Genomic DNA, 576,716 nt, shown 5'->3' with positions numbered 1-576,716 from the left:
TCAGAATGGCAGATCCCCAGTGGCTGTTTCACTGAAATAGTGCAGCTTTACTACCGACCGTAAGACGGGAAGGGTGTCATTGTCTGTGGCTCTGCTATCACTTCAGCTTAGGTCAAGAGGGTAGTTCTGAAGCACGTCTTTCAGTTGTTTCCATTTACACTGTTGACGTCCACACCGTGGAGCCCCTTTGCAGCACCCACACTGGCCTCCCTTTGGATTACCCTGGCCTGAGAGACGCGCTCCAGAAGCGCACCGAACACCCGTCCGCTGCCGTGGGGCCAGGCTAGTGCTAGCACAAAGTAGAGCCCCAGAAATTTGTACAGGGCCAACACCGGGTGCTTGGCGTCAACTGTTGCGCACTATCACTCAGCTGCCAGCGGGCTGCGTCACTCGCTGATGCCCGGGAGCCCAGCCTTTGCATCACAGCCTGTATGTCATAGGCTGCCCTCTATAAACCTAGCAAGTTCCATCCTGAAGGGTAAGAGGGGTTTTTTTTTAGCCCAATTCCTCCTGACTGCAAGCCTCTTCCAGACTCTCACTGCTCTACTGATTAGGAACACTCCACCACCATTTCAGGAGCCTGCTTCCTCAGGGACAGATCTTGAAACTTAGTGCAAAGCGCGTATAAAATTAAGTCCATACCTCTGTTTCTTCCCATTTTTAAGTGAGTGAAAATAGAAGTCTGGAATGACTCTAAAGAAAACCACTAGTAACAGCCATGAGTCTGTGACCACCCAGTAGTGGAAAGGGCGGGGGGTGTGAGTGTGGGAAGGCTGTTTTCAATCTGGAATTGCTTGCATTCACTTTAGCACTTCCCTGCATGCTTGTTTCTAATTGCAATTTTTAATTACAATATTTATTTTTAGCTGGGTGTATTTTAATGGTTTAAATGAACAAATTGATTTATTTTCTAATTGCGAGCAATACTGAACGTTAAAACTGTATCTATCAGGAGCATGGCAATTTTAAATAAAATCAGTACATATCGAATACACAAAAATACACAACCATGTAAACACTGATGAGAGCTTGGGGTTTGGATATAGGTGTGAATTGCTTTTATTAGAGGATTAGGGTCCTGAACATTCGGGGAGAATTTCAGGTTTCTGGGTGGGCTATAGCAGATTGATGGCTTTTTATCTGCAGACTGCTGCATTTAGCCAATATGTTCTGCGTACTCACTCAGTTTTGTCCTTTTATAGAGGTTCCCCAACTTTATGCCCTGTTTCTCACTTTTTATTTCTCTCCAGGATTGTTTCCCCACCCATCCCTGGCACTACTGCAGTCTTTCTTAGCAAACAGAAATACCAACTGAAGCACAAACAAAAGCTGAAAAAACAGAGGCCCCAAATGGATAAACTCATAGATTATTCCATGATTAATTATCCCAGATTTATCAAATGCCACATCCAAATAAGGTCAAACATGTAATTGTAATCTTCCCCAAGACACGCAGCCACCCCTTTGCGCAAGCCTTGGTTTCTATCACAGAAAGTTTAACTTGATTTGATTTAAACTTAAGAAAGTTTAACTTAATTGACTTCCATTAATAACAATAGAAAAAAGAAGTAATGTTGATACACCAATGATGTGCCACAGACAACAAGATGTCTCTTTTGTGCCTGTCCTTTACCGACATTCCTGTCACATCCTATTCACCAACCTTGTGCAATGATTCTCTCGTGATTTGGATCAAAAAATTTCCATGTTATTATTAGCGGCTTACGCATATCGTATTTTGTTCTATTTTTCACAGTTAGTTTTGTTCGTCTTTTAATGACTTGAATGAAAAAGGTTATTCACAGCAGAATAATCAGCATTGCACTATATATATCTGTACCTATCTCTACATCTGTATCTCTGTACCTGGATGAATATCATCTTTTTAATAGATTATAAGCCCTAAAGTCCTGGAGGGAGACCCACAAATTCACTTCATTTCCCTGGTTTCACGTTTAGGTCTCCGCATTAGCTATAAATGTGTAAAACCACATGGAGGTAGTTCCTATTTACTACATAGCTGAGGAGGCACACGGATCTTTTTTCTTTCACCATATGGCTGAAGTAACTTGCACACAAGCAATTTGTTCTGATTCAGCTGTTTCAGCAGGAAGGATTTGCAGAAGCAGGATTGGGAAATACACAGGATTCTCTTTCACTTCTGTGACAAGAGTTATATTTTTAATTAGCCCCTGTTTGTCTTCTGAGGGCAGCTTGTAAAAGCTTAGTTCTGTATCTCAAGTTTGAGTCCCACTTGATAAGGCCACTTTCTATGTGCATTTAGGGACTAGTTCTGAAAGCGTTTTCAGCTTTTTAGAAAAATCAGTTCCTTGGAAAATTCTGTTGAAGAAAAGGAAGAGTTTGGGATTTTCTTTTTTCCCAGTAGACTTGACTTATTGAAGCTTATTGAAGATACAGAGAGCAGGGGGTGTTGGTGAATATGCTATTTCACTGAGCTCTTAAGAGAACCAGCTGTTGGGAAGATCTTACACAATGAGTGTATATTTTTTTAAACACCTGAAGGCCCAAAGTTTGTACATTGGGCAGGAATAAAAAACTAGGTCAACTAATAATGGACAGGAAAAACCTGTAGATTAACGTATTCCCTATTGCTTGGTTACACAATAGTATCATTAAAATCAAAGGAACTGGATTTAATAAAAACTGACAAGCAAAAAGAAAAAGCTGAAAAGGTCCATTCGAAAAAAAAATTAGTTGATTTAAAAATAGCGTTTAAGTATATGCATTGACTAAAAATCATAACCAACATAAGAAACAGAGAAAAAGCATAGAACATAAGCCAGCCATATTAATTTGCAGCGATGATCTGAGATTTTAAAATAACGTCAGCTGAATGAACGTGGTGTTGCACATGTTTAGGAAGGCGGAACACAGCATTCAAAGTAGTTGTAAAACATTTTGAGTTTGTAATTTCACATAATATGTGGGATATATTTGGTGATGCCTTAAAAATTCAGCTCTAACACAACATCCTGTCAGTGGTGCTGCAGTTAAGCGCCTGCGAGAGAGCGTCCCTTTAATGTCATTGGCCCTTCAGCTTTCAGTTTAATCTTTAAGCTGTTTCTAATTGTGTTCAGCTAAAACTTGGCATCCAGTTTATGGGCTTGGATGTCATTTTAATTTCAGTAAAAAAGAAAAGGGGAGAAAAGAGGCAAAATTTTAATCTGTTCTTTTCCTGGAGTTATTAAGTTGATAAATGAGGTAAAAGTTTCGATGTTTTAGTCACTTTTCACAAATTTGCCCAAGTGTGATTTCTGACCCTAAACACAATGTAATATAACGCGGCGTAATATAGCACACACATGGATACATAGCCAAGAACTAATCAAAACACACAACTTTGAACCTTCTGCAACAGACTTTAAGAAAAACAAATTAGGATCTTGTTCATGGGGGGAGGTGTGTGTGTTAGTGACTAGAAAAGGAGCTCGGCACACGTTTCAGGAAATTGCATTAGCCTTCATCAACACCAGAAAACTAAAGTGAAAAGTCAATCTTGGAACCAAACCCTAATGTGGGTTTTAGGAGAGCTCCTGAACTGTTGTCAGTGGATATGCCCTGTCCTGCGTTTCACACATCACTGACTCCCCAGGGCACCGCCACCAGAGCCAGCTGGCTTCCCTCACCCTTTCCTCAGCAAAAGCAGCAAGATACATGCTCCAGCCTTGCAGAGCTTTGGGGGAATAAAATGCCTCTGCCTAGCCCCAAAGAAACAATGGGATTACAGTGAAAAAATTGGGAGAAATGGTCAGTTTGTGATTGTTACTGCTGTAGCTGGCCGCACAAGAGTCCGTGGTCGGGGAAAAGAAGTGCTCCCTTCTGCCCTCTCCCCTCTCATGGCTCTAATGGTTGGTGGAAACGCATCTTCTGCCATCTACAGACCATCTTTTGCTTTGGAAGAAGCTGCTGCTTGAAAGACCCCTGTTGTAGGAACAGCCATCCAGCTTATCTTGAAGCCAGAAAGTGAGGTCATGGAGAGTAGCTCAGCAGAAAAAGAGACTTCGTTAGCATGGCCAAGACAGCACTAGTCATCCAGCAAATCCTTTAAGGCAACTGGCATCCTTGGCTTCCTGGAGTTTGCCTAGACTTTATTCTTCTTCCTGTTCTATCAGGGGTCCCAGAATTAGTAAATAAAACAGATATTCTTGAATATCAAGTGTATGGGACTGTGGAGGCAGAGCCTGTAGCTGAGGAGCGTGGTCGGTTGGTTCTAAGGGGGAGGAGGAAGGCGCAGGCTTCTCCCCACTAGACGTCTGCACTGATTTTGCTGATTGCAGTAACACTGGCCTTTGGGGCATTTAATAAAAAATGATTAAGGAAGAGACAGGACTGGGGCTATATTACTCGTCCATTAACTGGCTACTCATGAGAACAGACATTTCTCTGCCTGCAGCAATACAGCAATGGACATGCAGTCTTTGCACGGGTGCTCTACTCTTCCTGTTGTCTGAGATAATCGCACCTTAAAGATACAGCACAGCTTTTACCATTTTTATGGCTTTATTACAGTTTGTTTGGGTTTTGGTGCAAAACGCTGTCTTATAACAGAATTCTGTATGATGTCCACTTCAATGCTGATGTAATTTAGCATGAGTACACTTACTTCAGGGAATACCGACTTGGTATATACTTGCTTCCTTACTTGACAGTTGCTAGATTTCAGGCTAAGACCTTCTGAGTACTTTGTAGTGAAGTTATAATGTGTCTTACTGAAATGCAGAGTCTACGGTAGCATCTGCGAGAGCCAATTCAGTTCTGGCCTGAGCCAGTACGGCACGTCCTCTGAGATGAGCGGAAGCTGATCTGTCCTAGGCCAAGGGTAATGCGATATAATATAAAAACTTTCATTAATTGATTGGCAAGTTGATTTACAGCAATTTCTGATGGAGATGCTATAGCTTTAGGTATCATTTAAGTAGGTAGACACACGGTGAAGTTTTTCAAGAGCATGCCTGATGTTCCCCAAGGGATCTTTCAAAGTCCCAGGTGGTGGTGAGGCACTTGACTCCTGTTGACTCTGAGCTTTAATCAGTTCCCGTATTTGCCAGCTGTAACTTTAAAGCTCTCCCCTCGGGTTTCTCAGAGGCATGAGCAACCAAATACTCCCAGTGAATTTAGTTGGGAGCTAGACAGCCGTGCAAATCAGTCTAGGTAGTTAGGTGCCTCGATGGGAACTCAGAGACGCGCTTTCACCAATCAGGACTCGCCTTTCGGGGGTGTTCACCTGATTACTTTCTCTTTCCTGGAGCAAGTCCATAGCCATGGGGAGAGAGGGAGGGAGCTAACCAAAAACCACCAGGTTTTCTTGTAGAAATGTGGTTTACAACCAACAGTTTTAAAATCATTTACCTAAACACTGTCATTAATGGTAACTGTTGTCATCAGCTGTACCTGATCATATTGACTATTTCGTGATAGAAGGAAAACTGCTCAATAAATGACAAGTTCTGTTTCGTAAAGAAGAAGGAAAGGAGGAAGGGAAAAGAGAGTGTTAAAGACTTGCACGTCCCGACGATAATGCTATACATCACCCCAAAATCACTTGCAGGTGTACACGAGTCCCACTGCTCTTTCTAGCCCAATTTTTGTATGCAAGGTCATCCTCCTGGTGCTACCTTAGAAACTGGCCTTATTCTATAGAGGACATTGAATGATAACACTGCGAGTCAGCTGACTGCTGTGTCACAGAGCTGCTGCTTTCTACATTATCGCAACTGCCAGAGCTCTTACTGCTGCAGTTTTCTAGTCGCAGTGCGGCAAAGCAGACGCATAGAACCAGGCACAAAGCAGCATAGATTTTTTTTTATTCTTGTCTTTTTCATACGAGGGAAATTTTCCTGGTGTTAGCGTAGGAACAGACATGCAGCCTGGATACGTTGGCTTCAGCCTGGCAGCGTTTTCAGCTGAGCAGGGACTGCTCGGAGCTCTGTACCCAAACTGCCTCTGAGGAAGAACGCCTGGTTTCCCACTTTGTGTTCTAAGAGCGGGTTTTTTTATGCCACGGCGACATACCTGCAGCAATAGGACAAAGGAGATGGTACTTGTCACTGTTTGTCTGACTGGGGCCTTCGCAGGCACTCCACTGCCGAAGCTGTGCCAGCATCCCAGGGTCATATAGATCGGTAATACAGATTGCCGCAATTTCTTACATCAGTTAGAGCAAAGCTCAAACAAGAAACCAGACTCTCTGACCTAAATCAATCCCAGTCCTTCTGGATGCAGGGCAGCAGTCGACTAGCAATGACACAACCAGCCATCAAGTGGAGAGTCTCTGGGATTGCAATCTGTATTGGAGTCCGAGAACAGGAAACCCTTTCGGTCATCCAGTTGCTTCTCCTTCTAATACTACAATTACTACAGCTACAACAACTACTACTTCTGTTTTTCTTGCCTGTAAGAAGCTATTAATTGTGCTTGGTCTCTGAGCGTATATTTGCGTGGATTAGTCTGTCTATAATGTAGTCCTCCTGGAATGCTCTATATGCTCTATAATGCTCTCCTGGAAATCAGGGCACGAAGTCAGCCTGCTTTAACAGTTGTTTCTTTCGGCGTGATGCTATGCAACTAGAATGGGTTACACTGACAACAAAGGAACAAGCACAGAGCACCACTTTCTTTGCTGGACTGTTACAGGAACATAACTCTTCTTCGATATGATGCCCTGGTTTCTTCTTTTTGCTGGTGGTTTTATTTTATCTTTTTTTTTTTTTTTTAATTCATCTAATCGAAGAGCCTAACAGACACCATCGTGGATGTGGTTTTTAATGATTTGGAAAAGACAGCCTGCGGAGACTGCGATTTGAGACGGCAACACATTTAGGTTATTGCCAATTTGAAATACTTGGTTTGTGAAGCACAGCCCTAAGGGACGAGCTCAGTAACTGAGAAAGAGATTGTAGATAAAGAAATAAAAATGACAAGCGTAATGGAGGCTCTGCAAAAGAGACTGTCAGAGAATCAGTTCATGGATGGCAATTTCACCAGTCTGAATCTGAATAATTCATAGATTGAAATTACCCTGCTTTCACCTTTCCATTTAAACCGGCATGATCTGAATCTCTAATAAATTTTCAAGATAAAGTAAAATGCCAATTTGAATCTGAAGAGCTTTTAAAACCAGATGCTACACCCTGAATCTTTCGATACCTTTCACAATTATCCTGTGAGAACCGCACTTCATCACGAAGCACCATTACCAGTGAAAATTACTGTGATTACAATAGCAACAATAGAATACCATCAAATGATCCCTAATTTACCTAATTTACCAAGGCTGACTGTGTGCCCATTGTGTTTCACTACGTCTGGCATTGGATCAATATCACAGTGGAACAAAAATGCCTCAGTGTGTGCTTCCTTTTGGTACCTTTGACTTTGACAGCACAGGAAAAATCTATCTACTGCTAAATGTTTTTGCAGCCAACCTACATGCCTGCTGTAGGATCTGACTGATTCTGCACGATTTTCTTTAGTTCCTGGGTATCGGATGTCACTGTGTTACTAATTTGTTTATAACGTACACTCATGCACAAAGACTGCAGCAAGCGAGCGCCAGCAGAGAGACCCTGCACTGCTGCTGCAGCGGCAGCGCTCTCGCAGGGGAAGCCAAAACGGGTTCGGTGCCTTATGTGAATAATTACTCGTGTCTGAGTTACAAATGCTTTCTAGCATCACCGGTCTCGGTTGTACTACATGAAAAATGTATGCAAAAGCCGCGGTCAAGAAAAACGATCGCGTGTAATGCTAACAAGATCTTTCCCCCGTTCAGCAATTAGCGGGCGGTTGCGAGAGCCAGGCTGCGACTCCTTCGGTAGACGCGTGTATGTAGGTACGCGTGCACATACATAAATGTAAAGGTCCTGCGCTTTGCGAATATCCGTGAATACCACTGAAAGTAACAACTTTTTCTGACGAGCCAGGTGCAGTGTTTTGCCAGGATCTGCTGGGTTGTAACAAACCCCCGTTCTGGAGGTGAAAGTTTCCTATGGGATGATGCATGACTTCTGGAGCAGTAAGTACCATTTATGCGGTATGTTGGTGCCTATAGCTACGCTGCGGAATGGTATTTTAAGCATAGTTTGAGTCCTTGTAGCATAACTACAGTGTGGAGAAGGGAGAAACATGTACAGAAGGCTAGAAACAGGCATTCTTCATGGAGACGGCTGTATCTGCTGTCTGTATGTGTGTGTGAGTTGTACACTTTGGTCTTGTTTTTCATTTTATAACCAGATTTACACTGCCTCCAGGGAATATTTTCTAAGGAAGGAAGGTAAGCAGTATTTCTTTGTATTTATATGACTGTTTTGTATTTCTTTTGGGGAAAATGCATGTTTATAGCACATAGTTACATAATACAGCATGATCTCATGACATCAGATTAAGTGCTTCAGTATTTGTTCATGCTAAAACTGGACAAGAAAGCATATTTAAAATATGGCTTTTTATTCAAAATACGCTTGTAGAAGTGCTACGCAGAAAGAATTTAAAGATTGGGTTTGTTTTCGGGTTTGGCTCTTTAACATTATTGAATAAGAGTCTATCATACCTAAATAATAATGTTCTTGAAATCTTTGGATTTTAGATATTTTGTCTTCTTAAAACACCATTTACTGTACTTCTAAATTTCCTGTATATGAGTGGACACTGTTCTCTAGAGGTAGAAGAGGCAGAAGCTTTTACAGCTTGAGCTGTGATAACAAAGGAATTTGAAAGGGCACAAAATATGATTACACAAAAATCTTGAACTTTAAATTATTCAGTAATGTGATTTAGCAAGCTGTTTGTCTTAGACATCATACTCTCAAGTTACTGCACTATCTGGAATTAATTAGTCCATTCAGTGCTATATTTATATTCTTCATTTTCACATGGTATTCAAAACTTAACAAAGAAAAATCCTTGCGCAGAGCAAAGACTGAAACTCCGGTGAAAGTGCAAAACCTACATGCTGTTATCGTGCTAATAAAATCAAGAGATTCAGATCAAACTTTTCTGAAGAGTATTAGGTGTTTTGGCTTAACTGTTTTATGATGAGCATTTTATGGTTTTGTGTACACAAATATAATATACACTGATATAACTACCATACTGCAAGGATCATGCAAACAGGAATGTGAATGTTTTGCGAAATGCCGTATAAATACCCGTGAGCATTTACATTCTAATTATTACTGCCATAATCTTCTAGTATCATATACTGTTTGGAAATCCTGGTCTGTTAACCATTTTGATTCTGTAGAGTATTTGCATTCAGATTTTTTTTACCAGTGTTATCTGCCACAACAGTCTGCAGAGAATGGCTGGTCACGGGGTGCTAGATGTTCTCATTAGCAACTGCAGAGCAGATCTAATATGGAGTTTAAATGCTCCTGACGGCTTCATTTAAGGGCCCGATGCGAATCGTACTGCAGATCCACTCTGGAGGCCTCTAACTTACTTTCTGTTTGTATTACTGAATTTTTAATGTGCCACTGGCTTTCTCCCACTGCTCCATACTGGCCTCACGTTTCAAAACACGCAATGCTAGTCAGGCCTAATACTGTTTCTCAATGTAAGTCACTGCAGGAGTTGCCAGAGGATGCTATGACAGTGTCCTCAGGAGGTGAGGTTATCTGTGGGACTCTGCAAAAGTTTGAAAACCTCAGGAAGTAAACTCTGCCTTTTGGGCTGATGTGTGTTTCAAAGAAGGCAGGATTGTAGTCTTGACAGCAGGCTATATTGCTCATGCAAATGGGGAAAAAAGCATTAAAACTTTTTCAACCACAGAATCATGAAGTAATATTAGCAATATTACCTCATAAAAAGCACTAAAATATAATCTATGGTATCATCCATGTATTTTCTGATATGGCTATAGCTAATCAGGTGCAGCTACAGCTGAAGTGTTTAAGATGCATAATTGTACGTGCCGAAAGGAATGGCAGATCATGCAATATTAAACTCTAACATAAAGCCACTAATTTTAGCAATAGCGATTCAACAGTTAATCTACACTGTATCACTAGATGTATTAGTCTGGTTTTGTGCTTATGTTTTTCACTGTGTTTCAATTGTCTATAAATGAATCTGCAATGGCCAAGTAAGGGCCAAAACACTTCTTTACATGAGTTCCCAATTAAACTGAATTACTCACTTGAATAATATTGCCTCTACGTGTCTGGTGGACCCATGCCCTCATCTGCATCTAGACAGTGATCATGATGCCATTGCACATGTGAAAAACATACTGGAGCTCATTCTACTACCACTGAGGTTAACAGCAAGACTCTCTGTGCTATCAAGATAAAAGATGGATTCATTAATTTTCTTCCATTACAGCCTTCCTGTGAAAGGTGTTGCTGTGTTTTGGTTTTTGTCTTGATTATGAGAGTCCAGTATAGTTAGCACGATGTTGAACAGAAGATCACCAGGGCACATGACCTGAGCTAAACATACACTGAAACCAGCAACTCAGGATGGGTCTATTTGTAAACTGAAGGGACCTTCTTGCCTGTAGTTTTGTTGATAATATCTGTGCTTGTCAATTCTGCATTCTTATCAGCTGTTATAAAACACACAAGTTCTGATCTGTAATGGTTGTATCTATTTGGACAAGACCCCTGAGGATAGGCGGGTCTGTTGTGGGTCTGGGGTTTTTTTCACCTTAGAATTGCTTTGAATTAATTGCAACTGCCTATGGAAGTATGATCCCCTAAGAATGTGGGGAAATGCATTATTGATAAGTACATATAAATTATCTCTAGATTCATCTGCACTCTGGGTGCTGTGAATTTCAGACCATTATTCCCAGACAAAAATGTTAGGAGGAAAGTAAGGCTGAAGTAACTTGAAAGAATAACAGCAGCATCTCCAAACCAACCACTTCAATGCAGGAAATTCAGAGTTAAACAGAAGAAAATCCAAATGAGTTCATAGATACAATTAAAATAACTAAGCAGCTTACTCCCTTTTTGATGCCCTGTGATAACCACAGGATGTGATAGAGGTAAAAAATTTTGCCATTTCAGTTTATATTACATAGATACCATCAAAAAACACCTTTGGCTTTAAAACTATTTACATTGCATTTCACAGTATCAGTTCAGTTTCTTTATGGACTGTAAATGTCCACCTGCTCTGTGCTTTTAGGTGCACAACTGTAACGTAACCGAAAGTTCTGAAAAAGGAATGATTTCTGACCGACCGACAGGGGAAATGAAATCTGAAATGGGAATTACAGTGGAGGCAATGGGTCTCCCAGGTCTCATGCCAACAGAGCTTCCTGTGGGTTTTCCAGATCAGGTTAAACTCCTCATTGTGTTAGAATTCGTCTTAATGAACACGAAGTTAAAAATGAGGGGGAGTTCTAAATACGGCCCCATTTGTGCCTGAAAACTTGCCCCTTTTTTTTAACTACATTTGACACTGTTTCTGCCACAGGCCCTCTCTCAAAGATTACCAGGTAATTGTATCCAAAAGCGTATTTGCAACAACATACCTCATTTGTAGCTAGGCATGCCTATCCAAGCACACACAATGAATTAGCGCCTGTGGAAAATGCTAAATTGGGAAATGCTGTTAAAATGAAAAAAAAAAAAATTTTTTTAAGACTGTAGGATTGCCATTGTACTGTTCACTTGTACCCAGCGCCTCACGGAGATTGTGCAGAAGGCAATGTACAGTTAAATTACACGCAGTTTTGCTCAGCAAGACGTTCAGTAGAAAAGCCTTTTCTCATACTCACCTGTTTCTGTTTCTTCTGCCTCCTATGTTCATTCAAAAATCGTCTCCAGCATCACAACAGCCACAGCAACTGCCCACTCCTCCGACCTGCAGCTAGCAAGCGATGGTAAGAAGCTTCACTGAGAATGGAAGCGTGATGAGGTCCCACGTCCTCTGCTCCTAATGGCAATGCCCTGGCTGGCGGGGCTAGGGGAGGGGAAGGTATGCAGAGGGGCCTTGAGGATGGGAGACTATATGCTACATACCTCTGACTCCTACACTAAAACAATACCAGAAAAATGTCATTACCAAGTAATTAAAGGGGAGTAGGAACATCTTTAGTTTCTATGTTTTCACAGGCAGCTCTTCTATAAACTTGTCATACTTATACCTAGCATGAGTGCCATGTATTGAAACTCCAAGTCACCCAGAAAATGTTGGGCTTGCTCTGGTTATGAATTGCTTACAGTTTCAGCTTTTTTGGTATTCTGTGTTTGTTTTATTATCTTTAGGAGTTGGAGTGCATCCTTCCCTCTGCCACAGAACTTGATGCTAGGCAGTTACTTGAAACAAACTTTTTAATGATACATGCTTCATCTTCCCAAAGCCTGACAGTTGTGTGTGGCTTGCTGAAGTGCTGAGCCCTCGCAACAGTATCTGGAGTCCACGGGAGTATGCGTAGGATGGATTTCTCTGCAAAGGAATAAAAAATATAGCTTTCTGGTACTTCAGATTGTTTGCCCCAATTTAGACAACACTTGTGACATTAATCTCTGGCTCTTTATTTTATTTTTGTAAAGAAGACTCCCTAAACATAATTCTTTCACCTTATAGGGCACTTTATGAAAATAATTGCATTAACAAACGCGGATTACATAATGAATAGATAAGTGTTAGGGGAAAGTCCTGCAGGAAATCAGCACTCCCATCATCAGTGCTGTGTGTGGTAAATTAGGAACAGGCTCTTCAGGAAATGAGGACAAAACTACTGAATTGCTGCTCATTGAGAGTTTGTCTTGAGCACAGAGTAAGTTTTGTGCCCCATGCTGTCGGTTCTTCTGTCCATCTCAGCATTTTCCCATTTTGGAAAGTAACCTTCTTGTCACTATCTCTCTGCCCACTCAAGTCACCTTTCCCTGGGCTTCCCACTCCTGTCCTAACAGCTTTGCATCCCTACCATTTCCCACCCTGGGTCCCAGTCTTTGGCTAGTCAATCCTAATCCTCTCCAAATAGACTTTTTGTTGCTCTCCCACTTTATACTCCCCTTCCTGCCCTCCAGTTGAGCTTTTGTTTCCAGTTGCTTGGCATCAGGCTGGTTTTTATTGTTCCAGCTTGGCCTTCGAAGTATGGGCAGCTCCAAGCACCCAAATGTGGGTGGATTTTCACAGAGAGAGCAATAGGCACATCTCCCAGGGAGAATGCCTCCTTCGTCATTCTCCATCTCCACTGAGTTCTCCAAGGCACACAGGCACAAGAATATTTCCTGTATATTTAAACAGGAGTAAGGCTTGCAAACAATGGAATAATAACAATAATTAATAACAACAACAATAGAAACAAGGAGGGAAAAAATGTCCTGAGGCAAATGTCCTGTGTGGAAAATACTAGCTGAGTGGTTAAATCTGGCAGGACTGTAAGCATCAGAGAACATGGTCATGTAAATGAAAAGTGCTGAGAAGCTCTGACATAGTCAGAGCTGCCTGCATATACTACATACGCCTATGTCACATACAGATTTGTATGTGTATACCTTTATATAAATTGGGAAAAGTATGACTTTATTATCCATATCTTTTCTTTAAGAGCAATAAAAACATCCTAATTCTGTGTTTGGGAAATATATATACATAAACTGAGGGAATTTTCACCACTAGCTAATGCACAAAGGTTATAAAATTGACTACTCTAAAGAATTTTAAGTTTCAGCTGTACTTTGGGGATGCCCGGGGGGAAAATAAAATATATAGCTGTCAAGGGGTATCATAAATGTGTGAAAAAGAAAGGATACCTAATCATAATAATTTTTTTATTATTATTTACAAAGCATTAAAATGCTGTCTTAATTTGGTACTGAAAAATTCCCAACCTTCCTGCTGTCTTAGATTTGGAGAGATCCTTTCATCTTCCGCTACAGCAGTGGCCCAGCAACTCCTGGCCGGTACATACTTCTCAACAGATAGTGTATCTTATTTGTAGATGAGTAGTCTACTTGCTCCCACAATTTCTATGCATTCATAACAATAGGCTGGAAAATATTTGTCTTACTATATATTTAGTCACAATACCTATGAAGAAAAAACAATGTCATTGTGCAAAGCACCGTATGAAGGGAAAACAAAAGATCTACACTTTGGAGTTGATTTTTATCTGACTGAAGAACAGACACTCTATCTATTCTCTTATCTATTTTTATCAAACACGCAAATGTACTTGTAGTGATGAATAGATGATTGCATTTAAAAGAAAGTGTGGCTCCCCCTCCCCCCAGAAAAATAACTGTGGTTTCAGGGCCTGATCGGGTGTTAGAAAAATTAACGATTCAAATAATAACAATAAAAAAACTAACCAATAACTCTTGGAGCATTCATAAATTTACATGTAGCAGAATGTAATTTAAATTGCATGTAACTCATGCAGACTTCCGTCTGCCAGCACCAGTTTTTAAAGCTCCTTGTGTCTTCTACAAAGATTTAAGAACTGACCAGGCTCAGGTTGGAGTGACTTCTAGAAACAAGGTAGCCAACGTTCTGTATATTTATCAGCGGTCACTTAAGTGTAATGCAAACAGAACTTTCATGCTCATTTAACAACCTACCATGTAGACAGAGAAGTTTCTGGATTTTCTTTTAAAGAACTCACAGTAAGTTGCTCATTTTCATTACCCACAGACAGAATACTGCATTTTTAAGAGACAGGTTTGAAAGAAGAATATCTAGAAAATAAACTAATGTATCCTGGAATATCAGAAGTAGAGCAACTTGTTGGTTTAGACAGATACACAATTTGCAACATAAGAATTTGTGGATATTCCTATTATGTGTGTTTGTTTTTTTAAATTATTGTAACTGTAATCATAAAGGTTGGGCTGTTTTTTTGTTTTGTTTTGTTTTAAAAGAGATGATTATGAACTGCATCAGGATTGTGAGCTCATTTAAATTCCTTCACAATCCAGGTTTAGTCAATGTTGAGATGCAATGTTCTCTGCATGACAAAACAATTTAAACGAATGATTTGAAACTGAAGTTAGATGAAGGAACATGGTGGGTTTTGCACAATTAGGAATACAATTTTCACTGATGATGGACAAATATCTAGTTATTTTAGAAGTGCCTGTTATAAAATTTCTAAATAGTATCATACATTTACTCTCTTCCCCACCTTTAAATATGTGTTGCCATTTGCAAAGTACTTTCATTCAATAATCTTCCCTACTCCCAAATAGGCTTATTCAGTTTTCTGGCAATTAACCTAAATAGAAACTACAGAGGCTATTGAAACTGTATTTAAAAGCTTCCAAAATATTAAAATTTCCTGTTGGATTAAAATGTAGTCCATTGGGAAAACTTACCTCAAAAATCAGCATATCCAAATGGCAGAGACAGATGAAGCACCTGCCAGAAATTCAAACTAGTCTGACACAAAGATAAATCAGAAATCATGGATCTATTGCCACTTTTTCACGATATTTTCAATGTTGATGACCTCTACAGCCTTGTTACTGACTAATTTAATTCTTTGAAGCTCGGTTTGCTATCATGAATCCTGTCAGGGGTTGGAAAACTACTTGAAGCATAACTTTGGATCTTGTCTGTCCCTTTGCATCACAGCAGAGACATGAAAAGGCCTTAAGTAAAACCTGGAGACTATAAATTATAGATAAAATCTAACCATAGTAAAGAGAACACTAGGAGTGGAGCATGGGGTGCAGGATTGCAACATGAGGCAGAAGTTAGAAGGGATGGGACTAAAATCTGATCTTCTTCACTGCTTCTTAAGAATAACCCTTGGCAGGCTCCTCTAGCCAAATAATTTCTTTGAATCCCTGTTGATCTTCTAGTTTCTGCTCATGACCTCTTTGCCATCAGCAAAAGTATAAAACAACTGAGAGACACCTTTGTTTTCATCTACCTGAGCTCTACTGAGCACTGACATTAAATTTCTTCCCATATTGTAGCTGCATTTTCGTTGTGCACAACATTCAGAAAGACACAATAACCTGGCACTTAGAGTAGCTTTTCTTTGTTTCTCCTCCCTGGAAATTGCACTTTCACTTTCAAAAGCTAAATCAAGAGCTATTCATTTACAAGCGATAGTAAAACTTTACGAAGTCCCACCTGCTGACTGGGTGCTATTAGGATGGGCAGACCGGACTTCACAGAGGGAAAACACATTCCTCAGCAGTCCCTTGTCACTTGTTGAACAGGCAGGTCATGGCGTCCTCCTGAGAGCTACGTACGAGCAGAAATAACCATTCCCATCAGAGATGTGTCCTTCTAAACCAGACCATAACACTGTTAAAAAACTCATTTACACTCCCCGAGCAGAAGTAAAAAAGTAAAGAAAAAAAAAGTGAAAACTGGCAGCTGTATCATAAGTGTCATGGCTAGTACCTGCGTGGCAACTGCAGATATAAAGAACTTGAAATTGCATTATTAATGACGTGAGGTCCTTTTATTCTTAAAAACTTACTGAGGCCTTCAGGCTTGTAGTTTCAGTTAGTTGAAAAAGCTACTGAATACAGTAGCTAGTAACTACAAGTAAGAAGGTGTTAAAAAGGAAGAAGTGAAAAATCAGTTTCATACAAAGGTGACGTGAACCAAAATTTGAGTTTCATACTTTTAACTATTTGGCATTATTTTTACTACATCTTTGCATAACTTGATTTTGGTCAGCAACAAAAATGGAAGAATATAGTAATGGCTATGTTTGCTTGTTTATATAAATTTCTTTAATTTCCTTCGGTGGGCATTAGGACTATTATATTTTTTTCAGCAAATGGAGTGAGGTCTATTACAGCCAGCCCACATAATGCTGCTTATCCCCTTTCCTCTATACGGTACAGGCAGATTTCTCCAGTATCTGGTCACGTACACTTACCTATGTGATTTCTCATATATTATTTTGTTTTGATATATTTTCATAATGTTTGATGAGCAAGTACCAACTATAAGCTAATAGCTATGCATACTGCAGCTGATAATGCAGTTTCTTCCATAATAAATCTTTTGCAAGTGGGCTTACAGAGAATATAAATGATAAATAATTTATTATAAAAATGCATTTATGATTATATACATATGTGTACAAATAAACTTGCAAAATAACAATTTTTAACATGACTTTAAACTACGCATATGCAATCATTTCTCTTTGTTTTCAAGAGGGTTCTGTCACTTTTTTATATTTTGATACTGATAGGGGAATACCTCTATTTTGCCTTTGCAAGGTTTTGTTTTTCTTTCTGCTGCTTGGTTTTGCTGATGAGAGAATGTATTTAGTTTTTAAATAACTGTAATTCTTCAGATGGCATAGTGGTATAGAACAGATATGAATTTCAAGAGCCACTACAGTGTTGGGTGAACCATATTTATTAGCTATTAACTGTGAGACTATTACAGGCATCAGAGGCTGCACAAGAAAACCTTAAGAAGTGCTTTAATGTTGGGTCTCTAGGCTAAACTCCTGACTGCAATCTCAGCAAATTCTTTCTATGTTTGTGGAAATCAGTTTCATAACATTTTTGTTATTTTCTTTGGACATCCTTCCTAAATTTTAAGTTATTCTTCTAACTCAAATATTGTTTTATGTTTGCTTCTTTCTTTCTGATACTTATATTCCATCTTTCCATGAGGGACCGTCAGTTTTTTTCTTTTTCCTAATGCTGTTTTAGACTAACAGCAAATGTTCACCTGAGGAACTCAGCAGCCAAATTTGGCCAGATTGGTACAAATCAATAGTTAGACACAATTTTCCAGCTGCCTCCCATTGCTGTCCACACACGTTGATAAAACTGTTGTCTAGAACTTTAAAGACTGAAAGAAGACAACAAGGCAAAATAAAAGTAGGAGAAAGACACACTATAAACCCCAAGAAAATTAGCATGTGACAAATTGCATTTTTCCACTAAAAAGAATTAGCTTCCAACCACTGAAGTACAATGTGATACCTATTTATCAAGTTAATTGTTTTCTTGTTGCAAACCAGAAACTTAATTACAGAGATAATTTACATATGGATGGCATTTGCTTAAGCAAGATTTCTAACGCGGTATGCATAAATATGATTTCATTTTTTTTTTTTTCCCCATGCCTTCAGAAAATAGGCAAACATAATGCTGGAAACTATCTCCTGGATGACCAAAATGCAGTCCTTTACTTACACAGGGAACTATGCCTGTAGTATTTTCCATGAACTTACCAATCCTCATCATTAAATAGCTTGAGTTGTTATTTTTTTGTCCCTGCTATTTGTATTAAAAAACTACTCTAGAACCTCACAAATTTTATGGTCAGAAACCTTTTAATTTCCAGCCTAAATTTATTCATGGCCAAATTACACCCATTTGTTCTTGTGCCAACATTGTCTGCTAGAGTAAATAGTTCTTTTCCTTGCCTACTGTTTACCACCCTATTGTGTTTTTAGAGAATAATTATTTCCTGTATCAGCTTTTGTTTCTGTTAGACTAAACAAGTAAAAATTTTGCAGCCTTGCTCTTGAAATGACTTTTCTCTGGTAACCTCTGCAGCTCTTTTCTTTACCTGTTTCATCTTCCAGGAACACGATGAAAAAAATCTGCGTGAGCGCTCTCAGGTGCTTTAAGCAATGGCATATATATTTTCCGTTTCTTTGCTAAGAAATAGTTTAACTGGTTCATCCTCGGACGGCATTTGCTTTTTCATGGTTGTGTCCCGCTAGCAACTTAATAACACTGCAGTCATCTAATATGCATACCTAGATCCATCTCCTATGTTGTTTACAACTGATATGCTCCTAGTTTATAGCAGATTTTTTAAATTAACCCTTGAGTGCATGTCTCCACTGCCAACACTACAGGTTTAAGAGCGAGTTTAGCAGTGTGTATTTTTAATGTGCTTTTTCCAAGTGTAACACATGTTTTGGATAACTTGATGCCAAAGATAACAGAATAAAAAAAAGGAATAATGTTCAGAGACAAAGGGAGGTACTGAGCACACTGACAGCACTGGGTGCAATGTATTAAGGAATAAGAAATTCTCACAAGCGCTTCAGTGTATTATGATAGAACGTAATGGTTTGAGTGTGGTACGGTGTGCGCAGTACCTTAGGAAATTCTTTTTTGGTCTGGATACTCATAGCTGCTTGAATATTGCATTTTAGTTGGGGAAAAAGTTTTTTGGATGCACTGGAGCAGAGGTCACAAAGGCACACACAGAATCTTTCAAGGTGGCATCAAAGGAGCTCGGGGAACATGCCACTCACCACCTCCTCCCAGAGAAGCTGGGGAAAAGGCTTCTGGATCGCAAGTGCTGCCCAAGCAGCCAAATGTCTTTTCTGGCATGTGTCTGAAGCTCAGCATGCAGCTGGCAGCTACTGCTTCTACCACAGTGACAGAAAAGAAAATGATGGTGGCATCTAAAGCAGATTAATTTGGAGCATCTCTGTATTGGAGTGGTCTGTAGTGTTAGTATCATTCACAAGCCATTTCCTAGAAATCATACCATTGTAGATCAGTCTTTTTACTTGATTTTGCTTGTTTTTTAAAGTCGGTGTAACAATTAAAGACTTGAGACTTTACAGAGTCTGTATCTTTGAAGTAGCAGTGTGATATTTTCTTTACATGAGTGTTTCAAAATAATTAGGAATATTACATCAATACTTCTAGAGCTGTTCACAGTAAAAAAGCTTTGATACTATCTGGTTGTAAAGGTTCTATCTTATGGGCCATATCCTTTGGAATGAAGAATACATATGCACCTATTAGGTTTCAAAAGACATTGAGATTTTCAGAAGAATCTTAATGATTTTGGACTGCAAGTTCCAGCAGCTAGTAACTTGGAATTTTTGAATCCTTTAAGAAAAGATTTAAATTTCCTTATTTTGCCATGGAAGCCAGCAATTTATAGAACACCTTTAGTTGTATAATTATAGAGAGCAGAAAGACTAGTGTATTCCCACACTTACTAGCAAAAGATTCACCATTTATTAGAAAGATGAATTACGTTTTTGAAGGATGTTTTTAGTGGGAGAAAGATTAATCTTTTAAAAATCATGTGAAAGATTTTTTTTTTTTTTTTTGCATAAGAGTGCTGTAATGAGAAAATATGTTCAAGAGATTTATCTGCTAGGGCATGCAGCTTTATAGAAGTCTTGAAAAATCTTTTTGTCAGTTTTAAATGTGATGGAAATCTGCTTATTGGGAGGGGAATCTGTATCTATTCAGGATTATTTTATTAAGTTATTAAAAGGTAGTTTTATTTAATGTGCCCTCTTCGACTGTTGCTGTATAATACCTTCTTTGATGTTGAAGTGGTTAAGCGAACATATTAACTTCTTGCTGCATTATTAGTAATGTTTAATATGCTGTATTCTGTTTAGGGCATCCCTGTGGAACTGATAGCTGTGGACAACTGACTGGTATACTAAGTAGGTAAGCTCTGAACGTCTTTCAGTTGTAACATAATGACTTTCATCAAAGGAGGAAGAAGTCTTGATATTTATTAGTTTGTTAAGCTGAGTTTGGAAGGCTTTGGTTTTATAAATCCCAAGATCGGTGACTTAAGTAAACCTAGCACATGCTAATAGTGGATTAAAAAAGTAAATGAATTGATATTCCTGTCAGAAGAATGTATTTCTCTTGACCCATAATTTACTATCTTTTTATAGGTATTTGAGACAAGTTCAGACATCAGAAACTTGCAGGCCTCCACTGCAGCAGGGTGCAACCAAGTGATCATTCTGACTTGACAAGATTAATTTCAAAGCCATTCTTTCCCCTAACTTGCCTCTTTCTGTTTTGCTTGTTGCAGTTAGTGAAAGTATTTGTCAAACTGGGACGAAGCTTAGTCATTAGTCTTTTCTCTTTAGACAATGACAGACTTCTTGGGTTGCTAAAGCAAAGGGATTTGCAAAATGCCTTACAAAAAGAAACACGTCACTGAAAGTAAAGCATGTAGTGGATGGTAATACTATCCTACTGATTTTAATCTGGTAGAGGTGTTAGGCTAATTAAGAAAGAATTAAACTACACATGACAGATACCAGTCACATTGCTTAATATAATGCTGGAAGATACATAGAACCATAGGGGTGATGAAAGCATTGCAAGAACACATATAGAAGAGAAATAAAATACAAATGCTGTCTGCAAGTATAGTGGGTTTTGCAGGTAAAGATAGTATACTTGTTTGACAAGATGTTCTTTTACACGGTATAATTTTGCCATTAATACAGATTCTATACAGAAAATATTTGTTAAGTTATTTAAAATAGCTTGGGGGGTCAGTAAGGAGCAGGAATCACCCTTCAGTTATTTATATGGGAAATGTTTGCATTATTCTCTTAATATAAAATAATTATTTTTCCTTTTGTGCAGTACTTTCTGGTGCCATTCTAAAATGAAAATCAATACATTCTTCCAAGCTAAGAAAATTTATGTTTCTAGGAGAAGCTGGCCCCATCAATATGTTAGTACAAAATACTGTTTCGCATCTACATGAAGAAGCATTCAGAAAATATTTTCTGTGTAAAATGGAGAGAACTTTTTTCCTCTCAGTTATTTTCTCTCCATTTCTTGTGTTGGGTTCCTTTCCATTAGATTTCTTGGTGCTTTGATATAGATCTGTTGTTTCCTAAAAGCAGATTTATTAGTATGGAGACATAGAGAAAAAGTTGTGTTTAGGCATACAAATTTTTGGTCATCTTCTCCATATTTGTATACTATTTCCATTTCTTTATACACTCAAGTAACATAAATCCATTAGAACACCTATTTAGACACCTCAGTACCGTAACATCGGTGAGATTAATCTGTTTTAAGAGACAAGGGTTAAGGTGTATGTACAGCAGAAGGATATGATAAGTTTCAATTTCACCTTGTAAGGAGCACTGCGTTAATTCAAGAGCAGAAGTGGAAAAAATCCACTCTGGGAATTAGGGGCTGTGCCACGCAGGCTAACATGGGCATGTGGCAGCTGATGGGACAGCCCCTCTACGCTCTGCTCCAGCATTGGCTTCTGCTTCCCCTTCAGCAGTCTGAGCCTACAATATAAGGCTTTTGGCAATTTGTTTCCACTTCAAAGTAGTTTAATACTTAGTGCAGCTCTATAGATGGTGAGGATTTTCCTGTCTTTCAAGTCACTCCTTAAAATCAGGTGTCCTAGGGCATATCTTAACTTGTGGAGATGACTGGAGTGTTGGATGTGATTAGTTGTTGCCTTGTGGATTAACTGAAGAGAAGGCTGTGTGTATGGTACATGGTACATCTACGTTACTCTTGAAATGATACAGCAGATCACAAATCCACTCCCACATGCACTACCCACACATTTCCTTCTTCTTCACACACATAACTACAATATGCAGGGCTGGTCTAGGATCTTACCAGACCAAGTAGTCCCAGGTGGAGCTGGGAAGTGAAGGAGACTGTAACAACTGTGAGCCAAACAGCGGTAATGCAGGAGCTATCAGGAGATGCTGCGACCCATGACAGCTTATAATATCATAGGTTACTATACTTAGTAAAGAAACAGGAAATAAATATGCAATTCCTCCCTTACAAACACTTTATATAAGTATATAAGACATCTGTAAAATGGTGGAGTTGAAAGGGAGATAAGGCTGCTCATACTCTGCGCTTGAGCAGGATGTGGGTTACTCCCTTTCAGGTGTGTGGTCTAAGCTTCAGGTGATGGGAGTGGTTCCATGTTTTTTGAAGTTTTACTTTTTCTTCTTTTTTCATCTTCCTCCTGGCATATCCCTCTGCTTTCTCATGAACGCTGTCACTAGTAGAGCAACAGCCCGATGTCTCAGCAGGGCCGTTTTAATTTTGCTACCATAGTATACATTTACCCTGGGTGACCATGCTTTCTTTTGCATTACATGTTTTCCCCTACATCTGAGCTTCAGCTGAAAAATCTGTTCATCTTAAAAACACTATCAAAAACAAGAGACAAGAAAAAACTTACCCTTACAAATCACTTGCAAGTTCACCTCCAAACTGGAAGTTGCTGGGTTTTTTCCAGTCCTGTGACTTTATTTTCAGCTTTGTTGAGTCTTTGCAGGTTTTGTGTCACTTCCAGAGTCCAGGAAAGTGGATTACTATAAATAAGAATAGAGTCTTAGAGGCTTTCAGTGTGAGTTATCCAGGTTGAAAGTCCTTTTAACAAATTTCATCAGTTTAACTGATGAAAAAGAAAAAAGAAAAAAAGAATCTTCCAAACCATTATGCCTTTAGGAGCAGCGCAAAAAAACCCAGGCACTCAAACAATAGGAAAATAGCAAAACCACTTATTACTTAAAGTGTAAAATGTTAACAGAAAGAATACATTTTAAGTAGTGTGTGTGTGCAGCACACACACACTTAAAATCCCTTAAAATCATCTAGTCCTTTAAAATCATCTAGTAAGGAAATAAAATATCCATTTGCATTTTACTTTTGCACATAGGTTTATTAAGATAATATATGTATCTTTTTGTATGCTGAGCCATTGCTTTGCCTTTGCCTCAGCCTGTCCAAGGTGTATGAATATTGACTCTTTAATGTACACCCCACGGTGTATTATTGCTTACTTAAAGCATAATACTGCATGACCTTGTTTTTTCTGTTAATTATATTTTTCCCTTGTAGGAAAGTAAGTTTACTCATTCTGAATCGTGCCAAACCACATAATCTGGAAAGGAATATTGTGGCTCTGCTTGGAAAGTACTAATTGGGCTTCAGCCATCACTGGGAAAGCTGTATAGTCTTTTATTATTTTAACTGGCCAAATGCCCTTTGTTACCACATTAACAGTCTCCCTATGGTGCCTGTAACTTTGATATTATTTTCACTTTTACACTAAATTTGACCAGATGAAAGACACAAACCCTCCAATTTTGAAATAAAAAACCAGCATGTTTTCTTAATCTTGTATTTCAGAGGGAAAGCCTGCGAAAATGATAACCTATGTCTGCTGGCCAAAGTTTTTGTTCAGTAAACCCATCCTGCCAGCTGTTCCCATTGGCAAGAGGAAAGATAATATTTTGGTATCTTTAATTTCTCCATTTCAGAGCAGAAGTTTTGCTTGTGTCATCATTTAAATCATGCATGTTAACACCAGTCTGGCAAACAAAATGGCACTTTATAAAGACCTCAGTTTGGATGGTATCACTGCAATGTTGCAATAAAGCTGTTTTAGGTTATTAAATACAACTCAAGTCGGTTACTGACGACGAACTATTGCAGGTGCTCTGGACTGTGCTGCTGAGGAAGTGCTTTGAAAGTCCTGAAGAACACATTAAAGCAGATATGTAGGTGCATTTTAGTCTGATGTCCCTGGGAGCTAAGGATGCAAAAGACTGGGCTCTCACTCAGGTGCCTTTGGTCCTCACCTCACGAGGCAGGCTGGACAAGGATCAGCAAATGGCCACTCAGGTCCAGTCCTTAGCAAATGAGGAGGGGTAGCCTCCAGCAGGAGACAGGGACACTGGCATTTCTAAGACAAAAAGCAGTCACCTAAAGCTCTAAGCTTAGCCAGATAAACCTCCTGCACTGAGAATATCCGATTCAAAATGTGGACAGGGAATGTTCTCTCTCCAGCTTGATCTCTGACTGCAAGCTTTAATTTCAGCTGAAACAGAAAGGGTGTTCTCATCACATTTAAGAACGTTTAAGAATGTCTTTCTCAATTTCCAGGTAACCTGAAGCCTGAGTGGTTACAGGCATATTGGATCCCACACCTTGGCAGAGGATTATTTCTGCATATGTTCCGGGACAGCTCAGCACTACAGACAAGGGAAAAAAAAAAAATCTTGATTCTGCAACAATTTGTTTGGATCCCTTGAAGATTTCAAGTATTTCTTAAAGTCCTCCAGGGCAGGACAAGCAAATTGATCAGGACAAAGCTAGGTTTCAAGTCTTTGCTTGTCTAGCCGTAAAGCCTCTTTCACTAAAAGGGAACATGGGGGAAGACAAGGAATTCTTTTAAAACAAGAATTTAATTAATTTGTACATTACTGTAATTACACTACCATGTTAAATGCTCTGAGGTTGATGGTGCTTGTGACCTTCCCAATACGTTTCATAAGGAGGACAGTATAACCTTGCACTGCCCCAAAACAGAGCTGAGCCCTTCCATCTATTAAAGCTGTCTTGGGCAATTCAGTGAACACCGTAATGGCTCCTTTATAGCCCTCTACTTGAACTTGATAGAGCAGGGCACATTCCAAGGAAAATGGGAGTAGTTCCTGCGTTTTGCCTGCTTACTGCTGTTGGAACAGCTTAATGTAAAAGCTGATAACAGAATAGATGGTGCATTTTTTTAACAGGGCCCAGCCCAACAACCACACTAATGATAGCATAATTTTTACCTGGGATGCAAGTTTGCTTTTAAATCCATTTCCCCTGGTACCTCCAACGTGTGAATTTAGAAAAAAAGTATTTTTTCAAGTTTTAATTTCCTCCAGAAGCATATAATAATTCACTGCTTTTTCCTCTCCTTCAGGTTAGCTCTCATCACCACAGATACAGCTACAAGTACATATCTTTTGGTGGGTTTTTTTTTTTTTGGCTGAAGTTTTCTTGCCTGCTGAACTGCCAGAGCCTTTCAGCTTACATTTCAGGTAAGGTAAATCCCTTAATCAACTGCAAAAGCACTTGGGAAATATATTTTAAAATTACAAATACATTTTGGTAGCACTCTCACAAGTTACTTCCCTGAATTTGGCTTTTTGCACTTATCATGCCTCATGCAACAGCCTGTCCAGTCATTGTATGTCTCTAGGTCATCATTAATGTGTACTGCAGTTTCACAAAGGAGTTCTGGATGGTACCTGGCCCAGAGAGTTTGGTCAGAGGGAAACTGTAAACCCCGGCCTCTCTGGAAGGCCAGTGTTCCTATGCTCCTGCTCCAAAATACTGCAGCGGGTGGCGGAGCACCCCATGCAATGTTGTACCACACAGCACGCAACGTGGCAGCTGCCGGGGCATCGCCAGCTGGTGCACTAGTCTCTGCCCTGTGGGTTAAGTTACTGACACTTGCCAGCTGCTAGTGGTGTGCAAGAACTTGAACACCTTCCTCTCATCTTAGCAAAGAAAAATATTATAAATCGTAACAATTATACCAATAAACAAAAGTAATGCATTAAGAGAAAAAGTAACATCTTCCATTTTCAAACTGTTCAGAACAACTTGAAAAACATAGGCAATCACATCATCTCAAATGAAAGGAAAAATAAATGGGAAAAAAGCCATCTATGGCCATAGTATTTGAAGCAGGCCAGGAAAGATATCTGACCTGTTATTTGAGTCCTTCTCTATGAAACAGCTACGTTAACAGTAACTGTAATGAAACTAGACTTATTATGCATACATGAGCAGTAAATAAAAAAAAAAAAAAAAAGAAATCCACTACAGTAGTGATCAAGTTTAAGAAAAAGCAAGTGGAAGTTTGTAAAAGACGTATCAAAAGTGACAGCTGCAAGAGGAAGATACTTCCCAGCAGCTTGAAGTCTCAGAGTAAATACTTTAGAAAAACTGCCATGGTTAAACAGAGGAATTTATTAAAAGAAGATTAAATGCCTCAAGAACTTGAAGGTGAAAGTAGGACATAAAACATAAAGACACCATATTCCCAAAAATACATTGACAGCCATCAAAAACTTGCAGTTAATCCTGTTCTGTAGCAAGCAGGACACCTATCAAAGAGTTAGCAGGAGCAGTAGATGGCTAAGATATAAAAGGCGCACACAGGAGAGATAAGGCCATGGCAGCAAACTGCATGAATTCTTTGCACCCATGCGTGCTATAAACTCAAGGAGGTTCCCTTGTTGGAAGCCTTTTTTATATAGCATAAATTGGAGAGATCACTGAAAATTATGTATCAGTAGGTTTCTAAGAGAAAGATAAACTAAGCAGTAACAATTTTGAAGGACAACCAAAACTAGGATTAGTGTGCATGGAAAAGGGAAGACAAAGAAGAGAGCTCTCTAAAATAATGAGTAGCAAAGACAGGTCAAATAGGGAACAGAAGCTTTTATATCATGAAAAGCAGTGAACAAGGATGCATCAAATCATTTGTTGATTTGTTGAATAAAGCCAGACATATAGAATGTTGGTAACTTTGAATTTCCTTGCCACAAAATGTTGTGGTTTACAGAATTTGTCATGAGTTCAAGATCTCTTGGACAAACTCATCCCTCAGGACCTATTAAATAGAAAGACAAACTCTGATTATGGAAGTTGTATCACTACAAGCTGGGAATATAAGGCAGGTAGGTATCACTACATGCTTGTCATTTTATAGTCATCTTTAGTAATCATTTTCCACTTTTCACCAATTTCCATCACTTTTGGAGCTGGGTGCTGGGCTAGATGGATCTGTTTTAGCCTGAGCTGGGACAGCCCTTCTTATGTCCTGCTTTTAAGTAGCTCCTGCAGTTTGTGGAGAGCCTTCTGTGGATTCAGCTGAATCAATCTGAACAAGAGTCAGATAAAGGACTCTGAACACATGACTGAAAATACTAGGAAGAGGTAACTAAGAGAGCAGGATCAGCAAGTAATGTAAAGAAAAGATAAAGCAGAATTAAACTTGCATATAGTCTTTAACTCTTAAAGTAAAAAGTGGCATCACACATGAGGTGACAGAAAATAGTTCTTCATCCCTGTTAAAGAAAAACATACTCTCTTCCTCCCAGCAGATGAAATGACAAGAAAATTGTGACATGTGCTTAAACTGAAAGGACCTTAATTCTCAGATCAAATCTAGATCAACACAATTAAAAAAAAAGAGATCTGCAAGTGGATGAATAAGTATGCATAGAAAATGAAGAATATATAAATATACAGAAGTACAAAAATCATAGAAACTTACCACTAATTATCTTTTTTTTTTTAAATTAATGAAAGTAATCCCACAGCTACATAACCCATATAAAAACGGTCTCAGTCATGTCAGTCCTCTGTCATGAAAAATGACTGAATATAAAATGTTCTTTCATATTCATTCTATAAGTGAAATCCTCACACAGTATGAATTGCTCAGGGTTCACCAGTTTCCACAGAACTATGACAAGTCACAGCAGCTGAGGATCTGCCCAGCGTGTACCATGTTGGCTGACACAGCAAAGCTGTAAATCCAGTCTTGACAAAATCACAGTTTTCTGCAAGCTCATTGCACATGAGACTGTTAGCTGACCATTTACTGAGCTTCTCGTACACCAACCTCTACCAGCAGAAGGGAAGGAGAAGACAGAAGCAATGGTACAAAACCTGCAGTTCCCCTTTCCTCCAGCCCTTTGCTCAAAGGGGGCCTCCCAAGACCTACACAATAAGCCAAAAAAGTAAGCCAATGCAGCTGCGAGATCTGTGGATTTTGTCTTCATGGATAGCAGTACACTATTCATGAGGTTCCCCCACCTTCTTGGCGCTCAAGTAACCCAAAGCCTCTCTGAACCTAAGCTAAGAAGGGAGGAGTTTCTCCCACTACCAGCACCTATGAGTGAACATTGTAAAGCCCAGTTGCCAACTCGCTCCTTAGTGAAATGCTGGAAGATTTATTCACAGTTCAACCCAGATGTTTTCTAAATTGACTGTCATCAAAAAATTATCTCAGCCAACAGCAAAGACAGGACTGAGCGGCTCTCCAGCGACTTTTTTCCTCTCAAGTCCTTCAGAGGTTCTTCCATCTGACGAACTGCTCCAGTGACAGGATGCTCTCATGAGAGTCATCATTTGCTTTGAAGTAAACAGACCTCAGGCTCGTTGTAATTTGAGAGACCCCTAAGAAACTCATCCTCTAATTGTCGTTCTTGGTTTATCCAAGGATTTGCAATGTCTGTATGAATTCCTTGGCCAAATTCAGCAATCTTGTTAATCTCAACCCCCATATATCTGTTTCTTTCAATTTCCACTACCAAGTTCTCACAGTGCTTTCCCAAGGAGTACAAAAACCTTCTGTTCCCTTTTTCCCATACACTCGAGAAAATATCCCTGTCCATGCATGCTGCTTCTACATTTCTTACCAGCAAAACCCCTGAGACTTAAATAATTCACTTCCAGTTCTCCACCTAAATTTTCCTTCACTCTAATTTCTAGGTCAAATAACTGCATAAAATAATTTAAACTTTATAATTTATAGGAAAAGCTTTGCTTTAAAATAAAATGCAAATACTTTTTGCATTCTCAACCACTGAAGCAGAACTGTAGTCATTTTGCAGACATTATAATTTGAAGTTAACCAGTATTCTTCTCCCAGGACACATAACTAGAGAGAATTTTTCCATTGTAATGCAATTCCCTAATAGTTAACATACTAGGCTTCTTTCTGTGTAACCTTGAAAAAAATACAATAGGTATTTCATTATTGTATGAAAGAGATATATAAACATGCAAATGTTTCCTGTTGTTATAAATTTTAAGGAATGACTGCTGTAAGCATTTATCTATAGTATATCTAAATTAAATAGCCCTACTAGAAAGAAGAGAAAACGTTTTGTATTCATTTAGTCATTAAACAGAATCAGGAACAGTTGCTAAAATAATGGATCCTGATTGTTCATTGCCATTATGCTTTACTTGTTGGAATAGATACCTGATAAGAATCGTACCAGAACTATAGCTGCTAATGAATGATTAAAGGCTAGGGAGCAGATGTGAAGGGAAACTAGAACAACAATACCTCATTTGTTTTTTTCTGGGGACACTTATGTGGTTCTCCTTCATTTTCTTCCACTGAGTTTTGCTTTCAGATCTCTACAATATAATGGACTGAACTAGGACTGGATTTGGACTCTTTCCCATCTTGTAGAAAGCTCTCTTTCTTGAACTGTGACAAAAAAAAAGTCAAAACCTTGACAAAGTTTATGAACTAAAAATAATAATAGTAATGTAAAAAATGTCAATGGAAATATTCTATTTAGGTTATCTTAAAACATTTGGATTATACTAGAATTAGTTTATGTTTTGTAACTAAAAGTCATTTTACAGAAAACCAAAATCTTTAATTCAAAGCGTCAAAACCATGTTTTATCAAATTTAATTTCTCAGGGCCTTGAAATCTGATTTGATCTATTTCCTACAAAGTTTTGGATTAGACAAATAGAGGTATTTTTGGATGAAACTCATTTTGTCAAAAAGCTCCAAGCTGGTTTTGCTGTCCATGGTAGTCCATACAAATATCACAGGAAACTTCTGGTATATGCAATGACTTAATCAGCTGGAACTTGAATAACATGCAGACACGTATCTAACTGATCCCCAGATGACTAGGAAATCTGTGTCCCATATGCTGTTTAAAAAAGGAGGTCTTAAAATTTAATTAGACAGGAGAAAGAAACAGAGCTTGCTCTTTTTTTTAATCATCATCAAATGTTTTTCACTTTATATATCTATTTAATACTCATCTGTTCACCTAATCCACAGATTGCTCCACAACTGCTTACACGCTTTGTCATGTACTACCTAAATTCACCTAGAATTTTGTTTTATTGACATCCCAAGAATTCAGGTCACAGAGAAACCAACTTAAGAACCCAGGAGACGAGTAAAACCATCATGGACAAACACACATGCTTGCTTGCATGGGAAATTAGCATGTAGTCATCTACAACACAGACGCATACTTCATCAAATCAGTGTCTTTCAGTCTATGCCAGTCTGCAGGCTCCCGGTTTTCTTTTTCTTCCCATTGGAAGTGCAGAGCTTTATGTAGCAAATCAAAGCTCCCTGACTCTTCATAGGTAAATTTTCAAAGACCTCTTATAAAAAGCTCACAGACCTCCAGGATCTACTTTCCACTACATGTGGAAAGCAACACCAGCACCAGCACCGCCGCTCCAAACTTATGCCCTGTATAGAAACTCTTTATAGTGCACAAAGACTGTGCACTACCTTTACACCTCTTTCAGAAAACCTATCTTTCTCCAGGACAACTAACTTCTGATTACAAACACAGACATGTGTTTGTAAGTGACTTGTCCAGGTGACAATGGGAGATCTATGGACTATCATTAGAAAGCTAATTGATTATATATTCCCATAGTCATATTTTTTTCTGGTTCTAATTCAGGGGATTTTACCCAACCAGTATGAGAAAATTTCCCTCCTGCTCAGTAAAGAATTGTGCCTGTGGTACGAAATAAAAACATTACTACATTTCTTGGGCGTAATGAAGTACTCATGGCGCCAGCAGAGACTTTGACTTATATATAAGCCTTATTAAGACTTAGTTACCTTTTAAGGTGGTAGGAAAGCAAGCATAGAGCCAGAGCAGCCTCATCAAACCCTACCAGTGCCAGTTCAGGGGATTACCAACCACAGCTGTCTGCCTTCTGCATGGGGGGGGGAGGATGCCAGCCCTCAGCTGCTCCCCTTGCTCTCCTGACTGCAGAGCGTGTAGAAACACAGTTGGGTCTCCTTATAACACCCACACATAAAAAACAAGAGGAAAATTCAGTGCCTGGAAAAGACTATCTCCCTGATGAGCACAGACAGTCAGTTGTCCTCTAGCAAATCTAGCTGCGGCCATCCCTGCATTGAACTGGTTGTGAGAGTCAGTTCAAGTTAAAAATAATCAGAGCTTTTCTGGGGCTGTGGAAGGGCAGGGTTTGGATCCAAGTTGTTGCAAGGCCCCATAAACAATTTTACAAGAACAACTGCAGGAGGGCGTGGGCTGGGAATGAGCAGCTGGGGGCTGTTAAGATGGCATTGTCAGCGAATGGCACCGCTTCCCTGAATTTTCACTGAAACAGAAGTTGAGCGTTCAGATAATCAGCCATGACATCTGAGATACGGGAGCAGTACCAAGCAGATGGGCCAATACCTGCTTAAATTGCTCTAGCTCTAGTCACTGAAAAGGACATCTGTCTCTGCTCTCAGACTGGGTGCCTCAGTGACCCCGCTGCAGCTGGGCAGCAAGAACTCTTCTGTTTATGAACGGGTATTTTTCAGAAGCTTGTACTCTGAGTAGTATTCTGAATGAATTTTCACAAAAAAACTCCTGCCGTCAGATGTGCCGAATATCAAGTCCTTGTTGCAACACTCAGATGTACTACAACTCCTCAGCAAACCAGTTGCAAAAATATTTTTAAGATGCCAAAACCAGCAACCTTTTCCCTTAGCCTTGTTCAACAAAATAATTTTATCTGAAACTTTTCACTCTGAGGCATACAACAGTTTTGGAGATTTCAACTCCCAGAATCAAAGTTTAGCACAGTTAATGGCATCTGAAAGTTGAATTCCTGAAGGCAAATGCTGGACACCTGTGGCTACATTATCCTTTAGACTAAAAAGTTGCCACGTCTCTCCTTTCCTCTTTTCTTCTATTAAACCCCAAACCATCATATTTTTCGCAGTAACACTTGGGCAAGCATCCAACGCTAAAAGCATATAGAAATGACTAATATGAAAGGGCTGAATAAAAGGCATTTAAAAAATAAAACAGAAATAAATCATTAGTTAAGAATAATTGTTTTGTTTGCTTGTCATTAGACATCTGCTCACAGACACTGCAAACGTTCCACTTTGTGTCTGGGTTTAATAGTAACAACTTTGCAGGGATGCCTTCTTCTTCCTCATTGTTTTCGCTTGGTTTCTAGGGCAAACAAAACCATTTTTTGAGCCCTTTAATAACTTAAAGCTGTTGTAGAGTTAGAAGTAAATAACTGCATAGGATGGAAACTTAAATCCAGCAAGCCTCAGAACATATCAAAGGTCACTATATGCACAGTATCAAGCTCTTCCTCCCTCCCCCTCAGTAATCCCTAGGACCTCTCTGCAATGACTGAATAGAATTCAGAGCAAAATTTGACCTGAAAAATGTAGAGCTATCCCTCCTCTTCCTCCCCTCTCCCTGTCCCCTGCTAACATTTCCAGACAACAAATAGTGTAGTGAATACGAACTGTTTGTTTTGCTGGGAATGCCATTGGCGTGGCGGCAGCTGGGGTGGGAGAGAAGGCACATAGACGAATGAACAGCAGTAAATATAGACAGTAGACAAAATTAGGAGACGTTCGGCTGCTTTCCAGTGTTCTGGATCTTTGGATGCTTCCATTAAGTGGATACAGCTCTTCTTAAACTGGTATTTGAACATCTGGATTATTTAGCAATAATAAAACATCAAATTCAGAACATTTGAACAGAGATGTCAAACAAGCTGGTTTGGGCAAAATGCTAAGACTACCGAAAATGCTGAAGTCATTTATGGTTATGTTCCTTTTTTAGCATATTACAGTACCCTGGAACTAGCAAGGGGGAAAAAAGAATATGAGAGTAAGTATTGTCAAAAGGAATATGTCATAAATCATCCAAAATGAAAAATCAGTGAAGATTTTCTCTGGAGAGAATGTTTCTTGCAGACCAAAGATAAAATCAATGTCCAGATCATTGGCAACTGAACCTGAATTCTACAAAGGAATTGTTGGCATAACATCTTAATTTCCCATTGATATTCAAAAGGACCACTTACATTTGAATCATCCCTTTTCACTGTATTACAGAAAGGATAATTCAATAATTAAAACCCCATCTTAATGTATTCAGTTCTGTAAATAAGATGATTTTAGAGATTGAAATTTTGCTCATCTCTTCACTAGCAGGTTGCTAACAACATCTTGTCTACACAGAATCACAGAAGGGCTGAAGTGGAAAGGTACCTCTGGAGATCATTAGGTCCAACTCTGCTCAAAGCAGGGTTCTCAAGGCAGCAGGTTGCTCACGGCCATGTCCAGTTGCGTTTTGAATTATCTCCAAAGACATAGATTCCACAACCTGGGCAACCTGTTCCAGTGTTTGACCAACCTCATAGGAAAAAAATTTCTTCTTCTGTTGAAATGGAATGTCCTTTGTTTCAGTTTGTGCCCATTGCCTCTTATCCCCTCCCTGGATACCGATGAGAAGAGCCTGGCTCCATCTTCTTTGCTCCCTCCTATCAGGTATTTTTATACATGGATACAATCCCCCCCAAGCCCTCTCTTCTCAAGGAGAATATATTAATAAATATTAGTCAAACATTAATAAAATATTTTTTAAATTATGTTTACTTACTTTGGAAGCACATCACAGGTATCTTTCCTGATTTGTCCATGATTTCCACATTGAATACAGCTCCCAAGACACTTTTTAGGTAAGTGCTGCTGCTGTTAGGAGCTTCACCAACTGCAGCAGGAGACTTTACTTCAGCAATGTTGTTATACTTTCAAACCATACCTAGGTAAGTCCCTTAAGTGTTTAATTAGAATAGACACACATTTCAACCTTTTTTATCTCACTCTTGGGGTTTCTCTAAAGTTCATGAAATTTCAGAGCAATCAATAACAAAAAGAGATCTCAGTCCTTGAGCAAGTCTACAGCTGCACTACACCTGAAGGAACTAAACCACACAGAAGCCTTTTAATGCACTTTAATTTATGGAAGTTGGATTCACATCTGTAACTTGATTTGCCTTAACTTTCTTGGCTGTCCTTATTTAGAAGTGCCTGGAAATAAAGGTTTCATGTTCAGTGATGCAAGACTTAAAGAGAAGGAAAGGACATGTCATACTGGTAAACAAACTTAGCTGATATTGGTCCACTTTAACAAAATCTATGTAATCAAAAGTGTAAAAACTACATACACGTGTCAGTTATAATAAGTTTGTCACTCTATCTTCTCTTCAGATTTCTTAAATTGTAGTTTTGTGTTGCAGTAATATTCACCTGTAGCACAAGATAAGACGTTCTCTGTCATGATAATGCACAGACATCTTAAATTTTCATTTAAGCATTAAATCTTTCAAAGCTGATACCCCATGCTGATAAATGGGTTTCTCAACAGGGAGCATGAAGTTCATATTACCAGCAGTACATAGCTAAGCTGGGTGTGGAAAACCATGCAGTAGCTACCCCTACGAGGTTACAGTTCCATGTCCCCCTTCAGGTGACTTACTTAACTGCTGGGTGACAAGCCAGCTCCCTCCTCCCTGCTGGTAGAGTTGTCCCACCTTCATCTTTGCACCACCTATGACACTTGCCCTTGAGACGTCTCTGCATGGTCACTCACCAGAAAAGCACCAGGTCTCTCTCTGCTGAGTCAGATTCCTGCTTGCTTAGCACATGGAAACAGTTCAGTGACCAGGGCCAGCCAGCGCTGAGCCAAGCCGCACAGTCAAGACCTGACCGTCTTTGCACTCTGGATGACACCCCTGGAATATTCCAGGGTTATTGGGAAAGTGAGGAGGAAGTGCCCCAGTTCAAAAATGGGTCCCAAATGCCCGAAAAGCCAGCTGAAACAAAAGGATGGCATGCTAACAAATGAGTTAATTGTAAACATCAGTCAGTTTATAAACACTCTGCAGTGTTAAGAGTCCTTTCAAAGGATCTGTTTGTTTGAAATACAAGCCACAGATAGATTTTTATATAAGTTTTGGAGGCTAATTTCTGAAAGCAAATCATGCTTCCAGAATATCCTGAATATATACTATTATGCATAATTCTCCTCTACAGTGTTCATGATGGATGAGTTAAACAAAGGTGACCTAACATACATCATGTAAAAATGAAGAATAACCAATACTGCCAGTCTTCTACGGGAGATATATTGCAGCCATTCAGCTAATTCCCGTGGGCTCAATTTCTAGCCTTAGTGGAGCAATTCTCTTTGTCCTTTGCAGTTTACCTTAAAATCTTCCAATGTTATTAATAACGTCTCAGAATTTTTCTTGAGGAAGAACCTGGAACCACAGGTCATCTGCCATAAAAAGGAAAAAGGTTTTCCACCAGCCACCGTGAGTGGTTCATAGAACAGCAAATAATGCACCTGCAGACTATTATGATACCTTAAAAATATTGAATCACATTTTGCATATTTTTTTTCTGAAATTCTTGTCTAAAGTAAGCATATGAATTCCATTGAAATAAAATCAGCCTTAAAAAAACCACCTGTGTTCTTAGTCTAATAATTTCTCAGATATCTTGAGATTTAAGACCCCTCCCCACTGAAAAGTTCAAATACATTCATAAAAATTTAAAATCTATTGTCCCATTTAAGGTTATATAAGAAAATGGAGAAGTTACATGACTCTTGATGTGTAACTAAGGGAGAACCATTTGTGTGAACTGGTTATCATAGAATTATAGAATCGTTTGGGTTGGAAGGGATCTTTAAAGGTCATCTAGTCCAACCTCCCTGCAATAAGCAGGGACATATTCAATTAGATCAGGCTGCTCAGAGCCCTGCCCAGCTTGACCTTGAATGTTTCCAGGGATGGGGCATCTACCACCTCTGTGGGCAACCTGTGCCAGGGTTTCACCACCCTCATTGAGAAAAACTTCTTCCTTCTATCTAGTCTAAATCTACCCTCTTTTAGTTTAAAACCATTACATCTCGTCCTATTGCTACAGGTCCTGCTAAAAATCTGTCCCCATCTTTCCTAGAAGCCCCCTTCTATTACTGGAATGCTGCAAGAAGGTCTCCCCAGAGCCTTCTCTTCTCCAGGCTGAACAACCCCAACTCTCTCAGCCTGTCCTCACAGATGTGTTCCATCCCTCTGATCATTTCTGTGGCCCTCCTCTGGACCCACTCCAACAGGTCCATGTCTTTCCTGTGCTGAGGGATCCAGAGCTGGACGCAGGACGCCAGGTGGGGTCTCACCAGAGTGGAGCAGAGGGGCAGAATCACCTCCCTTGACCTGCTGGCCACGATTCTTTGGATGGAGCCCAGGATACACTTGGCCTTCTGGGCAGCGAGCGCACCTTGCCAGTTCATGTCCAGCATTTCATCCACCAGTACTCCCAAGTCCTTCTCGGCAGGGCTGCTCTTGATCCCTTCATCCCCCAGCCTGTACTGATATGGGAGGTTGCCCCGACCCAGGTGCAGGATCCTGCACTTGGCCTCGTGTGACCTCATGAGGTTGACATGGGCCCATTCCTTGAGCTTGTCCAGGTCCCTCTGGATGGCATCCCATCCCTTGGTGTTGTCTGCAAACTTGCTGAGGGTGCACTCCATCCCACTGTCTATGTCACTGATAAAGATATTAAAGAGTACTGGTCCCAGTACGGACCCCTGAGGGACACCGCTCATCTCCAGTCTCCATTTGAACATTGATCCGTTGACCACTACTGTTTGGATGCAACCATCCAACCAATTCCTCGTCCAGCCATCAAATCCATGTCTCCAATTTATAGAGAAGGATGTTGTGGGGACCGTGGTTCTTTTTCTTCAACAGTGCATACATTTCACATATTCTCAGTAATGAAAATGGGGTCAACGCAATGCATGAGGATCAGAATTTTATAATCCAAGGCCATTTACATCACATCAGAGATCTTCAGCAGGCTCTTATACAAACTCCACAATCACCTTTAATACTGTAATTTCAAATCTGCCACAGAGGACCTATGACAAACGAAGAGTTCTATGTGTATCCTAGTTTTCTTGAGCTCTTTTCTGACACAAAAGCTTTGCTACTCAGCAGTCAAACACTTTCACACATCTTGTTGTTTGTAGATTTATTATTTTAAAGCCACAGGTACTATACATCTGTTTTGTTCTTAAAGAAATATTTGCCAATTTGGAAATGGAGCAATGGAGGTGGGTAGCTAGTTTTTTAAATGAGCAGCTTTGGTAACAAAGCAAGTTACTGAAATGGCCACAGAGATTTGCAAGGAGGTCCCAAGGGACTTTGGAATTGGCTCCTCTTCTGGAATAACCTGTGGTGGATGGTCCTGTTTCCATCTTAACCATGTAAAGTTACTTACTTCTAACTAAAATGTTGTATGTGGTGGTTAACCAGGAGAATAATAATCTCAAAAAGAGGCAAATTGCAATTTTTGTTCTGAAGAAAGAGCCTACTTCTGAACATCTTAGGGGAGCAGTACAGCATTGCTTCTTATATAGTGTTCCCTTCTCACCAGAATTTTCTGTGCTGAAGAAAATAAAGCAGCATTCATTTTGTGTTGCAGACAGAGACCTTTAAAGAAAAAACAACCCCCCCCCCCCCAAATCAGCAGCCATTCTTGCCATCAGACACATCTTGTTGACAATATCATTTTCCTGGAAGAAAATCTGCAACAGCTTAGGATTTCCATAAGTATTTTGGATTCCTGGGAAAGAAGGAGGAAAGTTGTTGGATTTATTATGGTTATAAGTACCCCAGAGAAGGAATGCTGATTTCCTAGCACTCTTCCCCAAATGCTGGAGAATACTCCCTTTCAACCACTTGCAGGCAAGACAGAGAGTAAGGAGCGGGATGACAGCCCGTCCCCCTTCTGCTAGTGGTGCCTGAGAAGCAGCCATGGAGGACGGGCATGTTTCCTGAGATGGGTTAGAGGTACATGGTAGCACAGCAGCCACTGCAGAGATGCAGGAAGAAAACTAAGTGCATTACATTACAACTGAATGCCTCAGCCAGGCTCTTCCCGGCCTTCCTGGCTCTGAACTGTGTGTGTAAGTGCAGCCCTATACACCGTTTCATGTAAACCAGTGTTTTTGTATTAAGGGAATCCGTTAGAGATGGATTTGGACTTCTGTTCATCCTCCTGACACTGATGTGCACTGTAATTGCCAGGCACAGCCAACACAGTCCACTTGTCTCCATTTTCTTCCTTCATGAGTCGGAAAGTGCATATAATATGCTAGTAGTAGTTTAGAATTGGTCGGATTAGCGAATGAATAAGCTTTTAATGTAATGAATAAGCCATCATTCAAAGACTGATTTTTTAAATATCTTTTTCCACTCCTCAGTGAGCCTTGATAAACAGGTATACCAGAAACTAGTTTATACTAGAAATTACTTCCAAGATGAATTTATCACTTCATCAGTGGGTCACAGTTTACGGAGAAAGCAGATACACAGGTTGAAATAGAAAAGATGGCAGCATGAACAACGACAGTGAAAGAAAACAACAGTGAAACATAAATTCATTGGTTTAAATCAGTTTCTCTGTTGTTCTCTTGGGAGCACATTCATTGAACCTGGGCAGAGATGCCTTCGTTTTGCCGACTAAATGTCTTCTGAGGTTTCCCCTCTAGCACATGGGGAGGAACGGAGCCCTCTGAGAGGCAGTAAGAGCAGAAACCTGGGGTAGGTGCGCCAAACACTGCCTGAAGGAACCTTCCTCTTCACACACTGCTGAAAATCAGGACGCTGCCTGGCTAAGTGAAGTACTTCATGTTGGGTGTTCCACATTAAAAAGATTCGTTAGCATTTTAAAAGGGAAGATATCAGTGTTACCTGAGAAGAATTATTACAGGATCCTGGAAATTCAAATTCTTGTTTTTACACATATTCATTCATGCAAATGTGGAACCTGACCCAGAAATTCTATTCAGGTGAGTTATCTGCCTCTGACTTCAACAGGATTCTACTATATATGAACAAAGCAATGAAGTTAGGTTTTGCATTTGCATAGTAGCCTCCGATTGACTTCAAGTGGGACTGTTATGTTGTAAAAACTCCTAAATCATGCCAATTTGCCTAGACAAGATTTCAAATCTCCTTTTTAATATTCAGCTTCAGCAATATGGAAAGCAACACTGCCAAATATTCCATAACCATTCTACTGCAATTACTCACATTTTGATTAGAAAATTCTCATAAATACCATTTCACATGGGTGTTGCCACCTGCCCTGTGCTAGATACATCATCTCCTCTGTGCAATTAGTTACACAAACATTGAAAAATGAGTTTATGATCTGGAATGGAGTTGTGATAAACCATTCTAAGACATACCTGAAACACAGCCCAGGAGAATCCTCAACAGATACAAATGATTTATACATATACAACAGCAACGCACAACCTCCAAACAAGCTAAAGGCCTGCCAGGAGCAGCAGTAATTCAATATCTCCTTAAAAGGAAGAACGTAAAAGAGACCATAACTGAGGAATGAGGCACTGAATCCTCCAGCTGAGGAAAGGTAAGGAGAACACTAATAATTCGGGGGATTTACAATATCCCTGTACTTCCTGATGTGCAAAAAGGCAAGGAAGGAGCACGTAACGAGAATGGTTTGGACAACAGATGGGGAAAGGTGCACATCAACAGTGCTCTGCTGTTTCCTTATTTAGGTAATTAATACTTGGTCTTCTGAGCCAAATGTCCAACTCACCCACCACATGAGCTTCAACACTATAACAAGAGTGACCATAATGCGTTCCTTTTTTTCCTCTGCTTCTGCACAGGCTGTTGAGTGTCCTGCTACCTTGGTTGCCCTTGGGTGACCACTACCACTGTGCTCGGGTCAACACTGGCTCTCCAGTGGCTGAGGCTGTGGCTTCAAATTGCAGCAAAACTGACACAGCAACCACCTGCTATGAAAAGGGGTGTCCCCACACATGCCCTCTTGCATGTCGTCATCACTTCCCTAGAGCCAGCGGTGGTCCCAGGGTGAACTGCTTCAGGGAGATGGACAGCAACAAGGCAGCCCTCCCCAAAGAGGCAGTTCTCAGGGTGGTGGTGTCTCAGCCAAGCCAGTCATTAAACAGCAGCAGCACAAGCAATTGCTAAAAGCTATCTGAATGTTTTTTCACAGAAAGAGGCTGTGGTATTGTTGTAGGAACCAAGAGACCCAAAATACCCAATATGGTGAGCACCATTCTGAAAACATTATATTCTCTTATTCCTTGGGGCAAATCATTGGGTGCCTCATATTGAAAAAGAAATATACTAAACAAACCAAAACAGTAGGTTAGGAGCTGGAAAACAAAACCAGCTAAACATAAATAAATCATGGACATCTCATAACATAGTAAAATTCTTGGGCATTGTCATCTGTTGCTTATTACAGTTTCATTTACATTGGAATTTTCTTTGTTTCCCTGCAACTTTTGTATATCCAAATAATTACAGTTGTATTACTGTATTATTTTAAATCTAGTCAGTAAAGTGAATAGAAGAGCCTATCTCTGCATTATTCTGGCCAATATTACATTCTATTGCATAAGAAATGGGAATTAAATCAATTTGAATGCACCACTTTAATAAGACGACAACCACAGTTCTAGACTGCAATTATGGAGATAATTCCAATATCATTGGTACTGCTTAAGATTAAGAATACAAAATTTACCTTGGATGAACAGTTCATTATCTAAGATGAACCCAAGCTATTTTTCTTCTAAATCACATCTTGGCTTGTTTTATTTCTTAACTTCAACTGTTTAATAAAGGCATAAAAAATTTTACAGCTAGAGTATATCAAAACAGGCTAGCTGGTCCAATGTCAAATTCCTGCACAGTGATTTGAGAAAAAGCATTAATTTTGAAACAGCTCTGGAGGCTGAGCATGAAGATTATTAAGAATAAGTTTTATATATGCAGAAAAATTGCTTTTGCATGAATTCACTTTAAAAATGTTAATATATGCATAAGAAAATTGTGTTTCTTAATCTCTGAAGAAACACTTATCACTAGGAACCGCTTAATTCTTTTCCTGTGCTTGATTTATTGGCTTAGGAAATTATGCTAATAGTTTGCATGTTAATGGTTTTGGGGCTCAAATGACCTGATTTTAATAATGAAGTAATTTATGCAGTAAATGTAATCAGCTTCTATGAATCTCACTTAAAAGAACGTATCAGTGATTACCTATGCTAAAAACAAATGACTGTCAGCATGGTATACACTGTATGTTATGACAGAGAACTGGGATGTGTTCGGCTCAGCACACCCTTTAGGCTGGCTGAGTGCCGCTGCGACGAAGCACACACTAAAGCCTGCAACTGCCGCTCTAACAGCTGTTTACAGACCTCCAGCTGCAGACTGACTTCCTCACACCGTCGTCTTCTAAGGAAAAAGACAAGGGTAGGAGACGGACAGCACCAGAACAGAAGTCTAACCTGGAGTAGGACTTGCTCCGTGAGTAGAAGACCTCTGCGGCACTGGAGACCTCGCACACCTGGATGAGGTGGGTTGCAGGGAGAAGGGAAAGCATGTGTGCGGGGAAGCAGCTCTAAGTTTTACAATGACAAGAAAAACAGCACTTTTGTGAAAGATGTGACCTGCATGGCGTATAAAAGATGCAACCCCCTGCAACATTTGGGAAGCCTATGTACAACAGATCCTTCACAAAGATTCCTACAACATCTGTATTTACAGACCTGCTCACTGTTAGGACGTATTTGAAACCTGCCTCTGTTCCCCTGCGTCGTTTACTGTGCTGTTCCCCAAGATGAGAAGAAATTCAAGCCTGGGCTTTGAAAAGCAAACAGCAATGCTTTCTTCGCAGCAATGTAAGCTCGTGTTTTGATAACCTGCTGAACATCGATACTCACTTTGGTATAAAAAATTAAAAAATATATTACTAGCTGCCAAAGATGATCTAACTGTTCAAACACCCAGACAGAAGCTGAGGGAGGTCAGATTGGACATTAGCCAAAACATATAAAGTCAATGGAAGAAAAGCCATTGATTCCGCAGGACTGGATCATTCCCCAAAAAAATGCCTAAAGGCCATAAGTTCTCTCCCCTTCCAAAGATCAAAACTGAATGACTATATTTTGTAATAAATAAATACCTCGCTTGCAGCATCTCAAGCACATGATAGAAAACTGGCTTCAAACGTCATTTCCAGAGTTGTTCATTTCACAAAGCAAAAAGGTGATATGTTCTGGAGTCTGGCTAATGCTCTTTTTTCCGGAATTCAGACTATTAACTTTACGCAATTTATTTCACATCTTAAAGAGGCAAACAAGCAGATGTACCAGATACTTCAGCACTTTCAATGTTTTATCCTAGTCACAAGCAGACTCTGTGTAAGCCCAAGGCACGTTTGGACCACGCAAAAATGACTCAACAGAAGCTGTTGAAACCCTGCTCCTGCCATAGCCCACGGAGGCCTCGCTGCGCATTCGGGCGCACGCGGCCTTACAGCAGGACCTCCGAGAACCTCGTTAAGGGAGCTGTGGTGGAGAAGGTGACCTAAAGCCCGGGCTGCTGCCTGCACAGAGCTGCCGAGGGCGGCAAGGCTGACCCTCCGCGTTAGCCCTGGGGAGGGGCTGGGCACAGCACCAAGAAACCTGAGGAAAGTGTTGCTGGAGAGGCAGAGACGGGGCTCATTCTGCAAGCTGTGAAGTCCCCAGCTCCCGGGGAGCCCCGGCTGGGCAGAACGCCACTCGTATATTAAGAGCAAACTTGATCAAAGCCCGTGTGTTTGCTTTAGACGTGGATGCCGGGCAGGCTGTTACCACAGGGCTGTGACAGCTTGGTGAGCCATCACCCGGCCCGGCCACCGACTTGCTGCTACTACATGCACGCTCCTACCCTGCCCCCTCTCTCCAGAGAAGCCATCTTCTTGTCTTGGGGAGAGTCTCTTGGGCGAGCCCTCGCCGCACAGGGCTGCCTGCTGCACTCCTTCTCACAGACCCAGACGTCCTTGTCTTGCCAAACGGGATCTCGGGGGGTGAAAATTCCCCTCCTCCATTTCCCCGTGTTGCGCTGGGAAGACACTCCCCTGACAAGAGGGACCTGCTGTCGGCGGAGGCAGGGTCAGGAAGGCAAAAAATAAAAGGAGAAATTTCAACATTCAGACAGTTTTCTTGGCAAACTCTAACAGCTCGAAGGGGTAAGGATCTGTCTGCTGTTTACTTGGAAATCTGACAAGAATAACTTGCCGCTGACAAACTGGGCTCACAAACGCCATAAGCCCAAGCCACAGAGCCCCGAGCGCTGCTGCACGCTCCCCATCAGACACACACTGAAAGACCCAGACAGCCGGCAGCCGCGTCTCAAAAGCAAACAGGAAAATCCCAGCATGCTCTTTCTTCCCCACTTGTGGGAATCTCGGCCCCCCCGGCTGGGTCAGGACCTGGGGCCCTGCGGTTTCCCCAGCCGTGAGAGGAAAGGGAGCACTGCCATAGCTGCCCTCTGCTCCCAGGCGAGGGCTGGGCGCTGGAGAGATGGCGGCCGGGGCTGCCCAGGTGCGGTGGGGCTGCCCGCCCGCCGCCTCGCCACCCCAGCTTCGTCTCTCTGGCAGCACACGGGTGCCGTCCCGGCCCCTGCTGCGAAGCGCCGAGGTGGTCGCTGGCGTTAGGAGAGGCGTGTTTGTCTCGCTGTGCTGCATTCATTCCGGCCGAGAGCTCTCTGCCAGGCAGGGGGGAAATGGAGGCTCATGCTTGGCGGGGGAAGAGTGTGAAATCTGAAGGGCCGGGAGACCCGTGGTGCTTCCTCGCCTGCTGTGGCTCAGGAAGGGAGGCACAAGGAGGAGGCGTGTAACCGTGGCTTCATACTGACATTTGAGGTCCAAAAAAGTCATCGACACCCTGAAACACAGCATTTACAAATGGACTAATCGGGCCTGGATATTACTCAAACACTGCAATTCCAGAGATTAGCTTGCTAGAAACCATTCTTGTATTTACTTATCTGCATAACAGAAACATATTCACAAGACACGCAAAACGTTAGATGATTTGAAGCTATCAAATTGTTCATTAGCTGGCTTAAATAACAGCAGACTGTTAGCACAGCCATCTTCATTTCATGCTACTCTTGTTTCTTACATTGTGTCTTGATTTAATATTAGGCTTTACATACTTCTGGGCAAGGATTTGTTTCCCTATATACTCGTTCTACCCCTAGTAAATAGGCTGATGTTCCAACTAGTGCCTGCAGTTTCTAAAACGCAATCAGCAATAATATTTATTGCGTTTTTGTGTGCCCATCCAGAAAAAGAAAATTGTTACCAGAATAACACTCAGAACAATAACAGGATGCAAATGCGCACCCTATTCTTCCAGCTTGCATGCTTTACTCCAGAATCATGCCAGTTTCTGTGGAAGTCAGCGGGAAACCTGACCAAATGAAGACTTCTGATTTGTGTCCCAGGCATCTTTTTGCTGGATTTATCACAATTAATGCCCTTTTGTTTGTCTCTCTTTACATGCTGGGAATGTAAGTAGGCCACAATGGCAAATCTGCACATTTGGTCAAAAAAGTTGCTGTGATTTCAAAAATAGGTGTGAAAAACACCATGTTGCAAGCTAGGAGGAGAATAAAAATATGGGATTCAATGTATGCATGATTTTTAGAAACAAAAAGGAGAATAAAAAAAAAAAGCCCAACTTCCAGTAACACAGAGCCTTTCCTGAGTCTCATCACTCTTTATTTTAATTTTAATTCCTGGAATCTCAACAGCCCAATACTGCTGGATCAGCTTGTGCTGCCGCAGGACACCCTGATCCCGCCTAGGAATGGTTAACCACAAGGATAGGGGGTTTTGCACATCTCTCTCTCTTTCTCTCCCCGCTCCTGAATCAAATGTCTCCTGCCTCCTTCAGTGTTGCTTCACGGCTCTTCGACTCCTCTCCTCCGCCTGTGGGCTGCCTCTTGGAGCGTCTTTTGCGCTCCCCCCTCCCCAGCTAAGCACCCCCAGGCCAGGGTGACCTCTCCCTTGGGATCTTTTGTCTGTCGCCGCTGACAGTGTGGAGTGACAGCGAGCAGCATCCCCACCCCAGCGCTTCCCTAATCAAGCAGTGCTTGCACAGCTCACATGCCCGCCTGCAGGCTTCTCTCTTTAATGTGACATTGATTGTCATGACACAAAATGGTCACAGATATCACTTCCTAAAATTCAGGAATGTGACAGCTAGAGACAGAATCGTTAGTCTATGGCCTGAAGACTATATGGATTATTCAGGTCAGGATAAATCAGGATGGATATTTGCCCTACTTCCATATTGTAGCTATTAATAACCAAAAGCAAGCCAGATTGTGGCTTGTTCTGTGCGACTGCACAAGGGAGCAATGCTCCCTCCCCCATACCTCCACATACACATGCACAGACTAATATTTTTGGCTAATGTGCGAAAGCCATTCGCGACCGCAGCCTCTGAGCTCTGAGTCAAGCCCCAAGCATGTGGAGGCCCTCCTTCACCAGGCAAGGAAGGGAAACCAGGGCAGGCTGTAAAAAGGTATGGCAGACCTCTCCTGCTCTACTGGCCCAGAAACTCTTTAGAATACAAGCTGTTGCTCTCCCCTATTTTCTTCAAGCCCCGGCACAGCTCAGTCAGTCAGGCTCACCCCCTTTGCCAAGCACGCTGCCACAAAATGAACGTCCTCTGGGAAGACCTGGTAGAGAAGCTGCGGAACACCTACCCAGAGAAGCCCAGCCACACTGCTCCTGGAAAGCTTCCTGTCCTTCGCACCAGTACAGGATTTCAGCATGAAGATGCAGCACTTTGTACCCAGTACTGAAACAAAAAGATGATACAGTTACAGAATTAAATGAAACTGCACCATCCCCAGCTTTAAAATAGTGAGTGAATTATCCTCCATATCGAGTCAGCACTCACCTTTTAGAAGGATGCAAGACAGAAATTGTACAGTGTTTCTTTGCCGAATACTAGCTTTTGTGAGCCATCATTAAAATTTTGGAAGATTAAGCCATCAAAAGCCTGAACCTCTTCTACTTTTAAAATAGTCTTTTGAAAGCCAGCTTTTGCTTTCAGTTGCAAAGGGAAAAATACAGATATTTTTCAGTCCACTGATATGGAAGAAGAATTGCCCTGACAGCTGGGACAGCTTCCCTGAATAGGATCCCTCTGCTCTTGGGAGTTGGAAAGCTATTCTCTGCCATTCCTTTTGGGTCACTTATGCAATCTGCTCTAGCAACTGGTGCCAGTTCAGTTCAGCTACAGACCAGACTCTAAATGCCATTCCCTGGATTTGCCTAGGAATAAAGCCTTTAAACTTCCCTCAACCACCAAATTGTCGGCTTATTACTGTAAAGCATTACTGCTAGTCCCAGTCCATAAAATGCCACCGGTTCCCATTTTAATTCCAAAAAGATAGCTCTTATGCGGCAACTGCACCACACAGCAGTTAGGCAGTAGTTGAGCTCTCTTCTGTCTGTGTTTCTAGATATGACCCTGTATTTTATTTATCAGCTAGAAGCCAAGCAAAGCAGCAACAACAAGAGCAGGTCGAGTGCCAAGAGCAGCACATGAGCCTCAAAAACACTCGTCTCCCTTCCACTGCTCCTCCCGCACTGCTCTATCCACTGTTGATTCTGATCTTACTTAGTTGACGTGAGGCCTCAGTGACTACAGTTCATAATCTCTGTGTCTTTTGTCCTCTGCTGAGCATAGTGCTAGTATTTCTAAGCAGTCTCAAACAGGCTCTTCCTGCTCAGCTCATTTAATAACTAGATTTGCTAGATCTCTAGCCATTATTTGGCAGAGGGCATAATAAGTACTTGCCAAGTACTATCTTGGGTTACTATTCCCGAGATTCTTTAGGCTGGGGAAATAAAAAGCGTCCTTCACTTTGTTTCAGTAAGAAAACCTATTTTTTTTCTGCTTCCTCTGATTCTAATCTTAATATTATCCCAGACAGAGACATCTTCAAATAAATACTGGTCTGAGGTTTTCTGAGGACCTAAACTGAGAGCATGTTAATAAAATAACAGAAAGCTTACTCTCATCTCCCCCCTGCATTGGATTGCCCAGCTAAAGTATCTGTACTTTTGCTTACAAAGGCACAAGTTGGACCAAATCCTCCACAGCAGTCCAGGAATCTGGATGTGCTGACAATTGTTAGAGTCACATTCTGATTAACATGGTTACCTCCACTTCCAGGAGTACTGGAGCCTCCCCACTGAAAACAAGAAGAAGAAAAATCCTCAGGCTTGCTACATTAAAAGGTTAGCGAGGAAATGATGGGCAACTTGGGGAAAGAAGGAAAAAAGTATAGCACTCCCACATTACAAATGTCATTTTAAATGGACTTGCAGGGAGGTAAGAGAATGAAAAAACGAGTGTTTCCTTCTCTTTGCATCCCTGCTAACATGATAAACAACAGTCTGGGTTGCTGACCTTTCTAAATTCAGGGACTGAAATACATTGTTAAGGATGGCAGAGGGAACAGTGCCTCAGAGGAACTACAGAGGAAAGGCACAGACAGCCCAAGGAAGCAGATGGAGTCCAAAGGTTTTGACTGGAGCTAACCTACCAGCAGAGACAGAAGCTGAGAGGGAGATTTCTCTCCTTATTGCCTGTCTCCATCAGTCAAAATCTGAAGCAGATCTGATGTACCCTTCCAACATTGACCCTCAACATCTCACCAAAATAGACTGTGGCTTCACAGCTATGATAGAGCCTGACGCTCCTAATGGGGTAAGTTTCAAACCTAACCTACGTAAGTGAAGAATGACTGCTGGGCCAATAGCTGGAACTGTAACAGGGAGTCAAAAATTTTGGAGAGAGAATAAAGAAAAATGGGATCATGTCCACCCAGAAATGAGATTCAAACATGGAAAAAGCTTGCTCTTGAGCTACAGTCAGCCTCTATTCACTGTAGATGCTTACTGCTGTATTGGTTCCCACATTGTAATTAGCAAATGAAGCATCGAATGATGAACATCTGATTTCGTTTGCAAACATATATATACAGAAGATGATGTCTCGTCAATGCAAAATACAAAGGCTTAACAAATTGTGTAATTATACATTTCCTGCAGATTTTCTGCTACTTTTCATATAGTATTTGAACATTTGTTGCCATGTTATCAACAGCATTTCATTATTTAAATATTTAAGCAGCTGATTACCATATTTCCACATTACACAGCTATGAAATTTGGTGCTTTCATATAAAAGGTACAAATATAAAATTGACATTGTATGCAAGGGCCTTTTGTTCAAATATAATACTGGCTTTGTGGATAAAAAAGACATATATAAAATGTGTTTCTCTATAATCGCTACTTATTTTTATTATTCCCTGTATCATACAACATGTGATAATATTTAGGGAGGCTTGCTGGAGCTCTTAAGAAGCTATTTTTTCCTGCCTGACGTTACCAGTGTTATTTTCCTCTCTACATACTTCAGAGAAGCACTAGTCCAATAAAATCCTCACTTCCTAAGGGAAATTCCCTTGCAGAACACTGTCAGCAAGAACTGCTACCAGAAAAACAGAAGGAAGACACATCGGAGTCAGCTTCCCAAACAAATCTAAACTCACCCTTATGTTCCTCTACTTAATAAGGCAACAGCTCTAAGCTTGAGCTATGTGCACAAGAGATGCAAATGTACTAACACATTTCCTGGAAGGCTACTGGGAGACAAACAACAATTTTTCAGCAGCATATTATGGACTTACCAAATATATACACATATTTATTACAGTAATATTAAAAGAACAGACTGCTTCTTTCACATGTCTGTGCAGCTTGTGCACAATGGCAGCCTCTTTCTGCTCAGTGTCTCTGGCCATACTCCTTGATCCAAAAAAAAGAAGCAACAGCCTCTCCCTCTTTCTCTCCTCCCTTGGGTATTTGAGATTCACGTGGTTTTGTTTGCTTTACTGAGAAATGGAAAAAAGACTAAAAGGAGGGTCAGACACTCACAACAGTCTGCTTTTTTTTTTTGTTCTTATGAAAGGGTGGTATTTACCTATCTAAAATCATTTTATTTACTCATATAGCAGATGGTAGGAAGGGCTTTGGAGGCAGAACATGAAGTTAAATCTGGTTTTGCAGAGGTAATCAAGAAGGGCTCTCAGAAGAGAATTCTGAGAGATCAAAAGTCAGTTTAGCTCTTGGACACAACTTGGGTGTTCTTACTGACAAACACTGTCACCTAATTCCTGGGAGGATTTCATCAGTGTTACAAAGGACAGCAATAATCCCACTTCAAATGCCTTCTACAAAAAGACTTCTTTCACCAAGGAATTGATTCCCTAGGGAAGTCTAATTTCTTTAACCAGCACCAAAATCCAAACTCATGCTTGTCTCCGATATATGTCTATAAAAGATATCAATCTGACACATGCATACATGTACTTACTAGCTGTAGCCATCCATATATGCTAATCCAGGAATAATTTATGTTTCTATTGGACCAAACAGGACATTAAGGACTCTAAGAGAAACGCAGATTGCACAACCACTATTTGGCAGCCTTTGGACGCTGCCTAGGACATTATGTATACTTCAACACTTAAACATGAGCATGTTCAGTGAACAAATTTCTTATAAGAGCAAAAAATTGAGAAGATCTTTTATTAAACAGCCATGTCTTGAGAGTTCCTCACACACTTTGACAGTAAGTCACCAGGCCCAAGTAAAATATTGTATTTAACTACCTCTGCTTTGAAGAGGTACACAGTAAAAATATTTTTCTTAAATGACTGATGAAGAACCTGTTTTGGTCACAGCATGATGCCAAGCCAGCATGGCAAAATAGCAAGAGCATCAGCTACAACTGTGTACTGGGGTGCCCAAGAAGTTACAATTGGATTTACAACGTGAGTTAAAAGCCTGTGATGTGTTCCATAGAGAAATGAAACACAGTATCTCCAGGGAGGTAGTAGGATTTTGTTGAGGGCTTTGTTTTTTTTGACCACATCAATCACTAGGGATTCAATCATCAATTACTAGACAATATGAAGAAGAAGTAGTAATATATTTTTGGACACTAGAGGAATGCATAGATGAATCTTGAACTTCAGAGATGGACTGGGTACAGCAGAGAAGTTTATTAAACTACTTCTCTACAGTTATTTTCCACCCCTTCATCAACCCTAAGATGGATGCAGGAGGTTAGAATAACCAAACTAACTACATCAAACATTAGAAATGAAGACTCACTTGAATCTTTTCCTCCTCCTTTGCCCTACATGACGTGCAGCAGGCTAGAAAAAAAGGTAAATAATAACCAAACCACAAGGCAACAACCTCAGCCTTCAAGACTGCTGTGGGCTAGAAAAATAATCTTACATGAAGTATGCAGACAGACCTTCTTGCGGAGACATCCTGCATTGGGAAAGAGACCATACCTTGTACCATGAAGCCATCTTAAGAGATGGCTGATAAAACAACCGTCTGTGTATCAGCTGGCCTATCATCCTGGGAGGCAAACTGGGCAATATGAATGGGAAGTCAGAAAAAAAGAAACTGTTCTTGGACCATCATTGCCTTCCAAGTAAGCACACTTGGCCTTTGAACCGGTTAAGATTTTTAGCCCAGCTACACTCCAATTCAAGGGTTTAATAGTGCTTTGGAGATGCAGTTATGGGCCATCCACCTTACAAACTGTACTGACGCTGTAATGAGCACAGTTCACACTTAGCTCCAGAGCAGAAAGAGATAGATGGGGACAACATCCCATATATTGATGAGAGAACTAGGGGACAGTAACAATAGCATCTTTCCTTAAAAGTTGCTTTGTCTCTACTTTTTCTAGTGGACTAAGATTCAGAGACACAGAACTCACCAAGTTGAAAAACCATTAGGACTCCCATGTTAACCCTGGTATATGGACACTTATGTGGTATGCCATGTGCTAAGGGTGAAAAGCCTCCTTTTGAGCAAAATGAGCTTCATTTTCAAAACAGTGGTTTGGAGGTTTACCCATGCGGGAGTGAAATCATCAAACCAAAGTCAATGATGTCATTTGGGACAGCCTCAGACCACAAAATACAGGCATGACTGGCTTCTCCCAAAGTTTAGGAGTGCCTGGAAGCGCTTGGTGCCCAAGTTGGTTCTTGGACTTTCTTCTAAAGGTAGATTTCAACCACATAGGTGAAAATGATTGAGAGTCAAATATACAGTGAAACGGATATTCTGGAAAGGGAAGGGAAGAGGGAGGAAAAGACAAAAATATGACTAGTGTACTGGAGAGCAGGGAGAGAGGACACCAAAGAAAGCACACAAGGCAGGGCAGAGAGTCTGCATGACTTTAAGCTTTGAAGTTGGGCATCCCAGGAAGGTCTGGATCTCTTGCTTGTGTCTGGTACTCTGAGCTAAAATCTTTATCGGCAGAAATAAAATGGAAACCCAAATTCTTACTCCTGAGCTGCACTTCCCTGAAGTTTGGCTCAGGATATTCAAAGGGGCAGAAGCCAAACTTTTATGGTTTTAGGCTTTTTTAACCTGGGGCATGAAAGCTGGGCAATGCTCTTGGTGGTTGTACAACAGATTGCACCACCCCATGTGCCACAAAATCATCTGGTGAACTGAAGTGCAGTTTGTAGCATCTATCCTGAAGACATCCAAGATAATAACTGCAAAGGCTGCTAAACAATGGCAATAGTTATCTTAGGCATAGCAAAGGAGGTGTAGGTACCATCTGCCTCTTCTTGTTTTAAGTTCAACCCAGTTACTGTCAGTTCATCAGAATTATAAAACTTTATTACAGCCACCCACAAAACCAAGGAATAAAAAAAAAAAAAGGAAGCGAAAAATTCTCTCTTGCTCAAACACCAAAGAGGGAACAAGAACAAGCCTGGTACAAACATTTCAGTCAAATAAACAGCAGAACTCAGTAGGTGCCGAGAAATTTGTATTAAAGAGTCTCACTTAGGAGATTGTTACAGCCTGCATAGTAGGCTTCAGCATAGTATTTTCATATGACAACAAAAACTGATGAAATCTCACATTGTTCACAGTGAAAAGAAAATATTTTTTCTTTTTACACTGTCTTTGCTTTGGTTTAATCTTGCCCTAGTGTATTTTAACTTAAGCCAATTTAGGATGTTAACAGCATACAAATACGCTTTTCCTGTGAGCTGCCAGGGAAGGGTTTTTTGAGCTGGAATTGTGTTAAGCTGATTACTTCATTTAATTTCTTCTTAATAATAGAGCATTTTTAATTGTCTGAATCCTAACAGCTGATATAGCTGTTTAGAGAGTCAGGGAATGCAAATGAAGACTGAAATTCTTTCAATATAAAATCAGAACTCTCCCATGCCATGGCAACAGCAATTTTTCATTAAATTATAAATTCCACAGGGTTGCTTTCTCCATATTGACAAGATCATTTCATAGGGAGAGGAGGTAAGGGAAAAGAGAGATCTGACTGAAGAAACAGAATTGTTATGACGAGCAATTAACAACATATATCCCAGCATGTCACAGTGGGCCGTCTCCTTTCATTTCATGAAATAGACTGATCATAAAAATGCTTCCCATTTGAGTGCCTCAACCCTAATGTAGTTTTCATCGGGCTGCATTTTCCCTCAGGCTGAAAAATACTGACATCGACTGGAACACTGGATGTGTTGAACCTGCCATCACCAGCCTGAAAAACCTCTGTCCTCACTATTGCTCACACCTTCTAGTGAACTGCCTGCTTGCACAGATGGGGCTAACTCAGTTCCACTAAGGAGTCTGCTGTCACACAAATTCACACTTCGCCACACCTCCCTCAAATATTTGCATTTTTCATATGCTGTTTTTTTTACTGTCATCTCTTCCCTTTAGGATCCATGCAAAGCAGTTACACCAAAGCCAGCCCAGAAGCCTGCAGAACCTCACTCCACAGGCACTTTAGGTAAATGATCCACAACGAGTGGTAATAATGTAAAGGCACATTTACGTGACTACATTATCTGCATTTTCAGATCACAACAAAGGTGGTATTGACAGAGCGGTGACAAAACGTGTCACAGCACATATATGACACTAAGTTTTTGCTGCTGTTTTTTCATATTTTCATTGCTTATAGAAACTGTTGTGTCTTCCCCTCTGAATATCACTACAGGGTTTCTTAATGGAAAACTAAATGGGTCCTTGTTTTTCCCCTCCTCTTTTCCAAAATTCCACTCCTGGCTATAAAGGGTTATCCTTTATACCAAGTAGTTAGAGAGTGAAGGTGTTCCTCTTTTAATCACATATCCCAGAGTAATAAACAATACTGAGCACTAAATCACAGCTCAGTAATAGGCCTTCTAAAGGAGTTGTGTCTACACTGAATGCCAGGCAGTGTAACCCTGGAGTGCTAACGGTGGCCCACGATCTGGATTTGAGCGACGAATTTGGGTACAGCTACAACTTGTACTACTGGGAGGTTTTAACTGGAGCAAAAAGTTTACACAGACTCTACTGTATTACTGCCTAAGCTTCTGTCTGCACCGAACTCCTCTGTCTAGACCTCAGTTCCAGAAGGCTTTCCTGTGAGGAAACGGAAAAAAATAGCTCGCATAGTTTTCTCTACGTCCAAACTCCTAGGGCATCTTCCACCTTTGAAATCATGGCTTCTTCATGGCAGTTTAAACAGCTGCACAATGTTTGTTTTTTCACAAAAACCAAAGTGCTGAAAGAAAATGTTAACTCAGAATTTTTCTCATTCTGATTTCTCTTCAAATTTTAAAAATATTTAAATGGCACAAACCTGGAGGTGCTACAGAAAGCAGTCATGGAAAGGAGAGCATAACCACTTATTTTTTGGTCTAGAAAATCAACTCCATTTCCAAAATCAAAACTTAACAAGACTTCATATTTTATTGATCTGAACACACTGGAAGAAAACTCCTGATACTGTTGAGAACACGGTAAAAGGAAATCCCATACATGACAACAATCAACGATGAATTATACTTTGCATATCAGGATTCCAAAAAGATAAAGGTGCTTAAGAGAAAGCAGAAAAATAGGATGGAAGGTACAATTTGATTTTCTGTTTGCAGCGTTCAGATTCTAGTAATGAGCCTCAGTGATGGGGTGGTACTAAAGGCCTTAAACACCCAATGTAGCAACAGTATTTTTGAAGTTCAAAACTGACAGCTAAACTAAGTCTTCCTTCTCTGTTTTTCTGAAGATTATCATAGAAAAAAAGGCCCCACCTTCAAAAGATGTTTATCAAAGATTTGCCTATAAAAGATGTATCTTCAAAAGTCACATTTGCACATACTGAAGCGCTACCTCATCGTGCACAGAAAGACACCTGTGAGCAATGGGCTCTCTAGTATAAGCAAGTGCTGGCCTGAGATTACAACAAATGCACACACACAGAGCCAGCAAGAGATATTAAATCTGATGTTTCCAAATATTTAGTCAGGATTAAATTTAGTTTTAACATTAGGGCCTCCTTTTTGGTACTACCCTACCCTGGTCTCCTCCACCTTTGAAGCCCCTGCTTACAAAATCTGATCAGGGATTTCCCTGTCACTGTATCTTAATTTTAGCCCTCATCACAGCACATAAGACTCCTTCCTCTGATAATACTTGTGTGGGGTTTGTTTGGGGTTCTGGTTGTTGTTTGTTTTTTTTGGGTGGGGCTTTAAGACTCCCATCAGTCTGACTTATTCAGAAACCTGGAAAAATACCAGAAAATGCTAGCAGAATGATCTTGCTCTCATGTTCGCTAGCTTCATGATACACCTACTTCTCTCCTGGGAGTACCTGGGAGATGAGTGCCTCCTGCTGCTAGCCAGTCCTGCATGGGCCAGGGCAGAGCGTCTGAGGAAAGTGCAGAATCACAGCTGGTTAGTGGTTAGCAAAACCCAATCTTCTGCTCTAATTTTGGGGAGAAGGGAGGAAGGACAATATGCTGCTATAATATTCCTACAAAATGCTACAAATTATGCATAGCAAGGAAAATAACATAAACAAACACTTGCAATGTGTTTCTCTCTTCCTTGTGCTTTCCAAATGCAATTCTTCCTCATTTTCTAACCAAGCGTTCAACTAAAACCAATTTACTATGGAGGATTTCCTGACCGGTTTGGAAAGTATACATTTGTCACAGAATGAATTCCCCTCTGTGTTTTTTGCATCCAGTGGGTCTATTATTTTATTTGAAGGCTTGAATTGACTTCAGGCAGAAGTGCGCAAGGGCACAACTTCAGATGAGTAGTGGCTTTGCCTCATTTTATAGGTCAATCATCCAGTACTTCAGCCTAACACCTACTCAGAATGATGCATCTCATTTCTGCTTCAGATTATATTTGCTCTGTTATTTCTACAGAGACACCTACAAAGTTTCTGCAAGCACCCAGTTTGGTGGCTGTCTACTCTAACAGTATGTATATATGTAAATGAGCTGTTTAGCCCATAAACTGTTCTCAGGAAGATTCACTGACTGGAGATGTAAGAAAAGAGCAATAAAAAATAGCTGGTTTTTAGACAACAAAAATGGCAGGAGATTTTTGCTAAAAGGTCACTTCTAAAAACTGTTTTCTAAACGTCCCACTTACCCAGATACAGGGGTTCAGCTGCCTGTTGACACTGAAAGTTGTATTTAATGCTTCAGAAAAGTAAGGAAGGGAAAAGCACAAGCCTGTTCCCCTCTATGGATTTATTCATCATGGAGAAAAGCCACTGAAAACGGGGTGTGTTTTTCCCAGACTATTTTGCATTCAAAACAACAGCTCTGTCTGCACTGGAAAATTCCACACTATGTGGAGACCTACAGAGTAACTGAACGAAGGGACTTGGAGAAAAAGGTACATGTTTTAATTAGACTGTATAAGGGTAACTATGCTCCCAATAAATCTCACTCAGACCTTCTGAAGTTCCTCCAGAAAAGTTAGAAAAGCCAGATTCTAATTTGTCTGATATTTCTAAAATTAATAATATTGCCAACAAGCAAAAAAAAATGCCACATGCTTCTCCACCTGTCATTTACCTCTTTTCAGACATTGTCATGTAAGAAAAACAAGTTTTAGAATGGAGAAGTTGCACAGTTTTAAATAATTTTTCGTGGTGGTCAGTGATTTCAGTGCACGTTGATTGTGCCCAGCTCCCTACAAAAATCAATGCCTGTGCTGAACAACATGCATACATGCATACATACACTCACATACTTTAACAAAGGTATAGATTTATCATTGCCCTGTTCATCAGGTATTTATAAACTCTTCAGTGCTAGTTCAGGCTGTATTGCTGTGAAATCATAAGCAACCTGAGAAAGGGTTTTATATGAAGTATATGGGCATTCAGTATCTAAGGCTTTCCATAAAACACATTTAGCATAACACACGCACGTAAACACAAACTGTCCATGCGGGAAACGTATTCACTATGGTTATTCAGAAAACTCATTAAAAATTAAAAGGCATATACAACTGTATCTAAATCTTTGGTTTGGTCTTAAAATTCAGATGCTAGCAGAGCTGGGAAAAAGCCCTGAGAGCTGTTAAGAGCATTCTGGGAACTAGACTGAAAGCTAACCAGAGCTTCCACTTTGCTTCTAGAACAGCCATGTTATAAAAATTTTACTCTGACTAAAAGAGCCTTTCCAGATGTAGCTAGATAATACTGAACTCTGTTTCCATTAAGAGCTTTAGGAATAGTATTAGCTCACATGGAAATAATTTTTTAACTAGCTGGGAGTGGTTCCCTAACAGTTCCTGAAGCTGTTCCCCCATGCTCATATCCCCTCCACTCTGGCTCATTTTAGGAGCTACACCCAGTGTGCAAAATGACCTCTGCACCTAAAGAGGCACAAACTATTTTATGCATGGAAAGAAAGGAATATCGTGACTGACTGGCTAAAAACACCATAAGAGCCAAAGCAGAGCTTTGTACAGTTTTTGCCTGGCAAAAGCCAACAAGATTAATGTCTTAATGATGCTGTGATGAAATACGACGACTTCAGCTTACAGGGTCCTGCAACATTATGAAAAATGTAGCTTCCCATATGATGATGAAAGAAGCTGAGATGCTTGGTAAAACTGGACTTGTATTCTCTTGAAGTCTGTAAACTTGAAGGGTCCTCTTCATATAGTCTTAGGTCAGAAAAATAGAGGATCATATAAAATCAGTGATGGTGGAAAAAGAGTCAATTGCATTTAGTCATGACAGCAAAGATTCAGTGCTTTAGCCCATGCATACTGAACCACCAGGATCACTTTTCAACTGGTCTTTCTCTCACCTTGTCTCTTAGCTGATTCTTTGGCCTGTTCAGTTAATTTTTTTCTAACATCCATCTGGGTATATTTCTGAGCTATTAGACTGTAAAATATCACAGCAGTCAGTTTATTCTGGGAATATATTATAAAGAATGAAATACATACATGCAAGATGGGGAAAGGAGAAATCGAAACCTTCAAAGTCAAGTGGAGGACAGCAGGTGGATGATAATCCTAACACTGCAAAAAAAAGGAGAAGCAAGTAAGGGCATCAACCAGAAAGAATAATTTTCTGCAGAATAGCACATACACAGAATTATTTGCCAAATAAAAGATTACTCAGGTAGGTAGTACTGATTGGTCAGAAGAACGGAATGAAGAAAAAATACAATAAAGAAAGAAAATAGGACCACATTCTCTCTTCAGTTTAGGAATTTCTTAACCACTGTAAGACATGGATCCTCAGCTGGCCAGTCACACACCAACCCATTTCACTCATCTGTGAACTCCAGGTTTTATTGCTGCAATGCAGTGGACAAAGCTCTTTCACCATACTTTGCCATGAAGCCCAGAAGGTATAAGAGGCTTAGTAACTGCTCCTGACTCCTGTGTTGGTGTAAGAAAAATACTTTAATAATTCTGGCAAACTTGTGCTACCAAAATGTTTTATAGACTTCTGTGGATGCTCTGGTGAGCTGAGAGAGCTAAGCCTACCCTAGTCACAAGCAGGAATGGGCATGCCAAAAGTGGTAGGAAGGCAGTTTTATCCACGCTCTTCTCTATTTAGGATCTGGCTCATTATATGAAGCCATATACCTCAAGGAACCACATCCACTTACCTTGTGAGGTCCCTTCCCTCCGTTCTCCACGACTATAACGGAATTGGGGTTTCTACACTAGTATTTTGTGCCAGTTCTATATGAAGGACCATCACTGTGTGGCCATGGTCTCCCACAACATCTGTGTTTCACTATAAAAACAAACCCATCCCAAACGTAGGACATGCAGCAGACAGAGCCTACACAGACTCTGGGCTTGCCTTGTACTAGCTATTAGTACTGTGACCAACACCAAGCTGCAGCCACAGCACTGCTTGACATGTATTTTCCAGCTTAGACTCCCTTGAACACGTTTCTATATGCAAATAAAACTGACATGAATGAAGTTATTCCTCCTACAGGCTGGGAAGGAAGAAAATAAGCCAGTTATTATAACTATTGTTAAATATTTAGGAGTAAGACCCCCACTTCCAGGATGAATGAATGGCTAGATATATTCAGCCCAGTTACATTGTTAATAATTTACACTATCTTTCAAACTGCATTAAATCTGTCCAATGCATAGTCTCTACTCAGAATTTAAAATATCAAATTAGTTTATTGATTAACTTAATTTTCTGCTGAATACAGCACCTACTTTGCATTTCAGAATGAGGCTTCATTACATTTGTATCTTTGTTGTTTTCTTCCACCGGGAAACTGACCCCAGAAATTTCATTATTCTGTAATAATATATAGCATTAACACCTATTTTAGACACAATACTCAGAATGCAAATACAGGAGCTGACACGATGATTTAATTGAATTTTACATGCCAGTTTGGAGTCACTTTCATTTAAATCCAACTTAGATGTGGCTGACAGTTTGAATATCACTATGCTGTAAGCCAAGAAGACAAACCAGACAACCACAGCTTTGCTAACTCTATGGATTTCTCATTTCACTAATGTAATTCCCTCCAGTTTACATTTCTTGTAGGTAGTATCTTTGGAAGTAAACAACTGCAGGAAGAAAACACCAGGTTCAAAGATGGCTTGACTCACTCCATTGTAGGTGGCCACGTGAGGTCTGGGGCCATGCGCTGGGGACAGCAGAGCTGGCAGGCACAAGACCTTTATGTTCAAAAACTTAATTTTTACTATTTATTTTAGTGTATGAAACAGCTGCTTCATAGTAAGACAAACTTGGCAAGTCTGAGGCATCAAAGCTTGACCAAGTTTTGCAAGGTATGATTTATAGTTCCCTTTTTCTTGTACAGTATGTGGGGAAGCCAAGAGTGAATAATCCTTTTGGGTATCAGGAATCCAAAAGCCTCGTATCCTAGCAATAGCCAGCAGGAGGCAACTGCTCTAAACATATTTTTGTTAGATTTTGGCAATACGGCTTCTTACCAGGGTTCATCTAAACCTGGAGAGATTATATGATATTCCTACTTCATATAAGTGGCCTATACCATACGGTAGAATAGGTAGTTCACAAAATGACACCAATGCAACAAGTGCAAAACATTTTTTTAAGAGAAACTTATTTATTTTAAAAATTAAACCTAAAAATAGAACTCCCATACACACGTGATTTTAGAAGCAGGGGGAAACATACTCATTTGGAGTAGTTTTGCATAGCCACACAGCTTAGATTTTATTAGCTGGTTAGATTTTATTAAAAAAAAAAGGTTGGATTTTATAAAAAATATATAAAAATTTATATAATTTTAATAAAAAAATTATAATACCTTTACAGGTGTTCATTCATGTCGACACCTAGGTCCCAACCCCGCTGCTAAACCTTTTGCTTTTTTTTTTTTACAACTATGTCCTTGTTTAGCTCTGTTTTTTTGTGCTGGTCAGAAGCAACGGAAAGCAATTCCAGACGATTTAGGCCAAAGAGATCGAATACACATTGTATTGTATTTCCACATAACAGAAAATGGTTTATTTTAAAACCATACTAATCAAAACAAATCAGCAACTCCAGTGCAAAAATACATATCAAAGAACCAGAATATGAAGTTTGAAGTAGTCCCAGTGACTGGTTTTGGCATCTGGTGACAAATTTATTCCAAAAAGGGCTGTAATTGCAGGAGTCAGTCACAGACCCCACCAGTGCCAAACTCGGCACTCGTGTCAATGGCTCACCACTGCTAGTCTCGTTGCTGAAACATGGCACACCTTGCAGAAAATATAGCAAAAGCACATTTCACAGTGAAAATAAATACATGAGAAGATTTACTGAGCTGAACGCCATTCTGCAAATACCTGAGCAGGTACAGCACAGTGAATTCTCCTGTGGCTGCGGTGTCAGGGGTGTCCGCCACGCTGCTGAACTCACTGAGAAGTGTGGCACATTGCTCAAAGGACTCTTCCTTAGTCTGTCTACAAATCTGGCTGGGACACATGAGCAAAGTTACACCCTGAAGATACCCAATCAGTTCAGTAGGAAATAATTTCTTAAAACTCAGGGTGTTGGGATTGATTTTAATGCCCTGTTTTGCTGAATTTTGAAAGGTACATCTTATATGCAGTCCCCACCCTTTTGCTTGGATCCATGTGGAGCTCTTGAAAAAGCAACATTATTTTCAGTGTGGATGGAAGGAAGTTTTGTGCCACTGGAGCAAAACCCTTCATGTTGATCCTTTGTAAGTAGCAATGCCAAAAGTAAGACTGTATTGCCAACAACAAGGACAGGGATGACACCTGGAAGTCAGACGTTCGGATGCAAATTAAGAGTAAGGAAAAGAGCAGCAAAGAGCTTTCACAGTTGCCAGAGAGAGTGAGCAGAGATTCATGGGATGAAAAATGTAAATCTGGTGTGTCTGTGTGGGTGTCTCTAAACACTCTGTCATCTCATTGGAAAAAAAAAACCAAAACCAAAACCACCAGCTTTTGGAGGATAGGGCTCTTGCTCTGTCTCTACAGCAATGAAATGAAGACCTGGATGGACAGAGCTGCACCAGTCAGGGCAGATATATAAACCTGAGGTGGCTGTGTGGAGACTAAAGCCTGACTTTTGTTCTGATTTCCAAGTTACCCACTCTGCGCTTGACAATGTCAAATGAGAACAAACATTCTTATAAACCAAGCCCCTTAAAAGGTAGGAAAACTTTAAGAAATACTATTTTCTCTACAGTAAAGCTCTACTTCTTTAGTAAAATGAATTTTGCTTAGGAACTTAGACTTCATGATGAGATAAAAGCAGCGGGATGGGAAGGAAATGTAGAATCTGGTCACTAGGGGAATTTGCTTTTAGGTCTTGATTTTCACTGCTCATGAATAGGGTTTTACACCTCTCTCTGCCAAACATTTAGTAGGGAAGCTGGCACAACTGCAATAGACACAGTCTCTCCATCTGAACCTGCAATAAGCACCTGATGATAAAGTATTTGAAAAAAACTGTGTGCAAGTCCACAAATAAGATACAAGGCACCTGGTAGGAAATAAAAGACTCCCACTCCCCCCTCCACACACACACTGGTTAGTAATTTTGAATATGATCAATCTTTATATCACAAAATTAAGACAATTTCTTGATCAAAAGAATGATAATTTCTATGGGAAAGACAGGTAGCTTATGACAAAATAAATAAATGAGAAAAAAAAGAAAAAATTTAGTTAATGAAGAAAGAAAACTAGTAAAGAACGGGATCAGGAAATAGCAGTTTGTATCAATCTGTTTAACTGATGGATAACAAGCTCCAGAGGGAGGAATTAAACTAGTTGTATGAGCCTTCAAGTCTCAGAAGAGAATTAAAAAGCTCATGTTGGGAAGATTGAACTTTTCATTTGGTTTAGACAAAATAAAATTTATAGCTTTGTTTGGCAGCAATAAGTATTTTTTTTTTAAAAAGACTAAAATACACATTAAGATTTCACATTTGCAGTTTTCTTAAAAGCAAACTTTGTGTTTCAGCTGATGGGAATACTTCAAGAAATAATATTGCCCTTCATCCTACAGGTAAATAGACAAACATACAACTGCAAGATCAGCAGCTGCCCATTTTTCTCAGACTTCTGAGACCACAGCCATTTTGAAGCTGCTCCACAAAACCACGTAACTGAGAAACTTTAAAAAAAAAATGAAACCCAGACAACTAAGAAAAACAAAACTGTCCCAGAGAAAGATACATAGACTATAACTTTTCCCCCTTTATATGGTGGCTTAAGTGTATAAAACAGCACAAATCCACCCTGTCTCAACACAATCAACAAATATATCAATGCTAGATCTCCTTAGGCCATGACAGGAGGCAGTAGTGGCAGTAAAACAAATTTTGCTCTTAATTTACGTTCCCTTTTAGCAGAACAGTGTGAAGCAGACTTGGTGCAAATGAGGAGGACAGTGAAATCAGACACACTTTACTCCTCCTGACCCAAATCACTGCTGAGAATTTATCGACAATTCATAATAAGTGAAGAATGATGGAAGTGCTTCTATACCATCTATGATGTACAGGTGTCTTTAATTATATTTTCCAAGCATGAGAAACAGCGGTCACTGGTGAGATACCATTAAAAATAAGTAACTAAAAAAAAAGGTTAGAACAGAAGAACAACCAATGTTTGGCAACAAAGAACTCCTGTGTTCCCAAAGAAAGAGCCACATTTCTTCTTAATGCTGCCTGGAGAAGTATGTCCTCCTCCATTTAGGGTAGGGTGGGACGGAGAGTGAATGCACTGCTCTTTTGCACAAGCGTTTCCAGATGCCCCTGATTATTGCCCCAGATGTGAGGAATGCATCTATCTGATGTGGAGAAGGATGAAAATCAGGAGGTTCTGTAAAACCTCACTGACATCTGTCTCCGGATGAACAGATTTGTGCCTATGTTTATCATCTGTAAAAAAAAGTTCTTGATAATTTTTATTAAGTATCTGGGTAGCAAATAATGCAAAAGATGCTATTAATAAACAAACAATGTTTACCAACATTTTCCTGCAGTAAACCCGAAAACTAAAAATGCATCTTACAGAAGTACCAAACAGTTTTTTGCTGATAGGGGAAAGCAGATTTTTCCTTCAGTGCCTTGAATGTATTCTGTCTACAGAAATCAATAGCTTCAGAGGTCAGCAATGCAGAGGTGCTGAGGCTGAATCCTGAAGTGAACACGCAGCTAATACTGGAAAAATGCCAAAGCTACATTGAAATTACTGGTGGCACCCTGACCTGACACAGCAAACAGAGGAGGAGATGTTGGTTCAGCTTTCAGAAAAAATGCCTGCAGTACTGGAAAAAAGCAGAGCAGTAGCAGGATAAGCAAGATATTATTAGCACTTTCAGTCAAAATGAGTTCTGTTAGGGCAACAAAACTGCTGCAGTTAGAAAGAGCAAGCATTGCTTTTCCTGGCTGATACAATCTGTGAAGAGGAGAACCAAAAAGTACCAGGTAGTGGTTAAGAATTTTTAGCTACAGAACTTACTAAAAACCAGCTGGGTCAACGAGCAGACAAGCAAACCCCACTTGAAAGGGGATTTTTATTGAGGGAAATGAAAAACTGGGGACCATGACAAGATGGGCAGGTGAAAACGGGGAATGGAAGCAATAGAAATTAACAGAATTAGAGGGGGGAAAAGTCCTTCCTTTGTTGTGGGACTCCTTGACTAAGTAGACAGCAAGGTGTGTCAGAGCATGGCTATGTGCCACTCTTTTTATGTGCCACTATGTGCCACTGTTTTTACAGTGCTCTGCAGAAGGGACACTGCTATCCTACTCTTTTGGGACCAACTCTCCTGCTAGAAGATTCTCTCAGCAACCTAATTCCTGAGGCCAATTATCATGCCAAAAAAACTATCCCTGTAGGATGGTAGAACCAAGCTGTTTAATTCTAGTCAGGTCCCTTACTTCCACTGAGAACACGGAGAAGAACAGTGCCACAGCCCTTTTCCCATGCCATGATAAAACCCTTGCACCTGCATGCGGTGGCTTTTCTGAACATCCACCAGGTCACCAGCCTCAGCTGGAAAACCCAAAGAAGCACATGCATGTGGAAACTGTGGGGCAGCCAACCCCTTACCCAGAAGTTGCCCAAGAACAAGGGGAAGGACTCAGCTGCTGTAAGCAACAGAGCAATTCATGCTCTTTCTTTTAGCCACCACCTTTGCAGTTGCTCCTGAGACCTATGTGGGGAACATGAATTGCCTCCCTTCAGCTGGGACCTTTCCCAAGCTCACTTCACCCCAGCATGACTGGCTGAATGTCCTTCAAACAGTGAAGGAAAGAGTCCCCAGGAGAAGGATGGTGGTCAGCGAGAGGTGCTCACTTTCACTGAAACAATCCATTTAATCAGACTGTGGAAAAAAGGGGAGGAATAAATTACCCCAGCAGGCCAGAGAGATCGCATAGGACATAAACCGGGCACTCCTGCTGTAGAAGATGCCTTCAATTAAGAATGAAATTTAGGAAAAGATGCTTTTGGCATCTTAGATAAATTGAGCAATACTGTTGTAGATCCATTGATTTCACCAGGATTTCTCCAGAGGACAGATAAGACATCAGGAAGACAGAAAGAGTGGACTAGGACACCACAGCCATGTGGGTTGCAGCAATATTTATCGATGCCTCATAGATCAAAGCCACATTATACTAGGCATTGAGCAAACAAACCACAAAGCTCACCCAATGAGCTGCTACTTACGTATTCGCAGAAACACTGGTAAATAGAGATGCCTGGGTAGAGCATTGGTGGCAATAAATCTGCAGGATAAGCAGCAGCCACAACAAGCAATTGTTAGATCATGATCAAATATTTTTGCATGTATCTTAATAGAGAAAAATTTAATCATGCCTAATTTCCTTTAGACACATACTGATACAACTCTTTTTGTTGCCTTCAGCTTTCCATTTTCAGACAGTGTTTAATGCATTCCTCTCCCCAACACAGCCTTCCTACCCTGAACTCTCTCTTTTCCCACTCTTCCTCACCTCCCCCCTGACAAAAAGGTAACTTTTTTTTGAAAATATTGTGCTAATGTTGTGCAAATTTTCTTTGTGGTTCCCCCCACTAATGTGCACGAGGACCTTCTCAGAGTGCGGCTCCATTTTAGAATCTGACATTATCCCCTAGCAAATCACAGTCACAATAACTTGGTATTTATTTCATTGCTAAAAATACAAAATTTGTCCTATATAACATGACAAAAGATTTGCTCTGTTAATAAAAGAGACACTGTTGCTACTGAATAAGCAAAGGCTTATTTTCTGACTTAAAAACTCAATATAAACAGAGAAGTTAATATTGGATTCCTAACTAACATAGGTCTGCTAATGTCAATTATTCTTTGCAAACATAGTATGAGTTTTGATTAATGAAACAAATCAGTTCAACCTGCACCAGTGCGTAAGCCCATTTTACTTTATATGACCCTGAGGTGACTGACTGCATGTTCCTTTCCCCAAAGGGTATTTTCGGTTTTTTACTTTCTTGTTCAGCCTTTTCATAACTGTGGACTGCAGAGAGTCAGTTGGAACAGTAACACCCAAAAAGAAAAAAAAAAAAAAAAAAAAGCAGCACACAGATGGCTTTTAGCTCATGCACCAGGACTCAGACTTCACTAAAAAAAATAACCTTCCTGAAGCAAAAGTCCTGAACGTCAAAGAAGAAAATAATGTATCCTCCAGACTAAGATGAGAAGTGGGAGACAACACGGCACAGACAACACCTGTTTGTCCTCCTGAAGCCTTCAGACTTGCTGGTTACCTTCTCTGATCCTGTTTCTGCTTTCCCTAGGGAAGTCAGTGCTTCATGTGTATTAAATTCATCACAGAGCTTTTACTGCACAAATGGGCCTTGCTGCTGAAGAGCCTCCAGCAAGAGGTGGAGGTAAGCGGCTGCATCCTGGCAACATTTTCAGCATTACCCTACCGGGTAGGAAAGGGCAACATCCATTCTTTTTTCAGAGGCTGTCAGGAGACTATAGGACTATGCTACAGATATTATATGTATCTTACACATATGGTGCATCAGATATAAAAGAGATGCTTTTACTGGGGACAGTAGCATTTTCTATACTGAGCTCCCATCAAAGCAATGTCACAAAGAGGTAGAAGCGGTGCTTAATTTAATTTCTTCAACAAAGACCAAGAAAAGCCTAAAAGCCTTAAAAAACAGGTTATTTTTTTCCCACCAAATAATTATATTTAACTTGGAGAAAAGAAGCACACTTGTATGACAGAGTTTAGTTGGCACGAAGTTTTAAAATAAGCCAAGTGCCATACCACCCATCTGTGCTAATCACGGCTACCCGAAGAGCAATATATATTCTGGGACTAACTTGTTATATAGGACACAGGGCTGATAGGATTACTTGGCACTTTTCAAACGCATGTAAACTTACTGAACTTTTCCATGTTTCATAAAACTGAATTTATGAGAGTGGTCCAGCCAAAACAGTTCAGCAATCTTTGGAAAAGTGCTAAGGAAAACCACTCCAGCCTTGCTGCTTTCCCATTTCTCTGGGAGAAGGGAGGGGAACACTCACACTGGTACTGCACAGCCAGTGCACTGCCTGACAAATTTAATTCAACAATACAAACTTAACTAAGTTCAGGAACAGGCCCAAGATCATATTTCCGTGTGATTAGCCAAAGCACATGGAGTTTATGCTTGCTGCAGGATGACAGACAAGGACTTGATCTGATAGTAAGGCAAGAAGTCGAAATACTAACCCCTCCACATTTTGGAAGAGATTTGAAGCGCTAGTGTGAGTTCGTACCGTGCCAGCACTCTGCATTACGTGTCTGAGGCATTTTTGATCTAGAGACCGTGAAATCAGACTTACTGCCAAAACACAGACCCATACCGCACCCCTACTGCTATTGCTCTTAACCATCTCTTATCAATTTCTGGCTTGGAAAGCTGAGAAAGGAAGGCTTAGAGAGCCTTTGTTCAGACTTGGTTGGCCATCAGCATGTTCTCGTTCTTGGTGCTCATACGTCCTAGCAACTGAGCCAGAGCACCGAGCTGTGCAGTTCCTCTCAACCTCAAGAGCTCCTTGCTCAACTGAAACTATGTTTGATAGTGTCCTAAAGACTTCATTCAGAGGGAAAAATGAATGTGCACATTCACAATGCAAGTTTTGCACAAGAACCGCCTCCGTTTCCTTCCACAAAATCCCAGACTAAAACATTTTCTAGAGCACAAGGATTGGCACTCCAATACAGTGCCAGCTGGGCTCAAAATGCTACAGTGATATTTTCTTGGCAAGGCTCTTTATAACATGTTTAAGAAAACTAATTATTAGAAACACAGCCCACCTGCTGCATATGCTCTTCCTCACACCAAAATTAGTTGGGCTATCAGACAGAAGGGAAGTAACAGTAGGATCAATTTTGACTTGCAGGTAATAACAGCCTCATCAAAACCAAGGCAAATAACAGTACCATGGATAATCATATGAACCTAGCATAGCCCGGTAATAATCACAAGAAAACATGAGCTGTAATCTTCCTAAAAATTTATTTCCCATTGAAATAAAAGCATTAGACTTCTAAATGGTAGTTTAAAATAACGGCAATAATTTGTTTCCAGCTGGTACAATCATTTAATAAAAAGCCTGCTGTGTCTCCAGGAGTAATATTCTTCTTTCCTTGGCAACAAACATAATTACCCTGGTTTTGGACCACCGGTTAAGTCCATCCCCAAAGTGTTCTCACTCTAAGTACAAGACATTCAAAAAGAATAATTTGCCATATGGAAGATAAGGAATTAGAAAAAGCATCCCAAAATATGCAAATTATTTGCGGGAAAATATCTAGCAGAAGGTTGAAGTCACTTCACTATTATAATTATTCATCTAATGTTTTAATAATAAGTAAAAACAGCAGTCTCACTCTCCTCTTAACCAAATCCAAACTCCATACGTTGTAGGCGTTAATATTAGCACCTTCAAGCTGCAAGGAGTTAAGGAGAAGAGACAGCTTCCAAACAGCAATAGACTGGATGCAAATACTACCTGGAGCTGTAGTTAATTATCTTGCTGATGTTAATTGGCCTTGTTTGTCAACATCCAAAGAAGAATGAGGTGCTAGATGTTGCTGAAGGGTTAATGTAGTGCTGTTTGTAAGGCTGTGTTCTTTAAAGATATAATTTACAAAATGTATAATAACTATTTCTCTTCTCCAGGCTCGAGAGCAAATATTTGAGTAATAAAAATAAAAGTGATTATATTGTTGCTTTTTTTTCCCCCCTAAAGCACAAATAAGAGAAGAGAGAGGAATAAAACTGTCTATGGCAGAACTGTCCCAGTGTACAGTACATTCTTCAACATTTCGATGAAACAGTTTGTTTGGACAAAATAGCTGTGTGTTTAGGAAACAACGTTATTTAGCACTTTAAGCCTGGAGCTGACATGCATTGTTTCCAAGCAGTGTGATCAAATTTGAATAGTAAAAAGAACACACTTTGTTTTCCTTTTCTCTTGTACTTTTAAAAATAAAACATAAGGAGAGATCCATCTGATGGCATTTCCTGGAGAAATTAGTTCACAGCAGCTTCATAATAGCCAGCGTGCAGCAAGGTGATCATAACTCAAGTACACATGCCCAACAGAGGGAACGTGCAAGTACAAGGAGGATGGGAATAGCTGTAGGTACTGCAATGCAATGAGACAAGAACCTCATGAGGTTCAACAAGGCCAAGTGCAGGGTCCTGCACCTGGGTCAGGGCAACCCCTGGTATCATTACAGGCTGGGGGACGAAGGGATTGAGAACAGCCCTGCTGAGAAGGACTTGGGGGTACCGGTGGATGAAAAGCTGGACATGAGCCGGCAAAGGTGCGCTTGCAGCCCAGAAGGCCAACTGCATCCTTGGCTGCATCCAAAGCTGCGTGGCCAGCAGGTCAAGGGAGGTGAGACAATGAGACAAGAACCTCATGAGGTTCAACATGGCCAAGTGCAGGGTCCTGCACCTGGGTCAGGGCAACCCCCGGTATCATTACAGGCTGGGGGACAAAGGGATTGAGAGCAGCCCTGCTGAGAAGGACTTGGGGGTACTGGTGGATGAAAAGCTGGACATGAGCCGGCAAAGGTGCGCTTGCAGCCCAGAAGGCCAACTGCATCCTTGGCTGCATCCAAAGCTGCGTGGCCAGCAGGTCAAGGGAGGTGATTCTGCCCCTGTGCTCTGCTTTGGTGAGACCCCACCTGGAGTCCTGTGTCCAGCTCTGGAGCCCTCAGCACAGGAAAGACAGGGACCTGTTGGAGAGGGTCCAGGGGAGGGCCACCAAAATGATCAGAGGGATGGAACTCCTCTTCTGTGAAAAAAGGCTGAGAGAGTTGGGGTTGTTCCACCCGGAGAAGAGAAGGCACTGGGGAGACCTTACTGCAGCCTTCCAGTACTTCAGATGGGGACAGACTTTTTAGCAATGCCTGTTGCGATAGGACAAGGGGTAATGGTTTTAAACTGAAAGAGGGCAAATTTTGCCTAGATAGAAGGAAGAAATTTTTCCCAATGAGGGTGGTAAAACCCTGGCACAGGTTGCCCAGAGAGGTGGTAGATGCCCCATCCCTGGAAACATTCAAAGTCAGGTTGGACGAGGCTCTGAGCAACCTGATCTAGTTGAAGATGTCCCTGCTCATTGCAGGGTGGTTGGACTAGATGACCTTGAAAGGTCCCTTCCAACCCACATGATTCTACGACTGTATGAAGAAATTCATAGTCCTCAGCAAATACATTCATCACTCCTCTAGAAAGAATGTAGCAGTAATTTAAAAGTGGCAGTAAATAAATACTTCAGGAAATTTTGTTGAACAACAAAGAACTGTACTGTAAAGTGGCATGTATATAACAATACAAAAATATATTAAAACCCCAGCTATTCATTAATGATTGCAGCTTTACCGGAAAATAAAAGAGAATGTTGTCCTGCTGACGGTCAACCGTAAAGCTTTTGATTAAATAACTGGTCTGACTTTTTATACTCGTAGCAGTCTGAGAACAGTGACAATTTAAAAATTTGCATACATTTCCCAAAATGAGTAACACCTAGGTTGTCTCACTAGCCCCACTAGAGACATACGCCTTTGCCAAAGCAGTGCTTATTCTCACAGCGTGTTGTTGCTGCAGAAAGCAAAGGTCCCCAGGTTGTTCCAAGTCAAGACTCGCTGGAGAAAGCTAACGGTGCTCCACCCCTTGCAGTGCTCAACCCCTTGTGTGGTTGCACTGGGGCTGCCCTTGCCACCTTCTTAAAGGCTAATTACAGAAACACAGAAGGGACCTGCCTGAGGTGGCCTGCGCTTCCTCTAGCTGGTCCACATCAGCGCTTGCAAGCCGTGGCTTAGAACAGAGGTACCCAAGGCAGCTGGGGGCTGTGGCACCTTGGAGCTCCAGATACATCTGTCCAGCCAAGACACTCACGGGAAGCTACTCCCATTACGTGAGCTTCAGCACTGAAAGGAATTTGGAGTATAGAAATTCCCTCGAAACCCTGGGCAAGCTGAGAGCGATCTCAGGTGGAGAGATGTTTTTCATAGCATAATCTTTCCCCCACAAACGCTCCCACTCCTTTTCAAAATGAACTTGTCACAGGCCTATGCCACTTACTTTCTTCCCTTTTAACAAGGATCCACACACATGCCACATTTTCCTGCATTATTCAAATTCACTCCTCCTTAAAGTGACTAGCATGTAGAAACCCCAAGAGATATAACATGTCTTTAATTTAAGATAGAAAGGTAAGTAAGAAACATCAGACCCACAGTTCCGCTTATTTCCAGTGACTTTTTGTTCACCGTCTCTTTAGAGTAGAGCTGGCCAAATGGGAAATACTAATTTAGGCATAATTAAGACAGTTCGTGGGAATGTATCCATTTTGTCTAAATTCAGAGGAAATTATATAAAAATGAATATTCTTATACAGGTCAAAATGTTTCCTTTTGACATTTAAGCTCTTTAGTGTAAGTGGCATATGACTGTGGGGAAATCACAACCAATTGTACTTTGTACATATGAAGAGGTTGTTCTTTTCCAAGGAGCACCAAGTCTAAATGGACAAGAAAAATAAATGGGCATATAACATCCAAGCATAGGACTAGACTGTAATACTTTCACTCGCATTAAAGAATAATTTTTTATATAAACAATCACACTGATGTCAGGACTACTGATGAAATAAAGGACCTTATTTGCCCAAAAAAATTGATCGTCTGGCTTAACCCAATCAAGTTTAGGAAAAGCAAATCCCATGCAACCTGTGATTTGAATATATTTGATGGCTTTACTTGTTTGCTACTCTTAGTTTCTTCATAACCCCTAAAGATTCCACTTTGTATTTACTTTGGCCAACTTTAGCCAAAAGCCTGAGGTTTCATCCCTTCTTAATCTTTCACAAAGTGATGAGGTACAGCTGTTCAGATTTGTTTTCCAGAGTTTTGCTAGTCCTCCCTCTATAAAGTCTCTTCTGAATGTGATTGAGGAGAACTAATTGGAATTAAATAACTTCAGGGAAACAAACTATTCTGGATAGCTACAGCTCACGATCATCTTACAGAAGGCACAATAAAAAAATCAATCACTCAGTGAGAGAGAGATAGTGAAATTTAGCATTTGCAAGTAACCTTTCAGAGACACTGGCATCCACCAAGTCTCTAATTCATCATAGGTTTAGAGCTGTTCCATAGTTTTTCGCATCTACAGATTTATATGTTCTGCCTTTGATAGGGTTTTCCAGTCCAAGCCAGTGGCCCTTCTGGAGAACGACTGATATCCTCCAGCAGTCTTTTTCTCTCACACTTGTATGGATTGGATGCTCGTGACAGCAGCAGACTTACAGTTCTTGAAACCATGGCTCCCTCTTTACACGCTAAGCAGACATAGCTAGCTCCAGCCTGCTCGTGCGCCTGGCCTGGAGGCGCGTGAAATCCGCAACCGCAATAACCTAGCTCTTTAAAGCCTTTGTTACACTTGCAGGTAGTAGGAAGAAATACGAGCAAGTGGTGAGGCCACCATGTCACTATGGCAACTCAAATCCTTGGCTCTGCTGGCGAGTTATCAACCAATTTCTAAATGAGTGCTGTTCGGTAAGGACTTCTGTTCAGTGGGCAGCAGGTATATACATCATCCATCTATTCCACAGGGGCCAAAGGCTCTAACATGGCAAACAAGCTACTGTAGCTGACATCATCAAATTCAAACCTCGAACACATAGACCCTTTCACAACCGAATTGCTTTTCCTCTGTTGACCATGACTTACTACAGACAGCACTCTTTCAGGGTGAGATTCCAGCTTCACTGACATCAGAGGTGAATGGAGCAGAGATTTCACCTTCAATGCTCAAAATCACATAATAACACAACACTCAGGTTTGGGGGGACCTCCCAAGCCCAGGCCCCTGCTCAGAGAAGGGCCAGCTTCGAAGTCAGAGCTTGGTCAGCATAAAATCTTAGCTGTACTAGAAGAAGAAAAATGGATTGCTTTGTCTTCCTGGAAGAGGCTTCCAAAATAAGGCAATCTTTTATTTATTTATTCGTTTATTTATTCACTGTTACCTACTCTTTGGTATGAAGAACCTTTCACTCCAAAATCACTCATCCTCTCACTGCCACCTCCTGAAACAAAAGTTCCACAGCCTGTTTTTTGCACACCCTCCTGCCCCCAGCACTCCTTTCAGAAGCTGCTTTTTGCCTCCAGCCCTCAGCAACCCAGGTCCTGCCTCTCCGCCTGCCCACAGCTGATTTCCTTTTCTGTCCCTCAGGCCCAACGCCCAGCTTCTGCCCTTCCTCCTCCCGGGTGCAGCAACACCACCACAGAGCCTGAACTAACAGCAGATTTGTCAGGCTGGCCTCTGCTCCGTTCCAAATTCTACTTCTAATATTAGTGTGTCTCATTCGTGTGCACACGTGGCCAGCTGAAAACCAAAGGAAACACAGAAATCACTCAGCATTCCCATTAACAGACATTTCAAAATTTTGCTTTAAGTATAGACACGAAGGGGAGACTAAGGCATTTTATCTGTATCTAAAGAAACCAGTGGCAAAATTTGCCAGCTCTAATCTATGCAGCATACAGGTCTGTTATCTACTGCAAAATGCAAGATAAAACAAACAGCCCCCAGCAGAAATGCTGTGAAGAAACCCTCCAGTCAATGTGTCATGAGAAATACAGCAAGAAAAGGTTTTCCCCAGATGAGGGGAAGGACAGAAGTATAGAAAACAGAGGTTACGCTTCCTTTTTTGGGAATGGTTCACTGTGGTTTTAAAGAGCAAAAAATGTGGTGTGTCAGCCACTGGCAGGGGAAAACGGTAAGTTATACTATTTTCAGCTATAGATCTAAACTTTTGTTTAGTTTGGCTTCTTCCCCAATCAGGTTACTCCTTAACCTCCTGTCCTCAGCAACGCTACTCCCTCCTCCTTTACTGCTAGACAGCAAGGCACTTAAAAGCAGAAGACATCCTTGGGGGGGTCAGGCATTATGGCTCAGAATCAGCAGTTCATTTAAAAGATACCCGAAGCCCAGGTTGAGTCCTCCCTACTGCGTGCGCTTGAGGAATCTCTTCTGATAGCGTTAGGCTGCCTGTACGTCTAACATGAAATACTGAGGGAAAGGGCCGAAGGGTGATGCTGTATTTACTCTAACTGAATTTTGAATACTGATTCCACTTAACACTATCACTACACGTCCCAGAAATTAGCACCTCTGAATTCTTGTATTCACAAGCCCAGCAAGCATATTTTTGGGAAAATATTACTGCTCATACCACATATGCAGAATTTGCTGTCCGCGGAAATTACAGCCAATTTCAGCCTCAATTTAAACAAACCGACCTCTTTGTAGGAAAATAAAAGGGAAAAACTCAACACAGGAAATATTACAGAAAATCACCATTCTCTTGTTCAAGGTCAGGTTGGACGGGGCTCTGAGCAGCCTGATCTAGTCGAAGATGTCCCTGCTCACGGCAGGGGGGTTGGACTAGATGGCCTTTAAATGTCCCTTCCAACCCAAACTATTCTATGAGTCTGTGATTCTTGTGCTCTTCCCTGTCACACACACTCTCCTCTGGCTTTAACCATGTGCTTAGATTTTGATGACACAGAAGGGAAGAATTCCTGCCACTGCTTCTTGCATGTCAGTAGCATTAGTAACATCACTGTCTCATCACTGTCTGTAATCTCGTCTCACTGATGACACCAGATGACAGTTTTATACAAGCATTCAGTTAACATTTTATATACCACAAGGCCCTTAGGCTATTTTTTAATGTAATATACATATGCATTCTCTAGAAATTATTTTATCTGCTTTTATGTCTGTTTTGGAGCTATCTGTATCTCACAAGCAAAAAAACAGTGCTATAAATTAGCCAAGTGTAAACACAGTGAAACCCACAAAAAGACTTTAACATTAAAAATGCTTCTATTACCACATTTCACTCCTGGTGTTCAGCTTTCCTATGGAGCCCTTCTCCTCTCCAAGTTACATGACCTGCTTCAGGCTTTGGCTTTGAAGACAAGCCTCCAACCCTCTAGGAGTAAACCTAAAACTCTCAGTGTGATGGGTACCTGGGGATGACTACACCTCCACTGTTCCTACAGGAACCTGCTTGGAGAGTTTCAGTGATATCAGAGAGACAGTTCAGTTCTGCACAGCAGGTTTAGCTCTTCCAGTAACAGACCACCACCTAAAGCAGGGGTCCCACTTCCCCCGCCTAATACTCCAAGCTCCTGCTCCTGGGGCTAAGCAAACTTCTGAAGAGACATAGACCTTCAAACGTTGAGTTCTTTCCTGCTAGTGTAACTCCCTGCACTGGCTCACTGTGGAAGCAAAGGAATGTAGCAAGGTTATAGCCTCTTTGAAGGCACTAAGCCTTTAGACTGGTTTAATGTTATCCATTAAGTGCACCCTTGACCCTTTGAGGACTTACTCCTTTTCCCCCAGTCAAGGTCTCTGGCCCAGGAGCTTTCTACCCAGCCCAGCCCTGCACTGCAAAGTTATCTCATTGGAGGTGGGCAGTGCTAGCACAGGAGGGGTTTTATGCCTGCTTTTCCCTGCAGTGTAATTCTACGTTTTAAAACGGAGAATACATTTATTCTTCATATTGAGGCAGAAGTAAAGACAATAAAAGGAAGGGTAGACCTTTTTTCCTTTTTTTTGTTATTTTTTTTTTAATAACCAATGGACAACAGACCAATTTAGACAGACGCTTGCCACTTTCAGTACCTGTGACCCTGCCCTCTTTGCTTATTTACTTCATCGGCTCAGTTCAGTATCTAGATCTCAATTTGGAGGCTTTGCACATTGACCATTTGCTCCAATCTCTTTTTAATCTGTTGCTTGCTCCTTTTCTTTAACCTAAACTTCTCCTGTGTCAATCTTCTTGCTAGGACTGGTTTCCTCAGCTGCTTGTGCAGAGTGCTCTAGTGGCATCCAGGAGACACAATGCCATCCACCCACAGTGACAAAGACATGAAGGGGCCTCCACTGCTCCATCAACAGATTAAACCTCAGGAGCATCCTGTCCCCCGTGGGACCTCCACAAAGGCTCCACATAACTGGCATTCCAGACAACTCGCATTTGAGACTGCCTCCCACAGAGCCTGCTGTGAGTCAGCTTTGTGTGGTGAATGCTGGAAACGGGGCAAGGCCTGCATTAACACAGCCAGGCAGTGAGCACAGGACTACAGCCTCAGATAGGCAACTTACAATGGCCACATCTATGTATCTGTCTGAAAAATTCCCAACTGGTTCTAGTTTTGTGGTATTCTTCAGGCAGAAACAGGATCTCTTTGGGAGGGAAAAGCTGTCAAAAGAATACATACAGGCTGGATTCCAACGATGGGCAAAAAAAGATAGCTTTCACAAGACCAGGAATGGTAATTCTCCAAGCTGGAGGTGATCCTGCCTTCAGAACAAGATGTCTTATGTTGTCTTTGGGAAGAAAGCCGTGATGCTGATGGACGTGCATCAAGCTATCATTGAAAAGCAGAGGGGGCCCTCATCACCAGATGGAGGAGGAGGAGGATGTCTTGAACATCAGAAAGGATGGGGTGAAAAACACCATTAATACCACTACCACCACCATGGGCAACAACCTTGAGCCACCAAAGTTGAGCCTGGCACATTCTTTACCTTCTTTACCTGTCCTTTACCACAAACACATCTTGAATAAACTAAGGACATAGTTGAACTTTCTGAAGTCACTAGACTATGGCTGCGTCCACAGTGGGGGGAACAGGGGATACACCTGTTGATCGGACAGATCGCTGCACCTGTGATGTAGCAGGGGGAAAAGGATGCCAGCCAGAAAGGTAGACACAGGAAGGCTGATGACACAGAGCTGTTGCGATCAGCACTAGGGTGTATAAATAATCCATGATGATCGGAGACACTTCAGAGTCTGACAGAAAAAAAAATCCTAATAGTTATTAATAATTGAGGCCATTCTCAAAGTGCCCTGGAGCACTACGTGTGTTCCCTCAAGGACCGTGACAAAGTGTGGCAGTGATCCTGTCCTGCACATCTAAGGCAGTGACTACCCGATAATCTGCAAGAGACTGGCGCTGGCGCCGGGGTTATCAAGTCAAGTCCCACAGATAAGGCGGCCAACTGGCCCTGCGGCAACCACTGAGAGGCCGCTGCTCGCTGGGCTGTGTTTGCCTTTCTGCCCGTCTCCTGCCTCTCCCCTTCGCCTGGAGCCGGCTCAGCCGGCTGGCAGGGCAGAAGGGTGGCCGGCGGGATGTGGGGGCTGCAGCGTGCACGTGGCGCGGGCGAGGTACCAGGCGGCACCAGCCCCGCTGCTTAGTGGCCGGGGCACCCCACGCAGCGGGCAGTGTGGGCGGCCCCGGCTGCTGCCGGGGGACGGTAGCAGCTCCTCAAATGGACATATGTGGGGCAGCAAGCAGGGGGGAAGCGGCCCTGTGCGACCTAAAGGGTCAGCGTGGCCACGTAGGCACTCTTCCCGTAGCCGCGTGTCTTGGCTTGGCTCAGTTCAGGAAGACACCCGGGTCCCGTCACTCGCTCAGCCGGGCTCCCCGCTCAGCCCGGCTCCCTACACACGCTTGCTCATATGCGCGCCCCGGCGCGCTGCAGCGGGAAGGGCACAGCCCAGCCTGTCACAGCTAACGGGCAGCACACTACACGAAATAAGGTCTGAAGTCCAGGCTCAGTTGAAATCTGCAGGGCAACTCACATCTTCATATTACACCCAAACTAAGTTCTCCTCTTTTCTGCCACTCTTTATTCATTTTTCTCTGTTTTTGCTGCTTTATGTTGTATTTTAAGGTACGCTTTTTCAGGAGAGAGACAGTGTTTTTTCACCAGAAAGGGACATTGTTATGTCAACAATCAGTTTTCCCCATGTGTCCTAACAGCACTGTCATTATCACAACTGCAACAGCATCTCAGGACCCATGTACAGACAATGTATACTAACAGATTTAATGGTCTTAACCACCAAAAAGACAAAGATTTCTCCACCTACCCGCCTTTTTTTACTGTTTGTTCCATTTGCTATCTAAATGTCGGTGTTCATTGTCTGCAAAATGACTGTTGAACCAACGATTATGGTGTGTCGTATTTCCTTTGAGTGACAGTGCCTGCACAATGACTTTTCTCCAACACGCTCGGCAGTCAGCATTAAATATTCTTGGCATGTAGCCTGAATAGCAACACACATACTGAGACCTGCCAGCATTGGAAAGTCCCTAAGTCCCAGGAGCTAAGATTAATTGCCAGCTATTCTTAAAATTTTCTCACCACTCCACCCAGTTTCTTGGGTCTTCCCACCCACTACAATCTTACAACTGCCTTTGTGGAGTTTCATAAAACTTCCCGAGACAGTTTCGGATGAGTGGAGAGCACTTAAACTCCCCCATGAATTGACTGACTTCACCTGCCAACAGTGATTTCCTTGACTTTACAGAGAGAGGCTCGACCAGGTACAGATTTGCCTCTATTACCACTCAGGACTCTCCCCAAATTAGTTTGTCTCTGAGGCAGGAGGATGGAAAACATGATGTTTAAGAAAAAGACAGCAGGAAGGACTGCTGTAACCTTCTTAACTCCTCTTTTAAACCAGGGTAGGAAGGCAAGTCCTGTGAGATGCTGAGCATCATTAACTTCCATTAAGCATAGATGAGATGAGGGCGCTTGCACTAAAGGCTACACTGCTAAGCCCAAGTTTATGCCAGTGGTGGAAAAACACAGAAGGAATATTAACATTAACATTAATATGAATATTAACAACAACCACCACTACCACCACCTATTTCTTAGCACAGATCACCCTTTTGCTCATGTAACATTGCTCTCTGAACAACAAAGAGGTTTCACAATCAGGAACCACAATCCCCGTTTCACCAAGGACTCTAAGTACAGTGAGAAACAGGGGAAGCAACCACACGGGAAATGAGAAAGCCCCTCTTCTGGCATTTCCAACTAAAAGGAAAGCAGGAGGTATGAAAAACCTGCACATACTTTTTACTTTGGCTTTCCACCCACAGTGGTTAGGATCAGCTTTGAAGAACCACCAAAGTTTTTGATCAAAGTTTTCTGGATAAAACAACTTGGCCCATTAATGTAGAATGGCTTTTTTTTTTTTAATGAAAGGTGTGGGTTTTCCTTAAACAGATGCCTGTAAAGGCATCTAACTCCTGAAGGCCTGAGCATCCTGGTTTAACCAGTTTTAGTCAGTGAGTCGGTTCTCTGATAGCACTTACTAAGAAAAATGCAGCTCATGTGCTGTTTCTCTCACAAGTTTCTCTCCACTGTTTCCTAGCTCACCCGCTATTATATTTAGGACTGATCTGAGTTAGGAACTCTAACAGAGGCTTTATATTAATCACCAAAAAAGACCGTTAATGTTGCCCATTTCTATTTTAGACCTTTGGCTCCAACCCCAGGCTTTCAGCTCCTACAGTGAGCAATGCCAGACTTTTGTTTTTCTGTTAGCTTTTTTTTCCATAGGTGCCTAAGAAGCACTTGCAAAACATTTCAAGTAGCTGCCCATGCAAAACATATTCCCTAGCTACTCTGAGCGTATAATTTCATCTGCCAGACTACAATGCTTGTAATTGCATTTGTATCTGTACGTAACTTGAGAATTTGCACCTGAAAAAAACCTGTATCAAAATCAAACAAGCAACCAGACATCACCAGGCTAACCTCCAAGCAACTTTCCAGCACAGTTTCCATAATGGCCTACGTACGCAAGCAGATGTAGATCTTTATTGTTTTACTATCTGATTGAAATACAATGCTTTTTAAAAATGACTGCTCACAGGTAAAGAGACACAGTCCCCTAAACTCTCCTTCACTCTTGGTTTATACTAGGTGGTGTTCTGAGTACACTGTCAAAAGTACCAGATCTACTTTCATCCTCCAACACTTTAAGTTAATGAGTTATTAATCACACTTATCTAAAAGGAGTTTCAGTCACAAGATATTATTTCAGCATAAATATTGAAGCACCTGGGTGTTGATTAACATATTTCTTTTAAGGTTCAGTCATTAAGGTTAAGTTAAGGAAACAGATTTTTTGCGATCTTCGTGAATGTGATGGAAAACTACTTACGGAGATTCTCTGTAAAGTAGTAGTAAAAATCATTGACAAAACACTCAGGGATTGGAAGGGAACCAGCAGTTAAAAAAATATTGCCAAAAGCCAACAATGTAAATTTTAGAAACGAAACACCTCAAATATTAGTGAACTGATGAAGAAGTCATGGTACCATACTGATTCAAACTACTGGGCACATTTTGGAAGTGGAACACATTTTTGTAGCAAACTGATCAAACTGATGTTGTATTACCAGGACTAAAAACTAGCATTTTGTGGAGAGCAATCCCATTTGCTACATGCTGGCTGGCATGAGGTGTGTTTCAACAGCTTCTGATATTTTGGAAGTGCCTCCATTTCTCACTGCAGCGATTTTAGTCGTAAGAGGCCTATTCCCTCTTCTCTCCTACCCATTTCAAGATTTCAAGGAAGCAGCAGCACCTCTTTCCATTGCAGGCACCCACTGGCAGGGGTTAAAAAGTGGGACATGGGAAGCTTCCAGTACACCCCTTCCCCCTTTCCCCATACAGCCCCCCCCAACAGCCAGTAACAGCCCCACAGATTTAAAGTTGCACTTTGCACTTCCCAGAGGTAGAAATTCCCTCGTTGCTGCCTCGCTCTTCCTCAGCTGGTGGCGAGAACAGCCGAGCCCAGCGGCTCGCCTGGGAGGGCAGTGGCTGCGGGCGCTGACTTGCGGGCCGCTGGCAAGCAGTGGTCCAAGGGGCAGTGGGCATCTCGGCTTCTGCTCCAAAGCACCTGCCCGTCGCTTACGTTGCAGCACTGCGCTTGCAGCATCTCCACAGCTCTCTGACATCTTGCCAACTGAGGCAAGGTTGTCCACAGCTATTAACCCCACCCCTCCCAAAACCACACCTAAAAGCTCTCACAAATAGATTTCCATATTAGTACGAGCAATCGATTTTTAAATGTAGTATTTTTAAATTAAGCCAATTAACATATCACTTATTCTACAGTGGCATTTTCCTGGGAGAGGCCTCTCTCTGGGGAAAACCTGAGCAGGTTTGATCGAGCAGACTTGCTTTCGAGGAAGGACTCTTCCCAATGTCTGGCCCTGCAAAAGCAGGGAAGGCTTGCTCGGAGCCAGGGCATTATAGACTCGTATACCACTGACATGAGAAAAGGGACCTCATGGCAGTTCAATGCTAGAGAAATGGCTCTTCTATGCATTGATGCATTTCAATTTAGTCTTTGAAAAATAAAAGGGCAAAAATGTTCTTTTTTGCTGTTTTCGATTTAGTGGCCATTACTGTCGTTAATACTCACACCACGGATGTTTTCAGACCCACAGAGTACATAAACAGTGGCGGGAAGCGCGCACCACTAACTTCTCTTGAAATAGTGCTATTGCTGTAATGAGACATGAGTTCAGGAAACTTGATGACCATTTCTGCAATGGAAGATGGACACAGTCTAAAGCCACTGACTACTCAGAACTCCAAGAGTATGTGAATGTAAAAGACAAAAGATATTTTCTCATATTAAATAAAAAATAAGGAATGTTACAATTACGAGCAAGGTCACCAGCTCCCTGCTCAAGTCCTGTGTAAGTAATACAATGAGACCTTAGAGTCACCTATCCTCTGGCTCTGTTTTTCACTAATTAGTTAAATGGCGGAAAAGCAGGAGCTCAGGGCCCGTAGATCAGCGTCAGCGCAATGCATTTCATAACTGCTCTGTGAGGACAACTCCAAAAGCCAATCACAGGATAGTTATTAAAGAGCCTTTCCGATGTAGCCCCTTATAGCAAAAACCTTCTGGATGCCCCAAATTACTCAGTTACACCTCATTAAATTATATCAGTTGTTTGTTGCCTGCATATTCTCCATGCAGCCCAATAGCTTTATAACCAAAGCTGCTGGAAACCTGTTTAATTGCTCAACTGTGGTTTTTTTTTAACTTCTTAGGCAATGGGTGGAATATTGTAATTTGTTAGTAAAGGCACAGAGGATACATTAGAACAGAAGAAGAGGGAAAAAAACAACAGAAAAACACAAATCAGAAAATCAATGCTGTTACATTAAGGTTTTTACTAGGTTTCTTTCAGCTAAGTTTGCTTTCATGTTCTTGACCAAAGAGGTCTCGGGTAAGGAAACGTTCAGAAGTTGCTTCCTGAACAAGTCTCCTGAATTACTTTGCTGCCTCTGCAATTCAAACACTTACAGAATTCTTTCTAAGGGCAGCAGCAGCAGCATTAGGAGAGCAACTGGGGTGGTCTTGTTACTTTAAACCTCTTTGAAAATTCACAGCCTGCAATCATCTCACATGCCAGTGTCCACTCTGGCTTGGAGGCAGAGGAAGAAAAAACTTTGGAGAGGCCTATTAAATAATCCCTGTTTTCACAACAGTAAAATCCCTAATAGTTTTGATTCACTGAAGCAGTGCTCCCAAACAACCCCCTTTGTTTTCAATCACTTTTATAACAGTCTCAAACTAAAAAGCCAGAGCAGAATACCTGTCTGCGTGTGTACACACATATAAATTACCTCAACAGACTGATTTTTTAAGACTTCATGTCAGTATGGAGTAATTTTTTATTTTTTATGAAGAAAATTTATTTGACTCCAAAAATAGATTTGAATCTACTTGCTCCTCCACACTTAACAGCACTCCTTTGTTAGCATTTCTGTATTACTGTGAAGACATACATCACTTAATGAAAAACACAGACAATAAGGGCCTTGGAGTTGTGTTACTGCAGATCCATTATCAGCCAGACACTCCTTCTGTATTTATTCCAGTTGACAGGGGGAAAAATAAGCCCTAGTTCCTCTTCACTGGAAACTCCAAAGGTATTTTTTATATTAAAAAAAGGAAGTTTAGGGCCAAAAGGAAAATTATTTAAAATAGATGGGCACTGAACACAATGCATTCCATTCAGCTTCTGTTCTCATGCTTACCAATCTCCAGCTGAAACATTAAACACTTAACCCACAAGATGCAAAGGGATTTTGAAAGACCCCTCTTCAGGGATGGAAATAATTATCTCCCAGGCTTTAGGTTCCAAGGGCTTAGAATTGGGACTGTACAAAGAGCTAATTAAATTAGAAATGGCACCAGAGCATGGTCTCCTGAAAAGGTGAATTTGTGGGCTATAGCGCATTGCTAGGAAAGAACATGCACTGCTTGTGCAAAAATAAAAAAGCGTGCAGGGAAGTGATAGATTTGTGTTCTCAAAACCACCAGTCTCGGAAACATGCTTGCTGGAGACATGGAAGAAAAATGCTAGTATGAGAAAGTCTAATTTTATGGGGTCAGGTATTCCTGAAGGGATACAGAGGAAACCCCAGCAGACAGCCGTCCTCAAAAGGTTACACAAAGCAGCTGGACGGCAGGGGATCCAGAAAACCTTGCTTTGCTGGGTTACAGCTAGCTCTTCTGAATCTCTCCCACTCTCCAGGGTCCCATCTGGTAGATTAGCACTAATGAGACATTCAGATAGCTGGGAAAACATTGTTACAAAATTAAAAAGTACATTTTAAACATAGGGAAAGGAAAAAAAAAAAGGAAAAATACAGATGTTCAAGGGAATGCTTTTTACTCTTTCTTTCAACACCAGATAGCACTCAGTAAAAATTACCACGTAAAAGATCAGTAACAGCTTCCTTTATATCCTTACACGTATGTATGCATGCAGTGTATGTGCTTTACTGCGGCACCTATGTAATGAAATAATAAGTGCATAAATTTAATTCTATTTCACAAAATGGGACAGATCCTTAGTTGAGACAGCACAGGATCATTTCCACAGGGTTCAATCTCAGTTCTCTCTCTCTGCCATGTTCCTCAGATTCACTACTCTTGTTAAACTTGACAGGCAGGAGGAAAGAAGCTTCCACTTCTCTTATCAGCACAATTAATCACTGTGATGCTTAAGTCAATGAAAGCTAACTCAGGAACTGTTGGCCATAAACTCACTAAAGATCAGCCAGCTATCCTTAGTAAATATCTAGTAGGAGGAAGCAGGGAAGGAAACGGAAATTGGAAAGGGACTTGAGACTCCTGTTGACTTCTGTGATAAATTACAGAGGTTCATTGCTTAACCAATTTTTCATAGAAAGTGTTCTGACATTTGTATAAAATTAGACTTTTAACTATAAGCCAGGTCAATATTTACAGCATATAAGTAGGAAGCAATATCGAATTTGTTTGAAAATTGTGGGGGCGAACACATTGCAGATTGTTACACATCTATGCAGTGAATTAACATGTTCATGAGACGTTTATGCAAGATTTCTAGTTAAAAATAAAGAAAGAAAAATAGAAGGATCATGTTTGTGCTGGAGACCAAACCGTTTCAAGTGTGAATCTGCATGGAGCTAGAGGTTAGAAGAAAAGGAGTGTCAGCATTAATCAATTTACTTGCCAGTTAGATGAAGTCTCAAAGTCAAATTTAACTAGAAGTCAATAAATTTCACTTCCATCGAAACAGTATGGGCCACAGCAGTTGTGTAAAATCACACACTGGGCACACAACCATAACAGATGCAAATAGCAATTTGCTGTCAGCTGGAGGGTAGCCATGACTTACAGCCCAAGACATGCAAAACAATTTTATCTTCAAGGTTTCACAGAAAGGCATAGTGCAGCAGGAAAAGCAACTAATAAGAACAGGGAGCTAAAGTTATGCAGTGTTTTATATCCTTCTGCAGTGTGGCTCCATTTTTTTTCTCTACAGCAAAGCTTTGTCATGGATCAAATGGGAACAACACTATTGAAATAAATGGTGCTCATCACAGGAACTCAGTTTATTCTCCATACTGTACCAAAAAAGACCACAGTCTGAAGACTAACTGGTGTCTGTCTGTATGCACCTGCTTTCTGACGAATTTACAGTAAATGACGTTTATACAGTTATTTACCTTATTATCAAACAGACTTCCAGAATCTCGAAGGTCATCAAAAGTTTGCAGGAAGTGACTAAGTAAAATTGTTTGACTGAACCAGACTGCCAGTTCTCCACCCAGTCAAGGTCAAACAGCTGGGGAGGTGTGTGTGGCGCGGTGGTTGTGTCTTCTTTTTCTCCATGCTTTGGTGAAAACGCTTTTTCTTTGCTGGGAAGAAGTCCACAAACAATGTATCCTGTCCCTATTACCTGACCTGACGTTAAAAATTTAAGTAAATACAGGTATGTACAAAGGATCGGCACAAGATCCTGGACATGGAACAAGGTTTTGACAAGGTATCACTACTAGTTCATGACGAGACAAAATTATAACTCTGACCTTTTAGCTGAAACAAAAGGCGAAGGAATCTTTAGGGCAGCGCGACCACTGACTCCTTTGAAAATGAGAAGCACTGATTATTATCCTAGCCTAGGGGGAAAACTGCAATTCAAAAATTGCTTTTTCTTGTCACAGTAAATCTTGAATGTGTTTAATGAAAGTTTCTCTCCTTCATGAAGTATTTCTTGCTAAAAAACAGGGCAGCACGTTAATACAGGGCTTTAGCTATCCTTAAAGTCAGGTTTAATTGGGGCAATTCCCTCCAGTGAATTGAAAGATGACATTCATCTTCACTGCCTGGTTGGAATGCTAAACTGAAAGCAGGGCTGAAATGTCAAGGTAAAATAATGCTAATAATTATTCTGAATGTTACATTCCTCTTGACCTCGGAATTTAAGAAGCTGAGATGAAGGCCTTTTGTCGAAAGTCAGGAAGTCATCTGGAGACTTCATTGACATTTATGATTAACACAATCTGACAACATTAGGGGAGGAGACACAAAATATGCTATTAGTTTCCAGCACAAGGGTAATTTCATCTTGTGTTGTTGCGGGATCTACAGATAAAGAGTACAAAACAACACATCACCTGTAATATTACTGCTAATGTTTTTTAGGTAAGAACATGAACAAGCTTAATGCAATAACCATAATCTCTATAAAATAAAATTCATACCACCGCCACGAAAGAGAAGAAAATGTTCTCCATTTCATACAAGTAATGATTTCTCGCAAGAGACAAAAAATAGGGCACGCAGCCCCCAATCCCAATTGCTTCACGATTATGTCTTGTTATCACAGAAGATTTTCCACTTCATTTGCAACTTAACACTAGAACGATAACTCTGTGGGGTGAAGTTTTTATATATTAGTGTCCTGAAGCGACTCTTACAGCCTTTATTTGCACCTCACAAGTGACAGAAAATGCTCCCCCACTGATGGCAAACGCAAGGCAGGGAAAGCGTTAAATCTTTTACGGTCAGTGTCAGAGGAGACTCGGTACACTCAGCTTCCCCAAAAACAGTGGAAGGGCACAGCGCTTTTTTGCACTCCTCTTTTGATCAGATCATACTCCAGGCAAATGAAATGCTGCAGTTGTGGGCAAAAGGACGAATGAAGGCAACCATTTGTTAACATCTGGCATTTGCAGAGTTAACCCTTGCACAAGCCCAGTTCCCTAAGGATTCAAGAAGGAGATAATTTAGTGACACCCCAGGCTTGACAAGTTACTCCTTTAAAAATCTCTCATGAAATTTGGCCACACGGGTACATTTGAAGATGTAGCCCTATTGAAGATGCTGGCAAAAAAAGGCCTCAGAACATGCCCTAGCAATGACAAGCAATAGCGAGTGCACGTCTCATCCTCTGTCCTGACTCAAAGGTAGACCTTAACTGTTAGGCTTGGAAATAATATAAAAAAGGAAATTAGGGCAACACAGGTATGCATAGTGAAAATGTAACTTTCTTGAGTTAGTTTGGTACTAAAACAATTTGAAGCAGTGGAGATACTTTACTTTGGAACCTGCCTACTGGGCATGTAAAAACCATCACATTTTCTCCAGCTATGTTTTTAATTGTGGTCCATACAAATCTTGAATAGGTATTTGCCTAATGACCTCCTGCAGCTCATATAGCCCATATAGGCAAAACTTTTAAAGATGGTCTAGATAATGATTCCAGTCCCTAGGTGGAGCTTTTATAGACTTTAGCTTATTAAATGCCCCATGTGAGCATCCTAAGCCACATCTGAAAAATCCCATTAATAAATTTTATTAAAAGGAGTTTTTAATTATTCCATCATATTGAGGACTTTCCCATCTCATGTATCCTCTCTGTGTTAGAGATCTTTATGAACTTCTTTTGCAAAATGTTTTTCTCTTTCAAAATTTATTATTCAAGTCGTGAATTTTCTATTAAATACAAACAAGATGAGACCACAGAAATGGTAAGTGTGCTTCAATTTGTGAAAACTGAATTCATATTTTGACTTACGAATTCAGTAAATATTGTACAGACGTTCCAAAAATAATAGGAATACATTGCCTAAATAAAGCAGGCCTGATTTTTTAAAGTTAGGGAAAACATAGAGAATACATGACTGTTCAATTTTGATATTCAGTTACTGTTACACGTACGTACATGAAACAGCTATCTGCGTATGCCAATACAGCAGCAGACACTAAACCAGCCATCTGTATATTTTATATCCTATTTACATAAGAAATATAGCAATTGCCCATTTATTTTCTAGGAATAGCTGCACGGTTTTCCACATCCTTTTCTTAAAAAAATCCTGCATAAATTCAGCATGTAACTGGGTGAGCATTTATAGTATATACAGGCCATGGTTTACTTTTAAAATTTGCATTGAAGTATCAGTGCTATCAGGATTTCTCCAATGGAGAACCGATCTCTCTGAGGACAGGTACTTCTCCACTCAAGAATTGGGCATAAGCCGTAGCGCTACCATGTGCTCTCCTTCCCAGCACTGGCAGCCTGAGGGTTTGGAGTACTGAAGAGGCCAACTGCACCTTCACACTTCATTTTCCAGGAAACTCAGCGAGATCACAGGAGGATGAAAGGATGAGATTAACTGCAGCTGCCCAGAATGTGCTGCAAAAGTCATTAAGCATAGAAGAGAAGTTGGCTGGCAAAACACGTGAACCCCCGAGTGAAACGGTCCACCTGGCCCAGTCTGTCGGACATGAAAGACTCGTGCAAGCTGCTGCCAGACTGTTTTCTAACCTCTCCCCCTTGGACAATGGCCAAAGCAAGGCTTTACAAGAGGTGATTCTGCCCAGAAGAGACTAAAAGCCACAGACCCATGCATTTTTTCCGTATGACAGTTCCTGCAGCAGCAGGGACCACCACTGGGAAGGGACCATCGATCTCTTCTCCAGCCAGGTAGCATTTTGAACACTCTTGTGTACCATCAGCAGCCAGCGTACCACAGCTTGGAAACACTTGGAGATTCAACCAAGAGTAAAAGGCAGACATTTGAGTCAATAACTGGTGCACTAACTCAATCGTTGCCCAGGTCAGAACCGCTCTCAGGAGCTGAGCAGGCAGCCAGGTGAGGAAAGAAGTGCAGGTTTAGTGACAAGTGCTCAGCCAAGGCTCCCGAGCCTTGAGCCTTCCTCAATTTCTGCCAGACGCAGTGTCTAACAATCCCCATCATCTCTAGTTCAAACGTTTTGCAATACTCACACACGGGCATCTTACATGTAAATAGTGGCAGTACAGAGAGAACAGTATCACAGCTACAGCCTTTTATTGAGCATCTGCAAGTATATTTTGACACAAAATGAACATAGGCTTAATCTGTGTTTTTGTACAAAAAACGTTAGCGAAAGGATGTGACTGTGACGGTTTACAGGGATGGGAGAGGTAGATGGGAGTATGAGGTTAAGGTCCCCTTATTCGTGTGGGGCAAATACATGGGCTGGCATCCAATTTTGAGGGGGTGAGGCTATGGAACCGAGGAGGGTGAGGGACACCTCTTCATGAACATGCAATAAAGGCAGAAGTCCCTGGACCAGTCACCCCATGTGGTATCTGTGGCTGCTGCCATCTATGGATGCTATGAGTATATTTGGCCACTGTTGATTGCAGTAATTGAAGAAATTAAGATTGAGGACTCCAGGCTTGAATTTCCAAAGGCAGATGTTTCAACAAATCCCTAAGTAATTTCTTCACAGGGCTTAAAGCAAAGGCAGGGGGAAGAGGAACAAAAAGCACTGGTACTTCAGAGAAGAGCAAAAGCTAGGCATCACCTCCTCCACAGATGGTGATGACTACTCCCCAGCAGTAATATTTTGCTGCATGTGGAGAAATAGTTCATGGATTTAGCTGAGCTCCTTTGGTTGAGGGACAATCTAGATAAAATGAGAACCATAACAACATTCGGTATAGTCACTATTGAGAAATTTTTAAGCACCAACTTTACAACTGAAGGTGTAATTCAGAAATTTATTTCACTGATGAATCTTACTGAGTTTCAAAATAGCACACTGGGCCGCACTTTGTAAGGAACTAATGTACTTGTTTCGTGGAGGCTAAAAATAACTCATATCCTCAGCAAAAGGGCACTAAGCAAGTCAGTGAGACACTCTGGAAGTGGAAGTTGAATTTTCTGCTCACAATCCTGTGGTTTAGTAGGTACAGGACATATCTACAGCCAGGAACACAACCTTTGGGACCCATGGTTAAACATCTGCAAATTCGATGCTGAGACCAGTCTGAAGATTAGTTAGGAGACACTAGTGTTGAAAAGTACCTGCAGCTAGCCAGCCACATCTTGCTTAACACCTCTGATTAAATAAGAAAAGAGCATTTATAGACAAAAAGTCAGGAATACAGAAAAGAAAGTTTCTTCACCACAATCAGTGCCAGAACATGCAGACAAGTAAAAACCCCAAAATATAATTTAATAAAATATCAATGCCAGCAAAGGTATGAAACTCTAAAGAAATGTAGGCTGGGGTTTCTGAAAGATGCTGCATGCTTCTACGAGTTCCCTAAACCATATCTATCCTGGAGGCAAAAACCTGAAACCATTAAAAATATATGAAAACAAAAACAATGCCTGGAGGGCTTCCCAAACACCCGTGCCCTGCACAGTGTCCTCATTGCATCTCCTCAACTGACTAAACCTGAATCTCCACCAGTTGTCCTGGGAACTTCCATGTTCCTCTCTGCTTAGGCTTTGGCATGGGTTACAATGCCCTGGATGTCAACAGGGCTTACCCATGGGGGTCTGACAGGGTTCAGCACTTCTGTTTCTTCCCTCTGTTCTTCTAACAAAGAGCAAGTACCACAGTATTGTCTGTCTGAATTGTAAGAACAGGACAAAACTTCAAAGAAAAAGAGTTTTAGAGCTATAAATAGTCTCTCTACACAGCTCTCCTACATATTCCCTATGAAAAGAGCTCGGGAGGTTCAGGCTCCTCAGACCTATCAGTAAGGTTTTTACATGAGGAAATAGCTTCTTAGCAACTCCTTTGCCCTGATCTAAAAGACATTTTGAATTTTTTATAGTCCTTCTGCTTTCCAGTAAAAACAAAACAAGCTGTTTAACTTCATTGCAGCCTGACAGTTAATAGCTCCTGTATTGTCTCTTAATCACACTGAAATGTCTGTTGAAGGATGTATCATTGTTTTAACTTCCTGCAAGTTTTTTCTTACGCAGCCTGCCATTAAACTGAATTAACTCTATTCATATTGTAACCATAATTTACAACTTTTTAAAGAGACATGACACAGTTCTTTAAAATCATAAGTGTCCCACAAAGAAAGTGAATGAAAGAAGGGTTATTCTATGTCTTTAAAAAAAAAAACTAACTAGGGGAGCATCAATGGAAAAGGGAGACCAGAGTTTCAAAGCCAAGAGAACGGGATGCTTTTTCACACAGTGTGTCAAGATGGATGCTGCACCCTCCTTGCTGCAGAATGTTAACATTTACCTGGCTCAGAAAAATAAGGAAAAAATTAACAGAAAAGAATTTACACAAAGTCCTTCTTTGGCTCAGAAAGTCCTTGAACCACAAGTCACTGTAGGCTGGGAAAATATTGTTATGAAATATTGCCGCATACGCGCCTCACTAATACACTTTTCTCTCAGCACTCACTAGAGCCCACCCCTCCCACCACCCAGTCCTGTTCCCTGGAGCACTGCACTGGTGGGTCAAGGCGCAGAGCAAGCTCCGGGTCCACCCCCCACTTCCCACACCCATTTAACCTCATGTCTTCATACTGAAGATATGCGTGGCATAAAATTGACAAGAATGGATGCTACACTTGATTTTAGCTAGAAGGCCGAGAAGGGATGCGGAGACAAGACAGCAAGTTAGTGTAAGCCAGCATGGCAGTTCCTACGGCTTATTGTGGTGCTATTCCACGCCCTGTTTGTGTCTCCGTGGAGAAAAGTAAGGACTTCACAACACAAACAAGCCGCCATTCTACACTAACATCATTACCGGTGTTACATATGGATGAGTGGAAGAAATACGTGCCTTCATTTTTCCCCCACATTTAAAAGTGTGTAAGATTGTATTTTATCTTTTGATAATTGCTCTCTTGATTTGCTAAATTTTGTTTCCGTCCTAACTACTAATCTATTTTCTTCTTTTCCTTATTCTTTCTTCATTCTGCAACATCGCAACACACCCTCCTGGTCCCTCAATGAATCTCTTCTGTTTGTTATATAAACACAGCTCTTCCAGAGCTCTTTCAATCTTAGACTATCCTCAGATCACAATATTAATATACTGGGCCTTTTGACATCTGCATGAGATTTGTATTGTAGCAATCTGATTTTATAACTAAGAATTTTTAACCAGAGAAAAACAAGTGCCTCCTCCAAAGTCTGTGATATTTGTGGAGGAAAAGCAAGCCTTAAACTGCTTGTCCTACGGTCTATATATAACATATTGCTGCATACTTCAAACTGCAACCCACAGAAAAATCCTTCTGTTATTTTTAGTTTCAAGGCAGTTTCCTTCATCCCCTTTCCTTACTGAGTGATGGGAAATCCAGTCATTCTAGGTTTCTGAACAAAATGATGAGGCTCAACCAACACATCAAGTCCTTCTTGGAAAAACGATTTAAAAAAAACCCTATAATTTTGAGTAACTGCTTGGTGAAATATTATACATGCCCTAACACCATGGGTCAAAGCAATAAAATGCAGGAAGCCTTTCATTCATATACTCAAAACTGCTCCTATATTCTAGGCTGAAACAAATGGTCAGCAAACATGGGATGCAGGAGAGATCTGAGGTGTCTTTACTATACACCAGTGATGTTGTGAGCCACAGTTGGCTGAACCTGCAACCTCCATACACTGTAATCCATCTTTTGGAAATGATATCATTCAGCTCCATGCCCTGTGAAAGCTGTGATGCAAAAAAGTGCAAATAATATTAATTCACTTAATCTTTTTTGTATCAGACAGTACACATGGCACCAACTTTGTACCAGATTTGCCAGTAAATAAGTATCCCCTTGACATTCCTTTTTTGTGATTCTTCTCTACCAGACTGTGTAGGAACCATCTGTAGGTGGTGGTTACCTTTAGATAAATCCTGATAGGTACCAGGTATCTCCAGTCACTGTGCCATTTTCATTAAATGAGAAAAGACAAACATCCCATTTAAAAGAAAACTAATAACTTTTGAGAAAAAGGGAAGGGCTTGATGAGATGATACCATACTATAAGCTTTTGTTGTGGGCAAACAGAATCCTATAGTTCAAAGTAACTATCTCATCAAGTTCCACCCCATTAGGATTGAAACTAGACATCATAATGAACAGTGGACTAATAATTCACCAATGAGAACTTGGTTTCAGTCCAGCTTGCTATCTTTTTTGTAATATATTTATTGGTTTCAACTCATCACCCCCAACTTCACCGGACAAGATGACACACCTCTTCATTTTCTATTCATCATAAGCCTATGGGTGAATTAGTAAATTAGATTAAATTTCCTTTCCCAGTGCCAGAGGGGCACTGGGAAATTTGCATGAACTCCCTTCCCAGGACATGGCGTGTGGAGAAAAGGGAGAAGCAGGAATTGTCAGAGCAAGTTCAGTTTTGCCCCCTGGACCTTCTGCATTTTTGTGGAGGAGGGCAGAATGTATCAACACACCCTCTCTTCCACTCCAAAAAGATAGCGCTATGATGATAAGTGGGAGATCACTTCATAAACTAAAGGTGGCTACGAAATATTTGGGGGACAGTAAGTACTACTCGCAGCAGAACAACTCTGTCGTAGATGGGAAATAGCAGAGTACAGATTATGAAGTCATTAGTCATGCTACCACTCAGAGGATTAAATTTTAATACTTTCTTTTCCTTATTATCCTTCTCCCCACTGTGATTTTTTTTTTTTACCCCTGCACCTGCCCTTTAGATATTAGATAACCTGAACATGAAAGAGTAGAACCTTTTTGACAATAAAGATGAAATCCTCCTGTTTTGTCATGCATTCAAATGGGAATCAGACCAACTGAATCCTGACCTACTTATCAGACTGAAACTCCTGCTGGGAAGTATCAATAAAAAGGCCCACTGAGAGGTCATTCAGACTGGTCATGGTTATTATGGGAATGGTGAAAGAGAGGGCAGCTGTTCTAACAAAAATTCATTTTCATATAGTCTTACTTCTGAAGTATTTACCTCTCCAAAGTGTGATAACTTTTCATTGCAGTTTTCCTTTAAAATAAGTTTCCAGGTCAACTTCCAGTGACAATAAATAGGTCTGCTTCATTAATCAGACTTGAGCACTTAATGGACCACTTAACAGAACTTGTTTCTCTGAGGGTGGCCACGGGTCTTCGCCGGCAGTAAACACAAAATGGTTGAAGGTCTGCAAGGTATCCTAGCATGTTTACTCCTTAGAGTGAGTCAAGCGATTACAGGATTTCTTAAAAATTATTTTTAGCCCACGTAAAGCAAAAAAATCTCAATGGAGCTTTCACTTGCTCCTCAGCAGGCACGTTTCTACCCAGCCTTTTCCCACAGTAGGCACAGGGAAGGAGTTTTCAACTTCCCTGCAAAGGGCTGGGCGCCTGGCCTCTTTCTGCCTTTTTCGAATGAGCCCCAACTGAGAAGTCTCTGTTCTACATTACATTTTTGGCAATTTCTTCAGGGTGAGGCAAGTTGTTTCTCTCTGCAGGCCTCTAATCCCTCCCTGTGCTGACTTAATGTGAAGTATAAACACTTCACCAGAGGCCCATGATGAGTTGCACGTGAAGGTCATGCTACCTTCTGCCATCCTTTCCCTCTCCCAATTTTCCTATGAGTCTATGTATCTTTTAAATCTGAGGTCATATCTGCGGTGGTGCCAACGATTATTACAAATGCAAACCATTTAAAATGTGTGTCTGCACACACACCTATGTGTGTGTGTGTGTGTGTGTATGTATACATATTCTGAAAATAAAACATAAATTAAAATTACAGTCTCTTCATTTTAACGAAGAGCCAGATTTCAGGCAGTTGAACACACTGAGGGATCAAAAGAAAAAAAGAAAGGAATAAATCTCTCTCCACTTTTGAAATCTAGCCCAAGGGCAGCAATCACTGAGTTTAATTCTCTGGTCTGTCTTATGTAGAAGGTCGAACTACATGGTTGTAATGGTCCCTCTTGGCCTTAAATACCTATGAAAAAATATGGCACAGCTTTGCCGTTGCAGCGGATAGTATGACATTGCTTTACCCCTCGTGTTGGGAACCTGTGCCTGAAATCTGCCAGAGCAAGAGATACTTTTGTTAGTAATTTCAGATTAAAAATATTAAGCACAGCAGGCAAGAAATTCACAGAACCATTCAGTGTTGTTTTTAAAGCCCTCTCCTATGATCTCACTGCTGCTACTAAAGCTGATGTTGTTTCCATGGCATTTTTGATTAATCAGTGACCCAGCTTCTAAACCGTTTAATTTTTTATTAATATAAATTGAAATATATATGTGATTTACACCCTTTTCACCCATTTGCGCTAACCAGAGGCTATTTAGAAGCAGCATCCTTCAGTTTATCAGCTGAGGGCACTGCACATGCCTCTAAGGCACAATACAGCTAGGACAGCAGGAAGCCCGTTCCTCGTACAACACAGGTAATGTCCTACGAATCCCAGTTTCTCTGTGTCTCATGATACACGGCTCGTGCCAGCCAAAAAGGCTTAGTTGAAAATGGCCCAGTAGCATCTAATTATATTTATTTTACCTTATAGTTAAAATGGTTATTTTATGTTCCTTTCACAGGGCTGTGGGATCTAGAAAGAAGGAAGGTTTTGATAGAAAACCCAAATCCAGTGTCTTTTCTTCCAACAGGGTTCTGGTGGCCTGCAACAGCACTGCTGGCTTGTGATTTGACAACACGATTTCTTGATTTTGACTGATTTTAAATACACGTTACATAATGATTTATCATCATTTTATCAAAGATTTATAATTTTGCACCTAATTTTAAACATCCTCCTCCACTGTGCTCTGCGCCAGAGGCATAACACATTAAGATAGAAGTAGTCAAATAGCAAGAGAAAATACCACAAGACCATACATAAACCACAAATATAAAAGAAGTGGAAGAGATAAGACCTGCACAGGGGCCAATATTTAGTCTAAAACATTTCTGCCTTTCCTTTGGACTTTTAGAAGTGGGGAACAATATCCAAAGCAGGTGGGCATGGGCCATGTTATTTGAGCAACGCTATTGAAACGCTATCACTCTTTCAAGTAATATGTTGCAGCATAAGGTAATGGAAGACATTCCAGTAGTATAGTATCATCTTGAAAGAGATGCTCGAGCATATTTTTTGCCTGTATCTTGGAAGGTAACATATGAGTGGCTATTAACATACTCACTCTCGGGTCAAAATTCTTTCGGGGAGAGGATACACCACTTTGAGCATCTAATAATGACAGCTTTGCATGAGCTTTATTTTTTGGTTATATGTATATTGCCTCTTCACTGTTCTTTGTGAAATAAAGCTGATGATCAGCGCAGATCTTCAAGTGATTTAACACTTCATCTAGCAGTATTGCCAACTCCTGGCATTCAAATATCATGAGTCAGTCTCTCTAAAATATTAAGATTTTATTAAATGTAAAAGGTAATTACCTTGTGGTTTCGTATTTTTTTTGTTAATTCACTTTAAAAGAAAGGAAAGAACTCTTATGTAGACACTTCAGCAGCGTTTCCAACTATTTCTTGGCAACCATACAGCAAAGAAATGTGCTTCAAGAAAATGCAAGCTAAGATCCTCATACATTTAGGTGATAGGTACTGGGACTTTGTGAAAAAGATTCTGAAGTCATCCAAGCTTGCAAGGAAATATGATGCAGTTACGGAAGGGAATAACTATAAAACTCGGCTCCTCTAACAGCCCTCATCTAGTAAAGAATCCAATTTCTTCTGCTCTTATCCTGGCTAAGCAAACCCCCAAGCTCATCCCACCGCTTATGGCACTTCTGTCCCCATACAAACACCCACAGTACTGAGATTCAAGTAAATAGAGATGTTCCTGATTTGCTGTTCAGAAAGTTCAGTCACCTTGTTAAAACAAATTCTGTAAAATTTTCTGGGAATTAGGGATAAAATCACAAGTGCCCAAAACCTAAACCCAACAGAGCTGCAGTGGCAATGCCAGCCTGACCACCACGAAGTAAAGCCTCAGCTGGCACCGACAAGAAAAGAAACATACATCAAATCTAGTGCCAGAAATGAGGAGAAAGAAATTTGAAGCACAAATCTTAAATACTACAAACCCTAATGACGACAAATCAAAAGGAAAACTGTTTACTTTTAATGCTATTTTCTTGTGATTATATTAAGAAAGATACCATTGTATCCAAGCAAGTTATTTTTGAACATAGAGCGTTGGCCACAACGTTGATTTAAAAAATAAAGAGAAAGGAACAAAGGTAAGTTTTTCAAAAGATGGTGCGTTGTGTTTCTCCTATATTCAAGACTGCATCTGTTTCCCAGATCAAAATGGGCATTTGGTCGCCCCACCAGCTGAATCCCTGATTCGTAAAGTGTGAAAGAAACCTTGGTGAGGGCCAAGCGGATTCCTGCTGGCATCTACCCGAACGCCGCCCCGAAGCCTCCGCTGCTGAATCCTCGTGTCCCCGTCTGAGCACGGCCGGTACGCACCGCTTGCCAGGGACGGGCTCTACAGTCACTTTAACGTGGTGGGCCATCAAGTGTTCCTCTTAGACATCAGTACTTAATGTCCTTCTATTTGTTAATTTGATTTCGCCTTGCTTTCTGAGGGCAAACGAAGGGCTTTGGCTGCTTAAGGCCAGCTTTTGTGCCAGGCCTGCTCCTGTTCCCCACGGCCCCTTCCCCCCTGTTTTTTGGTATTTATAACTGCAACACTCATTCGCAGTTGCACAAGCGTAAAGCAGGGTGTCTTTCTGGGTCTTCACGCATCTGCCCACGTGAAATTACCACATTAGCAATTACCTCACTGTTTAAGTCAAAATGCAGCGAACAGAGATTGCTTTTGCAACCTTGTTGCTTCAGAATGCCTTAAGACGGTATAAAAGGATGCGTACCAGTAAAACGTGTTTTCCCAAAAAGGAAACTCTTTTCCTTGCGTATTCCTTGCAAGAGCTTTATCTCCTCCCCCATTTAGCAAAACTTAATATAGGATAAGCATTTTGTCACTTACTGTTTTAACTTACCTTGATATATCGCATGGCTCTCACCTTGAGAATAAAAAAACATGATTTTTGTCAGATAAAAAAAAAGTTTATCTGTTTTATTTCTCAGAGGCTTTTTAAGATACTAAGAAACCTAACCTCTTGCTATCACATTTCTGCCCAGTATGGCTGCAAAGACCATACAGGCTCTGATTCCTAACTTGTTTATACATATTTAAGAGAGAAGAAAACGGAGGGTGCAGAAGTAAAAAAATGATTTTCCATGGTCACAAAAGCTGGTCATAGAAGCACAGCTGGGTGTCGGATCAGGATCTCTCGGCAGCCAGCCACAAAAGATGCACAACAGAGAAAAAACATTTCCTGTAAGGAAGCATTCGATTTTCAAAGCTGCATAAAATGTTCACAAGAAAACCATGTAAATGCCCACTGGAGTGTGTGGGGGGGTGGATTTCATTAGAAACTGAAAGCCCTCTCTTGTTTCACCAAAAGATTTGCTCGTCACAAGCACTGCCAGCTAGCCTGAGGCGATTTTCATGTTTTGTATCAAAACCAAGCAAAAATTAAGTCTCTAGCAGTTTCGACGTGAATTTGCTTTGAAGTTCATTTCAGTGCGACACAAGTCGAACTCCACGGATAACGAAGGGGCTTAGTTCACACAGAAAGAAGGCAATATTTCCCCGAGCCTCTGCAAAAGGAAACGACCGCTTTTTCCGAAGCGCGAGCGAGTACGGGGGTGCTGTGGATACACGCGCTTACGCTGCAGACAGCTGCGAGGTCTGAAGACATTGCAGCCGCTCCTCCCCTCCCGCCCCACGGCTGTTTGCCACCACCCCATTGCCAGGATTCACGGCCCCAACGGCACCCCAGCGGGTCTGCATGTGCCCCCCAGTCTGCAACAGTGCACGCCCAGCCCAGCCAGTTTAAGCCACCAGTAAAGGTGTTTGAGATAACCTGATGAATCTGCGCCGGAAGAGATGAAGGAGTGCTCACACCATCCTTTCCACCAGCACAGTGGTGGGGCCAGCTGCCGAGCCCTTAACGGCGCTGCCTGTCTTTGGAAGCGCAGTGTGGTCACAGGTATCTCTCCCACCACACAGCCTAGCCGGAGGTGTCCTTCAGGTGATGCTACTCAAACGCGCATCCTCAGGTTTCAGCATCAGCTGCGTCAGGCCAGAGCAGAGCAGGAGGTGAAGATACCAGCCACTCGGCTTTTCTTCTGGATTGCTTATTTCACCAGGAGGAGGGTGACAATTTTACTGTGTTATTACCATGTAACTTTACTTTTACAGGTGCACTCCTGCTCCTATTTATTACTGAAGTGTGTAGGAGCCCTTTTCACAGACCGCATTCCCCTTATGCCATGTGCTGTACCTGGGCAGAACAACGAGACAATCGCAGTCCCAAAGCATTCATGACCTGAGCGTAAAACATTGGGGCAGTATGGCCAGGGAAGGGAGTAAAATAAGACAACGTCAGCCAGCACGTTAGCCATACACAAAGTCTTTTAAGAGGCAATGTGGAAAGGAAGAGTCTTATGAGTGGATGCTAAGGGCCAAAAGAAGCTGCTTTGCAGAGCTTCACAGGACGCTCCTTCCAAGTATGAAAAATGTTTAAAAATGGAATGATTGCTCAGAGGAGGCCATGACTGTGTGTTATTAGAGGTGGAAGATAACTCTTCAGTACTGAGGAGGTGATGATAGGTAGGGAGAAGACAGGCCATGATAAGCCTTGAAGTAAAAACAAGTAGCTTAAGTTTCTAGAGCAAGGCAATGGGAAAGCACAGAGAACAGACAACATGGTCAAACCTAGGCTTTGGGAAAGTTATCTTTGCAGGAGCACTGGGAATGGGCAGGGTACATCTGTCAGATTTATGACAGGATGAGTACAGTGATTGATCCATAACATAACAAGAGCTGAAGTTATGACAGCAAAGTTGTAGTTGTCTGGGTAGAGAGAAAAGGATGTATTACATAGATGGCGTGCAGAATGAACTTACGAGACAGGGTTATAAATGGAAGGGGATGTCAAAAAGAGTGAGGCTAGAAGAGGAGGAGGTAATTCAGACTCACATCTTTCCTAATGAGGAAGGTGCATGGTAGTCTTCGTGTAAAAATGATAACGTCCCTTGGTCGTGCAGGAGTTGGTGTGGCTGGCCACTGGAACACAAAAAAGCCAGTGCCAAAGGAGCTCTGTGGCTCTTGGGCTGAACAGCATCATCTGGCTTCAGTGCCAACAGGGATGAAAGAAGGATAAAGGCAGGGGAATATCATGAAATACAAGAGCAGGGACAGTGGCCACGGAGGGGCCATGAAGGAAAGAAGGTGAACAACCCTGTTATGGACAACAACCCTGATGTGAGCACAGAGTTGCAGAGGAGAGGTGCTGAGGATAAGCAAAGGACAGGAGGAAGATGGCACATCTGCTCACTTGCCCCTATGAGAAATTTGCAGAATCACATGTAAACAAAGGACCTGGTCAAAGGGGCCAGGGTCTAAAAGACTGTCAATAGCAATAAAAATGCCTTGCCTGTATAATGTGGTTGTAGTCCTACACCTGTAAAATGTTGATAATGTAAAGCTTACCTTAACCTCTCTCTTTACATCCATCCCAGCACATCTTTCCTGATACAGAAAGAGCAACACACAGCACAGTGTACTGTAGGATGAATGCTGCAATAAAGGCAAATCTCCATCTCTTACCAACCCAGGACTGCCCCTTCCCACGCCAGTCCTCCTGACACACAGCCAACACACAGACTGGCAAAAGGCTCTGCAAAGTTAATTCCACGGGTATTAGTGATTCATCAGCATCAGCCAGAAGTGGTACCGTCACAGCCCTGTTCACATCGGACTTCTAACATCGCTCTCACAGGTTTCGCCCCGGCTTACCTCAGTTGCGCTTGATGCCTTTGCCTTCCCACACCTCCTCTCCCACAGCGGCGTGGCCAGGCTATGCACTGAGAGGGAAATCGCAGGCCCTGCCACGTCTCGGTGCCTTCACAGACATCCCTGGTTCTGGATGTGTTTATCGCCAGCTCCATCATACATGTTCGAGCCAAGTGGCTCTATGCCTGGAGACCTGGCTTCTAGGCCCCTGCGGGCACTATATACCTCGGGAGTTCATTAGTGCCGTGATTAATGGGGATGCTATGCACACGGTAGTCAGTCACATCAATATTAAGCTGAATTCCAGGGACTTGGTTCGCTGCTTTAAGAAACAGGGCTTCCAGCAATTTCTCCTCCTCTGCTCCACTGCTGTTCCTGTTTTCCAAAGCTCCCCGCCCCATGCTTACTTCAGCATGATCCCAGCTAGAGAAAACAGAAAAGGGAAAACAACAACTTCAATGACTAAATAGTTTGGATGCAAAATAAAGAGGTCGTACAAGATTTTCTTTACCTCTTGGTTAAAAAAAAAAAAAAGGACCGGGGGGAAAAAAAGTCTGAAAATGGAAAGTTTTCACCTCTTCGAAGAGTTACCTCAATAAACCTGAATCCTCACCACTCTGGGATAGAGCACAGGCATACCCGAGTTATCTGCACCTTGGCTCATGTTTCCCCAGCAGCCAGAACCCCGTTGCCCCAAGTTCTCCCGCTACCTCCTGCAGCAAAATGGCACCAGATGACACCTGGTTATGCCCAAACTCCAACTTCTGCCGTGAGGATGAGGAACCCAGTACAGTGCCAGAGGCATTGTGCTTATGTAGGACAAGAGATCTTTCTTTTGATTGCCTTGTCTTTTTGCTGGGGTGTGAAACAGAAATCTGCTCATGCCTGTTCTGCTTCCTGCTGTTAGGAGGCTGCTCAATAATTCAGTTATCCCTCCCTGAAGGAAGCTCCGCTGGCCTGCTGCTTGCTCAAGCCAGCTACTGCTGCTCAGCAATGAAGTCAGCAATGAAGCAATGAAGTGCCACCGACTTCCAGGGGCCCCTTTGGCACCAGCCCTTTTGTATTCCAGTGGCCAGCAGCAGCTCCTTAACTCTTCGGCAGCCAAAGCTCATTATCATTTTTATATAATTAAACAGTGCTGCTCGTTCTCCTCATTAGATTATCACAGCAAATTGATGGTTATTTGAAGGAACTGCCACAATAGGAGACAAAACACTGGCAACAGATAAAACAAAAGGATGCACACAAAGCTCTTTAATTAAACTCAGTGAAGGGATATGAATTCTAGCAGAGATTTTAGCTACCCTGCTGGGCCTCTTTCTGATTAGCTACAATGCATCTGCTGGCTTTCCTAGTATCCATCTGTACTGCTAAAGAGAAATTTATTCTGGCTACAGAAGATGACCTCAAAGACATCAGTTGTGGATAGTCTAATAGTTTATGTATGTTGACAAAGTAGTTCTGAGTTCTTCTTGATGTGTTGACACAAAGAATCATCCTCTTTACGTATAAAAATGTGCTTAATATGCACACACACATATATGCATGTATGCACACACAAATAACAATAAGGGGCTAACATGAAAGCCAGAAGAGGCTGGAAAATTGTGAGGGGAAGAATTCTTTCTCCAAGTTGCTAGAACTCCTTATCACCACAAGTACTTTTTCTTTTGGCATGCACCATCTGTTCCCCACATCCCTCTCCATCCCTTCAGCATCCAGCGAAGGATAATGGATGGGACAAGAAAAAAAAGCCATAGGATGTATACTGTAAGGTATATTAATCAGAAGTCAGGCTCTTATTTGGAAGCTTGATTTTCATATTAAAAAAAAAAGAAAAAAGAAAAAAGAGAGAAAGAATAAGAATTGAAAACAGCTCTGTCATGGAGCGTTGGTAAGAGGCAGTGCCACAAAACCCTCTGGGGCTTTCCATTCAGGTCATAAGGGAGCTGGTGAAAACTGCACTGGTCCTTAATCCGCAGGTAACTGACAGCACAGCTCTCAGTGACTCACTGTGGTATACTGCCGCAGCACTCATTACTACTGCAGAACTTCGATCAGTATATTTTTAGTCACGTGCACCCTGTTGGCTCTACGCAGCCTATTGAGGCAATATACAATTTGCACGTTTATCATAATTAATTACCTGCTGACATACTAAAAGCCGTTACCATCTAGCATCCAATTCAGAGGAATGTATTTGATGGAACGAGGCCAGGCTATAGGATGCACACATACAGCCTCAAAACACTCATGAGAAACAGTTGTTCCCTGTGCGAAATGCTGCGTGGTGCAGCTTTTTTTCCTCAGAGCCTCAGGAACTTGGGTGGATGAAAGACCTCTTCCTCATCCCTTACGGAGCTCTGAAAATATCCCAAGTTCTGCCTAATTTATACAACCCAGTCCTCAGGGTCCTCCTCAGCTGCCAATGTCCTACTGTGAAGGCTCCATTAAATCTTTTATTTATTTGTCCATAGAGGCTGCTGAAGAATGTCACAAGGTATTTCCTTTTCCAAAGTAGATTAAGCTAAACATGAATGAGGCCCTAACATTACTTGGGATAAGCGTGTGCACTCATATTTTGCCAGACTACTGACAGTCTGCGGGGACCAAGGCCTGATTTTCGACCACTTTATGTGCAAGTAGGTGCAGATTTGTTACATTCATGACTTGGCAGTGTTTTACATTCATGCTTTGTAATGAGAAGATGCAAACGAACACAAAGTTCAAAACACTGGGGGAAAATGTATCATACGGATTGTCCCTGCATATACCTCACCCTCTGCTGTAAACTGAAGTCTAAAGCCAGATTTTTTTTTTTTAAATTGTAATTGAATAGTAGTTAAAAATTGAGAGTTCCAGCACAGTGCTGGCAGTGTGATTTCATTTTAGCATTAAGCAGTAGGTTTGCTGGTAACTCAGACAATTGTCCACCTACAGAAACTCTCTTTAGCTCAATCATCCCCAAGGATGTCTGTCCTGAACAATGCCCCAAAACAGCTGAACAAGAGATTCTGTCCAGTAACAAGTACCACCAGAAAGGACTGAAATTTTCCCATTATGAAAATACGAGTCAAGAGGATCTCTATTTTTAACAATCACATGCAATTCTTATTACAAAACTAATGCATTTGACTCAGTCTGGGTAGAAAACGGAGTCCTCAGCTGTAAAGCTGGTAACACTCTGCTGACTCAAAAACTAGCAATTCAGTTCAGGTATTCTGCACAGCCAACAACTCCACCTCACCCCCAATGCCCTAAGAGCATTCAGGGTATGTTTTTAAAGCCTGTCTCCCTTGCAGTTTCTGTCTCCAACTTCTTATCCTTTAAGTTACTTAATTCTTGGCACCTCCTGCCTCGTTGGGTACAAAAGTCTAACGTCTGAAGGAGGGATCTAGGCACTATTCCTGTAAATACCTTCAAGCCAGTATATGATGACCGGTTACTGGTATCTACTTAAGAGAGTTACTGTGTAGCATCCAAAGTCTGTTGACATGGATCAGCATTGCATTTGGCAAAATGCTGTAAAAGCAAGCAGAAAGTAAGTTTCTGTTACTGACAGCTAATTCTTTTAAACTTGGAAAGCGATAAGCTAAGTGGTACATCTCCAGGTCACAGCAACCTTCTATAACAGCACGAACTATAAGGATAATTTTCTCACACCAAGCAGTTTGAGGAAAATGAATCTGCTTCTTATCTGTTTTCAGCATTATGAAACCATCGTATAGAAATAAGCCAATAAATGTACGTAGCCCACAAGCATGCTTGTAATCTGGAACAGCTGAAGTACTTGATAAAAGCATCTGAGGACTTATGCATAATGTAAGTAATACACTTTCCAGTATAAGCTTTAAAAATCAAGCCACACTGCTGAAACAGATAGTGGTGTAGGTGACGTACACGACTCGTGGCCAGGGCCTTCCTCTCAGACAAATCTCTTACTGCTGTTGAGTATTACAAAACCCCATGAGCTGTGAGGGACATGAATTGTCCCTGGGACCTGAGATTCTGTGGGATGCTGTGAACAAGCTAAATACATTAGGTTTTGCAAACTCTGAAAAGTGGGATTGCAATGTATTAGCCCGAGAGGATTTTCCAGAAAGAGGTTTGGGTGTTGCACTGCAACAGAGTCTGAAGAAAGGGTCAACCCTGCTGTCCTGTTAGGTTACGTATCTCTCCAAGAGTGAAAGGAAGGGAAAAATGAGTTCAGAAATTACATTATATGGTTAGTTTCTTCCACCTATAGCACTTCAGGTCTGAGTACTTTAGCTAGGTGAAAGACTGTCTGAAAAAGCACTTCTGGGAGGCTTGTTGAGTAAATTGTTTTTCCGTGTCTTTCTGAAGAAGAGTTCCTAGTACTTCTTAGAAGTTGGCATGAAGTCCCCAGGTACACTGATACATTCAGCATGTACAGCTACAAGAGCTATGGAAAGTTTTTTTCTGTAGAAATTTTGAGTACCTGAGGCAACAACCGCTCTCTTAGTTTGGAAACTAAGCAGACACTTTTGTCTGTGTTTACTCCTAAGGGAAAGTAATGTGACCATCATAAGGCTGTGAGTTACATCAATTCTAAAAGATATTGCTTTGAATTAACAGAAAAGTGAGTAGGAAAATTCTTCCTTCTGGAAATCTAGTTCTCAGCTGATTATTTATGTGTTGATATTCATTCTTTCCAAGTAAACAAAGCAATAAACTCTTCTTATGAGCCAAGTGAATCAACGTTAGTGGAATGAAAACCATTCTCTTACATAATTGTTTTTCCCCTACCTCCAAGCCCTGAAAAAAAGGCCAGAAAGCCCACCTTAGAAAAAAATCTGGCTGCAGATTTAAAAAGTAAAGCAAAAGGAGTGATAAAATAATAGGGAGAGAAGAACTTAATCTTTCATTTTAAAAAAGTATGTACAAGGTTTTGAACATGCCTGAGAAAGACTCCTATACTCCAATGGATATTTGCAAAGAAAAATTATGAAAACATGCCCTGTCTGGTGGGCAAAAGAAATATGAAGTCAGCAGATGTATCAAAAAATATGGATAAATTAATATTTAAAAAAAATTAACTTTGCATGTTGTTCTGGTGCTGTCTCTTGTTGTGGTTTAATCCCAGCCAGCAACTGAGCCCCACACAGCTGCTTGCTTATTCCGCCACGGTGGGACAGGGGAGAGAATCAGAAGGGTAAAAGTGAGAAAACTTGTGGGTTGACATAAAGACAGTTTAATAGGCAAAGCAAAAGCCGCGCACGCAAGCAGAGCAAAACAAGGAATTAATCTGCTACTTCCCATGGGCAGGCAGGTGTTCAGCCATCTCCAGGAAGGTAGGGCTCCATCACACATAATAGTTACTGGGGAAGACAGATGCCATCACTCCGAATGTCCCTCCTTCCTCCTTCTCCCCCCAGCTTTACATGCTGAGTGTGACGCCATATGGTATGGGATATCCCTTTGGTCAGTTGGGGTCACCTGTCCCAGCTGTGCCCCCTCCCAACTTCTTGTGCACCCCCAGCCTGCTCGCTGGTGGGTGGTGTGAGAAGCAGAAAAGGCTGTGACTGTGTGTAAGCACTGCTCAGCAGTAACGAAAACATCCCTGTGTTATCAACACTGTTTTCAGCACAAATCCAAAACACAGCCCCATACTAGCTGCTATGAAGAAAACTAACTCTATCCCAGCCAAAACCAGCACACCTCTGTAGTCCAGGAATGTAGTCAATGTAGGAATCCTTGAGTCAGATAAATCCAACTTCAAAATAAGAGGGAAGCAGGCTCTTAAAATCACTTTGCTACATTGGAATTAAATGAGCCCACTCAGTTCTGCCTTCAAGATTGTCTCATTCTAACAAAGATCTCCAGCACCAACTACTGTCTACAGAGCCTCACACCAAGTGTAGACAGCGACAAGTCACTAAAACTCCTCCAACTGTATTTTAAGTAGACGCCAAACAACCACCACCACAACAAAGTCTGTTTGTGAGTGATTTTTCACTGTTTGTAACATAAAAGTCAATAATGGCCCCAGATATTGGTAAAGTGCCATTTATAGTAGACACTGCCCAAGATGCAGGACAACAGAGAGTAGTGTTCATCCTAAGACTAAGGGGGGAGTATTGTCCTTCCAAAACTTTATGAGAGTAGATGGCATCTTAAGATGCCAAACTTTTTAGCATGGTTCTGCTCCACTTCTATGACAGCTAATGATGAAGGACACCACACAGCGGAAGCCATCTGTGTAATTCAAGAACAGCACAAGGCTTTTTATTTCCTGTACGTGGTTGGAGCAATAGGCAGTGGTATAATATACATCAGGAAGAATTTTTCTGTTTCTTTTTTATTAGGAACATGAGTAACTTAGGAGTTTGCCAAAACTCCATGATCACTGATCTTCTGTGAAGAACTGTTTCAGCCTAATGCATTAACCACGCCAACGGCAGCCAATGTGAAGATCACCAGCTCACCAGCACTGCTGTACTCTTCTGTAATATCTGATAAGCCTTCTGGCTACTATATTAGTCCTTATGTCTATGGCAACTCCTGTTTTTAAAATGGAAATAAAAATCATCACCTTTCTAGCATTAAAAATTAAAAATCTATGTACCACTCTACAGCTTATCTTCAGCCCCACCCTAGGCCCAGACTCCTGAAGAGTTGTGAAGTCCCCTGGAAAGCCTTCACAGCCCAGCTTCACCCAGTCCCACCCCAGCCTCAGCCGTCTGCAGTCCCCCAGCTCACTATTTCCACACCCACGCGATACCAGGTCACCTACAACACTCATGCATTGTGTCAGGCATACGCACATGACTGCATTTCTGAAAAATTTGCTCAAGTAAACAACAGAAAGCTTATGGCAGCATAAGGTTTTTAGGCTGGCTGTGGAGGAAGAAGTGATACCTTGCCTGGCATAAAGCCTACTGGTAGGAAGTTAACTCCTCGACATATTTCGAACTAGCAGAGTGAGTAAGTTTACACAAGCTCAGTGCTTTGTGTTTTTACTGTACCACCAAAACATGGTCAGAGAGCACACAGCTCTTATCATCGCTGACTCCTTATCTTCAAAATCTTCTGCATGTATTTGATCCAAGCTCTGTAAGTAGCCACTCAGTGTGTGCAATCCTGACCTCCCAGGACCGGTGATATTTACACACCACAGAAACAATGGAGCCATTTGTCTTGCAAGCAGGCCTGGGCGCGGGGGAGACAGCTCTCTCCCTCGCCAGCCCCAGCTGGGGCATTTGTTTCCAGAAATTAAAACGACTGAATTTCAGAGCCTTAGAACGACGACACAGTATCACTTCTTTAACCTTATTTTCCTCTCCCTAAACTCACGCAAGCCTTGTCGAGCCACTGACTACAGAATAAACAGGAGAAAGACATAAATATACCAGAATACATGTACAAACAGTGTATATACTCTTAAATGACTGCAAGCTAACCCATGGGAAAGACTTACAGAAACTGTAGTGTTAGAAGGAGCAGGGTGCCCATAATAGTCCATTAAGGATACTGATGATAAACTGCTTCTTTTCCTGGTGTTTCACAATTTCAATGTCTAGTCACTTGCTTTCTACACACTTTGCATGCAGTGGACAGAAGGCCAAGCAAAGACTATTTCTATTCTCACACATTTCCATTAAGCTCTCACTAAAAGTCACTGTTTCCTAAACTGCTCCCAGAAATCAAATTCACATTTGATATCAATCTGGTGCAAGTATAGTGTTTCCTCCTTTACACTAATTGTGTTTTTAAAGATGTTTTCATCAAATGCATGATAGAAACTTTTGGAATGTACCCCTTGAAATGTCCTGCTGAGTTTTTGCTAACATTTGGTAACAAATCTCATGAGAGCCTTTAATGGAAGTTAACATTTTTTGCATGTGTCATACTGCAAGTCTTCAAAGCAGAAGTTTATAACAAAGTCTTAATGTGACTTTAAAGCTCCAAGTTCTTTTCTAGATATCTGCTTTATGTTTGCTGACATTGCTGACTGCCCAGAATTTGGCCGGCTCTGACCAGATCTAAGCACAAAGGCAAACTGAAATGACGCAGAACTTACTTGTTCCTCCTTTGTACTTCCTTAACAAATAGAAATTTAGCAGCATGTGCATAAGGAAAGTAATGCAACAAAAGAAAAGAATCCCCCAAACCACAACCAACCAAAACCACCCACTCACATGCCAGTTGGTTTTTAAAGTGATTTCTACAGCTAACAAAAGGGACATATTGGGAGTCCTGAAACATGAAGTCTGTTCTACCCACATTAAAAAAAAAAGGAAAGGAAAAAAAAGTCATGTTATGTACATGCCTCTAGAGATCAAAAGGAAAGTTACTAGCCTAAGGGAAAGGACAGGTTGACAGTAACTTTGTATGTCCTTTATGATCCACTAAACCTGAGCTGATCAGAACAGATGATCACTCAAGTGCTGTGAAACCGTGTAGTTCAGCAGCATCCTGCCTGCCCTGTGGGCCATGACCTTAGCTCTGCAGTTCCTGAGCATACCTGACCTCTGAAGCTGTGTCGAGGTCTTCAAACAACAACTTTTATGGCTCTGCTCAACAGAGCTTGCACAACAGTACTCTGTTTTCAGTCACATATTTGTGACTGAACAGATTGGCCACTGGCCACAACATGCTACTGCAACTCTGTGATTGAAACGAAGTGCCATAGTAAGGACCTTTCCAAAGCTGTACCAGCAAGAAGCAGCTCACACAATCCTTGTCTTTGGCCCAAAGTGTGGCTCTCTGGCAGCTCAAATCAACATAAATCAGCCCTTCCCTTGCAACGATGCTCATGCAACAGCACAGGGAGTCAGTTCAGCAACGTGAGCCAGCTCCAAATGAACCCTGTCAAAAAACTGTTTCAGTTAGATGAGCTACCTGCACTTCTCCTCAGGCAGTCTCACAGCACTACTGATGGTGCAAGCAAGAGCTGTCGATAGAAGGAGGTAGGACAGAAAGGCAGCAGCCTCAGTTTAAATTCATTTGGGCCACTGTAGCAACTCCCTAAGGCTGCCACATTGATTCTAATTTCTGGGGAATTAGCTTCAGCCTATAGAAACTACTATAGGAGGGCCATATGAGCTGCAGCTATTGTATTTTGAAATGAAAATGTTTAATTTGCCAAGAATTCCTCCAAGAGAGGAAACATAAGACTGTAAAAAGAAAAAAAAATACTATAACTGGCCTTTTCATGAATATAACTCTTAGAATGTAGCTTACTTTAAAATCATAGTACACAACAGAATATGGTTCTTTATTTAAAATTTTTCCTCTGCTTAGGTCCTTGTATTATTTAAAGCTTGTCCCATATTGACAATTACAAGGTATGGAAAGAACCATCTATAGCATTCCTTCTCCATAAGTCCAAAACTTTTGCTTTCCAACTACCTCTGAAGTGCCTAAGAAAAGAGAAGAAAAGTTTTATGCTTGTCTTTGGCCATCACACCAGCTTGCTTGTGCTACCTGAAACATGAATAGCATGTCTAGATAACTGAACTCTGACAACTGGAAAATCAGACTAGTTAGTACACTGTCATTTTTTTTAAGCAGGGAGACCTTATCATTTCTACCTGACAAGTGAGTTTGGGCCAGATTGTTAAACATTTCAGGAAAACAGAATAAAACATGTTCCCTCCATGGAGCAGACTTTCATTTACTTTCCTTGCTCACAGGCATACCATTAGAGACCACAGCACAAGACTATCCACACGACTAGACTTCATTACTGAAAACATTCCAGGTCTTTTGCTCAAGCTGCTGCTGTGAATGGGAATCACTAGAATTTCAGTGTCATGGATTTCCTGGCAGACAAGATAGTACTCATGAGTTGCTTCTGCTTTCCTACATTTGCACCAATATGAAGTATGACTGGCAGCAACCCAATTTCATTATTCTTAGTTAGATGAGTCAATAAGTGTGGAAAGAGAAATGAAATGGGCAGCTAATCAACACAAAAAATCAGTTATTCTGAGGCCAAGGAAGTATTTATATGCTGATGACTCAACTTTTGCTGCAGTGTATGCAGCAAGAACAGGAAATATACTATTGAACCCTCTTACGACAACTTTGATGTGAAAGGCCAAAACAGTTTATTCTCCCCGTTCCGATTCAGAAAGCTGGAACTGTAATCCTGGATTTCTGCAGAATACACTCACAAGAGCTTCTGAGCTTACTAAAGGACATTGGAGAACACAAGGCTTCTGCAGGATACACGGCAAGTAAACACCTTTCAAAGATGATGGAGAGAAACTCAGGTTTCCCAAAGGCTGGCCTTGGGAGCTCTGCTGCTGTTTGACACACAACGCAGCTACAGCTCATCCACCTCAAGAGTGGTGGACTGCTGCTGCTACGAGGCAGGGAAAGAGAAGAGTTCCTCCACCCTTCTATAACGGCATAAAAACTTGTTATGTTTGATAGTGATTCTACTCCGTTTTAAACCTGTTAACCCAAATGCAGAGTTTATGTTGGAATACGGCTGATAGCTATTCTAGAACAAACTTTCTGAACTCAGAAACTATGATTTACTACATCTTTTCATGAATATTTGTATAGAGGTATGAGACAGCCACTTCTGTACAAAGTTCAGGAACTTCCTATTGTCTGCTGCTTATTGTTTTTCTTGCACAGCAGACATTCCATGGAGGAGGTGGTGAGAGCAATGTATAATACCACTGTCCTGCAGCAGATATATGTGGGGGCAAGGCTACCAAATTATCTGTGTGTCTGATTTTAATGACACTATAAATTGATAGAAACTGAAAATTTATCAGTGGATTTAGACTAGTTAGCTTCAACAATTTTTAGTACGCACTCCTGGTAAATGTGTAGATAGAGACAGTAAATAGAGCAAACTGACTGCCAGCTAGGCTTGATTTTCCTGATCCCCCTGGTAGTGCTCCACAGGCCAACTGAAAACTTCCAGTTTGGGTTCAAATCAATATAAAAATTAATTCCATCCCCCCTAAGTAAGGTGCTGGTTGATTCAGACTCACAAAGCATGCAACAAAACACAAACAAGCTTGACCTTAAAAACAAAAGTGTAAAAGTGAATGATTTTGTTCAGTACTATTGCAGAGTCAGATAAAATAAAAAGGGTACGGGAACATGAATAAGTGTTTGCAGAAAAAAATGCCACAGAAAACCTAATCAAAACAAGGAGGTGTCCCTTTTTAGAGCTGCATGGGAAGGAGATACGGAGTGCAGGAGGTTCAAATTTGTACCAAGTAATTTATTTCTCGCAGAGCCAAAGCTGTTAACTGCAGTTAGGCTCTGTTTTATCCTTCTGCTGGAGACTGTCATTCAGATTGCCCTTTCTGCTTACTAAACAATCCAAGCAAATTAAAGCTGCTGCAGCATACCCAAGCTTCTATCTGCCTTCTTTTATTTCCTTAATATTACCATAATACTTGGAGATTAAGCTGTCCCTTGAGTGGGAACACCCTTCTCTCTGTTATTGGTTGTCTGTGTGGTTGACTCTGTAACTTGCTCACTTGTTTCCTTCTGCTGTCTCATACTAACACTCTGCAGACCATGTCACACGTGGCCCTTTATAATCTCTCGTATAGAGATCTTGTAGTTAATAATTGCTAGGTGTTGACTTTTACGGCTCATAAAGCCACTAGTGGATATCAAATTTAATACGTTCAACTGACACCAATGATGTATTTTATCTCCTGCTTCGAATTACTACATTTCTGGGGTTTGCAGGATTAATAATAATATAGCACAACAGAAGAGGCCTTTTAATACTGCTAACTAGCGAATGGGAGTTTCTGATACAACCCAAAGGCTACGGCAACCAGACACTACACAGTTGAAGGAGAGACAGTGCAATACAATAGCTTCCAAGCACTGATACCTCTGGCAAATCGGGTCCACAGGAGAAGCAGTGTTCTTGTTTTCAGCGAAGCAGCCACTGTGCTCAGACTAATACTTATCCTTCTGAAGACACATCATCTTCCATAAAACAAAATGAGGTGCTGATAGCTTGGGCGAAGCAGCTGGAAGAAAGGATATGAGAGAATGTAGGCTCACAGGGAAGGAATGGAATGGAGGCAATTAAAAAACAAATAGTTGAAGCTTGCAATCATTAAAGAGCACGCATTATTTACTGAATGCCATCGGACTGAGCAAGTTTCTCTGCTGGTCACAGTCTACCCACTTCCCCTACCCTGCAATAAGAAATGTAATGCTTTGACAAAACAGGGCGATACGTGACAACTAGTTGGAGTGCCCTCCTCCACAAAACTGTATGTGCCCAGCTCGCAATCGGAGGCCAGGTGAGCCGGACTGCTTTTCTCCGACTGTGATACGAGTATGCTGTAGCCAGCATGGTGAAACAGGCTGCTCTAACACACCACAGAAACCCCAGGAGTTACCAGCAGTTGGGAAGGGTGTCTGTGCAGCAAAGCCTTCCAAACGCCATAAAAGTTTTACTCTTCAAATTATACTGCAATAAGATCCTACCTATGCAAAGTCAAATCTCCCATGATGTCATGACTTCATCATAGTAATTTCTCTCAGACCCCCAACTCACACCATGTGCCAAACAATCACGGCCCTGTTTTTGGTGTGTTTCACCATCTCCAAGCTTCTCCTGTAATCTGTAACCCATTGCCAACTAACCATTTGTACACCAGTCCCTGCAAACACCACCCAGGAAGGGAGTAGACACAGTATTTTGTGCTCAACTGAGCACAACTGGCCTGTTCTCACACTCAATGACAGACGGGACATTTAAAGCATGCAAGTTGTAGGCACAAATCTGTACCACACTCTGGTCATCAGCATGGAATTTCACTCCATTACCTACAACAAGCATTCAGCAAACCATCCAAGGCAGATTGTGCTTTATAAAACATCAACACCACTTTTCAAGAACAGCTATCATTGCTAAATAGTTTCCAATAACATAAAGACCACCATAATCAAAAAGGAGACTTTCCCTCTCTTGATCTGATTAGGTTTTGCCAGGGGAATCTCCATCCCTCCAGAATGTCGATTAAGTATTTAGGAAAAAGAAGCAAAAGGTACAAAGGAGAGATCTGGGGCATGTCACTGTGTGGTATTTAGCTTCCTTCTGAACTGCTAGTGCATTTCTCTGGTGATGCAGCTACTAAATAACCCTCTCTTTGTACTTAAACATAACTAGTCAAGGTTAAAAAAACTAGTGGGTTTTTTCCCTTTCCCTTTCCCCTCCTCTCCTCTTCAATGGTAGCTCTCTACACCAGATCATAAGAACATTTATGTCCCATTTCATTTTAAATGGGGGGATTCCGATACCTGGAATTTGCATGTTAATAACTAGCATGCCACAAAAAAATTCAGCTGTGAATACCAGAGGTGTACGATGTTGCACTGGCTGCCGGGTCTCTTAGGACTGCATATACCTGCACATCTCAGTCTATACATTACTGCTGTACTTCAATCTGCCCAGTACATGTAATTTAGTCATTCTGGATTTTTCCAGCAGTACATATGACATGCAGTTTACTCTGAGTGCTTAATATAAGAGGGAGCCACTGATGATTACAGGTAGAGAAAGACAAGGATGCACAAGACATCTTATGATCTATTTTAGGTGATGATGTATCTCTCATATTGTTGCACGAGAGTTTCTTATGCTCTTTGATCATCACACCACCTTCATCAATAGACCACATATACTTATCTTCCTTATTCTTACTGTCCTTTCCTAAGAGGATCACATAGAAACTTAAACACGTTATCTAACTCTTCTTTATACTCCTGACTGATAAAGGAGATTTGCATGAGAATACAGAATGGAGAGAAGTCTCTGCACAGACAGTGAAAAGGCGTGAGAGAGAGGTGTGGAACAGGGAAACAAAGAGATCTGAAGATCTTTTCTGCCATCAGCTTGACTAGCTTTTTGACTGGAATGCTGGCACTTCCATGACTTTTCACACACCCAACTTGTCACAACATAGCACAAGGAGATCTGCAGCATAAATGATCCAAATCCATAACCACAGATTCCCAAGTGGGAGTTAAAGACCTTGGGGTACTAGCAGGTGCAGGGACATGGCTATTTGTTAATTTTTTTTTAATATTGGGCCTCTTTAAAATTAAAATATGATTATTCATAATTATTCTCCCCTCCACCAGCTACTGAAGCATCTTTATTTAAAAAAAAAAAAAGCATTCACTTCAATGTTAAGTGCATGCATGAATGAAATATGCAAATAAAAGACATTTAATGATATTTGCACAAATACTTTCCAGCAATCATTCTAATTATCTACTGGATGAACCTTGCCTCTGATCAAGTCAAACGGTGTTCTGCAGCCAGTCCCTAACTCTGTGGGCTATGTCTCCTAGTCCAAACCTGCTTTGCAGCTTTCACACTAGCATTTTTCATTTTGCACCCTAGCTTTACAGCCTCTCAGTTTTTTCCTGTTTTTAGTTTCTAAATGTTCTTTGTCTCTATACAATCAAACATAGTGCACTCAAAATACAATGTGGGATATAAATATGTAAAAATCAAATTCGTGAAAGTTGCAAGCAATTTTTCCAGAAAAAAAATGCTACATGTTCAAAAATAAAGATATTAATAAGCTTCACACAAACAGGCACAAACTCACTCCTCCAAATCCTCAGAGCTCTTGCACAAGGCTTCTTCTATATTTGTCTTAGGCCCTGAAGTTACACACAACTTAAAGTTAAAAAAGATAGACTTGTTAATAACACACAAATGTTCATAGACATAACATCTTTACAGATATCCTCTGTGAGCAGATCAAGCCGCTCTCCATGTGTATTTAAACGTAGTGGAAGGCTGGAGTCTTAAGTTGTCAGATCTGTGCCTGGGTAAGAGGGGCTCTATTTTCACTCTTCGAGCAGCGCGAGACTAGCAGCTTGAAATCACTTTGACAGTTTCAGTTACTCTATTGCATACCGCAGGGAATTTTAATTCCAACCTGTGAAATTGTAATTGCCTCTCAAGAAGAGCGGAAGGATTCTGGGTAATGGCCACAGCCAAGCTCAATGTCAGAGTTGCCAGTTGCTGCCACTTCAGATATTACTTGCTGTTATTCAAAAATCACTCCAGCTTTCCATATGGGAAGTTGAACTGGGGAGTGAAACTAAATTAACAGAAGCTGTCAGATGTTCAGAGAGGTGCAGGCAATGATGTGACAGAGGTGGATGAACTCTCCTCAAGAGATATCTGCTCCTTCTTTCTCTCTCTTGCTTTATAGAACAAGATTTACATAAACCACTTTTTTATTTTGTATTATTTTTCTAAACAAGTACACCATTAATAGAAATCTACAATGAAAAGATTAAATGACAAAGTCCTCCAGCATCCAAAACCATGCACAAGTGGGACATAAAAAGCGTGTACTTACAAGTTGTTCAGAAGAGATTTAATAAGTCTTTGCTATTCAAGTCTTGCGGTTTGCAAGGTTCCTCACTGAAAACAGCCAAAGAGAGCTCAGAACAACCACAGATGTTTAAGAAAAATAGTTGAAGCTTCTTGGTACCAAAAGGAAATCAGATTTTTTGTTTGTTTGTTTGTTTGTTTTAAATGGCATTGCATGTAGATTGCTTATTAGCAGACACGGTAAGTGTGTTCACGCATGTGTGACAGCGAGATCAACTGACTGTGGGTAAACTTCTCCTGCAATGACCTCATTAACTTCAAGTCCAGTAGATTTCTCACCCATCCTGATGCCTTGAACTGAGAGAATACTTGGTGGAAGTAGACCCCAAACATAATGCCAATGCAAAAATTAAAAATGCCACTGGGCATGGCAGTTAGAAGTATTCAGGGAGCCAAATGGAAGCAAAAATCACAGATCAAATGTGTTCAGGTCAACCCGTTCCATGAAGTAGATACACTTCTACAGTTCACTTTACGCTCACTGAGGTTTCCCAGCAGCCTTCAACAGCAGCCTCAAGCAGCACGCAGTTTGGGATTTGGCTGAAGGTCCAGGTGAGCTATTTGACCAGAACCGACTTGTTCAGCTCAGTTGTAAAGAAACAGAAGCCAATGACAAATCTAAAGGAATATAATAAAATACTTGATAAACAACACTTCCTACTTAAGAGTTTAAAGCTCAGTTTAAACATTACTGCATTTGTGGGCAGTGTCATTTACAAAGTCTTCTTTGGCCTCTTTTTGTATATTGCATTATTTCTAAGAAAATAAGCTGGTCCCATCAAAGCCAACAATGCACAGAATCTAAATCACAAGCTTCATAAATCTCTGTAACAGCTGATGCAATGAGTCTGTAATTGCTATGATTAGATAAGCTAGAGTGGCTGACAGAGAGAGTGCTAGAGGCATAGAACATATCTGCATAGTTTATTCTCATCAAATTCAAAAATTTGGCTCAGATATAATGATTTTGCCAACTCACAGTTTTCCTGAGAATTTTGTGACATGTGGTGTTTTCTTTAAAAATTCAGCTCCCAGACTCAAGTAGGCTTTTTTTGAGAATTTCAGATTTCTTAAAAATGTAAATTACTGATTGTTACATATTTCTGGCTGTAAAGAAAAGCCTGAAAAAAACCCAAACAGAAGCAAATCAAGAGCACAGTTGGTTGTTTTTTTTTAAATCTCATGAATTTTAAGTCTTGGCTCATGACCTTCAGTGGCCGTATAAGAAATATACTATTCAAGTCATTACACACCTAATTTCCTGACAACAGTTACATTTGTTGTTATAATTTACAGGCTGTACTGAAAGCATCATGGTGGAACTTCCTGATTAATTGTCTGTAACTATCATGAATCCTCAGTTTATAAAGTACAAAGCGTTCTTCCTAGGGGATTATTTGTCTGCACTGCAGAGCCACTGTACTGGTTTTGGCTGGGATAGAGATAATTTTCTTCATTGTAGCTGGTACAGGGCTGTGTTTTGGATTTGTGTTGAATACACAGGGATGTTTTTGTTACTGCTGAGCAGTGCTTACACGCAGTCAAGGCCTTTTCTGCTCCTCCCACCGCTCCACCAGCGAGCAGGCTGGGGGTGCACATGAAGTTGGGAGGGGGCACAGCTGGGACAGGTGACCCCAACTGACCAAAGGGATATCCCATACCATATGGTGTCATGCTCAGCATATAAAGCTGGGGGGAGAAGGAGGAAGGGGGGACATTCGGAGTGATGGCACATCTGTCTTCCCAAGTCACCATTATGCGTGATGGAGCCCTATCTTCCTGGAGATGGCTGAACACCTGCCTGCCCATGGGAAGTAGCAAATGAATTCCTTGTTTTGCTTTGCCTGTGTGCACGGCTTTTTTCCCTATTAAACTGTCTTTATCTCAACCCATGAGTTTTCTCACTTTTACCTTGCTGATTCTTGCCCCCACCCCACCAGGGTGTAGTGAGCAAGTGGCTCTGTGTTAGCTGCCCACTGAGGTTAAGCCACAACAGCCACGTAGGCAGCTCCATCTGTGCTGGGTATGACACAAACACACTAAAAAAAAAAAAAATACAGTTCCCGCTCTTAAGATTTTAAACAGACTTTGCAAATGGGAGTTTGGATGAAGATGCAGAAAGGTGACAAGGCATGAACAAATGAAGAATATCATACAGCCAGCTGCTGGCAGAACTGGGGACAGAGTCCAGCGCCTGACTGACCAGCACAATCTCAAGATGTGTGGAGATCCTGTCACGACAAAAATGGCTTGAAGAAAGTAATTAGAAATTTGCAGTGTGCAAAATGTAACCTCCCCAATAACAGAGCAATATTGTCTTATACACAGAGTGATCCAATGCACAGCTAATACATTTAGTTCTCTGAGCATTATACTAAATCTGTAGAGACTGTATTAAATCCATTTTTAACAGAACTATACCACCAGAACTCCATCTTCCCATTTAATCATAAAAAAACAATACCTTTAGAACTACCTCTATATACAAAATAATTCTAATAATTGCGTTAACAAAGCCTAGTAACTCATTGTGAAGTTGAGAGAGGCAAGATGGCAGGCCAAAAATTCTTTCAGACATGACAGCAAAATCAATAGCAACAAAGGACAAACTTTAATGGCCCAGCAGTGTTTGATTCTAATGTAAAAAGATAGATATCAAACCATCACACTGGATTAAGCAAAATCTTCAAGAAAGCTTTAAATGTTCTGCCCATGAAAGATTACCAGCATCACTCAATGGAAAGACTTCTTATAAACTTCATGAGTTTCCTGCATGCAATTTTACCTGCTACAGCAGTTATGAAAGAGTAAGCAATGCAAACATTGCATCATTTTAGAAAAAGAGAAGAGGAAAGATGCAACAAACTGTTCTGCTGACCAAGGATCTCAAATTTTGGCAAGACTGGTCTCCCTAAGAGCTTATTAACATTCTCTCCTATGAATGACAGGAAAGGCATAGGGTGAGTACAAATTATTGCCCAATTTATAATAGCTTTTTTTTTTAAAAAAGAATTTTTGGTAAAAGTGTTTCCTTTGAAGATTTTAAACAGCAGTTTTATTGTTTTCATAAAAGCCTCATTCAGTTCACAGTTCTGTTTTCATTCCTCCGTAGTAAAGCATAACAAGAACTGCCAGTAGAGCCAGGCTGACAGACAGTATCTTCAGTCCACCTCCTTGTTGCCATGGGAGCTGCAAAGCCATCCACGAGCTGAGTGGTGTTTTCACTGGGATCTCAGCAGAAGGGTGTGCTTTCCAGTTTGTGCCATTCTGTGGTGCATGTCTGAACTCCTGTGAAGAAATTGAAGACTGAAATGGTGTTATGTGTTTCTGATTGTACATACCAAATACAAATAAAATCTCCTCTTTATATTGAGGTTCAAATTAATATCTCTTTTCAAGGCAAACAAGAATTCAACCTGCACTGCATCACCACCAGGTTGTTTTTCATACAGAAATCTTACCAATGCCATACAAACTCAATCCTCCTAATGAAATTAACTGCCAAATCAATGAAGCTGTCAGCAACAGAAACAAATCTCCAGACCTCAATGTCATGAAAGAGAGTTGTTTGATGATTTTTTTTTGTTTGTTTTGCTGCTATCTCACTGCTCTCCCATTTTTGGCTTCTTCAAAAGAAATGTCTAACCAGTGATAAAGGGGACCCCAACACAACAATCCTTTGCACAGCAGGTCTCTTCTAAAGTCAATCATTGTCTCCTGGTGTGCCAGCTCAGTGGTGCTTGAAAATCCTCCCACAGGGCTTTTCCTTTCCCCTGACCCTCAGGAGGAAGCTATGCTAAAACACTCACCTCGTTCAGCATATTGAATCCCAGTTCCCTGCTGTGCTTGCCATTACCATTCTCAATGCGACTGCAAGCACCAAGATCCCCCAGAATATGAGGACTTTTAACTGCAGCATAAGTTACTGATGTTGAGTCACTACGTCAGCTGAAAATCCATGTGGAAAGAATAAGAAACTCTTCTCTCTTGCAACTTTGTTTAGTTCAGTACGCTAGCAGTGTAGATACTTAGAAGTAACAACATCTATTAAAACTGTAACCTGATGACAATTGCAAGAGGCGTAAGCGGTAAAGGTGTGATTAAACAAAGGTGTGATGATATTGCATCATAAGATTCAATATTTCTATTCATCATTTCTTTTTCCTCCCTCTATTTCAATAATCTCTTAGGAACTCAACTGAGCTCAGCTGGATTTTTAATTGATTTGAAATTTTCCAGTTAAAAAAGGTTTCCGATTAATCCATTTAATTTTTTTTCCCTTCACATTTCGTATAAAACAAGTCAGGGACCCAGAAAGTACCTATCTGGATAATCTTGTATTTCCAAGCAGCTGAAGCAGGGTCACATGAAAATACAGACCAGATGCCTGACTCCCTCTTTTACCAAATGTATTTCTGGGCAAAGGCAAAGAAATATCAAAGCTCCAAGAAAGGTGCCTGCCCATGAAAGTGTGACAGCACAATTCAAACTGTCTGTAACTGCCTCCTGTTTTCCATTTCAGGAATCAGCTCCATTATAGTAATTGTAGAAGGAAAATAATGATTACTACTGGTTAGGTAAGTAAGCACCAAAGGGGCGAATGACAGCCTGGCGTAAGTGCTATTCTAACACCTGAGGTGTGATTCAGATCACAGTTCACACAGGCATAGGGTTACTGAACAAGTGACCTATGAAATGAGGATGACTTCTTACACATACTGCACCCAGAAGACCATCAAGCAGGTAAACAAAGCAAAAGGAAACAGGGAAGCAGGTAGGGCTGTAGTTCTCCGCAGTGTAAGGCACAATGACAACACTTCTACAGGACTTCAGTTTACATTGTGCAGAATTTGTTAGCTTCATCAAAAACCATGAAACTGCTTCATATTGTTAATTTATTAATTACAATCAGTTCGTAAGACACCTGAAATTTTAGTAACTGGCCACAGCTATTTTATCCCCCAAAATCAAAGCTATTAACCTCTGTCTGCAGAATAAACTGGAAACCATGCAGTATTAAGGGTTTTTTATACAAGAATGAAAACTCATTTGCAATTTATTTATTCTAGACATTCATAAAACCTTTCTTTTCTTTGCAGGTCTCATAAATCTCTAGTCTAAGGTGCATAATTTATGGTCATGACCCATTTTACATGTATCATTGGTACATTAACACTAAGGCTAAGGTGATTTAAAAGAATGGATAAGGCTGTAAAAATATCAATACAACTGAAGACTGATTTCTTCTGATGTTTAATTTTCACCAATGCATGACTTAAAATTTGGCTTGACGACAGTCAGACTCTCAACTCCTTATTAAATTTTTCTACACAGCTTGATAATCAGTGAAGTCCTGAATATTTCATTGTACAAAACCAGATGCTATCCCTTAGAAAACAGATAAAAAGAGACAGTACCTTATAAATGACTTTGCAACTTTCTCCTCAATGCTCCTTCTTCACGCTCAGCCTCAGCTACTATCTACCTGTCTCTGCGACACTGGGCTAGCCAGCAAAACACCCCAAACACAAGTTACAACTTCTAAAAAGCTGTGAGAGACTTCCCCCTCCCCCTTTACTAACAGGTAAACACAGTAGTGTTTCATGCGTTCATTCATGTTCCTGTGCAGTAGTTTTCAATAGTGCCTTCACTGGCACTTCGTTTGTTTGACAGTTTTTGTGTTTTCCAACATAAAAGCAGATAGTCTCATCTTGTTGGTATAATTTTGACCATGAATAGCCTAGACTGTTTTTTTTTGTTACCATATTGTTTTCTTAAACCTCTACTGCAACATGCAATGCATATGCATTAGGTAGTGCTACATACTGCTAGTAGGACAGAACGGCAAGAGATTTTAGCAAGGTTTACAAAGTTCTGGTGGTGGGGAATGCCACTGGCCCCACGGCCAGCTGTCCCAGTGGTACTTCAACTGAGTCAGTCAGCCTGTAAAGTTGTGAACACCATTTTTTTTCCTTACTTCATCATATTTCCCTTAATTTACATGATCATACTGATACACTAAACCGATTTTTAGTTTTATTTCTGTAGATGAGATTTTCTCTTTACAGTATTCTACTAATATTGAAACTTAACCGGGTTGGAGGTACAATTCTTACAATTTTGCTATGCTTTTGTTTTCCTTCTGTATTATATTTTGAACTCTGATGCATTTGTTTCTACTGGTAGTCACATTTTCTAAACTGCTCAAAACTTTCAGATTTTTGCAGTATCTCAGATTGTAGAAAAGACTGTCAAAAAATTTAATCAGAAGTTTTCCTTTCAACAGATGCATACATGAAATACTACTCCTATTACCCTGCTAAATTGAATTCTTTACAAATTTTCTCAGGTATTAAACTGTTCTTATATGGACAAAAAGATCACAATTTGCAAACTAAAGTGATCCTTTTCTTTAAGATGTGCTTCACAGCCTATCACTTAAAACACTACTGCATTTCTGTTTGATAATGTGTGTACCTTCAGATGATCCTGCTGAGTATTTTCTTTCCAAAAAAGTACTGAGTATGTTCATCTGATCCATGTTTTCTAAGAACTATTCTCTAGTTTGCCTCAAAATTCTGCCTTGCAACACTGACACATGGGTAATACCACTGGCTTCCTTGAAAATTTCCATCATTATTGTCACAGAAGATGCCTTTGTAAAAAAGGGTACATCTGGCTCCCTGCAACTGAAAGGCTCCTTTAGAAAATGGCAGATTTTTCTCCCCCCTGCAATTCGTACAACAGTTTTTAAAACCAGGATAATCTCTCAGAGACACCTGCAGGTAGATGCCTCTTCCTAAGAGTCTGTCGTGCAGCTCTGCAAGACGGCACAAAACTCTCAGTGGGAAGAAGAAGAGCTCTGCTGAGCTGACCACGTTCTTGTGCTCTTTTAAGCCTGAGCTAAGGGATGAGTCAGTCTGGACAAGAGTGAAGCGCCTGTCTAGAATATAATCAGTTCTTACTAACATGAAAGTATCATAGTACCAGCTCTGCTCGTGAAAAACACTATACATATATTTTTGGGCAAAAAGTCCTTTTGTAGGTTCTGTTTGAGCAACTAGTTTTCAGGTAAAGTATACAGTATATATTGTAGTGTATATTGCACGCACCGAGAAGGAGGGGAGAGGATGAAGTTACGGAAACTAAAACTAAAATTAAGCCTTCTAGCGTAGATGAGGCAAATTACAAGAGCTTCTTGGGCTGTCGTATGAGCTTCAGAGTTTGCAATACTGTAGTACTATATTCTGAGATCCTCTCATATATGTTCTTTTCCCTAAAGCTTTCCATATACTGTGCCTTGAAGGGCTATCCAAGACACCTGCCGAAAAGATCTTTCATGTTTCATGGGGAGGGGAGTTCTCCACAAGAAAACTAAGTTTTTTAGAGCTCTTTCATGCACCTTTGGGGTAAAAAACCTGGGTGGAGGCAAAGATCTCATTTGCTGAGCTAGCAGTTACACTGGTCCTCTCCCTGTGTTCTCACATTATAGAAGTATTAATTCAGAAAGGCCCTTGTTTGCAACTCTAGATAAAATATTTGCAGTGCATTAGCTTTTCAAGGAAATATTCAAGGCATTTCCGTAATATTCTGAACTGATATAACTGGTGATATTGACTATACACAGTTTCTTAAGCTGAGCTCATAAATAACACTTTGGTAGCCTCAAGACTCAGGAAGATTGGCATAATGATTCAGTTCAGCGGAATTTAGAACTGAATCCAAGGCTGCTTCTATGCAAAAAATACTTGGACGAAGTCCTAAGGTAAAGAAGTTTCCAGAAATAGGTGTTTATACCAATTTAAGTCTTGATAGGCCATTAACTCTTTGGTAGACTTGTTAATAAGGAGCATTGCTCTCACTAAAAAGGACTGCAATGCAGGTAAAGGTCCTCTAAGATTTAAACCTATATACTATTAATTAAAATGAGAGGAGGAAGGGAAATTATCAAACTGAAATGCAAACACAGACACTTTTGAACTAAGCATCTTGTATTTCCATGGAGGCAGCCTTTCATCTTGTTTTGGCAGCCACAAAGTAAACACAAGACGTTGCTAATAAGGTATAATATAAATTATTAAATAATCTAGTGTATGATCAAATGCATTTCAGATTATTTTTTGAATAATTCTGCCTTGACGACTGCCAGGAGAAATATATTTTGTGTACTTTTGCACAGACGCATTGATCACTGTCTTTCTAAAGCTCCAGCCCCAGACTTAAACTGTCGTGCATGAAAGAAATATATAATCACATCAAAACCTAAGCTTTGGCATCTGTCGATCACAGCCTAGCTTTTTGTAAGATCTCACTTCATGTTAGTCAACAAAGACATGAGAGCAACTCTTTAGCTCTGAGCTGAGGTTTTAATAGATTCAAAACATTTCTTACATGCAAATTTCTTTTATGGCTCAGGGGCACTGTTAGAGCTTGAAGTGTTAGCTAACTGCTGTGAAAAACTACTTGACTGAGCATATCTCAGGATAAATTAGGCTTCTGAATTTTTTAGCCCAACCAAGTACATCTTACACATTTATACTAAGGGTTTATGGACTTTCATATAATCATGCACAACAAGTCTGTGTGACAAATTAAAAGAAAACATGTTAAAATATGCATTACATATCCTACTGCGCCATTTCAAACTCTGGGCTATTACACTTTGGAGGCATTTTTCAGATTTAAAAAACAAACAGTTACTGAAGGTCACATAGATTACACATCCAAAAATATGTAAATTAAATTTTATTGAATAGTTCCAGAAGACACATTTAGTTCTGTAGGTATTAAAAGAGCTCCTTTGATTTATTAGTTACAAAATTCTACTAGCCTTCTGCAAATGTGGAATGCTGATCTTAAAGTAGAAAATAAATGGCATACAAAATATTTTTTTCTAATAGAATTAACACAGTAATTCCCATAAGAAGCATCCCTGCCACCATGTGTTCCAATGAATGCACAGTGCTACGTTGTTAAGAGAAAGTATTGTCTAAAAGCATGCTTGTGTCAGATGTTATCAGCTGTACACCATTCAGAGGAATTCACTGATTCCAAATACACATAGAGTTTACTTACCCATTTTAAGAAATGGGAGACCTTGAAAACACAAATAAAGCAGCCAGGCACTTTTTAAAAGGAATTTCATATTGTTTGTTCTTTTTGTGTACATATATACATATGCGTTTGTGTAGAGGTGTGATGTATGACTGTGTAATTTAATATATAAGTGAGGGGACAGAACTGAGCTGAAGGGTAAATATAGATTGATTCTTAATTTCTCTGTAAATGGTCAGAGTCTTAGCAATAATTAGGATTCTTAATCTGTTAATTCCCAATCATTATCACTGAAGTTATAGCAAGAAAATAAATTAATCCAAGCTTCTTGCAAATAGCTGCAGTCACTAAAACTGTCTTACTGTCTGTCACAGGAACCTAGCTGCCTGCATCTGGTCCACCCTCCTGCTCAAAGAAGGGCCAGCTATATCCTAGTTTGCTCAGGGACGTAATTAGTTGGGCTTTGAAAACCTCCTGCACAGCCTCTCTGTGCCTTTGTTCCACTGCTTGACCATCTTCATGGAGAAAACGTTTCTCTTCAGATCCAGTCTGATCCTCTTGTTTCAATTTATGCTTACCGATTCACGTCCTCCCGCATGTAGCCCCGTGAAGCACTTGGCTCTGTCTTCTCAATAACCTTTCCATAGACACTGGGGGGCTTCTGTTAGGGTCTGCTGAAGCCACTCCTTCTCCAGGCTTGAACAAGCCTGGTCCCTCAGCCTCTCCTCACAGGACAAGTGCTCCAGCCCCTGACCATCTCTGTGATCCTACACTGAGCTCATACCAGTTACCAGCTCCTAATTTACATCAAGATCACTACACATGACCCAGCCAAGTCAGGTCAGCAATACTCCTAGCAGCGGGACCATGGTCAAATACAAACGTAAAATACATTTAATGGTGGGAGGATATAGAGATTATTTGACCTTAAGCTCAGATGCATCAAATCTGACAGTTTCTTCCAGGTTTGTCATCCCTTATGGAGACCATCTTTAACGAGGGCCTACCCCTGACCTGCATAGCAAGTCAGCAAAATCTTTTTACTTTCCCAGTAACACTTGCATGATCTGTCTGATTCCTTTGGTCAGCGTAGAAAAAACACCCTTCCCCTTACTCAGCAACCTCTCACCTTGATTACTACCACAATCTCCTTCTGTCTGTCCCGTTTTCCTCCTATTCTCCCTATTTCTCTCCTGCATCATCTGACCATATGGACTCTCCTAGTAAACAAAAGCAGAGATGCCAATAGGAACATGAATTTGGAATGACATGCCATATCGTGACTTTCTGTCCATGTCACACAGACCCACCTCTGGAACTTCCTCCTCCTACATTAACATTAAATCCAAACTTTAAAATTGCCATGTAAGAGTATAAAAGAAATCAATTCTCTCTCTGTAAGTTAGTGTACCTGAACTTCCCACCATTACTGTAAGGCTCCAGTGGTATTTTTCTTGGCAGACATCTCTCTGCTCTCTTCCATGTTCTTACCTAAGGCTAGGCCCTTGCCCACCTACTTGTTTTGCCTCCCCCAAATACTCTTTAAGGATTATTCCCTCAATGAGCTATCAAAATTCATAATCAGTTAAAAGCTAGACAGAAGGCTGAGTAACGGGGACTTATTAAATGACTTCCTTTTTGATGTACACTTTGGGGTGGAGCAAAACAACCACAAAGATCAACTAATAAAAGAAACAAAAAGAAGAGAAACAACCAACCAAGACGACACAAGCCAAAAACACCTCCAAAATGTTTAAAACACAGTGTTGTACTGCTTTCCATTGTACTCACTTGTTTTAGCTAGTTTCTTTATATTCACCTAGAAATGCTCCCAGCCAGGATTTGACTCTTTTTGTACATATTTGTATTTTGCGTTGCTATTAAACTTAGTAACTCAGTGTCCTCCCACTATACAAATAACGCATTGTCAAAATAACCTGTCATTCAAGGTCAGAAGCAACATTTTGAAGAATAGTCAGTGTGATGTCTGGATTCTGAACTTTTTTTTTAATAAGGAGTGGGGGGTGTCAATCACTATGCCGGAAACAACTGACATGCATGCCGGTACTCCAGTTAAGCACTTGCAACCACAAGAGAAATGAGAAATCTTTTAAGCAGAAAAAGTTGTGATTCAAAAACCACAGTCGTCTAAGTAATGAATTGAAATGAAGAATGAACCTAACAGCACAATGTGGACAAATTCAAGATGGGGATCTGTCACTATTTATTTCCCTGTGCATAGCACAGTTTTATGAAGGAGATGGCAGGTGCTTGCTCTGGGCACTTATCTGGTAATTAGTTGGCTAACAGACAAATCTGTTTCCTAGAGATCACCAGCACAGGCTTCATGACTTTGAAAATACATTACAGTGAATTACAGGATGCACACTTTCTTGTAATAACACTAGATACCATTTTTCAGTGTGCATACCATGGCCTTCCACAGGATTCCTTGCTTGCTCCTTCTTTAAAGGGTCATGGAGATTTTTTGTTGGTTTTTGTTTGTGTTTTTTTTTTTTAAATAAGTATTTTAAGATTGTGTTTACAATACAACAATGTTCCCAGTTTATTTTGTTGGATGATGAAAGAATGACAAAGAGCTAGCACTATGTGAATGTTCAAAGACTGTTCTACAAATGAGATTATTAAATGAAATATGATACACTTTTTTATAGCACAAGCCTTCAGAGACCATCACCTTTTTGCTTTCCTTTTAAATCTTGAAATAACAATGACAATTATATGGAGGTCAACGGTAGCTACAGGCAAAGACACAAAAGGTTTCCATCAGAAAGAGTACCCCTGTAAAATGAATACCTAGATCTGAAAATATACATTCATGCTGCAAGAACCAGCAATGTAACTGAATGATACTCACCTATCAACAGTGAAATGAGTAATACTGCTTTTACTTGGAAGTGAACTCTCTGAGTATAAATTAAAACACTATCTTTTAGTGGAATTTTATACTCCCAAATGGTAGAAAGCATAAAATACCAAAAGCCTTTCTAAACATTGCTATTTGCAAAAAAACAGTGATAAATATCCAAGAAATATCTCAAAGGACATTCTCTCTCAAAATCAGGAAAAGCTTTTAAAGATCTTTCACATGGAGCAAAGTAGAATAAACTGATATATGTACATATTCTTGGCTAAAGCCTTCCCCTTAATCCTAGAATATGTCATAATCGTGGATTTATGGTGTTTTCATTTATTCCTACAAAACTGACCATTACAAATGGAATGTTCCAGGGAGACTTCACTGTATTATAAGACAATCACAGAGACAAAGGATACGGCCCTTATTACACTCCAACCTCATGGATAATAAACACGGTATAAAATGAGCATTATTAATATTTAAGAATGATACTAGTTTTCAGAGTTTCAAACCAGTAGGTAGCTGTGGGATTTATATGCCTCCCTCATCTTACAAGTAGAGAAACAGAGAAAGAAGATAAAAATGTCTCCAGTGCCATAATGCAAACCAGCAATCAGGTCTCTACAATTCCTGTCTTAGATTCCAGCTGTCACCAGAAGCCAACATAGCCTCTAAAACCTTTTATCTCTGTCAAATTTAAGTTTTACATAAATTTTTTTAAAGCTAGGGAATGCCCTAATAGGTAGTGTCCTGACAGTTTCTCTTACTCTTTTCAGAGTTTTCTGCTGGGTATTAAACACTTCCAGTTCCTGGGACTGTAGGTGCTCAGCAAGCACAGCTGGAACCAGACGTTGGCAAAAAGGAGCATTTCATGCAAGCCTGACATTTAACAGTTAATAAAGTGTGACTGATCTTGACCAACTTCATGGGTTCACTGATAATACAAAGGTTTTCTTTTCATATTGTCATGGCCTCTTTCTTTTAAGTACGCTTAGCTGTTTTAGGAGGTCTCCCACAGTGCCAGTTAGCATACTTCTGAGCACCTGAGGGAGTGTCTTGAAATCTGAGTCTCCTTTTTAATTTCACACTCAGTCAAGTTCAACTGCAGTTAATGGAGGACTCTCTCATGGAGACATCAAACAATGGTTACTTTCTGTGATTAGCAAGCCTAACTGCTCTAACACAATCTCTGTATTCCCAGTCTCTACAAATGATTTGTCAGCCCTTCTCCACAATAAAGATTACATGAGAAAACCCTTTCTTGGCTTAGTGTGTATTTTATGCTAGATAATCATGATAGCACCTTGGCGCTCTAAGACATCAAAGAACAGTAAATATCCAATCTACAGGCTGTAACTAATATCTACCCTCAGGAGAGCATTTGTATCATTCAGAGGGTGGTCTGACCAGACAACCAACTTCTGTATCTGTAAACACTGAAGTGCATAAGCACGAACTTGTGCACTATCATGCTCGAATACTGGCAACTGGTACCTCAGCTGAGAGCCTCCAGTGAATCCACTGGACCTCAGTCTTCTCCTACACAGGTTTTACATGGTGTGCTCCATCAGGTTATATCTGATAATTCCTAGGATTAGCTCATGAGGAGAAAATCAGTTCCTCTGGAATTAACCATGAAGTAACAAGTACTAATTTCCTCTTTTCTTTGAGCCTTCATACCCTGGAGTTAGTTTCTCTCAAATGCTGAACAGTCACTGCTGCAATTCACTTGAGCACATGCTACAAAATTTTAGTACTTTGTAAACATCTAGTTCCAAGCATTTTAAACTGACCATCATCAAATTTGTTCACTACACTAACCTTCTAGCAGACGCTTTGAACACCTGCCTCATCTTCATCTGTGAAATAGGAAGAGGAAAGATGCAATTCAGGAGGATAATGTAAAAACAAACTTATTACAGTTTCTGAAGCACTCAGAAGTGTAGTTATGGAGGTCATAGGAAAGGTTAGAAAGAAATTAATAACTCCCTTAATACTGAGGTTTTAACAGCATGTAGCAAATAACACTGGTTAACACTGCTATTACACAACGAACAATGGAGAGAAAAAATATCTAACAATAGCTTATTAAATTAATAGTCTCAGCTCTCTGTGCACAGAAGGAAACAAATTTCTGTGTGCGTGTGTGTGTGACAATAGTGCATAAGCACATAATTAAAGGCTGAAACATAATATGGTTGGCATTTACATGGAAAAGAGGAACTGAAACTCTAGATTTTCCTTAGTTCAAAGTACTTGACTACACTCCAAATAATTTGTGAACATATGTACGTGAGAAATATTATTCTTAGTTTCTTCTTGTTATCTCATATTATAGGTCTTCAGTGTCATTGTAGTGTTACACTTTATTTAGAAAAGGACACTGGTCTGTGAAACACAACCCATAGTATTTTAATACCGCTTTCTTTGGTGTTTTGTTGTTGCTTTTGTCTCTAGATGAATACAAGTATTAACTGGAATTGACTCCTGAGCAAGCAGTGCCCTTGATTCCATTTCGTCATCTTTGCCCATCCTAGTAGCCTTTGAGCCTACTCACTCACTTCAACAAAGGAACAGCAATCCCATAAGTTTCATAAATGTCAAAGGCTGGTAGAAACAAAAAAAAGAGATCTAAATCAGTGCTCCCACTGAAGGGAAGGCCAAAGCCCAGACTCAACAGTCCATTTTTTGCCATCACCCTGCTGACCAATCCATACTCCTAAAACACCAAATCACATGCAATAGTTACACAAACCACCTATAACACATTTTTGTCCACAGGACAGTCAGAAAAGATAGGGAAGATTTGGAGAGGAAGCTGTGGTTTTTGCTGTACAAACATGGAAGGAACCAGAGGACCAAAAGCATGGGAAACTAGGCTTTGTTCAACTACGCACTTGCTCAGTCTCTAACTCTGTGAATGCAGCTTTCTTGTACAAAGACTGTCTCTGCCTCATAGTGCTTCAAAACTAAATGCAAGACCAGATAAAAATTGGATAAAAAATAAATATGAAAGGGAGGGAGGTGGTACTGCTTAGCCTGGGGAATGGTGTTTCAACAAACTAGCTTGCTCGTAAGTACGAAGAGTCTAGAGTTCCCACTTCTTCCCACATTTTCATAGACAAGGGACCCATGTAATTGGATGCTACCATTGTATAGTAATGGAGGGTATGAGAATGATCATACACAGTAAACTACTGCAAAGGTATTTCTTCTACTTTTCAGATTTGCCATGTTAGGCCTAAATTAAAATGGTAATGAGTTTCTATCAAACACAATATAAGCAGTTGTAGGCCGTTTCCTTGTAAGTGAGGAAAAAGTGAGGTTCTTACGACAGATTCATGATCTTTGAAAGGAATTTCACTCACCTCTACTTCTCTGAAACCCATAAAATCTTTCCTAAAATTAGGTAATACTAGAATACAATGCTTTCAGGAGAAGAATTTAAGATAATCTGAGACACAAATAAAACAGAAGACAACCTGAAAATGGCAAACATATACAAGTTGCTTACAGGGGTGAGATATGCAGGCCCCCAGGATGATAACTGCGGGACTTAACCTAGTCTTTAACAAATTGATGGGTTTGGATTTTAAAATGCTTTATATCTTCATACTAAAGCTTAACAGCACTACAACGATACTCTCCCAAGCATAACTCTAATTCATTCCTTTCCAGCTATTAAGAGCTACGCATCTGGCTTTCCCCTGTGGTTCTGTGACAAAATCTGACTATGCTACAGAACCTTAAGCACTCCTCACTGAAAAAATAATGAACCAATGTTTCTTTAGACAGATACATGTTGAATAGCTGAAAGAGAAAAAGAATTCCTGTCATTCTAAGCACTATTTCCATTACTTTACATAATTAAAGTTCTTGTATTTAGAAAAAACTATCTGTGTCAGAAATGGATATTCAGAGCCATCCTTTTTGTATGATAATTATGTTATCTGCACTTATCAGAGATTTTGTATGTGAGAATTGCAAAATAGTTTCCATATGGATAAGATAAAGCACAGTCAGACTGACTGAAATGACTTACAATCACATATGAAGTCATGTCAAAACAAGGACAAGATTTAAAAAAACTCCCTCTAATCCTGATAACAAGACCCTTTCTTGAGGACCAGAAATCCATCTGGTCGATATTATGCATAGGTAGTTTTTGTAGCTATGTGATGTTTTGACAAAAAGAGCTCAAACGTACTGCCTACAAATCTTTGTTCCATCAAAAGTATTTTCACAAAAATTTCCAAGCTACCTCAATCCAAAATGGAGAATTTGTTCAAGTTCTGCCTCAGTGTGTACATATATATATATGTGAAGAAGAATCAATCAATTTGAAAGCTAAGACATTTAGTGAATAATTTTCTCATATAATATTGTTTCAAGGTCCCCATGGTTTTACCAAGAATAAATAGAGAATATTAACTTCCATGGGCCTTTTGCTTTTTATTGTCCATTTGACATGTGGCTCTCCAGTCAGTCACATTTCATCCCTTTCACTATTTATCAATCACACATCCATCTCGTGCTGTAGTACATGGGTGGTCAATCCTTTTGGATAGGCCACATGAGTCTACCATAAGCCTTACACTACTATGCCTTGCCAATCACACAACCAGACATAAATTCATCCACGTGACTAATAGCCACTAGCTCTCCTTCTCTGGACATTACCTATGCTCCAACATCACAGAATCACAGAATCACTAAGGTTGGAAAGGATCTTCAAGATCATCAAGTCCAAACACTAATCCAGCACCACCGTGTCCCCTAAACCATGTCCTGAAGCACCACACCCACACATTTTTTGAACACTTCCAGGGATGGTGACTCCACCACCTCCCTGGGCAGCCTGTTCCAATGCTTGACCACCCTCTTGGTGAAGAAATTTTTCCTAATATCCAATCTAAACCTCCCCTGGAGCAACTTGAGGCCATTTCCTCTCATCCTATCACTAGTTAGTTGGGAGAAGAGACCAACACCCTCATCGCCACAACCCCCCTTCAGGTAGTTGTAGAGAGCGATAAGGTCTCCCCTCAGCCCCCTCTTCTCCAGGCTGAACAACCCCAGTTCCCCCAGCCGCTCCTCATAAGACTTGTGCTCCAGACCCCTCACTAGCTTTATTGCCCTTCTTTGGACATGCTCCAGCACCTCAGCATCCTTCTTGTAGTGAGGGGCCCAAAACTGAACACAGGATTCAAGCTGCGGCCTCACAGTGCCAAGTACAGGGGCATCATCACTTCCCTACTCCTGCTGGCCACACTGTTGCTGATACAGGCAAGGACGCTGTTGGTCGCCTTGACCACCTGGGCACACTGCCGGCTCATATTCAGCCGGCTGTCAACCAGCACCCCCAGGTCCCTTTCTGCCAGGCAGCTCTCCAGCCACTCCTCCCCAAGCCTGTAGCATTGCATGGGGTTGTTGTGGCAAAAGTGCAGGACCTGGCACTTGGCCATATTAAACCTCATACAGTTGACCTCAGCCCATCGATCCAGCTTGTCCAGATCCCTCTGCAGAGCCCTCCTACACTCCAGCAGATCAACACTCCCATCCAGCTTGGTGTCATCTGCAACTTACTGAGGGAGCACTCGATCCCCTCATCCAGATCATCAATAAAGACATTGAACAAGACCGGCCCCAGAACCGAGCCCTGAGGAACGTCACTTGTGACCGGCCGCCAGCCGGATTTAACGCCATTCAGCACAACTCTCTGGGCTTGGCCATCCAGCCAGTTCTTTACCCAGCGAAGAGTGCACCTGTCTAAGCCACGAGCTGCCAGTTTCTCCAGGAGAATGCTGTGGGAAATGGTGTCAAAGGCTTTACTAAAGTCCAGGAAGACAACATCCACAGCCCTTCCCTCACCCACCAGGCAGGTCACCTGGTCATAGAAGGAAATCAGGTTGGTCAAGCAGGACCTGCCTTTCATGAACCCATGCTGGCTGGGCCTGATCCCTTGGTTGTCCTGCACATGCCCTGTGAGCACTCTCAAGACCAACCACTCTATGATCTTCCCCTGTATGGAGGTCAGGCTGACAGGCCTGTAGTTCCCAGGATCCTCCTTCCGGACTTTCTTGTAGGTGGGTGTCACACTGGCAAGCCTCCAGTCTTCTGGGACCTCCCCTGTTAACCAGGACTGCTGATAAATGATGGAGAGTGGCTTGGCAAGCTCCTCCGCTAGCTCTCAGTACTCTCGGGTGGATCCCATCAGCTCCCATAGACTTGTGGGTGTCCAGGTGGCTTAACAGGTCCTTAACTGCTTCCTCCTGGATTATGGGCGGGTTATTGTGCTCTCCATCCCCATCTTCCAGCTCAGGGGGCTGAATACCCTGCGGATACCTGGACTGGCTATTAAAGACTGAGGCAAAGAAGGTATTAAGTACCTCAACCTTGTCCTCGTCCTTGGAGACAATGTTCCCCGCCACATCCAGTAAGGGATGGAGATTCTCCTTGCCTCTTTTTGTTGTTAATATACTTGTAGAAGCATTTTTTATTATCCTTTACACCTGTGGCCAGACTGAGCTCTAGCTGGGCTTTTGCCTTTCTAATTTTGTCCTTGCTTGACCTAACACGATCCTTGTACTTTTCATGAGCTGCCTGCCCCTTCTTCCAGAGGTGATAAACTCTCCTCTTTTCCCTGAGTCCCAGCAAAATCTCCCTGTTCAGCCAGGCCGGTCGCCTTCCCCGCCAGCTCTTCTTATGGCACATGGGGACCGTCTGCTCCTGCGCCTTTAAGATTTCCTTCTAGAAGCCTGTCCAGCCTTCCTGGACCCCTTTGTCCTTCAGGACTGTCTCCCAAGGAACTCTCTCAACCAGTGACCTGAACAGGCCAAAGTCTGCCCTCCGGAAGTCCATGATAGCAGTTTTGCTGACCCCTCTCCTTACTTCGCTCACAACTGAGAATTCTATCATGTCATGGTCGCTAAACCCAAGACGGCCTCCAACCACCACATCTCTCACCAGTCCTTCTCTGTATGACCCTGAACTGGTAACCACTGGAAAATAGGGTCTTGGATAGTACCTAGTGAGGCAGGTGAATTCTTCTGGTGGCTGCAGGTTGTCCCACACCAGAGGCTGGCCATTTCTGTACTAGTATGACAACATGCTCATGCATCTGTGGAGAGGACTTCTTTATAGGCCAAGTCCCACAAAACATTGTTTCTACGGCTAAGGTCAGGTAAAATGGTAAACTGAAAAGTGTCATAAAGACAACGTTGATAGCACAGCAACATCAACATTCATTATAGCATTTGTTGATTTACATTGAAGCAGAAGCTGGGAAATACTATATTCTTACAGAATGATTAACTATGTCGGTCAAACATGGTCTGCCTTCAGACCCTTAATTATTCTGTGTGATTGTCATCACCAAGAACAACTAAAAATGCACATTTCTTTTTAAGAAATGTTTATAACAGAGAAGTTTTTCAATTCATATTTTTATTTTACAAATGATTTGTCAGCACTTTTCTACAAAAAAGATTACATGAGAAAAATCCGTATTATTTCTTGCATAACTTAATGGCTTAGATAGCCAGGCAGTTCAACTTCGGTTTCAACTTTACACCAGCGTATCCTAACTAAAAATAACTTCATGCCAGCGCTTGTGACCACAAAAATTAAAAGCTGAAGGACCACTGAAGTACATATATCTTCCTCACCATAATTCCAAAGTCTCAGGTTTTTATAGTATCTAGGGTGGAAGGAGTGTGTCCTAGATTTCACAAGATCATAATTTTATTATTATGCTAAACCTGGCTTGTGGTCCTCGCTCCAGTAAAAGAAATGGAAGTAAATACACCGAAATTTTAACATCTGTGGGCTTGAGTTTCAAACACAGGAGAACTGTGCTTGAAGCCCTCTGACTCTTTTGGAACCTTGAAACATGAACTGTTTCTGATGCACACCTGTGAATCTGCTTAGAGCAAACTCCCAGTGAAAACGATGAACAAGCTTTGGAATCTGTTCTGATGAAACAGAAAGGCATAATACTGAAAGAACCATGCAAACAGATGGAGTGCTATTTTTACTTTAGTGGGAATGTATATGAGATTTGGGCTATCTACACTAACAATATCAATACCACCACCACAACCTCTCATGCTATACTGACTAGATCATTCAGTGCAATATGAATATTCTCAATGCTGGATCAGACAGTTACATCAAATCCAGTCAGAGTTTCTGGATTTTAGCTAGTATGAGTGATTTCACCTGGCACTTGAATAAGTCAGTAGAAAATCTTTCTTCGTCTTTAAGCAGCATCTAACATCTGAAATAATACATTAGAGGTGGGGGAATACTTCAAGTCATTTAAATACACAATGGGAAGTAGTCAGAGGGAGGTTATCAAGGTTGGCGTACTGTACACCAACCACAGGTAAAGCTGTCTTTGAACATCTTTAATGAAGTGCTTAAATAACTATTTACCTTTTCTAAATGTTTCTTTTACTTAAAGGTCTTTGATAAAGCCCACAGGAACAGCTTACTTTAGATCTTGCTACAAATAAGAAATGAACCTAAAGTTAAATAAATTTAAGAGTCAGGTCTCATGAAAACCTTCAGTGTAATAGGCAATAAGCCAAATTTCTTAGAGGTAGAAGGCCAACTTTTAAAGCAAATTATCCCCCTTTGAGTTTGAGAAGACTCCTTTAAAAAAGAATTGTAGATTGGGGAGAGGGTGTAGTAGGAGGGCAAGGGTTTATTTCTCTTGTAGCTTGGTCCAGTAAATCTGCAACAACATGCTTTAGCAGCTAATGGCATGATCAAGAGATACCCAATTACATGACAAAGGATGTAGAGTGAATGTTAAACTTGATATGGAATACAGCCTGTAGAACCACAAAGTTACTGTATGCAGCCTTTGAAGCTGGTTTACTAAGCACTAGTTTACTAAGCTTGCTTAAATACTATGACTTTCTGTTGACTGTCTTTAGGGCTACAGTCATTGTAATATATTCAACAGGGTCACAGTAAGTTCTTTGGATATTCTAGTGTAGTTAGGAGTATGACCTTGTTGGACTAAATGTAAGGCTCTGAATTTCACATCCACTTCACTGAAGTTTGGCGTTTTGATATTTTAAGACATGTTTTCTCCAACGTAGCCACCAAATAGAACCTCATCCTTATGACTCAACTGTAATTTAATTTCAGTTAAAGATATACACACTGTAAATTTGCCTTTGAATTTTTATATGCAGACATCCCCTACACAAAATATAATTTAATCTAATACTGATAAAAGCTTAAAAATTCAGTCCTTTCTACTGAAAAGCCTTTTCCCCTTTATCTTATTATCCTTAACACCACAAAAAATCTCTAATCTAATGTTACTAACAACTACATTAAAAACTCAAACATAGATCACTATATACAAATATTATCAAAGTCTGAGTGGGAAACTATGATTATGAATGGATCTCAGTATTCTACTACAACTCACAATTAATACTAATATTGCTGGATCAGTTCAACACTATTTTAACACATTTGTAGAATAAAAAAAATTACTTACAAAGTTTATATAGAATCATAGACTAGTTTGGGTTGGAAGGGACCTTTAAAGGTCATCTAGTCCAACCTCCCTGCAAGGAGCAGGGACACCTTCAACTAGATCAGGTTGCTCAGAGCCTCATCCAACCTGACCTTGAATGTTTCCAGGGATGGGAAACACCACCTTTCTGGGCAACCTGTGCCTGTGTTTCACCACCCTCATTGTGAAAAATTTCGTCCTTCTATCTAGTCGAAATCTGCTCTCTTTTGCTTTAAAATCATTAAGCCCTTGTCCTAGAGCTATAGGCCCTGCCAAAACGTCTGTCCCCATCTTTCTTATAAGCCCCCTCTAAGTACTTGACAGGCTGCAATGAGGTCTCCCCAGAGCCTTCACTTCTCCAGGCTGAACAACTCCAACTCTCCCAGCCTGTCCTCATAGGAGAGGTGTTCCATCCCTCTGATCATTTCTGTGGCCCTCCTCTGGACCACCTCCAACAGGTCCCTGTCTTTCCTGTGCTGAGGGCTCTGGAGCTAGACACAGTACTCCAAGTGGGGTCTCACCGGAGTGAGGTAGAGGGGCAGAATCACCTCCCTCGACCTGCTGGCCATGCTGCTTTGGATGCAGCCCAGGATGTGGGCTTCTGGTTGGCCCACGGTTGGCCTTCTGGGCTGCGAGTGCACCTTGCTGGCTCACGTCCAGCTTTTCATCCACCAGTACTCCCAAGTCCTTCTTGGCAGGGCTGCTCTCAATCCCTTCACCCTCCAGCCTGTATTGATACCAGGGGTTGCCCTGACCGAGGTGCAGGACCCTGCACTTGGCCTCATGTGACCTCATGAGGTTCACACAAGCCATTCCTTGAGCTTGTCTAGGTCCCTCTGGATGGTGTCCTGTCCCTCAGGTGTGTCAACTGCACCACACAACTTGGCGTCATCTGCAAACTTGCTGAGGGTGCACTCATCCCAGTGTCTATGTCACTGATGAAGATATTAAAGAGTACTGGTCCCAGTATGGACCCCTGAGGGACAACACTCATCACCAATCTCCATCTGGACATTGATCTGTTGACCACTACTGTCTAGATGTGACCGTCCAACCAATTCCTCATCCACCCAACAGTCCACCCATCAAATCCATGTCTCTCCAATTTATAGAGATGGATGTTGTGGAGGACTCTGTCAAAGGCCTTACAGAAGTCCAGACAGATGACATCCGTAGCATCACCCTTGTCCACTGATGTAGTCACTCCATCATAGAAGGCTACTAGGTTGGTCAGGCAGGACTTGCCCTTGGTGAAGCCATGCTGGCTGTCTCAAATCACCTCCCTGTCCTCCATGTGCCTTAGCATAGCTTCTAGGAGGATCTGTTCCATGATCTTCCCAGGCACAGAGGTGAGGCTGATGGGTCGGTAGTTCCCAGGCTCCTCCTTGCTACCTTTTTCAAAAATGGGTGCAATGTTTCCCTTTTTCCAGCCTCCAGGGACTTCACCTGAGTGCCAGGACTTTTCAGGTATCATGGAGAGTGGCTTGGTAACTACATCAACCAATTCCCTCAGGACTCCAGGATGCAACCTGCCAGGTCCCATAGACTCATGTACGTTCAGGTTCCTCAAGTGATCTCAAACCTGATCTTCTCTTACAGTGGGAGGCACTTTGCTCCTCCAGTCCCTATCTTGCAGTCCATCCACTCCAGAGGTGTGGGGAGACTGCCAGTGAAGACTGAGGCAAAGAAGCTGTTAAGTACCCCAGCCTTCTCCTCATCTGTTGTTACCAGTCTGCCAGTCTTGCTCATCAAGGGGGGTATGCTTCCTTTGACCTTCCTTTTCTGGCTGACACACCTGTAGAAGCCCTTCTTATTATTCTTTGCATCCTTTGTCAAGTTCAGCTCCAGCTGTGCCTTGGTGTTCCTGACCCCATTGCTACACAACCAGGCAGTGCCCCTATACTCTTCCCAGGATACCTGTCCCTGCTTCCACTGCCTGGGCATTTCCTTCTTGCCCTTTAGTTTGCCCATCATGTCTCCACACAGCCATGCTGGTCTCTTGCCTTCCTTTCCTGATTTCTGGCACCTGGGGAGGTGAGCTCTTGTACTCTGTGGGAAGTGTTCTTAAAGATCTGCCAGCTCTGTTCTGCTCCCTTGTCCCTGAGGGCAGTTTCCCAGAGGGTCCTATTAACTCCTTGAAGAGCTGGAAGTTTGCTTTCCTAAAATTCAGGGTCCTGACTTCACTCTTTGCCTGCCCCATATCCCTCAGGACTATGAACTCCACCAGGGCATGATCACTGCAGCCCAGGCTGTCTCCAGTCTTGACGTCACCAGTGTTGGTGACCAACAGGTCCAGTATGGCATCTCCTCTGGTAGGGCTGTCTATTACCTGGCACAGGAAGTTATCTTCCATGCACTCCAGGAGTCTCCTGGATTGCCTACAGCTCACCATGCTGCTTTTCCAGACGATGTCAAGGTGGTTGAAGTTCCCCAGCAGGACGAGAGCCTGCAAGCACGATGCCTCCTGTAGCTGGACTGAGAAGGCTTCATCAATAGACTTCCCTTGATCGGACGGCCTGTAGCAGACACCAACCACAATGTTCCCTTTGTTGCCTTGATCTCTGACTCCTACCCATAAGCTTTCGACCAGCTCGTGGCTATTCTTCAGAGGCAGCTTTTTGCACTCTGTCCATTTCTTGATGCAGAGGGCAACGCCACCGCCCTTCCTTCCTCACTTGTCCCTTCTGAACAGCCTGTAGTGATTGATAGCTGCACTCCAGTTGTGGCATTCGTCCCACCAAGTTTCAGTCACGGCAACTAGGTTGTAGCTTTCTAGCAGCACAGTGGCTTCCAACTCCTCATGTTTGTTGCCCATGCTGACTGTATTAGTGTAGAGGCACTTCAGCTGGGCTGTTGGCTGTGTCACTTTCTTAGAGGAACACCTCTTAATTCCTTTGAGGTATTTTACTGGTGTTTCACTGTTGGTTCCTATTACCTCAGGAGCCCTGGCTCATCTCTGTAAGACTTCAAGTGTGCTGCAGTGTAGCCAGCATGTCTCAAAGCAACAGGCTGAGGGGCCTCGCTAGCACCCCATCCCTCTAACCTTAGTGTGTCATCCCACAGCTTGTCATGGGCAAGCCTGGTATTATCCCCCTCCCGCTTCGGGTCTAGTTTAAAGCCCGGTCAATAAGCCCTGCTAGCTTGTGAGCAAAGACCCTGTTCCCGCTTTGAGAAAGGTGAATCTCATCTGACACCAGCAAGCCTCGTGCTGTGTAGACCATCCCATCATCAAAAAACCCAAAACTGTAGCAGCGACTCCAGCCACAGAGCCATGTGTTAATAGACAGGACCCATCTGGTTTTTTTCCAGAGTCACTGCCCGTAACTGGAAGGAAAGAGGAAAAAAGTAACCTGTGCTCCTGATTCCCTTACAAACCGTCCCAAGGCCCTGAAGTCTCTTTTGATCACCCTTGGACTATACATCGTGGCTTCATTGCCACCCACATGGAAAAGCAGTAATGGGTAATAGTCCGAGGGCTGTACCAGGCTAGGAAGTTTCCTAGTGATGTCCTTAACTTGGGCCCCAGGGAGGCAGCAGAATTCCCAAAGAGGAGGGTCTGTCCAGCACATTGGACCCTCTGTTCAGAATCAGAAGGGAGTTGCCTACAACTATAACCCTTCTTGTCTTCCCTGTGGAGGTGGTCGTGATACAGGGAGTAGGCCTTTCTGACCTTGGCAGCACCTCTGGTGTAGATGGACTGTCATCCATATCATCCAGGGACTGGCCTTCCACATCCAGAGGCTCATACCTGCTGTACAGAGGCACCTGGGAAGGCGAGGTGGGCAAGGAGGGGGTTCGCCTGCCACCCTGAGCGTGGATTTGCCTCCATTCACTCTTTTCCTTTAAGCTACTGCCTTCAGCCTGGTGGGGGGAGGACATAGGCTCTCCTTGATGATGTTTTTTTTCTAGTGGCTGTTCATGTTTCTGTCTCAGAGAGGGCAGAGCATGATTCCACCGGTATATATCTTAGTAAATGCTCACGATCACAAAAACAATCAACAAGAACTCAAAGCATGATTTTTAGACTATTACAAAACGACTAATCTACTGATAATCTAATAAAAAATTTTGAACATGTAATAATATTAATGGATAGAGAACACCCTAATTTGCCTTTAACGTGTTTTGCCAATTTCTTTGAAATGAGATACACTTTTAAAACAGTTTTAAGTTAAAAAATAGCTTAATATTATGCCTGTAATCTTTATTTGCCTTCAAAACAATCTCAAAGCTAATAAACTTACTTCAATGGTTTTGGCAGCAAATATATTTCTAAGAAGTTCATCATTCCAGTACTTTTTATGCGTAAAATCAAATCTCCTACTGACCTTTCATTTGGTCAAGGGGAAAGCTGCATCACCTTTCTAAATGTCTACTTCCTCTCATGAGCTCCATGTGCCTTTTTCATGCCATCCCATTTAAGTATTCATGTAGAAAGACTACTACAATTACAGCTTTGATACATGAAGAACGGGTAGAAAAATCTTCCATATCATAGTTCCCATTCTTAAGGCAATGAAGACATACAAGTATCTCATGCCTCTGACTGTGTATTTGCTTGCCAGAAAAGGAGAGAGAGGGAAGGAATGGAAAGAGCTATACTGTCTATGTGATCTTTCTGGTGTTCTAAAAGAGAGTAGTAATAAAAAGAAAAGGGATGACTAAATACTACAAGCAAAGATACAACATATACATGGGCTGAATATCCTTCACCTACCTTTGTATTAACTCTACTGGAAAGGTATAAAAGTCAAAACTATATGGACTTTTGCTGGCACAATTAGTTGGAAATAGATGACCTCCAAAACAACAGAAAAAATTAGAAAAGTTGTGTCTGCTGCATCTTTTTTTCCTGAAAGCCAATAAAATTTAGTGAATTTATAACCTGGTACATTAAATAATAAAGCATTACTAAAAACAAATGCTTTTTGATTCTTTCCAAAAGGTCTGTTTGTTGAAGCTCTGATTGAAAAGAAAAAATATTTTAAAAAGAACTCCTAAATATTACAGGGAGTAGTTAAAATTACCATAGCTACATACTTCCAATTTGTCCCTATTTGCCCTAAAGGAGGGCAGAACCCACCCACTTGTCCTGCAGTACAGCATGAGCAGGTCAAGTACTAGAAATAATACACAAAAATGGCAGAACTATTTTAGCACTTTGAGTTTGACTTCTGGAAGCAGGAGGGGTAGAACATTTCTGTTTAACCTTCTCTCATTCTCCAGAAAATGACTTAGAGTGGAATCATCCCAGTCATTACTATTTCCATTTATTGCATGCACTGCACAGGATTAACATAATTATGTAATTTAAAGTGATTAGACAGTGACATTCAGCCAAATAACACTGTCTGTTGAGGAAATGAAAAGTAAATATACTAAAGTTCAGATCTTTTCACCTGAAATCGACTTAAGTGAGCATTTGTTTGAAAAGGGGCTCTGTAATATGTGTTGTTTCAGCTGAGCTTTGATCACTGTAGTTGAAGTTCAGCCCTGCCGATGGATGGGCAGAAAGACAACATGCCCATTAAGTTAAAGACCTCAGGATAAAACTACTTGGTGAAGGTCTTACGCTGGCTCTTGGGTTTGCCACTTTAAATCATCTCTATGTATTTTAACCCTCTATGTAGTGCACAGAAATGTTTTGAATCAATGCATTACCGTCCATTTCAGCTTTCTAGTCACCAAATAACTGTTGGCTAAATTAAAATGTTCTTAAAATTACAGAAGATAAGGCTGGAAACACACTTACGAGGTCACCTACCCCATACCCATGACCCAAGGCAGCTGACCTCCATCTCAAGCATTTGTCACAGATATTTGCTAAGCATGTTCCTAAAGACCAGCATTGATTAAAATTTCCCAACCACTGCAAGTGATCCAATCCAGTGCTTATCTAAACCCAGCAAGAAAAATCTGTTCTGCCTGTAAGAAAGAATCCATCCCAAATTTCAGATTCTTAGCTGAGAAACATTGGGCTTTCAAGTAGAAGAAAAATTCAAATCAACTCAAATCCCCAAATAAACAAAGCCAAGATGGTGCACAGATAATGTGTAGATGATGAAAATCAGCATCTAAAGAACAGCACATCAGAATTTTTTGCCATTTTTTCAGGGAAAAATTAGACTTTTGAAGGTCGTCTGTAACAACATCCATAGATGGCACTGAGCTCCACTCTTAGAAAGGAAATTTGTCTTTTCTTACGTTAACTTTATAGTGGCCTTAGTAAAATAACTGAAGAAAACATAAGAAAAAAAGATAAATTAAGGATTTAACACCATCTTTTATGACCTCTATTTACAACCAGCAGGGAACACGATTAACACCTTAAATAAAACAGATTAATACATGCAGAAGCACTAACTATTTGTATGCCTCACACTACAGTCAGTTGTTTCAGAGAAAGAGGGAGAGCAACTGAGCCAACAAAAGGTATGTTCCTAAGAATGCAAGAGCACAGAATGTGAGAAATTTTAAGAAAGATTCCTTTCCTCACACCTTTATGCCATTTTTTGATACAAAATTTACTTCCTCATTCTCTTTTTTCCCCTCAATCTCTAATCTCTAGTTCTTGTTTGGGAACTAAGTTCTCCACCACTTTGAAACTCTGGTGTATGTAAAAACTGAGCTTAATAATTACTTCAGTAAAATATACTACTTGCACGTCTTCCATATTTCCTTACAAGTCCTTGAAGGAAGTTTCCAATACAGAGATCCCAATTCTGCCCTGATTTCTTTAATTTCTGTTCCAGCAGAAGATACTTTCTTCCCCCTTCTCCATTCTATTTTGCCGGCAAGTGAAGTACCCTTTCTACTTGAGATCAGAGAGTTCCCTTTAAGCTATGCTTTGTTGATTCTTCTTTCTGGCAGGCTATAAGAGGTGTTTGATATATGCATCTTTCCTGTTTCCTAACATCAGAAAAAAGGCTGGGTAATGTTCAGAGGTCATCTTTTGCTAATGTAATTAGAAAATACTTGTGGCTAACTGGGAGACCAGGAACATAAATCTGCTTCAGTAGTATCCAGAAGTACAATGCTAGAATAACCTGCTGCAAAAAATGAAGGCAGGATGGAGAGAAAAAGGAACACGCAGACTGACCAAGCTTGCTAACTGAAAATCAGTGGCTCAATCCTCATTTCATCTGAAGATCCCAATGACTTGAATAACTATTAGCTTAACGGGCCAACTGTGGGTATTACCATGACCTGGGAGCCACAGAGACGTGCACCAAGATCCGGGATTCACAAAAGGAGATACTGCAAATGGGCACTCCTAGCTGGAGTCATTGGCAGGGGAAGTGTTAGTCGTGGAGAAAGTTATCACATAAAACAAGGGAAACCAGAAAGCTGAGAGAAACATGTGCCTGTATTTCTTTGAAAAGAAAGTCAGTCATAGATGCATTACAGAAACAGGAATTACCATGACTATATAATTAAATAGCTCGTTAAAATTATTTTTTTTTTTGCCGTAATTCTCCGTCTGATTAAAATTTCCCACTAAAGGCCCTCAGACTTAGGGCTTTGATTTTGGCAATGCATTACAATTCTGGCAGGTAGCCAGCCTTTTATTTTTACCCTCGGTCCTTTGGTCTCTTCTTCATATATCCTGCAATTTTTTTTTTTCCTCTAGTCACAGAACATATGTAAACAACTAGAATTATTTTTGGAGTACAGAAGCATTACATAGTTTATTTCCATTTCTAACAAGAGATCACATTCTTGCAGATTTTTTTTTTTCAATGATTAGGTTTGGGCAAACATTTGTCTGTAAACAGAATATATTTATTAGGTATTTTACTTTATGATGCTGAGAAACTGTCAAGATCCCCAGGCATGGCCAAATTAAATTAATAAAAATACACACATTAAAATATTATTTTAAAATTAAATGACATTCAGACCATTAACACACACTGCTGACTTTTCAAAAACATTTATTACTCAGTCACAAGGTACTCAGTAGTATGTGCATTGCAAATTCACCTCCAAAATCTCAGAGTAGTTTACCAGAGTGCTTAAGAACATAGCAGACATGCTAAATTGCTTTACTGAGTCTCAAAATGTTGAAGTACACCCTTAATGCTTTGTCAACTCCAAGCCTACCTCAGTGAAAGGACATCACATCTGCAGCACTTACATTTTGTTTTTTTCCTGTGAAACTTAGCAGAACTAATCCTTGATCAAAGGTTTGAAATATTTATTCACTGTTATTTGTAATTGCAGTTAGTAACTCACGATATGCTTGTTTTGTCTGAATGATAATTTTTTTATGTTATTGTCAGTAGTTTTGAATGCCCAGTCCACATATATCTTATGTTAGATTCACTAGAACCAAATCCCCAAATGCCTTTATGCATGTGTTCATGCTTTATTGATTTCAGCTTTCACCTATATATCCTCTGCTATATATCTTCTAAACATTTTCTATTACTGGATCAGCAGCTGTGCATTTTAAACCCAAATAAATGTATAGTAGATTTAAATTTCTGAGTTAATTGAAATTTCCAAATATATTTGCCCCCAAAAATAGACCTCCTGTAAAATTGTTCAACTTGGAGACATCATTCACTTTTGAGTGGCTTTTTAAAAAATACATGCTGAAGTAAAAAAAAAAAAACCCTGGCAAACACCTGTGCATTTTAATACTTAATATGTCCACTACAATCAGTAAATCTGATCGCTTTGACAGCTTTTTAACCTGAGCTGATGACTCCAACGCTCCTATGTCCTTCCTGTCCCAACTTCTGTCACAGATCCTAATGTTATTGAATGTCAAGACCTTATTCTAGAGTTAGTCACAGTTTTTTCCTTAGAGAATATAATAACTGCTAGGAAATTCTACATCATTAATACAATAATGGATAGACATATTAGGTGTGTTTTTCATATATTGAAGAAGTATGAGAAAAAGATATGCTAGAAATATCCAGAACTAATTATATCAATATCTGTCTGCTGCTTATTTGGCACAGATATACAATGCATGAATATTTTATGGAGTCTGTAAAATAGTCCTTTGTGTGACATTTTGCATTTCCTCTTTCCCAGTCAAATCTGTTGATTCCAGTTGATGACCTAATTCATGCATTTCTTTGGACCAATGTGTCACCCCAGTCATGTGGTCAAAAGGCTTAAAAAAAAAAGCCTACCACTGTTCCTTCAGACACACCACGTTGCTTGTGGTGTTCCCTCTGAACTCATCAGAAAAAATTATCGAGGGATGCGTAGTAGATGACAGAGAGCACACAATTGCAGATAAGCTCTGATCTTTTGGAGATACTCCTCATCACAGCATTTACAGAAGTTTCTTCTTGCTTAGGATGGCTTTGTGGCTTGCTTTGACATCCCCACATTATGGTGCTCTCGTTTTTTACAACTTTAGTTTTTTTAGACATATGATTAATTCCCTTAAAAACTGTACAGTTTTGAAAGCTTTCACTCTTTCTGTGAACATTCCTCATTAGAGAGAAGTACAGCTGTGATGTTATTTTGAAACATCATTTATTGTGTCCTATGCAAGCTAACGAAAATTCTGTTAATAATAGCAAGCGATGCCTAGGATCTGCTACAGAAATAACATCTTTTTAACAACCACGTTACAGCCCTGACTCAGTACTCTATCCCTCTTCATCATAGTACTTGCGCAATGTGCTGAACTGTAAGGTGTGCACTGCAGCCCCAGTAATTTACATGGTCATTAGGAAAGAGCCAAGTGCTTTGTTGAATGGGAATGGACTGAAGCATATAAATATTTTACTGCAGTACAGCCCATTATCACATTCTTTTGATGTAGATTACCTTGATCTACATTTAAATTCACATGCTGCTCTGAACTAACTCTCATAGTGGACCAGCAAACATAAAGGAGTCAAGAGGAAGTCATACCCCTGACAGGGTGACACAGAGGTCCACTAGAAACTTCCTGGGCACTACAGATAGCAGCCAGCTACAGGATGCTGGTGGGTGCCTAAAAGAGCTTCTGCCCCGAGGACAGCTGTGCTGAGCAACAGAAAGGTGCCTGGTCTTAACCAAACTGGCTGCCAGCCGGCTATCCAACCTTTCAGGCCAGGGAATGTAAAGCAGGCCCTAATTCTTGCTCATTTGTCTGCAAAGTGGGAAGGAGCAAGTTAGAGGGCCACGTGTGTTTTCGTTTTTTGCTTTTATAACCTATTTTAGGTAACTCTTCCTTCTCTCCAGTATATAGTTCGATATTTGATAGCTTGACTTAACATAAAAGTTATCCAAGGTTTTAGTTCTGCATGCTACCCTTTTGAAAATCTGGTGGAGACCCTTGGGATCTTGTGGAAGATCCAAGATCTTTGGTTACTTTTGAGGGAGTATCTGAATACATACGTTCTGAGTTGTCTCCTTTCCTCAACCTGCCATCTGTACACATAAGAAGCTATACAAAGGGTCATATGACATATGTTGCCCCTTTTGCTCATAAGCATATTAGGTCAGAATTACATGTCTCGAGCACATCTAGCAGGAAACGCTTCTCAGCAGTCCAACCACACAAAACAAAGTAAAGAGCATCTTTCACCCAGCCAAAAACCAATGGTGACTTTTGTGACAAACTGATTTTTTTCTTGGGAACCTAAAGTTCCTGATTTGCCACTTACATATGATTTGTCAGGAGGAACTTCCCACTAACAGTTTCAGTTCACATTCTATATATTATACATTGGCCAAGCGTTATTAAAAGCTTTCAGCTGTAGCTTCCCTGTACAAAAGATGTCCCATTTACTGAAATACTGAGATTCTAGTTTTTTCCAGAAAGTGTAAGTTCCTAACATGTCCAGTGGATCAAACATAAATAAGATACACCCTTGAAGTAGCACTGGCAGCCAGAAAAGTCATGAAAAGCAATTTGCCTTATCATTTGCTTGCTGCAGCCTTGGGCATTCCAGGTATTTGTTCTTATCTACTCAAAGGGCAGGAGCAGAGCTATACATCTCAATGAGTTCTCATGGAAATTACCAGTATCCTCAATTCTAATAATTTTATCTCTCAGTTTTAACATTCAAAATTTCAGTCAACAGTCTGCTTGCTTGTTTCCATGCTACAAGCTTCTGGCAGCACGTACTCAGTTTAATGACAGGCTTGGTTCTGTTCCAGCAAATTATTAAAAAAAATGTTCTGATGAAAAAATCAGATGTGCTTAAATAGCTACATAGTCCAGTCAGACAATTTGAGGGTTTGGGCTGTTTTTTCCTCTCACAAACCCTTATCAGGCCAATACACACACACACACAGACAGTATTCAAAGAACAGTTTAGCAACGTGTTTGTGCTTAAGTTTCATGATCTGCCAATCACACTACAGTAGGTGCATTATTGTTGCTCTGTGTTTCCATAGCCAGGTTTATTCAAGAGACCAAGTAGCTTAGCCTAACGCTGGTCACATAAGGTATGCATTTATTATTACTTTTAAATATGAGTACTTAGAACTTTAACGAGGATGCATATATACTTTAATACTTGTCAACAATTTACCGTAAAAGCATCAAGGTGGCTGATAAACTGCCAATTATCCTTCTTCCATGTGCTAAGTTATTGCTACATATTTTTTGAGATCCTAACAACAGTGCTGGAGAAAGGACATCAAATGATGCTTAGAAATGTGATACACATTTTCATTTCACACTCCATCAGTTTTTACAACCAGAGCTGCATGAAATGTATGAGAATACTTGGCTAACAGCCATATCTACTGAGGTGTAAAATAAGAATCAGATCTCTTTTAAAATTTTTCATTTTCTTTACATGACTAAATCAGATGTTGACCTTTTTCCAAAACATATTGTAAATACTCCATACCTCTACCCATCAATTAATTTTGAATCTCTGAACCCAACTTTGACCTGTTTTAACAGACATGTAATCAATACACATTTTTTTAAAACAGCTTTATAAAGCAAAATAAACAGATTCATCCTTCCACTAAACTAGAACTAAAATACATTGAATTATATAATCACAGGTGTTAAATTTTTTTAATTCTCATAAGGTCTTTCCTCATCTTGTACCCTGGAACAAGAAACAAGTGTATTATTGCCTTTAACAGTCAGCAAAGTAAAGCTATGGGCATCAGCAAAAATATCTTTGAAATTCCGATTTCAATCTGTCAGGAAAGATTAAAGCTTCATGCATACATAAAAGGGGAACTATAAAATGATAACAGATACATAGCAGGGAATCATTATGCTTGAACAGCTGCTGTTTCACCAGTGTAGTAAAGCAGAAAACGTCTTTTACTCACCTCTGTTAAACCAGAAACTTCTCCTTTTGCTAACGGTCTGGTGATGGATGCAGTATAAACTCTGGCATCTGACACTGGTTGCCCCTTCATAAAATGTTTCCCAGCTTCATAAATGTTCACTTCGACCATCTTCCCCATTAACAGAGGATCCTTTGGCACAAGAACCTTTCAAATAAAGATAAAGACATGGTTGCTAAATACCAGAAAGGACATTCAGTGTCTCCAGCTTTCACTCAGAAAACAGATTTTTTATAAACATCAGGGCAAATCCTAAAACTTTAAAATTTTAGTCACCAGCATATGCTATAGCCCCTGACACACTTGACCAGTAGTATCTCCATCTTGCATTCTTCAAGAGCTTTGCAGTGTTAGCTCAACTGAATAGGTTCAACTCCAACAGATTCCGTGACTCGTGTTTTGATTGATAAGAAAGTTGTGCCTGAGTTGCAACATTTGAATCCAGACCCAAACAGTTCCCAAGGGCACTTGTACTACATAATTCTAACAGACAGCTGTAAAGCTTCCTATTTTCATATCTATCCCATGATAATTTTTTTTTTAATGTTTTTGAGTCTGTAAATGCTTCAGGACAGAAATCATGCCCTTGTTGCTGTTTGCACAAGTCCTTATTATGATTGTGCAGGTCCTTGGCAGCTGAGAGAGGTTGTCTCATTGTCATGACTGACAATGAATGACTGTAAAAATGGGTGAGTGTGTTTCTTGGGTCAGTAGCTAATGCCACCCTTTCCTGAATTTGCACAACCATGGTATCACAGTCCCATAAAAACTTCACAAAAAAGACACCACATAACAGATGTTCCTAGGTCATGCGTGTTACAGAAGAAAGAGCCCAACATACAGAAGCAACATTTTTGCTGAAAGAACAAATGGCATAAAAAGGCTCTAAAAATAGATAAGCAGTTAAAGAAAAGCGGAGTCATTTTTCTGATTAAACAATGAAAAACTGAATCACAGGGACTTATTTAATCACATTTACTTGAAGCTCATCCCCACACAAACGCAAGCTTTTCAAAGGAGATGAGCACATATGTATATCTTGATTTTTGGATGCTGACATTGAAACACCTTGAAATGGCTTGGTATTTAGACAACATGTGCAGAGGATTTTCAGGGGAAAACTCTTGTGCCAACTGCATTTGGAGAGTATTTTGCTGCCAAATAGTGCTTCTGCAGTTTCACCTATCACAAGTGTTGGTTGTCCCACTTGGAGGAAATCATCACCAGTAGTTTCCCTTTTTCCCTGAAGGCTCAAGGTGTTCATGACCATAGCAGTTTCCAGATCCTAGGATTCTGCTGAGATTCCTGAACACCTTCCAAGAAAAGCAGACACCTTTGCTTTTGAGAGAAAGGCAAGCTGAGACTAATTGGAACTAAGTGGCAAACACAAAGCCAGAATCCTAACGCTAAGACAGTATTACAATGCGGCTAGATTGCAGTTCTTCCCATATAAATGATCTCAAGAAAATTTAAATCAAAGAAAAATTAGGTAATGAAGTATCAATGGGCCTGAGACCTCTGTAAATCTTGGTATCCCCATATGTGAAATGGCAGTAACTGAAAATAGATCCTCAGGGATGGACATGGGTAAGTGACTACTACTTCAGAAAAAGAAAGAGGTTAAATGAAAAATGTAAACAACCGAGCAGCCAGGCTCGGCGTACGCTCATACATTTTTCTGATATAAGTATTTGTTAGGAAAAAAATCTCCAACCATACTTCTAAGAAACGAAGTTATACCAACAGAAACCCTCATCTTGACTGTTGTTCTGGCAAAGTACCCTTTGGTCAGTTTAGACTGCTCAATGACCTACCTTAAACTACATCATCAAAGCCTCCATAAATGTAAGCTGCAGTTCAGCCAGGAAGTCTGTCAGTGTGGCTCTATCAACATGGCTTTAACAGCAAACTCTTTTAATATAGACAAGCTTAGTGAAGAGAAAATAGGTTTGATAACTATTTGAGTTAACAGAACATTACACCAGGACTCTGAGCTTCAGCTTCCAAAGTAGAATACAATATTTAGTGACTCAAGAGTGGTTTTCAATTTACTATCATTAAATTTACTGCTATTAAAGATAGTCATTAGCACCAGGCCTTGTGCTTACCTGGGTGAACAGTAGGATACTACCCTTGTGAAACATGCCTCATGTAAGATTTTAGGGAGAGTATTTCTTCCATAATAAAATTTAAAATTATTCCCTATGTTATTATTTGTATTTCAAGTATTCTTACCAGTCCCAGTCAGGAGTTGTATTAGGTTCTGTACAAACACCCCATAAAACATCAATGCCTTTTTTTTTTCACATGCTGCTTTTCCCTTAATTAATGAAAGTTTCATAAAACAAGCATTGAACACTAAAAAGCCCCAAGCCATTTCTTCATAATCCCTGTATGGAAAACCACATTCCTCAAATCTGACTGATAAGCTACAAAATCAAGGAACGGTGATATACAAGAGGTTAGAGATGTAAGAAGAAATTTATTAAAAAACCCCCAAACAACAAAAAACCTGAGGAAAAAATAATTAGTGAACCAAATATGTAGTAGAAATAGATATTTCAAGAGGAGTAATGTCATTTAATATTAAGCAAAAATAAATAAATGCTGTAACATAACCCAGAATTAGAAGAAAGCACTATTGGTGACTATATAAGCACAGCCATCATCAATAGCCTCTCCAGGTTCAGTCAACTGAATAACTAAAGGTAGCAAAAGCAAACTGTAGACAGTTCATTGCAAGAAAATGGAGAACAAGCCAAAGGCAAAACCAGAAGGAAATAATGATGATACAGAAAAGCCAACTTTATTGGTTTTCAGCAAGTCATCTGCTTTTGAGCAGAAATTTTGTGAAACATATGCTGTACTTCCTTCCTAGCTCAAAGATAATGTTTCTGTATGGAAAGAATTCATTTATAGAAGGTACATAGAAGGAAATACAAAGTATCAGGCTGAAATGTTAATCTAAAGAAGTTTCTGACCCTTCATATTGTTTGATTTTTTTTTTTTTTTAACAAATTGTACTGCCCGAAAGGATTTTCTGAAAGATATATGGAAACTATCAAGATTCAATTGTTCAGAAAACAACGCTTCAGAGACAAGGAAATGAAAATTACTGCAACAATTAACAGCTTCTTAAACCATTCATATAATGTTATTTGGATATATAGCATGTATCCTCCTCGTGCTGCATACTCAAAGAGCTACTGTGTATTTCTTAACATAATTTCAGGTAAATAGTACTTACAATACAGAAACAAAATATCTCATAAACAAGTTTTGACAGTCACACCTTTCCTGAAAAATGTTTCTTATTTCTTTACTTGAGTTTTGCACTGAGGCACACTGTGTTGCTGAGATTATCAGGAAGCAAAGATAAAACAAAAAGATGTAATTTTGTTTATGAACTGTACCTGCTCATAGAAAGGATTGTGAGCAACATAGTAATTGGAATCAAAGGATTCTTCTGTTACCAGAACTCTCTGCCTCTCACCAACCTGGAAAATAAAAGACAAGAGAGATGATTCTGAAAACAAAAATAACGAATTACACTCAGAAGAAAGCTGCAACTACAAATAAACACTCAGCAGAAATAATAAAATTCTCTGACAAAACTCTGTGTTAACAAGAAAGCAGGGCAGAGAAACCCCTAGTTCAAACTGTCTAAAATTGACTGGATTAGAAGTCAGAACTGAGGGCTAGAACTGTGGTACTGTAACGGCTTAACATGAAAATCCAGTTCAGAAATATAAACTTATTTTTACTTATTAACACAAAACCAAATAATTATGTCAGATGTGCACAGAGTCTGTTACGGCTTCATCCAACTGATGAAAAATCTCCCCTGCAGCATAAAATTCTGCAATCACTCACAAAGAGGGTAACACCTTTCCCCCAGCCCCACAGAGCCCTATGGCAAATAAAACAATCAGCAGCATCTGAGAGAAGCAGGGAACTGTAGCACACTGCGCAACTTCTAGATGCCATCAGGCATTTTTTTTTAAGCCACACTTGTTATTTACAATGATAGGGCATCCCTTTATCCCTTCTTGGTGATTTCATTAAGCTGTACTCATGAGATCTCATTGATTTCCATGACAGTGGAGTCGATACTGCATATTACAAAGACTCAATGAAGAATAGTTTTTAACAACTCACAGACACAGCGATACTAAACGCCAAATAAACACCAGGCTAAAAAGCCCACTGTTTCATTTATACCTCCCAACTTCAATGCACTAACAGAGTTTAAAGGAAGCACCAGTTTTACAACTAGTAAAATGGAAGACCCCAAGACAAATCAGTTGCGTTTAGTTGCCGAGTAGATGTGAATCAAAATCTGACTTTCCCCAAAGCTCAAAACCTCCCACACAACACGTTTTGATTTTGTCCGTTACTGAGTTGAATAATGAAGTTTATAGGCTAATTTCTGCAAACCTTGGAGGACATTTAGCTCACATTTTTAGTCTCAGCCCATCTCTATTTTTTTCATCTAAATGTGCCCTGGATTCTTTCCAAACTATTTGACAAATGCATTCTGCAAACTACAACTATCTAGCAAGTTAAATTTACTCACTGCTTTTATTGCTGTCACTATTTTGAGAATAAAAAATGGTTTCACATTTTACTCCAAACTTTTAATATCTGTGAGCAAAGCTGCATTCAAGACCCTCCCCCCTCCTTGAAAGACTTCCACCATGTCCTAGTGGCAACTGTTACGTAGAGGTTTTAAGGCCTCCATCATAAGGTCCATTTGAATTAGTAAGAAGATACAGAACAGATAATAAAGTTTTGATTCTATAAGGTACAAGCAGTAAAAGGTAGATTAGGATTTTTTCTAACAGTCAATGGCAGAAAAAAAGAACATGAAGAAATAAGAAAAGCAATACCACATCTACATTACAGCATATATACTGTATATAGGCACATATATATACACACACAATATACATATAAAATTCTTCACACTCACCAAACAGAAACATGGAACAACTGTTGCCTCCCCTGCCCTGTGCACATGCCTGGAATATTCCCACAGTAAACCCTGGAGAGCAGGGTTGAGAGCGAGCACCCAGCTCATCTCCCCAAAGGCAGTTAAATTCCCCAGGACCACAAGTGTGGGGTACACAGCAGAAAGGGCACAAGCCCTGGGTTATAGACCCAGTAACAGAATCCTAGTAGTAGAAAAGATGTGTATTTTTGCACACTTTTAAGAGTTTATAGCGCATTTAACATTTCCATCCATGTTTCTCTGGGAAGTCTGCAATTACAAATAACAACAGATAGAATATACTCAAATTTTAGTAACCTAAGCCCAGTGTAACCGTTTACCATTCCCCTAAACAGTAAGAGAAAACAGTTATTCAACTGAAATCCTCAGAGGAGTTTTGCAAATACAGGTCAAGGCGGCACTGGAGATAACTATGCCAGTAGTAAGATTACAGGGAACACTTCCCCTGAACAGAAAGGTTTGGTTGTTTCTATAACATTTCAGACCATTGCTTTTAAAATCACAACCCAGTATGGTACTGTAGTGCTACAGCAGAGAGTCAGAGATGTCATGCAGTATTATAAAAAAGAGGACAAAATATTAGGTAAGCAACACTCACCCTTGGGGAACCATGGTACCACTGAAAAGCAGCAAGGCCAATCAGCAAGTCATGTCTTCACATTGTATTCATTATTTACCGATACCATAACTTAAGCAAAACCAGCTCAAAGCAATACGGGGTCTGTAACTCATTTCACAATTGTCTTATGGTTCCCTGGCTCTCTTTGGTCATAACATTCTGCCTTCGTCACCTCTGTGAATCCTGCCTGTGAGGTAGGCTACGCTACATGTGTTATCTTCGTACTCTCAGATGACAGAATGGCAAGCGTGATATGCAAAAAATAATAATAATTAAAAAAAATCAGAGGGAAGAAGAAAAGAACACCTGTGTTTGATCATTTGATATAAGCAGCGATTTCTTCAGAGACACATTGCCAGTTTTTCTTATCTTTGCTTCCATGAGCAAAAAGAGCTCAGGTCTCCATGTCTCAGTGGGCCAGACAGAGCTTCTGGGCTCAGAATTTCTCGGGAATGAGAGGAGAACAGGAAGACTAAATTCATCACATAGCATCAAAATGGTGGCATTAAAATTGAGCACCAGAAGTGCAGAGGAGCCGAACAGCCTATACGAATTTGCAATACATACGTGCATACACACTCTCACAAGACCAAGATGGCATACTGTAAGGAGTAAGGTAAACGCAGTAATTGTTCACTTGCTCAAGTTACTGGATTTGTAGCCTTGGCCAAGGCTGAGCTCAGAGAGAAAGATGATATTCAGCTATTTGCAGACTCTTTTGCCATAACAACAGAAAAGGAAAATTCCATTTAATGAGTTAGGCCATTGGGTATTCACAATCTACAAGACTACTTGGCTACCCGCATTTGTAAGACAGAAAATGACTGTCTATCCTGCATCCAAGTATAATTAAGAAGAAATATAAGTATGCAGAATGCAGCTTTGGTATTGAAATTTGTTCAAGATGTGGAATCTGTCATCATTTCTGCAATTATTCCCCTGGGATATCTAAGTGCCTAAGTTTCACCTCTCTCAGAAGGAATTTAAATATGCAGAAACCAGACATGATATCTAATAACAGCCATAATTATAATAACCTTTGATGATTTTTTCTAGGCATGTACCAGCAGAAGTAATTCAGTATCTTATTTTTATTCTTATTCTTTCATCTGCTTCCACAGGTATGCATGAGTTCCAGCTCTCAGGGAACTACAATTCCGACAAAGCATCTGGGACTGAGGAAACTCAGCCCTGGCATCTTAGTTTGGAAAGATTCCTACAGAACCACGATTTTTTTTCTTTACAGAGGATAGCAAGAAAATAATAATGAATGATAACGAAAAACTAGCTTGGCAACCTCCCCCACCCCAAGACAGACTGGTCACATCATTTACACAAGGAGAATTTGTTTTCACTGAAAATAATGCCACAAGCGCAGCTGGTCCTACCACTTCCTATACTACAACAGTTGCCAGGTAGTTTGTAAATCTCGGAATTAGTAATCAAATCACTTATGAACTTTTATTTAATTTTCATTTATCCTACAGGAAATTCTGACATGATAATTCTATAACTCAGTTTTTCCTTTACTGAATACCATAAAAAGCACTTTTTCCAGCTGGCTGACTTTCTAAAATGAATGAACAGTAAGAAATGTCAAACATTCTTCTTGGCTGCAGTCAAATTAGGGTTTTTTTTAAAGCCAAAATTGACTGAATCACATAACACACAAGACTGATTTTTAAATTCTACAGTAGTAGAGGTGTAAAAGATGGGCCCTGTTTACATGCTTTGATAGAAAATTGCTACGTAATGTCAACAATGGCCTGCTGTAATTATACTCAGATAAAGTATGCTCCTAATCTTTTTTTTTAGTTAATGAAAATTATAATTGTTCCAGTTTCGTTCATACTTATTACAGCCAGAGAATGCGGTACATGACCTTTCTCACTGTTTCCTTATTGTTCTTTTGTCTGAATTTTGCTGGTTTTGTTTTTAAGAGTCTCTGGTTAAAAAAAATAATTAATAATCACTGTATTTCTATACTTCTCCCATAGAAGGCGGCACACTGTACACACAGCCATCCGCCCTGGTTGACAGACAGCTGCCAAAGTCTCCTTTCAGGCTGAGTTCAATTCATAGTGGAACTGATGAGCGTCTCTTCCCATTCTAGTTGAAGGAGGCTGGCTTGAATTCTGACCCCAAACATTGTGGAGCATACTTAGTACAAGGCTTGGAAGCCACACAAAATGCTATTTTCCTTTGTTATTTAAAGACATCATAAAGGAGGCAATAAAAAATACACACTGTCACAACTTATGTGTTTATGTTTTAGCAGATTATTCTGATGTACAGAATATTACTGGTACACATGCATATTTTGACCTTTACTAAGTATAACAAAGTTTAAGCAAAAGTAATTTAGAAAGTGCTCATTCTACATCAATTTTGGTATGCTTCTCTCCCAATTTTTCAGTTGTGGTCTAATTATTTAAAATAAATTTTAATAATTATGCAGATGATGTGTCCTTCCCTGTAAGAGAGAGAACAACTGCTGGACCTACTTTTTATGAATCACATTAATCCTTCTGTAATTACAAGCCAAATTTCTCAAAAATTATAATTAAGCATTCTCTAAGCCTTCTATTTATACATTGTAGGCATTTCCTCCTCCTGACTGACAAGTCTAGGTGTGCCACAATCTCCCTGTAAAAAAGACAAGGTTTGTAGAAACTTATGACATGATCCCATTTTGATGATATAAGAACACACCTTTTTCCAAACTCTCCTTTGTACTGCTTTTTTCTGCTATTCAGCACTGCTCCTCCAACATTTAGGTCGTACACATATCTCCCTTCCTGAAGGTAGTACTGGAGACAAAGACTGGACTTAGAGTTTTTCTAGTTGTTAGGGGCTTAATGCGGAGACTGGAAAGCAGCAACAGTAAAACAGTTCAGGTCCTGAGCATGGCAATTTTTATGCCAGGATAAAAACACTTTTCTAGCATATAGCATAGACAGCTGCCACTTTACTAGAGCTTATGCTACACTGCTGTCCAATTCCAGATGGATAGGTGCCTCCTTTTTATTATGTTTAGTGCACAAACCTGTACAGAAATGCAACAACAGAATGACATTAATATTTAGAGTCCTGCATCTTTTACATTATACAACCATCAGTCAGATTAATCTTTACAACATGTGCCTGGCCCATTTTACACCTGAGGAAAGAAACAGAGAACCTAACCACTCCAGTGATGCAGAGTAAGCGGCAGAATTCACCGCATGGAGTTCATGTATTCCTACTTCCTCCTCCCAAACCTAGACGATGCTGCCTCAGTCCTACAGTGCCGCTAATTAGCAAGGAAAACACAATTCTCAATCTCTTGCATAGATAACAGAGCTATGGATGAACTACAAATAAACCTGTTGTAACACACGGGATATTAGCAGTCTCACTATCTGTATTAGACTGTTTTGTACTTAGGTCCAGTGTGGCTAAATGTTACCATTTCTCACTTGCTATGAGTCAGTGTTTTTCCCTTACTTATATTGCTCAGTGTTTTTTGTAGCCTTGGAAACAGCACTGGGTGGTCGTCTTCGCACATAGGAAAGTACTTAGCTCTTAACTAGAGAACTCCAGAATCCCAAGTGAAAAGCAGCCAATGTTCATCAAGGTGTCTCATTTCATTGTCAACCAATACAGCTGACATTGTCAAACCACCATTATTACACCGCCCATCTTTAAACAAAGCTGCAGGAATTTTATTTTAACAGGATTATGTAGAATGTATGATTTATAAAAGAATATCTAAGCAAACTGCCTTTTTTATGTTTTAAACATACATGCTTCAGACAGACTGCTCTTTCCACAGTATCATTCAGGAATTCAGAATGGATACAGGCAACAGATGCCCACAGGAGAAACTCTTTCAACCATTTTCCAGGCTGGCTTGAGGCTGTGCAAGCAGGAAGGAAGGGTTAGGTATAAATTAAAGACAACCAGCTCTAAGAGTACACAACGAGCATAACAAAAAACTGCCTCATACCTTCAGCAGCAAGCAATGCAGCTCATTAAAAGCAAGTGAACACCTTCTCTTTGGTCCCCTTATGAATTTGTTGGCACAGCTATTGTGAGGGAAAAGGTAGGGAGAGGAGGCAAGAGATGGACGTAGACTGCTTCTGCTTTCTTGGCCCACTGCTCACGCTTCAGGGTAAATAGATCCCTTCTATTACTGTGCACCTGCATCTGACTGCTTCATTTTGATTTGGTCTCATGCTGTGAAAATGTAGCTTCTTCCAGCACATACAAACCCTGCCATGCAGCTCAGATGAAAATTATATTCAGAGATGTGAGCAGTGACCTAAAAATGACAACTGGTCCTCAAAATATCTGATTCCTTTTAAATTCTGTAAATTTGTTTTTTGCTTGTCTCTCCTTTTCATTGCCTAGAAAAGGGGTAATAAAAGTGGCATGTTGAAAACTCAGTCGTATTACCTTTCTGAATGTTATGAACTGTGTACATTATTATAAAAGGAAAATAAGTTTTCTGAAATGGGAGATACATATTGCCTTTTAAAGCAGTCTCCCTCATTTGGATCTTTCTGTTGTAAACCTGGGTTTAAGCATTAAAAGGCCACGATGAGGTGGCAGAATTGGGTTTTATTCCAGATCCAGCACAATGTTGCTAAAGGACTCTGTTTCCTTGTGCTCTCTGAAACTCTGTTTCCACATGTGCAAAAACCAATTCTGATTGTTAGACAGCTCAGACAGTAGTGACCACAAAGCTGGGGAAGTTGCTATAGCAATATAAAATACTCTATGCAACTATACACAAGCAACTGCCTTAATGTAATACTGGCAAAAGCTTCTCCCTTCTTTTTTCAGATGATCTAACAAACCCCATAAAACTGTGGCAAATATCTACAGAAAAAGTCTAAATGAAAACATCAGTTCAAAATAGGACCAAGAAACATCTGAGCGGGTAAAGTATGTTTAAGGTCTTCCTTTCATACCCGTAACAGTTCACAAACAAAACAGAAAACTAGACAAACAGTCTGCCTTTAAGGAAGCATGACATTTAAAATATAAGTATAGGAAACTATACTGTTAATGCTGATCTTCTAGAATGGAAGATGGGTTTTACAGGTGTCTTTTAAAAATATTTGCGATTTCCAGCCAATTTGGCAATCACATGGGTTCTGGTGGCATGAGTAAACAAACATTTGGGTTTAAATTTTAGTTTAATTTTAGTTTGCCTTTTTTTAACAAGCGAAGCCTGTGGTGACGTGAGGCTACCAAGCTTGAAAATATGATGGTCTTTGTTAGGAAAGGCTTTCAGCTTCTCCAGTGAAATTATTTGAAATTATTTAAGATTGACTGTTTTTGTTGGAAGCAATGCCTTAAGATACACTGCATATTTCCGAGTGATTTAAGCACAATATGAAGTGGCAGTTGCTAAGGCAACAATATGCAATTCCTGTTTCAGTGATCTCTTAACAGCTGCATAAGCCCAGACAAGTATCAGTTATATGAGAATTTATAAATCATCTTGGTAAATACCCTATCAAATAACTTCTCCAGAAATTACTTTAGGAACTTGCAATACCAATCTGCTTCCTCAGACTAATGTCTTGTCTACGCTACGGAAAAAAACCGCTCACCAGTGGCTCCGTCTGAAGGGTGCTGATGTAGCACAGACTGATGTAATATTGTGTGCAGCACAGATTCAGCATCACCAGCCTTTGGAGAGAATTGCCAGTAATAATAAAAAACCCTAACATAAGCGTAACTTCAGTAAATTGCACGCAAAACTGCACATTGCTTCCTCATAGACAGGAGAAAGCAGGAAAAAGTTGGGAGTAGGTGAAGAGATGCAAGAATACAGGTGACAAAGTGAAGATAGCATCAACACAAATCAACGTTCAATACCGTCTTCCCTGACGTGATACTGGAATCCCTACAGTAAGACTGGATGCTCTTAGAATACATCTATAGCCTGAGATTTTTTTCACTAAATACACCAAAAAGACTGCTCCAAAAAGTTGGGCTTCTCTCCAAAATACCAATATAATTTTTCTGCTTGTCCTACAACTGAAGCCAATGTTCTCTGTTCATCTCATCTGACAACAAAGGAAGAGCAGATGGGGTGAAACAGAAAAAACAAAGGTCCAAAGTGACCCCGTACACAAACTCAAACCTAACTCTTCCCCAAAATACACTAAAAGCTGTATTAATACATTTAACAACACACAAAATACGTAACATAACATTGTTGCAAGTTAATTAACTTAGAATACAAAATAGTGGCACTGAGTTAAAAAAAGGGTATAAATATGTATCAGCTTTCTTTTCAAAAGAATAATAAAACTCCTTTTGCATACATGAATCACCGGCTACTAACAAAAGCATCTGAACATTGGCAGAAGCTGATAATGTTAATGAGGACAGGATAATGATATTATTTTCTTTTATTTTGAAGGTAGCCAATATATGATCAAAAATTACACACTTCAGGGGTTTTCTTCAATCTAAGGCAAAGTAAGAGCCTAGAACTGCTGACACTTCTAGAGGCATAGTACTGAATGACAAGTAACATCAAGGGCTTAAAGAGCAACCAAAGTGAATGATTCATTAAAGAGTGATAAATGTAGTGTGACTTCATGTTGTTTAGAATTTAATAGTCACTACTGTCAAACTAGTTGCGATGCATTTTATTATTTTTTAACAGTATGCCAACTATTTACATATGAAAAAGGTGACCAAAAGAAGCACCTCTTCATTAGCATACTAGAATAATAATTCTGAGCAATTCTTTATTATCCATTAAAGGAAGTTAACAGAGATCAGTTCAAGAAAAACGTAAGATAAACCACTTCTGTTGTAGAAGAAAAAAATGACTATGGACTACATTTTTCTTTCTAATGTCTTCTTTATAACCTACGCAAGGCTATGCATAAAGTTACCACAGAAGTCTCAGTTGTGCGCTGTTGTATATACCTCAGCACACTACCTTTTGCATGACATCAGAAACAAATATGGCAAATTACTTACTTTGTAAGTTCTCTTCCACACCTATACCACTGTGTGCAACCTTCTCCTCTTTAAAAAAGCCCTTACTTAGCCAAGACAATAAATACTTAAAAACTGGAAGACACTAGGCCTTTCTACAATCTTTCAAACCAAGCAGCAACATCCTATGCTTGAATTTGTTGAACTTCAACAAGATAAAAAGTGAAACAAGCTGTAAAATTTAATTGCAATTGGAATTAATTACTGAGATGGATCAACAAGAAACACGCAATAATCTCTAATGCAAGTGTTAAGACGATATTATAAACCTTTCTAAAAACCTAGTTTTTAATTAGAAACTACAGCTGATGCCAGTATTTTTGCTGCAGTTATGTGCATATCTCATCACTAATCAGGCTATTACGTTCTCACCTAGCAGGTTTCAAATTCCAAAACAAGTATATTGGTTATATGATCAATAAAACCAATACAATGGTTTGGAGATGTACACTAAACAATAGAGTAGCTAAACAGGCCTGAACCTTCTTACGGAACAAAGCCTTTGCTAATAGAAGAGTAACAGAAAAAAAAGATTCTTCAGCAATTGTGTGACAGCTCTTTTTAACCTTCTGTGTGGGTATGACAAGAGAAATGATTAGACATTAGACTTAAGTGTCTTCAGTGTACCTGAAAATGGGGATTCAGAGGCAGTTTACACATTGCTCAACAGTCTTGAATAGTAAAGAAAGAGGTGGCTCTGTCTATCTTTACAGTCTTTGCTGACCATCGTAAAGGAAGTTGATAGCTGTGAAACAGGGCCTCAAGAATAAAGCATCTTATGCCCCTGTGACAAAAGCCTGCACGTACAAACAGAATGTGCCATGTAGATACAAAAATCCTCCAAAGAAAAAATATTATTTCATATTTCTTTTTATGGTCATTCCCTTTTGTAAGTAATTGCAATTAATCACAGTCAAAATGCAACATAAAATCAGAGGCATAGGAAACACATCACCATTCGTTAAAACAAATGTATAAATGAATGGGGCATACTAGGCAGAAATCACTGCTGTACTGTATTACCATAACCACCGTCAATCATCTATTCTAATGTTCTCAAAGCCAGACATACGAATGTACCAAAATTATGTGGAAATACTTGTGACAAAAGTCCATACATTTGTTTTTGCCATTGCCTTCATTCAGTCTTGGATCATATCAGAAGGTCAGTAGTATGTAGCATTTTATTCTCCTACCCTGCTTTTTCTCCTCTTCTGCGTTTCCTCCTTTCAGAAGGCTATTTTCCCCATACCTGACTGGAATGAAAAAGCTGTGTAAGACTAAACAATAGTCCCACACTCCCGAGAAAAACTCTTCAGCAAGTTTAGACTAAAACCTTAAGAACAGCAAGATTTCTCCTAGCACCTCCCACAGCATTCTCCTGGAGAAACTGGCAGCTCGTGGCTTGGACGGGTTTACTCTTCACTGGGTGAGGAACTGGCTGGATGGCCGAACTCAGAGAGTCGTGGTGAATGGCGTTAAATCTGGCTGGTGGCCAGTCACAAGTGGTGTTCCCCAGGGCTCAGTTCTGGGGCTGGTCTTGTTCAATACCTTTATTGATGATCTGGATGAGGGTATCAAGTGCTCCCTCAGTAAGTTGCAGATGACACCAAGTTGGGTGGGAGTGTTGATCTGCTGGAGGGTAGGAGGGCTCTGCAGAGGGATCTGGACAGGCTAGACTGATGGGCTGAGGTCAACTGTATGAGGCTTAGTAAGGCCAAGTGCCAGGTCCTGCACTTGGGTCACAACAACCCCATGCAACACTACAGGCTTCGGGAGGAGTGGCTGGAGAGCAGCCTGGCAGAAAGGGACCTGGTTGACAGCCGGCTGAATATGAGCCGGCAGTGTGCCCAGGTGGCCAAGAAGGCCAACAGCGTCCTGGCCTGTATCAGGAATAGTGTGGCCAGCAGGAGTAGGGAAGTGATCGTGCCCCTGTACTCGGCACTGGTGAGGCTGCACCTTGAATCCTGTGTTCAGTTTTGGGCCCCTCACTACAAGAAGGATGTTGAGGTGCTGGAGCGTGTCCAGAGAAGGGCAACGAAGCTGGTGAGGGGTCTGGAGCACAAGTCTTATGGGGAGCAGCTGAGGGAACTGGGGTTGTTTAGTCTGGAGAAGAGGAGGCTGAGGGGAGACCTTATTGCTCTCTACAACTACCTGAAAGGGGGTTGTGGCGACGAGGGTGTTGGTCTCTTCTCCCAGCAATAGGATGAGAGGAAATGGCCTCAAGTTGCTCCAGGGGAGGTTTAGATGGGATATTAGGAAACATTTCTTCACCGAGAGGGTGGTCAAACATTGGAACAGGCTGCCCAGGGAGGTGGTGGAGTTGCCATCTCTGGAAGTGTTCAAAAAACGTGTGGTGTGGCGCTTCAGGACATGGTTTAGGGGACATGGTGGTGCTGGATTAATGGTTGGACTTGATGATCTTGAAGGTCCTTTCCAACCTTAGTGATTCTGTGATTCTTTCTTTCTTCTGCCTACATCTTACTGAACTGCCCAACATATAATTTTATCTTATTTTTCTACCACACCCGGCTTGAGACAGCTATTCTTTCTATTTTCCCTGAAAATTGCTCTGCTGCTGAACATGCCTCACACGTGCAAGAGGAAGCACAAACCATACCTTTAGCTTCATCCACACTGAGATGCTCCAAGCATGGAGGAAAAGTGACGTCCCCATGACAAAAATGAAGCTTACTGTTTTCCACTTTCAGAATCTATGCCCCTTTCCCCTTTTTACACCTCTTTACTTTATACCTTATTGGTATACAGTATACTGCCTTTATTAGGCAACAACACAATAAGCAGCTGGTTTTCAAAGGCAAAATGCTAGTAACTAACCCTAAATTGCCTTCTGAACAATTGAGATAGGGCACAAAATGAGCCAGGCCTAGGTCTCCTTACTCACTCTTTAACAGCTGTGAACTGTCCAAAGAGAATTCTGGATCAGAATCAGTCTCTCATCATTTGTGTGTTATCTCTTTATGTCAGAAGCAGCAAGAAGAATATGAACCAGTTTCTATGAGGTGATCACACAAAACAGATATGTAAGACAGCAGAAAAGAATGTTATTTAGATTTTATACTCTTTCATGCAATTATGAAGACAAAGTTGCTTGGCATAACAGCTATAGCTGGGTTCATCAGCTATACTCGTGAATAGGTCTGCGTTGACACATGTTTCATATTGCATAAGCAAAAAGGATTGCCAAGAAAGCCAGCATGGGGTCTAGAGTTTCATTATAGTATACTAAAGAAATGGGAATTAAGCTACTGTTTGAAAACAAGAAGGTTCCTGGTTAAACAATTTTAGGATTGTTTCTTTCTCCTAAAGGATGTGGTAAAAACTTACCACAATTTACCATGTTAAAAACATCATATCTTCACCTAAACTAATTATTTTGAGCAGTTCTAGCTAACATAAAGTTTTAGCCAGTACCTCCTGCATGCAACTGACTCTCCGTGTATTTGTACTGTAGTAGTCCTGTCTTTCCTAGCTATTATGGTAAAAATTACACAAACACCTCAGGGTCATTCAGGTTTCTCAAGCTCTACAAACTTGACAGGGATTACAGTAAAGACAGGGATCAGCAATGGAAAACTGTGCACAATTTTAACTGAGAATTACTGGAAACTTTGTTTAAATAGTCATAATTGCAGAACTTTGAAACAAAAGGAACTGGCCAATGTAATTGCTTCTTACTACTTTTTTTTTAAGATTCTCTAGTCTTTATTAAAGATTACAAAAAAATGAAAGACATAATTTCTTCTTATTTATGCTTGGACAGAGTTGATATTGTCAGAGCTGAATGTCAGGGTTTTAGGACATCGCTCAGTTGTAAACATCATACGCTAGTGACTTGACTATGGTTGGAACCAGAAAATGGCGATAACAGAACTCAGCAACACAAAGGCTTCACACCAGTTTTGTGGAATTGAAGGGCAAACCTCACCACCCTCATCCCCACCATCAATTAGTTCAGCAAATCACGTAACAGTGCCAGCTTCCCATGCAACAGCAACACGTTTCCATGTCGTTAGGGATATGGTCAATCTACTGCTTTGGATACCAAAGAACAGATCTTAAATTTCAATACCGTCAGAAGCAATGGGATTGACCGTGAGCATTTTCACACCGTTTCTACCACCCAGGGGCATGCTCAGGGATGTTCCCCATCGCTGTTTTCAGTGATCTAGGCTGGGAGCCAACAGTGAGAGGCTGTCATAGCAGGAGACAGGATTTCTGTGACGACGTGGTGAGAAGAAACCATGCCATGCTTTAGAAGCCATTGCAACAATACCTTGAAGTCAGTAGAGGTTTCCTACTGCCACACGCTACAGGATAACTTTTTATAACTTTGATCCATTTTATGCAATTAGGGCAGGGTCTTATTTTTCCTGAGCTCTCCTGCTTGTTGCATAATTCTTTAAACTACACAGGCATAGTACATGAATATTTACTACTTCTGTATTTTATCATTAATAAGCATGCCTATCACAAGTGCTAGAAAAGACAGTATCAATATGAAAATAGATTATGGCTTGGAAAGCCTACATTTATAGCACAGTCTTAGAATTCTAGATGACTACAAATAATACAAGATACCTTCCAACTCTTAATATACTTGGTTAAAAACCTATTATTATATGAAAAGAGTCTCCTTGCCTAAAGAAGTAATGGAATAACAATTTTTGTCCAAACAAACAGAAACTCCACCCAACCTTCAACCCAAAACTTCAGCTGTCATTATCAGCAGGTTCATCATTAAGTCAACATGAAGTTGGGCATATCCTTATACTGCTTCTTTTTTTTCTTTTTCAAGACGATAGATTAAAACAGCTTACAAACATGTTTGCCAAAAAACCCCTGTCATTTTATATAGTGGATTTTGCTATATTCCATTATGCATGAATGCCAGTGGAGAGAGTAGAGCTTTTGCCATATTTTCAGAGGAGTATTTTTAAAGTTAATCTCTGAAGAATGCTTCTGATAAAGGAAATATCTGCCCTTTCATTTGTTATATATAATCAAGGACAGAATTTCTTCAGGTAGTATGAGATAACTGGTCACATTTATATTAGAAGCAGTTTCAAAATACATTTTTTAACTTTTTTCATAAAAATTCTGACCATTTAATAAATTTGTCAAACATTTTTCCAAATTCCTTTAAGCTACAATGTAGTGAGATAAGCCAGAGTATGGGTCACAAGTGACCTGAAGGTCCTTCTAAAGGCAGAGAAAATGCTCCCAAACCAAGAACTTAGTCTAGTCACAGGTCTCTTTCCTTTATTGAGGCCAGATGGCAAGACAAGAGATACAAAGGCCCATTACTGCTTGTACCTAGCAACCCTCACACAACAGCAGCCTGACACTGACTGCTGAAGTCCAGTATTTACAAATGGCACTAACAAATGGGACTGATTAAAAGAAAACAAGGACTTAATATAGAAGCAAGGAAGGTGAGGGCGTCTGGTAAGTCATGTAGTAATTTCTGTCATATACAGAGTCCATTGCTAAGAAGGGGCCTTTAGCATTCCCAGTTTTGCCTTTTTAGATGGTTGGTACTGGTAATAATTGCTCACAGTTTATATTCCCTCTGCTCCAGGGTTGAAGGAGAGGTAATGCCTCACTTTCTAGGAAATTATTCATGACCCAGCTTCAGTGAAGAAGAGGTTAGCCTCTCAGAGAGGTTGAGATGAGTTATGTGATCCAAACTCAAGAGAGCATGAAATAAATGCAGAACGTGGGAGAGAGGATATGCCATTTCATTTACACAAAGAGAAAGGAGATTGAACAAGGAAAGAAGGCGGTAACACAAAATCTGTTCATGAAAGAACAGATAAAGTAGAACAGAGTATCTGGAAGGGCTTTTTGCAAAATACAGATCAAATAGCATTATCTGCTCATACTTCAGGCTTCTCATGCATCACGTATAAATTATTGCATGGAAGAGAACATGCTTTCAGAATCTGTTTATTGAAGAGAGTCAGGCAAAGAGCTGCACAGCTCTCAGAGAGAATCAGCTTTAGGCCTTGTCACATCAATGATTTATAGGGTGTCACTAGGGAAATCAATTAAGTTCTCTACGCGCCCCAGTTTTTCCATCTGTAAAATAGGGGCAATCTGTTATTCAAGCAGAGTGCTCTTCCATTTTATAGCCTTTCTTCTTGTATTTGGTGTTCATTATTTTCCTAGCTTCTACACTAGCAAAAATACTAGTCAGTCTTATGTGGATATATTTTTCATTTTAGCATTAGAATATACCTGTTCTTGATTAATTTTAATTGTTTTGTTCTTACATAACTTTGTAAGTACTACTATATTTTTAGCAGCAATATCAAAAACATGGCATACAATGTGAAGGGAACATATATTTTTCCTAAAACAAAGATCCTTGAAAAAGAAAAGAAAGAAATCTCGTGGTAGACATAGATAGAAAATCCAAAGATAATGAAATCAGGGAACTGTGGAAAACTGCTATTTATTTTCACTTTAGATTGTTTAACAGTTTTGTTGCATTTTAGCACTTCAACATATAATGATTCTTTGACAAAACTACATAGAAAAAAAAAGCTAGCCTACAGTCTAATAAGGCACCATGGAAAAAAACACATTAACTGTCCTTGGGCTACTTGTTTAATAGATTTTCTTTCTTTGTTCTCTGGTGTCCACAGAGTAAGAAATTTACAAGTCAGCAGGAACATCTGAATAAATACCTTGTTGAGGTTTTAGCATGGAAAAGGAAAAATCAATCTGGGGCAGCGGTACTCTTCCTATGCCTACAGATAGACTTAAAATAAACAGGCCATTTGGATATATGCAGACCACAGCTGCCTTCATTGTCATACTATAATACACTGCTTAAAAAAATGGGGTAAAAGATGAAAAAAAGCAAAGTAGCTCATAAGCACAAAGATTTAATTATTCATGAACGTCTGTCAGGAGGTCTTATATTTAAACAATGCTTTTGCCTCTACTAGGAAGTTTACCATTTTGCCTATAGACGTAATAATACATTCAACTTGTAGAGTGGAAAGAAAACAGCTAAGGAAATGTTTTAAAATACAGTTTCTGTTTCAGTATCAAATATCGCAATGTCTTCTTAGGAGGAGGCCAGGGTGAATGAGATTGGCAGATACAGTAATAAGGATTTTTTCTGTCCCTGCCACCTGAGCCCTCTCTTACACTGTGACTTGCATGAAGGATAATGATATAAATATGAGGCCATCAGAATCTGACTCCAGCCCTTCCATCGTTTTGAAATTCTCCAGCAGGCAGCAAAATTTCAACAACCAGGTTCTTCAATTATGGGACGACTGGCAGATTAATTTAATGTGTTTAGATACTTGTCTTGCCATTGCAACTGTAATCTTACCCAGGACACACCAGCTGCCTTGGGCATGAGAAAGAAAATTATTATTCTGCTATGCATGGAGTGGTGCACAGGACATTGGCTGAAAATAAAGAGAAATGATGGTAAAGCAAACATCAGTTTGTGGTTATGTGAATCCTTGGCAAATGGTAAATCCTTTTATCGTTGCAGTTTTTACAGTAATCTCAAATCTCTCCTTTATCTGGTTGTTTTTTTGGCTTGTTTAACACAAAGACTGATGATCAGTGAAGCAAAAGATTTAGTTTGAAGGTGTCAGCTAATATCTACAACAGAGGTGCCACTGCTCTTCAAACTGGCTTTACAGATAAGAGCTGGCTGCTCACCGGGTGGCCACAACAATATTATTCAAGAAAATATCTTTAAGTGTTCATATTGGCAACTGGGCTACAATATACCATGCATGTGTCCCAAAGTGTTATCTAAAGTCAGTGAGAGGTTAGCAGTAAATATGTACGCTTCGTATACAAGATACCATTGCAGGAGAACACTGTGGTTGGGTGGTCTGATTTAAGCAAACCAAATCCAGTCATGTATCACTGAGATACCTTTTTTTTCTTCCTTAACACAGATAATCCTTTCAGCTTTGTTGAATATAAGGTACTTTCTGTTTTTAATCCCATGGCATTATATTTTAAAAGAGAAACATCAGGTCTCTAATCTTTGTAGACTTCCACTTAGTTGATTTAGTCCCCTTGACTCTAGCCCTTCTTCCACAGGTTACTCTTTTCACAAACTGCCATGTCTCCTCCTTAGGCAAAGCATTCTGAAATGTTGATGCAGCTCGTGCATCCAGTGTAGTTTTATATATGAGCAGCATTGTAAATTATAGACAAAGCCAGTCTTGAGTGTAATCTGGAGACCATAAGTATGTAGTTGACTGGGTGACACTACATGGCCATCAACAGTTCCTAGTTACGGTGACACCATATTGCACTTCTGCCTGCTCCAGCTGAGTGCTTTCTGCTCAAAGATCCATGATAAAAGTCCCTGCTAAATGAAATTCTTAAAGTACTGTATTATTGTTCTTGTGTGTATTACTGAAATAACAGACCACACAGTAAAACTGAGTTCACATTAGCTGTTTAAGAAGTTTCAATAACATTTTTGTCATTTAGGATAAGATGGGATATGATATCTCAAGTAACAACAGCCAATGCTTTCACAAAACCAGTCTGAATCAAGATCAAACAGCACCTACTTGTTTTCACTCCTCTCAACGTTTGAAACTGATTTCTATTTCTCGGGCATTTGCTTGAGGCAGTTAAAAATAAATTATCAGTTTAAACAAACAATTCAAAAAGAAGAATAGATGGAAAGATGGACTCAATATTCAGAACTTCAATACACTCTGAAGAGAATTGCAATAAATACATAGTAAAAAAAGTCCACAATTTAAATTCATTTTAATTTTATGAGACTGATGAGAAAAATCAGCAACCTTCCTGAGAATTACTTTCTTTAAGGATAATATTTGTTGTAAAGAAGGCATATGATACCCATGGGAAAATGGATAGTGCATACAAAATTCTCACCAGGAAATAATAAGGTATGGAGTAAGACAACTATTGTGTCTTTCAATATTTTACATTGCATACACCTGACATTCAGATTACATAACAAATATTCATTATCATGAGCTTACTCAAAAAGAATCTATTTAAAAACAGAAAGACCTTCTATACAATTATTTTATTTGAAGATTGTTGGATTTCTCCATGTTAAGTGTCCCAGAGCTGCACATAAGCTGTACATATGGATGCAATGGCAATAAATCAGACACAGAAATGTGACACTCAAAAGTAGACAGATTGCTTCTTTACAAAATGTAATACCACATATTTCCCTGCTTTCCTAGAATTCCACTGACAACTTAAAGCTTTTAGAATAATGGGTTTCACACCTTGAACACATGCCACAGAAGGCTGAGGGAGGCACTGCACACAATTTATTATATAGGCTGGAAACCTAAACATTTGGTTGCATCATATGAAAGAAACACATGTTCAGCAGATCCATCTGACATTTTCACACATATTTCAGAAGATCTCATCAACTTCCTCATGATTTCAGTCTACATTTAGTTCATTACTAAGTCCTGCAACTGCAGAACTGAAATTAATCAGAATCCCATTTACTTTCTGAAGAGCACTCAAAAGTCTATGATTTTAAATTAATTTATGCAAAGAGAAAAGCTCTTGTCTTTGTAAGTATAATTCCAAGCCATAGAAATTGAAAGTAAAGCTTTAAACCTGTAATGACCCCTTTTCCACACAGTCTTAAATGGAATAATTAAGAGTAACATCCATTCCATCTAAGTACATGCAGCACTGATGGGTGTCTGCTTGCTGACTAAACCCTGAAGCATTTAATTGACCTCTGGGAGCTGATTATTGCAAGTACAGTCATACGGCATAGAAGCTATCTACTTTTTGCTACAATAAATCTTTCAAAGTAATTAATAATTTTGGTAATTTAAAAAGATAATGCGTTACTATTCACTATGAAGAGACTTAAGCTGTAGTCAGCAAGCCTGCTACAGATTTCTAAAGATAATAAAATCTGTAGGTGTACTCATTTGGAATGTAAATTTGACTCTTCAGAGTAATAGAACAAAAATGAGTCATTGGCCAAGGGCTCAGTTCAGAACTCATGAATTATCCCTGGATTTTCCTGGGGAGACCACTGATAAGGCATCCCTCACTGACTCTGCTACAATCTGGTATTTTCTATTTATATCCTAGTAGCAGTGTTAATAAACTTGCTAGGCAAATTGGGTACATAAATGAAATTCATACAATTGCAAACAGAATACATGCTGTTTCAGATACCCTTCATAGTTGCATAAAAGAATGGACCAGTATTAGAAAAGGCAGTCTTCTTGAAGCACCAGGGGAAGTTTAGATTGGATATTAGGAAAAATTTCTTTACTGAAAGAGTGGTCAAGCATTGGAACAGGCTGCCCAGGGAAGTGGTGGAGTCACTGTCACTGGAGGTGTTAAAAAATATGTAGATGTGGCACTTTGGGACATGGTTTAGGGGGCATGGTGGTGTTGGGTTGACGGTTGGTCTTGATGACCTTAGAGGTTTTTTCAAACCTTAATGATTCTATGTGTTCAAAACTAATGAGACTACTGAGCATACAGAGAGATTATGCACTCTATAGATAATGTAATATAAATGTACTTGCCTTGGCCAACCTCCACCGCAGACTCAAACTGGATATATAATCGCTGGGAAAAAAATTTTGAAAAAAACCCTTTTCTACTAAAAGGTCACGATGTATGACAAGAATGAATTTAGGAGACATTTGTTTGGAAATTCTCTTCTGTTTAAGAGACAGGAAAATAAATTCATTTTAAGTATTGTGTCCATCATTTCTTATTCATAAACACTGCCTCCGGAGTACAGGGATCAAAAGCAGTCAAATGTTTTGTGAGCATCTCAATGCTCGGATGATACTGAAATTCTCCTCAGGTAGATACTTAAAAACAGCTAAGAAAAATTAAAAAAAGACTCCACTGCTAGGAATAACACAGACTTTATATAGATGACTGTCCTGCAAGAAGTACTTGAAAAATTACAACACATTAAAAATTCACCATTAAATATCCAGTCACAATCATGGAGTGCTTAGCATGTTATGGTTCTCTACCTAATAATCCACCTTAATAAATTATCAGATCCTAAAACATCTTGGAAGAGAGGAGAAAACTTGGTAGTAATTTTCAAAACAGCAAGCTGCTCCTACCTAGCAGCTTCGTCTAAACCAAACTTTCCTCTTAAAATAGCTGAAAAAAGATGCAAAGGTCACTGAAAACCCAATTCAACAGTCCTCAAGTGACTGTCTATACGTTATAACTAATACAGACATGCAGATGGAAGCCATCACAAGTGGCTTCTTAACAGATAACACCAACCACACAGACTTGGTGTAATTCCCATTATCAGAACTCATGCCTTACAAAAATGAGCATGCTCAATTGGAAAAAGACAGCTCAACAGCCAATTGTTTTCTTTTGACTGAGGCATGGGATGTGGGAGGGAGGGGTATGGTGGGTTGGTTTGTTTGTTGTTTTGTTGGTCGTTTTTTTAACAGCTATCAAAAATTAGGGGGTTAAAAGTCCTAAGTACAATAAATACTGGTTGGTAAAGCACTTCATACAATATTGCATAAATTATCCCTGCATAAGATTTTGTATATATCATTTTGGGGCAAGAATATTGGCATGTCCTGGTAATGGAAGGAGAATTGTTATAAGAGACAAGCTGCAATATCTCAGGTTTGTTGAAAGCATCAGATGGAAAACTTCAGCTATCAGTTAACCATCCATCTTTATTAAATATATTCATACATGACCTGGAAAAGGGAGTAAGTAATATAGTATTGAAATTCACAGAGGAAATTAAAATGGAGGGGATATGCAAACACTAGTAAGAGAAAACAAATTGAACTACGTACAGAAAAACAAGATTTCCATTCTGAATATGTCACCTAATCTATTTGGAAAAATGTAATCTGAAACACAGATGCTCTCTGGGAAACTTGGAAAGCAACAATGCTGAAAAAGATTGTTGAGAGAACAGAATACTGGACATGAATTTGTAACATGATACAGTAGTGGAAAATAACACAGGCCTACATTATTTCAGAATAAATATGGATAACATTTATATCATGAGCATGGCACTGAGCCGTTGAGCCTAAACATTCCTTCAGGGTCCTGGAAAAAAGAGTTGTATTTTCTTACTCTCAAATCCAAAATTACTAACACTATCTCACCCCCCGTCTCCCTTGCAGAAAGTTTTATTAAATTAAGCCTACCCTAAACTAGAAATGTCTGCAAGGCATTTTCTAAGCCTTATTTTGCCTGTACTGAAAAGATTATAATGCACACAGAAAAACAGACAATCAAATGTGAGCGATGTTCTGTTTGGGCTAATGCTTTCCCTTCTAGATGTAAAATTAAAGAAAGATTTTGGAATTCTGAGAACAATTAACACTGGAAATCCAGAGATGACAAGTAAAGAGAGATCACAAGACTGACAAAGACAAGTAGAAAAGAATACAAGAGGTAATGAGGCTGCACAGCACCTTTGGAAGAGGTAAAGGCAAAGCCACCTGGCAAGGAACCTCAGTGTATGGGTCAGGTAAAACCAGACCAATCAAAATACTAGAAAAGAAATTCTGTGCTACGCAAGCTTTCATTAATGGATGATACACCATATAGAACTAATTCTTTTCCACCTGCAGCTTCATTTTAGGTTTGTTTAGTTTGAATAGGAACAACATTTTGAAAATAAAAGCCCTTCTCAGCATGCACTTAAAAATTTTCTTAAAATTACTACTACTTTGTTTACCCCCTAATGTGGGTTTCTGCTGCAGCACAACATGCCTTTGAATGGTGGTGGTAATGCCAGGTGGTAATGATGCCCCCGAGAGAGAAGGTCCAATTTCATCTTGAAAGACACAGAATTGGATTGTCCTATTTTAAAGTAAAACCTGTTTTTCTTTCTCTCTTCAGTGCCATCAACTTCCACCATGTTGCTGAGTACCTGATGCCTGTCTACCATTCTTTCTGCTTCTAGCAGTCTGCTTGTCTTGTTTTCATTTTGTTTTTAAGAAAACACAGTAACTTTTCTTAATCACACTCAAGGAACACTAAGATGCAGCTGCTTTCATCTCCATTTGAGTCTGTGTAATAGTGAAGTGAATTTTGCAAAAAAATTAATCTGCATGGCGTCAGGCACCACTTAAGTACAAGTGATCAGAAAAAGGCCTTTCTTTTTCTGTCCAAAAGAAAACTGCCCAAGTCTATTTTATATAGCACTAATTTTTATCACCCTTAACTTGACTTCAAGAGTTTATGTTAAAAATAATCAAATACACTTAGCACATTTCTCAGAAGTTAATTTAGGTGAGAAATGGATGCTTATTCACAACACATTTTGACCTCTCTTGCTTAGCTTCACAATTTATGTGGAGAATGTCAAAAAACCTACGCTATTTTGTAAAAAATAAGCAATATCTTTTTCAGCTTAAATACAGGAGGAAGTTTGACAAGTATAAAGCAGTGATGAGATGGAAAGTCAGTGGCATGTGCTCATCTTTAATGACCAATACATTAATATCAATGCTTCTCTTTTAACCATATCTCTCAAAGAAATAATCATACATGAGGCTTGTTCTGACTTTGCATTACACATGCAGTTTTTCAGGCAGTACTGGTTCACATGCTCTGATGTGCTATGAATATACTGTTGGATGACAGGAGCTTTGTAAGATGTCAATCAACCGAACTGTTCCAACATTTAGATCATATATTCATTCAGCTGCTTAGATTATAATAAGAGAAGTAGAGGAAAAAAATATATATTCTGGCATTTTTAATGCTAATTTGCTCCTCTGCAGCTGCAAAAGTCAACTTTTTTGATTCTGGGGGGTAAAGGGAAGATCCAGTCTAGTACTATTTTCCTCTCTGACATTAGCCAGCACTCAGACAATGAAAAGTTCAAGTTCTCTAGCAGCTAGAATTGTACTTCAGATTCACTGAAACGATATTAGAAAAATTTGCAAGAGTCACCTTCAACACAAAGCATTCTGTCCCCACTGACAACATAACTGTGTCCCCAAGATACGTATTTGTATACTTTAGGGAGTAGCTAGCAGTAATCTTTAGTTGGCAAAAGACTGCAGCCACTCTCGGAAAGTTATTTAAGCCACAACTGGCTGTGTTTGCTCTTGCCAACCGTGCGTTCACAAACTGTCCTCTAGCCCGGATTATAAATAAACAAAGGAGTATTGTGGAACTTCTGCCTGCTTACAATTAAAATATCTAAAAAGGCCTTAGCACTGGCAAATATCAATACTATGTTGACATTTTTCTCATTTTACAGATGGAAAAGCTGAGACAGGCTGAGAACAAATATCTAAGATTTAAGAAAGCAAGCACAGAGAGAGCCTCCCATGCTTTTGACTCCATAGGTATGTTAATAGGCAATCTGTGCATCCACGGACATTTGCTCCGTGGTAAATGTACCTAAAAGAATCATACAGCAGTTTGCCATCCTGAAATACTGAACTGAGTCTCACTATCCAAAACCTTTGTCCCAACAAGCCTTTTGAAGGTAAACAAAGTTATTTCCTACCTTTTAATATCAGTCCTTTTAGTCTATTTAATTTCAAACTACAATGACCAAAACCATTTTTAGAATACCTGATATGCAGCTGAAATTGTACTAGAAAATCTACTTACTTTGAAGGCACTGGAAAAAAACCCCAACTTTGGAGTAGATAAAGGGGCACGGCAACAAAACAAAAAAAATTACTTAGAAGTAATTTGATTTCTCTCTTAATTATGTTTCTTAATGATCAAGCCTACATATAACTTCAAGGAGACTATCTGAATGCAAAGATCATTTAGCTGTAACAACAAGCCCAACATAAGTCTTCCTATATTTCTTGAACCATACCTACACATTTCAATTCAGTTTGTGTCTAACAAGACATGTCCCTGTCAGTTTATGCTCGCAGCTCACCCTCATCTTTAACCTTAAAAATCTAAGCAGAGCTGCTAACCTCTCTTCCAAGACAACACGTATTTTGCTGGGTTGATCTGACCCCTCTGCCTCTTAATAGAACCCAGCAGCAGCTGGTTTCAAACTGCTTGAAACCTTGGAGATCAAAGTTTGATGAACCCCTGTCATTGTCCCAAAGAATTAAGGTCTGTGAGGAACGTACCTCCTCAAGCTCAGATTTCAGAAATATAGCAACTGAAATGAACAGAATTTGTTTATTAGAAAACCATGCTGAGCATGTTCAGAATGCTGGAGTAGGTATTTTCAATTAAAACAAATAGATACTTTCAATGAAGACATACAGTCATCCTCACAACAATTTAATTTGCTAGAGTCTGCAAGGCAACTGGATTCTTCATAGATAATGTTGATGGAAATTACTTACTACCAGAAGTTTGCATACATAGGATGTGGATGTGCTATTCTGGATTAGATTCAGATTTTATGTGTATATGTGAATTGCTCTTTTCCCTTTCTAAATTATCACTCAGTATGTGGAAAACTGACATACTGGCATAAACCACATACAATAATTTGAGGTTTCTCTTGTCAGCCAGATGCTATTTATCATGCTACCTTTCAGCAGTGCTCAATATACCACAGAGTTTTCTTAATAATCACTAGGTTGCCCTTCATCATTCAACAGAAAACACCTACTACCTGTTTTGATTGTAACCTAACCAACCAAAAAGCATGACTGCCAGGACCTGAAACAGTTTGATAAAATAAAGAGTGAAGCAACCCCCCATCAAGAGTACTTCAAGAAAAAAAAATCATAAATTAATCTGTGAAAACAATTCCTGCCTCTCTCACTGGAAGCTTTGTAGGCAGGGTAGACAACTAGTGAAAAAGGTGTTTCACATCTGCTTTTGCTTTCACAGGAAAAGATTCTTGCCTTTAACCCTACAGTTAAGACTTTTTCTCCCTCTAAATGTACATTCACTATATGACAACAACAAATGCAATGTTAGAGATTTACTGAACTCCAAAAAAACTCTTCTAGGTCATATGTCACATTATCTAATTTAGGTACATAGAAGGTATGTCAGATTTGCATTTTTTAAATGCCAGATTTATACATAACCATTTTCAAAAATGTAAAATCTTTTTGTTTTCAGCTACCTTCTTCTCCGAGTTAAGACGTGTATGGATGTGTATAAATGATCAGCCACAATTTGAATTTGTTCTGCCTTATATATATGTACAAACATGCACACAGAGACATGCACTCTAAATCCCACCCCGAATGTGTAATTCTTCATCATCTCCATTTATTTATGATATGGTCCTGGAAGACCAATCTCCCTTCAAGGTAATTCACATAACATATGCAACCTCCAGTGAGGAAAAAAAAAAAATCCCTAAGAAAACAAACAAAAAAGCCACAAAAAGCACATTATCTGTTAATGATCACCTTGTAGGAGAAAGCCGCAAAGAAAAAACAGGTGCATCAGGTTTTTGTGTGCTGAACGTTACCCAGGGCCCTACTCTCCCCGCTGCACGCTATGCAGATTCAGTCACCTTAACACAAGAACAGAGTTGATTCATTAGACTGAACAGCACATGTGAAATACCAGTTCCCTCTTCCACCACAGTGGATTTTTACAGAAAACCTGCACACGCGTTAGTGGACTTCACTCGAATATTTCTTCATGCAACAATTTAAACACAACTACTGAGGTAGATGTAGCAAACTGAACATCTGCAAGAACACACGTTGTTCATAAACACAGCGCCTGATGCATTGGCTGCTCCATTCACACATCAGGCAATGATCAGTGACACCGTGGACTTTAGGGGGAATTTTTACTCCTTATATGAGTTCCTTCAGTTAAAGGAGAACAGCATATGCTATAGGAGACCCAAGCTCCTGGTGTTCTGTACATCATACGTGAGGAATTAAATTTTTTATTTTTGCTTGGTTTCTATGCTGGAAAGTATTTTTTGTGTTGCTAGTGTGCTATGTTTTGACTCAATTTTGGAATTAAGATGGATAAAATAGATAAAAAGCAGCAAGAGCAAATCTTGCCATATAAACCTTGGCAGGAAACAATTTCTAGCTCAACATTCTCTACTCAGAGAGATGCAAACAATGAAATCCTTATGTAGAATATCAAATATTTCTGAATATCAACAAGTTAACATGCTAATCACTTACATTTTTTTGTCTTGTGTTATTTGATACCCTTGTCACACTATAGGAAGGGAAAGTTTAATTTTAATGAACGTAGGAAAAAAAAAGAATTATTAGTATATGCCAAATTTACTTGGCTACTTTTTAAGAGTACTAAATCACATCTAACTATGAAATGTAATCTTCCTCTGTGTTCTCACACCCAACTATTTAATTTTATGGAGTCCTAGAATTAATAAATAAAATATTACATTTGTTGAATTATTTTCTATAATGCATTTCCCATGCTGGTGATGTCTAAAAAGTCGTACAAATGGCAATCACAGAAAGAAATGTATCTTTGCAATCTCTTAAACTGCTGTACTAGTGGAACCACTTCTCAGAATTTTGTAAGAGAACCTCTAATGTTAAACTCTGAGTTCAGATCTCCAACTTGAAGTTGTGCAGCAAATCAAGATACATAACGAAACAGAAACTTTTTTTTTGTATGCTGAGCACATAAGCTCAATACCTTAGCAAATCAGGCTCTACAGTCATACTGTATACTGTCAGAGAAATTTTGACACAATTCTTTAGATTCTAGTTTCCAAATTCCAACATAATTTTATGTTACTGTTCTAAGTAGATAACTACAGTACAGTAGGGTGTGTTACAGATATCACACTCATAAAGAGTCCCTCTAACAACCTTAGTAAGAACTACATGACATATTTCTAAATCAATCTACACTGAAAAATAAATTCATTATTATCAGTTCTTAGTTCTTTTTATGCAAAGGAATTGTCTGAAACGTGCTAACAAGCACAAGCTTCCATTCAAATTCTGTTTATACTTATCCACATACAACGTGGTCATATTAGTCTGAGTAGTATACGGAAACTCCAAATTCAGCCATGCTGTCCTGATTTGCATAGCCAAGAACAAACTTGGCAAATCCCTCAAGCCACAGATTACTGAAGTCTAGAGAAGATAAAGAAGTCACCCGTCAAGTACCTTTCTGAGACTCAACATATTACAGTGTTCCAAAAAACACAGGCAAGTTGCTGGGCGGGGATGCGGAGCAGTTTAACACTTACTGAAGGCACAGTGCTTAGAAGTGCCAGCATTCGGGATGTAAGCTCCCTGCATGGCTAGCAGAGGGAGGCTGACTCAGAGTCTCAATGAGTCAGAAGGTCTGAAGAAGATGATTCAGTGACAAATCTATGATCTTAGAAGATGCTTGGAGGCATTTGCGTCTTTGTATTTCAGGAATTTTTTATAGCAGAAGACCTATACACAGAGCGTGCTATACTGCTAAAACTGGACATGGGCATATAGATAAATTCTGTACCAATGTAAATTAAATTACTTTTTAAAATGCATACACCCATAGTATTTTTCATTAGGTTAAAGCTACAACAGAGAAACTGCAACACTGTGGATTCGCACCGGTGGGTCTCAGCTTGAAGTAGAAGACTGGATAACTGAACAGACATTCCAATTAATATCACCGGAAAAAATGAAAATGTTAGGAATAGGGCAATGCAATAAAACTGAACACTTCAGAACAGAGAATCCTGTGACAGGATCTTCCCCCCCCAAAGGTTCTCTATAGCTTTGTTAACACATGCAAAAAAATTTGTCATCTAGGGGAAACCACGATGTAAACCTGTAAGTGGCGAGAGAGGAAGTAATACTGGTACATGCCTAGCAAAGCCATGAAGTTTCATGCCTCCACACTTCGGAAGATTTTAGTACAAGAGAAAAGATGGGCAAGAACAGCCTATCACATGGGCAGTCAGAAGGTTTAGGAAACCCACCAAAACGGCTGAGTGACTGAGAAGGGTGAAATCGGATCTCTGGCAGAAGGCACCACTGCAGTGCAGCACCAGAAGTTACCAACGCCCGCAGTTGGCTGGCTTGCTGCCTTAATCACGACTGTTTGACGGTTTCCCCCTGTGTAATGCAGAGGGAGCATATCAGATCCCTGCAGATGCTGGAAGCTGAAGGCAACAGAAAGAAAAGCTTTGACATTCTGTCATGGAGATGACAGGACAAAATGGCTTGCAATAAACAACAGTTTGAGCAGGATAATTTGATGCATTGAGTTCTGAAGCTTTTCCAGATGCTGAACTCAGCTTGGGATGCGAGATAAGGGGACAGCAATTACTTCATTGAATAGAGTGTGGTTGTGTGAAACCAAGAAAAAGGAATCTCTCTGCGAATGCAGAAGAAATAATCCACCTGCTCTTTTTCCCTTGTTTGTTTAAAGAAACAACCTTTTCCCAGTCATCTGCTTTTAAGAGGATTCATGTGCAGGTCATATGCTCTGCAGACTGAAACAATCGATGTTTCTAATCAATTTTTAAACATTTTATGTTACATTGTTGAACTGCCACTGCAAAACAAAACAAAAACTTCCAATCATATATAAACTAGCAAACCTACATGAAACACCTCCTTCGTCTGTCTTCCAGTAATCAGACTTACAAAAGTAGCTTTTTAACTTCTGAATATGTTTTTAAATCTGCATAAAGCTCCATCTGCATACATCGTTGTGGCAGTTTAGCATCTCTACACTCACGAATACATGAGCGGAGGTTTCTCTGGAAATTGGCCCCTTTTATTGGCACGCAGGCAGATTCACAAGACAACTGCGCTGCTGGATTACTTTCCATAAATAACAACTTGTTAACCCCTGACTGTTGGGTCCAGTCCATCCTTTCTTAGTAGTTATTTAACGATATTCCACACGCAGGGAAGCTGTGGGTAAACATGCAGGGAAGATGTCCCTCTGTGATCCCAATTTATGAGACCTTGATTTACAGCACACTTAAAAACATAACGAGCATCATGGGTAACTTTAGATTTCTGTAAGTCTGACAGGATTGTCTATGCTCCTGCAAATAAATACCCAAGGGGCAAGGATCATCTTATTGAATACCTGGACTGGCCTTTGTATACAGCACTGGGTAACTAAAATGTTTACTGATGTTTGAATTTTCTGTTGTGATACAGGATTTAAAGACAGTTTACTTCTGGTTTAATAGGCTAATTTTAATAATACTACTTATTTCATATTGTGAGTTTAATCTTAAGGGCTCTTCACATATTTTAAGAGAAAATGAAAAACATGCAGTGCAAACCGATGCTATCACTCTCTAAAAATACAGTTATCCTCTAAAGAAGCATATCAACCATTTAACCCTATACTGTCATACTGCACTAGAATTTCAGGACAAGAAATGAGACAGACCATATTCACTTTAATGAATTCAAGGAAATTCAAACAGTCTGACATTAGTTGTTGCCTAAATGTTGAAACTTGGAACACATCAGATCCTTGTAGGAAGTTTCATGGGTCCAGGTGAATATGACGATTTAAAATTTCTCTTCCACATTACAACTGCTCAGCAGTACAGTCACACAAAACAGCTCTATCTGCAGAACATCATCATTAATATGTTGGCTTTCATTAGAGGTTATGCCAGCTAAATACTTGCCTACACCTAGAAAACTGGAAATTGGTAAAATCAAAATACGCAAGAATTCTACCTTGAATAGTGTCAGAATGGACAGGCTCCTAGCTTTCCGACTGCTAAATATGTTGGCAATAAACATTAAAACTACTTGACGGCACAAACACAATATCATAAATTCACTGGCAATGTTTTCCAAAATGTATTAATAATGATTGATGCCCCACAACTACTAGTCACAGTTCTCCCCTAAAAAACTTGTTGCTGAAGAAGTTCACCAAAATTTTAAAATTTAAGCACTCAATTTAAGGTCAAAACCAAAATAAAATCTTTCAGAGCACTCTGAGCAGAATAGTATTTGTAAATAAAATTTGCACTTCATTTGTCAGGAACATCTTGAGGTGTTGTTAACACAAGAATAATTTTCTAGAGATGTTTCTTTCAGTACTTCAGTTCGAAATTTCCAGGGATGGAGAAATCGTAAGATGAATATTCTAGCTAAGGCTATGTCCTTGCATAGAAATTATTGGAGGAGAAGAACAGGGCCTCCTTTCTATATGAAGCATACACATTCCCATATCTCCCTCTCAGTAACTGCTCGCAAATAAAAAGTTTTAGTGTCGTTTTGCAAAATGGTCAACCATTTTTCATGTCTCTCCTGTACTTTTTTAAATAGTTGAAAATAAACAAAGTTTAACCTTCACATATACTTCAGGCAGTATATATAATAGATGAGATAAACAACATGGCTACATTACCCCCTCAGAGATCTAATATTGTATTTCAACGGTCCAATGCCAATTTGCAAGATTTATGTAGTCATTCAAACTTAAGATTTGAGAAACATTAAGAGCTTTCTTAAGTGGCAAATATTCTTAAAAAAAATACAAAAAGCTTCTTTAATGATTGTTTTAGACAAAGAGTAGCTGGACATAAAGGAAATGTCACTTTTATCACCTCACTTTTTAAAACACACAGCACTCACCTCACACAACTTCCCCTGGATATGTAACATTGATAGAGATTGCTCGGCTACCTAACATTGCTTAATTATACTAGGGAGACAAAAATCAAATATTTAAAAGTTACTTAGTCCACAGCATGAACAATACTTCAGGACTGAATCCAAATGACAGTGTGATTTAGGAATTTCTGCTGAATTTTCTCTTCCCCAAGTAAAGACAGCAGCAGAGGAAAATGGTGCTGAGTATCATTAAGATTTTTACTTAGTAAGTATTAAAGACCTTATTTAGATATCACTGAGGTTTAACAGATGACTAACAACCATCTCATTTTCTGCCCACTCAGCAGACAAAAGCTGTCTCTATTATGAATGACTGATTCCCTGCCAAATGTCATTGTGACTCACTTTTATTTCTGTAAGGAAATAACACCATTTATGCACTTACTTTGTTCGAACTCATTCAGGACTAAAGTTCTTTACATAGTCTTTCAATTTATAAAATGCTACTCCATATACATATGCAAATAAATCTGAAAAAGCAGGCTTTGGACCTATAAGAGAGTATTCCTCCTCTGAGGCAATGAGTTAAGGCATTTCTGTAAGGTTTGGTCATTAGTTCCCCGTACCTCAGACCCCTGGTTTTACAGTAGTGCTTTTCCACTACTTCACAAGTAGTTGTGAAAAACTTGTGAATGCAGATTTGGCTGATGTTCATTAGAGATGAAGAGGAGACCACATGCTGAACAAGGGTGATAAAGAACTAATGAACCAATTCCTTGTCCAATGAGTACTGTGCCTCCTATGCAGTACATATGATAGCACGTGATCATGTAATCAAAAGACAGCATCATAACTGAAATGTACAAAGAAGTAGTATTAAAAGTTGTCAGGCAACCATGAACTTGGTCTTGCTGATTCGGGGAGTAAGATTCTGTACAACGTACAGAACCCAGCAGAGGAGATGAACCTGCCGCAGCAGTGAACACCCGAGTCAGGCGTGTGATCTCAGGGCTCTTTTTACAGATCTTCCATAAAATGGAGACTCATTAAACCCTGAAGGCTACCTGTTCAAGTGTAAGCTTGGTGAAACAGTGGGAAATTGGAAAAGCTGGCCAGCCGCGCTAGCCTGAAGAGGAGGAAGTCTTGGGTATTGGACTACACTTAAAAGCAGAAGAAAGCCTATGTGCTACAGCTGGATCCTATACCTCAAGGGGCCCAAGGGACTTAGGAAGAATGCATGAGAACTGAAAGAAAGAAATGAAGCTTAGGCAAGGGAGAGGAAGAGTGGGTCATAATTTCTTGGCAAAGGTGTCTAATCCAATTGCAGGATCAAATAAAGAGAAAGCAACTGGTTAAAGTCAGATAAGATAAGGACATAACTCATGAGAGGAAGAACAATGAATATGCAGGAGAAGAAACTCTGAGTTCAATAATGTGATTCTTCACTCAAGTGTGGTAAAGAAAATGAAGCTGTGAAATGCAGGCAGCCATTTATTACTTTGTCTAGGCTTGTACACTACTTACATAAAAGTATTTGGAACCTTTACAATGTCCATATGCTTGTTAGATTAAAATATTGTCCAGCCCTGAAGAAACAAACTTTAATAAGAAGTGGCCACAAAGTTGTGCAACCTGAGTATTTCTGAGCAATTAATTTAAGACATGACAAAGGATTGGTGACACAGTTTTAGTAAGAAATATATGTTTGTGTTTATAGATGATGTTTATATAGATGTACTGGGAAAGAGAAAGAGACAAGGCATGTTTATCTTGGCCAAATTCATTGTACATATGAGAAGTTCTTTGTATTTGGTACTTTTTCCTATAAGTTCTCTTGGTATCATTCCCAGGCCTCCATTGTAGGATATTATTTCTGTTACTCCTTCTTACCAGAGATCACATGTAATCTGCTTTTACCTTCACATGCTGAAATCTTTTCATCCATTCTCTGCCAAAAGCTCTGCCACTCCAGGAGCTTTTTGTACACCCCTATCCATATAATTTTGTTTTCCTCTTTCTCCTAAAGTCATTCTTCTGTTTATTCTCTTCCAGGGAACCACAATTATAAAAATACTGAAATAATGAACAGAACTGAGCTGTGGGAGTTACTCTACTGGAAGATTTAAACAAGGCATAATCTGTGTGAAAGTGGACCAAATGACACATAGGGGAAAAAACCAAGCTTTCCAAGCACTCATCTTCAAATCATGAAGCCGTTAATAGCCGCTATCAATCATGTCTTTCCTCTATAGACAACTACGGAGGTGAGATGTTTATCTGCTAATTAGGTATTAGTACTTCAATATATTTTACCTTCTCCCTTCCAATTTTGACTGAAATAATAGGGTTCTGTCCTCCAAAGCCTAAGAAAACCCTTGACATGATCAGATAGCATATTCAAAATTCGTTTGTGATATACAAGGGCCCAACAGAGAAATGTCATCACATCACACATACAGGATACAAATGCTTGGCCAGTTATGACCCCTATCAATATTACACACATGCTGGCATGACCCTTTAACAATTTCTCTTTCACTTGATTTGTAACTACTGTTGTTGTAATTACTTGTTGCTCTGTTTTGATTAACCTGCCAGCTTTACATAAATCATTTTTCCTAGGATCATGATGTGTTTTTTCACATCCAGTGAGAAATTAGCTATGTTGGTATCTGAAGTGTCCCACAACAGACTGTAGATGAGAATGGGAGACACGTCTTGGTAAGAGGTTTACACTTCTCTTTGATCTCTCTGAATAAATCTGGAATGGCTGTAACTCTATGATAAAACCAGCTTGTGAGTAATTAAAATTTCAGTTTAATTAATTTCATTTTCACTCAGAGGGAATATTCACCCAATTTTGTACTACAAGCACTTGGTACAGCTGTATGATAAGATGTGAGAGTTAACCATAGCAAAGTAAACACAAATATCCTCCCACAGTTGCCTGCTAGATCTAGATCTACTGTCAGCCACCATAACACAAACAATTTTTGTCTGCTTATCCTGCTTGCTGCATCTAGTATTTTTTGCCAGAATATTGTATTCAACAGTGCTGTAGAGGAGAGGACCAATCTGCTAGGGAGTAAAGCTCTGAGAAAACTGGGTGATAGATTAGCTGGTGAATGGGTGGAAGTGAGTATAACATGAACTATCTAATTACAAATTGAGACTGATTTATCACGCACTTTTCACCTTTGTCATTCTCCTTGCTGCTAGCAAACTTCTGCACTACTGCAACTGCCAAGGGAACCTTTAGTAGACATTGTGCCACCAACATATACTTTTTGGAAAGGAAAAAGGTTTCATATGAGCCTGGCCACAACAGTTTCTGGGGCCTCCTTACTACTGCTGTAAATTTTGGAGGAAGAGAGCACCACCCAATTGCTTCGATGCTTGTCTTGATGGACAAGGTAGATGGAAAAAACTTTCTTCACAAGTTGACTATCTCTGTAAGTTACAAACAAATAAGGTTCACTTCCACCATGGAATACCGTATTTCTAGTTGTTTTTTTTTGTTAATAGATTTCTGACTTTTTGTGGGTTTAGTTTTTTTTTTTAAATTAAAAGTACAGAAAAGATTACTTTTTATTAAGTACAAGGCTGTGCTTTTTATTTTTAAGTATAATCCATTGTTTTCTGCTAAAATGTCTGCTTGTGCATACTTTCACCAAAAATGTCATCACAGTTTTAAAAGCACTGGAAGAGATTTGTATACTATCTGTGTTAGTAAGGACATTGCACTTACCCTATGAACAGGTTAATAGTCACTGATCAGTCTTGCTGCAATTGAAATGATAACATTTATGTTAAATTTAGTTCTTACTAGTCAGAAGATGTTTGCTGCTGATAAAGCACTGCAATTTGTACCAATGTTAAAGTAATTTCTATTAAAAAAAAAGAAAAAAGCACTTTCAAACACTCTATCTTCTACAAGCTATTCTTGCCCAAACTCCTTAACGCTATGTCAACGCAGTTGTGCATTTCTCCCCATTCACAGTGAGATAAAGCACCATGAACTGCTTAGTAAGATTTAATTGCTTATGTATGTGTTAAATTTATATCACCATTTACCCCCTTGGTGAAATCACAGAAGTCTCTGAAAGGTGTAGCCACTTAATAACAATCTAATTCTCCCCTAGCTGTCAGAAAACCACGCTGAAATCTGCACTGAGTGCTTCAGAGGTACAGTTATTGATCATCTGTAATAAAACACTGGGATGTGTCTTTGAACTGAGGCCTTTGGGATGTCCAAAGATGCCAAAGGCTGCTCCTATCTGCTTTCACTCAACAGAACCAATGGAGTTTTACCAACTGCAGCCAAGCAAAGCCTTCACAGACAACTTTAGACATGGGGGTGGGGGGGAATTTCCTTACCAGATCATAGTGCATTTATAGTGAGAAATCGTGTATTTTATGATCATTGCTAGTTTCACTTGACAAATGATGAAAACTGATCAATGAGTGAATGGCGCCCAACTACCAAGCTGTCAAGGTTCCTAGAAGAACCAAGACTGCTAACCTCTGGCACCTGAGCCTTTGAAATTTGCACACAGAAGAGTCCCTTACAGGACTAGGGAGAAGAATCACAGCCAGGAATGACTGAAAGGCACGTGAGTGCTTCAATTCTTAGGCATACAAGAGTGAGAACTACTGTGCTGCCATGACAAATGAAGCTTGTAAGAGTGAAGCAAAACTAACAGAGTATTTAAGCCTGCAAGTGAAAAAGAACCTGGTTCATAATTAGAAGTGCAATGACTGCCTCAAAAAAGCTGAGAGAGTTGGGGTTGTTCAACCTGGAGAAGAGAAGGCTCCAGGGAGACCTTATCACAGTCTTCCAGTACTAAAAGGAGGCTTATAAGAAAAAATAGGGGCAGAGTTTTTAGCAGGGCCTGTACTGATAGCACAAGGGGTAATGGTTTTAAACTAAAAGAGGGCAGATTTAGACTACATAGAAGGAAGAAATTTTTCACAGTGAGGGTGCTAGAACACTGGCACAGGTTGCCCAGAGGCAGTAGATGCCCCATCCCTGGAAACATCCAAGGTCAGGTTGGATGGGGCTCTGAGCAACCTGATCTAGTTGAAGGTGTCCTTGCTCATTGCAGGGGGAGTGGACTGGATGGCCTTTGAGGTCCCTTCCAATCAAAACCAGTCTATTATTCTATGAAAATGTTTACATTAAAACCTTGATCTTCCATTAAATTGTTGCTGAGGTTAAAAAACAGGCAAAAAAACCTTAGAAGTCCCATCTCCCACTGTTGCTAGCAATAAAATAACTCTAGTAACAAAATAGCCAGAATGGGCAATTTAGTAGCAAGATTCTTAAAATTTTGTTTCAAGTTTTCCTGAATCTCTCCTATGAAACTATTACAAATCCCACCAAATCACTTAGCTTGAAACAATGATCGAAGCTGCTCCACCAGATTTTTGTATTTAAAGGGTTTAAAGATAACAGCCATAATGTCTTATTAGACACAATGGCATAATTTCAAGGCTGTCCTATCAACTTCATCCTGACAGCTTTTCGATTTCCCACAGCTGCCTTGCTCACTTATTCCTCAGCACACAGAAATAAAAGTGTAAATCCAAGTAATGAAAACAGTCAAGCTGCTCATAAAATGTCATATTACTCTGAGACTGCACATCACTTCCCAAATAGTATCCTGTCAGTCACATGCTCATTCTTTAAGCAACAGAAGCACCGGCCTGAAACATGCTTGGAAAAAAAAATCCACTCCAAAACAAACAACCAAAAAGCCATAAGCAGTAAAATTTACAAATTATCTCCTTAATCCTATACTGTACAAGGCATTCTATGCTACTTAAAAATAATGTTTAAAACAGCCATATACACAATGGAGGTGAGAAAAGGTGACAAGACATCACTGTGCTTATTGTGTCACTGACAAATCAATAACTGAGATGTGAGGATATGGAGATACAGCTTTTTTTTTTTAGGACTATGAGCGATGGAGAATGTGACACTTCTAACAAATGTCACTGCATTCCTTCAACAGAAATTTATGCTGCTAACTGCAGAGTTTTAAAGGTGGGGTTTTTTTGGTTGGGTGTATTTTTTTTTTTTAATCTTCAGGAAAGTGGAGTTAACAAGTATGTAACTGCTATGACTGATCTGTAAGCTTGTGATTAACATCCCAATTTAATATCTCTGGTATTCCTAACAAGATTTAACTTCATTGTACTTACTCAAAATTTGCAGCTTTATGGCTAAATACAGTCTTTAAAAGATTAACTTGTATCTCTCAAAATGACATAAATCTGATGGCACAGAAAGGCACTCTGAAAACTTGCAAGATTTATGAACCACCCTGAAAGCACTAACTGGCCAGTATAATCCACTTCATTTTTTTTTTTTTTAATTAAAGAAACATACTGACTTTTAAGTAGGTTTGGGGAACGGTGCACAATTGGCATTGTACAGACTTTGCCTTTCTGGCTTATTTTACAAATTTAACATGTTAATGAATGTTAAAATCACATGTTAAAAGCACCTCAAAGTGAGGGCCAGTTTTCAATCCAACCTCATACAACTGAAATTCACTTTTGCAACTTACACAACAAGTGAAGGAAAAATGGAAAGACTAAAGAGAATCCAAATCATCATTTGAGAACACTGAGAAGCTTCAGAGATGTAACGGGAATGATGGTCCCTTGTTTTGTCCAGCCTGTAAATCTGCAAGTCACTGTTCTCTATGAAGTTCTGATGTTCACAGGGTACGTACACAGATCTGTTACAGGAAAAATTACGATTGCTGATCTTAACATAAAATCTTTCAAAATTGTTGCATATGTGATTTATATCGTGTATATTAGCAGATACATAATATAGTCTCCTTAATGTGGCAACAAAATCTATATTTCTGGAATGTCTTCTTTTGCAGACTTGGTTTCTCACCATTATCACTGCATTAATTAACATCTCTCACATTTATGCAATTAAAATGAATGCTGTTAAGTCAGCTGACTCTTTTGCAGCACAGTAGCCACACTGGCCATTCTGGAAATTCATCGGCAAATACTCTAGATTCCACCTCAGTGCTCTGACGTAATGCTATTTCCCTACCGAACGACAGAAAGCAGTCCATAAAAGCATGCTTATAGCAGAGGATACTAAATATGCCATTGCTATTAAAGCAAAACAACTTTAATGGCTTAAATCAGTATATGCAAACTTGATAATTGTGATTTTAGTAGCAACAAGAAAATTGAGGCTGTAGATGTAGCTATAGCAGATGCTGCATTCCTGGAAACAACTGCTTTTTCAGACAGAAGAATCAAGAAGCAGTCTTAAAAATGAAGAGCCATTATAGAAAATGGACATAAGTATGTGCTGTATTTTATTTATTTATCTTTTATTCATCAAATCCCAACATCGGCATCAAATAAAGGTTCAGCAACACCAAGACATGGACTCAGGAATATTTTCCCAAGGATATTTACATGCTTAACTACTACTTAAATGCATCGTTTTCACTAGAGTTCAGAAAAGATGAAGGAAAACAAGTATTTTTTAGGGCCTTAAAATTCACATTACAGATGCTACAACTCTTCTACTTTCTTTTGAGCTTAATCTAGCATTTCCAAGCAGTGCCTATGGACTACCAATGACCTGCAAGGCATCTTTTAGTAGTCATATAAATAGGATTATTTAAGAGTTAAGACTGCATGCATGTGGTACAGAGGAGATGCAGATATGAAAAAATACTTTTCCCTAAAGGTCTGACTGTTATCAAGCATCCTTACAGTGAGCTTCATAAACTAATTTGCAAAGGTTTAAGATGATGCCTAAATGTTCTGCAGGATTAAAAAAAAAAAGAAAACAGAAATATTGTTTCGAGCAACACATATGACTAAAATTATCATCGTGAAATATAATTGAATGGTTTCACAGTAGCTGAGTAACCTAATGGCCACCAAATTCTTTTATTTATGAAGATGAAAAATAGGCTTTGGCATATGACCTTGGGCTGTTTTCCTTCATTAATGAAACCTTATCACTTCTGCTCCAAAGACTAGTTTGTCATTCAAGCAAGAATAAAGTATATATAAATATACATCAAGAATGGAATAGGTCTCTCTGATAATTTTCAAAATTATCTGTATTTTAAGGTAATTACTGTTACATGAAAGAGTCCTTTGACCAGCAATGTAAAAAAACCTCAGAGTTAAAAATCTACCATCACAAACAACTTCTCAAGATGTTTCTTTTCTCTCTTCTCCCTTTTTTCTACAAATCTTACCATCTACTATAAAATCCACTGGCAGATGCTGGCAAATTGTTTATAGTTTTGTTTCAAACTCATCTTCTATTTTAACATCACTACACTCACTGCTTTATTCCACGCCAGTTAAGGTCTGGCAAGGTATCAGGGTAACTGCCAATATTCCCTAGCTAAACTGATTGTAAACCGTGAACACGTTAGTAACTTGGACAAAGCAAAAAAAACCTAAAAAAACCCCCAAAAACCCCAGCCTCGTGGAAGTGTGAACCTCTTACTAGACAAAGAAACTTCACTGTCTCCACTGCAAGATATTTCAGATATCACAGGAAAAAACTCAGTTCTTTAGAGTACTGAGAAAATAGAAGAATGTGCAGAAAATAGAAATATTAACTACATGTAAGCAAATAAAATGAGAAGATGCCAAAGCATAAAGCGGTATCTATACAATGAAAACTGAAGTTTGCTAACAACATTCGATGAATTAATAAATTAGGATAGCAAAATATTAATACACTTAAGTGATTTTAATACTACCTGCCTGTTGGGAATCCATATTCCCTATGTCTGTTACAGAAATTAAATTAAATTCATAGAGCACCTGGAGGAATGCTTAGCTAGTTATTGTTATTAGTGTATGATATCTATAATACTGACTACAATACACATGTAAAACTCTCTATACATTGTACATGCTTTGCACATAGACTGCATTGTTTTTATTCTAGTCCGTATATTTGCACAGTAGAAGGCTTTCCCACCAAAAGCAATCTTTGAACAGTGAGTTTCGCAGGCTATCAGTTAGCCATAATACAACTTACTATACTATTTTCATTCCCTACCCAAATAAGTTATTAATCTAGACTATAAGGCAGTAGTTAACACATCAGTGCCTAATGCTACTGCATTAGTGGCTCTGACCCTGCTTGATCCTAAGCTCTAGTAGATGGTTCGAACTGCTAAATAACTTGTAAATAGAGTGACAGAGCATGGATGCACTGCCAGTGGCTTCCCAATACATGCAGCAATTTACAGAAGATCAGAGGGCTGGGGCAAAGGCTTCATTTGGGACAGTATTTAAATAGAAAAGGGTAAGGTGATAGTTGGAAGAAAACCAAGTAGGAATATGAGTAAACCATTCCCACTGCACTCTCCCTCAATCTACTGTAAATTAACCCAGTTTAAGAAAATTCCCCCTTCCTCTCCCAATTCAAACATCTCCCTAGATCAAAATAGAAAACATTTATTAACTGATGCTTCCAACTGTGACAGAAATTACAGTCATTTTTGTAGTACAGATGGTGTAAACGTGCAATCTAAAACTATGATTAAAAGCTCAAACGATGAGTAACACAAGTTCATCTTAGAAATGGCTGTTTGGATGCTGCTAAAGAAATGTATTTGGAGTTAATTAGCTTGCTTTTTATCTGTTCCTCAATTAAGAACTTTTTGCTCTCCCTTAATCATGAAACAGCCATTAAATTTAGCAGACCTGTCTAGATGACCTTATATAAGAATAATAAATTAGTTGAACATTTTTCTTAAAAATATGAGGATGATTTTATGAAAATAATGGTACTAGAAATGTCCTGGTCCTTGTAGAGTTTGGATCATAGCAAACCAATTCCACATATGACCTTTTAAATGCTTCCTGTGACTCTTGGAACGCTGTTTATTCACATACTTCATGAGAGTACATGAATTCTTTTCACCCTTTATAAAAAATATGAAGACAGGTGCCAGTTCCTAAGAAGTGAGAGAGCACATGGGTAAAAAAATGTAGTATTTCAGTCATTAACACTACATTGCAAAGGATTAGAATAATAGGAAAAAACACCTGGAAGATGTGATTGGAACATATTCCTATATACAAAACAAGGACTCATCCTCTCAGTGTAGTTCCTTTAAATCCCACTGTGTTGGAATGTTTTGGGTGTTGGTTTTTTTCCCCCCACAAAAGTCTTCATGTGTCAGAGCAATCCCTTCAGGACTGTCCCCTTCAGGAAGTCATTTCAAATTCCTGTGCTGCACTATCTCCACGTGTGAATATGGAAATAATGAACTACAGGGATATACAAAGCTGTACAGTGATGTTCACTGATACATGCTGCTTTCCGGTGTATTTTAGAAATATTTCTTCTTTCGAAGGATAGACAAACCATGACAGTAGATCTGCTGTGCCATCTTCATTCACTCCAGAATTAATTCACTTGATTAGCAGTTGAAATACTCTGCTTAAACTTTAGTACTAAATTGCAAAAATAGCAACCGTTTTTAAATTTAAAAAAAGAGATCATATTTTCTCAGATCTCAGACCTTTTTAAAAAACACACCACTGTTGCCACATTCTAGATTTGCCAAAAATCATGAAAATACATTGTTATAAGCATAGAATCATATGCCCACTTATGCTATGAGGATGGTGGTAATGGGGAAAAAAAAAAAGTCCGAAGCTAAGCAGAAGCTTAGATGCAGAAGCTCACCTAGGGGGACTTAAACAGCTTGAGACATACCAGACCAGGGAGATCTGACAAAAACCATTTTGCACCTATTTTGTAAACAAAACACAGGCCTTCAGCTGTCCATTAGTCACATCTATTGTTTTAAGTTTTGCTCAGAATGAAGCTTTGTCTGTCACATAGCAGTGGAAAGGCTAGTTAACACTGGTTTAATATAGCAACAAAATTAGCTTTCATGCACACAGCTTAATAAAATGATACTTTGCAACCCGAAGGTCTTTTAAGGAGCATTGGCACCAATCCTGATCATAAACCCAATTTGATAGTGTTGTAAAATAAGATTATCTTTACGTGTCCCCTAGAAGAAATAAGGTATTAAATACAGATGAGAAATGAACTGCCCTTTTAAGATTGGGGTGAAACGATAAAGGAATGTGTCAAGATTTTTAATCTAGATGCCTGACTTCAAGGCTAATTGAGAGTTCCTGCCATCTGTACTGTCAGCCCCATATTATACAGACAACAAAAAAACAATGAAAAGACAATAGTAAAAAGGCATGTTGTACAGACTTACAAATTCCCCATATTAAACAAGTGTCCCTGTTGATGTTGCAAATAAAAAACCAATAGCATTCTTCACCTCAGAAAAAAATCATGGTATCATGCAGCTGCAAATGCAACTGTGCTAGGCATTAGAGTTATTCTGCATTCGCCCGAAGGGTAAGAAAGAACTGCTTCAAAATTTCCTTGACTTGTTTTACAGCAGTCCAGCACTGCTGACTATCAAAATAATTCCTGAAAGTATACAATAAAAATGAGGTGAGATTTGACTGTCTTATTAAAATCACTTTCTTTTTCTGAACCTAACTGGAGTATTGGAACCCTGACTTTGACTGCTCCAGTACCACCTCTCTTACCAATTCAATCAACCGTTTTTATTTAGAAAAATTATGATATGATTGTTCCAGTCCCTTGCGTTTGGTATCTCTAACTGCTACAGAGTTCTGCATCTCGACATTTATTCACAAAGAACAAGGCTGAACTGAGCTAAGACATTAGGACAATAACTTTTTGTAGTCAGGGCAAGACCTTAAGATATAACACGTGTAAATCCAACTCAGCTCCGATGGTTCATGTCATCTTGGGCAGCAGAATAGCACTGGGTAACCAACGGTAGTCTGGGCTCTAAGCCAATATAGCTAACTTTGAGGAGATATGATTTGAAGGAGATTAATACCATCGTACCACCACACCATTAATAACCATTTTCATTCAAAATCCCACTATGGAGGGTGTTACTGCTATTATTTTAAACAAATGCACAATGCCCTGGAAACACCTGGATCCAAAGGTACTTGCAAATCCCCCAAATTCAATGCAATTTACCTCATTTTTTTATTGTTAGTAGACATAACTGACCAAGCTAACAGGGGTGAGCAGCTGCGGTGACATTTGCTTCCTTCTTGTGCCTTGCAAGAACTGGGTGGATACAAAGTAAGGCCTCCTTTCCTTTTTAGATGGGTACGGACAGCAACAAATACAGACTGTTAATACGGGAAGCAAAGGTGCAAGAATGGCAAGAAATTCACTCAAGTCTCTGAACGGACCAGTGCTGGGGACACAAGTAAGGTTGCAGACTCCTGAGTTTCTGTCCAGAGAGGATTTGCTAACTTGAAGCCCAGCAGTACTTTTTTGAAAGCCATCTTCTGTTGTAGAATTTTGCTTAGTATTCTGGCTCTTTCTTTCCAATTCCCCAATGTATCCATCCCACTTCTTTCTTCCTCCTCTTCTCTCTCATCCTCAATTCTAAGAAAGTAAGAGGAAGTTTTTGAGGAGAGGTAGATGAAAGTGATGAGAATCTTAAGGGAAGACTCTCAGCCTCCAACAGACAGAATCGTGGGACTCTTACTCTCATTGCTGTCCTGCCAGGAGCGGAGGACACGAAAAATTGAGCTATCTTAGCAGTATCACATTTCTCCTGTTTATTATTTGTGGAAACAAAGGGGAAAGGAGTATATATCTATTACACATATTCAAGGACAATTCCCTCCTCCAACCCTTTTTTAACATTTCTCACGTGATCTGCTTAAAAGTATCTTTTGAAATCAAACTAAAGCACAGAATGTCCTAAGTAATCGCCCTAAACATTCACCTTTACAGCTTCAGAAGTTGGCAAGTATGAGAGAACACACCGAAGACAAAACATATGGTTTCTACTCCAAGAAAAATAAAAGGCAAATCAAGCCAAGTTGTTTCCATATTTTTCAATATGATTTAAATAACAGACCTGTTGTCTAGCCCTGGACATATCCTCCAATGCACATACCACTATCATTTCCAAAGTGGGTGGGGGGGAAAACTACTTAGAAACTGCATTCCCTACCACCTACCCCCATTTTGAGAGTTGCTATCTTCTTTGACCCAATGCCAACATGATAATTTCACATAAAACAGGAGTGTAGGAGGGTATTATTGGCACTAAAGCATGGGAATAACCTGCGGGAGGAAAAGCATTTTTCTTATTCCTTCCTTAAGCATAACTTCTGAAAATAAAATAGGGAAGGTTGGACAGAAAAAATGTCTTTTTTAGCACAAAAGGCAGAAGATAAAGAGGTCAGATGAGAAATAATAAAGCATGTGAGGAGTAAAAAGTTTACAAGAGAATACTTGGAAAATTAATTCAAAGAGAAAATTTATCCTAAATTTAAATAAAGGAGAGTTTAATTTTTTTCCTTCCTTACCTGTAACATAGGAATTAGATGGCCCACAAGGATTTACAAAAGATGTGCTTTATGTGCATGGTAAAGGAGAGAGAGATGGCTGGCTGCAGTAGGCGTATGGGAATGACAATTATGGAGCATAACCAGAAGCGGCTGGAGCAAAGAGCAGCCCTGCAGGGTGCTGACTCTGCATGGAAAACACACGTCTTTCCAGACCCTCCAGTCACAAATGCGTGAACAGTCCCACGAGCTCGATAGCAAGAGCTCAGTCCTCCAGCTTCCATCGGCTGATAAAAGACAAGTTGAGCTACAGGGAAAAGTTCTTAATTTTGCTCCCTTATTCATACTTCCTTCTACTAATGCCCAAGAATGAAACTAGCAAGGGCAGGACACAGTGATAAAAAAGAACAAGGAAATATGGAAGGCAATTGCTGACTTTGTTCCCATGTAACACCGACTCCTGTGCTTCACGACCTGCTTGTCTCTCCCATCGTGTTATATTCTAACTACCTGCACCTATTTCTTCATCAGACACCAAGACGAGGCTGCAGCCAGCACAATAGTCGAGATTTTCCCTTGGCACAGTAAAACCCCACTCCATGGGGGAAGCAGACATTTTTACAGAAGTCTGGAAGGAGACTGCTAAAACCAAAACAAACATTTTAGGTATCTCTTAGCTTTCAGAATACCACCTGCCTATTTATGCCATCCCTTCTCATTCCAAGTATTTTCCTGGGAGGAAAATTCCCTGCACAGAAACATGGGGAGGCTTGCTTGCCCATATTATGAGTTTTTTCCATTTAAAGGAGTGTCTGGTCTAACGTGTGGGTTTTAATTAAATGCAATCATTTGTAGTTCTGAAAAACATACACAAAAGGCCATACTGAATCAACAAAACTGCAGTCAATGACATCTATATTCCACAATAAAACAATAAATACTCCACAATAGTATAGTTCTAAGATTAAAAAAAAAGGGAGGGGGGGAATAATTTCCATGAGTTATGATCTGTGGTTCCTGCTGCTATTTAAAAAAATTATATATCCTTTGATCTTTGCTATAAAGAACAAACAATACTTGTGCTACAGTGCAAAGAAAGCCTCGATTTCTACTGACTTGAGGCTGTACTCATTTATTAAAGAAGGAAAAGGTGACTGCACGGAAACCAGTGCCATGAATCATTCCAATAATTCAGAACTATGCCACCCAGCTGCACATATCTCTCAGAACCATATGCAAAACATTAATGCACTCAAGCAGGCAGATTAGCTCAAAGAATGCTCTAGCCTAGCAAGAGAGTGCTCTTTTTGTTGGCTTGAATAAGCTCATACAACTTCATAATATGCAAATCTAAGACCAGCTTAATTGTACTTGATTGTAGGAGATGCTGTGTATGGCAAGAGATAGAGTTGTTTCTATTCAGGAAAAAAAGGACCATTACATCTATAAATTGCAATACTAATCAAATAAATACAATCCAAATATCCCTCTGAGAAAATATCAAATTAACATGCTTTCTTTGGTTAGTGTTTCTGTTTTTTCTTGTTTCTAAATGTTTTCCTCCAGTCAGCCACCTTCTTAATTGTTTGACCCACTGTCCAACCTCAGCCTTGCACAACCTAAGCACTAGTCTCTTCCTCCTTGTCAGCCACAAGTGCAGTACTTCTTCCTTTCACTACTACAAAAAGAAAAGGAAAGAAAAAAGCTACAAAAAAATTCTGAAGTTGATTGTATATGCTGCAGTTTGGTACTTCATAAGGAAGCAGCAAGGTAGGAATCAGAGAATCCTCCTCGTTCCTCTAAAACTCAGTTCTGTCATCTTAAGCTATAGCATAGATCAGGAAATTCAAGATGGCTCAGAACACTGAAGTAAATGAAATGGGTAGCAATATCCTATCCTATTGATTTTAAAATAGTGGTGATGCAGCCACAATGGTCTAAGGATACAGGAAAAGCAAAGTTTATAGGGTAAATTTAAAAAAAAAAAAAATAAAATGAGATTAGCTGTTATAAGTGGGAGAAACAGAGGAGCTTTCAACAGCCTGAGAGTTTGCCTGTTTTTTCTAACAGCAGCGATTTGTCTAATAGAAGACATTATCTTTGCATACAGACTGTATCCTCCAACTTTGAAGTCATCTTTATTCAGAGAACTTTCCAGAATGGCACAAAGCACATGGTCTGACCAGGATGAGGCTTATTTAACACCACTTCTACAGATACTTCACTGGCTTTGATGGACTTTCCCATATTGCCCATCCAACATTTTCTTGCTGTAGAAATGTGTGGAAATTGTGAGACTACTGCATGCGTCTTCTACAGGGATCTGCAACTCCACAGTGGCATTTAGTTGAGGGTTTCAGACAGCTGTGACCAAACTCAGAACTATTGCTTTGACCTGCATATTTGACATTTGACACATGACTTCAACAAACTTCCGCTTCCATGACACCGCAATTGTGAAAATGATCAGGGTGGTGCTGTGTTCATATATTCGCTGCATGACATTTATGAAAGGCCAGTGAACTACCCTGGGCTTTTCTAAGGCAGCAGAAGTCTGACTATTCATGTCAACATACAACAGTTAAACCTGGACAAGATGGTGCAGAAGAGGAAAATGGACTTTCATGTAAGTTTTATATAAAAGACAAAAACCTCAAGCAATGTCTTTAATGTTTTTCTCATTCAAGAGTCCTTCAAGTTAAAACAAGATTCCACATTATATTATTTCTAATGCAATCTTTCTCTAATTCTGACATGGAAATAAAATCAATAATTTACTGTGCATCCACAAAAAGACTTTATATTTAATTTTAACTTGCAAATATAAAAACAAGCCAATTTTACTTTGTGTACTATGGTTAAGTGAAGTTTACTTTAGAAGATAAAAGTTACAATGGATTAACTGCTTGATCAAGCAGGAATAAAAAAAAAACCCAAATAAAATTAGTACTGAGATTCATCTATGAAACCAAGTGTACAAAGTTGAAGGCTGTGACAAAAATACTATGAACATCTGGAAATCGCTGGTATGGCTTTAAGTCAATGAAATGCAAGCACAGCAGGAAGCTCCCCTCTATCAAAATGCAGCATGTCAGGGCAGTGTTAGTTGTTTTCTATTGCTTTGCAGAGGTTTGGTGCATGCAAACATGAAGATGATTTGGAACAACTGAAATATGCCTGTAAAAAACAGGTAGACTATGATTTAAATGGCATGTAATCTTCTTGGGATTTAGGATTAGGCAGAAGCAGCCAACTAATTACACATTTTGTTTATTTTAGCTCAAGGAACAATGAAAGTTTTACAGTTGCTACATTCATCACACATTTTTCAGTGTTATGTGGCAAACAATATTTATGTCTTTCCTCCAAGTGAAGCAGACACTGAGTCTGGTATGACTGTTTTTTCTTTTTTTAAGCATTTGTTTCTTCGCTTGCTGGTTTTCCCATATATAAGTCTCTTGAGGTATATCTGAAGGTACATTCACCTTGGTATTCATAAACAATATTTGTATGAGCCGCACCATTTACAAGGGCATTTCCCCATTGACACCACTTTTTGAGGAGAGCAGACAGACATTAAAAAATTGCTATGTGTTTATCACTGACTACAACAGTTTTGTGGTTTTTTAATTTTTTTTTTGTTTTGTTTTTAACTGATTGCATTTGTAACACTGCTTCTTTCATCACCAGCACTTTTTCTACGTTTCCTGTACCTGGAATATTTCATTGAGAGCAGAGACAGCATATAACACACACAGGCACAAGTTCTACTCTGTAGAATACTTTAAAGAAAAAGCAGTAAAAGGTGGCAAGACACTTTTGTGTTTTCTAAAACAGGAGATCTATTTTTTTTTGCACCTTTCTGGACCCCAGATGGAACCTCTCCATGGTCAGGATGTGTGCAGGATGCTGTGGGAAAACCCATCTGGCCTCTGTCTGATGCTGCATGAATGTGAGGTTCTCAGCACCTGAAGGAACGGAAGATTTACTCACTATCTCTACCCCTCTTTTTATTCTGTCTTATTAAAGGGGCTATTTTATTCAGCCAATTGTTTTCTGGCCTTTTTATGGAGATCCAGAAAAAGCCCTGCACCATCTCTCTCACACTCCCTACTCCACTGGGAACAGCACCTATTGCAGATACACAACTGAGTATGGAGAGCAAGAAGATCATACCTGAGAACATACCTTCTTTTCCTTCAAAACAATGTGCTCCCCAGCAATTCCTGTATGAAATTTTTATAATTTTTTTTTTAAATTTGCAGGAACAATAAAGGACTTCTTTCACTTCTGTAAGAAAAATACTTCATTATACTAAACAGACACTTTCAAGATGAAAAAGTATTCATAAAATTTTTAGCAAAAAATACTGACTGAAAAGGGTAATGATGCCTCATCTTGTATATTTGTGGCATTACAAAATCTTTCTTTGCTTTACATATAGGGTATCTAATCTCATAAGATCACTTGTGTTGAGTACTAAGATACAGTTTGCTGTCATTCAGTACATAAAACCAAGCACCATATAATTGGGATTCATGACTTCACACACAGCTTTCATTATGCATGCTCACTGCAAACAGTTTCCGTGTGGGTATCACTTTCTTAAAATAAAGTGTTTAAAAATAATTAAGTCTTTTACGTGAGGTCACCTTTTCTCAAGGCACAAAGTGATCTTTAATTAATGCTGGAGATCCTGTATCTCTGACAGAAAGACTATGAATGTGTAGACTGTATAAAAATGCTAAAATTAAAAAGCAAAGCAGGTGCTTCAAGTTTCTGCAGAGACACGTGCAGATTTTTGGTTACAATTTTTAAGTGCCTATTCATTAGACCCACTATAAGACAAAGCTGCGCAGAGAGCCAGCTGGCTTTCAGGTAGTTTTGCTGCTGTCCAATGTATTAAACTGTGAAAGTGGTGTAGCATAATAATTCAGGGGCTGAGACCACAAGTACAGTTAAACACTAACAAAACTGAAGATGAGGAAAATGTTTGAAAGTGGAAGAAGAGGGCCAGAAGAATACTTCTACGCCGGGCATTCTGGAAAAAAGCAATCCACCCTAAATGAATTTTGTTTACATGGAAGAAAACAGGAAGGTTGCATTTGAAAAATTTTCCAGTAATTTCAAATCTCACCATGTTGAACTTAAAATAAAAAATACCTAAAGCCACTGTCCACAACATACCACCAGTAAAGAGGAGTTCAAAATACTGACACAAATAAAAGTCCACCTTGATCCCTCCTCACCCCCCTGATCATTAGAATACCTTTAAAGTCTTCAACTGTAGATATGGAAGTTAAAAATAATTTCTTTATTGTGGATACAAATTACTGTGCTTGTTAAAAAGATTTTTTTTGTTATATAGCATGTTTGTACACAGACTTGTATTTGTGGCATAGCACAGCACACATAGCAATAAATCTGTAATATTTATATACACACACTTAGGTGTAAGCCCAAATTTACACCCCCTGAGACAAGGGATATCACTACTAGCAGAGCCTCACTTGGAATTTATCCAGCTTTTGAACTGTAGATTAAGTACTATTTTTACTTTCTTGGAGAAATAAGGTAAAATTTATCATATTCAGGCAAGAACAGAATGGCAGGGCTCACAAGACAGATGGTGCCTGAGTACCACAGCAGTTGTCACTTTGTTGTTCACTGCTGAGGAAATACAGCAGAACAATAACTTCTGACTGCTATTTGACTTAGACACACAAATACATGTCAGCCAAATCTTCTCCATACATTCATACATCATCTCCATACATTCATACATCCCCACATGCCTGATATTTTTCCTATGGAATGTAAATTCCCTTTTCCCCACAAATAAGCTGCTAGTGATTTTTAATTCTGGATAATTTCTAGACTTCAGCTTAGAAGTCAAAAGCTATCTTACTTTCCAGAAGAATATAGGCTGATACCTTATTTTAAATATTTCAGTGGAACTGTGATTTTGGCAAGATTCTGAAAGAGGAGACCATTCCCCAAAAATCACAACCACCACCATAGTACACATGCACAGATATTCACTGGGAATTAAATTTCTCTTCTCTTTGGCTCTAGGTTTTTCTTTTCATGGAATTATGTTCTCAGAACCACAATAAACTGTAGTGAAAAAAAAAAATACACCAAAGCACAGTAGATCCCTTTCTAAAGATAATTTTTAGATCATTCTCAATAGAAGTTACGTATATGCATGTGATATAATGGCATATTATCTACCACTAACAACAAAATAGCTTTCTTGGCTATAACGTTATCCTATTTCCAATATGAATAACTGTGTTAGTTTGGTTTTGATGTGAGGCATTACAAAGGTTTTACAGTAAGCATTTCCACTTTCCCTACTTCCACAAAATGTTTTGATCACAGGCTCAATTTCTTACCAGACACACAGAGCTTGCAGAGTATACACAGTTACCAAACATCAACAGAGGAATGTATGCTACATACCCACACAATACAATCGATAAGGGCTCCCCCTCCCATTAAAACTATGCATCACAAGAACAGGAATTACTCAAAGAGAGTATTTATGAAGGAATTTAAAAGCACCAAAACCCTGTATGTAGTCTCACAGAAGTAAGAGTCCTTTGAAAGAATCTGAACAGTCTTCACGTGTATACTCTCCCAGATCATTATTCATATCAAATAATTATTTTAAATACAAAAAAGCAGAATTTAAAAAAATAACTACCAATGGTATCTGTTTTCAAAACCTAAACATCCAGGAATAAATTGTCATCCTTTGATACAATGTTACTAATAGTGAGTATAACAGCAAAACCAGATACCAGTATATTGAATAGCCCTGGAATGGAGTCCATTAAAAGGTTTAGTCATCCCATTTGCTGATTTGTTACTGGAAAGCTTCATTAAAAATGGAATATGCATATAAAAGCTGGAAAACCTTAACAAATTTAAAATAATTTATTCCTTACAGCTCTTTCAACATAGGGAGGAGTGACAAGTAAACAAAACAAAACAAAAAAAAACCCCAAACAAAACCAAACCAAACAAAAAAAATTCAACCCAAAATGTAACTCCCTCTGTTCTCCATACTGAAACAAACAAAAACCACAGTGGCGATGAGCTAAGATAACATGCAGCATCACTACAGCAATGCAAGGCGTATTTCTACAGAATTAGTTGACTGGCATTGACTTCAGGAAGGTAAGTCATTAAACCTGCACGGACTAAGATAAGATTGACTGAAGTTGTTCAGCTGAAAGGCGTAGGCAGGCCTTGCATTTCAGAAAATATGGTACAAGAAAGTTTCTTCATATTGAGCTGCTTACTGAAAGTCGTCATATCAAAACACCAGTAGTCTGCATCTACTGACGACAAGTTGTTGTGGGCAAGTTTTCTAAGCCGGCATGTACAACTTTGGAAAGAGATGAAAGGAAATGCATGGTATAAATGTTGCACTTTTTATGGATTTCTATTAACCATCCTGCAGGCCCTGAACCCTGCCTTTGACACCACATCCCAGTGTTTAAAGGACAATATCAATGATTTTTCAGTTTTCAGGAAGACACTTGCAAATATATTCTACCTTTTTCTGCATGTTTTGAAGTGTAATACAGGAGTGAATGTATCTCACAAAGTTCAGAGGATCTTTTGCAGAATGCTACTACAAACAACTTTCACTGTAGACCTTTGCTATCAACAAGGTATTGGGCTGCCCCAGCTCCCACAAGTCTGTATGGTGATGCTGCTATCCCAAGTCGGAAGCTGGATAATGAGAACACCGGGGAGCAGGATGCATACTGAAGGCTTCTTCTGACCTTGAGGATCCAGGCTTTTATGAATAGCCAACAGGGAGCTTAGGAGAAGATACTGATTATGCCTATTGGCAAGACTTTAAGTTTTTAACTTTCATAATGTCTCTAAGGTAAACTATAATTACAATGATTCAGGCAAAATAAGGTGGGAGTTCTGTAGCTGGGAGGTGCAAGGCAAAATTACTCAAGATCAGTTGTTGATTTACTAGAGAACTGCTATTCAACACTGGGCACAGTTTGATCAGTAGTGTGATCGTGAAGATTTCTTTAAAATCCTCCTTGGCACATAAATGAAGACGGTGCTTTTGTAGTAATGATTAAGCAGGTTTTGTTTATCCTAATTTTTAGTATCTACACTTAATTTAACACAGATTATTAGTTAATTATGATTCTCTCAACCACAGATGTCTATTTTAAGAAGCTGTGAGACTGTAAACAAACAAACAAGCCTTTCCTTTAAAATAAATGTACAAAACATGAACATGTTAGAGGAGGACAACAGAAAAAGCAGCGTTTTCCAGAACACTGTGGGAACAAACAAATATAAGATGGGGTACTCTCAGCACCTGCACAGTGCTAGACCTTAGGGAGCTTCGTATCTTTATTAAATATAGTGATTGAATTTTCTAAAATCTTCCTCAGCAACTGTTTCTTGCTGTAGTATGTCCAACAACTTTCTAAAATGCCATTAATTTTGAACCCTAAGTACAGCTTTCAACTATAAAGAATTCATGCCAGATGTCTCAAAATAAACCTCATCTACTCTACAGAGAGACATCATCAAGCCTGGCAGAAATAAAATTAGAACAGGGAGTTTTGCTTTAGTTATGGATGAACATTGCTCCACCTTCCTGCTAAGTTATACATGGAATTCCTCTGTACTTCATTCTTCAGGTATTTTCACAAGCAGAGCAGAGGGAATAACAAATTTAAAAAAAAAAAAGCAAGCTCTGCTAATGAGAATATTGAGGAAAAGTGAGAGAAAATGGGGCAAAAAAGTAAAAACAAAACAAGAAAAACCCACAGGCCCCCCCCCATGCAATTTTTATCTGTCAATGAAAAATTGGTGGCTGTGATACTTCCACACCATTTGAGTGGTGAGGAACACCTGAGAAAGTACACCTAGTGTAACCAGTAAATGCTGGACTTGGGTATATAGCAAATGCGCTTACTGGTTTACTTAAGACTATAAAGTATTGCTGTCTGCCCACCATTTCATGGAGTGTTATATCCATAGCAGCATAGGTGGAAGGGAATCCAGGGCAGCTGCTGCTATTGAAAATCTAAATGGTGAAGATTAAGTAGCTTCTGACATCTAACATCCAGCTCATGGCTTCAATGTGAGAACAGAACAGGACAAATTTTTCCCTTACTGTAAAATATCACAGAATGAAAGTAACCTAATGAGAAGGTGTATAGATAACTTGTAAATTAGGAATTGAAATAAAATCTGGAACACTTAACAACTGTATGTTGGCTGATTAATTCCTACATAAGTATTGGTGCTATTGTACGAAGACTATTACTTTTGCTAATCCAACAATACCATGCCTTAAATATGCTACTGTCAAGCTCTGTCGGAAACCCTCAATATGGCCAATTACTGACTTTTGTATATTTTATGTATAATTAAGATTCATAAAGTTTCCCCAAGATGTGAATTTAAACACGACAATTTTAAGATGTTCTACACATATGAAATTTAAAACTTGATGATGTTCTGTTTCAAAAACCATTATTTCAAGCTATGTTTACAAAGAAGCAAGGAACTTCAGTGTATTACCAAAGCAGCTGAAAGAGAAATTTTAAGGTTTACTTAAAACAGTTGAGATGCAACTCAAATGATTTAGACAAGTCTATTGTTCCTAACAGAAAAAATGCCAACATAAGGCGGTGACTATAAACAGCTGATAGAAAGCAAAATAAAATGAAGTTAAAACAGTAGAAGTAAAATTGAAATATGGGCATTTGTAAGTGGAGATTTATTTAGAGACATATTTATCCCAACAGAAACTGTACAACAGGACTGTTGCTCTATTGTATGACTGGAACCTATAAGAATAAATACACAAACCCATATATATACACACTTTTCCACGTACATATACTTATTAAAAAATCCTGTCCAAATTTTCTTAGTCCGGAATATGATTAATGCAGCCTATCAGGAGCCAGATGGTGCAAAACCAGAGCCATCAATCAAAATGAAAAGACCACTGAGTGCTATCCAGAGCGATGTGCTCTCAAATGGAATTTCTGGTCACAGACCCTAACGCATGATGTGCAGGGGAAGCCATAAACATTGCAGCACTGCCCCTGAGGAACGACCAGAAACACATCAGGCTTTGTTAGGCAAAAAACCTGGAGAAGTAGTACTTGCTGCTGTAGGCTCTGACTGAGAAAGGCATTGCAAACCAAATTTATGTACTTTAAATAAAAAATTAAAACTCTTAAAAAAAAAGCTCTTTAATGAGTTTAATAACGTTTGCACTGATGACAGTATCTGTCAAACTGTGCACTTGCCATTTGATTTAATATGGGATTGTGCCTTACATTAACAAAGCAGCTGCCACTGCCTGTCTGACATGTGAATTGGTATTTAATGTCTGTTCCTGCACAGGACTTACAAATGGTTCATATTTTTAGCTTTATATTACACATTGTCTGCAAATCTTCTATGGAAAACAACATTGGAGGTTGCATCGTGAACCAGTTATGGCTTATGTCTTGTAAGGTTTTGTAGCAAGCAGGCCTTTTAAATAAAAAATAAGCTTGTAAAAAGAAAAGGCATGAAGAAACATAATTTGCCATATACATGCCTCATAAATGATGCTAGCAATACTAAAGGAGATGTGAAAATGAGCAGCAGTAAGAACACTTATGTATTTTTTCCCTGGAAAAAGCATGACAGTATGAAATAAAGGATTCGTCAGCATTGACTGCTTGTATTTGCAACCTGAAGTGTTTCATCACACCACCTCTCTTACATGTGCTACATAAATCAAATTACACAGAACTGTATTTTGGAAAAAAAATCTTGTGCTGTGTTTTAAAGACCTTTGTCAACTACTTGCGTATCCGTATTTCTTCTGCAAGGCTAGATGACTAGGTATGACTATGATGATTCTATGAGGAACAGGTTAAAGAAAAATTAAACCTGACCTAAACCAGGATCTATATGAACTAAAATGTCATCTTTGAAGATCAACCTCTTAGCCGCTTTCAGTGATTTTAGAAAATGCCACACTTATCACAAAGAAATTGCAATGCTCCTGTTCCTTTAAGGAGATATAACTCCCCCCATTTTTATCCTTATGGATCATGAGATACGAAACCTTAAATTTACCATTGGCCCCACAAGCTTCTTATACTTCAGATATTGCAAATCAAATAAAGGCAGTCTCTAGAATTACAGGAAGAAGCTACAGCTTCTTGGAAAGATGATATTTTTTTTTGACATTGGAATCTCGCCAAATTTTGAAATGATGAAGTAAATTCCAAAGAAGATGGCTGCCATACAAGCCTCTCAAGCTGGAGCCTTTCCCTCAAAAAGTGCATGGAAGGACGGATAATTTATTTTATCCATCTTTGGACAGATACAGTTTTTTGGACGAAAACTATTTTATGTTCCTAAAATACCAGAATACAGAGGAAAAATTATACAAAGAACATGTCATATTTAAGGAATGAAATATGCTTTGTTAACGTGCATTTATAACAAAATCCAGGCTTGTACCACTCCTTACTTCTGATACACTACAGCTAAAGTACAGCTGAAATCAAATCATGAGTTTTAGATGCTTTCTTCTGCCCTGAACTGCAACCTAAACCTCCGTGGTATGTCTACACTGCAGAGTGAACTAAAAATCTACTGACTCTTAGCCTCCACCCTTGAATTAGGTCTGGAAGTCTTTCAAGGCTACCCTAATTTACAGGAGTATTGTATGTGTTAGTGTTTGGGTAATTTAACTGAACATTGCTAGTTTCACTGTAAGCATGCATACCAAATCACCAGAGCACTGACATCCTTTAGTGCTCATCCCACAGTTCTCAAAAAGGATGAGCAAGTGATAAAAACCATAGGATGTTTTACTAGTTACATCTGAATACAAACACCCTCTCTTCTCTAAGACCATGAGCCCTTCCCTCAGATACAGGCAGACTGAGTACAAGACCACTGCGAGCACATTTGTAAGAACCCTAAATTTCACACACGGCTAAGACAGATGCTTTGCTGCAGGTGACAAGCACCTAGATTAACTATGCAAAATCCATGTGGTTTGCTAGGAGATTCTGAGACTCCTGCTCCAGCTGCCCTTCAAAGCAGAGCACTTGAGCTCATGCTGAAAGTGGCCTAACTCTGCTGTGCCGACAGACAGCAGGAGAACAAGTTTCCTGCATAGAACAATCTAAAGCCCAAATTCTATCTGTAGTTTTACACGGTCACTTTACTTAGACTTGTCTTTTCAACTACATGATAACTAACATTTCTTCACTCTCTTAAGTGGGATATAGTATAGAGGGGAAATTATAAAAAAATAAAAACTAAAGGAGCGTTTCTAGTTCCAAGAGTTGAAATAACAGCAGAAGATGGATTTGTAGCCAGTGCTGACTTATTACGAATTGGGAAAAATGTGATCCCATCCTTCCCTGACTGACTTGAAATACACCAGATTGTTTCTGGATGATACTTGGAATCAATCTCAAGTCAAGGTTTTTGTTGATGATGGGTTTTCGTGTATGTGTCTGTATATGTAAGCCTATGTAGAAGAGTATTAAGAGAGGATAAGGAGATCAACATTTCCATACTCTTGTTATCAAACACAAAGCCAGCAAATACACGCCTGCATCACAGCTTTGTAACAAAGGATCATTAAAACAAGCTTTTAAAGAGGAATAAGGACGAAGAAAAGTAAATGGAATATGTTCACTCCATGCAAGAAAGTAAAAGTCTTATCCAAGATTTTGGGTACCAGAAGTTTACCCAAAATCTTCTGGTAGTAAAAGCATTGATGCCAGCTTGGTTAACATGTAGAACTTTAAATAACATGTCAAATTAATTCAAGTACACAGAAAAATTGTAGCAATTTTATGAGCGAACCACTATTGTTCTCCAGTGAGAAGACAGGGAACAGAACATAAAGCTAGTTATCATATCCATTTATCATATCCATGAGCAAGGCTCCAAAACCTTAGGTCTCTGGATATGTAATTAATTAAAAGCAAGCAAGCAAGCAAGCTCAAGTGCTTGGTCATAGGAACACTTAGATCAACAGCAAAGTTTAAATTCTTGAAAAGTGAAGAACTCTACTACCACCTCTGCAGGTGGGTTCCTGCACTCATGCACTCCTACACCTGCTGCACTGATGCCTTCCCCTCCAACAGCAACATTGAGTCCCACAGCCACTGTAACGCCCTGACAAAGTGCACCTGTAGAACTAAGGGGCTCCAGAAAGAGGAAAAAACCAAGAAAAACAGAAAGGCAGGTGAATTAAAGTAAATATAGAGAGAATACAACATTAATACCTGAAGAAGATATTAAACAAAGAATAGTTAGGTAGGAAGAAACAGAAAAAAGAAGGTAGACCGCATAGAGTAGAAATAAACTCTTTCTTTTGGGGGTGGGAGGGGAGAGAAATGGCGATAGAATAAAGAAAGAGGGAGGGGTGGAAAAAAAGAGGGAAGGGGAAAGATAACTGGGAAATCCAATCCACTACAAACTGCACAGCCACAGAGAGATTCAGGTCAAATGAGATGTTAGGGAGTGGGAGAAGGGAAGATACCTGAACTTGAAATGACCACAGAACTGTACGTTACAGACTTCATCACATTGCCAATGCGAGATTGAAGAGAGCTTAGAAGATATTTTAGCAGGGCCAGGCCTGTTTACTTTTTGTGATGTCAAGTTTGTCCAGCAACTAATTTTAATCTAAAGTACCCTTCTTTTTCATACTTTTGTGTCAGTATCACAGTAACGATGGACAAGGTACATAAGCAATAGAAGACACGCAGCAAAATGTAATGCCTTTCTCTGGAAAGTAACAAGAGGATTAATGTGCCTCAAACAATTTGTTTTACTTGAGTTCATATGACAGTTATTTAATATCACCATAAAACTTGTCTCTCATTTTATATTTCAATATTTTCTTGGAGGTAGAAAATACTTATTTGAGGCAATCTACTACACTAGGTAGCATTTGCATGCTGTACCAAGGAGAAAAACTGTGAAGTAGATGACCACTATTTTCATGATTATTGAACTGAAAAAATGTATAGATGTTTTTACACAGTGGGGAGGGGTATATGTGGTTTACATCAGCTTACTTCTTAAAACTGTTCTCAAGATCATTAATGAAAATATTCCAGTAATACGTTAGTACCTGTGAAACCTCGTTCAACATCTAAGCCGGTGCATCACTATATAGCATTACCTTTGTGCACAGATGCAAACATGATTTGACAGACTATTTTTAATTGTTTTTTAGAAAGATGATTTTTACCTGATTAACCATCAACAGGAAAGGACTCCCTTCTGGTTGATAATTGGGGCAACAATACCAAACACTTCAGTTAGCATCAGACAGGGTTAGATGCTTTAAATATTCAATTTCAGCAAAAGTTACTAGCACTGAATAGAGTTTTAACCAAAGTCTTAAGCATATGTACAGTACCTGTTTGCATATATTTGAGGTTTTGTGTAAAACAAAACCAACAAACAAATCAGTGGTTTCACAGAAATAAATTCCGGAATCCAGGATCTGGGTTTTTTTTTCATTTTCTGGATGCCATATACACTTCAAATAAGATTGCAAGTCTTTTATCCCAACAATTCAGCTACAGAATTAAGACAGAGCTGATATGTCTTTTTCTATACAGCAGATTCAGCAGAGAAGTAAGGCCTTTCGTTGCATTGCTTTCCTTCTTTCTTCTCCTATTGTCTACAAAACCCTGAAACAATTCCTGGTATTTGAACAGCCATTTCTAAAGTGTCTATATATTAGCTCACACTGTGCTACAGATGGCCTAAACCTCAACGCAGCTAAGAGTTAAGTCAAGAAAAAGCAGAAGCTTTTCAGGCCATTGGATTTTCTTCATTATCATCAAGTAATGTTCAAGTGCGCCATTAGCACAAGGCCACTGCACGGCTCTTCCAAATACAAATTGCTTTTTTCTTTCAGTAGTCTTCTTTGAAGCCTCACATCATATCAAGGGCACAAAACAGCTTTATGTAACCTCCTCCAAAAAGCAGTTCTGAACATGAGGGAAGGGAAAAAGAGAAGAATGGATGTAGGTTACAGTAAGAATATTTCCATAAAACGCAGTAATATCTGACATCTGAGCTAGTAAATTAAACCTTAAATCTATTTTGAGGCAGGAGATAGCAAAAGGCTCTGTCTCTTTTCAGCAATAACCTAGAAATCTTTTTCATCTAAGAGACAAACAATTCAAAGCACCTGCTTTAGGAAATTTCAGACTATGGCTTATATCACGGGCATTACAACCTCACAGTCGCCTTATGATTTAGTACAATGCTGTTCTTGGAATAAATGGAAAGCAGGTTAAAAGGATTTTTGTTATTTTCCAGAATCATATACCCAAGTCATTACCCAAAAATCTGAAGGCTGAGACAGTATCTCAAAACTACTTTTTTTTTTTTTCTGGCGCAAAAGTAAAGCCTACACATTCACAGCACATGCACATCTTACAAAACACAGTTAGTATCAGAGAAACATTACTGTCCTTAGGAAAAATAACAAGAATTGCTTGTGTTTTTCAGCAGTTCTGAAATTTCCCATTTCCAGACTTCAAACAGCATCCAAACCTGGTTTACTTAAACATGTCAGCTGCCACGCCTCATAGGTAAAACAAACCACTTCCTAATGCCAGTGGCTATGTAATATGGCCAGCAACAAACACAGAAGTGGAAGATGGCAAAGTCTGGGAGGTCAGGAACTGCTAAAAAGTTACGAGCATAGATTACTGAAAGGTGTAAATCTCACCTGCCAGGTATGTTTAACGCTGCAACTATGCTTTAGTCTTTCACTACCTTCTTTCAAAAAACTACTCTCACAGCAACACTTCCAAATCTGCAAGTGTCCAACATTTCAATTTACATGTGCACTCATGTAATCACATCATATCACAGTGCAGACACGTCTTCAAAAACAGTTTTCAGGATCTAATTAACAGAGTAGTATGGTGATGCCTGCCATAAATAGAATAATAATAGCCCTAAGCACAGGAAAGGCATGGACCTGCTGGAGTGGGTCCAGAGGAAGGTCAGAGGGATGGAACACCTCTCCTATGAAGAAAGGCTGAGAGAGTTGGGGTTGTTCAGCCTGGAGAAGAGAAGACTCCGGGGAGACCTCACTGCAGCCTTTCAATTTTTAAAGGGGGCTTATAAGAAAGATGGGGACAAACCTTTTAGCAGGGCCTGTTGCAATAGGATGAGGGGTAATGGATTTAAACTAAAAGAGGGTATAAGATAGATAGACTAGATATACATTAAACTAGATATAAGGAAAAAATTTTTCACAATGAAGTTGGTAAAACACTGACACAGGTTCCCCAGAGAGGTGGTAGATGCCCCATCCCTGGAAGTATTCAAGGTCAGGTTGGAGGGGACTCCAAGCAACCTGATCTAATTGAAGATGTCCCTGCTCATTGCAGGGGGGCTGGACTAAATGACCTTTAAAGGCCCCTTCTAACACAAATCATTCTACGATTCCATGATTAGAAAGTTAGCCAACATCAGGCATTTTAAAGTTGTTTCTTTCAGCAGACATCAGAATTTATCTTGTTCAATTTTACTTATTTGTGAAGGATGCACAGAAGGTCTAGCTTCCCTGAACATAGGAGCAAAATGAAAGGAAGCAGATCACTGTCAGGAAAGCTCGTCACAACAGAAGCTCTTAATGTCACACCTCCCCCTGTTTCTGCTGTTTAACTAAGCAATCTTCACCAGGGTGAAGACAGTTTTGCTGTTTCTCAGTGCCACCACTGCACCTCCCATTGTCCTGCCACGGCCTGTGGCCCACCACCGACAGCACAGGAGGGGGAAGGTGTGCAGGACTTCACATGCTTTGCTCCTACAAGCCAACTGATTCCATTCCCTCACTCCTTACCTGGGACTTTCTTCTTGCTTTTGGATACTTCAGGTTTCACTCAGACGCCCATGATGATTTCCAGACAGGGCCACAGCCTTGGGCATTGCTATGATTAATATTTTGTGCTATTGTCAATGAAAACCACTTAGGCCATACAGATAAGCCTCCATAGGCAGTACCAAAAGAGATCCTACCTGTTTGACAGTGTGTCCTGTCTGTTTCCCTATGAAAACAGAGTTTCACCCCATCATTACTTAAAGCCTCTCCCAATGTGTAGTAGTATAATTTTTCAAATTTTCTGACTTACAAATGCCTCAAACTCTCCAGAGGAGCTACAGAACCCAGCAGAAGAAAAAGGTGCCCTACACAGTTTAAAAATGCTGACATCAGATTATTTATTTTATGTTAAATATTAGAGCAAGAATCTGAACACTATTGAAATAATTGGTTGAAAACAATTATTACAGTAAATTCGTAAGTGACAGCAGCCATTAGCGCCTTAACTTTAAACATACATAATCTAGTTATTAATCATCCTTCAGTCAGTTATGCACATACCTACCTTTATCAAAGCCAATGTAATACAAGACATAACCCCCCCTGCTCCCTGAAATTGCTTATCAGGCTAAGAGCTAGCAAAAAAAAAAAAAAAAAAAAGCTTTCTATCACTTAATTGTTTACCTCAATACAATGGTCCATATAACTTGCCAATCACACAGGCATTGCCAATGAGGTTTTAGTTTTTTGAGTGTTTTAACAATTCTAGAACACATTAATAAGAAACATTTTAAAGCATGAGGCTTAAGCTTTTACAATTATGTTAGTAGTATTGTATCAGTTGAAGTAATTTTAAAATAGTTATTTATTTTTTCAATCCTGAGTACTTCCAACTTGGAAAAAAAGTCTTTCAAAAACCTCTTTTCAAATCACATGAACATTGACTTTATTTCTTACTTGGTTGGACATAGTATATGCTAAAACAAATCACTAATGCTGTAAGACATGACCTTATTTTTTCACAGATCATGCCCTATTCTTGAGCAAGACTTTCAGGTTGCAAAAGGCAGAAAAGAATCCAGAGCTGAGTTTTAAGCACAACTCACAGGGGATTTTGCACTGTTAACAGCACAATGCTGCCAAAGGTGTATATGGACATGCCCTAAGGTCTCTCCTTCTGGCTATCCTCTGAAGGATAGAAGAGCAGCAAAATGAATAGTAGTTCTGCTATACTGTGTTTACTATATGTAAAACCATTATTTTGCAGAGCATAAATTGAGGATTATAGTTTTAAACAACTGCTCCAGGGCTAGAGTGAATACTCAACTCATGTGACAAAAAGAAGAAAAAGAACAAGGGCTCTGTGCTGCTGATTTGGACATTTGCTGCATATTGGAATGATCCTGAAGCTCCTATTAAGCTTCTGAAACCTGTTGTTTTGACCAGGTAATCCACTATCGGAACTGCCTTAATAGCTTTTAAAAAAATGGGTCACAAGTTTTAAAGTGCAAACATCCGTTGGGAGAAAGACACTAATGGAGTTAAACATCCACTGCAGACAGAATAAAATTCTTGCTGTGTGCAATGTGGAACCTCAGAGTGTACACACAAAAAAGATTCAGCAGAAATTACTTGTGTGCAAACATAGTCTTTCATTAAATGAACTAGTGGAAAACGGCCAGATGATAGCTAAAGGTAGAAAGAACACTCCTGAACTACCTTATTTTTAATTTTAAATCACTAAAACTGTTGTTGGTACAGCTTTATGAAGATGCCATTTTCAACTCATTTTTCTGATGGTCCTAGGAAAAAATAAACTGTACATGTAATTGGAAGAGCTGTTCTATTGCTAACTAAAATTACACAGCAGTCTGAACTTGACTTTCAAGAAAGCCAGACTATACATACTCCTACTCTACATAAACACAGGAAAAAGCAAGTATTTCAGAACAAGGAATGGCTTCATCTACCAATAGAGTTCTATGTATTTTTACACATGCTAACTGAAATAAGTTTGAACAAATGGCATTCAAACAGCCACCTGGAACAGGTTTTCATTATCAAGATATGTATCTCAGCATTTCCTAAATAATTATTTCGTTTTTGAAAGAATGAGTTTTAGAAGGTATTTATTTATTTACTTTAAAAAAAAAAAAGATAGAGAAAAGTGAGCTTTTTGTATGTGCCTGACATCAAGAACTCAATATATTTGCTCTGTAAGCACTACAGTGACACTCGCTGAAAGAGAACAGGGTCAAATCCCCCTTGGATAGGGTAAGCATAGAACCAAAGGGCAATTTTTGAGATTTGCTGTTGTGTGGTTTCATCTGAACAATAAAAAGGGCAACTAGGTGGTAAACTATAAATATTTAGGCATTAAAGAATACAGGAGCTTAACTACTCCTCCCCTGCTATCAGCAGAGGCAGGATATCTCCCACTTTTCCATTCCTTCTGCCTAGAAGATTTAAAAGCTCTGCCCTCTCTGCTGCTGAATTAAGGCCTCACTAGATTCAAGATTAACACTCCACACCTGGAAATGGAAGGCAAAGGAAATCCTTGCTTTCCCCCTTCATAAAAGACCTGGCTTTTCTCCTGGGAATGCAGAACCACAAACATTTAAAACGCCTTTCAGGATGCAGTAACTTATACTAGACAGGCAAATACATATTGAGGTAAAATTTCCAGGAATAGCTACTATTTCTCAAAACTATTGGTCTCCTGATCAAGCATGAATAGTAATAAGGTTAGTAAGGCTAGTGCAGTTACTGCATCAAAACATCACTTTCTGGTTTACTGAGTGAAGAACAAGCTTAGAAGAATTAACATTTCCTGATTGATTTTTCTCTTCTCTATGCGATACCCCATCATAAAAGGATGAAGTCCTGTCAAATCTGGGCAGACAGCCCTGTTCCAGCCACTGTAGTTCAGGAGCTTCCTTTTCACATCTGTTTTAACTACTACTACTACCAAGCTCCAGCTTGTCCTTTAAGGTTATCTCTTTCCTACTTTAGAATGGTTCTCAGAGGAAAACCTTTCAATAAACCAACTAAGAATCCTGGAAGCCAGTAATTCGTCATTCATGCCATGATCCTGCTTCACCAACACTTTCACAAAGCCATCAGAAAATCTTCTTTTTACACTTACTAAAAATAATCTACAAAATAGCAAACAAGCCCCTCAAAACCCAGCCCTCCTGCCATGTAAATCAAACAAACCAGAACTACAGTAAAACTAATACAGACCTCCACTTGAAATTAACTGTATTTTCAACTAATGTTGGTTATTGTTAGATTTAATATAAAAATTAAAAGCCCTGGACTGCAACAATTGTGAAATTGGCAGCTGAAGTGGAAATTAAAAGCACAGAGCAAGAAATCTGCAGTGAATTTGTTGTGGCCACTATAAATAGGAAGTAGTTAGCAAAAGGAAAACCTTCACTGTCAAATGGAAAATAAGGAAATATCACCTTTTTAATAAACTTTCATTTGTACTTTTTCCCCCCTTTTACTCTCAGATATACATGCAGAATGTGCTTGGAAGCAGCAGGAGTGGAGCTTCAAAAATCACTCATCAAACAATTGTGATAATTTTAATAATTTATTAAAGGGCCTAAAACAAAGATCAAAAGGGAATATACCTAAGCATTTATATTCAATTCCACATTGCCTGATGACTAATTTGTAAAGAGTGCACAAGTCTTCACAATTAAAGCCAAAATCATTTGAGGATACTTTGATATAATGCCACAAAGGATATGAGCAGGAAGGCAGCAGGAACTACTAATGGCCAAGCCCCATTAAAAGCGCTAATAAAAGAATAATGGAATTTCCTTGTACTATGAATAAAAGTGTTTGGCACAGGAGAATTTAGACACGGAGAGGAATATCAAAACTTCTGGTTCTTCAGTTGCTTCTCCTTATTAGATCTTAATTGACTTAATTTAAGTTTTTATTACATTTACCTTAAAATGCTTCAACCCAAAAAAGTAATGATCCCATTCAAAATCTTGTCACATAATTTCCTTTATTCTTCATGTTGCTCAATTTTCACAAGCCCTTAATATCTGCTTTACCAATCCTTGTAAATAATGCAAGTCTATCTATTAAAAAATACTTCAAAGTGATGGACCTAACTTGAAATTATATATAATTATTAAAATTACAGAATACACCTACTTTTTGACAATGTTTTTTTAAACTGTGAATTTTTAAGTTGCTGGTAACTATGGAACTCTCATAGCAACAACCTACTTGATAAATTTAATCCATTAATATTTATACAATGTATTTCTTTTTCATAGACATATGTGCAGTAACACACACACACGCATGTGTTCATACATAGAAAGAGGTGCACATATATACACACTTCTGCCACCTTCTTCCCCCAAATATAAAACCTAGCTAATTTTTTCCAATGTATAGCTATTTGGTACATGGCCACGAAATGAAGGCGTAGAGTCCAGAGCTTTCCTTTGAAATGTCATGAAAAAAAAGTTTCAAATCTTTCTTTTTTGAAATGGGTAGTTGCAGCATCACACACACTTTGCAAAACAGAAGCAGCAAAGACGACTCATCTCATACTGCTGACAAATTCTTAAAGGATTTATTGCACTTACTTAAAAAACACATGCTCACAGATGCATCCAAGATAGGAAGAACTCCCTGAAAATATTTACAAACCTACTTAACTCTCTTTCAACCTGCTGCTAATGCTGTCTTTTGCATAATGTCTACAAAAAACCCATGACACAGGTACAGCACAGAAATGCTGTGATCTCTGTCTCCTCGTTCTCCAAAATCTTCTTGCAACAGATTTAATCTTTTATTTCACATTGCAATGTCGTTAGGGAAGTGATCTTCTTTGCTTACCCTATAGTATGGGATATAATAAACTAGGGTTTTTTTTACCCGGGTTCCCAGACTTTGCAAATAATGATCACGTTGTAATGGTGATGTGTACTTCTTCTCCTTCCTCCAGACAACCATCAGGCTGTTAGCAAAACAGCCTCTTTCCAATGATGCTTCCAGAATCAATAGATAATTCATTAGTATTGTGTATCTCAGGGCCTAATTGACACAACAGGCTAAGCAACATACTAAAGGGTAAGATAGTTTCTAAATAGAGAGAGAAAAAGAGGGGAATCTGATACCACATACGGTCACTTTGCAGGATTTCATGTCAGTCTATAAATTATACTTCTATTAGGTTAATGCAAGTCATTCGTTTCACAAATCAGAAAATGCAGCTTTTCAAGCTCAGCTTGGAAAAACAAAGAAACGTTTATATGATAATTTAAGTAACGTGAATACCCTAGCGCTTCCAATTTTATAATTTGCTCTCATTTTTGCATTAAAAATGAAATATAGTTATCACAAATGTTTGGACTTATTCTTAACAACAAATGTAGGTAGTATATTTTTTCTTACCTTATGATCATAGGGATTGTATGAATGAAACAGCTGGGACAGATCCTTTGTTCTCTGTTTTTTCTGAAAAGTAATATTAATAAATGAACCATATTAGAAAAGTTAAAGGAAAAAGAAAGAGACTACTGATTTAAAAAGCTGTATGCAGGTACAAACACATTCTCTCCCCACTTTGTTAATGGAACTGTAGGTATGAAGAGCAGTGTATGCAGATTAAGAATATTAAATATCACAGGAAATAATTAACATATATATTAACAATGTTAAGAACATATCCTTAATAAATAATAAACACTAATCTATGGAACATCAGTGGAATGTGTAAACAATTCAGATTTGTTTTAATTTCTGCACAATAAATCATAAATAATGTCTTAGAATACAGATAACAAAACTTGACGATTAGGCTCCAATCTTGCAAAGACTTGTCTACTATTCTAGCATGTTCATGCAGTCTTGCTTTATAGAAGATTAGGTTTAAGGGAAGTCATTTTAAAGAAGAATCATTTATTATTTTTCCATTTCTTTTGATGCTAATACTCTCATTGCCTTGATTGTGGAAAATTAATAGGTGGTATGCCATTTAATGCCAAGGTAAAGGGAAAAAAAATTCTGTTAAGAGCAAAGTTCAAAGACAAAACCTGCTTAATCCAGCTCCTACTGAAATCAATGAAAGACCTTTCCGTGATTTCAGCAGATGTTAAATAGAATCCCTCAGCTGCATCCTACGGCGTGGGGCAGAGAGAGGTGAAAAACACCCTTCATCTTTACTGCAGGGATGAGTCACAAAGCATTGCGTGTTGGAAAATGTGTAAAGGGGAAATAGCTACAAGAACTCCTTGCTTGCAGTCTGCACCATTGTCTTATTTTAGCCATCATTTCTGTGAAAGTAGTTTTCCATCTAAACTGGTAGGATCTGTTCATGATTCCAGCATGCCAGGAACTAAACGGACAGCTGCATGACTGCAGCGTATCTATTTTACCTTCTGGAAACTAGAGGATAATTTAGTAGGTTTGGGTGATGCAAAACAAACTGTGTATTTCCTTTCTTTACACAGTCTTTATTTTCAATGAAATGTTCAGATGCAGCAACTTAGTCATAAAAGCTGTAACTGTAGTTACTAGTACAAATTTATGAGACCTGGATACTTCTAAGTCATTAAAGGTATAATATTATTACTTCCGTGAGTCCCTACCTATATTTTAGTTACATCCACTAGAGAGCCAAGAAAATAATTATTCAGTTACTGTCCCTCTTCAAACAAGAATGGTAAATTTCATTTTCAGTATGAGAAGGTTACTTCTGTCATAGACAATTTATTCAATTACCATAAGTAATACCTAACAGGACTTGTTTCTCTGAGTTTACTAAGGAGATTTAAAACTAACAGAAGTGATATTTTAAAAGAGATTTCGGTTAGTATAGACGTTCTCAGCAATTGAACATGGCCTTCGCCAATGAAAAGATCTCCCTTAGAGGAACCTTTGACCTCTAGTCCCCATTAATACTACTTTTATTTCCAATGGGAAAAAACCCACTCAAATGAAGGCATCAGGAAGCACAACCCAAATTCCATCACCACCCTATAATGACCTCTTTCCTGGTAGTACAGCTATACATAGTGAAAATGCTTAAAATCATATAAAAAAGATTTGGAGAACTATCATAGTAAATTGGAGAGATATCAAAATGATTATTAAAAATGTTGCTTAAAAAACTCATTTAATGTAGAAACATGCAAGAAGTAGACAAAACCATTTTAGTTTGCAATCTGGTGACCTCCACTAATCTTTCTAGGAAAAAAACCCCCAAAAATCCAGAAAAAGTCTAATTCTTGCTTTTTCTTCTTGAAGACTATTTCTCTTGTGTCCATTTTGACTGCACACAAAGCGCTTTTAAATATTTTTATTGCAATAGCTTTAATAACACTCAAGAATACCATATGACAGAAACCCTCCTATCCTTCACCCTCAGACTCTGGCCAAAATGCTACTTACACACTCAGCTAGACAAGATGAAAATGAAGATGGCTTCCCTTACACAACACACTGATATAGTCTTCCACTTTTTATTATAGGATATTGTGGTTTCTTTCCTACCTTTCCACAAAAGGTAGAAGTTTTGCTTTTTGTACAAAACCAAAATGTTCCTGACTGGGGAAATGCTGGCAATTCATGACATAAAGGAACACTGAATGAAACTTCTGGAGATGCAGATGAAAAAATGCTGCCCCTAAATTTCCAGGATGCCCAGTATGCTTAGCTGATCTAAATTTAAACAGTATTTGACTACTTTGTAGGAACTCTGAATACACAGAGACGAAAATGTCTTAAACACAGAGTTAAGGTTGCTTAGTGACAAATTGTGTTTTTCTAGAACAGTCTGAGTTCATCTTAACTTAGATCTCTAAAAAACAAATACAAAACCATTTCGAAACACAGAGAATAAGAAAAGGACACGGAATTCATGCTGCTATAATGGTAACCCTTTTAACTCTTACAGCAGGTATTAGTCACATTGGATTAATAATAAGTTTTTTACATGAAGAAAAGGCACAGTTCTCAGCTCACCTGTAAGCAGTGTAAAGCACAGAGTAAAGCAGGCCTCTCTGTGTCTAGACATGACAGAGGAAAATAAGGAGCCTAAAAGCTCATTCTCCTTCATCGCCCTCAGTGGGTTAACTGCCTATTTCCACGCATCTCCCAGAATTTCTTTCCCTCATGCAGCTTCTTACTCTTATTTCTCCTCCCTTAGCTTAGTCCAACACCCCTTTCAAGTACTCTTCTTGATCAATATGAAAATATTTTTCTTCCCCATCTTCCTGCTTTTTCCCGTTAGTGTTCTGATTCCCCATTCCTTTGTTCTGTAACAATAATGCTGTCAAAATCATATGGTAAAATGACACTCAAAAAGTCCTTCTGAACTTAGGCAAATGTACTGTCCCATCATACTGTTCCACATACAGTAGTAGTATCATTTTCAAACATCCTCACAGATATGCATAGGATATATTTAAATCTATTATATTTCCAAAAAAGTTAAGAGTCTTTCCAAAGTCACCAGACAAATTAGCACAGGGTATTTGAAAAAATAAAAAGACCTCTTAGGAGTCTGATAGCAGCACCAGACTCATAGCTTATTTCTATACTTCTCTAAGGCTTGCCAGATATTGGTACAGCCTATGTTCAGTGACCACAGAACATTTCTTAAACCAAATTACTCTTGGCAGCGGGTTACTGGCACCACTCTTACTCGGTCTGGCTGTATATCATTTTGGTGCAAAAGCATCTGACACATAACACGCCAGAGATACACTATTCCTCCAGAAACTTTTCCAGTATTGGTTGGCCAACAGCACAGAGTCATGTATCACTTGAGATAAATACCACATGAATAACAAGACCAGTAAAGTCTCAGTCTGAGAACCGTGCACGATTTCCTACTCGTCCACTGAAGCAAGCAGTGGTGCATGAAGTGGGGATTTTTTAAAGCACTGGTAGCAGGCCATCTGGGGAACCGCACAGCAGTACCCTATTAATACAGAAGGAAAGGCTTTCCCTAGGTGGAGGGTGCTGCCTGCATCATTGCTGTGTACCACTGTTCACATGTTGGGAGTCTGTGGGAACCCAACAAGATGCTCTTAAATTTACAAGTGAGACTCTGGACAGAAGGTTCCCTAGTAGATGAACCTATGTTGTGAACCTATGAAAGCGTGTGTGTGCGCGTGTGCTTTACAGAGCAGAGATTTTGTTACGCTACAAAATTGTGATGACTCAATCATGCATTGATTTCAATTTTAAACCCATACTCTTTAGTTTGTAGCACTTAAAGAAACAAGTTTAGGGAGATGAGATTGAGAGATAGATACATTCAAATACTATGCCAATGTGGGCCACTAAAAAATGTGCAAACAATTTTTAACTTTTCTGTTTCAGTAAGTTTTAAAAATGCCACATTATATAGGAGATACAATGGAGACACTTTTTATTTCTATCTTTAGCGGGAAAAATATGTGAAAGCCTGATGAATAATTGATTAAAGTGTTGCTGCAGGACTGAGTTAAATACTGTAAAATCATCTATGTATGTACACATGAGTATGCCAGGATGGAAGGGTTTCCCTAAGTAAAGCGATACTATTATAAGTGAAATATTTCAAGCTTATTACTAAAATAAAGGCAAAGAATTAAGTGCTTCTCAAAAGGCAGATAGTGTTCAACACACAGTTATAAAAATAAGAACCAGACCAACATCAACTAATGATGTTTCTTACGATAACATACACAGACAATGTTACTAGCAAGAAAAAAAACACATTACCATAATTTCATTATTCCCTGCCTCTCCCATAATCATAGAATCATAGACTAGTTTTTGTTGGAAGGGACCTTTAAAGGTCATCTAGTCCAACCCCTCTGCCATGAGCAGGAACATCTTGAACTAGATCAGGTTTCTCAGAGCCCTGTCCAACTTGACCTTGAATGTTTCCAAGGATGGGGCATCTACCACCACTCTGGGCAAGCTGTGCCACGGTTTCACAGAATCACAGAATGGTAGGGGTTGGAAGGGACCTCTGAAGATCATCTGGTCCAACCCTCCTGCCAAGGCAGGATTACCCAGGGCAGGTTGCAAAGGAACGCGTCCATTCAGGTTTTGAAGGTCTCCAGAGAAGGAGGCTCCACAACCTCTCTGTGCAGCCTGTCTCAGTGCTCCGTCACCCGCACAGTAGTTTTTCCTCACATTGAGGTGGAACTTCCTGTGCTGCAGTTTATGCCCATTGCCCCTCATCCTACCACTGGGCACTACTGAAAGGAGACTGGCTCCATCCTCCTGACAGCCGCCCTTCAGATATTTATAGACACTGATAAAGTCCCCTCTCAGCCCTGATCTCTTCTCCAGACTAAGCAGCCCCAGGTCTCTCAGCCTTTCCTCATACAAGAGATGTTTCTGTCCCTTAATCATCCTCGTAGCCCTCCGCTGGACTCTCTCCAAAAGCTCCCTGTCTCTCTTGAACTGGGGAGCCCACAACTGGACACAATACTCCAGATGAGGCCTCACCAGTGCAGAGTAGAGGGGGAAGATAACCTCTCTTGACTTGCTGGTCACAGTCTCCTTAATGCACTCCAGGATATCATTGGCCCTCTTGACCACCAGGGCACATTGCTGTCCCATGGATAACATTGTCTACCAGGACTCCAAGATCTTTCTCCATGGAGCTGCTTCCCAGCAGGCCACCCCCTAACCTGTACTGGTGCATGGGGTTGTTCCTCCTCAGGTGCAGAACTCTACATTTGTCCTTGTTAAATTTCATGAGGTTCCCCTCTGCCCAACTCTCCAGTCTGTCCAAATCCCGTTGAATGGCAGCACAGCCTCCTGGTGTGTCAGCCACTCGATCCGAGGGTGTTTCACCACCTCATTGTGAAAAACTTCTTATGTCTAGTTGAAATCTGACCTCTTTTAGTTTAAAACCATTACCCTTTGTCCATTGCAACAGGCCCTGCTAAAATGTCTGTCCCCATCTTTCTTTCAAGTCCCCATCTTTCTTCCAAGTCCCCTTTAAGTACTGGAAGGCTGCAATAAGGTCTCCTCAGAGAATGTAAGCATAGATTCAAGTAACACATACTTTGCTCTAAGTATTTCCTTTCTCTGTCTCATTTTCTGTGCCTCAGATTTTCAAGGTCTTGTTCCTAACTATTGAGATTTTTTAAAGGAGCACTGGTCATCTGAGATACTGAGAAGCATTATATGCTTAAAGTATAGTAATAATAAAGGATCTTTTTAGAACACATCCAGAATTATAAACCAATAAAGCCAAGAGTTAGTGACTTCCTTAGTGTTTTTTTACTATTTTTTCTTGTGTGTTGGTTTTTAGCAATAATGAAACATTTTCTAATGTTTTAAGTGGAATATGCTGTGGATTACTGTCCTACTTTTGATCAGGAAATATCACTTAGAGAACAAATATGTAGAATGTAAAAAAACAACCAAACAAAAAACTACCTGTGCAGGATGAATCTCTAAAAACTGTTTAAAATATTTTCTGCACAAGTTAACCAGCATAAAATTTTGTGTTGCCTACTGCAGAAAAATTAAGCTGACCTTGAAGGTTTGGGGTTTTTTTTTGCAAATAATTGTGTGAAAATAGGGCTAAGGTAAGGCTATCCTAACAGTACAAATACCTCACATATGTATATTGCACTTCTCTGGTGGCCCTCTTTTCATACACAGGTGATAATTACCTGTTTTTCAGGTTATTTTAATATAGCCTAAAACTTGTTTGTTTTCTTTTCAAGCATGGTATTGTAGGTCTATGATGTTTATTGTGAAGGATAACTACAATACTGCCAAGATATTTTTATTACCAATTACTTAGAACCAGCTTAAATAGAATATTCTCTGTTTTTCATCTAGGAATAAAAGGGACAAAGCTACTCTCCAATATGAAGGTATCACTGGTTTACTTTAGACTTGACTTTCAGTTTTAAAAAGTCTATTTTCACCTTCAAGGTTCTTAATAATTCCAGCCTAATACCGCGACAGATCCGCAGATTCTACCAGTTCCATTGAAGGTGTCAGCCTCAATATATTGTCAGCAAAGTTCTCCTGTTTTTGTTTTTCTGCTTCCACCATTTAAAATCCATCCAGTACACAGGGCTGCCTTCAGTAACAGGGACCCATACCTGTTTCCTTTCTAATGTTCTTTTCCTTCACGATCACAGTGAATAGTAAGGCAACTAGATGAATGTCTTTATTTCAGTTCTCTTCCCTCACTTACCATCTTTTTTCCCATTTCTCTTTCACATACAGCTAATCAGAATTAAAATACAGTTTTATTTTGCCACAGGAACCTTATTTAATTTAGAGCTTCTAAAGCATCTCACACACTTGCGCATGCTAGCAGCCAATAGCAATATTGTTTTTCTTTCAGACAAGTCTGGAAAACCACATTACCTGCTTGTGTAGTAACTAACGGATTACATAAATTAGAGTTAAAGCCACATTAAACTTTGTGAGCCAAGGTGGAATTTAACTACAACTTTGACAGACTTCAGGAGAAGAATGAAGCAGCTTTGCAAGTATTTTCACAGTTTTCTTCCCCAGTATTACCACAAGCATGGAGGCTCCAGCGTAACAGATACTTGCAAGAGCAAAAACCAAGGAGACTGGAGCTTTCTCTTCTGAAACAGCTTGTCTAATGCATTTTGTGTTATGGCATTCTCTAACTTCAGTAATACGCATTTTCTGAGCAGTAACGAAGCAGTGTCTGTCTTTTCCCCCAAGTTACACCTGTGATCTCAAAACTACAAAGGCCTTGTGTAGTTTCAAACTGCAAACTTTCATAAAACAGAATGGAACTGGGAGCGCCCTATCTAAAGACACCGCCTGGCCTAGCTTTCATCTCCAAAGAGTTACTTGGCAAAATACCAGAGAGAGACGTAGCAAGTACTCCAACCAAGGTACATTTAAAACCCTTGCTTGGAGATTGAATCCATAAAGCCTTACATCTATGTACCTACAACCACAATATAGATATGAGCCAAGCCGCTGAAACTGCCACATTACTGAAGTTTACAGATCACTTTTTGTTCTGCAAAGCAATTTTTAAAAAAGTGATCAGAAACCAGTGAACCGTTCTCTTTGACCTTGAGTTATTCAGTGCATCACCCCCTTGGAAATGATCCTGAAAAAAATGTGGTGCCCTAGCCAGATTTCTTGATAAAATCGTAACTGGTGTTCATTACGCTCTTGCGTCCGTGCCCTGTGAGGTCTGAAAGGGCAGAAGTGACAATACAGGCTTGACAAGTTTTCTAGTTCCTATAGCTAACTCGCTTCTACTGATGTTATTCCTGTCTTTCTGATCACATCTATAATGGAACATACAAAAACACCTGGGGACTAGTTAGTCTTTTGGACCTAACCTACCTGGATTACTATGTTAAAATAGACTCCACCTTCTACTGTAACTATTGATACATGTGCATTTCATTATTTAGCTTGGTTTATGAAATTACTTTATAATAATTTTTGATCCGTAGATGGAAAATGTCACTTTGTGTACAATGTGTTATATTCAGCAGTTTACCTCAAAGTTCCAGGATGGTGGACATTTTTTCCAACTCCAGTTAACAACAGAATTATACATTCATAAATCATATTTTGTATACTCTTTAGTATTTTGCATACTCAGTGATGCTTTCTAAAAAATTTAGAACAAAGTTTTATGAACCCATGCAATGTGTTTTTTGTCTAAAAAAGGAAAATATATAACACTAGGCACCTTTACTAATCATATCAATCTAGAAAATGATCACAAACATTAAAGTGATCCGATCTTCAGCATTACAGTAACACAAATAGTCATGATTTAGTCTATTTTACATTCTGAGTAGAGATTCTTATTTATGGAAAAATACAAAGATTTTCAAAAACCAGCACAGGATCTTCATAAGATCATCTGTCAACCTATTTGAAAATAATTTCTCGAAGGATCTATTTTCAATCAAGCCATGGGCATTGCAATTTCTTCCTTCTTACATCCCGTGTAATTTCAGCTATGTATTACAGACTCTTCAAACTCATGTATTTTACAAATATTACTGAATTCTACTCCTTCTGGTACATTTGAGTTCTTTAATTTAGTTTAGGATTAGTGTTTGTCATTTTTCATAATAAAATCTCCCCCTTAGCAGAGGGCAAATTACGCAAAATTTATTCTGAAGACTTTCACAAAGAAATCCTCACTTTCAAAAAAAGCTTTTAACACTTGTTCATCTTGAGGGTCCTTAAATTTGGTATAGTTTGTAAATGTTCTTTCTCACTTCTGGTAGATTTTTATGTCTGAAATTCATACTGAAATTTCATAATCTATATGAGGTGGGTATTTTCTAGAGATGCCACTGTAATTGATTAGGAAGACCATTTAGCTCAAAAAGATTTTGTGGAACAGAAGTATCTAACAGAAACTTGGCCTGGGTTATCAGCCACATTTCAAATTTGATTGACACTAAATCAGACATAAAGTGATTGGTCATGAGGGACAGACTGATTTTGAATATATAAAGTTATTGCACCCAGTTATGCAATAATATAAACCAGAAAGAACTGTAAGCTACATTTTCGTAATGAAATGTAATATGTATATAAATGGTAAGCCCAGGACATATACAAGCTTACATATCAACCCAGGACTGACCTGTCTGCAGTGCACTTTTTTCCTTTTTATAATCTGGTGAGATATCTGTGTGCTCTATTGCACAACAGCAGCCTTGAAGTTTTCCAGCATCCCAGAAAGAACAAAAGGAGCAGAAGAGAAGTGCCCTGGGAGGTACAGTGTGGTACAAATAGTCAGCGGCAAACAGTGCTCAAGTGCTTGCTGTGTGGGAGAGACCACTCCTGTACCTACAACAAATTCACTAGACACACAAAAATTGCCTTCACTGTTTTATCTTAATCTATTATTCAGTCCTCTACTCTGCTTCCAGTTCTTCAGCAATTCCAAGTTCCACATGGATTTTTAGCCCCGTGATGGGAGGTGCAGGCACAGCAGTGAAAACAGCAGAAGATATGAGTACCAAAGCACTCAGTAACCTGATTGACTGTGATTGCTTTGAAGGAGTGGGCTTGGATTATCAAAGACAGATGAAGTTCAGGAAAGGGTCACCAAGAACCCACCTCAGGATATTTCAGTGTTCTTTTCTTCCAAAGCACATTTTATGGGCCATCAGAAATGTCACATGATTTGCAGATGATGGAGAAGCTTAGTCCCCTCCATGATACAAAAAAAATTAATGAAATCAAATGCACATAAAAAACTTTAAATGCAAACTGTGGATTTTAAAAAAAAAAGATAATTACATTGATAAGTCTGTAGTGTTTTCTAAAAAAGAAATAAGTTTTAAACTGGACTTACAGCACTGACAAATTTTGTTCCTGGAGTCTAAAACAACAGTTACAGATAGCCACAAAACTAATACACTCAGTGTTTATGCTTTTATGCTAGGCAACACAGACTGTGAAGTAGTAAAGCTTAAAAGATTTTAGTAACATAATTAATATCAGACCTGGATAGATTCTTAATTTGCTATCTGTATTAAGTCACAAACTATTAAATCTAAACCATGTTCTCAGTTGAGGAAGTCCAGAATTGCCAAAGCCAAGAGGGTTTTTTTGAAACTAATAGATTTTTCTGTTCTGCTGCGTACATCCAATTTCAGGGATTAAGTTATGGGCAATACTCCCTTATGTGTACAACTGCTGGCACTGTTTCCAGCTCTGAGCAGACTGGTTCATAAAGTGTACTAAAATCCTAAAGTAAGAAAAAATTCCAGTATTACAGAATTTACCTAACTGTAATTCAAGTAAAAGTTACAAAAAGACACAGTTAAAACTTCTTCCATGGTTATTCTACTTCATTATGAGCCAATGAAGAGGACAGAAGGACAAAGAATACATAAATGTAACATCCAGTTGCCATAGAGGTCCCTTCCATATGAGCTTGTGTGAATGGGTTCTGTAGGCAACTATGGATTTGGATGGAGTTGTAACAGAAAACAGCAGGCTAAAGACGGTAATATTACCCGCTGAAAATGTAGCATATGAAAATTTTCAAAGGACTCAAACTCTGAAGACTAGTACTCATGCTGAATCTGCAATACCTAACAAACTCGGGACAACAACAGTCTGTTTAACCTGCCATTACAATCAACAACAGACAAGAGGACTCAGACCACACCCAGGAGCGTAGTGGCTCCTACATGCAGATGAAGCCTGCAGGATTACATTTCCACCTAAAGGAACAAAAATCCCTCTGAGGGACTTTCCAAGCACCCTCCTTGAAGCCACAGGTTGACCCTCCACACCTGAGCACACAGCTGGGGCTGACCTCCTACCTGCTGCTCCACCAGCAACCACAGGTGAACATGCGAGTGAATGCCAGTGACTAAATGCATGTGTTGTGCAAACAGTGACCTGCTTTTAACAATAATGGCTTGGTTCTACTAATAACAACAGCTTAATGAGTAAAAGGTGCTTGAAGAAATTTTTGTTTCTCTGCCTCACTTCAATTCCCTATCAGGGAAGAGGGAATTTACAAAACAGTCCTTAAACTTCCTGTAACATTCTAACTTGAAGCCCCAGATCAGAGTACATAATTCATAGTCACTGGTAAAGGAAAAATATGCACAATTTTCAGCTTTTATTGCCCTCATGACATCTGTCTTACTGATTCAATCCTTGTAATTAATGTCAGAGGCTTCCAATATACTCCACATATGTGTGTATTCATGCAGTTTGTAGTGTGGTTTAAATGTAACAGAAATAAAATAAATTTATGCATTGAGTTTATCCTGATGCCATTTTATATAAACTTCTTTTAAAGAACAACATTATAATCTTGAAATTTTCAATGAACTAACTTTAGGTTGGAAATACAGAAGAATGATATACTCTTCTGCATATTGATAAGCAATTGCAATGGATGCTAAACCACAAAAGCCTACAAAAAAAGAAAAAAACTCCCTGACACCACTAAACTCAATTCATTGAACTGCATTTCTATTCTTTGACTTTTGAATTTTTCTGAGAAAAAGATTTATAGCGAAAGGGGAAATTTACCTGAGACGCTGATCACACATATATTTATATTGGAGGTAAAAATTGTTTTCTCCCTTAAAATCAAAGACTATTCCATCATACCTGCAGAGTGTACCCTTCTTCCCTTCTATTCAGCACATGAGTATGTTCTACACAAAACTCCTGATATTTCAGCTTCCTTGCAATTAAAATCTCAGAATTCCATCAGTTTCCAGACAGACTCACAGGGAAAGGAGGATAATGAACTCTCATGGCCACTATAAATCATCCGGGACTACACTTCTCTTACAGCAATGATTTTTATATTGGATTGTCAACACGTGGACTGTACATGGCTACAAGTATCAACCCACAGCATTATACGACGTTAGTGGTGGTTTCAGAATCCTTGCAAATTCTGTAACTATTTCTGGCTTGACAGTGAAGTTTAGAAAGAACTCTGCCTCTTCCTCCACATACCTACTGTCCACATTTTATTTTCCAGTATCTTTTAATTCTTTTTCTTAACAACATGGCCTAGATTAAACCCATAGCTGTACATGTCCTTTAAGACGATCAAATTTTCAAACTGAATTTGTATGAAGTTTATGAGGAAGCTGTTGGTAATTGTCATTCCATTTTCTGCTGTAAAAACAATGCAAAATTCAAAAAAGGCAGAACACCAACTTGGTTTCACAAGTATATTTCCAGTCTAGCTTTGAATTTTTACTTTCTTTCTCAAGTAAGACAGTGATGCTCCTTGAAAGCGTAAGAATTCCAGGCTGGGGTCAAAACATTCTTGTCCTTTCTCAGGGGTCTGACTGTGCACAGCCCAGCTGTGACTGTGCAATTTAACTCATTCCCCAGATTCAGCTAAGATCTGAATTTTCAGCAACTCCATAGGCAGATCATTTATAGTTTTCAAAAAGTGTACAACCTATTTTAAAACCTACCAGCTCAGCTGTCTCCCACAACAACAAAAACAGATTTTCATTTCAGCACCTGGTCAAATAAATTAAAATGGTTTAACTTGAGCAGAATCTAGCTCTAAAATAAAACTGTCTTTAAACTTCCATAAAATTCTATTTAGTAGCTTTGTCTAACCACAAAAAAACCTATTCACAGGTAATTGCCTTCCTTTGAATTCATCACACAAACCCACAGTTCTGGCTGCACACTGAATGGTAAGCATTGTGGTAGATCTAAAGATACAGCATAAAAGCAGTCAAATGTTTTGACCATCTTTAAAACAGAGAAAAAGGAAGAACCAGGCTTTCATAGGTCAGTCAGTTTATATAGCTCCTGGAAAAACAGGGAGGAAAATATGCAAAACTATTTGTAAGCATCCAGAAAGTAACACAAAGAGCCCACACTGATTTGCCACTAACCAACATCTGTATCAAACAAAATGAATCCCATCAGAGAATAACTGAGCTTGTAGAGAAGAGAAACCACAGCTATTGTATTGAGTTTGCATGGCGAGGTTTTGGCGGGGAGGCTACAGGGTTGGCTTCTGTAAGAAGCTGCTAGAAGCTTCCCCTATGTCCGAGAGAGCCAATGCCAGCTGCCTCCAAGATGGACCTGCCGCTGGCCAAGGCTGAGCCCATCAGTGACAGTGGTAGCGCCTTTGGCATAACAGATTTAAGAAGCGGGGGAGGGAAAAATGCACAGCAATTGCAGCTGGAGAGAGGAGTGAAAATATGTGAGAGAAACAACCCTGCAGACACCCAGGTCAGTGCAGGAGGGGAAGGAGGTGCTCCAGGCACCAGAGTAGAGAGTCCCCTGCAGCCCACGGTGAGGCAGGTTGTCCCCTTGCAGCCCATGGACACAATCACATCAGAGCAGATCTCCACCTGCAGCCTGTGGAGGACCCCATGTCAGGGCAGGTGAATGCCTGAAGGAGGTTGTGACCCTGTGGGAAGCCCACGCTGGAGCAACTTTGCTGACAAGACCCGTGGAGCCATGGAGAGAGGAGGCCACTTTGGAGGAGGTTTGCTGGCAGGACTTGTGACCGTGTGGGGGACCTATGCTGGAGCAGGGGAAGAGTGTGAGGAATCCTCCCCCTGAGGAGGAAGGAACAGCAGAAACAACGCGTTATGAACTGACTGTAGACCCCACTCCCCATCCCCCTGCACCGCTCAGGGAGAGGAGGTAGAGAAACTGGGAGCAAAGTTGAGTCTGGGAAGAAGGAAGAGGTGGGGGGAAGGTGTTTTAAGATTTGGTCTTATTTCTCATTATCCTACTCTGCTTTTATTGGTAATAAATTAAATTAATTTCTCCCCAAGTCAAGTCTGTTTTGCCCACGATGATAATTGTTGAATGATCTCTCCCTGTCCTTATCTCGACCCATGAGCCTTTCACTATATTTTCTCTCCTGTCCAATTGAGGAGGGCAGTGATAGGGTGGCTTTGGAGGGCACCTGGTATTCAGCCAGGGTCAACCCACCCCAGCTATCTGCATGGTTTGTAAGGCTTTCTGCAGTACCTCACATATTGTTCTCACAAAAAATATAAGGTAAAACATGGTATAAATAAAATGACTAAAGAGGAAGTACAAAACTTGCTGGAAAATGCTAACTTGGAATACTCCTATACTTCAGTGACAAATATGAAGGATTATATATTGATTTTTCCTTCATGGTCTGCCTCCCGCTCCAGCCTTCGCATTTTTAACTCACTGGTCCCAAACTTGCTGTAAAAGTCTTCACTCAGGTCTTTATTCTGGCAGAGTAGCAAGTAGTAAATAGAAGCATACTGCTGAAAAAAACAAAGTGTAGTACAGAGGTTCAGCAGTCAAACTCAGACATTAATCAGTTTTGGCTTCTCTTATACATAAAGTACATTCCGCACATGGCACCATGCGTTACTGCATGTGTTGGGGGGTTGTCAGGGGCCAAACAATTTTGATACACCAGAAGTAGTTATCACAGCTGCATCTAATTCCTGGAGCATGTAATGCCATTTAGTCACAGCACTTAACAAGGGAGCTCAAAAGTAGCGATGGTAGACCGGAGTAGCAGTACTGTTGAAAAAGTGGCATTGTTCCTTTTCCTACCTACTTTTCTTTCCTTTTCTCCCACCTCCTGATCTCCCCAGGCCTTCTTCCTTAATTTTAGAAGCAGAATATCCCTACATATTCCTATTGTATGATCTCTGGATTGGCGACCGTTAAGCTAAGGCAAGAAGCATTACTGATTCTGCTATGCCCGTGAGTATTAGAAACAAGGGAGATGGTCCCTTCCTTCCTGGGCATTTAAATCACATTAACTAATCATCACCATCCAAAGTCGCACACTCTCACCTGCAAACGTTTAACAGTGCAATTGGTTCTCTCGCATATCAGAGTACATGAAACTCTATAAATCCTTTCTAGACAGCACATGAATTCTTTCCTTGCCCTAGCTCTGACCCTGGCCTCCCTAGGCACACTGTGCCACATCGCTACCCACTAATGCCTGAAGCACATGCTCAAAGGCAGGAGCAGTCCTCAATTGTCATCTCTCCTTACTGTCTGCTCAACAGGGAGCTTACTAGCCTTTTCTCTGATGGTACAACTGCAGGGTGCAGCTGTGCTCCCTTTCCTTTAGAGTTGTGAACAGAGCAAAAGGTGTCCCTTGTGCAAGCAATGCTATTCCAGTTGCTGTCCTGCTGCTTGAAGTTAAAAAGTGCTGAAGAAGAGGAGAGATAATATTGCCTGATGCAGGAATGTGATTATTTCTCATTCAGCCAGAGACAGTTTGGTGACATATAGACATTTATTTTGGATAGGTAAGAGCACATGAGCTACCACAGAAGATTCAGCTGTTTGTGTATGGAGATATAGAACTACAAAACCTATATCCATCCAACAAAAGAGGAATTAAACATCATACCGTATCTGCTGGTACCCAAGATTACCTGTTTCTAGTGCCTTGCAGAATTTGAATCAGTGAAGACAGATATAGGGGATTTGCAGCCACTCAGTCATGAAAGGACGTCAGGAAACTTCTGAGAGACCTCAGCAAAGGCAAAGCACTCTAAAAAAATAAGTAGCCATCATAGAATAAAAGCATAAAGTACAAGGTTGGTTTGCTTCTACAAAAATGGTCAAATACAACTTGTCTGGCAGACAACACTGAGAAGGTGCATATGGCATTATGCTATTCTTATAGAAAAAATCTCTTAGTGCATTATGTACTGCTCCTACAATTGGTAAATATAGTGACAGATGTGATAGCTTTATTAAATGGAGGGGGATACAATGGCTGATCATATCTTTTTTTCTAGTAAAGATGGGCATATTTAACAGATAAAATGCACAGTATATAGATGGATGATGTTTTAGATTCAGGAGTTTTGCCTGGACACGATATTTGCGGGTGGGTGAATGGATGGCAGAAGGGCAAACCACCTCCAGCATTGTTGGATGGACATGGCACGTTCATACATAGGAGAAACAGAATACAGGCCTGGCCATCCTTCAACCAAAAGCAACTGCTAGCCTAGGGCAAGTACTGCTTGGGATGAAGGCTGAGCTTTCGGAGACTGGGTAGACACTTTCAGATGTGAGACAAGGTCTCACATCTTTGTCCACCATGGACATGGCATCCCACCTATTTCCTTCATTTACTGAGAGACTTTAGTAACTCCCTGCTATAGACCATGAGAGAAAACATCCTGTACCTACCTCTATTTCTGAGATCAAATATTAGTTCAGTTACGAAGGTTGTAACTTGGTTATTCACCTCAGTATAGTAAGCACAGTGCTTAATGCAACTAATACAGAGAGAAAACTTTAAGGAGACAGTCTTCAGAGGAATTGCAGGGAAAGTTCAGTAGTTGAGTGACATAAAATTTTCTAGCTGGGAGCAAGGTAATTGTTTGATGATATATATAGATATGGAGAAGGAAAGAGATTGTAAGAGAAAGTGAATATCAAAGAATCACAGAATGGTAGGGATTGGAAGGGACCTCTAAAGATCATCTGGTCCAACCCTCCTGCCAAGGCAGGATTACCCAGGGCAGGCTGCAAAGGAACGTGTCCAGTCGGGTTTTGAAGGCCTCCAGAGAAGGAGACTCCACAACCTCTCTGGGCAGCCTGTCCCAGTGCTCTGTCACCCGCACAGTAAAGAAGTTTTTCCTCACGTTGAGGTGGAACTTCCTGTGCTGCAGTTTATGCCCATTGCCCCTCATCCTACCACTGGGCACTACTGAAAAGAGACTGGCTCCATTGTCCTGACAGCCACCCTTCAGGGATTTATAGACATTGATAAGGTCCCCTCTCAGTCTTCTCTTCTCCAGACTAAACAGTCCCAGGTCCCTCAGCCTTTCGTTATACAAGAGATGTTTCTGTCCCTTAATCATCCTCGTAGCTCTCTCCAAAAGTTCCCTGTCTCTCTTGAACTGGGGAGCCCACAACTGGACACAATACTCCAGATGAGGCCTCACCAGTGCAGAGTAGAGGGGGAGGATAACCTCTCTCAAATATGTAGTCTTTTATCTAGATATCACAATGGTGTCTTTTAAAAAAATCTAATAATTACACCAATAATTGAAACAGAATTGCTTACATTATTGAAGACATACAGAAAGTTTGGGATCCATACTGAAGTTGGGCAGTGTAATCATGAAGCTGCAGTCACATTACTGCTCTCAAAACAGCTGCCATCCCCTACTCTCAGTAGAGATGAACCTAATTGTACCTTACTAAGATCCCTATTTTCAAAATGGCTATTTCCTCATGTTGTTTCCATGTGACAGAAATCAAGCTGATCCTGAGATGATGTCTCTTAATGCTTTCAGAAATTGTGATGGACAAAATCTCAAGGACAGAGAGAGAAAACTCCTTGCAAGTCCCCAGACAAGTAATAGCTACCTTGAAAAAATAAAGGACAGAGAAATTAAAACTACCAAGAACATATGGTGTTACAGATCCCAAATTTTAGAGAAAAAAAGGCTAATTTTTACACTTACAATTAAAGTGTTCTGATCCTTTACAATGCAGCTAAAGATAAAATCCCCACTAGACACGCCTAAATCACGTTCTCTTACACTGCTTATTAAAATATTTATCTGACAAGAATCTGCATTTTGAGTTACACCACTATCAGTACTATCACTTCTACGATTGAACACAATAAGGAAATAGAGAAATCTGTAATAATAGTAATAATAATACTAGCCAACAAAATAGCATTTCATAGTTAACACACTTTAGAGTGAGAATTTTTACAGACAGCCCACTGGAGATACTGAGCATCCAGACTCATCTCTGAAACAATGTATTTAGCAGTAGGTGGATAAAATGGGGGTAAAAGCCAAGAAAAAGAGCCTTTTGGGGTAGCATTTAAGTTCTGAACATTATCTTGACTCGTTTTTCATGCACATGACTCAGCATCACTGCAATCGCTTATAAAAAACCCCAAAAAGTCATGCCTAGTTTTGCTTTACTGTGCTCTAACTTTTCTCTAAACCGGACACAGCATTTATGGCAAGCATAATCTAACTGATGGTTATGAAAAGATGAGGCCATTTAGACAGATGTCTGATTCTCCATGAACATTTTTTCTCCAGAAGAAACAAGAAAGGCCTGCAGCCTTAACTGTCTTTTCTGAATTTATGGTGGCAGAACTGCCCATCTGGATTAGTGTCATCTACCCTTTTAGAAAAATACCAGTGCCTGTAAAGCTTTCGAAGACAAATTATCTATGTGAAGGGGAGATTCCATGTTGACCTACTGATTTTTTTTTTCTATTACGATAAACTCCAATGAGGTTTTTCTCCAAAAAGGCAATTATATTTACGACTTCCACCACAACTATCCACTAAAAACTTAAAAGCACTAAATGTTACTAAACTTAATACTCCACAGACTGTCCCCAAAAGTCATAAGGTCCTCCAAAAAAGAGCTAACTTAAAAGGAACAGACAACGCAAATACACTATTATTGCAGCTGTGATACTTGGATAGAATCACTGAAACTGTCTTGAACCAGAGTTGGAGAAGTGGAACTCACTAAAGTGGAGCAGTTTGCAAATAGCAATAGATCTGTCCATTGCAGAAGTACTGCAAAGCTGAAATAACATAGTAAATGCACCCAGTCTTTAGGAAAAAAAGACAAGAATAACAATTGTCAAATAACTTGCTCACTGGTTAAACATCTGTAGTTAAGTAATACAGCCAAAATTATTTTCATAGAAAGAGATCCTACCAACAGATCCACTGCAGAGGATAATGTTATGAACACCCTACAGGATGTTCATAACAGCACTAGCTCAGACTGGTGATACGATGTACCACATGTACACTCAGATGCTTGCACGTAACAGTTGTATGTCACTTTACGTGCAATTTCTGTCCCTATGCAAATGCAATAAAGTAAATTCATTAACAGTAAGATGACAATAATAATATTTTATTAAAGGATGAAGGGGTAAGAGTGTATAACGTGGATGGTAACGTGCTACTTCTCCTAGCAGAGAAACATACATAAATTATGCTAGGTGAGCAACGACAAATGAAATGCCTGCCCGTTCTTCCATCTAGAAGTAATGTGAATATAAAATGTAAGAGATTAGCACAAGCTCTTCTTGCTCTGTTTGACCAGTTACTTTCCATTTCTACAAAGAGATAAAAGAACAAAGGATCTCATAACACAGGATTTTTGAAGGGGGGGGGGGAGAACAAAAAAAAGGGAGAAACAAAATCTATTAATTACAGAATTTCATCAGCCCTGGATTAGAGAGGCCCCATCTTCCTTGAAGGTTCTAATTCACTGAAAGCAATAAATACTAGTGCTACAAATTAGAAGAAAGAATGTAAAAATGGGTTAAAGTGACATTACTATTTTCCAAGTAACACTCCTAACCACAAAACAGCTAATGTTGTTTTAATAAGTTAGTTCTTCACATATTGTCTTCCCATGGCACCCAGTTAAACAGAAGAAGGTAAATTAACTTAAGCTCTTTGCACTTCCTGTGAAAACACCACACTTAAAAACTTGTGAATGAAAGAATGCAGAAGTGTAAAGCAATGTTTTGATTTTTAAGTTTCCTAACTTCCAAAATTACATTTCTGCATTTTTTTATTTACACAATTTTAAAAAGCATTCAAAACAAAGCAAAACAAATAAATCAACAGTGTGAGTTGGTTACACTAAGTAGACTATTTCAACAGTAGCTATTTATATTTGGAAACTCAGTATTTCCCATTATGAGATAGCCTACAATACATGAGCAGTCATTACTCAAGCTGTACTTCTCTAAACAATAAACTGGAAGCCAAATATAATCTCATTTTAGTCTTCAGCAGCTGACACATCCTACGGAATTCGTGGTATATACTGAGAGTAAGCAGAAATACTTTGTTTAGTTTTCATATGTGAAAGTGAAGGGATACAAGTACTGATACGTAGTTTTGACTTCATCTTGGTGTACCAGGATACAGAAATTGAAAGGTTGTTTTTTTTTTTTATTTAAGCTGATTTACATTGTTGGCTGACTTTCATTCTTACACTGAAAGGAAATGTAAATGTTACTTATGCCCATAATAATTGTACAGGCATCAGTCTTGTCTACTTTCTTGTTCTGAGATTCAGATCAAAAATTACAAATTCATTTTTTAAAAAATAAATCAAGCCATGCCTTCAGATGTGACTTCTGTTACTATTGCTTATAAATAGCTGTTTATATCAAGCAAAATACAGTCAATAGCTATCTATCTTCTATATCAAAACAGGCTGTTCTCCTCATGGGAATTTGAGATGAGAATGCTGGTAGTCAGGAAGGGTTACACTTCTCACTCAAAAATAGAATGAAAGAAAACACCTGAAAACTGAAAGATTAAACGACAATTTTATCAATGGCCTTTAACATGCAGGATGAAGGAAGCAGAGTTTATAAGCAGTGTATAAGGAGAGTCCTGAGAAGAAGTTGCCTGCAAATTTGATATTGGACAAATAGAACAGAAATTATCATTGCTCTATTATTAATACACTGCACAATTGTTCACAGTAAGTTTGAGATTGCTGGAGTCACAAAAGTCTGAAAATTGAAAAAAATTAGTATGTATAATCAATCAGCTACCCCTCTTGGTATTCGTTCAGCCAAAACTTGATAGAAGACATGACTTCAGTATAACCACTATTTTACCCTTCCTAACAATCTGAACAGAAATTTATATATTAAAATGCGTTCAGTGATCTAGCTAACCTCTAAAGGCAATTCAACAATCATTTCACTTACAGGACTAAAAAACCACTTTAATTGAATTATAGCATAGTTTTGCAGAAAATCTACATTTTCATGTACATGCTTTATGCATTTAAAGACATCTGAGTACACTGTGTACAGTGGCTAAGAAAATGGGTCTTACCACTGCAGCTGGAACTTGATGCATTTTTGCAGCTGGGGTTCCTGGGCGTGGGTAAAATTGATTAATAAACAAGCTCGGAAACCTGTACTGTTCTACAAGTTTCACTGTTTCTTGAAAATCTTCATCTGTCTCTCCTGGAAAACCACAGATGATGTCTGTAGCAATTGTTATTCCAGGCACTCTGTAAAGAAAGTAGAAAGGAACACTGAACTAAGGACATGTAAAAGTCTTCCTCCCTTAAAAGTTAGTGTACATAGACTTATAACTCTTCAACTTTATCTACGGAAATTGAGACCTAAAATGATCTTTGGAAAAAAAAAAAGAGGTGATCTTAATACCATTGCTTCGTAATGAAAAATGCATTTGGTACTCAGCTGAAAGCACACAGAATAGAAGAAAGATATTGTAGCAAATATTGGATTAGGATTGTGACAAAAGAGTGAAAACATCTGGACCAATTCCTTTTGAAATTACAGGTGATCAGCAGAGCTTATAAATTTCTTGAATTCCGATTGCTTAATCCACCAAATTTATAACTACTGAGACTTAGCCACTGGAATTTGTAAACTATTTAAAGTCCTGTAACGTTGCTATCAAAGTAGAACAGGATATTCAAAAGAAGGGACTGGCATGCCATATAACCTAGCAATTTTGACAAAAAAAAAAAGGCTTTGGAGTCAATAAGACATCTCTTAGTCACAAGTTAATTTCTAACTTGGTGCTCCATAAAATCAGCCTATGCCTTGCTTTAAAAGGAAGACAAAATACTTGAGTTTACAAATGTGCAGGCACTGAGCCTTCTTGTTACTTAGCAAGGTCAACATTTCCTAACTGTTCCCCTTGGACTGCATATGCAGAACCCTTACACACAGCAGCTTAAGAGAGCGCCGCTAAGAGAGGCAGCCAACAGACACAGCAGTTAAGCGCAGCAGGATGCACAGGAGGTGGTGAAGTAAGGGTGCCTCAGTTGAAATTGTGCCACAGTAACAGTCTTAGACATGGTGGTAACATGTCACTGAGCATTTTCCCCAGATGATGTTGGAGTAGCCGTCCCTGCTAGGGTCAAGGCTTGCACTCAGACTGAGCTTCAGGTGGTGGATGCAGCCCTCCAAGTCCCAGGCTGCAGGGAGTCCCTGGGGGCTCTCTCTGATGCCACGAGAGGCGGCCCTGTCCTGTGAGAGCTGTGCTGTCTTGGAGGAGCTGTGCCTCCATGTGGAGGAGTTACAGGAGGAAGTGAGCAAGCTGCACAGCATCAGAGAAGATGAAAGGGAAATAGACAGGATCTTCTCTGTAACTCAAGAGCTTGAAGAGCCACAGCCCCCATCTACAGTGGAGAAGCAGGTAGTGTCAAGCCCCACGACCAAAGGAAACGAAACCTCTGGAGAAGGGGAAGGATGGAAGCCAGTGACTTCTGACACCAAGAGGAAGGATCTTGCGCTACCTAAGGGCTTAAAACTGCAAAATAGGTTAATTGCCCTCAAAGTCAAAGAGGAGCCAGATGTGCCAACAAGCAAAGTAGCCGGTCCACCTCACTCCTAAACCACGCAAGATTACCAGGAAGGGTAATCCCTCTGACTACTAATCCCTGCTGTTATTTCATGTGGGCACAAATGATACTGTGAGTGGAAACCTGGACAGTATTAAAAGTGACTACAGAGCTCTTGGGGATAGTAGTCAAGAACATGAGAGCTCAGGTGATGTGCTCATCAGGAAACACTGAGGATGACTGAGTACTGGCACACATTGCCCAGGGTGGTTGTGGAATGTCCCTCCTTGGAGATATTTAAAAGCTGTCTGGACACAGTCCTGGGCAATTGGCTCTAGGCATCCCTGCCTGAGCAAGGGGGGTTGGACAAAAATGACCTCCAGAGGTCCCTTCCAACCTCAACCCTTCTGTGATTCTGTGACATGGCCCAGAAAAACAAGTCCTACAATGAAGAGATTACTGCATGGTATTTACAGAGCACTCTACAGGACCCAGGAGGTATCAACTTAGTTTTCCAAATCTGACACTAGCCAGCTGGATGACCACTGCCCTGTGAGAAACTGAAACCACAGTACTGTTTTGTATTCAGCCTGCTTGTGCAGAGTGGGAATAATGATAAACCTCTTCTGCAGAGAGGCAGAATTGTATAGTGCTCAGAAGTGCTCAGTGCTCCCTGCTGATACAGATGAGACTGTTTCTACAACACAGAGTTGATTCCACATTACCACTAACAATGATGAACTGGAGAAAACATGATTTATGAGGAAAAGTAAGAACCCTATAAAGATACTGGTGGTATCCAACTTAAAGCTGGCCCTGTTTCAAGTGAGGGGGAATAGATGAGATGACTTCCAGAGGTCCCTTCCAACCTAAATAATTCTACAGTTCTTAAGCAGGCTACAGGCAAGGGAACAGCTGAGACAGATTCTTTTAGGGGTGAATGGCATAAAGACCACTGCCACAAGCAAAGCTCACACCTGAGCTTAAGAAGGGGTCTCCAGGACTGCCTCCAACATAAAGAAATGGCTGGAAGGCTTCTCTTCCCCTCGTCAGGACAGAAAACAGCAGAACTGTAAATACGAACACGTGTAATCCAAATGACATTTATAAAGCATTTGAATGGCCAAAGAGAACTATCATTTCTTATTAGACAGTACATCACCACAGAAAAAATAATGCTGTGGTTAAGTGGGTGAAGAAACTTGAGTTTAAATAGCTGAAAGAAAAACTTCCTGCAACAGAGAGTTCTACTGGAACAAGAGAACCTGTTGGCAAAAGACCCAAGAAAGGGGAAGCAGAGAATATTGTTCTTAGTAATTCGATTAGGTGCAATATTAGAGCATGCATAACTTATATTCACCACAGCAGCCTTCATACAAACAGTATATGGCAGTAAATATCTCTTGTGACTTTTTTTTAAACTTAAAAGAAATCAATTTTTATTTAAGTATTGGCAATGAGCTTATATTAAAACAAATGTCTTGGCCTCCTTTTTACATGTACCTGCATATATAGTTAGCTGCATAGGAGTTTATTCGACATTATATTATTAGAATCTTCTTTCACCTTTTCCTTATGAAAAGTCCCCACAAAAGAAACCAAATTCTTTCGATTCCTTTTTGAGTTCATGAATTCAGGCTCCATTGTTTGAGATGAAGTTAAAACATGGCATTTGAATGCCAAATCAAAACTAGTATAAAAACTGAATATTTTCAAGGATTTGGTCTAATAATCGTAAGTGGGAAACACACACTGAATATTGCACAGAACAGTAAAAATCCCCAGAGCTGTTGGCAAAACAGCCTCAATTATTGTTGCTTTCTTAAGACTGACAAACTGCAAGATATGAAGTTCTGCTTGGTATCAAGTAACAATAAAATTCGTTAGCTTAAAGAACTGAGTGAACAGAGGAGCACTGTATTCTGCAGCATAATTTTGTTCACATAGCAAGTATCTTGTGCAGTAACAGTAAGCTTATGGAAGAAAAAGTACATTAATTTATAAATCAATATCACATATCAGCAGCTGCCATTTCTCAGAACATGAACAGAACATTCATTATGTTTGACAAAACCATTATAATGAAGTTATTTTAACCATTTTAATGACACTATTGGCAACAGTCAAAGCTTTTATTTCCAATGGTAGTAGTAATACCATCCTTTAAAAAGGTTTGGTTGTTTCTATAGCAACATGAATTATAAGGTCCAATCAAGCTAGATACAATGAAATATGCTCTTTTTCTCCATAACACCAGTTGTCATTCAGTTAAAAGGAAATTACATATTTTAAAAATTCATAAACTCTGCAAATGTCTGAACTCCATTTGGTGATAAGGTGTTAATTATCTTAGTAATTAGATTTCTCCCTGGATGGAATTATTACACACAAAGAAAAGCTAGGGTGTGAAAAGAGAATAAGGACCACAGTGTATTCAGCAACAGCAATTAATTACAGTTCAAATCCAGTATGACTGCCTAAAATATGACATTGCATAGTGCATTTTTATATCACTGTTGATTGTACTGTTTAAAAGGTAGTTATAAAGGGGGAGAAAGCATGAGATTTCACTCAGAATAAAATCCAGTTACTGACAAAGATCAAGCTCTTAGCCTTTCTCAAAGCACTGATGAACAAAAATGAGTACAATTAGTTCCACATGTGAAACCTAATTTCTTAATGAAAAAAGAGGGGAAAAAATATATAATTGCAGAAAAACAAAAAACACATATACACTGGAAAACTAAAGCGACCTTTGCTCTGACAGTCTGAAAGCAAGCAGCACAAAATTCCTTATTATGTGGATTCAGATGATGTTTAAAAAATTGTCCCAGATATGAAATATGATGCAAAATTACACAAGAACATTTCTTGTGCATCAGCCAATCTTCAAGTGTTTTCTGAAATCAAGTGCAGTTCATCTATTCCGAGGTAAACAAAGGAAAAACTGCTGAACATCCTCAGTAAGCATTTTGTAATGTTTATTACATAAATGCATTTACAGTAAGTCTAAAAATTCAATTGCAGCAAATGTTTTCTAGGGTCAGTAGAGAAGCTCCATAACACGTTGTTCAGCGAACCAAGAATACACAGTGGTCCTTTTGAAAGATAAAACAATTTTAAAAAAGCAGGAAGTTGCTTCAAACATACAGAAGTCTGGATGCTCCTTATAGCCTAGCTAATGGAAGTAGTCAGTCTGTTTCAATACTTGTGAGTATAAAATGACTTAAACTTTGCCAGTCACTTTAAAGCCTCGAAATCCTGACAAATGCCTAGAAAGATTGTGTGCAATCATTTTATCTGGCTATCATAAATCTGCAAGATTTTTTCGCTGAAGACTCCATTCACTCAACTTTGGAAACCAAGAAAAAACAGAGTCCCAAATCGACTCTCAATTGGAACATTTTAAAATAAAACCATGGAATTTCAGAAAAAGATCAATTTGAGGACTAATCAATGCCATGATTAGATAATACAGCCCTAATACTTAGGGTTCCTCAACACTCTCTCCTTTACGTCCCTCTACATACACAAATCTCTTCCATCTACTCAAGCAGATTTATGCTCTGTCATCCTGAACCAGTCCAGCAATACAACCACCATCATCTTGCGCAGTTCTGACCATCCAAAAAGAAGCAACTATATCATCTTACAGTAAAGAAGTGTCCATTTTAGTGTGATGCTGTAAGGACCAGCACACCTAGAAATGATCATGAACAAGTGCTGAGAGGACAGATATCCAAAATCTCACAGAAAGGAGGAAAATACGTGTTTGAAAGGACACAGAAGAAATGCAACATCTTACTCTCTGAGGAGGAACCCAGTCATCCTCTTGGGTCAAAGAAAAAAAGTGTTCTCCCTCCCAAAGGAGCGGCTGATGCCTGGAAGTAAAGTTGTGGGTAAGTAAAGAATGTGTTGTGGGTAACTGCAGCCCTGAGAATTGCCTCCTCACAGCTCACAGGTGTCTGAGTTAGCTCTAAACACATCCAGAAGAATAAATCAGTCTGAGGTGAGCTCTGTGCTACTATAGCCAGCTAGTTCGTGGAGCTCTGCTCAGGTATCTCTGGCACATTACTAACCAGCAAGCAGTGCAGCCATTACCCTCACAGTGACAAGTTACGAATGTTAGAGAAAACAGAAACTGGACTAGCAGTAACAGGACAGTATAGCAGATATTACAGTGACAGTTACACAGACCAATCCACCAACAGAGGGAAGTTAGAAAACTCTTGATGGAAGGCAAGTTGGGAGTGAAATGCAAAATCCCTGGTGATTTGATTTAGGAAACAGAAAAAAGTGTCAAGCTGCCACAAATAAAACCGTAAACCCCGCCTATCGTCACAGAGCAAGATGTCTAAGAAAACGAGCAGCAAAAGTGTGAAACTTGCTAGAATTCAGGTGTTACATGGATCATTTGATGTGGCTTTAGTTACAGAAAATATTTCCTTTAGCAATAACCACTACAAGCCAAATCCATGCTCAGGGAAGAAATTATGTAAAAGATTCCTCAGCACCTTCACCTACTGACCACCTGAAATTCTTTTGCATGATCACATATTCTTCCCACTTCCCTTTCCGCAATTAATGTTTAAATCCGGCAATGACTTAAAGCCACCAACTCGCTCTTAACCAAGATCATCCACCTCCACCCCTCCCAGTATAACAAAATACTGGATTAGAATAAATAGCTATATGAATAAATTTAAAACACCATATGTTCTTACATAAGGGTACAAGAACTGTCTGGGAAATCTAGAGTAATTAAGGTCAAATAAAAAAAATGTGATGACCTAGCAACTTCTTGATTCATAAATTAGAAGTTCGTATTGAAAAGATGTTAGGGAAAAAGTGGAATTCTTATGAAAATAAAACCAGTCTTCTCTGAGATGTTATTTCAGCCTCATACGCTATTTTATATTTTAGAACCTTTCTGCAGCATATGCCCATTTAAGGAACCTGCAAATGAAATGAAGTTAATGGATGAAATAATTTGAAGGTATCTGAGAGTTGGTCTTTCAAGTGCATTTACAGAACCTAACAGGCATCTCAGCATGACATTTTGTGTTGGAGCTGACGGAGATTTTGCATCTTCCCTGTGACCACACACAGTCAATCCTCCAAGAAGCCCCTTTCCCACCCTCTTTCTTTTTTCTTTACAAGGCCTAGTATTGTGGGATTTCTGACTTAAACTTGGATTGCTCACTGAGGGGTCACACAAGCTGGAGCTAGCACAAGAGAAACAGGCTGCTCAGCTAGAAGCACTGCCTCTTTCAAAGGCTAGTAACAACACGAAACTTCATCCTGCCTCTCTCTTGACTACATGGAGATTAACCTGAGAATTAAGCCATGGGAAGATCCCCACACTTTTAGAAAGGGCTTCAGCCTACTTCTGAACTAAAATCCTCCTGGCACTTCTCTCTCTTCATGGACTATGAATGGAGCACAGCACAATATACTCCTAATTTAAGTGTCTGGAGTTAGTGGAGTAAACCTGAACACAATATCTGAAGCAGGGGGGTTTCTGTCTTTTTCAGTTTATGATTTACCCTAAATTATGCAATGGATGAACAGGACTTCTAATAAATGGATATCCACTGACAATGTTTTTCTTAGTAATCTTTTCCATATGCATTTAAAAGTAGTCCAGGATGTACAAGTTCAAAACCTCTGTGGCAGAAAAAAAGAGCTCTTTTAAACCCTCATATCAATTGCTCAACTGATTTACACATGGAGTCAAACTGGAAAGTACCTCAATTCAATGACAATAGACATTTCATTAATGTTTCTGTGTAAAGCCTTTTAAATGATACCAGACAGAGTCTTACAGCTAGACATAAACTATCATTTGGTAAGACTCCTTATCCAAATGCAGAACATTAATGTTGAAGAAAATGATGTTAAGAAAACAAGCAGTGCTATCAAGTTCACCACAGAACTTATGTTATTAGTTCTTATATGAAGTTCTATTTAATGCTGCCATTTCCTTTTCCAATGTTCGGTTGCCATAGACACATAATGACATCATCCAAATTATCAGGACAAATAGTGGGAGATTTTGCAGCTGAATATAGGGTACGTAGGGAAGACCCAATCATGACTTCTCAAGAAATATATTTAAAATACTACTATAAAATTTACCAATGAAAGTATAAATGGCAAGACAGGACAGACATTTCACAGGCTGCAATACGATCTAAAAGAACAGAGAGATAGCAAGATATTGGAGTGAACATGGCCAGGGAGTCCAATCTCAATAAAAGAAATATAAATAATGTGTAAGTAGTATCCATTTCTACTCTTGTATAGTTAGTATTAATATCTTTGACTTCAAGCTTTGTTTAAGTCTGAGAGCTTCTATCAAACTGTCCATCAGATCAAGCCAATTGAAAAGATGAATTTACTGCATTTTGATTGAATTTCTATTAAGTGTGTAATAAACTGTATTGGAAAAAACCCTAAATGTGTACTACGTCCAATAGTGTCAGATACAATCACATACGGAGAAAAATGGGTGAAAGCTGTGGCCTCACTATCTGAAAAAGAAAGCTGCTTACATTCAGTGCAAGAAAAAAGTTTATTTAATAAGCTATCATGCTTAAACTTCATTATTTTAAAACTGTGTTGCACATTAGTTATTCAGATCTTCTGTTTTGATTACTTTCACCAAATTTAGATCTGCTTATGGTGTATATATTTCTATTAAATACAACAGCATGAGATTCTACCCTGGCAGGACACCTGCTAACATCTTTTATTCATGTACGTGTTCCTACTGCAAAGCAATTATATTATTTCCAATATTTTAAAATATTCTCTATTACTACCTAACACAACTCCAGGTTGTCTCTCAAATCAGTTCTCCTTCACCTTGCAGTTTGCCTGCATTAAAGTGAAGATAACTTTATGTTGTTACTGTTTGTAAAAGTCTGTAATGGCTTCATTTATAAATCAACTCACCTGTTTACTTTCACTCACCTGTTGAAACACTGAATACCAGCAGACATTTAAGTAATATTTTGTTGATGTGTGTAAAAAGCATAATTTCAAGACTTCTTTATTTTTTTAAATTGTTTTCACAGCTTGGATCCTGTCTATCTGAAACTGATGCCCAAGACACAACAAAGATGACAAAGAAATTCTAATGCCATATTGTTTATACATTGTTGGGTTTTTTTTAATAACAAAACAGACAAACAAAACCCAGACATGTTCACAGAGAAGCCCCTAGAGTACTTCTTCAGAGTATCTTTGCAGATTTCCCTGAACAGTATATGCACTTACACACCTGGAAGAATAATTGGCAAGACCATGAATCCTACCATTTAATTTGGAGGTGATTCACAGTGAAACACTTCAGATTTCAAGGGTAGCAGGAACTACATATTGAGACCAGCCCAACAGCTACAGAGTCACTGCATGCATTCTGCTTTTTGCATTCCACACCTTACGGAGCACTGAAGGTTGCTCATGGTGGTGACTCCCACAGGGAACATATTACACCTAAGCTTTGAGATCTGCAGCAACTTCCAACTGATTTGCAAGTGCAGCTTAAGAGATTGGTTTTAAACTTTGGATTCATTAGTGGTTTTGATTCAAGTCACCTTACAAATGCTGTGGAACAGTAGCTGTGATCAAGATGCACAACCTAACAAGCTCTCAGAGTTTAACTCTTTTATGTCTGGTCTTCTCCAAGTACACCTCCTGGCCCCCAGAAGAGCTCTTTCAGAAACTAGTCTGAACGACACCTGGAGGCAGCTAGGAGACCTCATTTCCAGAACTCAACTTGACAAGGTATAGGTATGGAGGACTCCATGCAAGCAGGGACTGGGTCTTGTCCTTGTTGTTGGGGAATAGTGACCTAGATAAAAAGTATATTTCATAATTAGCCTGGCTCACTGCCCAAGGATGAAAGAATACACAGTGTTTTACTCTCTTTAAACAAATCTAGTGAAGGTTGCTAGAGTTCCTACTAGATGCAGCCCAAATGTTTAATAAGAAACATTATACTACTTCCCATTATCAACGTTCTTGAAAAAACGAACAGTTAAGGCTTGGACTAACTTTATTCAAATCTAAGGTGTTCTACTCTTCCCATAAATATGAAATGTTTTACAGAACTTCATTACAGATTTATAACTTCAGAACATTATTGTTTTATGATTAAAAAATGAGCGACTTAAGACAAAAAGCTCAACATCCTTAAACTTCATTTCCATTCAATCTCTAATAAATACCATCTGCTGTGTACTTTAGGGATATAATACCCGTCAAAAACTCAGCCGTATTATGAGAACTGGTACCAAGTTGATCTGAAATGCATATTTGAACAGATGTGTTTAAATTACATCTCTCCGTCTATCCACACGCATAAATTCAGAATAAGCATGTGTTGATTTAAAATGCATAAAAAAGGGATTTGGAGATGCATCAAAAGTGAACAGCATCTCAATGGATCATGGCTTGCATTACTAAAGGTCATCACTAAAAATAAAGTTTGAATTTATTAAGGTAGCACTAGGGAACTGTTCTTGGGAACTGACTTACTGTTTGCTGCACTAAAGCAGTCATTGAAATTACACTAATTTTCTGTGACCCTTCACTGTTTAACATTAGAGCTGTCAGGCATGGTCAGAAATAATAGGATCTCAGCCATGAGTATCTGAGAATATTATATACTTTTTCTCTGTCTGACACAATGCTTATCACCAATACTAAACGTCCTGGGCTCTGAGGACCCATATCCATGCCTGTTTCAGTGACAGTCATTTTTCTCTTCGCTCTATCACAGAAATCAGGCATACAAAATAAAATTATTAACATGCCTTTTTGGCATGATGAAACAAAATGAAAAAATTGCAAGCAGTGCTCCATTAACAAATGCCAATTTAAAAAAAAAAAAAAAAATCTGAACTTGTGTTTTTGTTTCTCTATAATCTACAGTCCTGTAATGTTTCAGGGACTTTGAAGTTAAGAACAGATCAGACCCAAGGTCCGCCTAACCAGCAGTCTACTGCTAGGAAAGGGCAGCAGCAGAAGTCCAGGCAAGCGCTGAAGATGTAGAGTCCCTCAGAATCCCTTCCTCCTTCCAACAACTGGATTTTGTCAGAGAGGTGTTTCTGTAACCAGTAGCCTCTGATGTACTTCTCCTCCACTAACCTCACCTAAGTTAGGGAGACTAAGTCTCCCCTTGAATCTAAACCCCTCCATATCATAACCACTTGGAAGGAAAAAAAAAAAAAAACCACCCTCTCTCTTCAGAGCCTGCCACTTGCTAATTCCATATGATGTCCCCTAATTGCCACACTGGGAGAGACCAGTAACAACTCTGTTCACCTTCTCAGTACTCTTCACGATTTTATTGACCTCTGTTCTAGTCCCTCTCAATTCGCACTTTTCCAGACAGAAGAGTCCTTAACTTCCTTTGTGTAACAGATCTGTCATACCTCTGATAATCTTTGTTAGTCTTCACAGCAACATGTCCCATTGTAACATATCCTTTTTTGAGAGGGGTGTTGACAGCATTTAACAGTGGAGGCGCAAAGAGATAAAAATCTCTTAAAGTATTTCTAGAATTTAGATAAATGGTTTGCTTTTTAAATTTTTCTTTCAAGTTTGGGTTCATTTGTTTTCTAGTAAGCAGGTAGCAAAAGGTAATGGACCTTACACAAGGTAAGGGACGAGAGAAATGCCAGTGGCAGTTTATTTGTAAGAAAATGCAAGTACAGCATTGGTGAACATTCCACACTTAGAGAAATGTTACAGCCCAAATCATTAAAATACACTACCTTTATGACAGTCATGTTCTGAAATTTACTTTGAGAGCATAGTCTGCAACAGGGACAACAAACTGGTAAAAATCCCTTGCCAATATGATCAGTGTTAAAATTCAGGAAAAGGCGGCTCATACTACTGCTTTCCCCTGCTATGAGAAAACAGAAACTGCCAAATAAAAGATGGAGAAAACAAATTCTCTATTCCACAGAGATACAAACTTGATGCTGACTCCCACTCTACCTGCTTCATATGAGAAACCCGGGATTACCAGCATATCTACACCTTCTTCAAATCTATATCAGCCTCCACCTCTTTCTGAGCTATTACTGAACAGAAATTCAGAAAAACGTAACTGTCATTAAGAGACTGATCGATGAATATGTCATCTCAAAAATAAAGCTGAGCAGAGACACCATCTCAAAAAATAAAGGACTGTGCAGCTGACTTCAGCTGGATATGAAATAGTTGGGGAACAACAGCCCTCTCCTTATTAAATTGTTACTCCTTAAGGTATGAATCTGATGGAAGTGAATAACTTTTTGTAGAAACACATTAGCTAGGTGAAGTTTTAAAAAATAAAGAAGGTAGAACTGGCAACAAAAAGAAGGCCAGGCATGTTTCAAAGAGAGGCCAAAGTCAGCAGTGTGGGGCAGGGAGCAAGAGAAGAAGTTGTCAAAAGACTGGTAGCATGACAAGTTGCAAGACTTTAAAAGAGAATTTAAAATTTCTATCTGAAGCAGAACAAGGAAGAAAATGAAGAACTAAAATTGCCATTGGGCCAGATGTTTTATTCCAAGGTTTTGGTTCAAGATCATTTATATTAAGAACTTCTGCAGCAGAGAGAAAGAGAGAAGAATGGCTCCTGGCAAGACAGACATGAAAGCAAAGCAGATTTTGAGGAAAACATGCTCAGCTCGAAAGAGTTACCTCAAAACTGCTGACAGATTTGAGAGAGACATAATTCTCTCACATCACAAGCTATACAAACAATTTGGCTGGAAATTTTTTGTCTTATTCCTTTGTGAGAAATCATCACATGAAAAGTTTTCCAGTTGCAAACATCTACATGGGAAGGACTGAGGCTGTGAAGGAAACAGCAGTTAACAAGACATGCATGATGTGCGCTAAATTTAACGTAATCTGCACTCCATTTTCGAAGTACCTAATGAAACACAAGTTACACCACACCAGCTGATCATCCAAAACACAGCAGCTTATGTGCTACATCCTTACCAACACGCTACTTACAAAAGATGTTGTTATAATTAAATATCAGAACCACAGATTCAAGAGAGAGTGGCAGGTAGGTCATCTGGGGCAAGGTTTTAGCAGCGATAAGCAGTTTTCCTGAATGTTAAGCAAAGACATTTAAAACACAATTCATGCACTCTTACTGTAACTAAACAGCGCTGCAGTTTTACACCAGACAGTTTTTGCTGTACATTGTTATACATTCCTAAATGTGATTTTTTCAGAGGCAGTATCCCTCATGAAATGCAAATGTCGAATTTTCAGAGATGCTTTCCGCTTGCAAGTGTATGACGTTACTACCTCTGAAAACAACAGCCTTTGAATGTCTGAATATGGAAGCAAAGACTACTGGTGTACAAAGTTAACTGATATTTAAGAAGATGGATTTTGAAATAAGAACAGAATAGAAAAATACCAAAATGGAACAGCATTTTGGATAGACATGTTATGTAACTATAGTTCTGCATCCTTATTCAGAGGTGTTCGTAACTGCGGACATAATACCTGTGCCTCAAACAGCTTTCAGGACTAAACAGCTGCACAGAGGATGTAGGGGACTGGACAATGTTTCCAGATAGGCTTGAGATCTATGGCTTTAAGAAAGGAGTACCTGGTAGGTCAAAAACTTTTAGTACCACTGCTCTAACACATTTTTTTTCCCTCAAGGAGCAATATTTGTACACGACCATGGGAAAAAAGTTGTATAGGGAACTACTGCTTCTGCGAGCAGTTTAGAACACTAATAATAATAATAATAATAATAATAATAATAATAATAATAATAATAATAATAATAATAATATCATCTCAGTTCTAAAAGTAAGTGTAATATTTGGCTCGTATTCATCCACATATACATCCTCTCCACCCCATAACGATTCAAAGCTCCTGTCATGTAACTTCACGAGTTTTTCAGTTTTACTCTATGCTACACTGGCAAATGTGACAATACAGTCTTAAAACTTCAGGAAAAAAGTGTGACACAAGCACTGTGATGTGCTCAAAATACAATCCTATATAGCTTCAGAATTAAATTTTCAGACGTAGCATTTCAGACTCACAAAAAGCGCTATTTCCTTATTTAGTCAAAACCCATGAGCTTAACTTCAAAGAAAGCCAGTGTGCTTTACCAATGAAAGTGCGAAAAGATAATGTAAATTATGTTCTCAACCAACACAATGCAATATAACTTGGATCACTGGGAAACAGAGAATTTACATTGCAAGAATTAGTTTAAAGAAATTATGAAGCAAATTTTCCAAAGGAACTGTGTATAAAGAATTATTCATTCACATAAAAAAATAATTGGAATGATACACAGAAAGAGTTGGGCATGACTTAAGTTAATGGGCATCACTGGAGTGATACCACACAACAAATGTCTGCAGATAGCAACGTGAATTTAAAAGAAATCACAGCAGAAACAGTATCAATCTTTATAAGCAAGCACAGTTCACTCAGCTAACTGGAAGGTAGCAGAATGACTGAGAAGTATCTGTTTTGTTCTCAGGTACACCCGAAACAGCAGGTGAGTTCAGAATATAAAAGACTCCCTTAAATACACAGGATTGTCCCATAACAATAAAAGTCTAATTTATGTATCAGTTAATAAAACATAATGTAGAGTAAAATATTGTGGCTTCACTTCCAAATGGAGGAACAGGCTTATTCTGCTATGCAGTTGAGAACACTGGGCAGAAAAAGCAAAATCACCAGGAAACCACCTCTTAAAATCTCCACATTCATCTTTCAGAAAGATGGCCTCAACCAACCAGGTCTTCATGCACTTTTTGTTCTTAACACTTTGGAAACAATTTCCTTTGTCTAGAATTGTCAGTAATTTAAGAACATTTCTTTGTAAAAGGCTAAATCAGTTTAGTACTTTGGGGTCAGTGGAAGTAATTAATACATGCATTCCTTGAAAAGTTTTGAAAAAGAATGTTCAGATGCAAACATGCGCATGGAAGTACATGTAGAGGACATCATAAGTAAAATCAGGAAGAGAAAGATGATATTTTAGATGTGGACTGTTAGTTTATCAATGACAAAGTTAAAACAATACAAACTCAATAGATGCTGTTGCCTCAGGGATGCTCTTACCCATTTCTCTCTGTTCACTTCAGTGAACTATTTCACTTTCTGTGTGTCATTAAGTTGCAGATGCCTTAAAAATTTCAGTTAGTATGGTTTAAAATGTCGTTGTCAGGACAACAGTATACTTTGTCACGGTCAAAAACTTTAAATAAAATGAAGGACTGTTAAACATGTATAAGTTCAGTTGCCTTTTTTTGAAGACCTCTGACTTTGACGAGTTGTATGCAGCCACAACTCTCAAAGTCATTTGAGCAGTAGCTTTGCTGCCTACAGGTAGACTCCCTAACCGGACAATCATAAACATTATGACAAATTTAAGAGGAATATTGCACGTCAATATGAGGAGAGAGCTTACTATCTTTTATCCCACAAAAAGCAAAGCTATTTATGAAGTCCAAATAAAATTTAGAAGTTTGGAAAAGATAAATCTAACTGCCCCAGCTTATTCAAACAGAAGATTGGAAGGTGGGCACCTGAAACATTTCGGGATTGTGTCAGATGTCCTCCGTTACGCAGTGGAGCAGACTCAGTATAAATGTGTTACCACATTTTATAGAAGTAAAATAGTCAGAAAATGTTTTTAAAGTTAGCAAACTCAAACTGTGGAAAAATAATTAAGGAAATTTGATGTCGTGAGCAGTTACCTGATTTGACCTATCAGTGAACAAATCTACAACCAACAGTTAAAAGCAAATTAGCACAAAAACAACAATATATTGTTATCACTGAAGAAACATCAAAGACAAAATTAAAAAGACGTTTTATGAAGAATTCAAAGATTTGACAGCATTCCAATTATGGCAACAAAGGTCTTTGGCATCACTAAATCAGTAAAATTGGAATAGGCAATGTATGAAAAATTGTATTTAGGGAATAAGTTTTCAGGTAAATTTAATAGCTGCGGAAGATGAATAAAGATGTAGCTGAGAAGTATAACGTATTTTCTCATACATGAGTATATGTAATTAGATAAGAGATAGGATGACTACCAACTGGGTTTACCAACTTGATTCAAAGCACAGGAGTAATATCTAAAGATTAAGGGAAACATATTTTCTTGCATCTTGGTCAGACAGAAAGACCTGGCACATGAAGTCATAGAACCCACAGAATCAGCATGGAGCAAGGCAACCGCTCAAGAGCTGGTATCAGTCTTATATTGAAGAAAATTATAAACTTCAGGAAATCCCCAAAGAGCAGGTAAAAGTCAAAAAAGCAGTACTCATGAAATCTTATACAAGAGATGGAACTGAACTGAAAACCTCTACATATCATTATAAAAGGACATTGGTGATGTCCTCAGACAAGAATATCAAATGTAACAGTTCTGATAAAGGAAAAAATGGAAAACTATTACTAAAGGGACACTTCAAGAAACAAAGAGAGAGTACCTTTAGAGTGAGACTGACAAAGATGAAACAAACGCTGTTTTTGAGGTTCCCAACATTCCAATCAGAGAATCACATCATAATTTGCAGGGGGGAAAAACCTCCCCAAAACAGATGCTGACAAAATTCTCACTCGTTACTACTGGAACAGGCTTAAGCTGCAGAATTAAACTAAATCAATACTGAAAGACCTGAAAAATGTTTCAAATTAATGGAATGAGGTGGTTATATACACTCAATTTTGCAAGCTGAAGACAAATTTGAATTTAATAGTTACCATGAATTCTCCTTGTTAAACTCTACTTAAATGTAACAAGTAATTTTATAAAATATGCATACTATGATACAGAGGGAGTAGAATTCAAAAATGGAGTCAAATCAATTCAGTGGAAACAGGAGTGTTTGCATTCGGACCTTATCACTGAAAGCAATTTTATCACGTCACAGAATGTTCCACGATGCCTTTGGGCATCAGTTAAGGAACGTGGAAAGCCTGCCAAATGCCTGTCAGGCACACTGTTACCCTTTTGGCTCTGCAATACCAACATGAATCATGAAGAATTCTTAGGCAGAAAGATGGACTAGTCACAACATTGGTTGTGAATACTCAGTAGGGTAGCACTTAGCAAAGATGTAAGTGAAGCTTCAAGTGTCCACTTTGCATATCAAAATTAGAAAAGTATGATGCAGAGCATAGTTGCATAAAGGCTAACTGAAGGAGCTGTTAAAGAAGCAGGTGATCCCTATTCATGACTTTGTAATATTCCTTTCACCTACTGTGAGGCTCTGAGGAATCTGCTAACTTCTCTGAACTCTTCATCACTGGATACAAGGAGTTCAGGGATTGCTCTTTAGAGTTCTCCCCTAACACACATAAGGTAAAATGCAGGCAGTATACAAAATAAGCATCTGTAAAGGAACACATGATGTTTAAGGAAAAAAAAAAAAAAAAAAATCAAAGCACGTTAGCTTTCTTAAAATAACTGAAAGTTGGAAATTACCTTGCAAAAAGGACTTCAGAAATGCTACATGGGCTACCTTGCCTTTATGGAAAACAAAAACAAAAGAAGAATCAACCGTCAGAGCACAAATCTGCTTTTACTTTCTAGATAAAGAATAAGCTATCTTCACAGACAAGGATGGCAGTGAACTCCCAAAAGATACTGAAAAGACAGAAAACCCATTGTACTGATGGATAGAAAGGTGCAAGATTTTAAAATCCTATGCACCAGAATCATGACTAATAACTCCAGAACAAACCTGTTTTGGTAAAAAAGATAATTTTGCATCACCTGTGGCAGCCAGTACTGTCCAGCAATGGGATTTCAGTATATCCATGGGCTATGAGTATCTATCAAACTTGCAAAGATACCATTTCCCGTTGCAAAAAAAATTTCTTTGAGCCTTCTTCAAGTCTCGGGAACTTGGTAGAAAGCTGCACTAAGGAGAACACACACTCTTGCACCTTGGGGCTGTGCCTCACCAGAGCCCTCAAGTCTGGCTCTCTATGGAGCAAATGTAGATGCTACTGAAGTAATTAAGCACTTGGACTATGAGTAATTTCCGTGACAAAAAAATACACTGAATTTAGGAAGTAAATACTCTGAAGCTGGCATTGCAAGTTTCTGTCTTAGGGACCAGACTATCATCAGAAGGATAGGCCATTTAGATACAATGTGTTTTTCTCTCAGAAAGTAAAGGCAGATGATTTATTTATAAAGGAATGTCCACCAGAAAATGAAAAAAAGCACTTTGAGGCAAATAGGAAAAGTTAAATCTATACCAGGTCAGAAATTACATTCTTGTTGCAGGAGAAAATCCCCAGCATGACTAAGGACAAACCTGAGGCTAAAACTTTAAAAATGAAAGGGTAAACTAATAAAAACCACTCATCAAAATTATCAGAAAAAGATTTAAAGTGACTGGGAAACAAGCTTTTGTGACAGAGTTAAGAAGTGAAAGCAGGATGCTCTAACTTAACCAGAAGTCAAACTGAAAGAACAACCAATTTCTGTGCAAACTCTATGCAAGAGATAGGAGGCTTAAAGCATATCCCCTACAGATGCTGTATTACAAAAAGGAATTAAAAAAATCTTCAGCCACTATCGCTGCATAAACATAGTCATAGTTTGAATGTACATTTAGTTCAATCAATGAAACTTTTTTTTATTCTAAAGAATTAGTTGAACATTTTCCTTGGGAAAAAAATGTTTATTTGCATTATTAATGAAAACATGAAAAGATTATTTCATTTAATGTGATAATTGCCATACTTCATTTTAATACTGTCAAGTAAAAGCTGTATTTTGTGAAAACATATGTTAAAAGCAGACTTCAGCTTCTGCTATTCTTGTAATGATGAAAGCCTTCAAAATACCTCAAATAATTTTGCATTCTGTAGGAAGTATGACTAAGTAATCTTAGGTAGTCAACAGCACAAAATCATGTTATGACTTATTACCATGTAACTCCATAGAATATTTAAGACACAAAACAATCAGGAACATAAATCTTAACACAGTGATGTTCGATCTTATATGAAATTTTAACATTTTTGAAGAAAAAAAACAGACAGCTCGGACATTCTCTTTGTACAGCACCCTGAAATACTCTGGCAAAGCACTAACTATTCTGTTCACCAAACTGCAGAGTAGGTTATGATAAATGGCAATAACGACTTCTTTTCTGCAGAAAGAACATCTGCTATGTCATAAATCTAGAGTGATCTGGAAAGGCAAATGTACAAAAATTCAGTTACTAATGGTAAAATTACACCATTCATCATAGCTTTTGTTTACTATGTCCACTGGATTTTGAATTAAGCCACAAATGTAAACTTCTCTTCACTGCATGTCACATTTTCCATGTATCTGTATTTCTTATTTTTATTGTGAATGCATAGTTTAGGAACTGCTTCCATTTATATTAATTGTTTTTATGCCCATAGCTCCATTTTTTTAAATGTCTTTTTACTGATATATAGTCACCCTGCTTCAAGTTACAAATGGAATCTAATATACAGAAAAGTTGATAGAACACTGCAGGTAGCTGGTAGGTATGACCTATCACCATTTTTAGAGCAGATGGGCTGAATTAGGTACTGAATGGAGGAACAATCCTGTTTCTAAATTAGCTTGTATGCAGATTTAGAACTGTCCTGCTTATTAGGACAGACAAAAAACATGAAAAATTAAACAGTAAAGTTTAGCCTATATTGTTTAGATGATATGTGCTGAGACTTGTTAATACAGTCACCTATAAAAGATATGAAAATAGTTATATTTCAGCAAAATGCTTCAAAGTAGTTAACATTCAAAAAATGTGAACAAATCTCATAATAGCTTTGTTCAGAACTTTAATAAGTATTTGATGATCACTTACCATCATAAGGAGGTAAGGAAATAATCCAAACGAGTGGCAGTAACACAGCTTCTCATCTTCTTTCATCTTAAATTTCTGCTAGAAATGATCCTCCAGGGGAAGCACAATTGTTCCCTGCTAATTTCTAATTAATGTTAACTGTCCAGGGATCACAGGCATACACCCATGGGATAATACAAGGCTAAAATTACCTACCGCTAAGACCGTGTGAGGTCTAAACCTCGACTCTCAACAGTTTCCCAGGTACATACATACAGTTGTGCAGGCCCCAATAGAAAAAACTAAGGGAAGATGATAGCTGCACGCACAGGTACACATTAAAATGTATAAAGAAAGCACATAAATAAATAAAATTAAAAAGCCAAATATTTTAAACTTTGTTTCCCTGTTCTATGGCATGTGTGAACCACACTAATTAGGAAGTGAAATGACTCACAAAGATATCTGGCTTCAATTACACAAGGTTGTCAATGCTGAAATAGTCCTCTGCAAATTAGGGCTAGAAAATGTCTCCTCTTGTTTGAAAGATATAGAAAATAATTTTAGGTAATATCTACTTTACTGATTTAAATATACTTTAACATTTCAAGCCAGCTTTTAAAGTTTTGTTGTAAGATCTTCTGCATTGAGGATCACATTTCCAAAACATGTTCCCTTTCTTCTAGTCTTAGAGGAACCTGAGGCACCGTTAATATTACTGTTGTGTTTAAATTCGTAATTTGTAACCACAGTCAAATGTTTAAATGTTTAACTAAAATTTAGAGAATCCATAGCATTGCATGCACCCAAGTGTAACACTGATAAGTCACAAAATCATGCCCCAAGTTTACATTACTTCCTTACCCTACAAGGTTTCATTTACAAATAATTTTAAACATATTTCTGATGATAACTATATTGATTAAAGAAAACTTCTCTCCCACAACATTTAAATTACAATGTACTGCTGCACCCACCATGTTCATTTTATACACTGACACACACAAAATTAAGGCATATCTATTGTACTTATTAAATGCAACCACACACACAAAAAAAAAATGTGCATTTTCCACTTTGGAGTATTTAAATTCCAATTTTTCTTTGCCTATGTCCCCTCACCTATTTTCACATCTATTTTAATCATCACATAAGATCATAATAAACTCTGGTGAAATTAAGCTTCAGACTCAAATTCATACGCAGACCCCAGTAGCTGACAAATCCTGTGGCAAAACTCCCAAGCCATCACTCTTGGCCGACAGTGAAATATATTACACTATACAGTGGTTACAGCCTAGTACTACAAGAACTATTTAAAGGAAGATATTAAGTAGGTAAGGAAACAGGAAGGAAGCAAAGATTAAAAGGAGATTTAACAGAAACTCTATTTGCTTGCTCTGATTTTGAAACAATAAACGTTTTTAAGTACCATACTCTTAAAAAAAAGGAGTCCTCCACTGCTATGTTTTTTCCCCGCTGTTAGGATTTTACAATCAATGCCAACAATTGCACAATTACAGACTGGAATTAACACAGCTAAGCAAAGCATGTGTTTCATTCTCCTCCATTCCAAAGTATGTGGGTACCCGATAAATGACAGATGTGGGTGAAATGAAACAGAAGTCTGGTTCTGTAAGTGTTCAGTGTTAGAACGAGTGTTTCTAGGTATATGGTCTAACAGAGGTCGGGGAGGTCTAAGAATATGCTACAAGGAAAAATAGTTTGCTGGCCACAGTTCAGAGTTCAGCTGGCTGCCTTAGCAATTTTTAGGATTGAGTATGTGAGTCAAGTACTCCCAAAAACTTAAGTCGACAGTGTGGGAGCGGCCATCCCACTATTACAGAGAAACCATGCCAGTCTATTGTTCAAACCTGAACCCACAGTGCGCCTGTCTGCCTCTCTCTCTGCAGACTCTGGGAAACAGCCAGTCCCTGACAGACAGCTGGTCTCTCTCCTCTCACCAAGCACTAGGGCTGAAAAATAGCTGTGACTAGTTACTGTGGGACATGCACACACACACTCAGATTCAGCAGTAGAGCTACAAACGACCACATGACCCATTTTTAGATGTGGTTGTTTACCCCTTCTGTAAATAAGCTGAAGGCTGTCAAGTGCTTATGCTGAAATTTGACTCAGCAAAAATCCTTCAATGGAGAGAAGCAGTCCAGAGAGATGAGGTGTTTTTTTTTTTAAATACGAAACTCTTTATAAGAGACTGATTCAAATCTGTCAGGGTTAGTAATGTTCAAAAGTTAATATCCCAGAGCTGACTGCGAGTCTGTATGGAATCACTTTCTGATCTCAGAAGACATCCCTCCTACTAAGGGTCACAGCTCATTTGAAGGCCAAGCAGGGAGGCATCTGACACAGCAAGCCAGAAGCCAATTTCTGTGAACTCTGGGTTTTGCCAGTAAGAATTTTCTCCAGATTTAAGAAGAAATTGAAACATTGGCTTTATATTCTCCTATGTGCAAGGTGTTTGGACACAATAACTTATTTTCCAGCTTGAACTTGCATCTGAATCACAATTTTCTGTTAAGTGGATTGAGAAGAATTTACATTGCTTCTTGTGCCTTTACATACAACCATATTTGCAATACTGTCTTCCTGCTATAAAACAATTTAACAGCTGTATTGTGGCAATTTCTCCTACTAAACAAAATGAGAGTTCTACATTACAATGAGAAGCAAAATACAAAGACAAAAAAATTCCAAGTGCAAGGGATAAGCAATTCAGTTGTAGAAAATAAACTTTCATCTGCTATAGTCACTACTCATACACAAACCTTTTAAAATGTCGGGTTTGCGATTACTTTGCCATGTAGTAAATAAGAAGCTTACAACTATAAATTTCATTCTCATTATAAAGAGGTGAATCATCAAGTCATGAGTACAATTTACAGGCCAATGAAAGATGCACATGAATACAAAATTGAGGTTCCCTGAAATGATCTGTATCATAGTTCCCAAATGAATGTACACAGAAAACTTCTGGGTAGCAGAATTATTATGTCTCTTGCATGCAATGGTGTTCGAATTGTATAACTACACTTTTAAAGAAGTTAAACAACTTTTGTGTATGTCTACTTGCTAGTGTTTTATTTAATTTAAAATAAATTTAAAAATTTAAACACTTCAGGGTTAAAGTATATAACCATTAAAGGTACTGATCTGCTGTAGAAGTACAGCATTTATTATTTCTTCAGTCATTCTTTCCAGTATGTTTTCCCTGAAAGCTTGACACAAATGTAACTTCAACTGGTGCTTATTAGCTGGCCAACCACCACCTTCATCAGACATTCTTTTGTGCTATATTGTTCTATATGATCAATACAATATGGCTTACAAAATTTATTACCTCGTACTATGCCAAAAATCAGAAAAATGTACACATGTAAATGAATACTTCATTTTTTTTAAACGTATCAAATCTGAAAATGTAATACTATCATCAGAATTTCCACATCTAAGCGCTATAAGGTGTACACATGATGCGTCTTGGATTTGTATGTGTACTAAGATGCTAACACAATAAACACTTGAGTATCTTAACATATGTTTGGATTTGCTTAAAGACTCAGGAGCAAATTAAAACTGAGAATTACATGTCAAATCAATCTGTTAAGCAAACAAACATAAATTAAAGTTATTATTGTTCACCTTCCAGAAGGTAAAGATACTTCATACCAAAAATTATGGAGCATATAGAAATTTTGAAATTTCCTAAACAGTACCTTCCCAAAAAATAAATAGATTGAAGTTACATTTAGTCCCATCTAATCTTCAAAGTACTCTGCAACTGTAGAATTACTTTATATTATCACATTACATGACTTAATTTGGACTTCGGTATTTGGATGTGTACAACCTTAGGCTAAGTGTGATCAGCATATGAACACAGTCTGACAGATGTACCAGTAACAGAGCAAGCCACAGGAAAATAGGGATTGCAGTAATACTCTCACTGTGAATTTGGGCAACATACTGTGGCTGCAGGATATGCATATACAGAAAACAAATAACCCTTTATTACAAAGGTTACTGTTACCATGCCATGCATTGAAACTCTGAGTCTCCTGCTCAAACAAAGTACAATCCTCTTCAACATAGGCAGCTTCTGAAAAATGAGCACTGTGAATGGTAGAAGAGATACCCCCATGGGATTTTATCATTATTTTACCACACATATCAGAGAGTTGTTTGGGGTTTTTTTAACCCAGTTATAGATTTCTCATTTTTGTACTACCCTCAGTTATAACCATACTGTAACATGTGTTATAGTCCTCCAAGTTGACTCTTAATTGCATTCTTTATGGAACGGTCCTAGGTCCATGCATTTTACAATCTCATTTAAAACAGAATTCATTTTGTTGGAAGAAACAATTGGAAGGAAGAGGTAAGCAAGGATGAGCATAACAGTGAAACATCAAATATTTGTTTTTAAAAAAGAATACCTTATGGGAATAAAAACTTGTCTTTTTTGTTGATTACAGTTATTAAGCAAAGAATCTAGTGTAAAAATACTACACAGGCTTTATTCTAAACTCTTATTGTAGGTACATGACTAAATAAAAATGTAAGTAATGGTAGTTTTATGAAAACATCCTCCAAACTTCAGAGAATCTGTTATACCATTATTTGTGTACTCTTTATAGCGTTAATAACTCCCTGTGTAGTAAGACACAAATTGTGTTCTCAATAGGAAAACGTCACACTATTTCAAGGTAAATGGTTTTTGTTGCTCTTTAAGATTCTAACAAAAGAAAACTTGAACATCTAGAGATCACTATAACTATACTTGGTGTTTTCAGAAGACATCTGTCAAACTAGAATTAACAGAGATGAGGCTGGGTTTTTACAGTCACACCGACAGAGACACCAATAATTTCCTTATCTATACACACATATAAGAAAGTGAAGGCTGTAAAGTGAACTTGACAAACATTCATGTTGTTCATACAGATGACCCACTGCTAACTCGCTATTAACAGTTTTTTTCTGAAGTGTCTATAATAAAGTTCTACAAATAACAACAACGAGTCTAAGGCAATTTCCACATTATCCCAATTTCAGCTGCAGCTTTTAATTCAGCTTCCAGCAAATGATGTTTTCCCTCAGCACTGTTACAGAAAGAGTTTAGCAGTCACACTTTACAAGGCATGGGACTGTGAAAAGTAGAAAAAAGCATGCACTTCTGGCACACGCCATCCTGACATACAAGCAACAGAATAACCAAGAGCCTACAGCCCAGAAAACCCTAATATCCTTGATGCATTTGGCATGAAAGACTATGCTATAAAATGGTGACTAGTAATTTATAAAGTGGCAACAGATATAATTATGCGAACCGTGGCAGTAAGAGGTCTTTCCATGAACTAACTGAAACCTGATTCAACAATCTGTAGAACAGTGAAGACAGGAGATTAAAAAAATGCAGATACTCATAAGCGACCCTCCTTCCATTCCCCCCCCTCCAGGAAATCTCCTCGGTGTATTTCGTTCTAGAAAATAAGAGTACAGCAGCATTGCTGAGAAAAGCACAAAGAAGTGCTGTACAAGCCAAAGTGGAAAGACTGCCCTCCTAAAACGACATTCAGCTTGGTTGGAGTAATGTTACAGTGAAAACAAAAAGCTATCCTGGAACACCTAATGTTTGTCTCTCCTCAGTCAGTACCAAAGAAAAACATACTTTTAAAATTCAGGTAGTTGAACACTAAGTATTCAAAATATCCTAATGGAATTAATGGATCTGCAAGTGTTCAGCATGTTTGAAACCTCTCACCTACTTGTATCTGTTTACATGACTTTGTGAATCAAATGAAAGGCAGGAAGACTTATAAATTTAGCAACTGCTTTATGTAAGCCCAAATTTCAATTTCACGACACCCAAAGACAATCCTGTGGTAAAAGGAGCTTGTAGTCCATCAAAGATTACACCACTCAGGTGAAGTCTAGATACAAACTTGAATCTACTTTTGTGCTGTGCGCATTTGGTGAAAAAAAACCATTTCAGTTTTTGGTGCTAATTCAATACTTTTTACAAACACTCAATTACTTTAAAACACACACAAAAAAGAGACACATTTGGTAAAGTGATTAGTTCAGACTCAAAGTGCAGAGTAAAGAGAAGAGTCTAGAGACTGAGGTATAAAATTACAGATAAGTACCAAATGCACTCAGCAATTTCTTAGCAGAAAACATCATAATGATTTTAAACAGATGACATTTGCATTTGCAGTAGTTAGACTGACAGAACAGATGTACTAAAACCCATTAAAAAAAGCCTAAATCTGAAAGACTTGTCATGGTTTGTTAGGGCTACTATTTGCACATCTGCAAAATGAGCTCAACAATGTCTCTCCCTGAGAAACAAAAGCGCATTTTCAGAAAGCAAATGAAACATATTCATGCTGTGAAAAAAAGTAGCTGTTATAGTCTACTGCCTAATTACCTGCATTTTGAAAGTGAGTAGAAAAATATATGTAAAAATAGTAAATGGTTATTTAAAAATTATTCTATTTGTTTCCTTCAAATTCTAGTTTCAGTAACTGGCACGATAAAGGAATAAAGACAATGCTACTGCCACGAGGCCCGGGATAGTTTCAAAACTGCAGGTTGTCTGGAATAGCTGCAAATTTGATGATGACTCATTTAGCCGTTTGTCTTTCAATGTGGCCTTAATATTCCGGAGCTTACTATACAGACATCTTTCAAAAGAAAATTATTTACAGTTACACATTAATTACAGTGTTCAGAATTTTCTTCATCATCCAAATAACAGTATTTAGAAACAAGGTTTTGGGAAGATACTTCTTTCCTGTTCTTTATTCCAGTCAAAAATGAGCTATTAGAAAATAAAGAAAATTTTCAAGCAGAAGACTTCTGGATGGCAAGCTTGCACAAGAAATGTAGAAAGAGACCACAATAAGCAGCTGATTGCCCACATAAGCTTTTATGGTATGTGTTACGATGCCCAGCATAACAACAAGGTCACAACAGAAGACTAGAACCTGGGAAACAAATTACTGCTTGTGAAATTGCTCAGAAAGGCAAAAGCAGCCGTACTGAAACATACTGGACAAAATTACATTGAGAAAGCAGACTATGAAAAGTTTCATTCAGACGCTCAAATATTGCTGTAGAAACGAAGTCTAACATGGATAATCAGCATGATTGCAAGGATACAGTAGCTGAGTCCACTTTGCTCCCAGCCACACTATTTTACCCTGAAGCAGCCTGTCTAAACATCCAAGCAGATGCAGCCTGGCTGACACTGCAACAAAAGAGACAAAAGTCAGGGCAGATCAAAAGAAACACGAGACAGTCACTGCTGAGTACCCCAAAATCCTTAAAAACAGAATTAAGAGGTAGCTCGGGAGCTGCTGAAGATACCATTTGTTGGTTTAACTCCTTGCAAAGCAACAGGGGAAACGGGAGTCTCCCTGAAGCCAGCAGTCCCAAAGGACTATGTAACACCTTCTCTCAATTTGGACAGTATCTCCAGTTTCTTCAGACGTTCAGCAATTGTCTGTAACTGCTGGGCAACGAAGATTCGAGTTTACACCTGAATGATTAATCTCCTTCCAAGCTTGCAATTTATTTTCCACTGCACTCATTTACTTTTGGTCTTTTACTTTCTTTTTCCAGCTGCAGGTAATTACGTATCTTCATACGCTGAAAACCGATACTTCATTATCACTAAAAGTAACAGAGGCTAGGATGGGCTTGCTAGTAGGTCCGATTTTAAAGGAGAAAAGAGAAATAGTGCAAAAGAGAACAGAACTCTCTGCCCGACAGAGTTGCGGCGCTCTGCTCTGGCAGCCCAAGTTTGCTGGCTTTCAGATGATATTGGAAAGCTCATCAGATGTTTCCTGTATGAATTATGAGACAATCTCAAGTGAACACCAGCAGCCACCCACAATTAACATTAGGCTTCTATCTCAGAACACAAACAAAAACAAACTGTGAGGCACATCCAGCTCCTCCTCAGCATTATGCTATTTTTCAAAACAGAAGGGTATAGTGTTCCAGCCTAGCTCTAAATTTATCTACTTTAATTCATCTAGATTTTGGTTTTACAATTCTCTTATCCTATCAAGCAGCAGTAATAGGGAAAGACTAATATAAACTTTGATGAACATCATAATCGCTTCACAAACCAGAAAGGAAAGAGAATGTAGTATGGTCAACAACAGCAAACAAGAAGTTTGGAAAACACATTACCAGTCTAAGGATTTTTTAATGGGTATATATTCACATTGCTGATTATTCAAGCAATTACAGAATATGACATTCAGATCTCGGGTTTCTTTAACTGAAATACATTCCAATTGTTTGCTTTTGTCAGCAAAAGTAAATTTCAGGGGATTAAGCTTCAAAACTTCAAGATAATTAAAGCAGTCTTGCTCTTTTTGCAACTACAAACATCACCTTTCAGAAATATAATTTATGCTGAACCTTGAAAATTGAGATCACTTGAAAAACAACTCACATTTTGATATAATGACACCATGACTAAAAGACCTTCTGATATAAGAATAAATTGGTCTCTGGATTAAATTTACCAACCAGCAATTTCTAAAGCTCCTGTATTTAGTTGCAAACACATTGAAATTAGTATCTCATCCAGGAATCCATCCTGAGAACAGTCCCTCCACACTATTATATTAGTCCCTAAAGACTAGAGGCTAAGGCACTAGTCTCTAGTCCCTACAAACTATGTTAGAGATGTACAGGACCACCTTTCTAAATAAATCAGTGCATCCTCATTTCCTTTATGCTGTTGCTCTCTAGAATAGTTTATAAATAAATCCTCAATAAATATACATATACACATACTGTAGATAAGCTACTGACCTATCAACTGCACAGCAGTATTTTTCTGAATACTTGAATTTACTGAAATTTCAGTGCAAAGAAAGTGCAAAATATCAAAGAAGGAATTTCTAAAAAAGTATGAAACAGGACTTCTGTAGTTCAGTTTTTCACTCTAATGGATTTGTGTTTCTGGCTTTATATTCTATACATTTTATTATTGATCTTCATAATATACCAAAAATGTTGTCACCTGGCTGGGGAGAGTGGCTCTAAACCCCGAAGTGTTGCATATCGAAAGACTGACTAGAACATCAATATTAATTTTTAAAGTTCATTTCTTGGGTTCCTGCCTGAAGAAAGAGTCCTCAAAGAGAAGAAAAAAAAGTGACATGTCTAACTTCACAGTCTCAGGTGGTCTAGAATGCTCCATCCTTTTAAAAAGCTTCAACACAGAAGTAATTGTTTTGGAGAACTCCACCTTCTCTGTAAGGCATTCTGTGCTCAGCAGGCTATGAACAAACCCCCACTATCAGGAGATACCTCTGCAATCACTCCTGACTCTCCAGAAAAAGGAAAGGCATTTGTTCCTTCTTGAGGGGGGGGAGGGGGGGTGTGTAAGTCCCAGGGTGTTTTGTTGGCCTGATTGAGAATAGAAAGGGTCAGGAAACACTTGGTATAAAAGACAACATGGCTCATTCTTTTTCTTTTTCCATTCATTTTTTACTTGCTGTACTTCATTTTTATTTGCCTAGATGTTTGAACTCAAGTTATTAAGCACTTAACAGATAACCATATAATTCCTTGATGTGTGGCTTTACTTGTTCAGCATGTCAGCCTATACAATTACTGGTTTAACAGAGTTTTAGGTGAAGAGACTATTAGAGCAGATGTCACATTTTAGAGACAAAGGCACCATTTGGAATCTACTGATAAGACCCTGAACATTTTGCGTAGGAAGGTTCTAGATGACTTTATGGCCTTACGAATAGAGTAAGGAGATACAGGGGGTTCTACTTTTTTATTATTTTTCCTTTTTGATAAATGGAAGATGGAAATAATCCCTTTTGGCTATTAAAGTAGTTCAAACATATTTAATTTTAGCTATTCTGGCTCTAGGCTTTAGAGTTGTCTGCAACAATGTTAAGTCCTGGCAATCTTTGTGCTGAGATCTTTATGGGAATATCTATATGGGAATATAATATCTGGCTGCTGCCATAAGAGGAGAGACTACAAATGAAGACACTACACTCTTAAGTGCAAAAGAAAAAAAATAGTTTTACAGATGTGCACATGTTCAAATATCAAAAACATTTTCTCTGCCTTGCATAGCTTCCTCATCCTGCTGCCATATGGTACAAAGAAATTTCCATCTTAATATTTGGAGACTGTTTTCTAACAGGAACTACTATATAATTTGGTATTTTCTTAATAAACGGGATAAAGTTGTTTATTATTTAGAATTAAGACATCAAGCAAATTATTTCTTTCTTAAGTTCACTACAAAAAAGCCTGTGGAAAAAGACGTATGTCACAGATTACTGTATATTCAATGACCAGCTGTTTCAAATTTGGATATTAAGTAATTCACTCTTTTCTGTGTGCAAGAGATGAATGATTTAATAAATTCCCATATGCCCCAACATGTGCCAGCTATACTAGGTTATCGAAAATCCAGCTGCTGTTACGATAATAACTGCCAATGCTAAAACTACTGAAGAGAATAATGAATCAGCTTCAAGTCAACTAAGACACAAACTGAGACAATTCCTGCTTAAGGTACGTGGGAATAGAATATATCTGTTAATTAAAATCTAACACCGACACATAGTCACATGAAAATTAAGTGCCAAGAATTCATGTTCCTTGTTTAGGGTGGAAAATTAACGGCCAATCAACCTGTATGAAGACAAGCAGCTCCGTTTCCATCAGCTGTCCTAGATGCACAGGAATGTCCTATGAACTACACATACAGTTTGCAAAATAGATTCTATTGTGTTGCAGTTTCCTTTTCTTTCTTCCGTATCATAATTCCCATGCAGCTCTTGCATGACTTTTTTTTACATAGACTGCTAGATTTTTCAATGATCATGAAAAATTGATTATGAAAATTTCATTCTATTATGTACCAGTATTTTAATGCAATTTAAGAGTCAAAGGTACAACTCCACTGCCCTTAATTCATGGAAACAAGCATACAAACAACAAAAAAAGCAGATGAAGAGAGAAAGTAGCCAAACAAGGTGACAGAAATAATTCTCCAGACACCTATTTTTAGGAGAATCAGTGCAGAAATATCCATGAAAACATCTCACTATTAAATTTTAAAAGCTAAGAAAAGACTTCCTTGGATATTAAATTATTACTTGTAGTTACAAAGCTTTGCAGGTGAATGTAACTTTGATCTTCAGGTCAGCATAAGTGAACACATTATGATACACTCTTATTTCTCACAGTTAGCTCTGTTAAGGGAAATAATTTTGAAATTATCCTAGAAATCATCAGTTCCATAAGCAAGATTAGAGTATTACTATATTGATGTAAATGTACATCAGCTATAAGATATAAAATACTTACTAAAAAAAAAAACAACAAACCAATCCACTCACATTTGCTGGAGCTGGAACATCTCCAGTACAGAAAGTATACAATGCTCAAAAGCCACATTAAAGAAGACTTCAGTAACTTTAACTTCAAGCAGTCTAGATATAGCAGTTAAAGCATAAAAAATAATTTAAGAATGTATTATTTGAAAAAGATTAAGAATATATTGACAAATTAAAAGCATGTCATGCAGAGATTTAAGATGCTTATAAAAGCCCAAGCAAAGGGGCAAACCACATCAAGGGGCTTACAGAAAACTCGAAGACTTTGAAAGCTTAAAGCAGCTCATTCTTTTTCATACTTTAATTACGAAGTTGCAAGTACTTGTGTTTTCAGCCACATGTTCTTGACATTGCAAAAAATACAACACTGTTATTTTCTCAAATATTAGTAGACTTACTTTTCTTTAAGGAAATCCACTACTTGTTTGAAGTCTGCCACGCAGTATTCTCTTTTCATGTCCATGAGTACACTGTCAGAGGCTGACTGGACTGGTATGTGCAGAAAAGCATATACTCTTGGATGATTGAGTATCTTTGCCATTTCCTAAGAGTTATTCAGAAAAGAAAAAAGCTTTAAAGCATTATGAAAACAATACACAAAACTTCTTTAAATTAATATATGGAGCAAGCATCAGTACTAACACTTCTGAAACCCAAACAATATTGAGCTGTTGTGGCCCAGTTTGTAGGGCCACCTGTAGGGACAGATGAAAATATTTGGAAGCAATTTTGTTTTTAAAGAAAATAAGAAGAAAACTATGGGATTGCATTTCCTTTGAGATAGGGATGATATTCCCTACATAGGTTTTGAACATTTGAATGGATGATATTCCCTACATAACATATTGATTATCCAATGAAGAGAAAATTTAAGAGGCAAAGTATTGTGAAAGTCAGTGCTTCCAAACAGTGGCTATTTTCAATTTCAGCTAACAAAGTGTTAGCCGCTTTCTTTGTCAGAGTCAAATTTAAGTTCTCAGACACCAATATGAGAATTGGTAGTCTCTAATTAGAGTATCCTTAAAGTTGGCCATTTGCTAATTAAGGTAATATCTGTCCATTTGCAAACCTGCTCCAATAGTGGTCTGAAATGTTACCTGTGTTATTTCAGAGGTAAGACTCCAGGAATTAAAGGTGTTTGGATATAAAAGGCATAGAATTAATAAGGGGGCATGTACAAGCAGAGTGACAGCTTGAAAAGAGGCAGAGGATGTTATACATTTTGTATAAATACAAAAGGTCAGAAAGAAAACAAAGTAAAGGTAATAGCAAAATGCAAAGAAACCCTCAAATCCAAGCCAAATCAAACCCCTGACTGAGGCTTGGCAGGGTGATGGAACATGAGTTGGAGAATAGACTATGGTGGTCACATTTCTTTAATTTTTTATTACTTATACAATTAAGGACATACGGTCTAGCAAGTATGTTTAAATATTTTTAAAAGTTGAGACAAAACAGCATCTAGACTGTGTACAGTATGGTACAATACAGCCTGTTAATTTTTACCCTGGGGAAAAAAAGTGGAATTTGGACAAAGCAGCATGCTACACACACAACCAAAGTTTTCAATTAAGGTTCTCCCTTTCTCCTCATGCAGGGACACAGCCTGGGACCGAACGCTGCACCGCCTGCTCTTCTGCCACATGCATTTCGCACACTCGTCAGGCTCGCCCAGACCATTTCTCTTGTTTCCTTTGACAGCATAGAGACTGTCTGACAACACGTACTGCTGCCAGGCTTAGCTGTTAAATTGCAACTATTTACAAATTCTTTCCAGATCATTAATCAGCAATATTAGTCACATATCTAGATTTTTCTCTCTGTATTTCTACAAGGTTGGCCTAGATTGTTCAAAGAGAAAGTAAACAACCTCATGCATTTTAACTTTCAAGTACCTGCCTTTTAAAAGCACTGATTTTTGAAGCAAGAAGAAAAAACGCTCTCTCAACACACACCTTTCATCTGACAAACATATGTGTACAAAACCTGAACGCTCTCAAATCACTTCTGAAAGCAGTTTTTAAAGTTTCCAAGATCCTATTACAGAAATGCCTAAGAGAAGTGGTTACATTATTCAGTGGAATATCTACTCTATCTCAGGTCTGTAAACTAAACATTACAGTAATAACTATACTTATAATGGAGGCCATACAATTTGATGCACAGAAAGGCTGTGTGCAGTGAACCTGGCCCTCAGTGGAACCTGGAGGTAGCTGGCTTCAGGAATAAGAGACTACAGAAAAGGCCACCAGGCCACCATGCATCCATACAAATTTTATGTGTCCATTTCAGATGGAACCATTTGCCTATATCCTTAATAATTTTAGATGTTCAGCTAAAATGAAAAAATGTTAAACTATAAAAATTAAATAAAATTAAATCCATTAAAATTTAATAAAAATTATTAAAATAATATACTTTCAAAATGAAACAGCAGGGAACAAGCTCTGTAAAATAAAGCAACAAAATGAGGAAAACTTTCTCATTTAAGCTTTAGAAAATACTGTAAACGTAGTTTATATGAAGCATCCTAGTAGTCATCTCTGATTTTTTTTTTTGCTTATCAGTAATAAAATATATTTCTGAAATATGAGAAATGGCAAAAGGGCTGGAACCTAAGCTATGTATAACAAGCCTATTATTCTGCTTATCTCTTAGTTCAAAGAATCTCATTCAATCTTCAAAAATGTATTTATGATATAAGAAACCAATAAAAGTGAAGTTTCATAACAGGTTTCTGAATCTGCCAAGTTCTTAAAAATAACTCACCCTACAGCATAGAAAATATTAATTCCTTCTCACTCCTCTCAACTTTGGCATCTTCTGAATAACAGCCTCTTCAATATGTGATCACTTTGTGAATTCTTTTTGAAGGTAATAAACTATTAGAATTTCTAGCTACAAAGGTGTTATTTTATTCCAGCTTTTGTAAGGCTGAGAATCATTTGATGATGATTGGGGAAAAAAACAGATTTCTATCCCAAACACATGCAGGGAATATTACGTTTAAAAGTTCAAGATTTTGTTCTTTCCCCTTTGCATTCATATTAAAATACACTTACATTTTTAAGAGTTGCTTTTTAACCCTTTAAAATAGGGATTGATTCTTTCCATGATAGTAGCTACTTTCAAACTGTGTACAAAACTAGCCACACATTGCAGGCCAGCAAGAACTAATAAAAAAAAGCGTAACTACCTTAAAGACACTATACATAGTAAAGAATGAGAAACTACTTTGTTTTACCGCAAAGTTCTGTTTTTTAAAGTCACAAGTGAGGAAATTCTCTAATTATGTGAAAATATTTGTTTCATTTGTATTCCTCTCTTTGCCTTAAAACCTGAAAATTTTGCTGTGAAGCATGAAAAATGAAAATAAAATCCTAAAATCTAAAAAGTGTTTTCCTATGTAAAGGATCCTAAAAAAACCCCACCCAACCAACCCCAAACCCACTAGTTGCTTATCTTACGGTAACACGCAGAATCCTGCTGGTCTCACATTTGATCTCCTTCAGCAGGATGTGGCCAAGAGGGAGCTCTCAACTACACTTCCTGTAAGAGGAGCTAAACTGGTAGTGTTCAGCAGCCATAGTTAAACAAGACTCTAGCCACAACTGCTTCTTCTAGTTATCCCCCATCTAAAAAAAGAAATCATACAGCTTCTGCAATCACTGTTGTTGGTATCTTTTAGGACTAAGAACACAACTGTTGTCATTTAAAGTAATTTCCCTTGGTTCTGTACTAACAGGACACAAAATGCCTGGCATTAACTAACTCAACTTTTCAACTGTCACTACAGGTCCCTGCATGTAACAAGAGCCACAGATGTAAGCTCAAAAACATTATTGACTATTCCACTGCATCATTTTGTTTTAGAAAGATACACATTGGTCCCTCAATATCAAAGAACTTGCATTCTTTACAAAGTAAATTGCTTGTCATAAGTATCAGAAATGCACATACGACACACATGTTACGTATCTGGAAATGCTAATACAGCCTAATGACTGTGGTCACAGGTTTCAGGTATGTTCTGAACACTCAAAGCTCCTTCTAGAAGAAGAGGAGGTTGCAAACAACTCTTTCCACTGTGAAGTCCTTTCTTTGCTTACTTTTTATATCTAAAGCTACACACAATATGCTGCATGTGCTTTAAGCACTGAAGTCCTATTGAGTACATTCCTCTAAGTTCAGTCATAGATGTGATGATGAACAGCTTTCCCACCAAGTACTTCAGGTTCTTAACTATTAACTTGGTGAATTTAGCAGAACACAAATTAGTAACACAAACCAAGACAGAAATACCTGATGACAACACTGTTTCTCTGTCACTCACTTTTAAGTACCAGTGGCGTTTCTAAATCCACCTTTTATAATGAGAAACTGAAAAGCAGTTCAGAAGGAAAGAGAGTAATGAACTAAACACAAGTTTTGCATGATTACATCAGAAATCTGGATAAATCAATCTTCCAAACTTTGTAAGTGTTGAGATATAAATATCACATTCTAACCCAGTGCTTTAAGGTAACATCGTTCCAGTCTTACCTTTTCTTCCCCTATACCTAAAACTACACTGAAGTACTTTACCACACAGGTTTGATTAAATTACAGCTGTGCGCTGAACAGTCATACTTAGTCAATGCTGACAGATTTTCCCACACTACAGATTGCACACAGAATACTAGATTTCATCAGTTAATAAAACTTTTAGTTAATATCCCAGAGAGAACTTGAAGGACATCATGGGCTAACGCATAATTGTACTTTACAGTGTCTCAACATTCTAAGCTTAACATCTGTTTCCTGTTGTTTTTTATAATTTTTTTTTTACAAAGTGCTTTGCATTACTAGATATAATTACATATTTCAGTTAGAAAGAAAAATACAATATAGAATTTTATTTCCATCTGGAAACAATAAAGGAACAACTTTTTCACATTATATGACTGTGAAAGAAAATTCCTGTCTTTAATCATGACTGAAACAGCTGATTGCCTTTTTCCTCCATCCCCTGGAATCTAACAATATGTCTACAAATGAAGGGAAGCACTACATGAAAACGACATTTCATGTAGGAATGAACAGGTCCAAGAGTAGCACAATTTGTTTTAAGCTGAATTTACAAAAAATAAAAGTCATCTACATTTGGAATCTAATGATGTATGTGAAATATCCTCTAGGATACTGATCACAGAGGAAATAATTTCTTCCAGTTCTTAGCAGCTGGAGTACATCAGGACGCAAGGCACATTGCCAGAAAGATTTTTATCTCGTCAGTATATTTTATCCCAGCAATTACAATACACAAATTTAACCACCTAACCAGAAAATCAATCCTTCTGTTTGTAATGACACCATGAGCAACCATAGAGAATCACAGAGAAATAAACATCAATATCTGTGCATCTTTATGTCAGTACCAGCAAGCTGTTCAGACAGTGATTCTTTCCTCTATCCTAAAGTAGGCAAAAACCCAATATTTGAATTCTGCCTCGTGTTTGAGTCACAATGATCTGAATAACTTCCTAGCAGAAGGATTTTGTCCTCTGCCAACAGTGAAGCCCAAAGAAACACTTATCCATATGGAAACATGACAAAATGGCACTCCCTCAAAACTTCTTCCCCTTGTGGCAGATGTTAGTTTGGGATATGTCCACTGACTGTCATCTGTCAGAAGCCCAGCGGTGCCACCACCAGCACAGTCTGGATAAAAATCAAGTGGCTGCATTCCATTTTAGAAATTCCTCTGCTGCAGTGCAGTTCAGGAACAGATGTGATCTAGTGATGCAGGCATGGCAATGGTGACACGCTATGACTGAGTCTGGAAAGCCCGTAACAGTTTTGTTAAAACTAAAGAACAGGGAACCTTCCCCCTCTGCCTCCCCGGCCCCCATGAGTAATGGGGCTGTAAAAACCTAAGAATGTGTAGGATGTAGAATCGCAAACCTCCCCTCAGGACACTGGCTGGAAGGCAATGCTTCCTCCTCATCTGTATATGAAATGGAGGAGATGTAATGAAGCTGTATGATGGGCAAGCTTAGTGGCAACCGCTATGCCATGTAGTATGACATGACTTATGCCCAGGTCTTCATCCTATCATTAGGCTAAAGGGAGGTCACACTGGAGCAGTTAGAAGCCCACAGAATTCTCACCAATGTCATTTGAACCTTAAAACCAAATCTTTGGTTTGCCAGAAGGAAGGCAAAAATCTGTTTTGTCATACGGGAAAAATGCCTTCTACATTAACAAAAAAACCCCTGGTATTAGCTCAGGCCACTCTTAGAAGTGGATATAAACCAGACTGCAAGCCATGATTTGCTGATAGGAAAACTATCTGTGAGAGCTGTATGCTCGGCCCTGGCTGTTCCCAGCTGTTCTTCTAGGTGTGGGATCTCTCTACTGCTTCCAACCCCGTAAAACAGAAAACCCTAGCTAGCAAAGCAATTTTTTCTCCCTCATGGCTACATATTAAGCCTAATCTCTTAAAAACCAAACAAAGCCAAACCAAAAACATCTGCCTTCAAAAACTTGCCACATCTTATTTCATTAAAAATGAGGACAGGTTAACAGGAGTTCTTGCAAAAAAAGTGACATTCAGATAATACCACAATACAATACTGTTACTCCATAGTTCAAAGCTTCAGTTGAGGTTTGTTGCATCTCTGCCCATGAGTCACTGCACAAACAAGGAAACACACGGCACCAAATACTAGCTACCTGATTTTTTAATTTTAAACACAGAAATAACAAGAACTCTCCTACTCAGTTAACAAGTACATGTTTCTCTCCAAGATATGACTCTTAAGACAGATATATACCCAAAAATAGAAAGAGCCTCTTTGCAGAGTACCATTTTTGCGTTTATCTGATAAAAACAGTAATTCCCAGTACAGATATCCTAACCCGGGTTGCCGAAATACTTCGCAATAAGAAAATTGGTACCCCTACCTGCTTCCAATATTAAAGTAGGACTGACTTTACATTGGGTAAAACGTAAAGCATCACCATCTACACTGGGTAGATGCTAATTGCTTATTACTCAGTCTGTATGGAGCCCAAGTACAACATCTGAGCCTCTGCAATTGCGTCACCAAAACTCAGCTGATTGAGTGATACATTCAGCCATACCGGCACCACACTGATTTCCTCAAAGTATTGTGCACCTTCAGTTTCCCCACCAACTGATGGAAGTTGTGTGGTTTGAAACATGCAGTAAATGGTTCAGTGCTTTCAAAGATGAAAACTGTTACTGTTGTTGCTGCAGCCACCATTCCAATCCTAAACAGGCTTTGTGGAGCTTTGGCGTGCTGTTTGTCCAGTTTCAGTAAATAGATTCACTTCAAGGTAAAACGTACATTTAATTAACAGCTGGAGTGATGGCTTAGTGACTTAAAGCCAGCCAACCAAATCGCTAATGCTAATTCCTCGTGAAGTGATTAATTCCAATGTGCAAGAAAACACATACTTTTTCATTTTCTCCATGGTACTCTCTAAATTCTCATCATTAAGCACTCCTCAAATGTAATATAATTTTCAAGAAGTAAATTAATACTCCTTTTTGCAATAGGGATTAGAAACACATATTGGGAAGTTCCCTAAAAAGGTGATTTACTGCAACAGCACACTGCTACTTTAAATAACTCTCTGTCTCAATCATACTTTATGCTAATAAAACCTTAACAATTAATTAAACCATAGAGGTACACACTTATAATAAATAGGGGCATAGGACCGTCATACCACCTTTTTGTCTTCAGAAACCTGAATGAGTGAAATGGATTGCTAGTTTCATCCATACTATGCATTTGTTCACCACCTCAAAAACGAGAATCCCATACGACATAGAAGAATGGATGGTTTCTGCTAAGAAGGAAGTCATAGAATAAATGGCACACCCCACCAGAGTTCAGCTGCACTGAGACGGATCAGCGCCAGGAACCCTCTCTTTGTGTTTCCATTTCAAACAAGCAAGCGAAATACCTAAAATAGCATCTGCTTGAGCAGGTTACAGCAGAGGGAAAATTAGTGAAAGGTTTTAATCAAAATCTAAACCTTTAGGCAAGTGCTATCACCTTCTTCCTTTTGTAGATATCTAATTCGCTGAGCTAAACTTCACAGCAAAACAGAATAAAAATATTCAAAAACCTAACGACAAGATTTATATTGCACATTTAACATAACTAAACTAATTGAATTCAAAGACTGGGTAGATTTTACACCTTTTCCTCAATTCACAATGCTACAGAAACCCAACGCCAATATTATTGTGCAGTTTAGCACACATTATATTTCCTTTTTCTTATTTTTAAACAATATTCACCTAAAAAAAAAAAATCAAACTTTTTTTAAACAAATGCAAAAGCCTAATGAAGCAAGTAGTCTCAGTGAAGATTAGGTAGATGATGCTGCAAAGCACAGTGAATGTGACAGCTCATCTATCAAAGAAAACAAAGGGGTTTATGCATCTATGCTAAATATAAGCTTTTGGAACAGCACGGAGAGTAGTTGGTAGAACCTTACTACTTATAATATAAATAACTAGGAAAGTGAGATCTTAATTTTGAAGGCAGAAATATTAAAAGAAGATTGCACAGTTTGTTATGCAAGCTATGTATTTGACAATAGCTTCTACCCCAAAGCCTTGAAGTGCATGGCAATTGCTACAATTCCCACTTTATTTAGCAAAAATGTAGTTGCCCATATGTGTACTACCCATTCTTTGAACAATCTGCTCAACTAATGATTTTTATCTTCTGCTAGTAATCTACCAACCAAGTAAGCCACAGCTCTAAAGGTCTGCTGGGATGATAAAGTATTATAAGTAATTAACAGACAACCTGACACTTAACACAAGATTGAGAGTGTATCTCTCTGCATTTAAACACTCTTCATTCTTGTGATATCTAACAAGCAAGAGAAACATTCATATGAGCAAATCATAATTAAGGTACAGTTAACATGCACAGCTTTAACTGGTCAAGCAATGTGCTACTTCATGTTAAACCCTTTTTGCAACACCGATTTTTATGCACAGATTATTAAATACGATAGAGCACTAGATGCATGCATAAAATATTCTGTCTTGATGGAGAACTGAATCTTGCATAAATTAAAGTAGTTCTTTCTCTGTGTTTCTCAAAGCATTTTTTCTACTAGTGCTACAAAGAACAGAGCTTCACTCCTTGCATCACAAATATTCCCTTCTACATTATCTGGAAGCAAATTTTTATTGTTCATCAAAGGTCCCAATACAATAACATTGTTAAGGTTTTTAAGAACACCCAGGATACACAAATACAACATAAAACCTTCAAGAAGAGTAAGATGTGTTCCTATTCTGACACTTACTAAGCCAAATTCCACCAAGTGGCAGCAAAAAAGTCACCAAGCATTTATGGACATTAGGACCTGCTGAGTCTGAGATCTTAAAGCTCTAGATTAGAGGAAGTAGTGTGACAAAATATATCTCAAAGCACAGCAGAGATTCATCCTTTTCCTAACCCCAAAATATCCAAATATACATTCACTCTGGGGTGAGTTCACCACTGACAGAAGTTCCCATGACACTACGTCTTAAGGAGTAATTTCAAGGAAATGTGCTATATTTGGAAACTCCAAAGACAAAGAACACTTTAAGAGGAAGAGAGACAGCATATTTTAGTACTTAAAAAAAGCTGGACTACACAGAGCAAGCAAAGATGCACACACAGCCTCCACAGGGTGAATAAGCGTTCAACATAATACCAAAGGAAAGAATAAGCATTTCTCCCCACCTTTTTTTTTTTTTTTCTTTTTTAGAAGCCCAGATGCAACTGCCCCTCTCCCCCTCCCCTTAGCATCTGAGACTTCTTTCCATTTTACTGCTAGCAGGACAAACACAGTTTGCATAGAGACAACTATGTAATTACAGCAAGAGAAAGTTGCAAGGTCCAGCAACTACAAAACACTACAAAACTCACAGTAATAAGAGGTCAAGGGCTTAACTATTCATTTATTTAAATGTATGCCACAGTTTTCATTTTTTCTGTTCAAATCAACAGATTTTAATTGGTGCTTTCAAATGCAGCGGTCTATGAAAATGACAATAATAATACTAGAAACAAAGCAAATACATGCCCTAAAGGCCTTTTAATTCCTGAAATCACACTGCCCTTTTATTTGCTGTTGAAGAATGTGTGCACATTATTCCCTTTTTAAACACTTTTCAAATCAGCTTACATTCTAGCTTATTCAAAACTTGAGCTTATACACAATGCTCAAAAACGTTCAGCACACTTAGAGGAAAAACGAACAATATGGAGAACAGAAAAAAGTAAAGTAGTAATTTTACCGTAATACATATCTATGTGCTGTGTCAGGGCACATTTGAGGAAGCCATCTGCAGGGTATCAACTTCAATGAGGTTAAGGAACATAAACACCGAGCTGACATGAAAAATCAAAGGAAAAGAGCAAAGAAATACTATTGCGACTCGTGGTACAGTACACTTGGCACTCCTCATGCATTTAAAGACACTGCTGCCATGCAGACTCCATCACGATGGTTGCTGTATCACTCAAATATCCTGAATTAATAACGGAGATAAAGCCCACAGATGGCATATGGTATGGTTTGAGACAGACTCATTTTGACAGGTGACAAAGACAACTACTCATCTAGTCATGTGAAATTAAGCACTTACGGGAATGGCAGGTGTGAACTGTCTCCTTTATACAGATTTGGAAGAGGCCCATCACTCTCAGAAAGTGCTGTACTAAAATCCCAGACAACTCTGGAAGTACAGTCAGTGTTAAATTTGCAGGGGAAGTAAGCTAAGGCTGAGATGCAAGCCCCTGCCCTTTTACAGTCTCGATGATCTGCATTCCCTTCGGATTTGGACAGAGCCCCAGAGACAAAGCCTCATTTTTCACTTTTCGGACAAACTCCCATTCACCATGTATCTACTACTACTGTTTTAATGCATTTTTTCGAACAACCCTCCCTATCAGTCACTGCAAGCGCATGTAAAACACTGTCTCACTAAAGCACTAGCCAATAAATCCATAATATGATTGCAGAATAAATGCCTGGAGGTTACTTCTAAAGCAGGATGCACACCTTATGTCACTTGTGGTACATGTTGATACTATAGGATGGCAACATCTTTGCCATCTGGCAGTCTGTGTAATTCAAACAGTAGCTCTGTGCAAACACAGATGGGTAAGAATACACAAGGTAACTATATACATGTGCATTCATTGTGGGTTTTGCTTGGACTATAAAATGAATCAAAATTTTAACCTTTTCTTTCACCTTTAATATTTTATAAAATTTAAAAAAATTCTGAGCTAAAACATTTTTCCCTGGCCAAAGTTCATGCCCGTTTACTAAAATTTTCTGCCATGTAGATAAAATCCCAAGTTTTCCTCAATGTTACGTGGCATCAACATATTAAGAGGGGACACACAGCAGACAAGCACACATATCTCAAAATCTCAGTTTGACACCAAACTTAAAATAAGCAAGCTATATGCTTCATGATGTATACATTCAAACAGACTGCTAAGACTGTGGGAGAGCACTTTGGAAAATGCAATACTATCTTCCTCTGAGAGGAAAATCAGGTTGGTCAAGCAGGACCTGCCTTTCAGCCACCACGAGTTCATGAAAGGCAGGTCCTGCTTGATCAACCTGATCTCCTTCTATGACCAGGTGAACCGCCTAGTGGATGAGGGAAAGGCTGTGGATGTTGTCTTCCTGGACTTTAGTAAAGCCTTTGACAGCATCTCCCACAGCATTCTCCTGCAGAAACTGGTGGCTTGTGGCGTAGACAGGTTTACTCTTTGCTGGGTAAAGAACTGGCTGGATGGCCAAGCCCAGAGAGTTGTGCTGAATGGCGTTAAATCCGGCTGGCAGCCGGTCACAAGTGGTGTTCCCCAGGGCTCGGTTCTGGGGCCTGTCTTGTTCAATATCTTCATCGATGATCTGGATGAGGGGATCGAGTGCTCCCTCAGTAAGTTTGCAGATGACACCAAGTTGGGTGGGAGTGTTGATCTGCTGGAGGGTAGGAGGGCTCTGCAAAGGGATCTGGACAGGCTGGATCGATGGGCTGAGGTCAACTGTATGAGGTTTAATAAGGCCAAGTGCCAGGTTCTGCACTTGGGTCACAACAACCCCATGCAATGCTACAGGCTTGGGGAGGAGTGGCTGGAGAGCTGCCCAGCAGAAAAGGACCTGGGGGTGCTGGTCGACAGCTGGCTGAACATGAGCTAGCAGTGTGCCCAGGTGCCCAAGAAGGCTAACAGCGTCCTGGCCTGTATCAGAAATAGGGTGGCCAGCAGGAGTAGGGAAGTGATCGTGCCCCTGTATTCAGCACTGGTGAGGTGACACCTTGAATCCTGTGTTCAGTTTTGGGCCCTTTACTACAAGAAGGATGCTGAGGTGCTGGAGCGTGTCCAGAGAAGGGCAACAAAGCTGGTGAAGGGTCTAGAGCACAGCTCTTACAAGGAGCAGCTGAGGGAACTGATGTTGTTCAGTCTGGAGAAGAAGAGGCTGAAGGGAGACCTTATCGCTCTCTACAACTACCTGAAGGGGGGTTGTGGCGATGTGGGTGTTGGTCTCTTCTCCCAAGTAACTAGTGATAGGACAAGAGGAAATGGCCTCAAGATGCACCAGGGGAGGTTTAGATGGGATATTAGGAAAAATTTCTTCACCGAGAGGGTGGTCAAGCATTGGAACAGGCTGCTCAGGGAGGTGGTGGAGTCACCATCTCTGAAGTATTCAAAAAATGCGTGTATGTGGTGCTTCGGGACATGATTTAGGAGGCATGGTGGCGTTGGGTTAACAGTTGGACTTGATGATCTTGAAGGTCCTTTCCAACCTTAATGATTCTGTGATTCTGAAAACTGAGGATGTCTTCTGCAGATAAACTGCAAACTCCAACTTATTTCTCAGTCTTAGTAGTACCACAATCAAGAGAAACAATGTTGGGGTCTCAGGTCCTTCAGTTTTTTTAAACATAACAAAATACATCTCTCTATTGTACCAACAAACCTCACACAGGAGAAGTTGTACTAGCATTGGCTGTGTTCATATTTATGTGCTAGTTGAAAGCAGCAGTGAAATTGTGAAGTGCAATTTCCCATGCTTCCTTCCCAGCCATGGGTTCAGTCTGCAGGGTGACTTTGGGGGGAAACTGAATTCACTTCTGAGGAAATCAGAGCAGTGGCCATACTGCAGGGTCACAGCGAATGTGCTCCAAGCCCTTGGTGGGAACAGAGGGATTCAAACCAATGATCTGCCTTTGAAATAGCTTTGGACCATGGGTAGTGGTAACTTTTGGTTAAGGGGATTAAATATATTTCGAAGTAAAGACTCCAAAATGGATATAATGTAGATATGGCCGCTTCGCTACCAAATTCTGCAGTTCCCTGATCTACTCTTATGACTCCATACTACTCACTACTGTAAGTGCAGACATCATCTGCAGATGAAGAAAACAGCAGATAAAAAATTTAGTATTTTAGATTATACCCTGAATAATTGCTATAAATGCTCTTCTTCTAATGTCTTAGCTCAGTATGCAGCATATAAAAAGGTGTTTAATATTTTGCATGACTATAAAACTATATTTGCATGATTCCAAATAATTCTTTCTTTACAAACAAGAAGGTCCAGCTGAACACAGAATTTATCATTTGAAAACATATGGTTGCTTCTCATCCCAAAACTGTTCATGCTACATGCATCTGTAAGTACATAAGGCACTATTACTACCATACTTACTGGATAAAATACTAAACGTACTGAATCGTCAGACTGTACCACACAAGTATAACTATGATTTTAATGAGATTAACAGCCTCCCCTGAAATGACAAACATGTTTAAGGACAGAATGTCATTTACCTGACTAGTATCTGAAGGCATTAGTTATGCTCGGTATTTTAAATCATGTAAAAACTTAGAAACAGACTCCCTACCTATAATAAACATGAGTTTGAATGACCACTGGCCCAGGCCTCCAAATCTGCCAAGCCTTCCAGCATGAGAGCCTCAAGGCCAGTTACAAGCACATGCAGCAATCCTTTGCCCCCTCCTCTGCTCTAGTCCTGCCTCCTGACTCAAGGAAAGCTCTCGTCGTTGTCCTTCTCCTCCCCTTCTGCCAGCAGAGCTGTTGGCTGGTACTTCTGAGAGGATATTAAGAGACTGACTCCCAGATACAGAGGCAGATGAAACATTCCTGAGATGAGCGGCATTTTCTGTTCCTCCATTTTTATTTCCAGGGAACCTGTGAGTGTGGGCACTACATTAATGAGCTGAAAGACTCATAGGGTCAAAGCCCAGCCACAGACCTAGAGGTGCAGTACAAAGGAAACATTGCTGAAAGCTTAAGAAGATCTCTGGTCATAATCCCCCCCCATCCACTGTACACTTTCTAAGCAGACAATATCTCCAAGTATGTTTATGAAATTATTTTCTGGAGGAAAAAATAAGAACCTGTAATCACTGTTTGGCACTTGCAAATAAATTTCAATCTATAAGCAGTTTATCAAGCAGCTTATCAAAAAGTGGGCTAAATATCTTTTAATGAAGGAGAAAGCTATTCGACCTATATACATAAAACACATGTAATAGGAAAAAGTCATATTATTTTAGTCAGTGGATACAGCCTATTTTCCTGAGAACCATCAAAACACTAATTAGTATGTCACTGAAGTACTTCATGTCTAGCTACATCTTAAAAATCCACCTGAGCAACACAAGCAATATAAACTGGGCATATTTCAAAGGACTGAGGTGTGGCGCAAGGGGAGCGAAACCCAACACTCAAGATACCTCCCCCTCCATGGATGACTCCACACACTGCTAGAACAGTGTGTGCAGCTTATGCTTCAATTGTATATAAAGTGGTATCATTTAAAATTTTTAGTCCTTTATTCAGTCATATTATCCATAGGTGTAACTTTTCCCTTGTTCATTGAGGACTTTAGCATTGTGATTGTTGTCTGAGGAATTCTTTGCTTCTACTGCAGCTGTGCCATCTACAACTCACGGTATTAATCTGCACATCCCTGTTCTTTTTATTTCCAACCGCTTCCCATTCTGACAATCAAAAGGTACAGAAACTCCAGCAAAGAGTAAAAGAAACCTGTGAATTCCAAGTACACAGTCAAGCCAGTGACCCGATGCTTTGAATGATCAGAGATTAAAATACATGGCTATTTGAAGGAAAACAGGTAATTGTGAAATGTTTTAAAAACTAATATTTAAGTACAAAACCAGTTCTAATGATAAAGGAGTTCATGCAATACCACAAATCAGTTTTTAGAAAATGTACATGTCTTTGGAAACTTCTATTTTTAAAACATTTAAATTACAACTGAGCATTATTGGAGAAAGCAATTGTATTGATAGAAACTTTGTTACTAGCTTTGGAGCTTACAAGAATAAGCCAGACATAAAACTGCGCAAGCCTTTTACCTGCAGGTAAGCTCCAATAAATATGGCAAAAACTGTAAATCAATCAAAATCACTACTATTAGGCTGAGTCTCTAGGGAAGCTCGGTCCAGATCTTAAAATTAATTTTTGCTTTTACATGACTGCTGTTGCTTTATGCCACTTATCAGACATGTGTTCATTAGTAAAGTGACATAAACCCTTGCCTAGCAGTTGCATATGTACAGCTGTATACAATTGCTGAAAATTTCTGATTTTTAAAAAAGGTACATGATTGGAACAACTTTTTCCTTTTCACTGGATATAAAGTGACACCCAGTTAGTACATTTTCCCACATAAAATTTTTTTGCAGAAAGCCAAACATCATCCTAGCTAGCAACATGACTTGTAACAAAATAAATAAATAAAATGCAGCACCTTTTAAAACAGTTAATGAAAGATGTTTGCAACCAATAACACAGCCTCATACCTCTCTTAGGAGATAACAGAACTACATCTGGACTTTATCCTCATCAACTGACATGAAGGTTAATCAACTTCTCATTTAATTTATTTTGTTTTTTAAACAAAACATAGTTTTATCCTTTCCTCAACCAGAAAGTTAAAAGCACATTCCTCATAAAAAGTTTATTTTGTCTACTGTAAATGTATACAGGAGACTGCCAATATTCCCTAGTGATCTTTCAGCTACAAGTCTGGTAAGCTTGGAAGAGGGGACTAGACAAAAATGGAGAAGGTAAAATTTTTTTTTTTTTTACAGATTCAGTTTGACAAATCATCAAAATTATTTCATCACAGTACAAGCTCAGAAATTCTTGGTCATACATGAAACACAGAAATGTGATTAAATAATCCTTAAAAACCATGTTATAAACTGGAAACTGTATGAAACACTGAAGAGAAGAAGCAACAACAGATGTTGCTATTATACAAAAAAGCTGGTGTACTCATAACACATGTTCTGCATAGCAACATTCAAGATACACATTTTCAATAGGCTTTCATGAATTCCTCTCGCTCTGTCATCACACTTAAAGATCAATTTTTTTAAAGAGTACATTTTCCAAATATGAGTCAAGTCAAGGAGAGTCCTACCTACAGCACTTTCCAGAAAATTTAGAAACAGGAAGATTAGAGATCGTAAATAAAAAACATTCACAGATTTGAGACTTGCTCACACTCGCTAAGATGGCTACTGATTGAAGGAAAGCAATATATTTTCCACCTTGCTCAGATTATATCAAATTAAGACTACTATAGTGCCTCTTAGCTGAGCAGAGCAGTTTATTTCCAGCAACCGATTTAAAAAAAAAAAAAGCCTCGGAGTACTCATAAGACGAGCAGCAGTGACAAAGGCAGCAGTCTATGCCAAAACTCTTTTAATAATGTGAGTTAAAACTGAAAGCAAAGACACTGTGAAAACTGCTAAATTCCTGATTTGCTTTTGTACAAGAGGCTGAAAAATATTAAAATAATAAAAAAAAACCCAAACTTGTGACAGATAGGAGAGTTCAAGACAGAATGCTAAGCTCTAAGAAACACAATCAAACCATTTCCTAATGCAAAACCAAACCTAAATCCACTGATTTATATTCAGTGTGTTGTGAAGATTGTATCTTAGTGAAGCCTATGTTGAACCAAGGAACAAAATAAGTGGCTGGGAAATTTCATGCAGTTTTCTGCAGCTTGTATTCTTCAGCTGGTGAAGTGAAAAAGTGCTTATTTCTATCAAGATGAGATTCCTCTAGCCCACGTACTTCAATAGGGAAATGTGTAGTTATGGCACTCCTCTAATACTGTCCTTGACATCTTAAGAAAACCTAAGTGCAACTATTAATCCTATAATATCTTTGGGAAAGCAGCATGGGCACCAGCTATTTATCCAGATATTGCTGATGTATATGATTACAAAATTTACCTTAAGCTATACCCTTCCTTGATTTTTCCTCCTCTTTAAAGTTAAGTTCTTTCTATAAACAGTTCCTATGAATTTCAATAAATTCATCTGGTGACAGAATCCAACCAAACCAACCCATCTTTCAGACAAAACTCTCACTTCCTGCTTCTCATACTTAGGATATTCTTTCAAATTCACATTGCTGTACACTTTGTTCCTTCTAATCTCATTGAAATACTTTGTTACAATTTTTTTTACCACAGATATACAGTTAGAATTTCAATTTCTCATCATGGAAGCTCTACACAGTCTCAGAATAGCATTTGATATGGGATAATGAATACATCATTGAGTGAGACCAGCACGTAGTGTTTCTGGCAACAGTCGTCTGAGGTGTAGCAGGAAGACAAATTCAACTCTATAGTCCATTTCCTGCTAATGACATTTCCTTTAGTTCTTGAAAACACTAGACATACACACAAATGCAACATCGCTATAATAAAGCTCTACGGGTCAGAGACCTCAGTAATATTATCATTCCAAAATGATTTTAATATCTTATTATCTTAATAACTTGTTGTTTTAGGCAAATGGCTTAACGCTTTTAATCTAATTCTATAAATTTACTTGAAGTCCATGTTTTTTAAGCTACTGCTTGAAATGAATGCACAAGGTTCCATGCTGACTCACTCAATGAATGTCTATGCTGGCATATAAATGATTCTCTTTTCTTCCTTACCTCCAGATGCTCTAAAATATAGGGAGGGTTTGTCATGCCAAGCCTCAGCATAGCTCCCTCAGGAATAGCTTCAACCAGCTTCCACAGAAGCGTTGGGAGATCTGTGCCAATGTCTCTGCCATAAGCCCCTGTGTCTTCACTGGTCAGCCATATCTCACAAACACCCTCTGTGAATAAAAGAAAGAGATAATTAACAAATCTGTTTTAGAGCTGTTTATTTTATCATACAGCTGCTCACTCTTTTAAATGCAGTATTTCACAAGGCTATTATGCAGCCAGACTGGGTATTCAATTGTAAAGGGGAGGGAAGGAGGAGGACGGCTTATCCCATGGGTAGCAGTGGGTTATTAAGTTCATTTTATGAGCACAAGAGTGCTACAACAATGCTGTAAATTATCATTGCTGTGGAGTGATTAACATTCACAGCCAATGACTAATTCCGTGCTGCCCCTACAGCAAGTCAGTCAAGTCTAGTACTGTGCTGTTTTTTGAGCCTAATTCATTAAACACTGCAAGCAACATTACCCAAGCAGAGAGTTTGCATTAATGGTTGTTACTAGTAGTTAACTTATTAACTGGTAAGCTTCCAATAAGCAGAAATAGCTCTAAAGCACAGGGATTAACATTCCTCCTGGAATAACTATTAAAAACTTCTATTCTATAATTGATACAATTACCAATGCAATATTAAGGTTGTATTGAAAAGGTTAGTCACCACTGCATGACTGAGTGATAGTGTTGGAAAACTGGTTTCCTGGCAGTTAATATTTTATTTTCCACCAATCAGGGCCTTAGGAAGTAGTATACTTGATTTGTATTGTAGAGAGTAGTGACCTTGAACACTGATATTTGGTAATAATATCCTCTGGCTCAAAGAGGGGAAAGACTGCACCACCCTGTAATAATACTTGAAAGCAATGAGGTTTCATGCAGCCACCTCTGTCAGTCTGCCCAGCTTCCATCCTTTCTGCAATGCAATCCGTTTCCCCCTCCTCACCACTCCAAAGCAAGAAATAAGCCATCAAAAACAGGGTGACCGGGAGAAAGACTCCCATGATTCCCAGTGAGATCAGATACCATTAACTCAGTGAAGAGTTGAATTTCTAGTACCAATGATGAACCAGTTAAGAAAGCTCCAAACACTAGAAGGTGCATAATTCATCAAAGCACTCTTTTGACTAGCTGAGAATGTATCACAAAATGCAAATGATTATATTACAAATACATTCTTAAGATGAGGAAAACATCCTGCACCTGGGGCGGAGCAACCCCCAGTATCAACACTGGCTGGCGAATAAAGGGATTGAGAGCACCCCTGCTGAGAAGGACTTGGGGGTACTGGTGGATGAAGAGTCCACCTGGAGTACTGCGTCCAATCCTGGAGTCCTCAGCACAGGAAAGACAGGGACCTGTTGGAGCAGGTCCAGAGGAGGGCCACAAAAATCATCAGGGGGATGGAACTCCTCTCCTATGAGGACAGGCTGAGAGAGTTGGGGTTGTTCAGCCTAGAGAAGAGAAGGCTCTGGGGAGACCCTACTGCAGCCTTCCAGTACTTAAAGGAGGTTTCTAAGAAAGATGGGGACAAACTTTTTAGCAGGATCTGCTGTGATAGGACAAGGGGTAATGGCTTTAAACTAAAAGAGGGCAGATAGAAGATAGAAGGAAGGAAGGTAGATAGAAGGAAGAAAGTTTTCACAATGAGAGTGATGAAACCCTGGCACAGGTTGCCCGGAGGTGGTAGATGCCTCATCCCTGGAAACATTCAAGGTCAGGCTGTACGGGGCTCTGAGCAACCTGGTCTAATTGAAGGTGTCCTTGCTCATTGCAGGGGGGTTGGACTAGGTGACCTTTAAAGGTCCCTTCCAACTCAAACTAGTCTATGATTCTATAAACATGTACACAGACTTTAATCACATAAAAAGTAATAGAACTAGAAAACTACAAGTTTTACAAAAATGTAAACTCAAGACTGCCACTCTTAAAGTCACACTATAACAATAAAGGAGAACAGCAGGCTATGCTGACCAAAGTTCATTCTGTTTGTTCAGAAAGGTTTTCAAGGTAATTTATTATTTAGAACTAAGAATACTTAAAAGGTAAACCAAGAAACTCATCACTTCTTAAGTTTTGCTTCACGAATAACTTAGTGAGAGTTCTTGTAAGAAGTTCAGTGGAAAGTATTCATCAAGTACTGCTGTTTGGTTAACCCAGCTTGCACTCACAACTTTATAGTCACACTTAAACTGAGCTCCCCCATGCCTGACCAGGTATGCAGAATTTGCTAGCAGTATACAATCACACCTTGGATTCTACGGCAGTCGCTAATTTTTTCAGAATTCATCTCACCACAGGAAATACCACACTATGAAACATATTCTAGGGTTTGCTGCCTGCCCTACATTTTCCTGAGATATGGAAAAAAGAAGTTACTTATATATCAGGTACATTTTAAAAATAAGAGAAACATAAAGGATCTAAATGAGGACTAATGTCCTGTTTTAGTTTTTTTAAATCAATCTCCACTAGCCATTAGAACACTGCAAAACAGAGTAATTTACTTGCTGAGTTTCTACTGAAATGGAGTAATCTCATTTTTAAACTTTCAATCTAAATGGTTGCATGGGTTTACAGTTTGGTTGTGGTTTTTTGGTGTTCTGTTTGTTTGTTTTTTGTTCCAATGAAAATGGCTGATAGAATACTGCCTCATAGTTACCAGATGAACATTGAGGAAAAAAAAATAAATTACTGTCTAGGAATGGAAATAACATTCCTGTGGAAAACAACAGCAAGCTTTTAAAGCTGCATAGGTGGGGACCATTAGCCCCCTGGTGGGCTGAAACTTCAAATTAAATCACAAGAAGAGGAAGCAGCTGTAATAGTAAATCAGCAACAACAGGAATAACTGTCTCATCTGCTCTCCAATCAGGGTGTTGAACAAGAAGCAATGGGAATAATTCATGCTGAGAGAGCCAAGGATGTAGCCTTTTAACACAGGGGGATGGGGACAGACACCTGTATTTCAGGAGAAAGTTCACGTCCCAGTTTCAGGCTGACAAAATGGATCTTCAAGTACTGAAAACTGCTATGAGTGCTAAGTATTTGCAAGTAGGGTGAATCAACTTTGTACAGAACTGTGATGTTAGGCTGTTTATTCTGGTCCTTCACATCCTGAGTTTAGGAGTCTAAACCTACACCAGGTAAGAGGAGGAAACAACAGACCTCCCAAACAGTATTAATAACCTATGCTCACTCAACCCACTTACCCTCCAAACTCCAGCCCTATTTAAATCCACTGTCTACTCACATACAGTATTTTTTTTCCTTTCTTTTGCAGTGAACCTCACTAGATCATGCACCATTCTGTTACTAGATAATTTTTGGTGCTAAGAAAAGCAAGATGATTTTGTAAACCAGAAAATTGATCCAAACTGCAGAGTTTGGATGTGTAAACTCAGAGCATTTGTTACAGTATTTAGGCCAATTATCATTATATTCAAGTAATTACAAGTCTTCCTTTGGTCACAGTTCATAGTTTATTTCTCACTCTTCCATCACTACCCAGCACAAAAGAGTAACCTCAACAGCTGGCTTCTGATCTCTGCTCTGCTGTTAATTGGAGATGACTGAGAATGAAAAATGTTGGAAAAATAAAAGGTTCCGAGTAAATGAAGGAGGTTCTGAGCCTACTCCTTCTCCAACAACTCAATATAAAGAATACTCATTGCAGATTATCTGACAGGGGTTTTAACTTAATTTTTGTGGGGTAGCATAAACAGTCCTTGTCATAAAGACGACAAGAAATCCTACAGTTGTCACTTTTATGAGATATGTGCATTTCTGTTTTAGAGACCACTTGATTAATTTCTTTAATAAAAAAATTCTAGTGTTTATTAATCTTTATTTTCATGCCACTATTGTAAACACTTTTCAGCATTAGCACACATCTTTTAAGTTGAAGGGAAGTATATTCCATCCAAAAAATTAATTTACTTCAATTTACAAAAATATCTGAAGATATTAAAATATCAGACACGAGTCCTGCTGAAATTCCCCTACTGTTAACCTGCTGTACTTTGTACAAATGAAATTCAATCACAAAATCCCCTTATTTTTTTCTTCTTCTTCCTTTCTTCTCATTCTTCTCTTTCCTGTGAGATTTTCTAACGTGAGCAGGAGTGGTTACTCCAGCAGCACAATTCCCTGCAGGCTGCCTTGGTGGGAGACCCCCAATTCTGACCTTCTCAGTAGCCCGCCTATGCTTATCAGTAACTTCCTGACCTCCCTGCTACTCCTTCTCCAACGGTGAATTCTTATGGCAGCCTGCAGTGCTGTACAGACCATAGAGATACTTCTCCCACTGCACCACAGAAACCTGAAAGACTATCTGCCAAGGGGAGGTCTGACTTAAATGTTTGTCAAAAATTGTCTGCAGACTTGAGGACAATCAATCCCATCCTGCCATTCCTGATCACATCCTTAGAATTAAAAAAAAATTCATAGCCAAAGACAGAGAAAGGCTTGAAAAAAATTAGGTTCACTTTAAATGTGCTCATTGTACAGAATGAGCTTGCCCTACATAAATTAATCTAACCTTCAATTATTTGAGTTTCCCCTTATTTATTCATCATGGATTTTACAGTCACTATTTACATACCTGATGCAGGGCATGTGCCAGATTACTTAGCTGAATCAGTGCCTTAACTGAGAAATGATGAAGACATCTGTGTACATACCATATCACTGTATCAACCTGAATATAATGCAAGTTTAAACAGAAATTGAGATTTGGAGGAATCCAGTTCCTCCTATACTTCTGTAGTACTCTGCAAACATCAGTTTACCATGTAAGAGACCGGGCCTCCTCTTAAGACTGTCAGCTCAACCACATGGATCACCACTGAAAGATTCCATTGCAGGGACTTCCTGAAAGAGGAAATCAAACTGGGAGCAACTCAGTGCTGCTAGTGGAGGTTTGGAAGGATTGGTTTCCAGCTCACCAAGAAATCTCTATTTCTCCTGTGTATATCAGGAGCTTCTAGAGGAGAGAAAGAAGGAATTGACACACAATCCTGTACAAACACACCCTATCCCAGACTCCAAAGGTAACTCACACCTAACTGTGACAGTTAGAAACTGCAGGACATCTGTCAAGCAGGCGATGAAAAAAGTAGACTGAAGAAAAAAGACAGGTCTAGGTACAGAGCTGGTGAAAGAGGCAAACTGTCATATGATCTAAAGGATCAATGTTTTTTCTGTACTTTGGAAAGTATGGGTCAGCTTACGATTCAGCAATATATCATTCAGACGAATGCAGTACTGCGGCTCTGCTCACAACACACTACATACAAATTGGTCCCATCACAGTCTCATTTTTACTTTGAGGGACAAAGCTCTAGATAAGTGTCTCATAGCCTGACTTTCTCTAGGATGTTTACTATGCCCAAATAGATCTCCTCTTTTCAAAAGACCTATTTTTTACCCTTCTGGACAGTCTTAAGGAAGTAAAAGACAATTGTCCACTCCTGCTTTCTTAATGCTTGCCACAAATAGCAGAACAAAATTTGAATGGCATCATGAATGTTGACTGATGTACTGGAAAGCAATGCTTGGAGAAATTACTAGATTCCCAAAACTCATATTAAAAGAGAAAGTGTAGCAAAAGGACGACTGGTTTAACCAATTCTTCACAACACAGAAGGAAGCAATGGCTGGTTAAGTAGCCAGGAAAGTCAGTTCAGCATTAGTGCACTTCAAATTGAGGACCCTGAAAATACTTCTCCGAATTTTCACTATTAGAGTCATAATCAATAGTTCTTAAGTATCTCTTTAATAGCATAAATTGCTTTGAAGCATTGGTTAGTATTACATGAAGACCTGCTACACACAGTGACTTAATTTAAAAGTCTGAGCAAATTCCATTTTATGTGGTCATCAGGAATGCCAAAGGTCAAGACTGTACACACAATAAAAAAATCTCTTTTCGCGAGATCACAGAATAGCTTAGGTTGCAAGGGACCTCTGGAGGTCGTCTAATCCAACCTCCTGCTCAAATCAGGTCCAATTAGACAAGACTGCTCAGGCCCTTGTGCAGTTGTGTTTTGAGTATTTGCAAGGACAGAAATACCACGCCACTTTGGGCAATCTGTGCCAGTGTTTGACCACCCTCAGGGTAAAATCTTTTTCCTTGCACCTAATTACAATTTCCTGTGCTCCAACTTGTCCTGTTACCTCTCATGCTATCTCTGCAAGACTTGTCTGACTACAAGACAGCCCAGCTCTGCCTCCTCTATACCATCCCACTAGGCAGTCGTAACCAGCAATAAGATCTACTCCTAGCTTTCTCTTCAAAAGCTCCACAAATGCATTTCTCATATGTCTTCATTCTCCTAAACATTTCAGCAGCTGAAATTCTGCTGAATTGGTCCAATACATCAGTCAGCTTTGTCCTGGGGCGCCCAAAATCAGACAGAGCACTCTCCATGAGGTCTTGCAATTGCCAAATACCAGGCAGCAGTCACTCCCCTAGGCCTGCAGTTGCACTCTTGCTAATAGCATCTAGGATGCAGCTGATAATTACAAGGGGTTTCACTGCTGACTCATGTTTATCAGCTTGCCCAGAGGAACTCCAAAGTCCACAAAGCTGCTTTCCAGCCAGTCAACTCTCCACACGCATACTGTAGCATGGTGTTATTTTGCCCTGGATCCAGAACATTTTACTCACCTTTGTTGAACTCCACGAAACTACTGTCAGCCCATTTCTCCAGACAGTTGAGGTTTCTTGGAATATTAGGCCTACCCTCCAGCCTGTCAACTAGTCCCCCAGTTTGGTATCATCTCCCATATTGCTCAAGATGCACTCTACCTCACTGTCCCCATTGTTTAAATAAAGACATGAAATACTGGCCCCAATATCAATCCCTGGGCAACACCATTAGTAACCACCAGCTAGACTTTATATCATTATACCCTGTGAGCTTGGCAGTCCAGCCAATTCTTTCAGCCACCTTACCATCCACTTACCCAGTCCATAGCTCACCAATCTAAGAATATTATGGGAGACTATGCTGAAGCCATAACTAAATTCAATATAAAAAAAACCAGCCCAAAATCCCAAACCAAAACAGACCCCCCTCCTAAACCCCAAGGAACAAAATCAAAATAACAACCACTCCTCCTCCCCAGCCCCCCCCCCCCAAAAACAAACCAACCCCCCAAAACTCCACGGCTTTCCTCTCCTCCACAAAGCCAGACAGCCTGTCAGAGAAGTCAGTCACATGATTTGCCACTGGTAAATACATGCTAGCTGTTCCCAATCACCCTCTTGTCCTTCATGTGCCTAGAAGTGGCTTCCCGAAGGGTTTGCCCCATGCAGAGTGAGGTTCAGCTGCCCTGTAGTTCCGTAGAACTCCCTACTTGCCCTTCCTGAAGGGCAGCATGACATTTCCCTTTTTCCAGTCACCAGGAGTCTCCCCTGATTTTCACAACCTTTGAATGACGAGACAGAACAGCCTCATAATGACATCAGCCAGCGCTCTTGGCACACTTGGATGCCCCTCATTGCAGGATTATTCCTATTACTTCAGGATGTCACTCTGCAGTTACAAAACCTACAGCCATGTTTTGCATGTGCTTAGTTTAGCACAAGTCTTTAAAGCAGTTGTGGTTTCTTCTGCCCACAGAATGACACATATATTAGAGTGCTTAGGAAATGAACACACTAACTTTTATGGTCTACATAGTTTTGAGAACAAAAGTGTTTGGGAACTAATATGAAGTGACATATAGACCAAGTTACACTGACTCAGATTATTTCACCTATGTAGGATAATGTATTATTTTCAAAGCAGAAGACTCAACAATATTGCTTTGGAAGATTTTGTTTTGCAATGTTCTCTACTACACTTAGTAAAAAAATTAAAGACATTTTTTTCTTTCTCCTCGTCCAGATGCTTAAATTAAGTAAATGTTTGCACACACGAATTAATAAAGTTCTCATGTATTTATATACATGCTATACATTAGTATATATTCATGGTATGAAATTTTCAAACTATATTCAGTCATAACATGAACTTGATTTAAAGAATCATTTACCACAGAGGTAATGTAGGTACTTACAACAAATTCCTGATCCTACAAACGGATATAAAAAGGTTTGGGCTATGTTTGCGAATTCTAGAATAGAAAAATTCATCATGCCTTACACCCCCTTAACTCTCCTGGCAATTGTTTTTCCAAAAATGTGAAACAACCCTTGACTTTTAGTTAGATTAAGTTATCTTTCTGATGTGATCTCAACTTACTTATTTAATAAGCTGTAATCAGAGCTTAAACGAACTTCAGTGCAAAACAACTCAAGAAACAGCTTATGAAGCTCAGTGCAAAGGAGCTCAAGAAACAGCTTGATTTTATTTCAATGAAAATGTGTTAATAAATTTTAAAAATTTTATGTTTTATACGTTTCCCCCCCTCAAAGTGCATTCAGATTTCTTGTGTTATTTTATGTAGCTTAAGAAGTTAAATCAGAGCTAGGCCACAGTAAAAAAATAACAATCATCAGGACTGCTTAATAAGAACTTTTCTTAATTAGTTTTAAGCTACAGTAACAAAACATTCTGGTTTTGCACAAAATTATAAAACAAAAACTCCCCCTCCCTCCCAACAGTAAAAACATATGAACACACTTCTACTATGACTTTTCATGTTCATTTTTAGGGTTACTTTGGAGATTTTACCAAAACAACCACACACTGATAGAAGAGTTCTGGTCCAGCTACCTCTCTACTCTTTAGTATCATCAAGCTAACTTTAATGTAAGGATATTCTACCATCCGTTTCATATTTAGATGTGAAGTTTGACAGAAGAATCTAATAGCTGTATGACTAATGGTGGCTTTCCATTTTATCTTTTTATGTTTATGCAAGTAGAAGCTACAAATGGATTTATTCAAGTTTTTCCTTTTTAACAGTCATGCATCTCAAAAATGAAACTGATGAAACTGTTTAGACGATGGGTCCACTGAATTTGCTTATTTATCTAAATTCATTCCATAAAAGTCTCAAAACCAGAACTGCTTCTTTTGCGGCAAATGCTTCACCATCAAGGCATTTACAAAGGAAGTTTACTTCTTGTGACTGCTGTAGGGTTTCAGAGTTTTACAGTTTATATCAAATATTGTTTATTTTGTTCACTCTTGTGACTATATTGATAAACAAAGCAAAGTATTTTGATATGAGGAACATTTTGAAACAAGGAATAACAAAGCCTGTGACAGTAGTAAAAGCTTAGTTAAAATTATCCCTTCTTTCTATGGTATTAATAAAAATAACAAAAAAAAAGTTAGAAATAGAGAGTTCCCAATAAAAAGTGTGCAGAAGAGAGTCCCAACTGACAGAGACAGCATAAGAGGTTTCTCTCTCCCACAAAACAAACTCTTGCCCTTGCTTATAAAAGAGGTCATTCTACCCCTATAGGGACCTCTGCTCGTAATAGCCTGCTGCTAGAGCATAAACTAGCAGCCCTGTCTTGTTCATTTCGTAGCTATAGCGTGTTAGCAAAGGGGAGATGAAGGGGGGGTGGAAAGGGAACAGTATAATAGGTCACTTGCTGCTGCAAACAGCATGGTAGTTAAACTTATTATGAGACCAGTTTCATTCTGCTACAAGAGAGACTCAGAAGGGCATCAAGACTCTCAGGCTGCAGAAGTTTGCTGAGTGCCAACACTGCAGCATTATGCATCTTACTTTCAAGGAGGATTAACAATACCATACATCATGATGATAAATTGGGTTTTGTAGCCAGTTCGAAGAGAAAGGGAAGGAAAGGATTTTGAAAAAAAATGGAGGGGAAAAAAAATGCAGTTGAATTTCATGAGTTGGTCCTATTTCTCAGGTTGAGGGATGAGGAAATTGTTCTTTAAGAAAGAAGTCTGTGCTTTTTCTGCTGGCCACCTGCCTGTGACCCTCCTATTTCCAGGCATGTGTATTATCTACGCAACAGCCTGTTTTGAAGGCTAGGTCTTGCACAAATGGCGAAAAAAAAAAGTTTCAACTTAACCATTACAATTGCCAGCTGAAAAAAGATAAAACTGAAATTTGCCATTCCATATACAGATGTCCAACAAGAATGAGGTTGGTTTTCAGAGATGGTGGACATCTACTGCCTAAGTTAACAGAATAAGACTCTCATGTGTATTAATGATCAGGGACAAAATTAGCTGATGTTAGTTAGTTCTTTGCTGAACTGTGCTGTTTTCAGCTGGGATAGACTTAATTTTCTTCACAGAAGCTAGCGTAAGACTATGTTTTGAATCTGGGATGAAAAAATGTTGATAACGTGCTGATGTTTTGAGTAGTTGCTAAGTAGTCAAGGACAGCTTCTCATGCTGGCCTGCTAGCACGAAGGCTGGAGGTGCACAGGAAGCTGGGAGGGAACACAGCCAGGACAGCTGACCCAAATTGGCCAAAGCAATATTCCATACCATATGACATCATGCTCAGCACATAAAGTTGGGACAAAGAAGAAGGAGGGGTGGAGGGACGTTTGGAGTTATGGCGTTTGTCTTCCCAAGAAACCATTACACGTGATGGAGCCCGGCTTTCCTGGAGATGGCTGAACACCTGCCTGCCCGTGGGGAGTAGTGAATGAATTCCTTGTTTTGCTCTGCTTGCACATGGGGCTTTTGCTTCCCCTATTAAACTGTCTTTATCTCAAACTATGAGTTTCCTCACTTTTACTCTTCAGATTCTCTCCCCCGTCCCAGTGGCGGGGAGTGAGCGAGCAGCTGTGTGGTGCTTAGTTGCTGGCTGGGGTTAAACCACAACACGAACGAGGAACATGATTCAGAAACAAGTTCAATGATAGGCAATGGTATACATGCATCAAGAAAATAAAGCATGAAGGGCTGGGTGACTACAGGTAATGGATTTTGCAAAAAGGGACTTAAACACAAAGGAAAGCTATTTCAGAAAATTACTTCAGAAAACACAGACAGGCATGAGTTTAGAGCTGTTGTTCTGCAGCTCTGTATACAGCATACAGATATGCAGGTCCTTGAAACACGGCATTATTTTCTCAGCTATATGCCTCACAAATATACTTTGTGAACGACTGATAGGCTCATGTTGTTTTTGTGCTTTAGGCAGACAGCAAGGACTTGACCCTCCACCAGAAGGGTCAGTCTAGCACCCTACAGAAATACTCTTTAGCTACTGAAAAGAGAAAGAGCAAAATGTCCATCAACTTAAAAACTGAAGAACTAAAATTTATTATTTCTATGCCTATTGTCAAAACACAAATAAGAAATCTGCCTCAAACTCTGAATTCAAAATTACGCATATGAGAAATCTTGTTTATGACTTAGGAATTCATTGGGAAAAAAAGGGTAATGTGCCACTCAATATAACATATGCTTGCTGTTTTAAAACCAAAACACAGACTATCGGTCTGCGGTAGATGAAGTATCAGATGCAAAGGGTCACACACTGCACAGATTCAAGGAAATGGTCAAGAGCTGTAGGCATATTACAGGATGCAGTGCTAATTAATGGAGGCTTTTTACCGAGTATCCATCTCTGTAGTGCTAATGAGTATGGATTAATTTAAACAACATGTTTTCAGGGAAACTGATTAATTCTTGGAAAGTAACATGGCATACCAAGTTTCAATCATTAAAAATGTTTGTAGCCAAGCTAAATAACTCTCTAAATCTGAGTTCAGAAAGAGAGTAACTTCCAAATTCTACACCAGCAGCTTGCATACAAGCTACCAGGGTGTGTTAGTTATTTCACATGAAAACTCATCCTCCAGAAAGCCTTCTCTTGTCCAATTTTCTTGCATTTTTGACAGCTGAATCCTATAGTCCTATTTCTTTCAATGTTTCTGACTACCTTTTTTTTTTTTAATAGATGAACAGCAAGAGTAGCAAGAAACCACACTGTGGGTATTTACAGATGACATTTTTTAAATTACCTGAAAAGTAGTTGGAAATAATTCCGGTTACAGTAAAAATGTTGAAATTTTAAAATGTAATTAATTTAACACCATTATCCCTTGTCCTATCACAACAGGCCCTACTAAAAAGTTTGTCCCCATCTTTCTCAGAAGCCTCCTTTAAGTACTGGAAGGCCGCAATAAGGTCTCCCCGGAGCCTTCTCTTCTCCAGGCTGAACAACCCCAACTCTCTCAGCCTGTCCTCACAGGAGAGGTATTCCATCCCTCTGACCGTTTTTGTGGCCCTCCTCTGGAATCTGCTCTGCTACATATCCTGAGATTAGGGAAGACATCTTTTAGAATATTACATGTTCTGATCACACACATACCACCACCACCACTCCCCCCCCGCCGAATTAAGAAGAAAGTACTATCGTAAGTAAAAAACATGTAAGTGTCAAACGCTTTGTTTCACACGAATTTATGAGCCAAGATATAACAATGTAAACCTCAAATGGCAATACAGAATACAGAAATACTTTAATAAAAGAAGTTTTGGTTTGCTTTTTCAGCAATACTTCTATATATCACAGTCATTTTACCTTAAAATACTGAATTCTAAGGGAAAAACTGCTTTTAATTACAAATATTCTTTGTATAAAGTGAAAAAATAGCTCAAGAATCTGTCAAACTGCTATATCGTAGAATAAAAGCAAGCAGGGAAAACAGTCAGCATGTGCAAGGGCAAGGTGGTCAGCTAAACACAGAATGCACTTAGAGGACCCCAATTCCACAAGCCAGTGCTACAGAGGGTTAATGTGCAAACATAGTTTCCAAGGACAATAATCCTTATCTGAAGTTACCTCCTCATGACAGCGTAGATAACTATTTATTAAAAATAACATGGCCTGTATCTGCAAGTATGTCAACTTGTTGCTGTACCTGACTATAAGCTAAAACAGTTCAGTAGCAAGTCAATAAGGTGGTGCCTTTTTTAAGAGAAAAACAATAATCAGGAAAATATACATTAAAAAGTAGATAAGTCTACAGATTAATATAACATAATAATCCCCTGATTTCTCTTGAAACCCTCCTCTAATGTTCAGCCTTACTTAAAGTATTTTCTCAAATGGATGCTATTTTCTCTGCAACTCTAAAAAGGGTCAACCTGACTAAAAAGGAGAATGCTTGTATAGCACTAGTAAGCTACTTTCCCTAATTCTGAATCATGAAGTCAATTAAGTGTATCTACTGAATTCTGAGTACCCAGAGCCTCTTTGGTGTGTAATCACCTTAATCTAAATTTATTTAAAGCATTCAGCAATACACCACCAAAATATATCATAATCAGAATGCAATTAAAATCTGTTGGAGACGTACACTGGGAGGTCAAAGTGAAATCACTCGAGTGTTTTGAAGGATATTAAGGTATTTTTCTCATACAGATTAATGCCCATTAGGTCTCATTCTAAACAATAATTTATCCTTTGATGAACTTATTACATATCAATATAGGAATACAAATTAAATCAAAATTAAGAGAGATGGGCTTCTATTCAGGAATCTTTATCAAAAGAATATCCAAAGTGCCACTACTGAATCTTTCAAAACTACAATTTGAACAAGAGCCTAGTCATTCAGAAAAAGAGTTTATTACTACATTTATTAAAAAACACCAAGCAGATGACACTAGGGAAAAGAACTAGGGGGAAAAAAAAATTGAAATAATCTAATAATATCTCTATTTGTTAGGTTTTCTGTAAACACTCGGTAGAAGTCTGTGTTATACAAATTTACCTTTGTCTTAATTTAAATTTTTCTGTAATGTGTTATTATTCTACCCTTATACCTATTACCAACACCTCTACATCTGTATTTAGCTCTGAAAGACACAACCCAGTGATGTAATTTGAGGAAAAAATTTATAAAGGTATTGAACTTCACAAATATTACAACAGCTGCTCAGCTGCATTAACTGCTAGAAAGCCATCATTAGGAAAATCATGATAAAAAATAATAAACTTGCCTTAAAGACTTCTTTAATGAGTTATCCCTAACACTAGGAGATCACATTTCCCTTCAAACCAGGTAATTGCATTTCAAATACTACTTCTCCGCACAGCAGTTTCAGTGGTTGAGGAATAGTGCTGTTACGAATTGTTCTTTTGTTTCCCGAGATGGCTTTTCCATCAGGAGTATTTTTCATCATTTGGGAAAGAGTTCAGTTTTAGGAGACTCATCCAACTCGCAATGGGCATGTCGAAGCACGAGTTTATAGGTGATTAAAAAGAGAATGAGCATTTGATTTTAGAAAGGAGTGGAGCACAGGGGAAGGCTGGGTTACTACGCTTGACTGCGGTGTGTGCACATGTGCTACAGGAACATGTCACTCGGACAGGAACACACAAAACACCACAGCAGTTAGGGCGAGCGGTGCACTTTGTCTGGCATGGTGCTCTTGCCAAGGTCTGCTGCTCACCAGACGTTTCAAGGGGCACAGGACAATCAGTTCAGAGAAAAATTCTTCCAGGCAACAGCAGTTCAGTCAGTTTTACATAAAATCTTCGTAAGTCAGGCTTAAGAAGAAAAATCCTTTGAATAGCATACCAGACAGGTTTGTCTTTTCTGAACGAGCATGAAAATCTTGTGGATTCTGTTACTTCTAAGCGCTATTCATATGATACAATTTTGTTCAATTTAATTATAGAAGCTGCAACTGGCAGTGATACTAGGAAAACAGTTCATTGTAAATAAGTTTCAGGCCAAAGAGTCAGAAGTACTGCGTGAAGTCTTTCCTTTACTGTCACTACTATTTTAATACAGCTTAATAGCTGTATTAAAATTTAAAATAGTCAGCCTTTCAACACTTAGAATAATATTAGCACAGCGTATCGATGACTAATCCACTTAATAGTAGCATTGCAATCAAGTAATAGAAATCTACGACTGATACATGTCTTCAAAATTCCACAAATAAATTATCTTAGAGGAACTTAAAGCATTATTTTCTTTCAGGACCCTATGAGCCCTGAAGATGAATTCCAACCTAAACTTTATAAAGGAATCACAAATCAAACACAAATGCTATTCAAAAATGTTCCTCATTTTTCTGAAAGAAATATGATCCAATAGTCAAAGGAGTCCTTTTTTGCATATGTTTGTATTTTCTGATAATGACAGATGGAATATTTTGTAGCGCAGTTCTACTAAAAATGACTAAACGCATATCACTAAGATGGATAAAGAAATAAAATACATACAATGCACTACAAAGTAATCAAATATCTAACCCAAAGCATGACTAAAAACATAAAAACATATACTATCATATAGTCATATAGCACTGCCGTAAAGGAAACATGCTGTGTATACATATGCCATTTGTCATTTCTACATACAAAAACAAGCCTTAGCCATGCTAGAAACAACAAGAAACCTAACGAAAGGTCTGTTCTTCTCCTGTTTTAGAAATGGGAGAAATGTCATTTCTTACACAGCATGTTTTGACTGCCAATAATTCCTTTTTAACAACATGAGCTTTAGCCCTGGGTCATGTGCTGTAATTTCCAAATAATCTAAGAAAGGTTTATAGTGACTGTTAAGTCATAGCATAACACATCTTTTTGTCCCTACACAATAACAACAACAATTTGGCTGCAACTTAGAACATGTTAAATACCTTTTCATTTTTTTTCTAGAAAGGGAAACAGTTGATTAATAGAGATGGGAATAAAGTGGCTTTTTGAGCTTACCATATTTTCAGAAAGATTCCTTTCTAGTATTTCCTATCTCCTATCTCCACCCTCTAGTAATATGGAAAGCAGTTACCTATTTCAACATTTTGCTTCAAAGCAAAATTAAAAGGATGCTGTAAATTTGAAATAAGGTTCACAATGCAGTGAAACATGTAAGCATAAAACCAAAAGTGACACAGGATGAAAATACTTTCCTGAAACCTACAGAGAACCTCTAGAGATGTGTGCAGTATCTCAGCTCAGATACTGTTTGAGGCTTAGCCATGGGAAAGAAGCCTTTAACAATGAGCATGAACACATGAATGCAAACAGAAATCAGAGAAATGAGCAAAACTGACTGTGTTAAGTAATGCCACACAGTATTACTATAGATTGGCACATAAAAATAAACTGAAACCTCTTAAAAGAAAATTTTCAAAAGAAATACATTCCTTTCCTCCAGTTCAACAAAATACGAGTCATCTTGGGACTACAATGAAGTCTGCCCTCATTTATTTAGGTTTCCAACAAAGGGTTTGATGCCACTCTTACTTACGAAATACTAGTTTAACTCAATCACACTGGTCTGTAGGAATACAGAAGAACGGACAAGTTTGAGCTTCTATTTTTTAAAACAACTTAGGTTTTGCATTTGTTAAGAATTGAGTTACTAGATCCCAATACTGTTAACTGAATCCTCCTATTCAAGTCTCCAATGTGGACTCAGATTCCTTAAGCTTGTATTTAAGAAATATATTTTTAATCAGGATACCTAAGAAAACAAGGCTTGCATGATCATGCTGTGCATGTATCATTCTATCCCAGTAACTTTTGAACTCATTGGCCAATTGCTATCAAATTTGATAGAAAACTAGAAGTCTCAACAACAGTAAGTTCTCACAAGCTTCATGAACACTACTAGTAACCAGATGGAGAAGCGTGGCCCAAACAGATGTCCCACTCAGGCAGAGGCAGGCAGGACTCTGCCACTTCTCAGTTTATTTGGCTGCAGCCACCAGGCTGGATTAGCTGCAACTCCTCCATGGCGGGGATGTCACAGGCTCCATGAGGAAGGAAGTGGGGTTCATATTGTTAAAGAAGAATATCAGCATCACAGGGCACCAAACTTTAAGAAAGCAGGATTTAACACATCATGAAGTAGTTGATCTTCAAAGAAATACCACAAGCATTGCATAAGTAAAAGTACAGACTCACAAGAATATGCAACTTTGTATTTACAGTTATTTGTCCAACTACTTTAGTCTACCTCTACTTACACCTAAAGAAGAGTATGCGACAATAATCAATAGTATGGGACAGTTAAATGATTCTCTGTCTTCAGGTTGTTAATATTCTTTATCACTAGGGCTCCAAGCAATTCATCATACCATATGCTTGAATGCAAGCCACTGGAGCAATAGTTTTTCCTGCATATTCTCACTGTGTATGTTTCTGTGCATGACAGAACAAATATTGAGACTATCTGACAGTCTCCATTTTATTTTGCAGGTCTGTTCCAACACACAATGCATATCTCCTCTCTTTCCTCCCCTTCAACATGCCCTGTCAATGACCTTAAACCAAATTTAAATGAACCACCCTCTGCTAGTAATGAGAAAGAATTCAGCCTCAATGATGGTTTGTTAAAGCCTCTCTCATAAAAGAAATCACACACATCTTTTCAATCATTTTGAATCATATGAGGACTTTTTGGCTTTAAAAAAATCATTAACTAGTGACATTAGGGAGGCTGGACATAACTCAAAGTTCAAAGTAAAAGAATTTATTTGTTCCAGCCCTTAATTATAAATTTAACATAAGGGAGGCATAGCCTGAACAATTACTATGCTGCAGTTTGAGAATTACTAAGTTTTGCTGCTCTCCCAGATCAAGAAGAAGGATTTAATAATTCTCCCCACTGCACATTAATGCCTTTTTTCCCCCTCTGTAGAGCAGCACACAAAATACATGAAATTAACAGCACAAATTACCAAAATAACCCATGAAATTCACTTGTAAATAAGTCCAATAGGGATATTTAATATCAAACTTTTTTCAAGTACTCTGAAATGATTACAGACAGATCTACAAATGGATTCAGGCTCCCAGCTCCCACTGATAGCCTCGTGCACTGATCTTTACAAAGGTATTTAAACACCTCTGAGCTTATTTTCGGGATATATGAACAGGGAACCTGGTTAGTATATTTTGTATGGAGTCTGTAATTCTTCTTCAACTTCACATGAGAGCTTCGAGTACCTTTTGCTTTAATTCCAACCACCAAAACAGAATGATAACTGAAATTCTGGATAGGAAGCAAAAACTTGCAAAAATGGAATCCACTTTAGCCCAGATAAACAATTTAACATGTAGCAATCACAATGTAAAAGTGTTATTGATTTAGAGAAGGAAAATTCATATGAAAGTGCTTGGCTCGTTAAAAACAGGATCATAAAACAAAAAGCTCTGTGCTGCTAGACACAAACTGCATTGTGTCTTGCAGGAGTGTCAAGTCTTGGCAAACATCCAGTTGCTGAAACATTGCCAGGCACATCAGATATATATTAATGCAGGATAATCTGTAAGAAAAGCATTCTTTCATAAACTTTTTTTTTTTTGTAAAACCATCAATCAAGTTCCTAGCTGAGCACCATGTGGCTCAGCTTAAGAGATCCTCAGAAATGTTTCAGTGTCTATAAACCGCTGACTTACTTCACAGACTTGGTGCCTTTCAGTGCCCATTGTCCTAAGCATTTGCTGAAGTTATTTGGCTGGCTGTCAGCAGCTAATTCTGATTTGTAACTTGGGAAACCAGCAGCAGGAGGTCGCTCAGATCTGACTAGCAACATCCTCAGCACCAATTAGCCAAGGTGCAGATAGTCGGTAAAGAATTTTTTGCAGTTCAAATTATTTTACAGGAAAAACAGAAACATATAGGACCACCTAAACATCTGTCAGAAAAAGAACTAATGCAAGCATCTTGTTATTTAGATCAATAAAGCTACAAACAATAAAACTCAAACTGCAAAGAGAAGCAAAATGATACATGTTTTTGTTCAAAAATTCTATTTCCTATTAAAGATATATTGTAATAAATACAAGTGCATTGGCATTTCAAGAGACAGGTATTGTAAAAATAAGACGAAGCACAAAGATTTCCAGAGAAATCTTCACACAGAACAGCAATTTTACATGAGTTATAAGGACTGAACTTGACTATCCAGGAAAAAAATACACTGATGGACTGGTTGAAAGTATTTCTACATATAAAAGAACTCTACTGACATTTCATGGAGCTTGTAGAGTCCATCTCAAAGTGTTAACCCCTGCCTCTCTACTCCATAGGAAAATGGTATTTTACTTCAGCATCTGATCTTCAGAAGAGCAAAGCCACTTGCTAGTTTCTAATCCAAAGCATTCCAATGTCATTACTCAAATTGCATGTTGCAATTTTGTAACATGTATTAAAGCACTGTTATTTCTACATAATTTCACAAGAGTCAGGATGAGGAAATTAGCATTGTCAGCTGGAGAAAATATAAACAGCTTCACTATAGTTGTAACTACTGGCTGAATTTCATGCAGTCAGATTTGTGAAACATGAGGGACTGGATGACTTCATGTAATGGCAAAAACGCATTTCATCTCAGACTCAATAGTAACTTGAATACAATCCAATTTAGAGGAGACTAAAACCTGAAAGATTTTGATGGCTTATATACCACCAGTTCACTGCCTGTACCAAGTTCTAGACAAAGTGTCAATTTAAAGAAATAATATAAACTACGTCATATGTAGTGGTTTTATTGCTTTAGCTTGGACATGTCCACATAACCTGGCTTGAAGCAGCTATCCCAGGCACTTATTTAGAGGAGGAGAATAGTAAAGGCACAGAGATCAGCAGAAACCTGTTAGAGAACCTTCAGAAATACTCTGGTGACCTTAAGCTACCGTACCACTAACAAAAAAGGTGGCTTATTTCAAGCTAGATTGTGTATGCTTACATGAGCTACAAGCACAGCTGTGCCTTTAGTGTGGTCACACTTAATTTCTTTAAAAATGGTTCTTTAGAAAGAGTCACATCACACTAACGTTAACGTTATTTGTTGATGCCTGAATGATCTCACTAAATAAATTTCAGCTTACACTACAAAGAGCACTTAATTAGCTCTCTTCTAAATTGCAAACACTCCATGGCTGTATCACACATTGGAGACATGCTTTTTATTTCAAATAATGAACACATTTTAGAAACAAGAAAATAAGTGTTTTTTGAAAGAGCGCACTTCATCTTGTTTCTGTTTCTATAACCAAAAAGTTAATAGAGAAGTTTTCTTCTCACCATAATTATGGTTCTAACATGGTAGGAATGAATATGAGTTTATACAGTGCCAGGTACTCTATAAACATCAACCCAATGCATCTTTTCTAAAAGTTCCACTCTTAAGCCATCAGTTTAGGTACTGGAAATGAAAAGCATACATGATAGCTCTCAACAGATGCATTCGTCTGGAGTAGTTATTTAATGAGAGATTTCTTCTTCTCCTCTTCTTTCTAAGGCACTTTTATTGCCTGAAATTATGACAACTTTCAGTACTGCTTCAGCCTAAATGCAGGTCTCAGTAGACACATCGTCACCAGCCACCAACAATCCTTTGCAGACGAAGCCTGACAATCAAGTCTACTTGCATTGCCAAGTCGGTTCTGCTTCTTCCAAGTCCATGTTTTGCTTCTGAGGATCCTGTCCTACAAGCAGCTTAACAGGTTCTATATATTGGATACACAACAGTCTCAACTCCCTTATCTGCTACCTTACCACCGCACAAAAGCAAACAGCAAGCTAAGGAGTCAAGCTTTTTTTATTTTTATTTTTTCTGTTGAAAAACAGTATTCCAAAGTGGCCTTCCTTTTGGCTGCTCAACAATGGAATCAGAAAAAGTAGTTGGAAGGAAAAGCATGTGGCAGTGGACAGCCCTGACACTGACCAACGTAAACTGCTGCAGATCAGCACCCTTAGAAAGAACCAAAAGATGTATTCATGAAAAAAAAAAAGACAAAAACAAAACAAAAAAGGATGGCATCTTAAATAGTCACAACTTTTTTCCAGCCACCTATTTCTCTTCCTTTCTATTCTGCAGAGAAAAGGATAAGAAACTCATTGCTCAACATTGATTAAACCTAACCTCTCCCCATCCTTGTAAGGTTACTTTTAATCCAGACTAGATCTCCCGACGTTCACAGAGCAGCCATACAGTGCATCATCTTAGGGGAGATGGCAGTATAGGAGACAGTACAAAGGGCCAGGCATGGGAGGAGATTGAAGCTGCCTTCTTGAGCCCACTGCTAGCTTCTGTTAGCTTTGAAAGTAAAACTTCATGTTTTGCCTGTTGATTTTAAGGCTTCTTTCCTCTTAAATCAACTTCAAGTTGTCCTAGACCAGGTCAATAGCTATTCAACAACAGAAGTAGCTACTGTGTTCCACTTACAGGCTCCAAAATTTCAGCTGTCACAAGTGCTGCAAAGTTGATAAAGAAGATCTAGGAAAAGTTCTGTAGTAGCTACAGTTCCAAGTTCAAAGCTAGGATGGTGCAAATCAAATCAGACCAGCACTATGCCAAAGGATGTGAATGCTATTTAACTTGTCCATCTCTGATGTAAGAGCACAAGACCTACGAAGTTTCATTGTGGTTTGTTTTAATAATTAATGTGCTGCAAAAACATTCTGCATAAGGAATGCATCTATTAAGTATTAAACTAAGTATTCAAAATTAAGTATTAAAAATACTATGAAGAATTTAAAACATAAGAGATTAAATACCTTTGAGCCCAAAATTGCATGTTATATGTAGGTGAGTTGTAGATTTTATTCTGGTACCATTATAGCTACATTCTTAATGAAACTCCCTGACACATTTAGGGCAACTTGTAGTTATGTCAATGTTGATTACATCTCTTTACTATGTGAATTCACACTTCCTCCCCCCCCCCCCCCCAGTTCAGTCACATATAGACAAAACAGTGCATATGGATTTTGAAACAGTTCCCAAATGTCCTTCACCAGTAACTTTCAGAGAAAGTACCTTCTCATAGGTTAGAGGGACTGATGCCTCTTGTGAGTTGCCCTGCTACAGATAGGAGGCAACAGTTAGGAATAATTTGTCAGTTTTACAATATAGAGAAGTTACCAGATTTATACTAGAATCGGTGTATTCAACAGGTAGCGTGAAAAAAGTATGGAATAGGAACACAGGAAAAAATTGTGATAACAAAATTATCCAGAGTAAGTCAAAGCTAAATTCACTGTAAAAACTTGCAGAAACTATACTGAATTAAGAGGTGATAATCATACAGTGAATAAAAGCCTATGCAGATAAAGACAAAATAACACACCATGAAAAAAAAAACAAACCCTGAAAAGGATGGGCTCGGAATGATGTACTATAGCCTGGATAAGGGAGAAAAATTTTCCTCTAGAGGTTTTTTGAAAGAATTATCTGAGTAATTAGCACCAATCAAAAAAAGCTGGCAGAAAGTTAACACTGAATAAAGAAAGAATATAGAACTAAGGGGAAGCCAAAGCTATACCTCTTCACTCATCCTTGGTATTCCCAAATTCTGAATTTCATTGTGACATTTTTTCATAAAAGTTATCATAAAGAAGAATGTAATAAAGTTGACACAAGAAAATGGACTAAATAATCCACAACTCAGTTTGAGAGGGACAGAGATGAAGGAGAATGTGACAAAGATCTACAAAATCATGAACTTGCAGAAAAGATGATCAGAAAAATGACTATGCACTTGTTTTCACTATTCAGGAATCCAAAACATAATTCAACCAGTGAGTCTCTAAGGCAGTAGCTTTAAGTAAAAAGAGAGGTATTCACACAGTACATGATTATTGATTACAGAAACTATGAAACTGACTGCTACAGGCTGCCACAGAGATTGGAACTGTAAGAGTCTGTAGGCAAATTTATTGAAGAATAGTCTACTAAACATGTTTTTCAGGCTGCAACCTCTGGCATGGGAGGGCCCTAGCAGCTAGGAGGCCATGCAAGGCTTAAGCTAAGCCTCACCTTGAGCTGCCTCAGTTCTTTTACTGTTCCCAAAGCATCCAGTACTGACCATCACTGGAAAAAAGCAGACCAAGCTTATTGCATATTCATGGCAGTTCCCTGGCACATAGTAACAAAGCCTTATCTAAACTATATCACTCCTCCTAACAAAAGGAAATCTTTCTATTTCAAGTATTAAAATATTTGCACTTAAAAATCTGAGGCATGCAAAGACATGCAATTAAGATGCTTAAATGTTGGTATTCGAATTCAGTCTAGTGACATGTATCAGAACCCCATTAGGCATCTAAACAGAGTATGAACACACAAAACCAAAGAGAATAACATGTCACAGAGCATGACATGATGGAAGCATGGCAGAGAGCATCAATGGGATGTGCAGACAGCTGTGCCACCTGGATCCAGGCAATAAGATGACCATCACTTTGTTTTATTCCAAGGAAAAAGAACTACTGAAAACTAAGAGGACTGGGCTTGCTTAAAAAATACTCATCCAACTGGGATGATTTTAGATGAAAGAAAATGGGAGCTGTGTAATTATATACACTTACCTTGACAAATAGAAAGCAATCTGTGATTAGAACGTGGTAATTAGTTACAAAATGCTTCCCATGGATTTAATTACCCATCAGTCTACATGTTTCTTAATTACTTTTATCTCATTGCATCAGTAAAAATTTCTGCCTGGGGCAACTGCCACTCACTTATTTACACAGTTTCAAGTTTTTTACAGTGAATATATTATAGCAACATGGCCAAACAATGCTACAATTACAGTTGAAATTTCATGCATAAGGAATTTCTCCCTCAATTTTCTACAGAAATTATTTTCTTAAGTTTGAATCCAGACCTATGTTTATTATCTGTGTGTTCAGGACGCTTCAAAACACCCAATATATCATTTAAAAGAAATTCAAAGCAAAACCACACGTTCTTAAATTATATATATAAAAAAAGCTCCATTCACACAACTGAAAAAATGGTGATAGGCAAAACTATAAATCTAGTATATACATAACTTTTCAGAGAAATGTATGAGATTTCTAAATTTGATTCAAATCCTAAGATATAAGAACTTCTGAGGGAGTAAAACTGACTTCAAAACTGCCCTGTTATTAATAACAGCCTCCATCATAAGCACATCCTCTTTGGCATCAGTATTAGTTAAGGTCAAGAGATAAGATTAAGCCAGCCAACCTGCACAGAGTAGACAGCTGTTACGATGATTCACATGGACAGAGAATGACAGAATAATTTTAAAAAATGAAACCAAATTTATAGTTGCAGAAGTAATAAGAATATTTAATTTGTCTACATAAAACCCAGAAGGGTTGATTCGCTTGCATTTTGAGGTATTTTGTTGCTGAGGTTGCATGGTTGTTGCTCTGACAGACTCTCTGTGACAAGAACTTCATCTTTTTATCTACCCATGAGGTGGTGGTTACAATACTGCCAATATGTAATAAATAACTATTACACAGTGTATATAATTTTATAAGGTAACGCTTAGTGGTAAAACTCATTTTTTCATACTTGAACTTTTCAGAATTATGAATAGCGAAAGCATAGATATAGTTTAAGTGGAAAATGTCAAATAGTCCAAATGACAAAAATAAACATTCTTCACAATGGGAAAACTAGAGTTATTCTAGCAAAGAATAAAAGCAAAAGGTAGGTTCCTTTACATGGTAACACATTACTTAATATATTATTCCCAAGGAAACTTTCCTAAACAGCATGCTATTGTCATGAAGCTTGATTAAAACAACACCTTCTCTAACAAAGTTGGTTTTGTCTTTGGGTTTGTTTGTTTGTTTGTTTGTTTTAATGTGATTAATACATCCTAGTGGACTTCGTCTGTCTTTCAATATACCAGTACTTCTGTTACTTCTCTTTCATCTTATTATTTCACATACCATCAATTTCATATCACATTTGCATATGCTTATGATTTAATCAACAGAATAAGAAGATTAAAAATTGGTGATCAGATACCATCTTGCTGCATGCTTTCCTAAGTATTTCTCTATCATTTTAACAGTGTAAATATTTTTTTAAAATGTAAAGTTGTTATGAAAAAAAGACAATGCCAAATATGCCTTTAGTCATATGAATTCAAGTGTGTGTAAAAGTGTGCATCTTTTATACTATGTTTTTATTTCTAAAAAACCATATCATAGATTTATTTTCTCAAGTATATAGGTATTGAAAATGTTCCCATGAGAGTAAAGGAAAAAGGGCTGGAGTACAAGCTTCTAGCACGAAAAAAAGCTAGGTTCTGGTTTTGCAGTCATCACTGGAAGTAGCTCATGATCAAAGACAATTAAAAAACATGGAAAAATATATACAAATGTTTAATTCACACGAAGTCATATGAATTAAAATCATCAGCTATGTATTTGATAAACTACTGAAATTCACAAGTATTAAAAATGAAATGTGTTTGCAAAATCAGTCTTTGCACATCAGCAGAGATGCTTGTGGCATCTTTTGGAGAAGTAGCAATAAGAAGCAGTAAGGTGAGCCAGCCAAGGCAAGGCAAGTAGGTACCACCATCTGCCCTCTCCTTTGAGGACCTGGGACACCTCACCTGCTTGACATACCAACATCCTCTCTGCCTGGATCGTTTTTACACCTGGCTAGCAAAAATCCCAGGTTACTGGTGTGAGTTTGAACATACATGTCTCAGTTGGACTGTCATCAAAAGTCAGAATTTCCAGTTAGCTTTAGTAGTTAAAAATCAATGAGTAAAGTAATCTTAATGTGCAAAAGTTGCAGGTCTGTTGAATTATTAATAAGCAATACAACTGTAAATGCTTTTGTTCACCATTCTTCAGTGCACTTGCAAATGATTTCAAAATGAAAGGTGCTGAAGCATGAAGATTGTAGGCAGCCATTGCTTTTTGAAATCACAGTGCAGGGAATTGGTGGAATTCTTGCCTGCCTGGGTTATAATCAGACATTGTGAACTTTCCTTGAAAGCAGACTTCAAATTCACAGGGGTCCCCAGCCTTCAATCAAGAAAATGCTTGAAATGACCTCCATCTGCCATTTTAATGTATTCTTCCCAAAGACTTCCATAAATATTTAATATAAGAAATGCACTGTTTAAACACAATGAATAGCTTGTGAAATTAAAGTTGGCTGACGGATTACATGATATAATACACAGTAAACAATGGTAGAGAAACCATAGGCAGAGCCACACACTTTTCTTCTGCTCTTCAGCTAAATGAATCAGAAAGGAATGTGAAGGTAAATTTCATGATACTCTTATTAAAGATATAGCAAGCTTGTGAAACAGCCTTAGTACAGAGCATGTTCCTGATCTCGTATGTGCACAGGCACACAACAAGACACTTGCCTGTCAGCTGTAGCAAAGACACATACAGAACCTTTTCTTTTTCTGAATTGCTTCTTTGCAAGCCAATACAGCCTCCCTCTGCAGCCTCTTCAAGGAGCTACAGTGATAAAGCTGGGAAGACAAAGCTCTGCCCAAGATTTTAGGTTTAGGTCTTAAAAGGGTGTGTAATTAAATGATCCAATTTTGAAAAACACTAGACATCATATAACACTAAAACCATAGCAAATGCTTTGCAGGCTGCCCGACCTACAGTCTCAACCAATACAGACTGTCAACAAAGCACATGCTAACTTCTTTTTTGTTTTGTTTTGTTTGTTTACACATTTGCACTACATACAGCTGTGACTTTCTGGAAAAGCAGCTGTATGTAATATATGAAATTCTCATTCACAATGAGCGCAGCAATGTATGCTGCCTGCTCCGTGTGCCTGTGTTTGACATTAATATATATATACACACACACAAATATACATGAAAAGGTAATATATTGATTTTTATACTACCACATTCACTATTTTGACCCCTTATAATATGTGACACACCTAAATATAAAAGCACAAGTATTACAAATATTTGTATGTTTTCACCCCAAAATTACACCTCTTAAGTTTTTTGAAATATATCTCTGGTATGTAACATCAGAATGTACTTTTCCACTTCAATGTAGGAGAGCATTGGTTTATCTGTAAATAACGAGTATTTGCTTCTGTTAAAAAAAAAAAAAGAAAGAAAAAAAAAGGCATCTCTTGTAGAAACATCCATGTCCTTGGTAGATGGCAAAAAAAGCCCCAGAACATGTATGAAAACAATTCTTAATTCTAAATGGAAATGTAAATCTAGATAAGGCTTAACTGTATGACAACACAAATACTGGAATTCACTGAAGAAACCAACCCTAGTGTTAATTTTATATATGTTCATGTGACACCTATATATGCTAGTTGTTTTGAAAATTGCTCAAGCACAGCACCACATAATTCTGTGAAAATACCAATAAAAACATACATACAGTAGTAAAATACTGCAGTTACAGTCCTGATTTTTATAGTAACCTTATATACTTATTTTTACAATGGAAAAAAAATGAATTTTAAAGATACGAATTTTAGGATAAGAAATTGTCCTATAAGATGCCTTTTTTTTTCCATTTTGATTCCTGCTTGCCTACAATATCAGAAGAGGCTCCTTTTCTCATTTTTAAAACTCAAAACATTAGTGCTCTATAAACAAGTAACTGAATTTTATTAAAAAAAAAAGTTACAGATCAAAATGATACCTAACCATTGGCAAACTCAAGTCTTCTCAACCCAAATGTCAAGATCTACATCCTTTAAACTAGAACTCACTATAAAATTTAGGTAAGTTTCTAAATCTCAGTACATTTAATTTTCTCAAAAATTCACAAAATTGCAGAAAAATTTACCTCACTCTTCCTCGGTCTCCCTCTGGACACATACATACCTGCTGCTAAAATAGCTTACTGCCATTATTACAGCAAAAGTATTTTCTGTATGGTATGCAAACCAGAGTCTTGGAAACTACGTTGATCATCTAAATAAGGTTTATAATCACTCTTGGTTCAAGGACACAAAAACAAATAAAAAAATCCTACTAAACATACTTTGAAAACAATTCCTGGTTCACTTACACATCCATCTCTATATACAGAATATATGCATGTACACACTTGTGTGACAATACATATCTTTAATAGATAGCTGTTGCTGGGACACAGATGAATGTGTGACAGGGCCCAAGATGACAATCAAGATAGCACTTTAAACACCTTTCCAAATTTCAGTTCATCAGAAGCAGCAGTAGATTGTAATACAATACAGAGCAATATGGAATGACTGGAAATGTCTTCTCTCCACAGTTTTAATCGCAAGAATTTATTGATGGGTTGGTCAAAAAAAGCAAGAAGGGAGAAAGGGAGGAAATCATATTAATCTTTGGAAGATGGGGAATAAAAAAGAGTAACTCTGAACATGCAGAAAATTTGACAGGAGACAGAGTAGGAGGAATGCAAAAGTCACAGAATAACAAATATTATGATTCTGGTGTTTCAGAGTGGCTCAGAGTACTAAATCTGAATTTACTGTTGACCCTGGAGAGGAAAAATGTTCTCCAATTGTTCAGACCCATCAAGCAGATCATAAAAATTAAGATCTATAGAGATGCTCCTACTTATAAGGGCAACTGCTCTTTATCATCTTCACTGCAATTAATTCAAAATATTTAAAGAAGTCCATGAACTAGGAAATTACTGCTTTCAAGAGCAGATTACGATATTAGATAGCAGTGGCTTAATTTGCATTGCTGACAAGAAAATCCAGAAAACTCATTAATTTTACAACAGATACAACTCCTTATTTCATTACCTTGTTAACATTTTTTACTGCTTAATGTCTTCTTTTTGGCAGACGGGCCTTGCTTTTGTCTTACCTAAACCTAATGATCTGGTCCAACAAAACGATCTAGCTACATTCATTTGGGATGAGTTTCCTGCAAGTTGACAATAAATATGTATCTAACTACAACTACTAACATATTGACATTAAAAAAATATACACTCTTTTAATACAAAAAAAAATCACTTGCATCTTATTTCCTTTTCAAGGTATTTGTAAAACAGTTAATAGTTTTAAGTGCCAGAAATGATTGAACTATGTTTTTTTAAAAAAAGTTACATTGCCTAAATACCTATTTACTTTTCCATCCTTGTAAGTGACATATATAAGCATCATTCTGGAGAACTAAGCCATTATATTATCTACAAAAATTAACAGACAATCCAAACAAATGTTCCAAATTACTAACTTGCATTGAACTGAAAAATAGATTTCTTCTCTTGCTGTTAGAAGTCCTCCATTTTGAGAGAGACGAAGACTGACAGTGGAGGCACAAATTTAGCATCCTTACAGCTGGCAGCATAGGCCAGTTAAAGAAGTGGTGCTCAATACTCACTGCTTTAAATAAGCAGTGCCTGTAGACAACGATTTACAGAAGAAGTAATGCTTAAAAGCTAAGTTGCAGTTGATTTTTGAGTTAGAGGAAAACAGCTGTACATTATTTCTGCTACAAGGACATTGCCACTGTAACTGAGTATATACCATGACTGCACCCATACAGAATTCTGCCAGTCCAAAGAATTTACAAACATTATGCTCCTAGATCATAAAACCTGAGTTCTCCCTTTTGTAAGAAGTTAGAAAAAACAGATTCAGTGGTGGATCTGGGGACAGAAAACACCTAGGTGTGTACCGCTATGCTGAAGATGGTGCACCTGTCTTCCAAGAAGCCAAAAAACTCAAAAAAGTCAACAAATCTCAAATACATGCCTATTTATGAAAAATCCCCAATATGGATGAAAATTAAAAATGGTACTGAAGAACAAGACAGGAAAACACCAGGAGTATCACAGGCAAAAGCATTTGTTGGTATTCAAAATGTATTACATCTATTTCAGAGCAACTGGAAAAAACAAATATATTCTGGCCTGAATAATATAAGGTGTCTATTAAATTTTGCTGATTTATGAATCAAAGTCTACCTTCTCTCTTCAGGTCAATATCCCATATAGAAAAGTTGTATCTAATTTGTGGAGTAGTGGAGCTCCTCAACAGACTTATGAATTCACAATACTTATTTACAGAATATATAATTTCATAGTACTGAAAGTGATGCTAATAAAATTAATTTCCCAAGAGACTTGGGAATAATCATCAATAAACACAACTGAAACACACTAACTTCAGAAAAACAGTAAAACTCTTTATTAATAAAGTTGCCACTGAATAACTTGTTGGTTTCTTCCTGACAGATTTTAAACTAGTTCTGAGCAGTCTCACCTCCCCCCTCTTTTTTAATTAATGTTTTCAATTTACCACTCACTTGGAAAAGTGACCTTACTTTTACCCTGCATCTCCCTCTGGTGGTTTCCTTTTCTGTTTATTTAGAAGCAATTGTAGTAACTAGATTCTTCTTGCCTTGTTCTAAAGCAAAACAGAGTCTTAAGTTTCAATTATTTTCATCTCCTCCTCCTTGCACTAAGGCTAAACTAACACAACCAAACTAAAGCTGTCCAACGTGATTCTCCTTTCCCCCCTGCCCCTGCCAAGCCACCTTTGCTGTTTCTCTGCCTCTTTTGTCTGGTCATTTCATCCTTCAGCCAAATCCATGAAAACCCATCAGCTTTCTAACATAGGGCATTAGCAGAGATACAGTAATCTTCTTCAGACGTACATATCACAAACATTAACGCTCTCTAAAACACTCTAAGTATTTCCTTAAATATCAACATTACTACAGTTGCCTTCCACTGAATTTGCATTAATGGGATTTAAAAACCTGAATTGCTGGTATGCCCATAAGTAGGGGAGTATGGATACTTACGTAAGACAGAAAATGTCAAAGATCTGCAACAAAATGTGCAGTTTTTACTAATGCAGTTGGAATGAGAGATGTTGGAGGAAACAGCTCAATAAAAGACTGAATGAGCCAGTAGCAGCTTTCAGATTTCTAAAGCATGTCAATTTCTAAAGCCTGTCAACATGTTTATTAATCTAATATACAGACACACACACTCCTGTACTATGAAATGGAAATCTCAACTAGTATTGAAAACTAGTATTGAAAACAACAAATAAAAATCACTTAATCATGGGTATGACTATCAAATTTGCCACAGTTCACGTTTCTTTATCTTGACTGTTCATGTGGTTTTTGTCCTTGTAGTGGTCATTTTTCCATCACTATTTTTTATACAGAGATTATTCCCAACAACTTGTGATGCTTTTTGAACTTTAGAGGAATAAAGCCAAAGTTTCAAAGGACACAAGGTAATATTTTGTGAAGGCTCTAGTACTTACGCCCTTTTTAATTATTAATGGCGTAAGTTGGCAAGCCATTACAGATGGTTCTGAAACTTTTATTCAATACCTCATTTTCCTTAACTTTGTTATACTAAAATTATTCACTTTTCGTAACACATACAAATAGCTTCTAGCACTGAAGAGTCACTTTAGATATGTTAAACTATCCCTCAGAGGCCTACATGGCAGTAGGGAGCACAAACCGCTGCTGTAGCAAAAAAGAAGTATTTTAGAATGATAGATGAGGAACTAACTAGACAAGTTGTTTCAACTCAACAAGAAACATGCAGGGAAAATATTCACCCAGTGGAACATGAGCACTTTCCAAGCTTCAGAAAAATACAGTAAACAATGGACGCAAAAATAAAGTGCATTGAAATGACTACACAATGTCCTTTCAAAGGATATGTAACATTAGCACCATCCTCCCCTCACTTTCTTACTCCTGAGGCACACATCAGTGTGCCAGAGAAGCATCAATCATCAAGCAAGAGAAAAGCATAAAACCTATCAAAATGTAGGGTGGTCTTTTCTCAGGAAAAATGTCAGAGCATTTCACTTTGATCTTTTTTTTCTCTTTCAGAGACAGACCAGGAAAACTTCTCCACCCTATAAAAATAATAAAGCACAAAGCCATGCAACTTTCCAGGCCAGAAAATAACCTCTAATAAAAATTGTTTCTTTCCAGTGGCACTGAGTGACAAATTAACATTAAAAATGCTGGATCACAAATGTTATGATCATAAGTACATTTGAAAGCAGAAATTTCTGCTTTTAGCATTGATCAGTAAGGGAAAGGAAACATTGTTTTAATAATGACACTAATACACTAATTATACATCTAATTTTCAGTGTCTATAAAAGCTACAGGCTTCATTGTCATGTCCAGAAGCCTGTAAACTGAATATAATCAACACTATAATTAAGATTTCAAAATAGTTTCTATTGTAATAGTTTGTCTTCAGTAATTAATTACTTCCCAGGAAAAATAATCTTCTGGGATTAAATGTCCATTTCCCTCAGGGGAAAAACCCAACACACACACTACGTATTTTTAAAGTAAATCTGTACGTTCTACAGAGGAAACAGATTTCTCCTGAAAGTTATTTTTCTAAGCTGAAAAGCAGAATATGGCCTAGTAATTTCATAGCAGCACGTGAATACAACTGTTACATTTTAGGAAGAAACTGGCCAGTTTCCTAAAGAGAAAACACTCTGCTGAGCAGAAGCCTGGAATGTCAACAGTCACTTCTGGAAAGCACAACTAAACTTAAAAAATAACTGATTGGAAATGCAACTCAGAACACACATTTTCAACAAAGCGCATAGGCTTGGGTGTGACATGCGAAGTTTCAATCTTTTAACAAAAGTCAAGACGTTCCCTGAAGGTTTTTCCCCAAATTACAGAATCACAGATTGGTTGGAAAAGGTCGGAAAAAACCTTCAATATCATCAAGTCCAACCATTAATCCAAACCTGCCATGTCCTGAAGCACCACGTCCACACGTTTTTTGAACACCTTCAGTGATGGTGACTCTATCACCACCCTGGGTAGTCTGTTCCAATGTTTGACGACTCTCTTGGTGAAGAAATTTTTCCTAATATCTAGTCTAAACCTCCCCTGGAGTAACTTGAGGCCATTTCCTCTTGTCCTATCACTAGTTACTTGGGAGAAGAGACCAACACCCACCTCGCCACAACCCCCTTTCAGGTAGTTGTAGAGAGCGGTAAGGTCTCCCCTCAGCTTCCTCTTCTCCAGACTAAACAACCCCAGTTCCCTCAGCTGCTCTTCATAAGACTTGTGCTCCAGACCCTTCACCAGCTTCATTGCCCTTCTTTGGACACGCTCCAGCACCTCAACATCCTTCTTGTAGTGAGGGGCCCAAAACTGAACACAGGATTCAAGGTGTGGCCTCACCAGTGCCGAGTACAGGGGCACAATCACTTCCCTACTCCTGCTGGCCACACTGTTTCTGATACAGGCCAGAATGCTGTTGGTCTTCTTGGCCACCTGGGCACACTGCCAGCTCATATTCAGCCAGCTGTCAACCAGCACCCCCAGGTCCTTTTCTGCCAGGCAGCTCTCCAGCCACTCCTCTCCAAGCCTGTAGCGTTGCATGGGGTTGTTGTGACCCAAGTGTAGGACCCTGCACTTGGCCATATTAAGCCTCATACGGTTGACCTCTGCCCATCGATCCAGCCTGCCCAGATCCCTCTGCAGAGCCCTCCTACCCTCCAGCACATCAACACTCCCACCCAACTTGGTGTCATCTGCAAACTTACTGAGGGAGCACTCAATTCCCTCATCCAGATCATCGATGAAGACATTGAACAAGACAGGCCCCAGAACCGAGCCCCGGGGAACACCACTTGTGACCGGCTGCCAGCCGGATTTAACGCCATTCAGCACAACTCTCTGGGCTTGGCCATCCAGCCAGTTCTTTACCCAGCAAAGAGTAAACCTGTCCAAGCCACGAGCCACCAGTTTCTCCAGGAGAATGTTGTGGGAAATGGTGTCAAAGGCTTTACTAAAGTCCAAGGTAGACAACATCCACAGCCTTTCCCTCATCCACTAGGCGGGTCACCTGGTCATAGAAGGAGATCAGGTTGATCAAGCAGGACCTGCCTTTCATGAACCTGTGCTGGCTGGGCCTGATCCCTTGGTTGTCCTGCACATGCCCTGTGAGCATCCTCAAGATGAACCGCTCCATAATCTTCCCTGGTACTGAGGTCAGGCTGACAGGCCTGTAGTTCCCGGGATCCTCCTTCCGGCCTTTCTTGTAGATGGGCATCACATTGGCAAGCCTCCAGTCTTCTGGGACCTCCTCTGTTAACCAGGACTGCTGATAAATGATGGAGTGGTTTGGCAAGATTAGGTGATCATCAGAATTTTAGAGCAAGAAGTCAACTCTAAAAAACCTGTTCCTGAATCCTCATATGTCTCCAATGAACTGAGAGAACAAACCTCAGAGTGTGTAAGCCTATGTAATGTCTCCACGTTAAGAAATAGTTAGAAATACAATTACTGTTTCTATAACTGTGTTTTGATGAAAACGTTGAAGTAAATGTGTAATAGATTGTGAGAGTAAAAATGACCACACAGAAGCCACTTTCAGTCTATTCTTGCCTGTTAACTATTTACAGCACCTCACAAAATACTCTTCCCCCCAGCAAACAAGTTGCGAAATTGACTCTTAAATTTGCAAAAATTTATTTTCTTAATACTAGAATGCAGATAGACATGCATAACATTTTCTTGTTATAAAAAAGGCAAATGAAATATTTCTGTCATAACTGTTTTCCTCCCCTTTGTTTTAGCAAATACAAATCCAAGTTAAGTAAACCAGGGCATAGTTAACAACTCAATATTGAATGAAATTTCCCTATCTGAAATATATGTCCATTAGAAGTCCCAATACTATACTAGTATTAAACGTATTTGGAAACCGTATTTTGACAAGAATTAACCTTAGCATAATATTTTTCCTCTATATAGAAAGGATTTTCATTGTGGGACTATTAAAAGAGCCTATCAATCCTGCGCAATGACTGATCTATAAAGGTATTAAATCACCTGGTCTTCAGTGGAATTAAAAAGCAGTTACACATAAACACATGTCTAAATGCCTTTGCAGGCCACATCTTTTAAGTATTTGTTTGTTACTAGAAACTCACAGCTAGGCTGATTTCTTTACACTGAAGGTGCATAAATGGTATAAGCAAGTAATGGAGGCCTGAAAGGTAACTAAAAGCGTCAGTTTAATTACAAATTTGACTGCATATTTTTTCCTTGCCTATACAAACTAAGATACAAACTGCTAATCTAAAGCTCAGATGAAAGTGAATAGGGATAAGAACATCCAGTTTTATTGGTTTTCCATTCTTCCATTCAGATGGAGGGAATACAGATCCACACAGCTGACGACATATGTTCAGGTTCTATGGGGAGAGGGGAATCCCCTATACAATCGGTATATTGGCCTCATTATGTTTTTTTTACAGAGTCCTTTGAAACTGCTAAGCCAACATGGCAAGAACATATTGGGTTTAATAGCTAAACTCTGATAAAAGGAATTCTGTGCAACATAAGCAATAGAAACAACATGAAAAGCAGCAAGTCAATATCCAGTCTTAAAGAAGGTTCTTACTGAATGAGATTAAAGTCTGACATACTTTACATACAAATATGGTAGAATTGCAGAAATACTTATTTCAGAAAAATCTAACAGCTCAGCAGATCTGTATGGAGACGCCTTTTATACTTAGCCCTCAAGCATTTTTAATTCTAGCAGGGTGAGTAATTATCAGATCCAAATGAGACATTTTACATAGGTGGAAACAGAAAACTGCAGAAAAACAAGTCATTTCAAGAAGTCCTTTATACCTGAAGCAGAAGCCCACAAAATTGCTCAGAGCGCTCAACAGCCAGCAGTACAATTGCATGAGCTCGTGATTATCTGCTTGAAACTTTAAAAAACAAAACCAAACCAAAACAAAAAAACCTCTAGAATGGAGAAGGGGCAGGAGATCTACTCCTAAGCCAAGGAATCCTCAAGCATACTCACAGCACTCCAGCAGAAACCCTCCTTCTGCTACTCAAAGAGAGAAGAAAATTTGCCTGGAAAGGAAAATTTAGAATGGAAAACACTTGTGAAAATTGCAAGTTAAAGTGCAAAAACAATAAGCTGGACAGCAGTACCACTACCACGCATTATGCACGGCTGCAGAAAGTCCTGGAAGACTGCACAACAACAAGGAAAGAGGTGGGCATATGAAATTGTTGCCTACAAAGCAGAATCTGGGACATATGAAAATAAACACTCCTGCAAAAAGCTGCCATAGATCCCTGTTCGAGTAGTTTATTGCCATAAAACATATAATGCTCCTGTCACCAGTTCCATATATTCTTATCAAAATTGTAGTTACTTCCCAAAAATCAAGATTTTACTATTTTGAACCAGAAGGGAAGGCTACACCATATAAAGCTTTTTGGAAAATTCTTGATGTTAATTGGAAAAAGTACTAAATGCTATTAGTACTTGCAATTATAAGGGTATACAAATTATCAATACATACTTTCTATAGAAATTGTACTAATCAAAATGTACAAGGAACAAAAAAAAGGCAAATAATCTAATTTATCTATGCAGTATATATGTAAATGCAATCAAAAGTGTACGTGCTCTGCGAGGGCTCAGACAAATATCAGAGTTACCTCATCAGCTGTAATTTTCACTTGTGAGAAGTGAGTCCAAGGCAAATGCAAGTTAATTCATTTTAGATTCATCTGCAACAGGACAGTCAGAGTCCTGTATCTGCCTGTACTACAGTGAAGTTCTAGTCCATTCACAGATGTAAAGTATTTCTGAAGAACCACCAAAAAATTGCTCTATGTATATCAACATCTTAGTTATAGCTTCAAAAACCCCTTCTCATGGAAACAGAAATATTAATCACAGAATCACTAGGTTGGAAAGGACCTTCAAGATCATCAAGTCCAACCATTAATCCAGCACCACCATGTCCCCTAAACCATGTCCTGAAGCGCCACATCCACACGTTTTTTGAACACTTCCAGAGATGGCGATTCAACCACCTCCCTGGGCAGCCTGTTCCAATGCCTGACCACTCTCTCAGTGAAGAAATTTTTCCTAGTATCCAATCTAAACCTCCCCTGGTGCAACTTGAGGCCATTTCCTCTTGTCCTATCACTAGTTACTTGGGAGAAGAGACCAACACCCTCGTCGCCACAACCCCCTTTCAGGTAGTTGTAGAGAGCGGTAAGGTCTCCCCTCAGCCTCCTCTTCTCCAGACTGAACAACCCCAGTTCCCTCAGCCGCTCCTCATAAGACTTGTGCTCCAGACCCTTCACCAGCTTCGTTGCCCTTCTCTGGACACGCTCCAGCACCTCAACATCCTTCTTGTAGTGAGGGGCCCAAAACTGAACACAGGATTCAAGGTGCGGCCTCACCAGTGCCGAGTACAGGGGCACAATCACTTCCCTACTCCTGCTGGCCACACTATTGCTGATACAGGCCAGGACGCTGTTGGCCTTCTTGGCCACCTGGGCACACTGCTGGCTCATATTCAGCCGGCTGTCAACCAGCACCCCCAGGTCCCTTTCCGCCGGGCTGCTCTCTAGCCACTCCTCCCCAAGCCTGTAGCGTTGCATGGGGTTGTTGTGGCCAAAGTGCAGGACCCTGCACTTGGCCTTATTAAACCTCATACAGTTGGCCTCTGCCCATCGATCCAGCCTGCCCAGATCCCTCTGCACAGCCCTCCTACCCTCCAGCACATCAACACTCCCACCCAACTTGGTGTCATCTGCAAACTTACTGAGGGAGCACTCAATTCCCTCATCCAGATCATCAATAAAGATATTGAACAAGACCAGTCCCAGAACCGAGCCCTGTGGAACACCGCTTGTGACCGGCCGCCAGCTGGATTTAACGCCGTTCAGCACAACTCTCTGGGCTCGGCCATCCAGCCAGTTCCTCACCCAGCGAAGAGTAAACCTGTCTAAGCCACGAGCCGCCAGTTTCTCCAGGAGAATGCTGTGGGAGTCAATACATTTAATATTAAAGCCTACCACAAATTTTGTGATGTTTATAATATGGGAAAATTGAAAGAGCTGTGTGCTACACACACTGTGCTTTTCTTATGCTTATATGGTCTCAGATTGGCTACAATTAAATATTTCAAGGAATTTATGATAAAAGTATTATTTACTCTAATAACTACACTAGTGCCAGACACACCTAAGAGAATCATGCAGGACTGAAGTCTTCAACAGTCATGAGTGGTTTCTACAGAAGCTGAAGCTTTTCATTGCTGTTTCTATCAAAATTACATTTTTATGTTCGTATCAACAAGCTTGGGGTTTTTTGGTGCAGCTAAAGATGTGTAGGTTTGTTTGTTTTTAACTGCATGAACACAGGACTGACAAGGACTTGTTACATCAGCCCAAAGGACACAATAAAGCCTTTAAAACTAAAAGGCACGTAAAGACAGACTGTCTGGAGATTCAAAATAGTACACTGAAAAACTGTTAGCCATTACAAAGCCTACTCTATGATAGAAACCAGATGATAAGTCCTACACACTCTACTTTCTTCTACAGTTTCTATATTCTCTTGTCCAAAAGCATTAGCTGCAAGTAAACAGTATTAATAAATACCTTCTCATATGAAAACTTGGGGAAAATATTATTTGAGATTTAAACGCTTTAAAAATATTTTTAACATCAAGCTCACTGTACAAAATCTAAACACTTCAGTTGCTAAGACTTTTCAAGCAAGGTAAGCAGTGATATCTTTTGCTAAAGAAATACTAACAAAAGTGTCTGCAAACCACAACTGCTTTCACTACATTTGTCAGCCCCTATGAAAAGTTATATGGTAAAGCAGCTTCTCATCAGCATACCAATGCCACTAGAATAAAAAGGTCTGTATTGTACCACCTGCAATGGTAGCAAATAATAGACTGTCAGGGAAACCCTGCCAAAACTGGGGGCAAAAAATCCACACAACTTCCAGTGAAACCATATTCTTAAACCCAAGGTTCAAGGACAGCAAAAAAAGCTGCCTGGACAAAAAAAAAAACACCCAAAAAAACCCGCAAAAAACAACAAAGCCTCAAAAAACTTGCTAGTAACTTTGCAGTACCCTGAACCACAACAATTTAAATACCATCACACTATAAACCAAATAAGTCAATTTTTTGCCACCTGACCTACACCAGTTAGTCACAATTTATGAGCAGCAAAACCTGTTTACATGGCTGCTGTCTGAGACAAAAAGGAAAAAGAGTTTATTTCCCATATATTTTCCAGCAGTTATAGAATTCAACTATAAATCATTCCCTTCCTTTTTACCAGGGGGCTTATTTCTTTCTTCGGCTTATAGGACATATGGATACAATGGAACTTCGGTATATATCAGTATATATTTGAACAATTCTTGTGCTTTACATTAGACAGTGTGCATGATCCTCGGGTAGCTTAATATATTTTAAAGTTTGGATGAAATAAATTTGCACCTACAAATGGATTGTTTTAGATGCTAAGCCCTGCAGCTACCCCCAACAAACACCTCACAATGAGTTTAAGCATTTGCACAGGGAGATTATCACAGTATGCTCCTTAACACAGCAGAGCTCACAGCGATAAAAAACAAAATGTGCCTTCCCCTTCTCCCTAGGGGTGTGCTGGATTCTGAAGCATTAGCAAATACAACTCCATTATATGGGAAGGAAGTGGGAAATGGTTATGCTCAGCAGGTGTTCAAAAATACATTTTCAGTAAGGGAGCAGATGCTTGAAAAGAAACAATCCAAGTAAGCACATGGCACCATAATCGGTCTTACTACTGTATTTGAAAGCAACTGTCTTCCTCTCAAATACACAAGTTACTTGGTTTTGGCATCACGTGTATTTATTGCACCTGCAAGTGCTTGGATATATTACACTTCCACATTTCAATGTACATTTTTTTAAAGTAACAGGACACAACAGATCACAAACAATGATAAAAAATTACTATCCTGGTCACAATAAACCTTGACAATTCAGTTGCCTGAAATTAACTTTTTAATGTTTAAGGCCATTAATGTATATAGAATGAGATGTAATAAAATGTCATTACCTTCATTTTAGATGTTTCTGCTACCTTATATTGCCATACAACATTTGCTTGTTACTATACTCTGAATATATGAAACATCCATTGTTACAGAACAACTTGTTTCAGTTCATCTTGAGGAACGAACAAACCCAGACAGAACCGAAGCGCATTTCTTCATAAACAAGTCTAAGGAAAATTAAGGTATTTCACTGCAAATGGAAACCCACTGAAAACAGGATCATTCAAAAGGTGTTGAGTAAAACAGATATCCCCTAAGTAGAAAATCTGAAACAAAATCATAACTTAAGTGGTTGAATTTTCTCACTAGCTTCATTTACCAGTGCATTTTTCTTTTACACATGGACAGGACTGAAAGAGAGAGACTATGACTACTGCCTTTTAATAGAGTTTTGTTTTCTTCTGAATACTAGAACTTGAGGACTCCTCAATAAGGCACTGAGAACCTGTGACCAAATCCTGTTAGTATTAAAGGCATCTAAAGGGCATGTAAAACTGTTGATTTACGATTTAACGATCTAGTACTGGAGTAGTTCCAGCCCATGCACCAAGAACTGAACAGCTCAGGAGACTGAACTATCCTCTCTCTATTCCCAGGTGGCCTTTGCAGGTGAAGAGAGAAGGATATCATTGGATCAGAAGTAGTCTAACTCTTGTCATACTGAATCCATGCTTAAGGAGAGACGCCAGTCTCCAACTGCTATTCTGATACCTCCCATGAATATCAGATCATTGTTTTTTATGTTGTTTTGCTTTTTTAAACTGCTTAATGATTTTCATTAAGAAGCCATTTTTAACTACCTTAAAATCTGCTTCATATTTTACTCTTTGTAAATGAAATATTTCTGTGCCTGCATACATGTAGTTTCTTCGCATAAAAAACCCCACATTTTTTCTTCCCCCTCAGATAGTACATCCTATCTGGGCATGCACCTGCTAATAAAAATCAATTTTAACTTGAACCAGTCCCTCCTTCCTTATCTACTTAGACTGACAAAATAACCCCAAATGGAAAGTTTAACTTCTTTATTCTTCCCTTTCTATTTTTTTTTCAAGGTCCTCTGGGGACTCTCCTTCCATCATGACTGTTTCCTAGAGTTTAAAGAAAAAAAAAAAAAATCAATGTGAGAGCAGCTGCTTCTTTCATCTATTTGAATCTCTCAAACATCCTAAAATATTTTTAGTATACACTAATTGTTCAGATCTATTTCTAATAGGCCTACAAATAAGACACTTGACTTTGAGATTAACTGCAGCACTCTTTTCCAACTTGTTAAGCCATTAAATGGATATTGTGAGACCAAATCCAATTTTCAATAAGTTCCAACCATATTTCAGTGACAACATTTTGATAGGTCCATACTCTTAACTTCAAGAATTTCTGTTTCAAAATTCAAGATAGCTGTTGGATTTTCCAGAGTACTGTTCTGATTTGTCTAGGGTTTTTTTTACCTGTATCTGCCACTAGCATTTACTCTACCCAGAATCATAGTCTCTCTCAGATTTTACGTGTATTCTTGAAGGAGATCCTAACAAAGACACCACACAGGTTTAATAATCTAGGCCATTTACTGCTGGTTGCTTTAAAATTCTCCATTTACAGTGCTCTCAAGTTCAAGGAAGCTCAAAAAAGAGACAGTTTGTTTTGACTTACATTTAGTCTCACTATAGCTAATTACAGTTATAGCTCCTTTACCATATTAATGATGTGTAAAAACCTACAGAGTCACAATGATAAAGAAATGAAAATTAGAAAACTGAAGCATAATGAGTTCTCCTGTGGTTTATCTGCTCTCTTCACTTGACTCTTCCCTAAACAGTACTATTGATATATCAACACTTCGTACACAACTATGTCTTAAAAAAAAGTTGTAAAAAGTTTACTTTAAAAGTAAACATTTGCTATGCCGTGGTACTGACCTACAGTGGTATTTCCTATGCTTAGTACACATAGTGCAGTGATATATTTGTATCTTAAATCTTCCACTGTAAATATCTATCATTAACGTACTTCTGTTTCATAAAGGAAGGTAACAGCAAGAAAGTCTCTTTCCGTAGTTCAGCATTGATAACAGAGTGATCACAATCCTTTATAAAAACAATAAAGCAACATTACCTTCTATTCTATTCCCTTTACCCTTCAACTTACTGCTACACTGCTGCAAGCCACACAAAGAAGTTAATGTTTTCTAAGTTAAACAACGGGCTGTCTGCTTATCTGAAAACTTAAATGTGGTGCAACTTCCAGCTACCTCAGAGCAAGCACAATGCCTAGCAACCCTGCAAAATACGAGTGCTCTGGGTTTAAGTCCTGTCGCATGTGTTAGCATGAACATTTCCAGTCTGAGTAGGCACTGCCAGCACCCTTCCCTCCCAACCCCCGCCAGCTTGCACTGTAAACTGTGGTTCAGAACAGCTAATAAAGCCAAGCTGCACGAGGAGGAAAAAAAAAAAAAGCACACATACTTGGGACAGGTCCAGGCCCACCTACCAGATAATCGCGGTTTACGTCCGACAGCTGTTTATACTTACCTGATGTGCAGCAGGTGCAGGACAAAAGGCTCACACAGCCCTTGCACCTGCCGCCTCCACCCCTGCTCAGGCCACAGGGCAGTGCCCAGCCCCTCAGCGGACTCCTGGGAGCAGGCCCCAGGGAGCACGGCCTCCCGCCGCACCCCTGCGCTGCCCGGCTTCTGCCCCTCTGCATCAGGGAGGCCACGTAGAGAACACTCGCCAGGCTGCCCATGGCTCACCCACTGCAGCAGTCCGGCTGGGCAGGCAGTCTGCGACACCCAGCTGAAGGAGGTCAGTCAGCTTCACAGGTCTCTGCCGCCAGATTTGGGATGGGGCAGAACCCCCTCTCACCAGAGGGCTTCCTCCACCCCACACACCGGCTGGGGCAGCTTCCCACACTCTTCACTAGCCATCGGCAGGTAGGCATTACCAGCCCACCATGGCCCCCTCATTGCCTCTTCCAAAACAGACTCTGAGAATTGCTCCTTTGGCAGGAGGCAGGAAAAGCCAGCTGCTGGTGCTCACGTATCTCCTTCAGCTCTATCTCTGAAAAAGCACAGAAGGGTTTTGGCTTTATTATGCCCAAAGTGCACACAGAGCACAGTTCTCGGAAAAAGCCCTCAAAGAAAAAGAATAATAATTTAGATGCAACAGTCAGAGGGCTGGAGATGCCACCATTCCTTGTTCAAAGTCAACCATTTAATCATTATGTTGTGCCCACTTTGGTGCCCCTTTAATGCACTGTCTGCCCAAACATTTTTTACCTTTAGTATTACTGGTAATACTATTTTAGAGCCAATGATACTTTCAAACATTTTCCAGAGAGCCATGATCGAGAGTCCTTGATGTACACAGCTGGCACTCTTTTTTCCCCTTTCACAGGTAAACCAGAAATGTGCAGGAAGGGGAAAAACAGGGAAACGAATGACCAGGCCTAAACACAAGGTGCAGGACTAAGGCAATACACAGGCCTAGGAAGGAGAGGAGGGTAAGAAAAAAATACCCCCCCCCCCCAAAAAAACCCCACACCACCAAAAAAAAACCAAAACAGACATTATGGCCACAGGTGCTACTCTCATATAGCTCCATGGGATGATGTTTTCATATATGTCATTTGAGGAACTAAACTGCTTTAACATATAGCTCTGAACAAGTCCACGAGCTTATTTCTTGTGCAGGTGACTGAACAAAGCCCTCTGTTTTTCTACAGGGGAATCACAGAGCAAGTTTCTCCATATTAAGAAACAGAACCCAAGGTCCTTTGAATTAGTATCTCATACTTCTATCATCAGAGCCAGAAGGAAAAAGACAGAAGGAAAAAAAACAAGCTGCTGGTTTTAAAGCAAGAAACACCCTAAAAATGAAGTTCCTAAAAATCCCCTCCACCCTCGTAACTACCTATGAGTTTTACAAAAGCAGAGGGAGCAGTAACTGCTTTACACCTGCAGGCCGGGCAGCACACATCATCTGAAAACCAGTTGGGCAAAATGGTAAAGACAGAGATGCTAAACCCAGCCCACCCCGTGTGCATTTGACCAGCTTCTCAGGTATGTCAATTATAAAATGTACCCATTTCAATTAGTCTCCAGCCCAAAAGACACAAGTAAATAATTCCATAATTGATACTTTAGAGGAAAAAATAAATGCACCCACAAAAAGAAAGAAGAGAAAAGCATGTGGAAGCACAAGAACACTGGGGAAAAACTAAATAGTAAACAAATCTCACTTAAGCACACAGAATGTCTTTTACCCATTAGAACAATGTTATTAATCAAATCCTATACAAAACCATTCAGAAGTCAAGGAGAGACAGCTTTTACAACACAGTGTTAAAAATATGACACATACCTAGTTCAAGAACATGCCCTAGTCAAGTGTAATCCGTAATAATAGGAGATTAACAAGCCACCTATTTTAAGTATTGCATGTAAGATTCAGCACATATATATATATATATATATATTAGATGCAGCATGGTCATAACAATTACATGAACAACTGTGAATGATTAAGTAACCAAAAGCAGCTGAGAGGGCACAGTCTGGTCAAACCAAGACCAGATTACATTTGCCACAGAGTGTTTGAAATTATAAACTGAAATTTATCCACTACTACAGTGAGAACAGGAAAAGACGGTCAAAATGTCCAGCAATATTTAATATGGAAACTACGAACACAAGACTTACAATATTTGAAAAGAAATCCAAAAGTACTCTTGCAATTAAACCTGAATATTGCATTCAGTAACCCAGCTAGCAAAAGGAAGTTTCTAGAAATCAGATTATGTAAATCTGGATTACATTTATGCATTTTACATAGTAGTAACATATACTCTTTTCTTAACACCATCTCATAATACAATACAGAGAAACTCCTCTCACCTAATAATATTAAATTAACTGTAATTTACACATTTCTAGCAGTAAGCTAGTCAGGGTGTGGGGAAGTATATCCTACCAGGTACCTCTTATGACTGAAAAAGTTAACATGCTTTGCAGCCTGCACTGAAGGTAAAAAGCTAGGACACCTGTTAGATTAGACCAATGAATAATAAAAAAATCCCTTCACAGAAAGACCTTCACAAATCTGGCCCTGCCTGAGCAGCAGGGTGGGACCAGAGGACCTCCAGAGATGCGTGCCAGCCTCAACCCTTCTGTGATTATACACAATAAAATTGTCCCAGCTTCCATATAAGAAAACATGACATCAGCTCAGGTGTAACTTGCATTTTGGCAGGATGCTACAATGATAGCATTATGTACACTTTTATCTATATATTATGCTAGGGAATTTTCTGTTTTCCCTACAGTAGTCAGATGAATTCACATTGATTTTGAGTATATCATTTTGGTATCTAAATGAGGACATTATTTCCCTATATAGTTAATGGAGATTGGACTTCAGTTCTTAATTTCTGCACATCTTGGGTATGTAACCTAAGTGCATAGTATACTAAGGGAAGGTAGGAGGCAATTTTCTTCTTTCTTGGAACAAACAATCTCATTTTAAAAAATGAAACTATGCAAAACAACTTCCAAGGTGTTTGAAATCCCGTTTTCTTGTGCCATTTTCTGACAGTTTGCCGAAAAGCTTAAAAAAGTCTGCAAGATGCAGACTTATGCTCATCAAGCCAAAGCTGCTCAACTGCACATCTAAAGACAACTAAATGCGTCTTTAAAACTGATGCCCACCGAATCAGATGAAGTCTAGTGACATTATCTTGCATTTCCAGATTCATTTAATGGCAAGAATTCCAACTTGCACATCTGTGTTCAGAATAAAAAAACCCAAAACACTATTTCCAGTGGAAGAGCAAGATTCAGAGAACAGTTGAAACATCTAAGTCTTGCTGGGATTTTGCAGGATTTAATTAAAAGTTGCAAGACATGCTCATGGATATGTGTTTTTAAAAGAATTCATGCCTTTGGTATGTAGTAATATATGAGACTTCAGCCACTCAATAGTTCCTTGTATTAGTGCCCAGTTTGTCTTACTGTGCATACATCATGGTTAATATTCAATGATTTCATCTTTAGTGGGTAGCTGGGTTGGGGGGGCTGCCCACTGGGAGGAGCTTTTGTGCTACACTAGCACATATTTCTGCCTTCTACAGCCTTGTCCGCACCAGAAATCTGGAACAAGAAATTCCCCGTAAGTAATCATGAGAGTGGCTTTGACATAAGTAACACAGCTCAGGTACTCTTAAAACAATGCCGTCATTTTAACATCTTCAAACATTTCTTGATTTCTAAGTTTCCCCTTAGTCATGTCTTAGTCAAGATTGACACATGACTAAGACACGTCTAGCCAGGAAGAAGCATAGATAATTATAAGTACCTTAACAACAGAAGGCTAAGTTTGTACTTCTTTTTCCAGTGGGCATACCCAATACCGACCTGGATGTATGGTGCTATTTAACAATGGCAGGTTAGCATGCATTGTGTACCACATTCAGGAAACTATTAAGGATACTAATCAGCACACAGACTAGTTTAAAATTAACATATTGGGAGAAGCCTTCTAGTGTGTTCAGACAGTGAGTCAGCTTCTAAAACCAGAAGAGAAGCAGCTAATACAAATGAAATGCTAATTTTTCCCCAGATGGTGAAGCAACACCCTCTGTGTATTCCAGTTTTTTTATAGCATGTGAACATTTGGGTTTATTCGTTCAGACAACAGAACAATGTGGACACTTGAACAGTGTTCGGCTATTGCTTTCCTGCCTGAACAGCACTGATAAGAAAGATGGTTCAAATCTTACATTTCCAGAAATGTAACTGTAGACAAGATGTACATTTCCACAACTCTTACTACCCACACATTGCTAATGCCATAAAAATAGCTGCAGTTATTCTTCAGATGTTCTCTCAGCACCAAAATAAGCAATGCAGACTTGTTTGCCTATCTCCTCTTCCCCCTCACTTACAGAACTGTATCAGCACTTTTGAGTGCCAAGGAGTAGTTCTGTTCTATTATAAGAATATGTGGGACATCACCTTCCTCAACAAACCTACTTTCCTGTACTTATGGAAAATCCATTGAAACTATTCCTCTCCCCTTACACTACCTCTGAGAATATACTCCAAAAAGACAACACCATTTTTTTCTACAACTGATGCATTGTCAGAAAGAATCAAATAAATTTTAGTCCTGCATATCTAGGGACTACCTCACATTTAATATGGTCCCCACTCCAGTTTATACACAAGTATTTAATACTGCTTTATATACTCTGGTACACTTGTGCAATATATTCTGATGACAGTAAAACTGTTAAAATAGAACACAATATATTTGGCCAGCGTAACTTGTTGCTTACAACATGCAAATCAAAAAGTACACAGCTTGATATTCAGTTCCCTAAAATGAATATGATTGTGACAACTATGAAATGAAAGACTTTATTCTAAATCATGTAAGGACAGACATAGTAAAACTAGAAATCAACACAACATCATAAAACCAATTTTCATACTAGACATGTAGGTTAAAGAAAAAGTCAGCAGGTCCTCTACATGTACTCCTTCAAGTTAATACCTTTTGGCAGGAAGATGATGTTCAAATAAATATAACTGAAATAATAACCACTGCAATGGTATTAACAGACTTTTTTCTTGCTACTTATCTTAAAGTCTGTCCAAGAAATTAGCAGAGCACACACATGTGACTTACTGGCAGAAATGAAAAAGGAATATAACTGAGCCAAATCTTTTTTTTTTTAATAGCATTGCTGCCCTCTTCTGGTTTAAATTTTCTCATCCTCCATAGTTCATCTATTAACTAATTCATCTTAACTAAGTACATTACATTCACATAGAACATGTTCACAATTAATAAATTAATTATTCTAATGCACAAGCAATTCTGGCATGCTAAGAGTCACACATACCTTTAAGTGTTGTAATTTGAGAGGTGGGGACCAAAATCTATTATTAATATTGATTGCTAGTATCATTTTTTAAAATGAACTGTAGATCTAAAGTACAGGAGTCAACTTTGACATTGTGACAGGTGTGAACTTAAGGATATCAAGAAAACAGAAAACCAACAGAAGAATTTGAAAGTGCTTATTCAAAAAGGTATAGGAAGAAGATGGAATCAAATTTGATATCTATTCATGTACAGAGTTGTTACCTGTCCTGTTACAGAAATATATTCAACAAATGCAATTCAATACAAATACAGTAATTCACAATTAAAAAACCACTGTTTTATTGTGAACTAAGCACTTTTCATATTGCCAAAATCCAGAAAACTGGGCAGACATAAATAAGATCTACCCTTCTTTCCTGCCAAAATATCAAACATCTCAGTACAGAATTCCAAAACAAAAACAGTGAGTACAAGTTCACGTACTGTTCAAGGGCTCGAGGAACTCAGCATATCCTGTCTTCATGATGCACTTAGCATTGACCATTTCTTCCCCTGTTCCCACACCCATCTTGCCTCCAACCCACTAACTTGGCAATTGCATCATAACCTCCCACCTTTTGCTGAAGACTATTCTCCTAGCAGCAGGCTTAAGGAACAACGTATCACAACAGTTCATCTTGGTTTTGTGTCTAGCTCCAAACACAAGAGTGCCCTATGCTTCAGATTTAGCATTCCCTTTGTAGTACCTTCTTTCTCCTCTAAAGCGGATGACAATGGTTTCACTTATTGTCAGATCATTTCATGAGCTTTATTTCTACTATCCATAAAATTATTCTACTGAAGACAGAAAAACATAAATGTATTATCAAATATAAATTAAATTATTGTAACTTTTTTACTAGCACCACCAAGTATTTATAGCAATCAAGCCATTACTCACGCAGAGAAGTTGCATAGTAATGGCTATTTCAGTTGCGAAGACCTACAGATTCTAGGCAAAAAACAAATCTCCTTTCTTGCGCGGTATACAAGCTAAACTTCTCACGTTGAAAGTTTTTAATATAACAGCAGTTTTTGTCCTAAGAATAAATATGATGAGTGAAAGCCACTACAGTTCATATTAGAAGGTTGCCTAGAATCAACTGTCTTCTGAAGCTATGCTTTTGTTTCAGTTTGTTTGTTTGTTTTTGTTGGCTCTTTCATCAGCTGTTGTAAAATTAAAGGATTCATCTTAATCTTTAAAAACGTAGCATGTATATTTTGGAGGAGGGAGAAGAGCATGAGAGATCCCTGGAGTTTGAGAGATGCTGCTTCCGTTTAACTTGGAAACACCACTGCTACTAGCAGTTGCCACCTCATATCACAAGCAAAGAGAAGGCCAACAGAAACAGTACCAGAGGCTTAAGCCTGCAAGGACAAAATAAGCTCTTTTTCTCAAGAGACGTGTCCAGGCAAGCATGTCAGAGAGGATTGAGGCACAGGCAGAAACTGTGCTTAAAAGACAAACAAAACACATACGAAAATCTTGTCTAAAACAAATGGGCTATTTCCCCCACCCCCCTGTCTAAAACTGGTAAAATAAAACTGAACCTCCCATGACTTAGCCCAGAAACACTTAACATATTTCTTGCTTAGTAGTACGTACTTCACTAGTAAAGTTTTCTACCAAAAAAAACCCCAAACCAACCCCTTCTACATTTCAGTTGCTGATTTAAAAATGCAATCTCACCCCCCACCCCCAAATCAAACTACTTCTAAGTTGAAGTTCCTAAACAGAATGCACTTGGCTTTTCTCACTGGGTATGAAACAGTCAGAAAGGAGGAGGAGAAGCTAACTGAACACTAAGTCCACATCAAGCATTAAAATTTACTACTCTAAGGGTAGCTTATGGGGACAGTTAAAATGCTGCCATTGTTCTCCATCCCTAAGGTTATGATCATCAACAGCATAACAATGTAGATAAGCTGGTAAATTAGTAAATGGACTCCAGAGTTTTTGTAAGCATACATGGTATGCACTTGTACATTACAGTATCACCAGCTCCAATGCCCATTTAAAAGACTCATTCATAGAAACAGGGTATTTGTCTTTTGGTTGCTGTCAGAGAAAGAAACATGATTATGAGAATCATCTTGGACCCCACATCCTGAACAGAGAAAAATGAATATATGTGGTAGCTAGGACAAAAAAAAGCACTGAACATTTATTGCTTTCCTTGAGTGTTACGAATTGTTCCACGTTAGTAACATCAATGGGACAAACACAATACTCCAGTATTCTAATCAAAAGAACTATTTCAAGTATATTAAGAGCAGTACATCCAAGAGTTGTACAGCTTCTCAGGTCACAGGCTGCAGAGCTAATTTATCCGCCAGGTCAGGAGATGGTGATGCATTCCTCTGATAAATGATTGTCACCAAACTAATTCTAAAAAATGAATCCTTCATGCTTTCATTCTGCAAGGGTTCCTAGAAGCAACATAAAGGTCTTAATAATGTTCAGAATTGACTAGCTTTTGTCAAGAGAATAAAATTGAATGGCTTTGCCATCCATAAATACTTTAATTCAAAGTTTACAGTGATTAAACTTTTATGTTTGCCGTATATGCAGCACAGGTTCTCACCCTACTTGCACACACATCTATTTTTAAAATGGCCATCATTTCTCTCACTAAAGTAATCCATTTAAAATGTGATGGTTTTTTGTGTTTACCTCCATAAACCAGCATTAGCTTCTGCAATCAGCATTAACTTTCAAAATCTGAGCTTGTTTGGTAACTTATGCTAAGTAGCTACCAGAAGCCACCTCAGACATATAGAATTGGTTTTATACCTAGATAGGTCTCACTGAATTTTATTTTTTTTTTTAGTACTGTAACAGGGCAGGCTTCAATTGAAACTTAGATGCTTTAGTAAAAGTTGGGTGAAATTTATCCAAGGTATTGCTCCACTGACTTCCCTGCAGTTACATCAAGTATGAGCCTGACCCTGGCACACACTATTAAAAAAAAAAAAAAGGAGAAAAAAGTCAGATTCAGCAGTGTTCTTTTTTTATTAGGGAACAAACAGTGCAAATTATATAATGACCTACATTCAGCAGGGAAAAACTGAGATTAATAAAAATGTCAAAGATGTATAAAAGATGCATTATAACAGAACAGCTATATAAATTACAAAACATTTCACAATACAGTCTATGGCCATCAGTCCAGAAACTGCTTTGAAAACACTGCTGCTTTTTAAAGCATACTCCCAGACAAGTAAATACACGTACACAGATTAGCTATCCACAAGTACAAATGAATATAAGGCATCTGAGATACATTAAACCTGCTCTACATGAGATGTGCAACCAAACCGCACGTGTGGCATATCTACATTTGAGACATTTGGTGTGCCTGTCTGAATAGTTTCCCTGAAGGCATCAGGCTCCTATTCCCTTTTTAAATTTGAAAACATACATTCCCATTTCCCACAGTAATTACCACAAAGGAATGACAATATGCAGTTCTCATTTTTTAGTTTGCACAGTAATTCCAAGGAGCAAAAGATACTTGTAATGTTTTTAGCCACCAACCATTTATTCCCATTACTTAGAAGACATGCAAGTAGCTTAAGGCTTACAGATTTCCACTGAAGTAAATAGAAAATACAGGTTCCTGTCTGGGAGGTATTCTTAATATTTTTCATTACCCATTTACGACCTATAATGTAAGTATATACAACCAACACATGCAGAAAACCTTAAAATATTAATTATTGGCGTAAAATATAACAAGAGAAGATTTTACTACAAGCCATTTTGAGAGAGGATCAAAGAGGAGAAGTATGCAATGCGTCTCAGAGAGCTCTAGAAGGGTGTACTAATATACTCTACTCACAAGAGCTGCCATTTTGCATCACATCCACTCCAGTGTTCGGGGCTACACCCAACTAGGAGAGGAGATACTGAACAGTCCACATGCTGTTCAAAGGCAGCGCAGTCCAGGCTTAGGGGATAGAGGAATTAATGAGGAAATGAGGAAAAAAGCAGATGGTGCTGCTGTACCTCTCCTGCATATCTGCCACCTCAAGCCATTTCTATACATGCAAAGCCCCAGGGCCCCACCTGGCAGCAATATAATTACCCTAAATGTGCACTTATGTTTCATTACACCTTAACCATCACTATGCACACTGATTACAAGTATCAATCCATTTCATTTTCATACACCTCTGCAGTTGTACAGCATTCAACTGTGAAAATTCAGCATTCTCGTCACTTCTAAAACAAGGCCCATGCTGATAAACATCAGTGGGCAAATTATTTGTCACTCTGTAGGGTGCCAGTAGGATTTGATAAGGATGACATCACTCCCATTTTACCAATAACAATAACACTAACAAGAACATGTAATCAGCAAGCCTCAGTGCTTGCTCTAGCCGTGGCAGGTGCAACTCTTTTTATGCTAGAAGCAAGCCAGCCAGCATTAGCTTCCAGAACAAGTACAAAACTATTTCTTTTATCAGGATGTTAAGCAGAAGTTGGCTTCCATAAGGCACTGCAGCTGCTGTCACTGTTTCTACAGATGCTTTCATTAATTTTATCAAGGACATACTGAAGTAAGCACTTGATCAGCACAATGGCTATTTAGGAACAGCTGGAGAAATGAAACAATTAACTTAAGGAGACTATGCAAGCCTGATATGCAAATTAAAATAATTAAATACCCTAAATTACAGTAAAGTACATGTAACAATTGAGTACAAATCCTTATAAAGCAAGAGTTGCAGTACTCTATAAAGGGGGGGAGGGGCTGAGAAAGATAAGCTAAGCTTCACAGCTCTAACTTTCTAACTTCATTATATTAAAATTCCTGTAACCTGTAAAATTATCCATGTCACCCAAATTTTAACAGTATAATACCTACTCTATGCTCAGATACTTTCAAAATTAAGTTACAGTGAAGGATATTGAAGTCTATTATAAACAAGCATGAAAGCAACTTTAAAAATCCTCATAGAACTTTCATTTCATTATTTGCTGTGCAGATATTTTTTGCCACAGAATACTGAAAATGTAAAAATGTTTTTTCTTTTATGACAACTTTACTGCTTGGAATATTTAAACCACCCAACACTGTACTTAATATGCAAGATATAAATTGTTTTATTATCCATCTTCAAAAAAACTTAATACTGTGCTCTAACAAAGTATTAAAAAACTCCATTTGCTTACTCCTTATTCAAAGTCTCATGGATAAGCAAAAATTGATATCTGGTTGATTAAACCTCAAAGAAAATTTCTATCCCTATATTTGCAAAGAACTTCCCACCTAACAGCGGAGGTTGAGTAGTTGAATTTTCATCCCCCTGCATTTTCAGGTCCATCCAGCTACTACTCCTCACAGATGTTTGAAAGAGCAGCAACAGAGAAATTAATGCTCGTTTTATTAACTTCTCTGCTTCTGCTTCAGGGTACTAAGGGTTTTCTGCAACACTGTTACTCTGTCTCCTTGCTGCAGCCTGGGAAAAATATGAGCAGATGCAGGGACTAGCACATTTTCAAAGGAAAAAGAAACAATCCTGGGGAACAGTAAAATAATGAAGAGTACCCTTCCCCTCTTCACAGTTAGCAGAAGATCTGGGGCAGGACAGCAGTAATTAGTTTTACAAAAGTGCTCTGGGTAATTTACTGAAGTCAGCTTAGACAGATGCAGTCTGCCCACTGCAGACGTGACAGACTAGCCTAGATGCTGTATGCTGCCTTCAGTACAGGGTATGGCGGTGTTATGCTGCAGACAACATGCGCAAAGAAATCACTCATGGTCACAAATGATGTTGTGAGTAAATTTTGTCTGGACACACCATTTGAATCTCTCTCCTTCCTACACCTAAGAATGGTAAGAAGTTTCTCCTTGTATGGAAGGCAGAAAAATCTACTCGCAGAAACTGGAAAGCACTAAAGGAAGAAGAAAAGATGAGTCTGCTATACCCTTCCAGTAGTTGAATGCACTTGACATTTACAAGGTCTAGCAGAAAATGGATTTATTTTCAGTAATTAACTGAAGTAGTCTGCAAGTACATGTGTTTCCAGAGAACATGAAATATACCTTCACAGATTAACCAGAAGCTCTTTTAAAAACCCAGACATTCTGAGCAAGAATGTGCTCTCTATGGGTAATGCACATTGAACTTTCCTGAACTCCCCATTAACCCTTTCTCTTCTGTATCCTCCAACCAGAAGCTCTACCTGTTAAGCTTTACTATAATAAAAGGTGTTCTACACAAAATTCTGTTCACACCATCAGTGTTTAAATAACAGTATTCAGCACAGCTGAAGAATCACATCATAATATAACATTAGCTTGTGTGAACAGCGAGGCACACAAATTTTAGTTTAAATACATAAAGGTAAGCTTTATTCATAAACAGCACTACTTGAAGAGTATACATTAGATAGGTGTCTGTTAAATGAATGCTACGAGTATCTTATTTCTTCCAGAAAGACTCTGCAGGTTAAAAATAATTTTTTTTTAAGAAAGTGTTATTACTGATGTTCAGTTCTTGTCTGGAAAGTATGTCAGCTTATTGTTTGTCCAAAATGAATGAAAAGGCCCTACTCTGTAATGAGTAAGGTTCCTACAGTGCAGTCGAAAAGGGTTTTGGAAAAAAACAAAGCCTGAAGAAACTGGGTTTTCCTACTCTGTAGAGTATTCATACAGATTAAAAATCATGTATGTTTTATCTGCATATAGCAAAATTTATTTTGATACACACATATGTGTAAAGCCTTCCAAATAGCTTCCTTTCCTTCATCATTACCTATTCCTTTCCTTAAATAATTTGGAAAGTTTTGGGGGTTTTACCACATACAGAAGGTTAAGCAGTCTAGGTTCTTGTGAGCTAACTGCAAAGCAAACCTTCAAAAAATCTTGTTAAAAGAGAACACCTTGTTCCATTTCTAGAAGGAGGAAAATCCAAACCACAATCCCCTCATGCTCATAGCTCGGCAGTATTACTTAGGTAGAGGAGAAGTGCTTACTCCAACCACATGGACCTTTCAAGGGTGACACAGACAACTCAGATTTCACCTTTACAATAGACAAAAAAACATCTCAAGAGTCCTGAGGTCTGGTTTACATGGCACAACTATAAAATTTCATGTAAGAAAGATATAACAGCACACATTAGTTTCCTAAAGTGACTCAGTCAATGCAGCACAGCATTATAAACCTAAACAACAGAAGTAGTCTAACTACCATGAGATCCATTGAGGAAATCAGGCAACAGGCAAACTAAAGATGACTGAAAGCATGTTGGGCAGCTACAACCATTTCAGTGTCTAATATTGTGTTAACTTTCAAATCAATGTCCAGTGACATACAAAGCTTCCATATTAAGGAAACCAGTATAGAATCTACTGTCTCCTTTGATCACTTCAGGAAACTGTACTGTTATGCAATGGTATATTGAAAGGTAACATCTACTGTTACATAGAAAGATGAAACTCAAAAACAGAGGCAAGCTTTCCAGCTTGGCATATCTTCAGGCTTGGTGAGGTCCCATCTTTTCCCTTTTCTTCCATCATCACTGCACTTTTTACCTCACCACAGTTTGATAAGTGATAGATCTGGCAGTTTTTGCTAAAACTTACTTTCTGAGGAAGCCACTAAGCCATTTCCATAACAATAAAGATATGTAAACATTAAGGAAAGACATGCTTTCAAATTTCTTCCTCCTCTTCATTGCAATGTCAGCATACACTTCATTTGAGAATCACTTGAAAGGCTCAAGACATCAAATATAAAACTGTCATTATTTAGGCTGTTCTCCATGACAGACACAGACAGATGAGCTCAGATCCATTTCACTGTGAATTTCAGTGCTGAAGGACCGAAGTTTATGCACAAGCAAGACAGCAATCCATGTAACTGTAACACATGGGTGTCCTGCAGCATTTCAATGAAAATACACTCGTTCCATGTACTCCACATTTGCTTACTCCTCAAACATAAGACCTGAACTTATTTCCAAGTTGGATTTGTATTTTAGCATCTTTTTTTCTAATTAATTTTTGAAGAAGAAAAAAAATTGGAAAAGGGAAGACAGCAATCTCCATGCACGACAAGCACATGATTTCTACTATAGCATCCTATAAGTAATGACGTTTTTCTCACATCCTTTGCACTTGGTATATAAGGCACCATTTTTTTTTATTTTGGGGGAGAGGTGCACGTGTGTGTGATTCACCAGCATGACAGCTTCTGAGAAACTAGCTTCATGGTGAAGTACAAAGACAAAGTGTCTCTGCTAAAAAGTTTGCAGTCAACTGACATACACTGACCTCAACTGAAAACTGATGTAAAAATACTTCCCAGACAACCTGAAAAAAACTATGTGTACAGAAGCACATGAAGTTCATAGCTTACTATGGATATACATTTTTTTCAAATTTTGTACAAAATCAATGCAACAATCATTTTTTATTAAGAATCAAGACTAAAGAAATTAGTTCAAGTATGGAAATAACTGGATGTATAAATTTGATCTTCACCTACAAAGCAAATAAGCTTTTGTGTATTTTAATGTAGCAAAAAGTTTAAGATTCTTGAATATTTTACATTAGATACTCTCTCCCCTTTTGATCTGCTAAATGTTAGTTTTGTGAAAAAACTGAGGAAAAAATATCTCTGTCCAGAATGTCTAGCAGCATGGTCACAGAGTATAAACACTCTCCACTTTTGAGTTCCTCTGATATTTGACAGCTATACGAGCACTTGAACATCATTTATCATGTTTATTTTTAATAACTCTCCCTGGGCACAGCTGCCTTGGATGCCAATCTTCTTTTCTTTTGCCTCCTGTAAATATTTGAAATAGCTATTCATTAACAGTTACAGATTTATTCAGCACTGTTATACTGCTTGTGAACTGGAAATAGCTTTTATTTTTCTCTCCCTATCTTTTGATTGGTCTGAAGAAAGCCTGCTGTTTAGGTTCAGTCTCTCAGGATTTAAATTATGCTCCAGCTGAGAGCTATTCAAGGGTGTCTGACCTGGTTTACAAATAAACTAGGAAGAGCAGCATTATTTTTCCTCTTTTCTTTGGGGCATTGGGCCCATACGCAAAAACAAACCATGAACACGTCACAAATACAATTACCCTAAATTAAAACAGAAACAACTGGTCTTCCCAGGTAAACCAGGTATCTTCTTAAAGGTTCGGGAGTATCCTGAACCCTCAGTGATTTTCAGATTTCAGTATTTAACTGAATTTTAGATTTCAGTATTTTAACACAATGGACACAGCACTAAAAAAGGCATATATTTAAGCTATTAAGACACCCTGGTGTGCACATCAGAAGTCTCACTTATCTGTAGAAATCATAGCTCTTCTTTTCATCGGGCAATATTGCAGAAAATCTTTCTATGTCATTCAACATGACTACTCCGAATCTATTTCCACACACAACCAAAGTGTGTATAAATGCCATCTCTCTAACATCTGAGCTTGGAAGTTGTACAAAACTCTTAGAACATGCACTTTAAGATCTATTTATTTGCTTTGGATTTAAAACAGAAAGGCCACAGAGGTCTCTAAAATATACAGGTGCAAATTATACCTAAATTATCACTTCCATAACACTTTAATAACAAGATTAAATTTGAAACACTAAACACTTTTTCAGGTGAGAGGGTTTTAAGACCAAGAAAAACTGCAGCCATGCCTTGTCCAATGAAAAGAGACACTAATGGGTCTACGCAATATAACTAGCATCCCTTGGAAGGCTGCTAAAAGCTACATAATGCGTTTTCTTTAAAAAAAAGTGTCGACTGCCCAGTCTGACTTTGTATTAAGTGCCACGAATAATCCCAGGGCAGCATGAAAGTAATGTCGTCTTCTACCTAGTGCTGAACTGTTATTTCACGAGCAATCAGAACCATTAAGTTTAAAGCCGACTTCAAACTACTTTAACTTGTATTGACTTTTGTCTCATCATAGTAGGAAATACTCAAGGGAAAGTAAAAAAAGAAGGGACAACAGCTAACCATGAGAGAGATCAATCAAATCTCTGAGACCAAGCATGCATATTTACTTTTTCATAAGATACATTTAATATTCTTTCAGCATTTTCTCACTGCCACAACTGGGCTTGTCACCAGCCAGAGTTTTCCTCTCACTAGGACTTCAGTGAATACAGCATAAAAAGATTAGACAATTTCTTTTTATAACTTGCAGATTGTTTACACTTGACATATGCTGTGAGTTGAGTTGTTTGATGTTCAAGTCTCTTGCTTCTGTAAACTGTACATTTTTCATTTAATTACTTAGCACTTCGGAAGAAAATTAACTCAGACTTGATCAAATGAGCTCTTAGTTTCCTATTAAAATGAAATTTTAAAATTTCAAAAGTAGCATTAAACATGGAGATGATATGGACTTGAGTCATAATGGTATTGCACAACATAACAGGAGCATCCACACTGCAAAACCAAATCTAAATACGGAAGGTAAGCCCTCATTACAAACGGTGGTAGACAGCAATACTAAAAGGATAATGAGTATTTTAGATAAGGTAAAGTAGGAGAAAACTAGATATTTGCTGAAATACAGCTTAAGAATAGCCATGTGTAAGTCAAAGGATGCTTAACGGAGAGTATAAATACAGGCAGCATAAAGAATTTGCTAAGTATTCAGCAAATTGCAACACTCCTTGTAAGACTTGTTCCTATTTAAAGAAAATGGATTCTTCTTCCATGCATCTGTCCTATCTCTTCCAAACATGCAAACTTTCACTACGTCCCATGCTAGGGAGGTTCTCAGCTTTAATCACATTATGGGATTAAGAATCTCATTCTAATTTGTTCTGAACCTAGCCTTTCCTAGTTTTACCTAATGCCTTGAAACCTTGTATGGGATGAGATATCTAATATTAGTCTTCATTTTAAGAAGTAGTTGGCACACCAGACACCATGCAGTGGAAAGGGTAGCGGGCCATGCATGATGTGTCATTTAGCCCACAAAGCAAAACACAGAAAAGTAGTGTGCAAACTTCACACTGAGAGATTCTAGTTCTGTTAAAACTCTTACTTCAAAAAAAAAAAGTAGCACTCTCATTCATATCCCTGCAGCAAAGAAAGAAAAATCAGCAGAAGATACTACCTCGTAGTAGTCTTGTTAGTTGGATGTTTCAGTAGCACACATTAACTAACACTTGCTCCTCCAGAAGGCCAAACTATCCAGGAGGGGATTACTTACCAAATGATAAAATGGATCATTGCTGTGTTCTGATAAATTACCTTTGGACATAGTACTGATGGCCTATGCTGTACTGTATACAGTACTATACTGTACACAATGCATCTGATTTATTAAATTAACAATTTGGATTTTGGTCACTATATCTGTTCTATAGTAGGAATTGCTCATGATATTTTCACAGAAGGAATGAAAAGCTCCAAGTAGCTGAGTGCTGCATAATATGCAAGGTTGGCTATGATAATAATCCTAGAATGTTTTGAAAATATTTCTAGTCCAGGTTTTACAAAACCAGCAGTAAACACAGGAGCAAAACAAGTATTACCAACAAAGAAACACAGCAAGTTCCCATAGCTGAGCAAATATTTACAAGGGTGAAAAAACTAGTGAAAAAACTCTAACATCCCTGTTGCTAAGAAGCCACATAAAACCAAACTTTCATTTCAAACAAAATTAAAGATTTTTTTTTTTCCTGACAGTAAGATCATTTAAATGATGCATTGTGCTTTAGTTTGAACTGCTTTTAAATTCAACACTAAATAGACACAAAAGTGACTTAATCTGTCTGGTAAAGACTTCAACTACTGGCTCTGGCATTACTAAACCTCATGTTTTACACTCCATTTCGAATAACACAAACTTAATGAAAAGATATTTATAAATAAAATTAATAAACAAGCAATGCTATCCAGCTTTCCTCTGCTGCTGTTCTGCTGAATAAACATAGGAAGAATATAACACACACTACTTTGGCATAAAATAAATAGGTGTTTTTTTTTTAAAAAAAACATTTTAAAGGAAACATCAGATCGAATAGCTCTTCTGAGGAACAGCCAGACAAACATTCTATTAAAAAGCATGAAGAAATTTCATCTATGTCATTGCCAAGTATACACAGTACAAGCTTTTTAATCCTTTCCTCAGCAGGTCTACTAGAAAGTGAATTACATTTTCAAGGCATTGCAATTCACAACAAAAGCGAAAGTGGCACAATACTGTCTGACAACATTTAAAAGAAGTAAAACTTCTACTATCTATAACCTAAGCACAAACTCAAAGTGAAAAAGTACAAGGGAAATATATTGGCAATCGGGCAAGTTCAAATAAAACCATGGTAACTACCCATCAATTTGTATTTGTGAAATTTTTAACACAACAGCAACCTTAGTGGCTACCCTATGTTCTAAAAAGATACAGCTATGAATAGTAATTACATTTCCTCTATGAATTTACATCCTTACAATACAATATTTAATAACATGATTCAAAAGTAACTTTACGGTACTGTTTATAATGATAAATTTACTAACAATATTTAACAGCAGGAAGACAACCACAGCTAGAGTGTGTATTCCTACCTCTGCCTGAACAACTCTCACCTGGTCATTACTGTCTTGCTATGGTATACAAGAGGCCTATGAGCTTTCCTTTGCACAGAGAATGTGGATATGATGCCTTTGTGTTTCAAGTAAGTTTTTCAGAAAGACACAGGTGACTTGCATTTGAACTTCAATTTTGTTTCCAGTATTCTACTACCACAGCATTTACAGGCACCAACCAGGAACTGAAAGTTCCTTTTTATTTTTAAGCCATTAGAGATCAGCAATTCTTTTCCTTTAAAATTTAGCAGCAACTTATGTTATTAGTAGTAGTGAAAATGCAGATTAAAAGAAGAAACTTTATATTTCTGAGGAAGTCTGTTTCAATAAGGATGAACAAAATGTATAGGTAAATGCAAATTATTTTGACATTTGAAAAGCACTTGATAAAATTTTCAAAGGCTTATGAGATCATATTGCTCTATTGAATAGTGAATTCACATATAATTCAGTAACTGATGAAGAAAACAGCAAATTGTTTTAAAACATTCATAAATTACTTTGGCTTTTAAAAGACATGTATTTTGGTAATGTTAAGCAAGCACAGTGAGACAGTAATAGTTTTAGAACATTTTTGGTCAGTCATTAGAACAGCTCAAATAAATAGCCCAAAGCCACCAGTTAGTTTGTTTGCTGCAGCTAAGCCTCTTTCAGAACATCAGCTTTGAAACGTCCCACTGTCAGAGCCCATACGTCTGGACCTGTAGTGAGGCTGTATGTACCTCTCAGTTCTTTCTACAACCTGATAGCTGAAAAACTTGAACAAGGATTCCAGATCTGCTATTTTGGGACAGTCTGACATGAAGAGTTTCTACCACCAAATCTCCTATGCTAAGCAGCTCTTCAGGTTGCGCAGCTGCCGCTTCCATGAGGAGGCATCTGCCTCAGGAACATCTAGCTTTTGAGACCAGTTTGGGGAACTTTTTAGAAGTGTTACCATTGTGGAATCTGGAGGTTCCCAAACTCCAGTCCCATTCACTGTCTGGAACCATACAAACATTTTAAGATCACAATAAAAATCACGTCAATCTTCCTCCGAGCCATCAAGAAATTGCCAACAACAAACTGCTATCAAGGTATCACTGTAACTCCAATATATGCAGTATCAAGTAATACCCAAATGATTAAATTACCCTTAAACAGTAGTCTCATGCCCTGTCTTCCTCTGCCTTGAGCAGTCCAATCTAGTCTTGCTAAGTGTGTTGTAAGTCTCTCTTCTCCCCTTCCTACAGTTTCTGAAAATCTCTGCTTTAGAGTTTGGAAGGGTTGGAGGTGAACTCTGCTTCCCCTCTCCCTAGTAATCATCCCTTCTCTTGTCTCTTCACTAAAATACCAGAAGACACTAGAGTCACAGTGCACATGGGGCTCATGGAAATCTGTGGATCTCCTAGTAAGTTGTTCAAGGAAAGAGTTAAGCTGGTACAAGTATTTCATGACCTCAGAAAATAAGAGAAAACACCCCAGCATGTTCAGTATTAAATGAAGTCCTGTAGGGCCATTTCTTATCCCGTAAACTAGATAAACTTGCATAGGAAACAGCGGCTCAGTGATGAGAGAAGCGCTTGGGCAGATTGTTACATTGAGACATTCCTCCAGTCCCTTCCTCTAAAGGTCTAGTACCATTGGGACACTGAAGAACTGTGGTACTTCTATAATGTCAGTATCTTGGAGGATTCAAATTGTATCACTTACTACTATCACACTTCGAGGTTTCTAAAAACACAGGAATAGTCTCCTTCCAGCTTTCTATTTTGTAGGACATTTCATTTTAAAACACAACAAAATTATGTTCTGAAAAAACAAAATTTCATGGAAACTAGAATGACAAATTTCACGGAAACTAGAATGACAAATTTCACCACCTCTAATCACAAAGGTATGCGTATGAACGTAAGACTCAGATAAGTGCACAACTTCGCACTCTTTCCCAGAAAGCGAGATCTGATCATTCTCTCATGGGACCATATAAGATAGTTTCTCTCGCACTTTTCAAGCAGCATAAACCAACACTGTTGCTGAGAGAATCAGTCCCATCTTCCATTGTCCTCAGTTGCTTATTCCCTACACTACAAATTGTGTTTCCGTCCCACCCCGTTGTGCTAACCCAAGTGTTTATGTAGTCCTAAAGCAAACCAGAATGGAGAACAAATCCAAGTTAAAATGGGCAGGTGACTGGTTTTGGCTGGGGGGCAGGAGGGAAAGAAGTGGGGAGAATGACCGACATTCTACCCCAGATTAGTTTCATACAAGGAACTCCCAGTAAGAAAGGAGGTGGCCTGAGGAAAGGATTGGGGGGGCGGAAGTGGGCAGGGGGAGGTGGAATATGGCAAAGAAATGCTGCTTTTAGTTGCAGCGTTTGCTTAAAGTACAGCTGAAATGATAGCCTAAGGCTGAAGATCAAGTTGTATTTTTAATTGCATATATCTCTGTTTTGGCTCTTTTCTATTAAACTTTTATTTCAAACAAAAATAAAATGCACCTTTTTCATAAAAAAAGCAAAATTAAACAGATTTATTGTCATTCAAGGATTTAAACAGCACAAATACAAATATTTGAGCAGGAAAACAAAAAGGAATGAGAAGACTGAATTATACAGAGCAAATGTGACCAAAACTTGCTTTGTTTTCAGTTAAAAAAAACAACAAAATAACCTTTGTTAAACAGACTTCTCTGGTTCTTCAAACTGCCAAAGCTAAGAGATTAGTGGAGTCTTGTTGTCTGTAAGAGTCTTAGTCAGGCATGTAAAATAAGCATTCACATACATTTTATATTCTTCTTTCCAATACTGTAAGCTGCAACAGCCCATGCACGGTCAGAAACACTTTATAAAAAGGCAACATTACTAGACTAGTTTTGATGGAGACAAAAAGGTAATCTGATCATGCTACGAGAAATTTTGGCAACAGTGTCAATACATCTGGCAAGTTATCCTCTAGACAATGCCTATGTACCTCTGACAACAACTCACAGAGAAGACAGCATCTAAACCAACAACTGTATGGATTTTTCAGAAAATATGCATTTTATTTCATATTACAGAATTAATGGGCTTTATATTTTGGAACACACAACCATGACATGAACAACGTTCCAAAGCATCCAAGGAATCCATTTAAAGCTATTCAAACTTACTATACTAATCCCCATGGAGAAATTACTACTTTCAGAAACACAAGCCAGTACATACAGACTTCGAATCCTGATGAAAATCTTTAGGGTAACGTGAATTTTTGCAAGCTTCAGGGAGATAGCTCCTCCTCAAGTGAACGATCATTTCTTGTACTGCATTGCCTTTCTTCCAATCTTTCCTAAATAACAATCTTTCCTCTGTCATCCCATACAAGACCCTAGACAAGATCTTGGTAGTAAATATGGTGACCAACTCTTTATTATCTTGAATGCAATTGTGTATTATTCTACTGTACTTCTCTTCAATTGTTTACATCACAACATTATAAGCTCTTTAGGGCCACCATCTTTTTCTTTTTAAAGGTACACAGCACTTAAGCAGTAGAATGCCAATTATACAAACAGTAAACAGTGCCTAAGTGGTTTTCCTTGCAAGGGAAGTGCCCACTTAGTTTTGCACCTTACACTGCATACTTGCAAAATCTAGTGTGTTTCATTTTGTATCCTAAATGCGGCACAGACAAGACTTTGTAGCAAATTAAACTGTTATGGCTTATTTGTTCTGTGAGGCTGCAACATGGACAATTCAACAGATTGACTGGATTAAAACCTCTATCAATGCCAGAAGGCAGCATTAACACATGGAGCAAAAGAGAAAGCGTTTCCCCTTCCTCATTTCTGATGCCTGCTATCACAGCAGACCTAGCAAAAAGGAAAGAAAAAATAAAATGAATGAAACCAGCCTAAGGTATGGAGCATGCCTATAAAATCTAACAGCCAAAGTCTACTGAGTCTCCACAAAACCCATCTGACCCAAGCAAAAAATTTAAAAGATAAGTGACCTGAGGCAAAGTATCTACCACACTAAGGAGTGAAGGCATCCGTAACTTTGGAATATGAGAAGTTTCTCTTGTTTCTAAACTTGTCTAGAATAATATCTTTTCCCTAACATAATTTGTGCAAATAGTTAAATGATTTTAAGTAGAAATATCAATTAAAAGTTTGACAGTCATAAGGAAATGGAAGCAAGATTATATTACTTAAAGTTCTTGGCAACTATAAAATTAAAGATGCCATGATCTACACCCTTAATGAAAGTATTAACAACATTTTAAACTAAATTTGAGCCTTCTGCTGGTTCTTAGCATTTCTGTGAAAAACAGCGGGATGTTGTGAAACTCAGAATCCTTAGAGGCCACTGGGCACAAAGACGATCAGTATATTTAATATTTTGATGACAACATCAAACATACCGCAAGCGCACTGCAGAGTGATCAGCCTTTGGCAACAGATCTTAAAACACCAAATTTATTCTGCATGAGTTTATCGCCTATACAGAATGTACGATAGGTTTGAAGATTTCCAACAGCATCAGACTGACTACATATGTAATGCACTACAAATGCACAAGAATGGCTACGTGGTTTTTAGATTGAAGTCGGTGCACATCGGGCCATCTCAGAAGGGAACTTCAACTCTAACTGCAAAAGACCAAGTCAAAACATGCAAAACAAAGTAAAAACATGAAGAAGCAATGATTTTTTAAAATGCAATTATTTTTAATAAAGAAGTGGCATAAGAAACGCATAGATATATTTTAATACTAATCAAAGGACATAATGAAATGCACAGAGGAAGTTACCTCTTCACTAAAGCTATGTGCAGGAATACATGGAACTGGAAACTCAGTCAGCTTATAGCAAACAGGAATGTAAATCTACTGTCATCTCACAGGACTAATGAGCAAATACAAAAGAGAAACTTTAAAAGAGGTATAAATGGAAGGTGCATTATTGTGAAACTATGTCGGAAATGGGGGGAAACTCACTGCCATAGTAGACTTTTGAGAAACTCTTGAGGGGACAGAAAGAGGAACATGTTTGATCAGAACAGAAGAAACAGTTTGGCTCGACCATCCAATGGAATATATATGACTTTCTTGAGCAAAACTTGCCTAAAAATTTCTACAACTATGCAGTAAGAAGAATATTTTCCCATACGTAAAGGGAACAAATCTCTGTTTAGGTATTCTAATGCATAAGTTCAAAATGCAGTAAAATAAGCTAGAATAGAATTGAAGAGCTGAACAATGATCAAGTCCAACTGCCTGATCTCTTCAGGGCTGTCCAAAAGTTAAAGCATGTTGTTAAAGTGATTGTCCACATGCCTCTTCAACACTGACAGGCATGGGTCATCGACCACCTCTCAAGGAAGCCTGTTCCAAGGTTTGACCACCCTCTAGGTAAAGAAACATTTCCTCATGTCAAGTCTAAACCTTGCCTGGGGGACACAGCTTTGAGCCATTCCTATACGTCTTGGCACTGTATCCCAGGGAGAACAGATCAGCACCTCCCTCTCCACTTCCCCTCTGAAAGAAGCTGGAGAGAGCAATGAGAAAAAAGCTAAACACAAGTAATTTAATTGCCACTGCATTTCTCAAGTAAAATTAAATACAAAGCAAAGGAACCTTTTATGCAAAAAGACATTCTGAAGACAACAGAAACAACTGTAACATACTGGTAAACTTGACTGTACAGAAGAAACATACCAGAAACAGCACAGGGAATTTCTTTCTGAGCCAAGAGGAAAACTCACTAAACTTCTAATTCTCTTACTCAAATGAAGCTTGAAAATATCTACAGTATTATAATTTACTACTGAAAAGACATCTTTTTATCATTTTAAATACCTCTTTGCTATATGATGTTGGTTATGTGTGTTTAAATATCTGTTACACAGCAATTTTTACATACCTGAAGACGTTGCTTCTAATCACTACTGATGGAATGTAATTATACCTTCTTCTTTCAGGATCATTGGAAAAGATTACATGGGGCCATGAAAAACTAATTCATTACTCTATGCAATATAACTCTAAGAAATGACAGGCTGGTACCAAAATATTTATCTTGGCCTAAGTATTTTGTGCGTTAGCAAAGTCAGAGGAAAAACTTAAAACGTTCATAAGACACAAAAGAGAATACAGAAAGAATTTTAATAAACTTAATAACAACAACAAAAACCTAGCTCTTTAGCTATAGCCAAAAAGCACAGAAGAACAAAGAGAAGCTGTTTATCAAAGTGTCTCAAATACAGCAGCCCAAGCTCCCTGGAATGCAACTTCAAATTATACTTCAGGAACAATATTAGAATAAAGCCTACTTTTCCTAAAAGTCAGTAAAAAGGCTGACAGAAGAGGTTTATCTTGGAAAAACAGTATCACCATTCTCCTCCTCCCCCTCAAAATAAAAAAAGAACAAACAACGTAAGGAAACACTATGCATAGCAAAGCTGGGTATGAACCAAGATTATCTGAGATACAGAAAATTCTGCTCTCCCAAAAAATCCAGTTGGAAAGGATTTGAAAAATGGTATGGAGTTTGGTTGTGGTTTTTTTAAGGGTAATGAGTGTTTGTTAGAAAAATATTTTCCTGTCTTATACATGTCATAATCTATGCATCAGAAAATTTTGATTCTATAAATCAGAAAACAGAGGCGCAAAAGTACTTTGGGAAAAAAGATTCAAAAGCATTAAATTATACAATGCTAAATGGAACACTTTCTGCAAAACTTTGTTTTTTGAATTCAATATATTCCTGTCAAAAATTCAGCATTTTGAGAATTTGCCTATTCTGATAGAAAAGCATTCCATAAGACAGTTTAAAACCAATTATAGTCATACTCTTACAAGGTCATTCTGGCTGCTAAAGGAGAGCAAGTCAAAACCAATATACGCTACACCTCCAGCATATCATTTTGTAGCACATATTGAGAAGGGCGGTTTTTTTCCTTCTGAGTTTCTATGGGGTAATGCATGGTATGACTTAAGTATGGGAGAACTCGAGAAACAGCCAGCCAGCACCAAAGTTTCATCTTTCTTCCTGACATTCACATTATAAGGAAATTTTGTTTGGCTTTTGCAACCCATTTTGGAGGTTTTTAAAGCGTACTAACATTTGCTTTCTCACTCCCAAGCTCTGGTCTGCATTTACAGGTAAAACCTGCATTTATCTTTTCTTTGTTTTTGCTAAAAGGACACAGCAGGAAAAAGTGCCTTGAGCTGAACTTTCTTAATATTATACACAACTTTTTGCTATGGTGCCCTGAGCAATGAGTGGTAAATACTAAAAATTTCGCTTTTTTAAAGCTGTTTTTTCTCAACCGAAACAGACATTCACCAAAGTTTAGCATACAGCTTTTGGGAAACAAGCATTAATTCTGTTCTGAAATCATCAGACTTCCAAGAGGAAAGAAAAATTTTTAAAATTAACAAAATTTCAAAATAGTGAAATATTTCACATGGAAAGTGAAATGTTTCCTGTAAACAGCTTTCATATTAAACCATTCCCTTTAAAAAAAAAAATCACCCTACTCAAATGTTATGTTTGGTTTCGGAGTTGAGCTATATTTTAAAAGCCAACAGGTACTCTCAAAACCAAAACATTCAAATTGATCTAAATATTTAATACAATCCACAATGCAACAAACCCTTTTATTCTGAGAACAACCAAGCAAACATATTTCAGTTCTATAAAAAGCAAATTTCCCAATCTTTCCAAATGACAACTGAATTTAAAAAAAAAACAAAACAACAGCAAAACAATACTTCCAAAAGACATGTCCATCTAATTCAACTAATTGATTAATTGTCTGCCATTAACATGATATAGTTTAGGTTTTTTTGGTATTTAACAATATAATGACAATTTTTTTTCCCCTTTCTTTCCCAAATACAGCACATCCCAATCTATCCTTACAATACAGTCATAGTCTTTAACTATACATTCGAACCATACAGCACAGACTCAATTTCAGGGAGTTTCCAATATTTTCAAGCATAACTCCAACAGAAATTAGTATTTGTCCTTTCATGAATGGCAGGTGCTCTAAAAATATACAGAGAACTTCCTGCTGGTGGTGCAAGAAGAAAAACAATTACCAATTAATACAGCAGAATGTCTTGGCAGCACCTCATCAGAACTACTAAAACCAGAGATCCATTGCAAAGTTCACAGTGATGTGAAACGCTCTGGAAACCAGTAATGTTATATGAAATCAATCCTTATCATTACGTATAAACATCTGTTTATAGTATACTTGTAGAGAGAGAAATATTTAACATTGATCTTCTTTAAACTCTCAACACTTCAAAATGTAGGGATAATTGCTAAAGACAACTAATGAAAGTCAAGACTCAGAACCTTTGTTTAGGTAGCTCCTCTGCTTTGTAATGCTATATTTTGTCCAAGACTTCCTAAACAGAAGTGTTATTCAGAATTCAACACCATGCACACCAGTGAACCACCATGCAAATAATTGAATAAAAATAATTTCTATTTTCCCACTGCAATTATTCATCCAGAAGCAATTGTTCCACATAGCTTGAGGATACGAGAACAATGTATCCCAACAGGACTTGACTTTCATTTGAGCTCCCTGGTTGCTACTATAAAGTAAGCTAATATAGTAGTAATTATACAGTGTATATTTTAATAGCAGTACATTCCCGGCCATCTGCAGCAGGCATGCAATGCTAAAGAAGTGTAATTTTGTACTGGTACATGCAGAATATTTTCATTCTGAACTAGAATGAAGTAACAGAATTCCATAAAACTATTTATATTTTTAAGTTTGTTTGCTGAACCAGCGAATATTGTTGACAATATAAAGTGCTATGTTTGCCCAGAAAGACACAATGTGCAGAGTTTACAAATCACCAGGTAGCGTTATCAGTTGTATATCTATTTATGGTCACTAAAGTCCCATTATTAAAAAAAAAAACCAAAAAAAAATCAATTTAAAGTCTTGCAGTTTAGCCAAACTCCACACAACATTCAAAGCACAGGCTCATTTAACTTTGTGTCTCCTTGGAACACTCTTAACCAATGGTAGCTACCTCAGCCTTCCACTTCATACACTAAGCAAAAACACGTTGCTATACATAAAGTAGCTTTTGGAAGGAAAAGAAAGAGTGCTTTCATAACTGCAAATGCAATTTCCTAAAATGCAGCACTGAGCATTATATGGAAAATCTTGAAAAAACCCATACTACTAAATTGATGACACAAAGCAAGTGCTGTACTATCAGCTGTAGAAAACCTCTTTGCATAAACATCCTTACAGTAGACATTTGTTCTATACTCAGAGACCACTTTACTATATTTCGCAGTATTTCTTTTACTAGCTGTCTTACAGAAGTCTGTTATATAATGTGATTTGACAAGGCTGTCCATGTAAAAAAAGATACGACTTACTAAAAGTTGAAATTTACAGACAAAAACATTTAAGAAGCAAAAACCTCAATAGTCTACTTTTAACTTCAGATAGATTATTTTGTTAAAGAAATGTTGTGAATTAAAGTTGATGTCAGTCAACTTCAAAACTGCTATGAAGGTCAGACAGGAGACATAAACCCACACAAAGTATGCAAACAAACTCAATTTCAGCACGTTTTAACACTTAGACCAATGCATTATTGAGGGGAAGGGGAAGGGGAAGCTGTTTATTTCAGAGGTTGGAAAAGTACAAGATATAGGCTAGTATCTGTTCAGTCATGATTATTTCAATCATCTCTTTTTAATCAGTTGATTTAAGTCAAGTTGATGCTTATACAAGTAATCTGAACACACATGTAAATTATTACAGCTTTGTCATCTGCTGTCATCTAGTTACTACTCTCAGCAGAGTATTAAATTTTGTTTTACAAAACTATAATATAGACCAAAAAGATAAAGGTTTGGACCCTAACGTACACTGAAATAAGTACCTTCTTACCTACACAAAGTATGCAAAACTCTCAAAAAACAGTAACTAAAGTCACAGCTAAATTTTTACTAAAAAGCCTATGAGCTTCGAAAACCTTTAGAAGTAATCTTGGAGACAAACATAAAATGTGGTAACTGTTGGACACCATCTTACAGCTGCTGCCACACAGATATTATTATATACCATACCATTAGGAGTCCAGGACTGCTCCACTGAGTACTTGAAATAGCTTGCAGCCAAGTAATGCAGCATATACTGCAGCTTGGAAATACCTCCTATGTAGAGACATCCTACTCAGAGGCTGCAGTACAGAAGTGACTTAAATAAAATCAGGAGTATCTGATCACAACACTAAAGCCTGTTCTGGCAGGCTGCTAGAAATATCATTTCTAGATGCCAACTGCAATCCTGTCAAAGTACAATCACCTGAATAAAGCATTTTAGAGAGCTTTTTGGCACTGAAATTTAAGGACCTGTAACAAGACATCCTTAAATGCAGCTCTTCTAATGAATTTTCAGTGCGTTCCACAATTGAAACATCCCACCTTTGGGGCCTATCAAGCTGTGTACTGTAAGAATATATACATACAAACCACTGCAAACACTACCAGTGTCCCTTTTCTCACATGACTGGATCATGCAGTTATACAAAATCATCACATATTGTTTTGCTGCTGTTCTTCTAAGACACCTCAGTTCTCCCATGAATAAGTCCAAAGTGGAAAAACTTTTCATCACGCTTCCGTACCTATCTGTATTTTTCACTAGAGCATCAGCAACACATCTTCTGAGAAAACAGAAGTGATTGTGGCTCAGTAACTCAGCAAGAACTCTAATAATTACTTAAGTCTTTCACTGGATTGATGAAGAGTTTCTGCAGCCCAGCTGCAGCAAGCTGGCAGTAATAAATTCTCCATACACTGCAAACTAAGTATCTGACTATTTCATGCTTGTTTCTAGGTATGTGAAAGCTAGAGGCAAAGCCTATCATTTTACAGCTCAGTACTTGCTTCTTCCCTTATGTCCTCTAACAAAGAGTGTAAGGCCAAACAAGAATAGAATTCCCTGGAGATGCCTGCATGTGAGACATGTCATAGCGTTTCTTCAAGAAATTTCAAAACAATAGCTTAAGGGCAAGTTTTTCCATTAGAAATCAAGTTATTTTGAAAGAGTCAATATTTATAATAAAGGCCACAATACAACAGATGAAGTGGATTACTGAATTTTCAGTACAAATGTAGAATACTTGAAGTTCAAAATACTTTCCAAAGTTTCACATTTATTGTCTGCAAAGACAAACAGAACTCAAGAGTGTTCTTTCTTGTTATATCAAGTAAATACATCTTTATGTTAATTTAATGTGCACTTTATGGCATGAAAATACAACTGTAACAGGACAGACAAGTCCAAATTTTTTTCTTTCCATATATACAATAAATCTAAATAAAATTTAGATAGTTAACCTAAGTAAGACAATAATCCTGACGGTGTTACCCATATCTTGTCTTGTCATATTCCCTTGCTAAATCTTTCAAAGTTTCTTTAGAACATTTCAACAGCTGTATAGCGCTACCAGAATAACACTCTTCTTAAGCTACTCAAAGTATTTCAGAGTTACACCTGGATGAAAGGCAAAGAATACACTGTTCCTTTCCTACTTACATGTCTTGCTATCACCAAGCATTTACTTCTGTCTGGTAATTACTGCATAATAACCACCATAACCATCAAATGGCAGCTTTTCTCCCATAGTGACTGCTTACTGATTTCAAAATCACCCATCTTGCACTACTGAAAACTTCCAGCTTTCTGAAACGTGTTTCCTGAACTGCTTCTGCACCAGAATAAGTGTATTTATACATAAATACTGACCATTTCATAATATGCATACAGGTTTTAGAAACTTGTCCTACTAAAACAAGAAATCTGAGATGACAGGATTCCTGTCCATCATAACAGAGAATCCCATTCACAGCAACAACAGCATTAATTGTACAAATCTAAGCAGTAGGAGAAATTTTGTGGCAATTCTACATAAGCTTCATGGAAGAAAAGAGAGGAGCTTGGCTTTTAACAAAAGCAAAAGGCAATTACAAGCTTAAGTGAGAACTTTCTGTGCAGATAATGTAGAACGCAGAATTTGCAAACGTGGGCTTTGATTAGTAAAAGGACTATACCTTGCATATTACTGATAGGAATAGCCAAAAGTTCATCACTGACCTAAACAAGGTTCGCTATGGATCCCTAAATAAGGACGAATTTAAAAACACATTGAATCACTGCAGACCTACTTCTTACTAGAACTCGGAGCCATAAGCGAAATCCAATGCATGTACTGCTTGTACATGCACAAAGGATGTGACATCACATGTTGTACTTACTGCTCTACTTTTGATTCAAAGTGTTTGATACAAAGATGGAAGGAGATGCTACACCTGAATTACTTTAGTATTTTTTAAATATATGTTTAATCCTTCAACATGGCACACAAACACAAAAAACGCCACCTCTGCCTTCACAGAGATTGCATCAGAAATGAATACTGCACATTATTCAGAAACCTATATGAAATGCAGGCAAAGTTCAGATATAAAGAACAAATACAAAGGTACAGTAAAGCTATCATAACTACCAGACATACTAGAGTTTTAGGCAGATACTGGCACAGAGTACTGTACTGCAGGAAAAACTTTTGATGTATATTTGTAATGTCACAGGGATCCAGTCAAACTACTGAACTTAAAAGGTGACAAGCTTTGTATGGCGCTCAGAAACATCCAAGAACTCCTCCAGGAAATCCATTACCAGAAAGAGCAATGTATCCTTAAACAGGGCTTTGAGAATCCTAGGGAGGTTTATGAAATTTGCTTTTAACATTGAGTGAAAAAAGTTACTGTCTTCCCCTTTAAGAAACCAGAGATAGAGTAAAATGACCAAAAATTACAATTTCCCCATCATCCCAACAAAATGCTTGCACATAACTTCATTTCAGCAAGCCTGAAGTCAAAATGAAATGCTCCTTACGGTAAGACTACATTTTGCAAAGAGCAGCACACAACATAATGAAAGCATGGCTTTCTACCGCAAAGGCACCACCAGACACAGTTACGCCTATTAAGAACACCAATTACTGTAATAGAACCGTATTGTATCATGATCATTACATGTGAAAATAAGGCCTGGTACACTTCAGAGACTGACTTTTATTGTAGGGATAAAACCCCTTACCTTGAAAAGACTGTTTGGCTCTGTCCACTAGTTCTTCAATTGGATAACTTGCTAGATCTCCTCTGGCATGCTTAGTTTTGCAGTAGGTACATGCATTGAGACACCTGTTTAGAAAATGAAAATACTCAGTTTCTAGCCAAGAAAGCCTCTATATGCAGAGCTGTATTAAGTACATCTAGAAAAATGAGCTTTTGTATCTATGACCAGAAGATAGTAGTATTCTGTTTTAAAAACAATAAAGTAGTTTGAAAAGTGTTTTGCCCTCCTATTTTAAAGTGTTTTTCACATCTTACAACCCATAAGGATGAAAAAATGATCAGTGAAAACCATACACAAAATCCAAGAGTGGGTATTTACATATTTTTAAAAAGCTACAATAGTGTTAATTATTTGTTACTACAGATGAATCTCCAGGCTTCCAATCCTGTTATTACATTAAAAAAATCCAACCTGAACAAGGAAATAAAGGAAAAAAAAATCCTGAAAGACTAAAAGGAGATGTTAAAATAGTGTGTATTCTTGAAAAACACATTTGAGTTAATTTTTCCTTCTTTCATTTAGCTTATATAAACAAAACAAATAACATAATGATGACAGAATCACCAACTATAAAGACAACTTGACACAAAAGATTGGGAAGCTAATGAAAATCTCCTATAAGAAAATGAAAGAACAATGTAAATGCTTCTACTTTACCTGACAATGTAGTAAAGGCAGATTAATTCAAAGTAAAAGGATGGAAAGATCAAAACAAACACAAAAAAACCTACCACTTGTTGCATGTTTTTGTTGGTTTAGCCTTTGGATCCTACTAATGCCATGAATGTAATAAGCAGAACACTAAAATAAGCTTGTTGCACCTTTTTTCCCCTTCTCCCCTTTTTAAAGCCAATATTGCCCTATAGCTTTTTATAGGCTAAAGCATTTAAACCTCTAAAAAACCCCAAAAAATGAAAAAAACACAATTATATATATTTCTTTTGTTCATGGTTACCAGAACATCTTAAATTCTGCCCATTTTCACCATCAAAGCACCACAGCTTCAATATAATAAGGCATCTGGTTGGTAATACAGGAGTATTACTAGAACTTTGAAAACCGTAATGAAAAAGCAATAATAGCACCAGGTGGTTTCAAAGAAGTCACCAGCTACAAGACTGTGTTTACTACTTTACTACTTGTCTTCTATTACAATGTCTGACAGCTCCTTGAGTAGGTAATTACTGCTTTGCAAACTCTAATGGTTTTCCTTCACAAAAGATTCCCCTCACATGTTAGTGAACACCTTGTTTGCACAAGCAGAGAATCAGGAAGTGCAGAACATTGCATAGAACGTTTTCTTAGGTGCCCTCCTGCCCCTGCACATCACCTTGGCCTCAAGACTTTCTCCACCAACCAAATCTCACTTTCTGCCAGAGGACATCTAGATAGTTCATGTTTCTCTCTGCTAGACTGGATGTTGTAAATTGTGTATTATCTTAAATAAATTATTTTTCCTGCCTATCAGACCAAAACATCAGATTTTATTGTCCTTTTTAGATGACAAAACTAAAATACACTTGCTTAATAGAACAGTCTCATTGCTGCAATTAAGAACTACATTAACAACTAAAAATGTATATGAAACAAGGTGCCACTCAGTAAAATATAATCACCTATTAAAAATAGAAAAAAAAGACCTAAATCTGAACCTTTACAACCTGCTCCAAATAAGTCATTCAATCCCACCCAAAGACAACCTGTTCATCAGATGTGAAATCATTTTCATGTGTCTCACCTTTCTTCTGCAAATCAAAAGCCTTTCATTGCACAAGATCTAAAGCAAGTTTAAGAGTAGCATTTGGAATCAAGAGATTATAAACAGATACTGGTTTATACTTTCTCTGTGTAACGCATTTAGGAAACTAAAATGTTTTCTACTACGTCACTGGCCACCTAAAACATGCCACAAAGGGCTTTCCCTCACAGCCCAGGGGGTACTCATTTCTCTTCCTGCTTCCCACTGATGTCTCCTTCAAACTCCTTCAATTCATACAAAGCATGTCTCCTTTTTCTTTTTTTCTTTGTTTTGTTTGTTTTTAAGGCACAACTCTCCATTCAACCCAAGGCTTCATTTCTAAGCAGGCTCCCACCCAGGCAGCCCGTTGCCACACTCCCCCTCTACATCGTCACTAAGCTAAGCCCGCTTTCTTCCACACAAAAGCAGAGTTACGGATCGGCAAGGCACACCATCACGTCCTAAAGAGCGGTACTAAACTTGCCTTCAGTAGCTGGGCGTGGTGTGTCGGTGGGGGCTAACTGTGGTGTGTCGGGACAAGGGCAGCAAACAGGCAGAAGGGGAACAAGGGAGCTCACAGGTCCAGATAGAGGGGGAGATCGCCGACGAACGGGCAAAACAGACTCAACTCAGGGAAAATTAAAACATCGCCGGCTAAAGTGAGAACTTAATTACAAATTCAGGTAGCAGGAAACAGAGACAAACGTTTAAACAACACCTTTCCTCCCCTTTCTCCCAGGCTTAAGTTCACTCCAGAGTCTTCTACACATATCCCGCCCCCAGCCAGCTGGAGCCGGCTGGAACCGGCTGCGACCAGCACAGGGCAGCCCTAGCCTCTCCTCCCAGAGGCCCCTGCAGCCCCCCGCTGCCAGCGCCCATACCCGGGCCGGCAAAGCGCTCGGAGAAGATGCTGGGATGGCAAAACACCGCAGGCGAACTGCTGTACCTTTCCCGGGGCACCTCACTGGCAACCCAGTCGAAGCCCGCCTTCACAGGCGCCGGCCCGCTGGCGAGATCGCTAGCGCCAGACACCAGCTCCTGCACCGCAGCCGCTGGGGAAGGCAGCTGGAGCACTAAGTCAGCCTTCACCACAGCTCTTCCAGCACTGCAGATGGAAAGCCTCTGCAGTTAGATAGTCACGTTCATGAGAAAAGAGTGAAGAGAGGAGTAGAGAGAGTAAAGAAAAATAAATACTTGTCATAATACAGGTTGACCAACGGATTTGGTTTGGTTGGGGAGTGGTGGTGGTGTGTTTTTCGTTTGTTTGTTTGGAGGTTTTTTAGTTCTGAAGTTTGGGTTTGGTGTTTTGGGTTGGGTTTTTTTTTAATTTTGCTTTCATTTCAAGGAAACATAAAATCAGTTTCGTAGTGGACATGTCCATTCTTTTACAACCTACACACAAAGGTGTGGTTTACATTCATAATATTCGTACTAATCTTTGTTGCTCCAAACAAAATAACATTACCAGCTATTTTGTAAATTTTCTCAGGTTATCAAGAAGAGACATAACTTGCAACAATCCTGCCCCATGACTCTCTAACACCAGCCCTTCTGCCATGAAAGAGAATTTTGTCACCCATCAGTAACAAAGGGATGCATCAAGATTTTATTACTTGGGATGAAGTAAACTTATTAAACTCAAATTTAAGCTAGGATTTGCAAAGAAAAATACCTGAACACTACCAATTTTTAAGTTACTTCAATTGGCAAAGGCTGACTTATTACAAATTTAGCGTACAAGTTTGAGTTTCAAAGTTTATTACCAATTTTTTGTTATCTTGAAGTGCAACCTTGCACGAAAGCAATGCTTTTTGCAGACCACCTTCAAGATGTCACTTAATCATAATAAAAACTGTAATTTTAGTGTGTTATTTAAAAAAATTCTAAATTTATTCCTGTGTAATGTATCTAACTAGAGCCAAAATCTAAACTAGTATCAATGTACAGTAAAAAGGATTATACTATTTACATAGAATTTTTCTGTTTCCTTATCATAGAAGTTCATGTATACTATATTAATAAAAAATAGCATGTTACCTCTTCCTCTTTTCTCCTTATAATTTAGGCTTAAGTCATATATATTTCTTACTATGTATTTTGCTCTGTATTTCGGCAGTAGTATTTGAAAAGCTCTACAGCAAGAGTACTAAATAGTAAGAGTACTAAGTACTAAGAAACAGTACTAAATACTGAAATTATTAATCTCTAAACCTTGAGGATAAGTTTCATATCTTCAATCAATGTTCCTTTCCCACAAGGCCTAGCTTCTAGTAAACTCGTTTCTCCTGCATCTTCAGAGTTGCTTTCTGGGCAAATATTCTTTAAAGTAAGTCCCGGGCTACCTGAAAAGATATGGTAACAGCATTTTTTTTCTGGTACTACAATAAACTTCGTCACAAAGAGAGAATGGAAATGTGCAGCAAGAAGCCGGAAGAAGGACAGGGAAGCTATTCTCCAAATATGCACAGTCTTATGTGGAATTGTTTTCAAGAGCTTTATTACTACGCTCTTTGAACACAACTTCAGGGTGTTTGCTGATTTATTTTGGGGTAGGAGTTGAAAGTTGGCATCTGAAGGCAGATTTTTTTTCCAAGTTTTGCTGCACCAATTAACTTATTCCTACTATAAAATAAAAATACTGTGGAATTCCTAAATAACTTAGGTTTGGGGTTTTTTTTGTACTTAAAGAGATTATATAACAAAACTGAAATGAGAAAGACTTCATTGTAACATAGAAAATGATCAATTTTAGAAAGCAAACCAAAAGAGACAAAAACTTTTAAATCCTATTTGTACCATATTTGTTAATTTCAACCTGGGAAAAGAATAATCTTTGGGGCTATAGCTGACCAACAAAAGGATGCAGTTTTCACATACTTGTAAAAATGCTGCATTAACCACTTTTCATAGATTTGAGAATTATCTATTATTGAAAATATAAATTTAAATCAAATCATAAGTGTAAGAAAGCATCCATAAGGTTTTTTCCTTAGTAAGTCAGCCTCTACTCCAAGTTTCCAGCACAACAAATTATTCATACGTCCATATTGCCACATACTCAGACCACAGGCAATCAAGTGGAAAAAGGCTGTTAGGAAGTCTGAGAATCTGAGCATTGCCTCTTGCTAAGCCACATTCACCAGCAAGTGGATCATCTAAAACCAGCCCAGTAGGTAAAGCTCTCCTTAAAAAAAAAAAAAAAAAAAATCAACCTTTATTACAGCTAAAGTTTAAACATATGGCACTAAAAAGCCAACATGCTAGTAGATGCAATACAGTATTTTGGTTTGTCTTAAACTGGAAGCCTTCTTCAAGCATTTAAAGTTGGTTTGTAAACACCAGTTTGTATTAATACAGGTCAAAGCTTTTTTGCATAAAGAAATTGCAGACATTTATAGAAACAATTATTAATGGTCATTGTGTTTGTATTTACCAGCACGTTTTGGTTAAATTCTGTAGTGATTCCAGAACACAGAACACCAGATCCTGGTCTTCCAACATACTAAACTGATTCAGGTACTTGGAAGTATTAACCTTTTGCTTTGAATAATTAAACTTTAATCAGTTATGTATCCAATACACAGAACTACTTCACAGCAAGGTAAAATATTATCCACAGATAAATTACTGCCATGTGGCTAATTAAAAACTTTTTGAACCTGTTATCAAACTGAACGTCATCAACATTTGGGTCAAGCGCCTGAAATTTTGTCATAGACATAACGAAAGAGCCAGTTTGTGTTCAGCTAGTATGTGCTCATGTTGTGCATTATATTAAGCAAACTCTTCTTTTTCAAAACAGTAATATTCCTCATAAAACACACACTTAACATGAAAGGCTGCCCCTTACAGATGAAACTAATTATGAGTAAGAATACTTATGACACAGCAGACAAATACAGACTTTCCTTCAGTGGGACTAATCAGTGGATTTCAGCAGCAGATGAGAATGAGAGTACAAACTTGAGGAGCAAAATCCTGGTTCCTCTTAACGGGACTTGTGCCACTAAGTTTAGTGAAGACAGGATTACACCCTCAGATATGAAAAGTATAAAACAACTTTCATTCAAGGATCAGGAAACAGCTCAGTTCCAGGCTGTGGTGTGCCATTAGTGTGCTAGTCACTCACATTTAATGTGATTGACCAAGACCAGACATCTGTGAGCAAGATGGGAGAGCTGAATAGCTGCAACAGTGTCATATTACACAAGAACCCTGCAGGTGGTTAATTTTGGGGAAGAGGGGGTGGGTGGGTGTGGTGTGTATTGCCCCCTTAGTTTCCTGAAAAATCCAGTAAATCCTTGCTTGGTATCAGCTTAATAAGCTGGTAAAAAAACCCTACAGAAAACCAACCAGAAACCAGTCCTAAGGTGGTCCTCTCCCAAATTAGAAATTTGCAGAAATAAAAATATCATTAATCACAATTTAGTCTAAACACTAATATCCATCCTTACAAGATCTGACTATTTGTACAAATTCAAGATTTTTATGAAGTTTGCCTTATTAAAAAAAAAAAATCTGCCAGTAGTGCAATGCCCCTAACGTCACTGGAACATCACATCAGTACAAATATAGAAAGATTGCTCACCCAGATCACCTCTCTGCACCTACCAGCAGGCTTCCTTAGGTGGCCTCAATAATTCCATCCAAAGAATATTTTGTATTAGTAAACTGGGGTTTTCCTCAAAGGGAAGAATTATTTGCTTCTTTCAAATTACAGTTTACAGAAGAGATTTAGGCTTTTGTAAGATACTTTTAGAGTTTCTATCAAATGTAATTTTGATAAAAATGCTCTGTAGTGTGAGTAAAGAGAAAACTCCCTTTGCAGGCTTGACTGAACAAAAGAAATAGCAGAAATATATACTCCCAGCAGATGAAAAGGTAATGGATACTAATCACAACTTACCACAGAAGAGCTAGTAGAATTCTACAAATATTTTTCTCCTTCAGATACAAAGTTCTGTAAACCTAACAACAGCATTTATACTACATTTGAAGTTAAATATCATACTATATTTAGAGAGTTATATACCATGAATATTTCTTAGTATTTTACCTCAATAAATGCTACTTTGTACTTCCAAAATTTCTAAATTCCATCAAACTTAGCTGCAATGGATCAGCAATAAAGTAGTTTACAGAAAAGAAAACATGCCTAATATGTCTGACTTGTTTTCAGGAAACTGTTCTTTGCTTGAAGTTTGCACATTTTACAAGCTTTCAACTCACTATGACTGGGAAGATAATTTCCTGTAAAAATCTGGGGCATGGGAGTTTGTTTTCACTTTAAAAAGAGTCAGGATTTAAAATACTTTTGAAACAGTGGCAAGCTATTTCTAATCAAGGCTAATTAGTCTAAGCAACAACCCACATTATTACAGAAATACTGTTTGTAGTATCCGAGCTTGCTCAGACTGAGCTTGGACACAAGCCACAGGAACTATATATAGATCCACTCGATGTTACAATGTTTTCTATATGATAAAAACAGGATTATCTTTGTAGCCAACTATTGTAGAAACTGCTCTGCAAGTGCAATGACAACTTAAAATGAAAAAGCCTCTCAAAGAAATTTTAGGAGAGAATAGGATGACCTTTCAAGAAACACTATACAGTGTATGGGACTGCACAGATTTTTCTCAAAGTAGGATGTAACTACAGGATGCTGTTTTTTAATACTGCAACCTATTTGAAGCCAGTGTTTTATTTAGTAATGTCTCACTAGTTACTAACCAAGAGGAATTTGGAGAGAAGGCAGCTCAGTTAGTTTGATAAGCTGTAATATGATTTTTGTACTTTAAATATTTGCATTTTGCGAAACTGAATTCTTACAGTCAAGTGCAGGTGATTCAAAGGTCACAGCTATGTAGTTATATAATTGTACATTCAACTTACTCACTTTAAGGCCAATGATTTAACATCAGCAAAATCAAGTGCATCAGTGGCACTTCTTAGTTTTTGTCTAAAGAACTTCTTGATTAATTATTCTGCCTACACAGTTTTGCAATTGTTTGCATTAATTCATTCAGGCATTCTAAATGGATATTACAAGGTAAAAAGTTCCATTGCTAAGCTGCATAGATGTGTGTTCCCCACCCTGACCCAAAATGGTGCAGTGCTAGATGCTTACTGGAAACTGCAATTATTTTTTCTCTGCAATTCAAACTAAAGCTGTATGATTCATGGAGACATAAATTATTTTAGAAGCATTTCCAAACAGCTGCTTGGCCACACAGATCACAACTTTGGGGGTAGATCATGACAGTCATTAATATCAAGAAAGTGACTCAGCTGAAAGTACAGGTAGATAAATTAGGCTGTGTGGTTGCGCAGAGCAGCAAATAACATGGCATTGCAACTACAAGTAATCAATTCTTTCAACACTTCATAAAGATCAAAAATATTTTGAAGATGACTGGTCTCAGTCAAATAGCAGTAATGAAGGGGGTAGAAATAAAGAGTTATGACAGAAAAACCCTAGACAGAAAAGATACTTTCTTAGAAATCTGCTCACACCTAGTCCCAGACACACAGTGGCAGAATACCCCAAAATCACTATTTCAGCACGCATAAGCAATTATCCTCCGATCCTTCTTAATGAACAGCAGTGATTGGAAAACAACCTCTGAGGACAGAATTATAGGAGACTTGCTTTCATTTATAACGTTTTAGACAGCTGCGAATTGACAAATGCCTCAGTATTTAAAGCATCAAATAGTATACTTTTATTAAAAAAAACTACTGGGGGCAGATGACTTTGCATAACATATACAGAATGTGCTGCAAAACCTAACTGTTAGTAATGAACAAGTTACAAAGCTTTAAAAAATTCATCTTTCAAAGTTTTTTTAACAAAATACTAAGGATTAAATTAAAACTCTGATTTCTACGTGGGGGTGGGACACAATGAGAACATTTAAAATTCTGTTTCAGGAATGAAGCAGACCTCCACAAGTGGAAAGAGTAGGGTGAGGGGAGTCAAGTGTCTTTCTAGAAGCAATCCATTCCATTTACCATGCATCTTCACAACATTAGCAGCTCCTGAATCACCCACACAGAAAACATGGTTGAAAAGTAGACCACTGCCTGTGATAAGAGCTATTGTTTTTACTTCCTGAATGGCTTTTGGGACAGACCCTTTTAGAGTGATGAAATCTCACAGGAAACGTTAGGCTGCAGTTAATTCTGTAACACACAGCAGGTACCACACAGATTCTTGGGATAAAAGGTATTGTTTTTGTACTGGTCAAAACATCCTGGAGGGGAAAAAAATAATAAAAAAATCCCATTTCAGCAGTGCTGAAATTACCAGGCTTAATTTAGAATTTATCTGAGATTGCCATCAGACCAATTGCCAAAAAAGTATTTGTAAAATGTCTGTGGGAAAGTGGATCTGAATTGTCTGGGTAAAATAATGGAAATAAGTGCATAATAAAAACAAACTCACCATTTATAATCTAGAAAGAATCCCTCCCAATGATTGTGTCCACACAAATCTTTCTGCCCCAGAATATCCTTCTGGTTGTGGCAGCAGTAGAAATGTTAAAAGTGCCAATGTGGACAAGCATCTAAGCATTATCTACAATTAATACTATGCTGTTGCACTTAAATGTCATCTGTGTCTTGTGATAAGCTGGCTAGTCTTGCTGAAAAAAAGTGTATGTGCATGAGTAAAGAGACATGCATGTTTCAAGTACATACTCTTTGTTATGTATTACTTCGTCAACTGAAAATGAAAGACCACCACACATTTCAACATAATTGCCCAATCCTAAATTGTCTGAGATTTTCCAAGCAATTTAATGGATTGATTTACAGAACCATTCTTATAAGAAACCAATGACTGATTTCATTTAAAAATAGAAATTTAAACCAGGGGCCTCATGTTTGCCTTTAAGAGTCTCCAAGGGGCTTTTCAAAAGCAAATTAATCCCCTTTACACAGTTATAGAGCTCATTCAGTCAGATTATCTTCATGGACAAGTCTTCCTTACTGCCCATGTACCTCTTACAGTCCTCTTAAAGAAAATGCAAGTTGAGGTACTTACTTTTGAATAATTACAGAAACTAATTTGAATAATTAGGCAAACTAACATTTATAAATTATTTTCTTTTCATTATTTATCATGTTATAGTTTAAATACATTTAAATATCTTTTACATAATTTAAAACCATAGCAACAGTGCAGATAAACAGGAAACAGTAGCCTTTTGTTATTAAACTAATGATCCTTAACTTCTCCATCTGCATTACTTCTCTAAAATTGTCCCCTTCTAATGATTCCTCATCTCTTTTCTCCTATTTTACTTTTTTTTTCCCCCTGCCATTTTCTTAACTTTTTCCTGTTCTCCTGCATTCACTGCTGCTTGTGCTTGTAACACGCCTGTGGTGTCCTCATGTTCCAGTGACTGGAATGGTTTGACTTTCTTCCAAGCTAGCTGGCTGATGTTTGTATGCTTTGATTTCCTCTTTAACCACTCGAGTCCATGGTGAGTATGAAACTTTTCCAGTTCAGCTGCTGCCAGCTCTGACAGAAACCGTAACTCCGTAACTTGCTAGCTTCCTCCTTTTTTTTTTAAAGCACAGGCAGACAACCAGTTTTTATCTGGTTAGACTTAAGTAGATAATTTTTTTTTTTTTTAAGTCACATCCACTGTAATTCATATGGTCAGTCATTTAAAAGAAAATCAGAAAGACCATGACTAAAGCACTTAATGCACAAATCAGAGCATTAGAAACAGGCCACAGAACCCCTTGGGGATTCAGGATCTAAACAGCCTTCTAGACATTACAGGCTGGAAAATACACAAGAGGCAGCTCTAGTCATGAAAAGCAAGACTTAACAATAAAAAAGAATGGACAGACAAAACACAAAGTAGCTCAGCAATTCAGTTGTTTACAGGCCTTAGTCAACGCTTACATGGAATTTTTCTTCATATTTCCACAGCCACATTTGGCTACAACATTATCTTTGCAATAGCTGACTTGAAACAGTTTTTCTACTTTAAGAAAGTTCTTAAAAAGACCCAACCTTTTGGATGATGGAGGTTTTGCAATGGCTGCACATGGGCTGTTGAACCGATCCAACAAGCCAACACAGCAAGGAACATTATTGTTTCATTCAGTAGGTACCACCCAACAACTTCCCCGCAGAAATGCTTTCACAAATAAGGTTGATGACATCATACTATAAGATATTTGTTTGCTTTCATAAACGCGGGTTAAAATGACATTTTCCTTGTAAGGCTGAGTTGTCTGAAGCAAAAGATGTGACCTGACCTTGCCTTCTACACAGAGGTGACTGGCCCTGTGGGAAGGGGCAGGCTGAGGATGTCATATATCTTGATTTTAGACAGGCCTTTGCCACAGTCTCCCATCGAATCCTTAAAGCCGTATTGCCATGATATGCCCTGAGTAAGTGGACAACAAGGTGGGTTACAAACTGGCTGGACTGCTGGGTTGTGGTCAGCAGTGCAAAGTCTAACTGTGGCTGGTTAGTATTGGTGTTCCTCAGGGACTGATGGTGGGGCCTATTATTTCCTGACTTTATTAACAACATAAGTGGAGGGATGTAATGCATGTTCAGCAAATCTCAAGCTGGAGGTGGGGGGAGCAGTTTACATGCTGGAGGGCAGGGTTGCTATTCAGAGGAATATCAACACCTTGGAAAAATGTGGTAACAGGAACCTTACGAAGTTCAACAACAGCAAGTAAGAAGTCCTGCATCATGATAAAGTAACCCCAGGCAAAAGTGCAGGCGGGGAAGGAATTGACTGGCTAGAAAGCAGCTTTGCAGACAAGGACTTTTGTGGCCCACCTGGATCCCAACGGCACATGTCAGCAGTATGCCCTTAATAGCTGAGAAGGTCAAGTACACTGTACTGTGCAACTGGACTGTACTCTCAAGAATGAAACCAACAGATTGAAATTATTAGTGCCCTCTGGCAGTTGTGAGACTGCATCTGTAGTGCTGTGTCCAGTTTTGAGCTCCCTGGAACAAGGCAGACGTTGACATAAAGTAACAAACAAGTAGACAGGAGGGCCACCAAGATGATTTAGGGGGCTCAGCCACATGGCACACAAGGCTGACAGAACAGGCTGATTCATTGTTAGGATGAGGAGATCTTACTGCTGTCTACAAACAGCTAATGGGAGCAGACAGTGAAGACACAGCCAGGCTGTTCTTGGAGGTTCAAGGTCACGGGATTAGAAGAAATGGACACAAGTTGTAATACAGGAAACTGCAAATAGAATGAAGAAAGTATTTTACCATGACAGTGGTCAGGTACTGGAACAGGCTGCACCACAGCTGATCTCACCTCTTTGAGATGCTGGAACCCAACACCACCACTATTCCTTTCTAGAGCCCAAAGACTTACTCTGCTCCAGGATTACGTATGCCTACACAGATAAGTGTACACACACATAAGTGAGACATACACAGACGAGAACCACAGCATGCTTCCAATACCACAGGAAGCTTAGGTTCAACTACAGGGGGGAGAAAAGCTGGAAGATGAGAAATCAATGCAGAGAAGGATCAAGCCTGGCCTGCACAAGGAGAACTAGAGAAGAACATTACATAAAAGATAACACAAACAGTATCAACATTTAATAATGTTTTTTTTCCATTTGTTATCAAATACATTTAGTGTGATATTAACGTGATAGTCACATGCTGTCCGTAAGTATAAGCTGTTACCCCACAGCACTCTGAGGGGTAGCACTGACAGAGAAACAAGTACAGCAGATTTTTTGGAGCAGATAGCCAGTAGCCAGTCATGAACAAGACATTCCCAAGCATGCTATTAGAGCTACAGCCAGCCAAGAGTTCACAGAAAAGAAAAAAATTAAAACACACTGATTGTAGAGATGACAAAAGAGATATCAGTTCTGTGCAAATTAGGTTTCCAACTTCCATCATGTTCCTCCACAGGATAAAGAATTCAGGGAAGGGGCACTGTATCCACACACTGGACATTGAGAAATTGGGTGTATACGCATTTTTCCACGTCCATGGAGTCATGAATTGCCATTTAAAATTGCACTTTGTTTCCTGCCACCCTTCACCTTTGTACAACATTAGTCAATATGCCTTGAAGCTTCATATAGAGTCATACAGGTAGTAACTGCACAAAGCCTGTAGTTTAGTCCCAAGAGGAGTATATTAGTGCTTCTCCGTATTTCTTTGAAATGTTCAAATCAACCCAAAACATAAAAAAAGTCTTGCCAAAAAAAGGTGAAATTTGTCAGTTTTGTTATGAATTATATCTGACCACATTTAAACTTGCAAATTCACTTAACCCTCAACACTCTTCTGCAAACACACCTGCATCGCATGTAAAATAAATTGATGGGGGAAACCTGTATGTACTGTGTAAACAACAAAGAAAAGTCCCTCAAAGAACAGACGTGAAATAAGCTGTTATGTGTGCTCATGTCTAAGGTAGTTTACACAAACTATAGAATCCACATTTTCAGTCTCACTAGACTCAATGGAGATAAGTCTCTCTTTATGTTTCACCTTTCAGAAGAGCGTTATTCCCTTTGGAAGATGAAGCCATTCATTTGAATGAAGCCATAACATAAAAAGCGTCTGTATTTACTGAGTATTTATGGTATTACTTTCACAATTCCATTTCAAAAGGGACCACTACTTTTATCCACATATTGATTGCATAAGAAAATAATTCAACATGTAACAGTCGTCAATATTCACAAAATAGTCAACATGTACCTAAGAAACCCTAGATACTCCTAAAGAACGAAGAGTAGGAAGACAGCAGATACCAGAGCTCGAAGTGGAGTTAGGTATAGCAATATTAACTTTATAAGGCATTAATTAACAGTAAGTGCCATTTAAAAGAATATATAAAAATCAGGTACCCACTGCTTTGCCAAGAATATCTTCCCACCTAAGTCTTGTAAGCATTATGTATTAAATTCATTTTACTGAAGTCATAAAGAATAGCAAGTCTTATTCTTTCTTATTTTGCAGAAGGTATAATAAACTGTATCAATCTATGCAGCTGTGTATCTTAAAAGGAAAATGGCTTTGTAAGAAACACAAACACCCAGTAAATCTGAAGTCTAGCTAATGGAACAAAAAAGGTTAGCACTAAAAAAAAAAAATCCATTCCCAGTATTTGTTTACTTGTCAGAGAGCAAGTCTTATTCTCTCAAAGATGCATTTCTTCTTACACAAATATACAAACACACAGACCTGCTTTGGTTGGTTGCATTTCAGCACTGTTTTCATACAACATCAGAGAACACTACAGCCTGTGCACCATTTTGCAGCAAGAATATCCTTATTTTTATAGAATTTGAAACTCAGTTGGCAGATTGAGGCATTTTTCCAACCACAAACAGTTTTGAAATTTTGAACAATGTACGTTCAAACTGAAGTTTTCAGCTACAAGCTCTAAGAAAAAGTCCTGCTTAAAATGTGCTTATTTTACCTTCATTAATTATATACTCATATGCTTATCTCATCCAGCCATTCTGCACCCCCAATAGAAAGCATTTTTGATACTTAAGACAGTTTAGATAAAAGTTGTGTACAAACTAACTGTATTTAGAGAACAGAAGACAAGAAAGTGACATCTAATCCATAGCTATCATAATATCTCCTCTTCTGAACATGAAATAAGAATGAAGATACCATAGTAAAACACAGTCCTTCAGACTGTCCCTTTTACCACCACAGAAACACAGCATCTAAAAAATACCTCACAGCAAGCACCATCACTTCACACCTAGTTCCATTTTTCAAAATAATTTTATAGCACCTTAAAAACTTCCTGTTCTTTTTAGTGACTGATATTTTATTAAGAGTCACACAGTTATTTTATTAAGAATTCACTCCCATATTTGACTTTAACACTACAAACTATGCCTCCTCACTGTACTTCCACTCAAAGAAGCAGCAGTGTTAGAGTACATAAGCTGCTAGAATGAATTGGTAATATAGGAGTAGGGCCTAGTTTAAGTTTAATGATTAAAATTCCCATTATAATCTCTGCAATAAGGTCAACAGTTGTCTGAATTGCATAGAATGCATATGTTAGGTATTAGCTGTTTATAAAGCATCTGCACTAGCTTGGCTCTCAGTACGGGTGCAAGGGATGTATGCCTAGTGCATGAGGGGAACATTTATATAAGAAGGGGACCTATACGAACAAGGATAGGAACTAAACAGCACTTAGAAGTTCTGTATTACATCGGTGCTTTCACATATATGTATTTCTAAACTTGGGAGTCCAGGAAACACTTCTGAGATAGCTGCAGATACAGCAAGACTCCCTTGCAAACCTACTATTTCCCTACAAGCTGCAGATAGAAGCCAATAAGCACAACAATATCTTACGCCTTCTGCTCACGCAAAATAGACAAGCCTAGTGGAGACATTAAGGTTATTTAAATGTTTATAGTGTGCTAGGTGAACAGACATCACTATATTATTGTGAAGTACAGAACTGTAAGTTAATTCATTAAACAGTGCTGAACTACACAGCTGAACTTTCCTAAAGATATTGATAGCTACACAAATAATTTAACCTTTAGTAACATTTTCTCTCTTACTTAAAACTTTCATTTAGACTATTCCCAATTTAAGTGGTAAATTAAAAACAAAATCTCCGAAGTTATTATGTTTTATTGTACTAAAGAATTATTCCTAAAACAAAAGACAAAAGTTCCAATCTGTATTTGACTAGTTATCTTAAATCAGTATACTATTTTACCCATACCTGCTATTTGGTAAAGTAACATGTATAGTTTTGGAGAGGGAAAATAATAATAATAATAAAAAAATCAGATAAAAAACCCTAACTTGCAGGAAAAAAAAACCCTCTACACCAATAGTAAAGGGAGTTCTTTAAGCTCTTTAACAAATGATCTAAAACTGTTGGAACACAGGAATGTGAATGACTAAATAAACCCTTCAGTAAACATTCCCCAGCTGCAGCTTTCAGCCTAATACCAAGTTACAATGTGGAGACTCCATTTACCTTCTACAAAATGATTAAACTTCAGAAGCAAAGCAACATTATATGGTATACATGACTCACACTCAGTGAAAACAAAAACCACTAGACATTTGTTGCTTAAAAACAGAAAAGACACCAAGTCTGGCACCAGTCTGCAATGCAAGAAAGACCATGTGATACTTAGACACTTGTGTATGAGTTTAAAAATAAGCTAGATAAGCATGTGATGAGTGACAATTTTGTACTTGACCTTTGTTTAAATAGCTCCTTTTCACAAAGTCCACAGACATACCAACAAAATTCCTACAAAAAAAAGCTAAAACCCTACTTCCCATTCCCTGTCTTGAAGATAAACTCTAAAACCAAAATTCTATAAGGTTACTTTATGAAAAAATAAAAACCATACGTTTTGCAGGAGGAATTCAGAAAAAGAAATTTAAAAAACATTGAAATCTTCTTGTAAATCAAGCTGATGAAATTCAACATGCTAAGTTACAGAGACAGAAGCTTGGGGGTGTATTTCCAGTGGGAATATTTTGTTCTGCCTAGCAGGCATGGAATTTAGAAATAGAGTTCCTCTCTCCTGAAGCTGAATAGGCCTACAGGACTGCACAGGAAATGCTTTTAAGTCAGGAAATGGGGATGCATTCTGCATGGGATGGGGAACCCCTAGTTTGGGGTATTACTTTTTAAAGTGTCAAACCACAACACTTACCTCTGGAGCAAAGGTCTCCACCGGTATTAAGCAACTGCACTAACATCCATTGTGTTTGTCTCTAAACCCTTGGGGGTTTTTCTGTTGCTGTTTGTATTTCTTTAAATATCACAGAGCAGCTGAGGTGGGAAGGGACATCTGGAGATAGTCTAGTCCAGGCCCCCACTACTCAAAGCAGGGGCAACTAAAGCAGGTTTCTCAGTACCATGTCCAGTCAGCTTCTGACTATCACCAAGGATGGAGACTCCACAGTCTCTCTGGGCAAACTGTTTTCAGTGTTCCATCGCCTCCTCTGTAAAAAAGTTTCTTCCTTACATTTGATACATCTTTGTGTTTCAATTTTTGCCCATCACCTCCTGTTCTCTCTCTAGGCACCACAGAGAAGAGCCTGGCTCCATCCTTTTCATTCCCCCCACACACATCAGGTACTTCTACACATTGAGAAGATCCCCCTGAGCCTGCTCGTATCTAGGCTGAAGTCCCAGTTCTCAGTCTCTCATTATATGTCAGATGCTCCAAGCCATTAATCACCCTCATGGCCCTTCACTTGACTTGGTCCAGCATCATTATGCCTCTCTTGTACGGTGGAGCCCAGACCTGGATGCAGCACTACAGGTGTCTCCACCTTCAACTCCACCTTCCAGAGACACTCTGCTGAGCCCAGGAGGCTGTTTGGCCACTTTTGCTGCAAGGGCACATCACTGGCCCACATTTACCATGTACTTTTACTTATGAAAATAAGCCTTAAAGTTTTTTTTTCACATTTTAAACAGAAAGTAACAAGATGTATTCAATAGTGTTTCATATTGTAGGCTTATCTCACAGTAAGTTTTGTGCTTTACCCAAGCATGTATGATCATGACAGTGGGTGCAAAGCTGTTAACCATATTCATAGCAGCACAAAGCATTCTTTTAGGCATCTTCCTCCACTTCATTCAGTGTATTCACGATAGAGTAAAGACTTAGAGTCCCCAACCGTTCCTGATGTATGGACCGAAGATCTCCATAAAAAGGAGCAGCCAACAGTAATTCTGAAGAGTAACAGAATCATTGTAACAAGTCATGACAAAAGAGGTTAAAAATGAAAAAAATAAATTTTCACTTCTTACCACCGCCCCTTCAAGAGTATCCATTCTTTTTCCTGAAATCAAAACCAAATATAGCAATGGCAGAGAAAATTTTTCTCTTCCTCAAAAAAGTCAGACCACTAAACTCCATTTGCAAGGATAAATCCTGTTTTAAGTAACACTGACATGATCCCACCAAAAGGACAGCCTGGTTTCTCAACTCCTTGGCAATGATATGCAAACTGGGAAGCACCAGCTTTCAGACTTGCAGTTGTGTCTGCAAGAAAGAAAGTTAACAGGAATCACACACATGCTGCCAGGGGTATTTTATCTGGATTCATATTCTTGCTATACAGGACAAGATGAGCCCCTGAAGATGGAAATAAAACTGAAGGAAAAACAACAAATTAAACACAGGTCTAAGGACCTGCCTTCTTGACATAATGATATACATGAGCTAATACTATACTGTTGACTATAGACACCATATTTAGGTTCAATCCATATAGACCTTTCATGTTTGTAAAGATGTTTTATATAACAATGAGTCAGGAGCTTCATCGGACTCCACCAGAAACACTTCAGCAACAATACTTGAGCTACTGATGCCAGCTTTTAATTTCAGGATTTTTATAGACTATTGACACACTTCAGAAGGATACAGAGAAATACCAGATCTTAGTTCTCTAGACTGTGCTCACTGCCCATTTAACTGAAGCCTTCTGTATCTCTTACACTATTACTACACATCAGAGCAGAAGGGAATACAGAACATTTGTACAAGCCTCACTCCACACTCCTCAACAGAACTTAACAGGTACTAGTGCACTGTCCAAAACTATACAAATATTTTTGTTATAGTCTAAAACATGGATCTCAGATCTTATTTTACCACTTCTTTCTTCCTCTCAATTGAGCCTGGACTTAAGAAAAACAAGGATGACAACTTGAACTAATGGGTGATCTTTGTAAAGAGAGGGAACATGTGAAAGATCTTCTCTAGTCTGTGAATTAATTTAGTTCACTTAATCCCAAATAAAACTATGAATCAGTCAGGGTGGAACTATCTCCAGGAACTTCTCAAATCTTCACTTCCCTATTTGTATTCTTTTGCTCAAAAAGAAACCATTTTCTAGATAAAAACCCAAAATAAACATGGTTCTCCATGCCATCACATAATCGATATCCAGTTGATGGAGGGGAATTACCTTTTGTTTGCCATGACTTTTTTTTTTCCTCTCCACATTTAGTGAAGTAGTATTGCATGGTGCTCTGCAGCATAGGGGTGCAGAAACACCTCAGCATTTTGGGGGATCTACTGAGTACCCTCAGTTCATAAAGCAGTAACTTGCAGAGAGATACGCTGATCCTGAAGGGACCAGAAACTCAGGTGTTCGATCTCATTTGTACTAGCAGATACTTAGTAAAACATACATTTGATTTACTGGATAAGATTAGTCTTGCTGCAATGGAAAAGCTAAAACAACTAGTCAAAAGAAAATTTAAAGCAAATATTTCAACAGCTTTTTATTAAGCCACTTGCTGGAGAAAAAGTTGTGTGTCCACAAAAATCTGCAATTTTATTGCTTAAATTCCACAACTGGGGGGTAGAGGACCCTTCGAGTGCCTTGTTTAAACTTACTTATTCTTGATATAAATACTAACTTTTCTAACGTGCATTTTGGAGTAAAAGCAAAAGGAGAAAGAGCACAGAAATTTGCTCTAAGCATTTTACATTTTATTAGACTATTTGAAATGTAAATGAAACTACTACTTAATTCAGTTTAATTTGTTTTTACAATTAGAAACCTGATTTTTTTAAAATTATATCACATTTCAAGAATGACAGTCAAGAATAACGCAGAAAAATATGCAAATTGTGAGACTTTTCAATAACATTAACACAAAATTTTTCAATGAGGAAAAACTTCAACTTACTCCAAAAATCCAAATTTTAAAAATGTACTTGCTATACAAACAGATAATGGAATATACAATGCAATTATAACAGAGATTGTGTAAACTATCTTAAAAACAAGGATCATGTAAACTAACAGGTTAAAATCTCACAGCTTATTTGAACTTCAGCATAAATATCAGAATTAGAGAGTGTTAAGTTTTGAGGTTTTTTCCCCCACATAAAGCCATATAAAGAAAAATACTATCACATACAACACACTTGAAATAACATTAATAACCTTGAAACACGTTATACTGGCTTTTGTGCCACCTATATTATCTGCCAAGAACAATCTTAGTATTTCAGTTGTTATTTGTTTGGGATTTTTATAAAGTACCTTTATTTCAGTGATTTTGCTTTTATGTCACATACTGATAGTCACAGTTAAAAATGCCCTAATTCTTCTTTACTTTTCAAATCTTATTAACTCACACAAGTCAGTAAGAATACCATAAAAATTACAATTCATGTACGTTTTGATAAAAATCAAAAATATAAATTCCTTGGAACCGACCTATCTTATTCAATGAAAACTATTTTTCCATTAAAATTATCACTAGGTCAAGTGCAAGAACAAATTCAATTACAAGACGTTTCCCAAGTCTGATTTTAAAAATAATTAAAAAAAAAAAAACACACACACATCCCTTAACACATTTCCTTGTCAGGTCTCCAAAAAAAAAAAAATTCCACCTTGACCTAAAAGGGCACAAGAGACACCCAATCAGACACTCTGACAAGTTGTTTTCATTTTTCTTCACATTTAAGAAGTCATACCAAGATTAGCAAAAGCGGTTATATTATTAGGCAACTAAAAGTTATCCGATTCTGCTGATGAGCAGTAAAGACATGGGCATTTAACTTTAAACACTTAAGTTGTATCACACTTTAAAATAGGTCATTAAAACCCCCAGAATTATGAGTATGTAAAAGCACAGACACTTCTCATACTAACATTCAGCAAGACAGTATTTTTTCAGAACAATGGCTTCTCTAGTGCTTGTCTTGTTTTTCTAGATTTGGGGTTTTTTATGTTAAAAGTTGGGACTAAAGGCAACACAATACTAATTATAAGCATGACACATGAGGTTATTTCTCAGTATTTACTGTAATCTGAGAAATGAATAAAATGTTTCTCAGGATTCTGTCCAGATTCCCCTTAGGAAATACGTATGTGGGTGTTAAGAGAAGGGACGCAAATGAATGTTCTTCTCAACAAGGAGGAATTTATCTCCAACCTCAGAAAGCATATTGATGTCAGAATTACGGATATATGAAATTGTAAACAACTTCAAAATGATCTCTCATTCAAGCAGACTAGAACATGTAGCTTGTTGTGTGATCCAAAACCACTTCTGTATGTAAGCATCTGCCAAAAGGCAGGCAGGAAGTCACCTTGCAATATTGTGTGCTAACCTGTAATCAGGTTCCAGTACGTTAAAGCATAAAAAAAAATATCTCATTTTCTGAATCAAAATAATCAGGAATGTAGCACTGAAAGGAGTCATGTGAAACTGCAGGAAACTGTATATCATAGTTACACAAAACAATCAAGCTTGTTTTCTCCCTCACAACCTTTTCCTCACATAGTTTAACTTGAAAATTGGGGATTGTATTAAATTCCGTGATCTTCCTCTTGGGTTAACAGAGTCACAGAACTATGCCGTGCGGGAAGCCACCTAGTGACGAAGGAGCACAAATATGCCTGAAGCTGCCCAAAGTTTTAATAAGATGACGCAGTTGGAGCATGTGATTACTGCTGTTTTTCTCACTGACTTGCAAGTTGTGTGGTGAACTGGAGTTTAGAGAATTGCATAGTGATTTCTGGCAACTTTTATGAGTCTTCCTGAATCTTCTACGTGAACTGTGAAATAGCAAATTTTCTGAAGAGGAGATGTACAAGACCAAAAGGAAACTTACCAAAATGTAGAAGGAGAAGGTATGATGGAAATTTTAAATTCATGATGGCACTATATGCAGAAAAAGTTAAAATTTGTGAGGCTTGGAAGGAAATAACCTAAGGGAGGTAAAAGTGCAAAAATGGAAACCATCAAACTGTCGTCTTCTAACTCAATGCAGAAGTCATTCAGCAAACTCAAAAGAGGAAACTTTCATGATCCAGAAAAAATAGTTGCAGAATTTATGCATACTGAAATAGCATTTCTCATTTCCCAAAACCTGAGAGCTCAAGACATACCATGAACACAAAACACTGCACAGCAAGAATTCAAGGCCAGTAATGCTCAGTGTGTACAAATAATGCGTCATAATGATTTTTGCCTATGGCAAAGAACTTTACCAACATGCCCTTCCTCACTCCACAGGAAAACCTCACCGCACGGGAACAGTGTATGACTGGACTAAGTAAAGAGCCACACAGATAATGCAGAAGAGCCACCAATTAACTTTGACACGTCAGCAAATTGCACCATTAAAGAAAAAGGCACAAAATCCATCATCATAAGAACTGGGGAGTGAAAAATACACATTACAGTACAGTTGGCAGTATTAGCAGATAGTGTGGAATTGTCATTGTATGATATTTTGAATAGTAGAATAATACCAAAGAAACAACTATTTACTGGAATAATTCTTAGGTGTCATAGGTCAGCATACTTAATGAAGGACTGGCTGAACATTTCTTGGAATAGGACACAGCAACTGCTGCTCATTAAAAACACGCTCGTCCTAGATCCGTTCAAACAGTGGTTAACAGCAGCAATGAAAAACACAATCTGAGAAATGAATACTAGTCTTCAAGTCATACCACAAAAGATGTCACAACCTAGGTATGTGATGTACTAGTGAAAGAGTCCTTTAAACTTTTTAAATTTTTTTTCTCTCAAAATGACTCCTGGCAGGGAGGAGATCATGCTCTAATCCCTATAGGGAAAGTAACGGAGCCCAGTTCGGAATTACTTTGTCATCGAATTAAGACAGCATGACATCGGAGAAATTCAGATGTTGCAGCTAAAGGGTTTTACAAATTTTGTACTTAAAATCCCACAGATTTGGGCTGAAGCTCAAAGAAGCGAGTTCAAGCAGTGAAGACTCTAAAAATGAGGAAACATTAGTATCGTAAAGAGAGTAACAGTGGCAGAAATCATGAAGGTGTGTGCGCAAAGATGAAAGAAAACAGGCATAAAGCATGAGAGAAAAAATTACCTTCTTTCAGGCAAATACTTAGTGAAAAATTTATATGCTAATTATATACTGAATACAGGTATGTAATAAACTTTATGTATCTTTCTTTTTGTGAGGGATCATCTTGAATTCAAGGTTACTTTCCTTTCAGATTAGCACGGTAACAAATGTTTACTCTAGAAGAATCTGCCAGCATCTACATCATATTCACTACTCAAAGCAATCTTGTACCATACAGATCAGCACAAATCGCAGAACTACCGCGTAAGAGAAATTGAAGACATCAAGAGCTTCCACCTTCCCAGCAGCAGAAGGGAATTCATTATACTAAATTCCAACAAAGTTGACCAGGCCTAATACCTCTGTGAAATGAAGAGGATCAGCTGCCTCCCGCAATATAGACAAAGGGGTAATTCCTCCTGCCCTCAGCTGTTGATTTCAATGAGCCGTTCCAATTAATTGACATTAGAGGCTGGGGTTTTTTTGACACTGAAGGAAGTACAAGTCTACCCTACAGAATCAGCTGTAGCAACCTTTGATGTTTGGGGGAAGACAGAAATCAAGCTACTCAGGAAGGAGGAAACGGTTCTTCTCTGGCCCAGATACAACTACTTTCTTTTCTGCTTGCTTTAATTACCTTTTTACATAAGCTGCTCAAGGAAACTAACCAATAAAACACAATACTACTCACTTATTCTATGTGAGGAAGCATAGGTGAGCAGGCACATTCTCAGCAACAGGGACACAGAACAAGGCAGACACACAGAGAACAGAAATTACTACAAGCACAATAGTTGGTAAGATGAGAATGTAAGCCACACCAATGTATCATCTCTTTATGATAAACATTACATTTTTTTCCGTGTTCTCAGTGAAATTGTTGCCATGTGACACCTAGAAGTTTTGTAGCAGATTGTTATAAATAATTTTATATTCCATTCTCAAAATATGAATTATTGTAATTGCAAGAAATTAGTAATAACTGAAGAAAAAAAACCTCAATCTTTCAGAGAGTGTACCAATATGCTATTTAAATATCTAATTAGGAAATAATGACCTCGGATGTGAGTTACAGTAAGTTGCAGTGGAAAGAGACCTTAGGCAAAAAAGTAGACTGTTAAAACTTTCTGTTGTAAACAACTGTTTTTCCTTTTCCCTCTGTTACAGCAGTGTGGTTTCTGCAAGATTTGGAATACTAGCTTTTCAAATTTTATGATTAAAATTAAAATACCTTCCATATAGATACAAACAACTGTGCTATCTATACTTTTCATTCTGTAAATTATTTTCTGAAGCATGCCAAAGCAAAACAGTTTGATATCTGGTACCTGTATGTTTGAAACACATGCTTAGTATATAGTATAGATACAGTCTAAATGTAAGTACATGCAAATATTGATTAAAATGTAAACAAAAAAAGCCTAATGCAGAGGTTTCCTTTCAAAGACACATACAGCATCTTTCCAGACTTTCTCCCTTCTCTGTTTTCTGAGGGTAACTGACATGATAGGCTCTGGCATGTCATAGATGTTTGAACTAAATAGTTATGAAAAGTGTCCATTTAAATATTATAAGCTAAGGTAGGTCCAATGTAATCGTACCACTTCAGATTTCCTGTGGAGTTTGCTCTAAGCATTTATCTTGAATTCAAGTAAAAGTAAATATAATATGTGGTAATATAGTATTTAATTATATAATAACTATATTATTATAACCAGAAGAAATACTATTTTGCCTCTCCAAGCATAATATTGAATGCAAATCAAAACACATATTAAACTTGTACTGTAAAAAATCAAAATCTTCTTTCAACTGTAGTGTCATTTAAATGAGTATCTTAAAAAGTTGAACATTAAAATGTAGAAAAATCTATATTAACGAAGAAACTGAATCAAGTAAATTGAAGACATAGAATTCATCTTTATAATTATTCAAAGATTTTTACAAAATATGAACAGATTTGTAATCCAGACTCACTATTCATTCAAGATGGGGACAGCAGTATTTTAGAAGACAGAAATGTTGAAATCATTGTGGCATAGTTGGACAGACAAAAGTATATAAGCAGTTGCCAAAAACCAAAACTATCAAACAGTAGGTAATCCAATTTTTCACATTCTGGAAAGATTGCCATTTTCCATCTCTCTACATATTTTTACCTAGAGATAACATTGTACTAGGGAATAGATTTGAGTTCACATCAGTAAACACAGAAAGCCATAGTGGTTCTTCTGTTGAACTGAATATTACTGAAACATCCCACTAATTTCAGCACAGGAGGGCAATGGCATCATGAGCTTTCAGACTTAACCCACAACATCCTTTCCTGAGTAATCAAAGGTATTTTGATAAGGTTTCAAGATGGTGCCTTCAGAAGAGCCATCTCAGTTATAAAGGACTCCGAGATTACGTGAACGCATAAAGCGCTTTCAAAGGTGAACCCACAGGCATAGATGATGTTTCCTGAATGCCACAAAAAGGCAGAAGTCTAGCTCAGCCAGTGCAATTAGCCAAAAATCTGGACAGGCAACACAGGCCACTGCAAGATCTCAGGGATTTAACAGTCACAATTAGCAAATAGTAATTTGCTATCCTAATTAGAAAAATTCTGGTGCATCCTAGCTGATCTCTATACTACCTTGCTAAATATCCTTTTTAAATCACTCTTCAGACAGGCTAGCCCATGGTAAATATGCAGTTAATTAGCAGAGTGCTGCATTATAATCCACATCCACCTTGTTTATGACATTTCCCTTTCTTACAGGGAGCTCCACAGTGCCAAGTAATAGTGGGGGTCTGCAGTCACTCTGTGGTACACAGGTCTTGTGAAAGTGGAAAGTAACACAAGGGAAAGAGCAGACCTGAATTCTGGAGAAGTAACACTGTATGGTGGTGGTGTTGGGTTGATGGTTGGACTTGATGATCTTAGAGGTCTTTTCCAACCTTAATGATTCTATGATACAGCAGGAGCAGAATATTGAGGGATCAGCACTACAAGCCCAATGTAGCCATTCAGCATCTCAGTGATATAGCTGGACAAGAGCCAACCAGGTATAACAAAAACCAAAGACAGACAGACCTTAAACTCCATCAGACCAGCCTCCCAACTTAGCATTCAACACGGTTCAGTCCTGTGTCATGTGCCCCTGGGCCTCAGCTTCTGCACCCGAGCCTGGTTAACACTTGACTCACAGCAGTACTGTAAGATTAATAACTAGATGTGAATTTCACTGATAAAAACTGTAGTAGCATCCTCCAGTGCTCCCAAGGACCTCAATATCTCTCACTGGAGTATCTTATGCTGGCAAGGGAATAAATACTGTTCTAACTGGACTCCCCATCGGCCAATGCACTGACATCAAATGATGCTGAAGCAATAATTATCCCTCCATCAGAGGAGGAAAACAGCCACATGCTTCTCCTCCTGATGATCTCTCTGTAAACCCCTCATTTCTGAGATGAGGCCACTGCCTCCTTACATACTGCCATATGGGGAAAGCCACTCATGTTTCTTGTTCATGAGATCCCAACTGCAGCAGAGAGACAGAGTATGATCTGCTTTTAATACTGAAAGCAGCCTCAAATATGCGTTGCTTCAGTGAAGACTACCTATAGCAAAATGAATCTATGCATACCCCAAAGACTTTCCAGACCTCTTACCAGTGTTATTTTACATTTTTTTTGTAACCTAATACCTCACAGGTACCTCATTACTAACCACCAAAAGTGAGTAAGAAGGCAACCATCTAGTGCTGCAAAGTTTTACAAAATTACAGAAGTTAATTAAATCAATTATTTCAGATAGCCACATTTTTAAAAAATTATACAGTTGAAAGCATTTAAGTTTAGGTCCTCTTTTTTTGGCACAATTTAAAAAAAAATAAAACCACACAAAACAATTGCCTACACTTTCATGGACATACAATTCCAGGGTATTTTATATACTTGATCCTAAACAAATGCTGAAATGTAATATATAGAAAGAATATTATTTGACCGCATATAAAATTGAAATGCAACTCTTGGAGAAAATTCAATTCTCATACACCCTAATTAATCATAAAACTGAAAAAGCTGCTTACAACAGAAAATGATGAAAGAATAGAATTTTAACCTTTCACAATTCATAACCAGGCAAATATTCCTGCCTGGCAACATCAGCATTGACAACAGTAACTCTGTAACTTATTTTTTTATGATGAATTTTTGGCTACTTGATTCATAAAACAAACCAAGTCCTGGACATAGAACTACGTTTTTTAATTTTTTTCTGATAGATTTGAATCCATCAGCAGCTTATAACCATTCTGAATGAAGACTACTACAGAACTGTAAAGCATGGCCTAAAAAAAACCCTACAAAGTTAGCAAGAAGCATCAAGAACTTCTAAAGAAAGTCCTAAGTACTAACTACATATGTTCACTCTCAACATAAAGTTTGCTAGCAAGAACTGTCCCAGGAGAAGAAAGTTCACATTTCTTCAAGACTGAGAGTACAAAGCTTGAAGTGTTATGCCTTAATTAGTATTTAAGACTCAAAAGTAGATCTGAAAATCTTTCTGACAAAGTAACATGCTGACCTTCTTTAAGATGCTCTAGCCCTATAGAAACAATCTAATCAGGCTTGGTTGGATGGGTAATTTTAATAATGCTTTTAAAAACCCTTCTCCCAAAAGAAAACACACACAGACATGCAGATTGAGAAGTGGACAGTGCTTCCACTGAATTACACAGTCCTCTTGGTACAACTGTGGTTCTATACTCCCTCAGAAATACACTCAAACCCAGATGCTCAGTTTGCTGGGCTGAACCTTAAAAATCTCCCTGTCCTCCGAGTAGCTTAATAGTGGAATCTATAAAAGTAACAAAAGAATGAGACTATCTGGGATTCATTCAGTGTCCAGATGAGAGAGAACGACAGGAAAATCTGGACAGAGATTTGGCCCTTTGGGTACATTCATACTGCAATTTTAACATGAACTGCACCAGATCTTAGCTCTCAAGATAGTCTAATGCATGCATGCACACTGCTATACTCCTTTTGGTTTTGAATCCCCTGTATAATATGCGTTTATTCTTCTCTAGCCAGGCACATCAGCAGTACAATAACCTGCCTACTCCAGAAAGAGAGGCAGAAACTTCAGTAAGATTACAGAAAGCACTTGAGTGAACCTATGTGCAAACCCACACAACAGTAAGTTCTACTGTGGACTCATATTCAGCTCCTCTCATGCTTCCCAAGGCACTCAGGCAAAGCACAAATAAAATCATGTCTGACATGTGAGTGGTAGCAACCTGGATATAAGGGAGCTCAGGCCATGCCAACAACACAGACACGTCCAAGTAACGGTCCAAGCTAAAAACCAGAGAGATCAGGATACAGAATTACTTAACTAAAAGGTGGAAGACCAAGTCTTGATCCCATTAGAGAGTGCTAAGTGGCTCCATAGGTTATGAAACTGGCACTAAATATCCTATCATGAGGAGAAAATATTTTTCCCTACCCCAAAATGAAGCTGTAATGCAAAATAGATTTGAGGACATTTCTCTTTCTTACTTCAAATTACCAGATAGAATAATCACATTGGGAGACTAGTGAACAACTTCATACTTCTCCAAAAAGCACTTAACATGGTATTGTAATACTATTACCTTACTTGTTCCAGTAAGATGACCTGTACAATACATGCTTCGGACATAAAATTGAAAGAGATTGAACCAAATGCCCTTAATTGAAGCAGAAGATTATTTTGGAGGACAGGATCTTTTTCTAGGTTCAGATCCACTAATATCACTGCAGAACTTACTAGATACCAAGACAACTATCCAAGCTCTGCTGTAATTGTTGATTTTTAACTTCCTATTCTAACGAAAAAACTGAATACTATATATTTTTTGATATAAAAAATATTGAAAAATGCTTTCTAAATGATAACAGAGAAAGCAAACAACACAGGAAGAAAGGGTCCCTTATTCCTTAGGGGAAAATTACAGAGGTCAGTCTGCAGCTTGTATGGGATACTGGGGTTGTAAGGATTCCTTATGTATTTGGCACACAGAAAAATTAAGATTCACTAACATATCTTTGTGTGTCAGAGAAGTCTGATAAGTCTCTTGTGCCCCCATTCTGGTACTCACCATAGTCTCTGCAAACATACTTGGAAACTCTGAAACATGTTGCTCCTGGGAAGGAAGGCTTTCTCTGTCTGTTGACAGAAACCACTAACTGCCATAGTAAATTAAACAGATAAAGATAGCTTGGATTTCTAAATGAGAAAGCAGCAAACCTCAGAGCAACCAAAATTAACAGTAGAAAAAAACCTGTCCATTACTTTTGAAAAAAAGCCAAACACTGAACAAGAGCCAGGTCCCTCTAAAGGCACAGAAACACCTTTTTAGGGACAAATGTGGCACTGCGTGAAAACTCTGAGCTGGCTCACAACAGATAGAACCAGCGCTTATCTTCACCAGTATTCCATACCTTAATGGGGTTTTGGTTTTGTTTGTTTTAAATTATTGTTATTACAGACTGCATACTGTAGTGGAGACACAATATGTCCCTTGACAGGGCAGATGATTCATGCAAAAGAACAGCTGAGGAGGCCCATGTACAGCAGCAGTCTGGGGAAAACCAACAGGGACATCTGCATATGTAGGCATGCATTTGTGCATGGGCAAGGAAAACATTGGACAGAAGGACAGAACCCTTCAGGACAGGAAATTTCTCTCCCCCATGTCTGAGAGAAGAAGGAATCACTAACAAAAAGCCGCAAGTCAAAATTAACTGAAGAGAATTTGACACCATCTTGAGTTAAGAAACAAATCTCATTCTACAGTGTTGCATTTCAATTGCACCCACATTCTCAGACACAGTTAACAATCAGTATGTTTAAAGACTCCTGAAAATAAACTGGTCCTACTAAATTCTCAGAAGAATAGTTCCAGCTGGCAGATGTCCATGTACATAACGGTATTTGTACTACTGGAGAGGGAAAGAGGTTAGCATGAGCCATCACAGACTCCAGCGCTCTGGGGCTGAGGGATACACAGGCTCCAACAAAGCCATTGCTTCTCCCACAGAATTACAAAAGAAGCCAAGAGCTCATTAAGAACCCACATGTAAATGGTAGTACACAACCACCTGTCACAGCCCTGTGGACACCATCAGGCCCTAATTGACCTGACCAGCTTCAGCTGCTGTCTCCAGCCCCCTTTGGGCCAAGAGCTCCAATTAAGCTCAGCCTTGTGTTCCCAGTCTTGGGAACAGTTTAAATACCATGCCTGCCTCCAGTCCTGTGCTCACCTCCAGGATGGACTTCAGACCTGCATCATATAGAATCAATAAGGTTGGAAAATACCTTTAAGATCATCAAGTCCAACCATCAACCTGACATCGCCATGCCCCCTAAACCATGTCCCAGAGTGCCACATCCACATGTTTTTTTTGAACACTTCCAGGGATGGTGACTCCACGACTGCCCTGGGCAGCCTGTTCCAACGTTTGACCACCCTCTCGGTGGAGAAATTTTTCCTAATATCCCATCTAAACCTCCCCTGGTGCAACTTGAGGCCATTTCGTCTCGTCCTATCGCTAGTTACTTGGGAGAAGAGACCAACACCCACCTCACCACAACCCCCTTTCAGGCAGGTGTAGAGAGCAAGAAGGTCTCCCCTCAGCCTCCTCTTCTCCAGGCTGAACAACCCCAGTTCCCTCAGCTGCTCTTCATAAGACTTGTGCTCCAGACCCCGCACCAGCTTTGTTGCCCTTCTCTGGACACGCTCCAGCACCTCCACATCCTTCTTGTAGTAAAGGGCCCAAAACTGAACACAGGATTCAAGGTGCGGCCTCACCAGTGCCGAGTACAGGGGTACAATCACTTCCCTACTCCTGCTGGCCACACTATTGCTGATACAGGCCAGGATGCTGTTGGCCTCCTTGGCCACCTGGGCACACTGCCAGCTCATATTCAGCTGGCTGTCAACCAGCACCCCCAGGTCCTTTTCTGCTGGGCAGCTTTCCAGCCACTCCTCCCCAAGCCTGTAGCATTGGGGTTGTTGTGACCCACATGCAGGACCCAGCACTTAGCCTTATTGAACCTCATACAGTTGACCTCTGCCCATTGATCCAGCCTGTCCAGATCCCTCTGCACAGCCCTCCTACACTCCAGCAGATCAACACTCCCACCCAACTTGGTGTCATCTGCAGACTTACTGAGGGAGCACTCGATCCCCTCATCTAGATCATCAATGAAGATACTGAACAAGACCAGCCCCAGAATCGAGCCCTGGGGAACACCACTTGTGACTGGCTGGCCACCAGCCGCATTTAACTCCATTCACCACAACTCTCTGGGCTTGGCCATCCAGCCAGTTCTTTACCCAGCAAAGAGTACACCTGTCTAAGCCATGAGCCGCCAGTTTCTCCAGAAGAATGCTGTGGGAGACGCTGTCAAAGGCTTTACTAAAGTCCAGGTCAACAACATCCACAGCCTTTCCCTCATCCACTAGGTGGGTCACCTGCTCATAGAAAGAGATCAGGTTGGTCAAGCAGGACCTGCCTTTCATGAAGCTGTGCTGGCTGGGCCTGATCCTTTGGTTTTCCTGCACATGCCCTGTGAGCGCCCTCCAGATGAACCTCTCCATAATCTTTCCCAGTACCAAGGTCAGGCTGACAGGCCTGTAGTTCCCAGGATTCTCTTTCCAGCCCTTCTTGTAGATAGGCATCACATTGGCAAGCCTCCAGTCATCTGGGACCTCCCCTGTTAACCAGGACTGCTGATAAATGATGGAGAGTGGCTTGGTGAGCTCCTCCGCCAGCTCTCTCAGTACTCTTTGGTGGATCCCATCAGGCCCCATAGACCTGTGAGTGTCCAGTTGGCATAGCAGGTTATTAACTGCTTCCTCCTGTATTATGGGCGGGTTATTCTGCTCTCCATCCCTGTCTTTCAGCTCAGAGGGCTAAATACCCTGAGGATGACTGGTCTGACTATTAGTAAAGGCTGAGGCAAAGACAGCATTAAGTACCTTGGCCTTTTTATCACCCTTGGTGGCAATGTTCCCGCCCCCCTCCGCATCCAATAAAGGATGGAGATTCTTCTTGGCTCTCTTTTTGTTGTTAATATATTTGTAAAAGCTTTTTTTGTTATCCCTTACAACCATGGCCAGATTGAGTTCTAGCTGAACTGAATACATAGCTTCTTCCCCAGTCCTGTCTCCAGCCCACTTCCTTTTGATCCTGACTGGAGCCCCTGGATAGACACAGGCCGTGGCTGATCATGTGCCATGTCTATGACTGCTTTTGCGTCCTACTACCAGCTCCCAGCTTTTCCCAGTGCTCAGAGCCTGTGGCACAGGGCGTCCCGTTGGTACAGCCACTGCCTGTGCTGGTAGCACCCTCAGGTCCCTTCTTGTCCTCCCTCACGGAGCAGCCCTGCTCGTGCTGCTCCCAGACACTATCGCTCAACAGCATCAGACATATGTATTTCCAAAGAGGAAATCGCTATTTTTAACAAAGTATTTCTTACTATTTTAAGACCTTCTAGTCTGATTCAAATTCACCTCTCAAAGAACAGTGTACCAAAAACAAATCTTCAAGGTTTTCTCCAGTCTAGAGAAAACAGCTTAGATAAATGTGGTGTTGGTACTAAAAACTTCCATAGCCAGAGTACTAAGGCAAAGCTGACAAAATGAACACAGCCAAGTCACAGCAAGTAAACATACTATGTCTTGCTCTTCACCGATTATATTTTTTATATTTTCAGAAACTGATGAGCACTGCTACCTTTCTAAAACTACACTTCAATTTTCAAAGCCAGAGTAGTAACCAAAAAACTTACCTGCAATACACAGGTAGAGAGGCTGAGGAGGGGGAAGGAGAAGACAGGGACAGGAAAACACCATACCCTGTATTTCAAGAGAGGCAGGATTCCTTGAGCATGTGATATAACATAGAATGACACATTAGTTAATTTAGAGGTCTTATAAAACTGACTTGTTTCTTTCAGGTTTTCAGAACATTCTGGTCATATCAAGTCATATTTGACCTTATTCTCCATGAAATAAATATATTTTTGTGGTTTCTAGTATTTTTTTATATTTTCTTATGGTATAAAATACATATTCTATTGACCTGAGAACAGCAGTAACTACTAAGGCAAAGTAATTAGCATTTGTAAACTATTAGATTCTAAATAAAAGGGTTTCCAAAGGTAACATCTTAGGGAGATGTTAATTGTCTGCAGTTTTTTTTTTTTTAAATAATTTTTAATTTTTTTTTAAAACCCAGTATGAAAATACCCATGTTCAAAATATTAGAATTTTTTTTCAAAGGGTTGTTACTCTGTCACCTGTATATACCCTACAGTACTTATATTAACCTCTATAAATAGGTTAGCAATAACATGGTATTAGAAATAGCAATATGTTTTACCATCTTAAATGCACTACTACAAATGAAGAGACACGTAAACAAGACCATGGCTCAATTAGTTTACATCCTTGACAACATTTACAACTCTAAAGATATTATAACATTAGATTGTGATAAATAGTAATGGAAAAGAAAAATTTATACCACCTGAAACTTAGACACAACCAAACATAAAAGAATGCTTTGCTTATTTTTAATCATGAAAAGGATTTTGATCACATGGGCACAAATAAGATGTTGAGAAGAAAGACAAGGAGGGAAAAAATTTAGATCACTTAAAGTAACTGCACCAGAAGAGCTCATATCCAGACTTCAAAAACAATCAATGCATGAAACCCCAGTTTAAAAAGGCATTATAATTCAGCAATATGACAATATGTTAACCATATGTTTACCACAAGTCGGAGAAAAAAGTATCCACACTGAGCCTTGAACTCATATTCTGACCTAAATTGCACACTAGGTTTTACATCAAATTATGAAGGCAAGATTACTTAAAGACAAGGAAGTAAGACAGGAGGTAGTAGCAAAACTCCTTCATTAAATGTTTATGAAAGTGCTAGACCAAACTCAAAACAAAGACAGCTAAGCTTTATCACATTTTTTTTTTCCTCTAGGAAGTAAGTTCATACCTACCTGGGATGCCTAGAGCAATGCATTTTATGTTTTAGCACCTGGGAAATTACTATAAATTGCAGAAGATGGGAAAATCAGAAGGGGACTTGTGTGGGGCAGGTTTGCTTTCTTTTTGTTTTGTGTTTTTTTAGGAAACTGACCAAATGGGAGATGACTAAGTAGAGCTGAGAAAAAGAAAGCATCAAGGGAGGGAAGATTAAAATAGAATTCCTCAAAGTAGAAATACAGAACAGAAAAATACTTGTAGTCTTATGGACACATGAACATCCAGAGTTCCTTGATAGGCAGAGTGTAGTGTATTCAAACAAAGGAAAGGCTGACATATAAGCATAACTCTTTACAAACATACTAGAGGGACAGGAAGCAAATACCTGTATCTAATTTAGCCATTTAAACATCTGATTGTCAGTCCAGATCTTAATGAGTTACTAACGATATTCCAGAACTGTCATCTCAGATATCAAAAGAGCACAGGAAAGAAAATTCTAAATGCTTTTTTCTTCTCCAATTTTCTCAGGACTTTTTCTTTTGAGAAAGTGGTAAATGAACTTACGAAGAGGACTGCATGATTGTATGCAGGCCTGGAGCAGCATAAGTCTTGTACCCAAATAAGCGGGGATTTATTTTCCAGAAAGAGCACCATTTAAAATCTTTTACTATTTAAAAGTAGTCATCCTGCTTTCTTCTGTGTAACTTAGGAGTAATACACCAGGCCTGCACAAAGAGATAAACTGAATTCCTCAGCAGTACTGAGTGTTTTATAACTTTGGAATCTTCTTACCCTGTATTGATGGAAATTATTTCTATCAGTGGATTCTTCCTAATCTTTGGCAAATCCAGTCGTGCTCCCCCCAAACGTTTTCCATTATCCTTTTTCTGACCCAGCAGTCTCACCGAGTGACCTGCAAATGAAGCATAAAAATGCAGTGAATACAAAGCACAAGTCTCATCACATTTGTTTTGATTTGCTCTTCTTCAGAAGCAGTGTTTATACTTCAAAGATTGAAAATAAGAATGAGATGTAATAATGTATTTCTACCAGCTGGAGCATTTAAAAGGAGACGCTGACAGGTAAAATAAACCATGTTAAATTGAACAAATTATTTCATCCAATTATCTTTTCACACTTGCATTTTCTGGTTTATTCAATTAAAGTGATCTAAGCAGTTTCATTTCCAGACTCCCAAGCAAATATCAACATAGCAATATTTAAATACATTGTATGGCAGGATTAAAATATTTTTCCCCAAAATTTCATTCAAACCTAAATTAGTAGGTAATAAACAACTAAACATTTTTTAGCTTATTATATGGAGAACCAACACATTTCAAAGTTACCCTCACACTTATATAGTCAGATAAGTGCTGTGAAGCATATTCTGATAACATGTTCATGGTAAAAATGACTACCGAGATTTACGCATGTTCCTCCCACAACAAGGAGATTGCAGGTCAGAAAATTGCCTCACAACCCCTTGCCTGAAGCCAGTAACATTCAGAGAGTAAAATACAAATACTATCACCAACTGCGTACAACAGTACATCAGTCATACCATGTCAAGTCCTATATTTCATATTTAAGGAGCACAAATGACAGGGTTCGCTAATATTCAGAAGCAAGATCTAACGATGGCGAACAAAAACAATTAAGTGTACGTTACTGCAAGAGGTAAAATATGCCCAACTTATAAACATAAGACTTGTATCACTTATTCCATAAAGCCTAGAATAGGCAGATAAGACAGCAAGGGAAAGCTAATGCTAGATACCTGAAAAGAGGTAGAAAGTAACACTACGTGGAGTAGAGGCAAGAGAGAAAGCATGTATCCACTGAAGCTGGAAAACTCTTTTGATAGTACATGAAACTACACCTACAATCCGTCAAACATTTCAGAAAAGAAAAAACCTACTCAAAAAAAGGAAAGGGCAGGGGCAAAAGGAAATAAGTATTACCTGAGCTACATCTAGCACAGCAAAGTAGAAAACCAGTTCAAATCAATTAAAAACTATGTTCAATCAAATCTCATAACTTACACTACCAACAAGTATTTCTAAAACTAATTAATCCATCATTTAAAGTCTTTCTCCACTACCTGTTTTGAGGAGTCATTAACGAATTTTTAATAATGCGTTCATACTCTGAATTTATTTCTGTCATACAACAGCCCAGAAATAAACAACTACTTGCAGCATACCATCTTTCCCAGGTTTTTTAAAACACATAAAAATTCTCCATCAAAAATGTGATCTAATGAAGGAGTGAGCCGGACTGGCCTGATATCGTAATGGCTAATATTAAAAAAAGACATCCTAACATCAACAGGAATTAAAAGGTATTATTTTTGCAGCCTCATTTCACGAAAATTTCATTACCTCCTGCTGTGAATTTAGTAATATGGTGCTTGTGTTATTAACATTTGCTAAATTATTCACTTCTACCTTTTCATGACAATAACAGCAATATCTTTGTCTCACAATACAATCAGTTATTTTCCAATCTAATGCTTCATTGAGGAGTAGCAAGAATGGCACCATTTTATTTATGTGTAAATGGTACTACCATTGTACCAGTAGGTACATACCTATTTATGGTAGGCATAAAAATTAAACTAGAAGCAGAGAACTTTCCTTTTCATAATTCCTAATACTGTAGTTCATTTGGGATAAACCAGTTTATCAATTTTTTAAATATTCAATTGCATTACCATATTAGAACTGTATTTGTATTTACGGCTGAAAATACAGTGGAATGGTTTACATTTTTCTTAAAACAATCAGGCTTACCACCATAACAACAAGCTACCCAAAATTTTGAATTCATACATTTAGAATTGGGGTCAAATCACCATTCTGAAGTCTAAAAAACAAAACCAAACCAACAAATCACAAAGATAACCTACCCTCCCAACAGGTAATATATCAGAGCGCAGAATCAGTGAAGCTTGATCTCCTCGGAATGCACACCCTCACAACAAACAGCCAGGCAAATAACTGCTCTCTAATAAGAATTTAGCTCATGCTCTCCCTTTCTCATACTGGGAGCGTTAATCAGAGAGGCAATCTTTTCCACAGCACTTCTGGGAAAAATGTATCCTTTGGACTACAAAACTCATCATAAATCTGTTTGAAATTTGTCAAAGGACTAAAAACTAGTAAGGAGGGAGGGAAATGAAGATAATGACAGACCTGTGCAGGAAGCACAACTTTATAATCCATATTTTCTTAGGACAACGGGGGGGGGGGGGGGGGCGGAAACAACAAACCAAAAAACACAACACTATAGTAGTCTAAAGAAACTTGTTAACCCAAAGTATCTTTTTACAGATCCTGGTCTTTCAGATGCTAGGCAGGTTGGCATACACATTAGGGGAAAAAAAACCCACCACCAACAAAAACTTAGAACAGTTGCATGTAGAATATAACTCATTAGGGAGCATAAGACCTAGCCTCTCTTACCTTCAGAGACTTTCTTAGTTCAGGAAAGAAACCCCAGCCCTGTGACCGCCTCCCACATGATCCACTGAACGCTAACACCCACTTCAACCTCATACACAAGCTCTGAAAATCTATGGCCTAGCAATAAAATATGGCACCTTTTTTTCACACGATGTATGGCCACAGTTTTTCCTATAATCCTACCGAATAACACTCAAGTTTAAGTTAACGTGAGGCCTGCAAAACCTGTGTGGCACTAAAGAATGATAACAACCCTCTACTTTTCACTCCAGATACCAGAGGGTAAGAAAAAAAAAAAAAAGCGCAGCACTGGGAGATGAGTTTTAGCAGAGAGTTTAATGCTTCCAGAAAGCAAGCAGCACATGCATATCCAACCACAGTGATTTGTGCTGCAGACACACTTAATAATTCAATTTAAAAAAAAAGGCAAACAAAAACCCCAAAAAACCCTCAGTTACAGTATTCATGACCTTAAATCCCTTTTCCCCTACTCCATACAAGGACTGTTGTTTCTTTTTAAGTAATCACTAAAGCATCTGTTTACAGCATTGTTGCTATTAATAAAATATAACTTGATAAACACTGAATCATACTTTTTCACATGCTGTAGATCTTTTTTTCCCCGTACTTATTTCAAGAAAACTTAATAAATATTTTGTCATCTTCAATAAGGAAAAGGCTAAGCAACTTTTTTTTAAACTGTCTAACCAGCATTATTAAGATAATTAATATTAACCACCAACATCAAGAACAACAGAAAAAGCAGTAATTTTAAATCTCATTTATGATCTCCTTTCAAAGCTCAGAATGGGGCAAAACATTGCAATCAAGTATTACTTCTAAAGCATATTATCTGATTAAGTTACCTTCTCTCTGACTTTACAGGTTGAATAAAAACAGGTGTCCCAAACTTAAAAGAAGCCTCTTTCATTTGATTGTTTGGTTTCTTTTCTTTTTTTAAATTTGGTACAAAAATAACTTTTGAAAACTGAGTTATACTTCCATGATGATGAGTGCTCTATCTCAGGTACCAAATGAAAACCACTCCTTTTTTTGATCGCTCACTGGAAGAGACAAGCTTTGAAACACAGCTAAAGACAAACAGATCTAGTCAGGTTATACCTGAGAGCCTATAAACCTCTTCTGTCATAAAGACAACTTTTCTACTTCCACATAGTCTACTAACAGATAAAACTGTATTAAATTGAAAAGGCTAATTAGCAGTTCAAATCATGCTGCAGAGCAGTTTTTCACTAATTAATAGATAATTAATGCAGATTACAACAGTAGTACTAACCAAGCCCAGTGAGGAAGCCTACTGAGTAGAATCACTCACAGCAAGTGTAAATGAAATCACACTGGAAACAATTCAAAATGAATCAGAGCTCCCTAGTTTTCAGAACTGTTTAAAATTAAACTCATCTTTACATACAAGTCAGTAGAAGCAATTCACATTACTTGGTATTGTTCGCAGGGAGGATGACATTGGAATGAATTAATCAATATACTAAATCCTATTGTTAGGCAAAAATGGGCTTTTAAATGTGTCAGTTTGATAAACCAGTGTACAGAATGAAAATATTTTCAAGCCATACTATTTCACTTCTTAAAAAAAGATACAGAAAAGTAACATAATATTAATGGCATGTACATATACCTTTAATCATAGATATATGTGCTTCAGGAATGTAATAGAGGATGCTTGATCTTGAAACACAAATATATAAAGTGAACAGGTAATCGAATTTCTTTTCCATAAGACTGGAACAACATTAAATGTGCTGTGAAATTCAGGCTATTGTCAGACCCCTGAAACCCAGTCCCACAGAAGCATGTTAACGATATTCACAGAATCATTAAGGTTGGAAAGACCTTTAAGATCATCAAGTCCGACCGTTAACCCAACACCACCATGGCCACTAAACCATATCCTGAAGTGCCACATCTACACTTTTTTTTGAATACTGCCAGTGGTGGTGACTCCACCTCCCTGGGCAGCCTGTTCCAATGTTTGACAAATATTAAAGCAAACATTCAAACTGGACTGGTATTTAGCTAGTTTGATACAAGGATAAGCATGAGGGGAGTGGCCTGGCTTAATCATCTTTAGTTAACAACTGCCTATCAGTATTGCTGTTATCTATCAGATATTAATAGACCTACTGTATTTCAAAAATAGTCAGCTTTGCTCAAGTCCACAGGCTGGAACCCCTCAGTAGCTGCTGGGAAATAATCTCTGCTTGAAAGATGGAAGAGGGCATCCACTGAGGGTCCCTCCCATCCCAGCACACCCCGCTGGAGCTATACAGCGTGCCACTGAAACACAACTCCCAGCCAGACACAGAGCCATATTTCTTAGCTGCTATCTTCCAAGTTCCGTACAGATATCTGAAGCAGCTCAAAAAACATGAGTTTAAAGAAAATCCTCAAAGATGCAGGAAACCCCAGCCTTCGCAGCAAAAATTTCTATTGTTTTCAGCTTATTCTGTTACCCATTCTTTCCCTTTCCCAGTTATATCATTTTACTTAGAGGTTATTCACCATTTCCTGAAAGACACTTCTTTCCTCACAACAAGGCTGCCAATGTACAGTACTGTACTTCCAATTGTCTCTCACCAACCTGTTCGAACTTTTTCTGCATCTTCAGGGAAAAGGTTTAAGCACTATTTCATGTACTCTTGCACACATTTCCTTCCACCATTATTTGTTTGTTAATGAATACAGAGTTTCCTTTCCTTAAGGCTAACACTGGAAAAAATCGCACATGGGAGCAGAGTAGCTAAGGAAGGCAAAACCATATAAAGGGAAAACAAAGTAGTGAATCTCCCCAAAGAAAAACACAAACAAAAAAGGTGAAAGGAATTAGAAAAAACAGTCAAGAACATATTAAAGAGAAAAGAGAGCCTAAGAAGAGCAAATTTAAAAAAAAGGCATAAAGGCAGAAGAGGCATATCAGGAGCTATTACAAAAAACTTTAATACAGAATTTATTTCCAGAGTTACATTCTTCTAACTCTGTAACTACTGGGTAGAAACAACCTTCTAAACAAGTTATTTTGGATCTTCCAGCAAGACTAACAGAAAAAATAGCATCTGAAATATAAGGATGCAACACAAATTGCCTAACACACTGTACAGCTAACCTGGACTGTTGTTCATATTTCAGCCCAAACCTCTTCAATCTGGAAGTGCTTTCAACCCAAACTTGGCAAGCTCGCAGTGCACAGGCAGGCTTACAGCCCGAGCCCTGGTCCACCTCTGATGGAAGCAGCCCATGTGTAGCAAGGACAGACCCCAAACTCCTCTCCCATCTTTTCTCCCTGCCCTGCAGCACAAACAAGCCATCCCACAGCAGACATGACTGACTGCAAAGGAATCCCCAGAGCAATCACATGCTGCCAGACACAAGTGTAGAAAGGAGGACACTAATCAGCTTAGGGTTTTACCATGGGAATGCTCCCACCCAGACCAACATCAGCTGACCAGCAGCACGTCAGCTACACAGCGAATGCATCCCTGAGTGTCATTTGTGGGATTTCCTGGCTCAAGTAAACACAGGGAGCAAAGAAAAGCCACAAGATCCATGCCCTGCTCCTGGCCAAGCAATTAATAGAAGTTATTCCTCCTCTTGATCAGCAAAGGTGGGAATGTTGTGTAACAGTCAAGCTTCTCCTTCAACTTGTGTGGGGAGAAACTGCATCTATTACAAGACAGGGAAGAACTCAAACTAATGCTGTCAGAATTACTAATCCTTCCCTGCGTATCACAGCACCACAGGAAAAAGCATGCCTTGGGCCAGGCAACAGTCCCATTAGGTTACTGATGGTGGGTGGCGTCTTTGACCCAGTCTCTGCAATTCAGAACTCTGTCCTAACAAGATTGCCTTCCACCCTATACCAACTTGAAAGAGGTCCAGAGAAAGCGCAGGTATTACTAAAGCATACAGCACATATGTTACTAGCTTGAAATGTATACATTTACTAAGCCTTGCACTTGGAATTAGCATCCAACATCAATTCTGTTTTGTAAGACTCCAGAATATGAGTATCACCTGGGTGAAGATGGGGGCTTTTTAAAATTCATTTTATGTAATTTCAAAAACAAGATATTAAATATAGCGAGGCAGTTCACAAGCTTCAGAAAAAAGCCCTGAGGTGGCCCAGATTGCTAAAATTCATACAGCACTTCCTCTCCATTAAACATACAATACCTCTTTATTCTTGGTCTTTCTCCAATGTATCATTCAATTATAACAATATCTGTAAGCACTAAAACAGTACAAGTAAAACAGAAAAGGAGATAACTATTAACAAGGAATTACTGTTCATATAAAAATTTCATAGAGTTAAATTAAGAACATGTGTAAGTATTCAAGAACATTTTTTATATATCCACAGTACTTTCCTCTCACAACAAAAGCACTTGAAATGCCCTATTAAGGCACTATATTTTTTTTTCCCCCAGGATTCAATAGCTTCACCCTACTTATTTTTAGATCATGTGATGTTATTGTCTTTCTGAAAAAGTGACTAAACATTAAATCTGCTGTGAACTCAAAATGCTGGCTACAGTTCAGCAGTTCAGAAGGACAATGCTAAGAACTGACTACAGGAAGAGTTCCCTTGACCCTTTGTCCTTACCTCTCTGTGAAGAAATGCATTCATCAGGATCAAGGATGCTGCTCAAAACCTCAGGAGATTTTGTACAGAAACTTTCAAGGAAAAGAAATTTTGAATCAGATGAAACAGACTGTGTTCTGAGGAAGGGAAATGCTGAAGGGTGGCTTGTCAGAGCCAGCTGCAGTACTGCAAGTAACTTGCCTAATGTTTTGGGGTGTGCAGGTTGATGAGAACAAATTTAGCCTTAGAGTGAAACACTGAGCTGAACCTATCACTGTATGCAAAAGCAAGTCTTTACTTCCATGTCTACTCCTTTGCCATCTATTTGTACTCTTCCTATGGATAACCACATGGCACTGATTTGAACAAGGTACGCTTTGCATTTATCAGCCATGCGGATTCTCCAACGGACCTAAACCCAGCTGAATCCAGCTGATGTGAATAGGACAGAAAAATAGGGATGCTGTAAGATAGTAATTTATTGAAGGTGTGGGAAAGAGCACATACGGGTCTGTAAGAAAAGTAATCTTTTCTGTGCACGCCACAGGCTCATTTAACAATGAGCAATCACAATTTTGGCTACTAAGGTTTTCAATCTGTTTTCCCCCCATTGCTTGTTTTATTCTTCTGCGGCAGTATATCTCCCATTCAGTTTCTGTAAACTACTTATAAAATAAAGTCATAACAGGGATTATCAGTCCTAACAGTTTTCTAAACTAAATCAATGAAATAACTGTTTAGGAAAATAATTACAAACTCACCTAAAATCCTGGATCATCTTGCACACCCAACAGTGACTGCATGCCCCAAAGCATTTGAACAGGCACAGCAAAAACTACAATAAACTTTGGTGTAAGAACAGAAGCCAATTGATGGCAATGGAAATCTCTTCCCCCAGACGACAAGATTTTTATGTTGGGCTGCATGATTACTGATGTTTTACAAAAGCGATTAAAATCTGTCTTTGCAGACGCAGTTTCTCTATAATTAATGTACTTTTACTGTATATTCCTCATTGTACTCTACTGTTTTCTTTAAATTACAGCCTACAAAGCTAAACTCCCAGAATTGTTACCAGCATAGATAATGGTATTACTATTTTGACCTCATTCCTTCAGTATGTCACACTTGTCCTAAGCAGTGAGAAACGGGCAATCAAAATGCAGGCCAGTGCTCTTGCTGAGGCATTCAGCTGAACACCAAACCCTTCATTTAAAAACTGTAAGGTGGAATACCTTCAAGTCAGTTCCTTCTTTAGTCAATGCTTGTTGCCAAAGTAGTTCTCAAATTAACAGAGGGAAAAAATGCTACCATTTTCAGTAATGACGCTCTTTCCACACACAGAGCCATTTTATTAGATGCCACCAAAAATCTGTATTTTCTTTAAATGGGAATAGCTCCAAAATTTCCAATCCAGGGACACAAGAAAGGTGCAGGGGGTGACATTTACCACATTATCTTGTTAACCTCAGCAATTAATACATACAAATGGGTGATACCGAATCTCTTAACCACAGTCACTTCAACAAGTTACTGACAAGCTCTAGTTCTGTATACTGCCTATTGAAAGCCTGATTTCAACCCCTCACCTGTCAAATACAGATAGCCCCTTGCATAATTTTTGCCAGCAATGCCTTTACTTTTCAATAATTTCGGTTTAAAAGGCAATTCTACTACCTAGAAACACCCTTTCGGACATCATGGTGTTCAAGGGGTGTCTGCGGCGAGGGGCTGGCAGCGGGGGCTGCAGGGCGGCCTCTGTGAGGAGCAGCCGGGGTGGCTGCCCCATGCCGGACACGGCCCTGCCACAGCGCACAGGTGAGGCCCTCAGCCACCGGCGTGCGGGCCTCGGGGAAATCCTGTGTAAGAAAGGGCAAAACACGGCCTGGCAGTGAGGAAAAAAAGTGTGAGAAACAGCCCAGCGAGCACCAAGGTGAGAGAAGCGGGAGGGGAGGATACGCTCCAGGCACCCCAGCAGGGACTCCCCTGCAGCTCCTGGAGAAGGCCACCGTGAAGCAGGTCATCTGCCTGCAGCCTGCGGAGGGCCACATCACAGCAGGCAGATAGGCCCTGCGGAAGCTGCAGCCCACAGAGATGCCACGCAGGAGCAGGGTTTCTGGCAGTAGCCCGCACGCAGCCCGTGAGGGACCCACGCCGGAGCAGACTGTCTGAAGGACTGCGCCCCATGGAGAGGACCCATGCTGGAGCAGTTCTGGGATGACTGCAGCCCATGGGAAGGCCCCAGGCTGGAGCAGGGGAACAGCATGGGGAGGCACGAGCGGCAGAGAGGAGCTGTTATGGGCTGACCGCAAGCCCTATCCTCCATCCTCCTGCACCACTCAGGGGAGGAGGCAGAAGAGCCAGGGATGAAGGACTGAAGCTGAGCCTGGGAAGAAGGAGAGGAGGGGGAAGGTAGGTTTAGTTTTCTCTTTGTTTCTCACCATCCTACTCTATTTTTAATCAGCAATAAATTAAATTAATTTTCCCAAGTTGAGTCTGTTTTGCCTGTGACTGTAATTGGTAAGTGATCTCCCTGTCCTTATCGTGACCCGCAAGCTTTTCCATCTTATTTTCTCCCCTGGCCTGTTGAGGGGGAGCAAGAGAGCAGCTGGGTGGGGGTTTGGCAGCCAGCCAAGGTCAACCCCCCACACAGTGAAATAAATAAAACAACCCATCCAAAACCATCCCCCCTTTCTATGTCCTTTCAAAGGACATAGAAACAGAAACAGGGACTCAATGAGGCCACTACCCTCCCTCTGACCCTCCTTCAAGTTGCACTTTGGCACAAACAGTCAGTTTCCTGACTGGGAGCCAAACGATACTTTTCCTCAAAAAGGAACTCCTGACTCCTCCAATTTTTATTCTTCACTTGGCTTGTCATCAGCTTAAGTCAATGCTACTCTTCTCACAATCACAGAAACTGAAAAGAGAGTATTTTATCTACCATTATCATTAGATGACAATGAAATCAAACAGCAGGTACAAATACTGTTTAATATGCTGGCATTCATATACATACACACACACTCTCACGCTAAGGTAGGCAATCCAGTATAAATTCTACACTTTAGCCTAGATATAAAATAGGTACCATTTATCTTCTCATTTTCATACAAATTGACACTGCAACTGTCAGCAATCCATAATTACTAACCACATGAGGACAATTTAACATTTAGTAAATATTGGTTACTGTTTAAACTGGGAATAGATGGGCAACTTCACCAGACAGGTCAACGTGACTGAAATCAAGAAAGGTTACATGAAGTATAAAAGGCTCAACCCTGAAGTAATTTCCTTTGGTTGTTTTTTACAATCAAGTCTAATGACCCATTGTAAAACTATGTTTTGTGAAAGCATTAGACACAATATGGAATAAACTCAATTCAACCTGTGTCCCTCATCTCCCTAAGGCCTAAGCTAAAAGCAGACTGTACACAAATACTCTGGTTCCATGCCTCCCACCCCCAGAAAGCTTTAATAACATGGGATTTGAAAGCTAGCATGTCTAGAAAGGGGCAGAGACACAAATCTCTGAAGACCTAAATTTAAAACCAAGAAAAGAATTTCTACAAGAAGCAGTTACAATTTCTCCTTTAAATACAGAATAAATGTATTACCTTGCCTACTGTAAACTGTTTATATCCAAGCTTGTACACACACACTTTATGGTTTTTTTTAAAGACAGCTTTTAAAATGATTCATAAAATGCTGACTTGAGCTATCGCCATAAAAACATTCTGTCATTCTTAAAGACAAATCTTCATCTTAATGGGACATGCTATATAGCCCAAACAGCTTTTAAATTCTGTACAGAAACTTTACTTAATGATGGAACACACATCAACTATAACCCCGTTTTCTCGTAGTTCACAGACACTGCAACTCCTTAGCAGTACTCTCCTTACATACTATGTCATCATAACATGTTACTGGGACCAAGCACACGATTGAACTGGGTGCCCCAATGATGTAAAAATTGCTGTAATCCAGTTTTATAATTTGGGTAACATGCAGATGAACGAGGTTAGTAAACTGTTAAATCAGAGCCCTGCATGATGAAACTGTTCTGCATAGAAGACGACTGACACATTCTGGCTACACAATTGTGGATGTCACCATGCAACCTAATGCTGAGGCTCAGATTGAATTAATTTGTCTATCTCCTAGTAGACAGTATAGACATTTCAGATTATAAATGATGATACCATCACAAAAGTACCTGAAGATGTCTCCAGTTAAAATACATCTTGGAACACAGTATAAATACTAATCAGACATGAGCTGCATACAAATACTGCACAGTTATTAAAGATCACTTCTGGAAATGACCATTTACTTGAGAATTTACTTGAGAATTTACCTGATAATTAGGAAATTTCAAAGTTCTATAAGACTCATTATAAAAGTCAGGGTGATATAAAACTGAGCCACCAGAGGGTCTCTTAAAAATTCTGTCTCTCTTTTGGCTGTTAGTGCAATAATAAACACGAGCATCCTTCTTTTCGACTTCCTGATGAAGACGGATAAAAAGGTAAAGTCACATAAAAAGAGTTTATGAGAATTATCTCAATGGAGAGTTAGGAACTGGCAATTATGCTGTTTTCAGACAGATGAGGTAAAGACCACCATAAAGATCTACCTCTTGAAATTATCTCTTGAAGCAGCAGAATGACACTGTTCTGTAAAGGGTTTCCTGACAATGCCCTTAAGACTGTGAAATAAAGCTAGAAGAAACCCCTTCGTATTTCATACAAGCAGTTCTAAATAATTCCAAGCAAGTGATTTTCTTTGGGAGTACAGTAAGCTTTCAACAAAATCCAACAGGGGAGCCATTTTCTTAGAAAACTAGAAAGACAACTATCAGGAAAAAAAGGGGAGGAGACAAATTCTTTTTACAAAGTTTCCCTTTTTGTAAACTGTGCACTACAAAATTAAAGCATCCAAGAAAAATCGAAGGTACCCCTTAAGAAAGGGGAACCCAAGGAAAGCTACACTTCCAGACTTAAAACTGGCAACTAAAATAACCACCTTGGAATCTGGACAGAAAATCAGGACAACTCAGGACAACCAATCTACAGAGACAGCTGCCCTACAGAGTGCAGATGCTATACAGTTTAAACTTAAATATTCAGCCAAAACACTTTTTTAAACTTTCAACATATACATAGCCACACTACAAGAGTATACCACCTATGCAATCTTTTGATTTTCTTTAAAAAAAGCAGGTGAAGAAAATTGTATCCTACAACTCTGACAAATATCCAGCTTAAAACTTACTAATATAAACTGGCTCTCAATTCAGAATTTGTATTTAATCCCCCGTCCCACACTTACCTCCATCTCCTGAACCCATTTGCAGCTTCAGAAGTTGTAACTAATGATGTAGACTTACAAAGGTAGAGGGTTACATTTAATTTGGTTTTAGATACATGAATTTAATCTTCTACCATGTATCTACTTTACAGTATAAAACATTCTTAACTAGCAGTCTTGTTTATCTATAGTATTTTACTTCATTTCAATAATGAAAGTTCCTGGTTAGACTCACTCAAACACAGTGAAAAAAAGCTTCATAGTCTTCTCCATTAGTGGAAGGTGATGCCCAAATGCATAAATTAATGCATTATCTTTAAACAAATTTAAATTAAAAAATATAAGTAAAACCTCCTATTTTTAATGGTTGGCTTTTGCAAAAGTAAGCTGTTATCATATGCTATGACTGACCCCTGTCAATTTTTTAATTCTCTTTCCAATTGAAATTCTGTTTTCACAAAAGGGTTACAGTTGGTAGGTACCTCTGCAGGTCAGCTGGTCCAGCCCCCTTGATCAAGCAGGGCCACTTAGCTGGCCGGGATCACGCACAGAGGGCTTTTGAATATCTCCAGGGACAGAGACTTCACAGCCTCCCCGGGCAACCCGTGCCAGCACTCAGTCTCCCTCACAATCAAAAAGCATTTCCTGATGTTCAGAGGGAACCTCCTGTGTGTCCGTCAGTGCCCATTGCCTCCTGGCCTGCCACTGGGCACCACTGAAAAGAGCCTGGTTCCGTCCTCTTTACACCCTCTCTTCTGGTCTTTATATACATTGATGTGATCGCCACTGAGCCTTCTTTTCTCCAGGCTGAACAGCCCCAGCTCTCTCAGGCTCTCCTATAAGAAGAGATGCTGCAGTCTCAGTCTCTTAACCATCTTCATGGCCTTTTGTTGGACTCTCTCTAGTATGCCCATCTCTCTCATGCACTGGGGAACCATTTTTGTTCATTTTTTCCCCAATAAAATCTCAGAAATCCTGTGTTCTATTACCTTTTGAGAAATCCATGAAGAAACTGGCACTATGTATGGAATTCAGAAGCCCACTTACTCCTTTTTATTCATGTCACTTCTAGTAAGCTAGAAATTAACCAAAATATTTCTCAAAATTCACACTTTTAAAAGTTTAAATGTTTTTAACACGTCTGTGAACATTATTTTTCCAAATTATGCCAAGATGTAAAATTCCATCTTAAAATTAATTCAATGAAAAACATTATTTTAACAACTGCTACTAGATTGTCTTTTTTCTAGTCATGTAATATTCAGTCACAGTAACCTGAGTAACTATGTTACTGAAAAAGCAGTAATGTCTGGAGTCAGTATAAATATTACAAAGCCCATTTTTGTAAAGGGAGGGCATGCTGACCCAGGTTATCATGCTCCCTCAAGAATAAATAAAATTCAGGAAAATCAGATCGGGATCTGAAAAACTGTACTGTTGTAAAAAAAAAAAAATCACAAAGCATCCCCACTTCCAACACATTGTCATAAATACCATGGTGTTTCTTAGGAAAAGAGTTGGCTTATTTAATAACACATATGAATACACTGAATATATTTCTTCTTTGTTTGTACAGTAGGTTGTACCCCCAATAAATAGATGCCACAAACTGGGAAAAGTTTTGGTTGGGAGTACATAAGAGTACAGGTTTCATTTCTGAAAGCATTCAAAGCAGTATGAAATCTTAAGGCCTTCAAACCACAAACTCTAGAAGCCTTGCACCACACTACACAATTTCTTCATAGAAGCATGCAAAATTTTGCACTGTTTCTACATTTCCATGACGTACTTCAAAAACATCATACTCCACTATTAAAGTCACAGGCAATGTCTTCTGGACTAGACACTTGTTTATATTGAAAGTAGAGCAAATTAAACTAAACCTTGTAATTTAAAGCTTCATGGAACAGTGATTTTTATGGCCCGATAAGTAATGGAGACAAACTTAGGTAACCCAGAAAGACCCAGACAAATATATTTATTTAATAGCAAATGTTTACTAGTCAGGCTGCAGAAACAATACTGTCTTTTCCCCCCTCTTCACTGCAAAGTACTGCGTGTATACACACGAAAACAGCCAGCGAGAACAGAAACACTGTTACAAAAGAGCATTAAACCAGCAGATAATTTATCTGTCCTGCTGAGGAAAGCTCAGGGAAGTGAGCCAAAACATCTGAAAAAGAAGAAAACACCAGGACTAAACATAAGAAAGTAGAGATATAGCACTGTATTAAGATAGTGCAGAAACTTTAAACAATACTCTACACTCACCTACATTGATACAACTTAAATGATTTCTTAAAGTCTCCCCTGGATCATTTACCTATGAATCCACAGGCCACAGAGCCCCTGCCAGAAAAGATCTCTGAAATCACCACTTACACAAAGCATACACAGCAAAGCATTGCGCTGCCCCAACGTTTAGCTAGAGGAGAAAGCAAGCATTGGGTTGATGAAGAACGTAACAACAGTTCTGCTAGCTAACGCGTCCATCTTTCAGACTAGCTGCAATTATTTCAAGTGTGATGCTTACCTTTAATAGTTTCCTCCACAACTTCTACTACACGATCTATCTGCTGAACCTAAAAAAAGTCAGAAGGTCAACATCTAAGTAGTCAACAACTGGACATACTTTATATAAAATCTTGTTTCAAAGGTGTGTTCTTCTGGATTAAGGGCAAGTAAAGAGTTTGGGGCTATGTTTTTTAGCCAGTTTTTTTCTGTGCATCTTGGTACATCTGCCAAAAGGAATTTTAAAACTCACCACGTAACTTAAACCTAATTTTGTCCTCAAAAATAGCAAGTTCCTGTAAATTTGGCAAAAAAATTAAAAAAAATCATCACCAAATGGCTAGAAAAGAGGGACACTAGAGAAGAGTTCAGGCCTTAACTGCTGTTCTTGGTCTGTGAAAGGCAGCGGTCACCCAGGTAGTTAGCACCTGGGCAGCTCAAACAGCCCCTAACTGCTCCCTCTCCCCCGTCTCCACACCAAAATAGTAGATGGTGGAGAACATAAGAAGCTGAGGATACTGTAAGGGCAGAGTACATACAGGGAAGAAAATTAAGGAAGTACTGCAGGGGAAAGACACTGGAATATGGGAAGAAACTAAAAATACTGTGGTCAAGTTTAAGGGAATAAAGGCATTGACCTGGACTTACTGCAGGCAGTGTTTAGAAATGGAAGGAAAAGCCCTGATGCTTTTCACAATACAGAATAATAATTGATGACCATGACACAGCCTCTCCAGCAAAGATAACAAATTTATGTTTTAGGGTTACACTTCCCAAAATTCACCCATAATGTGATAAACAGTTCAATTATTTCTTATCAGATAGATTATTCTTTCTTTCTAGTTAATGGCCAATATACTATAGAGGTTTTGGTATATTAAGTAGAAGGACTCAGCATTAACACTGCAAAATTAAACACTCAAGAAATTCTTAAATTTGCGATTCTTCCTCCAACTTTCATCCAAACTGCAGATTCTATGTAATGCCCATATATATATGTACATACATGCTTACATACGTTGCAGGAAAGCCAAATATAGAAAGCCCTACTTTGCACATTTGAATTAGTTTATAATTTTTCCATAGTACACCTTTTTAAACACTGCTTCTCTAAGCTGTTCGTTATATGAACTAGATTTAGTATGATTTTTGCAGTCATTTCCTTGGAGTTTCTTCTCCAGTTTGTTTCAAAAACAAGCAGAAAAGCACAAGTCGCAGACGCTTCAAGAGCGGAACCTGGTCTGCAACAAGAAGCCTGGAACTTGGATCCCTTGCATCAAAGTCATTAAGTCTCGGTGCCCTTAAACCACCAAGTTTGTAATTTCCTGTAAACAAATGCCTGCACAATCATCTCTATTTCACATTCATTTTCCAATCAGTCTAATAACAGCTATAAAAAAACAGCTCATCTGTAGTTGGTGTCTGATCTAGAATTCCCAACTAAAGTCAGTGAGAGTCTGTTCCTTTCTTTGTCTGGGTGTTGGATCAAGTCCATGTAAAACTACTATTATTTTTTTGGTACTTCTTTTATTTTAAAAAAACCTTTTGAAATACATCCTTTTCAAAACACAGATCTCTGCCACTTCAGATTTCTGAAAACAGTATATTAGTTACAAATTCTAGAAATTATTTAAAGTATCACTAATATGGGCATTTTAGTAATCTTAGAAAAAGATATACATTTAAATCCTTTTCTGGATTACAAGCATTCATATTATAGACATACGTCAGTATCTGGCAATCTATTTGAAAAGAAAGCACATGTAAGCATTTGTGTGAAACACATACGTATTTACACGCTTGTGTACATATCCCTTTTAGATTTGAGTTTAAAAATTATGACCTAAGATAAATGTATAGACTTTCTACTTAATCTAAAAAAAAATTAAAAATGCAACTTGAAAACAGAAGTGTACACATCTAAAAATATAAATGTAGACAGAGAACACAGTCTGTGCCAAATACATTGCCTAAAATATTATTGCTACATATCTCAATACTAAACTGTGTAAGTTCATAATCATTTTAAAACAAAAGAAACCTGGTCGGTTCATAACCTAAACCACCTTTGATTATTTTCTGTATTGTACATCTGGGGAATTTCTGCATAGCTCTAAACCCTCTGTTAAATAAAGATACAGGAAAAAAAACAACCAGTATATTGTATTTTCATTTCATTGGATAAATTAAATTATTCTAAATATGTCTGCCAAGAAGACAGTTCATGCAAGTAATTAAAATTATAGGTCTGAGAGATAATGAGATCTGTAACTAGAAATGGATGTTTATTCTGCTGTATGTGTTATTTCCCACATTAAATGTTTTTCATTTGAAAGCATTGCAAATTGTTTGACTAAAGCCCCAAGTGCTCAAGAAGAAAATATGGAATACTTCCAGTCTTCATTTATGATGGTAAAAGGGTTTTAGTAAAACTGAGGTGAATCTGGAGTGAGAAGAGGGAAGGGTTTAGAGGATTCTTGTTTGGAAAAAGGGGAACAAATAAAAGAAATCAGTGTCATCACACAAAAAAACAACCCCAAATACCATAAATCAGGGGCGATGCAGCAATCTGGGCTGAGATGGATATAGGACAAGAGCATAGGCAGGGCCCATGGGATGTGAAGGAGTGGCCAAAGCAGGAATCGGGGATCAGGCCCAGCCAGCATGGGTTCATGAAAGGCAGGTCTTGCTTGACCAACCTGATCTCCTTCTATGATCAGGTGACCCACCTAGCGGATGTGGGAAAGTAACCAGTGATAGGACGAGAGGAAACGGCCTCAAGTTGCGCCAGGGGAGGTTTAGATGGGATATTAGGAAAAATTTCTTCACCAAGAGAGTGGTCAGGCATTGGAACAGGCTGCCCAGGGAGGTGGTGGAGTCGTCATCTCTGTAAGTGTTCAAAAAACGTGTGGATGTGGCGCTTCAGGACATGGTTTAGGGGACACGGTGGCGCTGGATTAGTGGTTGGACTTGATGATCTTGAAGGTCCTTTCCAACCTTAGAGATTCTGTGATTCTGTGAAACTGGCTGGTCAAAAAGCAAGGAAAAAGAAGAAAGTTGAATCAAAGCATGAAGCCTGAGTTGACACAAAAACCAGAAAAAAAAAAATCTTCATGCCTTCCTGGTGGGATCAGAGCTAGGCATAAGCACATCTTAGCAGTCATGTAACCAACCCTTATACATGCAAGGAAGACATGAAGCGATCCACGCTTGGGTGAAGCTGCAGGTCCCTCCTGACCACACAAGTGCAAGCCAATCACCTTTTAAACCATGCACCTCCCAGGACACTGGCACTCCACCAGGAGGCAGAAGCCCTGACCACTCCAACTAAGCACCAGCAATTAGGAAGAAGAATGTAGAAAGGCACGCATGGTCCATTTGTCATCAAAGTCTCCCGGTTCTCTTTGTACTGTCATTACCACATTCAACAGATGATTGCTAGGTGCAAACAGCACAAAAACATGCTTGTAATGCGCTATGTCTGCAGTCTCACTGCACTGTGAGTGCAGATAGACATGCCTGTTAAGGACTGTCACACAAATTCTTCTATGCTCCCACACATGATCCAAGTTGTCTCAGAACCAGTAACTAACATCCTGAAACTGATTTGCAAGAGATGGACTCTGGAAAAAACATAAACTCTAAGACAGCCCTATAAACTCTGAATACTCTTCATAGGCAATTAAGTGAGAGGTTGCACATTCAACCTGAGATTTTGTACTCCACAGAAGTCAGTGAGCCTCAGACCAAAGAAAGCTATCTAGAAAAGTGTATCCATGAACATGCCATGGAAGTAAGAGAAACTTTCTGACATTCTCTTCAGACCTCAGACCTTCAGATTTCAGACTTCACTAAGACCTCTGCAAAGACCCTGCACTGTCATCTGGGAAGACAAAACCTTGTACAAGATTTACAGTGGAATAAATATACTTTCAGTTTAATATGTCTACTGAAACATGGACAGAAGCATTTTTGTGGGTAAAGATATTTGGACCAATCACTTTCCGAAGTGATAGGACCAACACAAGACAGGAGAGATGGTCTTCAGATGTCCCTGACAATGAAAGCTGAGTAAAAAGCACTAAACTTCATAAAAGCAAGCAGCTAGCTCTTTTTAGTGAGGACATTCAATGCCTTAATGGTCCTTTCTGAGAGAGAAGCCTCTGTGTGCTTCTCTCTGTGGCTGCAGCCATGATAAGAAAATAGAGGGTGGTTGTGAAAATAAGCAATTCATGAATGTCCAATATTTTCTGGAGGGCACAGACTGCCCTTTAATGGAGTCATGGGCTACACGGGCATCTAAGGCACCACAGAAATGCTGTTTGGTTTAAGCTGCACAACTGAAGAAGCTGAGGAACAATCTGGCCCAGTGTATTACAAAAAAGGTGGTAATGTGTAAGGCTTCCTGACAGTCTTTGTGATAAAAGAAAAGGTACTTGCTTTCGCTCCTCTTAAGACAGCCCAGAGATAATTTCAGAGGGAGTCAGCTGCAGGAAGCATATTTACCCCAGAGGCACACTGCCCCTTGCCAGCTGTCATGGTGCTCCTGCTTTCTGGAGTTATGCCACTGCCTGTAAGATAACGGCTATCCCGGTCCCATCTGAAGAGGATTAAATCCTACAAAGCGAGCATTTCAATTCCTTCAGAAAGTATCTCCTTATATTGTCACTTGAACTTTCTCTATCTCAGAAAAAATTGCCTACCAGGTGATGAAACGAATTGCTGTAGGAGTTGGGAAGCATCTTGACATGCAAATCAGCAGTTTCTCTCAAATTATCTTTTGATTCTCAGTGCAGGGATACATCAACACACCCAAGCGTAGAATACATCACACCCTTTGTTGTCTCCAAATCATAAGATTGCAGAATAATCCTTGTGCCTGACATGCCATTTTGTTGCAAGTGCTCACAAGGGATCCACATCACCTGGCCGATGACTGCCGTTTCGGCTGGGGGACTGGGATTAACCTGGTAGAATCAGCAGCAAGTAAAAACAAACCAGAGACAATGCATGAGATCTCTGACACCTGCCACCAGCAACTGTCTTCTGGTCAAGAAATGTGTGGTTTCATCCTCTGATGAGTCTCAGCTCTCCCAGCTACTCACACAGTTGCCACCGCTAGTTAAAAATGGCATCTAGGTCCTTGTCACAACCAACCTTCTCAGGAATCTTCCCCCAAAGAAAATCCAGTTGCTCCCCACAGCCTGCTTCCTTTCAGCATGGAAGGAAATGCCTTTCCACCACAGAAAGACTGAAGGTTAAAGCTTCTCTCATGTTGACAGGACAGTGACAACTCTCTCAAGCACAGCCTCTGTAACTTGAGCCTCCCCCAGCACAGCGAGTGAGTTTCCCCGAGAGAAACTTCTCAGAGGTAACACAAGCAATCCATAAGCACATCAAGTATGAGAAAGTAACTATCAAAAAAACATCTTGAAGCCAGTTAAGGAGGGGCAAAGACCAGCAATATTAAAGACTAGAAATGTTTATTGAAAAAACAATGAAACAAACAAACAAACAACTTAGCCAATGGTTAAGAGAAACCGAGGACAGGGTACCCACAATATAGGAAGGGGCTGCAATTTGCACAGCGTGAGGCTACTGCTGAAGCAAACCTCGTCAGCACTCAGCTGCTTATGAACACCCTGCGAATGAGCATCATACATAAATACACATAACTACTTAAAGAAAAACAATCTTTCTCATCTAGGGAAAATCCTACCCATCTTTGATTTTCCTTCACATAGGTAAGAAACAAATTGGTTACCTCATAGACAAAATAACCTTAGGTGATTACAACCTGCTATTCATAATCCTAATGATTTTAACTCCAGGTCACTAACTCTCAGTTTCATCTCATCTTGTTTAGGCAGCTCTGTCAGATGTTAAAAGCCTACTCAGCCTATCTCTACTCTAAAGCCAGTAAAAGGGAAATACAGAGCTTCAAAAGTCACTTCAGATATTCTAAAAAATCTAAATTAACTTAGAGACAATTATCTTCATTGACCATAAAGGGAGCTGAGCAAAACAGACTCTCAAACTACAGCACTTCGGCAGCATAAATCCAAGCCTTAATAAATAACTTCAAAAGGCATGTGACTAGACACTATGGCTTCAGAGGGATAACATCTGTGTTTAAAACCCTTGCTGACAACGCTGACCATAGTAACGGACAATATTCTGGTTTAGGAAGGTATTTTGAGCGCAGGCTCCGCGCAAACTTTAAAGGGAAGAAAACTACCCCAGAAAAGCATGTAAGCAACTGATTTTCGTTGCTAAACATTGACAGAGCTTAAGTATAATTCTTATCTAAATTAATTCCTACACCTTTTGATTCATAGGACAGTATGTAACTGCTGTGGAAATGAATAGTGTCTATTTGCATATCCAATTTCCAGTTAGAAGCAGGTGCTTAACTGCAGTTCTTTCCTGACTTTCCAGGTTCAAGCATCCTACCTGAATACCAGCATAGCAATTCAAAAGCCAAAGCAACCCAGCTGAGAGGTACTGACTGAGCTTGAATTTTTCATGAAACCATTCTTGGCCATAAGTTACAGAAGAACAGTGGGCACCTGTTCCCTGGCTTTCAGCACACTTTCCAAAATCATTCAAAATAAATTTCCATCAAATTTCTCTTTCACGAAGTACACATTGGGTATTTGCATTTATGCAAGGCTCCAGTTTAAGGGCAGCAGAGAGGTTTGCCATCTTTAATGCAATCTGACCTTACAAACACTGCGAGGTAGGGAAGTAGCATTATCTTATCTTTGCAAACGTCATTGAAACTTGTACGAACTAAACATCAGAAATATCATACAATATATCATCCTCATTTAGGACACCACGGTGGTAGGGATGCACAGGCATTTGGCATCTTCATAAGGTAACAGATTTTATTTCACAATGGCTCTGTTAAAGCTCTTCTCACTGAAAGGTTTTACAAACAGAGAATTGAGGCACATTAAATTTAGAAGTATATACCAATTATAGAGGTACAGCTTCAGAAGTGTCTATTTTTTTTCAATGTACTTTGCATTTCTTATACCAAACCATCTATTTTCTAGCAGTGCTCACAGTGATATGGGCTGGCACTGGGAGTGTCCAGCACTTCCACTAATCACACTATACAGTTTCAAACTAGATGTTAAAAAAAAATACCTAAAGCTTGTCTCACAGAGTACAGCCACTGAAAAGGGTTATTTAGAGGTCAGGGGAACGCAGGGAGCCCCTGCAGAGAGGTTTGCATGGCTATATGTTTCTCCTTAAAGCAGCGGATTCAGGGTCAACTCTGGCAGGAGAGCCTGCAGTAGCTCTACCGTGCACAAGACCCGTACCTACTGACTCGGACTGTAGCAGGAGAGGGGGGATTACAGCCTTGGTGCCACTGGATATATTTTGCACAGATGAAAGAATGGGCTGAAATTCTTACCCTCAGAAGTGGGAGTATGGCAGAAGATGACAGACAACTGGTCTTTGATGCTAGATGTTACACTGGGAGAGATGGAGAAGGAAGGAGAATTGGGGTTGACATTCTCATTCAGGAAGCGAAGAGATTCACCCATCTGCAGAGCTATTGTATGCCTTTAACAGGATACATATATGAATTAGGGCCCATGCTTTCTGTATATCCAGTAAGCTTGATGACTTGATACAGTGGGCTTGTGAAACATCTCAAGGCCTATGAGCCCTTAGCAAACTGGTCAAGTGTTCCAACATGTAGCATCATTTCAACACCAAATACCTTAAAACTCCAGACAAGTGTCAAAGAAACAAAACATCTCATCCCATTCCAATAGTTCAATTTATCACTGGGAACAAGGGTTTTGCATGCCCTTGTATGCAAGTCAGGAAGTGAGAAAACATTGCAACCACCTACAGCCAGTCATGAGTCCCAGAACATAACCTGCCTGCTAAATCTTTCATTCCTCCTTGTCCCTCCCCCTATAATCCCCTCAAAATAATCAGCATAAACAAAGTCACATATCCTTCTTTTTAGCAACAGACAATGGAAAGTGAGGGACAACTCTAACTACAAGAGTTGGTCTTTCTCTTTGCGATACCATACGTGCACTTGAGTTTAAACTGGGTACACTACTCTAAACATAAAGGAGTAAGCTTTGGAAACCACCTGGGTGTAACTGGCTGTGAACCCATCTAATGCACCATTATGCGTTTCATTTACTTGTCAGCTTTATTACTGCCTACAGCCTCTCCTTTCCTGAAAGCAGCTCCTTTACCTTTGCCATGTTATGTTAGTTTGCCTTATATACAGCCTATAGCAGTGCCCCAACCCACTTTTAAAAAGTGGCAATGACTTTAAAGAAACACAAAAGCACAGTAATATCACAAATGATAACAGGGATATGATGTTGTCCTTCCTTCCCTTCTGCCCAAATCAAGTACTAAGTAAACAGTGGAAGTTCAGTCCTGTATTTCTCAAGTGCAGACCAAAACAAGCCCCGCATTACTAGAATTTCTCCGGTCATTACATCACAACTTCCTCCTCCATCATAACAAGATGAGCAGAAAAGCCCTGACATACTCTGCCTTCAGAAAGCCATCCCAAGGGAGTTACAATTGCTGGTAAATAACCACATTCTCAGACAACACTTCTAAAAAAAGTAATAAATAAAATAAATTAACTATATCCCTCAGCCAAGTTGAAGATGAGACCAACCTGGTGGTAAAGCAAGTTTTCCAAAACTGTACTCTAATGCTTAAAATCTTAAAGCATAATCAATATCCTGCTGCCAACAGAACATTTTATATTCCTCAATTCTGCCAAAACTGCCTTTGAAAAATATTTTGCAACAGTAAGATAACTCTTACCCTTTAAATAGTCACCCCCTCACACATGCTTTGTAAAATGAGAAGAAAATCTTAAATATACAAATGAAAAACATGAACAATATCTGCTCTTAGCCTTACTGCTGTTAATAGTTATGCCTAAAGTTTAAGACCTTTCTGAGCTGAAGCATGTATTACTTAAAGCACAGTAAATTTTACCACAGCAATGACAGTTAGAAGACAGCATCCTTATTGCTAAGATCGCATTTCAGTATTTTCAGGTCCAATACAAAAGTACTTGGGAACACTGCATTAACAGCCTAATTCAACTCCTAACACAAATCTTTCTGAAATAAATAAAAAACTACAAATATTTCCACTAAACACTGGTGCTAGGTACCAAAATGAAGATGAAGAGGCTAATTTTCAGAAGTTACATGTTACCTAAAGAGGAAAGTTTAAAAAAAAAGAAAGGGGGGGGGGGGGGGGGGGGCGGGGTCCAGTGGGGAGAGAGAGAAAAATTTAAAAAAAAAAAAAAAAAAAATCAAACTCGAGGTCCCCAAGTTTCCTAAGTTGAATTCACCAAAACTGAAACATCAAATTACAGTCTTGGTCAAAGGATAGTGACTCACTTTTTTTCCACACACACCCCCCCCCCCCCATCTTCACATGTGTAGATATCATTATATTCACTATAACAACCAATTACAGATCACATAACTATGTTGCCTCTGAGCCAAGAGGAAATCCATGTACCATTTTTTTTTTTTTCCTACCCTGCTGCACAGAGTAAGTTGCACTTAATTAGTCAGAGTCTTAGAGATTACAGAGCACCACAATTTTCTCGCATGTATTTGTGTAAAGTAAGACTGGAATGGAAAGTTTGTTCCTGCCTTTAAACTGTAACTACCAGTGCAGTATCATCTATACAGAATAGCAGGCATTTTACAGCCCCTGAATACCATTTCTGGGCACTGAGTTAATTTATAGGCGTTAACATAGCTGCGAATGGCAGCTGGGAAAAAACCTGGGAGATAAAACATTTTGAGTGACAGCAGTAATTAATTAAAAATTCATATAGCACAAAGTCCATCTTTATAAAGAATTCCACTAAATCAGTTAACGACTCCATCTTCTTCCTAATTCCAAACAAACTATTATTTTACTTCTAAATTACTCTGAACAACGCATCTTGTATGATCTTCTAATGAAAGTGAAAGCTTTGGAACACATTTGTTGTTGTTGTTCCTATAAGATCTTAGTTTCAACCTGAATTCATGACACTGACATGGAAACACACTGACCTCTCTACATTTTTAACGTAGAAACAACGCTGCACAGTCATCTCCTCTGACTTAACATAATACAGGACAGCTTCACTGTAATTCTCACACACTGAATCCAATGACAGTGCTTCAACCGAAACATGTCTTTTACAAATTCATCTGGTTTTAATGTAATGGCTTCAACAATGAAGAAACTTTGTCAGTTTGTGATTTGACTCCTGGATTTTCATGACTATTTCACAAAGGTGATTCAATTATACAATAGTACTTCAGCCCAAAGGATACTGAAGGCACTTTACTAACTGAATTAAGTCAAAAGCTCTCTGATTACATTTTCAAGATAAAGCTTGGTAACTGTTTAACAACTCAGTCACCAGCAGATTTAACTCTTCGGACTGCTTCAAATTTAAACAAAATAATCATTGCCATTTGCCATTCCGCTTAATACCGTGAAGGAAACCCCATCAAACAGGCAGCTGCGTGTGTAATTTATATGTTCCAGCCTTCACACTTCTTCCACTGATTTTAACAAAGGGAGTATTTCTTTGTCTTAAAGCAAATAAACTGTGATATTTTAAAGAATATGGTTATCTTAATCATCCTAGATGAAGTCTGTCTATTCTTAATCATCCTAGATGAAGTCTGTCTATTTTCAGGCTACAAAGGGCACTGGAACTCAGTTCCACTAACAGTACCCCTTCCCTTCTCCCCTCATGCCTCAACCAAACGCAGTAACACTGGATGAAAGAAAGCTTAAATGTTGTACAATGCAAGATGACTAACTGGGGGGTGTGGTGTGTGCTTCTCTACTGCTTTTTCCAAGAGAAAAGCAACAAAGTCTATATATTGACATTGATCTATTTGAAACATTTATGAAAACCTTTGGTTTCTAATTAATAAAGATACATACCCCTATAATACTCAAGCCTTTCAGGTAGTCCTGACGAGGTTGGGCTTGTGGCACACAGCCTGCTAGAACCACTTTCTTCTTCCCTTCTTGGGCTTTCCTAAAGAAGGACAGACAGGCAGTGTGTTAATATTTTCAAAATTGATCATTTTCAACTTCAAAGTAGTTATACTGTGCATATGACACAGGAAAGCAACCACAATGAAAATATTGCCAAATCAGAAGCAACTTGCACATGTTTGAACCTGAAGCCAAACACACCAAAAGAACCCCATATGAAGTTACCAGGCTACAGCACACGTGGCTCACCTTGGGGAGTATCTAGAGACCATTACCACTGTGTATCTTGGACAAAAGTACGACCTTGAAAGTCCTCATCAAGTCCAGTTAACCTTTATTTGCCACCATGGTAATAGAGAATCTGGTCAAGATAGGCGGGACAGAGATATTAAGTGCAGTTCAAGAAAAGTCAGACAGAATGCAAGGGACAGCCTACACAGATAGGAACTGCTAGCTCAGAACATAAACATGTATGTAGTACCAGTCAGAAACTACCAGTTGCATCAGTCCTCTAATGTTTACTTAAAAATGTTTGTTGACTTTTAAATGTACATTTATTTAAAAGTGTTTAAATAAATGTTTATTTAAAATCATATTGAGCATTTTCAAGCTTTAACTGCTTGCTTTTGGCAGAAAACCATTTGTCTGGATATTAACTTACGTAACTCCTTGGTTTTGATGTTACCTTAGCACCAAGTAGGAAACCAAAACACTAAAATTAAATGGTTAACACCACTCACTTCATTAGTAATATTTTCACTCCCTTTGAATTCAACGCTGAATATCAAGCCATCGCTGAATCTTGAAACTACAGGAAGCCCTGAACAAAACTATCGGCTGCATATGAAACAGCGAGATGCAAAACCTGCTTGTGTTCACTCAACTTTGAAGATCAGCCATTAACACAGTAACCCAACAGGCCTACTGCATTATAATATGCAAAACAGTAAAGAAGCGAAGCACTGGATAATTCTGTCAGATTTGCTAGGTCTGACATATTATGGGTTGCTCTGAGAACGATCTTTCACTGTTGCATGCTGTATCACAACCTCCTGGCAGACTTCTGTCAACCTGGAACCTTGTAAACCCGTATTTTCTCCAGCAATATGTGGATTCATTAAGTATTTACTGTTATCTTGGAACAGGTTAAGACAAGTCATAGCGGTTTTCAGAAAAATTGTCTTATCCAAAATACACAATTGGTTAGACAATTTTATACTCTTTAATTTGCTTGAGCTGTCTCCAAGCCAAACACAGAGAAAGTGATGTTCAACAAGCACAACAAGGATGCTACACAGAGTATCTGGAGACCTCCAGCAAATGCAAATTTAACAAAGAAAAAAAAAGACTGGTACCACAGCAGTTCCACTACTCACAATTTTCACTTCATACTCATAATATGGACAAATTTATTTACAAATAATAGCTCAAGTGTAATATCACAAGAACACACAAATTGTAATATTAAAGGACATCACAGGCCATCTTGCCAAGTGTTGGCTGCTGCACTAAAAATGAGGTATTTCAAAGGAAAAAAAATAAATACCCTATCACAGACAAGTGTAAAATAACAGGAAAATTATTACACCTGTTACCTCATATCTAATACAAATGCAGCAAATCTACAAATTATTCAATTTTTTTTTAGTGGGACTTTCAGGAAATCTTCAGACATTCATCATACAGAGCCTCACTGGTCCTCTACTTGTATGCTAAGGTGTATAATATAAATGCAAATCTTTCCATCTCTTCCTTGATAATATTTCTGTGGATAAAGAACTATAATGAAATGCTAATTTATTTCTTAGGCAGGGAACCTAGCAACATGTCTTTGAAATCTGCAATCCTTCTTTTCTTTCAGTGGTAAATATTTAAGGGTTTTTCAAAACTTCAATAGAGGTCACCTACTTCTACATATCCAAGTTAAAAAAATAATCTACTCCATGCATTACCTAAAAATGTCACATAGCACCATGTGACACTCCACTAACTTGAAGGATAAAAATCATCACTTATATAGTCTAACAGACTCAATCTAATGCCTGGAGGCAAGGCAGTAAGACCTGTCTCCAGCAAACAAAGCACACATCCCTAGGCAACTCGGCATCTGGTATAATCTGCTGCTAGCAACAGCTTTCTCCATCTACTTGAAAACCTGCAAGTACTACAGAAGAAAAAGCTTTTATTCAAGACTTTTTATCTGAGGAAAAAAAAAATAAACAAAGTTTCCCTTGACACATTAAATGGCATTTTAATGTTATTTCACAGCTCTAACATTTTGCCATATCTTCTGGGACTATAACTGGAGCTAGGGGGAAAAAAAACTTAGACTGAATATTCTTCATTATAAGCATTGCCTTCATTCAACTTTTTTAAGGTTGTACAGGTCTCTACAGAATAAAGAATTTTGTACTGAGGTTTTTTTGCTTTAAAATGCAATTAAATGGAAATGTCAGGACTAAATTTTCAATCATAGTCAATTTTCATTACATCCATAATACATCGCACAATCCGTGAAACCCACCATAAATGAAAAACCACTGTAAGGAAATTATTAAAATTTTGCCTCATTTTCAAGCAACCACTTCTCAAAACATGCATTCCAGTACTATATTGTCACCTCATTTTAATATTGTTTAATGAGCCCTCCTCATACTAACAAAAGCCTACAAAAATTATTCTTCAGAGATCTAGTTAGCACGGCAACTGTATTAGAAAAGCCTTTATCCTGCAAAAACTTGAATAGTAATGAGATTAATACCTCATGAAATCTAGTAGTGGCATGAATAACTACATCTTCCCTTTCTCTCACCCTTTATATTTTTCAATTACATGAACCTTACCTTGAGCTTTCAATCTAATTGACTCAGGAAACATTTTTGAGAAATATACTCTTTTCTAAAAACTACTTGCAAGACATACATCTGAATAGAAATTTAATTAGAGCAATTCTGTTTTCAAGAAAAAAATTATTTGAGCTACTTCCTAAGTAATGAGCAGGGAACAAAAAACAAGTGAGAAACAACAGAGACATGAAAAAAAGTACTGCATACAGTAGAGGACTCTCACAAGATCTGTAGCAAGATCATAGATCGTATACTCCATTGCATACATACAGAGATTACAACTATAATTGTACTATCAGACATATCATATTAATGAAATATGTTCAGTGTATTCTGCTTTTTATGAAACTAATTTGAAGACTTAACTAAAATGTTGAGAAATTTCTGCCCTGCTTATGTGGACTTCCATTTATGTCATTAGGAACCAACACAAACTGGAATATTCCGCTCACAATTTTACGTAACTGCTGTTGCATGGTTCCTCTACTTTTTCTGAGCTCCAAGAAAATTTGGTCAGTAACACAACAATGATAAAGAAATGCCCCTCACCCTCAAAAAAAATCCCCCATAGCATTTGCTACATCAACACTGTGTATAACACGACTGCTGGATACCACGGCAGCTGATGCAGGAAGCTGCACCACTTCTTCGTGATTTACACAACTACTCAGGTGGAATCACTACCAAAAAAACAAGTTAGGACCTTTCCAAGAGGTTCAAATCTAAGGAAAGCAATTAAAAAAAGAAAGAAAAAGTGAAAGAAGAGAAGATAGGCTAAGTTCAATGGAAGACAATCTATGACATCAAAAGTAATTGCTAGCTTGGTCTTTGCAATTTGCTGCTCTAGTGCCAGATACGTGAAACCAAGTACTATACCTCTAAACCCCAAATTTTTTCCTCCAAAATCTATTTTTGGTGGAATTAAATAATGACATTGTGTTTAAACAATGAGCAGAATGCTGCCTGCAGCAGGACTAAGTAACAGCCAAAATACAAGGAAGAGAAGAAGCAAGAGCAGAATTTTGAGCAAAAGCAATCCATAAGAGGAAAACTGCTTTACAGCAAGCATGTTAAGCTTTGCATTGATAGTAGTTGGGAAATGGTCATAAAATCATAAGAGGAACTATTCCTAATGCTAAAGTACAACAGTTGTCTGAAATTAAAATAGAACTATTTCATCCTGAATCCTACTAGGTAGATAACAACTGACTACACTCTCAAGTAAGTTTTTACATCAGTGAGCTATTTCTACCAAACACAGCACTCCTCTCCCTGTTACGGTACCAGCACAAACCTGGCGACTTTTGTAACATGTGTGTAATTAAACAGAATTGTGCAATGCACCAGTGTAATCTACTTGGGGTAGTCTCATGGCCTCGTATTACACAAAATCCACAACAACGTTTATCAGGCATTTTAGAAAGGTGTGAAGCCAGAAATCAACAGGAGGTTTGTGCCTAGGAACGCCCAAAGAAATGTTAGTATACCTGCAAACGTTTTGCTACAGCAGCTCTGGCTGAATACAGTATGGTCTGGGAACATAAGATCAGGCTGTCAAAGGTTATAAGAAGTAAAAGTGGTGGATACTACTTCCCAAGCTGTAGAAATGGTATTGTGAAGTCTCTGGGGAAAAAAGAAATGCTATTTGGCTAAAGATTCAAATGTGTGAAAGATCTTCCAACTGCCTCATGTGATGAATTAATCAGTAGAAAGCCACAAGTTTTAAAGAGAGTGCAACATCCCTGGAATGAAGATATGGTGCCTGTATAGCACCTGGAATACACTCCTGAAAATCCATAAAAATCACACAGCTATTTTCTGTTTCAAAAATTACAAATGGTAACTTAAACTGTGGCTTTACAGGCTTTGAGCCAATCTGATGTCTCATTACTACCCAAAGGCTTGCTTCCCATCCTCCCTATCTGCTATTGCTGCTCCTACCTTTCCCCAACTCCAACCCCTCCTCTTTCTCACTTCTGGCCATTTGGTATCACTTCCTCTGCTCCAAGCTCTGCAGCTCACTGGACGCTTCCAGGGTCCCATTTAACTCACTGATATAGGAGAAACCTATTGAGCTGAGTTTGGGGGAGCTGAGTTTGGGGGTTTCTTACTAGTTTATTCTGTTAAGATGGTTCACTGGAGAAGGGCAGCAGTAGAACCAAAACAATGGTCAAAGGAAAGCTGTTGGGAAGGAAGTAGAAAAAGAGAAGGACATGGGAACTCCTCACTCCATCTATGGTGAGCTTGACAATTCTTGTGAAGCCTTTGAAATATGCTGAGCAGCATTGGTGAATAAAAGGCAAGAAGGATGTAAGAAACTCATACATGTTGAGCTTTTGAGGTAAGGGCAGACCCATAGCCCAAGGCATCTGGAAAACCTGAGGAAAACTTCTCAACATTATGAAACAGAGCAGTGTTAAAATTATCTCGGCAGAACCGCTTGCGTCTACTTAGGCCTGACAGCTTCCTTGTATGCTTCCACAGCTCCCAACGAACTATCATGTCTTCCTTGTGAGGCACATGAAGGTGTAATGTTCATTTGAGAATGCTTATGCTAATTATTGGAGTTTACTAAATAGCTCTTTGAGGACCACTTTCTAGCAAAGCAGCCCCCTGGTTAGTATGCTGCATCCTTTAAACTTGTTTCCTTTGGCAAAAAGCCTCAGGTAACATGTAAATACTCCAGGTGAAAAATAAGTTGCAAGTTCTCCTCCTGACAACAGCAAACGTGTTTTCTGAAAATACTTCAAAACGACGTAAATACTTGCTCCAGACTCAAAAATGATGTTGTAAAGATGTGCTCAAAGCAAAAATAAAAGCATAAAAATATCTTCCTCCAGCAGGGTTTTTTTATAGAAGGTGAAATGTCAGCTCAGAGAATAACCCCAAGACTCACATGCTACATATCAGATTATTCCTTAAGTTTCTGAGGGGGCATACCTGGGCAAGAAAAAGTGTATTCTATCTACATTTGGATATTCACAGTATCTGCAAGAACACGTGTTACACTTCTTGCATCTTTCCCGCTCTCAGAAAAAATGCATTCAAATGTGCTACTCGAACTTCTGCTTTTGACAAGTACAACAGATCCATCCAGCCTTTTATGGCAGGCGCTTGCATCCATCACGCTCCAAAACGATGGGCTGGCTGCTGCTTCCAAACTACATGGAGTTTTCCCAACACAGCTTATTGCATTAGCTCTAATATCTTGGTTTGAATGGAAACTTGTTTTCATCCAGCTCCCTGGCATGGAAGTGAAGTGACTGCAGGTTTGTCCACAAAAGGCAATCTCATTTTAAACTCTAGACCAAGTCAGATCTGTGCCTGAGTTTCACTCACATTTTCTGTAAATGTAACTTTACAGGCAGCAATTAAAGATGTAGTTATCTTTGGGCAGTCATTACTCAAACAAACACAGTAGTTTAGTGGTGGTGATGGTCTCTCTCTGCAAAGGCTTTCAAAGTAACAGTACAAAGATTTTATCTAATTGAAAAATCAGACCAGGATGTATTTAGGAAGAGGATGGGATGAAGGAATAAATCCAAATCTCACCTTGGCCCTGGCTGGTAGTTTTTGTAGCCCCAAGCAAGGCTGAACTGATCAACACTAGAGGGGAAGTTCCTCCCCTAAGAACAGAGATCTACCAGGATGCCCTTTGGACAGGCTAGATAGCAATGGTTACAGGCCAGCTGCTGTCCCCTCCAGATGATTAAGAAAAACAATTTAAAAATCAATATACCATAACTTTAAAGGAAATCTGCAAAACCCATAATTGAAAGTTACCCAAAATTGTTTTAGAAATGAAAGTGTAATTACTAACAATGTGTTCCTCAAAAAAATTCATCTTGGCTGGTGGTGAACAGATCTTTACTTGTTTCCTAAAAAGCATATTTTTTTTTCTCATTATTACTAAAGAAGTCAAGTTTGAGGGTTTTTTCCTGTTTATTTAAAAGAGTGTAGGGCCTTGCCATACAACAGAAAATACTAGAAAATCAGTACAAAATTTCAAATCAGGAGGAGTTTGTCCTGCTCTAGACACTGTTCTTAACCAGGACAAACTCCTGCTTAAAACCCCTATTCAAATTAAAACCCTTCCACCCAAATTATAAGCACCCTTGGGAAAGCTTTTCCCACAACTCAATTCTAGACCTGCTTGCTGACCTGCAGAAGAACAAGTTTGAATTTTTTTAAGCAGGATAGAAGCTTTGGGAGTTGTATTTTTGTCCCTAATCTCACTTGAATCAAACTTTCCTACTTTATTTGGAGTGGGCAGGCTAGTGCCTTACAAAGAGACCAAGCTTAGGAAATTACATCTAGAAAGCTCTGTGATTTAGATGCTAGCTCCAAAATTTGTTCCTATTTCCATCATTCCCCTCCACCTTCCTACAAAAAAAAACCAAAAAACAACCCACAACCCCAACTAACAAGAGATTGTCCCTGACCAGTGCACTTTGTAGTGGAAGGAGTACATTAACTATATGGGAAGTTATTTCTATAGCAGGTAAAGTTACACAAGGAGGGGAAAAAAAATTACCTCTCTAGTCACGAGAAACATTCCTCCAGAGAGTAATTCTGCATGGAAGGATAACTAAGGTGCCTCAGCTCACTCTGCAAAAGAGTTTGTTTCCAGCCTAGTATAAAGGAGCCCAGGAAAAGAGTTTCCTAACCATCAAGCCAGAAGTTATGAATACCCCGCCATGGGTAGTATCAGTGATATAAACACACAGTAAGGCATACAGATTTTGCTACATCCCTTTCTGCTAGTGACAGTGTTTGTCCTCTGAGACTGTTAAACCGCCTGGGATCTGGCAATCTGCAAAGTGGGTATCAGACCAGGTGCCAACACACCCACTCACCAGCTCAAACCAGCCTCCACCTCTAGTCAAGTGAAGAGTACAGTCTGCCAAGACTTGTTAGACACCATCAAACCTTCACAAGCTAACACAGATATTTTATTCACAGGTGACATTTAGAGTTTGAAGAAGGTATTTGGTAAAACGTTGAGAAATAATTTATTTCATTAGTATTTTGCAACTGTTTAGGCTCCTACCATTCTTCTTCAGATAATATGGTAACCTATTTGCTTTTGCTGCTCTGCAAACTTTGGTTCTTGTGAGTTTTGTCTTTAAGCACATTATTGGTAGGATGTACTGCTATGTTCCTGAGCTCCTTCACAGTTTTCTTACAATAAAACAAAACATATCGCTGCCAACTGAAATTTTTCTAGGCCATCTTGATCAATGCATGTAAACATCTATTAAAAGTAAACATACTCCATTCTTCAAATAAAATATTCACAACTCTTTAGATTATTACCTACTCACTGAACTTAAGACTACAATTAGGCAAATACCTAATTACTGTCTTAGATAAGGCTGTCGTCTTGTAGTAGGCCCTTTGTTACCGATTCTCCATTCAAAACCTTTAACGTACTTCAGTAAAACCTGTAAAAAAACTCATCTTGTTCCCTGAATTCTGCTAAAGGCGAACACCACAAATCTCTGAAGGCACTCCTAAACAGACACACTGGACTAGCGTATGTCTCCATTTGTGACCAACGCAGATTTACAATTTAGTTTAGCAAGTTGATTAGTCTTCCAGTAATACCTGCATGTTTAAGTGTAATACAAAAATAGTAGCTGAGAAGACAAGGTTTTCCATAATTAGTATTTTATTTTATCTATTTCTGGGATTGAAGAAAGGAGAAATGATTAATTATTCTTCTAATATTACTACTTTAAGCTACATACATAAGGTTCTAAAAGCCTATACCAGCAAACCTCACAAAACTTTGGCCATCCGCAGCACCGGATACCTTTTCTTCCTCCCCTCCTTTCACTTCTGAAAAGAGACATTAAACTTCCAACAGATTAAAGAAATGGACATCAAAATCATTATAGTTAACTTTTATATAGCCCACTTGACTGTATTTATCTGTTCTTCTACACATATTCCTGTAGGAACTATAATACTCTGTTGTAGTATTTGTGGCATATCTCTCCCTTATGTTTTGTTAACTCATCATTTATTCTACTTTATTTTCCCAGTCTTCCCACTCTTAGTTCTATTCATCTCTTTAAACACAAGTAGTGCAGTTTAGGGCATACTATTATGCTAAATAATTTGTGAAATACTACACTGTCTCTCAGATTCAAAGTCCAGGAAGACTTCAAGTTACATGCATGCATGGCCCACAGTCATAATATAAAACCTTGTTGATACAATGGCTAAAAAATGAAATTAGTGTTGAATGAAAATTAAATAATCCATTTTTTTCCCCAAAGGTGTAGTATGCTTCTCAGTAACAGACTACCTACAAAATAAAAATGGATCATCAAAAGATATTGCTGTTCTAGAAGCTATTATGAGTACTTTTCTTTTTTCCTTTTTTCCTAAATATAACACACCAGGAAATTTTTCCCATCAGGTAAGGAAGGTGAAGATCAAAAAAACAGGTGCAGAGTTTACACCAACTAAACACACAGAGCAGTACATAGCACCAACAATATCATCCTACTGAGTCATCAGAACAAAACCCCTTAAATTTTCTATGCTGTATTTAACATGGGACATTCTGATAAAAAGTTAAGAATAACAAAGGAGCTAAGACATTGGATAATATCAGGGCAGTGGAGGAAGAAAAATCACAGACCTGAATGGCAGCCAAAATTCTGACCATCAAGGCTTTTTGTTACTCAAAACAAGGTAGCTGCAACTACTACATGAAAGAAAAAAAAAAAAATCTTCAAAAGCCACTAAATCGTTTTCATCATATGTGCACAGAAGACTGTCAGAAGCTATCCAACAAAGAAAAGAGAACAAAATTCAATGAAGTAGTTTTTCAAAGCAGTAAGCTGCACATACTTTTTCCCTTATGGAAACTCTATGTGAGCAGCCACAATGTGCCTAGTTTTTGTCAGGAATTCTGTGATAGATAAGCACTATAGCATGGCATGATGAAACAGAAACAAGCAACACAGAACAGAGCAGAAACAAAAAAAAAAGAGAGGTTTAGCTTCTACATACTGGAATCTTCACTCTATCCAAATTGCACTGTATCACAGCACACCCTCTCTTACCCGCTCTGTTTAACCTCATTTTTGCAGAATTAGGAAAATGTAGGTTGGAAAGAACTTCTAGAGGTCATCTAGCCTACCTTCCTGCCCATAAGTGGACTACTCACAACATCGTTACCCAGCCAAGGCTGGAAAACTTGTTGTCACTTGTTATGGCTTCTGGTCTGATCAAGAAGAGCTTGGTTCCATAATCTTTTCAGTTGCCTTTCAATTATAGATTAAGACTACTATTAGATTATGCATTAGCATATGCATTATGTGCTGGACTCACAACAGCATAGCCATTTTAGTAGTCCTCCGACGGACCTGCTCCAGTGTCCTTGCATCTCTCTCAACCGCCTCCACTACACTCAAAACACAGTAACCCAGGGGAAGCCCCACCAAGTAAAAAGGAATAAATGCCCTCCCTCAATCTCCTGGTCCTGTCTGTCTTATTCACAACTGAGAGCGACTCGTGAGAATTGGCTCAGGTTTCTTGGTCCTCACCATACCTCTTACATTCTTTGACAGAGGCTACTTAGCCAACAGCCTTATCGCAACAGAGTATGAAGCTATGTTAATGAACTCTTCATCAATATCTTTAGTTTCTCATTGGTTTCTACCAGACCTAAAAGAAAGATTCAAACAATTCTCCATGGACTACATTTTGGTATATAAATTTGTTGGACAGAAACATCTGGTTTCTGTATTGGTAAAACATCTTAGTGCTTCTACACTCACACAAATTCATCACAGTTCCTGAAAGCAAGACTCCTACACTACTTTAACTTGATGCTTTAGAAGGGCCTTGCACTACATGTGGTGACACAAATTGAAGACATATTACTATTTTATTTATTTCTCTGGTTACATGTACAGATTCAAAAGTGCATGACGATTATTTAAGCAGCTAATCCTACTTCTGAAGAGAAGTAATGTGATTTTGTCTTTTTCTATGCAGGCATTTTTAATCACATTATCAAAAACAAAACAAAAATTAAATTCCCAGGTGACTTGCATGACAACTGCACTTTGCTTTTGCCTGTACATTGCTGGAAAAATTCTCCACTCAGTTGTTATCACTGATGCTTAAGCATGGGAAGGGAGAAGATGCTATTAGGAAGCAGGAAGCTCAAAAGTACATCAAGCAGCATAAGATGGCTTTAGTGCTCTCCCACTGTGAAGTGGGACTGATCAGAGTAGCTACATCTGCTCAAGTCACTAACAATTTATGCAGCATGCTTGCTTCCATTCTGGTTTAGGCTTTTTGATGTGTATGGTTGGGAAAACATTTGTGGGGAGGGGGCCGCTGAGAGAAGGAAGAGAAAGAGATAAGCCCTAAGCTCTGAGAAATTAATATCACTTTAGTCATCTATTCGAAGAGCTAAAAATTGTAACTACCAGAGCTGAACGAGTAATTTCTCCAAGCATAGTAGCTTGCCTAAGAATGTCTCCTAAAATAACCATTCTAGTAGTTTTCGCAATAGATAATATTCTGCAAGTTTAATACACTGCCAGGAATTTCATAGGGATAATAATAAATGCATGGGCTCATGAAAGTTTTAGGTTACATGCACATCTGAAAGGTCAGAACAACTTAAAGGATTCAAGCAACAAACATTTGCTCCTATGTCTTCTTTATAGCACCTCTTTACCTGTACCTGAAGAATAAGCAGGCTCTAATACTATACAGTACTAAGTGTGCGGCATATAATCAGCAGCAGGAACTATTTGAGCACAGTAAAACACATATAACATTTTACCAGGATTTCACAGTTTTATCTCCCATCCCAGTCATCAGGAATGTCAGGAGAGAGGCCTCATTGCAGTATGTTACAGATCAGTGGCTTTTTAAAGATAAACTTTCATGAAAATAATGAATAATTATTAAAGGTTATATCGCAATTCCAATGCAAAATGAGCTAGGTGCTTTACAAATAAACTTTCTGTAATGATCGCTAACCTTTTTCTCCTGGTTCTCATGAGTGATCACCCACAGGTCTGTACAGGAAATGGAGACGGACTCCAGCTGCATGTTCCTGGGGCTCCCAAACTTTCTTTGTACAACAGATTCGTGCCCTTATTAATGCTCTAACACTGAGGGCCTTTTTCATTAAAACTCTCTCCATGGATTTCAGACACATAGTAAATTCATGCAGAAGTTGTAACATTCAAGTTTCTCTGTAACATATAAACAATAATAATAATACTACCATCAACAACCTTTAAACATCTCTAAGCAATACTAATTGCTCAGACAGCATTTCCTATGCAACCACTTCATATGTTTAATTTGCTTCTCTTTTTAATACAAGATGCATCTCTGCAGACTTCAAGGCACCTCACACCAGGCAACAATACTAAATAATGCAATGCTCTGCATTAAGCCCCCTTAACGCAGTTCAGAATTCTACTGAATCTCACTGGAAATTATCATCCTGTTAGGATACTTTGGAAAAAGAAATCCATCTGCTCCTACCAGGAGTTTGAAAGAAGTTCTGTTCTACAGTTCTCAAACACTGCAGAATTTGAGAGGATGGGAGAAGTGCTAACTACACAACTTATGTCTCTCTTTGCTCTAAAAGACTTCTCATATTTTTCTTTCAATTTTCCATAGCAACTCAAGTACATTTTTCACAGTCTGATTGCCCTAATTGTATGTTTTCTTTGAAATACTACTTCATTAATGAACATCATAATTTTTTCCTACCATAGCCTATATACAAAGATTCAAAGTCTTAAACAGGTAATTCTTACAGTGATTGAGCCTTTATTCTGAACAGTCTACACACAGGAAGATCTTCCTCTGTCATCAAGCAAGTGTTTCTTTTTAAACAGGTGGCAGAGGGAATCAGAACTTTTCTTTTAAATAAAGCTCAAAGTGGGAAATTGAGCACCATGCTCCCTGGAGCTCCTTTCAAAATCTGAACCCCATTCATCAGCTTTTCATGTCTCTTGCTATCGGACAACACACTCCAGGTTTCTCTAGTGCTCACAGGAGCAAAGGGTGTGTTACAGAATCACAGAATCACAAGGTTGGAAAGGACCTTTAAGATCATCAAGTCCAACCATTAATCCAGCACCACCATGTCCCCTAAACCATGTCCTGAAGCGCCACATCCACACGTTGCTTGAACACTTCCAGAGATGGCGACTCCACCACCTCCCTGGGCAGCCTATTCCAATGCCTGACCACCCTCTCAGTGAAGAAATTTTTCCTAATATCCAATCTAAACCTCCCCTGGCACAACTTGAGGCCATTTCCTCTTGTCCTATCACTAGTTACTTGGGAGAAGAGACCAACACCCTTGTCGCCACAACCCCCATTCAGGTAGTTGTAGAGAGTGATAAGGTCTCCTCTCAGCCTCCTCTTCTCCAGACTAAACAACCCCAGTTCCCTCAGCCACTCCCCATAAGACTTGTGCTCCAGACCCCTCACCAGCTTCGTTGCCCTTCTCTGGACACGCTCCAGCACCTCAACATCCTTCTTGTAGTGAGGGGCCCAAAACTGAACACAGGATTCAAGGTGCAGCCTCACCAGTGCCGAGTACAGGGGCACAATCACTTCCCTACTCCTGCTGGCCACACTATTCCTGATACAGGCCAGGACGCTGTTGGCCTTCTTGGCCACCTGGGCACACTGCCGGCTCATATTCAGCCGGCTGTCAACCAGCACCCCCAGGTCCCTTTCCGCCGGGCTGCTCTCCAGCAACTCCTCCCCAAGCCTGTAGCATTGTTGTGGCCAAAGTGCAGGACCCTGCACTTGGCCTTATTAAACCTCATACAGTTGGCCTCTGCCCATCGATCCAGCCTGTCCAGATCCCTCTGCAGAGCCCTCCTACCCTCCCGCACATCAACACTCCCACTCAACTTGGTGTCATCTGCAAACTTACTGAGGGAGCACTCAATTCCCTCATCCAGATCATCGATGAAGACATTGAACAAGACAGGCCCCAGAACCGAGCCCCGGGGAACACCACTTGTGACCGGCTGCCAGCCGGATTTAACGCCATTCAGCACAACTCTCTGGGCTTGGCCATCCAGCCAGTTCTTTACCCAGCAAAGAGTAAACCTGTCCAAGCCACGAGCCACCAGTTTCTCCAGGAGAATGTTGTGGGAAATGGTGTCAAAGGCTTTACTAAAGTCCAAGGTAGACAACATCCACAGCCTTTCCCTCATCCACTAGGCGGGTCACCTGGTCATAGAAGGAGATCAGGTTGGTCAAGCAGGACCTGCCTTTCATGAACCCATGCTGGCTGGGCCTGATCCTTTGGTTGTCCTGCAGATGCCCTGTGAGCACTCTCAAGACCAACCGCTCCATAATCTTCCCTGGTACAGAGGTCAGGCTGACAGGCCTGTAGTTCCCAGGATCCTCCTTCCAGCCTTTCTTGTAGACGGGCGTCACATTGGCAAGCCTCCAGTCTTCTGGGATCTCCCCTTTTAACCAGGACTGCTGATAAATGACGGAGAGTGGCTTGGCAAGCTCCTCCGCCAGCTCTCTCAGTACTCTCGGGTGGATCCCAAAAGGCCCCATAGACTTGTGGGTGTCCAGGTGGCTTAGCATGTCCTTGACTGCTTCCTCCTGGATTATGAGGAGTACACTGTGCTCTCCATCCCCATCTTCCAGCTCAGGGGGCTGAATACCCTGTGGGTACCTGGACTGGCTATTAAAGACTGAGGCAAAGAAGGCATTAAGTACCTCAGCCTTGTCCTCGTCCTTGGAGACAATGCTCCCCGCCATATCCAGTAGGGGATGGAGATTCTCCTTGCCTCTCTTTTTGTTGTTAATATACTTGTAAAAACATTTTTTATTATCCTTTACGACTGTGGCCAGACTGAGCTCTAGCTGGGCTTTTGCCTTTCTAATTTTGTCCCTGCTTGACCTAACGAGATCCTTGTACTCTTCATGAGTTGCCTGCCCCTTCTTCCAGAGGTGATAAACTCTCCTCTTTTCCCTGAGTCCCAGCAAAATCTCCCTGTTCAGCCAGGCTGGTCGCCTTCCCCGCCAGCTCTTCTTACGGCACATGGGGATCGCCTGCTCCTGCGCCTTTAAGATTTCCTTCTTGAAGACTGTCCAGCCTTCCTGGACCCCTTTGTCCTTCAGGACTGTCTCCCAAGGGACTCTCTCAACCAGTGACCTGAACAGGCCAAAGTCTGCCCTCCGGAAGTCCATGATAGCAGTTTTGCTGACCCCTCTCCTTACTTCCCTCACAATCGAGAATTCTATCATGTCGTGTTAATCTTATTTAAGACGATATAAGACTTTGTATCTGTAGGATATAGGCCTAACTATATCAGCGGAAGGCAGGTTACATTCTTCAGTAAGGGACAGTAAGCATGTACTTAAATATGTTACATGCATACTTATTTCAAAATACCTTTTTACTTCTGTAATTCTATAGTGTAAGTTCTGCATTGCTGGTAACAGCACCTCAAGCTGATGGAATTTTTTAAGACATCTTAGATTTAACAGCATAAAACACTAAGGAACATCATCTTAGGTTGCTTACCTGGTTTTAATAATACCTTTCCACGGAGCTAGACAGTGCTGCACTGCTTACATGTCTTTTTTTTTTTTTAATTAAAGCTCTTACCCTGTTCTGTGACCTGATCATGGGTCAAGTGAAGGCCAGATCTACTCTGATGACCTTCAGAAGACTTGAGAGCCTTCACTCCCAATGCACTCTCTTTAACATGTTGTTATAGCCACATTCTCCCTTCCTTCTCCCATGAGCGTACCAAATATTACTCTTACTTTCCACCTCTATTCACAATATATATCAATTTATGGAATACCCACTTACTGTACAATTTCCATCAGTATTCATCACCTTCTGAAAAAGCTATCAGATGTTATATGCAAGAGCATCTTCCCTCTGATGGGAATTAGGCAGGCTCAGACCAGATCCTACGTGTAAAGCAAGGTTAGCCTCAAGTGATATTGTACTATTACAATTATTTTCTAAATTACTTCCCTGTCTACGGAAATAGTTGTATTTAAAATAACGCTGAGATTGATAAACTCTGTTTCCACCCAGTTTGAAATGTCTTCACTATCAGAAGATCACATTGTCAATAATAGATACCAGATTAGAAAACACAGAAATAGTAATTTGCTGCAGCAAACTTATCTCACACTGTGCCTCTAACAACTTTTGCTTTAAAAAGTAACCCAAAAGAAAAAGCAGATAAATATTTTACCATTCATACATTAGCCTTATCAATTTTAAAGCACAAAACCGGAGCATGTGTGGTGTTCACAATGAGTTATAATATTCAATAGGACTGCTCAAGCTCTAAGAGTACGTATATATATATATAAAACTCTCAAAGTTATACGTTTTAAAAGCCAATGCCTTCATTGCATGTTCTGTATTCTAAACTGTGTGCATTTGATCTTGACATCAAAATGGGCATGATACTCTCCACGTTTTCAACTTACTATACAGTTTAACAAATATGTTACAAACTCCTCCCACTCAATTGGTATTCCACATCCTGATATTAGAGAACTTGCAACACATTTATTGGATTTAATATTGATCAATACAACACAAAATGTTTTCATTTTTGTTATGAATTTTCTTTCTGCAAAGCTGGGCATAATAAAAGGGATGCATAACTTGAAAAGAAACTGCTCGAGATGCCACCAGTGTCCCCAGAATAGTATTTGCTGTATGTTACTACAAAAGGAAGTCATATAGTGCTAATTTAGAGAAACCACTGCTGAGGCTATAGACTAGTCAGTATCAATCCAGCCATCTTCTTTCAGAATTTATCCAAGCCATACAACACACACTTCAATTCCTAATTGTACCACAGAAAGCGCTTTGGAGCTATTTGAAAGCCTATATTCTCTCTCCTGTTGCTCTCAAGACTCCCCAGCTATACCTACCCTTCCTTCTATAAAGGCAGCACTTCACCTGCCACATGACTATCGTCCAATATTTCAGAAAGACCAGAAATACCAGACTGGCAGTTCTGTACAAGCCCAAGCAACACTGGGCTTCCATAATTATCAACAACAGTTTCCTCTGTGGACTATAAATTTTGCTTTCGCATCTTTCGCCTAGCATACAGTTCTCTCTAGGACAAAGAGAGTTTCTGATTAAATCAACAGGGCTGGAGAATCATACTTTGTTGTTGTTGTTGTTTCTTTCAGTATTAACGCAATATTAGCATTCTCCTGGTCTGATGGAATTTTCTCAGCATTCCAAGATTTGCTAAATTTAACATCCATCAATTATTCCCACAGCCTACGGTGTTTAAAAAAGCTAGCAGATTTATACACTTTGTATAAATATGTACCAGTGACACTTCAAAATTTGTAGGTTCTCTCTTTTTAGTTCTAATGTACATAGCCTTCCCCTTATTCTTAGGGCTACCCATCATAGATATTCCCTTAACAGCATTAGCTTCTCTTTGCCAAATACGTAGATTATGTAACCATCATTTTGTATAATTTGCCACTTTTTTCCCCCCTCCATTTCCTACATATATCTAAAAAAAGCTTCCTTAACATCACCTGATTAGACCTTAATTCCATATTCCCCACCCTTCTTGATTACAGAATTGTGGACTAGCTAAGGAACTGTTCCCACACAAGTCTCACCTTAGTCTAAATTTTTCTTCTCAGATAATTTTACCTTTTCCTTTAGTTCTTTCTGAATGTTAAACACATTATTCACTGAGATAATCCCCACCAAAGAGAATCAGCTTCATACTGTCACTAATCCTTATCAAACTATCAGTTTGAAATCCATTTATGACTTAACCTTTACCCGACACAGTTCAAAAATAAGTATCATCTCATTTTGGGCAGAACAATGTTTATGGTAAAAATATAGACGCACTTAAATGTGATGTTTGAAGTTTTCCGAAAAACACTCTTCAGTTCGGAAACCAGACGAACAGTCCGAACAGGTCACCGGGACAAATAGTTGTGTAGGAAGGCACCCTGTTACACTGAACTTCCATTTGTCAAGTGAATCTCACTCCGGCAGAAGCTGCCCATCTGTTGGGTATAAAAATAGCAAAACCAGTTTGCTTGCATTCCCAGTGAAAGCTCATCAATGGCGGAGGAGCAAGATATGTCTCTGTTTACAAGCAGGCTTCCTGGAAGAGCGAAGGAGAAGTTACTATCAACAAGGATTCCTCGCTGCTAATAGTGGGAGGGAAGAGAGCTTCCCAGTTTTACTAAAAATCACCACTGTTTGCTATGATAAGAGCATAAAAATAGAGAGGGTCTTACCAAATTCAGTAAAAGAACTATATCAAGATAAGATCATGCAGTCATATGGTATGAATTTAAGAAATTCTCATAAAATCATCACAGACCATGGCTTTACTTGAAGAGAGAAGAAAATATCTCTCTTCAGGAACCTGAGGAAACTACTGTTTGTCCAAAGTTTAAAAAAGTAGTTTTGGTAAAGAAAAAAAACTAATGGGATTACAGACTGGTAGTTCAGTTGCTGTTTTCCACCTATGTAACAAGTCATTTGCTTTGCAAGAAAAATCTTATTTTTGCCTTAAAAATTGTGTGCCTGAGAGGCTAGCTGACTAAATATTCCCAGCTACTTCCAATACATGTCTAACAAGCACTGTTTAGAAAATATTCCAAAGACATCATACCATTTCACAAGAAACACAAGCACCACTGTATGGTATGAAGAATTTTTAAGCACCATATGCAGCAACTAGAAGCAAAGTTTCCAATTACCTGCTTTAAAAAAAAAATGCACAAAATTTGAAATTATCACAGATAAGTAAGACCCAATAGAAGAAGATGATCTTTTTCTTACTTTTGTTATCCCAAACCACGGTTTCAATTAACAATTTAACATACTCAAATGACCAACACAACAGTTATGACTCAGTATTCTAAAGTATCAACAACCTCTCCTAGAGGAGGGCAATGACCAACCATCAACTGTCTGAACATTATGAGTTCATGCTATTCCTCTCAGAAACCAGGGGTTATTCATGCAGGTTTTCAGATGCCGTTACTTCCACAAAGATTTCTGAAAGAGTGAACTCATCTCAAGCAAGAGAAGTAAAAGCTGGAATGCCAGTCCACATAAAGCACAGAAATCTATGTATATGCGAGCCCCTGGAAAATTTGGCCTCATTTCTACCAAAGCAGTTTTTACAATAAATTGAATGTGCTAAACAGGCTAAAGACTTGTGATAGACATCAGATGATTCTGAACTATGGTTATGAAGGTCAACATTTGATCTTGAACTCCGCTATTAGAAGACATCATTATCAAAACAAAAGCTCCCAAGTACCAAAACAACAGAGATTCACTAACGAGCATTGCTCACTAAGTAAGAATTAAATTAAGCTCTGAGAAACCTAGGGAAGCATGAAGATGCTACCACATTAAAGAACAATTCATAGCATGTATATAGTTTTAGTTATAAGTACCACCAGATACTAGAAATCTTCTTTTTGCAGTATTTATTATGTGCAGACTATCGTAAGTGTAAACAGTGAAAGAATGAGGTGGGGAAAGCAACTTCTTCACACAAACACATTCTCTAATTTTGAAAAATTATAGTATGCTACGTACCTGAGTAATACTGCAAAACATACATCAGAAACTGAACTAAGAATTTCTACTTTGCCAGAAACATCTTTTAAACAACCAACAATGAACAGGTTTATTATTCTGAATGCAAATTTTCAGCTTTTGTGTTCTTCTTCCCCAAGACCTGTGATACATTAGGACTGGACTGCTGTAGAAACTAATTTATGTCAGTCTGCTTTAGAACTGAGGCCTCAAAGGTGAAGCTTTCTGTGGGCTATGACTGATGGGGTCTCGGCCAAATAATTCACACAAGCCAGGTCAGAATTCCTTACCTCCCAACAAGGTGGACCTGTCCATATTAAACAGGTTGGCAGTTTACAGCAGTAACATGGAGAGGGGCAACCCCACACCTTGACTGCAGGGTGGACAGCTTCTGGAATGCGGCTTACCAGCGCAAACCTGGAAGCACTTACATGTGAAACTCACTGTGAGCTGGGAACTCTTTTATCAGCCTATATAGATAAACCAAGAATAAACTTACAGCATGGAGTAGAATACTTTGTAAAACCTGGTATGAAATCAAAACCGCTCCCCCTCGGAGAGCCTCTCAACAGTACTGTATACATTAGCTAGCCTCAGGGAAAAAATTCTGAGATCAACCTCAACTGGTAAAACAAAATAAGATGTCACGTCACTATGTATTTGCATGTTTAGTATGTTCTTATGTAGAACACACTATGATCTGATTTATTATGTGAAGTTTATTACAAAAATTTAAGAGACCTTGAACTCTCGCTGGACTAATTAAGGGCACCTACTTTATTTGAATTGTGTTGCTTCTCAGATGTTCTCCTTCCCCCTAAAATAGGGTCTTAAGTACTCATCAGTAGCTTCAGAAAGGACTGACAAACAACAAACCCTTGGTGAGCAAGCAATACAAATGAAGGTCTTTGTAATTCTGTGTACAGAATCTACCTACAGGGATATAGCTAGTGTAGCTACCAAATACCTTCTGTAACCATGTATTTTACACCCCAACATCCTGAGGCGCGGCAGGGCGGGGCGGGAGGGGCAAACACTAAGACCAGCAATAGAGTATGTCTAGGTAACACACAATGCCTTTCACTTAAATTTTCAAGTGCTCTTTTAAATACTAAATCTCCTCACTCCTATCTGGTTAGTTATTACCCACTTTTTATAGCAGCACATATCTAGATAGAGACTGAAGTGGGTTGAAGGGGCAGCAAAAGAAGAATTATTATACCTGATCTTTACTGTGGTTCTTTTAATCTACCTAAGTTAACAGCATTCTCTGTTAACACATCTGATCTCCATTCCAACCCTTGGAACATTTCATCCACTTCTACACTGAAAGAAGAAAAGGGGGAAGGAACAAAAAACCCCCTGATCTTCCATTCAAAGAAGTTACTGCTCTAAATTAATTAAGGATTACTGATATAAAACAAAAACACATCATTGCAGTACATCAAAATATGTGCTGGTAATTGGATGAAAGACCATCTCAAGAATTTCTCATTTATTCTCAAAGCTATTTGACTTAGATAAAAATGTTATAACTATCAAGTAAAAAGTAAGAGTCTGCTTAATTTATTAAATGAAAGCTTAAACTCAGAGGGGACCTCTTATTCAACAATTTTTCATGAAAAATCTGTATTTAAAAAGACTTTAGCACTTCAAGTCACTCATTCTGGGTTGTCTTTTCTCTTTGTTCCCCATTCCCAGCAGTAGAGATTGCACAAACATTTCCAAACAACACTTTAAAAACTAGTTCAGGCACTTTTGCTGGAAATTCACCATTTTACTTCTGAATTGCTCTGCATAGCTAGGAAGGCTAATCAACTTTACTTACCCTTGCTGTTAGTGTGCCAGGTACAAAAAGGAAGATACTTAACAAGGAATCTTCAGTACCTTGAGTGTTGTCCATTTAGACGAAGGTTCCTGTGCACCGTGTTTTACTGAGATTTGGGGGGGGGGGGTTGGGGGATGGATGAGTAGGGGAGCATCATTTCAAAAAAAACAACAGTAAATAAATCTAAGATTATGTCGACAGGAGGTTGCCCTGCCAGCACTCGGGTGTGCCAGGCCAAGAAAGGGAGGTCAGAGGGCACTGGGGCGAGCCACTATATGGCAGAAGCAGCAGGTGATACTGGAATGAGTAGAGCAGAAGGGACATAAAGAAGGATGGGCAGGAGGGCAAGATATGAGGAGATAAACAGATTAGCAGGAAGTCATAAGTGACTTGCCAATGTGTATGAGATCTGTCATCCTGCCTTCAAGGTTCACAAGTGCTACTGGAACCCATTCTCAGCAGGTTGACAAATCTGGGATGACTCAATCAAGACCACTGAATTACAGTGCTGTATACACTGATTTCCTAAATACTCTTCCAAAAGAACTTGAAGCTGGTTTCCCCCCTTACAGAGTACCATCATAAACCTTCAGCTTAACGCCAAAAGCCAGAACAAGCACTTGCTATACCATTTAAAAAACTACAACTACAATCAAAAAGATTTTTAAGATCACGGCCATGTTATTTCAGAATTGTGTATTATACACTCTCAGCTTGATTTCAAACACTTCCGTTTAGGATGTTTGATTTTTCACTAAGCGATTATCTGGTCTGAATTTGTCAGCAATTACTTATCACTGTTTTAATACTGCAAGTAGCTTCAGTCAACACAGTGTTTTTCCAAGTTACGTAACAAACTAAGAAAAACAACAAAAGTGTGCGGTAAGAAACAATTCGCACAAACCAAGGTTAACAGAGTAGGACTTCTCATGCATGCGTTAAGGCACTAATATTTTACAGAAACTTTGCTATATAAGAGCACCACTACTAGAAAAAGAATATTAAGCCCTGCAAGGACAGGGGGAAAAAAAAAAAATCTTACAAAACAATTAAATTAAATTACTAAATATTTATTTATCTCCAAGTATAAGGATGCTGTGCAAGTTGTCAATTTCTCAAAATGCATTTTTCCTGTAACTACTGAATAAATACAAAGGGACTGCCCAATGCTATTCCTGGTGCAATGCTGCACCTTCAGCAAGGCAACCAAGAGCAGCGTGTTCTTCATTCTTGCAATTCATTACTCTTTCCCGTAGAGCACACTCCCTAAATGCCCAGTTGCCCTTGCCTTATCACTTCCCTTCACTCCAGCTTTTAAACTTTCTCTACCTGCGCTATTATTTTGCCAACTAAAAGAACAGGGCAGTGTAAGTGCTTTCTGCTGTTGAACAGAAAGATGTACTTTCTCCTGCATCCGATCCCAAGACAACAAAACCTCGTGGTGCGTTTTGTGCTGGGGGTTGCCCTTCTGCACCAGGAGCCGGCTCTGTCCAGCCCCTGAGCTATAGCTGTCAGCACTCCACTCCAAGAAAATGATGCCGCTCACAGAGAAATACAAACAAGTAGAGACTATGACCAGATGCCTAATGAGGAATTCTACTGATGAAGGAACAGTAACTTGTTAAAACTGAAGCAAAAAGTGGCCAGAGTTATCTCCTTTCGACCCCACCAGCAGAGAGGTTTTTGTTTTTAACTTAGAGAAGTGCAGAATTTTTATCCAGCTGCTAACCTCTCTGTCATACATTTGCCTCCTACCTTCTCTTCAGTCCCACTCAAAGGTGACCAAAATTGGTAATTGTAATTTGTTGTAGGTAAGCAATTAAAAACAAGAGAAGCTACGATGACCATTGTATTAAGTCAATGCACCACTGTGCATACGCAAAACTGAAATTTTCAGTGGGGCCGGCTGCTGAGTCATACCCAGCAATGACCATTTTCAAATGGGTCACATTCATTATTTGTGTTGCTTGAAAACAGACCCATAAGGAAAAACAATTCAGGCAAACAGCATAATTACTCATCACCACCGTGAAAAACTGTGCCTAATCAGGAATTTTTAAGTGCTTAAATTTTGTCCTGCAGATTTGAAAAGCTGGCCTCTAGAGATATGCCTTTCTAGAGTTTGTGGATTATCATTAAGGAGAAGGCAGATGGCAGAAAAAGAGGTCTTTTAGGTTACTTCCATAAAGGATGATCTTCTGTTTTTGTTTCCCAGGGGTCAGCTGAGCAAGTAAATAGAAGACCCACCAGGCAATGTACACAACATGGAGGGCGGGCATGGGTGGAACAGGAAAGAATGCATTTCTTGACCATAAGCAATTCTGGCTTGCAAAATGGAAGGGTGATCAGCAGATCAATGGTCAGCTCGCAGCTCTGGCTGTGTACGCATGGGTCATCTTCTGGACGTATTTGCATTTATACACTGCAGTAACAGCCAAGTTGGAATCTTAAAATCAGCTCAAAAAGGATTCAGCCTTCTTATACTTAAGTTTGTCTGAAACACTAGCTAGAGCTCCACAATCTGCTAAGTGTTAGTGAGAAAAAACACACAGCAATTGTCACAATTTAAAATTTGTATAATTGCAGTGAAAGTTTTAATGTGTGGTCATCATTGTCACTGCAACTTTCACCAGACTTACCCACACATACAGCTAACACACACTCTTGATACAACAACAACAAAAAAATTACTAATCTTGACATTCTCTGCACAGTTTGATAGTTCAGCATTAGAGAATACCAGCACACTAATGGAAGCTATGAACTTTTTATTTTGGAGGATTCAAAATAAAAATTCAAATTTGAACAGTGGGATAGATGGGGAAACTGCTAAGCTAACATAAAATTGCATATTTCAAAGGCTGTTTTCTGGCATGATAATAAAAAAAGATAAATCTCCTAGAAACCATGCCAGAGGGAAGTGGAAATAATCAAGTCAGCACCTGAAAAGCCCACCTTCTGAAGGCTATTTGCTCTGTTCCCAAGCAAGCAGCTGTAATTATCTTCTCTACCTACAGCACACTTAAGTTAAATGAATTTCACTGTTTGTAAACTATTTAACTGCTGCACAATGAGAGTTAACAGATTCCTTGTTAAAAATAAAATAAAAGTAAAAAACATCTCTTGAAACATCCCTTGCCCAAATCACAGTATCTGGGAATAACCCGATACCCGTCTGGCTCACTAAGACCCCTACCAGGAGGCTCTACTTCAACATCACTACACATACATGGAAGTTAGCTTGGTAAGCATTCATAGCAGACAGATATTTCACCATGTCAGGATATGCTAGAGCTGACTATCCCATTGCATGTTAGAATGATCTTGTGACCAAAAAAAAAAGGCTCAGAATAATGCTGCTTTGCATTTTACATATCAGTGTTCACCCAAGGATCATAAATCCTTTGTTTTGTCCAAGAACCATTTTCTAATCCCATATCCACAAGGTGGATATCCTTCTTTATCACAATTTTACAACCCCAAAAAGTAAAGAGTGACTTGTTCAAAGCCACTCAAGCAGTAAAACCAAAACCACGTGCCAAAATCCAGAACATCATCCCGTTGTCAAAATTTAGCTGGCCTCGCATGGTGGGAAACAAGAGACAGACTGGCTACAACTTTTTCCAGTTCAGTGGACAAAGCTTTCCCACACACTTAAAAGTGTGTTACAACATTGGAGCCACCCAAGCCAAAAAAAAAAATGCCTAACATAAAATGAACCATATTCAGACTTTCACTGCCCGAGTGTTGCACAAACCCTCAGACTTAGAAAGACAACTGGCAAACATTCAAAGTGATGAGTAAACCAATCTCACTCAACACGCCATTTCTGATATGGTGTGAGGGGCAAATGAAACTCTGTGCATTTAAGAGGGAGTGAGTTTGGTTTTAAGTAAGTTGGACTTCAGTTTACCTGCCTGACAAGACTGATTTAACCTTACAAAATTAAATCAAAGAAACCTTTTAGGAAATAACAGAGTGTCAGAGACATTCTTTTTTCCCCAAGAAAATACCAAAAATGCTTAATAGAGCAGAGGAGGGGTTGTTAATTGTCTGGTTCCAGCCAGCTGGCAAACTCACATCCCTGAGGCCAGACCTCAAGCTCAATGGGTCCGAGATGGAAAATTCACAGCCACCTGAGGAAAAAACTTAGAGAAGCACCCCGAAAACACACAGGCATGCTCTCCTTCCCGAGTTCACATGTGGCAACAGCTCCATGAAACATGTAAACAATGTTTACAAACCAAAGCAGTTTAGCTGAGCCCAGCCATGTTGCTTGTACTCTTCACAGTGTCTTTTAGCTAAATTGACCATGGATTCCCAAAGGTAAGTTGTCCTGCAAGGTGCTGAGCATGTGTCAAACAAACAGTCTTCATAAATACAGAGTCTTCATTGGAGCAGTGTATTTAACTGCAGTGTGGATTTACTTTCACTCAAGCACTTCCCAGGTTTCAGTATTAAGCAAAAGGAAGAGTTTTCACAATTACTTCTTTTTCCTCAAAATAATCAGCTAGACTTTTTTAAGCTAGAGTTACCATTCAGCATTAGAGAACCGAGGCACATGCCTGTGTTATCAAATTGTTCAGAATTTTTGTGTTATCAAGTACTTCTACTCAAAGTAAGCACATTTTTGCATATCCAGCCCAGTGCACTTCAAATGCATTTGATAGATTTCTCCAACTTCAATAAGCCTTAGCACACAGGGGTTTTTTTTCAACACTGAATTTAAGAAAATTATCAATTTTTCTGCCAACAAAAATGTTAGTTGCCTGCATCTTAAAGTTTTATCTTCCTCACACCATGCTTCTACTGTACCTAACCATACTCAAAGAATTTACAAAACAGAACTACCACAAAGACTTTCTTGTTTTCACGTTACAGAAAGCTGATGAGTTCAGGCTGTGAGAAACACAGTTCAGTGAGGATTTATTTCCACAACAACATTTCACTTCTTTTAGTGCACTCAAGTGCCTAGTGTGGAACTCATCGTTCTCCAAAACAGGGGGGCTGGGGAGGCCGTGGTCTCACGATGGGTATAAAAGGCCAGTCAAGCTATGCTCTGAAGGGGCTACGGCAGGTGCTGGAAGCAGCCCAGCCATGCCGTCAATACACTCCATTTTACACACGCTAAGTTATCTTGAGAAGCAAAGCAGGATTTTGCTGCAGCTGACTGCTTCCAGTTCCTAAGTCAGCTCCTTCTGAAACAAGCCGAGGTACCTCTGGCTAGACAGTCCTGTGTAACAGAAGGCAACCCTACAGAGTGATTTAATTAATAGCTGATGAGCTGTTAGAATTCAAGGTACAGCATTTCTACCACAGAAACAGCTGTAACGCCGCCGGCACTGAAGTGTCAAAAGCCTGTTCTCACAGCCACTTATTTCACCCACCGCTTCCCAAAGCTGAGAAACGGGGTACACAGCAGGAACACAGATCAAATTTTGCCCTTTGCCTAAGTAACATATGCGATACTTCCAAACTTCTAATTAGCAATTTATGAAGTGCCTTGACATCCTATGCAAGCCTAAAACATTATTTGTTTCTACAAAATTCACATCAGAGCTGAAAGCTACTTAAATTCCTACCAGTTCAGTGCAGACAGAACCAACTCAAATTAAGCAGATTCCAGGATGCGTCAAATAACATTTGAAACGAAAATACAAGGGGCCAACATTTGTCAGTTAACAAGTTGACACAGGAATGCATTTGTGATAGTTGCTCAACACTTTTTTTTTTTTTTGAAGTATCTAATTTTGGTCCCCATAAGCAAGAACTCCTACCAACAAAAAAAAAAACAAAACCACACAAAAAACCCACAAAAAACCACACGACACTAGTTTGCTGCTGCTTTTAAAATTCTGTCAGCAATGCACTTTTAAAAATCACAACAGACAAGTGCAAATAAGTTTTCAAATAGCAACAGGAGTATGTATTGCACTATCTTCCTCATTGTTACTGATTGCATTTGCTAGGAACAGAATATTAGCCTCCATAGCCAAAAATCACATTGCTTCTGTAGCCTAAAAGACAACTAAAAGAAGACAAGTCATTCCAAATTATCAGGGTCTGAACACAGGCTACAAAATCCTGCCGATGTATGTCAAAACCAAACCATCAGGTTAAAACTAATTTATTGTAATGGAAGGATTTCAGATGCGTACGCTTTTCCTTCAGTGCTTATTTTGCAGTAAATGCTTTCCCCATTCTTATATAAAACTTAAACAGAACACAATACAAAAAACTATTCTACATCCAGCACTTTATGATAAAGTCTTCAGCAAATGACACAATCAGGTGCTTCTTCCCAACCATCCTTTGGCTTTCTAACCAGTCCTCAACCTCAAAAAAAAACCCCTAATTAGATGAAAGAACAGAATGTAGTAATAAAAAAATTACAAACCTATTAACTTTTAAATAATTCATTTCCCACATTACTGGGGGAACAAAAACTTGCCTCTGAAAGAATAAAGCGGGAGGAAGCTGAGGGTTACACCAACAGCCTCCAGGGGCCAGGTCTAGGCTGGGCTTTTTTATCCAAGTGACTTGATGGAGAATACAGTGTTACTTGCTTTCTCTGGAGGACAGATCATAAATACTTTGAGTTAATAAAAAAAAAACCAAAACAAAAAACACACACACAACAAAACCCAAAACCCCCTGTCTCAGGAGCAGTGTCTCACCCTGAGCTGAGCCCACTCAATACCTCGGAGCCCCTGCACCTCCCTGTGTGACCCCAGCAATACAGTTCCAGTGGCAAGTGCTGGCACAGCATCGGCAGAGTAGCATAGTCCTTTTTAGTTTAAAGGCTAGCAAAAGGAAGTAAGTTAACCTATGATGAAGTTAGAAATTACTTGTACACGGTATTAGCAGTGATACATTTTGGGATTATTGAAAAAAATAAAGACTTTAGGAGTTTGGGAGTTTCTTTGTATTCCAGGGGCTAGTAGCCAAGCCTCTGCCAGCCCAGGCAGTCTGCAGCTCTCCTGGATGGTTCCAAACAAACAGAACAAATAAAAGCACCAAACCAGCTCAGGCACTTTGCCAGATTGCCACGAGAACATAAGTACAGCAGGTGGCCATCCACAACTCCAAATTAAATGATACACTGCTCAGAACTTTATACCAATCCCTGTATAGTGCTGTATCTGTTTAGTGTTACTCTTCGTCAATTTTCAAAATGAAAAGAAAATGCGTTTTAGTGACACACAAACTGTAGGAGGAGACAATGATCCAAACGGTATTATTCAGCACTCAATAAAACAGAGAAAAACTTCTGCATCTTCCCCCACCTCATTCTGCACTTTTTTTTTTCCTCCCTTTCAATATCTATTAAATAAACCAGTGCTTATGTGGAATAAATCCCTAGGCTCAGTGAAACACCAGGTGGTAGACAGGGGTAGTTTTTCTAGCAACAGATGGCTCGAGCATTTTACAACAAACGGACATGGGACTATTGCTGGACAGACCATGTCTCAGTTACCGCTTTATACAACAGCAGCGACACCCTGGGAGCCCCGACCACTGCTCACCCAAGCCGGGACCCACCGCCCCACCAAAGCTGGCTCCCCGGCTGCCGCTCAGGCTGACCTTCCAGCAGGAGCTGGCACCGGGCTCTGGGAGAAAATCCAACGCTTGCCATTTCAGACAGGATACTTGGGACAGACTGGTTCTAGAGAAAAGCTACAAAGTGCAACCTACACCTCATATCTTAATATGTAGTATTTTTTAACTCCTTTTACCCGCTCATTGTCTTATCTGTCTGAATTCAAAGCATCTGTGATCAGCTACTTTTAACATTAAATAAGAAAGGAATTTTTTGGCTTACGCGCTTTGCTGTGTGTCATGTTCGGTTCAACTGAAGTGATGAAAAACATTCAGCCATTACAATTATAAACTAATAAACTGAAAGAGGGAACTAACCACAAAAAAACACCCCACTAAATACTCGATTCCTTCAGTGCCATCTCTCATTGATGATCCAATTCCAACAGACTGGCACCTGAAACACGTGCTGTAATACTCCCAGCCGCGTCGTTCAAGGGGGATGCGGACAGCGCGAAGGCTGTGCCAGCCACACTTCCACGCTCCCCCCTTCTCCGTCTGGGACTTCTCCGACAGGGACTCAGGGAAACACATCTTCCACTCTCATGCTGGCGTTATTGTTTCCAACTCTGAAATAGCATTTTGAATCTATTTTGCAAAGGTTAATAGTATGCTTGTAATATTTTCAGTGATATAACATTGTTGAACTGATGTAACAGAAGTCAGATATGCCTAAAAATAACCTGAATCCCTTGTTACAAGGTACTGCCTGGCCTGGAGCTTTGTTTTCTTAAATTTTTTTCTTATTTATTTGTTTTTAAATACAGGGCATCACCAACTGCAGAGATGAAAAGGCCGTGAACTAAAAAGCTTACTACCTAGGAGAAAGTGCTAAAAGATGGTAAGTCAGAGGCAGAAGCTTGAACTCTTTTTACATCCCTAGGAATAAATTAAGGGTTTGTTGTTTTTCTCCCTAAAATAAATTTAGTAATCTGAGACCAGACAAAACTTGTTTCACATGCAGAGACACTAAGAATATGTAGAATTACATGGCATCAGAAAAAGAACATTGTCAACAGCACTTTGTAGTGTTTTTTATGTCTTTGATCTGTTGATTTCCTCTTGCAATACTATTAATTTCCACTCCTCTTACTGTAGTAGCTACCTATTTCAATAGAGAGGCATTAGCTCGGAAGGATAATTAAGTACAGTTGCATAATCTACTTAATATTTAATAAATAGAAATGTATAATACATGAGTACTGTTGAAATAGTGAATCAGTGTACTAAACCAGATTATATTCTTCAATTCCTCACCTGTTCCAGGTAAAATATTTATATACATTTCAATTGTTATTTTAATAAAAATTTGTATCCCAGTTTTGGTATCCAGACCCTTGCTACAACATTTTTAACAGTGCAATATAATAAAACTGAACATTTTATAATGTTTGTTACATTAAGACACCATCACACTCCTCTGGTCAGACACAAAAGTAAAGTCCAAAAAAGATTGTACTTCAACTCAAATAGCACTTAGCTTTCTTCAAGGGAAAAAAAAAATGCCAAGTTGTTTTTTCTTCACAAGAAATTATCATCTCCATGGTGCATGGGTACATCTACTGTTGTTACTTGTACAATAACATCCTGGCAACTGGGAGAAATTTAAGTCTATATAATTAAAGTGTCTATAAAAACAAGGGTTGCAAGAGGAATGTGGGAACAAAAAGGCTGTACTTCTGCAGTCCTAACTATGAACCCATGCTGAAGACCTAGTCTTTCCTCCACAACCCTCAGTCTGGGAGCCAGGCAAAGAGGACCTAAGACTGATGAAAGGGAAGATGCTTTGAGGACCTGCTACTTTCATGAACTTTTAGGGCCCACCCTTGTAATACTGAGGTAGTAGGACAGAGGAGACAGAGATGCTTATGCCTACCAGTAGTAACTAGCTCATCCCAATGACACTGCTTTCACTTCCTTGATGAATAACAGAAGGGTACCACTTCTGTGAAGCTAATAGCAACACTTAACTGCAATGTATTTCCACACCGACCACAGCCAGCAGTTATCAAGCCTTTGCTGCAGGGGTGAAGGATGCAATGCTTGCTTTTCTTACGCCGTAACAAGGGTCATTCTTCCCCAAGACCACTAACCATGGTAATGACAGCAAGACAAAATTCCAGTGCAAACAGCACATGCACTAGCTTTTATTCAATGTAGGTTTTGTCAGTCCTTTATCGATGTGGGGTGGTCGTGCAGTTTGCTAGCTAGAGTTAGTCTTCCTGGAAAAAAAAAAAATCCACCCCTTTTTTCTCCCAGTGTCAGACAACCTACCTATTACATGATCTTTAACATGGTATTATACACATTATACTACAGCGTAGTTTTCCAGGGAAAACAAATACTTTGAGGAGTGAAGGATTCAGATTGCAGCAAACAGGGTAAGCAAAAATGTTTGCACACCTGTGCAGATTCAGCCCAACGTTGCCTTTTATCACTTGCAGCTGTAAGGCTAGACACACACTAGTTTGACAAAAACAGGAGGACACTTGCCTACAAGACACACCACTTAAAACTGCTTGCTTGGACTGTTGCTTGAGGTGCACAGAAATATCTTTATTTGATCCTGAAGAGCGTGAGCTGTTTAACTGCATTCTGTAGATCTGCTTCAGTAAGTTGTACAAATGCCCAGAAACGTTACAGCAAAGCGTTTTCATGCACAAAGATTGGGGGGGGGGGGGGGGGGTGGAAAGTGTGAAATACAGTAGTACTTTTAACACTATTTAGTCCAGACAGGAGAAAAGCAAGGGACAGTCTCACATACTTTCTACCCTTGTCAAGGACTTGTACCCCTGTGCCTCTCAGAGGGGCGTACATGTGGCTAATTACGGCCGTGCTCACTCCGAACCGCAGTCTGACTGCTTAGAGGGAAAGGCCAGCTTTCAGTTTTCAGCCTCAGGTCAAGCTTGTCAGTCACTCACTGCATTTAAATCATTAAGTGTTTGTCTGATCAGATCAGATCAGCCACCTGTCTTTGAGGGCTGGATACAGAAACACACAGCGACGTTTTCCCTTTTAAGCCTTATTTTTAGTACAAAAAACAGAGGATGAGCAGACAAAAGTCTAAGCTGTTCTTGGGTAAGCCCCTTCTTTGACATCAGTCTATAACAGGGGATTCAATGCTGACAGCTGATTATATTCCAGACATGCAAGAGCTTACCTTGAACCAACACTCAAGGATGACACAACTCTTGACTCAGAAAAGAGAAAGGAATGGATATCATAAAACCCACCAACTTCATGGACTAAGAGCTTTCATACCTGTTACATTTAAGGAAACAAACTCTCTAGCCATATAGGCAGAAAAAAGCTCATAAAGGGTTAAAGATGTATTGAATATTTTAGAATAGTCCCATTAGAAAGGGCCTACAATGATCATCTAGTCCAACTGCCTCCTTTAGAGCCTCTGCTGTCTCTTCCTGAAATAGGGATGGAAAGCATTTAAAACATTCAAGATGCAAAAATCTCAAAACAGTCAACTGACAAATTATTCTCTGAAATTCCTGCTTTAAGGATTAAGTAATTTCTTTTTAGAAATTGTATTTTTAGGAAGAAAATGTCTGTAAATGGTTAACAATTATCTTGTTTACTGATCCTGCTTTTTTTTTTTGCCTAACTTTTTTTGAATTTTACCATCATGCCTCCTAGCCAACATTATAAACACAGCACTCTGGCCTTACTCAATAATGAGAGCATTTGAAAGTGTACATGCTTCCATCCTGCTACCCGCTCCTCCTAAGAAAAGGACAGAGGCAGTATTTACAGATATCTGGACTTTTGAACAAAAATAAACAAGGGAACAGCAGTGGTTCAAACTAGTTCTGTGAGCAAACAAGTAGTTTGTCACTGAGAGCATTTCTATTTGTAAGAACATTGTTTTCCAAACCAGTTCTTGTTAGCTCTGCTCTTTGACATCAGAGAAGCCAAAAGAAAACAAAACCCCCTCTCCTGTTCAGTCAACTAAGCTCTTCTCCCCCCCAAAAAAAAATCGCTTGAAAGGACATATACATACACACAGGCCAGAGCTAGACTGGCACAGTCTCCTGGCATCAGAAAACAAGGTTTTGTTCTATGTTCCTTGTCAAGAGACAGGTTAATATAGGCATATAAAAACATGTCTTCAAAAACCCTTCATCAACAAGCAAGCTGTATAGAACCCAGAGCAGAACTCTGATCATCAGAAGGGACTAAAGAGTCCCGCTTAACTTTCCATCTAGTTCCAACACCTGCTTAAAGCTGGTCTAACTCTGAAGTTCAGTAATGAAACCCAAAGTTGCCCAACTGAGTTTTAAGCCTATCTAAGGATGGAGACTCCCCAGAGATGGAGATGAACCTCTCCAAGCAACCTGTTCCTACTACTTATTAACCCTCACCATTAGTATTTTTTCCTTTATAACCAGCCAGAATTGCAGTAAAAACATTACTGCCATTGTTCCCCTTACTACACCAGAGTCTTGCTTTCAGACCACTGCCTCCTCTCCTATCACTGGCTTCCTCTGAGCAAATTTGGGTTCCATTTTCTCTGTAGCTACAAATTAGGCAGTTGAAGACAGCAATGAGATCTCTTCTCCAGCTTCTAGTCATCTCAGCAGCCATCTGATACATTCCCTCCAGCTTGTTGATATCTAACTTGTCTTCAGGAGTCCAGAATTGGACACAGTTTTCCAGCTCTGCTCTTCCAAATGGTAAACAAGAATAATCTCTTCCATCAGCTTGCTGGATACACTCTTGCTAATGCAGCCGAGCTGTTGTCCTTTATTGTTGCAAGGGCAGGCTGCTGACTCAACCTGGCATCCACCAGGTTTATTTTCTTTTAAAAACACCACCACAAAAGAAAAAAAAAAACCACCCCCACACACAAAGCACCACCCTAGACAATCGGTTCTCAGCCCACACTGTTACGTGGGGCCATTCTGCCCAAGGTGCATCTTCACTGAACCTCATGAGGTTTTCTGTTGGCCCATTCCTCCAGCTTGCTGCGGTCCCACCTAATCACAGGCTACTGCGCCAAACACTCCTCTCCGTGTGGTGTCATACGCAAACCTGGTAAGGATGCTCTTCATCCACATCAGTGAGAAAAATGTTAAGCAGAATCAACAGCCAGGAAGCCCCACTGGTACACACATTATGACCATGCACCTTCAAAGAACCGCTTAGAGTGACCAGGCTGTCACTATTAATTAAAAAACTAGCAAAGAGAGTAGGATTTACAATATGTAGTATATCTCTGCCTACGTGCACAAACTTAGGAAGTCCTAATTGTCACAAGTATGAAATATTAAGTCTATTAAATTTTCTGTTTAAAAAACAAGTAGCAAACTGCCAGCCATTAAGTGCTCATTACCACAAATTCAAAATTAATGATCTTTGACTGATATTTACTATAATAGCAGGTTGGTGCAGTGAGAATGTCAGCATACAGGCTAGGCTGCCCTGTTATTACTGTAGCACAGGAACAACGCATAGGGACCTCATGACCCTACAGCAAGGACTGAGGAGAAAAAAGCTTCACCTGTATCTGAAAGTATGGTCATAGACTTAGACAAACTGCTTAGCACTGAAATACTAAATCCATGGAGAAGGGGTACCATTTTGACCCATATTTGCATTCTCCAAGATAAAGACACTAATAGCCAACCATGGATGACGAGGCAACGGCAACAATGCAGAGCGGGACCCTACTGTCCTTGAATTGCACGAACATATTGAAGCGCAGCATCCCCATCTTATACGGATTACCATGTGAAGAAAAGACAGCAAACTGACTTAAAACAGCAAGAAGAAACAGAGGGTGCGGGAGCCAGCAGCCACAGGGGCACGTGATTGCACGGACCAGCAACAGCACGAGTTTTTTTTGCTTTTCTAGATGCATCTACATATAGCTTTTCCATCACTTTAACTACCAGGTTACACAAGACACATGATAACAAACACCAGACAAGCCACCTGCAGTAAAAAGACAGTGGCTTTTTCTTAGCATGAAGCAAATACAATATCCTTCAACAGAGGTTAGCAAAAACAAAGAAATTTCTCCCATGTTTTTGTTTTTCTTTTAAAATAAGAATAAACAATGCAATTCAGAGTCTTAAAACCATGCTGAATCCATGACTGGATTCAGCTGCAAGCTCTGGCATACAGAAGAGTAAAACAAAACTTAATGCTGCTGGATTAAGCATTGCAGTGGGACTCTGCTAAACTAGGTCCATTTCCTAGCTCTGCCACCAACTTCCTATATGACCTTTGTCAGTTCTCCTAATTCCTTGATTTTCTTAAAAAGAAAAACTGACAATACTTTCCTTCCTCACCAAGAAAATTAATTTCATTAATATTTGTTAAGTTAGACACTGATTATACAAAATGCAATTACATAAGTATCATTTTCTTTCTCCAGGTCTCACATAAACCTGTTAGTATCTTCATTTTAAAAATTTACGCTAGCTTCAAAGATAAGCTACTCCATGGAAGATGCCCCAAGAAGCCTACAGACAAAGCCACAGCCAGGCAGCTAGGTAGAATACTGGTAATTTCACAGTCTTGAACATTTGCCTTGTTCCCAAATCACCTATAGTTGGGCCATTTACAGCTAAAAACCCTTTACAAAGCACAGCTGCCCTTTCCCTCATGTGCTGTCACAACAGCCAAAACCCACAGTTGCCTTTTTTTTGGGCCATCCTAGAAGCCAGGCTTCCCAAGACACAGTAAGAAACTCCACATGGAGAGGCAATATTGATTGGGCCACCTCACTTTAGGTGGTCTGAGAACACCTGTACCCCTAAACAGATCACGTTTCACTACTTACTAAAACACTGTAATTTTCCATAGAAAAAACACCACAAAAGCCCTCATGGAAGCAGGGGAACTAACAGCTTATTTCCATGCTAAGTCTTGATGTATTTTACTACCGCCTTGTTTAGTATGAGCAAGTACAACAGATTTAACAGACAATTTCACTTTTTTGTTTCTTTAAATAATGAAAAGCACAAGCATCCTAAAATTACCTGCATTGACCAAGGAAATATAAAATGAGTTACACAAGAAGCTTAATATCAAAATGAATTATCAGGATAAAGCTTAAGCTGCTGCAAACACATGCCTTAGCCAAGGCCTCCTGGAGGTAATTCAGCTTTCAGTCCCACCACATGTAAGTTACTACCAGTCCTATCGTTTTAAGTTTTAGATTTTCCTTTAATACTAATGGGTTACTGCGGTTTTTCGTTCTCCAGCTAACACAGAAATGCCTGGACATCGCAAAAAACTTTCTATCTTTAAAACCCTCATCAGTTAGGGCTGAACTAAACCCCGAGCAGCATTAAAACTCCAGCGTCTGCACTTCCCCCCCCCCCCCAATTTTGAAGTGCTCAATAATGGGTTTCCAGTAATATGAAGCGCCGCATGGCTAATTAATTTCAGCAAAACAAGGGGGCCAATTCATGCCTACAAAAAAATGTTAGGGCGTCATCTGCTCATTCCTGTTACATGAGAGTGGAGAAAACACACATAATTATCCTAACGCGGCTCATTACTGTGGAGGGAGGCTACACCTCTGACCTGAAGACATAACCGAGGGAGGGTCCGTGAGGGAAGAGACTGCCGAGACGGTTGGAAAAATGCTTTGAGCCACATTCAACTCAAGTTTCAGCAAGGCTTCCGCTGCCTGCCGGCTGAGCGCGACCCCCCCAACCCACCACTGCTTTGGCTATTCCCTCCAGTGCAAACACCACACCTGTATCCCATGGTTTCCACAGGAGAAAAACATATCTCAACTTTGCACACCAAAAGCTCAGTCTTCCTCAACCCGCTCGGCCTAGGCACCTGCATATACCTGACACGCTGGGCTCGGCAGCTGCTGTATAGCTTGTGTTTTGGGGTTTTTTTTGCTTTAGGACAGCAATTATTTGCAGCACTTGACAGGTGCAAAGCTCAGAAGCCTCCTTTGTTCCTCCTGGTCTGTAGATAGTAAACCCTGGCTGTTTAAAGTTTAACTCGTGAAAGGTGAGACAGATTTTCTGTCATTGTTCGAGCTCAGCGAGCCTTCCACACAGATGTGCAATTGAAACAGAAAAAGACCAAAACATATTAAATGTTGTCCTTACAACTACAGAGATAAGCGTATCAAGTAGTAGTTAGTTTTTCTGAGCCATACCTGTCAGTTCCATTTGCAAAGTGGCAGCAATGACATCGGGAGCGTTTCTCGATTTCAACCTTAAAAAACATGATAGGTTAACATGGTCACAGTAAAACTAGAACCCATCACGCTTTCTTTAACCATTTTATGATCTACAAAAAATAGCACTGCAGGGGCACTTCAAGTCACCGTGACTATAGCTGTTCGTGAGCAACGTGAATTAACTGGTCTATTAGTCATAACCAAGGCAGCATTTAAAAATGCAATCTGATGAACTTTAACTATTCTACTCAGTTATGAAACCCAGCTCCAGAAGGCACAGAGCTATTTCCTTAAGAAACCATTAACATTTGGTAAACAAAGGGTATCTGGTAACTCTACCTCCATCTGCAGGAAAACATACAACCCAGATTATCTCCCTCCACCACCTGTCAAGCGGCTGGGTTCACAGCTCGCGGGGGCAGAGGGCCGGAGAGGTGGCCGGAGGGGCTCCAACATCTCCGCACCTCTTGGCCTTACCTCTGCCGAAAGCCAGTACCGGGCAGGGTGACACCGGCTTCATAGCTAACCGCTTCTCGTACCTGGGCGCACCTCCTGCAATCCGCCTAAATAAGCTCGCAGCTCACTGCGTTGGATAAACTTACACCAACCATTAGCAAACAAGTCACAGGCTTTCTGCAATGTGCCCTTCAGGTCATTGTGTTTGAGCCTGAATCATTTGAGCTTAGTTTTGCCTTATTTTCCTTTATCAAAAAATCACTGAACTTGCAGTACTATGTACTTTCAACTTTTTTTCATGTATAAATATAATTGTTTTATTAGCTGTCATTTAAAAAGAATTTTAGGATTGCCAAACTGAAGTCAGATAATACTCAGCTGCTGTATTTCTCAGATTGCTTGCAAAAAGCCTATTTTAACAATTGGCCACTACCTTATATTTTTGGCTCAAACCCCCTCCCCTCCAGCAGGCTGAAATATCCAGAGTATCTAATTAGTTCTGGAAACTCCAGCATGAAATCGTAACTCTCCAGAAGCCATAGCTCTCTTCCAAGAACAAGACTGAAGACCCAGAGTACAATGACATACAGTGTTTTGCCAAAGATTTTTAAAAAGTTAGGAAGACTTTTTTTTAATAGTCAAATTTCAAGATGGGCAACAGAATAGGTTTTCATGACAGACATGCTTTCTGCCAACACAATGAAAAAAGGCTCAGTTGTGGCCAACTTGCAGGCCTCTGAAAAACTGTAGGTGCATTAGCTCGGCAGAAAGCACAGCTTTTAATCACGTCCTTCAGAGGCTCCGACTGCACTGAGCACACCCAGAGAGGACAAACACGATGTCAGGATGCAGCAGGCTGCACCCCAAGTACCCAAACAGAGAGCAGGGAGCCTCTGCCCCCTCTGCTGTCAGCGAACCAAGACTGTTGAAGCAAGAGGTGCCGAGTAGAGGTGAACCAAAGAAGGGCGTTGGGGGAAATAGCAACTGCCTCGGCAGCCTGGGAACGAGGTTACAGGGATGAAGAGCATGCGGTGTCACGTAACAAATTGCTATTGGTTTGTTTTCTAACCTAGAACACAATGCACACAAAACTGTGGTCAAAACACATTATTTAGGTTGCAAAGTCAAACACTCAAAATGTAAAAATGCCAGTGGAGAGATTGCCCCTTACACATCGATACTCCCTCCTTGCAGTCTGCTCCCAGTTCACTTCTGACGCGGTTATCCAGGCTCATACAGTTCCCCAGGACTCCCGTCTCATCCAGCGCTAGGTGGGGTGGGTTTCCCCTGCTTGTGTAATGAGGGCAACTGTCATTCCTATGACGTTTCTAACAGTCATGGCAAAAGCTGGCTATTACAGGATTTAGTAGACTCCAGAAAGAGAAAACACTGTCTCCTAGCAAAGATACCTGATTATCCTCAAAAAAAATCCCCAACAGCAAAAACAACCCCCACCAACTTAAAACCAGAAAACCACTTACAACCTGCTTTCGAAGGATGTTTCTGCTCCAGAATTCATTCTTACTTCTCAGTGGTACCTGTATTTCTTCAGGAACACCCTACTCTGATGGTGCCCATCCGGCTTGCAGAAGCAGATATCAGGTACTGGGCATGGAAGGTCCCAGCTACAGCTACAGGTTCAGAGGCATCAAACCTTTGGGAGTCACAGGTCGGCTGACCAAACTCAGGGGAACATTTGACCCTGTTCTCACTTGCTAAGTGGGAACTCCATACACTAAGAAAAAAGTAATACCATGAAGCTCTGACCACAAAGAATACTGTGATAATCAGTTAAACCATTAGTGTAAGTTACATATTACAGTGATGGGAAGCACAGAAAAGCCATAAGGAAATAAAAATCCTGCCCTCCAACAAGAATTTGCAAGTTTTAAAAAGTATTAGATACCAGTAAGTAGCACATCAGAATGTGCAATGGAAGTTGTATCACAGCACTGAATAGGGCAGTTAACTCCTGCGAACACCAGCATGCACTTAGTAAGCGAGGAGGCTGCACAAGCGTTCTTCATTTTGATCTTCACTTTGGAGTGCTTGATTTTATAAATTCAGCAATACGCTTTATAGTTGTACACCCACAGCCACAAAAGAAAGGTCATACAGGGTGAAGGCTGTGCAGAGATGGTTAATGACCAAAGCCTTAGGTTTCATATTCTAAGATGGGCACAACTCAAGTTATGAAGCCTACAAAGTGACATTAGTCTTTCACTCTACAAACTTTCATTCCCACAAAACCAAATAAAGTAAAGGAAGGATAAAAAACTGCTTGAAAGAACTGAAGAAAACTGTAAGAAAATTTAATACGGATTTTTCTTCTGCTAATTCTGCTGTAGGTGCAGTAATATCCAGCATAGAAGCAGTGACATCTTAAACCATCAGAGATGTTTTTAATGTGCTGGGGCTAACATGATTTGACTGAAGCCATCAGTTCAACAGACTCCAGGCAAAACGGCAGCGTTACAGTAAAACACTTCAAGAATAAAACACAATTACTTTGGTTTGGCTTTTCTCTCCCCCTCAGTCACTCTGTATCTAACATAGCAGCCATTAACATTCCTATTTCAAATTCATTCTCTTGTTTTTCTGTATTTTTACATGCTGGCTTTTATATTGCTTAAATAGCTCTCCTATGACATAACAGAAGGCATGAAATACAAACAGAAAAGAAACATGTTTATTAAAATGTTTGTCCACACTTTTTTTTTTTAATCCGTTAAATGTTTTGCTAGGAATCATTCACTGGTAAAAACTTGCCTCTAAACACATTTTATGGGAAGAGTTACAAGAAAAATCATCTACTCCCAATGAGAAGCATTTGTGATCATGCACTTAAACAAAAAATATCTTTTACCAATACAGCAAGGGTAGGAATCAGTTCTTCCTCTAGTATTTTTCATGTCTGAATGAAGAAACTGATCCTCAAAGAACTGTGTGAGGTTTATAGATTTCCCATATTCCATGCAAAGCAGAAGTCTGTCCTCGCCTAAGCTTATGTCACATGAAAAATTTGCCAAAAAGATGTGCAATTTCTAACAAAAGGGAGCGAACGTCAGCTTTGAAAGAAAACCTAATACTTTCCTAAATAATTAGTGCCACAGAAGATACTGTCGCAATCTCCTTAGTATCTCTTTTAAAATGCACATTCCACAGTTGCTTTTTACATAAAGTAACTCATCATCAGTAAAGAACATAGCAGACAACAGAGACCCAACATTTCCCACACAAATCTGTTCCCTGGGACCACCTGACATCTATCACCTTGGCACAACCTAAACACTGACAAACCTGGGTTCTTGCTTTACCTTCCACAAACCAGAAATAATTTCTGTTTTTAATCTGACAAGATAATTTAAGACTAGTTTTGCCATTTACTAACAGCCATGGGAAGAGTTAAGGAGCAGACAGTTTGTTAAATTTGCACCTTTCGAGAAAATTTTACCCTGAGATCAAATTTGAGCTCCTAACTCTGGAAATGAAGTTGTTAAACACATCAGCAATTTACACCCAGAGGTCACTTTGCATTAGGAAATAAGCTTGTATCGAACTTAGCAGGCCACTCTAATGGGGATTTTTCAATGACTTTCTTCCAGTCGTTACTAAGAAAACATCTGTAAGCTAGCTGGGATTCCTTTTCCTAAGTGAGCAAACAGGATGGAGGCAGTTCAAAGCCATGAAGCTGCATTAGTGGTTTTCAAACGTTAATAATATCAAGTGTTAGATGAACATAGAGTAACAACTTTGATTCAGCATTAGGGCATGGTTGTAGCACCTTCCAGTGGACTTTGTATACACCTTATTCCCTCCTCTCTGTATTTTGAATATATTTTCAATTGAAAGTCAAGCAAGGATGCAAATTTTATAATGTCTCCCAACCTAGTAGCCCCTAACAACAGAAATCGTGCATATGTTTATGGAAAAATATTTTGTGTATTAGACTAATCTGTAATTTATGATTGACACATAACTTCCTCCAGAAATTGCCATAACAAAGCGATAATCGTAACCACTGACAAAGCTACCATGTTTCGTACTGCTGTGGCTCTTATCACCCCAATACCTCATTTTGTAAGGCCACCAGCTGAGTCTGGAAGGCACAAGAGTTACAATTGCACAACTCCCGTGGAATAAAGCTCACTCCAGATCCATAAGGAAGTGGAAGCAGCAGACTGACACCACCACTTTGCTTAAGAATTTGATTCCTTAATCCTTCCCCATTATACCACTTTTGATAAAAAGTAAAATTTTGGAGACATCTAACAACAACCTCAGGTAGTATGAAGTTTAATCAGGAAATTAATCAGGAACCTTGAGAGAGAGAGATACATGGTGAGAGATATGGGGGGTATGTATTTAACATATTATATACGAGTATATAGCATTTTAAAGTAATATACAAAGCTCCAACACTTGATGTAGCAGTATTTATTTTGACTGTCATTACAGGTCCAGAAGAAGGGATGGTTGGTTTGTTTGTTGTTTGGTTTGGGGGGTGTGGAGGAGTTGGTTTTGGAGTTTTTCTTGGTTGTTTTGTTTTGTTTTCAACTGCTAACTGCTGTATGTTTCTATGGACAGTACAAATGCACAGATCATCACAACCAGCCTGTGCTTATATGCAGAGTAAAGCAATGAATAAACAAGGCTACTTAAACTACATGAAGAACTATCATTTTCTGTACATGCAATAGCAGCAGAGAATTTGGATAATCCAAAAAGTCCAGTACTACCTAGAACTATGCTATAGGTAGCTGATGTAGATGATGATGAAGGAGGACTATTCATGTTAGCCACTGCATGGCTATGGGGACTGCTCAGAACATAACTAACTCAGGTAAGGAGAACAGACAAGAGACCTCAGGAATGACTAGTAAAGATCCCCACTTCTATGTTCCAGTTCTACTTATCTAACTTACCAACCTGCATGGATACTATTTGGATATGGATACTATTATCTATAAACAAAATTAACAAAATTATATCAACTATCAAAAACTATAAACAAACATGTTTGTTTTAAGTTATTTTTAAAAAACATTTAAACAGTTTCTGGAATTTAATTAAAGCATTTTGTTTAAACACAGTAGAGAAAGCGATGGTCCTGTGCTACTTTTGAGTATTCTCTTGTTTCCCATCTATGATATAAATTCCCTACAATCCAGAATTAACTTAAGCGTTCCTAATACCCAGGTGTTCATCTTGTAAAGCCTTAGGAATCCTAGGAAACAAAATATTAGAAATTACGTTGGGGTATTTAGTAACGCATATCATCTAAGTACAGCTGTCTTTGAACTTCATACATTCTCAGCTCTCCTTTCAATTATAAGGACAGGTTATACTGGATGACAGAGAGAGGGGCCTTGTAAAAGTGCTCAACGAGAGGCCCAGAAGCAGAAGTGGAGCTGTTCACCCATGGGCATGGAGAGCTGTTTTAACTCAAGATAGCTGCTTTATTTCAATAGCTGTCTCAGAGTTCTCGAACAGTTACTGTGACGTACAAACACAACCACACTCATCTTTACCACTGCTGCTAACTGAAGTTCGCCAACTCCAGTCAGTAATTTTTTTTTTCTCTCCACCTGTAAGGGTGGCCTATTCAAGGACATGCTAAAAAACAGCCCTGCTGAGGAAAATAGTTAGGATAGATGCTTAAAACCATGCCTAAACAGGAGAGGAGATAGCACCTAGTGACCCCAGATCAGCAAGGGACTCTCAAAGAAGTCCCAGAGGACTCAGAGGTGCCTTTAACGTTGGAGCTATGACAGTCTCCAGCAGACACAACATTTCAAGTAAAAACAGACAACTAAACTCCGTAATTGTAACAAAAATAAAGCTAAAATTTAGTTCTAAGTATTGCATGAAGAAGATGGAAAAGTAAGTTTAACAACACATGCCTCAGAGGCAAACCCAAAGGGATTTGATTGAAGGCATTACTCATTACTCCCAAACAAAAATAACAAGTTTTGCTTGTTGACATTTTTGAAAAGAATGAAAAAATACCAGATTGTTATTCTGAAATTCATCTCATGGCAGTGGCAGTAGCCTGTCATTAAAGGTAAGGAGGATGACAGGGAGGACAGAATGTAACCTTCCACTGACTCTTCAGAAAGCTACAAGTGATGTACAGAGCAGCGTGATTTGCAAGAGACATGCCTTCAGTCAGCAGGAACTCAGCTGAAAGCAAACTCTCTTATCTCGCCTCAATTCCATGAATTTGGTGCATCAATCACAGATTGATTCAAAAAATTGAGATATTGCACAATATCCTCACTAGGTAACTGCAGCGAATTAATTTATTTCTATTTGGTGAATTTTTTTCTACCTCAGCAGCAGCCTATGTTACACAAAATGTCTATTTCATTCACAAAATATTTAAAAGAATTAAACACGCAAGCTGCAAATGTGATAATAGAAAACTCAAAATAATATTAAAACACACTCATTCTTAGCCAAGTATCTTTTTACTGCAGTCTGTTGTTGAAATTTGTAGTAACAACATTACGACTCGTATGGTTAGCAAACGAATGAGGCTGCAGAGGTGTGGAAGCATCAAAAGGGACAGCAGAAAGAGGGACATAAAAAGGCAGGTGTTGACAGCACATGAATTAGCAGGAAAACCAGATGACAGCACCTCTGTATGCAGCTTCTCAGGTCACTAGAGCAGGAAAACAAGTGACAGCCTATAATAAGGCACAGTCTACACCCACACTAAAACAAAAACTCGAGCCACTACCAGATGATGGGAAGAAGATGAAGTGAATCACTGAAGCTTTAAGATACCCCAGATAAGCAGACAGAAGTAGTCTGACCAAACCCTAACACTTGCAGGCATGGCACAGGAAAGAAAGAAACCTAAGATCTTAACCTGTTACGTACTCTACAGAATACAAAAGGCACATCAAAAGCCAGCCCGTGAATGAAGGACAAGCTCCTCCTCTTATCATGAATACTACCACTGCAACTCATGTGTCATAGCACCTGTTTGCTGAACACATCACTAGGCATGTCCTACTGCTTGTGAGCATGCAGCTGTGAAACTGTAGGAGTTCTTCAAAATATAATCACTTTCCCCATAAGGTCTTTCATTAAGTTTTGCTGCACTATTGCTACAGTACCGCATCATTAATTCCTGCAGAGGGTCCAGTGTATTAGTCAAAGATAAACTGGAATGTCTCATCTAATGAGAGATTCTGCAAATATCCTCAACTTGGATTTCAGGTTCCAATTCAGAAGCAAGCGCTCCTATCTCTTAAAAGCAAACACTGAGAGAAACATGCTACAACTCTAACAGATCAGCCTGCAGTATTGACTAGCCATACCCCTCTTCCACATGCATTCACATACCAAAATATATTTTCCCTCTATAAGCGCAAGTCTACAATTCTCACACACAGAGCTCCAGTCCATGGACATGTTGAGCGTTTTAACATCTAAAGGCAGCATATTCCCACAGTGCAAAGTCAACAAACACTGTTTTCCTCAGAGAAATGGAAACTGAACCCCTGTGCAGTTAAATAAGGATGGCTGGGTCTATGGCTCAGTGTGTCCACATCATTGCAATAGGTAAGTGTCCTTATAAAAAAAATAAAGCCAAAGAACAACAACAAAAAATAATCCAAATTTACTGTGTATCAGTAGCAAAACATCCTATTGTGCAACTTCAGATCTCAATATTGAGAAAAAGGTAACCTCATTAAAACATACTAGAAGCTTCTCATTACCATTCAAGTCAGGCAAAGTAGGAAAAAAATTGTCAGATTGAAAAGGTTTGTCTCTCCCTGTTGTAAACATATTAAAATTAGAAACCAAGGAAAAATACAGAGAAAAGCATTACAAATCAGCACTGGAGAAGTAAACAAAACCCTCACACACTGCTGTAATGATTTCCTGATGCTATTTCTAACATCTGGATACCCCAAATCCTCAGGACAGTCGGCAAAGGTTAACAAAAGGGCACCAAAGCTGCGGTACTTCAACAGCTTGTCCCTATCAGGGAAAATAAAGCCAGGGAAGGAACGCGTTAGCGACCAGAGCTACCAGAAGCATGTTTTTTGAAGACAAACTAAAGCTGCACCCTCTGTCCTGCCACCTGCCATTCGCTCCTGAAGCCACAAAAGCAACGCCACGTCTTTGGCAGGGGTGAAGCTGGTAGCCGCTGCGCCACCAGGACATTTCCAGCATGGAGCAGGGGAAAGAGAGGAGAAATGGGGTAACTCCATCTGTTTTCCTCTCTTCACATGGAAATATTGCATCAAGCAATGGACTCCAGTTGGAAGCCTCATTATGTAAGTAATATAATTTAGGATGTTAAAGGAAGTCAGTTACAGCCCATGCCCTCAATAAAACTACTCCCTGACGATTTTCTTAGAATATGACAATGTCATCTTAGCATGTGGTTTCTGAGCAATAGTCACAAGAAATTCAAGCAAGGCACACTGCATCTCAACCACAGCATCAGTAAAGAATGACAGAGTGCGCAATACCTGGCTTATTCTAATTAAGTGTCCTTCCTCCAATAATCGTAAAATGTTAAGTAGCATTTCACAATGGCTTAACTTAAAAATTTTGCAACAAACATGCTTAACTGGTATCTTTTGTGAAACAGAAATGGAAACCACAAACTGGAGAGCATGCACTGCTTGCTGTAAAAACTATGAACTGTTGTCTTAATAAACATGTTGCTCAAGAGATATTTTAACACTGTATTTAATTCCTACTATGCCATTAACACTGAAAACCAATATATTTCAGATACGAAACAAATAATCCCCCTCCTCATGAGCACGTCCATTAGTGGAATAAAGGAATAAAGCCAGTAAGAATTGAGCTGCCGTTTCAATTTCTACATTATTTAAGAAAAAGAAGGCTGTAACTATCTTTACATCATCAGGCAAGAGACTGAAAAATGTAGGGGTTTGTTTCTTAATGTCTACAATAGGCCAGGACCACTAGCTGTGTCATGTTCTAATAATCTGGATCCTTAGACATCAGTTTCTAAATTGTATTAGGGAGCCGCCACCTTCATTACTGCACAGTATTTCCACAGTAAATACTAGAAATTCTTTTCCCATTGCAAAAGCATTTAGAAATTATGTTGATTTTTTCCCTCAGCCTCTCATGCAAGCTCCATTTCAAGGGATGCCTCTGAATTACCAAACACCATGACAAAACCAAGCATTCCACACCACCGCCTGCAAGGTGAATCGGGCTGGTCTTAGAACAGCTGCCTGTGTTTGTGCGTTAGCAACGAGCACCTCAGCCCACGTCATTTTATACCATACAAACTGAGACAGCATTTATCCATGTTTCAAGATAAATTTCAGCATCTCAATACGCAGTAAATCATACAATTAACGCATTTTGAAGCCCCAGGTTTACCATATGTTGGATTTATATTAGTTCAGGACTAAATCAGAAGCAACTCTCCTGAACCATAGAGGGAAGGTCAAAACAAACCCTGTGCAAAAGCACATATTTAACCTGTTCTCTAGAATGTTTAACTATAGGTATGTCCCATGCACGTATACAGTCAAATCCACAGGCCACAAATGCAATTATATACAACAGGACCAAAAGAGGCCATATAACTTTCATATGTATAGAAAAGAAATAACCATAGCTTCCGCTTCTCACATAAGAGTTCAGCAACTTCAATTTGCATTTCACAAATCCTTAAATTTTATGGTTTTTACCTTGAAAGAGCTTCCTGTATCAAATATCTTTGCTGATTCAGTCCCACTCAGCTCATATAACTAAGCTAGCAAATGTGTCCAACATCAGCTAAACAAGAGACATCCTACTAATAGCAAGAAATAAAATACAAAGAGAGGAAATCTCTGAAAGAATAATTTCCAGTCCAGATATTAAATCTCAAAGTAGTAGCATCTGAAGCAAAGGACAATCTGAAGTAAAAATTCCGTTTTCTGTTCCTTTCCTTGCATTATAAGGAAATATTTCCTTGAAGTTACACAACCTGGATTCAGGATTCAGGTTAAACATGGTATTTATTTTCCGAGATTATGTGAAAGAGAAGTTTTCATTGTACTTAACATACATCCACGGGTGCACCTTTTCTGACTCTAAATAACATTTCTGGCTCTCCTTCATTTTTTTGAGTTACAGGGATCAATCAACAGCTCCACAGAGGAAAAAACCTCTTATTTGACAACTGGTATAAGGTTAATGCATACAAACTAGAAGTCTATTACAGAAATGTGCTACTTTAAGGGTATTGTTTTCAATTAAAAACCACAGGTAAAAGCAAAATAAAAACTGGAGGCATATTAAATTTTTATGAGAAAAATCCATGCTACCCACTATGATAAAAGGTATTCGCAAATTGCTTCTACAATGAGTTTTGCTATATTTTAGACAATCGTATTTAACATTGTCCTTTTGTAAAAAATGAGCCTCTGCATCTTTACTACTAAATTTCCCTTGAGATCATGCTAATAAGCTACAGTACACCCAAGAAAAACAATAGGCTTTTTCCTATTTGGACGAAATGTGGATGCAGTTTGTTGGTTAGTATTTGTGTTATGCTGGTAGCTGGAGGCACTAATAAGGGTCAGTTCCCATTGTGCTGCAAGCTATAAAACTGAGGCATGAAAATGTTGATTATTTATCCTGTTAAAAGCAGTTATCAGACATTATCTCTTAGGAAAGTTTCAAATTCAAACACATACTTGGAGTGAAACAATTCTGTGGTCAACTGTTTCTTGCCATTGGCCTGTGCTTCTGGTGTTTCTTCACAAAAGTTAAAAGAGTTTACAAGTAAGAGGAAATGTTGGCTAAAAAAGTTAAATTCAAAAGAAATAGTTGTCCATGTTCATGTCCCTCACAATAGCAGTGCAGTATGCGTCAAGGTGGCAGCTGAGGTGTTCAATGCCAAGTGTGAACTGCTTTATTGCATTGACAGTAACCCAACTTGCCTTGACTAAATATACCAAAATAAAATCTCAGTATACCAGCACAGTCTTTATAGATGTGCATTAGAGAAACACAAATTACAACAGAAAAATCGGTGTAAAAAGCAAGAGCTTTATTGAATACAGACAAACCAGAAAAATACCCAACATTATTTTTGCTCTTCCTGAGTTAGGGTGATGTCACATTAGACACTTTCAGATGTACGACAGAGCATGCTTTTTCCACTCAAGCTCACCCAGACAAGCAAGCAGTCTCTGTTTTAGGACAAACACACGTTAAGTATTAGTAGATAGTTTTTTGAACCAAAACCAAATAAAAACCAGACTTGTCAGTAAGCACAAGTTTAGATCATTTTGACTTCTGCATTAATCCTGCTACAGCAAGTTTCTGCGTGCTTTCCTATGCTCCCTCCCTAGGAAAAGTCAGGCCTGCTAGGACAACAGCCAACATGAAGTTAATTAGATAAGTATTCAAAGCTATCAACCACCTGCTTCCAGCACTCAAGGCATTAACCTTTTCTGCTCCATTCATCTGCCCTGAAATGGTAAAACAAAACACCTGTTAACATATGGGGTCATATAATATGCAAAACACCAATTCTGTAAAACTCATATAACCCATCTTAAAACCAGCTAACAAGAGCTCCTCTTCATATTACTGAATTATACCCTTTTATCACTAATATTCTTCATATACTTTTTTTAAATATACATGGGTAAAATATCTCTGGTTTTCCCCATCTTAAAGAGAATTCTCAGTCTGCACTTCTTATTAGGACTTTCATAACAAAACTTTTAAAACAGCAGTGAAAACTATCATGGAAAGTTTTATTTTCAACCTAGCCCAAAACCTGTTCCACTGAAAAGCAAAAAGTTAACCTTGCTGGAACCAAAAATCCATTTTAAAAGGGAAGCAGAATAAATTCACTGTTCTCTTCAGCAGCTTGTTGAAAATGTTCTACTAGATACCTGCTCAGAAATGCAGAAAAAAAAAAACCCACACAACATGCCAAACCCTTTTTCACATCTTATGACTGTACTTTCTGCACACAGGCAAAGCAAACCAAACCAAGGAGAGCTCTGTCCTGATCCTGTCCCACATCATTTCCATGGACCTCAATTAATATTACGTCCCCCCTCAGTGACGCTATTACAGATTTGAGGCAAATCTAAAATGTCTTAGTGTCTCATGCATTTTTTCGTGCTAGAGCAATTAATTCAGCTGCATCCCATGAGAAAGAAAAAAAGAAATCCCCCAGCAGAAGGGAGATGAATGTCAAGTAGCAGAAGCAGCAAGAACCCAGACTGCACACCCCCAAACTAATTGCAATGCAGAAAGTTCAGCTGAAGTAGTCCGTTACTGGTCACAGTCTGCTTGGACAAGTCACAGATATTTTTCCAAGAAAAGCCTACTGTTTGAAGTCATAATAAAGCACTCTATAATGTCTCAGATTGCTTCCATTTCCAGTAGTCATCCACTATCTCATCACCATGTGAACCACAAGCTCTACAAGCTCTTAACAAATCACCACCAGCTCTTTGCTTCAGCAAATTCAGTAGGAATATCTTCCCACCTGCAGCCACGCTGAACTACAAACTTAATATTCTAATTCCACTCCACCATTCACATTCCTTAAATTCATATAGGCAGGAGTGTATTTTATTCTTTTCCACACCACAACCCAAACTAGATTTTTAAAATCTTTATTTAGTAGCCTGTTTTCTGAACCGCAAAAAAACAGAAACACTCTGACTAGTAAGGGCAAACTAGAGGTTAGCCTGCTAATCTGAAGTGTGAGTGTGATCAAGGGAGGAACTTTAACCAATGCATTAGAAATTTAGCATTACTGTGTTCAGAATGAGACCTCCTTTAGTGAGGAGAAATCATTGTCCTCATCCTGGTAAAACAAGTGAGACATTTCCAAATACGTTTTAACATGCTTTTCATGCAAAAGCCTATAACATGAGACCAAGCATAGTTTTGTCCAAGTACCTCCCATCCTCAAAAAGCCTCTTTTTTTGAAGCCTTTGATTAAGTCACAAAACAACCTGAAACTTCTAGCCCAAAAGGGCACCTCTATCTTCCTGGTGGATTTCTATTGTATCTGACCCTGGTCTGGCCAAAGAGGGGGCAATCAGCCCTAGAAGCCCAACAGGAACATCACATCCCTGAAGCAAGCATATGGAAGAACAGCATTAGAAAAAACTGAGAAAGCCCAATACTTACTTTTGCTAATTTTATTAGATCTGTTTGGTTGGAGAGGTTTCCTAAAATTATGCAATTTGACCAAGTCTGAGAGGAGGGAGAAGAACTGTTTTGTCTTTCAACTAAAGATAACATCAGCAATGCAGTCTAAAGAGAATTGAAAAACACTAAGAAGGGGATCCATTTTCTTAGAACAGGTTTCAGATGGTTATACATGCATGCATGCATGCAAGTTCTTGTTCTAAAGTGCTGATAAAAGATGTGAGTGTAGCTGTGTCCCCATTTTGGCTGATGAGGAGAAAAGTAGAAGTGTTACTCCATAAACTACCAGAGGAGCTGCACTTTCCAGATCAGAAGCCTTCCTTGTTTACCCGTGTCACTGAAATGTAATAGATTTGCATTTGTTTGCAAAGAAAAGCTTATCCTGTATGTTTAGCAATGAACTTATTTTCAATGTCTGTAAACATGGCTTTAATGCACCAGTGCTCCAGGAGCCTACATAGCTGAGGACCTGTAACTACAGCCCAATCAAAATGTTCAAATATAGATATATGAAGTCATGAAATAGAGTTGGCTCCTCATGTCTTGGTAATATTTTCTTCTTTAAAATGGCAATCAAATATACATCAGTCCCTAACAATCTGGCTCAAGGCTTAAAGAGTATCTGAAGGCTAATTAGCTCCCTGAAGCATATACGGCTTAATAAGCAATGTAGAACTAAAGCCACTGCACTATCTAACCTCTCAAAGCATCAATATCATGGATTACTTGACACAAATGTGTTCAGATTAAACTCAGATTTTCAAAATGCTATTTAAAAGTTGATTTTAACAGGCCCTTTTCTTGTACTTTTTTTTTAAACCTTGTAAAATACTAAGCTAAAGTGCACACAAGTTTATAACCCAGGCTTTTGCAAAACTCTGCAAAAAAATCTTTGTGACACAGTCAACAGCCCAGCTGAAGTGCCTCTATAGCAATACACTCAGCACAGGCAACAACAGGAGTTGGAAGCCACGGTGCTGCTAGAAAGCTACAACCTATTTGCCATTACTAAAACTTGGTGGGACGAATGCCACAACTGGAGTGCAGCTATCAATCACTACAGGCTGTTCAGAAGGGACAGGTGAGGAAGGAAGGGCGGTGGCGTTGCCCTCTGCATCAAGAAATGGACAGAGTGCAAAAAGCTGCCTCTGAAGAATAGCCACGAGCAGATGGAAAGCATATGGGTAAGAGTCAGAGATCAAGGCAACAAAGGGAACATTGTGGTTGGTGTCTGCTGCAGGCCGTCCGATCAAGGGAAGTCTATTGATGAAGCCTTCTCAGTCCAGCTACAGAAGGCATCGTGCTTGCAGGCTCTCGTCCTGCTGGGGAACTTCAACCACCTTGACATCGTCTGGAAAAGCAGCATGGCGAGCTGTAGGCAATCCAGGAGACTCCTGGAGTGCATGGAGGATAACTTCCTGTGCCAGGTAATAGACAGCCTTACCAGAGGAGATGCCATACTGGACCTGTTGGTCACCAACATGAGCTAACTGGTGACGTCAAGACTGGAGACAGCCTGGGCTGCAGTGATCATGCCTTGGTGGAGTTCATAGTCCTGACGGATATGGGGCAGGCAAAGAGTGAAGTCAGGACCCTGAATTTTAGGAAAGCAAACTTCCAGCTCTTCAAGGAGTTAATAGGACCCTCTGGGAAACTGCCCTCAGGGACAAGGGAGCAGAACAGAGCTGGCAAAACTTTAAGAACACTTCCCACAGAGCACAAGAGCTCTCAATCCCTAGGTGCCAGAAATCAGGAAAGGAAGGCAAGAGACCAGCATGGCTGTGTGGAGACATGATGGGCAAACTAAAGGGCAAGAAGGAAATGCCCAGGCAGTGGAAGCAGGGACAGGTATCCTGGGAAGAGTATAGGGGCACTGCCTGGTTGTGTAGCAATGGGGTCAGGAACACCAAGGCACAGCTGGAGCTGAACTTGACAAAGGATGCAAAGAATAATAAGAAGGGCTTCTACAGGTGTGTCAGCCAGAAAAGGAAGGTCAAAGGAAGCATACCCCCCTTGACAAGCAAGACTGGCAGACTGGTAACAACAGATGAGGAGAAGGCTGGGGTACTTAACAGCTTCTTTGCCTCAGTCTTCACTGGCAGTCTCCCCACAACTCTCGAGTGGATGGACTGCAAGATAGCGACTGGAGGAGCAAAGTGCCTCCCACTGTAAGAGAAGATCAGGTTTGAGACCACCTGAGGAACCTGAACATACACGAGTATCGGACCTGATGAGATGCATCACAGAGTCCTGAGGGAACTGGCTGATGTAGTTGCCAAGCCACTCTCCATGATATCTGAAAAGTCCTGGCACTCAGGTGAAGTCCCTGGAGGCTGGAAAAAGGGAAACATTGCACCCATTTTTGAAAAAGGTAGCAAGGAGGAGCCTGGGAACTACCGACCCATCAGCCTCACCTCTGTGCCTGGCAAGATCATGGAACAGATCCTCCCAGAAGCTATGCTAAAGCACATGGAGGACAGGGAGGTGATTTGGAGACAGCCAGCATGGCTTCACCAAGGGCAAGTCCTGCCTGACCAACCTAGTGGCCTTCTATGATGGAGTGACTACATCAGTGGACAAGGGTGATGCTACGGATGTCATCTGTCTGGACTTCTGTAAGGCCTTTGACACAGTCCTCCACAACATCCGTCTCTAAATTGGAGACACATGGATTTGATGGGTGGACTGTTGGGTGGATGAGGAATTGGTTGGATAGCCACATCTAGAGATTAGTGGTCAATGGCTTAATGTCTAGATGGAGATCAGCAATGAGAGGTGTCCCTCAGGGGTCTGTCCGTACTGGGACCACTACTCTTTAATATCTTCATTAATGACATCGACAGTAGATCAAGTGCACCCTCAGCAAGCCTGCAGATGACACCAAGCTGAGTGGTGCGGTTGACATGCCTGAGGGATGGGATGCCACCCAAAGGGACCTGGACAAGCTCAAGGAATGGGCTCAGGTGAACCTCATGAGGTTCAACAAAGCCAAGTGCAGGTTTCTGCACCGGGGTCAGGGCAACCCCCGGTGTCAATACAGGCTGGGGAATGAAGGGCTTGAGAGCAGCCCTGCTGAGGAGGACTTGGGGATACTGGTGGGTGAAAAGCTGGACATGAGCCAGCAAAGTGCACTCGCAGCCCAGAAGGTCAGCCATATCCCAGGCTGCATCAAAACAAGCATGGCCAGCAGGTCGAGGGAGGCCCCTCTACTCCGCTCTGCTAAGACCTCACAGGAAAGACATGGACATGTTGGAGGTGGTTCAGAGGAAGGCCACAGAAATGATCAGAGGGATGGAACACCTCTCCTATGAGGACAGGCTGGGAGAGTTGGAGTTGTTCAGCCTGGAGAAGACAAGGGTCCAGGGAGACCTTACTGCAGCCTTTCAAAATGTAAAGAGGGATGATAAGAAATATGGAGAAAGACTTTTTAGCAGGGCCTGTAGCAACAGGACAAGGGGTAATGGTGTTAAACTAAAAGAGGGCAGATAAGGAAGATGTTTTTCACAATGAGGGTGGTGGAACACTGGCACAGGTTGCCCAGAGAAGTGGCAGATGCCCCATCTCTGGAAACATTCAAGGTCAGGTTGGATGGGGCTCTGAGCAACCTGATCTAGTTGAAGATGTCCCTGCTCATTGCAGGGGGGGTGGACTAGATGACCTTGAAAGATCCCTTCCAACACAAACTAGTCCATGATTCTATGATAACATGTGGCCATGTAACACATGTAATCACAAGCAGTCCATAATCCTCTTATCACGTAAACACTATACAATGGAACACACGCAGTTCTATATGGTGTGCTCTTCTCTGCATTTCATAACATCAAGTAAAGCAGCTTTTAACGTTCTGTTTTATGGCAGAGATGGGTGCAAGAAAAGGAATGCACTTAAATGCAGCAAAAAACCTTCCACTAACAAATATCATTTAAATCACAGAATCCTTCACAAACAGCCATGCCTTCCATCAACCTAAGACAATAAAAGCATGGATGACAATATTCAGTAAGTTTAAAAAGAAGAAAAAAACTTAAGATAGGTAAGTTTTTAAGTGAAGACTTCAAGTTCAATAAAATTTTTGTTCTAAGCTTATAAATCCTTCTGCAGCATTTGGAAGCCAGAGCACACAACACTATGCTCCATGGTAAACCTTAACCAACTACGTAATGGTGAAACTGGTATTGTTCGAACTGAGAAACGTTAACTAGTAAAGTGAACATAAAATTCATTGAAGTGTTTTGTAATATGGATGACCATAATTATACAACAAACAAAATCTCAAATGCTGAAGTAGAAAACCCTTCTAGAAGTTTTTGACAAAAAATGCTGAACCTTTAAAAAAAAGTTATCCATTAAACACAAGAGAAGTATTCAGTGTTTTCAACTAGTGAATTTGTACACTTTTATCAAAGATTAATAAAAAAATAAATAATTCTTTTTAGAAACCAGAAAACAGAATGAGCTATGTTACACTACAACACTAATTTTAAAACCCATTCTGGTTAAGGGTGTGTGATTGCCCAGATCTTTACAGTTCTCCCATGACTGTAAAAATTGTGCATTAATCTATCCCAATCAAGGCTTTGGTGAAGCCAGAGTGCAGCAGCCATATAAGCTTCTCTGGGTTGTTCTTAGAAAAGAACTGCGATTTAAAATTCTAGTTAATAGATTTATAGCCTCCATTCAAACCAGTAACTCCTGCTGTCTGGGGAAGATGTTTCTTTTGCACAGCGAATATAGCATGTATCTTGAATACAAGCATTTCCTCAATTTGTGAGCATGTGAGCCTTTCATCATGGCAAAACGGTAAGATTTTCATCAACATTATCTGGACAATTTAAAGGGTCTGAGCAAGAAGGAATATCACTGGCAACTTCTCTTAAACTCAAGTGCCAAGTTTCCTCCCACCCAATGAAGCCTGTTCCACAGGCACTTTTAGTGCAGAGAATCCAGCTCTTCCCCAGATTTCTTCAATACGAGAACAGCATAAAATAGCAGTACTCTCAGCGACAGTTCTCAGTGCTGTCCTGCTACCTTAATTACTCTGACACAAACACTGAAAGCCATGGCAAGATACTATTTCTGTAAATGCAATAAACAGCAAAGCTACAACACTCATCTTGGAAATGCAGTGGAAGCGATCTTCTTAGGCTAACAGGACCTATAAAGAGCTTTGAAATACTCCTGGAAGAGGAAACTTAGGTACTTCACAGCTTAAACTTTACTGTATGAACAGTATAAACAAGTGTAAATCACAGCCTACTTTTACACTGGAAATGTATCAGTAAAAGCAAAAAGCTTAATGCTGCTCTCAAGAAAGAGGTAACACTGTTCTAATTGGAGTGCAATTTCAGGTTTTGCTCAATTTGCAAAATTCATCATATAAATTACATTCACAAATTTTAACAAAGAAACAAAAAACCTTATTTCAGGATTATTTTTACTTGCAAAGATGACAAGCAGCAGAAAGTTATTCTTATCTCTGAACAAGCTTTTGTATTTCTTAAGGAATAACCTTCTGTACTTGACATGAACACAATTGCATTCGGTGAACAGAAATTCTGTAGCATCCAGAGGCAGACATGTCTTTCCCTCTTCAAGTTAGTCTACTCAGCCCCATGAGCCTTAAACAATTTGCATGGTCTACAGTCCAAGTCCCATTAAACTACCATTTCAACAAATTCTGCAGGTTTTGATGCTCCTTCTAACATAAAAGTAAGATCCCACACATAGTGTTTATTCGTGAATTGGTGAAAACTGAAGCAAGGACAGAACTGGAAGCCACACAGTGCTACTTCAGTGCTAAAAGTCCTCACATTTCTGTCACAACTTACAGCTGTCAGAAAGAAAAGAGTTGAATAAACACTGGAGCATGCCTTAAAGTGAATGCAGCAGCATATACATAAGAGAATATGTGTAAATGTCATATATTAATTATATATAGTAACAAAGACTATTATAGTTGTCAAACTTGTTCCACACCATGAGACAAGCCATTAACACCTCAACAGCATAACCACATCATACTTCCCAAATGACATCATTCTGGCTGTTTCGATAAGAGAGACCCCAGAATCCTGTCCACAATACTTGAGCCAGCCAGAGAACTCTTTAGGAAAAGCCACAGTCCCTGAATATGCGAGTAACTTATAACAGCACTCAGGAAAGGTTCAAGCAAGGGGTAGGATGGCTATCTAGAAACACGCAACAGTCTCTGAATTTTCCGAGGTCATTAGAAGTGGGTTACTTTTTCGTGACTGTTACCTCTCAGATACGTATCAGAGCACATAGAAATCAATGAAGCATGAGACCACAGAGCAACGTGACCCGATTTTAACGGAAGAGAGCTTCTCTAGAACATGCTCTTCTGCTTAATTATCTTCAAAGAGCCTTAACACATTTACTGTGGTTTACAGAAGTTAAGGTTAGCAACTTACTTATTGAATGCTTATTCTTGCTATTGCTAACTCATAAGTTTTAAGAAAGCTACTCTTGAATAAAATAAATGATAGCAGAAAAAGCTGACAACCTTCTGCAACTGGAAAAAAAAAAACAAAACAGACTAAGGAGCAACACTGAAACAAACCATCACAGAACTACCAAACATCCCCAAAAATAAGTACAGTGACATCTCCCTGCAAGGATATTAATGGTATGTTACTTATTCTTTATTATATATACACTGTTTATGAAACACCTATATACATATATACTTAACTCCTAAGTTGGTCATACTGACAGACGATACTGAAACATTATCAGCAAAAAAAGGATGTGATTAACCTTTAAATATAGATTGTAGGCTATCTTTTAAAAAGTATTATTTCATTCTAAACTCTAAGGCAAAATAAAGTCAACTTCACAAAATGTTATAAGCAAATATTTAAGAAGTGTAAGTCAATTATTACACACCATCCTATAGGACTTCAAAACAGAGTAATATCCTTGCTCTGTCCATCTCAAAGATAAATTCAGCTCACATCACAGGACAGGGTGAGGAATTTAAGGCACAGCTGTCCTACAAGGACAAACTCCCTCAATGAAGTATCCCAAGCACTTTGCTGCCTTTAGTGCAGGAATGCATTCTCCAAAGGAATCTTGCTATATTGTGTCTGACGAGTACCTGGAGAAAGAAAATATCTGCTACTACTAGAAGAAAAAATATGAAAGGTAATACTTATCCCCTTCCATAAAATACTTTTAACTTCTGATTAACTGAGCTACAGGATAAAAAAAACTAGTACCGACAGAAGCAGTTATCGTAGCAGACAAAAAGTACCTCCAGGTAAGGTAAACGGTCCTTGAATCCAACCCACCTCAATACAGTTGATTCCACAAAACTGTATTTGACATACTATGTCATTATAGGCTTTAAAAACATCACAGTCATTCTGTTCCACATGACACCTTGAAGAACATGTGTGTTTGGGGACATTTTCTGTATAAATAGTATAGCAAAGATACTAACAGTTGTGTTTCAGGTTTGACAAGGTTTTCGGAACTGTAACTTAAAATTCAAAAATCCATCTGCTTAAATGAGTGTACATAGGCCAATTAAAAAGAACAACATCAAGGACCAATAAACTAACACCCTATTTAGGATTGCAGCCATTCACAGATACTTACGGCTGTAAAAACAGGGCAGGGTAGAGAGGTACTTGAGGTGGCATGCTTTCCCTGCCAGGAGAACCCACCACTTTAGCAAGAGTTCAATACCACTAGGAAAAAAAAAAACAAACCACCACACTGATCAGAGGGATTCAACACTCCTGGATCTTTCCAAAAGCTGCTAATTCCCAGGAATGCCCAGCAACTACTTTAGTAAAACACAATGGATATATCCAACACTAACCAAAATAGAAGACCTTGACAGAACAAAAGCGCTTCTTTTTCATCCAGGAGAGAAATTCATTTAATTTCTAAAAGCCTACACACCGTATCCAAGAAAAGTCACATCTTTACAAGTATAAGGAGGTCACTCACAATAAATGCTGACTTAACCCAAATTAATTACTTTCTTTATAGAGTATAATATCAATTTCAATGAAAATGAGATTTTTTCTTGAACTAATGTAATGTGTAAGCTTCATGAAGTTCAAAAAATGGACAGTGCAAAGTCCAGCTCCTGAGGAGAAATAACCTCATGCACTGGGGACAGGCTGGAGGTGACCAGCCAGAAAGCATCTTGGCAAGGAAGGCCCTGGGAGTCCTGGTGGACACCAAGTTGACCACAAGCCAGCAATGTGCCCTTGCGGCAAAGGCTACCAACAACCTCCTGGGCTGCATGAGCCATTGCATCAGCAGCAGATAGGAGGAGGTGATCCTTCCCCTCTGCTTAGCCCTGGTGAGAGCCACATCTGGAGCACTGGGTCTAGTTCCAGGCTCTCCAGTACAGGTGAGACTGGGACAAACTGGAAGGGGTCCAGGGAAGGGCCACAAAGGTAATCAAAAGTTTGGAGCATCTGACATAGAAGCAGAGACTGAGAGAGACGGGCCTGTCCAGCCTGGGGAAGAGAAGGGTCTGGGGAATCCCATCAATGTGTATAAACACCTGATGGGGTAGGGCATGAGAAAGAGAGGTGATGACAAAGCCTGGCATTTTACGATGGTGCCCAGTGACCAGACAAAAGGCAACAAACAAACTGAAATACAAGATACGAAGTTTAAACCTAAGACAATTCCTTTTTACTGCAAGGATGGTCAAACACTGGAACAGGTAGCCCAGAGCATTTGTGGAGTCCCTCGAAGATACTCAAAGCCTGCCTGCACACAGCCCTCAGCCACCTGCTCTAAGGTGTCCCTGCTCTGAGCAGGGTTGAACAAGACAATCTCCAGAGGTCCCCAACAGCCTCAGCCATTCTGTGATTCTGTGTATGAAGTACTATCTATACTACACTGCTACACCATAGGGGTAGAAAAATTCATTCATCTCTACACATACCACACAAGCAATTGCTTATCAACTGCAGAAGTAATACAACACACCCACACTAGCTCCTGTGCCCTTGTCCCTCTCTCCCCTCTGTACCCCACACTCTCGCTTCCCCCTTCCAAGAAGGGCATGTCCTCATTTCATAACAGCAGCAAACTGGAGCCATTTAAACAACAAACCATCTCCTGCTTCTCCTATCCTAAGGTAGGATCCTGCTAAAACCAGCTACTGGCAAATCTTTCATCGTAAGTGTTTTCAGCCACGGGTTACATGCACTTGTAAATTCTGGGGAGCTAGGGCTAGGCATAATGCCTTTTTTGTGATATTTAGCAAAGCATTAAAACAGAAGAACAGAGTTGCTGCAACATAACTGAGCCCTCCTACACCAAATGGGGACTGTTCCTTTGTAGTGTTCTTTGCCTCATTTCTTCTTAATGTTAGCTTCTTCCTTCTTTTGCTTCTTTTTACTTGTTCAAGGGATTCTTTTCCTTTGCCTAGCTCTTTGCTTTACATAGTCATCTTAGTCTTCATAAACATAAATTGCTTAATGGAAGTTATCTGCTTTAGTTTATTCTCTTTATTTTCTACTTTTCCTTGAATTAACCTTCCTTTTTTTGAAGGACATTTATTTTTTAAATGCCACCTACTTAATTACACTGGGAATTCTTCATTACTATTGCCTATTCTGCCTTTAATCTTATTTCAAGATTAACCAACTGAGAATAAAATATGCACAGGAAAAGCTCTCAATTCCCACCCATAAGCTAATGGTCTTTAAGAAACTCTTTGCTCCCCATGTCATCACCCCACCTCAGCAGCTTCAACTTAATTGATACCAAAGAGCAGCAGGCTACTTCTAAGAGCTATACAAAAAGGCACAGAGATTATATGGTCAGCTGGCTTGTATCAGCTATATACACATCTGCACATCCAATGCAAAGGTTCAGAGAGCTTGGGAGTGGTTTTGTTTTTAAAAGAACATCAGCTCAAAAAAGTTCAACCTACAGGACTTGTCAGGTTCTGACACATCCTTTTGCACACGGTATTAGTGAGGGATATGACTGAAGCTTCTCAGTCGTTCTTCAACCACCTGTGTGAACACACTACTGTTGGTTTGAATCAGTGCATTTTAAAGTTAGATAGGCAAGGAAAATTATGTAGCGGAAACTGTTGCAGAGGATAGAATGAACAAAACTGAAATACTTCTCCCATGTGACATTTCTAATGCTATGTAACACTTCCAGCTTGATTTTTTTTTTATTTGAAAGACGACTCTTACTGTGCCGAGTATTAATTTTTCCACTCAAAGTATGTTTGCTTTGACAATCCACATACCAAATGTTTAATTTGTTACTCCACCAAGAGAAAAAAAAAGATCTCCATGGCTACCAACAAGCTGTTATGATAGGATACAATAGCAGTTAGTTTTCTATCACCCAAACCTCATGCACTGGGTTTGTTGCAGTAACAAATTAAGGTGTATTTGGGAGAAATTGTGTTCTTTAGAGATACAAACTTTCCTCACTATTTTAAAACCCAAATACAGTAGCAGTTGCTTTTTTCCAAGACAGAACTGAAAGACTAAACATCCTCCAAATCCCATGACAGAGCACCCACATACAGTTCTCTCCCCTACATTTAATAAACAATATTAAAAAATGGTCAGAATCAACAACAGAAGTTGTCCTTTTCCATCATTTGGAACTACCATGATCTCAGATTAGAGAACAAATGATGCATAGTACAGGAAAGGAGTGACTCTCAGCAAAGAGAAGAAATTGAGAACCACCAGAGTATCCTTGGGTCAGAACAGAAAGAGTATAGGGAGAGCTAAGAAGAGAGAAGAGTAAACTCAGGCTACAAATAACATCAGGCTCATTAATAGAGCAGCAACAGAAACATGAAGTTCAAAGAAATATTTTTGGTCATTTGCTTTTAGTTAGACCCTCTTTCTTAACTAACTCTATTCTACTGGTTAAAGGACACACACCATACCACATCAATTCTGGCACAGGATTAGTAAAACAGAAAGATGGCCACAACTGAACTGGAAAAGACCTTGTCATCAGTTCTGTTGGCCAACACACACTAACTGGAAGTATTCTGGGAATAGCTTTTTGGGGGGGGGGGGGGTTGGCAACAGTAAAACAAGCCAAAAAGCCAGCTTCATCACTGAGGGCAACGCCAGCAGTCAGGCAATGAAGCCTTCAGAGGTGGAGGAAGCTTCTGCTGTGCCGCCTACTGCAGGCAAACGGTTTCTGTGCCAGGCTACAGCCCCAGGATGCTGTTACTAACCCCAGCACTGCGAGCAGCTAGTTTATACCCAGCTTTGCTCTCCTCTCCACCTTCCTGAGCATGCCAACTGCTTACTAAGGACTATGCTTTTCTAACCAAAATGGATTTCGACAAAACAGTCCGTCCCCAGTGCACCACACTAAACAAATGACTGCATAAATATCCACACTTGTTTACTAAGGCCAAAATCTACAAGAAACATACCACGATATTTATTTATACTGGGTAATGACAGCTGTAAGTGTACAGGTTTTCCAGTTACTCTCATCACAACTATACTTCTGCAGAAGTCAGAGGCAGAAGGCACTACCATATTGTATTTTTCAACATCTAAATGTTAGAGAAATAAAACAGATTCTTCACAAGACTTCTATTATAGGCTAATCAGTTCACCTTTTAAGAAAGTGTATAGTGAAATAGTTAGTTTTAAGCATCTACCTGGTATCCTTTTAATTAGAACGGCCTGATTATGTGAAGTTTAAGTAGAGGAAAAAAGAAACAGCTTAACAATTCACACATCTGAAAAAATAAATATTCGACTCTTCAGAATAACATTACAACATTGTCCTGAAAAGCGATATAAAAACCCCTATCTAAATAGGTCATCAGTTCTCCTAAATAAGTGTATTGATAATCATTTGCAAGTTATAGCTAATTAAGAAAAAATACACTGCACCTTACAAATCCATTCTAGAGAGCTCACCATTAGAACACTCAAACTCAGCCCGTTTCTTGCTCTAACGCACAAAATTACTTCCAGATTGAAAGTATTAAGCTTTTAAGATTAAAACATGCAATTTTCATTGATAATTAAGTATTTTTTAAGGAAACAGCTTACTTGATTGAGTTTCTGAAGTGGTCCTCAGCAGGATTTTTTACTGTACAACTGTTCAGCAACCATAAATCTGCTTCAGCAGAGTTGTCTAGAAGACAAAGATACAAGTCTGTGTTAAGAATTACCCAACCTGTTAACTCCTACTTTATATCATATAAAAAAAGAACAAACTTAGCCATTATCAGTAAGTTGGGTATTTGCAACATGACTTTATATTCAACATTTAAAACAATTACATTCTTGGAAGGGGCTTTTTGTTTGTTTGTAATTTGTTGTTTTGCATTCTAGAACAACAAAAACACACATGAGCATTTACATTGTACTTTTTTTTTTTTTAAAGTAACAATGAACAGTTCTGATTTACCAGCTGAGATGCCACTAGGTTGCACATCATGGAAAACAACGTTAAGAAAAATGGTCAATACTGCCAAAAATGAATTCTCCCTGGAAAGATCTGGCCTACACAAAGGCAAAAGAACCAACAAAATGCATAAAGGTGCTTTTTAAATTAAGTGATCAACAAAAGCAGGTTTCACTACCAAAAAAATCCCTGCTTCAGCTCTACTGTGAATTAGTACTATGAAAAAGACAAATCAGAATTCATAAAACATGAAGCTCTACTAAAAAGAAGAGTCAGTGTAGCTAATATGGAAAGAAACATGCATACTTCTAGTTTAGATTATATCTTAGTTACGGTATAGTTCTAGTTTAGCAATTTTCAGACAAAATATATTCACGCAATGAATATCTGCCTCCATCCAGATAAGCATATAATTTTCTTCAAAAACAAAACCTTTCTGCATGTTCACAACCTATTGATAAATAAATGCATTAACAGAACTGAATCGCAGAATTATCTTTAGAAGAACACATACAAACTCTAATCCTGTAAAACATGACCTATAGTACAGAACTATTAGCATAGTTATTTTTCTTCTGAAGTTAGAGCTTCTTTTTTCAAACAAAAGAATGAAGATAATCAGTCTCAAATATTCAAGTGCTCTAGCATTCAATCAGAATAGCTTATATCAATGGATGAGAAAATTTGTGTCAGTCTTGCTACTATTCAGTACATCCTGAGTATTGAAGTATTGACTGAGGTGTCTTTAAATAACATAAACCAATGAACAATGAATAGAGCTAGAACATCATTTTTAGGATGCCTTATTTGAATTTATGTCTTTAAATAACATAAACCAATGAACAATGAATAGAGCTAGGACATCATTTTTAGGATGCCTTATTTGAATTTGTGTCCTGCTAAAGCAGAAGAAAGCTTGCAAAGGTTTAAGCATGTTTACATATGCACTCATGAATGTATCCACATTTGCATGAATATCCTTTTCCCTCATATACATACTTATGACTTTAAATGCTAAAAGTGAAAAATCTTTCCTTCTGTCTCACTGCCATCTTCTCCAAAGAAATTATCATTAAATATAGAATCACTGAATCATTTAGTTTGGAAAAGACCCCTAAGATGGTAAAGTCCAACTATTAACCTAGCACTGCCAAGTCCACCACTAAACCGTGTCCCTAAGCAACACATCTACCCATCTGTCAAATACCTCCAGGGATGGTGACTCCACCACTTCCCTGGGCAGCCTGGTCCAACACTTGACTTCTCGGTAAAGAAATTTTTCCTAAAATCCAGTCTAAACATTCCCTGGCGCAACTTGAGGCCATTTCCTCTCGTCCTATCGCTAGTTACTTGGGAGAAGAGGCCAACACCCTCGTCGCCACAACCCCCATTCAGGTAGTTGTAGAGAACGATAAGGTCTCCCCTCAGCCTCCTCTTCTTCAGACTAAACAACCCCAGTTCCCTCAGCCGCTCCCCATAAGACTTGTGCTCCAGACCCTTCACCAGCTTCGTTGCCCTTCTCTGGACACGCTCCAGCACCTCAACATCCTTCTTGTAGTGAAGGGCCCAAAACTGAACACAGGATTCAAGGTGCGGCCTCACCACTGCCAAGTACAGGGGCATGATCACTTCCCTACTCCTGCTGGCCACACTATTTCTGATACAGGCCAGGACGCTGTTGGCCTTCCTGGCCACCTGGGTGCACTGCCGGCTCATGTTCAGCCAGCTGTCAATCAGCACCCCCAGGTCCTTTTCTGCTGGGCAGCTCTCCAGCCACTCCTCCCCAAGCCTGTAGTGTTGCATGGGGTTGCTGTGACCCAAATGCAGGGCCCAGCACTTGGCCTTGTTGAACCTCCTACAGCTGGCCTCGGTCCATCAACCCAGCCTGTCCAAATAAGCCTGTCCAATAATCTATCAGTCACTTAACTTAGGAAGCAGGTAAAGTGAAAATAACACATAAAACAGCAAATGAATGACATTTATGTTAAATAAGATAAAACATTCAGAAGGTTTCTAATCTATGTTGATAGAGATTACACCATTAACTTGGATCAAACACTGCACTCTTCTGTGACAGGGAAAGGCTACAAAGGACTAATCAAAAATAACATTCAGACCTTTAGCTATTTTGAACGTAAAACCAATGTACCAAGATCTGACCCTGTCTTGACAGGTTAGGAAAGAGGACCAAGTTCAATTTTAGTCTATACCGAAGTCAAAACAAAAATGGAAGGAGCCAAAGAATCTCTCCTGCAACCCAGGCTGCATGAGAAAGTTTTCAGACTCATGCACATACTATTACCATTAGAAAGATAACTATAGGTAAAAAATTGATTAGGAATAACGTATAGAAAAACAAAGAAAGGTACAGTTTCAAAATCAGAGAAAAGGGTGAACTCGTGGCCCAGTCAACTTCAAGTACAAAACCAAACACACTTTTAAAACATTTTTTTCCAGTAACACTGCCAAAACTTTGTATTTCTTATTCTTTTCAGCAGCATAAGACGTTTATAAATTCAGCTCCACACCCATAACACACCCACTTGAGAACTAGGGAAGGAGGAACACTAAATAACATGAGGACAACATTGTAACTTAGACAGAAGGCTGGGAATACATATAACAGGCAAGAGTTTCAGTAGCAACCATACATCACTATAGAACATAATTCAAGAGATGTCTTCATTAAGGAGAGATGCCTTAATGCAGAGAACACAATTCTGGGCTTGGTTTCAGTTCCTCCTACCATGGTCTCCATGTGTGAAGGAACAGATAGCCTCACTGTGACAATACTTCTCTCCTAAAGCTAAAATAAACCCCCTTTCTTCAAAATAGTGTTGGAAAAACTAACACAAGTTTAGAAAGACCTTACACATTAACCCAACAGGAATTATTCCATACAGCAATTTGGGTTGAAGGCTACTAATATATTAGCTCCTTACTGGGAGTCTGAGGGACAACTGCAACGCTTGCACATATTTTACACATAGGAAAAAAATCCCCTTAATACATTAAAATTCATTCCTTCACATGTTTCACCTTCTGCAGAATAGAGGATGCAGAATAAATGCTTCTGCAGAATAGAATCTTCTGAGCAATTTTACGAAAAGAGGTCTTATTAATGTATACATCTAAAAATCATTTAAGAAAAATAGAAGTGTAGCAGAGGCTTGTCCTCTCCTTACAGCAACAGTATTATTTTATACTATTTAGCTGTTCTATTTCCATATATATTTTTAAATTTTTTTCCTTATTAACTCTCATTCTCTCCCATATGAATATATTTGCATACAAGTTTTGATTATGTATATATACATATACACACACACTTAGGAGTTATATGTATTTATTAGTAAGAGTTCATACCACAACTCTTCAAAATGATAGCTGAATTTTCTTAGTTCTTTACTGCACTGTTCATACATAAAATAGTTACATGCACCAGTGTAGATTCACCATGGCCTACTGTATTTTCTCAAGCAAATTTCAGTTTTAAAACAATTGTTTACCAACATGGCATTTCTGTATCAGTTGAAGGAAAACATGCACATTTACAACATAGCAGAGGCACCCTGTCATTGGTCACATTTTGCTTTCAGAACTTTTGATGTATTTACACTAAATGCAAGGCCTCGATGGACACACTGAAACAAACGTGGACCAAAACACCAGCCCTGAGTCAGCACGTCTAAACGAGATCTTGAGGCTTCATAATTACTACACAATAAGCAACACCAGGGGTAAAAAGTTCTTAATTTTGGGCAGAAGGATTGGAGAGACTGGCTATATGTATACATACCACTCTCTCTCTATATGAATATTAATCAGTGTTCTGACATAAGTAGTTGCTAGTGTTCAGCGTATGCCCAAAGGAAAAATAGCTCTGACAAATAAAGCTCATGCTTCTAAATACATGCCTACATGGGCAGGGACAGACAGACCTGAGGTTTTTCTGTTTGTACCCCAGGAAGACAGCTGTGAAGTATTTAGGTGTGGATGGTAAACAGCATATGGATGTAGCACTGGGCCTACTATGGCAGCCCACGCACCCTTCCTTGGAAGGTCTCTACCTGCTGCCATTTCCAACTCCAGCCTCCACCTTGTAAGATCACAGTGAAGCTGGGATTCATTCATTCAGCCCATCATCCTCAGAAAGCTCCATTAGACTATTTAGAGAAACTTCCAAAATTTCAGGAGAGGCTTGTGTTGGGAACTCTCACAGACCTGACCAAAGAGGACAGTCTAACCTTTACAGAAGGTTTTCCAGCAAGTCACACATACCGTGACAGGCAAAACTGAAGCAAGAACCATAAGCACAGTGAACATTAATTACGGTAGTGAATATGAGATATAGGTGCCCTTTTCTATACGCTGCAACAAACTTCTCTAAAGGGATCTTTTCTCTTCAACTTGGTTTTTCCATATATTCAGCCTAACAATACTTTTTAAATTATATTTTGCTGCTGACCATTTTTTGATGAGCTACCTAATCAGTTTCCTGTATGTCAAGACATTTTTAGAAAAAAAGTTATGTCAAATCAGCATTGTATTAAACGCTCAAAAACACAACTCAAAAACATGGCCTTTCTGCATTGTGACATCTTTTCCATAAAAGAAAGGCTACACTGGAAGTAAACCACAAAGTCTATCATACTCTGTGCAAAACAACATAGAGTACAAAGAAACCTAAAGGTCATGGAAACTTCTGAACACTTAATTGGGAAGCTCTGGAAAACATGAATTGGCTGCGTTATGCAATAGTAAGAGGATAAAATGGCAAGAGTCTGAAACATCAGTATACCTACAAAGGAAAACAATATTTACAATTTTTTTCTAACTAGCATTTTTAGGTTTATCATTTTAGACGTCATAAATCAGCAGAACTTCTTAAGACAACTGTAGTAATACTATCAGTTGAAAATTAAACAATTGCCTTGGTTTTTCCCTGGTGTTTTAACTTAAATCTTTTTTTCTTTCAATTCTTTTTCCAAAACTTTGTTTTCTTCCAATCCCCCCAAACCACATCTTGAAAAATCAAAACACACACAGAGCACTGAAGTAGAAGAAAAACAGATAGTGAAGCCCTAAAAGAATAGCCCTTTCTTTACATTCTTCAGCACATCACTCTCTGCACTGAAACCGCTACCAGATTTGCTCAGCACTGCTTGCTCAGAATATGTGGCTCATAATCTGTATGACATTCTTTTAAATCCTGTACATCAATCTGTGTAAATTCAATCTGAAAGAAGATCTTTACAATCACAGAAGGCTCTCCCATGGCCTTTTCCTCCAGCTCTCCTTATCCTCTTCCTAAGCTCTCTGCGAGTCCTCCTTCTTGCCCTTCCTGATTTCCCTTTACTTCTAACTCTCTTGCACAACAGATACACCTCCAGTTGCTCTGTTTTCATGTGCTGTATTCTAGCCACTGTTCCCATTTATGGACCTCCCCATTAACACTTTGTCCTGTGCATTCTCACTTCCAAAAACAGCTCTGCCCTATTCCCTCGATCCCCTGCTTGGCATTTTATGCTCTGGAGCCAGTCCCAGTAACACCCAAGTTATGTATCTGGAGCTCACAACTGGACTCCATGTGAATCATCTCCCCCCACAAAAGACACACAAATCTAAGTGTGAGGACATCTCCCAGCCAACTACAAAAGTCATCCAGCATCTTGACTGGAACAAAGTTACCAAACTTCTTATTTTCTTTCAACATCCCTGTGTCACAGAAACCCACTCTTACGCCCTGGGTTACTGAAATTAGGTGCTGGTTAATTTAATGATTTCTTGGGCCATCAGGCAGCAAGGGACCTCAGTAAGTATTGGGAAAGAATCTCTTTCTTAAGTATTAGTTCAGAATGCTGTGAGTCATCAGTGCAGAAGGAAGGTACGTCTTCCTCTGGAAACATTAATTTGGTTGGTTGTTTCTAGACAAGAGGCTTTGCTCAGCAGAGGGAAAAAATACAACAAGGTTTGAGAACAGGAGAAAGCAAATTTAAAGATTTTTTTTTTTTTTTGCTTTCCAGATCTTTTGTTGGCACACAAAATACTTAGTTACCATTTACTAGTTCTCAGTATTTCCTATCAGAAATAGCTAACTATCAACTTTCATATAACATATCTTAAAGATTCCAAACAAGCAAGCACTTTCCCTTTGTCTGCTCCCTCAACAGCAACTGCAAATCAAAACCACAAGTTATCACGAACTTCCAGATGGCATTTGTCTGAAATCTCAGAGCCACATTATCATTTCCCACCTCCAAAGACCTACCATGCATTTACCAATGATACCAACACTCAGCTGCATGCTGGAAGTACTAACTTTGCAGATTGCAAATGTCTTTCAAAACGTCCCACTTGTCTCACATCAGCAGTATTAGGATGTAAAATATAAAAGGATCAACTTGATTGCAACAGGACTTCTGTTTTCTCACTGAATTTCTGAGATACTCTGGTCACAACAAATTACTTCATCTGCAATCAATAACTGCGAATATGTTATTTAAAGCTCCACAAGAAAAGACAAGCTGCTTATCAAATAAGGTAGTACGGAACATTATTAAAAAAAAATAATTCTCCCATCATGCCTCTTGCCATAATTTAAACTGCAGATACGCGAAGATGCTATTTTTATTATCTATTAACATTTCCATTACTGAGTTAATTGTGCACATAAGCTTTTCAGTTTCCTCCTGTTTTTAAGGAGTAAATTCATTCTTGAGTGGGTAGATCTCAACAGCAGCTACTGCTGGACTACAGACAGGTTTTAGGAATCCTTCCAGATCGGGATGCTGTGTTCACTGTCAAAAGACATTTATCTCTGTCCAGCATCAACACAAAGGTGCACAGGGACTGTCCAGTGAAGACATCAGATGAACAGGAACTGAGCATGTTTGAACACAGAAGATCTAGCAGGGGGGGTGGGGGCTAGGGGGAATGGGGGGGTTGGAAACCAACAAACAATAATATACTGTTTACTGGATTCAAAATATTGCCTGTTAAATCCTTGCCTCTCTTCATTTCAGTATGATTGACAAATAACTCAATTCTTTTTTACTCATGCACACTTTCAGATCTGTCTGATGTTTCTAAAAAAAAATGTTAGATTTCCAGCCACCTCTGAAAGCCCATTCCCAACTAAGAAGTGTATTGTAGCACACCTCTCTCTCTTCAGCTGTTTAGGTGGTACCATGCAGCTACTGGATGAACCATTGACTACCAGTTGGTGTCCCACTCAATCTATTCATGACCAGGAACCTTGCCTTATCACTCCCTCCAAACAAGACTCCTTTAAAATATAATAAGTTTGTGGCTGGAGTTAGTCAAGGCCAGGAGAACAGTTTTAGTGATAGCAGCACACAGAATCACACAGAATCACTAGGTTGGAAAGGACCTTCAAGATCATCAAGTCCAACCATTAATCCAGCGCCACCATGTCCCCTAAACCATGTCCTGAAGCGCCACATCCACACGTTTTTTGAACATTTCCAGAGATGGCGACTCCACCACTTCCCTGGGCAGCCTGTTCCAAGCCTGACCACTCTCTCAGTGAAGAAATTTTTCCTAATATCCAATCTAAACCTCCCCTGGCACAACTTGAGGCCATTTCCTCTTGTCCTATCACTAGTTACTTGGGAGAAGAGACCAACACCCTCGTCGCCACAACCCCCTTTCAGGTAGTTGTAGAGAGTGATAAGGTCTCCTCTCAGCCTCCTCTTCTCCAGACTAAACAACCCCAGTTCCCTCAGCCGCTCCCCATAAGACTTGTGCTCCAGACCCCTCACCAGCTTCGTTGCCCTTCTCTGGACACGCTCCAGCACCTCAACATCCTTCTTGTAGTGAGGGGCCCAAAACTGAACACAGGATTCAAGGTGCGGCCTCACCAGTGCCGAGTACAGGGGCACAATCACTTCCCTACTCCTGCTGGCCACACTATTCCTGATACAGGCCAGGACGCTGTTGGCCTTCTTGGCCACCTGGGCACACTGCCGGCTCATATTCAGCCGGCTGTCAACCAGCACCCCCAGGTCCCTTTCCGCCGGGCTGCTCTCCAGCAACTCCTCCCCAAGCCTGTAGCATTGCATGGGGTTGTTGTGGCCAAAGTGCAGGACCCTGCACTTGGCCTTATTAAACCTCATACAGTTGGCCTCTGCCCATCGATCCAGCCTGCCCAGATCCCTCTGCAGAGCCCTCCTACCCTCCAGCAGATCAACACTCCCATCCAGCTTGGTGTCATCTGCAAACTTACTGAGGGAGCACTCAATTCCCTCATCCAGATCATCAATAAAGATATTGAACAAGACAGGCCCCAGAACCGAGCCCTGGGGAACACCGCTTGTGACCAGCCGCCAGCCGGATTTAACGCCATTCAGCACAACTCTCTGGGCTTGGCCATCCAGCCAGTTCCTCACCCAGCGAAGAGTAAACCTGTCCAAGCCACGAGCCACCAGTTTCTGCAGAAGAATGCTGTGGGAGACGCTGTCAAAGGCTTTACTAAAGTCCAGGTCAACAACATCCACAGCCTTTCTCTCATCCACTAGGTGGGTCGCCTGGTCATAGAAGGAGATCAGGTTGGTCAAGCAGGACCTGCCTTTCATGAACCCATGCTGGCTGGGCCTGAGCCCTTGGTTGTCCTGCAGGTGCCCTGTGAGCACTCTCAAGACCAACCGCTCCATAATCTTCCCCGGTACAGAGGTCAGGCTGACAGGCCTGTAGTTCCCAGGATCCTCCTTCCGGCCTTTCTTGTAGACGGGCGTCACATTGGCAAGCCTCCAGTCTTCTGGGACCTCCCCTGTTAACCAGGACTGCTGATAAATGACGGAGAGTGGCTTGGCAAGCTCCTCCGCCAGCTCTCTCAGTACTCTCAGGTGGATGCCATCAGGTCCCATAGACTTGTGGGTGTCCAGGTGGTTTAGCATGTCCTTGACTGCTTCCTCCTGGATTATGAGGAGTACACTGTGCTCTCCATCCCCATCTTCCAGCTCAGGGGGCTGAATACCCTGTGGATACCTGGACTGGCTATTAAAGACTGAGGCAAAGAAGGCATTAAGTACCTCAGCCTTGTCCTCGTCCTTGGAGACAATGTTCCCCGCCATATCCAGTAGGGGATGGAGATTCTCCTTGCCTCTCTTTTTGTTGTTAATATACTTGTAAAAACATTTTTTATTATCCTTTACGACTGTGGCCAGACTGAGCTCTAGCTGGGCTTTTGCCTTTCTAATTTTGTCCCTGCTTGACCTAACGAGATCCTTGTACTCTTCGTGAGCTGCCTGCCCCTTCTTCCAGAGGTGATAAACTCTCCTCTTTTCCCTGAGTCCCAGCAAAATCTCCCTGTTCAGCCAGGCCGGTCGCCTTCCCCGCCAGCTCTTCTTACGGCACATGGGGACCGCCTGCTCCTGCGCCTTTAAGATTTCCTTCTTGAAGGCTGTCCAGCCTTCCTGGACCCCTTTGTCCTTCAGGACTGTCTCCCAAGGGACTCTCTCAACCAGTGACCTGAACAGGCCAAAGTCTGCCCTCCGGAAGTCCATGATAGCAGTTTTGCTGACACCTCTCCTTACTTCCCTCACAACCGAGAATTCTATCATGTCGTGGTCGCTAAGCCCAAGACAGCCTCCGACCACCACATCTCTCACCAGTCCTTCTCTGTTTGTAAACAGCAGGTCCAGCAAGGCACCTCCCCTGGTGGGCTCACTCACGAGCTGCGTCAGGAAGTTATCCTCCACACACTCCAGAAACCTCCTAGACTGTTTCCTCTCTGCCGTGTTATACTTCCAGTAGATGTCCGGTAGGTTGAAGTCCCCCACAAGAACAAGGGCCAGCGAATGCGAGACCTCCATCAGTTGCTTATAGAATGTCTCATCTGTCTCTTCGTCCTGGTTGGGTAGTCTGTAACAGACTCCCAGCAGGATATCTCCCTCATTGGCCTTCCCCCTCATCCTTACCCACAAGCACTCTACTTGGTCTTCACAATCTTCGATTTCTATGCAATCAAAACACTCCCTAACATACAGAGCCACCCCACCGCCTCTCCTTCCCTGCCTATCCCTTCGGAAGAGCTTATAGCCATCCATTGCAGCACTCCAGTCATGAGAAGCATCCCACCACGTTTCTGTGATGGCAACTACGTCATAGCTGTCGCGCTGCACAATGGCTTCCAGCTCCTCCTGTTTGGTGCCCATGTTGCGTGCATTGGTGTAGATGCACCTGAGCCGGGCTATCGATTTCAACTCTGGCACGTTGAACCTACCCCTACGTTCAACTCTAGTGAGCCCAGTTTTATCCCCTCCCCGCTCCAAATCTAGCTTAAAGCCCTCTCAGTGAGGCCTGCCAGCTCATGAGCAAGAATCCTTTTGCCCCTTGGCGTCAGTTGCACTCCCTCAGCTGCGAGCAGGCCCGGTGCCGTGTAAACCGCCCCATGGTCAAAAAACCCAAAATTCTGGCGACGGCACCAGCCCCTGAACCATGTGTTGATCAGGTGTGCTTTCCTGTTTCTTTCAGCGTTCTTCCCTGTCACTGAAGGGATTGATAAAAACACTACCTGTGCTCCGGCTCCACTGACCAGTCGCCCCAGTGCTCTCAAGTCCTTTTTGACTGCCTTTGGGTTTCTTAGCGCAACCTCGTCATTGCCAACCCGCATGACCAACAGTGGGTAGTAATCAGTGGGCCGAACCAGACCAGGGAGTTTCCTGGTGACGTCTCTCACCCAGGCCCCAGGGAGGCAGCACACTTCCCTGTGAGTTGGGTCTGCTCGACATATTGGGCCCTCTGTACCCCTCAGAAGGGAGTCGCCTACAACAATCACCCTCCTTTTTTTCTTAACAGAGGACGTCTTGATGCGTGGGGCTGGTTGACTCACCCTAGGCACCCCCTTGGACGGACCTTCGTCAGGGTCCTCATGTTCCTGTCCCTCACATTCCAGAGCCCCATACCTGTTGTGTAAGGGCAGCTGGGACGGTGAGGCAGGCCCGGAGGGAATTCGCCAACCTCTCCGAGGAGGGACCTGCTTCCATTTCCCTTCATCTCTTAGGTCCTCTCCTTCTGCCCAGCAGCAAGAGGACAGGGGATCCCTTACTGCTTGTGGAGCCTCCACCAGCTGCCCCTGCTTCAGGAATGGCCGGGTGCGGCTCCACCTACCTCTCTCTCTCACACACTCCCTAATGCTCCTCAGCCTCTCCACTTCCTCTTTCAGCTCTGCCACCAGGCTGAGCAGGTCGCTCACCTGGTCGCACCGCACGCAGGTAGCGTCCCCATCGGTCTCTGGAACAACCAACAGGCTCAGGCACTCTCTGCAGCCGGATACTTGGACAGCCGCGTGCCGGAGCGGGAGCTCTGTCTGTGTCGCCACATTCTTTCTGGCCCCGGTTTTCAGCCGAGTGGCGACCATGGCTGAGCCTCCTCTGGGAGGACGATGGCCACTTGTACTGTACCCCGCCCGCACGCCTTCCCTGCACGCCCTGCCCGCGCGAACTGCCGCGCAAACTGACGCGCTACGCCCTCCTGACGTGCCACGCCCTGTTCGCCGCGCGCCGGGTCGCTCGCGCTCCCGGGGGCTGCTCTTGTAGGCGAAGGGTTTTGGCCGCCGCCGCCCTGGGCCCCGCCCACGCTGAGTCAGAGCTGCCGCTCGTTAGGAGCCCGCTCCGCCGGCCGGGGGTCGGGGGGGGAAGCTGGGGCACTCTCTCGCTCCCTGTGCTGCTGCTTTCGCGGTTTGGCCACTTCGGGAAGGGTCCCCCGGCGCGATCCTTCGCTCCGTAGCCCTTCGCCTCTGTGGCAGATTCCATGAGCTAAGGGCAACTTTGAGGTTACTCAGAAGGTATTTTTTTAACTATAACTTGAAAAAATACAGTAGCTGAACACTTGAACTAACATTAATATATTTATAAATAGTGCAGACAAAGTAATCTGTATTTCAGAGCACACACATTAACAGAATCCTTCAGGCCTGGCACAGGTGTACTGAACACAAAACACAGCACAGCAAAGGGACATGAAAGAACAAATTTTGCTTCAAAACATTAACTATGATAAACTTGACATTCCCCTTCCACTGTGTGACCATCAGTAGCACATTCTAATGTACACTGGGATTTTGAATCATAGGATCATTAAGGTTGGAAAGGATCTTCAAGATCAAGTCCAACCATTAATCCAGCACCACCATGCCCCCTAAACCATGTCCTGAAGCGCCACATCCACACGTTTTTTGAACACTTCCAGAAATGGCGACTCCACCATCTCCCTGGGCAGCCTGTTCCAATGCCTGACCACCCTGTCGGTGAAGAAATTTTTCCTAATATCCCATCTAAACCTCCCCCGGCGCAACTTGAGGCCATTTCCTCTTGTCCTATCACTAGTTACTTGGGAGAAGAGACCAACACCCACATCGCCACAACCCCCTTTCAGGTAATTGTAGGGAGCGATCAGGTCTCCCCTCAGCCTCCTCTTCTCCAGACTGAACAATCCCAATTCTCAGTTCCTCTCGTCCAGTTACCTGGGAGAAGAGACCAACACCCACCTCACAACAACCCCCTTTCAGGTAGTTGTAGAAAGCGACGAGGTCTCCCCTCAGCCTCCTCTTCTCCAGACTGAACAACTCCAGTTCCCTCAGCCGCTCCTCATAAGACTTGTGCTCCAAAAGTGAGTAATCCATTCTCTAAATACCTTCCACCTCTGCTCTAGATACAGCACAGGCTGCAGCCTGGGTCCTACGTGATCCTTGGAGCAAGCCACCTTTTTCTCCCACTTTCTACATGTCTGTGTCAGACTTACACGCTACTCCAGTTGCACTCCTGCTTGGAGCAGCCCAGGGTCTGCACTGCAGCACCAAGGCACACAGAGCTGGGTGGGAAGGCTTCAGTCCATCCACCCTTAGCGACACCTCAGCTGCACAAAATCATGAAACGAAGAATTAAGTATACTTTAAAGATTTACCTTTTAACAATGTCAAGAATCCAATTTGATTATAACTTTCATTTCAACTCTTCCTGTAATGTCCAGCTGATTTTTTGCCTGTTTGCTCAGCACAGACAACAGGAATTGACAGGTACTTTGCTATTTTGTTCATCTTCTCGAACTCAGTAAATTTTCCGTGCATTAAGGCAATGAAGGATACTTCAGGCTGTAAAAGGCTAAACCTAGAAATGTTTCTTTTTGAAGAGCAGCAGGTAATTACATTCTAAAACTGCAGTACCCATAGGGCATTTCAATAATTTCCCTTCAATTTTTTCCCTGTTTGAATTTTAACTTTCCTAAGCCCACAGTTACCACCACATCTGCAGCCACTGAACATTTCGTACTTCTTCCAATCAAGAAAGGGACTTATCATTCCCACATCTTATCTGCTTACTATCTTTGTCAATCAGAACAAAATACAGAGTTCAGTTACATTCATCTTCAACTCTGGGTACAGTGCTGTGTGCCATAAACATTTGAATTTGTGCTGGATTTTATTCTATATTCTACAGTTCCATTTGTCTTGTCAAACAGCTCCCAGATGGACATTCTGAAGGAACGGTACCCCGTTCACGAGTATAAATCCATGACCACATTCTAAACAAAGCTTCTTTCAACATGACGTGAGCTTATGAGCTACATGTTTCTCATGGCTCTTTGTTGATATCAAATAGTCAAAGGTCTCTCTGCACATGGTGTTACATGCCAAAGGTGGAAAAGGCAACCTGAATTTTAGCTCACTCCTTCAAAATAAAGATTTCACTTTGAAAAAAGTGGCTCAAACAACTATTCATCGAACTAAACAAGACCTTAAAACAAGAGAGGAGAAATCTCACTGCTAGATAAGAAGTGTGTTGGCAGAAAGCCTAAGCATAGCCAGGGTCTGTTCAGCACAGTACCACCTAACGTTAAGGCACCCAAATTATCCTGGGCAGCAGCAGATGCAGGTGCCAAAGAATGATGCTTTAAGGCAGGCATTTCATCCTGCTGTTGAGCACAAGTACATTCGTGATGCATTCCAAGAGTCAAGTGCTCCTTTCGCTTTACTGAAGGCTTAATGACCAGTGATAATAATTTCAATATGAAGAATACTGATGAGTGATTTATCAATCTCACAGGGGAAGTCCCCCTACATTAGAAACAAGGTCCAGTAGCGCGTTTTAGCCAGCCTACACTACAACAACATGCAAATGACTCCAACGACTCATTCTGATGATTAACACGGGTAGTATTTGTTTTGTTGACAGAATTTGGAAAAATCCCAGAAACAACTCCTCCTCCTCTAAGTCTTAAGTCTGATTGATCTTCCAGAAATAGCACACACAGTATGATTCATTGCTTTTTTGTCTCTTTGTACACCCTACATACAGCTTCATACGCAAAACACAAGAATTACTCAAATGAGCAAATACAGACTGATTGCTTCTATCTTAGTCACTAACAGTCCGAAGTCAACTATCAACAAAAGAAGTCTTGCACAATACCATGCAACTAAAGTTTCAAAACACGTTGCAAACATTAAGTGATTTACCTTCAACACCCACATATTAAATATGCACTCAGCCCTACACCAATTCCTTTTCATCTTATAAATGTAGACAAGTAGCTTCAAAGTTTCTATAACATTATCAAGCCACACAGGATGTCTATGCAAATAAGCCAAGATCTTAGCCAAGTTGTCCCTGACTTCAGGCCTGTTGCTAAACACAAAGCCATTGTTTAGATTCATATGCACAAGTTATTTCAGTCTACATCATTTACAGGCCAGATCTGTACATTTTTGGATCTGACATCCAAAAACTTTTTGACAACAAGTTATAAGGCATCCCCAAAAAACAGCCCTTCAGCAATCTGGATAGCATAGCAAATCAACAGAAAACACTGAACAGGAGATTAAATTGAGTATTTTCTACGGGACACGGTAAAACCAGATTACAATAGTTCTACTAACTCTCCATGAGTGCTCAAACACAACTCTTGCAGATGTGTTACCAACTGCCTTAGAGCATCTACTGAAGTCTCATTACTGCCTTAGAAGGATGACAGCTGATGTGCAATAGAAGGATGACAGCTGATGTGCAAGCTCCAGAAGAATCTCTAGCTTTCATGGGGCTCACTGAAAAGCAACTGCATTCTCATTTTTGGTACAATACTTTAGAAATCTCCACTTGCTTTAGCTGTAGTCTCGGAAGAAAGCTTACTTAATAAAAGCGATTAAGAGGATTTGATTATTTTGATTATTATTTACAGATCAGTTTCTAGACAACCGGTAAAATTTAAGTGAAACTGATGATGTTGAGACCTGCAAAACACAAAATGCAAGTCAGAAATGTTGTCTAAACTATTTATTTGGAAATATCATATACTGTGATGCTTTTGTAAAAGTATGAAAAAACACTGTAGTCAAGCAAAAGCAGCTAATTTCATATGCTGACAGCAAAGCCACAGGTGAATGCAAAATGAAAATTTTATGCTTTTCTGTGCACATCATATGATACCATATGAATTTGCTGTAAACAGTAATAAATATTTCAGAATCAAGAAAGATTGACTGGAATCTGCCCCAGGAAGATCATTTTAATCTCCCTTAGGTGTAACGCACTGACAAGCCTCACTTAAATGAATGCTTCTATCTGCAGAGCTAATGAAATGTTAACAGCTCCCCCTCACTATGTCTGTGGGAGGGAATGAAGAAAATATAAATTGAGGCTTGCTTCAGTCCTATCATGCACCCAGGTAATCTGCCAGGCTAGGCACAGCAGACAGAAACCAAAGGCCTTTATAAAATGCAATGACATCACTTGAATCACCTACTCTGTGAAGCCCATGCAAGCCACAAGTACATACAACAAAAGGAAGCTCAAAGCAGTGAAGACTGACATTTCAACTATAGCAAAATTCACAAGCAAACGAGGAAGAATCTTTGCTTCATTTCAACTATAATATAAAATACATCTTAGGTAATTAAATCATAGAATCATTTAGGATGGAAAAGGCTTTTAAGATCAAGTACAACCATTAACCTAGCACTGCCTAGTCCACCACTAAACCATGTCCTTAATAGCTCCAGGGATGGTGACTCCACCACTTCCCCAGGCAGCCTGGTCCAATGCTTGACCACCCTCCCGGTGAAGAAATTTTTCCTAATATCCAATCTAAACCTCCCCTGGTGCAACTTGAGGCCATTTGCTCTCGTCCTGTCGCTAGTTACTTGGCAGAAGAGACCGACACCCACCTCACCACAACTCCCTTTCAGGTAGTTGTGGAGAACATTAAGGTCTCCCCTCAGCCTCTTTTTCTCCAGGCTGAACAACCCCAGTTCCCTCAGCCGCTCCTCATAAGATACATGCTCTAGATCCTTCATCAGCTTCGTTGCTCTTCTTTGCACACCCTCAAGCACTGCAGCACCATTCTTTTATTGAGAGGCCGAAAGCTGAACACAGTATTCAAATGCCTTAAACGAGACCATAAATGCATAATGTTAACCTGGAGAGCAGCTTTACCCCACAGATTTCTTTCTTTTTCAGCACACCTATTCTGTGCAAGCTGGCCCATGGCACTGAACTTCCTCACTTCCTTAACTTCCTAATCTCCATTTGTTTTCACAAGAGCCAGGACTAGGGTTTTGCCGTAGTCTGCAAGTTAAAGCTAAATTTCATTCCTGTATCTGTGTCTCAATCTTTTTTCTCTAAATTCTGTCTGCATTAAGTTGTACCTAGAAGCAATTTACTGATTTCAAATGCCTTGCTTCCACTTATTTCTCCTGATACCTAGTGCCACAGGGAATATGGATTTAGGTTCCATCTATCACTTTTAAAAGAGTTAAAATATATAAGCTCTTTGAGCCAGATATGTCCAAACACTTATTAAATTGTAGCTTCCGGCTATTTATTGACTCTCTCAGAACTACCTTCACACCTCATCTATTGGCTACTTTATCAGTTTTCTGAAAAGCAGGAGATATGGGCTTAAGGTACCATACCCAGCAGCCAGATAAGCCTTTACTGCAGTTAATTCCCAGCCATCATCCCCAGTTCAGATTATCAGCAGAATTTAGTGCTTGTGAAAGGTCCAGGCTGAGCACAGCGGAAATTAAAGTTCACTCTTTACACACACAACCAACAGATGCAGTGCAGCAATCAGCAGTGCAAGCTTCTTCGCAAAATTCCACCAACAGGTTTATGATTATGCTTTGCCTACAAGCCTTTAGGACTAAGTAGCAGTTCTACTTCTCTCCCCATTTATCCAGAACAGGAATGAAGTCTATTCATGGGAGAAGAGCAAAGATGCACTGGGAAAGAAAAACAAAGATGGGGCACAGGCAGTCCCAGCCCCACTTGCCCTTTCTCCATGTCCCAGCACATGCTGGCCAGACACACCAGCCCATGCAGCTCCTCCAGCAAGTATGCATCCCTCTGCAGGCTGACTACCCCTTCAGACCATTTCTACACCACTTTATTTGCCTGTGCAACTGAAGTATCTAACCGCATCTAACTAAAAGAACAGGTGAGGACAGACGTAAAACAAGACACCGGGCACTCAAGGCAGTCCATTAAAGAGGTTGAATATTCCTGTACTAATACAGAGATACCCATTACAGCCTCACATATAATTTCTCTATCCTGTCTCTTCCCAATCTTGATTGCAGGTTTAATTAATATTCTTGTGAGACAGCCAGTTTTGTTAGGTTCCCACCATTGGTAAAAAAAACAAACCAAAAAACAAACAGACGATATTCTTTCAGTATTAATAAGTCTGCATACAATAAGAAAAGCCTATTTTGAAACTTTTAACAGCATTTACAAGTGCCAAAAGTTCAAGTATGCCAGTTTTTGCATAGAGAATTGTGGCTTTATGGCCCAAAAGTGGTCCAATTTCATCAAGCACAGACCAGTCAAACACTAGTTTGAGGCACTGTGCATGTATTATTTGGTGGAACAGCAGCTCCCAAAAATAAAAAGGAGATGATTTGAACAAACAAGAGAAGGTGGGTGGGTGTGAGGATCCATTTTCTCATCTTATTCGGAAGCAACACCTCGAGATTTCAAGCACTGCCACAAGAAGTGATGTTGATGTATTACAGCAGCGAGCTGCACTTTCAGAGCACACAGTGCTGTCTAGTGGTTCTGCATTTCCTTCAAGGAAAAGGCAGATCTGCTGTAAGAGCTCCACAGGCCAGTGACATAAGGAGTCAGTTTTTTGGATTGTCTTCTCCTCCTCCAAACCAGGCTCCACATTGGGATTATCTTTCTTTTGGCTAGGTTTACCTTTATCTTTCTGTCCTGGTTTCAGCCAGGATAGAGCTGGTTTTCCTCACAGAAGCTAGTGTGAGACTGTGTTTTGGATTTGGGATGAGGAACTGTTGATAATGTGCTGATGTTTTGGGTTGTTGCTGAGCCGTCAAGGACAGTCCAGCTTCTTGTGCTGGCCTGCCAGCGAGCAGGCTGGGGGTGCACGGGGAGCTGGGAGGGTACACAGCCGGGACAGCTGACCCAGACTGGCCAAAGAGATATTCCCTACCATACGACGTCATGCCCAGTACATAAACTGGAGTTGGCCGGGGGGGCGGAAATCGCTGCTCGGGGACGGGCTGTCGATCACGGGGTGGTGAGCAATTTCTGTATTGGGCATCACTTGTTCTTATACATTCCTTTGTTGGTATTATCATTATTGTTCCCTTCTTTCTTTCTGTCCTATTAAACCGTGTTTATCTCAACCCACGAGGTTTTTCCTAATTCTCTCCCCCGTCCCGCTGTGGGAGGGAGAGTGAGCGAGCGGCTGCGTGGTGCTTAGTTGCCGGCTGGGGCTAAACCACGACAGTCCTTTTTGGCGCCCAACGTGGGGCCCGAGGCTTGAGATAATAACGGTTGCAGGTCACAATATCAGTTTGATTTGCATCATGCTCTCGTCTTTGCTGTACATGTTAAGGATCGGTGTCGGTTTCTGCGGGCTGCTGTACTCTGCAATGATTAGTAATGTCTCGCCTGTGAATTTTGTTTTTAGAGCACTGACCTTGAGCTTAATGTGGTATCATCTGAGCTCTGTACTAAAGCCGTTACTGTATTTTGGCTACAGTCTTGTGGAGACGATTAGCAATTATACTTCTGCCTCTGAAAGGTTTTTTATGGAGGAAATGCAGAATGGTACCTTTGATACCCTCTATCATAACATTTCCTCCTTCATCACAATAATTTTTCAGTATTTTGAACACCCTTGGCTGGTTAAAATACCTCTATTGCTACTTCTGGGGAACATTGTTTCGGTTTTGTCTAAGGTTGGCAAGCAATTTAAGAATATCACCCGGAGATCTGCCCCAAGGCTGGATAGTTATGAATGGCAGGGTGTGTGGAACAGCATGGGCAAATGCCTGGGGCGGTGGGCACCTCCGGTGTTTTGGAGCTTCACTCCCGAACAAGTGCAGAATCCTGATAAACTAGCAGAATATCTGGAAGAAGTATGCTGTCAGCCTGGCAGCTCCAAGGAGACACAAATCATTGCCATGTGCTGGGGCCTGGCCCATGCCTACCGAACCCTATTTAACACTATGCAAAGGGGAGAGGGGCTCTCTGGGTCTGATGGCAATGTGGCAGGCACTGTGACTACTCCAACCCCTGTGGCAGGCACTGTCACTACTCCAACCCCCACGGCGGGCACTGTAGCTACTCAGACTGTTGCAGCTGAACCAGAGAACCAGCCCATCCCGGTATCAGTTGCCCCTGTACAAAAGAAGAAATCTTGGAAGCGGAAGTCAGCTCGTTTAGTAAGGGAGGAGGAAGATCCTGCTAAGAAGGAGCCAGAGGAAGAGAGTGAGGAGGCAGAGTGCTCTGAAGCAGGGCCATCACAAGCACGGAAGAGGGAAGAGAGCGAGTCATCACTTGAAGAGGAGGAAGAGGAAGAACTTATAAAAGAGACGGTAACTACCCGATCTCTATCCCTGAGTGAATTGCGAGATATGCGAAAGGATTTCAGCCGTCGTCCAGGTGAGCACATTGTCACCTGGCTGCTCCGATGCTGGGATAATGGGGCCAGTAGCCTGGAATTAGAGGGTAGGGAAGCCAAGCAGCTGGGATCCCTTTCTAGGGAAGGGGGCATTGACAAAGCAATTGGAAAAGGTGCACAAGTCCTCAGCCTCTGGAGACGACTCCTGTCGGGTGTGAAGGAAAGGTATCCCTTCAAGGAAGATGTTCTATGTCACCCAGGCAAGTGGACCACCATGGAGAAAGGTATCCAGTACCTGAGGGAGCTAGCGGTGCTGGAAGTGATTTATGGTGACTTGGACAATGGACAATCATCCAAAGATCCAGATGAAGTTAATTGCACGCAACCTATGTGGCGGAAGTTTGTACGGAGTGCACCATCATCATATGCCAACTCATTAGCAGTAATGGCCTGGAAGGACGGAGAGAGACCAACGGTGGATGAATTGGCTGGCCAACTCCGGCAATACGAAGAAAGTCTCTCTTCCTCCCTACGGGCCTGTGTCTCTGCTATAGAGAAACTGTCCCGGGAGTTCCGGCAATTCAAAGAGGATATGCCCTACCCTCCACCCATACGGACCAGTGTCTCAGCCATTAGGAGTAAGCGCTCTTCTGTTCAAGAGAGAAGATATAGAGGATACACACCACGAGCCACCCTGTGGTTTCAATTGCGTGACTACGGAGAGGACATGAGGAGGTGGGATGGAAAACCTACCTCGACCCTAGAGGCACGAGTACGCGAGCTGCAAGGAAAAACAATTACAAAAGGGGGTTCAGGTTCCTCGAGGAAAATCGTCGCTCCACTTTCCAGTGGGCAGCTTCCCAGAAAGAATAGAAGAGCTGATCTCACCTCTGATCCTCTTGAAGGGACTTCTGATTCCTATTTACAAGAAGTGGGTAACGAGTACTATGAGCAGGATTAGAGGGGCCCTGCCTCCAGCCAGGCGGAGGAGAGGGACAACCGAGTTTATTGGACTGTGTGGATTAGATGGCCTGGCACGTCAGACCCACAGGAATATAAGGCTTTAGTGGACACCGGTGCACAATGTACCCTGATGCCATCAAGCCATATAGGGGCAGAGCCCATCTGTATTTCTGGAGTGACAGGGGGATCCCAATAGCTGACTGTACTGGAGGCTGAAGTGAGCCTAACTGGGAATGAGTGGCAGAAGCACACCATTGTGACTGGCCCGGAGGCTCCGTGCATCCTGGGCATAGACTACCTCAGCAGAGGGTATTTCAAGGACCCAAAAGGGTACCGGTGGGCTTTTGGTATAGCTGCCTTGGAGACGGAAGAAATTAAACAGCTGTCCACCTTGCCTGGTCTCTCAGAGGACCCTTCTGTGGTGGGGTTGCTCAGGGTCAAAGAACAACAGGTGCCGATCGCTACCACAACAGTGCACCGGCGGCAATATCGCACCAACAGAGACTCCCTGATCCCCATCCATGAGCTGATTCGTCGGCTGGAGAGCCAAGGAGTGATCAGCAAGACTCGCTCACCCTTTAACAGCCCCATATGGCCAGTGCGAAAGTCTAATGGAGAGTGGAGACTGACAGTAGACTATCGTGGCCTGAATGAAGTCACGCCACCACTGAGCGCTGCTGTGCCGGACATGCTAGAACTTCAATATGAACTGGAGTCAAAGGCAGCCAAGTGGTACGCCACCATTGATATTGCTAACGCGTTTTTCTCGATCCCTTTGGCAGCAGAGTGCAGGCCACAGTTTGCTTTCACTTGGAGAGGTGTCCAATACACCTGGAATCGACTTCCCCAGGGGTGGAAACACAGCCCTACCATTTGCCATGGGCTGATACAAACTGCACTGGAACAGGGTGAAGCTCCAGAGCATCTGCAATACATTGATGACATCATCGTATGGGGCAACACAGCAGAAGAAGTTTTCGAGAAAGGGAAGAAAATAATTCAAGTCCTTCTGAAAGCTGGTTTTGCTATAAAGCAAAGTAAAGTCAAGGGACCTGCACAAGAGATCCAGTTTTTAGGAATAAAATGGCAAGATGGACGTCGACAGATCCCAACGGATGTGATCAACAAAATAACAGCTATGTCTCCACCAACTAGCAAAAAAGAAACACAAGCATTTCTGGGTGTTGTGGGTTTCTGGAGAATGCATATTCCAAATTACAGTCTGATTGTAAGCCCTCTTTATCAAGTGACCCGGAAGAAGAACGATTTTAAATGGGGCCCTGAGCAACGACAAGCCTTCGAACAAATCAAACAGGAGATAGTTCATGCCGTAGCCCTTGGGCCAGTCCGGGCAGGACAAGATGTTAAAAATGTGCTCTACACGGCAGCCGGGGAGAATGGCCCTACCTGGAGTCTCTGGCAGAAGGCACCAGGAGAGACTCGAGGTCGACCTCTAGGGTTTTGGAGTCGAGGATATAGGGGATCTGAGTCCCACTATACTCCAACTGAAAAGGAGATATTGGCAGCATATGAAGGAGTTCGAGCTGCCTCAGAAGTGGTTGGTACTGAAGTACAGCTCCTCCTGGCACCCCGACTGCCGGTGCTGGGCTGGATGTTCAAAGGGAGGGTCCCCTCTACGCATCATGCGACTGATGCTACGTGGAGTAAGTGGGTCGCGCTTATTACACAGCGGGCTCGAATAGGAAATCTTAATCGCCCGGGAATCTTGGAAGTGATCATGGACTGGCCAGAAGGCAAAGATTTTGGAATATCACCGGAAGAGGAGGTGGCGCGTGCTGAAGAGGCTCCACCATATAATGAACTGCCAGAGAACGAAAGGCAATATGCCCTGTTTACTGATGGGTCCTGTCGTATTGTAGGCAAACATCAAAGGTGGAAAGCTGCTGTATGGAGCCCTATACGACGAGTTGCAGAAGTGGCTGAAGGACAAGGTGAATCAAGTCAGTTTGCGGAGGTGAAAGCCATCCAGCTGGCTTTAGATATTGCTGAACGAGAAAAATGGCCAGTACTCTATCTTTATACTGACTCATGGATGGTAGCAAATGCTCTATGGGGGTGGCTGCAGCAATGGAAGCAGAGCAACTGGCAACGCAGAGGCAAGCCCATCTGGGCTGCTGAATTGTGGCAAGATATTGCTGCCCGACTAGAGAATCTCGTCATAAAAGTACGTCACGTAGATGCTCACGTACCCAAGAGTCGGGCCACCGAAGAACATCAAAACAACCATCAGGTGGATCAGGCTGCTAAGATTGAAGTGGCTCAGGTAGATCTGGACTGGCAACATAAGGGTGAATTATTTATAGCTCGGTGGGCCCATGACACCTCAGGCCATCAGGGAAGAGATGCAACATATAGATGGGCTCGGGATCGAGGGGTGGACCTGACCATGGATGCTATTGCACAGGTTATCCATGAATGTGAAACGTGTGCTGCGATCAAACAAGCCAAGCGGTTAAAGCCTCTCTGGTATGAAGGACGATGGTTGAAATATAAATATGGGGAGGCCTGGCAGATTGACTATATCACACTTCCACAAACTCGCCAAGGCAAGCGCTATGTGCTTACCATGGTGGAAGCAACCACCGGATGGCTGGAAACATACCCTGTGCCCCATGCCACCGCCCGGAACACTATCCTGTGCCTTGAAAAGCAAGTCTTATGGCGACATGGCACCCCCGAAAGAATTGAGTCAGACAATGGGACTCATTTCCGAAACAACTTCATAGACACCTGGGCCAAAGAGCACGGCATTGAGTGGGTGTATCATATCCCCTATCATGCACCAGCTTCCGGAAAAATTGAACGATACAACGGACTGTTAAAGACTACACTGAGAGCAATGGGTGATGGGACATTCAAAAATTGGGATAAACATTTAGCCAAAGCCACCTGGTTAGTCAACACTAGGGGATCTACTAATAGAGCCGGCCCTGCCCAATCAAAACTTCTACGTACTGTAGAAGGGGATAAAGTCCCTGTGGTGCATGTGAGAAACATGCTGGGGAAGACAGTCTGGGTTACTCCTGCATTAGGAAAAGGCAAACCCATTCGTGGGATTGCCTTTGCCCAGGGACCTGGGTGCACTTGGTGGGTAATGCGGAAGGATGGGGAAGTCCGATGTGTACCTCAAGGAGACTTGATTTTGGGTGAAAACAGTCAATGATTTGAATTGTATTATATTAATTGTTCAGAATGACATTACTACTATGGCTGCTATCTACCATATCAATGGTATTATAGTAAGAATCACCCAGACTGATGAAGAATGAGCTTCACTGAAACCAAGCAACGTGCAGCAGTGATGAAACCAGAACTGGCTTCAGCAGCTTGCGCCCAACAAATCCCTCGAGATCGACATCTTCGACCTGCAGATCATGGACATGGACCGTGCCAGATGACAATCCAACACCACATACCATCTCCCCTGCCCTGAGAGACTGCTATGATGGATGAAGCCCAGAGTCATGGACTGACTGAACTCCATAGACATTTTAAAGTGATGGCCCATGGACTAAGAGAGTGATATCTGTGTGTATATATTAAAAGACAGGGAGAGTAATAATGAATAATTGGAATGTATTGAAAAGTATAGGACCTGGGCATGACGTAAATGGTATGGAATAAGGGGTGGATACTGTCCTGGTTTCAGCCAGGATAGAGCTGGTTTTCCTCACAGAAGCTAGTGTGAGACTGTGTTTTGGATTTGGGATGAGGAACTGTTGATAATGTGCTGATGTTTTGGGTTGTTGCTGAGCCGTCAAGGACAGTCCAGCTTCTTGTGCTGGCCTGCCAGCGAGCAGGCTGGGGGTGCACGGGGAGCTGGGAGGGGACACAGCCGGGACAGCTGACCCAGACTGGCCAAAGAGATATTCCCTACCATACGACGTCATGCCCAGTACATAAACTGGAGTTGGCCGGGGGGGCGGAAATCGCTGCTCGGGGACGGGCTGTCGATCACGGGGTGGTGAGCAATTTCTGTATTGGGCATCACTTGTTCTTATACATTCCTTTGTTGGTATTATCATTATTGTTCCCTTCTTTCTTTCTGTCCTATTAAACCGTGTTTATCTCAACCCACGAGGTTTTTCCTAATTCTCTCCCCCGTCCCGCTGTGGGAGGGAGAGTGAGCGAGTGGCTGCGTGGTGCTTTCCTACTTTAAAGGCAAGGTAAGGAGTAACAGCAGAAAACCTACATTTCACTACAGAGCTGAAAGTAACCAAAATATTTCAGAGGCCATTTTCATCTTTCTCCTTTCAATAGATTGAAGATACTTCTCGTTCCTAATTTTAAGACTTCAAGGCCTGTAGATATCCACAATGTATTTTACATTTTCTATTGTGAGGGGATCTTTATGCAAATTCCTCTTTTTCCATGTTGATGGCTCAAGTTTAATCTGGTATCTCCTATGTTCACTATCTTTCTTTGTTTACTTATATCTTATGACTTCACTGTCTTTACAGCTGTTTTCATTTAGCACGTTTTCTGATTTACCTTTTCTTTGCTTTCAAAGATGAATTCTAAAAATAGCATATCAAGTTCCTACAAGTTGCACAACCCACCCCACTCTGGCACATTATCCATTCAACTGCTTGATACTGATATTATTTATTAGAAAGCTTTTGGTGAACCCTAGTGGTAAACCTTAAGACCAAAAAAAAAGACAAAACCAAAAAACCAAAAGCAAACAACTTTTTTTTTATATACTTCTAATATACAAAGGTAAAAATGTTTATGGCCATAACCAACCTTTGCTATAGGGTAATGATCACTTCCAGTAGGAGGGGACGTAAGATACTTCTGTTACCACTCCTTTGGTCTTTTCAAGATTTCAGAAGAACAAGGACTAATAGAAATGAACAGAACATTGCGAGATATACAGGAAAATGGTACCGTGGCAAGAGAGGACACCAGGAGGTCCATGACTACATGGAAAGCCTAGACTACCCACCTTCAATTCATAAAGTTACATGGTATCGGTTTGTAACTAGCTTTGATTTATTTCAACTGGCCTTGAAACAATAACTCTAAGAAAAACAGTGCAACATGCAAGTGCATTAACAGACCTCTCTAGATACGGAAGAAAAAAAAATAATCTGCGAGTGACATCTTGTCAGAATGCGTCCAACAAGATAGAGAGATACAGGTATTGACTCAGCTTTCGGGTCATCAGCACAGCCCGGCAGTCAGAATCTTTGTAAACTGAAATACAGCTGGTAATTCAGCCTATCAACACAGCATGGATCACACACTGGTGAGTCCCAGCTACAAACATGGAACCACCAAGTTCTCCCGCAAGCGCAGGCAGAGCAGCTTCCTGCCTTTGAAAGCGCCTCATACACCATTTCAGGTTCATCCGCACATTCCATCTGTATAAAGCACAAAAAAGTCAACTGCCACAAGGTGCTCAACACCTTGCATTTGACTAAAGTTCCTGCTCTAAGCTCTTCCAGCTAAAATTAAACTCAGATGAAAGTGTTTACTACTGTTCTACTTATAAAAGCAGGAAAGCAAGGCCTCCGTGAGACACCGATGTTAAGTCCGTATTTTCACCTTGTCCTCTTCCTCAGTCACACCAGCCCTCTGCAAGCATCTCTGTTCTGCCCACATTGGTATTTAGCCACCAAGGTTGCAATTTAGACTGAAGTTAAGCTCTATATACATAAGCTCTATACAGCTACATTCCTTTTTAATGTTTAGTATGTATGGCAACATATATGGCACCCTGCCTATTGCTCCAATGGCCCTTCTCTTACTGAAAATAAATTATTACTGTAAAGTTACAAGTACTTCAAATATCCAGCAGCTACTCTTCTAACTGTGGGGGAAAAAAAAAGGCTGTGGTATTACCTTCTCTTAAAAGTAAGTGCAGAGAATAAAAAAAGCAGATGATGAATGTAAACAAAATTTAAAATTAAATGTCTTCCAAATGCCAGAGATGAGAAACCTCAGAACATCCTTTATTTTGATTTAACTCAAATTCACAAGAATACTGTTGTGTGAAAAGCCTTTACAATTACCACAGCATTCCATCTGACAGCAAGTACTCTGGGAAACACTGTGATGCTTTCAGACAGATGCAGTTAAGAGAACGCTTCTCATCTCCCAGCTGAGGAATTGCAGAGGCCGGAGCATGCTAACGTGCAGCGTATGCACAATTGACTAATACCCACATAGAAAAAAGCATCTGATGGTACTATAAAATGTTAACCACAGTCTCCCATCAACAGGTGTTAAGAGTCACTTTTGGGAATTAATTTCCCAAACCAAACAGACAGTGTAAGCACTGACCTACACAGTTAAAGCTGACGCCATTGGGGAGAGAGAGGGTATGTAGTGTAATGGTAATGGGGAAGAGGCAACTGTAATGGAGAGGGAACAAAAGCAGTACACAGACTGACAGAGAAAATTCAGGAAGTAAAAGCACTACCACCCCAGGAAAATTTCTAACTGTACTTTTTCCTGTCTGAAAGAGCACAGTATGTGTTACATCCTGGATATACTCTGTCAATGTTTCTTGTTAAAGATAACAGACCTTTTATCACACACAAAAAAGTAAAGTTTGTTTGAAATACCCTAGTTTCCACCAAACATGGATAAAAAAATTCTGTATTCAAACTTATGTTAATAGTATATTCAGAAAATAGACACCACAGCACTTTGCTACAGGCTTTTAGTGGCTATTAATCATCACCAGGCCTTGCAAACACATGCAATGTATTTTCCATTAATCATCTGGCACTTAACACACAATGTTGGAAGTGGCTTTGAACAGATGTATTTTGCTAAAACGTACTAGCTCTAAAACTAAGAAAGCATCCAGTTCACTGTCGAGGTTCCTGTACTTGCCACTCTGAAGCTCCTTTATCAGGTCCCCCACCTGCAACCCACATGCTTTTGGGGTCCACCATCCCACAACCACCCAACCATGGCAGGGCTCCCACCACCTGTTGGTAGGAAAATCCACTTTTAGCTCAAGGAGTGTCACACAGACTTTGAGAACTTTTAGTCCAAACTCCAAGACTCAGCTCTTGGGAGCCCTGAGATAAGCCCCAAACGTTTGCAGCTCAGACTGCCCCAGATGGGGTGACTTCAGTTCTTCTGGACTCTCCAGACCACCTGTATCCCCAGCCAGCACGTAAAGCCACCAGCTGCCCTTGAATCCAGAAGCCCTGCACAGCCTGGGACCATCCACACAGCCTGGGGAGCCTCATCTGGACAATGACAGCAACTCCTAATTTCACACCAAAGCTGCCAGTCCCATGTAACCCCATAGTGCTGTTTTCTGAACAATGATGTTGCCTTAACTTCTGCTTTACTCGCATGGGGGGGGAAAAAAAAATATATATATATATAGCTTTTGCCCCAGCTGGGTCCAAACCAAGTAGGACTTTTCTTTTACCTGTCTTACAAACAAGGAATGGTCTACTGCAGGTCCATTTTTACAACACTCCAAATGTTCGTTTTAGTGAATTGCTATGTTTTGGTTTAAAATGAACTGACTTTTATTTGTATCCCTTATGCTGAGTCACATATCTTTGTCACGTTCTGTATCATCCTTAAATTATCAATCAGTACAGGATCACCAGAATAATTACTACAGTTGCTGTATTTGATTTTAAACTGCACACAGTCCAAATTCCCCAACAAATGTGATTACTTACACACATCAAGCACAATTAAATCCTCAGACCAAAGGAAACACTCAAGATAACAGGCATAATTTCCCGAAAAATGTCCTGCCCACAAGCACATTAATTATTCACACATTAGCCCATATTACGAAGTAGAAACAAGATCATTCTACAGCAGATAGACTGAAGAAACCAGTTTTTTGAACACTCTAAAAAACTTAAAATCAAGTGTTTGCAGCTCCTAACAGAGCCAAGATTCTCACAACATTCTCAAATTTTGCTGAGGAACTTGAGATCCAGCATTACACTCACTTTCAAAAGAAGTATTTAGCATTTATGACAAATTATTAGACCCTGTTCAAAACCTTGAGTGACTTCCTCTTTCTGTTCCTTACTCTCTTTTTACAGTAATGTACACTTAACTTTTTCCCTTAAACATAAAAATTAATTTTAAAGGTAGAGCCTTACTAGGTACCATAAAATAAACAGCTGACTCACTTTTCTTTCACTTTCTGACACACAGCATTTTCTGAAGTTCTACCAGTAATTACTACAGATGTGCTGCTTCTGCATTTGTAAACATTATTTCTAGACACTTAATGGCTAATCAAAAGATTTAGCTGTTTGAGGAAGTTTATTGAAGGCATCTGTTCTTTCAGGCAGAACATAACTTCAAGAGATTCTTTTAAGACTTAAACTATTCAAAAAGTTAAGGCATGCACTAAAAAGGTACCGATCTTTCATCATTACGTTCAGGCTGAAGATTTAAATTAAGTATGGACAGTAACTGTGTGTCAAAAATACATCAAAGATGACACCAACAGCTTCTGAATTTTCACAGGGCCTCTGTTTGAGATTAGGAAGGAAGACTCAGATTAAAACCATGTTTAGGAAGTACACGATAAAACCACAGAAAGGTATACTTCTTTCAGCATATTACTATCCACAATAAAACCTGTACAAAATGAATAACTAGAAAAAGTGCCACCAGAATATATAAGCACGCATGCTTACTGACCGATCCATTTGAAATAGATGATTAGTGAAATATATAGTTAATTGGTAGAATTTAATTGCTTAAATTCATTTACTAAAGCAAGTGGAAGCCAAGCATAACATCCCCCTTCCACTGACACGCAAGAGTCTTCTGTTAAGTGTGAAGAGTCAAGTACTTACTAGGAAACTGAAACCCGTAAAATCTGTCAAATGCAGATATTCTGTACACCACACCCTTTGTTTCATAGGAAGATTTCAGTTTCAATATGCATTTAAGTGGTCTTGATTGTACCACAGAAGCAAATCTGATGATGACTATTAGGATGACCACCTCAAATAGGAAAAATTATTACGCCTCTTCCACACAGGTGCATATTTAACACCAATGCCTTTGAAAAAACAGGGTGTTTATAATTTCTTTAAAAGGTTGTTATTCACAAATGTTTAATACTTCATTTTAATAATACATTGCAAATAATATGGTACCAAAGTCTTCCAGTCGCTTTTATTTCCCTGTTTATTTGGTAATTGCATACACAATATCTTTTTCCCATGCATGAAAATACTGAAGGAATTTTACTAGCAGAAATAATCCTAGCAAGCAATTATAATTGTTGCCCATATATATTAATTAATTTTTTTCCATAAGTACAAATAATCAACACATGTCAGTCTAGAGGTAAACTCCAGTATGAGCTGTGAGGTTGTTTTGGTTTGGGTTTTTGTTGGGGCTTTTGTTTGGTGGTGGTAGTGTTCCCTCTCCCCCCATCCCCCCCAACCCCCTCAAAGACACTGCCACTGCATTTGAAAGAAAAATTCTAGAGGAACTCCTCAAGTCCTTCCATTATTTTTTATGCATGTATTGCCACAACAGAGACAGTCATTAGCCAGAGTACTGTCTTCAGTTTGTTTCCTGTTATTTTCTGATGCATTAAATAAACCTGTAAAAAGACTGAATACACATGCATCTTATTTTTTGGTACACTGGTCTTGCTCATGTTTGGATACACTTTGCAGTGTCAAGTTTAGTGTTGCCAGCCTCGTAACACAAAGCACTACCATACATACTTTGCAGAGCTACACTACAAATACATAGGCAACTAGAGGAGTCTTGCAAGAAATGTATTCTCACTGTGGTTAAGAACTAATGATGAAAAATTGAAAGAGATAGTGTTTAAATTATAGAAGACCAGCAGTGAATTTGACCTAAGGAATAAATAGATGAGTATTTGCAAAAATGGTCCTGCTGTTGAGGGTACAGTAAGAGGTACAGAAAGATCTGCAAGCAAACGAGAAACTAATTCTTTGCCCACCAGACCCCTTAAGAAATTGAATAAACACAAACTAATACAAAGCATATGGGTTTCACAAATGTAAGTACCACCTTATTAGGGGGAATATTACATGGAGGAATGGCAAGGTATAGATTACTAAAAACATACTCAAAGTAGTACAGAATTTGCAGGAATTCCCTCAGGAAGCAAGCAAGTTTCTGACAAATCTTTAAGAACTAAGGACTCCTAGCAACCCTAAGGACTAGCAGACTCTTCCAAAAAGCCCTAAAACTTTATTTTGTCAGCACCCTGAGCTACCTAGCATCCAGCACTATTTACAGACCTTGAAAACAGAGCCACTGGCCAGCAATGCCTACCTGACAGAGTATCCCTGCACACACAAGAAAAGCCAAACCAGCCACCCCACTACACCTTGAAGTCACCGTAAGACAACTCATCAGCTTTGGAAGCCAGATCAGCTACCACCCACCCCATAGAAAAGTGAGCCTCTGTGCCACCGCACCTTTCACTCTACATGAGAGCTTCAAATCATCATGTATGAGAAACAAGCTAAAGCTTCTCTCCTTTCCCCAAAGATAACCACTTTATCATCCTTATCACTGTCCACACTGTAAGTACCAGCTGCCCTTTTTCTTCAGGGATATGTGACAGCAGCAGTTCTCAATCTGTACTCTACCTTTGAGGTCAGCTCTTTCTATTTCAGAGCTTATGTCTGTATATCCAAAAGCACACCTAATTCTTCAACTACACTTTATTATCTAATAAAACAGTATCAGCCTTACCCATAGATGTTGTACAGATTATAAAGACTTTTATGGGATGTATTTTCCAAATCTACTCTTAGCACTTCAAAGTTGATTAACCACCTTGGAAGTAAAATAAAAATAGGAACAGCCACCAAGATTCCTCACAGAAGAAGTAGTTTCATCTAGTGGGGGTGAACACAAATGAAATCATATACCAAGCGAGAAAGCTTCCTAAAAAGATACAGCAAGCTTTAAAAATGTACAAAATATGATTAGATTAAAACCCGTGTCTAGCTACTATTACCTGAAAACAATGAATTGTCCCACACATGACATTAAAACCTTACTTGTATTCTCATTGCTTTTCTGTCATTTGAAATTAATATTTAAGATGCTAGAGAGTTGCTGAGCTATGAGTATGCAGTTTGGTTGATTAATGAACCAGCTCACAAATGTCAAGAACAGGTTGCTATTTGCTCCAGATAATCTGCCTCTCGCCTCACAAATAGCTGACATTACATCAGGTTATGACACATAGTGGAGTATTATGTCACGGAAGTCAAGAACGCACAAGCTGTGTGACACATTACAATTCAACTGGATATTGCTTCTGACAACATAAATCTGTTCCTGAATCCCAAAGCTAACATTTGCCTTTCTGTCCCCAAAGAGGGGAGCTCATGGACGTATGACAAGAAACACATCCTCAGGTTTAAATGAAAAGATTTCTAAGTCTCATATACCAAGCTCACATCACATAAGTACATACCAACTCTACAACAAACTGCAAAAAGGTAAAGTCTTAGATTCAGACCAAAACTACATTGAGTACTAAAATTCAAGTTGCCTTTTGCTAGATAAATATTCTTCAGTCTTCTTTCCCGTAGCAACCATACACAGATAGCGCATTCCTGGTATAGACACTTACCAAAGATTCCAGGACAGGCTTAGCACACTAACAATATCTCAAAACACTTAGTTACGAGCCTCCCTGCTGACTACGATTTTTGTGGAAAAAATACACAAATGTTTCTGCATGCACCCCATTAGAAACATCATCATTTCACCCAGACATGGCAGCGTTCTGTCACAGTGAGAGCATCTAAGGGGTTAAGGAACCAACAACTGTACGGCAGGGAACAAACAATCAGTGTAGAAAACCAAAAGACTGTCACTAGCTGATGAGTGCTGCTGTAGTGCAGACTGCTCCAAAATAGCACAAGGACTGCAAAATGCACGCGTCAAATGAGTTGATGAAAACATGTAGGTTTTAAAAGCATACTGAAAACATCACTACAGAACAGAATCTAAAACTAAGTTTGCAGAAATGAGGGAACCTAATAAAAATACTGATCAGTGCTAGGACTTGAAAGAAAAAAGCAAAATGGGAAGTTTTGCCGAAATAAGTAATACTTACTTTCTGCTGTAGAATACCTCTGTTGTAGGAGGTTTTCAACGTGTTTTGCAGAACTATTTTCACTTTATTATAATACACTGCTAAAAGATTCCGAGAAAATTGCTTTCACAACAAGCATTACCAGAGCTCACAATGTACCTGACTAGATCTTGTACTGCTCTAGGTAAGACTATAAATATGGAGTTATACAGACCTCTGAACTACCATTAAACCAAGTACTTCAGATGCTTGAAAAGGCTAGCCGCACCATCACAAAACTCACCAGGAGCTCGTTTACCACACAATACTTGGACTGGTTTAAGGTGGTTACTTTGACACAGCATAAACACATCCTCCAATCTCAATTCCATGTTACAAAGCTATGCGTGGAAGCAGCAGCACAAAAGCTTCCCCCATGGCTAAAAAAGAACAGAGGGTTGAGGTTGGAAGGGACCTCTGGAGGTCACCCGGCCAACCCCCTTGATCAAGCAGGGCCACTTCGAGCCAACTGCCCAGGATCATGCCCCGAGGGCTTTTGACTATCTCCACAGTCTCTCCGGGCAACCCGTGCCAGCACTCAGTCTCCCTCACAATCAAAAAGTGTTTCCTGATATTCAGAGGGAACCTCCTGTGTGTCTGTCTGTGCCCATTGCCTCCTGGCCTGCCACTGGGCACCACTGAAAAGAGTCTGGCTCCATCCTCTTTGCACCCTCTCTTCTGGTATTTAATACATATTGGTGAGATTCCCCTGAGCCTTCTCTTCTCCAGGCTGAACAGTCCCAGCTCTCTCAGCCTCTCCTCGTAGGAGAGATGCTCCAGTCACTTAACCATCTTCATGGTCCTTCGCTGGACTGTCTCCAGTATGTCCATGTCTCTCATTCTGGGGAGCCCAGAACTGGACCACAATACTCCAGGTGTGGCCTCACCAGCGCTAAGCAGAGGGGAAGGATCACCTCCCTCAACCTGCTGACAACACGTTGTCTAATGCAGCCCAGGATACCCTTAGTCTTCTTTGCTGCAAGGGTGCATTGCAGCAAAGGACCCTTAGGTCTCTCATACAGCCATTCTACCAGTTTGAAATCCACTTCACCATCTGCATATTTAGCCCATACTTCATCAGCTTCTCTATGAAGAGTGTCTGAGGAGTGCCAAAAGCCTTACTGAAGTCCAGGCAGACATATCAACAGCTCTCCCCTTATCTACCAAACCAGTCATTTAATCATAGAAGGTTATCAGGTTGCTCAAGCATGACTCTTCGCTTGGTGAAGCCATGCTGACTACTCCCAGTCATGTTTTTGTCCTTCACGTGCCTGAAAAGGGTTTCCAGGATTAGCTCCTCCATCACCTTCCCACGGATTGAGGTGAGGCTGACTGGCCTGTAGTTCCCTGGGTCCTCCTTCTTGCCAGTCTTTAAGGTTGGAGTAACATTTGCATTCCTCCAGTCATCAGGCACCTCTCCCAGTCATGACAGGCTTTCAGAAATGATTGAGAGTTGCCTCACAATGACATCTGCTAGCTTCCTCAACACTCATAGCTGCATCCCATCAGGGCCCATGGATTTAGGTATTTCCAGTTTGCCACAGTATTCCCTAACCCTATCCTTTTCCAGCAGAGGTAAGTCCTCCTTCCTAGCAACAACCACCATTCCTGCCCCAGGTGATCATAATCTCACTTGGTAAACTGAGCAGGCTCAGTGATCAGTGCAGTAGTGCAGGCAGGTAGCTTGCAGCTGGGGGGACGGGGGACAACTGTTTGCCAAACTGAGATTGGCTTAGGTTGTTAGAGACATTCAATTTTCCATGAACACCATGTCACAGATCCAAGTTAGAAAGCAGATTGTAGAAAGTGGTGAAGTGGCCCAACCAACAAGATGATAAACACAAGCAGAAAAGGATGAAGAGACACAAGTACATAGCCTGCTACCATCAGAACATCAATGTGCAGCTACAGCATTAGCCAACAGTAAAACACTTAAGTTGCAGAAACTCATTTGACCATAGGATGAAGTCATGCTAACTTAAGCCATACCTTAAAATCCATGGAAGAAGCTACCCATTTTGAAATTAAGATCATTACCTATACATTAGAGGGTTATAAGCATGACTGGTTAGAGTAATACTTAAATAATGCTTTCAATTGCATCTCTACAATGTAAAACAAGCCTTAAAAGCTATAGCACCGATTAAAAGATAGTTGCAATCATATACCTATAAGGAAAATGGAACAGCTACTTAAGTCTCAAGGAACAGATGCTAAACATGGTAGGAAAAAAGTAAATCTCAGTCATACGGCTCTGACTCATACAGATAACTCATACTGAGAAAGCCTTCAAGGGTATTGTTACCTTCTTCCCACAGTCTGGATGTCCACGTTGTTTGTAAAACAAATCCCGGACAGCCCAATATTTTAAAACAAAACAAAACTAGCTACAAATGCAACTTCAACTGTCCCTGCTCTTGCAGCAGAGCCATCAACTAAAAACCAGATACTCTTAAGTAGACTGAGGTGTTTGTAATGGTCACAAAGCCATGTTCAGCCACAGCAGGAAACAGGATTATTTGTATCTTCTTTCACTCTACAAGAGATTAGCTGTAACACTAAAATACACAATAGATGTTTGGTCTATGCAGTGAAGATGAAGTCACCTATGTGATTAACTTAAAAACGCTGCTCAGCTTCTCTTCCAGCAGATTTAGAATTTTACACAGTGCAAAAGGACAAAAGAGAGTCTTCCACACTTCCAAAGAGGTGAGACAACAATTTTTAATTCCTAAGGCAGTATCAGACAAAAAAGTATATGAGGAAGACTGGAAAAGTGTCCTTACCCATCATCTTCTGTTGACACTTTGCACCACTGTAGAATGAGTTCAAGAATGCCAAGATGACAGCATATGTAAGGAAGCATGAACCACCTCCCAAAACACTACCTGAATGCAGGTGTGGTATCCAGAGGCTTTAAACACAAAGTGTACAGGCATCTGAGAAGAAATTTAAACCAGGGTCTGTCCCAAAGAACACTCTCACTATAAAAGACAGTATTTTTTGTTTATGCTAATCCTACTGTTGTCAAATTTTGCCTATGACACCATCCAATCTGCTTCTATTTAAAGATAATGTGTAAATGTAATGTCCCAAACTAAACAAGTAATTCCACCAAATGCATAGAATCCAGCTCTTTTGGGTATGGCTCTTCTCCCATGCTCACAGAATGGAAAGAAAAGCAGCCTGACCACGGTTACTAACAGGTTTCAGTTGAGGAAATAAGTAGAAATGGAACAAAAAAGGCTTTGATTATTTTTGATCAGCTCTCATTCACCGTTGCAGTTATTTTTAGTACAATCAAGACAATGAAACATTTTTCAAAACCCCTTTCAAATATTTTATACGCACTGTCTTCACATGACCAGAAACACTGCTACATAATCACTAAAAATGGCTATCAATCTGTACAAAAGTAATTCTTAAATCTCAGTAGTTAAATTTCAGACTTATTCCCAAAGCATTTTTACTACAGTTATGAAAACTAATTCTGAAATCATTAACAATGACTTTTAGATACAAAAGTTACAGAATATTTCTTGGAGAAAATGCATATTTATCTGTTTTGTAATAAATTTCAAAACACGCTTTCCCTTCGAGGTACACCATAGACCACATAATATACTTTTTCCTGCATAATCAGATCTACTTTTAATTTCTGATGTTCATACAGTGTTGACATCAACCAATGTAATGAAAAAGTTATTATTTTTTCCTTCACCTAAATAGGGAAAATAAATTCATAATATTTCAAGATCAGCCCATGAAAAATAGAAGTTATTTTCTTTGAATTTAGTCTTATGAACTCCAAGTATGCTTTCAAAGACAGAATATTCAAAGCACAGGCAAAACTCATGCTTACTAACACAGCTTATTGTGTAGTGTGTTAAGCTAAAGAAATATGAAACCATCACCAACAGCAGTAAGTCACTGTGAAAAAACAGCAATTTCATTCATTACAGAAGTTCTTCAGTCCTGTCCTAGTAGCACAGTGGCAGGCCAGTTCTAGCATACAGACACAAGTTCTAAAGCTAATTAACACAGGGAACAGACTTATGGCACAACTTTACAAAGCTTCCCCTTAGTAGCAGTCCAAGCTTCAGCAGCTTTCCTCTCTTTCTTACGATCCTCTCATTAGAATGATACAACTGTTTGGGGCCACAAAATCAGCCCGATAACTGACCTGAGATAAAAAACATGCACCAGGCAAAAGAATAACCTGTTTTGGTACCAAACTGCTCCGCACAGCACATCGGCACTGGCCCAGCTGAGGCACACAAGGGGAACACAGCGGTGGCCACTCACGCCGGTGTCACAGCCTGCGCTATGCGGTATTTAAGTGACACAACTGGCACCATCTCCAAGTTCCAAGGATGGAGAAGGAAGATCTGCAGGTTCTTCTTCCTTAGTGCTGGTCTGCTGCTATGCATATTCAAACACATCTTGCAGTGCAAATCAGACGTTCTAGATTTCTCAGATCACTAAATCCTTCTATCTTATATCATTTTTTTTATCCTTCCATGTTACAGATGAAGAAAACTATCAGGCAGTGTTGAAGAGACATTTTATACTTAGTGGTAACATAAAACTAGCAGGATGCCCAATTTATTTCATAAATAATCAAGGGACAGGGTATTGTAGTTTCTGCTCAGGAATTACAATCGATTTTCTTTTTGCACAGCACCCTTCCATTGACCCACTCTGATCATGGTAAAAGACAAGTAGTCAATGCAGTGGAAATAACTTTCCAATGCCATGAAGACGCAGGTGAGGGCATTAGGACCTATGAAAATGTTAAAAAAAAGTTGTCATACACAAATATGCCAATAGGTAAATTAAATACTGTTTAGCAAGCATATTTGGAATGACCAAAGTTACTACAACTTAAAGTGTATTGAAAGAAACTCTAGTTTGAAATGCTAACTAGTCATACACACATAGTGGGATTACTTTGACACATGGAGGTGGGATTTTTTTATACACGTGCAGTGGAACTAGAGCACCTCACAGTAAAATTTGTTAGTGGCTACTGACAGTGAGGCTTTGAGAACAATTATTTTCCTCCAATCTTTGAAAAAGTATATGATTTTATTAACTTTTCAAGGATTTGGGTAATCTCAGTTCAAGCCTGTAGATCTGAAAGAATAATGAATATTGATTATGCTTCAGAAGGAAGCCAAAATTAATATACTAGGAAATATTCTGAACAAATGGCAATTTTCTGTAAGGAACACAACAAATTGACAGCTCATGCTATCAATCATAAAAGTCGCAACAAAGCAGTGCTTCTGCAACAATTGAATAAAAGAACCAAGGCAGGGGGAGAAACGACACACAACAAAAACCACCACAACAAAACAATCTACCCTCTATACCTCTTTTTCTTTATCTGCTGTTAAGAATAAGCTTCAGATTTAAGTCCACTGTAGAGTACAGATGACATTAAATCTGGGAACATGCCACCCAGCACATGCACGCGTTACTGAAAGGTCTTATTGATAGAAACACTTCATACTCGTGCTCCCCTTTTAAATCTTGCGTTTGTTACAAAATGCTAAGTGGTACCAGATTTCTTTTTTTCAAGTGCCTTCCACCCAGTAATAGGTCATGCATAAAAGGAGTTAATACACTGAATTCTGCATAAAGTTTATTTCACTGAACAGAATGCAAATCATATGCAAATATCTGCAAATTTCTTAACTGCAAGTACAGTGTGGGGCTAATAAGCACATGGATGCTTCACTATGCAAAATCCATGCAAATACCTGTGAAAGATTTTAACCTGGGAATATACAATATTCAAAATGCATGCAAATATCTGTGAAAGCTTTTAACCTGGGAACACTGCCTGCCACACTACCTTTCTGTGTTTTGTGCACACTCTAATATTTTTCATACCCATAACATCTGCACTCCTGACAACACAAAACACTGAGTCACACGACTAGGCAAATTCTTAAAAATGCTTTGAGAAACATCAAACAGCAATAAAGGAGGTCATATTTATATAACACACAAACTGTTTGCATACTAACGTAAGTTTGCATGGGCTGGGTCAAATTGACACAGAAAGGATGCTTCCTCCACAAGGATGCACTAATCCTGGAATTGAGAGAGATTTGTTAAACTGCTTGCCCTGAACACATAATTTTTCTCAAAATGAAGCACATGTAACATCACCTCCTGAAGTCCTTGTAAACAATGCAACTTGAGTACATAGTGCAATAAGAAGTACAGCAGTGCAAGAAAAAAAAATATAATTCTGAAAATTCCATGCAAGCCTCAAATTAGTAGGCTTACTGTAGCACCAGGCAGCATTGCAGAACTACTGGAATAATGGAGAATGAATATTCTCAAATGCCATGCTTTAGATAAATTAAATCTATTTGTAATTTTTTATTAGGCATTTAGTATCAGAGTCCCCACATGTTAACAAATATGAAAAAAAATGTTTGTTTTCACACAATTACAAATTTGTAACTGAGACTTATTCAGTAAATATTGGAAAAGGACAGAACTATACTGAAGCAGAACCATTTAATGAAACTCAACATACAATAATACTCTCACCAAAAGAGGAATAATCACCCTATGACTAAGAAAATGGTGGACTACTCTTAACTGGGGGGGGGGGGTGGGATTAGGATTACAGACTTTGATTTTACTAGTTCTTCCTTACACTTGCTGTGCCCCATTTTCCTATTCTACTTCAGAGGAATAATGCAATTGCTTTCTAGTGTTATTGAAATGTCAGAACATGAAAGCATGTATGTTTAAGTTCTAACAGAACAAACCAAACAGATTGAATAAAGCTTAAAATTTGTTAAGTTATGAAAACCTAAAAATAAAAAGTATTTGTATATGAATCATTCAGATCAGTTTTTACAAATTAATACTGAAATCATGCATTTTCAATTAAGTGCTTCTTACACGTTTTCAATTCACTTCACATTTGTCTTCTCCCATGACATGAGATATATGTCATTACAGAATTTCATTTTGCCAAGACGTGCTATGCAGGCAATGCAATGCAGTTATAAATAATGTAGGCTGCAAGTGTTATCATCATTTTTAAAATGACCTACTTTTAGTCACTAGTGTGAAGATCATGAAAGCTAGCATCAACTACAGTACTGCAAAGTTTCAGTGCTGAGGCTAACATCAGCCTCTACAAAAGTACGCTGGACTGTAAGTTTTAAATAAAATCGGATACTTAGTTGTCGTGTAACTGATTGCTCAAAAGCTCTTCTGCTTTCTGTGTCATTCTTCACTGACTTGTGCTTAACTGCTATTGTTCGAAGGCTGTAATTCAGAACTGCATCTCATCTTTAATGATCTCCTTCCCGCTAATGCATACTGTTCCAAAATAGAAATGAGCAAATTTAATTTGTTTTCAGGATGCTATATGCACATACTTCTGTTTGCCTGCATACCTACTGTTTAGTATCAACTCATTAGGAATATCTGTAAAGTTTTTCTTATTTTATCAAGTACACACTTGATGTATGCCTAGATGTTTTGGTTCAGGGATTTTTTGTTGGTTTGGGAGCTGGGTTGTTTGGTTTGTGAGGGTTTTTTTCTTCTCTCATTTCTGCTACTGAGCAGTAAAAAGCTTAGACACCTTTGAGTCCCAGCCTCCACTCAAGATAAATTTAAGTCATTTACTAACAAAGTTTTGGACTTCTTTCATTCTTTAATTTTTATACCGCATAGGCCCAGAGATCAATACCCTACTGACCTTCACTCAAGTCAGATAAAATTTGGCCCTGTCTCAACAGCACAGCCTAAAGAGTGCCAGCAAAAACAACATTTTCAGTATACCCTTAGAGCCACCTATACCTCACCTGTATCTGAATACTCTTCTGACTTGAGAAAAGGCATGAGATATACAAAGGAAAACATGCTTGAACAGCTACATCTCTGCCTGCTATTCACATCATAGTAAAAGACCTACATCTCTATCAGCCACTGCTACACCACCTATTGAGGAGGCAACAGTATTCTCACAATAATCCTTGTGCACCAAGCAAGCCTAATTTAACCCTTGGAGGGACTTCTGAAAAGTAAAAATAGACATACAGAATTAAAACCAATTGTTGCCAATGAAGCTGCCAAAAAGAATAGTGTATCTTGCTCTTAACATCCCAGTAATCTGGCCCCACCACGCAAACTGAGCAGCCCAGAAGTCACAACACAGGCATGAATGCTGCCATCCTGTAGCTGTCCCTGTCAGCCAAGTACAGCAGGTGATGCTGCAAGATTAAGTTTACACTCCTGCTTAAAGGACAAATGACTCACTAAGTCCACTACCAGATTTCTCTTCACTTCAGCTCCTTTTACTTCACTAGAAAGTATCAGTCAAGTCTCAAAGAAGGCTTTCTCACTATTGTATAAATCTGCTTGTATTGCCCAAGACCGCTGAAACTGCAACAAATCAGTCTAGCTATGAATAACCAGGAGACATGAAATCTATGAATATGAGGAAACATTTTTATCCACTAAATGAGCTGCATTTGTGGAAGACTAAGGTAAAGAGAATAGTTTCCATTATAGCAGCATGAATAGAAGCCTTTTTCTTTAGGCTGGTAATTGGCCAAGTGGAAACTATAACCCCTATCTCTTATTAAGGATTTGGAATAAATCCAACATCTGTTGTAACTTAATGTTAAAAGGCAATCTCGAACCTGCACTTGAAACTTTTCAAACTTACTATACACCCTCTCTCATGAGAGCTGATTTATTGAAGGTGCCATCTCACCTTCAATGCTATTTACGAAGAATAACCAATGCACAAAAGCAGATTATTGGCAATAAAACTATACATCAACAGGCAGCACACAAGCACTCCCTAACTAGCATGCCATTACAGTTCAAGCTGATGTTTTGTAAGTCTGCTGCAGGCAAATGCACAGGCACATTACTATAGCTCAGCTTCCAGCAGTAAGTCATTAAAGCACCCTAACTCTAGCAGACCTTTGAGTACAAGAATCACCTCGTCGACCAGCTGGCAGGATAAGACATTCAAATTAATTTCTATCAAGTCTGTACTAGCAAATTGTTTACCTTATGGTACTATAAGTTTAATTTCCCTTTACTTAAGTAAATTTACTTAAGTTTCAAATGGTTTCATATTCAAATTCAGTATTAACATTTCAAACACATCAATACTGAAACTCAACAGAAAATCTATCTTCCATATGAAAAAAACCACAGCAACTGAAACACTTAAAACTTCACTAAATATCACTTCATGAAAAAAATGGCAGAGAACCTTACAGTGTTACAAACTATACTTTTAATGGTTTCGAAATGGAACTTTTCTATTCCCCTTTTATGTTATAATCAATATAAAATGTTTTTTTTAAATTCTCACTGTCAGTGGAAGTGTTTCAAGTTACTATTTTATTTTGAAGAAAAACATAATTTTTCTACATCATTCCTAACTGCTACTATGAATGTCACTATCTCCCATTCCAATCTTAATGTTCTATTAATTCAGGACTAGCAGCTTGATGAAGCTGAAAAGTGGCCCAAAACACATTAAAAACTTAAATTAACACTTCATTGAAGAATGGGTATTTTCTTCCTTTGACCAAAGCCTGCATTTCTCTTCCAACCAAGTTGTAACATTTGATGCAACAGAACGTTTCAGTCAGAACAAAAAATGCAAAAAGTTAGATCAGTTTTTCTTTAAACAATTTTAATTCTGAACACTCCCCTCTGACAAAATAGTATAAAGTAACATACTGAAGTTTATGCCACCACAGAAATAGTAGCAAAATCTTAACTATTGTAGTCTTTCAGCAACACTAGCCACAAAACATGTTACAACTTCAACACGTGCAAACATTTAATGCTATCTTTAGGATAACTCTGCTGCTTTGAACACCAGCTTGGTTTGAAAAAGTAAGAAAGCAAGCATTCAAGCTTAAGCAGAGTTATGTAAACCTACTTGCTTTCTAGTCCCTGGTGATTGGAAAGAGGAACATATTACACCCATTTTTTAAAAATATAGAACCAAGGTTACTGGCAACTACCAACCCATCAGCCTCACCTCTGTGCCTGGCAAGATCATGGAACAGATCCTCCTCGAAGCTATGCTAAGGCACATGGAGAACAGGGAGGTGATTTGAGACAACCAGCATGGCTTCACCAAAGGCAAGTCCTGCTTGACCAACCTAGTGGCCTTCTGTGATGGAGTGACTACATCAGTGGACATGGGGTGAGCTACCGATGTCATTTATCTGGACTTCTGCAAGGCCTTTGACACAGTCCTCCACAACATCCTTCTCTATAAATTGGAGAGTTATGGATTTGATGGGTGGACTGTTGGGTGGATGAGGAATTAGTTGGATAGTCACATCCAGAGAGAAGTGGTCAATGGCTCAATGTCCAGATGGAGATCAGTGACAAGTGGTGTCCCTCAGAGGTCCATACTGGAACCAGTACTGTTTAATATCTTCATCAGTGACATAGTGGGATCAAGTGCTCCCTCAGCAAGTCTGCAGATGACACCAAGATGAGCGGTACAGTTGACATGCCTGAGGGATGCGATGACATCCAGAGGGACCTGGACAAGCTCAAGGAATGGGCCCGTGTGAACCTTGTGAGGTTCAATAAGGCCAAGTGCAGGGTCCTGCACCTGGGTCAGGGGAACGCCCAGTATCAAGACAGGCTGGGCAATGAAGGGCTTGAGAGCAGCCCTGCTGAGGAGGACTTGGGGATACTGGTGGGTACAAAGCTGGACATAGCTGGCAATGTGCGCTTGCAGCCCAGGCGGCCAACCGTATCCTGGGTTGCATCAAAAGCAGCATGGCCAGCAGGACAAGGGAGGGGATTCTGCCCCTCTACTCTGCTCTGCTGAGAACCCCCCTGGAGTCCTGCATCCAGATCTGGAGACCTCAGCACAGGAAAGACATGGAGCCGTTGGAGAGGGTCCAGAGGAGGGCCACCAAAATGATCAGAAGGATGGAACACCTCTCCTATGAGGAAAGGCTGAGAGAGTTGGGGTTGTTCAGCCTGGGGAAGAGAAGGCTCCAGGAAGACCTTATTGCAGCCTGCCAGTACCTGAAGGGGTCTTCTAAGAAAGATGGGGACAGACTTTTTAGCAGACTTTTTTAGATTTAAAATAAAAGAGGGTATATTTAGACTACTTATAAGGAAGACATTTTTTACAGAGGGGTGAAACACTGGCACAGGTTGCCCAGAGAGGTGGTAGATGCCCCATCCCTGGAAACATTCAAGGTCAGGTTGGACAGGGCTCTGAGCAGCCTGATGTAGTTGAAGATGTCCCTGCTCATTGCAGCGGGAGGCGGACTAGATGACCTTGAAAGGTCCCTTCCAACCCAAACTAGTCTATGATTCTATGATCTCTTTCATTAGTGGGCTTTGGAATTAGGCAGTGGCAATGCAAGTCTACTGTATTTCACACACAGTTATGTTTTAGGAGTACAAAAGCCAAAAATTTTAGTCCAGCACCTATTTGCTGAATGAAAAAAGAAAAAGCAGTACAGTATAAAACTGAGGTTTGTGTACAGCTTTAATATTAAACATTATGAAGAGCTTTAACTTCTTCTCAATAGCCATGCATTACATTTACGGGAGTTAACAGAAATAATTCTGGAACTGTCCAACAAGTACTTATTTTTCATGAAGAAAAAACATTTTATTACAAGTTTGCACACAAGAAAACATCATCTTTTGTTACTTAATATTTGTGCTGTTTGTTAAAACCCAATGATTTGATAAAATAGGTATTTCTTAGTTCCCCAACACTGAAAGCCACAAAAACTGCAATAGTAATCTCTGAAAAACAGATAGTTCTTATAACTTCTTCCATATACTCTTTGGACAGTTAGCTGATGCAAAAAAATACAGTAGGATAAGCTCTTTTTACTTAACAATTTCTTTGTCACTGACATGCTGGTCACAGATAGTCTCTTGTCTAGCAGTTTGGCAGAGGGGCACACCAGAAACATAAGGGCAAGCAAGTTACAAAAGAAGCTGCTTCCAGACCCACAGGTAATGACCTATCACCTAAGTTATGAGGTAGGAAAATACTTTATTTATGAACACAGAATTCATTCCTGAATCTTTGGCCCTGAAGATACTTTCAGCAATGAATTTCAGAAACCAAGTTTATAACACGTACAAAACTGTATTTTACATGTTGGCTTTTTGTGTTTTTAATCTTAGTGGCCTGCCACAACAGTAGCAGTCATATTCCTTCCAATGTTTCTGCCAGAGTATGTGGCAAAAACCTCATTTTTGAGCATTTTCTCACTGATCATTCTCTACAAACGTTTTCATAGCTCACTTAATTAGCTGTGTCTGTCCAGTAACTCAGAAAACACTGCTCATACCACCACTTTAATAATAGGGACCACTTTAAATTAAAAAGAGAGCATTCATAGGACCACAAAAGACTTAGTCATTTCTCCCCAAGCATGAGCCACATGCACTAACAGAAAATAACAAAACACAATCAAACTATAAATGCAAATTACTATACACAAATCACCATACTGATAAACCTGATTTTTTAATTACTATTTTGAAGAGAAGGAAAAACTAGCTTTTTAGCTTTGGTAATCCTGGCACTTGTGATGGGAGGGGGGCGGGGAGGAGGGGCAGAGCAGAGGCAGCTTTCAAGAAGGCTTTGCTCTTTTTCTTTCACCGTCTTTCAGAACAGGCACATTCCACACAAAACCAAGCATTTTCACACTCTTGATGAATGCAAAGTGAACACCTCTCTTCATCATGTTCCTCCCTGTCTCTCCCGGCTCTGGGCCTCCCCAACAATCCCATAACTTTCTTTGAAGCATGCCCTGACATGCTGCCTATGCATCTTCTGTCTGAATACACTAAGGAAACCATCCATTAACAATAGTTGTTTCAAAAAAAAAAAAAACACACCACACACAAGAAAAAGCCTAAAATTTGACTCTCTTGAGAATTTATCTAGAATAAATTAAGATATTACTGCCTCCAACTACTCATTACTGTACCTCAGCAGGAGATCCCAGATCCCACAGAAAGCCAGTGGATCACATGTGATTTTTTTTTTTTTTTTTTTTGGCGCTCTCCTTTTCTTTTTACAGCGCACTGTGGGAAGTAGTATGATGACATCTAAGCCACCTTTGGTGGGTGACTATTTCAGTGCTCTTACTCACTGGTCACAGACCAACACAGCAGAGAGCTCTGGCAGGAACAGAGCAGCTCTGCTCAGGCAAGGTGGCAGGTCAGGTGGACGGTCCCAAAGGCCACCATCGGGCCACCCTACCTAACAACGTGAGAACTCAAGTGTTGGTGGGTGGCATGCAGAGACAAGTTCTATGAACACACATGGAAAAGCCTTTACACATGCACAAGTGTCAGCCACTTACCTGCTTCTGAACACCAGAAGGAAGGGGGTACAGATGGAAAGTGCTATATCCCCCCCACCTTGGGCAGTCTAGCCCCTCTCTGCAGGTCAATGTAAACACCACACATTTAACCTCTCACATTCTGTATGTTAAATTGGAAGATACCTGCCCCACAGGAGTACACAGAGGCAGGCCACGTGTTCCGGGAGAGCAGTGTTCCCAACGCCAGCTTTTTCATCTCAAAAGAAGTCAGACACATGCCTTCCCTTCAGTACAAAGCACTGCAATCCAGCAGCTGGCTATCACAGATGGCAGGCAGGGGAGCCAACTATGCTCCTGTTATTACTACTTTGTATTTGGATGCCTTAACTATGAAGAAAAGACGTATTTTGTCCTGTTACCTCAGGGCTAATCAATCCAGAAGAAAACAAATCAAGCAGACATCTCTTGTGCTTAGGATACCTTGCAGGAGAAGCCCTGCAGACAAACAATATTTCTGTTTAATAACAAAAAAATGGTGAATAATAGCAAACAAAGAGCATCTACTACAATAGAATAAACAGCACAATTCTTTTAAAGGTACACAAAATGAATTATTTCAGAACTCAATTGATTTAATACAACAATATAAGACTACTTCGTGCCAACCCAGACAGACAGCATCTCACAGTAAAGTTTGTAATGTAAACAGTTAACATTCAAAATTTCTGAGAATGTTAGCTATTTAGCAATGCAAACCTCTGTCCTTTTACTTGACATAAACAAAGAAAACCCATCTAGTCTCGGAAAAACCCAAAGATGTGCACATCTCCAAAACACAATAAATACTTGCTTCTAAATTCAGAAGATAGGCAGAATTTCTTCAGTAATGAATAATTTTGGTAGTTTAACACATCTGAAAAACTAGAATTTTTTTTTTTTTTTTACCCAAACTGTTACTGCATTAGCAAACCAGATTTTCAATACTCTTGTTAAGATTTACTTGATTAAATCTTAGAAAATGTGTTCAAAATTCACACTACTTGAATAGCAAATGCTTTCAGAACTGGAAACTACAAGAATGAAATTTTAATAACAATCATCATCTGATTTTAGAGCCATTCATTATCTAGCTATTCAAAAAACAAAGTTCAGACAACACGTGCTAGAAGTGAACCCTCCAAAATAGTAAGTTCCCCCCATGCTGCTTTGTTATTTAAGTAATGGTATTTTTCAAATAAGGAAGTTAGTTTATAACCATTTATAAAAAAATACATTTAATCATTTGCATGGCATTGCTAAAGACAGACTCCCCACTAAGCTGCCTAAGGATTAGCTGGAAAGAAGCAAATCCTGTGGCATAATCTAAGGTTTGGTGCATAATTGATAAAAATTGTGCAATTTCAGAACACACTTGTCATATTATATATAAATACACACGTAAAAATTCTAAAACTGAAGTCTCCCTTCTTAAAGAGTGCTCAGCTCCCACAAAAGCTGCCAATCCCAGGAAGATCTCAAATCTCAACCTACCAGTGCAGCTTCCAATAACAGTGGGTTTGGGTGGGTTTTCTGTTTGGTTTTTTGTTTGTTTTAAATCTGAGCTCATACTATACAGAAGAAAAATCTGAGGCAGATGTCTCCAGAAGTTAGAAATAAAAGCATGCAAGATGTGTGTATACTTTATCTTTCAAAAAATGCTTAAGTAGGTCCTTGCAAGCTTAGAATCTTGCAATCTACAGCTTCATGATCAAAAGAAACCCCCTCATTAGATTACTGGAATAAATTTATTTCCAGCCCTTCATTTAGTATTCAGGGAGGCAAAGACAGGAAGACCACATTTAATTACAGTTGTCACCACCTCTGCCCTCCCAGAATGGCTGGTAAGCTTCAGAGAGTCCAAGTCAATGCCGAAAAACTCAGTGAGCTTTTTATGTGGTGGCCTGAGGAGCTCAACTGGGGCTACAGGGATTACAGATTGAGGCTGGATGTCTGATGGATATGAACCATGGAGTTGTGACACTGCGAAGGCCCTGTGGCAAGGTGAGGGTGCAGGAGGCACACATCTTTCACGCTGTGTCATGCAGCACAATATTCTGTCTGGTACTATTGTTAATACTCACGTACTACTTTCTAATTTCAAGTCATACAATTGATTTTCAGAAGACACTTGCATGTCATCTGTCTTTAAAGCAAGGTGCTGAATAATCTAGTCAAAAGAACTAGAAAGGAATTCACAGAGACAGTAACTGACTTCTCCCCCACTGATGATGTGCTGTCAAGTACTTAAAGCACTTTTAAGTCATTGTGCAAGCACTTTTCAGAATTAAATTACAAGTGTGACATATGGCATGAAATGAAGGATCCAGACCACAATGCTGTCATTACTGTTAAAATCCTGTATCATTCAAAACGTGAACAAATTAGTTATGCCACAGTTTAAGAATTGGTACATTCTGAAAAAGTACTATCTAGAGTTATGATTTTGGCATCATGCAGCTCACAGTTCAAGTGAAGCTCTTGTGCACTGGCAGAACTTGCGCTGGTGCCAGAGCTGGTGAGGCTGCACTGGGGCACTCCAAGTTACGGAAAGCAGACACCAGATCCCGCTCTTCCATTCCCTAGTCACAGCCACTTCCATCCCCCTGCTTCCTCCTGTTCCCCAATTGGGATATATGCCATTGCCTATGTCCAGGGTCTGCCTGCCTCTCCCCCACATGGAGGTAGCCATCTCTCCCCAGACACCCCCCACAAAGAATCTGCTCAAACTGACAACCAGTACAGAGCTGTCCTCTATTTTCAGCTGTAAACAGCAGCTGCCAAACTTGCTCTCCCACTCCTGCAGAAGCAAGGAACATTTGAAAACAATAATTCCTCTTGGCCTTTTATTTTTTTTAACATGCAAAATAAAACTTCTAGTAAAACATTGCTAAATTTTGTTTTAGGAAACCACCCACTGTGTGACAGACTGCGGATAAAGGACTAATCATGTTCTCTACACCGCTATTTAATTAAGACACACACAAAAAAAGTAAATACCCGCTACTCAAAAACCAAACGATAAATGGTTTTCCAGATCCCCTAGCAATGTGTTGCAACGCTCTTCTATAATTTGTAAGTTAAAGACAAGCAAATGGGAAAAAGTTGCTTTGAGCCTTAAAAGGAACAGCGAAACCACTTCCATTGTTTTAACCAAGGTCACGGGACCTTATGTGCCCTGTTGATCTATCTCGGAACACAGAAGCAGAGACCTATATTCTAGAACAAAAGTGTGATTCCAAGATATTTTCTTTGTATTCCAAGACGGCTAAAGATACAGGTGGGTATTCAGGACTTCAGAGCTTCTTCCTAGCTCTCTGGGGGCTGATACACAGACAGGTTGTCTATAAGGCCAAGGAGCTGTGAAGCACAGCAGCAGCTAATGCTGAAGCGACCTTCCCACAGCCAATGCCCAGCACAGCGGCTGTGAGCTGCCTGCCTTCCCTGCACAGCAGCGACACAGAATCAGTCCACTTAACTCCTCAACACTCACTTCAGCGGCCCACATGGCTCTTTACGTTTGAAAACCCAAGTTGTGCTACCACAAAGAAAGGATCTGTGTGCTGATCACCTCCTTTCAATCCACCACCAGCAGAAATCAGAAGGCCATGATTTGGAACAGCAGTGAATTAAAGAAGTTAAAGAAGCCAATGAGTAACATTTTGTGGCATCTTTCAAAGACCAATTTTTAAAGTCAGTACAAATAAAAGATGACTTTAAAAGGGGAAAGAATTTTAAAAAAGGAGCCATCCTAAAGACTATTTCTCCATCAACCTGCATTCCCCTCTATGTTTACACCTCTCCACCAGTCAAGTCAGGCAAGGACACATGGTCTTGTCCCACACACACGATTCATATTTAAGATAACTTGTATTGTCAGAATATTCCAGGTATACAGCAGGCTGACAGATACCATTCATTTGGAAATTACTTGCAATGGAAACTAAACTAATCAGTTGTAAAAGCAAAAACACAATCTTCAAATTTTAGTTAGTTTTATTAGTCAAAGCAGCAAATCTCAGAACCGGAGAAACCACAGAAAAGAGCAAAGAAAGCTGAACTCAACGTTGAAACTATTTAAAGGTCTCCAACACATTAAATAATGCCTGGATAGGTTAACTTTATTGCTTCAAGTGAGAAAAAGCAGACAGAAGCTTGAGTGCAGGTTTTGGCTAATACATTAGCTTCCAATATTTTGTTTCAAAACATGAAAAGAATACAACATAATTAGGACAGATGTGTTTAAGATGAAACAAGCATCTAACATATGCTATTGCAGGTAAACAGACTTTCAAACCCACAACAAAAGCTTAAGAGTCCATGGCAGATCAGATTAAAAAAAAAATCTGCATCTGACCCACAAGGCTTTCCTCTGGCACTTAATGTTTTAATGCAACAGACCAAAGAGAAGGACACATTTGAAATATTGTTCTCATATATATATGAAACAGAATCCACTGTTTTATTACGCATGGAATTTCAAGTAAATGATAAGGAAATAAGAAGTGAAGATGAAATTATAACAAAAGAAAGCATTAAGAAACACATGCGGTAGATTATGCAGGCATAACCTGTAAAATAACTCCATAGTTAATCCTACGCTTTCTATCACTCAGTCTAATTGTATAAGAATTATTAAAACATCATTAATTAAACCACTGATTTATTCATAAGTATTTACATGCAGTTCAGCAGAATTTCAATAATTTAAAGCACTTATTTTTTAATATCCTAAGGAGAATGCGTTATGTGTAGCATACCAGATGTCTGCTGATAAGGAAGAAAAATATGCTAAATCAGCATTTTAAGCAAAATGTAAACACACATTCACAAAATTCGTCTTGTTCAGATGATGAAGAGGTACCCACTTAAATTCTCTGGGTCACATTTTCTGCACCTGATCTAACCGTACTCTTTTTACAGGGATAAGACTAACAGTGATTTCCTACACAACCTCTACAAAGACAAGCTCTTTATATGTTCTTCTTGCAACATTCAAGAAAAGCCAGCCACTTCTACCACCTAGCAAGTGTCCCACTGATTTCAAAGTCCTGTGTGGAAAACCTTACATATGAAATTCTTTCTGCAAAGTATGGTATTCCATCAAGATGAGAACTGATAAAAGCCCTGACAATAAAAAGTGAAGGTCCCTATATCAAGAAGGAAAAAGGTTGTCAGGAAAAGAGGAAAAGCTTCACAAACTGAAAACAGCATAAAAAACATCAATTGGTTTAATAAAGAGAAAGTGTTGCATTCAGAGTCTTAAAAGTTTATTTTTAAGAAGCACTTTATTATCACCTTGAGTTCTCCCTCATCCTTCAATAGGTATTTTACACATAATCCATATCTAAGCCTGAACTCGAGTGAAAAAATTGAAGCAACTCTTGCAACTGGTATAACTTTCCTAAAATTTTGATCATAGTTTCCATTATAGGAAATGGTAACAGAATTACATTCCCTCTTACTATTACTGGGACCTGGGCAGTTTCATTTAAAAAAAGTGATAAAGACAGTAGCACAAGATTAGTACAGAATTCACCTTTGTAAGAACTACCTTAGAAAAATGAATTAGAAAATGCTTTCCATGGGACAACGGAAAGTGATGTGAAATTCTCCTCTGCCTTCCCCCACTTCCCACAAGTGTAAGACAACCTCCCCACCTCCTCCACAAGAGAGATAAAGACACCTTGTCAAACCCTAGTAACCTGAGTGCAGACCCACACACAGACAAACAATATAGACAGAAGCACCAAAGAAAGTTTTGTCAACAAGCTAACCACAAGAAAAATAGCCAGCAACTCAGCTGACTTCATGTAACAAGTCTTTTTTCCCCCCCCAACATCTTCTTCCTCCTTATCTAGAACAGCTTCTGAAGCCTACAGTTTTTTGTAGAATCACAGGGAGGCTGATGTGGAAGGGACCTCTGGAGATAGTCTAGTCCAACCCCCACCCTCAAAGCAGGGGACAACTAAAGCAGGTTGGTTAGGGCTGTGGCCAGGTGAATTTTGAATGTCTTCAAGGATGGAGACTCCACACCTCAACTAACATGTTACAGCACTTGATCAATCTCACTGTAAAAAAAAAAAAGTCTTTTCTTGTGTTTAAATGGAATTTCTTGTACTTCAGTTTGTGTCCATTGCCTCTTGTCCTGTCACCAGCACCACAGAAAAGAGTTACACCTAAGTCTTATCAAATACTGACAGTATTTACTAGCATATGCAACAGGGACAACAGTCAAGCCCAGCACAGAAAGGTCTGTGAGCATTCATCAGAGAAAGCAGCATATATATTTTAAACAGGGCTATTATAAATCCACAGCCAAATCCCAAAGTTAGGAAAGTATTACATTTATAGTCTTACTGTCTTACTAATAAGCAATGTAAATATTCACATCTTATATAGTCACCAGAAAGTAGGTCAGCCATGCTCAAACTTTTTTTTTTAAGCTTATTTCAAATTCCCTTCTTTTCCATAAAGGTTTGAGAGCCCCTACCTCCACTTTCTCTTCCCATATACTGACCCTAGCTTCCAGACTGTGCCAAACCTCTGCACCTCAAACTCCAGGCACCAACCCCCCCAACAGAGGGTAATTGTTCAGAGCAACTGTTCCTCCCCAAAGGAGTAGTATCACATACCTGCTGGCCAACATCCACCCACACTAAGTCTCCCCAAGTGTGGCATATGACGTTCCAGCAGTAGCAGTTAGCAAGGCAAAGGTATTGGCATTTCTTCAGTTTCCACACACCATCACTGCCTTCTCAATGTAGCTACCAGAGAGGAGAGTTTGTGTGATGGAAAGGGAGACAGTCCTGGATGAGTAGTAGGCAACCTGTCATACTCCTTCCCTCAGAACATTATTCTACACACTATCTTCCCACAGAGTTCGTCCCTAGTAGCCGTTACAGATGGCTGCAGGCATCTTAGTAGCAAAAGCCTCACAACATTAACCAAAAGAATTCCAAGCTGTGCATGTGTTTCCCCTAAACCACTATCATAAGTAGCCAGAAACTGACTGGTGAAAAGTTCAACTTTATTTTTAATGCAAACCTTCTCCCCATTTTCCAGTACCATAAAACCAGACACATCACTGACCCTACTAATACAGAAATTTAAACTAGAACTAGCTACTTATAGGGACTTTGGTAACAGATGTCTTTGTGCAAACAGATATAAGGTCCTTTGATACATGCTCTACACTGCACAGAGACTGGCAGCCAGCAAAACACACCTGCACCCCACCCCGCTGCAATAAGCATCCAATGCGCGACTGACAAGAGGCTCAGGAAACCCCCTCCCTGCTTCAAGAGGCAGTCTTTTTCTATTTCACATTTTTTACAAAAGGTCCAAGATCTACACACCAAGTTAAGATCTGCTAGGGACACCTGTGGCCAGGTGAACAGTCACCTATTTTCTCTGACCGTTTCTGTTCATATGGGCCCACTTACTCTGCCAAGTGACCACGTGGCTATTTCTTCCCCAGAAACCAAACATTTAATACCAATGTCAGGCCTTCTTCAAACCTTTATCTACTTTTGCCAATTAAGCACTAATTCAAACAGCTAGTGAAGGTTTCTAAAACACAAAAAAGTGTCAGTATTACAGAAATCCACTGCAATGCATGCATATTTTCTGTTTGTAGAAGTTCCAACGGACCAGAAGAAAACTACAGAAGTTAGTCCAAAGGCAAGCTCATGCTAATAAGCTACATCTGGAGTTTCAGATTAAATACATCACTCCTCTGCTTAACAGACTTTTACTCTAAGCTCCCTGACTTTAAGGCCCTTATCAACCCAAATCCAAATCATACGTATGCCTCCCTGGACAGGGCCTGCCTTTTTTTTTGGTCCCCCTGTTTACACAGCTTATCCCTTATCACACTGACAACACTGGGAACCACAGCAGATGGTCCCCTCAGACACAACTCTAACAGGTTTTCTCCACTCCCCCATTCCACTTTTTTTATGTAAACAACTGATAAGGAAGGCTGCTGCAATGATTTACTGATACCTGAAGTTGAAAATTGACAAAACGCAAACTGCTTTTGGTTCCCACCCCGCTCCTGTGAACTGCTTAATCTCTTAACTACTAAGCAACATAGACAAAGAGTATTAATAATTGTACAAACCATACGGTCTGCTGGATTAGCATTTCAAAAACAAGCAGTATGGGTTAATTTAAAGATCATTACCACCTTTAAAAGTTATGCCAGTTACAGCAATCAGCCTCCTACTACTAACAAAGAAAATATGATGCAGTCTCCTTTACTATTAAAAATACAGCCCCACATTTGGGAAATGCCTTTAAGTTATATTCAAAACTATTTCCAACAGTCTACTGAAAACAGACTCTCAAGCAGAATTCAGAATAGGAACTGGACATTTCATATGTAAATATAAATTTACTTTCATCTAACAACCCAGAGCAACCTGAACTTAAGTGACATAAAAATCAAAATGCTCTCAATATTGCTATTAGAAAGACAGAATGATGCTTAAAACTGAGCTCCACATAAAGTCTATTAAGCAAGTCAGGCTCCTACTACTGGAGAACATGAATGTGCAAAACCACTATACTAAAATGTTACAAAAAAACCTAGAGGTTGACAAAAGCATCTCAACTAACCACCTATGAAGAAGCATCTGCAAGTAGACAGTAATGAACCAGACAGACCCAGAGGGCTTGCTTAAATGTAGGTCATGGCTGTCAGACCATAGCAAAAGGCACAGTAACATTTGCTGAAGAGAACCCAGAGTTATTATGGCATGCAAAAATTTACTCTGTAGGCAGACACTAATAGTTACATATTTGTGATGATCGCTATCTGATGCTTAAGAGGAGCAGGAAGGAAAAGCTGCACAGAAGACAGCTGTATTGAATTGAAGAATAAAAGCCATAAAATACTTGACCATCTACATGCTTTTCTGTTCATAAAGTTGTCACACAGAAGAAAAATTTCTGCTTAAATGTGAGATTTGTTTTACACCATGGTTTGGGGGGGCAGGGGAGAAGTAGTCACAAAAGTTGGTTTAGAAACAGTACTTTCTGCCAATCTGTGCCATATTAAGCTGAAGACTTGAATTATCTAATTACTGAGATGAGAAATAGTTAAAAACTTGAGCATTATTACTCTAGGTATCTGCAGTGTTCTCTTGCCTTGATTCATATTTCCAGTCTGTGATTCCAGTATTTTTGTTAGAACAAAAATCCCATAGAAAAAGACTGCCTAATAACTTAAGATGTGTATAAACACAGAAGAACATGAGACAGCATAATGGAAGTACTCCTACCAGTAGCCTGACCCCTCTCTGGTTTTTTTTTTTATTTTACTTGCATAAGTAACATAGCAAAAAAGACCATAAGAATTTAAGAAAAACTCCTGATAACCAAGAGAGTCAGCAGATTAGAAGTGCAGCTAGCTTTTCACCTGAAGTCCTAAAAATTGAAATAATTTAACTATGTAAAGCATAATACAATGAAAAGGGCACTACTCAAAAATACTTGGCTCTGCAATCGCACATGTGCACCTCCTGCTGTAAAATCAGGGAGACAAAGCGGTATTTCTTTTCTTCTAGAGGCAGGTAAGACAAGAAAGTGAAGAACCTCTTTTTGCCCTGTAGCTAGCTATAGATCAGATTCACAATCAGCCATGAAACAAGAAAAAGTGCTGTAAGATTCACCACAGATCAATCTTTCTGGAAGGAAGGTATCAGATGAAAGCACAAACACTATAAATAGGACACAGTGAAAGACTGGAACATATAATTTAATAATAAACGTGCATACTCAAGAAATTCTACAATTAAGACAGTAAAACTTCGATTCAAGCTAGAGAGTTATCTAATGAAGGAAAGATTAAGAAGTACGAGAAATCTATTTGCTCATTCTTTGTTTAGCCCGCAGTCACCAATCACAAGTACAAATGAAGAAAAAAAGAAGATTCTTCATTGGTCAACAGCAAAATTCCCCATTCAGAGCTCCATCATCACAGGTTATCAGTGTTTACATTTCTTCTGTGAATCTAGTAAGATGACGTTTATCGACAAAAACCAGTATCAGGATGACACTTCTTTCAGATTCAGACACAATCCACATGCAGATGCAGTTACACCAACACAAGCATTTTTATACTCATTTATAATGCTATATGGATTGGGGTGGTTTTGGGGGGATGGGGTCATTTTCTTTGTTTGCTTAATTTTTACAAGTTTATGTCCTTGATAAGCTTCAGATTTAAAAATGCTGTCCACTTACCTGAACTACTTAGAGCTGAACACAGCTCTACAGGTAACAGCTTTGGGCCTAGGTTCATTAAAAGTCTCAACATGAGAAATAAGATAGATGATGTACCAATAGGCTTTTCAGTCTTATAATCATTGCACATGACCTTCATTAATCATCAGGATTATTTATTAGTTTTTAGCAAACAAAAAGAAAATAATCACTGGAAAGATTTTCCGTTGCCATGTCACTGCAAAAAGTAATCAGCACAGAAGTATATCAAAAGTACTTATCACTTAGCTTTCCTGCCAGTAATTGTCATTACTGCAGACACACGTATGAACCTCACTATTACATTTTAAAGTTCTTTGTCCTGACTGGGAAGTGCTTCAGTGCTTCTAGAGCAGGTACATTAGTATTTCTGAGAAGTACTAAGTGCTCGACTTACAATCAAGCAAAAATTAGTACAAAAATGTTTGTGTTGATAGAGCTGCAGCTGTCTGTAGGACTGTGGTCTATCCTAAATACACAAGTTAAAGTCATTTTAATGTAGTGTGAGTAAGATTAGATCGAATGGCAGTATTTAGACTACTTATCTTCTGGTAGCTTTAAGAATACACAGTTTAAACTAAGGGAGGGGGTATTGTGGTCAGAATCAAATGTCTGAAAGGTCACGATCCTGTTCATTGGAAAACATTTCTTCTGAGATAGGACAGCAGCTTTCTGTCTGACCACAAAACCTACGATTCAGACCTTCCTGTAACAAAATAATAATTTCTAAGACTAGCTGCATGTATATACCCAACTAGAAAACACTAAGTTTAAATGAGTTGTTCAAGATACATGAAAAACACCCAGTGCACACTGAATCATGCAGAATCTGAACACTGTAACCAAAGTGTTTTAAAGGCTGTTAATAAATACTGTTCATGAGTAGGAGGAAAACAAGTTAACATAATTAACTTACCTATTAATATTGCAAATTTTACCTGTACATACTGTAAATAAAGAATAAAAAAACTACACTATGCATTTCTATTTAAACTGGCCTGAAGATAATTATGAATGCACACTCTGGCTGAACTTCAAGCATTCAGATTTTAAACATTAATTTACTTTGACTATGTGCATGTCAAAATGAAAGATTGCTGTCTGGATCCAGACATGCAGTATTAACACTGAACACGTGCATTCATTTCAGGTCAGCAGACATTCCAACTCTACTTCAGCAGGTGGTAGGAATAGCACACTAATTAAAAACTATATTAAAAAGTTCACAATGGGCTACCTATTCTCAACAGCTCCCACACAGAAATACCACTGCAACCTAAGTACTTACACCACCTTTATTCAAATCTGAAGAAAACTGAACTGCCCCTCATGTAAGCCACCAATTATGTCCCTTTCTGAAAAACTTCTACCTTTTCATCCTACCAACAGATTTTTCAAGACAGTCCAAAGATTTCACAACCTAGGATTACATACTAAGAAAGGTATCAAAATTCTTCTTCAAAATAATCTGACATTTAGATATTAAAGTAATTAAAAAAGTTTAGCTAAACTCATCCCCTATTAGATATTCGATTCTGGTCACTTCAGAAACTGAGTGCCTTTCATAAGCAATACATCTGAGAACAGTGTAAACAAAGTCAAAGTAGCCTCAGCCCAAGACTACTTGATAAGATACTGATTTAGTCACAGTTTTAAGGCAAGCATGAACTTATGTGCTGTTTGTTGTTTTGGTTTTTTTTTAATTTTTTAAGTTAATGTTTTTATATTATACTTTTGGAGGTGGGGTTTTTTTGTCTGTAGTCAATATGTAGTATACTGAAGCCCAGAATAACTCAACATTTTACAATGCAAAAAGTGCTTCAGTTACAGTATTTCTTACAAAACAACAGACAGCACCAGCTACCTATAAGACCGCACAGCATGCACGGCCCACCTACTAGCATCATTCCTAGTACGTCATTCCTTCTGATAAATGAAATTATGACGACGCGGCCATCAGGTTGACTGCCAGCAAAAGCTTGAACTTTATGGAAACCACAGCAAATGAACCAGATAGAGAAGTACTCAAAAACCCTGAAATGGAACATTTAAAACATGCTTTTCAACAGTGACTGCATTTTGTTCCTCAAGTGCAACTGGTAATTACATTAAATACATTCCAAGAAAACAGTGATATCTGTCTTAACTCAGAAGACATAGGTCTTTTTTTTCCTTCAGACTTGAAAGAGACTAGGGATAAGTGAAGATCTATTCTATTACTGGTAGCAAGAACAGAATCTTTTTTATTATTATTCCCACAGAGGCACCTAAACTCTCCCACAGGGAATATCAAGATAATGAAACCTCCAAAAATATTCTCGCTCCATGTTTCAGGAACCACCTGTTTCTCTGCACTCATACTGATGAGTGCCATAGAGGGAAATTTCAAGTGCAGCCTAATCTCTTCTCTTGAAAACCACCCATAGCAGACACCCTTAGACCTCTTTCACCCCTTTACCGGGCAATAAGATCAGATCAAACTGATGCACATTCTAGCCAAGGACAAATACAAAGAACATTATATCCCACATAGCGTTTGTCACCTATAATGAGCCTCCTGTGTATATATGGTACATTTGAATTGTACATGCTAGCCAAACAACACTGGATGGCACCTTGATAACAGGTGCTGCCTTAGAATTATAAATTCAAATATTAAAAACAACAATGATAAGTGACACATGAGTTTAAGCTTCTTCAACAGCTGATAGTCTTTAGATGCCTGTGAAGTTTTCAGCATACGGAGTCTTTGCAAGTGTAAACAGATGTCAAAGAGCATTTTACTTCCTTGGGTACGGTATCTTGTTTCTCTCATGTGTGGCACTATACCATTATACTTCATTCTAACCAAGCCATCTGAGATACTTAAAATGTTAGTTTGTCTATGGCAAAGCTAAAAACACATCTGAGTATATTTAACTTGCATGCTTCTTCTAGTAACATATAATCATACCGTGCACTTCCATTTTAAATCATTTTGGTTCCTGTTGAGACACATCCATTGCAAAACAGTAAGAAAATCTACCTGTAATGGTTATTAAAAAGTTTTGCATTGAACCTTTGTTACAAAACAACACATTTATCTTTGTCTATTCATTGACAATACTAAAACATCCTGTCAATATACCTCCTAACATACAGAGACATCACTAAGAATATTTAAAATTAATCATATTAGGGAAAAATTTTAAGTATTCTTTTCACAAGACGCAAAGAGAAAGCATTAGCTAACTGACATCCTGGATTAAACTCAGTGAGACAGAGCCCTGGTTTACCAAACATGTTCACAACTCCATCACATAGCATCACAGGATACAAGATTGGTGTCATCCCACAAAGTGGTTCTTGCAACTATTGGTTTGTTTCTTTCAGCATATAGGATGCTACTCAGTGTATAAATATTACTACAGAACTGGACTGAACCTGTGATTTTCCAGACAAAGATAGTATTTTAACACCAGCTGGCAAGATAGTCCAATAAATAGTTACCACCTATTGTCAGAAGCACAGAGAGCTCTGCAGCAAAGTTTATAGGATGTATCAAAGAACTGTGTACCTGCTTCTCTGCTTTAATGGTGACCTATGGATCCAGAGCTAAAATTACCACACAAGTCATGTCAGAAAGGCATAGCCATTACACTTGCTAAAACAGAACTGGAACAAGGACTATTTTTATCAACTAATTCAGAGTTAGCCAAGTACATTGTAGAAGCACTGAACTTGAAACAAAGTCCTGAGTCCTCCCAAAAAACACAGTCTCAACTAACAAGAAACACAGAACTTGAAAGTTCAACTGAACTTGAAATTACATTGTTAGCCTGACCACATGACTTTCCATTGTAACTTATTAACACACTTCACATGCTTACCTATACACACAAAAATCCCGAAGAACTGTAAGGTTGATTAAACATTGAAGGGTTTTACCCAGTTTGAGGGAAGATAACATTAAAAAAAAAAACCCACAACACAAAGCAACTTAGTCCTACTGCATTAATAGCTAGGGTGGAAAGAACGAAGGTATTCATACCAATGACTATGCATCTCTCAGGTGTCTGAGTTAGGAGCAGAACCCCCTGTATAATCAAAGGAAAAAAGCCATAACTATTGAACTCCTCACCTCCAGGGGCTGCTTCAGGAAAGTGTCTTTTCACTTAGCTAATTAGACTTAACTTAGGAACCTAAACTGTATGTCTGAAGATGTATGGTAAAAACACGCTTTGAACACCTATTTTGATAGATATTTCAGTATTCCTTAGGTAGTCCTTTGGTTATCGTCACTTTGATGTAGCAGCTAAAATGTCTCTTCAAACATAGATGGAAAGTCCCATTTTAGCAGTTGTTTGCTTGGGGGTTTTTTGCCAAAGAAGTCTCTCCGTTGTTTATTCCAGAATGACACTTTAAAAACACACTATTCTATTTTCAAGGGATAACTATGAAAACAATTGTGAAAATGCTACAGAAAGGGATGCCAAAAATCAGTAGACCCTGTAGAGGTTAAAAAGTTTTCGCATGTAGAAAGATATATGAGTAGTTCCATTTAAAACACATCTTAAATCCACCTCATTCATCAGGCTTTAATTCTTTCGTTTTAGGAATCAGTTTACTGAGAATATGGTTTGCAAATTAGATGGCACATGTGTTTTCAATACTGAAGGTGTGTCTAAAATAGTTGGGTACAACTTGGTATACCACAGTTTGTTTCTTAAGTCACACACTCCTTGATGTTATAGGAAGACATTAACTAACTGTACACTTTATATACATCAAAGTATATTTTTGATGGGTCCTGGTACCTGAAATAGGTGTTAATGGGAACAGAATTGCTTTTACAAAAAGCTAGTCTGTATTAATTAAAAGGAAAAAACACAGCTATGAAATCTTAAAACAAAGTTTTTTAAGGGGCAAGCTGCTGATTAGCAGGCATTTCTCAGTGTCTTGGATCTCACAAAAACAAGAAACCCAACCCTAGTTCATCCCATGAGTTTTCAACTTTTTTTTACTGAAGCTTAGAAAAAAGTGTTTCCAGTTTTTACTAGTTTTCCTTCTTGAAGTGTCCATTAACAGTAAGTATGAGAAAGGCAGACCCCTTGAATTACAAATACCTTCTTGAATCACAATTTGGCACAGGTCTCTAGGAGAACAAAAAAAAAAGTCCTTTGACAGGTTGTTCTCCTGAAGGAATAAGAAACTATAAATCAATTCATACAAAAACATTCTTTTCATTATTAAACCATTTTCTTGCAGAACCAAATTAATGGAGATACAGGAATAAAGATCTCAACTTGCACCAACTACATCTTACTAATTCATTCTAAAAGCTGCCTTACTGCTTTAAACCAAAGGCTGTGAAAACCTGCAAGATAAGAAAAAAAGTTATATTAAACTAATTCTTTCACATTTTAAACTGCAACTTCACTACTAGAATCACTGCATCATGATCAGGGATCAGCAGCTTGGGTATATACTATATATAGTGCAGTTATGTATTTTTTCTAAACTGAGGAAACTTTCACCTAAGACAACAAATTTTCTTAGCTTTTCCACTGTTCAGAGAGACAAACATCTTTTGCTGTCCAGCCTCACACAACAAACTAATTCAGATGGCTATGACTTCAATGTCTTGAACATTATATACGGCTAGAATCTATTTTCCATTTCCTTCTGGTATACAGTCTTCGTAGAAAGATTTCTTCAACACAAATGAAGTTTCCCCCAAAACTGAGTGAAAAAATTGGTTTTAATAAAGTTTTGCAGCTAAATAAAGCAAAAGTAACTGCTCAATATTTCCTCAGAATCTTCCTATAAGAAAAGTCCCTGTGCCCATATCTGCTAATATTTTTCATCTGTTTGTTTTCTAAAAGAATCAAGTGTTATGCCAAATCTTCCATTTTCTCTTTAGCAATTGTTAGGTGGCACACCTAGAACTCCAAGTACAAATTCATCAAGTGATTTTGATTAGTGCCAGGAAGGTGAGTCAAACTAGAAATGTTGTATACACTCAATGCAAATAATCACTGATACAGTAGTACAGGTGTGAACAAAGACGATAACCAGCAATATCTCAGGAAGCAGAAGAAGAATATGCTTAATAAATCCACATAATCATTACAGTAAGAGACAACTACAACATTCAGCAACTACATCTGTTCCCCCTTCCCAAAAAAAACCTAAATAAAATACACTTAATGCAAAACAATCCATACATGCACACAGAAGACATGCAGTCTCCTAACATAAATGCAATTTTTGCACTTCACAGACCCTTTGGAGTTTGTTTTTATTTTTAATGATACATAGCATAAGCTGCACCTGAAGCAAACTTTCTTCTTTTGTTGGAAGAATCCACATCTTTAAGAGATGCAAACTTTCCTGATGTACATACCTGAGAACCATGAAAATCTGCCTTGCCAAAATTTCTAAAATGTTTTTAACCATTACAGTAAAGGAAACAGACCGCTTGGTATATTGTACTTTCCGCACAGTGAAAACCACTTGCTAACACTGATTATTATGAAAAACCTTACACCGTCCTGATTGGACACAGAAAATCCTGGCTGCATCACATTGCAAGCGTCCTAGTACCACACCCATAAGCTTTATTTGGATATGATCTTTTCCATGAATGAACAACTACTGTGCTTACAATAATATGGCACAGTCACTCATAAGCCAAAAATCCAATTTTACAGAGAGGAAAAAAAAGTTACAACCATTTTAAGCTTTCCCAGCTAAGATTCTGAAAATAAAGCATTCATGTAACTAGCATGAACATACATGGGTGATGATCAATTAAGAAAAATCACATAAATCCCTCTAATCTCAAAAGACTTATACTAATCACTGCTTCATTTCCTTTGTGACCATATTCGAACTGACAATGGATCTCATTTTTTCCAAATAATCTTCTAGGATATTTACACAAGCCTAATGTATGCAATGTTTCTGCATTATTAATAATTGTGTGGGAAACGCAGAAAAAATTTTACCTCACTTGCTAGGGCTGCCTCTGAACTTTAGAGTCCTTTCAAACAATGCAAAGTAAGTCCCTGAGCCAAGAGATCATTTGTAGTGGGATCAATTAAGTGATTAAATTGAAAATAAAATTTAATAAATGCCATTTTTAACCTAAAATGTTCATTTAAACAGTTCTCAAAAATAGGTTTCAATAACAATTTTGGTGAAAAGTACAGCTACACAGTGCCATCTAGCAGTGACTTACAGTACAGCGGTTACTACGGTACTAATTTTGACACATTAAATAGTTTGTAAAGTTCTTACTCATTTAAGTAGAATCACAGAAACCAGTGAAGTAGACCATACAATATCTATAAGCAAACCTAAAGCTGGAACTTTACAGATTGAATCTACACCAACTGCTACAATTCTCTTCCCATTGACCTAAACTCTAGCCTCATTAAGGAGGTGGAGAAAGTTCTTTGATAGCTTATTAATTCTGAAAAACACCTTTCTGAAAATGCTCTGGAGAAGGTAAGTAAGCATTAGCAGAACTCTTATTATAACAGATCCCTGTACAGCTCTTATTGCACGTCTGATACCAAAATTAAATTTTTATCTGAATTTTTTCTCTAAAGTTTTTTCTTCACTAAGTTTAAGTGATCAAGATTTCTCTGCTTGTCATGACTCTCAAACTGTTGAAACATTTGAAGTTACATAAACCAATAAATTCAAGTTTTCTAACATACTGGGGCAGGGGAGGGGAAATGGTACTTCAAGACCCAAAAGACTGGCATTAAGATGGATTCTTTAACAGATCAAGTTGCACAAAATACCTGCAGAAATCAATCACTGCACAAAACACTAAAATAAATTGTTCAAAGTCTAAAACTATAGTTTCACAAGCACATATTTTAACTCAGCATAAGTAAGCTCTAGTGCTAAATGAAAGACTAGCATCTCTTGCGCACTCAGTCCTATTAATGTTCTGCCCTCTTCCTTTTACAATACCTTAATACATATGCATAGATACTTCCTAAGATTTGTCCAACTTTGCAGTACATCAAACCAAGGAACTAATCTGGTTTTAAACTAAAATGGCAAAAAAAACCCAAATGCTGCCACAGTATTTCTGAAATTAGGAAAAAATAAAGGCAAACAGAAGTGTGATGACAATTTTTGGCTTAGCAATTCAGAGTTTATATTATTAAAAAAGAATACTGCCATTATAAACAACAGCTGTGTCCCTAGATGAGCCACAAAAGCAAATGCTTAAAAAAAATGTGAAGCTCTATAAATTAGCAGCATTCCGTTCAGATGCATTAAAAAAATGGATGCAGAGAAACAAGGTATTCTGTTCAGGATTGTTAACAAGCTAGCACCAAGACTTCAACTTCTCCATCTGGAACAGTTTTATTCCGAAATCATCTCCCGTAAGTATTTTTCTACATAAGTGTATTTCAGTATTTCCCATTTTACTTTAAAAAAAAAAGTCAATTATGACAGTTATTCTCCAACAGACTTTGATCCAGATTTCAGCTGTCCTGGGACCTAAATTTGAAGGTTTCATAAACCATACTTTGAATAAGGCATCAAAAATCCACCTACAACCCATTTATCAGTATTGTACACACTAGATAAACACATTAACACATTTGAAGATTGATGTAAATAAACTGGATAATGTCCAGAGGAGAGCAATAAGAGAGGTCAGAGATCTAGAGAACATGACCTACAAGAGCAGCTTTTAGGAGTTAATTCTATTTAGCCTAGACACAAGACGCTTATGGGGAGAAGTGGTAACAGCATTCAAATATATGAAAGGTTGCTATGAAGAAGAGAAGAATCAGATGTTCTCCATACTCACTAAAGAAAACACAGGCAGCTATAGGCTTGAACTGTCCTAAAAGATTTAGGTTACACATTCAGAAAAACTTTTCAGCCAGAAAGGCAGTTAATCACACAAAAGGGCTTATGAATTCTCCATCACTGGAGGTTTTCCACAAGCAGCTAAAACAAATGTCAGTGAACAGCCCAGCCCTGGGAAGGAAAGCTCAGCCAGGCAGCTGCATTTTGGCCTAGGATCTATGACAGACTGCAGCAGCCCAAGAGAAGGCTCTACCAGTCATGAACACAAACTTACAACCTTCTCCTTACAGGTGGTCAGGGAAAACAATCTTACTTACAATTCCTCTCCCAGTCCTCCTCTGCATCAGTTTACACCCCAGAAATAAGCTCCCCTCCCTGTATCTGGTGCCTGGACTGCCGACCAGCAGGTGAACAGCATCACACTGAGGTGATGTTAGACTATGAGAATTTCTTCACAACTCACTGAACAGCAGAGATGAAGCTCACAGTCCTCTCCATTTAAAGGTACTTCTGCTTCAGTAACATGAGGAACCACTGACAGCACTGAAAAGCTACAGCTGTACATGAACTGGACACATCCAGAAGAAAATGCTATTTTTCTGCTGTGCTGCATTTGTATTTAGAAAATCATGGGTAGACCCAAATACAATTCAGAAGACATGTTAGTCTTCCAACAAGGCTTTTTTTTCCTGATACCCTGGGCCCCCCCCCCCCCTTTTTTTTTCCCCAATAAAAAGACACAAGTGGCACAGCAAAAGAGTTTGTGGAAAGACTTCTCCTTCCTCCCATAAATTTCCTGGGTTTGGGGGGTTTTGCTTTGGTTTGGGGTTTTGTTTTGTTTTTAAAGACTTTAACAATTGTATTTTTCTCCTTCAACAAAAGATTCTGTCTATTAGTGGTTTTCCCTATTCTACTGTAACATTACAAAGAATGTTTGGAATGTTGAGAGTATATCCAGGTTAACTGTCTCAGACTTAAACTACTTCATTTTTTATTTTCTAGTTAGAAGACTTCTAAAGCATATTCAGTTGATATTCTCCCTTCATCACTACCAGCCGTAAGACTCAAACTTCCAGTTCAATAAATACTGGATGCTCCCTTTTACCATCACATGATGGTCTACATCTTTACATTCACAAAGGAAGATGAACATTTACCAATGGGAAGTGAATTTTTCAAATCATGATAAAGACAAACAGAAAAATGCCAACCCATAAACAAATAAAATTTCAAAAGTCAACTATCACTTAGGGAATCGACTGCAACAAACACACTTTTACCCTTAAAGCCCAGCCAACAAAAGATGAGGGTCCAAAATGCCTAATAAAATCAGCAGGAAAGTGATCTGTCTTCTATTAAATTGCAAGCCAAAATACTCACTTCTCTATACCAGTGTCTTGTACCAATCAACAGCAATTCAGTTTTGGCACAATTAACTCAAAGCCTATTAATAGTCATCGAAGACAAAGTTTCTGCTTAGTTTCTTTCTGTAAGCAAATTACAAAGCCAGGGATTTGACACACAAGACAAATGCTAATGTCTTCTGCTTAAAACAGATGAAGCCTGTTCCGCAGCCTTAACTTAACATGTTAACTCCAACTAGCAGCACACAAATGCTACAGATTCACGGATGTGCATGCAAGATTCACAGATGCGCGTTTCTGCAGGCACATCATACCCCAGCTAAGCATGACTATTGTAAAGACTGCAACAGCTAAGTCAACTTCAGGTCCCCACAGATGCTAGGCTTTTTGGTCACAGCACCTATCCCACTTTCCACAAGTGTTTTAACTGAGCACACAAAAAAAATCATCACAGAAACTGGCTAGGATGATGCTGATATTTCCTAAGAGTTGCAGAAATAGGTTATGACAATATGAAACACTCTAAAACATAGTCTCATGATGCAATAAAGCAGTTTCTTTGCATCTGAGATGCAGAGGAGCTTATCACTTGTCTTAGTGTGAAAGGTATAGTCCATAGTCTTGCAGAGCCCAAATAATTACTTCATTTCTGTGGAACGGTAAGAGCCTGTGCATAACTTGCTTAATTTCAAAATAGGATTTTGAGTGTAGCAATGCCACAGAGAAGAACAGAAGGACTGAAGATCTAGTGGTTATTCCATATTCACCACCAGGAGGATACAAATAGCATGGGAGTCTGCTCCAGCTTTGCTTCAGACTGCTGCACAATGCCGTTCCACTAACACAGAGCTCCTTCCCTTCAAACTCATACACTTCTCTGTGCACAGCTCTACTACTCCCAACACATACAAGGGAAAGATTGCCCTTTGACAACTTGCTTATCCCCACTATTTCAAACCTCATTCATAATAAAAGATTTTACAAAACTGAATTTAGAAAATATTCTGCTGAAAAGATAAAAAGTTTATACAACCCAGAAGTTCCTGAAGATAAGCTCAAGGAAAATTATACATGCTCACTGATGGCAAATTAAAAAAGTATTTTCACAAACCCTAGTTAGCCATACAAAATTCACAAACTAACTATGTAGCTAGGCCTCACCCACATACAACTTAGGATGTCAATGCACAGCAAGTTGCTCTTTCCTGCAAAAAACCCAACATTAAAACAGATCCTGTACATTGTTTAGAATTTTCTTGAACAAATGAAAAGCCTAGATTTGGAAACTTAGGATAGCACTGTGCTAATGACAACAGTTACCACCTACTTGAAATGCTAGCCTTAATAAGCGGTAACAATTAATTACTGATGACCAATCTGAACACCATCTGCCTTTAAACTATCAGCCAAACTCATGGTTTTACTCATGCATTTCAACGGATAGCATTTATTCAGCAGTCCTTACAATTTTCAGTGTCTTCGTGTAATACACACTGTAAGACAGTATACATAAGATTATTAAAATAAAACATAAATTTAAAATTAATGCTTAATGAAAATAAGTAGAGGGTCATGTTGATTTTTACAAGGAAAATCCTCAATTAACATTTCAAAGAGAAGCCCTTATGTAAGTTCAACCAGCCTCCCCAAACCAACAAATATGAAACAGAAAGGGTTTTCCAAATGTAACAGTTCCTCAAAAAGGTGAATTTAGCAATTAGGATACTTTATGAATCTCAAACCCATAACACAGACTCTCTAGAAAGAGACCAACACAAAACCTAACTTAAGCTGAAAAGTGGTAACTCTAAGACAAGATAGAAGTACACAGCATAGACCTCTCTAATATTCAATAGCAAAGCTGCCAACCAAACGGACATAAGACCAGAAAGATAGCGAATAATTTTATTTAAAGCCGATTTAATTAAGTGCATACGACTGCACTTCGTATTTGCACACTATGCCAGTATCCCTAAATCAGATCAGTAACACAGCCCAAGAGTAACGAAGAGGCCAGGCGTGCTCCCGCCGGGAGGAGGGAGGCAGCCCGGGCCCGGCCGGCCGCCGCCGTGCCTCAGCCCGGCACCACGTAGCCAATGCTGCCACCGCTTGGCTCCGACCGACACAGCACCCAGCCTCGAGCGTTTCCATCAATTTTCAACCCTCCTCGGCTGGAAAAGTTGCAAGTCCTGGCTACTTCATACATTACCGTATGCTGATTTTATTTTGTGCGTGTGACTACTGTACAACTGTAAAACTTTGTTAGAAAAAAATCAGAAGGGTACACCTGAACTTGCCGATGCTAACCAGGCCTTGGGAGACAATGTTGTACTATTTTAAAAAAAGGAGGGAAAAGGCATAAATGAAAAGCACAGACAAACTAAGACAGCAGCAGATACACTCCAAGGATGGGACAACATTCTGGGAGAGATGAAAGATATCTACATGCATGTTTACTTGTTTGCTCAAGTGACAGAACCTAGCTTTACACCTAGGAGCCACAGAAACACACACCAGGCTTACATGAACATAACCCAAGTTGGCTGTGAAGAAGGAAATAGAAATTACGCTCAGCTCTGTTAGGCATGGAAAAAAAAAAAAAAAGAGAAATAAGTACTTTATTTGCTCCCATCAACAAGTAAAAAACACCAAAACCAATTTGTGTCTCATCTCTTTAGTGATTTTCTACCATCTCCAGCCAGCCTCCACACCACACAGCAGTCTTGTCTCTTAACGTACCCTCTGGCCTGACAGAAAGAGAACAATATAGGTTAATGCTTTGGATTTGGAGACACAGCACAGTTCAAGATCAGTTATGCTACATTCAAAATTCTAAAATTCTCATGAGCAACAAGCCAGACAACTAACTCACTTAGGCTTGCCTTGCATCTGTGGAGTAACAGTAGCAACTCACACATACACAGGCACCCACACGGCAATGGTCAAAAAAGCATTCCCAAAATGCATTAAAAGCACCCTAATGCAAAGTTGCACAGCAAAGGCTGGCCATGGCAAGTTCAGAGTACTTCACCCTAATCAGCAGTTTATGAAATCCGTGAAACTAACATCTCAGTAGAGCACTCTACAAAGCTCTACATCACCAGTATGCCCGTGTTGAATTCACTTCATTACCGCTATTTATGCTTCATTTACTGATTGCTTAACCATCTACTACAGGGACACATTCAAGATATGAGGATGCATGTTACCAGAAGTTGAAATTCACCTTCCATGGTTCAATCCTTTTCAAACTCATTCTTATGGATTACATAGAGTTCAGCATTGCCAGAATTAAACCCAACTGCACAATCACTAGTGCATGTAGCCAATTGCTTTGCCACTAGAATTAACCCTAAACATGTATGCATGCTTAAATTTACATATGTAAGCTCCCTACCAGTGTCTCTGAAGGCACTGTGCACGTAGGATTTGTTTAGAGTCTCAGGCCTGCTCCTAACTCTCAGTTGCCAGCTCTGTGATTGTGAAAGAAGAACACAAGAAAAAAGACATTGATTCAATTTAGATGGACTTTAAAACAAGTGATTTTAAGTGGGATAAAGAAAACAGTACATGCTTGTCAGATCAAGCTCTAAGAGCAGTGATATAGGAAGCCATTATGAGGGGAAAACACACATAGTTCTTTGTAGTTCCTCCACAAACAGGGGAAGCATTTCCCAGTCTGAGTATTAGAGGAGTTACTCTGCAACAGAGACATCCTCAAAGCTAGATGCCCCATTGAACAGAAAGTTGCCTAATGGGAATAGGAAGTTGATGCTGAGGAAGCTGAGGTAGGAAAAACTCACCGCAAAGAGGTCATATATCTCGCACTGTGCTACAAGTCAGAGGTGATAAGTAACAGAACTCTAGCCACACACATGCTAGGAGGTTTTACAGGGAACACAGGAGCAGTAGTACAGTAATACACAGCTGCCAAAACCACAATTATACATTAGTTTACACAGATCTGGGGAACATGCACCGCTGCAGATGAGTCACACCATGATGCTGCATAACTCTACACTGCAAGAAAGCACCCCAACAATATCTAGACCCATCATCCCACTCATTGCCTTATAGGACACTTCAGGCTGCACTGGGAACACCTGTATTCCTCCCAAAGAACTGTGAAATCTTTATCATCTACATTCATGAAATCCCATTAATATCACCTCTCATTTTTTCTTCATGTCCCATTTCACCCTCTCTCCTCATCCTCTTAACCATCTCACCACCAAGGCTTCAGATTCTAAACAGGTAACAAGAGCTCTTATACCTGCTTGAAAGATGGCATTTGGTATGTCCAACTGTAACAATTATTTCAGCAGCAGTGAAAGAATGAGACTAAACATAAAAACCACCACACCTACACTCCAAGCATTCACATACTAACTGTGCATGACAGAGCAGGGTTTTCAGGCCAGAACACCAAGAACCAAAACACAAAGCAAACTTGTGACAAGTAACCTAGACCTTCTGAAAGCAGAAGGCCATATCACTGGAACTGTTAAGACAATTATCTCACTTTAACAACAGGTACAGAAGTAAGTAACTTTAATGCCTCTTTCAATGAGTCTCAATGACCAAAGGCTTTTAAGTACAGATTATCAACCAGCTGGAATCTGAAAAAGAAACCTGTTGAAGTAGTTATGCAGGTGCGTAACACTATCAAACAATGCAAAAATAATACAGGATTGTGACTCTATAAATTATAGACAATGGAGGAATTCTTCAGCAAGGGTACAAGCCACCACAGGATTTACACCTCAGTTCACTTTCCTCCTTTGCCCAGCTGCTTCACAGACAATGCCAGTTTCATCACTGCAGTGTTGTCAGAGAACACAGAAATGCCTCTCATCACCAGAAAAGTAGTTTGGGTTACTTTGTGTATTTAGAACTCCCCACACATACACAAAAAGTTGTGAAGTATCTTTTTTTCTAAACTGGCACTGCAATCACAACCATTTGAAAAGTACAAACCTAAAAGCAAAGACTAAACCAGAATTCTCTGACTGATAAGGCTAAACATCAGGCACTTCATGAGCAGCTAATAAAGATCTGCCTTTTAGCTTAAAAAGGAATACTAAAAATATCTCACAATGAGGATGGCTCACAGAACCCCAAAATGACATGTTAATCACTGCTGCTTGTTTTACATGATACTTATGAAGCAACAAGAGAAGCATTATAAGCTTCAGAAGAAAAAAACCAGAAAGACCAACTGCTGATTCTGAGCAACTAAAAGCATATACCAGAAACCAGCAGAAACTTTAGTCAAAATACTTCATCAACCATTACACAGGCTACAGAAAATTAATTTTATGTTAACAAATGTATAGAATACGGTAACCTCTTCAAGAGGTCTCTACTTTACAACAACAAAATAAATAAAAATCTAAAATTATTGAAATTTTATTGTGCAGTAGAAAAGTCCTTTTAAGACAACACTTAAAGCACCAGATTCTGAATTGTGATTCAGGAACCAAGAGTCAATACCTATACAACCTTAGTCTTTTTCTTTTTTTCCACTTGGATGAATGAAATGGATTCCTGCAGCACACTTTGCTGTGTCTGTACGGGGATGGCCAAAGTCTAAGGAAGCATGGTTTAGGCAACACAACGAACACTATGCAATGCCTTTGAACAATAAAGTCTATATTAGTTTGTAGCACTTCATCTGCTTTTTCAAAAGCAGACTAAACATGTTTGCTTTTAGATATGTCTGTTGTCTTTTCAACATGATGTCCCAGGTAGATCAGAGCACTTGTTCTTCCTTGTCTTTTTCCTTCTTCAACTCCAATTTACTGTTTCAGCAGACAGGCAGTCTTAAGGCTACCTCAGCTATACCTACTGGTAAACAAAACTCACAAGTGTTTAGAAAATTAACAGATAGAAGAGGCAATAAAAACCAGATAATTTCTTTGACAGTATTTTAAAATATTGAGATTTGATTTAGAGAAATACATAAGTTCTCCACACAGTCAATTTCAGAGTTGTAAAGACATGTAACATGCACTATAAAAATTAAGTTTCCAACAGAAATTGACAAGCCTCACCAACAAATACCATAATCACAGTAATAGGGTGAGCTCTTTAAGAACTACAGGGAGGAACCCATTAAAGATACATCATCTTCCTATCCAACAAACTTGCAAACAAATTGTGTGAGATACTAAAAAGGACACCTCAACACAGACTAGTCTCTAAAACTACACAAGTAAAGCTGAGGGTCTACAATATAACCTAATTTCTACGTGCTAAATCAAAGCCAACCCTACTGAATTAGGAAGAAAACAATTCCACCCCTTCTTGCTTCTGGAAATCCATACTACAGGAAGAAAAAAGTTCCATGCCACCATTTATTTCTAAAAAAAAAAAAGCAGCAGTGCAGACAAGCTGTTACTGGTTTAGTTTGGCTCCATGTTAAATAACAGTTCTCACTTCCTCTTCATAAAAGGGAAAGTTACTGTTCATTCTTCTGGTGTTCGTAAGTCATTAGTAATGTCTTCGCCCAGAGTGTTTTACAATGACTGAGGGGGGAATAGTTTGGACCCAAACAGCCCAAAACCAAAAGCAATTATCACAAAGTAACAAGCATACCTAACTGCTTGATCCATCAAAACACATTCAAGAAGGCTGGGCCAAAACCCATTCATTCCACAGAACCAGAAAACTACAAATGCCAATAAATGTTAATACAACTACCCGCTTCGGAAGTCAATTCCTTCTATGTCTTACTACCTATGCTCAGTTCCATTTTTCAGAGATAAAGTACTGTTAAATGGCACACATACTGAATTCCTTTCCTAAACAAACATGTGGCTTACAGTATTTGAGAGCTCCCAGCTTGCCCACTTCCTCTTTTCCCACAGTAGGCATTACTTGTCTGTACCATGAGAGTTTCTTCCTCCAGGGTGTATCTCGAAGGGAACACTCTTGTAGGTCTGCAGGCATATCTAAACTATACAGTGAGCCACACTGCCAAGAAATCAAAACCAGTTTTAGAACCAGTAAAGCCACCATCAACTACATTGTTTCCAGAATATGAACAAGTACCATGGTACAGGCCTACACTGATAGCAGCTGGTCCACACATTTCTGTGTGGCTCAGACTTCACAAAGGAGCCTTGTGTTCCCACAGGATGGTATGCAAGACCTGTTCAGAATACTGCCTACCTTCACATTGCAAAAGCAACTAGAAAAATAGGTTCAGCTCTTCTGCTGGTTTCCCTCTGCTTTTTTTTTTTTAAGATGATGCAGTTCCTGATTTTTAATCAGCATTGCTGCTATTGCAATATCTGTATACTGCCAACTCACACTGCACTCTCTCCCCAGACAGAGGTAGTTTTTGCTGGGAAAAATTGACGCACAGCTCTCAGTCACCTTTGGATATAGCCACTCCTGAAAGCAAGTGTGCTTGTATAGGAAGAACATTTTCAAAACAAAAGGAAAGGCAAAGGGGGCGGGGGGGAGGAGGGGAAGAGATAATACTTCCTGAACAGAGTTCACATCAAGAACGGGGTAGAATCCATGGGATTCTACAGGGATAAGGAATAGTATTGGAATAAGATTTTTGCAACAAGCCATAAAAAATACTTCTATAATTAGAAGACATCATTATATCAATGTTCAGTTTCAGCTAAGTCAACTTATAAGACAGGGTGCATTGTTACAACTTCTATTCAGCAGTGAAAGTCTGTTTGATGCTGCTTTTCTTTCTTCTAATTTTTTTCAATCTTGCAATTAGATAGCAGACATTAGAAACAGTGCTTGACCATTTCCCTTATAATGAAGCAAGAACTGCAAGTAAAGGTCACATTTTATTTTCTAAAACCAGAACTTTATTCCAGCATCTCTTCAGTAAGTGTTGTTGACTCAAAAGATTAGGAACATGTAGGAAAGCAATAAAAGTGTTTTGATTAGCCTAAGTAACACCTGTCAAAGGCACTGTGAAAACAGATAATCTTCCACCTTCGTGAATATTTCTGTATCTTTCCTGAAGTTCGTAAAAGCTTCCCATTAAACTAACAAATTCTAGCAACACAGAGGCATTGATTTAGAAATCAGCTCTTGCAAAATATTTATGGAACTTTGTTATTTTTTTGCATAGTTTAATTTCAAGAAACATTTGAAATTTGGATTATGTTAAGCAATTTACTATCACTGAGTAACTACACTGTATAGGACAAAAAGATATTAAATCCCTTCTTGGCATTCTATCTGAACTTCACAGATGACTGATTTTTCAAGAAATCATGTTGGTTTTTTTCTTTTTAAAGGGATTGACAAGAGATACTAGAGAAATGTTGGGAAACTTTATATTGGCATTTCCTCTACAGAAAGATAGACAGCATGAGCAATAGGTTATGCACTGGATGCTATAAATCTTAACTGCCACTTTATGAAGAGCAAGACTCTGGTCTTTTGTCTCAGTGCACACCTTTGACAAGGAAGTGACCCCATTTTCTCTGTACCCTCCAACTGGGTATTGCTGTCTGCAACTAGGATCTTCCATAAGCCTTCTCTTCTTAAGGCTGAAGGAACCCAGTCTCTCCTCATACATTGTGTGCTCCCTAGCCATCCATCTTGGTGGCCCTCCACTGCACTCACTCCACTACACCAATCTCTCTTTTCCTGAGAAGCCCAAAACTGGGTCCAAGCTGGATCACTGGACACAGCCCTCCAAATGCTGTCTCACAAGTACCACATAGAGCTAGAGGATCATTTTCCCAGACCTGCTGGCTATACTCCTGCTAACACAGCCCAGGACACAGTTTGCCTTTTTTGCTACCAGAGCACATTGCTGACTTATGTTCAGCTTCTTGTACCTCAAACCCAAAATCTTTTTCTGCAAAGCTGCTTTCTAGTCAGCCTGCCCACCCCCACCTTTACCACCAGCTAGGGTTACACCAACCCTAGGATTTTGCATTTGCCTTTGCTAAGTATCATACTGTTTCCGCTAGCACTTTTTCTAGTCTTTTAAGGTCCCTCTGAACCACAGCACTGGTTTCCAGCCTATCAGCCACCTCCTCCAGTTTGGCACGGTCTACAACTTGCTGAAGGTACATTATATCGTCTATTAAAGACATTAAAGAGATCTGTTCCAGTATGAAACCATGAGAGCCATTATCAGTAATCCATGCGGTAGTAGAGCACTTTCATATACATGTCCCCAGTAGCATCACTACATTGAGGTGAAAGGCAGTTGCCCTTTTCACCACCTCATATTCTCACACACAGCTACCATATTTGCAATACTTGCACTGAGTTCCAGCTTCATTAACAGCCTATAAAAGGAGAACATTCAACAGATGGATTTGTGAAAACTTACTTTAGCCAGAATTTGTAGCCCATATTTTTGTTCTGTTGAACAAAACTGAAGTTTCCAGAGGTCCTTAAATACATCAGCTTAAAAAGAAGTTACCGAATTTCACAAAGAAGAAACCACACTGGGTAATTTCTGCCTACCACTTCAGCATTGGGGTTTGTTTGTTGACTTAATATATGTATATACATACACACAAATAAAGTAAATCAAGACATCCATTTAATAATGACCAGAAACTAGCAATTTCATGTACCGTTACCAAAATTACTCTGCAGGTATTTCTGTCCCAGCTACTGTAATATCTATTCAGTTTTTAGTTCTCAGTTTCAGATTCTAGAATAGAAATAAGTCTACATCTAAAGTTACGAACACTTAATTTTCTAAAAAGAGAAGGTATCAAAAATTTTAAGTAGTTCCTTCCTTTGCTGCACCCCATCTTTCCTACACTTCTGCCAATAAAATTCCAAAAGCACAGGACAGCCATCTGAATCTTCACAAGCCAGAAGCAGCTTCTGAAACACTATGCATTAGAGAAATTAAGGTAAAGAGAAGTTAAATTTAAGAAAGCCATAACAAGCTAAAACTGAAAACTCATTTGTAGCCTTACACAGGCAGTTGCCACAAACAAGGCTTTTTGGACCAGCACTCCACTTGTCTGAAAAGAGCATGCCTACTCCAGAGCTGATCTGTTAATTGAAGAATCACCTGGGTTCCATAAAATAGCTCAGCACTTGAATAATTCAGTATGTAGTTTCTACTTAAAGACAGGAAGATCAACTGCAAAAAAGGAAAATTACATGTAACAGTTTAACAATATCATGAGATGTTAAAGAAAGAAACAACCATTTTGTGAAATCAGGAATAAAGTACTGCTAGCAAAATATCAGGAAAGACAGCTTTGCAGTCTTTCAGTACAAGCAGGATGCAAGTTTAAATACAAGACAGATCAAAACTTGAATTAATGAATAAAATTTAAATTTTTACTGACTAGTGAAGCTACACAGAAGTATTCAGATAATAGTTCTCCATTGACACAGAACATCAATCTATTTTCAGCTTTCTACAGCTTTTCTTTCAACACGTTTTGCATCAAAATGATGAAACGTGGCCAGCACAACCACAAGTTCAGGTTTTTTGTTTAGGGTTAAGGAGCAGGGAGGGGTGGAACAAGATTGACAAGGAGTATCTTAAAGTACTTGAAGAAAAGAAGAAATAGCATTTTCCGCTTTTTCAAATGTACAAAATACAATCCTGTATCATCCCACTGCCATCACACTAATTGTCCCTCACGAACCAAAGGATCATGCACACATAGTTCAACTCTGCTCCAGCAGCAAACACACACATCACTAAGTGACAACACATTTCCTTCCTCTCTCTCTTCCTTGGGTTCCATCAGTTACAATCAGACAACCAGTTAGATTCTGCATAAGAATTAAAACTTTTCCTTCTGCTCTTATGAAAAGTTTTCAGTTAAGTTTAGCAAGCAAAACACCCACAAAAGACACTGCAGGACATCTATTAGATGTCTGCCCTGTCAAGAAAACGTAACAATTCTGAAAGCATTCATCTTGTAATCATTCTGCTTAATCCCAGGAAAACACTACCTCATCACCTGCAAATCAGAAAGAGATCAAAGAGGGATTTAAACAAGTGTAATTAAGACTAAAGAAATTTGATGACAGCTGGACAGCTCTGAACATTCACTCAAAAAACCTGAATTATGTGACTTGTCTGATATTGTTACCTGTAATTTTGTATCCATATGCAGCCAGCTGCCCAGCCATATATTCGCCATCTGAATTATTATGAGAACATCCCCATGTACGAATCCAGATTTTCTGAGCACCAGGAATAATGCTGTCAAACAAAAAATGAATGAAAAAGGCAAGTTAAAAGATGAGCAAGCTTCCCCTTTAAGTTCACTGAACACACTCTAACTGTAATTCTACAAATATAAAATAAGCAACACAAACAGTTACAACTCCAAAACAGCTGGGGAAGAACATCATGATTATGTGGTTTTAGTGTAGTGGGTATTAGGTCTGGCTGACTTGAAGTTAACTTTCTCCACTGAAACTCACAGCATGCTGTGTTTTGTACCTGTAACTAAAACAGTGTTGATAACACATCTGTGTTACAGTTATTGCTGAACAGTGCTTGCACAACACTAAAAACTTCTGTTTCCCACTGTGCTCCACCACAAGCAGGCTGGGAACAGACAACAGGTTGGGAGGGAACACAGCCAGGACAGCTGACCCAAATTCACCAAAAGGATAATCCATACCAGGTGGCCTTGTGCTCAGCAACAAAAACTGGGTGTTTGGTCTTTCCAAAGCAGCCATCATTCTGAGACTGGTTGGGCATCAGTCTGCTTGTGGGAGGTGGCGAGTGATTGTTTTTTGCATCACTTGCGTTTTCCCCCTCCCCCCTCCTCTTTCCTTCACTTAAATTGTATTTATCCACAAGTTTTCTCTCTTTTGCTCTACCAATTCTCTCCCCCAGTCTACTGGGAGGGGGAATGAGCAAGCATCTGGGTGCCTGCTCCATTGCTGGCCAGGGTCAGCCCACAAGTGGCAAGAAAAGAATTTTAGAATGGAGAAGGATCAAGAGCTGTACGATAAAAAGAAATTCAGTGCACTGAAGTTCAAACTTCAGTATGCAAACAAGTAACTTTCTGAAAATTGTATCATTAACAGATGACCTTCAAGTGACTGCACTGAAATTAGGCCACCAGCGAACAAACTGTTCGAGCTAAACTGAAACCTTTTGATATTATCACACCCCTTCATTGTAGTTCCCTCCATACAAGACATCTTTATAGATTCTTAACTTAAGCCTGCCACCAACCACACTAACATCTGAAGGCTCATGTCCCAGCCTTCCTGGGCTGCTACCACCACAGCATGGTGTATCTGCACCATGGAGCTAGAGCGCACAATGGTTTAAGAACCAACAATAAATTCTGCAAGAAGCTCTCACTGAAGCTCCTGGGATAACTGTGCCAATGAGCTAAAGATGCCAGTACAAGAACAACACACATCCTAGAACACAATCCTTTACCCTGCCCACATCTCTTTTTTTCCTCCATCCAGGCTTCTTTTTTTTTTTTAAAGGTATTTCCCCTAGCTAGGAATAGAAATTTGTTGATGGAAGATTAATGATCATTAAGTAGACATGTGCAACACGTTGCACATGTACATTGTATTTAGACTTCCTACTGTCTAAACAAGATACATTCAACATGCTCTCTTGGGTCAAAACCACTAAAATACAGCTTGTTAGATAACGTATAGTACCTAAATACTTAGGAGAATAGAGTGCTAGTGAGAAGTATCTATAGACTGCCAGTTCAGCTGTACATACACTCCTGGCAGAATGGGGGTCAATGCACCTTTATGGGGCTTCACAGAAAGGTGCATTGGTATGCTTAGAAAATCTCTTTTGAACACTAAAGAAAAAACAAAATTGAATTTCCTGTGCATTCCAGACATACTTTATTTTCATCTTTATAATGTGGAGAAATTTTATACAGCAGCTTGAAATTAATGGTGAGGACCCAAAAATCCAGCTTGGAACTGCAGTAGAAACTAGAATAAATAACCGAATTCACCTATACTTTAACCAATTCCACTGCAGCAGAAAATTGATTCTGTTCTTATGGGAATCACAAGAAGGAAAAATGCAAAGATACGTTCTTTAGTTACTGCATATTATTTCCACTGAAATAAAACAGTATGTTCAAAAGAAGTCTCACTGTTTCACTTGCAGGATGTACGTACAAATAGTACAGCCTTTGGAAATCCCAGGTTCCAGAAACCAGGTGCAAAAACTGAAGCAAGGGAGATGTACCCTTGGTGGGAGAGGATCAGGTGAAGGAATACTTCAGCAAACTGGACATATGCAAGCCTCTAAGATGGGATTTACCCACAAGAAACTGAAGACAGTACAACAAAGGGCCATGAAGATGATTAAGGGACCGGAGCACCTCTCATAAGGCAGGCTGAGACAGCTGGGACTGTTCACCCTGGAGAAGGTTCGAGGGATCTTATCAATGTATATAAATACCTGAAGGGAGGGGCCAAAGAGGACAGCTCTCTTCAGTGGTGCCCAGTGACAGGAGCAGAGGCAACAGGCACAAACTGGAACACAAGAGGTTCCCTCTGAACATCAGGAAACACTTTTTCACTGTGAGGGTGACCAAGCACCGGCACAGGTTACCCAGGGAGGAGATACTCAAAAGTTAGCTAGGCACAGTCCTAGCCAACTGGTTCTAGGTGGCCTTGTTTGAGCAAGGTCATCTCTAGATGACCTCTAGAGATCCCTTACAACCTCAGCCCTTTGGCGATCCTCAGAATTTTGTTTATATTTCTCATTCCAGATGTCAAAAGGCTACTCCAGGACTGCATTTTGAAGAGCTCTGCTTCTATTGAGGTAATTAACATGAAGCAGACAATTTTTTATAAATGTTCCACACATAAAAGCTTAAGTAGCAGGAACCGTTTTTTCCAGCCTGATTGCTCCATTAATTAATATCTCAGTCATAACTGATTTCTACAGAAAATTTGTCTAGGACAAGAAATTTGCTTAGGATTTATTATTCATTACTGCTACACTTTATAAACGCTGTTTTACTCATTTTTCTCTTCTATTCATATTTTACATTATGAGATAATAAGAACTTTCACCTTATTTTTAGAAGCTGACAGTGCACACAAGATATGAGAGAAGCCATGAGATAGGATTGATGGAGGAGTTTACCTGTCACTTGGGGGATCATCATCTGTCTGATTTTTTTGTGAAATGCGTTTTCGCACTTTTGGAAAAACGTTCTTTCTTATAAATTGCCGATCATGTGGTTTCAAATCTTCTGCTGACACAATATCTTCAATATCTTCAAGCACTGAATCACAGGCAGCAGGCATCTTCAAAAAGCCTTAGAGAAGACTGGTATTAGCAAGCATTTGAATACAAAACGAAGGTCTAGTTATCTACTGCACATGTTCTCATAAAAAAAAGTCAGATATATTTCTACATATACCTGCAATAAATGATGCATATGAGGGATATTGAGCACATAAAAACAATCAACTATCCAGAGGTATTTCCTGATGTCCTCTTCCCCTGAGACCCCTCAAACACAGGTAAGGAGAAAGCCACGAACCATATAGATTTTTTTTTTTTAAACATCTGTACCTTGTTATCTTCTAAATCAAAAACCCTGCAGCTTCTCTGACATGATATATCCAAGATAAAAGTATTCTTAATGTCAGGCATCATCATGAAATAATGATTTCACGTTATGCGATTGATATGCTTCCACTCACATCACAGAAGAAGAATGAAAGATACAGCATTCAAGTGCCTGCTTCAGAGGCTGTTCTGGCTCTTTCATTTGCATGCTGAAAATAGGTGCATGGTAGTTCACTAAGTCTTCATAGTCTTTTTGAAAACAAACCGAACTATTCCTAGAATGCCTCATCCCACAGGGCTTTCATTGGAATTACTTCATTCATCAGACAGCAAAATAACAACTCCTGTCCTCATGTACAAGATGCTAAACAACTACACCTAGCTAATATAAAATAGCTAGATTATCATCTGGCTAATATACTAGAAGATCATTGAAATATAATTATGTTTGCCACAAGAAAGTAAATATATATGCATATATATCTCCCGGCAGATCTCAAGATCCAGAGGAGCTTTCAGGAAAGAAAAAAAGTTATTTACTAAAGGAGCCTATAAAAAAGTTACTGCATTAATTACATGTCTCACACTGTGCTATATGTAATTCTTCATCAGAATAAAGTCTAATTTACCATTGGAAACTTGGGTTAGTGTATGTCTCAACAGTTTACTAAGGCAATCACACAAGGGCATTTCAGAGTTTACAGGAAAAATACAATACTTTCCTAACTGACAGTGAAGAACAAAGTAAACAAAGCTTTAATTTCTTTAAAACCAGATTTCAGGAACAGAAAATTCAGGCTACTGGCCTATAAAATACTTTCAGGTGTTGCAAGTGAATTATTAAAGAACATAAGTTAAACACCTGTGCATTTTCCCTGTATGAATGCTTCAGTCAATCTTGCAAAATGTACTTTGAAATAAAACTTCATATAACCTGAACCATTAGATATCTACATTTAACTTTAAAATGAATATAACGATGTCACAAAGAAGATGCCTCTGACAAAGACATTTAAGCATTTAGTATTCTTCTAGATCAAAAACAACTGGACCTATAAAAAACACAGCAAACGATGAACCAAAATAAAAAGCTATGAAAAAGTCTAGTGATAAAGACTACTGGAGGTGGGGGGAGGTGACATCCCTTACACTTCCTTATGCCACTAAGAGTACGTACAAATAGGTAAAGTTATCAACTCAACACAGGGAAGGAAAAAAGGGTTTGATTTGGGTTTTTTTGCTCTCTTCCAGAAAGATATCTGTTATAATGGAGCAGCTAGCAAAACAAGTAATCTTAGTTTATTTCAGTGACCCACAAAAGAAATAATACAGCCAAAATAAAATTCATACCTTTTTAAGCTTAGTCTAAATCCTCTTGGATAATAATACTGGGGAAAAAAAGAAAAAATATATGGCATGAACAAGCAGAACTAGCAGACAGAAAACTGTGAGTTCATGTTACTGCCCAACCAGCATTCATCCTCCCTTTGCAGAAATCTGCTTCTTGCTCAGTTTGACCTCGTTAAGACTGGGTATACATGCTGACTGGCTGCCAAGGTGGAACAGTCCCTGTCCTCCCCTGAACAGAGGCACTAATCTTTTTGCCTTTCTTTTATAGAGTCTTTTCTGCCAAAGTCCAAAGTTCTTCCACAGTTTTCCTCCCCCGGATTTATGTCTTCAATGAGGAGTTTAAAATTTTGAATGAAAGAAGGGAAAGAGACTGACTGACAAGAAGAATGCAATTTCTTAAGTTTAGTTTCCTTCAAGGGTTTGATTAACAACAATTTTTAGCTAAGACAGTCATAATTTTTTTATAATTATAAACACAGTAAAGTCTTTTCAGAACAGAATACTTGATATCTGCACTAGTTCCATACGCATGCATGAGATCTGTTCTTCACAAGCAAATAAGTAAATTCCTGCAGGCACTCTGACAGGCTGACTGAATTAAGAGGCAATAATAAAATTAGAAGTTAATGTATTCTCCTTATACTACCAAGTTGTAGCTACATTTCTCTTTAAAAAGTGTTAGTAAATAAAAAACAATGAAAGCGTCTTTAACATCTTGACACAAACAAAACCTCCCTCATCCTAGTCTAGTTAGATCACTCCTCTTTGATCTTACGTATACCAACGGAGTGCTTCTTTCCACAGACAAAATTTCCATCCAGGTGGCAGAGTGCTGCTCTTTCCTCTATTTACCAACAGGTGTCTCCGGTAAAGCCCCAGGCTTTTACCCCCAGGCTTGCACCGAGCAAAAAAAAAACTGTAGCGTTAATATAAAATAACAACGACCTACCGCCCAGCCTGGCTCGTCCCCAGGTGCCCTGGGCAATCTTGTTCCGTGCCCGCGGGCAAACGGCAGCCTGGTCACCGCCTCACCCAGCCTGGGGCCCGACTGCGGCTCGCCGCCCCCACACGCACCCCGGGCTCCGACACCCCTGAGGGTACCCGACCCCCGAGCAGCAACCCGGCCGCCAAAACCTCTGGGGGTTCCCGCCAGAGGGGTCATCTCCCGCTCCCTGGCTTTCACGCGGAGCCCAGGGGAGGCCCCGCAGGGGACGGGGAAGTCGCACGGACGGGACGCCAGCAGAGCCGGTCCGGGGGTGACAGGGGGGAACACGACTCAGCCGCTAACCGCCATAGTTAGACGGCGGAAGGGCCGAGGGGGGGCATCAACGCCGAGCTCCGGCACTCACCTCCTCCAGGCGCACCACCACCTCAGCCGGGCTCCGCCATCACAGCTGCCGCGCCCCGCCCCAAGGCCCCGCGCGCGCAGCAGCGCCGCGACGGCGACCGGCAGCGGCCAAAAATAGTCCGCCGGGCTCCGCGGTGCTCCGCCTCGGCGGGGCGGGGGCAGCGGGGCGGCACGGCGGCCGCCAGCGATACGGGCCTGCTGGCCCCGCCGGCAGAACGCCGGGGTGTTTGGGAACCGGGCTCGGCGCTCCCGCTCCTTTCGCCAGTGGACTACCGTACATTGGGGAAGAGCAGAGCTGAGGCCTGCCCGGAGCTGGGGGCGGCGGCCGTTAGGGCCGTTTGAGCCTTAACGGCTCCGCTATGCGGCCGCTGCGCCGGGCCACCCCGGCCCTCAGCCCGGAGGGCGGGGAGAAACGGGGAGCGGCGTCGCTTCCTCCACTCCGGGAAAAAAATGCCGGGCGCGGCCCTGCCTGCATCCCCTGGAAGCTGGGCCGGGGCGGCCGCCGCGCTGCCGGCCGCGGGGGAGGTCGCCCAGGGCCCTCCCTTCAGACGGTGGCGGTTGACAACAGCTGCGGGCCCGGCCCGTTCTCGTCGCCCTTAGAAATAAAAGGGTGCCCCATCGGCCCGTCAGCGCCTCTGGGCAGAGGCCCGGTGGTTCGGCCGCAGCGCTCGTGTCCCTTTTTGAGACTGTTCTCCAGAAGCGTGGCTTTAAGGACGTGGGAGCTGGGAACTGCACGGCATCAAGTTGCCAGGCTGCTGCTGCTGCTGTTGCTGCTGTTGTTGTACTGGAAGCATGAGATATTGTAAGACTGAAGGTGAAGTCGTGGAATGGAAAATGGAATTTCACCATCAGTGCGCATGGCTGTGTTTGAAGGGCAAATAAGCAGTGCTGGGGCATCAGCTGAGCACCAAGGCCATGTGTCCTCTGCTCGAGTTCCCCAAATTCTTGGAGACTCACCTTTATTTTAATTGAAAATTAGGTCCAGTGATACATACCCAGTTAAAACATTTGGATTCTGATGTATCTGATCCAAATGAATGAGGAACTATTTATTTCTGTAACGGCCACAACATTTTTTTATTTTTAATCATTAATTTCCTCCAAATAGAATGCTAGTAGCAACTTTTCTGTTTATTCTGGAAGACATGGGTCAAAATATTTAATCAATGGCTAAGGTTTCTGGCATCGTTTTCCTCCTATTTAGGGCTAGTAGCAACTTTTCTGATTAATATTTGGGAAGATTTTAGTCTGGGTGTTTGGACTTGGATGGCTAACACTAGGGCTCTAAGCAGATAGATTGTTAAGTGTATAGTTTCCTTGTTGATCGAAGTGTTATAGAGGGTGAGCATAATACTACTGCTTTGTTTCTAATATACACAGTTGACCTAAAGAGGTTATTTATATTGCATCTTCAACATATTTATTTTATCTTGGGGTAGCCTGCTTTGGAATATAAAAATCAGCATGTCTTGTAATTGCATTTCAAACATTAAGTTACTCTCTTTAGAAGGAGCCTTTGGAACCATTATTTTATTTTCCAGATAGCAGATTATAGTCTCCCTCAAACTGGAGGGAAAGTGAATGAAGGCCCTGAGTGTATTCCATAAGCGGCCTGCTGGTCTGCTAGCAGATAAAACTTGGCAACTTCTGCTTGTAAATATCACTTCCCCTCCCTCAGTGGTGCTTATTTTATGTCAGCTTATATGACAATGTTGACAGGCAAAAAGAGGGTAACAGTGAGAATGAAGTACCAGGAGAGACTTGAAGAGGAAAACTGGGACAGAAAGAAACAAGCACTTCATTTAAAACAGTCTTTAAGAACAAATCATTCTAGGCAGGACTCAGCACTATTAATATCACCCTGGCCTCATGATAGAGTCGTTACAGCGCAGGATACATTTGCCTTTGTGATTGGTCTTTCTTTAAGCACACAAGTACTTTTCAGAGATACTCTCAGTGAGACTATAAGTGATGTGTAATTCATTATTTTTGCAGCACTTTTAGCCCAGCAGAAAATGGAGGAAAACATCTTAAAATCAATAGTCGCATGAATCTATTTTAGACATCCTCCTTCACAGTACGGTGTAAGTAGTCCCTAGTATGTCAGTAACTAACACACGAGAGAGAGAGAGAGAGAGATAACCAATCAGTATTTTAACTGCTTTCTGATAAGTTTAGCGATTCTCTTCCTTTTGAGTTTCCCATATTCAATTTTCTGAGTATTTCACATCCAGTCATTGAATTAAACTTCTTTATTCTGGGAGCACTGCACTGCACTACCCTACAGTTATGTTGACTAGCCAAGTGTTACCTCTCTGGTTAAACAGAACCGGGCAGACATCAGTGCTGTTTTATGGTTGACTAAAAAAGCAAAGCACAGGTAGCCTGCTAGACATATCCAAAAATCTCCAGATGGCCAAGATTGACAAAACACTACTTGTTAAGGGGAGGCAGTGAGCTCCAAGAGCAGCTCCCAGGCAGGAATAACCCATGAGTCCCATACCTAGTGACATAAATAGGCCATGCTGATCAGTTTCAACCTGATCCGGCAGAGTCCTTACTTTGTCCTGCTGCCAAGAATTCATAATATCAAGCAGCCCTTGTGCCAGCACAGTCCTATTCAGTTCTAGGAGGTAGCCACGCCGTAGAAGGCACCTTTTAAGCACTTTTGATGCTCACAAATCTAAATTGCTTTGTAGCATATTTGTAATAACAAATCAAGCTGCACACAGGCTGCTGGTAGTGCAGCAGGTAGCAAGGGAAGCAGATGATTCCCTACCACCTCCTGACTGTGGGAAGAAAGCTTATATCCACCTGGGAAAACTGCTTTATAAGACAGTGGCTAGCAGTACAGCTCCCAGTACTGGCCTTTCATTGACTGGTGATATGCATGCTCCAGTTCCTCAAATGTCCAAAGAACAGCTTTAGAATACATCCTTTCCAAGTTGCCTGCATATCATTCTTCCTACTCTTTAGGTGTGGTAGACTGGAAGACACCAGGCTCAGCCTGAGTTACCTTATTAAGTCATTACAGGTTTTGCAGGAGTAGGTAGTTGGAAAACACAAAAACTAATAGGAAAAGAAAATACAAACCTCCATTTTAGTTGATGGTCAATAGAAGATACATCCTTAGTTGTTTTAGTGCATCTCAGCTAACATCCTCAGGGAAAGGAAACAGGGAAGCGAGGACCCAATTTTTATATGCCAGCCTTATTCTCTGATAATTAACATGCAGGCCTGGGTGGAAAAGTTAGTGGGAAGGCATACAGGAAAAAAATGGTGAGTCCTAAAGTTAAATACAAGAAATTAGATTTCTTCCTATATTCCTGCAATTTAGGAGAGTCTGGCTGGTCATTTGTCAGCAACATTCAGCACCACTCAGAATTGATGGCGACGTGTTTTTTTCTGTTAGAAATGATGCTTTCTCCCTGTCAAGTTTTAGAAAGAAAAAAGTGCATCAAGTAACTCCCAAACTTAGTAAAGGCAAAGCATTCTGCTGATCTTTGCTTAGATGTAGCGTAATATCCACGCAGATCTTGCTTCAGCAAGAAAAGCAAAATGGGTAGATGAATTCTGCATGTTTATGCTTTTGTTACCAACACTCCATCAGCTCTGCTATACAGGCTCTTGGTTGACTTAATCTTGAGAATTGTTGGCTCCAGGAGCACCAACAGCACCCTGCATTAACTGTTGCATACAAAAAAAATTGGCAGACGTTGCTAAATTTGGGGCTTCTTAACATGTGGCAATGTCTCATGCTACAAAAAAACCTTGCATATCTTCCATACTTTCCTTCTACAACAACAATGCCTGTCTGCATCAAGACATTGGTATAATTTACTATTTCAGGGATAAGTCAGAAAGAATAGAAACTGATGGTGTCTGTCATCTGTAGGTGGATGAGTTCTCACTGTACGTTCAAGGGCAGGAACCCCCTTTTTCTCCTTTTTTTGTTTTTTTTTAATTTTGAGAAGTGGCCTCCCTGGGAGTAAACTTCTCTCCTATGTGTAAAGGAGCGTGTAGTTGCCTATCACTCATTCCAGTTTTGACATTTCTCAGACTCCTTTTCCATCTGCTGGCAGCCAAGGAATGCAGCACATACAGGCCCCAATAAAGCCTCCCTGAAACTAATATTTGTACGCTGAATAATGTTGAGGTACGCTGTGCTAGCTCAGGGGAGCAGAATTAAGTATTTTAACTGGCTGGGGTTTTTTTTTCCTGCAACTCAACACATCCCAAGTTTATACAGCAGATACAGAAAGCAGAAGGATGAGAAGAGAAAATGACATGAGAAGTGGCAATCCATAGCAGAGAAACTGCTAACAGGCCAGGGAGTTATGACAGATAGGAGAGAAAAAGGACATTTATTGTCATCTCTGCTTCAAAGGGAGATCAGAGAACAGAGTCCTCGAGCCATCCTTTAGTATTTATTTGGAATATAGGAGAGGATCTTCTCTGTGATCTTCCTTTCAGTACTGCTGTGTGCAGAAGTTAAGAGTATGGACAGGCACATAAAGAGGAAAAATAGTAGCCTTCTCCTTGTGTGCAAGGAAGATGACAAGACATGTATGACTTGCTCAGAAGTGTAACATTTAAAGAAACAACCTTATGACTGTGATTTTATTATTCTGGTAGTTGGTTCTTTTAGTAATTGATGACCATGCATCTAGAAAGGTACAACACCAAGACCAGAAAGGTAGAACAAGCTTGTAAATGCATGTCTGCTGCAGGAGACAGTTGGAGATGACCCAAGTAAACAGGACTCCTTTTCAAAGCTACTATTAGGAGACTTCTGGAGAATTATCAGCAGGAATGTCAAACAGATCCTCAACAACTGCTTTCATGTTCCTTAATCTTAGAATAACTAAATTTCTATAAAGTTTGCAAGAAGTCTGTTCATAATTCATATAGGGGGAATAAATAAAACCAAACCTGTGTTATCCCAACCCCTGGATCTCCTACTACGTCTCTTTACGTGTGTTTTTTTTAATTCTTGTTTCATTCTGGCTTAAAAAACACACTGAACGTTTTGTTAGCATAATAAAAAAAGGGATTGAAACGTATCTGGTGTTAAATAAGTGTGAGCACTAATAATGAAAATAGCAACAGCTAGGTTCCAAGAAGCAGCATGATAGGCACCAAGAAGAATTTAAATAGCTGTATACAAATCTAAACTCTTTAAAAAATCCTTTTTATTGATTCATTACCATACAAAATTTATTCAAATTACATCCATTTGAAGTGGTAAGATCACAGCTAGAGAACAGGTCATCCTTTAATAAATCTATTTACAAAGCTCACCATAAAAGCTTTTTTTGTTGGGGTTTTTTTTTTTTTTACAATATTTTACAGAGTTTTTTTTTAAACTAGCATAAAATGCAAAGCTAAATTAGATTAGTATTTTGCCCACGCACATTGGGACAAGTGTTTAATTTGTACAAGAAAAGATGGTCTGCATTAGTCTTCATTTTCTCTTCCCCCGCAAAAGTGCCCCTTTGTCTCGCAAATCTTCATGCTCACACAACTTTTACTTTCCTCTTCCACAAGACAAAAACTTTAAATACTACAATTTTATTTACAGATCCACATCTAAAAAAAAAAACTCTTAAAAAATTACAAACCAGCTAGAAAATATTCTGGCAGTGTTTTACAAATTAATTCTATTGTACAAAACTGCTAGATAACTAAAGTGTGAGTTGAGAACATATATCAACTTAAATACAACTGCTGAATGATCTATGCACACATTTGTACATATAAACACACACTTAATACTGTTTAACAGTTCTTTATGTGTTGCCCTTTATACATTTGTTATATTCCGAAACTCACACAGTCATACAGTTTTCTATTAGTACTGTGACTTCCTGCCTTTTCATGTGTGAGCTTTCATAGCAGCAACTCAATGGTACCAGAAAACCTGCGTACATAATATTCTACTACAGTACAAATAGTACTGATTTTCTGAGTATGTCAGATAAGCACAACAGTAATGCAAACAAAAGGGTTATATGGGCATCTAATCAACATTACATTAATTTAGTCCAGACCATGGCAACATATTTTACACTAAAAAAAAAATTATTTAAGACATCTTAGAATTCTTCTCACGTTCAAAAAATAAATATTGGTACTATACTACCAAAGATCTTCAAAAAATAAATGCAATTCAGTTGATGTGGTACTTACAGTTATGTACTTTGGAAAAAAATTAGTTCCATTTTGCTGGCGAAGAGAATTATAAAAAGCTGTAAGCAGAGGAAGCTAACCCACTGAGATAAATATGATATATTGAACAAAGCTTGGCATAAGTGTTTTCCATAGAGGGAAAAACCCACAGTGCATCTCTAGTAGGCACTTAACACAAAGCCCCACTTAGTACCACAAAAATTTATGTACCAGTTCTAACGCACACTGGGGGCAGTAAAATTGAACTGTGCATCTTCGTTCTAGTTTAAAAAAACAACCAACAGAAACTATTTTCACACACACACACACACACACACAAGCATTTTTAAAAATCTGTGATTACTATGAGAAGTGGCAGACTTTATACTTTTTGATATTTGCAATATACACTACATTTACAGTGTATTTTTTTTATTAAAAGCTTTTAAGGACATAAGTATTTGACCTCATAATGAGACACATACACAGCTCAAAATGAGCATTATGACAGCAATTTAAACATTCCCACAAATAGCTGAAGAATCCCATTTCACACTTTTGCGTTACTTCATATTTATGTTCACTGCAGGTACAATCCATGTTGTGACACTCAAAAGACATGCATTCTCTGCAGAAGGCACGACCTGAAATACTATTATAAAATTGTTATT

At 39.3% G+C, this 576,716-nt stretch overlaps 1 protein-coding gene across 1 annotated transcript; it reads right to left on the bottom strand.

Annotated features, from left to right (window-relative positions):
* Positions 1 to 118,196: 118,196 nt before the first annotated feature.
* CDKAL1 (CDKAL1 threonylcarbamoyladenosine tRNA methylthiotransferase) lies at positions 118,197 to 566,943 on the bottom strand. The gene is made up of 14 exons (XM_082014683.1): positions 566,748 to 566,943; positions 563,734 to 563,846; positions 485,489 to 485,573; positions 422,662 to 422,758; positions 411,704 to 411,752; positions 396,562 to 396,682; positions 362,063 to 362,166; positions 288,813 to 288,979; positions 271,139 to 271,284; positions 239,965 to 240,145; positions 219,044 to 219,106; positions 152,546 to 152,629; positions 149,115 to 149,279; positions 118,197 to 118,671 (listed from the first exon to the last, which is right to left on the bottom strand). The coding sequence occupies exons 1-14, from the start codon at positions 566,909 to 566,911 to the stop codon at positions 118,468 to 118,470; spliced, it is 1,743 nt and encodes a 580-aa protein (XP_081870809.1). The 5' UTR covers positions 566,912 to 566,943; the 3' UTR covers positions 118,197 to 118,467.
* Between the last annotated feature and the right edge of the window lie 9,773 nt (positions 566,944 to 576,716).

This window comes from Phaethon aethereus (genome assembly GCF_964289735.1).
Source record: "Phaethon aethereus genome assembly, chromosome: 2".
Taxonomy (NCBI): Eukaryota; Metazoa; Chordata; class Aves; order Phaethontiformes; family Phaethontidae; genus Phaethon; species Phaethon aethereus.
Note: the sequence above shows the minus strand (reverse complement) of the source record. Positions and strands in the feature narration are given on the sequence as shown.

Bases quoted from the DNA above. Each gene is read 5' to 3' on its own strand.
- CDKAL1 (XM_082014683.1), bottom strand. From the start codon at position 566,911: ATGCCTGCTGCCTGTGATTCAGTGCTTGAAGATATTGAAGATATTGTG. The intron at 240,146-271,138 runs GTAAGTCTACTA...CTTTCTTTACAG, and splicing joins GTGGATTTCCTTAAAGAAAA to AGTGCCTGGAATAACAATTG. The intron at 219,107-239,964 runs GTAAGACCCATT...ATTACTTTTCAG, and splicing joins ATCAAGTTCCAGCTGCAGTG to AAAAAACAGAGAACAAAGGA.